Source organism: Oreochromis niloticus, linkage group LG11 (assembly GCF_001858045.2).
Source record: "Oreochromis niloticus isolate F11D_XX linkage group LG11, O_niloticus_UMD_NMBU, whole genome shotgun sequence".
Taxonomy (NCBI): Eukaryota; Metazoa; Chordata; class Actinopteri; order Cichliformes; family Cichlidae; genus Oreochromis; species Oreochromis niloticus.
In genome coordinates, this window is record NC_031976.2 from 14,702,708 (window position 1) to 15,170,602 (window position 467,895).

The window sequence follows — 467,895 nt, forward strand, 5'->3', positions numbered from 1 at the left end:
TTCCTAGCTTTCCTGAGATGTGCCAAATTATAATAATAATGGCACAGTAATGTTACTGCTGCCGTGACAGCACCGGAGCACCGGTTCTGCTCCTGTCTTTGTTGCGCTTTCTGTCTCAGGATTGGTGTGTTGCATGTCTTCACTCTCTGCCCCTGAGCAGGACACTGAGTGTGTTTGGCATCTGCTGGCCACATCCAATCTCTCCCGATCAGCAGCAGTGGGAAAAGGTGTGGAAATGGATGGAATGAGGACAGGAAACGGCTGTGTGCCGTCACTCTGCTGCAGGACCGCATTTGACTGACGGATTCCTCAGCCCTGCAGAAAGTGTCAGGGCAACCATCTCGACCCTCAGGTGACTCTGTCCCTCTCCCCCTCTCTTTCTCTGTTTTGCTGTTCCCTCATGACTTCCTTTTCCCTTTTTCACTCTGCATCATTTCAAGCCAAAGCCAGGATTCTAAGTAGCATTTCCCTGTGCTGAGCAAAACATGAGGTTTAACCAGCATTGAATTATTGCTGAATGACGTTCTCTATCCTCATATAAACTCCTCAAAAGGACACGAAATAAAAGAAGAACAAGGTAATTCAATGCTGATAGCTTTATTAGTGCATGTAGAAAAAAAAAGGGGGGGGGGGGGGGGGGGGGTGACAAAAGTTTAGAGAATATGTTGAGTTGTCTAGTGAGGCATAGTTAAAGCCCCTGATTTGAAGCAAAAGGGTCAGTCATGGTCTTCTTGTCTGGGGCAAAAGGGCAAAGGTCAGTGTCCAGACATGGGGCTTGGTCAGTGCAAAGCTCAGAGGGGCGTGGAGGTTTAAGGGTGAGAGGAGGTCACTTGGGAATTCGTGTTGCTCACTCGTTGTCAGAGTCATCGGCCGCTCCGGTGATGGTGTAGGTCTGTTCTTGGTGGTCCATTTCCAGCACATCATCCTCATTTTTGACTGTTCTGTAGAGGAAAAGAGAGACAAAGTGACTGAAACAAGCATGTTAAACCACACCCGACTCTGTCACAGACCAGGTTAAGTCATTGTTTCTTAATGAAGAATAGTGTTTGGTTGTACTTTCTGGGTGTGAGTGCTTGTCCTGTTTGAAAGAACTGCAAAAACACCTGATGATACCTTTACCTAATGAGCACCGTCCTCCTCTCCGTCAGCTCCACAGCCTGCTCTCCATAGGCCTCGATGTTCTTATCATGTCCATCTGAGCCATACGTAGTCCCGGTGCCACTAATACCACCCTTTCCTCCACCTGTCTTCCCCATGCCACTAGCAGCTGACAGAGCAACATCATCACTACCCACACCCCCACTTCCTCCACTGCCTCCAACTCCACCACCCATTCCACGGGCTATACTACCATCTTCACCTATTCCTCCAGCAAATCCACCACTCTTTCCTACAACTACACCACCATTTCCTCCACCAAACCCAGTGCCGGTTCCACCCATGCCACCTGAACCTCCAGTTTTACCACCTCCACCCATTCCAGTCCCACCTATACTGCTGTCATCCTTGCCTCCAGTACCGAATCCCAGGTTTCCTACACCTCCAGCGCCAGAACCACTTGTTCCTCCAGTGCCCATTGCTCTGCTGCCATTTCCTTTGCCCACAACCCCAGCATTAGCTCCAATACCTACACCTACAACCCCAGCTCCCAATCCATGACTACCAGTAAAGTCTGCCCCAGCTGATGTACCAGAAGGACCCTTTTTACCACTGGTACCCTCAGCACCCATTCTTCCACCTAAACCTCCAGTTCCTGGACCTGCTCCCATGCCTCCTGCATCCATGCCCCCACCCATTCCTACTCTGCCCCCAATGTCTCCACCACCACCACGTCCTATCAGTCCGCCACCCATTCCACCTGCACCTCCCATGCCTCCTCCACTGATGCTCATCCCGGCACCAATGGCGGTCATGCTACAGCTAGTAAGAGATAAGGTTTGCATCATGCCAGAAAGCCGCAGGTCCTCGCCCTCGATCAATTTTCTGCAGAGAAAAAAACCAAAAAATAACCAAATTTATTAATATTCACTCAAAGACGCAACCCTAAAATCATTTTCAGGTAGTTATTTTTCCCTTACCTGTAAGTTGTGATCTCAATCTCCAGAGCCATCTTGACATTCAGAAGCTCCTGGTACTCACGCAGGTGCAGCGCAATTTTCTCCTTGGTGGATTTCAGCTCGAGCTGCAGGGCCTCAATCCGAGCCTATCAGAAAATCAGGGTTATAAAATGAATGTGTCGTTGTAGTGGCTTTGTGTTTGCATGCATGAATGTGAGAGCATGTGTGTATTTATGACTGACTCTGGTGGGATCAGGTGTGCACCCTGGGACAACATGAGCCGACATTTACCTGCAGGTCTTCCAGTTCTTTTCTGTATTTCTCTTGTGTCTCACGGATCTTAGCTTCAAGAGCCTCGTTTCTGGTCCGCAGGGCATCCAAATCGCGTTCTTTACTTTGGATCTAGGGACAGTTTCAGCCCAGTTATAGGCACTCAATATTAAACAGTTCTTACATATTAATTTTCACTTGTAATACTCACATCTTTTTTGGCACCGGCTAGTTCCTCTCTAACACTTCGAACTTTATCAACATGCCTCGACGTCTTCTTGGTTAGATCTTCAAACTTATTTTTATACCACGAATCCATTTCCTAACGGTGGAGAATGATAACGTTACAGAAGACTTGACTGTGCGTTTTTCATCATCTGGAAGCGGTTTTGTATGCTATTTTTGTACCTGGAGATTTTTGGCTGCGATATCGTCATACTGGGTTTGAATTTGTTTCAAAGCAGCAGCCAAGTCGGGCAGAGTGAACGCACTCTGGGCTGAGACGTGAGCGGCGTAGATCTGTTTCATGAGTTCATCAATTTCCTAAACCAAAAAAAAAGAGAGGCCTTTAGGAATCATTAAAAATAAAAGGCAAACTTGGAATAGCTAATTCCTACATAAAGATGTCGCCCACCTGCTGATGGATTCGTTTAAGGAATTCAATTTCAACCTCTAGCTGCTCCAGCTTCTTCTCCAAGGCAATGCGGGAGGAGGTGGCTTTGTCCACATCCTGAAAAATAAACAGAAGTGTTATCATGTATGTCTGCCCCTGAGAAATAATGTGTAGGCGACGTTAACACCCAGGACAGTGGCTAATTTAATGTCACTCACTGGACGGAAGGCCTCGATGTCTAACTCGGCTTTCTTCCTCAGCTCCACTGCCTCCTCATATTTGACTTTGATTGCCTCTAGTTGAGCAGCTGCAGACTCTTTGGCCGCCAAGGAAATGTCCTGAAAACCAAGAAAGCATAAGTAACACGCCTGTCTGCTAGATTTGAAGGTGAACACAAGGGTGTGCGCAAAATCTAGCTGAGCCTTTTGCATTTTATATTTCAGCTTCATTCTTGTGTGTGTGCCTGCCAGCGCATTATCAAGTCATCTCATCTGTGCATAAAACACATCTGACAACAGCTGTAGTCCGTGACACCCAAACACGGTCAGGATCCCCCTCAAATTGCCTGCCAGAAATGAGCTTGTTACCAGGTAAAGAACCTTGAAACACCAAGTTGACGTCTTGTATCGTTGTTTGGGTGGATCTTCTACAGATCGGTGAGGTGTAAACTTAATGCCCTCTTGAAAGGAAGAGCAGAAGCAGGATCCTGGAGATTTCTCGTCTCACCCTCTGAACTCTCATTTGTTCAGCAATCTTCTTCAGCTCTTTCAGCTGTTCCTCGTAGAGCAGACGCAGACCCGTAGGCTTCTCAAACCGGTTCTGGTAGGCCTCAATCTCAGTTTCCAGTAGCTTGTTCTGCTGCTCGAGCGATCGCACCTGTAAGGACACGAAAACTCAGTCTAAACCACACACCACGAGATGAGAATTACTTCTGTGCAACATGTTTGAGTTCAGTGTGATATCTGCTTTTCGCTGCGCCTATTAAAAGAAGTAAAATAGAGTTGAAAAAGGGGGTTTCACCTTGTCGATGTATACGGCCAGTCTGTCGTTGAGGACGATCATCTCCTGTCTTTCGCTTGTGCGGGTGCTGAGGAATTGCTGGTTTTCAGCTGCAGCCACATCCAGGTCTATGGCACGCTCTCCGCTCGGCCCAACGCACACCATGGCCCCTGCGCTCACACTGAAATGACTGATACACGTTAACCTACAGCCCCAGGCACCAAAATATGTTCTTTAATGTGATTAAAATTACTCCTAAAGAGAGCCTGTAGAAGAAGAATTTACTTTCACGGCTTCGCCTGTAAAACAAAAATCCAACGGCTTACCCTGCTCCTACCATGCGAGACCTGCGTGCTGCAGACACGGTCCTTCGTCCCACTGAGTCCACACGCATGCTGCTGGCCCCGGCTCTAGAGGAGAAGCAGCCGGTGGAGGCACGACGGGCCTCTCTCCTGGTGGGGGATGGGCTCGACACCCTGATCTGGTAGGACGAGCTGCTGCTGTCCTCAAAGTGACGGCGGTAGGACGAGATCCTCTCTGGGCTGAAGCTCATGGCAGCGGTTTCTATGTGGCTTTGGTTCTGTGAAGGGAAATAGTCAGTGGTTTGCTGCACTTTACTGCTCCTGAACCTTCCTTTGTTGCACTCTCTGGTTGTCAGCACAGTCTGAGATTTTATACTCCCCACTGACAGTCATGCTCCTGCTCTGTTCAAAACAGCCCAGGTCATGAGCCGACGCATGCGGAATCTTGAACCTCCGTACTAAAGCAGGCTTGACCTGCCTCTCAGATATGTATCAGCAGCTTGTGAGAAGCAGAAATGGGCTGGGATCATGGCTGTGGGCACAAGTCTCTCAGACTCCTTATTTTATCCAAATCATAATGGGTTTTTGCCTGGGTTACAACACATCCACCACCTTAATGTCCGGCATCAGAGGACAAGCAGGGAGACAGGCAGGCAGGCAATGAGGCAGGGTCCAGTAAGTCATTGCAGCCAGTAGGTGCATCTCTGATGTGATGTGCTCTGATGGGACGAGGGACTTTAATTGAATGCTGAGCAGAAGCTAGAGGGTGACCTGATGAGGCTGTGGCTGCAGAGGAACAAAAGAGCGCTGGCAAGATTTTGACGTAAATTAGTACTTATTAGTCTGCTCTGTTTTCAACATATTAAAACTGGAGTATGCAGAAAAAAGAAAATGGAATTAACTGCTTCAGCGGGAAAATGAGGAAGCGGAAGAAAAGGAGGGGGGAGATTACAGTCTGGAGTTTACGGATGACATGGCACAGTGATAAAAGGGCATAAATGCCAGTCAGCCCTGTTCATGGTTTACATTGACACCTACAGAGTCACGTGGGCAGGGGTTAGACGATATTACAATGAGCTCAATTATAAAAAGAAGGTTCCACAGCTACATGGTAAACCACAAAAAAAATGCAAAATATGCATAAAGCCGATGTAGATTTAGTCCGCTTAGAACATTAAAATCCAACTTATGAGATGATTTATTTACAGTTCCATGTGAAAACTTGCCATGATGGATTAGGTGAGCATCTATTCCCTCCTACTGACCTCACATCTTGCAGCCGCATGGGACTTTTGGGAAGAGCCGGAATATTTCAGTCATGTGAATAGTCATCTCTCTAGTAAGCTGCTTGTTTCATGTTCCACCAACCGTTGTTCACTATGATGATGCTTTCTGTTACAGTATTTATAAGACCTCACTTCATTTACTAAGACCACAAACTCTTATACATAATTGTGTGGTATTGTGTGGTATTATAACTTTGCCTGATACTCATTTAAATATTTAATTATTACTTATTAAAATGGATGATAATATTGAACTAAAATGCTTTATTATTATCATTGTTATCATGATTATTATTATTATTATTATTATCATTGGTGTTAAATGACAAATACCTCTACCAGATAATTATATTATATTTAGAGGGTGGTGAAAGACGCCCTTGTGGCAGCAGAGAACGTTCAGCAAACTGATTGAATAAATGTATTATTTAATAATAAATTCAGTTAATAAATAAAGTTAAGACTACCTTAAGATACTCCTTTGCTAGATGGAGTATCTCAAGGTAGTGGTTTTCTGTATGGCATTATCAGTCCCTCTGACTTTTAGTCAAGCTTCAAATGTCAGATGGCCTTACATTTGACTCTACAGTACTTTGGCATACAGAGTTCATGGTCAACTGAGTGACTGTAAGGTGCCCAGGTCCTGTAGCTGCAAAACAAGCCCAAATCATCACCCCTCCACCACCGTGCTGGCAGCTGGTGTGAGGTGTTTGTGTTGATATGCTGTGTTTAGTTTTTACCAAATGTAGCACGGAGCATTACAGCCAAACATCTCCATGTTGGTGTTATCTGTTCAATGGACATTGTTCCAGGAATCTTGTGGTTTCTTCAGATGTAACTTTGTAAACCTAATCTTCCATGTTCTCTTTCTCCTGGCAACCACTGCAAGCAAGCCATACTGTTCCGTGTTTTTCTAACTGCACTGTCATGAACTTTAACATGCTAATTGAGCCTGTAGAGTCTGAGATGTTACCCTCGGGTTTTTTGCAGTTTTTGAGCGCAGTCTGACCTTGGGGGGAATTTGCTAGGATGTCCAGTCCTGGAAAGCTTGTGGTATTGAATGCTCCAAATCAGCAAACTGCCAAAACCTCTCTTTTGATGGAGATGTTCATACATGCTGATGATCATTTGATCAAGTGCATTGAATTCAAGTACCTCCCTGGTGCTTCCCCTTCGAACTCCTCGAAACAATATGGATGTAGATAGTTTTTCACAGAGCTATTAAGTCCTGTAAAAACTTTATTTTTTACAACGTTGTGTAGATATTATTCTGTCTTGAAGCTTTGCTGTAAATTAATGTAATTTTTCACAAATTCTTGACAAATTTACCAATGGAACTGCTCATACAATATATATGCATCAATATATGGTATTAAATGTTTGCATGTTCATAAAACTATTTTTTAATATATATTTCATAAATATTTTCTTATTTAAAAACTATCAGAGAGGTGAAACTCTTAATACAATCAAAGTTAAATATTTATATAGATACAGATATAAATCTCAAGTAAATATATTATTGCATCAGAAAAACTTCTGTTTCTCAAAAACTGTTTATTTTTATTTACAAGTCATTACTGTCATTACTGTCAACACCAAGCTCAAATATAAAAGAAACAAAAATCCCTGTAAAGTGCAGAGGTGATACAACAGTGTCAGGTATGTTTTAAAGCTATCATTTATGTCCCCCCCAAAAAACCCCAATAAACACTTCTAGATAATTTACTCACGCATCTGAAAAGTCACCTAGAGGCCAGTTTCCCTTCACTGACAATGATTACGCTGAATTTTAGGATAAACTAAAGTAATTTAAAACAATAGTCCAAATTAAACAAGACAGTGAGATTAACATTTGCTGATTCTGTAGGGACTTTCAGCTCAAGCTGTAAAAGAAGGAATAGCGAACAAGGTCCATGGCTGTGGTCAGCAAACTGTAGTGGAAACATTCTTCCCTGCTGAAAACAAACCCATTTATTATCACGGATGATGAACCTGTGGAGAGTTGGTGGCAAATTCATACAGGATATTAGACAAGGACCTTCAATGCAGTAAATCGTAGTACTTCCCCAGCAGCTGTCACCCCGGCAAGCCTCTCTATGCCTATTTATATCTGGAATTATTTAAATGAATGTCCTCTTAGGTCATCTACTAAACCTGCCCAACACTGCTCCTGAGTTACAAAAATAAAAATAATAATATACACACAGACTCAAGTTAAATATTAGTTTATTTAGCTTTAAATAGTAAATTTATAAATAAATGCATTAAATATTGGCAAAGTCTGCACTGCCTGTTGAGCAATTTAATATTTACAATATGTCAACAGGAAATAATAAAACAGTTCACATTATGGAGTGGAAGACTCATAACTCACAGTCATGCAGTTCTGTTGTTATTTGCATAGTTAATCTTTAGCACTTCAGAATATTCTTTGAGCTTTTTTTCAAAAAGCTGTAAAGGGTTTAGAAGGAGTGTAAGCCTGAGAGAAATTAAAAAGGGATTTCAAGTAATATTGTATGGCAGATGTGCATTTAAGCAAACTGGTTTCACTCTTTGAGATTTTAACATTGAAATGAGGAGTCATGAAGACTTTTTTGAACCCTTTACGAGGCTGCACCATCACTTCACATTCTAAACTCGAATAATTGCAAAAACACCTTCAAATAAATATATAAATATCTTTCCAGTTTCATGATCACTGATTATCTATGCTGCTCATGCTTCGCCCAGTCCTGCCATCCTCCAGAGTAATGCCGAACACTGAAACAAGACAAAAGAAAAAAAAAAGGTAAATATTTGCTTTGACGAAATCACAGACTTTTCATAATTTAAGACTTTCAAACAAAATCATGCATTTGTACGTGACTGTACTGTCACCAGACAATTACAGCGTTTTACTACTTCTCACATAGATATAGAAAATGTGATGTGTGACATGTGGCATCCATCCAAGGAGGAATAGCATTGTGCAACTACAAGGCAATAACCTCAACTATAGTAAATGCTGTCTCATGATAACTATAAAAGTCTAAGTTTAACCACAATACTGATAACTTTTCTCGTGACTGAAAATGGCCAACTTCAGTAAGAAACATAATGACAAGGTGGAAATCGGTGATGGTGACAGACATAAGCCAAGGACACATCTCACTCTTTGTATCCCAGTGTGATGGCCGTGTTCAGCGCAGTCTTGCTCCTCATTCCCGCCAAGCAAGTAAACACAACGTTATCTGTCTGGTGGGGCAATTCACCACCATACTTTTCTTTGAAGTCTTCTGGACCCAGCTGGAGGGCAGTGTTCACTTGTGCCACTGTAAAGTCAAAAAACACAAAGGTTAAGGAAGTATGATGGGTTTGGTGCTCTGGAGAACAGTTGGTTGAAAGCATTGTAGTAATATTTTAGAATAATGCCCCCCTTCATACCATATAATATGAAGTGGGCCATATTACTTGCGTTTTACTCCATTTAGTATTGTAAGTAAAATTGAGCACATTTCAAACCTAATTAAACTTGCCATTATAAAGCACAGGGGACAAAGCACACCTTCAGATGTTTGTTTGATGAACAATACAAAAACTTTGTGTGAGTTTGGTTCATTTTGGACATTTATGAATTGTTATTTACCTCCAACCCACACAAACTGCAGTATACTACATTAGTATACAAGTCTACAGCCCTGGCAGCCCAGCCGGACAACAGTGTTGCAGGTAGAGAGCGCAGTACTCACGGGGGACGTTAATGGAGCCGGGGATGAAGCCGTATTCTCGGAGCTCCCAGGGCTCTCGCACATCTATAACTACCGCTTTCCGCCCAACCAGGAGCTCCTTCAGCTGCTCATAACTCACGACTGTGCTCGCTGGCGTTGAACTGAATGTGCGGAACAGCAACTCTGCGTTTAAAAACAAGACAGACAATATACTTAATGCAATATATGAGCGCCTTCCAAATATGACAGTGAGTCGCTAATGTTAAACCTCACTTTTGTAACCGGGGCGAGTGCTGACACTGCTGGACGCAGAGCCTTGTCCTCCCGGGACGCAAGCTTCAAACTGGACGGTATTATTCCATAAGAGCCGCGGGACAACACCGGCAAGTCTCCAACAACTTCTCAAGGCCATGTGTGATTATCAAAGCCAGATACCTCACTCTAAATTATCACTGCTCTCCAACACAAACCCTCACTTATGCGGTATCTGCGTGGGACAACTAATAAAAGTCACAATGCCGACAATTATCTGCGCTTGCGCAGACGTACGGCTATCCTAATGGGCCAAAATTCTTTCCCCACAAATGCCTTATTCAAACAAGTAATCTGTCAAACTATTTATCAACACAAATTAGCATCATGTCCTCTAATTAGATCAAACAGGTGCATCAAGTCAAAACAAAAAAACATTATTCATGTTTCATTCGCCGCTGTTGTGCCACCGCCATGGGAAACTGGGAAACCCGTAAAGATGGGAATCAAGCTTTTATTTACTTCTAGTTAAAAAAAAAAAAAAAAAGTAATAATAATCACATGTATTGTCCTCGTGGTACTGGTATGTCGTTTTCTTTCCCCTCTCCAACACAAAAAACTAAACTGCGCTCGTAACAGTTTAGTTTAGTTATCTGATTCTTAACTCTTCACCGGTGAGATTTTCCCACTGAACTTGAATGCAGCATTGGGCCAACCTGAGCTGCCGTAGTGCGTCACATGTAACTAGTGCTGCCTGTAAATGCTAACGAAAGCTTGACACATGTTTTAAAAGTCAAGGGTGGAAACAAAAAGATATTGAGATAACTGTTGACGGTATTGTGCGTTTTTTCTTTGAATAGCCATAATGTCTGCGTGTAATTTTGGATGAAACACACCAGTTCAGTTTTTATTCTGCCAAGCTAATGTAGCTGGCCTTTTTTTGCAAGCCAGGAAGAGCTGACATCTCAGTGTTGGCTTCATATTAGCTGACAAAGTCAACATAGGAGCTAACTTTAAGAGGTGAGTTAATATATATTCCATTTTCGCTAAATCTAGTATGAAAAAGATAAATTAATTTTGAAAATTTCCTTAATAAATGGGTTAGGAGCCTCTTATTCTCACCCAAACCGGGCTGCCGGGGTTGTTAAGGCCTCTTAATCATGGTGTTGTCCATTAATAGAGTTATCGGTCGTAAAAACTCTCATTTTCTCCTACTGCCTTTATTTAGCAGTGACATATCATGTAGCCGTAGGTATTGTCACCGTTCGCTTCCAGATTTCCTGCAGTTTAGAAAAGCTTTAGGTCAGTAGCATGTTAGGCGAAGGGTGTAAAAATTCGTTCAAAAGGAGTCCACCAGGAAAATCAGCTTAAACCTACAAGCTGTGGAAAGTTTTTGATTGGTTAAATCAGTCACCTGACTTTAATCGTCCTGAACACACCAGCTTGAGAGTAGCGTCAAACACACCAACCTATAACAGCCAAACCACCTATTGCATTTACCGTTTAATTATTTAAATAATCTTCAGGAGAGGCTATTCTGGTATGGCAAAAAACTGAATTGTTGTTGTTGTTGTTGTTGTTGTTGTTGTTGTCGTTTCTTTTAGTTTTTTCTAGTGCTGTTGTTTTGAAAGTGGATTTCTTTGAGTCAGAGCCCAGCAAGGAGGAGTGGGCTTGGGCTTTTGAATGAAGGAGGGAGGGAAAAAACAATTGCTTTAATGAAAAGTAGTTTACTGAATATATATAAAATATGAGAAAGCAAGAGTGTAATTGTGCAAACATAATTAGTTATTCTATCCTAATATAATTTTTTTCATGATTGTTGGAAGCAAAGTAGTGCTTGACGCTGCAATGTATGCATAGCTATGTGAATGTAAACACATGCTGTCATAAAGTTTTGAATTGGCACATTTCTGTAGGACTGTGCTGTAGTACAATGACAGCACAATAAATGTGTGTGTGCATTTAACAGTGCCTGATTTAGACTGTAGGGTTTGTTTGTTTGTTTTTTATTTTCAACAGTACCATTCTGTTGTGAAGAAAATGATAATAGCAGTTGGGTAGTACGTGGATAAACAAAATTATGGGTGGGTGTCCTAAATGTGTAAAACTAAACCAGTGTTGTCCCTTCTTGCTTTCAGTGCTCCAGATGCGGCTGAAGGACCCCTTCTCCTTGAAAGCCGCCGACATGACTAAGCGGACTAATAAACCAAGAAAACCTCGAGATGAGGAATCATCAGATGAAGTCAGCGGTAAGTCACTGTAACAGTACATGGCACCTGTTACAGTTAAGGCTATAAATTTTGACTTGGTAGAGTCCTATAGACTATTCCTGGGTATTTTTTGTCAGTGTTGAAAAGTCTGTAACATTTCATTCATTATTCTTATGGGATCAGTGCTATTCATCTTCAATTAAAAGGATCCTTGCTTACAAGACACCTTGTCTGTTAACAGGACTGACTTGCCAGCATGTGAGTAGAGCAGTGGACTTGAACTCAGTAAAGAAATCAGTCCTCTCGAGTGTGTGGTCGGTATGCTCAGAGTGCCTAAAGGAAAGGACAATGATTGATGGCGAGCCAGCAGCCTCTCAGGACATTCTGGTGTGCCTAAAGTGTGGTTTTCAGGTAAGTTTTTTTTAAAAATAGTAAATAAAGCAAAATGTGATGTAGAAGAGTGTAAACTAAATTGAAATAAACAACAGAGTAAGAACGTCATTATCATATTCAAGTTTCTTTAATTCTTAGTTGTGTATGAACTTGACTGTTTCTTTACTTTCATGTATACGCTCACTGGACACTTTATTAAACGTGCCTTAATAGTGCCGGGTTGGACCACATTTTGCCTCTAGAACTGCCAGAATTCTCCACAGTATAGGTTCAACAAGGTGCTGGAAACATTACTTGGAAACTTTAGTCGTTGTTGATTTGATAGTATCATACAGTTGCTGCTTGCATGTCAAAAATGCTAATTTTACATTCTGCCCTGCTCTGTTGCATCGAGATCTGGTAGTTGTGGAGGCCATTTGAAAACAATAAACTCATTTTCATACTCAACAAACCAATTTAAAAAAAAAATTATTTATTTACTTTTTTGTTGTTATTCAGTTTTGGTGAGCCCGTGTAAATTGTGGCATCATTTTTCTGCAGACACAGTCTTCTGCTGCTGTAACTCAGCTGCTTCGAGGTTTGACGTGTTCTATGTTCAGAGATGCTCTTCTGCATTCCTTTGTTGTAACAAGTGGTTATTTGAGTTACTGTTGCCTTGGCTTTGTAGGGAAAATCACAGATCAGCAGTTTCTAAAATACTCAGCCCATCTACCACCAACAGCCAAGCTATGCCCAAAGTCACTTATTCAACGTTCTTCTTCTTTCTGATGCTCAGTTAAAGCTTCACCAGTTTTTATTGACCATGTCTACATGCCTGAATGTACTAAGTTGCCATGTAATTTGCTTAAAAGATATTTGCATTAATGAACAGTTGAACAGGTGTACCTATTGAAGTGTTTGGTGAGTGTATTTTTCAGCAGCATCGGTGACTAAGACATTTTGTATCAATGTGACCAGAATTCATGATTTACGAATAACCAAGTTATGACATAGGTGGTTAAAAAGAAGAAAATACAGTTCTGTTTTTTTAAATTCTTCAATTACAAGGTACTAAACTATCAACAGTCCTTTATAAGAACAAAATGCCCCTCCTCATGAGGTTGAAGGCATTTTTGAGGCTTAAAATGTGGTTTTAGTTTCAGGGTTACAGTTAGCCTAAACCTAACCATAACCTAAGGGTTGGGGTTAGGCATTCAATTTTGATGGTTAGGGTTAGGGTATGCGGCTAGTGAAAGCATTAAGAAAATGTCCATAATGAAGTGGTTAGGCCTGTTGGAACTTTCAAGAAATAAGGAAGTCTAAACCTGACCCTGAATAAAGATTTTCACCCTACTGTGCTCTTGAAGATTTGTTGTACCTTAAATGTTGTGAGCCCAGAGTGTATTTTATGGTTGCCAACAAAGATTTCTGTTTTTACAGGGCTGTAACCAGTCAGGGATCCAGCATGTTGTGAAGCATCAACAGGCTTTCCACCCAGAGTCACACTGCATCACCATCAGTTTGAGCACATGGAAGGCCTGGTGAGAAACCCAGGAAGTTAATTGTGAACTGTCATGAAAAGAAGCCAAGGCTGCACACAATGGTGCCCTGTTTGTCACCTTACGATGGCATGTGTCAGAATGCTGCCAGCATGTGAGCTCAAATAGAAAACAACAGGCACCTGCAGTCTTTTTGATCCTGCCTACCACAATTCTAAGACCAGTTTGTTTATTTGTAAATTATTTTACATCATTTTAGGCTGAGAAATAATAAAATAAAATTTGTTTTCCTCCATTATAATTGGGGATGGGAATCGAAAACCAGTTCCCAGTAGTCAAATTCCTTGGAATCATTAGTCTGCCTGCTTATCAATCCTGCTCATCAGTTCTTGAGCAGGATTTCAGTTTGTGTGTTGGAGGAGAAAAAAAGTGTCACAGTTTACAGCATGGATATGGACATTACTTTTATTTTTATTGCATAAAAGGATGAGAGCACAATAATGACGTGGAGACTGCTCCAAGACAGAAACAACTGCATTATACTGTTAACACAACTTTGGCTCTTTACAAACACTTGCACAGACACTGTGCTAAGCTAGACGGGATGTTAAAGCTGAGTAAATGCTGACCCCAGAACAGCACCGTGATAATGTAAGCCGTTATTTGTGGTGAAGCCGCTGCTTAAATTCAACAGGTAACAGAGCCTGAACGGTCAGGCTGCAGCCTCCATGTCTACCTGTTCATGTTTCTACAGTAAAATCACTGTGACGATCATTTTAAAGTCTCTGTGCTGGTTTTCATCTTTGATTTGTGCTCATACATCAATACTAAGAGAAAGATCACGTGTGTTCTCATTAGGATAGGGATTTGTGCTGGTTTGTGGGGCTGTAGCCTGTAGGTTTATGTAGTTAAATGGTAATTATGAGACGTTGTGTTTCAGATCATTTTACAGAGTAACATGAACGTAACTTAATAAGTAGTTTAATAAACGCCTTTTTCCTGGGTTTAATTAAGTAGAAGAACACTTTAAGAAAGGTGTTCTGTGTAATATGTGCAATAATAATTTTTTTGAGTAATGACCCCAACACTGATTAATTTTGATCAATTCCCATCCCTAATTATGATTTCTAAACTGCTTTCTACTCTAGCCAAGTAATTCTGATGTTAAATACTGTCTTATTAGTTTCTAAAGTAAAATGAACCCGGTCTTATTAACCTCTCTCTTTGTGACAGGTGTTTTGAATGCAGTGAAGAGCTCTCGACTCATTGCAACAAGAAGGCTTTGGCTCAGAGCCTGGACTTTTTACAAAAGCACTCTGTCAAGGCAACATCAGGTAAGGTGTTTTCTGGCCATCCACTGTTGTCAAATTAAGCCTCAGTTAGACAAAACATAAATGCTTACTGCAGTTTCAGCAGGGCCAAATTACAGTTTAGCTCAAGATTTATCATTCCTTTAAACTGGTGATCCTTTCTTTAGTTTAATACATCTCATGTTACATAATTTGCTTAATATTCTGCTCAGTCTATGTTTTGTGTCTGTGAGTAGAAGGCAATAGCACAATAACAGTATACGAGCCATTTAGTGGCTGCGTTCTGGCCAGATCCACAAATAAGCCGGGCTCCTATCAGAAAAGTTATTCTTCTAAGTGAAGGGCTGACATTCCAGCAGTTGACTGCAGTACACCTGCTCCCCCTGGTGGCAATGGTCATGTGAAGTTTGACCTACTGTTCTTCATGTACAGACACCCCACACTATTGAAGTGGGTTAAGTGGCTATTTTTTGATGTTTTGTTTTGTTTCGCTTTTCTATGCTGCTAAGTGCTTGAAGAACATTCTTTCTACCCTTCTGTCGGTCTAAAATTTAATTACAGCAGCAAAATTGTCATTAAAAGCAATAAAACTTAGTAGAAGTACTAAGAACTAGACATAGAAAAGAGTTGGATTTTAGTTGCAGTATTTTCAGCATTACTTACTACCTTCAGACTTTTCCTTTTCCCCTCACTCGGACCACCTGAGCCCCCCACCCCACACCAAGTCAGTCATCCATATAGACATCAACTCGCATTCTCTATACTTACATGTACCTACGCCTTCAGTTCAGTTTGTATCTCTTGCTTTGTGCTGGCGTGCTGAAAGACCTCCTAGCAGACTGTAGTTGATCAGGGTGGTGGGCATCATCACTTTCAGTCTCTCAGGCCGTCTCTGCATCGCCCTCTGCATGCTGCCCAGTGGCCAGTGGCCAGAGGCCAGCCGCTGAGGCCCAGGCAAGCTGGTCCCAATCTAAGCCATGGCTGTGGAAGTTGCAAGATTGATTCTGTAGCTATCTCTCCCCTCACTCCCTCCCTTGCCCCCACCTTGCACATTGCATGACTGCACATATTTGTGGAATTAAGCGCTTGAGTGCTGCTTCCCCGGCTGGGTTCCCTGAAGAACAAGCGCAGCTGCGCAGGGTTCAGCCCTATGATCTGTCGTTCTTTGTCTTTCCATCGCTATCCGTTTCTGTCCCTAGCTTCCTCTGTTAAGTTGCTGTATGTCTCACCACCTCTGGGCCTGTGTGCTGCACTAGTGGGAGCCAGGGTCCTCAACAAGTCTGAGCAACTGGATCCTAACAGCTGGAGCGCGTTAACTCTCAGTGGACATGCACACACATTCACAGATACACATAACGCCGAATGTTAAAAATAACTTTCAAGTCAAGCAGATACCCTATTTTCTTCCAGCTCATACTATACACTTGGCCTCTACAAAGGGCTTTAAGTTTCAGTAATACACTTAGCTGAATTCTCACTGGCACAAGGTGTTCTTTGCAGCACAGAGCACAAGCTCTTCCTGGCACAATAAATCTGAATATCTTTTCTCCTCTAAGTACATTACATACCTGAAAAATTCAGATTCTTTGAAGTGTTTTAAAAGTGTCTACATAGTGCGTGTTACACACATAGACTCTAAAAGAAATGTACAGCGAATTCATAAATTAGACATGTGGTGGGTTGACAAATTTACATAGGTATACACGTTTGATTTTGGGTTGTTCATTTTTAAAGACTGTAGGTGAGCAGTGTTGTGTGTTTTGTTTTATATATTTTTTTGTGCACAGTGCCAGGCCACAGTCCGTTGTTGGTGGGGATTGATCTGCCGAGCTGGACTGTAGCTACCAACAGCTTTCATGCAGCTTTACTTCTTTAAATTATGTGTCACCTTTTTGTCACCTTTCTTGCCACTTGATTGTTCCACACCGGTCGGCCAAATGGGTATAGAAGCGGACAGCCATTGTTGCAGCAAAATAGATGGTCGTTGCTTGTTGAGGAGCTTGTGAAATTGCATTTCAGTGGAGGCCAGGGTTTCTCAAGAAGCTGCTGTTGTACTCTGTTTTTTTTTTTCTTCTTTCCTATAGACCCTAAGCACAAAAGAGCCCCAGCAAGGATTTTTTTCCAAATCTATAATAATTTTGTACAACAACAGCTTCGGGAAGAAAGAAAGTCGATTAACTGTGGTCTCTCACCATCAAGGCCTTCAGCTCAAGTGCCAGAGTCCCGGTAAAAAAGCGAATTGACCTCAGGGAGGCTAGATTGCAGCATGTAACACAGCTGGGGAGTCTTTGTGGAGCAAATTAAAATGTTGGTTGTGAATAGACGTCGGAGCTTGTTTCTCATTGGAATCTGTTAATTGTTTCTTGTTTTATATTGGCGATTGTGATCGAGTCATTCTTTGCATTATAATTCTAAGAAAATCTGAATGTTAATATACAGTAACACTGGACTGCATGTGTGTATTAATGTATTCAAGCAATTTTCTTTAAATATCTTTGAAAATGATTTAGGGTTGCTTTACGAATGTTTTCTTTATTTTAACATACCCAAATCAACATAAACATTCTTGTATTAAACATTAGTGTTAACATTAATTAAAGCCCACCTCGTGCACATGAACTTGCACCAGTAAAGCCTTATCCACATATAATGTGCTTCATTGGTTGTGTTATTGCTGTGTTGTTGACAGCTTGCTATAGTCGACATTCCTAAGTTTTGGATGTGAAGGTAACCTTGTTGTGTGTTTCCAGAAACATTCTAAATGAAGGACTTTGACCTGATGTCTGATTGCGATATCCTTCCCTCTCATAGGTTGTTGCTTCGGTCACTCTCCCAAAAAGCGCCAGACCAGTTCACACAGTTTTAGTTGATATCCGGTCACGTTGCCCTGTGTGTACGCCCAACATTTTCTGCATTCCCAATAGGAGGCATGCAGTAAAAAACTGTACAGACTGCAGCAACACTACTATTAACCTGAATACAGTGCACAGTCGTGTCAGACAATTGCAGCTGCACAACTTATATTTGTGTTCTGCCTTTGTTTCTTTTCCTATCCTTTGTTTCTTTTCCTATTCTAAGAACTTTCATGTTCTCATATCTGCCAACACAGACACGCACCCCTAGGAGAGAGTCAGCACATCAAAGCTGCATTAAGTGGCTGACTCTGAATGTTGCTGGATCAGGAATAACATGGATTTATCTCTCATTTCCCTTTTATAATTTAGGGTTTTTTTTTCTCCAACTCAGAATTCTCAAAGGCCAAAACAGTTTTGTTTGCAAAAAGTTTATTGCTGTGTGGTGTTGGTCACACTCACATTAAATCCTTTTCTAAATAGGTTGCTGTCATGGTGGGAAATTTATCACATGTTTATATGAGGAATATTTACATATTGTTTGCACCAGGGCTGTTTGTCTCTGTTGTGCTCAGAATTGCATTTCTAGCCTCCAGTTTTGAGACCTTGGCTTAAACACTGAAGTCAGAGATATTCTGTAGTTGGATTACGGCACTTTTATTCACCTGATTTCCTCGCCCTGGTTGTTAATTTTGTAAGCCATAATTCTTAGTTTACTGTCAGTTTAGCTTTGCCGAGTCAGTAGCCAGTAAGATGCTTGTCCCCTGGTGGTGCTTTCATGGAGGTAATCAAGAGTGCTTCTGTCTTTATTCCCACCACCGCACATGAAAGTAGGCCAGATAGTGGGTAGTAAAATCTGTGTGCTTAAATGTGTGTGTGTGTCTGTAAGTAACATGGCACTGGGTTCTCTTGGCCTCAGATGGCAAGGAAACAGGCTTTTCATGCCCTGCAGTCACAACAAATTAGCGAATTAATAAGACATTTGGTGTTGCCTGGCCTTCCTCTTGACTGGCTGCTCTGCATGAAGTGAGCCGGCCTTGGCCCTCTGCACTGCTACGCTGTAAGTGAACATGGATGACGCCCACTGGCCTTTGCATTTGACAGTCTCCCAGCCCAACTGTGAACCGCATTAAGAAGGCAGAGTAAAGGCCTTTTGAAAATAGACTTTTGCAGACTCCTGTGTTTTGTCTTGATGATATCAGTATAAATTTACATTAAGTTTCTCTTAGATATAAAAAAAAATGTCTTTGTGATGCGCTGCTGCTAAAAATAAAGTTGAAAATATTAATTTTTTACAAAACTGGATATGTTTTGTTTTGTGAGCTTGAATTTTAGTCTGGTGTTGCTTCAACTTGATAATGTAGAACGTGGGTTAGGGTATGTAAGGCAGTTGGGTTTTTTTTTCTCTTTCTCTTTTGCAAGTACTTTTAGTGATATTCCCTGCCAAAGTAAGCATGTTTCTTTGTATTTCCGTTGTGTGAAAAAGAGCAGGGAGTACAGGAGGTGTTGGTGTACATGCATGCATGTGGGCGAGCTCGAGCACCGCGATGCTTTCCTCTGCCCTGGGGAAAGGCTCCACAGTGTCACTGCTGCCCATACTCGGTGGCTGAGCAAGGAGGGCCAGGTGGTGGTGCCGAGTGCAGCACAGTCAAGCGTGGATGCAGCTCATGCTGACATTTGCCTGCGCTGACTGCTGCGGGGAGAGGAAAAATCTGCTTTTCCATATGCTTGTGCTCGTCGCAACCCTTTCCTCCACCCTCTACTCCCCCCACACTGCCCTCTTCTGCCCATCGCTCCCCCAACCCCTCCTCCGCCTCCAGTCTCAGCCAGATGGCTCCCTGAACATTGTTTACCTTGGGTGACGGTCCCAGATGCAGTGTGTGTCCATCGGCATCCCCATTCCATCCATTTCATTCCCTCATTCCTCTGCTTCTCTCTTAGCTCAAGTGCAGGTCTCGGCTCTCGCACTCAAGTTGCACTTTGTTGATTTTTGTGTCTGTCAAATACCACAACAAGTAGACATGCTCATTTACACACTCTTACTCCCACTCAACTATCTCTTCTGCTCAATTGTCCATACTTGCGTAAATCTCTCTTTTCACACCTTCTCAGTCTCACACCAAAACTCCAAAAATACACAGATTTTTTTTTCTTTTTTTTCCCCTTCGATCAGGCCGTGGCCTTTCCTCATCCCCACTTGTTTTCCATGCATTGTATGTGATGACATATGGGAGCTCCCTTATGGCTTCATATTGAAATTGAAAATAGGCCTCCAGATGTTGCCAGCACAGAGAGCCAGATGCATTTAGCACCACTGGGTGGAGTGTCTCAGCAGCATGTTGTCCCGACAAGCTGAACCTCGCCCCTGCCTTCTTGATCCCAAAACTAGAGGACAAGCTTAAATACGCTTGCTTCATTTCTCATCAGCGCCAAATATTTTCTGTTAAAGCAATATAATTTAAGGCAGCAGCATTGGTGCAGGCAAGAAAATACAATGGAAAAAAGAAACTATGCACTGTGCATTGTGAGAGAGTTGTTGTGGTATTTCTTCTCAAATCTATCTAAAAGAAAAGCTGACCTTTTCTTTAGACACTGTTTAGTGGAATTTGATTTAGTATAAAATGCAAATTTTTAAAGCCACAAATAAAAGTCCAAGGCTCACATTCCACCGACTGTGACCAGGACAGTCGTATTAATGCCCTTGGCCTTGGGGAGGGAAAGCTTGCTTGGTAGCGGCCAAGAGTGGGCTTACCTATCGCTGTAGGTTGAATAGCTTTTTCAGTAAACGTGCACAAAGAGTGATTCTATAAATTCAATATGTGCAAATGCAGGGCCATTTTGTTTTCAGGTAGAGAATGGCAAGAGCAAAGGTGCAGGTTCTTATAAAGGTTTACTGTTGTATTAAATTTCTCGGTTTGGACATAAGCAGGTTCAGGCTAGTGACCTCGCTGCTAGCCTGCTCTCTTGACTCGCTTATATGTATAAAGTGTTCATGGACCAAACTCTCTTTGTGTTTCTTGGCAATTATTTGATTTCTCAACAGCCTTTGGACCTGAAAGTGCTTCCATCAGTCCCTGCAAGAATTTGCCATTTTGTAATGAAATGTCTTATTATCAGCTCAGAAGAGAGGTTATATTTTCTATGCAGTAGGAAACTCATTGAATTTTTTTTTTTTTACGTCAACTGTTATAACTGCTGTTCAGCAATATTTTTTAAATAAGATTAAAATGACATGAAAATCCTTTGACTCTGAATTTTTTTGAATACTACAATAACAAACTATTTAATTTTTTTTTTTTAAATCATGCTGGTGTATTCACAAATTCTTTACACTGAGGACTGACTACTATTAAAAAGAATTCAATTCTCAATGTTAATATGGATGCCATTCAGAGCGCAATGCAAATGGCATATGTCAAATGTCCTGTACTGCATCAAAAAATATATTTTAGCTTTTTACAAACCCAATTTGAAAGATTGCTGCAGTCTTGGTCATAACAGGGATTGTCCCTGTTGACTTCTATCACTTGTGCCTTACTCTGGTGGGGTGGGGGGAGAATCATGTAACATTTTTTAAAATCTCTGTAAGATGATCTGCCTCACTATAGCGTACTGGGCAAAAGACTTGGGCCACTATTTCTATATATACTATACTATTTTTACTATTTTTCTAGAAAAATGGGAAATGGTTGTTGCGATTTATTTAAACATGTGCAAACATAAAGGAAAGTACAGGATACAAGTCAAAAACTGGGTTTGTACAATTCTAACAAGCCCGTGTGCTCATTATTTTTAAGAAGCTCTCCAACACAATCCTCTGAAATGTAGCATTAAACCATGACAGAGCCTCCAGCATGCTTATAAGATGGCTGTAGACATTGTGGTACCTCTTTCCTGACCTCCTCTGTAAATACTGACAAGATTTTGCCTAATAATTTCACATATTGATTCATCACTCCATCAGAACTGTTGCCACTGATTTTCAGTCCAATTCTTGTATAATTTTGCCTACCTAAGCCTTTTCTCCCTGTTTCCGTTCCTTAAGAATGGCTAACTGCCAGCAACGCTTCCAGTGAGACCATTTCTGATGAGGCTTTAGTGAACAGTAGATGGATGAACTGAAGGGTCAGATGCATCATATTTCTTTTTGAGCTATGATGACTTCTTAGGTGCATAGATATGTTTTACCAAGTTTTCAGCTAATAGCTCTTTGGTAATCACCTTGCTGGTGCAAAAAGTTTCTTTATATACCTGTTAAAACTGTGATTCTGACTTTCATAGATTCTACTGAAGAAAAGGAAACAAATTGTTTATTGCGACAGGCTGCTATTACAGTTAACTGTTATGTATGGATACAACACTGGTTCATCCTTAATTTAGGTGCATTTGAATTCTATTCTATTCTATTCTATTCTATTTTGTTTTTAAAGTGGATTAACAAAGAAATAAACAAAAACAAAAAAACATTCCTCTAAAAAATGAGTGAAAAAAGAGCCAATGTCCAAAGAAAAACTTTGCAAGAGTTTCAAAAAGCCTGGAGAACTATTGCTCAAGGCCAATTTAAAAGATTACAAGAAAGTCTGGCTGCTGGGAAGCAAAATATAAAGAAATGAACGGTGGCTCAATGTTTTTGCCCAGTACGGTTTAAGGCAGAAAATCAGATCCTGTTAATGAAAATCCCAAAGTACTAGGACTAAATAGAAAAAAATATGATTAACATCAAGTTTCCAGATCATTGGAGAAATTTAAAGAAAAGCTTTCTCCTGACATATAAACAAATAGATAAATCTTTCAAAATATTCATAAATTAATTTGACAAATTAAATGCACTCTGACTGAAATATCTTCTCATTCTTCACTGCAAACAGGTAATGTTAATTAAAGAGTAGTACATTTTTGAGTTGCTTGTGTGTCTCATTCCTGGCTTGGTTATTGTTTAGCATTTAAAATAGTTTATTTTCTTCTTTAATACCAAACAGAACACATTCATTGTTTCTCATTTCAGTATTCAGCTGTGTACAGTGATCGTTTTAGGGAGTTGATAATGGCTACTTTGGTATCCTCATTACTGCTGGTTCACTGTGTAGACCTCTTTCTGTGCCTGAGGCTGATAAATTAAAAAAGCCAATCTGTAGAGGATTATGGTGTGTTCCCACATAGGCGTTTGTTTCCGAACAACAGCTGTGTTTTACCTGAAGAAGCTGCAACTGTCACTTATTTGTGTTTATTTATTCATGATTTTTACCATGATAAACTCCAAAGGTAAGATGTCATGTTAAAAACAATAAGTTAACTAGTGAAGAAGACTAGCACGTGTCAGTAACGTGTTATTGTTGACCCATCATGGTGTTAGCTATATTGCTAGCTGCTGGCACGCCATCAACCCACACTGCTCCAACACTAACTCTAGTCTGTCCCCAGCAAGCTGTATGCCACTGTTAGATTCTGACCATCTGTGTCTTACTTTCTGTGGAAGGTTAGTTTTCATTGGTGATCAGGAGTAACAGCTGGCTCTGGAGAGCCATCTCTCCAACCCCAGCCCCCACTGCTCCACCACTAACCAGCGGAAACTTCTACAGCTGTCATCTGCTTTCCCAAATGACCCAGCTCTCCTTCCAGCTGCCATCCCAATACCCTACTCCCAGTCCCAGTTTTGTTGCAAGGCAAAGTCTTCTTCTTTTTTTTGGCCAGTATTCCAGAACAATGGAAATTTGTTCAAGACCCCCACCTCACTTGCTGCATCTTGACTTCAGTCTTGTTATGAAAAATAATATTAAGGTTTAATTCAAAACCATGTGCACATTATAATACTGTCATTTAACTCTAACTTATAGCCTTTTACTGTACCTCTTTGTTTTATGTGTTCCAGCAGTATCACCCAAGATCATAAAACTCAGAGAAGAACCACCAGATTATGCTGACCCGCCAAAAGGCAAGAGCTCAGTCAGCAGTGCTTTGGTCCCTGTTAAGGGAATCAATAACCTTGGCAACACCTGCTTCTTCAATGCTGTTATGCAGGTTTGTATTGCTATTCTGTTTCTGTTACTTGTCCTTGATGATTTTTTTTTTTTTAACTTGAATCTTACTCTTTTTATAATATTGGGTCAGAACTCAAGAACTGAGAAACTGTTGCCATTAACAGAACACTAAAATATTCAGAAGCATTGTTTTTGACATACAGCTCCCAATGAAAGTGACAACAGTGGCATCCTTTAAAAAGAAAGAAACCATAGATGGTAAATGTGCATGAACTCCTGGACATCTGTGGAAGACAGGAGTGGTGGATGATCGTAGTATCCTTTCTATGGTAAAGAAGAACTGCTTGTGAACATGCAGCCATATGAAGAACACTGTGCAGGAGGGAAAAAATACAGAGGTTTCACCACAAGATGCAAACAAGTGATATGTGACCTGAAGCATACTATCATCTGAAAGACAATAAAACTCATATTAACTATATTGTCAGCTCGCTTTCAACAGTGTTGACTGGTTGGTGTTTGCAACTCAAAGATAAGTTAAAACATATTCTGAAAGCAATCGAGACGTTTTTGAAGGTAATGAAGTGAACTACTGCAATGGCCAAGTCTATCACTTACTTGCAATACTGGTAAACTGCCGAAAGCCAGAAAGACCCTCAAACAACTAAAGACCACTACAGCATAAAGGCCTGGAAAAGCATCACAAAGTAGGAAGCTCCTCCTTTACGGAGGTCCACGGATTCTAAAGATCAGGGAGTCATTGCTTTCAAAGGATACTCAACGTATTTAAAATGGACATTTTATTTTGGACCTTACATTGGAGACCTTGAAAATGGATGACTCTGGACAAAAAATAGTTGTAATTCCTCTGTGGTTAATGTGATATTGGCATTCAAAGCCAAGATTATGTAATTTGTATCACTGTCCAAATATTTCCAGACTTTACTGTACACAACTGGCACTCGGTTGGTGCAGAGCATGTTCACAGCACAGCACAGCACAGCAATAGAGCCCTCCTCAGTTTTTCCCTGGTCATGTCATGGTGACTGCAAACTGACATGCCTCTTCAACAATGAAGCTGTTTTTTTTTCCGCCATTTTGTTAATCACCCTCAGGGTCTCCCTTGTTGATTGAAATTCGAGTGAGCGCACTTTACATGCTTTTCCCTCCCTCTCCCTGTCTGTTTGTATTGTCTCCTTGAAAATTGCAATCTTTCTGGTGAAAACACATAATTGTCAGAGGATGAGCTGTGTCTGTGTTCACAATGCCAGCTCCATTGTGTGTTTTCCATAGCAACAGTCTTTATTGCCAGGATGTGACAAAACAAATATCTCTTGAAAAGGGAGGAAAAGATGCTTCTCTAACATGAAGGGACAATGACTGCTTCAAGCTATCTCCTCGCCAAGGATCTTCTCTGCATTTAATTCATACAGATCATAGATAATTTTGCCTTTTTCAGTGATAAACTCGGCACAAGTTTCCAAATCATACTAAAATGGAGAAACATTGTTGCGCAGCTATTTTAGTTGACTACATGATATTGCCACAAGCTAAGTGCAGATACATTTTTATATCTCTAAAACATTATAGCTTTTCTTGTTTCTTTGCCTCATGAAAAAAATCTGAGAATCTGTGGTTTTGATCAGTTGGAGCCACTTCTTTAATGTGCAATATTCTCTAGTTAAAACCAGTTGATCTAATGCACCTGATCAGTATTGTTACCCAGTTAAAATCAGAGACAGAGTGTCAGATATGGTGGGGGGGAAAAAATCAACACAGCTTGGTATTGTGTTATTTTGCATGGCGATATTGTATGGATATAGAGACACCAAATATCAATATTTTATTAAATAAATTCTAATACTTAGAAAAAAAGAGGGCTCACCTCATTTACCTCATCTGAGATAATGTTAGCTAATTTAAAATTTTCCCGAAAAACCATCCAACACTGGACATACTTGGTTTGGCAAAGCTACCTTCAGTCACACAACTACAAAATAGGATCTTTATTACATTTTAAAAAATTGCCCTTTTTTCCCATTCTGCATCTTGTGGTGAGTAAATGGTTGCCCAGACCTTGAGTGTTAGATCCTCACAACAACTTTTGATTGCGAGAGGCAATGTTTCTGCAAACAGTTCTAGTCTGACTTGAACCGACTGCAATCCCTCTGAAAGATTGTCTAAAGTGTGAAAATAATTTGTTTAATTCATAAATACAGACAGATTGCCACCATGTTGCCATCAGTCTGAATGAGTCTTTGTCACTTAGGACAACTCCATAGGATTAAACTGGCTGCCAACTGGTAGTATACTGGTTATATTCCTATAAAGCAGGAATGTTGCTAAGTCCAAATGTAATGGTTAAATGTGAATTTCACATGTGAGTTTTAATGAGTTATCACAGTTAATTCCTGTATTGTCATAAATGATTGCAAGTAATTGCCAACTTGACCCAAAGTAAATCACAGACTGATAACAGACTTACTGGCAACATTTATGGCAGGGTTTAGTGACAGTGTTGGTGTGCTTAACAATTATTTGCAACAAAACCATAATATGAATGAAACAGATACTGACAAAGTCTAACTTTGAGGACATAGTTTGCAGTTGGGAAAAGGTGACAAATCACAATAGATGTTATTGCAATACTCAGTATATTGCAAAATGTTAAACTGCATTAATATTGTATAAGCGAGTCCCACCTTTAGTAAACGATGACCAAACTTAACAGTCTTAACATGATTCTGTTTTCCTCACAGAACCTGTCCCAGACACACATGCTCATTGACCTTATCCAGGAAGTGAAGGAGAAAGGGTACAAATTGAGGATCTGCCCCCCTCCAGAGACAAATCTGGTACAGCTTATTATTCTCATTAATAAAGGAGAATTATGCATATTTTAATATGCATGAGTACAGAAATTTTAGAATGCTGTTAGAACTTAGTAGTAGTTAAAATTGAAGTATTTACATGTTTTCTGTATTTCTGGCCTTATTTCATAAACAAGCTACTAATTATTTCAAATAAGAACAACATGTGTTACTTTCATGTGTTCTTCTTATTCCAGAGTCCACTAACAGTAGTGCTGCCCAGTCCAGAACCCTTGACTGCTGCCATGTTTGCCTTCCTCCACAACATGAAGGATCCAGGGAAAGGCTGTGTCAATCCCAAAATCCTCTTCAACCAACTCTGCCAAAAGTAAGGCGCAGCCTTTCATATCACCTGCTACTTCCTGTGAACCCAGAGCCTCTGCTTTATGTGTCCCCTCATCTGTGGGGAACATCTCAGAGCTTGGTAGCATGAGCAACATAAGCAACATGAGAAGTAATGTAAGCTAGTGAAACTGGAGCAGAAGCTATGTTGACGGGACATACCACTTCCATCCTGCTACAACTTTGAGGAGTTGAAATTGTTTGTCATAAATGTTTGTCTCAAATGTTTAGCAAAATTGTGTATGGACAAATACTATACATATAAATGCCAGTTTGTTTGTTTTTCAGGAATGTTGTAACGCTCCTAATGCAAATACTTTGTGCAAAATAATCAATAAAAACTCACAAATATTTAAAAAATGTAGGGAGTAAAAGCAAAAAGTAGTCAGAAAAAAACAACTCAAGTAAAGTGCATGTGTCTGAAAATAGTACTTAAGCACAGTAAAAAAGTATTTGTACTTCGAGTACACAGATTTTTTGACAAATCTTTCAGACATTTTGAACTCTGGTTGTGTAATTGCGGACCTAAAATCGCCAATCATGATGCACCAGCTTCAGTCTCCTGCCAGTGTTTGGTTTCAGGGTCAGTGAAGCCATCAGAATACACCATAATTAGTGTTCTCCATCACCACTGCAGGAGCCACAGCTTCCACCTGCTTTCATCCCTTTACTGCAGCAGTGCACACTTTTAACCAGCCAGACCCCAGTAGCACATGGTCTCTGCTGAATGCCTTTCACACACACTAACCTTGACGTACACGGAACATGCACTCAAATCACTGTACCACTGTAGCTAGCCATTTGTAGTTCTCCTGCTTCTCTCCACATGGCTGTGCCACCTGTGTCGCATTTGATCCAAGGTCTGACAGACTGTGTGACAGGCAGGCAGACCTTGCTCTTACATGAAAAGTGTGGATGTCTGGTTGGCTGACTTATTGTTTGAGCTTGGTACCCTGCTGGTTGGGTCCACCGTGTTTGTATGTATGGAGGGGGGCTGGGGTCCCACACTGTTTAGTAGTGCAGGTGGATGACCAGAGCATTTGACGTTGGATGACTGGATCGTTCTCTGGTGCGGCTTTTACAGTTATTCTGGTACCTAGCTTTTATCAGACAGACCTCTGTGTGTGTTTGTGTAGTGTGTGTATGTGAGATGCCACCTCACCTGGCACCACCTCGCCCTGCAACGCGTGCAGGCAATTGTGCATTCAGACAGCAAGCACTGCACACTCTTATGCACTCATACATGTCTAATTTCAAGAAGAACTAATCTATTCCACTAACATGCATTTGAATAGACAGATTTGACTTTAAGCTTCACCACACTTTATGCTACTCTTTGTTTAAACTGTATCAAATGATTAATTTATTCTTTTTTCCATACAACTTTGTTGTAGTACAGTAAAATGACAGATTTAATACATTGTTTTTATGCTTCAAATGGCAAAGAGGTGGGAAACAGAGGATATTTTATTTTAAAAAACACATTTTTATTGCTCAATTACAGTGTTCATGTCTATTGCCAATGACAATAATATTTGATGCACTTCATCATCAATGTTTTGTTTTTATAACCTTTTTTTTTTAGGTAAATTCAATTCACATAATCTAATAGATAGAGAGATATAGATAGACATGTAAGGCATGTTGTAGCCTTTTACAGGTATGATGTTTATGTAGACTTTTTGCATCCCATGGTGTAGTGGTTAACACATTCACTTAGCAAGTGAAAAGTTGCTGGTTCTACTCCAGCCAGAGACATAAATCCCCTTCAGGGTTACGTCAAATCAAACGTGCAGAGCTATTCGTTTTGGTGAACCCCTTGTTTATGGCAAGGAAGCAGCTGAAAGCAGATTCTCTTTCTTCTTCTGTTTATGTGGACTGATGATGAAAGCTAGACATAACTACTGTGATGTCACCTCCTAGCTGGCTCTAATGGGAAACCTGGGGCTGACAGTTTTTGCATCGCCATCTTGATGTCTTGAAGCCAAATTATCCAATTCAAAAAGTGAGGGACACTGTACACTCATACAGCAGAGACTTATCTGTGATGAGGTAGCCTTGCCCTAAAGCATTCCCTGCTTTAGCTTCCTTTTTCACTCTAATGAAGACAAAATTGTCTTGTTGTAATCAGGAAGACTTAAAACTAACAAACCAGAACATAAACTCATCAAGAAAGATGCCTACTGAAGTAACACATTCGTCACACATCGCTTTGACGCTGACGGCCGTTTGTTTGTGGACAGTCAGGTTCCAGTGGTCTGGGTGAGCCTCTAATGTATGTACTGTCACCTGGAATTGAGAGAAAGTTTTCTTGGGTGTCGCCCACTTCCCATCGCCATTGCAGCAGATTCCTTTCAGGGTGTATGTAGTGTTCAATATATATTTATTTTTAATGATGGGTTTTGTTTTCTTTTGGGGTTTTTTTTGGGGGGGGGGGGGGTCGTTTTGTGTTTTGTTGTGGGATTCTTTTGTTTGTTTTGGGGTTTTTTTGTCTACATCTACATTTACTCAGGCCTAAAGTTTTTGATCTGAAAGGCCAAGGCCAAGAACTGCTCCTGTTTACTGGGACATTTTTTTTCTGTTGTAGCGACCTTTACAATAGCTGTACTCTGAAAATGTCCTGCCATCCTCTGCAAGCTCTTCTCACTCAAAGAGGATTGGGTCTGCCCTTGGCCTGCGGGGGGCTAACAGCGCTTTTATCATTTCTTTATCAGTCTTTCCCAGTATGTTTGTGTTAGCACACTGCATAATGGGGCCTTCAGTCTGTGATCAGGGCAGTTTAAATGTTTTTTCAGCACCGGGACCCTACTTTGCAGGGGTCAATTGATTATAGCCATGGCTGATCCAGTGTTTTACAGTATTCCCACGCAGAGCAGACTCTGATTTAGGCTTTACTCTCTGTAAACGGAAGTAAATCTGCAGGCTGGAGCAGTTGTGCTTTGAAAGTAAGGTAGAAGTTGGAATAAACAGCACTAATCTTCTGATTATAATGACAAACACAGTCTGTTTCCGACACCTTGAAACAGCCATATGAGTCAAGCTACTCTACTCAGCTCATCCTACAGTTGAGCCCATTTTTGTGTTAAATGTGCGTGTGTTCACATGGATTTGACCTTAACCAGCTGAGTACCCCACAGCTTGCTTCCTCGTCCTCCTGCCAACAGCAAGGGGTCTGGTCTGTGCTCAGACCAGTGCCAAGCAGTGTGTGTCGGACGGCCAGCACCACACTCTGTATCTGGTGCCAGGGAGGGTCCCAGCTTGTACCCAGTGTACTACAAAGCCAGTCAGTGGCACAACAGGGAAAAAAAATAATTACAGACACAACTGTTTATCTGTTTTCCTTTTTGGACCTGGACTACAAATGTCTTAAGTATTAAAAATGACAATTTTTTGAGAATTTTCATCATTAATGTCCATCACTGTATCTGGATGCACTCTCTACACATGTGTAATGCTCAATCTGGACAAAAAGGCCACACAGAGGGCATTCATCGACACCTGCTTCTTTCAAGGACTGATTCCATTTTCAGGACAGCCACTGGACACTCTTGTGGTGCAAAAAAATGAAAAGTATGCTGGCTCTCTTCTCTGTCCGTGTACTGTGTCCACATACTCACATCTTTCAAAAATTGTTCATAAATAAGCCTTGTGCGAAGCCTTTCATCCCTGATAGAAATAGCACATGACAACAATGGATTCCATCTAGTGCTGGCATCCAGGTCACATGCACATACAGCACACACCACATTAAAAGTAGAGAGACAGATTCAGAGTTGGTATAAAAATAAGAATAATAATTTTGACATGTGCACATATTCAAAGCTGGCATTGAAACTTTACATCCTTTCCCTCTGCTCTGTATCTGGTTTGTGAACACAGGACACCTTAGAATAATGATGTTGAGAGCTTCATGATCAAAACCAGAAAAATATGAATTAAATGTACAAAGCCAATCTTTGATGGCTGTTCAGTGATATTTTTTTCCCTGTTGCACTAGAATTTTTATGGAATATTTCAATAGGCATAAAATCTTTTTATGTTACAGTTTCAAACATTGTGCCATTTCTCTTGACGAATCGACCTTTAAATACGTTACTGTGTCATGATATATGAGTTTTCTTTCTCTTATACAGCACTAGTATGTCAGCATCAGCGAGGGTGCAGATAAATCCATGTAGTCAGAATGAATTTTTCAGGGGAGTTTTGTCTTAAATTTCCCATTAGTGAAGTCAGTAGTTAAAGTAACAATGTTCTCAGAGTGACAACAAATGTTTATTATTTTTAATTTGAAATCATTCTTAGTGTTTAAAAACTGCAGTGAATGCAAACATTGAACTGCAATGTTTTAAAGCTGTCTAAGAGTAAAGGATTAATAATAATAAACATGTTAACTGTGTGTGTGGGTGTGTGTGTTCGACTTGGGGGGAGCTTGTGTGGCCTTGTGTCTGGTACTAACTCATCCGGCTATTAATTGTGTTAGCGCCGCAGCTGTTTGTATTGGCCAGATTGAGAGCAGGGCTACGGGGCCCTTCTGCTTTGTCTCCACTGGGATGAACTTCCAGACCTCTTCATTCCCACTGATACCAACCATGCGCATTCATTTTTTTTTCTTTTTCACTGCCTCTCTCTTTTCTCCCCCTTTTTTTTTCTGTCTCACACATTCTCCCCTCTGTTTTGTCTTCATATTTCTCTCTTTTAGTTGATCAACAAATTCAGTTAGCAAAGCTAGATGGAGGCATTCCTTTACTTGCTGCTCTCGTTGGAGGCTCGCCAGTAAATAACATATGCTCTATACCATCTTCACCCCTGTACGTTGCCTTCTGTTTGCACAAAAAGAGGCATGAAAGACAGAGATTAGGATAAGATGCAAGTACGTCGGGCAACTTTGATCTCCTCCAGATTTACAGTTTCTGACCTGTGTTGAAGACAGGTGCTTGGCCACTTCTCTCCTAGCTATGGACATGCATTTGTTCAGGGCAACGTGTCAAGGGTGTAAAAAGCTGTTTTGGTCTGAGTGATCTTCCCACATAAGTAGAATTAGGATTTTTCCTTTTTTTCCATTCCTTTTTAATAATTATTATAGGATTAACTGCTTTCATCAAACAGAAACAGGTGTGCAGCATTCCTATTCAGAACATTTTGGCAAGCAAAGAAACTTAACATACAAAGATCATAGCATAGCAAAAGATCTTCCACAATGGCCTGAAAGGAGTTAACCCACTGCTACCCACTCCCCACCTCTGAACACCCTCAATGTTGTCTAATCAGGAATGTGGCCTCTCAGTATGTGTTGTGCCTGTTGAACAAACCTGTCCTTTGGTTATGTGGTTGCCTCGGCCCAACAGGTTGCAGTGGCTCCAACCTTGGCTACCCATCTGCCCCTGGCATCTGTCCTCACATCTGCTTCACCGTGGACAGCCAGGGGTCGGAGCCAAGGAGAGCCTCCCCTCTAACCACTCTAATGGTGTCCGTTCCGCTTTACCAAGAAGGTTTGTGCACAGCAGAAAGTTAATTTTGTGGAAGTATCCAACATAGAGGAGTGATGACTTACCTATGAACCTCTTATTATATTGCTTGGAGAACTTCATTTTATTTATTTTTTACTTTTTATGGATGGAAGAATGGCATTTAATAAGACTTATTTAAACATTTTTTTTTCCATCTAGTATAATTTTTTATAATAAAGTATAATGAATTTATAATTTATTGAAGTTCAGAGTAATAAGCAATTGCTTTCACAAAAAGATGTTTAATTTTATCTGGGGGGGAGGGGGCTGCTTTTACACAGTTCATTTGCTAGTAGCAAATAGGTGTTCATCCTGGTAATGGAGTTTCTGCAGGTGGAGTTATAGCTCATCTGGTGGTCTGTTCACATTCACTAAAATCGCTCCTCCTCCTACAGTTTTGGTCAGAATATAATCAAACATGTGATCGCTGTGTGTGAGTTCACCCAACCTGTGCTCAAGCTCAAGGTCGTTTTTGTGCTTTTATGAGCACCCAATTATCATGTACTGAACAATATTCTATTCAGACCATTTTGTGAAGTTGTTAACATAAGATCCTGCATATGACTGTTTCCAAGCGTCCTCGACTTCTTGGTGGATTTTAATTCTCATTATATTGCGCATTAGAACCAACCAGTGACAAGTGAACTTGTAGCTTTCTTTCTCCCCTCCACAAACATTTAAAATCTGTGAATTGTCTTGGGTCATGAGCCTAATGAGCTACTCTGTCATTGATGTTCTGGTTTTAAATTATTTCTAGGGACAACTCAAAATGTCTTGTTTGGGTTTCTGCTAACATGACTGTATGAAGAAAATATTCTGTCCACCAAAATAACTTTAACAAATTGTTTGTTGATCCTTTAAGTATATAAGCTTTATACTGCGTCCACCTGGATTGTGAAAGGAGGAGTTATAGTGGCAGATAGGATTTCACAGATCCAGCAGTGAAAACTCTTGAGAGACCTTGACGAACGGTTTCTTCTTTTTGCATGTTTTGCCATGGATTCTAATTGCTTTGTGTTCAGTGGTTTTCTTCTAGACTCGATAACGTGTTCAGTTTTTGTGCACAAACAACAGAATCTTTTGAGTCAGATTCACTCCCACGTTTGATGTTGTCACTGTATTTTCACAAACATCCATCTTTCAGTTAGTCTTAACTTTGTTTTCTGGGCGGGTTTTTTTTTGTTGTTTGTTTATTTTGTTTCTGGGTTTTTTGTTGTGTGTTTTTTTTTTTTTTTTTTTTTTTTTTTTTTTTTTTTTTTCTAAAAAACTAATTTTTTTTCTGTTTTTCTCCAGAGCTCCATGCTTCAAGGGCTACCAACAACAAGACAGCCAGGAGCTTCTGCACTACTTACTGGACTCCATACGAGTAGAAGAAACTAAAGTACGCCTTCATACATAATAGGCTTTCATGTATTTCAATAATCCATATGATTTTTCTAAGACCAGAATAAGAATTGGGCGATGTTTTGTTATATTATGTTCTTCAATCAAGCACAAAGTGGTTTATTTTTGTCATCTTCATTCAGGTGCATTTAGAACATTTTGTATGAGACAAATTTGCAGAAAATATGAACAACATGAATACATATTATGGTTATAGCAAACATTAAGGCAATAGATTTATGTTTTAGTTTCAGTGTGCTTAGGTATAGTTTTGTGCTGACTAGGAAATATGTGATACAAAAACACAAGATTTAATTTTCGTCTGCCCCGTCGATTCCTTCAGTCTCTTCTGTTTCCAGATTATCTGCTGTTTTTAGCTCACTTTGTGGAAGTCCCTTTCTGTCCCCTTACATTTATGCTTTGTGATGGGTGTTGAATCACCTGCAGTGTGTCCAAAAATTGACCTTTTAACCTAAATTTAAATTCTGGGGAAGTGAGAAGTGAGAATTTTGTTCTTTTTGCCACACAAAACTTGTGTGTGCTGGATCAAAGTTGCTGGCACTGCAGTTCAAGTCTTCACCATACTCTTGTCTCAAAAACATCAGTCTTACAAAGAGAACTCCATCTTGACAGTCTGAGTCTGCTGGATGAATTTATGGTACACCCTGTTAATGTCAGGAAAAAACAAAACATAAGCGTGCTTCTGGTCATGCTGCTGCTGCCTTCAGTCTTGGATGCTGCAGACTCTTTCAGTGAAGAGTGCTGTTTGGTCTCTGGGTCATAGCCGCAGACTCGGCTCTTATTGCCAGTGAGAAAAAGCATCAGGTCAGTTAGACACAGAAGTTGATGTTTACTTTGAATCTGGCAGATTCAAAGTGGAAATGATCAGAATAGGACTTCCATGACTGAAAACTAACCGCACAGCTAAAGGTGGTGATCAGGGAGTCGACCTTGAAGGGGAAAGTGGACAAATTTAATGGATTTTATTCATTTATTTATTTTTTGTATGAGCAGAGTAACAAACTTTATGATCACACCTCATGTCAACATATAAATATCCAAACCTAAATTGGATGGATAACACAAAGTACAACCTCACAGAGGTGCTTGATTTTTAAAGTTTGCTCAAACACTCAGCTCGATTGCTTAAAAAAAAATGCACATTAGTAACTTGATGATGATGGTTCAATCTCACATGCTAATAATTAAGTTAAAAAATGCATCAGAATAAGTCAGATGGTTGATTTTTAGCTCCAGCGGGATTGCCACTGTGTTTATTTCAAAAGCCATGAGGAGCTAATCATTGTCTTACTTGTTGTTAGTCCTATCAACTGCTGTCGTCTTTAGCCAGCAGTTGTGTTCAAACCTTATGGTGCCATGTTTTTGGCAAGTACAGAGAACCCCTGCCCCCACAACCCTTCATGGGGCAATTAGGAGACCCCACAACAGCCCATTGGAGGGCTGAGCTGGCCCCTGTGATCCCACCAGTGGCTGTGTGAAACCAAGGAGGAGAAGTTAGCGGGTGTGTTTAGTGGTCAGCCCCAGGCCCAGGAAGGGGCCACGGGCTCTGCTCCCCTGTTCCCATTCAAACTTGTGAACAGTAACAGTTGTGCCACTTAGGGGACTTGCAAGTGGCATAACCGGCATCATTGTGTGATCTTGGGAAACCCACAGCTGCTGAATGAGCTCCAGGGCCGTCCCATTGTGCTTGAGGGTCGCCCACGGCCCCCTCCCAAACACGCATGCACACACACTCATCAGCCAGTCTCCCAATCCAATCAAGGAGGTAAAGAGGGAGGGGGGGTATGGCCTCCGCTATTCATTGACTCAGAAACTCATTTATGCAGCACATTCAGAGATACAGTGGCATTTTAGGCCTACATTATCAACTACCTTTTTAAAAAATGAACTCATACGTCATACCAGTTACTAATGTTTCTTGTAAAAATCAAAGCATTATTATTATTACGTGTTCTCAAACAGAAAAACAGGATGCACACATCAATTCATGAAACGTTGATTCATTCATAACTGGAATAATCCCATTTGTTTCTCACTTGTATGACCACACAAATGGAGTATTAGCGATAGTACATCCACATCATTGTGTGTGTGTGTGTGTGTGTATGTATAAGACAGTGGGAGAGCCATGCTAGTGTTCACTGTGTGTAGCCAACCTTTTAGAGGCCCTAAGTGTTTGTGTTTAATGGCCATTAGTATCAGAGATCTGAATATGCTAATTTAGACCCAGTCAATTATCACCAATTAGCTGAGATGGGAGGTATTACCCTCCCAGGGCATGGACTGTCCTTCTTTGCCCTGTCTTCATTTTAGTTTCCACCCCTGCACACTTGTACCAGCAACTCTCTTCACGCCCCCCCGACCAGATTCCCCTCCCTTTGGCCCATCCTGTGTGAGACAGTGCATGCTGTTACTTTCGAGGGAGAGAGATAGAGAGGCATGGGGGTTACTGGTAATTAATTAGTAGGAGAGCCACATCCTGGTTTGACCGCGCTCTCTGAATGAGGTGCAGACTGGCCGGGCTGGGATTAACAGGGTTTTTTGACCTAAATAGCCAGTGCAGTGTGTGGGTCCCGGGACAATGGGGGCCGACTGGTCTCGACTCAGACATAGACCATGGCCAATTATCTATTGATTGGTGCTTTACTGTGGCTGTGCCTCTTCACAGCTCTCTCACAACACACTCACTGACCATGTCACCTCCAATAAGACGACGTCACACACACACACACACACACACACACACACACACACACACACACACACACAAAAACATGCACATTTAATTAAATGATTTACATGATAACATTTTTGGACAAGCACAATAATTATTTTACACTAATGATGCTTATAATGGGTATACCTGTCAGGCTCAGCTGCAGGCGAGATTGTGATATGTCACTAATGGATGTAATAAAGAGAATTCAAGAAATATCCCCCTAAAAATGCATTTTATTTGCATCATTTATATAATTAATTTGATTTATGAATATTACCTCGAATGTGACTTCTAGTATTTTTCTGGTTTTGATATTTGCAGAGGGTGAAAGCGGGCATTTTAAAGGCGTTCAACAACCCCACAGAGAAGACAGCGGACGAGGAGACCAAACGCCAAGTCAAAGGTTCGTATGGAGGCGGCACACAGCAGAGATCAATGGTTCCATCTTGTGGCATTTGGTGGAAATGCAGTTAATTTACTCCTGAAGCAGAGGACAGTTTCATGAAGAGAGGAATAAACATGCTCATGTTTTAGCTCGCACTTCCAGTTGTGTATCCAAAATTGATTGTGTCTAATCAGTTATTTATACACCAGCTAATAAATTTAAATAGTTAATTTTGATCTGTGTCACTTCTTTTTATTGACCCATGTTCTTGCTTTGTCTCAGCAGTGAAAGTAGTCCTTTATTTGCACTTTTTGATCTCATTAATTCTCAATAGTGATTGTAAATTGTGATGCTTAATAGTGTTTAAAGTGGAAATTATAGTGTTGAAAATTTTGAAGGTAATCTTGTAACAGCAATAATGTCAATTTTCATGCATAAATAATAAAAGAAAACCTTTTGTTTCTTTTGTTTTCTCCATCAGCATACGGGAAAGAAGGTGTGAAGATGAACTTTGTCGACCGCATCTTTGTCGGCGAGCTCACAAACACAATCATGTGTGAAGAGTGCGAGCACGTAAGCGAGTGAAATAAAGCAAAGGACCTGAATAGTCGGGAAGAACCAATCAGACACTGCTCTGCAGGGTTTTTTTCCCCTCTGTAGAATTAGAACGTATGAAGCACATGAGGGTTGACAAGCTGGCATTTCTTAAACCAACCAGCTCCGACACGAGTCGCTTTTTAATAGCTGTGTAACCTAGTTAGGACTCATTGTGAGACATTTCATGCCTTAATTATTTGATTTTTTTTTTTTTTGCTTTGAATGATTGTCACAGGAGCAGCACTGGTATTTTTCAGTTAGTCAGAAATTGGCAGACATTTATCTCTAACCAGAAATGAAAAGACAACAAAACTAAGCACCAAGATTTCTTTACCAGCTGTGACGTCCAGGAAACATTCCAGACTTTAAAAATTAATCAGAGGAAACAAATGGAAGTCAGTGGAAAAACAAACATAAATCATTTCAAGGACCAGCTCGAATACCAACTGTTTACAGCAGGCATTTACAGTAAATTGTGGAAGCTTAGGGTGGTTAACAAAGCACATGCCTCTATGCAAACTAAAGAGTATCATTGAAGATGGAGAGCAGCAGGTGTGGAGCTAAGAAAGAGGAGAGGAAATGAAAGCATTTCCAGTCATCTTCTCTTAGACTGCAGCAGAACTATGATTTTAACTGTTGAAGAGAATAAAAGTTTATATCATGACATTGACTTGCTGTTATTTCTCTTTCAGATATCCACAGTAAAGGAAGCCTTCATTGACATCTCTTTGCCCATTATAGAGGAGAGGGTGAGCTGCTGAGAATTACATTCATTGTGGATAATTTAAAGGATAAAAATTAACTTTCTGAGACAGTTTGAACTGGTAGTTATCTCACAGATTGCTGGGTTAGTGGTGCATTTCTCTGTTTTATTTTTTTTAATGGTCACCCTCATCTGTTGAAATCAGTTCAATGTCCTTGTTGAAACTTTTTTTTTCTTTGCACCTAAACATTTTTCTTGTGCTCAGATATCAAAACCTTCCAACCCCGGTAGGCTGGGGAAGGGCACCCGGGAGCAGGAGAGCCACACAGCTCACGGTGAGCAGGGTCCTTCTGCAGCGCACTCTGCCAACAGAAATACCAGGAAGCTGAGCGGACAGGTGAGACTGTTGCACAGCTCTATTCTGCTCCTTTTCCTGAGCATCATTATTACTATCATTATTATTATTATTATTACCGCTGCCAAGGAGGTTATGTTTTTGGTAGTGTTTGTGTGCATGTTGTTCTGTCTGTAAACGCGATACTATGAAAAGTTTTAAATGAATTCTGCTCAAACTTTTTCGGGGTGTAGATACGTATGGCAATTATTGCAACCACCAAGATCTCCGAGACCAACTTATTGATTTATTAGCTGCAAATTGACAAAAAGCCTTAGAACTTAGGAACTATGATTCTTACAACTATGGTGTGTATTGTCAGCATATAGAAAGTACTATACTATAAAAATATTACAATTTATGGACCTCCTTCAAGGTCCATAAATTGATCTCAGGGTCAAAGTCATTAATAATGCTATTTAAAGAGCTAGAGCTATTTAATACATTTTGAGTATAGTTGATTTTCTTCTGACTTTATATGCATTACAGTAACAGTTATAACAATTCAAATACACGGCATTAATTGTTTTGGGTGTTGTTTGTTTGTTTGTTTGTTTGTTTGTTTGTTTTTAGGAAAAGAAAATAATAAAGCTTTTTTTCTAACTAAAGATTGAAACAATGTCCACATAAATAAAGAAAACTAAAGAATAATTGTACCCACGGTGTGGGACGGAGAGATTTCCCAGGTCTTTCCTCCCCACTGCTGTCAGACTCCACAATAAAGACTTTTGCAGCTGATCAAACACACAAACCCACACATGTGCAATAAGACTGCTATATGTGCAATTCTTCTTCTGACGAAGTTGTATTTTTGTATTTTCCTACTCAGTTGTATATAGTATTTTATTTTATTTTATTTTATTGTATTTTATTGCATTCCAGTGTTTTCTAATTTCTGCTACATAACTTTGCACTTTTGCTGTAACAAAACAAATTTCCCACCTGTGGGACTAATAAAGGTCATCTTATCTTATCTTATCTTATCTTATCTTATCTTATCTTATCTTACTCAACATCAAGTATATTAAAATGGGGTTCACCAGGATAAATAACAAAACCAAACTACAAACTTCTCAAAGTACGTTTAAAAAGAACAAAGGAAACAAAGTGAATATATAGAAAATGCAATACTGTTCTCTGAAAAGTAAATACTGCCCAGAGAGTGAGCTGCTTTGGTAGAGGTTTTCTCTCTCAGAGTGCTTCTGGTTGTCCTGGTTATGATCTTTTTTCTTTTCTGTTTTTTCTCTTTCCTTTATATGAAAACTGCTGTAGGTATTTGGTTTCTCTGACACTGGTTTCTGTTTTTCTAATGCATGATTATGCATTAGATGGAGTTGCCTTCAGTATTCATGGGAAGCTGTTGTGGTTTTTGGCTTTGGTGAGAGTTCCCTTAGAAAGACTCTTAGAATGCCTGTGTACAGATATGATAATTATTTTTTTTTTTAAATGAATGAGAATTTAAAATAAAAATGCTGTATCCTGCAGAAAGATCAGTCTTCAGTGTGCATGATAATGATAATGTGCTTGTTCTCCCTTTCCGCAGAAGCAACAGAGCAGGAGGTCTTCCAGCTCTGTGGAGGAGAAAGGAGCAGGCTTTAGTGGGGACCGACCAGAGGATGAAGGCGTTGCAGGTGGATCAGCCCACTGCGTCTCAGTTTGTAAGATGGCGGCTGCCAGCAGCCTGTCGGACGGCAGCGAGAGAGACTCGGGTGCTCAAGACAGCAGCAATGACGCCGACAGCGAGGCCTCTGAGAGCGAGTGGACGCCACGTTCCTCCATCCAGAGCCACAGCCACGGGCACATGTCTACCCCATCATCCACCTCCACCCTCACTCCGTCCCCTACGCCTGTCTCCGCCTCATCTCCTCCTTCATCGTCTTCCACAAGGCAAGGCGGCGCTGTAGAACAGCTAGTTAGCGCCGTCTCTAAAGTCAACCTGAGCTTCAGCTCTGGGGACTGCTCTCCATCCACACACTGTTCTCCAGAGGAGCACGGAGAAACACAGAGCCGAGACAATCTCCACCATCAGCACCACCAGGGGGCCTTCCAGGCTCTGTCCCACAGTTACACACCCAGTTCCAAGGAGTGCTCCATCCAGTCCTGCCTCCACCAGTTCACCTCTGTGGAGCTGTTGATGGGCAACAACAGGCTGCTCTGTGAGAGCTGCACTGAACGTAGGATGAAGCAGCTGCGCAAGAGCAGCTCAGCAGGTAAAAGAAAACAAACATCTGGAAGCAGAGTACAAAATGCTTTCAGGATGAGGAACCAGCATTTTCTTTACAAGCATATTTTAAATTATTTCCAGATTATTGTACATTTGAATCCCAGACCACAGGTTGTCTATACGCTACACGCAAAATCCTGCTTATGAATATTCTTCACATTCTTTAGAGTTGGCTGTGTGGAGTTGGTATTTTTGTCATTGGGGGGGAAAAAGAATAAAAACATACACAGAAAATTGTCAGTTCAATCCTGTAGCGGTCCACTTCTTTGTAGTGTGAGTCATAACATACACAGAGCTAAAATCTCAGGCCTTGGATCTGATGCCTCACTCTCATGAGCTGCCGCACGTCTTCACACATCAGACTGCTGCTCTAAAACGGCCGCTCATGTTTGTACAGACGTCCAGGAGTCCATACTGCCCATACCGAGTGGCTGATATTATTTTTGCTTGCTTCTGTGTTTGTCTAAATTACTCAGGTAGTTAATAGTTGAAGCTGACATTACTGTGTTTTTGTGTTTGCGTAGATAAAAAAGTGGAGAAGGTTTACACCAGCGCTAGGAAGCAGATGCTCATATCCTCACTGCCTCCTGTCATCACATTGCACCTTAAACGCTTCCACCAGGTAGGCAGCCATAACGCTGATGATTTTGCTGAAGAAAACAGTAAGTTTGAGAGCCTAATTGTTGATTTGTGTGTGTGTGTGTGTGTTTTTGTTTGTTTGGTTTTTTTTCTCTCCTTTAAGGCAGGGATGAACCTCCGTAAGGTGAACCGCCATGTTGACTTTCCTCTGATCCTGGATCTGGCTCCTTTCTGCTCTGCGTCCTGCAAGGTTTTACAGTTTAAATTTTCTGAAAACTTTCCTGCACCTTCAGATTTTTACCATGACTACATCACTTTATTGGTTCAGCTTGTAATGAAAGTCCTTGGTTGGTAGTAGTTTTTTTTTTTTATTTTTATTTTTTTTTAAAGTTCAGTTTTACTTTTTGGTAATCTTTCTTTCTTTTTTTTCCACTAGAACCTGGCAGCCGGTGAGCGTGTCCTCTACAGCCTGTACGGGATTGTCGAACACAGTGGCTCAATGCGTGGAGGCCACTACACTGCATATGTAAAAGTGCGCGCTCCACAGAGGAAAACCGAACAACAGCACAAGAACCTGTCAGGTCAGGGGCCAGCTCTCCTGAGCTCTTTCAAGACCTTCTATCTGTTATTTTGTTTCTGTGTTTTTGTAAGCTTAGTCAGTGTTTCGGCAATAAAACCCTGACTCCCCTGTAACCTCAAAGATGTCCTCCACAAAGAGCAGGTTGAATAGAAGTTTTTGTGTTCTTTGGAACCATGTTGTTTTTCTCTTTCCCTCTTTCATTCTCTTTTCATAGCGTGTCCACGTTTGCAGAAAAGCTGAAAAATAGCTGAAAACCTCAAGGAAGAAGTTTTCCTTGCTGCTTCCAAAATAATGTTAAGAAATGATGTCTTACAATTGGAGCTTTTAGTTGGCGATGACTCACGTCTTTTCAATGAATGCTGGCAGACTGGTGAATCGAGCAATTTCTTATCTTAAGCCCTTGTGACATCTCTATTAAATGAAAGTTTGTCTTCCCCAACATTTCTTCTTTCTGCTCTAGCTGCTCAATGTAAAAGCATTAAAGTAACTTACTACAATAATTTCATTTTAACTCAGCTAAGCTTGAAAGTATTATTTTGTATATATAATCGTGCTTTGCTTTTTTTCTTGTGAGAATAGTAGGTAAAAAATTAATCTTATTGCCAACATGTCTACAGGTCCTTTTTAAAAATGTGTTTTTATTAAAGACTTTAAAAAGTATTCAGGTTTTTTTAGTTTCTGCAGTCTTGCTGCTATAACACGCAGGTAATAGCAGCGAGTTAGCCTGTTGTAATCTGTGACCTTGTTATTTGAGGCTTTCTGTCCGTTTACTTGATGGCACTGGTCTTACCACTTAGTTACCATAAATCAAGTGTTGTAAGCTCTCAGAACAGAGTTTAAAATGCCCCTTGTGGCATTTTGAGGGTTATAAAAAGTTTCATCCATTGTAACATATAGAAAATAAGAAGAGCACAATGAGTCCACTTTGAGCTAGTTTCAGCACTCCTTACTGGCTAGCATTATTTTAGCTTTGTTGCTATGGAAGCATGAAGTGACAGCTTGTCCCAATATTTACGCCCAGTAACCCAGTATCTCCTTGTATTTCCACCCCCTGACTCCAGGAGGAGCCTTTATGCCTCACGATGTTGACACTGTGGGTTTTGTTTGTGTTTGTTTTCCCAGGTGCGAGGGACACCTGCAGCAGCTCCCAGGGCCAGTGGGTGTATGTCAGCGATACCACAGTTCAGATGGTACCAGAGTCAAGGGTACTCAACTCTCAGGCATATCTGCTCTTCTATGAGGAAATCCTCTAACATGACAGGAGAAAGTATTTTATCTCTAGAAAACCTCCTTTTGCTTTGTGTTGTTTTTGCAGAAGCCTGTAAACTCCTCTTACTGTATCTTTGGGTGTTTTGGAGGCAAGAAAAGGGAAGGATTTCACTGTATACACCTTTGTATTACTTAAATTGGCACCTTTAAATATTGTAGATGTATAAAGGATAAAAGGATTTTATTTTGTGGCTTAGAGATTTTCATTCATGTTCTGTTTTTTATTACTATTATCATCATTACTATGAAAAGCCTGCTCTTTAAAAAGAGGCTAGGTGAAAACCAGAGTGTTATTGAACCTGAGCTGTTCAAATGTTACAGTCTGTCTCAGCCACAGTCACGTGCCTGAGATGTAAAATGCATGATAGTTTACTACAATAACTAACTGGAAACAAGCAGAATTTTACTGCATGCTAACCTGTACCCGGCGCCTATGAGTTGGTGTCGGCTGCGTGTATTTGTGTGGGTGAGCGAGAGACCGGTGAATGTAGTTTGAAGGTGCTGTGTACCATTTTCACATCAGTAAATGATCGCCAGCTTAAATCAGACTTGGTAGTCTGGTTGTGTTATGAATGTAAAGGCTCCGCACAAAATATTTGAATTGTGAGGCAATGGCTTCAGTGAGAACGTGATCATTTGTGACAGTAAAGACGAATATAGACGAGGAGGAGCCGAGAAGCAGCATTCTGTGGAGTTCACTGGAATCTGTGTTTGTACATTTGAGACATCCAGTCTGAAAAATCAGCCTTGGCTCTGTTGACGCAGGATACACACTGGCTTAACATACTGACTGAAGTTGCCACACAGCACCTTTAAAGGAGTAGCACAACATTATTCTACTTCAGCCTTTTTCAAAAGGATTGCTTTCTTAAAATCAGAATGTATAAATGTCTGACTATCAGTGAATTGAATTTGCCAAAGACAAGTTTATTTGTTTTTTTTTATTTCAGCTGCAATTTTGAGCAGAGTTTCTTTAACATACTCTCCCTCAAGGTCATCGGTGTAGTTCTCCCCCCGCAGGCAGGCGCACTTGATGTTTATCGCATCAACAAAGCACTTTTTCTGCCTTCATTGTATTTCAGCTCCACCCGAACACACGAAAGTGTCAGACAAACAGTCAGCACCACAACAGACTTGCTCTTCATTCTCTAATGCCATGAATAAGCTTGAGCATTAAAAAGAAGAAGAAAAATTAGAGAAACATGTTAGAAAACAGTTTAAAGGCTTTAAAAAAAGGCTAATAAGAAAAACCTCTTTCTGTAATGTGCATGGGTTGATGTTCTAATGAATGTATTGCCTATTCTTCAAATGTCCATGACAAATGACCTGTTTTTTTTTTTTCTATGAAAATATTTTAGATTCAACTACTTTTATTTCTCCTGCTTTGCCCAACGATTAGAAAGAAAAGAGTTCAACGTATGCATCAGAGTTTATGATTTATGTTCACCTGCGACAGAAAAAATACAAAATCTGTGCCTCTCTTCACGGTTAAGAAACCCGTGCATGGTGAGAAGACAACTTGCAATCATATACAAAGAGGGATATGCGTGGGTTATGTACAGTATTGCTTACTGTAAGCAAAAACAGTACTGAGTGTATGTAATTGTACATATAAGACTATACAAAACTCATGGTGCTCCAGGCGTGCAGGGTTTCCTTCCTCAAGACAAATTCTTGCTCCCAGAAGAAGATTTAAATTTGCTTATGGAATGAACATAAAACATAATGTATGAAAATAAACATAATTTATGAACAGTATATTCAACAATATTCTCTTTTTTTTTAAGCTTCTCTTGTGCAACAGCTCTAGTAGTAGAAGAGAAATCACAATAGATTTAATGTTTTCTGCTGCTAAATTGGTATCATGCTGGGTTTTGTTTTTTGTGGGGGGTTTTTTTACTCCAAGCAAGATGTCGTCGACAGTCTCCCTCTTCCTACCTCGGCTGTCACTGCGGATCCCGCGGTGCCACATTCAGCCAGTCTTCGCCCGTTATCGGCCGTGACGGGTGCAAAGCAGCTCTGCTTCAGAACATGTCGGGAGCTGGTGAAAAGGAGGTGGGTGTGGAATCAGGAAAAAGGGCAACGTCCAAAGACATTCGCCCCGCGTGTTCTCTCACTCCCACACGCTGTGACATCCCGGCCGTGCGGCTGGAACATAGAACATGTTGTCAAACCGCCACCAAACAAGACGAGTAAATCTTTTCTGAAGTGCGTTTGTCTATTTTTAAAGGGGGGTGGCTTTTGGCTGGAGGACATGCTGCTGAGGCATTTGATGTGATTTAATCTCGTGTAATGAAAAGCGCCCTCCCTCTGCGTGAGACAGTTTTAAGAAACTAATAAGGTGCTGCTGTGGAGCTCGTCTACCAGCAGTGGAGGTTAAATTTTTACTGCTCTCACTGTCAGCTGCACACCACGCCACACATGCACTCACTAATATATAACACGCTCAACACGTTTTCACATGCAAGCATTCACACGCTTGGACTGCACACGCCTCAGGCTTTGTTCTTCACAGGGCAAATACATCAACACTGTACCAACAGAGTACACGATGGTACTAAATAACACCTGCACATGACCTCTTCGAACACACGACATGTTCTCATAAAATGCTTCAGTTCTGTTTTAGGAAAAATGGTGGGCTCCATCCAATCTGTATAATGCAGAAATCCTGCTGATTGTGGCTCAGTTCATTCATGCCAATAAATAAGTCTTAAATTTTGCAGTTTGAACCTCCAGAAAGGACATGAGCACCTGTTTATGCTCAGCAAATGGCTGGATTCCCAAATAGACACAGCAGGTAAAATAAGTATTGAAAGCATCACCGATTTCAGTTAAGAAATAATAATAATAATAATTCTAAAGGTGCTATTGACATGAAATTCTTACCAGATGTTGGTAACATTTCAAACAGGGAAAAAGTATTGAATGCAAAGAAAGGTACAGAAAAACCGGAATCAGCAAGTGTTTCAAAGAAAATAAGTAATCTACTCAACCGTCATGGCCTGTATTCACGCTCACCACACAAGACTCCATTGCTGAAGAAAAAGCTTGCTGAAGCGCATTTAAAATTTGTTGAACATCTGTTAAATGAGCCTGTGAAATACTGGGAGAATAGTCTGGTCAGATGAGACAAAAATTGAACTCTTCATATGCCATAATACACACCATGTCTGGAGGTCAAAAGACACTGCTTATCACCTCAACAACACCATACAAACAATGAAGTTTGGAGGTGGGAACATCATGGTGTGGGGTGGTTTCTCAGCATATGGTACTGGCACACTTCATATAATTGAAGGAAGAATGAATGGTTAAAATATAGTGAGACATTCTTGATTAAAAATCTGCTTCATCTACAAGGATGATGGAGATGAAACAAGGCGGGGGGGGGGTGTTTTAGCAAGATGATGATCCCAAACACACCATCAGGGAAACTCAAATGGTTTCAGAGAAAGAAAATAAAGCTGCTAAAATGACGCAGCCAATCACCTGACCTGAATCCAAATGAAACTCTATGGAAATAACTAAACCTCTTGTGTGTGCTCCAATTGTGGAAATTTTGGAAAAACTGTGGTGCATTTGATGGCACCATAACATCAAGGTCATGGGTTTGAATCTCATGTGTGGAGTCTGCATGCTCTCCATGTATTGCCTGGGTTCTCACCAGGTGCTCCAACTTCCTCCCACAGTCCAAAGACATGATTGGGGTAAGGTTAACTGGTGATTCTAACTTGGCTGTAGGTGTGAGCTTGAATGGCTGTCTCCGCTCTGCATCAGACCAGTGATGGGCTGGATCTGTCTGGGTGTGCGCCCTGCCTCTTGCCCTGTGACAGCTGGGATGGGTTCCAGCCCAACTGTGACCTTGAAATGGTTAAGCAGGAGAAAATGAATGGAAGAATTTTCAGAATCTAAAATATGTCTGAGTTATTTTTTTTTTTAAATGTGAATACCAACATTGCTTCATTCTTCTGTTACTCAATATTATAAACCTTAAACTGGTGCTGTTTGCTATTAAACCTATGATATTCCCAATGATACTGATGCTAAAAGTTGGTTATTAAAAAATGCTTTGTGAAACAAAAGCTCTGCCACTTGGTTTGGGTGTGAAATTGATTTGCTTGTCGTTTGTAACAGCGCTTTACAGCTGTTTTACAGCTGTGCAAATTTCATGTGGGTATCTCCTGTACTTAAGAAGTAATGAAGGTCAAAAATACTCAAAAAGAGAACACAAATTAGGAAGAACCAAATTTCGACCCAGCATCATGAACAGTAATAAAATATTGAAATGTGAAATGTACAATCTGTGGCTGCATACAAATCAAGTGTTTGACAATGAAGTGTTTCAATTTAAATGTCTTATTGGAAAAAAACTACGCATACCAACCTACCACAAAATTTTCAAGCTAAGAAGTCTTTGATGTTAAATGGCTGTGTCCGCTCTGCAGCTTACCCTGCAGAGCGGACGCTCTTCTAGAGCCAAAATGACGAGGCTCAGAGAACTTTGTTTCTTTCAAAAAATAGATCGCTATATAAATATGCTCCAGTTCAGTTTGATGATATCATTATTTAGTATAAACAGAGACAAAATAATCTTATGTAGTTTTTGCTTTTTGTGCAAAATATTCATTCATTACAAATGAATTATTTTCTGCAGATTTTAACTAGTTAAAATGATAATAATAACTGATGATCTATACTTTGGAAACTATTAAAATAAAAAATGTGCAAGAAACATCTTCAGTTTTAGTCTTTGTCATTTTGGTCAGATTACCTCTAAGCCTCATGAGCTGCTACACAGACATAACCTCCACAGGAATGAAGCATACAGGACTGATATTAGGCTAACCTGCTTACAGCCTTATACTGTTTTCCAGCCGTTTTGGTGCTGAGGCACATCAAAGATCCAACCAGATCACCAAAGTCACCATAATGATTGTAAATAATGGAATTATCTTGATGATTGTGAAGAATTAAGCAAGTGCCTTAAAGTGTTGGTGTTGAAACTGTACACTACATGGCTGCATAGGCCTACTATGTTAAAATGTATTAGATTAAATTAGGCTGGGCAATGATCTGATATGTTTGACTGTTTGACTTCATATTATCAAAATTAATACGGAAGCGTGATGGTCGTTCAGATATGTTGGGTGGTTTAGTAATAAAAACAGGCATGCTGGTGTACATGGTACAAGGAGAAAAAGATACATGAACACATTCATCACTATCTATAACAACTGCTGATATCTAAACCATTCTTACTCTGTTAGTTGTACTCTTCCCACCTTTCTTTTGAAAGAAAATCAACTACTGACGTCCCACAGTTTGCTTTCTTTCAATTTCCTTTCATTATTTTTATTTTAGGCTATTTTATTTTTTTCTATTCTAATTTTGTAAGTTCGCTCACTCAGCTGATTTTGTCAGGGAGCTTGATAATAATAAGTAGAAGAAGAACTGCAGAGAAACGAGCAGTCGGAAACAAAAAATAGACGTTTCATTACAGGCTTAGAAGGGCCCCTGCAAACAGGAAGGCCCTGGGTAGATTTGTTGTTTCAAATCCAAATGGCTGTGGCTCTGAATGCACATTGCGGCACATTCTCTATACCCTCTATGAGGGCGTAAGTTGAAAGGCATCTCGGCATTCCAGTTACATGAAAACTACGCAAGCTATAAATGGGTGCTAAAATCACACTGACATCACCATCTGAAGCCTTTGGCGTGCTGCCTTCACGTGCTGCTCGTACAGAAAATCTTCCACGTGGAAAGACTTATTTTCTTCCGTTTCATTTTCAGTTTAATCCCATTTATTCAAGTTTAGAAAACAAAACTATTATTTAAGGTTAGGAAATTCACTCGTGACAGCTACAAAAATTTAAAGAATTTAAATTCATCAAATGTATTTAAAACCTCAAATTAGAACAACAAATTCAACTTTTTTGACATAGGACGAATGAATGCCCTAACACGCACTAAGTTCCCCAGCACTGTATTGCACATACAGTCAGAGACTAGATTGAGTATCTCTTCGACTTTTCAAAAAATCTTCCAGCAAACTTATACTAACCATGCATACTGAATGATTTGTAACTTTCCTATTTAGTTTGAAGGCAGCAGTTCTTCTTTCGTACTTCCTCCGAGCAGCTCGCCTGTACAGCCATTTTGATTTGCGACCGCATCGCTGGAGCGAACCCGTCAGGCAAAGGTGGGAATTCTGTAAACTCAAAGCACAGCTTCAGTGTAAATTTCATCCACTCTTCTTTCCCATTATGACCTAATTTAAATGAGTGAACCTTTGCTCGGTCGTTGAGAAAAATGCGGTGCTAACTGCTGGTTTTCAGACTCAGCCTAGCTAATAGTAGCTCCCGTTAGCATGGCTAAGCTTTCTTAGCTAAAAAAAAAATTAATTAATTAAAAAAAAAAACCCCAAAAAACAAACCCCAAAGCACCATTCCCGAATTAATTTCAGTATCGTATATACGTAACGACACAATGGCTCACATTAGGTAGCGTTCTAACATTAAGAGGGAAGTGTCTCCCAACGTACAGCTAGCCGGTCAGTTTGAGGTAGCGTTAGCACTCTAGTGCAGCTTGCAATTCCATTGCCATTTGGCTAGTGTAATTCTACACTGACACACCTCTCCATGTTGAGAGTGCACAATAATATTAAATGTAGCTGATCTGGATGTTTCAGGTGTAAATCGTGAAAGGAGCAATGTGGGACCAGGGAGGACAGCCCTGGCCGCAATGGCCTCTTAGCCAGCAGCAGTGGATGCAGTCTTTTCAGCATCAGCATGATCCAGGTTAGTGAGTGATGCTCATGCACCACAAAAAGCATTTTTGCTCCCTCAATAAAAAAAAATCTAAATATTTTACAATGGATTCAAAAACTGTACTGGCAACTAGAGTCTTAATGCACTTTTGTCCAGGTCAAGTGGACTGGGCGGCCCTGGCACAGGCATGGATAGCCCAAAAAGAGTCTACAGGAGGAGAGCAGCAGAACATCCAGCCCAATGGTCAGGAAATCCCAGGCCTTGAATCTGTTGGACAGAATAATCACAGCAACTTTCAGGGTGACCCAGCATTTGGCAGAATGTGGCAACCAGGTACACAATTAAGCCTTTGAGCCATGGCTCCCCCCCCTAGAAAAAACAAAACAAAACAAAAAACTGTGGAGATTTCTCTTGTGGCTTGTTTAAGTATTTTGTGTTTTAACAGAATGGGGAATGCATGGCCAGCCCCCTCCTCCTCCACCCCCTGAACAGGCCTGGATCCCTCCAGGGTCAGGACCAATGGATGTGGTGAACCCCAGCGAGGACAGCAACAGCCAGGACAGCGTGGAATTCAACTCTGAAGCCCACCATGGGGTTTACCCCCAGAACAGCCATGGGTATGGGGCACAGCCCGACAGCTACGCCATGGCCCCCATGGCCATGAACCAGTTTGATTATCAGGTATGCAGATGCTACGGTAGAAACTGTTGAAGCGTTTTGGTTTTAGTGTGACAGCCAAGTAGCACGAGAAGGAGCAATCCATAGACACTCTGCCGGGTCCGAGCATCTAGGCGTATCAGTCGTTTGCTTTCTTGATGCTGTGCTGAGGAAGTGTTGGCTTGTTGAGGATCCAGCATGGTTTGTTATTACTTTATTTGTTGAGTTTTTTTTCTTTTCCCCTTTTAACCCAAGTATACCTTTTAGCTCAGTAAGGAGTGGGGAAAGACAACAGCAACCCCACAACTAGTGACTGCCAAAACAGGACCTTTAGTACTTAGAACTGCCTTTAATTTTGAGTTTGTGCTGTCTCTCAACAGCATGGAGCTGCCTCATCCTTTGCGCCGACACCAGCAGGCTTCCACTCCCCATACTGGCAGGGTCCTCCTCAGAACAGACGAGATGCCAGACCGCCTGGGTTTCGAGACAGGCCAAGATCCCCTATCCAGCTCCCTGTCAAACCTGAGGCCCCAGCAGCACCATTAGGTGAGTCCTTATGTCTGAATTTTTTTAATTTTTTTTTTAAGTTATTTCTTTTTTTTAAATTCCTGAACACTCTAGAAACATTTCAAGAAAATGTATTGAGGTATGAGATAAATATCAGTAGATGACTATATGTTTAAATAATTGAAGTCCTTATTCCACCTGTGTTGGCTTCATTTTATATGCATACAAAAGATATTTCTAAAAATTTGGTTGTTTAAAAAAAAAAAAAAAAAAAAAGAGTCAAATTTAAATAGGTGATAGCCGTAGAAACTAACTGATGCACCATATTAATACAACAACTTCTTCGTGTACATGGATTTGTACTGGAATAGTTTAATCGTTTGTAAAATATATGTGAATAACACGTTTGATCTCCAGATGCTGTAAAGAGACGCACACTACCTGCATGGATCAGAGAAGGTCTTGAAAAGATGGACAGGGAGAAGCAAAAGAAGCTGGAGCGCGAGCGGATGGAGAAGGAGCGTGCAGAAATGGCAAAAGACGACGTTAAAGGCCATGAGCCCGATGAGGGGGGTGATGGCCCACGTCTGCCCCGCAAGAGTAAATTTGTAAGGAACTCATTTAAGACCCATACTGCAAATAGTTTTGTTTTTTTCCTCTTTATCTGTAGCAATGATTGGCTATGTTTTCTTGTTTGAAACTCATTCTTCTCTTCTGTTTGCATCAGGACAGTGATGATGAGGGCAATGATGATAATGACAACGAAGAAAAGATTTCACTAAAGAAAGAATTTTCTGCGCGGAGTCCCTCGCCCCCTGCAGAAGACAGTGAACCTGAAATGACTGAGGAGGAAAAGGAATTCCAGCTGGTCAGTTTGAACTTTCAAATTACATTCAAGTAGTTGGATTTGAGTGTGATTGTGTAGGTTTTCAGTCCAGGTCATGGCAGTCTTGAGTGTTCGAAAAGGAGGCAACTGGACGTCTTTTCTGATTTGTAGAGGTGAAATGTGTTTACAAACCAAAAACGTCCAGTTGACTCCTTTTTAAATGCTTGATTTTAATCTAATTGTAGAAATTGATAAAATATTGAGATGTTTGTTAATTTTTCCTTCTTTTAGATGGTGATGACAAAAACACTCCTGACAGAGATCCTTCTCGAGGTCACAAATGAAGAGATCCTGCATGTGGCTAGAGATACTCACAGGAAAGCCACTCGAGGTCTGGTCTTATATTTTCCTCTTTTTGCATTATCTCTGCTTGTCACAAAAACATTATGTTTAAATCTGGACAGAATTCGTTACGTGCCTCTTAAAATTACTCTGAAAAACCCTGTAAGTGAGGGTGACTGAGCAGCATACATCAGAGTATGTCTGTCTGATATGCATTTCCAACCATTCTCTGCTAATGCATCAGGACAGAGCAGAGCAGTGTTTGTCATAAACAGTATTGAAAACCTGTCATGGTATTGGAGGTGCTGCTGAATGGCTGTAAGACTGAATAAAGTCTCAGCACTGACTCACCTGTAGATACAAGAGACTTCCTCCAGTGAAGTGTCTGTGCATTAGTACAGATTGGTTCTTTCGCTCCTGTCCGACTGTTTGACTTGGATGTGTGACAGAAGTTTGTTTGTTAACCCTCTCTCTTTTCTCCATTTCTTTTGTTTTATTTTATATTTTTTTTCTCTTGTTACCAATGGCAGCTCTTGTGAATAGTGCTTTATCTGTGGCCCCCATCCCTTTCTCTAGCGACTCTTGCCTTTGAGAAAATGGCAGTATGTGTTTTAACATGTTGTTCCTGTTGTTGATGTGAATCAAAGCTCCTGCAAAACAGCTGGCACAGTCAAGTGCACTGGCTTCTCTGACCGGTCTCAGTGAGTATCCCTTTTTCTGTCACTGGTGGGGAGGGAAGGGAAATTTCTTTGATTTATAGTCGGGGTTATTAGTCGGAACGTGGGAAAACCTGTTGGCACAAGGCGTGACACCCAATATTTCACTGCTACTATTTAAGGCAAAAGTGGCATCTGACTTGCTTTTTAGATCTGTGCTTTGAAATTAGAAGCATGCTCTCAAAGACTTTACAGACTGTTGAAAGTGTTTAAGAGCTGTATGTGTACTCTTTGTTAATAAGAGGTTTACTGGTGTGAAGTATAAAGTTAAACAAGATTAAGTGCCTTTCATGGGGACCTTGAGTTTGGATTGAGTGGTTTCATAAGTGGAACCTGATTTGAGAGCGGATCTTAACAGTTTCCAACACTCAACAACCTGGGGGCTCTGTTGTGGCAGGCGGGCTCGGTGACTATGGTTCAGATGAGAGCGAGGATGAGGATGGCCGTAGCGTCCGAGGATCCGAATCCTCAGACACAGATGAGGAAGAATTACGTCACCGCATCCGGGAGAAGCAGGACGCATTCCGCCGCAAAGAGCGGGAGATGCAGCTGCTGCAAGACAAACAAGCTCAGGAGGCGCTGCTAGCACGCGGTAAATATTAAATGACGTTTGTGCAATGTGTGTTACTAGTTAACTGGTGTTTTCTGGGTTCACTTTTAACCTGAGTCTTTGTTTTCTGTTTGTACAGAAGAGATGGCAAAGGAGAGATTAAGTAAAGAAAGGGGGGAATATGATGAGATTCAGTCAGAATATCCACACAAACAGGACATGAAAGAGAGGGAGGCAGAGCCCTTGGCAGACAGGCGCAGGTCCCGTAGTGAGAGGGAGGGTAGTGAGGTAAAGCATTCAGGCAGAGGGAAGGAACGATCAGGGAGAGGCGGCAGCGATTCTCCCGCCAATGGTCACAGCAGCAGCTCCCGCTCCACCTCCAGCCACAGCAGCAGTCGATCTTCCTCCTCCTCATCTTCTTCCTCAGCATCTTCCCGTAGCTCCTCTCGATCTTCCTCCCCGCGAAGGAAAAGGAGACGTAGTCGCTCCTCATCCCACAAAACCCGGCGCCGCAGCCGCAGCCACAGCTCACACAGGCATCGTAGTGATCGCAGTGAGAAGGGCAGGGACAGGAGGAGGAGCAGTGCAGAGCGATCAGGCCGCCACAAGAAAGATCGCAGTGATTCCAGGGAGCGCAGGAGTCGCAGGAGTAGATCTAGGTCCAGAGACAGAGCCAGAGAGAGGGCCAGAGGAAGTCGCAGTTGCAGCAGAGACAGGGAGAGGGATAGAGAGAGGAAAAGGAGCCGGGAACGCAGGGACAGCAGTCATAGTCGCAGCAGCAAACATAAACAAAAGGCCTCTAGCAAAGACAGAGAGAGGAGGAGGGAAAGGAGTCGTAGCCATGAGAAAGACAAGAAAAAGAAGGATAAAGATAGAGACAAAGAGGTGGATAAAAAGAAGGAAAAGCCAAAGACCAAAGAGAGGGAAAAGGAGAAGGAAAAGGGGAGCTCTGTAGTTAGTGAAGAGAATGGCAAATCGAAGAAAAGGAAAGAGAGCGAGGTAGGAACCGATTCTCAAACTGACAAGCACTCGCGACATGATAGTAAAGCCAGCAAGAAGGGCTCGGCCAAAGCTAGCAAGAGGCACTCAGACTCTGACTCAAGTAGATCCCCCTCCCCTGAAGTTAGCAAGGAAAAGAAATATAAGAAATCCAAACGTAGTCGCTCAAGATCGACGGAAAAATCTCACAAGTCTGGTAAGAAGGCAAGCCGCAAACACAAGTCTAAGTCGCGATCAAGGTAGTATTCGTTTTTTTCTCTTTCAAAATACTGTATAATACTGTTTTCATTGTGATTTCTCTCGAGTCTTTGATCTGTTTTAGTAGCTGAGAGGAAAATGTTGGCTGTTATGAAAATTTAATGTCTAATACAGCTACATGTGCCTGACTGTGTAAAGTCAAGTCTCATGAATTAAAGGTTTAAATCTCTCACAACGGTTTTCTATGTCAAATGCAAATATGCCATGACTGAATACTAGCAAGTACCGCTTCCCTAGAACATCTGCCTGATTTGTCTGGTTCCTGGCCAAAGTAGAGGGCGAAAATATCAAATTGAGCCAAACAAACAAATTTGTGTCTTTTCACCATGTTCTGCAGTTTAATTTGCATCTGTAGAATTTGTATAACATCAGTTTTTATGGAAGTTTTCTGCCGTATTTATAGTCTGACAGTATGTTTGGTGAAACGTGTTTTGTTCTGTTGTGCACTGCAATCAGTGTCATTAGTGCAGGAATAATGTCGTGTTCATGCCTTTCTTTCAGGTCGACGTCTCCCTCCCGTCGTAGCAGACGCTGAGGAGCACAGTCACTGTCCTGATCTGTGCACTTTGCCATTTTAAATTCCATGAGTTGAACAGGCTTGTCTCATTATAGAGGCAGTTGTGTAGGTGAAAACCCCCTCATACATTTCTTTTACTGTAAATATGTTCTTTTTAAAGTGTGCCTGAAGAACAAGTTTGAATGGTAGGAGTTTCCATTATCATGCACAGTTTAATTACACACTAAAAAACTCAAGTGAAACTGTGTATATTTTAAAAAAAAGATTAACTTTTTCTCCAGTTATTGTAAGATGTCTAATAAACTGTTCCTTGTCTTGCCTCACTACCTCTCTGACCTTAATTCAGTATTTACTAATACAGTATTTAATGATGCGTGTTACAATTGCATTAAACTTAACCATACAAAGCAGGATCGTGCTACTTCTCTGAGATTACAATAATTCATACTTTAAGGCTGCATGTGTTCAGCGGTCAGTGCTGCTGGATTGAAGTAGTGTTAATCATGTGATGCAAAAACCATGCATTGATAGAATGAATGGTAGAACGCAACTTAAAACATTTTCTCAGTTTTCTGAAGAACGGTTGCTTTGTCCATAAGTATTTACAAGTTATGCTACTTCTGTTCCACTAGGTACTGCAAATGGTGCACTTTGTATTCCTTACCATATATTTAAAGTTTTAGAGTGTCACTTTTTAAACTAAATCTACAAGTTTGTTGCCGTTTTGTTATAGATAAAGCAATGCAGCAATATTTAAGTGATTAAATAAGTTATTTTAATCAAATCAATTTAGATCTACAACATCAAAATGTAACTCTTAGAAATCTAAAAGGTTGTTTTGTATAAGAACTTTGACTTTGGGGAAAAAACTATTTTTTGATGCTGTAGTTAGAATAATGGTTTCTGTTTAAAGCATCGAATTGCTTGTTTGGTCAAACTGAAAAACAGTTATTCAATATAAAATAATGTTAACACTTCAGTAGTTTCACTTCTTACATAACACATTGTTAAAGGTTCTCAGCTGAGCCTGAAAATCATGCCCAGTGTTTGGTACACCATTGTTTCTGGGGGTTTTTTCCTTCTTTTTTTTTTTAAATCCTGGAACATGAAAATATAACATGAGCACATCCAGATAGTTTTCTGAAAGGTGATGCTTGGGTTTGAGTCCAAGTGCTGACAAATGGGGAGCACAGGTTAGTGTACCACATGAGTACTTGAAGCCTGTGCAGGTTAAATGCTTAATCAAATTTAGAATTTGGAGACAATAGTCAACACAAAAATCCTCATCTCACGTCCCTCAAACCACTCAGTTTCCACTGTGCTAGAAACACTCTTGTCATAGTTGATATTATTGTTTTGTTCCACATGTGAACATAATACTAGTTATCACAAATTACACCCTAGTAGTAAAAAATAGTCATCAGTAACATATGATTGGCCAGTGAAGTTATCAGTTTTTGTTTTTCCCCAATGAGTAAACTTTTTTTTCTGCTTGTACAGAGATGATTGGCACTTAAAAAAAAAAGAAACTATAGTTAAATTTTTGATCAGGCATTATAACGGAGAGTGTGACTCCTACAAACCCATTTTAAAACATAAATTAAAAAAAAAAAAAACTGGGAACAAACAGAAAGCTGTCGAACTTTAATTTCATGCTGTGCAAACACTGATTTGTAGTGAGTGATTTGCAATATCCGATTTCTTTACTGATGGATCCTATTAACCAGCAAGTGATTACTGGGTAAAAAAGTGTATTGAACAAATGAAACTAACCAAAGTCATTAGACTCTACATTGTCCAGTTGGTCAGGTCTCAACTGGGACTTTTTAATTTTTAAACAATTAAGGAAGAACTTGGCATACTTTTACTGCTCATATTTATATTTTCGAATACCACAGAGCAGAAACAAGCAGTCGGAAAAGAAAACTGGCATAAAATTAAATATATAAAATATAAATAAATGAAGAGTGGCAGAGACACTGGGTCCTTAGCAGCTCAAGAGGAAGTGAGGAATAATTGAAAAAGATAGTCAACGGTAAATCGCTAATGATGACGAAACTGAAAATAGTAACTGTAATCTGGAAGCAGGCTTTACATTGTAGGGGAGCATCTCGCTGGTTTTACCTGAGAGGCCCGAGAAACTAGAGTGGGGAAGTGGGCTCGTCTCCAAAAGCAGAGGAGGGCGGCAGTGCAACAGCGACGGTGAGAGCTGCGCTTAAATCTCAGCGTAGAAGAAGAAGGAAAACCGGCGACGCTGAACTCCAAAGACGAAGAAGACTGTTTGTTATGAACTTCACAGTAGCTAGTAGCTCGATGGTTTTATGACATGTACTCCAACAAGTTTGGCCGCCTCATGTTAGGGCTGCACTGCCTTAAAACAACCGCTGTTTGCGGCCTGGTCCAGAGGGCCGCAGGTCGAAGCGGGTTCAGCTGGACTGCGGTGTGTAAACAGCGGACACTGTGGCTGCAGAGGAGCGCCTGTCGGGAGATAGAGCGACGCGCTGTGCTCCGTCATAACGGGTATTTAGCAGACACACTCGTGGGGTGACACCTTCCTTTACAGTGCCACATTGCATAAGAATATTTGGGCGGCTGGAAGCAAGGCTAGAAATCAGTATTCAATTTAAAAAAAAAAATGAAACTGTAAAACCCAGTGAAATTTAGCAGCATACAGCTACTGCTTAGACTCAGAGGTCCGAGGCTCACCCTGATAGCACTACGACTCTGGACAGCTGATAGATAGTGCATCATAAATATGTTACGGAAATAATTCTAATTACTACTATGAAATTTAATACAAGCATCTTTTTGCATCCAGAAAGATAGTCAGGTTTGTCATGTTGTTAAATGAACTGGACTGATTCGTGAAATGTGTGATGCTCCTCCAATGCACTGCCTTAGAGTCAAAGTATCTTAAAGTTGAGTATCTTTGTGGATGGTAAAATATTAGAAAGGCTTCCAAGCAGATTATCTCTGCACAAATAAACCGATTCATTGCTTAGTCACAGTCAGTGAGCGTTACTTCATGTGTCCTGTGGCTGAACACTTTTCACTACATTTTTTTAGAACACTAAAAAATGCAGCCTTTTTCTTTTACTCAAGTGATATCATTTTGAGCATGTGACTTATGCATGAACTAAAAAACAAAATTCGGCACAATTCAGCATTTGTAAAAATTTGCACGTCACCAGAGACTGCATCATTACCGAACCAGTTTACACGTTTTTTTTTTTAAATTACACATCTTTACTTGGTTTTAGCCAGATGAACTGAATGAAATGGATACTGAGGGTCAAATACCAGCACAGGTACCTTTTTTAGAATTTGCATTTCTTCAGAAACTATATGTTTGATGTCAGTAACAAAAGGACTTGGTATTTTGCTTGTTAGATTAACTCATTTTCTTCAGTTTTACTGCACTCAGTATGTCCGAAGTATGATGAGCACATCAGAATGCAAAATACTGGATAGGATAAGAAAAACAGTAAGTTCACATATGAGAGCCAATGATACTGATATTGGTACATAGCCCAACACAGTGCATCCAGAAAGTACACGACTGCTGGTGTTTCGTCATGTTACATCCTTATTCCAAAATGATTAAATTCATGATTTACCTATAAAATTCCACATAAATTCTTTTAAATTTACTAAAAATAGCAAAAAAATATGTTTATATATGTATTCAAAGCCCCCGCTATGACACTATGTACATCCTGGTTCCACTGGTCATCTGTCAGATGATTCTATAACTTGATTGGAGTCCACCTGTGGTAAATGTAATGGATTTGACATGATTTGGAAGAGCACACCCCTGTCTAAATAAGGTCCCATAGTTAAAAGTACATGTCAGAGCACAAATTGCCTGTAGACCTCTGACACAGGATTTTATTGAGGTGCAAATCTGGAGAAGGTTACAGAAAAATTACTCTTCATCAAAAATATCACCATCATCTGTAAATAGGAGAAGTTCTGCATGAGTCAGGCAGGTGACCAAGAAAGCGATTGTTAGTCTGACAGAGCTCCAGTCTGGAGAGAGGAGAAACTTCCAGAAGGATAACCATTTCTCCAGCATTACGCCAATCAGGCCTGTACAGGAGAGGGTCAGACAGAAGCCAATTGTCAATAAAAGGCACAAGACAGCCCATGTGGAGTTTACCAAAAGTCACTTAAAGAACTCTCAGACCATGAGAAACAAAATTCTTGAAATTGAAACAAAGATTGAACTCTTTGACCTGAATGCTAAACATCATGTCTGGTGGAAACAAGGTATCGCTCATCACCTGGCCAATACCATCCCTACAGTGAAGCTTGGTGGTGGTAGAATCATGCTGGGGATGTTTTTCGGCAGCAGGAACTGGGAGACTAGTCAGCCTTACCTTGGATCTCAGACTGGGGCAAAGGTTCATCTTCCAACAGGACAACAACCCTAAGCACACAGCCAAAACAACAAAGGAGTGACTTTAGCCAGAGCCAAGACTTGAACATGATTGAAGTTTGAGATCTGAAAATAGCTGTGTACCAACCCCCACTCCATCCAACCTGATAGAGCTTGAGAGTTTCTGCAAAGAAGAATGAGAGAAACTCCCCAAAGATAGGTGTGCAAAGCGTGTAGCATCATACTGAGCAAAGACTTTGAATACTTCCATGGCATTTACATGGCATTTTTTTTTCTTTCTTTAATAAAATTGCAAGAATTTCAAGCAAACCTTTTTACTCATTATGAGGTGTTACGTGAAAACTAATCGAGTCAATATTGTAATAAGGCTTTAACATGACAAAATGTGGAACAAGTGAAGCACTGTGTATACTTTTTGGAATACATTTGCAAACAGCTCGACTCCACACACTCAACACAGCTGTCGGGCTACTCAGCTGCAGGTTCTGGAGAAGAATTTTGAATCCAAAAGTATAGTGAGATTTTTATTATTTATTATCGACACTATAGAACAGTCTTCTGTTGGTTCCTTGTTTATTTGGCTTGGCTGTTTCCACTTTAATGCCAGTTTTTTGTTTGTTTGTTTGTTTGTTTGTTTGTTTGTTTTTTTCCACATGCAGCGTTCGGTCAGCCTCTCACAGCACTGTGGACCCTGATGAACTGAGGAAGTTCCAGTCGTTGGCCAACAAGTGGTGGGATGAACAGGGAGAATTTGCAGCTCTTCACGCCATGAACGACCTGAGGGTGCCTTTTATACGGTACACAATCCGCCCGTCAATCATCATCAGAGGCGCCAACAGATGGTGTCAACGTAACATAACCCAAAGGAAAGCTGGGCGGCCTCGTGGTATCTGAAAGCAACTTGTGAGGATACAAGGAAATAAGAGAAATTGAAAGTGACAGGGTTCTTCCAAATATCAGTACATTTTCAGCCAATAGTGTTTTAGCTGCTTTGGCTCTACACGTGTGCATGTTTTTGGGGGTCGGCTGGGGCTGTTTTGATTGATAGGATCTGTTGTTCGGGACCCTTTGCTGTAATCATGACAGCCATCCAGCCAAGAGCCCAATGCTGTGTTCCCCTCCCCCATCCTGGGATCTTCTTGGTGGTGGTGGTGGTGGTGGTGATGATGATGTGTGTGCTTATGTTGACAGTATGACAGATCTAGTGTCAATGATGTCTGAGTGGGGATGATTTGCCCAATAAGACTTTGCCCACAGGGCAAGTTGAAATGAGAGACAGCAGCAGTGCTGCCACTGTTGCTGCTGGAGCTCTGCGACTCTGATAGTTCATCCTGCCATGGTGCCTTATTTTCTTCACTGTTTCAGTGTGTGCTTTAGTTCTGTAATACATGGTGTTGTACACAGACTCAGGATCTGTGCAGATACCCAGCGTAGTAACCAAATGCAATGTCTTTAACAAAACAGGGTTTAAAGTTTGATTTGTCTTAGTTATTAGCAAAGTGGTCTACTTCTATTTTGTCCTCAAAATGTTACACAGGCAGCAATAGAGTGAATCATAACTATACATGCAATCGTGACAAATTAAAGGAAAAAAATCTGCCCTGTATTGTGAGGAAATCTGAGTTTCCATCATCCTCTTATCAAAGGATGGAGTCACTGGAAATCATTGCAATGAAGAAACAGATTTATGTCCTGATGGGAGTGGTCTTTTCCAAGATGGCAGTTGTAACCTTCCGTGGGACATGAGTGGGTCACTGAAAGGTTTGATTATTATGAAAATGATGCGAACCATATGTTACAGTTTTCACAGTCAACTGATCTCAACGAAGTTGAACACTTTTTGGAGATACTTGGATCCACGTGATAGATGGCTTACTCTACCAGCATCACCAAAGTGAGGGAACACAGTATGATAGGGAAAAAATGTAGAGGTCATTATTTGACTTTTTATTCATTTTGCATGCAAATTTACCTGTTTGACAAAATGTTTATCCACAGTTTCTAAAATATAAAGTTTGAAAACACTCAGAAATACTTCAGGTTTGAGACTGAATTTGTTTTGGGGTTTTTTTGGTTCATTAAGTCAAAGTAAATTTTATGAAAATAATCACTGAGTTCATGCTAACAGTAATGGTTTATCACATGCTGATAGTTCAGCAGTAGCTTTTGTCTGGCTCTGTCTGGGTGGTGTTAGTGCGAGGAGGTAGTTAGATGGATGTAAGTATATTTTGGCACCTTAGCAGAGCTTTAATGACGAGCATGATGTGCAGTCAGGCCTCAGCCTGTTCCCATGTTTCGGGCCTCAGGCAGGAGGCTGTCGGACTGCATGTTTGGGAAGGAGGTGAGGATGTTTGTTTGCTGGCTGACACTGTTGCTCGGGGCGATTTGAGAGAAGATGGTGTAATACAGCATGGAGTTACCCCTACACTTCCTCATGCTAAGCAGCTTCTCATAGACTTTGGAGGTTCACAATTTCATATCTGCCCACTGTTCTTTTACGTTAGGTCTGTTGTAGAGTATTCTGAAATATCTGGAAGACTTGGGAATGGGAGATATATTTTTATATATTTTTTCCTTGCACAGGGATAACCTGCTGAATGTGCACAGAGCACGCCATCCCGGGAAGCCACTCGCAGGACTGAAGATCCTGGATGTCGGCTGTGGAGGAGGCCTGCTCACAGAGGTAAAAAGTGTACGAAAGCTGCGGACTCAGAGCAAACAACAGCGCCAAAGAAAAGCATCTTTCCTGCTACATATTATCTGTCCTGGCGCAATTGTTTCAATTGCTACCTTTCACGTCACATTGAGTCTTTTCTTCCCTCGTGCAGCGTAAATATGTGCCTTCGATGTGCTTCGGTGCCAGGCTTCTCACATGCATACGCAGCTGTGCCCGGATAAACATTTCAACGTCAGCCCAGTGCTCGTTCTGCTTTGATCTGACTGGTCACGGCGTGGTGGATCGGACAGTCGGTCGTTTACAGTTGTTTATCTGTTTGTTAGCGCTGATAGCTGCATGACCGGGACGGAGCTTTGATGTGAGCTGAGGACTCACCAGCTGTGCTGTGTGATCTCTGAAGACAAAATCAGGTCCTGTTCTTACACAGCTCTGTCACACAGGTTGTCTTATCGAGACACAGACACACATGATAAGAGCGCCTGTTAAGGCTGTGACTGTTACTGTGTGTCTGGCCGTCTCTTAGCTAACAGTCCTACCATCACAAGGGATCAGCAGCGGAAGGATGGATGTCAGGCCCCTGGGCGAAAAAGCTCTTCAGTCAGACTTGGATGTTTAGCTTTTGTCCACAAGAGGGCACCGTTCACACTAAACCTTTATTTAGTGCTTGTTACTGCATATTTTTCCCCACTCTCTTTACACAACCAGCACAGGGTGTTGTGGAGATTAAATCATGCATTATTGCCATGATTAATATTGTTTTAAATTTCATTAGTTTTTTTTTTTTTTTTTTTTTTTTTTACTCAACAGCCACAAAATCTTTTGTGTATTAATTGACATGTTTTAGACATATTATAAAAGCCTAACATTGAATTCAAATAACTCTCATTTGACCTACACTGTGCTGTATTTACCTGCATGTAAAACAACAGTCCTCATTTACTAGTTCTTCTTCTTATGAAGATGGACAGGTTATGAGCCAGTGTGGATGCAGTTAATGATGGAAGTCAGGAAATTTTTCTCTCTCTCATTTTTTTTAATTTTTTTATATTCCAGAATTAGTTAATGCGCAAATCTGTGCCTATTACACCCCCCCAGTTTTGTACTGTATGTTTTTGTTTTTCTTCTTTTAAGTGAATCATATTCGGCTCAGCTTTTTTGAAAATGTTTGACATGCAGTTCTCTGCTCCTCATCCTCCTCCAGCCCCTGGGTCGTCTGGGAGCTAAAGTTTTGGGTATAGATCCAGTGGAAAACAGCATTGGCACCGCCCAGCTGCATTCGTCCTTTGACCCGGACCTATGTGAGCGGGTGTCCTACCAGGTGTGCACCCTGGAAGAGCTCTCAGGAGGAGAGGATGAAGGAGCGGGACACTTTGACGCTGTGGTGGCGTCTGAGGTTGTGGAACATCTGGCTGACCTGGAAACGTTCGCCTTCTGCTGCAGCCAAGTGCTAAAGGTGCTGTTTGTTGTTTTATTATTTTGTTTTTTTTGTTAATACCTTGACTTGGATACTTATGTATTAATACTACACCTCTGTTTGCATATCAGGTAGAGGTTCCCTCTCTCTGAATTAGACAGTTATGGGCGGGTGAGTCAGCAGCGGGCTGGATGGGGTCTGTGGACGACCTGCTGTGTTTTTCTGTGTGTGCCTTGTACTTATCATTGAAAAGTTTCAGTGAAAGTCGTGGTCCATACTGCAGCCTGAGGGTCAGAATATCCTGGGTTAGTGGGCCAAAAGTAGCTGAGAGGGAAAAAACAGCTTAATGCACGTGGTTAAGTCATGACTGGACTTCTTTCTCTCTCTCTCTCTCTCTCTCTGGTCTAAATCTTTCTTCTGCACTTTCATTAAAAAACCCAAACATTTAAATGTACTTTTCTTGACCACACATACATATATTTTTTTTGATGCTTGTGCTTTTATTTATTTTTTCTCTCCTCTCCTGTTCAACCTATTAATCTTGGCCTTGTTGAACTTTGAGGTTTGGCATCCTTCCAGGTCTTGCGCGCTGGATTCTGTCCTCTGAAAGCCTTAAATCCATTCTATAAATACCCTGCTGCCTCTCGTAGAAGAGCTCCTCCCTTGTGTATCACCTGCAGAGGTGTCTTGAAATGTCTTTCCAGAAGTAACGCAGTCTGTTTAATTTATATTTCATGAATCAAACCTTTCCATTTTTGCTCCATGTGTGCAGCCAGGTGGCTCACTCTTCATCACGACTATAAATAAAACCAACCTGTCCTACGTGTTGGGCATTGTTGTAGCGGAGCAGCTGCTGCGCATCGTGCCCAACGGGACCCACGACTGGGAGAAGTTTGTCAGCCCGGTAGACCTGGAGTGCCTCCTGGAGTCTCGTAAGTCCCTTTGGAGGGAGGAAAAAAAAGAAGCTCCCCCTGATTATAGAAAACAGACTATAATGCAAAGTTTTGTTGTTGTTGTTTTTTTTGTTTTTTAAATAATTAGGCAGACAAATCTTTGTGGAACTAAGTAAATATACCATATTACAACAGGTCGCTGCAAGATGTACAAGTTTTTTAAACGGCACAAATTTTGAGGATTTCTGTGTCCATAAATTGTCTGCAAAGCTCATTTTTGGAGGCTTCAGTTTGAGGTTAAATTAATATTCTACTTAAATTCTTAATAAAGGAATATAATAATTTATAATGGCTGCTGCTGGCTTCTGATTTGAGAACTGAGGTGTGTGTGTGATTTCTGTTTTTCTTTTCATAATTCATGTGCAGAAGTAGTGCAAAAAAAAAAAAAAAATCAAATTTTGCCTTTTGTGTTGACTTCAGTGTTTTCTCTCTTTGTTAGATGGTTTCTCGGTGCAGTCTGTCAAAGGAATGCTGTACAACCCCCTGTCGGGAGCCTGGAGCTGGACCGACAGCACTGCCATCAACTACGCCCTCCACGCTGTCAAAGTGAGAAAACAGGCTGAGGACAGCAGCCTCCACCCAGAGGACCACACCATAGAAACTCGCAGCTGAGCCACGCCACTTGAGAAGAAATCCAAAAATGAGAAATAATAACTCAGACGCGAGCGGCCCTGACATCCTGTTGGCCAGCTGTGACGCAGCACATGAGACTGAGTTTATTCAAGGAAAGGGACAAACTGCCTGCAGATAGAATTAGAGATGTGCTGCATTTGGCAGATCTATTGATGCTGCGCTGTGCTGCGTGAGTGCTGAATACATGCCTAGTGTTTGATAAGCTGTGTAAAGCAACGGTGCATCCTTTAATTGTGTAATCATTTTCAGCATATGCTGTTCTGCGTCAGTGTGGTGTTTGAGGCTGAATAGTTAAAGGTTTGCAACATCCTCCATTAAAACTGACCTCACATCAGTTTGATTTCTCAAGAATGAAAGCATGAGAGTGAAAAATGTAATTTATTTGGAGTGCTAACAAAAACCAAACAAACATGATTTCAGGTTTTTAGATGTTAATATAAATTTATATTTTGTCTCCACAGAGGGGAGGGGCAGCCATTTCCTGTTGGATTATAAGGGGTCTGGTCTCATGTGGAAGTATTACATAATACAAATCTCCCTGTGGCAGACAATAAGTCATGCTTGCATGATGGTCTTAAAGAGACCAGAAATATGACTGTTTCAGAAATTTCAAAAATGTTGACATTTCACTGTTTAAAAAAATGCTCTTACCTTCCACATCTGCTCCAGATGTTTCTTCAGCTCCTGGTTCTCCATTTTCATGAGCTCCTTCTTCCCGATGTTGCTGTCAGATAGGATTGCCACATCTATCACAACTGCGGTCTTCCGTTCCTTGTCAACAACCACTACATTATGTCTGCTTGGTTTGCCGGCAGCTTCTATGTGGAAGTGGAAGTCCCACATGCCCTTAGTCCTGTTGTTCTCAACCACCTTTTGTGGTTGAGGACTTGGGGACTTCTAGTCCATATGCAGCACAGATGTTCCTGTACACTATCACAGCCACTTGGTTGTGCTTCTACATCTATGCAGTTCCAGAATGCTTCTTACATCCAACATAGTCTCTGGCCCCAGAGACTATGTTGGATGGTCTCTGGGGCCACAGACTATGTTGGATGGTCTCTGGGGCCACAGACTATGTTGGATGGTCTCTGGGGCACCTTTGCACACTGTTCAACTTTGTTCCCTTTGTAGACTCAACCCTCTATCTGATGCCTAGGGCCTGTCCTTGTGCTGCTGTGTTAGAGACTCTGTGCTGTGCTTTAAGTCTGTGTTGTGCCAGAAAAATGATTTCAGGAATTTGCCCCAAAATGATTGTCTATATTTAAACTGTTTTAAATGATATCAAGCCATTTTGAGCCTGAAGCAAAACATTCCTATCACAAGGTAAGAAGCTGCAGTCGGTTTTTGGCAAAGTGTCTTTTATGTATCCTATATTTATCTAGGTAAAGAGTGTCACTGACATCAAAAATGACTTTTTCAAGAGCGAGCTGGCTAAAAGAGCAGCAGAAATCACAGCAAATATAACACCACGCTTCTATTCAGATACTTTAATTGGCCAAAAAGGACTAGATAAATTATAATGTAGGTACAACAAAGCAGAGTCATAAAGATGCTTGATGATGTCACAGTCGTTTCCGCTATCTGCCGACAGTACATCTATGTGCGCGTTTACTAAATGCCTTGCTCCAGCAGTGCCTGCTGTGTCATATTCCCAGGCTGGTTCAGCAGTAAACACCAACACACGCTCCTGCTGTAATGCGCGCTCCCGAGATCCACGAGACCGCGCGTTTAACTTGCCGTAGCCATGGCTGCGGTAAGCACTCACAGCCTCCTTCACTGACCTGACGGGGTCAGACAGCAGCAGGCAGGTAATTGGCACCAGGATGATACCGGCGGACACGTAACTACTGGATGTTCTTTCGTCCAAGTTGTCTACATCCTGTTCTCGGCATGCTCGACAAACAGATCTCCAACTCACCTGCTGGATTAAAGCGTCAGGATGAACGTCTTCTTCCACTTCCGAAGTTGCTCCAGAGTGAGTACTCCTTCCTATTAGTGCATTTACCACTTAGTTATACAGTTAGACTGTAAGTAGAGTCGATACCCACAGCACACCGCGGTCACAGCGCAGGTGGCACAGTGGATTTGCAATCCGTGTCTTACTTTTCTCGTTTGCGTAATGTGCTTCAGTGTGATTGCACAAACACTCTGCACTTCATGGAATCAGCAGTCTGTAGTAGCTGAAGCGGAGCAGTCAGTCGGCTGGAGGCCGCTTAAAATGTAGAAGCGGAGCAGGAGGGCTTATCGTCATGTTTGGCTGCTGTTGGCCAATAGTTTGTGTTTTCGTGGTGGTGAGTGAGTCTCTGCGTTCAGTGCACGCAGGGGGCTCGTCAGGGCGGGGTGGCTAACCGGAGGAAGACAATAGGCCAGCTGCATAAAGTAACCAGCATTTGATTAGACAACAGCGGAAGTTGCCCAACTTTGCCACAAAAATAAAAGGACTGGGTAATTCTTTTTTGCGTTTCTAGCCCTCTGTTTACCTTGATCTGATGGTCAAAATGTACACTCCACTACACGTAATATATGCTGTGGAAGTTATTAAGTTCTACAGATGTGAATCACATAAGTTTCTTACCAGCTCTATACAGAACTTAATTAGATCAATTGCTTCTCTTGTTTTTATGGTGGGGATTGGACAACATCTTTTTGCAAACCAAGTGTATCTGACTAAAGCTGTTTGAGAGAGGCAAACAAAAACTGGAACAGCCCTCCACCTTGATCTAAACTGCATAGAATATAGGCATGTAGACGTAGCTTTGTACTATTCACAGTTCAAATTAACTCGCATTTATCTTAGTCTGGCCCTTGAGAAAAAAGGAAGCACCCAATAGTACCTCGAAACTTTGGTCATATGAGGATCTGCCATATAAACAGAAAATAAGGAAATACATGATGGGCCTGCTTTAAGCTTTTGCCATTATTTGGAAGCAAAACAGCCAAATAATCTTCGGTCCCAGCTACTTTAATTTGTTTTTGCTAATAATAAATTAAACCTATTTATTTGGTCAGACAAATCAGGTAATGATTTGACTACTTTTAAAATATTAAAACATTTCATAAACAAAACTGAATAGTTTATATCATTTTCAGATTTACGATCAAATTTCATTCACATGATATGTGAAGGAAAACTAGCAATGACTAACAGCCACTGTGTAGGGTTATTAAGAGCAGAAAATTATTTTGCAAGTAAAATATTAGGTGCAAAAAATGTAATTGGAACAGAGCGGGCACTGACATTTATTTTGAAATTAGTGACCGGAAGTCGCCGTGTTGCCGTTGTTATTCGCGCGATAATGCTGTGCAGAGCCTGCGAAGGAAAGCGAGCTGGCTGCCGAGGAGTGTCGGGGAGTGATGTTCCAGATATTTACCTTTTCCGCTTTCCTGGATCAATATTAGCCACACCACCGCCATGCCGTAGACACAGCGCCGGGGGTTTCGATGAAGCCTAACGGGGACTGCAGCAGGGAGGACGCGGGGCGGCTGTAACCTAGGGAAGAGGAGGATGTACTGGGCTGCTGGTTTCGCCTCTTCCCGGCCGTGTGTTGTTGAACTGGGGCGGAATCACAGCCTGCCCATCGGGCTGTGCGGCTCCGAGCAGCAGCAGTCGTTGTATGGCTATATCATCGCCTTTCCTCTGCAGGATTACGGAGGCATCATGTCGGTTTTGGGCTCGGACTCCTGGTGGAAGAAGACCCTGTACATCACCGGGGGGGCCCTGCTGGCTGCTGCAGCCTACCTACTGCATGAGCTGCTCGCCATCAGGTAGGGACGCACAACATGCCTGCGCTCTTTGTCATCTTTATCACCACCAGGTTTTTGTTTGTTTGTTTGTTTGTTTAATATTTCGTTTGCCCCGCGGGGCTCACGTTTGGATCGCACCCACCCCCGCTGACAGTGACTGATGAGTGACACCGCATAAAGCATTATGGATATAGGAGAGTGTACATGGGGATGTGGTTCCTCTGCAACTCTCGCGGTGGTTGCTGAGGTTGCCGTCCCTGGTTTTCTCCTTCAAAGGACACGACACTAGGTGGAGATTTAAAAAAATAAATAATAATAATAATAATAATAATTAATTAATAAGCGAGTCACGCGTCCGCTCGTGTGCCAGTTCCCGTGCAGAACACATCGGCACCTGAGCGTGTCTAAACGAAGCGCTCCTCGGACGCTGCGGAATCAGTCTGACCTTTAATGAGCTGAGACACAGCAGCTGTCCGCATCATTTACAGTTGTTTTCTACAATGAAAGCTGGTGATCAGTATGCGATCACTGTAAGAGAGATTAACACGGAACTATTGTCAGAGCACAGAACGCCTGGCTGTGAATGGACGGATTATTTATTTTTTTCGGCCAGGCCACTGCCAGTAAGTAAGCACATCCTGTTACAGTGGCCTGGTAGTTTCTGCTTTCACTCCCCCCTCCTCGATCCATAAGCTGCGTGAACCGTGCATTTCGTGCAGAAACTCTGAATCACGTGCAGGCCGCTGAGGCTGGCCCCGCAGCCTGCCGGCGTCATCTGTCCGTGCCATGTGATGTATTGTTGGCAGAGCTGCTGCTACGACTAGTCAGCTTTTGTTCTCCTTTTCCCAGCTGAGAGATCTTTGAGAGGTCCTTTAAGTGGTTCCTCTGAGAGACGAAGCACCACCATGTGCATGGAAGAAGGACGGAATGCATAGAGCAGATCAGGCGTAATAATATGATGTCAGTTTCTTTGGAGATTTAGAATATTTTCAGCACCATGTAACTGTGGACAGCTACCAATGAGACCTGCGAGGTTTCAGCACCAGAGTCAGCTCAGGTTTATTTATGTAGCATCACAGCACCCGCTTTACATTGTAACAACCATGTAAACAACAACTCCTAGCCACCACTTGGTGACAACAGAGAGGAAGAACTCCCTTTAAACAGGAAGCAATCTCCAGCAGAACAAAGCTTAGGAAAATCAAAAATATTTGCTGTGATCTCAGCCACAAACAGGTCAAACCGCAAGCTATGGGAGAGACTAGACAAAAGTTAATGGCATGCACTAGGTGTATTTAAAAAACAAAACAAAAAACAAAACAAAACAAAACATGGGGAGTGAAAAAAGGTGAGTGTAGTAGAAATGTTTAGTGCATCATGGGAAGTCCCCACTGCAGCCTTAGCCTGCATAACTAAGCCCTAACTACAAACGTTATGAAAAAAATAAGAATTTGTAGTCATGCAAGCATGAATTTATATTTTCTGCAGAATGTGGTTTGCTGAAAATAAGCAAGGCCTTCCCTGGAAAAAAAATAAAAAGCATTGTCTGGATGGCAGCATACGTTGCCTCAAAGCACACAATGCACACAACCACAGATGCTGGCACTGAAATATGGGCTGATAGTAGGTTGAGTGATTGCTCTTTCCTTTATCTTTTAGGATGGAGCATCCATGACAGTTTAACCTCATAAGTTGTGAAACACTCCACCAAGCTGTGTGTTGTTGTTGTTGTTGTTGTTGTTTTTAAACAATCTTTTGCTGACTTGGGGTTTTTGAAACGCGTTGCTGATATTAAATTAGAAATGAACATATTATTTGTACAATATAATAAAATATAAACCATGTCTGTAAAAACAGATTTGTATTTAGTTTTTGTTTAGATAACATCCAGCCTGGAATGGGGTCAAGTTGCCAGTTACATGCAATCAGTTTCTGATAATACGGTAATTAACTGTGATAAATTGTCCACAGTCAAACATCTGTTGTTAGAAATGAATTCGTGTGACTGAGCAATTAGCTTGCTTTGAAGTAGGAGGTAGCATCGTCAAGCTAACTGTGTCCAGTATTGGATGGTTTTTCGTTTTGTTATGTTTTTTTTAACAATGTATTTATTGAGTTGTTTTATATTGCTGAAGTTCAGCTAAATTCATATGAATTTGCTCCGCTAACCTTATCTAATGCTGGTGCTACATGATATGAGCCCTCTTATTGTAGTATTTCCAGAGTATTTTAATTTATTTAATAAAATATCGATATTTGGTGTCCTTGTATCGATACAATAGTGCCATGCAAAATATTGCTTTATCATTTTTTTTTCTGTCACTCTAAAAGTGGCCTGCGTAGATTTTTTTTAACTTATTTTTGTCTTAATGTACAGAATTAATAGTTTTTTTTTCCCCTCAGAATAATTAAAAAAATGACATTATTTTGCACTGGTGATCGTAAAATAGGATAGAACTCAAAAACAAAAGCAACCATAATCTATAATATAATTTCCACAAACTTAAATCTAAAAAAGGATCGTTAAAAGTGGAGTAGGTGTTGTCAGCCCGCTCTACAGTTACATAAATTTATTCAAATATAGGGAGCAGTGGTCAGTGATAAAAGAGATGCTAAACAGAGCAGATGGGGTCTGTGTGTGTGTACCTGAGATGATGCCTAAAAGCTTCTTCAGGAATAGAAATAGATGCCCAGATGAATGTGTAATGTGATTAGGAAAGCGGTGTAGTAAAATTAGATTAGATTTTGGTTTTTTTTCCCTGTGCTGATGTGTTAGGTGTAGTTTTATTTCTCTGGTTGCAAAAAAGATCTTTTATTCTAATTGCCATATTAGATAGCATTGAGACACTCCTCAACTACAATTTTAGCTCGTTAATGGCAGTGCAGGAATACACTGACATCCTCCCTGCACAATTGCATTCTAGCTTATTATTAAGTGTCTTTAGACAGCAGGCCTAGAGTACAGTAGGAGGAGAGATGACTCATTTAGTCAATATTCTGACTTATAACTGAAGCTCTTAATACCCCTCAGCTAATACAGTGGAGCACTAAACATACAACTTTGTGGATTTTAAGCCTTTGGTAGCTCAGCTGCTCCTTGTTTCATAGACGATCTATCAAAGTGGAAATAGAATCTCTAGTCTTGACAATCACTTAAAGCGTTTTAATGGAGTATAATAACAGCTAGTGATGCCAGTATATATCTCAAAACACTTAAAGTCACTTAAAGTACAGACTCATTATGTAAAAGTTACTGACCTCAGTGTGAATAAAGAAAGTGTTGTTTTTTTGGTCCCTTTTAATACTTATTTTCATTTATTGTTAGTTTTATTTCCTGTATATGTTATTGTTTATTTTATTTCTAGTTTTCCATGTTTTACTGTGATTTATATTATTTTTTTCCTTTTTGTTTAATATGTTTGTTTAAATCTTGATGTTGTCTTTTAACAGGAAAGCACTTTGGTCAGCTATGTTGTTTTTCTGAAGTGCTCTATAAATAAAGTTGGATTGGGATTTGTTGTAATTGTTTAACATAATAATAATTTTTTTTTTAAACTAGCAAAGAAAACAGAACTCGGCATGAATAGTGTGTCACCGTGCTAGAAAAAAACTGCAGGTGTGACCTGCTCCTCACAGCGAGGTCGGCCAGAGCCTGAAGCTGAACTCAGTCCTGTTTTCTGTTCAGATGCTGAGTTACATTTGGAATTTATCTCACTGGCCCCACTGCACCAATTGACCCTGAAAACAGGTGGAAAAACCGGTTGCTTTCGGCTTTTCTGGCTTAAAATGAAACATTTTTAGGCAGTTTTTGCTCTTGGTGTCTATGCATAGTTGGCAAAGCTCGAGACACCAAAGCATAATTTCATCCACACAGAATGGATGAAAGTATGTGCTGTTAACGTTAACATGTATGGTGCTGTTAACACTGGAACAAAATGTACAAAATGAGACAATGTATGTTTGCGAGTTTAAGAATGGTCTTTAAAGAGGTATAACATTTACAGGTACAGCATTTATTCATTGAGTTTTCTCCATCTTTGGTTTCTATGTAGGAAGGAGCAGGAGTTGGACTCCAAAGACGCCATCATCCTCCATCAGTTTTCCAGGCCAAAGAATGGTGTGCCCAGCCTCTCGCCCTTCTGCCTCAAAATAGAGACGTACCTGCGGATGGCGGATCTGCCCTACCAGGTGATAACAGAGAGGGGAGGGGGGTGTTTCTGCCTCTGAAGAGTTTGTTTAAGTAGTTTTTCTCTTCAGCCATTAATAGCTACTTCTGTTGCACAGCCTTAATGCCTCTCTTCCATCAGCATCAACACTGGGCAGCACAAGCTAATGGCAGCTCAGAAATGGGGTCCCATTTGTCAACAGCCTCCATATAAGGACAAAACAATGAAAGCTGTTGCAGCTGTTGGATGTGACAGAGTTGAAGATCTTAAGATTTTAGTTGTTAATGACCATAAGGGACAGGATTATAAAGGAGTGTATCGGGGGAAGGGTGGAGGACAACTCTAATTGAGTGGCTTCGAGATAAAGTTAGAAAGGCAAGTTAGAGATAGTTTGGACACGTGCAGAGAAGGGATAGTAGATTTACTGGGAACATAGACAGTATAAAGGAAATGCTAGTGTGATGCCACCTGTTGGTTTCTGAAGTCTTGTTTTGAAGCATCAAGTGTTTATGTGAGTATTAATGCTGCCACCATCTTGGTTGCAAAAAAATGGATGCAATGAGGAAGACTGGGTCTGACTTTGAAACCACATGCTTATTATGGATGATCACTTGTGACTGACAGCTTGTTAGTCAATGATTGTGTGGTTTCATGCCACAGATAAACCTCCATTTTCAATTCAGTTCAGTTTTATTTATCTACTACCAAATCACAACAGCAGTGGCCTCAAGGTGCTTTATAATGTAAAGATTGTACAGTAATACAGACAAAACCCCAACAATCAGATGACATCTTTGTTTAAGCACTTGGAAAAAACTCTTTTAACAGGAAGGCCATTAACAGAAAAGTGTGTACACAGATGAAGTCAAAAAATGCTGTCCCATAGACCTCTGTAAAACAAAGTCCTTGTTACAATCACATCTATTGCCATCTGGCGGCCTTCAGATTGAATGCAGGTTCAAGGGACGTTCGTATTGGCTTAATTTTTGTGATCTAGTCTAGAAGCTATGTTTTTTATTTTCTATTGTCCATGATTGGGCAAAGGCAGGAGGCAAAGAAGAAGACCGCACAGGTGTGGTTAGTGAAGATATGCAGTAGGTTGGTGTGACAAAAGAGGATGCTAGTCACAGGGTAAGATGGAGCCAGATGATATGTTCTGATGAACCTTAAAGGGAGCAGCCAAAAGAGGTCACAAATATTTTTTGCTAGCAAAACTGTTAGCAACTGAGCTAAGTTTAGGCAGCTAGCTGCTAAATATAATCAAGCAATAATGTAAGCTAACATTAGCCAGAACAAAACAAGTTTTTATGCAGTGAAGCCCATCTGACCAAAATGGAATTGTGCTCTTAGGCAAAAGTTTAAGTTTGGGGGGGAAGGGTTGTTAAATCCAACCCTAAGCCTTCTTTTGGCTAAAGTTAGCTAACGCCAGCTTCTCTGAAAACACAGATGAATTGAAGCTATCTTATGCAGCAAAATTTTAATTACCTTAGGTGGTCGTTTTACTTTATCAGCTAACCATTGATACATTTCTGCAGTAAGTTACAGCTAACTGGCAAACTGCAAATTCCTTAATCTTATTACAAATTAATGACTCAGCAGAAATACTGGTTCCACACTTCTTTGAATTATCTTGTGACTGTCGCTTTTTACACAGATTTGCTATTTAGTTAAGAGGTTTTCTTATATTTAGTTAAGAGGTTTTCTTATATTTAGTTAAGAGGTTTCTTAAATTTATTAGATTTTTTTAGGAGTACTGTTCAGTATTTGAATGGATTAGAATTATTGGAACAGGCATAATTAGATTAGCTTTTCCTTGACTTGTAAAAGGATCTCTGATCTCTCAGTGACTGACTGAAAATCACCACGTTTTAAAAAATCAGCAGTACATAACCACTGAATTACAATAAAAACAAAAAATCAATTTTGGCATATAGGTCTACAGTCTTTGTTTTGTTAATAAAATCTACACACAGCCCAGGAAATTTATGTGCAAAGTTGTTTCCCTTTGCAGAACTACTTTGATGGGAGGCTATCGCCGCAAGGTAAGATGCCCTGGATCGAGTACAACCACGAGCAGGTGTCGGGGTCAGAGTTCATAGTGGACTTCCTGGAGGAGAAACTGGGCGTGAACCTCAACAAGAACCTCACCCCGCAGGAGATAGCCGTGTCCCGCGCTGTCACCAAAATGGTTGAGGAACACCTCTACTGGTAAGTAAGTCGTATAGGTATACAGTGCTGTAGCTGTGTCTTTGGAAGGCTTTTAAGAGCTATGACTTCAGGCACTTTAAATGGAAAAGTACAATAATTTTGCCACTTTCAGATCATTTTAAAGACAGAAAGCAGTTCTCTGTTTCTACAGTTTCATTTAATTATTGCACTTGAGAGGTGAAATTATGTGTTGCTGAGTTGATTATGCAATTTTGTGTGTATGCATTCATATTTAAATGCACACTTTAATGTGCTCAGTGCCAAACCATATGAGGAACCACCTACACTGATCCCCCCTGGAAAATAAAAGGTCCAATTTATTTTAGCAGCAAGAGAAAACAGACACACTGAGGATTTAATTCTAAAAACAAAAAAAAGTAAGATTATTCATGCATTGTTTGTGCAGCTTTTCAGCCCAGGCTGTGATATCTGCCATCCTTCGCAGCGGTGAGTCACTCCAGGATCACTGGGGGGAGAGACATGCTGCTAGGAAATCGTTTTCCACACTCCATCTACACCAAGAGGAGTGTTTTCCATTACCTAAAAGCTCTATCTCTCTTTCTCTATCCATCCCCCTCACAAATGCGCACACACATACACACACTATCTAACTCGGTTTGATCCATGTGGTATGGCCTATTGCTCTCTCTATAATAATTTTAGAACACAATTTGAACTACTCATTGGTTTTAGTTTACTTATAAAAAAGGAACAAAGGATGGAACAATCTGCTGGCTTTGTGTTATAAACTGAATCTGCTCCATTTCTCTAAAAGCAGCAGAGGTCATTCATGTAATCCACATTCACGCTTCCTCCCTTCCTGTCTCCTTGTATCACCTCCCTGTTCCTCTCCTCTGCTTCTCCATGCACCCTGCACCAGGTTTGGACCCACATATAGACCTATTGATTGAATTATTTATTTCAGGGAAGGGCAGCATGACAGCGTGCTGCTCTTTGTGTACTGAGACACAGCCTAGAGATAGATTTGGTTAGATCGTGCACACACAGAGTTGCTTTCCTGATTCATGGTGGCATGGTTATAAACCAGAAAATCTCAAAGCTAGTTATACTGTTATATACTCATTTATTTAGCTTTGCTTTTTTAAAATGCAAATCTTTTAATAACTCTGTAATACATTAGATTTTGTTTGCTGTAAAGAATTACCAGAAAAGGATCAGTCAGCCATACTTTAAGTTCAGTAGACATACACAGACAACTAGTGTTTAGCAGCTGTGATCCAGTGAATGTCAAAGAGGAATTTAAAGAGTAAAAACTGGGCATAAATACAACTTTAAATTGAGATTAACCTTATGCTGGATAAACACAGCAGTTATAACCGCGGATTAAAGTGGGATTCGGCAGGAGGAGGAACTCTAAGATCGGCTGTAACACATCTATGGTGAAAAGAATGAGTTAGAAATAAGTCACGCAGTAAAATGATTTGTTTCGTGAGCTCCATTGGATTTTTCTTTGTGTGCAGGCTGTGATTGGTTGACCTGGGCTGTTACGCTGATATTCACTGCTCTTTGTGGATTTAGCCAGCAAAGTTCACTAAAATACTGTATAAGTAGATGTTTCATAAGCTTTATGGCTATATGGCCCCAACTCCCAGACACTATAAAGCTAGTATAAAAGCCATAGTTCACAGAGTGAATCTAATCGGCATCATTACCTTAAATATACCAAAATGATGCCTGCTACTCTTGGTGTAAGCAGTCCGCTGTACTGTTTACCCTGCACTAAACCGCCAGGTATTCCCATGCAACCCTTGAATAACACTGTTTGTTTGACAAGAGGTTTCACAAAAATGTAATTTAGTAAAGCATCACACATGTATCTGATTACAAAACTCCAAAATGAATGAGGACATTACATGTAAGATTTAAATTTCCTGTATGAAACATTTCTCGTATTGAGCAGCCATAACTTTTGAAAACGGTCATCCTTCATCCTTCCGTCTTCCTCTCTTTCTTGCACCTTTCTCCATCTGTCAGGATCACACATTAGCATTTTTTCTCTCTCCCTGGGAAATACTGCAACTGTAGCTTTATCTTGAAAATGCATTTTGTAGCAAACTGCACAGAAACAATTGCAAAGGTTGCATTTGAAATTACCTGGGGATTAAAAAAAACATGACTCTATTTATGCTCGCTCCTCTTCTGATTTGTTTTTGTTTTTTTTAAGAATACAGACACTTTGGACATCAGATAATATAACAGGAAGTAGCATTTGGCCAATGGATAGTCCCCACTCTGAAAATTAATATAACCCAGATTCTTTAATTCAGTTTCTATTGAGCAACCAGTCACATACAGCAGAAAGATGACCATGAGGCCAGGCGCTGGCCTTTAGATGAACTAAGAGGTAAAAGCTCTAACCCATGTAGGTAGAAACATGTAGGTCTCCCTTGCACTTGTACTATTATCAACAAACAGCTTGGCTGTCATTGAGTTCTGTTGAGCCACTTCTTCAGACTTTTTCAGATCATAGACAGATGGGTTAACGGCAAAAAGTCCAAGTGTGTAAGACTGTAACAGCTTTATCGTAGTATCTAGATACACAGACAGCTTATGCAGAATAGAAGCAACAAATGTATGAAATATCAGAGTTGTTGTTTTCATTGTCTTTGTTTTATGGAGTTAATTCATGTGAAACATTTGTCCTTTAGTGGTTTCACAAGGGATTTTGAGGGTTTGAGTTGGGCTTGTTTGCTTGTAAATAAACAGGATTTGTTGGACCACAGTGTGAGACAAATCTCAATATAGAGAGACACTATATGCTGCCATTTCTGCAGCCTTGCTTTCTTTTCATGAGTAACTGTAAGTTGCTGATGCTTTGCAGCAGTAGGTGTCTGTATTTTATCATGAGAGGCAGGGACGGATTCCAGGCATTTCTTTCAACCCTCAGGCCGACAGTTTGAAGGGCTGAATATACGATGTTGTGTTCTGGCAGCAAGTGCAGAGCGGTCCAGCTGATGAATGGGCCAAGGGACAAAAGTGTTGGAGCACTTTTATTGATTAAGTTGAGGCTAATTGTTATTAGACATAAAGCTTTACGGTGCAGTGGCTGAAACTTTCATTAAACACTTTTATTGGAATCCCACTCTAATTCAGTTTGACTCAACATCATAGAGTAAAATATTACTGTTGGTCCTTTGTAAAATTCTGGTTTGCCACCATATTCAGTTAAAAATACAGCGCTAGACTAGAGAGATGAATAAACATGTCTCCTCTTTCTTGTATTTGTGTAGTTTTTGGTTTTACATGAAATGCATCTACTGATTTATAGATCTTTGATACAACACATGACAATGCTTCTGCAAAGCAGGGGGGAAAAATGCCAAAGTGAACACAGACATGCAGTCACTGAACTAACTAAATAAGATTTAAACATTAAGGCATTAAAGCTGTTTTTCCTTGTTTTTGCTTTGTTTATCCCTTTAAAAATCAGCACTATGAACCAAAACATGCTTTTGGAGAACTGTTATATCCCTAACCTTTTGTATGTGATAATTTGATGTTTAAATATGTGTGGAATGTAAACGCTAATGTTGATGGTGTTATACCATCTAGCATGTTCATGGTACATGGATTGTATGCTGAGTGGGATAAGGTTTTTTGGCAGTGTAGAAATCATTTTGTATGTTAAACTATAAATGATACAAATGAACTGATGGCTCAAAGACTCAGTTTCAAATGCAGTTTGTTCTTTTTTGAAAAGGCCACGATGGTTTTAGACCAACATTTGGAATACTTTATGATCTTGACCTAAGTAAGTACAGGAGGAGTGTAAGACTCAGACTGTAGGTGTAGCTGAGGCTCACTTTTGATTTAGAGGAGTAACTTTTTGCCAGCCAGTGTAATCGTAACACAGTGTTGTCTACATTGTGTTTTCCTTCAGGACAATAGCCTACTGCCAGTGGGTGGATAACCTGGAGGAAACGCAGAAGCTGCTGGCGATGAGTGGGCCTCTGAGTGACACGCTGAAGTGGATGCTGAGCCACCTGAATGGCGGCATAGTGCGGAGGGAGATGTACGGCCACGGCATCGGACGCTTCTCCAAGGAGGAGGTCTACACGCTGATGGAGAAGGACATGAGGACACTGGCCACTCTACTGGGTACGGAACTAAGACTAACCTCATCAGGACTGTGGTTATAGAGGGATACGCTAATGCTGTTATGCAAGCTGATAATGGAGCTGGTGTTATTTCTTTTTTCCATTGGCGGTAATGAAAATACATAAATTTGTTACTGTGAGCTGATATTTCTCAAAATATTCACAAGCTCCTCTTAATTGGTTTATATTTATCAGAACAAAATACCATTTATCTGCGTCTTTGCACTTGAATTTTATTGAGGTATAGATGGTAATGAATGAAAACAGGGAAAGCTCTGGATGTCAGCTGAAGGGATACAATATAAGTGTGTTTAGAAAAGTGCTTTGCATCGATCTGTTTGTGTCATTACAGTGAACAACCGCTTGTATAAAATGGAAAAGTCATTCCCGAGTGAAAGCATTAGGACACTCCACAACCATCTGGCTTCCCTCTTTTAATGTTTGTTACACACAAGTACCAGAAGTGTTCACCTAAAATCTGGCATTTTAACCAGAAGAGCTGATTTCCCAACTTCAAAATGAAATTAGTTTACTTTGAAGTTTGCTCTCTGAAGGGCAAGGAAAGCACACAAATACTTAGCAACCTTTCATTAACTGGCCTTCCTGTAGTGTTTTGGTTTCCCTCTGGATTACTGGAAGTGTTTACAGGTTACATTAAAAACATCTCTAATGGAGCTCGGCATTGATGATGATGTGTATAAGAGCAGGGATTCCCAACCAGGAGAGATCTCAGCAGCTGCCTGGGGAACTCAAAGATCGCAGTGTATTTCCACCTATTTGAAAAATGTATGAATAAATTGAACACATTTAAAAACAAAAGTAAAAAGAAATTCAGTTCATTTCAGTTTTATTTATATAGCACTAAATCACAAGTTTCAAGGCGTTTTATAATAAAGTAAAGACCCAACAATAATAAAGGGAAAACCCCAAGAATCAGACCACCCCTTATGAGCAAGCACTTGGCGAGAGTGGGAAAGAAAAAACAGGAAAAAACCAGCAGAACCAGGCTCAGGGAGGGGCGGCCATCTGCTGTGACAACTTGGGGGTGAGGGGAGGGACACAAGACAAAAGACACACTGTGGAAGAGAGGCAGACATTAATAATAACTGATGGCTAAATGCAGAGTGGTGTATAAACATACAGAGTCTAAAGGAAGGAGGTGAGTGAAGAAGAAACACCAAGTGCATCATGGGAAATCTGAAGTTCAGGTCTATAGCAGTGTAACTAGGGGAGGAATGTTGTAAGCCTAATCTTAAAAGAATCGAGGGTGTCAAGACCTTGTACGTGAGGAGGATTTTAAATTTGTTTCTGGATTTAACAAGGAGCCGATGAAGAGAAGGCAGTATGGGAGAAATATGCTCTGTCTTTTTAGTCAACGTTAGTACTCTCTCTGCAGCAGTTCGGATCAAAATGTGCTCGGTGAAGTGTGTTTAGGTGGAAAAAAACTATCCAAAAACAACCATGAACTAAGATTTAGTGCTAGTGTTAGATAATTTTGTATCGTAATCTTAAAGTAAAGCCCTTCACACACCAGATGCATCAAATTTGACTGATATTTCATACGTTAAGATGGATATGGAAATGGTAAAATAATACTATTTTACCTCAGGCACACAGCTAGACACTGCTCTGGCTCTTTGAAATGATTTCTCTGCCTCAGATGTGATACTGACTCTGCCAACAAGAGCTTAAACTGCCCCACCGACATCCTATATGTATAAACATTACATGACCAGCTCATATCCCAAGAATTCGGAATATAACGTTGTTTTTTCCCAGCACGCTCAGTGTGCAAAGGTCTTAATGATAAACATCTCAAAAAGTCAGCTAAAGGTAGTTCATGAAGAGTTAGTGCATCTAAAAAGCTCAAAGTAAAGCAAAACTGTTGGTTTACAAACACCTTCTGCCAGTACAAGTGGAATGAAAATCATCTGTAGCAAAAAACCTTTCAACAACAGACGGAATGAGTTGCAGAGTTGAAAAAGGAGTACTTTAATTTGGTTTTTGATATCTATTTCGTGTCTGTGTGTGTGTGTTTGGTTATTTTGGCTCTTGTATATTCCCTTTATCGTTGCTTGAAATTGCTGTTTGTTTTCTGTCTTGCAGGAGATAAGAAATACTTCATGGGCTCTAAGATGTCAACATTAGATGCTACAGTGTTTGGGCATCTAGCTCAAGCCATGTGGACTTTACCTGGAACACGACCAGAGCAACTTATCAAAGGTCAGATGATCTATTCAGTAATTGCAAATCAACACATGCATGCTGGTTTTTATCACAGGTTTTTGTATATTACCTTGTCCTTGCAGTATTTAAGCATACTTGTGAGATGTTTTCACTGGTGTATTTTTATGTGTAGTCCACTAGATGGCAGTGCTGTTCTGCTGCAGTGCAGTGCTGCTTACACAAGCTCAGAGAGCAGCTTTAAAGTCTCACACAGGGAACACTGAAGTCTTTTTATCTTTTCAGACAACAGCATCAGAGCTTGATTCTGTGTTTTAATCCATAATTTGTGATCAAGGTGATTGTGGGAACAAAACCGGACCCCCCAAAAAAAGACTAACAAAGGCAGTAAGCACCTGTGATACCACCTGCTGGTTTCAGCTCTGTCTTCAAAAAGATTTACATGTCTCCACAGGAGAGCTGATCAACTTGGCCATGTTCTGCGAGCGGATGCGGAGGAGGTTCTGGCCCGAGTGGTTTGTTGAGGTGGAGGATTTTTACTACGACGGAGACAGCGAGAGCAGCAGCGGGGGCACCCCCACGGGCCTGCTGGACTTCGGCCTCTTCTCCAGGACTGACACGCTGGACGACAGCGATGGCAGCAGCCACTCAGCCGGACGCACGCACACACATTCCCCCGACTCTGACCGCTCGCTATTTGATTCGGACGTGGGCACGGGGTCTGACAATGATGCTCAGTTTAAAGAGGAGTCAATGCCAGACCTGGAAGTTTGACCTTGGCAGACTGAGACTGACCGAAGGCTGGAACAGTCGGTGCTACAGGCTGCTGTGTGGTTTTGCTTTAATAAATCTGGCTGGAACGATGTGTCCAAGCAACAGCTCGCACACGGCTGAAAGAACTATTCCAGCTCCTCTACCTGTAATGCCCAGCATGTTACAACTTCCCAGTGGGCAGACTGGACGTTTGTATGCAGACGATGCAAAATAAACCTTACAAAACATGCAACTGTACAGTCAGTTCCCTCCCGTAACGTCAGAACTGTCCCTGTGACAGTTCCTCTTTGCCTTATTTGTCTCATCCTAAGATGCAGAAGCTAGCGCGAAAGGTTAACACACAAAGGAAGCATCTCACGAAGAGCGCGTTGGCAACAGAAGAGTGCTACAGACATGACAGGTGGCACTTCACTTGCTATGAAATGATGCAACTAATCACCACTCTGCCGTGTGTCATAACGCACAAAACCACTGAAACAGGTGGAGATTAAAAAAGGAACAGCTGCCATGTCTCTGCTGTTAGCCATCCGTGTGCCGAGGAGTAAACACAGATGACATTGAGCATCAGTCCGTGCATTAAGTTGACCCTAAAGTCATTTTCCTCATGCTCCCTCATGCTTCTGTATGTGGTGAAAAAAAAAAAGTAATTCAATCATTCTGTCTGAAACCCCAGATACACTTACTGTATAGGCCTGTTGAACGGAAATCAGGAGGTAAGATTTGTGCCTGTTTCTTCTGCAAGTTATCATCCTATTTTCTGCCCAGTAAGTCATTATCTGCCTGCACTTTGTTATTGTTGAACTTGGAGAGTTGGGTTGTTTGTTTTTTTTTTTGTTGTTGTTGTTGTTGTTGGTGTTTTGTTTTCGTTTTTTGTTTCTTCCAAACTTCTTATGGTCTTATTGAGGAGCTGCAGTTCTTGTATTTGACCACTAGATGGAGTCAGCAGTCCGCCTGTTGCCTTCTACATCAAGGTCACTCCAGCCTAAGGACCTGCAGTACATTTAACACAAGAAATTTCCACTTCTTTGCTAAATCTCCCATTCATACCTAACATGTGTGTGTGCATGTGTGAGAGAGAGAGAGAGAGAGAGAAATACTGCATACTGCAACTTAGCGCAGCAACAACTCACCCTCAGCACTCAGAACATTAAAACAAATGGGTGAAACTCCTCTGCGACAGTTTTTTGTTGTGATATAATTTATTATCAGTGCCACTTGATATTATTCTTTCTATAGTAATTTATTTTTTGTTAAATATATACATATATTTAATGTTATTTCTTTTTCTTATTGCTCTCAAAGAGAGATCTTAATTTGCACTAGTGGAAATTTAATTTTCACCTCATTTCAGTCGGAGGAGTCAGCTGTGAAGGCACAGAATGGAGACTGAATGACGCTGAGCGTTACGATAAAGATCAGGCTGCAGTGGACTGTGCTGCTCATGTCGGCTGCGCGTATGCGAATGTTACCGGGTGTGAATGTCATCAGTGAAGCAGCTGATAAAGTGTTTGCAGACCGGACTGAGTCAGAATACCAAATGAAAAGGAAGCGACTATAGCTCGGTGGAAAATCTTGATTAAAATGTGGACCAAAGTGTCTGGGCCGGGGGGAGCGTTCGTTTTTGTCTGTCACGTTAAGCTCGCTGGAAGTGCTCGTAATGGAAATGTGATGGCTTTAAAAACTGACTATGGTACATAAAAAGTAAGTGTGACTTGCATTAAAGGGTCTACAAACCCTGATTATAAACCTTTTTTCTTTCTCCTCACGAGTGGCACTAAACCCTGCAGATAGTTTTGTTTTGAATTCTCCAGGCTTGGAGATGTCTCTCTTCTTATTTCACTCCACAAGATTAATGGAGTTTCATTTTAATTCCTGGAAAAATTAAAAAATCTTCATTCAATTTGCTGGATAGATGGTCAGAGTCAAATTCATTAGTTTCAGTGTCACAAAAAGAAGAATAAATAAAAAGTAAAGGAACCAAAATATGAGATATGAGATGGTTAATTTAAACACTTATTAGCCTAGAGTCTTACAGTGCAAACAGCTTTCATAGGTTATATTCACATGTTGGCAAAAAAGGCCCAAACCAGATTCATTTGTTAAATACCACTCGTGTTTCTTCACAAAAGCACAAATCACAGGAATCTGCTTTCTTTTTTTCAATTCTTTCATATGGAGCCCTGAAATGCAGTTTGTTATTCAGTGAACATCAGAATCCAACCACTCCGGGCTCCAACGCTGCCTCCACGCCTCTATATGAAGCTAGGAGTTACTGTACCACTGTACCGTCCTCTCTGATTAGCCGGCCTCTTCTGCGCATCAACTTAAAGCGAATGGCAAACAGAGTTTTTCGGCATCGTGGCCGTCCCGTGTAAAAGTACGATGCATGGGACGCTGTTCCTTACACATGCATCTCACTGTGTTTCTGTTATTGGCTAAGAGAGGAATGCAAAAAAAAAAAAGTACCAAACAAACTGATCTGAGGATTAAACCAGAATTTTTGCGCAGTGGCTTAGAGTGCGAACCCAGCCTTTAGAAGTCTGTCACAAAAATCATTTGACTTGTAAATCATTCAAATCATCTGTTAATGTTAAATATTAAAGCTAGATGATCTTTGATTTTTGCATGTTTTCGAAACATTTTTGAACATATTTTACCTGTCACCAAAAAATTGAGTCTTTTTTGAGCAACTATCAGATTTCTGCAGAATTATTTAAAGCTGTTAGTAACTTCTTTTTTTTCAGAAAAGGATCACATTATTTTTCTAAAGTGAACAGAGTCGTGTTGCATTTTTCCCTCAGATCTACAAAGAGGCACAGCATCTCTCCGGTGATTGTTTTGGTTGCGCAGGCTGCAACTTAACTGCTTTTTGTAAAGTCTCACTGCTCTCATTAGTGTCATTCTCAGAAGCAGCTGGCAGCTTTTTAGCTCTAGACAAACTGCTTAGCACCATATGACACTAATAATGACGGGAACTTGCTGGTGATCATAATTGAGCTTATTTAGCAAGTAAAGAGCTAAAATTTCCTTCAGAAGTTGGAGACCAAACCACTGATAAATTTGAGTGAGTACTGTAGACAGCCAGGAATGCCAATTGAACAACAATGCTCTAAATCTCTCTGATGAGCAAGTGTATAGAGATATATATATATATAATATACTGTTAGCTTACTGGATTAATATTAAACATGTCCACCTTTCTAATAATGAGTTTATGTTGGTAATCTGTGTGAGCCAAAAGCTCAGGGTTCAGACTGCTCTTAATGCTCCGTTTTAGACATTTTTTCCACTCTTGGCTCTCACTGCGATCAATGAGGGGTTATCCCTAATAGCTTTGGCAGTGGGAACAGAAGCCGACCCACCAGCTGTTCAAACCTGTTGTTTGTGAGAGGCACCCAATCAGAAGAAATTTGTTTTTAATGTATAAGAGGTAAAAGAGCTTGTTTCGGACAGAGGCCGGACTGAGGGAGGCACTGTAGAAGATACATAAGGTTTATTTTTAAAACTATTAAGTGGAAGTGAGAGCGGCAGTTCACTTTAAATAAGAAAAAAAATCCATCCATTTCCATCCTTATGAAGTAAAAGTTGATATCTCAAAACCTGGTCAGGGAAAACCAAAACTGTCTGCATGTCTGTGTATCATCTGAGGAGATGACTTTATGGGTTTTTTTTGTTTGTTTCGGGGGAACAATCCTGGGTAGGTGCCCAAAGGCCAGAGATGAACTGAGACTCAGGTTGTAGAAACAACCTTCTTCCATCATGTCGTCCTGTGGTTTGCATTCCGACCTGATCCGCACCAGCCTTGGTTGTGTGCTTCTCAGTCGCCTCATCCAGTCTGGGCATGATATTACAGTACAGTTGGACTGCATTAATCAAGCCATATTAAAACTAGTTGTCTTGTTATTGGAACCACGTCATAGCGTTTGCTGCTGGTGTAATGTAAATATTGTATGTGTGACAAAGTGCATCATACTGTATGTAGAGCTGACTGACTGATCAAACTACCTGTGGCAGTCATACAAACTGGAGTGACTGGATGATTTCAATAAAGACTAGCTGTGACAATTTTAACCACGCCCTGGTTTCCTGTTCACTCTGCTTCCTTGTGCATCTCAGCTTAACGGAAAGGGGCTGAAGTCATGACGCAGCTTTATTGACACGCACACTGTGCATTAATGTGCGAGGCTGTCGTATCCCTGACTGCATATCATGCATGTGGTGGTGTGTTTTCAATCATGCTAAACCAGCCGCAATCACTCATGTGCAGAGGGGGGCTGATTAAGAGTTTGCCAGGACTCTGTAGGCAAGACGAGAGGAGAGGAGCAGGAGGAGAAAAAAATAAGATCATGAGGTGAAAAGAAAGAGTTGAGCCAGGGCGAAGAGGAAGTAACCAGGAGCAAGAAAAGGGAGAGGAGGAATGAGAAAGAGAACTAGAGGAGCAGGTGGTGGAGAGGAGAGAAGAGGTGAAGAGGCCAGGACTGAGGAGTGAAGGGATAGTGGGAAGTCACTGGGGAGGAGGAGGAAAGAGAAAAGGAGCATCGGGAGTTTTTTTCGGAGGGGAAGAATTGGACAAGACAGGGGTAGATGGAGAGGAGAGAGAAAGAAAGCGAGAAGTCAGAGTGGAGTGGAGAGGAGAGAAAAGGAGGGGATGAGGCGGCTGGGCTAGGGGCCCGGGGAGGAGAAGCTAGGGCCACGGATCAGGAACCAAGTTCCCCGGGGACGGAGCAGGTGCAGGCTGCGAGCTAGGCCTTTGGGCCTGAAGGGGCTGCCAGAGCTTAAAACAATCTGCACTGCTCCTTTTTTAATTTGGCTCTGCGAACAGCCCACCCTCCGCACTGACTGTCTCTCCCTCGCTCTGTGCTTAACAGATCAGCGATCCACAAAGAGGGGTAAACACACACAGAGCAAAATTAAAATCGGAACTCCCTTGGCACGGCAAAACAAATTAGAGCAAACAAATTACAGAGAGTCAACACACAAACAGTGGAGCATCTGTGGCTCTCTGGACTACCAGAGCCGGTGGCTACCTCCCACACCACCACCACCAGAATCAACCTATAGTACAAGTTCACTACAATCTGCGTGTCAGTCCCACACAAACACACTCACACAGGATATCCTTTGAAATCACCCGGCCCTGTGTTTAAAACCGTCCTCTGCATTGTGCTGGTTTAGGCTTGGTTTTTGTCTTCAGCATGTGTCGAAGCAGCTGCGGAAGGTTTAAAAGAGACTTCATAATCGTCTTTATGGACATCGGTGTGTAAGACGTGTACACTTACAGCAGTCTAGCCTCATTTGAGCAACATTAAAAGTATGGAAGAGAGCAACAATTTCTCTGATGGTCAATAATGATAAATGATCAGTTTTTGGTCATTCACCCTTTTAGCTCCAGACAGGTTCTGAAAACAATGACTGGTTGAATTTCTGACACATTTGCTGTATTTTCTTAGGATAGACCTCAATAACTATGGTGATCATCATCTAGTACTTTGCTTATATAGTTATTTAAAAACTAACTAGTACAGTAAAAAATATTTGCTCATGGATGTGGATCCATTAATAAATTAATTTACATGTATTAAATTTGTTATTGTGTTGTTAGCTGTTTTTGTTCTGTTTCTTATTTATTTGGGGGGGTCTTTTTAATGTTTTTTTTTTTTCATGCGTGTGAGCTCTGTTGGGCTTGGCTGGCCCCGTCCCTTGGCCCCGTGGCCCCTCTGGCCCTCTGGCAGTGACTGTGGCCTGTCCATCTGCCTCCTACTGCCTGGGTCTGGTGGGAGAAGGGCCATGGAAGACCTCCCCACGCCCCTCTTAAACCTCCTCTCCTGCTCCTGCACCGAACACCCCCACCAGCCCCCAGGCCAGCTGCTCAGGCCCCGGAATCTGCACAATGCTGCCAGGTGGGCCCCAGGACATGCAGTTGGACCCCTTCACATGCGCAAGCGAGCACAAGCGAACACACAAACACATGCACGCTCTCACAATACCAACACATATGCTCAGTAAGCCTCTTTACAAATGGAAGGCCTGAAACACACATGGTTACACGGGTGGCCCACATGAAAAAAACTTCTTCTGATACGCCCACGCACGTTCTGAGCGCGTGCCAGCTCTTTAACACACAGCCTTTGTAGGCTCAGGTGTTTCCCACAGCTCCCTATAATGGTCTGAGTTCACAGGGGTGGGACACCAACAGGTGGCGCTGTTTTCTTTACTAATTACGGCTTTATTTATTCATTGGCATGTGCAGGCTTCCAGATGACTTTGGCTGGCCTGCTCATTCACAGGATAAAAGCCAAAGTGTGTGTGTGTGTGTGTGTGTATGAATGTGTTTTCCAGTTTTTTTTCTCTCCTCTGGGGCATACGCCATCTCCAGGTACTTTTTTTGGTACTCTAAAGTTTCTATCTTTGCTCGTCAGTGTCAGCAGTTAAGCACCACAAACCACTCACTCCTAAATAAACCTGAATCAAGTCAAATCATGTAATATAAACAACAACATTAAACATATTATGTTGCCATACCATATCCCCTCTGTCTATAATTTCATGTTTGATGTTCCACAAGGATCAGTATTTGGATCACCTCTTATTTAAAGTTATCATTGCTTTTAAATTTTGATTCTTCTCTAAGATTTTGGTTGTGATGTCACAAAATCTGCTAGTTTTTCATTTGCAAACCTCCAACACCCAAACTGTCCCATTTGTAATATGAAAATATAAGCCATGACAGCAAATGCAAGAGTTTGTTTTTCACCAAAAGTCATGGAAAGATGATAAAAGTCTTTGTGCTCGCAACCAACTCATTCCAGAGCTGATTTTCAAAATCTTTTGTCTCTCCTTTGCTTTAGATTGTACTTTCTTAGTCCTCTAAGAGAAATATCTGTCTTTTTATCTGTTAAATGTGCCACTCTGCTGGTCATTGGTTGGGCCCATAACTGAAACAAAGAGTTAAAAGTCAAAAAATCTCCATAAAGCTGATGATAAATGTTGTGTTTGATGATAATTCCACATGGGGTTTTATATTTCTTAAGGCATATTTATTACAGCAGCATTTTTACATGTCTTTTCCTGAATATTTTGGCTATATTAACATTGTTTGTTGTGGTGTGATGTGGTGACTTTGTTCTCATTCCCTTTCTTCTGATCTCAGCCAAATTCATAATCTGTCAAACATTAGAAACTTTTCCTTGCCAAGTTTTCTTCACTTTTCAAGATCCTTGGAGACGGAGCGAGTCAGCGAGTCCCCCGATATTGTGGTGTGTCGCAGTACAGAGAGACACCGCCATGGACCAGACCCTATCATAGCTCCCCTTCTGTCGAGCCATTATCTGTCTCCCCCGTGCACCTCTTCCCTTTTCTCCCCTTTCCCTCCCCTCGCCTTCCTCTGGATGTTATCTCCAGCCGCTTATGCCCTAATACCCCAATTGTTGTGCTCTAAAAACAATAATTAGCAATCCCAAACGAGACTGAGGGGCGAATTTAACAGCTTTCTTCTGATGTGTTTTTTTTTCCTTGCCTTTTTCTTTTTATCTCCCCCCTCCTTTTTTCATAAGAGCAAAGAGAGATGGAGGGGGGGATTCAGGGAGGTGTTGGCAAAGCCTCTTTAAACTCTCTGGTATTATGGAGGATTATTTTTGTGCCGAGATCCTGGCTTGTGTGCCTGTTTTTTCTCTCTCTCTCTCCTCTCCTTTTCTCTTCTTGGTTGTGGCAGACACGCTAGGTAAACAGTTTGTGTCACACTTGATTGCGTTTGAGAAATTAAAAAACAAGAATCACAATAGGCCAGGGCTGGGGGATGAGGGCTGGGGGGACACTGACACCATAAGACCCTGGCTCTTTGGGGACCCCTGGTACGACGTGTGACAGAGCTGCCCTCGCAGCCACAACAATACAAGACCTTGTCCTTCAGAGAACACTCCTCGCTCCCAGTCTCTGAGTCTATCTGCACTGGGCCATCTGCTCTCCTTCTCTCTTCTTCCTCCTCCTCCTCCTCCATGACTCCTTTCAGAGAGATGGTGTGTTTGAATCTGGCTCAATTATTCAAGTACTTACAAGCACAAACACTCTACCAGGTTGGAGGTGTGCAAATGCGTATGCGCTTTCTAGACATATTCCCCTAGTGATTCACATACAAGCTGTGTCTATACACATAGAGAGTGGAACATCTGTGCCTGTCTCTAAAATCAGTGCAAAAAGTTAAAATACAGCAAGCCGTTTACAGTAGACACTGAATAAAGCTCAACTCGAGAAATTGTTATTAAAAAGCTTCTCGGCAAAATGTAATTCTCTCTGTGCTGAAATATAGATCCATAATGTGCTGAAAACAGTTGGGCAGGATATATGCCCGAAACACACAAAACTGTGTGCAGGTTGGATGCAGTCCCATAGAGGGCAGTGCAATACTACAATAGAAAAATGATAGCAAGCATGGCTTCGCAGACCATAGGGAAAGGTGCAAAAGTGTACAGTTCATATAAACTGTGTTGTTTTGCTCTGATGTTTGACTAAATAGGTTAAAGCTTTGAATGCTATCTATTCATCAGTTATGAGTTGTGTTTTTATGGTTCAGTGTGATGCTGTGCAAACAGGGACTGTATCTTAAAGATGGATGCAGCCCCTGGGGGCTGAAAAGTGAAGTGAAAGTGCTTTAAACATGTGCTTATTCTGATAATAGCCAGCAGAGGGAGACTCCTAAGGGTTACTATCATATGAGCATGTAGTGTCGCATGGTTTCTCAGTCAGAAAATTAGATCACATTTAGTTTTAAAACAGCAAGATGCCCACCGGGAAAACACTCAGTTCCAGGTTTCAGAAACTTCCCTAACCAATAGATAATGTCACGGTTGCTAAGCCCTATTACAGTCTATGGTCCATACAGGTCTGCATTGTCTTCTGTACAAGTCGACACTCAACGAATCGTAAGTAAGTAAGTAAAATGTATTTATATAGCGCAAATTCATAGACAAAAATCACAAAGTGCTTCACAATAAAGCCAGAAATATAAATAAAATAATAATATAAAACAACGAAAAAATTAATTAAAGGCTCGTTTGTATAGAAATGTCTTTTTAAAAGAGTGAGTGGAGTCTACACAGCATAAAGACAACGAAAGAGAATTCCACAGCCTTGCTGCCAGTGCCTGAAAGCCCAGTCCCCACGTGTTTTGAACCTAGTACGTGGGACCAACAGTAACTTCTGACCTGAAGACCTCGGGAAGTGCTCAGGAAGAAGCCTGAGGTTTCAACAGGTCAGAGATATACTGGGGAGCTTCAGCACGTAGAGCTCTAAAAGTTAAAACTAAAATTTTAAAATGAAACATAAAACTTACTAGTAACCAATGAAGAGAAGCCAAAACTGGAGTAATATGTGACTTCTTGTTAGTGCCAGTTAAAATGTTTATAATGCTCTAAAAACTGAATCAAACAAAAATAATGCAAATAGTCAAAGCTAAAGTTACAGCTAAAGAAAAATCAGAAACCAGAGCTCCTACCTTAACCTAAAACACAGTTATAGCTATAGCTAACACTTAGTTTGATAAAAACATTTACTATAAACTACTAATTCTTTGTTATTAATTTGCCAGCCAATGGGGCAACAGCACATGCTGCACTGTGACAGCTGGTATAGTACGGCTGGATGGATGGTGCAACAGCTATTAAATGACAGCTGTAACTTCTATTGATCCATCCTTTTTCTGAATAACTATCATACTCTGTCCAGAGTAGCCAGCATCAGTAACTTAATAACTAGCAATTATTCCTCCCACAGAGTGGATCAATCAGGGCCTGGTAGTATACTACATTTAACTTCTCTAAAACTGAGAAAGGTGATTTGTTCCAGTGGCTGTCCTTTGTTTGCAGTCAATTCTATCAACAGTCATACAGTATGTCTGTGTGTGTGTGTGTGTAAGTAATTACATAAAAATTTGCAACATTTAACCTAATAAGAAATAAAAAAAATAAGAAAAATTACTTACGAATGATGAATTTTTCAGTAATCAATAAGTAAATCAACTTTTGTGAACAGCGAAGTCAGGATGATTCATTAATTAAATATATCTCAACACAGCAGAGCTATTAAAAGGCCCCGTTCACGTCAATAATCACTAAAGCAGACTATATGCTCAAAAACAGGTGACGTTCAGTGAGATAAGCTGAGTGTTAAAACAGAGTTATCGACTGTCGCTGCCACCCAAAAGGTTTGTGCGAGGTAAGACACTCAACACAGGCACAGAAATGCTGACGTGGAAGAGAGAAGTGTCATAGCAGCAGTGTCGTAAGAGGTGAGTTCAACTCCAGTAACACCTATTCACGTTACACTCAGCAAAACCTTTTCTCATCTTCTTGTAGCAAATTATCTCAGCCTAAAAACTGCCTGTAAACCCAATTGGAACACTGTTTAAGCTAACATATTAAGGTAGTATCGCATTGGTGCTATGGACTTCGTGTTGCATGTATTTCTGAGTTATTTACCATTTCATTATAAAATAAAAACTTTGTTCAACTGATTGTTACAGCAGGCTGAAAACAGTCTCCAAGTATTTCAAACAAGTTAGCTGCAGCCTCAGAGACCCACGGCCCGTTTCATTTCCTTCAGTCTTTACTTTGTGTCAAAGCATTTACTTTTGACTGGCCAGAGCCACAGAGACTAGCTTTAAGCCAAACACTAACCCATTTATCACCTTTGGTTCTCTTGCTTGTGTTTTTCAGTTTTTGTTCTGTTTTTGTTACAATCAATCATGTTTAATTCAATACACCTCACTTTACTAAATCAAATCTGGAGTTTTTGATAAGAGTTTGTGCTTAATCTTGCAGCACATTTGCTTATGATTATTTGCATTTGACAATTTTGCAGGAGTAAACCTGAGACAGGTTCCACCCAAACTGTCACAAACTCTGCCTCCGTCAGGGGACCAACCTGAAACCGGCCTGCCTGCAGCTTGCAGGCCTCCCCCAATATATAATGTGTTGTTATACTGTCACTGCAAGGAGCGCAACCAACCCCGCGGAGACGGCACCGAAATTCATTAATCTAATTAAATATGTCGTATTGCCCAAATGAGACGCTGGTATGGCTTTGCTGCAGGATAAGTGCAAAGTAAGGCTGGGTCCCACAAGAGTAGCATACGTGCAGACGTGCGCTAACGCTACTGCGCTTCATTACACTCTTAATTACCTATTGTTTCTAACTAGTTGGTGGCGTTTTAATGAGAATCTACAGGCAGTTAAATGTAATCTAAATTTTCTAATCTACTGGTCCATTACCAAGGAGTCAAAATGTTATTGGTTTTGTGAGTAATCAGACTTTTAAATGGTGCTGATATCACTCCCGGAGGGCAAGGAGTGGGTTTCGACTGTGTAATTGAATTCAGTTTTTTTTTTTAACCCTCCTTCTTCTTCTTCTTCTTCCTCCTCTTCTTTTCTGGGAGCTGAGAGGAAGATTTTTGTGCTGCGGCTGGCCGCTCGGGTCGAGGAGCATGTCTTCGGTTCCGGTTGGATCACAGGGTTTTTCCGCACATGGGTCACCATGGCGACCCCTATGAGAAAATGTGTGTGCGTCACAACAGAATGTGTGTTTGCGTGTGTCTGTGGAGTGTGAATATGTGCGCATGCATTTCTGCGAGAGTGTGTTTGTGCCCCCGTCAGCCTCAGTGCTCTGCTGTGCTGTCACCTGCAGCCAGATAAGCCAAAGGATTTATCACCCACTGAATTGCCTTTGAGTGGTGGATAAAATGGCTCCAATACATTCTCGTATGAAAACGCTGCGAGGTTAATGAGAGCCAAATTCACAGAGGGCTAAATCTATTAGGTTTTCATGGACGGAATCAATCAACATGCACCACACCGGCTGATTTGTCATATTGAAGCATTGCCTGTTTGAATTCCAAAACACAATCCTCCTCACAGAGTGATTCACTTTGATTTTGATTGCCTCTTCATCAAGAAGATGACAGCTATGAACTAATTTTCTTTTCTATCATGTTACACACTTATTAGCTCCGGCTGTCCTTGGCAGATGACTGATTCTTTTCCTTTTATAGAGCTACACTTGGATTTTCCACAGGTCTGTTCAAACAATCACAATCTTGCTGTATTCTTTTTTTTTTTTTTTAAGTCAAATTACTTTGGTTTCATCTTTTTTTTATTTGCATAAAGGATAAACCACTGTCTAATTAAATTCTACCAGAGATGTGCTCGTACTTGAAGATGGATTTCCCGATACTCAGTTGATGCTTATGGTGCATGCTGTATATCTTTTCATCTCAGGTAGTGCAATCATTTAAAAAGGTCAAGTTAAAGAAAAACTATAATCATATCTTAATGAGGAAAATGCTGTTATGAAGCCACCACCAGCAGGCAGTTAGCTTAGTCCAGTCTGGCTCTGTCCAAATAAAAATGTCCTAAAAAGAGCAGCTAAACAGTGATATCAGCTGTCCGGTGCTACTTTTTGAAATGACTGATACAAGTGCTCTTGTAAAAACAAAAGGGAGTGTTTCTTTGAAAAAAAGAACCACAAAGTCAGCATTTGGAGCAAGCAACAACCTCCAGGGTTGTAAAATTAATCAAACGGTGAAACTGCAGTTCCTGGAATGGCAATTTCAGGCTGACTCCAAGACATAGATGGTTACATCCTGGTACAAAAATATGTTTTGTTTATCTTTGGATTGTTTCCACCTTTGGGAAGAGAGTGGGTAGGTAGAGCGGGTCATCTACTAAGCGGACATTTGGTGGATCAATTCCCCGGCTACTCCAGTCTGCATGTCCAAGTCTCTTTGGACTAGATACTGAATCTCTAATTGCCCCCAATGCATCCATCAGCTTTAGTCTGTGTGCGAATGTTAGACAAGGCCCTTAGGTAGAGAAAAAAACACTTGTATGACTGTGTGCGTGTGATTGGGTGAATGAAGCTTGCAGCAGAAAATGCATGAATCCTCAGAGTAGAAAAGCGCTAAATGAGTATGAATCCATTTACCTTCATAACAACTGCATGGTAGATTGATGGTTGTTGTTTTTTTTCTATAACTCATTACGCCCACATAGCTGTCTGCTGAACCTCACCTTTACAAACTGGTGTTATTAGATTGGACCCCTCAACCATGTTTGCAGAGTTTCTGGTATGGTTTATAAATGCAGCTAGCATTAGCTAATGACTCTAAGATCTTAGCGAAAATATTCACTCATTATTAACACCATTTTGCAGTTTTTTTCTTTTCTTTTCTTTTTGACTTACTGCTTTTGTGCTTTCTTTTTATTTTGCAAAAGATTTGTTTTATTTAAGCTGGCAGTTTAACGCAGCAATCCCATACCAGAGGGTGTTAACCATAAATGCTAGTGGTGGTTGCGAGCTAGCTTTTTAACAAGGTCCATCAGTAATTCACTACTTCAAAAAACAAAACAAAACAAAACACACACACACACACACACACACACACACACACACACACACACACAAAAAAGACAGCATCCACTTGTCAGTCAAATTAGCCAAGCCCTTCATAATAAATAACAATAAGCTCCTATCATTCGGAAACCAAATGTTTATTTTGGCTCTGGGCATTTTCACTTGACTCTGTGGGGACTGACGTGTCTTTGACGGTAGCTTCATGTTTCCACTTGCTTTGCAAAAGCACATCCAACTTTAGTCCTGGATACTGGACTTTGATTCTTATTCATGGCCATTTTTAATTTTTCAGTTGTTTTTTTTTTGTTAGATTGTAGTGAGGGAGGTAAAATTTTAGGACATGTACAGATTAACGAAACACAATAAAACTACTTAATTTAGTATAATTTAGACAGAAACTCATTAATTTTATGCAGCTGCCAGATTATAATGACGATTAGTATTTTTGTATGTGGTCAGTCAGGAAGTTCATTATTCTTTAGTAGGCTGACACTGGAGCTGATAAAGGATTTCCAACAGCTCGAGTCTCCGCTGGAATCTCAGATCTTTCTTCAATAGCTTCCTTCAGTCTGTGCCATGTACAGTACAAGAGAGCTGGCATCACTTTCTTCACTCTGTGTGGATGCTGTGATGCTCCACAAGAGAAAATGTCTAATCATTGCAGAGGAAAAAAAAAAACGAAAAATGCATTTGTCTTGAGCGTCGCCTACCTTTCTCCCAGCGTGGTGATGGATGACAACCTTGGTGTTGAGTGTGTGTGCGTGTTTGTCTATCGCAGTGGTGCAAAGTGACCAGGGACAGGCGCCAACAGAAAAAGGCCCTGTCCCCCAACTAATGAGCAGCATTATTCAAATGGAGTCTTTGTTGTCAGTGCACCGCGCTGTAGTCCGCACTCTGCTGTCACAGGCAGCACTGCCTGATGCACCGCTTCCTCATGTTGATGCTCTATCAGTTTATCGGCTATTGAAATGCATGTGGGAAAATAAGGCACCTTGAAAGTGCTGGTGTCATTCCCTTACTGTCCAGCTTGCGCAACACCCCGCAGGTGACCACACTGTAGAAAAACTGTGTTATTTATACTTGTCTATAGGCAACACAAGCAAGGATTTTGTTGCACTCTATCGTCAGAGGAGTCAGATGAAAGGCGTTTCATAGAAGGATTACCCTCCATGTTACCAATACATGGTGTCAGCCCAGGATCAAACAGTAGGTGGGCACTGAGCAAAAAGGCACAAAAAGAGACAGCAAACACAAAATGTCAACAAATAGAGGAATATCACCCAGTTTGTCTATCACACTATGAAGTCACATGAAAAAAAACTGGGAGAGAGGCTTTCAAGGCCTGTGCCAGCTGACAGGAGCAGTGGTGAATAAAGAAGGGGAAAAAAAGATGGGGAGTCGAAAGAGAAAAATCTGCCCTTCTACAAAGAAGGACAGAGAAGGGAAAAAAAAGAAGGCAGGGTGTTAGAGGAAGCTCCTCCGACCGAACCCATCTCCAGCTGTCACAAATCATTTCTGCTCGGGAAGTGAGGGGAGGCGAAATGTCAAAATATTTGAATAAATTCCACAGAAGCCTGTTGAGAGTGGGGCGGTGTGGTGAGAGGGGTATTGTTGGCGGCAATGGGGTGGAGAGGGGATGAGAGGGCTGGGGAATAAAAAAGGAGGGTGTGTGGGGTGGGGGGAGCACCAAAGGAGGGGGTCTGCATGAGAAATAGCCTTCAAGGGCCTCAGGAGGAACATGAGCTAAATGGAAATCAAAGGTGTGGCCAATGCAGTGATATTTCAGCTTATTTTAGACGATTTCCTCCCTCATCTTAGATTAGTGATAACGACCGCGTCAATAGGTGACAGTGCCGATATACTTTGCACTCTCACTGCTTCTGTGGGCTGTGTGGGACCGATCGCCTTTCCTCTACATGTACTTTATCTTCACCAGATTGACATGTGCAGGGTGTACAGTACCTAGGTTTTTTTATACCTTCTGCATCCTCTGTACACCTGTTAGAGTGCAATGAGCTGCAATCTGTACAGCTTTGGCTTTGGCTGTGCAGTTATTTTACCACAGCTTCCCATTCGTTTCACCTGCCACGTACAATATTGGTGTGTTTTGTGGTTCACACATCCTCACACTGCATAATCCATACCGTTTTCTCTCAAATGTCCTTCCTCATCTATAATTAAACCTCTGTAACACAGACAGGTTTTAGCTAAATATTTATATCATTCCCACTTGACATTGTTAGTATGTTACGTGTATTACCACATCTCTGATCGTATCTACAAATGCACCCTCAGGTAAAATGAAAGTTTAATCTCATCTGTTTTGATAAGGTGTCTAGGACATCATGTGTGTGCAGAGGTCTGCAAGTTGCATGTTAATGTAAAACAGAAACTATAGGGCCCATCTACACTGAAAAAAACAACCCGTTGGATTAACAAACAAAAAAAATATGTGCATCGGTTGCACACAATTAAGTTATGCTTTGTCAACCATAGTTTTTTATGTTATTGTAACTACACACAATTTTTTTGCAACATGAACATGATTTTTTATGTTGCTGCTATGCTTTTCATTTCTGTCAATATTTATAGAAACCACTTCTTTATTGGTCATTAACTGATTATGTAAAATGTAAAGATTTTTTAATGTTAATTGTATTTATCTACCATGTGTTAGATTAACAAGATTATTCTCTGCTAAGTTTATTTTATATATGAGGGCAATCCCAAAAGTAAGGTCTCTCAAAGCGGTGGTGACATAGAGAAACTGTTCGTACGGCTGTTGGCCACACTGTTGTGATTGGTGCTTCCTCCACTCCCAAACAAGCATGCGTGGCTTCGCTGGGATGCTCAATCTTGGCTTGGCAGCCCTATGAAAATGGATCTCCCATTGAACGATACCGCCAAGTGCGAAGCGCACGCAGTTATTCTGTTTTTGAACGCAAAAGGATCACTTGAAAATTCATCGCCAATTGAGAGAGGCGTGTATGGACAGTTGTGCATAGATGTCAAAAATGTTCGCAAGCGGTGTAGAGAGTTTGCAGCCAGTCGTACTGAAATTCACTTCAAACAAAGGAGCGGGAGACTGTCAATTTCCGACAAGACAGTCCTGAACGTTGATGAAAACATGCCTGAAGATCGGCAGATCACTCTGGATGCTCTCTGCATTTTGGTCCCTGAGGTATCCCGAAGCACCATCCGCAGGATTTTAATGGAAAAGTTGCAATAATGGAAGGTGTGCGCAAGATGGGCACATATGCTGACAGAAGACCACAAACGGCAACGAGTTGATTCTTCCCATGAATTTCTTCACTGCTATGCAAACAAAGGACAACTTCTTGGACTCGATTGTCACAGGTGACCAAACCTGGGCTTTACACTTTACACCTGAGACCAAACAACAATCATACGAGTGGCGCCATCCCTCTTCGCCCAAGCTGCGCAAATTCAAACAATCACAGTCTGCTGGTAAAGTCATGGCAACTGTGTTTTGGGACCGAAAGGGGGTATTGTTGCTTAACTTTCTGCCTGCTGGGACAACAATAAATGCTGACAAGTACTTTGAAACACTGAAAAAACTCAGAAGGGCAATTCAGAACCAGAGAAGAGGAATATTAAGCAAGGGCGTAAGCATTCTCCACCACAACGCTCGTCCACACGTCACCCGTTAAACCATCGTCCTCCTGCAAGACAAGTTGGAACTTCATCACCCACCCACCCACCCTCCCAGTCACTACCACCTGTTCCCTAAGTTGAAAAAACCTTTGTCTGGAAGTCGATTCTGCTCTGACGAAGAGGTGAAAGATGAGGTTAACTAAGTTACGGTTGATCTCACTGTGTGAACTGTACATTTTCTTTTCAATCAAAGCAAGTTTGATTGATCAAAGCAAGACTTTCAATTCGGGCTTCCAAAATAGTCATCTGGTTACACTGCATTCCACAGCCTTCCTCACAAATATCTGCTGGATCCTGAATTCAACGTTCTATGGCCTTATTACATCTCACTTATGTAAAAAATAATTTTTTCAATGTAAGAGCCTTAAGGCACTATGGCAACAGGAATGTAATTATTAAAATGTCACAAACAAGAGCCTTAAAATAACATTTTAACCTGCAAGCAAATAACGAAGAGACCTAAACTGTGGTTAGCATTGGCTTGCTTCTATCACCAAAACATCACAATAACTTATGCTACAATCAATCTAGGGAAAACAGTGGCCAGACATCGCAGCACAACCACAATTACTGTGACCATGTCCAATGAACTTGCAAATTGTCTGCCTTCTAAATAGCTGCTCCATTGACTGAGACCAGGTTTGTGACCACCTGAGATCAGTTGCCAGCTTCAAAATCACTTTGGTGAATCAAGACGGCAGTAACGCAGTGATCATTTTGCAGTCAATTGGTGATTGAGTTGGCATTACATGCAATGTTTGTGGTGATACACCTTGCAATTGAAAATGGTCGGCCAGAAGCAGAGGGTGTGGCACATTCAGTCTCAAGGTGACGAGAAAAAAAAGGAAAAAAAACAACTACAGTACAAGTGTCATGAACAAAATTTAACTGGCTACAAATCACCATTCAAACTGGTACTCTAAATGTAGTGTACATAGTAGTGCTGGGTTTTGATTTCAATTTCTAGAATCGTTCTGATTCCGATTCACAAGGTCCCGGTTCGGTTCAGTTCAATTCTATTCAATTTTGACTTAGACATTCAGAAATATTATAATTCTGATCATTTATCAGTACATACACATATTTTTATATCTATGTATAAAAAGAAAGCTGACACTTGTGAGACTTCATCAGAGGTGTGAGCATCACAGCAGATGCCTTTGTGTCAAAGTAACTGAGGATAAAACACAGAAAAACATGAAGGAGATTTTCCTGGCCTGGCTTTTTATAGCATATAAGAAAACCATGAATCAACATATGCACATTACCCGATGCTGCGAGATGGGAAACTGTTCTTGAAATACACAGAGAGAGAGAAAGAGCTGTGCAGGAAGTGTGATTTTTTCGTGGTGGAAGCAGAACAGCAAAAGTAAGAGGGAATTAATGACGATATTTATCAAACATGAAGCGCAGTTTTGGTCTTCTTTTGCTGCTGGTTCAGTGAATTTAGGTCGGAGAGTGACAAAACCTGCAGCATCAGAATCTGTGAGATGTCGGCTTTCAGGTGTCTGTGTCGGGTGAACGATCCGCGGTTTGTGTTTACATCTTTGTGTGGAATTTGTTTACCTGCTCTCATTTGCTGTTTTAGCTGTTTGGTGGTTGTTGAAATAGTTTTGTGAGCTTTAACCTGAGATTCTGACATTTCTGGGAAAATACATTTATATTTAAAAATCGATTCAGGATTTAATGAATCGATATTGCTTTATTCAAGTTAAAATCGATTTTAATCGGAAAGTCGGATTTAATCAGATTTTTTAAACCCACCCCTAGTACATATATACATTTATGTGTGTTTAAGAGAATGGGGAAAAAAATGCAAAAGCACAAATAAAGGCACCATTTCCAGTGAGAAGAATGGACATTCTGTTTCTCAAAAGAGCCGTGGCTTGAAAAGTGAACACTGAATGCTACAGTTTCACTATGTACTGTAATTTTACCAGTGTTCTACAAAAAAGAAATAAGGGTACACGTTCAATGCGGTAAACATATTGTTCCTGCGTCATAACTGGAAAACTGTTCACTTGTACACCCTGTTCCTGAGAACCGGGGCCTTCTTTGAAAGGCTGTTCCCTTCGAGCTCCACAACCAGTTTCTCTAATATGAAGGTATACTTAAGTTCCGGTGGGTAGGTTAGGTTCAAAGTGAACATGAGTCCGAACAGCATTGCAGCTGCTAGGGCATAGTTATCTAAATTCTGCAAGACTCTCTGGCCTTCAAGGACTATCCCAATGTCCTCAGGGCTGTCACTGGCATCTCTCGACTTTATGATGTAGATTCCCATGGTTGTTTCCTCAACAGATCGTTGGATAATGGCTTCATCTGTGGCCTGGACAATGTAGATTCCTAAAATTAAATTCAACACAACTCTGGTCAAAAACATTATACCAAATTTACTTTTAATTATCTAATTGTGTAGCTATTCCAAAAAATGTTAACATTTACTGAGAAACACATTAGGTGTGTGATTAGGTGTGTAATCAATGCTAATCCTGTGAGTCCTGAGAATGCTCAAAAAGGTCATGCATTTCTGAAGCGAAATATCATTGCAAAGAAGCAGAATACCATCAGAGCATGGAGAGGTGTTCAACTGTGAACTCAACACATATTCCTAATGCATGTAAAAGAAAAAAAGTAAACCCCCCAAACATAAGGACTGTAATACCACAACAGAACAGCACTAGAGAAGCAGGGATAAGCACCATATATCTGTACAGAAAATTTTTTTTTCTTTTACATGTTTATATCCTATGTTTTTTCTCTCTTTACCCCCTCCTCTCACCCTCTCTCTACATCACAGTTAAATAAATTGTTGGGGTTTTGTGTGTGTGTTTAACATAGTGTAAGCTGTTAAACTTTCTCCACAAGAAGTGTCATATGTTATGTTACCAGTACATTACGTTCACTGCCCCAGAAAATGAGATAAAGCCCCACGTCATACACTTTTTCTGCCGTAAATGACTACTGCAGGTCCTTCATAGCTGTCATGCACCAAGTAAAGCGCCTTAAGTGGCACTTCAAGACACCCCCCCCCTCCCAAAAGCAAACTAGTAAAACATTGTTGGTACCAGTTAACTAAACGGTCACAAATTTGTTAAAGCTAGTCTGTATTCACTGAAAAAAAAAAAAAAACAAGCAAAAGTGACTGGGCACATACGGAAAAAAATTTTAATGCACATAATATTGTCCTGCAGCTCCAACTAACATTATCGTCAGTTAACTTGAGGAATGATTCTTATTTTCCGTTATGTTGCTCAACAGCAGTACATAAGAAAAACTACCTTGGTAAAAATGTACACATCTAATGTATGTTCTCTTCGTATCTATTTATCTTTGCTGAGAGACACTGTTTTGTCAGTCATTTTAGCAGAGCGCAGGAAAATTCTGCAGTGCCTACAAGCTTTGACCACCACTGCTCCGATGTTACAAAATGCAGACCCCAAGCTGCTGGATTCTGTTCAAAAACAGGACTTGAATCCTTTGGAGAAAAGCAAAATGGACGTTTTGGAAAAAGTTCAAGTACTCTTTGATGCAAACATTGACAAAAAACATGACGTATTCTGTTAGCCTAGGCTTATCAACAATGATGAACCATACCTCGCAGGGTTAAGACTCAAACGCTTTAAACTGAAAATCTTTAGCCAAGCTAACTCCTGACTCCTGAAAGAACTGTCTGAAGTTTTAGAAAGCAGCTTTAATGATGTAACTGGGGTTGTTTAATCGCATTAAGATCAAACTAAAATCAGGAGGAAAGAATAAAAAAAGAAAAGAAAAGAAAGAGATCTTACCAGTGGCAGCTAAGTCAGTGAAAATGTGGTATTGAGTTGCACTGTGGGAAATGTAGTCTTGATTATATTGGTCTCCACATGTTCCTTCAGTTCTGAGCATTGTTTTTGGAAGTGCATTTCCTAGATCCTCAAATACATACCTCAGAGAATGGAAAAATCCATTAAGCATTATGTATGAACTGAATTCCTACAATGAAAAGAATACCTGGATCCCTATTAGTTTGGATCATTTTCTTGAGAACGTCAAGATATCTCTCTGTGTTTTCCTATTTCAATCTGATATATATTCATGAAAATAAAATGGAAAGGGTCCAATTTCCCCCCATCTTGCAACATTAAAAAAAATCCTACCTTCTGAATCCTGGATTTCTGGTTTCCTGAAATTTTTATATAAATTCATTCATAACTTTTTATGTAATTCGGTTTACAATGACAAACAGACAAACCAAACTACATCCACTCCTTAGCAGAAGCAAAAAAAAGAAAAAAGAAATGCAGTAACATATAATAATCTTATTATCAACTAGTGACAACTGCAATATTATAAATAATCCAATTTGCAGTTTTCAGGCTTACCTGAGATATAACTTTTAAAATAAAATAAACAAAACAAAATAAAATAACAGAAAGAAACGACAGATTTTGATTGTGTAAGTCATCTGATTGTGCTGTTTTATATTTTTTCCAAACAGTACATATATGTAAAATGCATACAGCACAGGGTTGTTCAACCAAAGGGCGAAGAATGTGCAGCGTGCTCACATAATCATATTATTCTGAAATGAACATCTGCTTTATCAGTGCATCAGATGGAAAGAAACTGATAGTGAGATTGGCTGCTGATGGCGTTACAGATATTTCTGCTAAATCCCACACTGTTTTGAAATCAGTGGAGGTGAGTTGTTAGTTGTGGGTATATGTCAAGGTTGTGACTTTGGTCCTCGTGCTTATATATTGAATATTGTGCTTTTTTACCCCCCAGGTCTGAACTGAAGCAAACAACATCACCATGATCTAATGTTTAGTTCTGCTTCGTTTCCTGCTGCCCTCCTATTAATATTTATCGTGCGGGTTGAAGAGTGAATTAAGGACAGGTTCAGGTGATAAAGGTCTGGTGATGCTTGTTTGTTCAAAGTCTCTGAATGCATGTTCTCTGTCCTCCCGTGTGCATCTACTCTCTTTGCTCAGCTGATCCCCAGGGTGCATTAGAAGTCGCAGGGTCAGTGTCTCCTCTGTTTGCCTCTGAGCTCACTAACACTGTATTTAATTAGGCCTCTAATCAGCCACTAAACACACAATAAAATGAGACAATCTGTATCTGTTTACTTCCCTCTCAACTCTCTAACACACATACTCTGCATATTTGCATGTATAGTTCGTAAAAAAAAAGAAAAAAAAGTCATTTATCGGGGAGAAAGATCAAGGTCATGACTCCTCTTCACACTCGATTCCCTGAAACCAATTAAACTGTCGGTCGGTGAAGTTCAGTTGGAGGACAAGGACTAGAAAACAATAGCAGATGACAGCTTCTGTCCGCTATCTCTGGCTGGGTTTTCTTGCAGCAGTAATTATATTTGCAGATTTTGTCATTAAGAGAAGTTTTGCAATCAGTGGAAAATGTTCAAAGCATCTTGGTAGGCAAAGTTATCAGAGTTTAGCTGAATGTCATGTGACAGACTGTGATTGGAGGTCAGAGCTGTGCGAAAAGTTAAATGAAGAGAACAATAAGTGAATGATGGGAATGTTGTAAGATTTAAAATCATAATGACAGATAATAGTTTTGGTATATACTGATGCTCACGCGCGTTTTAGTGTCTAAAAGGAAGAAAGGAAACTTAATAAACTGGTTTGCTCCAGTGGATGGTGGTGACAAGGGCAGCGAGGGTGAATGGATCCCACAATCAGGTTTGACAGGCTGTTAAGTGGGTTTCATCAACTCAGAGCCTAACTCACACACAGTGTTGGTGCTTACTGAATGAAATATTAGTATGATTATTCAGAAACTGTGCTCTCTTGTAGGATGAAAGTCTGGATAAGTAACAAGAAAACCAAGGTGGATAGAATATATTAAAATATTTCATCTAATGACTGTAACAGGGAAATTAGATTTGTCTTGGAGTTTTATACCTGTGTGTGGCCTTAAGGCAACAGCAAAATCTATGGGTGTAGCTGTGTGAAGAGTAAGGGGCGGAGTGACTGATGATTAATATCGTCTAAAATCTCAAATCATACAGTTACATCCTGTTAAATAGATCTAGATTTCTCTGAGTTTTCGTCATAATGGACTCTTAATGGAGTTGACTAAATTGTTCTTAAATATACTTTAGTATGCTTGAAGCTTTATCATGTCATGTATAAATAAAACACAGTTAAAATTCCATGTAATTACTATTACTGTCAATCAGTTATAAATACTTGACAGAAGGTGTTATAATTTCATCAGATTCAAAAATTAAGCACAGGAAAAAACAAAAAACCAAACAAAAACTGCAATGCAAATTTCAATGTATTTTAACGACACTGTAAAATATTTATCATTTGGTAGCACTTTATAATATGGCTCCCAATAGGGGTGTAATTCCGCTAGAATTAAGATGTAATTAATTTATCTTAGAATACCTATACACTAGAATAAGGGGGTATAATTTCACATTTTTACAACAAAGAAGAAATAATTATACTTTATGCTACTTTAAGTAATGTCAGGTATTTTAAAGGACCGAAGAAACAGACTACACTGTAAAAATGCTAAGTAGTGTGTAACGTAAGATACTTTAGAAGGAAGAAGATTTATTTATACTGTGAGTAATTTTAAGTAGTGAGTAACTTCCATGTATTTTAGCACAAAAAATAATCCTTGTCCAACCTACGCTTTAAATGCGCAGCACATACAGGGCCGTAGGCTTTATTATGAAGTAGCTTAACCTCCAACCTTATTAAATAATTATACTTTCTTTTGGTGTGCATGACAGATTCTTCACTATTCACTTGTACGCTGATGATATGTATAATAATCAGATAAAGACTGTTTACCCTGTTTATTTTTCATTAGTAGGAAACATTATTTATGGAATTTAAAATGTATTATCAGAGTACAGCTGAACTGTAAAAAAAAATCCATCATACACCCCAAAATAATGTGTTATTACAGTGTAAGACTGGAAGGTTAAGCCACTCGTTAATATTGCATGCATCCCTAAAAGTACTGCATATTTAAAGTTAGGTCAGAGAATTATTGTTAACTTTTATGCTAGAATATATGGAAATTACACATTACTTAAAATTACTTACAATATCATTTTTTCTTGTTTCTTATAAAATACTTTGAGTTACACACTATTTAAAATCTATTACATTATAATTATCTCTTTTCCCGTTAAAATACCTCATATTATTACATCATTATTATTACTACTATTATCATTGAGTATCTGTAGAAAAGTATTTGTAAAGAAATATAATTTAATTGTAATTTCAGATAAAATGCATTGAAATTCCATTTAATTCAATGGTAATAAGTAAAATAGAGTAAAATACACCATAGGCTCTATGCAAACTCAAGTTCTAATCAATTAAACATTCATGTTCATGTTGTTAATTATGGTCCATATTAGAGTCAAAAGAACAGTAAAGCTGGCCAACGTTGTGACTGAAAAGTCACACCACATGAGATTGTAATGTCCCTGTAAGAACCACCAATCACATTCACCAGTGTGTGATGTCCTGATGGCTACATCCATCTTATTATGGGATGGACTGCCATGACACACACAACCATGTGAGTAGCAGGATAAACTGTGTTTAACTATTCATTTAGAACCATCATCAGATTAGTTGCACACATTAAACCATACCTCCCTAAGAATCAACCTGTTAACATGCTCACATTAGTTTTTCATTCAGAGCAACATTGTGGCCAGTTACTGCGATATAAAGTGGAAGACACTATTTTTTTTTTATTTCTGGTATTTCCACATTTAGTTTTGTCCTATTATATTCGCGCTCAAATCTGCCACCACCTCTATATCAACTAACAGCAATGTAAATCTAACAATGCACTGCACCTTTCACACTAACCTGCTTTCTCTTGTCAATCCTATACAGCCTCTCAGCTTCCACAGTCCTTCAGCCACACCATTTTCCCGGCTGTAATGCCTGAAACATGTTGACCTGTCGATTAAATATGTACAAGTGATACATGTCCAGCCATCTAGAGCTCATGGCACAAAAACAGATCTTTCTGATGCAAATGATGCTGTAACTTGTGATCCGTTTATAAATCAAACTTCTACGACTGCCTTACTCTAGGATTAGTCCCAGAGTGCACAATATTACATTTCATTCCAGGGAAGTGAATTAAAAATAAGAGGCTAGCCACAGTGCAAGGCCGCTTCTCCCTGTATCCAATCTAAACAGGGATGAGCAGGCATGCTCGGTTACTCTTACAACCTCATGAGACAGTTCCCCATGTGGGGTGACCACACTGCAGCTGGGAGAAAAACACACATACTCTGTTCCATACAAGCAATAACCAGCTTCTCTGCTTCTATGCAAAGAGGCAGGAGAGCAGCACACTCGTTATTTAACTGGCTTTTGACAGCTGGGGCACAGCAGAGGGACAGAAAGTGTATCAGTGCATGGATGTGCGTGTGAGTGACACAAGGGAAAATAATAGATGGTGTGTGTGTGTGTGTACGTGTGTGTCCAACCTGATTTGCATTTGTGGGTGCTCGGCCATGTGCATATGTATGTGTGGCACAGTGGACCAGAACAGAGCTCTGACAGTAGCAGGACTGCTGCTCGCTGATGCTTGCCTGGAGGAGCTGACAGCAGCTTGGCCTGTCAATCACAGAGCATGCCCAGTAGCCCCCTATTCACATCATCCTCTCTTGTTAACTCTAAATCTGGCTGGGTACTCTTTATACGTGTGTGTGTTTGTGTGTGTGTGTGTGTGGGTGTGTGTGTGTGGGTGTGTGTGGGGGGGTTTGCATCCTTGTCTCTGATGTGCTTCTGTGTTACAGTCTTCTTTCAGACAGAGATCAATCAAGACAAAGTGATGAAAACCCAGTACAGGATTTGCTAAGAAACATGTCATGCTGTGAAAGTTAATCTGATCTTGTAGTAACATGTCCAAGCATCAGCAGATATAATGCAGTGATGTCAAAGTGAAACTGTTCATCACGGTCAAGAACTATTAGTATCACAATCAAAGGACCTTTCTTGCAAGCCATAGACAAGTCTCCTATTTTTACAAAAAAGTGACAGATTTAGCAGGATGGGGTATATTTTTATCTGTAAAGTCTCCATAACACTCTACGACACAGTCTCTATGACAGAGGAAGAGAGCAAGAGAGCTCTTGTGGTCAAAGGTAATTATCTCCTCTTGTCACCCACAATGGATGCCTGCTAATGAGAGCTGGACTCATGATTGGTCGCCTGCGGGTGTGTCGAGGCACTCTGGTCTTTTGGTTTTGACAATAGAGCCTCGGTGTGCTGCAGAGACTGAGCAACTGGACAAGTCATTCAGCGATGCAAAATGCCAGCCAAAGTGCGACCGCCATCATACACAAGATCTATTAGGCTCTTAATTATCAGGGGATGCAGGGTGGAGAGTGTGTGTGTATTTTGGAACATCACTAAAGTTTTATGAGAGGTGATGCCAAACACTGACACTGAATTGTGTCATGGGCTCAATATGATTAATACATGTTCTCTTATGTGTATAGCATAGTTACCTCAAACCTGCACTATGATAAGCAACTGAACCTTTGTGTGACTGTCATGTCTTTTTTATTTATAGCCTATGGCACATGTAAACAACAGAAGCATCCCCAAAGTGCTTTAGAGATGGACACATTTACACTCCAGCTCTCCAAAAGACCCAGTTTCAAAATACATGAAAAGCTGAAAGATGTATTTTTGTTTTATCAACTAATTATTGTGAAAAGTAAAAATCACAGTGATTTAGTGGTCATTAAAATGTGTTCAGAATTTGCAAATTGATGTTGACTCAGCTCTGCAACACTGCTGTCACCTGTATAAGCTGCCTCTATAGTATAAGTATTGGTACTGGAATCTGCAATACTGACCCTTCGTATCGGATTGATACCAAAATTTGCAGTAAAGCAGGGCACTTGCGGAAAGACCACAGGTGAAACCAATGAGAAAGAACAAAGGAAGCAAATATACAGGAGGTAAGTAACTCTTCAAAACAATGCATAGGATAACATAGAAGGCAGGGAAGAAAAGAACATCAGAATGTAATTTATGTAATGTATTTCTCCATAGTTAATATTAATGCAATAATGAAGCAATAATTTCAACCTCGATGTCTGTTACAGATTTCCACCAAGAGCCTTCAAACTGCAAATATGTTTTGTTTTTGCTTTTTTCCCTCAACATCACTGTTTTTCTAGTTACTTCGCTGGTTTTAAAACCAACAAACGATCTACAGCAGGAGGGCTTCACGAGTTGAAGAAGATGGCTGAGTTTCAGATTTATGAAACGTGTGATCTGTGTGCTTTTGTGCCCAGGAAAAATAAAACACTTCTTAAACCACCAATAGCTCAGCACAAATTGCTTTAACCTTTGTAGAGCACCACTGTGACTTCAGTCTTCTTTGTATTTATAGCCTTTGGAGTGTTTGCCAAGCAATGCGAAAACATTTTCATCTTTTTCTTGGAGACGACGCTTTCATCATCTCATGCACCATCTTTTCTTCTTATTTTTGTTGAAAATCACTCGCCCTTCCTGGACACTTCACTTGAAGCATTCCAAAAACTTACTGCCATGAGGAACTCCACAGCAAGCAGCAAACACTGAGTTTTCTTTCTTTTCGTGTGATCACTTGATGGATTTTTGTTGTATAACAAACTGTGCAGCTGAAGTTTGCTGTCTGTTATGGTTGAAGAGTTTAGGTGGTGAGGAGATGGTGGAGGATAGACTTCTCTTTTGTAGACAAGAGACTTTTAGCATGTGAAAAACATTCAGTTTGATTGGCAGCCCCAAAATATAATATTCAGTATTTGTGCAAATTGTAGCGTACATTCATTAGAGTTACGACACTTGAAAATGCAGTGGGCACGCTAACTTTTTGTTTTTTGTTTCCTTTTGACTACACTATGTCTACATTATCAGCTACTTGTTAAAAAATAAAGTGGCATTACAAAAGCAAGAGAAGATGTGAGAAAATTGGCAAAATGTTTACAGGTTTATCTGGTGTATAAAAATGTTTCCCTGTGCCTTTAATTTATTTATTTTTAAAAGTTTCATGGGCGCTTTCAAGTGCTTTTAAATTACAAGACCACCTGGCAGGATCAAGGGTGCTCCAGGAGATCGAGAGAGCACCAGCAGGAGGTTTTTGGTGGTGATGATAGTGATGATGCAGGTTCCTGGTTGCCACCTTTAAGCACTTCTCCCCAAGCAGTTCAGTAAAATAGGTTTCTAAGTAGTCCTAGCTAAAGCAGACCAGCTCTCCAATGCTATTTTCACATGCTCCATCAGAGCAGAAATGACAAAGCTCATTTCTGATCTAATGGAGCAAATCAGAAATCAATCTGCTCCATTACTCTCTAAGCACTAATACTGCCAAGAGTAATGAACCTCTTGGAAACATCACTGCCCAAAGAGGCTTGAATCACATCCTGACGGGACCAGGAGAAGAGTCAGCGCGCAGACACACCGCATTCTTTGCTGTGGTATCATCTCCACCACTTCCTGCTGTCAACAGGACAATACAGGGTGACCTCAACCCCTGTACTGAACCCCTGGCCACTACTGCCACACGCCAATGGTGGAACAATATTCTGGATGCAGCATACCAACAAGCAGTGTTTTTGAAAACCAGACTCTTCCCTAAACTCCTCTGACCCTTTTTGCTCAAACACCTGCCAAAGGGTCCTTCAATGGAAAGGAGTTATTATTCATGTTTGCTTGTGTCTGAACCATCGAGTCCATTCACACTGTGTGTGCAAATGGTGCTTCTGCTGAAGTAGTTCTGCACTGACTCTCTTGGTTTTTCAAAGTTTTAAAAATGCTCAGATGTTGCTGCCTACACAGTTGGTACCTGAACAAATACCAAGACAAATTCTTTTTAAAGGTCAGCCAAATCATCATCTGGCTTTAATGTAATTTAGGGGCTATAATTCCTATTTGTTTCTATTCCTGCACAGACACAGAATAGAATTAATTTTATGGGTAACCTGGAAGCAGTAGTTATTTCAGGTAAAAGGAAAGGCTGTACTCCCTCTTTGACTGTTTCCTTACATTGCATTACTATTTTAAGATGGTGAAATATTTCTAAAAACTGCATAAATTTTTATCTTGGTCCTTGTATTTTAATTAGCTCTTACCTTATACTTTATATCTTTCTTTGTTCACATGACTGGTTCTCCTTTGGTGTGTGTGTTTATTTTTTAAAAAAACTTTTATTTTTGGGTGCGTATATAGTGTACATCTATGTTGTTTGTAAACAACTAGCTCATTAAGCTGGATCATCTACAAATTTATTAAAAATCATGAAACTGGGGTGAATGTTTTGAGCGTCTCTTTTAAACCAAAGAACTACTTTTCCCACAATCCTTTGCTTTAAAAGAAGCCGACCGGATGTTGATAATTTGTTGTACAGCAATGGTGTGACATTTAAAGTTCATACGTAACTTGTACTTTTCAGGTTTCTGCGTCTTATCTAATCACACGTTTTGACAAAAACCACCAAAATTGGTCATGTTCCGTTTTTGTTGACGATATTTGAACACAGACAGTTATTTAGTGCCGCACTGGTGCAATGATAGGGAGAAAAAAGCAGCGGTCTTCCAAAATGCATTACTTTCCCCCTGGAGCTTCGCATCATGTTTTGTAGGAATAACTCGTGTAGTGTTAGTAATAATACTGATACTTCTCTAATACTTAAAACACACAAAGATGAAGGGTTACCCAGATTATGTTGTTGACTGTGCTGTGCGCTTCCTGAGTAATTGTGTTGACCGATTGTTACATGAAAGCAACAAAAGGTAAACGTCAAGAATGTTTGATTGTTGAAATCTTTCTGAACGGCTATGGAAGGAAGAGAGTTTCTTCTCGTCAGTGGATTTATTGATCTACGTTCACTGTAAATTTTGTCCTCTTTGATCGCTCGGCTTTGCACAGCAACCCTTACGGAAGCTAACAGTTCATGTTTTGACAGCTCAACCTGTGTGTCTGCTAGCTAGCTGCCTACCTAACACTAACTACTTATCGTTAGCTAACACTGACAGCACTAGCTGTGGGAGACTGCTCACTTTATTGATCAAGGACTTGGGAAAAGACAGTTTCTTCGTGGCAGCTGGCTTAAAGTAAGCTTACGTATGTCAGAATTCGTTTACCTAATGTAATGTCGAAATGCCTTCAAAGTTAGCAAGGTTGGAGGGCTAGTTTAGCTAGCTTCAAATGCACAATGAAATATCAAAGGTTACATTTGCAAGACAGGCTTAGCATTCATTCTGAAAACGCTACACTTCCTTTTCTCTTCCCGTACAGTATTAATAAAGCCACATTATTGTCAGAACTGTAGTATTTTTACAATATTGTTAGTATTTTATGTGTACAGTTAAACCTAATGTAGTTTTATCAAAACGTGCTTGTTATGTCTAAACATCACTGGCTTTTATGTAATTGTTTTTTAATGTTAAAGGCGGTTAATGTAGGGTTGGTAGGGATTCGTGTCCTTTTACTGCTTGTAGGGCTATTCGTTTGTTTACACATAAGCACAGGATGTCCCTGGCAAACGTGTACTGCTCACTGCAGCCTACAGCTGGGTCAGTCTGTGATATTGAAAACCTGTGAGGCAGGAGTGTCAGGCACCAGACCCAGAAGTTTCTGGTATCATGTAGCCACTCTTGATTTGTGGCTACCAGGCACCATTAAGTACCAGGATGTCTTGAAGCCTGAATATTGTAGTCAGTGCTAGAGCTTTCTGATGGTTTCAAGCGTTAACATGGATTTAACCGCTACAGTATGCATTTTGGCTTGATACATGTCTTGGCGTGTTTCATTTAACCGCAAACTACTGCATGTAGTTATGAAGAAAAGTAGTTCATAGAAATGCCACACGCAAGCAGCGGTACAAGGCTACCTTTAGAAGATTGGCAGCTGCGGGTCACAGAAGTGCTTGGTTTGTTTGCAGAATAAGTATTCATTAAATAAGCAAAAGTTTTCTTCTCAGAAAGTGTCAAAGTGGTTAAAATAGTGAAGAAACCTTTTTTTGCATGTGCAAATTACCACTAGAAATTAGATACACAGATCCAGCTTTTTCAGTTTCTGTGATAATATAGATTCACTGCCGATACAAGTGTTGATTAACAAGCTGTAATTTGTCATTGTGAAAAACTTGAATCATTTGTCTACAAGAAATCATCAAAATGTAAAAATAAGTATATACATGTACAGTCATGATAAGAAGAAGCTGCAAATATTTTAATTAACATTTTTATATATCAGCACAAATTACAAAACATGGTTCTTAGTAAGTCTTACCTTTCAAAAAAATATAACCTCAGATAACCAACAACATTTTACATATTGCACAGCATCATTATTTGTTTAACAAATGAAAAAGGAGAAGCTCTGGCAGTTTACTGGTGCGGACAAGCCAGGTGTGTGTTAACACAAGGCTAAAGAGGAAATACATCAGCAGTGAGTTTGGAGAAACAACTGTTGCTGTCCATCAATCTGGGAAGGGTTAAAAGACCATTTCCAAACAATTTGAAGTCTGTCATTCTGCAGTGGAAAAAAAAGTGCAAAAACATTGAAGACAGTTGCCAATTTTCCCTGGAGTGTATCTCCCAGCAGATGCATCCCAAGGTCAGGCTGTGCTTGGAGACGGTGCAATTGGAAGAAGTATGGCTTGTTTAGAAGGATTTCAGGAGAAAATCTCTTCTTTCTAAAAAAACAAAACATGGCAGCTCAGCTTAGATTTGCAAAGTTACATCTGAACAAGACACAAGACTTCTAGAACAGTGTCCTTTAAACAGACAAGCTAATATGGAGATATTTGCCCATAATGCATGGCGGTGGATGGGTGATGATTAGGGCTCTAAAAGCTGCTGAAACCGGGCATGTGCTTAGTCTTTCACACACTGCTTCTGCATTTTTGGCTTAATTTTTGTTAAATGAATAGGGATGCGTCATATGATGTTGTTCTTCTGACCTTGTATTTATTTGATTTTAAGACCTGCTACAGGGTGGATGATTTTATCTTTTGTCCTGTTATGTGAAAACCTTGTGTTGAAAGCAGGTCTTTTTTTTATGACAGCCCTAAAGAAATGTATTGAATGTATTGATTATTTATTAGTATAATCATGCACAACATAAAGTAGCGCCTTCTCCACATGGAACTTTTTTTGTTTTTGTTTTTGTTTTTGCAAATCTTCAATTTATATTCAGCCAAAAATGTATTATTGCTTTTTGCTATTTTCATTTAAATTTAGGATTCAGATATCCAAAATGATCAAGTTTATATCGGGACTAAGCAGAAATTGGTCCCTCTGTGGTGTCTTAGACCTGCTGTCTTGCTCTTCTCACTCTTGTTTGTCTCTGCCTAACCCACAGGTCATGCATGCAGCCAGCCTTCTAGCCTGCGCTTTGTTCATCCCCAGCGCTTGAGATAATGTTCTACCCGTAGGTGGAGGGTTTTCCTCCTACTCCGTTTCTCCCCACTGCCCCCATCAGTCCCAGAGTTCCCTATGTTAACCCTGTTGAGCATGTTTTACTATATCTGTCTGCGGCGGCGCTCCAGGAGTGGAACTCGAGGCGAGGCTCTGACCAGTCGACGGGCTGTGGAATCTGGCCAGAGAGCGGTACTGCCAGTCAGTGTGGAGGTGGAGCAGTACGCCAAAGAGGTTTTGGACTTCAGCTCCCACTATGGCAGTGAGAATAGCATGTCTTACACCATGTGGAACCTGGCAGGGGTGCCTAACGTCTACCCCAGCTCAGGGGACTTCACCCAGACAGCTGTATTCAGAACTTATGGGACATGGTGGGAACAGTGTGCCAGTGCTCCGCTGCCTTTTCGTCGCACTCCGAAAGGCTTCTACAGTAAGGATTACATTGAGCTAGGCTTTGAGGAGCCCGTCTACCCGACAGCAGTGGAGGTGTTTGAGACCTATTACCCTGGAGCCATCGTCCAGATCCTGGCCTGCTCTCATAATCCTTTCACCCAGAACCCGCCTACTGATGTCAGGTAACAATAGTTCCTCCACACTATGCCATTTCTAAAACTTAGAATACCAGTAAATTGCACAGTTTTCGATTACATAAACAGGCTTCAGTGTTTGGATAAAATCCAGTTGGCATTTCATAGAGTAAAGTACTGCTTGGCCAGAATTTCTACCAGAAAACTACCAGAAACCTGGCAGAGGATGCAATGGGAGTAGCTTGTTACAATTCGTCATCACAGATAATTTCTTCAACAATCTACCTGCTTTAGCACTAACTGCTAATTGTCAAGGGACTCACACTGGACAGTGGAGCTGCATGTATGCAGAGACTGAGCTTTTTTAATTTCTTAGTTCCGACTTGAAGACAAAGTATTACGTATAGGAGAGCACTAAATCATATTTAGCCATGTTTGCATGCAGATAAATGATTTAGGCTACCTTGATTAAAAAAACTGATGAAATTGTATAAAGTCATAAGATTTGCCTGGATCTTTATTCACTTTTTATAGTAGCTTTAGCTTGGTGTTTATTGCCTCGTGTTAGGTGTTGCCTTATGTTGCAATTGGTCCTGCTCTTGGTGCAGTCTCTCAGTTCATTAACAAGTCATAGAATCTCCTCCCCCACAAGCCTGCTTTCCTCTGATTGGCTGCCCCTTTCATAGAATACTTTAAAAAAAAAAAAACGTGTAGAGCAAAGATTACTAAATGAGGTACATTGTCATTGACACCATGGAGAGTAGAGTATTAGCTTTTAGTCTGAAGCCTCAACTTCTGGCTTGTAAGGATTATTTGTATGTGCACTGAGACACACAGGGAGCCAAAAAAAGAAGTGAGACAGAAGTCAGAGTATACAATTCTGATGGATTATGAATGTGGTCAGCTGCTAAAAGCCATTTAAAGTAGTCCCACTATTTAAGAGTGCATGATCAGCACTGGAGTTTTGGACCTGATACTGATTTTTAGAGAGTGTAAAGTTTTGATATCACTATATCATTAGTCTTTATAATATTACATATGCCTGATTTATATGTTTGATTTATATTGAAAACAGACAATGATGGAGTTGTTATTTAGTAACTTTCCAATGTGTTTCACAACCTGTGAACATGTGTTGCATAAAGTACTGATAGTACTGCAAACAACAGAGGGAAACCTGCTCTGCTTGGTAAGCTATGTAAAAACATAATTTACAAGTTACACCGCACTTCTTTAAAAAAATATTTACTGTAATAAAGACAGTTTTCATATGGGGGCATATCTGACAACATATATGGTCAAATCCATCTGTCTCTGCTTAATAGAAATATGTTAAGATAAAGAGGCAAACACTGTTGTGCACAATGCCACACACAGGCTGCAGTCTTAAGAACATTGTTACGACTGTATTTTCCTGCTGCTTTCAACGAGTACCTAGAGTAGTGCGAAGTAGTCTTAATAGCATTATATAGATCAAAGAATGTTATTTTTATATTTGCACATGCTTTGTGTTGTCCAGGTGGGAGGTGTTGTGGTCTGGCGAGCCCACCAAGGTGCTGACTCCACAGGCTCGCCAGTTTTCCCCTAAAATAAAGCATATCGGCTTCCCAACCAACCTGTTGCGTCTAGAGGTGAACAGCTCTTTGCTGGACTATTACACCGAACTGGATGCTGTTATCCTGCGTGGGGTAAAAGAGAGGCCCATGCTGGCTCTCTATAAAATGCCCATCATTGACATCAGTGACCTGAGCGACAGCGAAGAGGAGCTGTCTGATGTGGGAGGTCCTTTCAGGCAAGGAGATGGCAAGCACCAGAGGACAGGAAATGGCTACTTTGACAAACTGCCATATGAGGTGATTACAGACCTTAATAACAAATCAGAAGGCTTGCGTTATCCAAGCCTGGGTTGAAAGTTTAGATGCGCACAATGAAATAAAACTGCATTTTTTTCTTTTTTGATCCTGTTTGCTTAATGGTACAGACAGGAGTATTTTCGATCTGTACCTCTCTAATAAATATTAGGTTTAACCATTTCCTATCACACTGTTTCTATTTTGACAAGCACAGAGATCCAACCTGACTTCTTAGCTGCCACCCTCAAAACTTCTACAATTACTGCCTGAAAGTTGCAATATGTAAAATCCCTCTTTTGAAGATGTTCCAGTAACACGCAGTAGTCTTACATACAGGTTGAAGGTGCTGCAGTCATTTCTTTGCAAACAAAACATTTGCAAAGCTGATTATTTGAAGTGTTTTAAAGCTTTCTTTATGCACATCAAGTTTTTTCCTTATTATATGTGCTCAGCATGTGTGCACATGTGCACTGTTTTGTTGTTGTTGTGTTTAAAAAAAAAATGTGTCCCACACAAACACACGAACACTGCGGCTTGAACCCATTCTGGCACTTTCTTGATCTTGCACTCACAGACAGAGTCATTTTCATGCCATACAGACGTATCATGTTGTCTGAGGCGAGCTTCAAAACACCGGCAGTACTCTTGATAGTTGTTCTCTTATCTCCTATCCAAACCACTGCCATTAACAGCAGTCTTCACAACCGCTGTGTGTTTGTTTCAGAAACACAATATAGCTATTATCTGTCAGCTGATACCAGCTTGAACACAGTGTATTGTTAATCCACTGTGACACACACACACACGCACAACCATTCTTTCTCTTTGAGAGACACACGAATGCGGTGCAAAACAAGCCGGCTCACCTCACCGCTGATCCTGCTATCGGTGCTGTGTCTCCCAGATAACCACTATTTAGATCTGCCTGACAGAGGGGACGCAATTAACATTCTCCACTCTACACTGAACTATTTTCTCTTCTCTGCTAGGTTCCACTATTCTTTAATGTTCTCTATTATGTGTTATTTTCTGCTTATGTTCTCTTACAAGATCAAACATGTCTTGTCTCTCACCCTCCTCGTATCTTACCATTTCTCCTCTCCTTTCCTCTCCTCTCCTCCCCTCGTCTCCTATCTTAACCCCTCTCCCCCGTCTCCCGTCCACAGCTCATCCAGCTGATACTGAGCCACCTGACCCTGCCAGACCTCTGCCGTCTGGCCCAGAGCTGTAAGCTGCTGCACCAGCACTGCTGTGACCCGCTACAGTACACCCAGCTGAGTCTGCAGCCTTACTGGGCCCGGCTGAGTGACGCCTCCCTGGGACACCTGCAGAGCCGCTGCACCCTCCTCCAGAGGCTCAACCTGTCCTGGACCGGCAACCGTGGAGCCCTTACCCTGACGGGCTTCAGCAGGTCAGACTATCAGCGGGCCACGAATGGCAGCAAACAGGGAAATGACCTTGGAAAGTAGCAATAGAAGTAAAAGCACTTTTTAAAGGAGGAGCATACTGAAATAAAGAAAATCGGTTTACACGTTCTTCTGTAAATGATTGAAAAATAAATTAAGAAAAGGATGAAGGACTACTGGGGAATTGATGGCTCTTTTGATGGTTTTTGTTTTTGGCCTCCTGTCACTCATTTCTCTCAATCTCCCGCCTTAGTTTCATGAAGGCCTGTGGTCTCAGCCTGGTCTGCCTGGAAATGTCATGCTGCCACTTCCTGAACGAAGCCTGTCTCGAGGTCATCTCCCAGACTTGTCCTGGACTCCAGGAGCTCAACCTGTCCTCCTGTGATCGTCTCCACCCACAGGCCTTCACGCACATCTCAAAACTTACACGCCTCCGCAGGCTGGTGCTTTACCGAACAAAGATAGAGGTATGCAGTGCAAACAGTGTCTCTGCGAAACTATGATCAAAGTGATTCCTGTGGACTTCAATCTGTCTTGTTTAAATATTGAGCAGGTCAAATTGTTGTTTGGTTAATGATATATCCAATACTCTGGCTATTTATAATTTGCAGACTGCTCCTTTTTCTAAATGTATAAAATGTTTTTATTCACCACTGATACTGAGCTGTTACAAAAAGATTACAAAAAGATTTTTTTTTAAAGGAATTATTGTCCGTCTTTTGAATATCTAGAATATCAGAGATTTTCAAGAGGTAAATTCCACGCGGGGAAAAGGTCAGAGAATTTAGTCACTTTTCTGATACAGAATTTGCAACAGAATTTGATCAATTGTATCTAATAAAGCAGAAAATCCCTTTTGGGTTTGCATCAGGAAGGGCATCTGGCGTAAAAATCTGCCAAATCAAACCTGAGGAGCTGCCCACTGTGACGACCCCTTGAGATAAAAGAGCAGCCAGAGGCAGCTTTTATCTTCTTAAAGGGGACCTGCTCATCGCCAAATCTGTACTTTTACTCTTGGACTGTATTAGAGTAGCTTTGCATGATCCACAGTTCAAATGAATCCTTTATCTTACACTAAGCCTTGGTGCAAACCGATTTAGCTCATGTCATAACCTCTTTCATTGCTAGGCCACATGAACTGTTACCAAGGGCCTCCACTGGCCTGCGCGCCCCTGTTCAGGAACTCAGGTTTTACAGCGTTAACATACTGATTACTTATGACTTTTCTGTGATAAGGTATCTGTAAACACTTAAAACCACATTTTCCTCATTCATAAAGTCTGAGGTGCACCTTTTCTTATTTAGTTAATCATCTGATGAACTCCTTTGTTTCGCTTGAAACATGCATGTAGTATAAGTTTGATTCCTATTGAACAAAACTTCCCAAAAATGTACCTTAATGGAAAAACTAATGATTTCTCCTTAAGAAAGATTTAAGATGAACTGAGTAAACTCTGATTCTAGAGGGTGCTGAATATACATCGCCTGTATTCAAGCTCAGGCATGTCTGATGCGTAATATCACTGTGCCTTGTTTTGGTGGTGCACCTCAGCGTTTCTCTAGTGTTTGTCATGTTTCAGAGTGACGTTGTGGGCAACAGACGGTGTAGAGTTTCTGCGGTGGAGCCAGGCAGCGTGCTGCAGGTTGTTTACACCCGGACAGACAGAGCGAGCCGTGTGTCTGTTTGAGGCCCTGACATCTCAGCTGTCATTACCTTGTCACTGCTCTAATTAAATGGCTAGCTTACGGGAGAGAGGCACTTATAAAAATGCCTGACACCGAGTCGAGCACACGCGCGCACACGCAGACAAGAGGCTTTCACTTTCATGTCTGACACATTCTCCTACCGCTGAGGTACATGTGTTGGCAGTTGCAGCACTGAATTCTGATATCTCCATATACTAGTTGTAGTGCTGCTCAAGAGGCCTCCGTTTTCACTTTTTTCACTCTACAAGGAGATGGAAAAATTGTCTCCTGTGCTTTATTAAAAATCTTTTAATCCTGAAAGTGCTGGGTGTGCCAGGTTACAGACAGGAAGTCACTTAAACAGGAACTTTAGGTGACATGACTGGATTTGTTACCGCTACTAAAACCTATGTTGCTTTAAATGATCTTATATATAGATTTACACTCAGGTAAGATGCTACCAGTGTTTTAAATCTCTTTTGTTCTTTCTACCTACCTGGTTTTCACTTGTGCACCTCTGTCTCTCATTTCCTCCACAGCAAACAGCCATCTTAAGCATTGTGACTTTCTGCATAGAGCTAAGACACCTCAACCTGGGGAGCTGTGTGAGGGTGAGAATGTGCACACATATGAAGTTTCAAAGAAAACTACAATCTTAACTATTACCTTTCATTTTGGAAGCTTGTCTAGATGCCAGATAGGAAGATGAAAGAGAGCCCTGTGATCCCTGGCAAATGGCTTAGTCACACTGGAGTAAAAATAGGACAGCAATATTATCGTAACTGCGAAAAATCTGTGCTTATATAATTGAATTTTTGAATTTAATGTTTTTTTGCATTAAAAAACTGATTACAAGTAGTTGCAGCACCCACTTGTGCGATTGCACAGGTTGTCTGGTGGAAGGCAACCTGTCTGCAAACAACGGTGGCCTGATTCAAACTGACTGGAATCACTCTGATTAGTGAAGGTTTCAAGTAAATAATGTTTAATTTATAAACACAAACAGTTTGAAAATGCAGTCAACGTGTGAGCCAGTCTGTGCAGATAAGCGCAACTCATCTGTAACATGCCAATTTGCTCTAATGAATCAAGTCAGCTGGTGGCCAATTGTTTGCGTTCTGGTTATATTCCTACATAAAATCAAGGTTACCAAGCACCTACAGTATATCACGTTGCAGTTAAATCGCTGTCCTGAAGTAGCAACGTCTCTATTTTTGGAGGAATTGCTTCTGTTGAATTTCTGAGATTCTCGCTCGACTCTGTAAGTAGTTAATATTGATTTCTGTGTATGTACACTGCAACAGATTTGCAATTGTTGACAGTTTATCACAAGTTAATCACTGTATTAACACAAAATGATTGCATGTAATTGCCAACTTGACCCAGTTCAGTAGCTAGCTGACAGCACAGCTGACAAACTGATAGGCAAATCACTCTTATCACCATCTTGACACGCCAAAGTCTCTTTGAAGATGGCAACTAACTGGGAGTGGTCAAGACCTTGTCCCTGTCTGTGACAGAATTGCAAGGTCATTGCACAAGGTCACAATAATTTTGGTCATACTCCAACCGCTGGTTTTCTTAGTGTGACTGTTGCATAATGCCTCAGTCACACAGGCCTAGACACCATTTGGCCACCCCTTGGCATACTCTACTGGCTAGCGATAAATATGTATACCCTGACTGGTTAGTGAGTGATTACTGGAGGTTTCTGGCTGTTGCCAAGTGAACTCAGATGCCAAGAGGGTGCTGCACCATGCACTCCTTGCGATTGCTCACCTTAGTGTTTGCATGGAAGACACCCATTTGGAAACACTAATCATAGCATGGTAATGAGACCTGGAAAAACGTGCGTTTTAAGACCAAAACCAAGTTTCACTACTGCTCCATGGTTAGACAGCAGTGACATTAAGCTTCTTCCATGCAAACTACAGGCAACCATTGCAACTTGCTGGAGGCCAAACAAGTTGTCAGTGCAGCACCGTGTACCTCTTTACAACCGATTTCACCCAGTGACAGCAAACACCAACAACCACTTGAAAACCAGTCTGGGGATACACATTTTTCACTAACAGCCGGTGGTTGGCATGGGGTAACTGGCTAATCTTTGTGCAGAGGCCTAAATATTGGTATCAATTGCAGCTGTTTACAGTCTGTGCTAAGATAAGATAATTGGTTGGTAGTTATAGACTTCTGTGAGAGAGGTGTCATTCTCCTGTTACTCCTTTAATGATGTTTGGCTCACTGAATATGTGGGGATTGGTATACAGCAACTGTTGTAGACAGATATGTATGATGATATTAAAGTACAGTATGTTTTATTATTAACATAATTTAGAATTATTAATGAGACATTTTAATAAATGTTTAGTGTGTCGTGATGATAATGATGGGGCATCTGTGTGTGTTTAACTCCCTAAAAAAAGTTTACAACTGACTAACTTTGATGCAAATACTGATATAATACATGAGAAAATCCTCTTGCGGTCTTTCTTAAGGCATAACTGTCATCATCAGAAATAAAGTTATGCAACATTTGGCAAGAGAAATGCATAAAGACAGCGACTCTTTCTGCCAGAGTTTAAATATCCATCACTGCTAACTCTGAGAAATGTTCTTGCTGTCATTTTTGTAGCTGAGGTATCTGCTCGGGCTGTTTTTAGTTGTTAAATTGCATTTCTTTGCTTTCATCTTTGGATGAAACAATGAAATATGGCCAGCATTACCTGACACCAAAGAACAATAACAGCCTCGCAAACATAAATCAGTTCCTGAAAGAGTATTTTGTTTTTGTTTTTTACGGTGAAAGTATTCCGCGTTAGTGCTTTGTTCTTTTGCTCTCTCGAGGAAGCGAGGTTACGAGCCACAAGCCGGGTGATGCCGCTAATCAGCTTTTTATTATCGCAGCATTTCAAAAGTTTGTTCAGAATATATTAGATAGTTAGAGAGAAATGACTATTGACTGACTCATCCTGACAGCATCATCTTCCTTTACGATATCCTAAAGGCACATTTTTAAAAGCCTGGGACTGTGGCAGTATGTCACCCCATAGAAGAAGAGTATTGTAGATGAGCACAGATCACAGCACCTCTGCCTTTACATCGCTCACACCGACGTGTACAAATCATAACATCTGAATCAACTGCAGCATACGACGAGGGTGGTGTTGCACATTAAAGCGGGTCTGAATCGTCCAAAGGTCCCTCTGGGAACTGGCTGGTGTGCTGCAAATGCTGCACATTGTGTAGAGAGTAAATGCTTCTGTCTCACTTGCAGATCGAAGACTATGATGTTGTAGCCAGTATGCTGGCCACTCGCTGTCGCTCGCTGTGCTCTCTGGACCTGTGGCGTTGCAGAAACCTGACCGATCGAGGCCTGACTGAGCTCGTCTCAGGGTGCAGGTAGGCACTTGAAGCTACTGTTGTTTGTAACACCTGCAGACTCCAGGCATGTGCAGAATAACCATTCATAACAGCTTTTTAAAAAAGTGCTAATTTTGCCCCAAAATAAGATTTCAGGAAGCTCCTCCCCCTCTCTGCTTCTACAACCATCTTTTTGCTTTGTGGAGAGTTTTTATAGCTTTCAGTTCAGGATTCTTCTCATATAACATCTTTAGTTGTAACGTTGTCCAGGACATGAAATGGTGTTTGTTTCCTCTGTGATTGCTTTGTTTTTGTTAAATCACTAACACATTAGAGACACTGCATGGTTTCTCTGTGAATATCCAAATTTGTCCTTGCGTCACCCCAGTTTATGTGTTGGCTCTGTTGTTGCTCAGGATGCTGGAGGAACTGGACCTGGGCTGGTGTCCCACGCTGCAGAGCAGTACGGGATGTTTCCAGCACCTCGCCCGCAGCCTTCCACGTCTGCGCAAGCTCTTCCTCACTGCCAATCGCACTGTCTGCGACTCAGACATAGAGGAGCTGGCAGCCAGCTGCCCCTGTCTGAGGCATCTCGACATTCTGGGTAAGATCTCCCTCACACATATTTGGAAACAAATGTTTGCCTTATTAATCATTTGTTAATGAGTGTCAAATTTGTGGTTATTCGGTCATCACTTATGTTTCATCACGTTGGTGTATAAAGCTCCCCATCAGAGCAGCATAGCCACAACTTAACTTTTATTTTTTTTTATAAGAGACTTTGTCATAAATGTCAGTTGTGCAACTGCATTTTTGATTTAGCTCATCATTCACTTATCATATTCACAGCAGGCCCATTCCCAGTATAGCATTTGAGGGGTGAAAAAAAACTTCAAATTAACCTCGAACACAAACTCAAATAATCAGCTTAATATTGGTATACAGTAATGCTCAGTAAGCAAAGTTACAGCAGCACACCATAGCAGTAACACTTTAGTTCCAGTTGCATAAGTTGATGTTTTTGACAGCACAGTAGCTTCAGTGTTATTCAGCCTATGCTGATGTGTCAGTTCTTTGGTTATTTCAGATGTGCTTCAGTGGTTGACTCGCTGGAAGGTGTGCAAATGATTTTGGTCTGGACTCTATGATCTGTGTGAACTGGCAGAGAGAAACTTTTACTTCATTTACAAAGAAAATACACACTCTGTTTCCTTCTTAAGAAATAGCAGGACATACAAATATAATTGTTTTTATTTCTCAGCTCTGTGTTTTGTTTTGTTTTGTTTTTTGCCGTTTTTTTGTGAAACGTTTTTCACCTTCTGCGTGTCCCTGTTGTGATTCGTCTGCCGGACAGGTACACGGTCAGTGAGCGCCGCCTCACTGAAGAAACTCCTCCAGTCGTGTCCTCAGCTTGTCCTCCTGGACGTCTCCTTCTGCTCACAGATAGACATGCGCGTCGTCCAGGAGCTCTCTGGCCTCTTCCCCAATGTGGCCATCAAGAAAAGCTTCACTCAGTGACCCCAGCATCGGCTCATTTCCCACTACTGAGATGTAGCAAGTGGAGGGAGGTACTGGTCAGCACATACTGCCCCAGAGTGATTCAGAGGCAGGTCAGATGCAGGAGGAGATTGCAGACCTGCCTCTGCTTGTATCACGGACAAGATCTTCTTTTAGCGGTCAGTATATAAAGCGGTGGGACTGGGCGAAGAGGATTTTACTGGCTTTAGTGAACCTAAATGACTGCAGATTTGTAGGAGCAGGATTATACAACATAAGACACTTGTATTTTTGGGTGGGGGTTTTGTTTGTTTGTTTTTTAAATCAGGGTTGTTGCAGTGAAGCTGCCACATGTTCCCACAATATGAATCAGCACTTACAGTATGTATTGCCAGATAACACACGGCAAGGAAATATGCCTTACCACTAGAAATCACACATGAACAAAGCAACATTTTTGAGAAAACTTCTTTTAAGCATCTTTTTAGGAAAACAAATGGAACACAAAGCGCTCATACCTATTACTGGACTTCACATAATAATATTAGCTACAGATCAGGGCCTTGGTCAGTGCCTTGTTTGATTGTGGAATATGAACGGGCTGGTTTATATATGAAGGTCTTTCTGGTGGTGTTTATCAGCATTCACTCACTTTCATTGAATCATAGTGGATGGTGTTGCGTTCAAAGGGGCTTTAAAGGTGAAAACAGCTGCACTGGATGCAATGCACTGTGGTTAGTGTTATTCTTTTTTTTTTTTTTACTTTAATGAGACTATCACAAGTTAATATGTGTTGCTACAAACTGCAGGATCATATACAAGGATCTCATCATTAAATGTCCATGCACTAGAGATTTAGCGATGGTGTGTTTTCATCAATGGGAAAAAAATAATTGTTTTTATTTCCACATGCTCTAAAATTGCAGGAGTACAGAAAACACCTAAAGGCATCAAATCAAAAGATACGCACACTGACTCATTTGAAATAAAAGCACAGAGAAGTAATGAAGATGCTATTTAAGATGACATGAAACAAATCTAAAATCTTTTCCTCTCCAACTCTCAGTTAGGCACTTTTGGTCCAGCAGTTAACATTTTCAGTAGGATAATATGAAAGAATTTCCAACTGTATTACCTGGGCAGCTGTTAATGTGTCACCACATATCAGACACTTCAGGTGAATGTAATAATATTCTATATTAAATCCAAGTGTTAACAAGTAAGAAATACAGGGGTAGTTATTAACTAAATTTATGCTATATGCATGTGTGGAACTGGAGGGCTTTGTTGGATTGCTGTGTAGATACAGTACATCAGACAATTCAGTGGACTAAATGAAATAGAAAGTTAATGGTAATCGGGGTGCTTGATAATTGGTTTTACTTGGACCTTATAGGTTGTGTACACATTTCAGTGTAAGCAAATTGGGGCCTTTAGGCTAAATGTTTGTTTCCTCAAGTTTAAAAGTCACTGGCTCCTCCACCAAGGTGAGAGCTCAGGCAGAGGAGTGTTTTCAGTGCTGTTTTTCTGTCAGCAAGTTTACACAAGCTGAGCTTCATGAAACTTGGAGAGCTGGGCTCAGGCATTAAAATTAGCTGCAAATGCAGAACACCTTCTTTGAAAGTGCAAGATAGGCCCTCTGCAGTGTCATAATGTTAGTGCTGTTTCTGTTGTCGTTCCTGTTGAGCTCTGTCACTGCTGTCTGACTACAGCCGACTACATAACCCACTCCGATCAAATTCCACCGCTGAGGAGGAGTGCTGTAAATTAAGCCGAGGACGTAATGTTAACGAGTGTAAGTTCTATATGTGACCTCAGTATTTGTCCTCAAACTCAGGGGCTATATATAATCTCATTTTCATTCAATGTCACTTTTTTAAAAACATGTTTTACTCCAGAAACCAGCACAAAGGACATCTTTACAGAAAGTAACACCAGACTTGAGTTAGCTTTAAGGTTACCGGGCTTTGGTGTTGCTCACAACAAACACACGTGACACAAATCGTCAGTTAGCGCTGGTGTAACAGAGATATTAGTCTTATTGAGTGTTGAATGTTGCAGTAATTGTATGAAAAATGTACTGCTGCTGATTATTTATTTTTTGTAATATATGAAGCCAAGGCTGCAGTGTGGGAGACGTGCTTGAAGAGCATTTTTATGTTTGAAACAAACTTGAATTTTTAGTTGAAGCACATGCTACTAGTCAATATTTGTGCCTTATGCTCCTGTTTGAATGTTGTGTCCAAGTGGTTTAGATTGTGGTGAAGTGCTTCGCTTTTTTTTTTTTTTTTTAATGCCCTTCAACCAAAGTAATAACACATTAACCTGGTCGTCATCAGTCTCACACCTATATTTGACCAGTTTATATGCCATATACTTTATATCAGCCATGTTAATTATTGCAAAGTGTAGAGCTATATATGCAAAAAATGGTTTATTTATATTTCCCTGTGCAATTAAAGTGTTATTTATACTCATTATTGATTGATGTTTAAATGGTAATATACAATTTGGGAAACTGTTTCTTGTTTTTTTGGGGGGGTATTTTGCGTAGCTTAGCACTAAGATTGAAAGTATGCCTTTACCTAGCCTAACATGAAGTGGAAATGTTTTAGCCTGGCTCAGCATAAAGACTGAAAACATGCCTTTAGCCTGACTTAGCAGTAAGAATGTCCGCTAAACCTCCAGTCACGCGGGCCTACAGACCAATCAGCAACCTGTCCCCGGTAACCCAAAATATTCCAGGAACTTAAAAAAGACTGAAATTCAGATTTGAATGCACATATTTTCCCATCAGCCAGTTGCTTAAGCTTTAAGAAATAAATATGGCAGCAACATTTCCGTTCTGCAGCTACAGTCATTACCTTTCTAAACACCTTAAAAATGACTTCCTACACTGTTCCTGCTTCCAGTCTCTGTGCTGAGCTAGGCTAAAACCAGAGCAGTCCCGGCTGCGCAGAAGTCAAACACATATCGATCTTCCAGTCTTGTTATTGGTGTGGGTATGGTTAAATTGCTGCATAAGGCTGAGAAATTAATACTTGGGTTATTTCCAGTTTTGTTTTAAACAGGTGTGGTAACAGTAGCACACCAGCCCTTTCACTAATGCATCAGTTTTGCCCAGCCCACCCAAATTTTTAATACATTTTGATGTTTTTTTTTCTTTTTTGAATTAATCCTTTTTTTATCCAGGTAAACATCTCATTTCGAAGAGAGACCTGGTATCATGTAATTATGTAATTATGTCAGTAATGACTACTGCACCACAGTGAAAACACTGTCAGCGTTATACTTTGTACAGCAACTATCTGCAACAGCATTAATTTGCAAAGGCAAAACTATTTAAAAAGTGAGCACCACTCTCAGATCATCACTGTTTGACCAGTGATGCAGTTTGGTGTGTTTTTCTGAGGTGGCCCTATGCTTTTTTTTTTTTTTTTTCTTCCTCTAATGAATATGCAGTCTCTCTTCTCCCACTCTGGATATGTGATCAACCTTTGTGCCATGAACTGGGAGGACCTGCAGTGGCGCTCCCTCCGCTGCAGCGTGAAAGCCACTGTTGTGTAAAGAGATTGTGTGCCTCTGTCGCGATGAAATGCGGTGCTTCACTTTCACCAGGTTTTAAATAAACTGAAAGCTGATGACTGAGTGTGTGTGGCTCGTTTTTGATCCTGTAGGAGCAGAGATGTAAGCAATCTGACTGTAGAACAAAGTGGCTGCGAAGGCATTAACTCGCTCATATTCTATTTTCTCTTATTCTTCAGCTTCATTGAACAGCACGCCACTGCCGCCGAAACAAATGGAAATTGCGCCGCTGTATCATGTTGGGGCTTCTTAAGGAGAGAGTCGTCTAAGTGTGATTTGGGGTTGGAGGCTTGGGGGGGGGGAGTAGGCTCGTCTACTGAATCCACAACAACTAGCAGAGCCATTAGTCAGGATGAGTGACTGGATAGTCGTTGTGGAATGATCCTTTTTGCCTTAACCCTCTGCCATTTTACAGTCTATTAATACCACAGGGAGAAGTGACATTAGCTTGTCTTCTTAACGGCCTTTTAATGAATTGTTTATGCCTGGTTTAATGATGTATATTGTGGCCCTGTAATGTGCCCTAATGACGGAGAACGAGGCGGCCTCGGCTGAAGTATTAATTTGGACTGCCTCCCCAATGATTATTCCTCAGCCACTAACGTCGCCGCCGCAGCCGTGCGTGCTTGCGCGCGAGCGTGGATGCAAACGTGATTCATGGAGGCTTTCCGCTCTGCACTACAGCTTGATTTCTTGCTGTCACGCTCCTCTACGAGGCTGATATATCCAGGGGGGGTTCCACAGCAATTAGTTCAGCTTTTTATTTGTCTTTCAAGTGCCTACAGACATAGCTTGATGAATCTGCAGGGGGAATATATGGATGGAAATATTGTTCCTGAATAATAAATCCAGCGTTTAAAAAGTAAATGGGAGGGGGGTTAGGGAGTGGTGTCACAAGGTCTCTCCGTGCCTTTTTGCCCCTCCCCCTCCTTGTATCTCCAGATGGCGTGAGTGACACAAGAGCATACCTGGACAAAGCTGACAGCAGAAACAGTCTTCTCTGTGGTCTACCTCCTCTGAGCCCTCCTCAGGCTGGGATTCGACAGGCCTCAGACCTGCCTGAGGGAGACCTCACTGTGATACCCATCATTATGTGGCTTGGTGCTGCTTCTCTAGTTTCCCTCCTTGGACTCTAATAATGAAGACATCCCTGACAGTCCTCATCGTTGAGTCTGAAGCTTATTACTTTTGTTATGTTTTTAAGGATATTGAATGTCAGCACTCAGTTTCTTAAATCTATTCCGAGCACTGAACTCAACAGGGTGGTGTTTTGAAGCTACAGGGGTACACTGTTTCTTTAGCCGTCTGTGCATCCACGAGGATAACTGTTTTTATTTGTACATGTTGCCAAACTGTGATACCTCGCCCTAATTATTGTAAACAAAGTGCCACCACACAGTGACTCTTCAGAGATCCGATCTGATGCTGGCTGAAGAGATGCGGTGCTTGTTTCTCAAAATGAACTCACTCTATCCTGTTACATCAAGTCCTTCTTTTTTTTTTTTTTGGTCTCCTTTCAGAAAATTGATTTTCTGGGACTAAAAAAAATTCTGGCCTCTCTTTGCAGGTTATGGCCTCAGTGTTCGACGTGAGTTACAAGGAGAGACTTTCCTTGTTGAGATTGTTTCCTTTGAAGAATTTTTAGGAGCCTGAAGTGTTTTTTTTTTCCTTCTTATCCGTCTAATCATAGTGTGACCCGTCAGCATTATCTCGGGTCTCCTCATTCAAAATGAACAACACAGTTTTTCTTGTTTTGAACCAAACAGCCATCCTGCAGATTTCACACCAACTTTGACCTGGTGGCACAGATAATTAGAAATGTATTAAAGTGACATCTGCATTATTAAAACAGAGAGTTGCCTGCAAATGATGGCCTTAGTCACGTCTTTTTTTTGTTTCCCCCCAATAAACAGAGAAAGAATAGAGTCAAAGTGTGTGTGAATTTAGAGAGTAGACAGCTTAGTCTTACTCTTTCAATATTTTCAGTTTTGAACTACAACTGTAATCTACTTACTTGAATTTTAGACTGTTCCCTTGTGAGTATCTGTCTTTATTAAAATATAATATAATATAATATTGGCTCATTGTCAAGACATCCATCCAGAACCGGTTTTGCTGCTGCCTACATGAGGTTTTTTTTCAAAATCTTCACATATCCTTCTTCATGGTCCCTTCCACCTTGATGAGATTCCCAGTTCCAGGTGTACTGAAGCATCCTTACAGCATAACACTCCCACCACCATGTTTCACTGTGAACAATGTTCTTTGGGTTTTATGTCTTTTCCTTCTGTCTCCAAACATAATCAGCATGTCTGTCCAGAGAGCTCTAGTTTCGTGTCATCTGTCCAGAGGACGCGTTCCAGTAAACATAATCTTTCTCCAAGTTGTCCTTAGCGTACTTCAGTCTGGCTAGAATGTGTCTCTTCTTTCTCTTGTCCACTTCACAGACCACTTATATGCAGAATTCTAGTGATTGTCTTCTTTACATCAACAGTCCTGACTTTGCTAAGTCATTCATTCATGTCTTGGCAGTTGTTCTGGGTTCTTCAGACACATCTCTCACTAGTTTGCTTTGGAGTTTTTCGTTTCCTGCTTCTGCCAGGCTTGTTCTGTACTGTGTGGCTCTCTTTGAATTTCTTGATGATACATCTCACTCCAGTTCTTGACACTTGGAGGCTCAGTGATAACTTTGTGTATCCATCTCCTGCTTTGTGAGCATCCACAATTCTTTTTCTCAAGTCTAAACAGATGTCTTTTGTATTTGGCGTGATGTTTTCTCCACTGACAGCTCAAACCCTTGCTGAAGTTTTTTATATTGTGTGTAAATTGGAAGATAACCCTCAGTTTTAAATTGCTTTTACAGCTTAGAGCGATACAAAGGTGAAGCATATCATTGCACAGCAGTGGTTCGTGCTATGGCTCAGTAAAAAGGGGACTAATAATGCTGGTAAATTTGTTTTTTTCAGAAATAATTCTGTGATTATAGAAATATAATTGCACTGTTAAAAAAAAATTGACAGAAACTTTAAATTTCATATGGAAGCATTTTTTTTGTCCTCATCTTTGTGTGTTTTTAAAATGTTTTTTTTTTTTTAATATTTAGGAGCTCATAAGGCTATCTTTTCACAGGTTTGAATTAAAGCTTGAAGTAGAGACAACTCAGCGTAAATAAGGAAGCTTTGAAGAGGGGTATGATTTGGTTCAAATGCACCAGTTAAATGTTATTGTGGCCAATGATGCATTTACAGTGGACATAAAAGCTTTATTTGTCCACCTAAAGCTTCCTGCTCTTACACCGGGCCTTCACGGCGCGGGTCTGGCACAGGATGTGTGCGACGGCCGTGCTGAAGGATGAGCATGTTTCACAAACAGGCCGAGCAATTATAGCCCGAATAATTATGCGCTGAAGGGGAGACACGACTCGCCCCGCTGATCAGCAAAGTTCATGTGAAGTTATAATTAAACAATAACTCGTTTACAAATGAACGCACACGCGCGTTTGTGTGCTTAAGTGTGCAAAGTGTAATTAGCTGCGATGCATCTGAGTGAAACCGAAACAACAACAATGTCAAATGGTGGAATTATGTTCTGCTCGTGAGCTTGTATCACTGTTATCTGTGTGTGTTTCTGTGTGTGTGGAGGAGGAGGAGGTGTGAGTAAAGAGAGACTGACAGATGAAATGAGCGATTGTTGGGCTGATTGGTCCTCACAGGACTCAGAGATGGACCCTGATGTTTGATGCTTTGTACAAACGCATTAAGTGGAGATCACTGTGGAGGGGATGGATGGCTAAAACGTTCATGTTCAAAATCAATTAGACCCCTGAAATTCACACTGAAACACTGCGTATTTATACACACAGTGTTAAACTAGATTTCTGTGATCTGAGTGAGATTCTGATATGTATCCACATTTGTCCAATCACACTTACACCTAACACCCCCCCCCCCCCCTCCCCACCTTAGCAAGTTAGTAAAACCTCTAATTGCACATGCTCATCTAGTGGCAGGGCTGAACGTGCTGAGTCAGCGATGCTCCTTAAATCTCACACTGTACACCCCTACTTCATTACCCACCGCGGGAGACAGTGGCTGCTTCTGTCACTAGAAGAGAACAAACCCCCCCGCCCCCAATGCTGTCGAGGTAAGTTTACATACAGACGAGGCCTTTCTAATGGAGGTGAGACATGACAACCTGACTCATACTTGTGTAAAAGACTCCTTTCACAATCAGCTTGTAGTTTGTAGGGCCCACAGTGAGCACGAATCTGGGCAGGGATGTGGAGCTTGGTGGAGGCTTGAAGAATCACTTGCACTTTGCTCAACCCCACAAAGAGACTGGCCAGCCATGAATGGTAAAGATATAACCAGTGGAAAACTGCTCCACTGCACTTTTATTTATTTTCAATTGTCCAACTACAATTCATAATTACAAACTCCTTCCTTTCATGGGGGACGCTAACATTAAAGCCTGATTTTATGTAATTAATAAACTGTAACATCTTTTCAACTTTTAACATTTCCGCACATTGAATTTTTCCCCCTTTTTGTTTTGTTTTTATGAATGAAAAGTAACTTCTTCCATCTGGTAGGACAGTTAAACGGTCGAACAATGAACCTGACTTTCATCTGTCAGCTGTCAGAATATGAACTTTAAAAAAAAAAACCCAAAAAAGTATCCAACATAATATCCCCAAAGACCAGAGAAGCCTTCTATTCCACGTTTCTGTCGTGAAAGAAAAACTTGACCCGACCTCCTGACTCCTTGACTTCAGTTTTTTTTTGCTTTGCACTCACCCCCGAGGCTCCTGCTGGTGTCGCAAGATGGCGCTAGAGCATCGACCATGTCCCCCTCCCCCCGAACCCTCCCGCTTCTCTTCCTCTGCTCGGCTCAGTCAGCGCCACAGCATCAGCACAACAGCTTTCCCTCCTTGTCTGTGAGCCTAATGGGAAATTTCAAGTCACCTAAATAAAAAGGAAGGTGTAATTAACGCGACGCGCTATTAATTGCATCTGCTAGAGAGCGGATGAAGGGCACGAGGGCGCACTTTTTCCCCTTTTTGAAATTTTATTTTTGAAAATTTTTTTTACTACAGCGCTTCACAAAAGTCTACTTCAGAGATCAGAGAGTGGCAGAAGGGGGCTTTAAATGCCGGGGTCATTTCATACCAGGCGTCCAAATGCCAGGTCAAACGGTGAGTGGTGGTGGTGGTGATGGTGTTTTTTCCCACATCAAAACAACGCGTGAAGACGCGCTCTCTGGCAAGCTGGTATTACATCATCATCGTCTCGTATAGGTTAAATTAAGCACGTTAGCGTTGATTAAAATGACACCCACCTTGAATTGAGGATATCTGCATATTTTTTCTTTTTCTGTTTAAAGCGCACGAATGGTTTTTAGTTCTTTATGATCAGCTTTATTGATAAACACTATCAATACCTTATTAGCTACTGATTGCCAGTCCACCTCTCTGTCTACTTCTTAATTCTGAGAGGGAAAAGAAGCACTTCATCCATGCTCGTGAGGCTGCAGACATCAGAACAGGAAACAGAGAGGGATCCGATTCTAATTAATATTATTCTGACAGGCACAAGGCCCGCGCACAATCACGCACATTTTTAAGCAGGAACTTTTGCATTTGGCTGTCAGATCCAAGCTTTAAAAAATAGTAATAATAATCAGCTGGGCTAGATTTTACACACGTGCTCACACAAACATCACACCAATGCTTCCTGTGGGGAAATAACTCACTCAAGGGAAAGGGGGAAATGCCATCAGGGTCACCAGTGTCAAACTCACGGTCACCAGAAGAAAAGAAACAGAAAAAGAGTTTTTTTTTTTTTCTTAGTGTTTTTTATGTTAGCACATCGGGACAAATTTGAAGCGTTCAGGTTTTATCTGAAATCAAGGAAGCATCTTCGCGATGCGTTCAATTGCCAGTCTTTTAACCCTCATTTAATCACGACAGCCTAAAGTTGTGCTTAGGGTTAAAGCTGACTTCATAAGGTAAATTTGTGTCTTCTTAGATTAATTAATTATCTTAAGAAATAAACTAGACGGCGTCATTCAAGGGGGGAGAAGAGGAGCAAAAGAAGGGGAAAAAACTAAATACAAATGGTGGACACATCTACAGCTGCTCACAATCTTTGTGTGTAATCCTGTGTGATAAAAGAAAAAGTCCACGTATTAGTAAAAGCAAAAGATTACCGCATTGGACCGTGTTTCAGCCCTCCAAAAGGACCACTTTTTAGTCCTCGGACTCCACTTTGGGAAGCCCTAATTTAACCCTAGATGGAAGCTGTGGTTTTCCCAGCCAAAGCCAGTTCATTTAAAAGCAGCCTCGGGGCAGAAACAACACATCATCGGCTCACAATCTTCCATTCATCAACCCTGATTTTCTCTCGGCCATTAATTCCACTCAAACGAATGGGCTCAAAGCAAGAAGCATATTTTTTAACAGCACAGCTGTCAGGCAACTCAGTGCAGCAGCCCCCTGATTTGCTGGGTTTCACGGAAATATATATATACATATATGTGTGTGTGTGTGTGTATAAAATAAACAAATACATTTAGCCTCGACGTTGGAAAAAAGCTGTTTAATATCAACCCCGTTATTTAAAAATGTGCAAGTCCGTTGTTCATGTGTCAAGTGATGAAACACCTGCAGGCATTCCTCACCTCTGCGTTATATCTACCCCAAGTTCATCCAGTGAATATGACATAGCCTATCCCCCCCCCAAAAAAATAAAAAACAAACAAGCAATTAAACAAAAACAACAAGAAGAACAGCGTTGGATTGCTACAGGTCTACATCCCACAACTTGTATTTCCAGTGAATTGTGACTTGGATCGATTCGTTTTAAAGCTACTGGAAGAAAGATTTCAATGCCATGATGGTTTCTGCTTGTTAATGATATTATTATTTTTTTTCTGCAGAAGAAACACAGAGCAGGAAGAGGAGGAGAAAAGAAAAGCTGTTTCCACATGAGAGGGGATAGGAAAGGGGAAAAAAGTCCCTGGATTTCTCTCTTTGCATAAAACAAAAAGGCGAGCTACTGCACGGAGAAAAACATGTATATACATTTAGCTGTGACGGTCCAGGCTGTGGCAATCCCGCTATTACAAAAAAAAAAAAAAAAAAGAAAGAAAAAGGAAAGAAAAATAGGTCTCTCTTTCTGTCTCCCCGTCCCCTACAAAACAAAAGCCTTCTCGGCTCTTCATTTCTTATATATCTCACCCTTTGTCTCTTCTGTAAAAGCCATCCAGAATAAATTACAATCTCATTAACAAAACTAAAAAAATAACATTAAATAAAATGTCTACGCGCAATTCCCCCCCCCCCCCTTATATAAAAAACAGACGAACAAAAAGGCTGCATGGTAATTGTAAAATAATAATAATTTTGATCATATGCTGCAATTTTTGGAACGCCACTAAAATATGTTTTTATGTTATTATTCGCACAATTATTTTGTTTTGTAATCCTCACCTTAGATCGTTTATTTGTGGACATTTCTCTGCCATATTTATGTGGATTCACTCTTAAAGCACTGTTTTTATTTCAGAGCGGGTGCAAAATGGCGAAAGCAAACTCTTAGGCGATTTAAGCCAAAAAGTAATAATAATAATAATAATACAAAATAAAAGTTCAGGGGAATTAAAAAAATAAAACAAACAAACAAAAATAGCAGACATTTTTTAGACGTCAAAATTAAACGCGTTACCAAAAAAAAAAAAAAAAAAGAGAGAAAGAAAGAAAAAGAAAAAAAGTCCGAACCATTAAAAAAAGGTACACAAGTGCAAGGCGGTGGGTTTAGGCTATGGACTCTGAAGCTCAACCTGCTTGTGTGTGTGTGTGATTTTTTTGTTTGTTTTGTTTTTGTTTTTTTGTTTTTGTTTTTTGGGGAGGGGGACAAAAAAAATGAAAGAAAGAAAATGGGAAAAAGTGCCCCAGTGAGGAAAAAGCGAGAAAAAAGAGGGATGACTTTTAAAGTTATACAATATTTACAAAAGCGGATCCAAACTGTTCTGTGAGAGTTGCTTGTGTAGAGATCTCTCTGTGTGTGTGTGTGTGTGTCTGGAGCCCATCCTGTTGTGGGGAAAAGAAAAAAAGAAAAAAGGTGCCATATAATCCAATCAATCGCCACGGAGCCCCAATCCTGGAGCTGGGAGACGCTCTGAGGGGGGAAATAATAATATTTAACGCTTGTTGTGTGGAAAACACGGACTTTGTTGTTTAGACTGCTGGCTGACTCACGATAGAGGTCGCACACTTTTTATTTACCACATCTCTGCGCTGAGGCCATTTATACTGAAGCGTTTAACCAGTGAGCTGCACGTGCACTAATAATAATAATGATAATAATAATAATAACAATAATAATAATAAGAATGTGTTCTTAACTAAATGGTGACCTCAGTCCACACAGAATAAATAAAAGCGGTCTGGCTGACAGATGGGACTCAGGCGATGCTCACCCTCAGCTGGACTCCACTGCACTGGGGCTGAAGCCTATACCGGCCTCCACTTTACTCCATTAACGCAGCTCCTTTGACCTCCCACTGCACTACCCACACACCCATCACTGCTGGACGCACAATTTAGAGCTACAAAACTAAAAAAAAAAAAAAAGAAAGAAAGAAAAAGAAAAGAAAAGATGGAAAAAACGTATTTGATTTCCCTTTTACGCACAGCCCCAAAAAGGTTGGATTTGATATATTTAAGAAAAAAAAAATAGAAGAAGAAAAAAAAACTGGCAAATGGAAGCTTTTCTTCTAAAACCATTCTTCCCCTCCCCTCCTTTTTTTCGTCAAGTATAATTTCAGTACACAATAGGGGCTACACCTTGAAACTGCGTCGTCTGGAGTCACAGTGCTGGGCATGTATCCTCGGAGAACATAACACGGGCTTATGTTCCTTCAGCTCTGCGAGAGGGGAGGACAAAAAAATGTCCTGTCCTCCCGTCACTCGTTTTCCATTTCTCAGATATTCACTGCAGATATTGTGTCAGTAATCACTGCAATCTATTATACATAAAACACCCACTATATCGTTTCATAGTCCAGTGATTTATATATAACCTTGGGGGGTGGGATAAATTAAAACGGTAAACAAGTCCTGGAGGAGCCGGTCCGGCAGAGTTCATTGGACCGGGGTCTGGACCCCGTGGTGCGGCGGCGTGTCCCCGTACACATCCTCGCTCCCCGGCAGCGCTCCTCCCGGAGGGGTCATGCGTTTTTCCTTCTGTCTCCTGTTACAAAACCAAACCCTCACCACTTCTTTCTCCAGGTGCAGACTGTCCGCCAGGGTGATTATTTCCGACGCTGCCGGTTTAGGGCACTTCAAAAAATGGCTCTCCAAAGCTCCTTTTACGCTTACCTCGATTGAAGTCCGTTTTTTTCTTTTCCTCCCCTGCGCCGCGATTTTGTCCAGGCTGGTCGGGCTGCCCGAGGTGGAGTCCGCCTCCTCCAGCCACTTGTTCAACAGAGGCTTCAGCTTGCACATGTTTTTGAAGCTGAGCTGCAGGGCCTCAAACCTGCATATGGTGGTTTGCGAAAACACATTTCCGTACAGGGTCCCCAGGGCGAGTCCCACGTCCGCCTGTGTGAATCCCAGCTTGATCCTGCGCTGTTTGAACTGCTTGGCGAACTGCTCCAAGTCGTCCGAGGTCGGCGTATCCTCGTCCGAGTGGTCGTGGTGGCTCTGCGGCCGGTGCTGGTGCTGATGCTGGGACGTAGGGTGGCCGTGTTCGCTGAGGTGCGGGCTGTGGTGGTCTTCGTGACTGTCTCTTAGGTTGTGGTGGTGCATCCCCTGCCCGCTGCCTGGGATGAGCCCGTTGACGGTGAAACCCGGCTGGGAGTAAATAAGGCTTTGGCCGTTTGTCGTCGCCATGCTCTGTATGTGCGCCGCCGTGGTGGTTCTCCACGCGCGGGCGTCGTGGTGGTTCCCGTGCGTCTGGTGCACCAGGTGGGGCGGCCGTGACTGGTGCTGCAGGTTGCTGCTGGAATTGTGCATCTCGTCCCGGGTGCCCTGCACCGCGGGTTTAATGTCCTGCTCCGCGCCGAGCGGGCTCGAGGACCACGGGGCTCCCTCTCCGTGGGACAGCGCCGTTATCCACTGGTGTGCGTGGCTGAGCGTGTGGCTGTTGCTCTGCAGCGGGTAGTCGCTCTGCAACAGGCTCTGCGCGTCCCGGTACGCCGTGGCTTGCTGCATGCTGCCGGGCTCCGAGTGCACGATGGATGCGCTGGAGGTGAGAATGTTGTAGTGGTTAGACGCTGCGGTCGCCATGACTCTCGGAGCCGGACTGGTCGCTCTTATTAAAGGAACCTCGCATTTGACAGAACCTCTCCTGCCCACAGGCGGCTCCCAGGCGCTCTGCCAAGTGGACGCCGAAGCGCACCTGGACTCCGCCCCGCCCCCGCCGCTCATTGGGTACGGGAGGATGATGGACGGGGTTACCAGGGGCAACGGCGCGGCGATTGGCCGCGTGGAAGTCTCAACAAACACTACTGTCTTTGTTGGAGAGGTGCGAGCCGAGGCTCCCGTGGAAGCGGAGAGCCGGAGTGCAGCATGGGGAGACGGAGCACCGGGATCAGCAGCGCAGCTGTAAGATCCAGTTCATTTACTTTGATAATCTCGTTCTATCCAGACTGAGACTGCAGGGAGTCTAGTTCCAGGAGACCCGGAGCTCTTCTGTGTAGCTGTGTATTTAACCATTCAATCCCTAATTTAGGTGGACTTCAGATTTTTACGCACATTTATGGCATTAAATACTTGAAAAAGTGCGAACCATTCTGATTTGCGCATAACTTTTTTTCCCCCCCAGTGCAAACAAGGACTAGACAGTGTTTTGTGTAGTCTACATTTGCAGGAAAGCTTAGTTCCGTCTGACAGAAAATCTTTGTTTTAGTGCAACATTTCTGCTTGTCGTTGTAATGCATGCATATTCATATGTCTGCTGCTGTTCGTGCAGAGCTGTCTGTGTACTGTATGCAGGAAAAATGCATCATATTGCGCTGTCTCTTCTCGAGGATGAATATATATCTTAGATGAGCCAATCCTTTTTTTATAATGACTTTTTATAATGACATATATTGGAATGAAACTAAATGTAATAAATCTGTCACACAAGAAGCTTCTAAAGTGAAATATTTGATGGAGAAAGGAGCTCAGGCATGTTTTAAACAATTTGATTTTATTTTAAAAAAATGACAGTAACAAAATGTTAACAAAGTTTTGAACATTTGCTGCCATGCAGACTGAAATGTATTTAAAGTCTTCAGGTAAAAACATTGCGTTCTGCTTAAACTGGGGTGTGTGCCATTAGCTGGCATCAGTCTCAGGTGATTTTTGCAGCTGGTAATGGGGACTGGGATCTTTAAAAGCATCGGCTATTCAAGCTGCACTTCCTCAAACACTGACACATTCTTGTAAAAGTGTAAACTAGTATATTTTTTCCCTTCACCGAAGGCTTGTAAATGTAGATGTCGGTCAGCTGTCTTGACTTTAAAACTTTTAACAGCCCATAAAGTAAACAGATCAACTTTTGTGTCCAGCTAGGCTGTAAAGTGAGTTTTACAAGTCTGTCTTGGTGGGAGTGGCTACACGCTGATAAAAAGAAGGAAGCCCCCTCCCAGTTGAAGTTATGGCTCTCTGTATATATATATATGTAGCATGGAGGACTTGCAAAGTTTAGTGATTAAAAAAAAGAGAGAGATAAAACTCTCTTCAGTGTGCCCTTATTAAATGCAGTTTAAAGGATATTATGAGGGACTAAATGGCTGTTTACAGCACTGTAAAGAACCTGTATATGGGGCCATTAGAGCATGGTGCAACTGTACTGAAGGCTTATTCACTTCACTAAAAGAGATTTAAAAATTATTTTCAGGTCTTATATAGAACGATTACAGAGTTAATATTGTGTGAACACCTTCTCTGGCTGCTCGTCATCCACTAAAGTGAAGCTAGACAGAAGTGAAGAGGAGGATTAAGTCCAAACTCAGGCCTCTAGTCCAGAACAGGGAGGGCAGGTTTCCATCCTGTCTCAGCTGTCCCCCCCCCAACCCTCCAGTGTCAGCTTCGGGGACCAGGACTTTGTCCAGAGAGGGGACATTCCTGGCCAACTGCTGCTGGTTGCCATAGGGAGAGGTAAATGAAACAACAGCAGTTGCATCGCTGCAGCTCTCCCCCACCCCTGTTCCCGGACTATCTAAAGGCCTCTATTTAGAGAGGCTCTCTACTGCGGGGACAAAGCGTTTGCAGGGATAAAGGAGGGAGGAGTAAAGAGCACAGGGCCCTGAGAGGGAGAAAGGGCTAGAAAAAGCAAAAAAAAAAAAAAAAGATGAGAGAGATTATGTCTGTCCTCAAAGCTGCTCCTCACACTCCGCTGAGAGAAAGCAAACTGTGAAAAAAATGACAAACACATCTTGGACATTTTTCACTGGCAGAGGCACATGTTTAACTTTCTAACTTCCGAGGCAGTAATTCTGCATGTTAGAAGACATTAATGATTCCTGCTGCATGTGTGCAATTAACAGTACCTTTGGTTAGTCTATGGCCTACAACAATTCAGTCCACACGAAATAAAGTCATACATACTGGCCACAAATTAAACCTATAAATCAATGCAGGCAGTTCTTCAATATCCACAATTTATAACTTTCAAAGTATGCAAATGACTCAAACTGTAATTAAACATTTTATTTAATAACTTTGGACCTGCAGTAAAATTAAGAGGCAATAAAAAAGCAATTATCAAAGAAATACTTTTCAACCCCCCCGCCCCCCAAAAAAAAAAAAAAAAAAAAAAAATTCAAGCCACGCAACGAAAACACAAATGGTGAATATTCACGCTCACAAATCATTATTAGTGATGTTAATTTATTCAAAAAGTTCACACAGGGACACATGTCGTGTATATAGACAAAGGTCTGGGAACAATGCAGGGCCATCCAACAAAGAGCAAGTGCTAATTGCAAAATGTCTCTTCTCTATGACCTGGATTGCAGTTTCAATTCATATGCTGATTTAAGTTGTACTACAACTTTTTCTTTGCGCTTTGATGTCACTTAAGTGGCCAAAATTCTCATTTCTGATCTTTTATGCCACAAAATATGAACAAAAGACAAGTAACGTAACCAACTTAGAATACATTTAAGGCTGTTAGCTGTATAGTAAATACATGTTTTGTCAGCAAACTTTCAAAAAGAAAGAAAACTGCCATCAGCCCTAATTAACAGACTTGTCTTTAATTGCAGAGATAAACAGTGGACAACCGCTATAATGCTCTCTGATGGTCTGTTTACATCAGTAATACGCAGCAGCATAAAGCGAGTAGTGATGATGATGGGCAAAAACACATGCAAAATCCTCGTATTCCATGTATCACTCGGGCTCTTCAATTAAGTATTACTGATTGGGCCTTTAATGGATCTCATTTCAGAGGCTAATAATCCTTCATAGGAGTGAATCCAGCTGCACTGACAGCACATGAAGAGGCCAGGATTTAAGTCATACCAGGAAAAAGTTTCCAGGCACGGCTCAGTAATTCATTCTGGTAATATTGAACATTATTGTGGTGTAACATTGAAATCGGCCAAATCAAAAGAACATTGTGGTAATTAGGCTGTAATTCAAGGAATTACCACATCGCCACACAGGCTTAAATAGTCGTGTTGGGAGAAACGCAAAGCACATTATTTTAATGGCGTAATATGCAAACTATGGCTCGTTTCAATTACGTGGCTTAACAATGCATAAATGATGCGAGCCTTGTTATTTGGACTGCGGGGTCCGTAGTTATTCAATCACACAGAGGGGCCAGCGTTAGGGGCCACGCTGCCTTTCCTCTCATGCACCGAGACGCAGTGAGGGTCGCTGCCAAACTGCATTTAAGGGAATAAAAATGAACAGTAGAGAATGTAAGCGTTAAATTAACAGTAGGATAATTATATGACCCGTGTGCTGTAAAGATTCAATTTCTAACGCTCTAATTAGGCGACTGTCTCCCCATACATCAGCTCACATCCCTCTGCCAATTTCTCACCAGAAAGCGTCCTGTGAGCGGAAATAATTTGATTTTATTAAGACACGGCTCGTGTAATGAAGAAAATCAAAGGAGGGGCTGGTTGAGTATGATATGTTTTTTAAATCACTGATTGTTCCACGATCTCAGTCCGCTGAGTCCTATTTAAAGACGAGGACATTGGGGTCCAAACTGAGGGAGAGAGGAAGGCGAGGCCCAATCACTCTTTGCTGTCTGTGAACGCCAAAGAACGATTATATTAACCCGTGTAATGAAAAGTGTGTCCACCGCCCACTGCAGAGAGAAGATACAGCACCTTAACGTGTCAGATCTTTCAGAAAGAAATTTGTAATCATGATTATTTTCACAGTCTTAACTAATGAAACCTACTTATCAGTTTCCAGAACCCAAAGAGCCCAGAACACAGTGGTGTGTGTGTGTAGTAGGAAGGTTTTCACACCCATGTGCTGACAGGTATGGTTAGGTTTGCCTGTGCTCACCTTAAATCTGCCTTGCATATGCATGTACCGTATACAAAAACAATTCATGACATCACCAGTTTGAAAGCCAATCACAACTCAGTATGCAGTTTTAGTGTGATGTGGAGACTTGAAAGCCTCCATTGACTGACAGCAGGCTTCTTGGTGATGCAGATGCGTTATCTTGTGTCCAGTAGGTTAACTTGTTTTGTTTAGTTTTTTTTCCAGTGAATTTTCAGTCTAAAATGGAATGACCTTCAGTGAGGCTGCTGAACTTTATGTGTGTAACAACTTGCTAAATTAAATTAATTTAATTCCTGTCATAAACATTTCTTTTTGTCCAGCCGACAGTCCAAAATCCAAAAAGATTCATATGGTTACCCTAGAAGCCCTAAACAGTCACTAGATATTCATAATTGGAAATCTGATTGGTTTTTTTTACCTTGCAAAAATAGCATTGTATTTAAAAGTCTAATCAATATCAGACAATACTAAAATTTAGTTTGATGATTTATAATAAAATATAAAAATGATACTGTAACATCTGTAGAAAATACATTTTTTAAAGTAATGTAAATAATGTTATCATTGAAAATAATCTATGACTTTTCATACTTTAAATGAAACAAACTCAAAATACAAGTGCACAAATGTTAACATAACTATACTAAAGCACACACAATAAAAAACAATTATTTGCAGCATTACCGCCTATGAATTACTAGCACAATATTGATATATCATTTTTTAAAATATCACAGTTATCTCTAATATAATACACCTCTAGATTCCTGTATGATATCCAGGCTTTCTTTGTAAAAGATAAAATCCAATGAAGCACATTTAGATTGTAACAGCTTTGTGTTTAATGCAGCAAAGATACAAACAGTCCCCGCTGGAGCATTATTGCTCTACCGCGGTGTCATCTTTGGGGAACAATCGTGATGAAATGAAAATCTGTTTACTTTGCATTTATCAGCTGCCTTAACTTTAGCTGATAGCAGAACTGATACAAAATCTTCAGATCAGAAGAATACAATCAGTGTGGGCTCATTTAAATACAAATAAAGTACATGCCTTTTTTTTAAATTTCTGCAATAAAATAAGAGCCCCTGATCCTGAGTATATACAGCCAGAAATATATGCAGCGAGCACAGATCACTTCCTTCGAAGTAATAACAGAGTTTTTATTTCAGATTAGCTGTTCGGATGTCAATAATTCTCGCCAAGGCCCGTTTCGAATCTTGCATAACGAGAGCCGACCCACGCCTTTCATCCTTACTGTAATTGTTGTGTGCATCAAAGACGAGGGAGACTGACAGGCTGTATGGGAGGATTAATACAGCGGGTGAGTGACGACATACTGAGGCGGGAGGGAGGCAGGAACGAGAGAGGGAGAGGAGAGCGAGAGAGAGAGACGAAGATATGGGGGTGAGGAGGAGGCGAATGAGAGAAAAGTAGGAGAGGACAAAAAGTGGGGAGAGAGTTAACGAGAGGGACAGCATTAATTGTGTGCTTTGTGCCGGGGCTCTTTTGCTGAGTGTGGCTGTCGAGGTGCGGGCGCTCACCCCTCCAGCAGCCCGCCGTGATCTGAGCCAGCTCTCAGACTGCTGTATTCCAATGCAATTAGGCCACTCAAAGGCCTGCTTAAAGCTGCACCCCCACCACACACACACACTGATAGCAACATCCCCTGTGGGTCCCCTTCATTGTAGCAGGGACGTGTATTCTGTCCCTCTTTGAGGCCTTGGATGAAGAGACCACCCCGGGGAGCAGAAAAAAAAGCAAGGATTACCTCTCTTTCTGTCCCCTTTCCCTCTGTCTTTCTCTCTCTCTCTGCCTCTTTATCTCCCTCTCTTTCTGGTTTCACCTCTAAAGTCTATCAGCTCGGGCAGGCAACTGAGCTCAGCTCCGGTTAGCTTCTCCAAAGAGACACAAGTTGGAGCTCCTTTTTTTTGCAGGAGGAAACAGAAGAAGAGGAGCAATGAGGCATTCCTGTGATGGATGTCATTGTGAGACTGCTCTAGCAATACCACTTCCCTCTTCCTCTTTCATTATTCATGCAGTCATATATTTCAACAAGTGGCGTGGGGCGTGTAGCTCGCTAGCTCGTCCCCGTTGGCACAGGCGCCGCAGCCTCAGTCGGTCTGTCCCCCTCTGTGTGCCGTATTAAGAGAAAGCGCTCCATGATAGCAGAGCTCTCTTGGCTGGCTTTCAGTGCGTCTCATTCCCCAGAAAGCATTTAAAGCAGATTACAAACCTAACGCTACACCTCCCCAATAAGAGAAGAGAGAAGGAAAGAGGAGGAAAAAAAAACTGGCACATTAGCACCTGCAATACTAGTCAATGGCATCAACAGATTAACGAGGTAATCCACACAATGAGGTCTTTGATTCGTGTGGTTTGGCAGGCAATAATGCCAGGCATAATACACACTGTTATTTCAGGCCGTCCCAGCACGAGAAAACCTGGCAGAAGCTGATCTCTCTCTCTCTCTCTTTTATTTATTTATTTTTTGTTCTTTCTATCAGATGAGCTGCTTTTTTTTTTTGAAGATTTTGAACTTGTGCATCTGGCGCTTTTGCCCGTTTTCTTGTCGGGGAAATAACCTGCTGGCTTCTCCTGTGGCACATGTGAAGCGAGGAATCACAGGCTTTCTGAAGGCTGTTTAAACAGCAGGGCTGAGGAGCTCTCCATCGTCCTTCCCCCCTTATTTTTCTGCATAAGGACGTGCGTATAGGACAAGTGTGTGTGTGCAGCGCGCGCGAGTATGTGCGCGCGAGATCTCGCAGCCCCATCGCTCATGTGCGGCTCGATTAGCCCCACGTGCCTCGTTCGTCAGACGTGGAGGCAGAGCAGATGGCAGAAGACGCACCGTGTTACCATGCTGGAGCACTATGTAACGCTGCTCTAATTGAAACATCAATACTGCCCTGTCAATACACTACTGCTACTTTACAAAACACCTCCACCAACAGACCTGCACTAGACTGGCAAAGAAAAAAAAAAGTTTACCGCCCGGGGTGAAAGTAACTTTCTCTGTAACGCTTCCTGGTGTTTTTAATCTCCTAATATTAACACTTCGCTTGCTTTCTGTTTGTATACAGCTTGTGGTGTTAAAGGAAGCATGCATGGGAAAAAAAAGAAAAGAGAAAAAGGGAGAGATCCTCTTCAGCAGCATCTCCACTGTGGCAAAAATTTTAATGAATTGATAGAAAGTTGAGAGAGCTCACATGGCTGTGATCAGTAATTCGACGTTATTGGGAATTCAGTGGAGAACAGAGAGAAATTAGGCGGCTAGGAATTAATTTGTTATTTGTCCAACTCAATGAGGAGTGACGCAGCCCCCTTTAATGAACGGGGTAATCCATTTCTTATTGCACGGAGCTGAATTCACCCTTCATTGAAGTGGAAAAAGACAAACATATCTTTCACTAACCTTTGCTACTTCCGAAGGCAAACCAGGAGTGGGATCGAGGGTTGGGGGGCGGGGACGAGCGCTGCTGAAGCTATTTGTTTTTCAGAAACAGGGTTTTTGGGTTTGTGTAGGTGAGAAAGTGGGTTTCAAAGCCGACCTACAATAAGTCATCTTTGCTCACACCGAGGCCACAAAGTCAAAATACAGTACGCTGACTTGATTCATGATCAACTGGCTTTTCTGCACTGTGGAAAATTACAGTCTTTACGTAACTATGGTTTATGGTTGTGTTTTTAATTCCCTTCCCTCTGCCCCGCCCCCTCTCATGCCTTTCTGCTCACAGATCCGTCATCTGTTGGATCTAAAACGACGGATTGTGCCGACATCCTGGATTTTCTGTGAGTGCAAGGACCTGCGCTCCTCATCCGCGTCGAAGGTCTCGGTTTCAGGAGGCTCCCTCTCAACGGTAGGTTTTGTTTTCTGGGCAACATGTGTGTCAAGTATCTGTGGGACAGTGTAAATAATCATAAGATAGCAGTCTACAGGCAATATAGGGTCTGATTTTGCTCTTCAGTTCACTTATTTTGTAATTTTATAATATGAAAATTCTCCTACAATCGAAAACACTGTACCTGAGTGGGTTACATTTCAACAGAGAAAAATCTCTTTAATTAATTAACTGAATATCACAATAGTTGCCAATTCAATTAAATAAGTGTTTCAGCTGTTAAAAAGCAAACAAAAACAAAAAGACCAACCACATATCTATTAAGAAAAAAAAAAAAAGCATTCTGGTGGCCAAATGGGCAGAGTGCCATGTGTCTAGCATGCAAACTCACATTCCTCGGATTCATTAAATCACATCATTTTCCCTTCATCTATTCCACTCCTCAGTCTTCACCCCCTCAACAGAAAAAGCACAAAAAAACAAACAAACTATAAAAATAACCTGTGTTTTAGGACTGGTGGGGGTTGCAGCTTACCTTGAAAGCCAGACTAGATGTCAGGCTTGACTTAACCGGTCTGTCTCCTCGAGTTTTTCCCATCTGGTTAATGAAACAGATGTTCCATGTTAAAGACAAACAAAATGTGTACAAAATATGGCTCCTGTCGTGTGAGGGAAGCGAAATTACACTGATTCTTGCATTTCCCATAATGCAGATTTCTTCCAACCTGGTAATGAACCATATTTTTCAGCTTCTTAAAGTTATTCCTCACTGTGACACCAATGTCTTTACAGGCTGAGCAGCACTTGGCTACACTAGCAAGCTGCATTCATGTGCAAAACCAGTAGAGAAACTCTAATTTCTAATAAGCAATATTTTATTTTTAGCAGCTATGCTACGTTATTTATTCTTGTTAAGGCTCCTTGTGGGCTTCCATCTGCTGCACTTCTCACCACCACCACTTGCAGCAGGAGTCGCGACTCCTTTGACATCCTTTTCCCCATCCTTATGGAAGTCAAAAAACTGAGAAAACACACAGAGGAAATGGGCCACGAGCTGTTCAGAGGAATCCAATTCAACTCTGTTTTTGCAAGAAAAAAGGCAAGGACAAACAGCTGAATTTGAAATCAATCAAACGCTGGCTCTGTCCACAGGAGCAACGTTCAGGCTCTGGTTACGATTTGATCTTGGCTCAAGTTTTCAGTGAGTGTTGACGTCTCAGAGTTGTGAGGAATCCCGAGCCGGCAGCTTACAGCGGGGGTTTTAGTGATACAGTATTTACAAGGCATGAGGAAGTGGGAGCGCTGCAACAGACGGCACCATACACGGTGCTTTCAATTATTTCTCACAGCATTCATGAAAATAGAAGCACAGCGGGGAGTACAGTATGAACGACAAAACTATAAAAAGACACGGAGTGAAAAGAGAACTCCCAAGCTAAAATAAATGGCGTTGTGTGCCGTTGCTGGTGAAGAGCTCAGAAAAATGCATGCCTCCCGAAAAGAGAGTCAGAAATAGTGCGCTGGAGTACAGACCAGAGTGAGGGGTGATGGAGCAAAATGGATGCATAAATAACTGGAAGGAGGTTGAAGTTTGGATTTGAGAGCATCTTATGAATCGGTTTTTAGAGTTATGTTGGCCTGATGCTCTGAGCAGTGGGCCTCAAAGAACCTCTCATACCTCTCAGATCCATTCATAATATTAAATATGAAGGCTTTATGGAAACTTGTTGCAACTTACGCTGGTTTCAGAAAGGAGAACACCTGCTTTTTAAGTTTGCTCTGTTAGCGTGCTAATTCGTTAACATTTGCTAAGCACAGATGAGGCTAACAGGAATATGGCTAATTTTCTACTGTAGGTTATGTTTGTGAACCTGCCACCTTAAATTCTTGGCTTCATGATAATGCTGTAGAAAATATGAAAAGCAATGCATACTCAATACGTCAGACACAATAGGTTTAGGTAATTTGACAGAATACATGAATTTCGGCACATAATCATCATCAAGCCGTCCTGTAGTTGATCGCATATATTTTTGGGGGTCTGGATCAAAGAGGTGGACCGACTCCCAGCCCTACTGACCTTTCAGCTCATACAGCTATGCTGCTAGCATGGGTGAAAACAAACGAAGCACCCAGTCCAAACTCATGATGCTGTTTCTTACATCAGAGTGTTTCTCTTTGTACTGCACTGCCATGTTATATTACAGTCTTATAGTATTTATGTACCTTCATAACTTATGAAACAAGAGCAGTGTGATGCTGCAAACCTCAGCTAAGGCTAAAACCCGTTCCAGAGTAAGAACTTGGAACAGAGACCAGATTGTGACATTTTCTTGACAACACCAAAAAAAAAAAAATCAATCTGTATCACAACAGTAGAGAATCCTTTAAAGGATCCAGATCAAGGACCAAGATCAGCTCCAGAAGTAAAATATTCAAACAAATCCATAACTTCTGTCATAACTTTGTGTGAAAACAGACCAACTCAACCAATCACATTACCTGTTGGAAGAGGTAATAATACGATTCAACAGCAACAGCAGCTTCGGGTTTATGTTGTTTGCTGTGTATTAACATCATTCATTGTTCAATTAACAAAACATTTTTTGGCATCGACCTTGATGGCTGTTTTTTTTTTAATTATACATATTAAAATGAAAACCCAAAGATGTCTGTCAGACTGTTTGTTTTGTAATTGTGTCACAGAGTTCCCAGTTCAGATCAGAAATGATCGTGGTGAGCACAGCGTCACTGTTATCCGAGAGGAAGGACGACAACTACGATGAACAAATAGAAAAATCCACAACCAGAAAAAAAGAATAAAAACAACCTCCAGATGAAAAGCTTCAGATTGGTAAATTTAGCATATTCAAGCGAATAGACGCACACACCTACACTGCATCCTTTCTGCCCTCCAACTCATCACCGCAGACAGACGACAACCAGCTTTTCCTCGAGCTGATCTTTCTCTCTTCTCTGAGATGAGAAGATGCTGGTGAGTAGAGAGGGAGAGGCTCACAGACAGAGACGTTTGTTTCCCAGCCCTTCCGCCGTCTCCGTGGGACGACCCTCCCCATCCACCCACCAACCAACCAACCGCCCACCCCCTCCCAAGCCCCCCCTCCCCAACCTAATGGATCAAACAAAGGACATCATTTGTAGGCCAAGTCTTTTTCTGAGCGTCTCTCTCCTCAGCTCTGCATACCAATCCAATACAGCCCAAGGAAAAAAAGCCACGCTGTGGTACGAGTGTGCGTGTGTGTGTGTGCGTGCATGTGTGTGCGTGTCTCTGGGCCGGGGGTTGGAAGGTCTGTTTGCCTCTCCGCCGAGCATCGATTTATCCTTTTCTCCAATTTATTTCTCCTCCTTGCCTCTGCAATCCATTCAGATCTGCCTCTAGGGGAGGAACTCGGGGTAAAGACGTTGTCAGGCCTTGCCGTTGCCTCCTAACACCGGCTCAAAACTCATCTACAGGCCCGGGGACCGTGTACCCCTGCAAGGACACGTCGGGCAGCAACGCGTGCACGCAAACAGCTACCTGTCGTCCGGCGGCACACTTCTGTCAGGGCTGTAATTGGCCTGATAATGCAGCATAAAGGACAGTGACAGAGGCTTGTGAATTTGTTTCGGCTCAAACGCTGGGGCTGGAGCAATGATTAAGTAGACCGCAAAATGTCGTCTAATTTTCTAAGGAGCGTTATACCCTGGTGTTTTTTCTGCAGTAACAACTGTTGGAGAAGCCAGAATGATATTTAATTGTTCCTCATAATCAGGCCTAGACTACGAGGAGATATGATGGGAATAACAATATCTGGAGTCCCGATTCAACTGTCTGATCCTTATCTCTGCCTGTATGATTCTGACATTTTCAGATGTTATTACTCACACTCAAGGATTTGTATCCTAAAGCCTCGACAGTGACGACGGCGCTCAACAGAAATGCTGCATGTGCACAAATCCCACGGCTCTACCCCCCATCCGCACGCACACACACACACACACACACACACACACACACACACACACGCGCACACAGAAACACCCTTGACAGAGATCTGTGAGCCATTCTTCAGTGTCACAGTGAGCGACGCCTGGCACATCCTTATACCTGAAGTTGATCAATGCAGATATGTCCAGGGGGAAATTGAAATCCATAGGAAATTAGGCGGCGCAAGTGATTTATTGGAACAGTAAATCATGGTGCGTGTGATGTGTGGAGAGTCTGTGTTCCAGCTCTGTGCGCCATACTGTACCTTTCCTCTTAGTGACATGGCGATATCAGCAGCTCGCACCTTCTTCTCCCTCTCCATTTGGTAGATCCACTGCAGCAGGTCATTAGGAGGGGACTGGTCTCTCTGGTACAACCACCCATGAGGGATTGGGTGATCCAACCCCATGGACACAACGCTCTGCACGGGTCCCTCTGAAGTTAAAAATAGAAGCACAGTTAGATTGCTGTATGCCTCACTACCTACGTTTCTATCTACAGTACATGCCATATATGTTTCTATTGCAGTTTTAAAATAAGGCAGGAACGGTTCTGTGGTCTGTAAATACATAAAGCGTGCTGGAGTGGCTGTAGCTCAGGTAGTAGAGTGGGTCAGCTACTAACTGGAAGGTTGTTGGTTTGATCCCAGTCTGCTGCATGTCAAATATCTTGCCAAATGCATTAATCGGAGTGTGAATGTGTATGAATGTTAGTTAGGTAGCACTGAAAACCTAGAAAAGTGCTGTGATTGGGTGAATGAAGAAGTTGTATAAAGCGCTTTGAGTGTTCAGATAGAGTAGAAAAGCGCTATATAAGAACCAGTCCATTTACCATTTGCTGAGGTTAGTAGCAGAAAAATGTTATTCAGGCAGTTTTGCTAAAATAAATGTTTTAAATCTATTAATATCTGCCTTGCAATTTCATTTTGCACAGACATGAGAAGATTTTATCGAGTCAATCCTGTTTTGTTACGGTTTACAAACTGATATTTTCAGCCATAGTTGTGCAATATTTTTATATGCAGGGTTTTACGTGCAGGAGGAGTTCTTGTTCTTCCAAAGAGCCCTTATTTAGATTTAGATTAAAATCAGCAGCAGCTGATTTAAGACCAGATTTTTGAATTTATACTTCTGTTACTCAACAAGAAAATTAACAGTACTTTGTTTTTTCCGGTGAGATAGTGCAAGGCACACTCATTGCCTTTACTGTACCCAGGCCAATCATGTCACCCCACTGTGAGCCAAGAGAGTCATGCAGGAGTTTTCATTGTTAGCGGCAGACTCTGCCATTTCAGTGTCAGACTCAAACTGTCTACCCTTCAAAAGGGATTCCCTGCATGAAGATGCAACATGTAATCCAGCCTTTCCATTTATCTCACTGACATTATCCTCTTTAGTTAGAATAAGTAAGTGCTGTGGCACAACATATCCATCTGTTCCTTATATTAATAATACCAAAGAATGTGTAAGAATTTTGCAGAATTAAAAAAAAAGAAAAAAAGCAGGAAGCATCTATTCTATCATATTATAGAGTATAATATTGTAGTAATAGAGGCACACACACACACACACACAAAAAGCACTAGTCTGTCCTCAACTTAGAGGATGCTTCTCAGCTTCCTGTGTATTAAAAAAAGAAGATCCCTTTAAGGATGAAACTGCAGGACAGACTCACTTACAGCACCAACAGCAAAATGAAAAATATATATCTGACACAGAGTATTTGTAGTTGAGGGGACTGAGTTCATGCACAAATGTTCAAATAAATCCACAAGCTTTCCTTGAGAATAAAACAGAGATAGTGTGTAGTGTGAATCCCGACTGAAGAATCAGCCCCCCACCTCTCAAACACTCCCAACTCCCCCTGCCTTTGCTGTTTTTTTCTCTTCCAGGTACATCACTTGTGTTCTTCTAGCTTGTTTTTGTCCTGCTTTAATTGCTTTTTCTTTTTTTTTTTCCTTTTGCAGAGAAGGAAGAAAAGACAACAACAAGGCGGTGAGGGCTGCAGCTAATGGAGAGGCTGTAATTGTGAATGGAGGCATTCATCTGGAGACATCGTCCGTGAATTGCGCTGCACAATACCCAGCGCCGGGCTGCTCAGATCACCAAGCAGTCACCAAGCACGCGTGCACACATGCACACGCGCACACATATAAACACGCTGAACCCTCAGATCACTGGTGCTCAGAGGAGCAACGTAATCACACTTCCGCAGAGAGAAAGACATCGAAAAGGGGAGGAGAGAAGGAGAGGCTGAAGAGGGGGGAGGAAGGGAAGAAGAGAGGAGAAATTATACAAGGAGATAGGAGGAGAGGAAGGGGGAGGAGGAAAACGGAATGGTGAAATTGATGTTTCCTACCATTTGATTTGGGCCACAGAGCCCGGAAGGCAGATCAGATAGAGCTACATGCACAGAATAAGCACATGCAAAGAAACAAAGATGCATGCACACCATCCCTCTTCCATAGAGCCCATACATGAAAGAAGACACACATGCACAGACTCATATATACAGAGGCATACATTTAAAGCCATAAATCTGTACAAATATTATGTAAATAACCTGTAGAAGCTCATGCTCACCGCATGATTTCTTCTACCTACTTTAACATTTAAACACAAACACACACACATTTTTTAAAGAAGACACAACAAAGCCTATAGTATGGAAGGAAAAAAAAAGCCCTCATCCCGGCGAGGCGAGACGAGACGAGGCACCTGTCAGCGCGGTGGTTCCTGCTACTACAGAGAAACATCAAGAAACAACAACTCAATTAAACACACCATCCCTGTTCAATTACTGCCACATAATCACAGCAATTTACCTTCACTTGCTGCACAGCCACCAAACAAACACACACAGAGCCACAGGCGCACGTACAGAGGCGGTTCTCCCCTCACAAACGCCGGCAGAGACACAGCCGCATCACAAAGACCCACCAGACTGGCTTCATTCTACACATCATTAATGTGAAGCTCATCTGGAGGCATCCGCAGGCTAACCAGCATCAAACAGACACGGAGGACGATGGCAGAGAACAATTTAAGTGAAATGCTTATTTACTAAATATGTGATGAACAGCAACAGCACTTCCCAACATGTCCATTACAGTATTGCCACCATTATAAATAGCACAGCTTCTGTCTAGCAAATGTAGCTGGGTATATTTAAGGGTACGCGCTGTAAGTAACAGAAATCATTTGTGACCCAAATCTGTTCATCTTAATCACTTCTTGCACATTCTTTATGACACCAGGGATCTCAAAATCATCAGTCAGTTGCTATAATTATCATTATCATTAACTAAGAGTAAAATAACCTTTCCACAATGGTCCTGTTTGCTATTGTGCCTTGCTTCTGATATTCTTTTTCTGTGAGTGGCATAAAGATTTATTATTTTATCTTTCCAAGAAATCAGACAAATTTTGTGTCTTCAGACGGTGTCCGTTGAGTTGCCTTTATATAAATATATAAGTTCTGCTAAAACTGTAACACACAGGCTTAATGCTTAAAATGGCAGCAGTTCCTCATGGGACCACAAAAAAACAAAAACATAAATATAACCCCACACACTTGAATAACATTGTCCTTTTCCTGCTTCAACATGACACTTCCATTGTGCACAGTGTAGTGCAGTGAGATGGCTTTCCCCAGTTTGGCCAGCACAAAGCTCAAACTCCATCCATACATGTTAAGGATGAGTGAGAATGCCAAATGTGAGCCATGGTTTCACCCATCATCAGCATGCAATCGAAATAATTCTTCTGTGGTAGAACAAAACCAAATCCCTTCCTGTAAAAACTAACAAGCCTAGGGAGTAGTGACACTACAACTTAAAGGCATTCAAAACCTGCAGAAGTCTGTTATACACTAACACAAACATAGCAGCTAAAGACCACATGACCCAGGGTGATGCTGATGCCATCTGCCAAAGAGTAAAAGGTAACAAAAAGCAGACATCAACAGGCTTATAGGATCACGCAGAGGAGAGACATTTTTGGGACAAATCTACAGTTTAAGTGCTGTCTCAATGATAATTTTTCTAGTTTTCATCAACTTTGCAGTCAGTATTGTGGTGATGTAATAGTGTAACATATCACTTTCTACAGGAAACTCATTAATTACTTTAAAAAGTACACATATTAAGTACAATCAAGTTTGAAACATACAAATTCATATCTTACTAATGTTAAGTTTACTGTTTCTATGACAAACTTCATATTTAGCAGACAGACTTGGAAAGCTATTTATAAAAAGTATGAAAAAGCACTCTAATCTATTCTGCACACAGCATAATACAAGCTAGTCTGGAAATCAGAATGACTGAGGGTGATGCTCAGGGCACAGTGTGGCTAACCGGCCCACTACAGAATGATGTCACTGGGGATACGACTGAGGAATAGCAACACTGTAAGAACCTGTGAATGAAGTGAGTGTGTGTGTGGACAGCAGATTGACTAACAGCTTGAACTTGGGTTAGATCCAGGAGCATGGGGAGGGATACATGGATGGATGAAGAGAGAGGGAGGAGGGAAGAGGGGGGGAGCCATTGATTTCTCAACAGAGAGATCAGCATCTTGACAGAAAGAGACGAGTGAGCAACAGAGCAAGACACACACACACAGAAAAAGAGGGGAGATACCCACTGCGGCCCTCGGGTGAAATTCCATGACTTTTCCATAACTGAGCTCGAGTACTTTTATGCCCTAAAAACACACCTTCTTCCTAATTTGGGCTGAAACAGGGATGTAATGCGAGGAAAAAAAAGAAATCTAAAATAAATCTAAACTTTGACAGCACTTTGGTTAAGGTTCCTGACTTTACTTGACTATCAGTGAAAAGTGATATTCCAGGACCTCCATGACCAGTGTGAACCCCTGTTGACAGAGATCAACAGGACAGTCTGGGTACGTCTCTCTCTCCCAGCATGCCTCGGTGAGTCTAACAAACCTGAAACCCCCGACAGGGACACAGAGGAAGGTGCTGTGGCTTTATGCCGTGTGTGGCTAACAAGGTGTGTGTGTGTGTGTGTGTGGAAGCTGTGTGCAACAGGGAAGCTGACACACACTGTGGAGGAACGGGTGGGATTGAGAAGGGGCAGCCAGGGGTCACGCTGTAATTACACATCATAGTCCCTGTGGTCAGTCCACTGACTTCCTCTGTCTGCGGTGCCTCAGCCACACGAGCAGGGATGGCAGGTGGAGGTGGGAGTGGAGGGTTGTAGGAAACTTGGAATAATAACGATAGCACATTTTATATCTATTTTCAGATTTCTATTGTTTAATTAGCTCGTGTATTATTTTTTCCTTGTCCTGTTTTTTATATTAACTCCGTGCATCGTTTGCAGTACGTCCAGCACACATGTCACACCTCTACAGTAACTCGGCCTCCGTGCCCACCTCAGAATGTACTGGTTGACGCTTTCACATACCGTGCGTGGTCCTGTGTGGGTGGTAGGTGCCATAGAGGATGAGTGTAACGCTGTGCAGAGCTCCGGCTGCCTCCTCTTCACTTGGCCTCGCGCAGCTCCTCACTGTGCCCGTGCGGTCAGTCACCTGGAAACAATCACCATGACAAAGACACCATTTCACCAAAAAATCAATCAATCGATCAACAAGTCAATCAATATTTATGTGAAAATGTCCTAATGCAGCAATACTAAAAACAAAGACAAAGAATGAGAAGATCTGGCAGTATGTGAATAAAGCATATAATCATTTATTTTACAGTAAACTATTGGATGAACCTTTTCATGATGGAAAAGGGTTTTTTAGGAAAGCACCAGACTTCTCTTATAAAAAGGTGATGAAGTAATGGTATAAATAAACATGAAATGGATTTTGGTCTGTAAATTATCATGCAGGAATTTAGTGGAATACACAGATCCGTTCTGACATAATGTAAATATCTAACTTTAGCTCATATCAGCTGAATTAATCCCAGATGCTTACATCTGATTTTGCACATGCATCCCAACAGAAGCTTTGGTCTCAAGAGGTTAAGAAAGAGAATAAACATAGTAGCAGATTTCCCAGCATGCATTGTTACAGAGATAAAACTCCCCAGAGTCTCTGTCTGTTACTTTTACATTTATTAAAGCATGAAAACAGTGTGAACTAACTCTTCTTACTTTGTTTAATCAACCCACATTTTTAAGGCAGGAAGAGCTTATGTGTTAAAGTTAAAACCAAAGTGTAGGTTACAAATTCATAAAGTCTTCATACAACACTACAAAAGTAAACTTGATGGCAACCTTGAGGGAACCATATGGATGGGTATTCAGTTATATTTTTTTATAATGAAGATATCTTCAGGAAAGAAGCAATAAATTAAACAAAGAAAAAAACAATGGTATCAGCACTAGCTAACATACTGTTACTGTAAGTCTCAGCCCAGAATTTCACATCCCCATATATTAGTTTATTTATTAATTTTTTTTAATTGAGTTTAAGAATTTAAGTGAAGTACATCAGTTATTCATTTACCCTAATCAGCCATAAAGAGTATGCCAACTGTTAGAGGTGGGTGGGGGTGAGATCATGTGACATCTGAATCTGATGACTTAGTACTTAAAAACTTGTACAGAACAACACAAAAGACTTTTGACCTTTAATTTACAATGAAAAGCCTTTGACTGTCACAGTGGCCAATCGTGTTGCAGCAAAAATGTAAGTTGAGGTCTGTAATCTCCAAAGGTACAAGATGAATCATTCTGTAGCTGCATTTTAATGTAATTGTCAAGGCAAAAATTAAGTTCATCCTTACAAGAGCTGGACAAGAGCATTCAACAGTGATCTTAGAGAAGCAATTGTTGCTGCCTGTCAATATGACAAGTGGTATAAGAACATTTTTTAACAATTTGAAGTCATCATTCCAAAGACAGAAAGATTATTCATTAGTGGAAAACATTCTAGACAGCTGTCAGCGAAATTCACCTCAGCATCAGTCCGTGCAATGCGCAGAGAAAGTCCAAAAAATCCAAAAGCTGCATCTCATACTCTACAGACCTCAGTTAGCATGTTAAATGCTAATCATGACTAGCAATTAGAAAAAGACTGAACAAATATGGCCTCTTTGAAAGGGTTGCTAGGAGAGAGCTGCTTCTTTCTATTAAAAAGCAAAACAAAACATGGCAGTGCAGCTTAAGTTTTAAAAATTGAATCTGAACAAACCACAAGACTTTTGGAACAATGTCCTTTGGACAGACGAGACCAAAATGGAGATGTTTGATGTGATGTTTTGTCCAACTGTCAAGCACGGTGGTGGAGGTGTGATGATTTGGGCTCGTTTTCAGTCACAGGACCTGGACACCTTGCAGTCATTTGGTCAACCAACTGTCAACTACTGCCAACTACTTAGGCATACAGACCAACTCCTCTGTATTCTAGATTCAATCACAAGTGCACCGGCAAATCTACAACAGCAACAGGGTTGCAGTGGCGCTGTGGCAGGACCTTAACAGACCTGTGCATAAACGAATGCCTGCAAAATTCAATGAACTGAAGCAATGCTGCAAAGAAGAGTGGGGTAAAAGTCTTCAACAACAATGTGAGAGACTGATAAAGTCATACAGAAAACCATGACTTCAAGTTATTGCTGCAAAGGGTGGTGAAAACTGTCTTTTTCACTCTGTCATGTCAGTTCTCTGACTTCCACTTTCATTTATGTCAAATCAGTATTTTACTCATAAATCAGGACAGTATTTGGATAAAAAAGGAAGAATGAAATCTCTTCTGTAGCTCAGCCCACAGATAATTAAAAGTAACATATCAATCTAAATTACCTGACTATTATGAAAACCCACAAAATCCCCTTTTAGTCAAGCATTGTTCAAAGATGGCTTTATACCATAAATCTGCTACATCAACTGTCCAGTCTGCCTCTCTGCCTGTGTGTGTGTGTATGTGTGTGTGTGTATATTCTATGCAGTGTTTGTGTGTGTGTGAGAGTGCTCAGAGCAGATCAGAGGCCAGGCATGGCAGCCCCCAGCTGAGTGCTGCATTGATTTGTTGTTGGTAAACAAACAGCTGGATGCTACAGGTGGATCGATATGCCTTGCACGCCTCCTCGCCTCCCAGCAGGACTTTCTACTAGGTTGACATGGCTCTCTGAAGAGCTGCAACCCTGCTGTCACCGGGAAACCTCGCGAGTCAAATATTTCGAATTCCAGATTGTTTCTAATTGAGCCGAAGTTCATTTTACACATAAAGTTATGTTCCTGAATCCATAAAATATGCTTGTGAGTTCCATAGCTTTGTAATCATTTTGTAAAGCACACCAAACACCATGTTGTATTATTTGATAGTGATATTTGGTGTCAACTATAAGTGCACCTTATCTTCATTACTAACTGAAGATAAGGTAAAACTTAAGAAGCAGTCATCCAGCTATTACACTGAAGGCATGATGAAAATGATATTTAACTACAATGTTATAAAAAATGTGAGAACTACAAGTGGAGACAAAATCGGGGTATAGAGGATAGAAAGATATTAAACTGACTTTTAGACAAAAGGGAGACAAAGAAAATAAAAGGATTAGCAGAAGTAGAGGAACAGAGGGGAAAGTGGAAGGATTTCAAAAGCCAGAGAGAGAGAGAGAGTGAAACTACAGAGACAAAAAGAGGTTGGAGAGGGGGATTAGTGATGGGCGAGAGATGGCAGGATATGGAAACGGGTGAGTGTCAGGGTGATGGGAGCGAGACCCGGTGATAGGGGGTGATGAGGAAGGAGTTCAGAAAGAGATGCTGATACACAGGTAGTGGAGATGTGAAAAGAAAGATGGGAACAGAGAGATGGTGAGAGTGGGAGGATGATAGACAAAATGAGATGAAAGAACAAAAACAGAGGACAAATTATGCATTTAGCAGAAAGGAGAAGACGGAGAGCATCACTGAGAAAGACAATTAAATGGAGGCATGCAAAGAAAAGACAAGAAAACTGTACTTTATGATGTTTTCAGTGCTTCTTCACAGAGGAAGTATCAGCTCCTTTCCAGGACACCCCACTCCACATTTATACAATCATACACCTGGATGATACTTTCACCACAATTCTATAATTCTTAAAAGAACAGCTCCTCTGAGAAAGGACGTGACTGTGCACCGTGTTAAATTTCTGAATCAAAGCGAAGCTCGCTAGCAGCTACATTAGGCATCACTGCTGTGTCATTTCTCCATTTCTACACCATCCTCTCCTTCTTAAAAATTGACACCTTTTTACAAATACGTTCTGATTGTTTTGCAGGTGGCAGATGTTTGTTTAGTCACTGTTACTATGGGTGTTAATTCTAAATAAATGGCTTTGTTAATTTTGCCAAGAAATGGTCAGTTTGTGATGATATAATATACTTTTCTGAGATGTGCTTCCACATTTTTTAATATAGATTCACTTTAATCTGAACCAATTATGCCTTCACTCTTTTTTCTCTTACACATTGGGGGAAATACTTGTAATAATGATTTGATCGCCTGCTGATTTTGTAAGTTTGCTCACTACCAAAGAAATGAACAGTCTGTAATTTTGTGCTAGTTTTATTTTAGTTGAGAGAGAGACAAGATATCAACCAAACATCTGAAGTTATAAATTGATTTGCATGTCACTGAGGGAAAAAAGTATTTGATCCCCCACAAAAAACTTGACTTGGTATTTGGTGGAGAAACCCTTGTTGGCAAGTACACTAGTAACACGTTTCTTGTAGTTAGTCACCAGGTTTGCACATCTCAGGAGTGATTTTTTCACTCCTCTTTACAGAAACTCTCTAAATATTTTTGGTCTCTTGGCTGCTGCTTCACAAGCTTCAGCTCCCTCCACAGATTTTCTATAGGATTGAGGTCTGGAGACTGGATAGACCACTCCATGACCTTAATGTGGTTCTTCTTTAGCAGAAGGTGGCAACTAAAACAGCTGCTACCTTCTCACCAAACTTCTTGCTGATGGACTTCCCATTCCAGCCTTCTGCAGGTGTACAATCTTGTCTTGACCAGGTCTTGACCGTGGTGGTGGAGAGGTTGAAATGTAAGAAGCTGATTCTGTGGGCAGGTTTGCATTTTAGACACGTAATGAGTTGAGATCAGGAGTATCTGAAATTAAACAACTGATTGATGTAATCTGTGTATCACATGGGCACAGTCAATCTGTGGGAACGAGAAATGGAGATCAAATACTTATTGCACTCAATGACATGCAAATCACTTCATGACTTTCATGTAATGTGATTTTTCTGGATTTCTGGTTGATATTCTGTCTCTCACAATTAAAATGATACTAGCATAAAAACGAGAAATTGTTTATTTCCACCACTGTATATTTACTATTAAAATAGTATGTGCTCATAATCAGTACATTAACATATTAACTCACTCACTCACTTTAAGAGGGGCAGCCAATCAAGAAAAAGTTGGCTTGAAGACTGACAAGCTAAATTGACAGACGTTGGATAAATTGAGGGGCCAGTGCCCAGTACAAGAAAAATGAAGATTATTCTAAGCTTTGACTTATGCAAAGCTACCTTAGTAGACTCTAAGACTAAAAATTATCAAGCGAGAAATGAGGTCCCATTTAAAAGACTTATCAAGTCTAACTTTATATAATTTTACATAACAGAAAAATTAAATCTGTAATTTAAAAAACAAACTGCTGCACTGTCTGTTAAATGTTATTTTCTTTTCACAGATAACAGAATATTAAATAATAAGGTTTCCCACCCAACAGTTCAGTCTGCAGTTGTACTAACAGGTGTAAAATGTGCAACAGGAAGTTGCTAGACAACGGCACACAGGGCTCAGTCTACTCTCATGGAATAAACAGAAGCTTCAAAATAAAACCTCCAAAAAAAGAAACCTGCGATTGTTGGCAGTGTTAGAGAGTGAAGCAGTGTCAGATGGGAGGGGAGGAGGAGTCTTGCTGCGTCTACATATGTAAAGCAGCAGGGAAGCAGCAGTGTGTCAGACTGAGGCTCTGGCCCAACCTGGGCTCCTCACTGCTCCCTCCAACACATCAATCATCCAAAACAGGGCCATCATAGCCACGCTGCATGCTGGGAGACACACATGCACAGACACACACACACTGCAGCAAGCTTACACGCAAATGTCTGCACAAACACACAAATACTGCTTCCATCAACACAGACATTTAAAACTGCACACACACACACACACAGAGTGAACAAATACGTAGTGAATTGCAAACACGCGCATGTACTGCACCCTCGCACACGGCCAGCTTCTCAACTGAAGAGACACACGAATATACAGAATAATATGCTGCAAAAGCACACACATACAAACACCTAGAGTGCAATGTATTCACACAGACACACACACACAAACTAGAGTCACACTCTCTGTGCCTCCCAGTCTCACACAAAGCACGCAGATAAACAGAAATAGGTATCCTGTGCCCACAGGGTGCCCTCGCCCCCGACCATCTGCGACGGGTGCCAACACACAGTGGGTGATATTTACATGGAGACCCCCCTCCACTACTCCCCTTCCTACCACAATCACACACACACAAATTTAAAAAAAAAAAAAAAAAACGAAGGGAAGAAAGAAAGAAAGAAAGAAATACCCACAAAGGGCCGCTTGGATCGCTTGATCTCCCAAAACTCATTAAACATGCAAATATATGTAAATAAATGCACCTCTAGAAATCCACCTTGGGCCAAAGTGAGTGAGTGTGTGTGAATGAAAATGCATGTTTGTTTGCGTGTGATTGTGTTTCTACTTCAGGCTTTGACAGTGTTTCTGCCAAACTTGATACTGTGTGTAAGTATGTTGCTGTTACAGTAACGACAGAAGATGTTCTTACACTGGTTTTACCAGAGGTCAGCAGTACTTCTCCCCTGTACAGGTAGTACATAACATTGTAGGATAACTTTTTAAAGTCCAAAAAAATCTGCCTTTTAAAAATGGGAACTAACATCACCTCTAAGAATATGAGATTGCAGGGAGCATGTTTTTCTAATTTCTGAATTATTTTTCAGTGTAGAGTTCATAAAAGCCCCAGATACACATTTTCTTCTCGGATAACTTAAATCCAGCTTTCCAATTAGCTGATCATATGTTACTATAGTCAAACCACATTCAGTTCGATTTTATTTATACAGCGCCAAATCACAACAACAGTTGCCTCAAGGTACTTTATATTGCAAGGTAAAGACCCTACAATAATACAAGGATAATACAAGGAAACAGATGACCCTCTACTAGCAAGCACTTGGTGACAGTGGGAAAGAAAAACTCCCTTTCAATAGGAAGAAACCTCCAGCAGAACCAGGCACAGAGAGGGGCAGCCACCTGCCAAGCCTGGGTGGATGAGGGGAGGAAGACAGGACAAAACACATGCACACAACATTCATCAGACCTGTACAGTTAGACTAAAAACATAAATCCACTTAGTGTAATACTTTTTCAAAATGTAACGTCCAAAAAGTAAATATCAGTGCACTGCAACTAATAACACACGCTTGTATTTAATACCAAATATGATGATGAAGCGAATAAAACAACCTTATCGTAACACTCTGGTGTTTTTAACGAACACTATTTTCGCCACAGCCTGAGACATCATTTAGTCAAGTTATCATCTTACCCCAGAAGGGTTTATCATTTACCCAGCGAGAATGAACAACACAAACTGTACCATATTCATCAACTCAAGGTGGAAGACAGTGGCAGAAACTGCGTAGTTAATACTTTATCTTTACGTTTTTCTATTATCACTTAGTCACTGTGTGTGTTTGGATTGTGTAATCTGTTGGGGAGACAAGAGGGGAAAGACTCCTGAAGGAGCACAAGGGATGAAGATGGTAAATATATGATCTGTCTATCACAGCCAGCAAGGGTGGCTGTTTGTGTGTCTGAGCGTGTGTGTGTGTGTGTGACCACAGTGCTGCAGGCTAAATAGTGCTATTATATTCCTACAGCCGCTCTAGTCACAGTCAGCTCGAGTCTCAAAGTCCTCTGGGAATCAGAGATGTCGCTGCTCAAAGACTGTTGCCACGCTGCTATAAACACACACACATATACACACACACACACACACACACACACACACACACACACACACACACACAAACCTACCCTGTGGGCACGGCAGGTGGGGTGGGAGAGCAACGTATGTGTGTTTATATTTTTGCCGTGTTTTTTTCTGCTTGTGTGTTTGTGTGTATAAGGTCTCAGTGAAAGTGGAGCACAGTAATGACACCCTTCTATAATATTCTTTGAAAACTCATTGTATTAGGCAGCGGAAGGAATGGAAAAAAACTGCTGTCAGTCATAGTTAGCAATTAGAAGAGTTATTACTGTACCACCACACACACACTAAAAGACTTGGTACAGTGAAATTACAAAGAGGGATATTTTCCTCATACATTTCATGGTAAGTCACATGTGGTTAGGTTTTTTTTATATTCTCAGGTTTTAAGATATTATTCGTCCACCTAGGGCTGGGACTATTGATGATATAAACCTAATCATAATTGAGTTCATTTCAAACTTTGATTTAGTGTAGCAATATTAGAATAAGCGCAAACTAAAAATTGATGACATCAACTACAATTTAAGTTAATGAGCCTCCGATTCATATACATGTTACACATAATCTTTTAACAGCAAGACATGATGCTTCCAGATCCTGTTCCAATATGAGTCATAACTGGCCTGAGATATGAAGCTCCCTGGCTATAAATAAACTAGTTATTTAGAAAACATTTATCCTTGTCTAACTTGTATATTTAAAAAGATATTTAGCAGCTCACATAAATCTCACTCATTTTACAGCTCCTGCTAGGAAGCTTAAAAGAGTCTTTAAACTCAACAAAATTGTAACTTAAAGTGTTCAGATTGTTAAAAAGAAAATGTGCATAGTCCACATTGAGGTCTGTTGATTATCAAGGAAAGTGGGGACATTGATTGAGGTGGAGATGAATCTGGTTAAATAACACCAAAACCACTGGTGACGACATTCACCACAGGGAGGAAAGGGAAAAAATGTCTAAATTTGGGTGAAATTACCATTTTATCTTCTTATGGGCCATCCCTAATGACAGCGTGCATATTGTAAACTGCTATTCGTGGGATTTCCATATTGTGCAATACTGTCTCTGATCAACAGTAAAAGCAGGGAGGTGAGCTGAGGCGCCACAGATGGCGGTAGAGTGAGCACAAGGGAGAGCAGTTATGACAAAAGCGAGAGAGAGTATATATTTCCAGCCCCGCGGTCCCGTCTCCTTCACAACGCCAGAAGGTCAGCCGAGCCTCGAGCCATAACACTCGCTCCCTTTTCACTTCAGTCCCACTTTTATTCCTAGTAGAACCACAGCGCTCTTTGACAATTGTCATCATGACGAATCAATACGGACTTCTCCACAGACCCCCATGTCCCTCAGCCCCCGTTCTCTGCCGCCCTTGAGTTTTTAAACACAGATCCAAAAGATAGTCCAGGTAAAGTCCCTTCCCAGGGCTCCATGTTATAGGCTACCCTTGCCTCTCTCTAAAACTCCTCTTTACTCTTAGTCCTGTATGTCCTCTGGTTCTCTCCATGTATCAGTGTCAGATTTAATTGGCGTAACTGCTTGTCAGAGGCTTTTTTTGTAGCAGCCTGCCAAATGTCAAAAACCATTAAAAATGACAATTTGTGTTATTTAGCAATCAATATCTATACACTCTCAGAAAAGAGAGATTTTGATTCATATAGTTCAAAAGCCAGTAGTGGACATTGTTGTTCAACTTTAGCCATGTAAGTCCTTTGTATCCCCCTCCCCACCATGCTAACGCACCGTCTCCTTTTCAAGCGCCCCATATTTGTGAGAGTGTGTACATGTTGCTCTCCAATCTACGGCAGAGCTGACATCCAGCATGAAACCAATCAGTGTGTGGGTGTGTGTATGGGCTGATTAGTGGCGTGCTAAGGCATGCGGCACGTCAGATGCGAGCGTTAATTCGTGTTGCGAGCATCGCGGCGACTTGTCTCGGCCCTCCGGTAATGAGCAACGGCACCGTTATGTGGCTTGGCTTCACGGTGCTTCCTCCCCATCTCTGCGACACACTGGGCCCTGGTAATTGGTCACAGAGGGGACAGTAAATCTGTACGAGGACGTGGGAGAGACACAGAGACATGGAGCAAGAGAAAAGAAAGAGTGTGTGTGTGTGTTTGCATGTGTGCGAATTTGCAGGAGGAGGTAGGTGACGAGGACGGGGGGGGGGGTGTCTTTCATCTTCACAGCTTTTTCTTTATAAACCTCCAACTGTTTACAAGGACTGACGCCTATTTGCACACACACAAATACAGACACACACACACATTTCTACACAGCGAGTCCCCCCCCCCCCCCCCCCAACTGCTACCACCCACACATATATACAGTAAATGACCTCAGCGCGCTACTGTCTGAGAGTATGGATTCTAATCAGACGTCGGCAGTATTGTGCCTGTCAAACCCGGCCAAGGTTACTTAACCTTCCAGTCTTAATTTCCCTTCCATTTTAGCTCCTTCCTCCATATCAAACATCAGCACATCTATGAGAAAAAAAAGAAAGAAAGAGTGTGGGGAGGAAAATGAAGATTGCCATGCTTGGCTGAATCTTGGAGATGAAAGTAGAGGATGATTCACATTGCTATTGCAAAATGAACTGAACCAAGCTGAGCTGAGCTGTGCCGGGCTGGGCTATTTTTAAACTTCTATACAACGCAGCTACTGGAAGAGGACAATGTGAAGCGGAGCAAATTATTTCTATATCATGAGGGAAGGTATGCGAAACAAGGCCTCCAGGAGAGCAAAGTTAGTATATAAACTATGTCACAAAGATTTTGGCTACATTTTCTTGTCACTTCTTTACTAGTTTCCAAGTCATATCAGTTAATAAGAGACGGGCAAAAGGCTTTTAGTGTAATTACTACTTTTTATAGTTCAAAGCTAGCCAAATGTTTCAACATGTTGTATAAAACACACGAACAGGCTTATTAAGAACCAACAACAATGTTAGCAGCTCTGTAAGTTAGTATTGTGATGGAGTACCATCGCTAAATGCTAACATGTAGTGATGTTTACTGGCTGTTCACAATCTGAGCTTCATACCTCAAACTTGGATTTTGGAATGCCAGAGTTAGCACGTTCCAGCGAGGAAAAACAGGATTTGTTTTGTTCTTAGCAAGGCAGAATCATTCAGGAATCATGAGCAATGCAGCGTAATACTTTTATTTGCACTTAAAAACACCACTGCAGCGCACTTATTCAGGAATGCACCATTACTTGCTATCACATCCTAAATTGCAACCAGGGCTAACAGTTAAACACTGATAGGAGCAGCTTTTCTTTCTCACCTGGAGGCTCCAGCGGCCTTGTGGCTGCTCGCCCCAGCAGTGCACAGTCATCAGGGTCCAGTTCTTCAGTCCAGCGGTGGAGGCATCGTAAGGCCTCGTATCCAACAGCACTGACACTGTGCCACCAGGAGACACAAGGCTTATGGAGAGGTCACCACGGCACACTGCGTTGATACTCACTCTCACCTGTTGAGACAGATGGCAAGCTCCATGAAGGAATAGTTCCACATTATAGGATATTCACTTTCTCACCTTCTTCCTATAATAAGCTCAATACAACTGTTGGGTGAGCTAAAACATGAAAAAGTTGCTAGCAGCCACTTAGCTCCCTTTAACATAAAGCGAAACTGTCAATCTGATTCTCTTAATTAGCCTGACTGTTTTACATGTATCATATTCAGCTTTTATATCGGTTTGTTTGATCTGCTCGGGTAAAAAACTTGTATTTTTTGTGTTAACTGAGAGTTTCTACCAGAAGATTTACAACCTCATGTTGATGACAGGAAATTACTGTGCTGGGGTAAAAAATAGCTCCATTCATAATGTTCTATTAAACCGCAGATTGTTGTTTTATACTGTTTTAAATACTTTTGTGCAGTTTAAACAAAAAAGAGACAACATAGCAATTGGCAAGTTTTTGCTGACAGATTCTGCTAACCTTGCACCAAGCCAACATTAACTAATTTCCCTTGTTTCCATTTTTTTTTCCAGTTTTAGTCATGCAGATTTAACCATATCTACGCTGTAGCTTCATACATAAGAGACAACTAGCATCCATGCTTTCATCTGGCTCCCTCCAAAAATGGAACATGACATTTTTTTTTAGCACTTTCTTTGAATGTGCCTTCTTAATCAATTTGCTGTTTTAATCTTTGACACCCTAGATAAGATATGTGACGAAGGAACAAACAATGTCGTTCCCTCCCTGATAAGGTCCGCTGACTAATTATGAAAATAGGACAGAGAGTGCTAACATGTATTGCTTAAATCTAAATCTAAGTCCAATAAGTATTGCCTGAGATAATGTGGCACATAGATGGACAAGCCAAAAATATGTCCATAGCCAGGCAAAGATAAAGGGAAGCAGGTGAAGAAAGTATAATAAATGGAACACGATTGTGCAGGATATTAGCTAAATGATTTAAATAAGCTCATATCCCCCGCCACCACCAGTAGCACCCAGTAAACACCCTCCCTGTCCCTGTTCATCACAAGCAGCACATCTGGTGTGACAATGGCACATCGCAGAGAGAGCCGCCAAGCTGCAAAAAGACTGACAGCCCGCTCCTGTTTACGGCGTGTTACCACGGCAACACATCCATCAATCACACCTCGCAGCGATGGCCTGACCCACGCTTTCTGCCAGGGAGCAGAGCCGCAAAGATGAAGCCTTTTCAATTTACATGCTGACACACTCTCGCTCGCTCTCCTTCTCTCTCCTCGCCATTTCACAAGTACACACATTCACAAACACAGAATACTCGCACAAACTGAGCGGCGCACAGACACGTACAGTACGTATGCCTGCTGACACAATCAAACATAAACGCATTTGCATGTATGTGCCTGTGCTCAAGAAAACACAGTTTTGCCATTTTCTGCAAATTACACTGCCAACACATTGCACATCACAGTATGATGGTTTTTTTTATCTCCTCTATTCTCAGATAAAGCACATGACACTGAAACCCCAAAACAATTTATATGGCATCTTCAAGCTCCCTCGACTGTAGACAGAAGTTAACTTTTGAATGCACTTGTGCTTGATTTCTGTCCTGTCAAGGGCAACAGGAACACTGAAAGACTATAAGAGCAGATTTACATCACACTTCAATATTTTAAAAAGTACCTTCATCAGTCACTTTATTAGTACACCTGTATGTGTTAACGAAAGTATCTAATCAGCCAGTTATATGGCAGCAGCTCAAAGCATTTAAGCATGTAGACAACTTGCTGAAATGGAGCATCAGAATGGGGAAGAAATGTTACTAAAGTGACTTTGAATGTAGCGTGGTTGTTGGTGCATTTCAGAAGATGCAGTGATTTTCCCATACAATCATCTCTAGGGTTTAAAACGAATGGTCTGAAAATGAAACTATCCAGTGAGCAGCAGTTCCCTGAAAAAACAAATGCCTTGTTGATGCCAGAGGTCAGAGGAGAATGGCACCACTATGTTAGATGGATAGGAAGGCAACAGTAACTCGAAAAACCACTTGTTACAACCAAGGTATGCAGAAGAGCATCTCTGAATGCACGTTTCTCCAGCGGAAGACCACACTGGTCCTGTCAGCTAAGAAGAGTAAACTGAGGCTACAGTTTTCACAGGCTCACCAAAATAAAGATCGCCTCACCTGATTAATGACCTAATTTCTGCTTCAACACTCGGATGATATGGTTGGAATTTTTCATAAACACCATAAAAGCATAGATCCATCCTGCCTTGCATCAGCAGTTCAGGCTTCTGGTGACACTTGGTGACTGGACTGACACACACACACATGCCTTCACGCACTTCACTACCTCAAGCACCTATCTGTACAATGTCACACAGACACACACGCATTCATACATCAGGTTACTTTTTGCACAATGCTCAGTCTTTTGCACAACCCACTGTCACTGTTGCACTTTTCTATTGCACTGTTGTGTCTGCAGTGTTCTGTTCTGTCTGGTGTTGCACTGTTTTTTGCAATTTTTGCACACTTGCACTTTATGTGTTCCTGTGTTGATTGTCTGTTATATGCACATGGTTGAAATGACAATAAAGCCACATGACTTGACTTGACTTGATGGTGGTGTATTGGTGTGAGGGATATCTTCCTGGCAAACTCTGGGCCCTTTAGTACCGTTTAAACACCAAAGCCTACCTGAGTATTGTTGCTGACTATGTCCATGCCTTTAGCAGGGTAACACAGCATGCCACAAAGCTCATATCTTCTCAGACTGGTTTCTTGAATGTGAAAATAAGTTCAGTGTACTCAAATGATTTCTACAGTCACCAGATCTCAATTCCATAGAGCACCTTTGGCACGTAGTGGAACGGAAGATTTGCATCAAGGATGTGCAGCCAAGAAATCTGCAGCAACTGTATGATGCTATCATGTGAATATGGATCAAAATCTCTGCGAAATGTTTCCTGCACCTTGTTGAATCTGTACCATAAAGAATTAATGTAGTGCTGAGAGCAAAAAAAAGAGTCCAACCCAATACTAGCAAGGCGTACCTAACATGGTGTGTGAATGTATATGTCTATGCTATTGAAAAAACTCACATTTGGAATCTTTTAATTTTTCCGTTATGGTTTAATATTTTTGAAAAGAAACCTTCTTGCTGTATTTTTTTTATAGATTGATATGTTATGGCTCAGATCATGCACACTCAGTGTAAAGACAAAGGAGAAGGTAAAGTCTTTATAAAGCCTTTAAAAAATGGAAAGAAGACAAGTAGCTTGCTTATGTTTACTGAAGTAAACCTGTTAACTCCTCTAAAATTCACTAATTCACTGTTTTCAGTTTTTCGTGTATGCTTAATCTGGAGAAAACTTCTCAGTACTTTCTTTGCAAGTAGGTGAATAATTGCATTTACCAAAAACAAATTAATGCCAAAAAGGTTGTAAAATGTCATGTATTTTATCATGACTTTACTTAAAAAAAAAAAATTACCCACCTGGACATGCTCAAGAGTGTTGATCTCATTAGCCCTTCCTTGGCAGGCTTCTGATTGGATGTTCACATTGACTCCTTGCCCTGGATAAAAGATTCTAGCCAACACAAAGTCATTACCTCTGTAAGTCGAAAGTCTCAATAGCCTCTTCTCACATGCTCATTTCACTTTCATATATATGCATAAAGCAGCGACAGGACAGATGAAGTTGAGTTAAAGATCATGGATGCTGATATCAAAACCAGTTTCTTGGGGGTTAATCTGAAAATCCTTAGCAGATAGAGTCAATAAAGGTTTTTTAAAAAATCTTTGTATTTTACCTGGCAGGATCAAGTGTGACTTCCTGTGTGCACTTCTTCTGTGAAGGAACGCTGTGGAAGTGTGCGGCCTGCTGCACCATCAGCCCTGCATCCAACAGTCCAAAGCCATACCTGCAACAAGAAGGGGAGAAGCAGTCCATTATGTGTATTTGTGAATATGATGAGCACAAGCATGGTGTTGCGTTTTTATCCTCACACACATGAATTGGAGGCTTTTTATGTGGGTGGCTGAATGTGGCTGCAGGAGCAGAGTAAGTGCTAATGGCTCCGACACGAGGAGGCAACAAGTCATTGACGAAGATGATGTTGTCCTCTGACACAATCGCTTCCCGCTCTGTCCGAGCTGAGGCTGAGGGCTGCTGTTTGTGTGCCTGTAATTGCCTGGAGGATTGATTCTGAACAATGTGCCATCTCACGGGCTGTAATCAAGCCTCATTATTCATTCTTTACTACCCCAGTCTTGGTGCTGGAGACACAATGGCCGACCCTTAAGCGGCGTTGCTGCCTGGTGACTGTATGACCACTGCCTATCGTGCTCTCTTCTCCACTTTACTGCTCATCTCTTTTGAATCTTCCCCTCTCATCTTTCCTCTTTGGCCTCTCTTTTTCATAGAGCAGCCTGCTATTCAGTCTTGGTTTCCTCTCTAAATTCTCCTTCACTCTCCTTCATCAAACACAAATTTCTTGCATCAGAACTCTTCGCAGCCGCCTCAGTGATGCTGAAATCACAGTCTTCATAAGTCTCTCTTTAATTCTCCCTCAAATCTTTCATTTTCATGCACTTCTCCGCTCACCGTTCCCTTTTGTTCAAATCACGCTCCTCAGACTGAGTAACGGGGCAATAACAACCTTCATCGCCCCTCCTTCTTGGAAATTCAGAGGGGGTGACAAAGAGCTAATTCCTGCCATTATTACCATACAGACCTTATGACGTTAATCTGCAATAAGTGAAATTCATTATCCTGATGACGGGGTCTCTCCGAGCAGCAGAGCGAGAGACGGAGACAGGAGAAAGGAGAGAGCTGATCAATAACTCAATCTGCTGCCCTGCATGGGGCTCCATCTCCTCTGTCTCAGACTGTCAGTGTTTCGGAGGAGGAGACGCAGGATCTGCAGCCCGCATCGTGCTCGTCCTAACAGCACGCAGTGCAATCAATGGACACAATCTAATCAGCCACTATCACCACCAGTGACTTTTAGCGTGTAGGGCCCGGCATAACAGCATTAAGCAGCGGCTGTTTGGGGTTGAGGTGCGCTATAGAAGTTCAAGGTTATTCGGAGGTTTTGTGAAAGCTGCGAAGAGCTTGAGCAAAACACAGCCGACAACAGCTCAGTGCAGAGAAGTAATTGCATCGTCTTACCCCCTTTATCCTAATGAGTTCTAAATGTGCTTATTGTATATAAATGAAGATAACAATGTCTTTATTTATTAATCAATGTGTGTTTAGAAGTCACCAAAACTGAACCGATGACTAGGAGCTGTGGTCCTGAATTCGCCCTAATACATATTTAAAGATGGATTGCTGTTATTGCTTAATGTTTTTTGTGTTGTCAGTGCACCAAAAACTAAAGTCTCTAAACTCTTTTTAGTTTACTCTTGAAGATTTTAGATATACTATTGTCACTGAAGACAAATCTACATGTGAAATCTACACCTTTTTGCTGAAAATGGTGCAAAAGGAGTTTTTCCTTCCCACTGTCGCCAAAGTGCTTGCTCATAAGGAGTCATATGATTGATGTGTTATTCTCGTATGTATTATTGTAGGGTCTACCTTACAATATAAAGGGCCTTGAGGCGACTGTTGTTGTGAATTGGTGCTGTATAAGTAAAACTGAACTGAATTGAAAATGCATGGTATTTAAGTAGCAACAAGATAGCTGTTGCACTGATGCACACTTGAGGTTCACAGCAGCTTCAACTATTTGGTAATGGACAGATAAACCGATCAGGCATAACATTATGATCATCTGCCTAATATTGTGTTGGTTGGTGTTGGTCCCCCTTTTACTGCCAAAACAGCCCTGACCTCTCGAGGCATGGACTCCTAGACCCCTGAAGGTGTGTTTTGGTATCTGCACCAGATCCTTTAATTCCTGTAAGTTGTGAGGTAAGGCGCCATTAGTTTGGAAATGTTTATCCAGCACATTCTACAGATGCTCTAGTAGTAAAGATTGGATTGTTATCTGGGGAATTTGGAGGCCAAGTTAACACCTCAAACTCGCTTCTGTGCTCAAGTTATGTCACACTTGCGAAGTAGTAAGTCTGACCTTTAGCTTTTTTAAACCTTATTTTGGGCAAAATGTTTTTTTAATCATCAGATTTAATAATCAACTTGTTAAGTTTCAGTGTGACCAGTGAAATTAAAGTTACAGTTCTCTTTCTAGTCATGCACACAGGGGCATTGAAATAACTGCTGATTGCTGACAGTTGTTTCGTGAAGAACTTTGGACAGCTTATTAAATGTCATGTTAAACATTAAATGTCAACACTACATAGCAGTTTATAATGCTCTGAGACAGGAGCTTACAAGCCACAAACGCTATCTAAGCAGCAGCCATAGAGCACTTCAAGAAACAGCTGTCAATACTTAAAATTCCGAAAGTTACCAAAATAAATTAGCCAGATAGTGGAATAGTTGGAAATGGGAAAACACAACTGAAACACTAGCACTAAAAATAGATTACCCAAGATATTTCACAGTGTGGAGGAAAATTGATACCTTGACTTCTCATAAAACAAACTGTTGGTGACCAGGCCTCGCCACCCTCTACCTCTTAGTGATTAAATGTACCCTTCCTACCCAGCGCCCCTTAGCAAGAGTTGTGCACCTATTAAATCGTATGGCTCCCACAGATCGATCGGGCTTGCCCCAGCTCCACAGCCATAAACCCACACCGGCATACAGTGTGTCTGATAGAGAAAGCTGCAGGAAACAAGTTCCCCCACGAAAGAACATGATGAAAATGACAGATTTTATGTCCCCTGCCATGTCAGTGAAACAGCACTACTGAGCCGGGGCACTTTTCAAGTAGACTCCCCAGCCTTTTCAGACGTCTCATCATCAAGAGCAAGGACTGGAGAGAGTCGTGCACCTTCTAAATAGCATTGTGATTTCTGGAAGCGTGTGCAGGATTTGTGAGTAGTTTGATATCAGGATTGCATGTGATTGAGATTTTTATTTTATTTTATTTTTTTGGAATCCTGCAAATGTCTTTAGGATAAAACCCACATAGTGTAAAGCATATCAAGTAATTAGTCAGAAAAACACAGTCATCCAATTTTCAACTTGTTCCTTCTCCACCTCCTGCGTGGTCGGAAGGAGGCTGAGCCAAGCCGATTACAGAATGACAGCCGATCTTCTGTCCACGCAGCACGAAGCATGTTAGACCCCCTCCGACCCCCCGCCTCCTCACATATGGAACCCACGGTCCTCACATTTTCTCTATCCACTTTCACTCCTCGATGGCAAATGCCCTTGCAATCTCTTACTCCCTCCTTCTTTTTATCTATTAACATGAAGGCCACTCCCCCCCCCCCCCCCCACCCCCAACCCAACACACATACACACACACACACACACACACCGCTCCATGGGGCCTCTTTGTAACTGTCGAGGAACCCTTTTCACTTTTTGTTCTGTGGGGTTTCCCAGGTCCTTTCTCTGTTGATATTCACACCATCTGCCAAAAGCAGAGGAAGGTGCACACAAACCCAACTCGCACTTAGACATAGAGATCTTTGGGGGTTAAGGTCTTTCCTTCGTCTTTTTGCACATGGCGCTGAAAACACAGCTTTAACAACCTCTATCCTGTAACCAAAACAGATTTCTGCAGCTACCAGGGGACCCAGCTACGGCGGTCTCAACCCTTGTTTGCAGTGGTACGTCCTGCTAAGTCCCCCCCAATAGAAGTGGCTGTAAAGAATCACTCAAGCCGCACTAAGCAGCTGCCTGTGAGTTAGGTCATTTTCCCAGGAGCCACAGAGTGGGCATTGGCAGGACCTCAAAAAAAGGGGGACACCATCTGTTCAGCGCCTGAAAAGGTTGGTGACACCTTCTGTGGTACCAACAACTTCTAATTAAGTGGCCAGGAATGCTGCAGCAGCTCCAACACATGATTGGTGGACTTGCCTTAGTTACCCTCTCCATCACATCTGGGCACCCACTGATGAAAAATGATCGATGAGAGAAAACAAGACCGCTTGGTGAAAGTGATGTGACTGTAGAAACCTAAGAAAAACTAGATTTTCTTTTGTGTGGGTTTTTTTTTGGTTTGATTTTCTTGCCCTCCTTTTGTTGCTCTTAATTGAATGTTTATCAGGAGCATAAAACAACTGCATTAGCCCTTTGGTCAATCCCAGCGTGGTTGGTTTCGGTTATATCATAATGCACTAATTTCATTAACATTAGGATTTAAATGAAATAACAAATAGACTTAACATTCTTCTGATTTCCATCGCTCTTGCAGCCAAATCTGCTGCTCAGAAATGTTACTAATTAGGCTTATTAAGTAATTAAGAAGAGGTCTTAATTATATCTGCGCCACTGGGACCTGCACGGCTGTAATCATGAAATGCTGTGCCGCGCAGCTCAGCTTTGTTGGTGTGGATGTTACACAGTTTCATCCATTAAACTGTTCTGAATGTGTGTTGTTTTTTTGTTTTTTTTTTGTTTTTTTTTACAAAGAAAAAAAAGATTTTGAAATATACTTTTAGTGCTGTATTAGACAAATATCTGCATGATGTTAAATTACAGAGAGAGAAACACTCAGCAGCCTTCAACAGCACAGTCTCAAAATGCCAAGTGAATTACCTTGTGAAGAGTTAAAAGTTTAATGAAATATATTGCGGGGAGGAAAATGAGGGGTTTGGCACAGGCATGGGACTTAGTCTCGGGAGAATGGGCCCCGAGCAGCCCTCTCAGTTTTCTATAGCCATCAGTCAAAGCAGCAGCCACCCGTTCCCGTCTTTTACACAAGGAGACTTCTCTGGAAGCCATGATGATCTATACCCCATGACCTCACTCTCAGTGTCCAACATATTTTGATTTGTAGCTCGAGTGTTATTCAAACACAAATTCAAAAGAGGATGAAATTCGGCAGAGAGCTTTTGTTGGACGCGCACCAAGGTACAGTCCTTTTGGATGTCTCTGCCCTTGTGTGGAAGGAAAGACGGAGTGTGAGAGAGAGAGAGAGATTGAGTAGCCCCTGCACTACAAGCTTGGCAAAAGATTCCCTCCCGGGTCCCAAGCGGTTTTCTTTTAGTCCGGACAAAGCAAACACCGAACCAGGAGCCTTTGTTTGTCTTTTCAAAGGAATGGAGATTTAGATGCCACATCACTAAAACGTGACAGAGCAAACGCAAATGTAATGATTAAAAACAAAGTCTGTTTTTGTACGTTGGTGACATCTGCTACATGATTTCATCACGGGAGCCACGTGGACTTTAAGGATTCTGTACACCACATGCAGGATTAGAGAATATAATTTGGTGACAGGCTTGGGTTATGGGTCAGTTTGGGTGCACATATCATTACTGTTGCACATGGAACAAATCATAAAAATGATCTAGCAAATATGCATAATTTGGAAAGAAACAATAGAGACGTCAATATGGAAACAGTGCTGACTTTAGTGCAAACCTAACAATGAAGGATACAGAATATTTGTGGTCAGCAGTTAATACCTAAGATTATTAATCCATAGTTTTATAAACATTTTAATGCTACTTGTTCTAAGAAGTTCAGCTTGATTGTGGCTATTAGTCTACAGCCATAGCAAAAAAATTTAACTTGGGAAAAAGTGGATTAAAGATGAGTGTGCGGACTATAATGGAACTTTATTTTTTCTGAACCCTCCCCCCACCCCACCCCACCCCACCCCAACCCAACAGCAAAATATGAGAATTGCTACTTGTACATGAATTATGCATCAGTTGAGGTTTAGAAGAGCGCAGGGTCCCTTCACCCACCCCCTCTTGTAGCGCAGTAGGGTGGAGTGGGGTGATATGTCTGTGTTTGCGTGTGTTTGCGTGTGTTTGTGTGTGCGTGTGCAGGGGTTTGGGTGGTGGGGTGTACTGGCACCCCTCTGTTTGCCTGCTGCACCCCCCTGCAGGGAGACACGGCACCCCCTGCAGGAGGTGCAGCGCTCCGCTTCCCCCTGTCCCCCAGGGCACGCAGAAACATACATAAACACACGCTCGGCATATTCAGCCCAGTTTATCTGCTGACCCATCAATCAAATGCACATCCACACACACACACACACAGACACACACACAAACACCCACACACACAATTACCATCAACATTGTGCGTCTCTGCGTAGAAGTAGAGTTATTATTCCAACACTTCAGGCTCACAAATACAGGGACACTTTAGAAATGTGTGGAAATTTGTTTAAAAAAAAAAAAGTTTAAAGAGACGACGTTAAAGCAAAAAGTTGAGAAGCACGATCATTTATGCAATTGAACAAACCTATTACGTCTAAATAACCAATCATAATTTGAGGTCGGGGGTCTGCGGCTTATCCAGACTGCCCATCTTCTTCTTTCTGATTATGCCAAATTCAAATTAACACAAGGGCTTTGTTTCTCCCGCCCACCCACACTCCCACCTACATAAAGAACCTGCACTTCCTCTCAATTATCCAACAATTACCTACACATAGATCTACTCTCCTTCATAGGAAACAATATCATTGCAGAGCTACTCCAAAATGAAGTGATAGTGGGGACTGTTAGTCTGCGGATGAGCTATTTCTTTAATTACCCTGCACATGCATACACGTTCTCTCGCTCTCTCTTCTAAATAGTGGCGTACATATAGACCACAGGCTCAGTCACAGAGTAATTGGCTCAGCAATGAAAAAAAGAGCAGCTCTGGATAATTAATTAATCTATCTGGCTGGGGCAGAGACGCGAGGCCAGTTTTACAACCCCACCAGGGAGACAGAGAGAGCCAGAGAGAGACCCGCTGCCCTCATACGATCTATGACCGTGCCGAAACGGAAATGGCTCGCCACAATGCGTTAGGTGTGTATGCACCTTCTCACACAAACATACAAGTACGTGCTCCGCGGCCCTCATGTCGGCACAGCCTCACAAAAACACTGCGAAACATGCACGCATGTAAACTCTCAACTGTGTGCTGCACTAACACGCTCTGGATGTGGATTTACAGACCTAACAGAGTTGTGAGAGTATTGATCTCTGGTCAATTCTGCAGACAGACCAAATAAGAACAAATCAGACTGGTTTTGTTCAGACTCAAGATTGCATTGCTTTTATTTACAGTGATAAATGTAGGGGGGAAAATGCATGCAGATATTTTGGCACTTCTCCTTCCCACATCCCACTTCTGTTGTATTTTTTACAGGTTCACAGGAATGCTAAAAGGACACGCAGACATTAACCGATGTTCACTCCTTGCTTTTAGCACAGGATCTTTCCTTGGGTCAAAGAAATCATCTTATGTCAGGTAGGAAACCTACCTGTTAACTAAATGTCAAATCTTCTTGCTTCAAGATGCAGTATCTTTATAGCTTTGTGAAGTGTGTATCACTTGGATTTTCCTTCCACCTTCATGTGGTACATTTTGGAAAAATTACCTCCTAACATGGACCTATTGTACTTTTCTATATTTATTGTGATTTATATTTTACATTATCTTCAACTGAGTTTTATTTATATAGTGCAGTCATCTCAAGTTGCTTTATATTGTAAGGCAAAGACCCTACAATCAGATGTTTATATCATATATATTCAACCAATCAGTTCAATATCTGTGAGTGTCAAAGTTCAGACTTCACAGTTGAGCAAAACACTCTGTTTCAAACTGTTTTTTTTTTTAACTCTTTAGTCGATATCCCTAATTATGCTCATGCTCACAACCGGATGTTTAAACTTTGTGTTTGCAAATGGAAGCCAATCAGAAGAAGGGTGGTCTTTTAGGAAGAGGAGTTAGAAAAGCTTGTTTGAGAGAAAGGATGAGCTAAGGGGCTGACCCAGCAGGCCTAGTACAAGATAAGTCAGTAATATTTTCTTTAAATGTGGGGTGCACAACAGGGAGTTTAGTTCCTGCTGTATAGATAACTAGCTCCTGGAACAATCAGATCACAAAAAAAGTGTTTTTCTTTTTTCATGAAATTGTTACAGAAAGAACTGCTATCCATACAAAGCTGTGATACAAGTGCTGAATGTAAGCTGTAGAAACAGTAAAGAGACTTCTGGCACATTTTCACCTGCTTCCACTGTGCAAGGAGGGAGGAGTATGTCTGAAGATGTCAAAACTCAAGCAATGCTCGCAGCACAAAGAACAACGTCACTGTAGAGCAAAAGTTGAAGCATGTTATTCTGATAGTAAAGACCATCTGTAGAAGCACAGGAGCACCATATTGCATTGACTAGATTGGGAAACGACGTCAAATAGAATTTTTGGTTATTTAAATCTTGGCAGAGGAGTTGAGGTGAGGAGTGGAAGGCAAGAGTGGAGCGCAGCTTTTCCACAACCAGAGACAGTTTGTCTCTCAGACTCGGGGTGGGATCTGGAACTTGAGAGTATTTTCCCCTCTTTTTTTTTTCCACCACAAGCCTGTGTTAGTGGTTGTCAGATCTAACAACAGGATGGGAGAATAAAACACACACACACCACACACACACACATACACACACACCTCAGCTGAGGAGGGAAGTGGCAGGTACATCACGTCTATGGTAATAGAACAGCAGATGGAACTGGCAGGCACACACAGCTCCTTGTGCTTTGAGACACGCACACACATGCTCTTGCATGCGAGCGCACTTATTCAAATGTTACAAAAACACACTGACACAAACACGCAAAAACAAGCTGCTTTTACCTCACAGTGCTAAAATATCACAGCTGAAAATAAATACACAGCCTTAATCCACACACGCGCTTAACAAGCTAGGAGTTTGACTTTCTCCTGCCAAAAGTGCTAAAAAGCGCAGGTCAGCTGGAATAAGATTCGTATAAGAAAAGGAGAGGTGTCAGGATGTCGGTCCGAGAAGGTGCTGTCTGTTTCTGCGCTGTCCCTTTGGGGCAGCACATGAGCAATGGCTTTGCCACTGGCCCTGATAATCTAGGAGATAAATCATCTTTAGTCACTCTCTAACAGCCTGACAGACAGACAGCCCTAAGTACCTGGGAGGGTGGCAAAGGGACACTTTAAAATCTCCAGTGATGAGGGGGTATCGCCGTGAAGAAAACAGTTAGCTGCCCCGAGCTCCCTCATATTTCCCAGAGTTTCTGGCTGCCATTTTGGCTCCGTCTCAAGGCGCTATTCCGGCTCTATCTCATGTCACCGTCCTGGCTGCCGTTCAATTCTCACGTTGGCTCCGGTTCAGCCTCCATTCTGGCTCAGTTTCAAGCTCCACAGTGGCTGTTTTTCAGGGGGCTTCATTGTGGCTCTGTTTCAGCAAAGCCACCCCTCCACCACCTCCCTCCCCATTTTCAGTTTCAGCACCCCAGGTAGCTGGCCTCCTGCCCGGCCTGCAGATCAGTGGGAGATCCGGGCTCAGGCCTTTTGTTTGGGGTGGCATTTTGCCTTTGTTTTCCCATCTCGCCTGTAATCTAAACACCCAAAACATCTCATGCTTGACAAATCGGCCCTGAGACGGGGGAGCAGCGGAAGACAAACGGCTGGAAGCGGTTCAACCCCAGGCAGGACTGATGGTGTCCGACTGGGCCTGACCTCCCAAAGGTTAAAGACACGTTCACTTACAAAGCAATCAATTACCCAGGCTGTGTGGGCGCTTTTAACCAACCTCCCCTCCTGCCTTCCACACAGCCGGCATTATTGATGAGGGTCCCAGCATACTGCACACTCCAACCTGGAGTGTGTATTACATTTCACAATTGAAATAAATCTCAGATTCCCGGTGTTACAGTAGTGCCTACCTGAACGTCTCTGCTGCTTTATGTAGTCTTGCTGCCCCCCTTCCCCCACCCCCTCCCGCATCCTCCTCCTTCCTTCCTCCCTGCCTCTCTCCCTCCTCTCTGCAGGTTGTTGTAGCAGGTTTATTCTGGTAGTTGGGCTCCGTGGGCCTCGGCAGGCCCCTCAGCTGTTCCGCTGGGTTTGTAATTACCATTTCATTAAGAATGACAGTTTCGGGGGTTGAAGCACCATTTCATCCGGGTCTCGCGGGGAAGACGCTTGCCAAATTTACAGTGTGAGTGGCAATTATCTCTCTTCGTGTCTGCAATTCACCATTTTGTACTTAGTGGCTTGACAACGGCTAGGAACATTTTGCTGGAGTAATAATAGGTCTGGGATATTTACACTGTAGCCCACTCAAGCTTAGCTCTGTGAACAGACTGCTATGAGCTATCAGAAGAGATAGAAGCAAGCAAGAGGAAATACTACAGAGACAAGCACTACACCAGTGTGTACACAGAGTAGGTGTGGCAATACAACGTGCTTTTTAGAAAGCTGAAGGAAAACTGCTTAGTGTGGAGCGGTGCAGTTTGACTTTGGAGGCTCACTCCGTTTCACATATGTGGTCTTTCACAGTCCAAATAAGAGCTCATTTAGTATATTGTTTTGGGTTCAGTCGTTAAATGTTTTTTACGGCATCTGTGCTGTAATGTTTCTCTTTTGGCCACTTGACAAAAATGACTCTTAACCTCAGTGGAGCTACTTGGTGAAATTATAAAAGTTAAAGTGTGTGTTTTTCTCTTCTAATGCGGGGCACATAGAAAAATGCAACACTTTCATTATATTCCCAAATGCAATATATAACTTACCAGGCGGCTAATCAGAAGTTAGTTTATCACCTGTTATTGCCTTTTATTCACTATGAATGTTAAAACTTGTTATTGACTTGCTTCTTATTGTACAGAGTGTACATTTAACTTTATTCATACCATAGCAGCTGCATGCACATGTGCATTAAAGGATCAGTGAAGATGTTTTAAAATATGTTTTTAAAGTTTGACCTAACCCCCAATCCAACCCCAGTTAATGGGCTAGGATACATGGTAGTACTAAATTACACATAGATGTGAATGAGTGCGAATGGCTGTCTGTCTTTCCGTGTTAGCCCTGCAACGAACTGGTGACCTTTCACCGTATGGCACCTGGGATATGCTCCAGCACCCCTGCGACCCTAAATTGGATGAGAGGAAGAGAATGGGTGGATGGATTTTCAAAGTTTGTTCTAATGAGTGCATTATCTTATACATGAGTATGGCATTCTCATCCCTATTTTCCCTTCTTTTCCCTTAAGTGAACTCTTTAGAATTTGATTGCAGCCTTAGACATGAGGGACAAAATCTGCAGTCGCAATCTTCCAAACTTTTCCCCAAAGTGCTCCAAGAAATGGCTGTAAAGAATAACAGATACAACTGAACATTATTAATGCCAAACAAAGGTCATTCACAGCCTTTATAGTGGATGTAAGGGGATGAAGTGAGTTACTGACTGCAGCTCAGATCACTGACTCCCATGCCTTTGCAATGTGCTTGCTTTGTGAGCATAAGAGAAGAGCGGTAAGAGCAAACAAAATGATTTGTTTGATTGTACAAAATGTGCGTTCATAGTTGTGTTGTATCTAGCAACACTCGGAGGTGAAGTGAAAAAGCAGCAATCACAGAAATTCATATTGTTTAACAAAATGAATAAACTCTAATCTTGAAAGATTCTTATAATGCTGCACTTTGCTCTTCAGATAAATGTGACAGTAACAGTTGTTTAACCCACATAAAACAGGAGCTAAAGGTAGAATTCGTACTGAAACGGTGCTGCTTAAACTATACGACCAAAATGTGACTGAGAATACATCTGATCACAGACTTCTCAAGAAACCGATGAAATAAAGGCCAGTATGGACATGAAAAATGATTATGGTAACCTATAACTCTTTACATTGTTTCATTAGACAGACATAAAAAAAAGAAATATTTGTGCTTCTGAATATCTATGTAAATGTCTGTGTTCAGCAAACAAGAGACAGGAAATGTGTGTCTCTGTGTTTACTCCTCTCTCTCTTAAGAACAAAAAAATGGCAGCCATCAGCCTCGCTGAGTTATAGTGACATGACTCACGCAATGTCTACCGCGAGTGACGGCTGCAGCTCTTTTAATTGCATGTCTGCGCTGAATGATGGGATACTTAATTCCTACACATTACACACAATTGCTTTTTCGCAGTGGCAGAGGCCCGGGGAGGCAGCCGAGGCTTTCCGTGGCCATATGGAGAGGGAGGCAGAGCCCAGGCTGAGTGATCGGGAGCTTTCCGCCTTGTCTCTGTACCAGAATGGCTGCTATACTGTACTCAAGCTGCAGGATGGGCACATGGAGACACACAAACACGCACACACACCTCAAGCTGAGCACGCACAGAAGCGAGATGCGGTATCGGCTAAGGCTTAGTCTTAAAATGCTAACAGATACATAAGCTCTCTCTCTAACTTGCACTAATGTGAGCACAATCTGCACGGTCTCACACATACTGTACGCGCTCTCGGTTACATACACACTGTAATCTCACATGCAGAGGACATGCAAGCACACACAGGGAAACTCACATGTATTTTCTCAGATACAAACACTCACACGTGCACGTAGATGCACACACACACAGTCCTCTGTGTGAAGTGTGTTGACAGTCCTGTCAGCTCACGGTAGCACCATCAGGCTCCCTGCTGTCCTGTGAATGGGTCAATTCTCCTTCTTCTTCATCTCTCTTATCGCTCTGTCACATTACTTGTTTTCTGTTGAATCTGTGGTAAGAATAGAGCTCGAGCGCTACAGTAGCTGGATAATGCAGTATCGCTCTGACCCTAACTTTACAGACACAGGAATCTCAGTGTCTTAGTGTAACCAAACATACTGTACCCACATGTACGTGTGAAAGCATTTTTGGGGGGGTATAATGACTGAAATGTGCATGTCTTTGTGGATCTATTTACTGCTTTTGTATTCACTGGAGGAGCTGCATTAATTTTGTGGACATCTGTTGCCTCTTTTTGTGTAAGATTCAAGTTGTGTTTTGTGTTTTTTAGGATCCTGATCTAGAGGTTCAATAACAAGATAAAGAAAAGCACTGCTATTAGAAAGAGTATAAGAATCAAAAGTAAATGGTAAAACTTGCCAGAAAGGTAACAAGTAACTCATTAATTAAAAATATATGGAATATATTTCTTGAGTACTATGAGGTTCCACGGGCAATCACAATCATTAAAATGATACTTTCCCTGTAAAACGTCTCTGATAATTACATAAAGCAGACCGAATCTCAGCATTATCTATGTGGCAGAAATAATGCAAACCCAACGCTGCTGGCCTCAGGTGCAGTGGTTGACAGCCTTTAGAGAAGCTAGCAGTTCTGTTCAATGATATGTCCCTGGAAATACCTCGGCCTCCACAGATCCTAACACACCTCAGTGAATACACAATTAGGGAAGAGAGAGACATGTAGTATATAGTGAGGAAGACAGAGAGCCTGCTAATGCATTTAGTAGCCAGGCCTCGTTTAAGAAAAGCCCTTAATGACTTTAATTGATCTTTATTAGCTTCAATTAGAAAGGGACACTGGGGAGGAAACAAGGTTGTGATTCCTGCAGACGGCTCAGTGGAGGTGAGCAGGATCACAGCAACAGTGGGAGACAGTTTCTGAGAACTATGCTGGAAATAAATTTACAGCTGATGTAAAAGCAAAAGGCATGATAGTGGGATTATGTTTTGATGACCTATCAAGCCGAAACCTTGTCATACTGTATGGCATAGGGAGTGACATTAGCATGTTACACCGTGCTGCTAGGTGTAAATTATATTCTCTAACACCTTAAGCAGCTGTCTGAGAATTAATTTCAGAACATACTATAACTTGAACTTCATTTATCACAGGGAATATATTACTAGAGTGAGACTATGTATTCAAACCCATGGGGGAGAAAGAATGTTAGGAGGTGAAGGCGAATTATTGTACATGCAAAAATTTTAGGTGCTTCATCCATCACATAGTAAGATTGGGGTCCATTTGAGGAACAAGAAGAAGCTGTCCACGGAGCCCTGACCTCTAAAAGACACAGTCAGTCTAGGCTGCAAGAAGAGACAGGAGACTCCAAAGAAGAACTGTAGCAACTTCTTCGTGATGCATGGCTTCAAGTGATCGCAAACCAACGAAATAACGGAAACATGTTTTTTAAAGAACCTGACTGAAGCTGTCGCACAGTTCTCAAGCAAGGTGTCAACACAGAAAACAATCAGCAAAGTGAAGTTCCAGTTCAAAACAGGCAGGCTATCTTTGGGTTAGCTGGTTTGACAAAACTTAAAATGGGTTTCAAGATGGTGGGTATCAACTTTCTCTGTTAACCAAGCTTTCTGCCTCAGGCTCTGGGCCAATTCACAGAAAGAAAAGGGACGTTTCATGCGTCATTTAACTTCTGCACAAAGTGGATCAATTGAGCACCGCCTACTCCAATCAAAGACATTATCAGAGAAATGAGCGACAGATATACAAAGAGTCTATAAAATATAACACTAAAATGCAACACAAGTAATGCTCCAGAAAATTATTCTGGAGATTTGATTATCAGAACCACACAGAGCAGTAAAATAGGCCTAAATATACCTGTTAATACATTTATATTATATTATTTCAAACATGACAGCTGCACATTAGAGCTCTGAAACTTTAAATTGCATGCACTTAAACATTAAAGGTTACTCATTGTGTTCAGTTCTGTCACTCTCCTATAGCCTAATAAAGTAGATGTGGGATTTAGTTTATTGCCACGCATTGATGTGCCATCCTGGAGGAGTTGGACTACCTGTGTAATCTCTGCAGGGTCCATGTACCAGTAGTGACCCTGGCCCTAGCCAAATGCAAAACTAGTGAAAAAACAGTCAGATAAGGTGATGAGTGGCCTTGACATGTAAAACTATTCCTGTTTTAGGGGTTGTCTCACTGTTGCCCCTCTAGTGCACCTGTTGTTAAATTCATTAACACCAAAACAACTGAAACTGATTATCAACCCACTCTGCTACTTCACTGACCAGATCAATGTCCCACAAGTTTAACTGACGTGATGCTGTACTCTAATTAAAAAGTGTTCCTGCAATCTTTTGGAGGACTGTGTAAAACATATGCCTGGATAAATTTCTGCAATTTAAAATTTGATCATGTAAATACAGAAGAGAACAAAAGTCTTAACACTGGTCTAGTAGTTTTTACTTTCTTCCATAAACACTTTAAAACTAACTTCGAAGAGCAAATTACACATTTCTCATCATTTTTTATATCACATTTGAAAAGTAAATCTACTTTTTGTTAGTTTAGGTAAAATTAACATTTTTGCTTTTAATTTAACAGAGCTGCATTTTGCTTCCCATATGTGACAGCTGACTAGAGTCTGGCAGCCCTATAGGTTCACTGAGCCAGTAACAAAAGGCTTTGGTAATTATGTCAGAGCTCCATCTCGCTTGCGTCAAAGTCATAGACAGTTTATATAAGACAGCTACTATAATGTCACCCACTGGCTTATCAAGTCTGATTCTAAAGTCTCGAGAAGAGGTTTTTCGCTGTTGCCATCTTGGCGTTTTGCAAATGCACGTGACGAATGAGGGGCAGAGGTGACTTGGAAACTGCAAGCTCACTGGCTAACAAATCATGACTGAGCATACCCAGATAATCCTGCTTTCTGAATGACCAGAATTTACTAAACTGAACTAATGTTTTGTCAGGTAAGTGTTTACACAAGACTTTTATGGGAAACCTTTTTGTAACCGCAGGTCCTTGCCCCCCTTTGGGGCCATTACAATGAATGCAGCCAGACACGTCAATAGTGGCTTTGCTTTTCAGACCAAGCTATGTCCATCTTAAGATAAGATAAGATAACCTTTATTAGTCCCACATGTGGGAAATTTGTTTTGTCACAGCAGGAAGTGGACAGTGCAAAAGTTCTGAAGCAAAAATTAGAATACAATAAGATGGTAAATGGTAAATGGCCTGTATTTATATAGCGCCTTTCTGGTCCCTAAGGACCCCAAAGCGCTTTACATATCCAGTCATTCACCCATTCACACACTGGTGATGGCAAGCTACATTGTAGCCACAGCCACCCTGGGGCGCACTGACAGAGGCGAGGCTGCCGGACACTGGCGCCACCGGGCCCTCTGACCACCACCAGTAGGCAACGGGTGAAGTGTCTTGCCCAAGGACACAACGACCGAGACTGTCCGAGCCGGGGCTCGAACCGGTAACCTTCCGATTACAAGGCGAACTCCCAACTCTTGAGCCACAATCGCTCAAGAATAAATACAGTACACAACTGTACAGAATAGAATAAAATAAAATACTATATACAGTAGAATCAAATAGAATAAAATAAATACTGTCTCTGGTTAAAGTGTGTGCTAATGTTTACAACTAAGAGAAAGGAATAACTCCTTCTGGTCATAAAAACAGAGTAAGAGGGGAAAAGGACAGCAACAGTTATGTAAACACACTCATCGTCTCTCGTCTCCAATATTTGTGTCAAGACCAGTAGTCTTAATGTGTTAGCTTGCAATGCTAGTTGAGCTAGTCTGTCTGTCTAGCTGGAAACAACATCTGTTGGTCTGTCTGTGTGGAATGAAATCCCTACTTTGAATACACATAATATTTTCCCATTCTGGAGCTGGATTCTAATGGAGTCGACTGGATCTCATTCAGGTTTGGATTACAAAATTAATGGATTTTGATGCAATGAAGATCGATTAAAATAAGTAGCAGCAAATGCAGCTTTTGAAGTTACAAAACAAAAATGACCTTCTGAAACCCTAACTTCTTTAATAACTTCATACATTTCAATTACATTTCTAATTACTATGGCATTTACATGCTTTAGTACAGCACCTAAACTCTCATTCGTAACTGTGTCATTTCTGTTACACCCTAAAACAATGATATTAACTCTATTATACAAATAAAAAGACAGATAAAGCAAAGACAATATGCTCAGAACTGAAGTGAAAATCTCCATCCCATTCACTGAGTCCTTCCTCCAGCCCACCATCCATGACTTCCTCTTCCCAGTGCTCTGTTTGTGTTTCTAGAGGGAGCTGGCTGACCCCTGACCCCAGGCTAATGAGAGCGATAACGAGGATTAAAAGGGGGTGACTGGAAGGTGTCTGAGAGTGGGGTTTAAACAATTACACTGGGCTGCCAACATGCCTTTCTTCATGACTCAGGAAATTACAGTCTCCCTCTCTTTCTCCCCCACACACTCTTTCAGTCGGCACACAAAAGATAGGGCTTATGGAAAATAATAAATTATCTCGGGGCCACGTTAACTTGGATGTAAATCGCTGGGCAATTATGTTTTAATAGCCCTTTAAGAGAATGAGTAATTGGGTTGACACTACTGGGGTTGATCAGGCTCACCCATCTCTCTTTCCCTTTGTGGCCGGTGGAAGAGAGCTGTGGGTCTGCGAGGCGGTCAGCCGGCAGCACGACATCAGCTAAGGTGGTTAGCCTCTGAAAAACTGTAACAGCGATATCAGAGAATCTGGATAACTATTTTCATTCTATTAAAATTAAACCTTTTCTTGCTCCAAAAAGACATGCATTGTCGATATCTTTTTAAAAAATTCTTCTTTATTCTCAGCATATTTCCTTTTTTGCTAAGATGTTCTCACTCTTCGTTTGCCAGAGATGACTTTATACTTAAGACTTTCTCCTGATTAAGTTTTTGTTTTTGTTAAAGGTGCGTTGTCGCTAAGAAGACCCTGTGCCTATCTGTGTCTACCAATGGAAGTGGTGTTCAATGTGATGTTGAAAAGCAGTTTAAAAGGTATATCTGTATGGTCAGCAAAAATTACATCACTCTACTAAATATAGCTTTTAAAATGAGCGGTTGTATTTATAATAGGAGGATATGAAAATATTACAATCTTAATTAAATGAGCAAGGTATCTGTAACAAAAACAAACAAACCTCTGTGCATGGAGTGGGAGGACAGCCAGATGCTGAAAAAGTCTATTTCACTACCATGCAATCTGGCAACCCACTGACTATGTTTGATGGCAATGGGCAAAACTCTGGCTGTTGTAGCCGGTGTATATGAGGACCAAGACTTGCTGGAATTTTTTTTATACAAATACACATTTTGAAAATGTTAATTAAAAGCAAAACTGTCACCAGAGAAAAGATGGTGGCTTCAAGATTTTATTGTGACAAACAAACTAGCGAGCTAACTGTTAACTACTAACTCTGTTAAACTTTGTAAATACTCTTTTTCATGGATGTCTGGATGTTATACTTTATTGTAACATTTTGAAGAGGAGCCACACTGGACATTTCATTTAAGATGAAAGAATCTGGAGTGTTTTAAACTGTTAGTCATGCCACAGTGTTTGAGAAGAAGAAGAAGAAGAAGAAGAAGAAGAAGAAGAAGAAGGGTTTGGACCCGGAAATGGCTAATGATGACTACTAACAGAAGCCTGAATGCTTCTTGTACCAACAGTCTCATCCCTTACCTACAGATTCTGCATATTTCTATGAGGACATCTATTAATAGTCAAATTATGTCAACAAGGAAAGGAGAAAGGAAAACTCTGGAACCTCAGTCATAATTCCATTTTCTATTAAAAACAATTAAGTTGCTGAGAATGTATGTTCAAACCAACCAAACCACTGTATTTATAGCACAATAGTGGATACTGTCACTGTCTTTAAGGGTGACAAAGTTACGTCTTAGTACACTTACATCGTAAATAAACAGGCACTAAAAAATAAAATGTTAAATTTTATTTGATAACAAATATGTTCCAGGTTTTTTATATCAATCTATATATTCGTGTGTGCAAACAGTATCTGATTAGAACCTTAATCCCCATTCTCATCCCCACTATCAGACACACACACACACACACACGCACACACACACAGAGCTGAGCAGGATCCTGACCAGCACCCTTCAACCTCTTAACTCAGGTCCAGAGTGTGACCTCTGAATTATCACCGTGTGTCTTGATTTGGCCAGCCCCGGGGGACTGGGGGTGTAGGTAGAGGAGGCAAAATCGATGGAGAGAGGGAAGAGATCACAACAGGCCAAACCTGGTGAGCTGAGAACCAACAAATGAGACTGGAACAACACGAACAGCAGGGGTGAGGAGGAGGGAGGGAAAGAGGAGAGAAAAAAACAGAAAAAAAATAGTGATAGGATCTGATGCTAGGCTGAGTCTGACATGGAAGAAGGAAATAATCAAAATCCCCGGCAGGTTGTCGGACCTTACCGCAATGAACAAGCAAATGGTGGGATAAACCTGTATTTATCTTCTCATACTTTCATCTCGGGAAGAAGACAAACGGGGTAGGAAATCGATCAGATGAGCATCTGTTAGGCTTGGCAACAGTCGCAAGTCTGCAGAGATGGATTTTAAAGCCCATTTTTCAATTTCATCTTCATTACTGTGAGCGCCGTGCAGACGCCTAAAGGACACTTCCACAGTAAAAGAAGAAAAAAGATCTGAATGTGCATTGTGCAGGCTACTACACCTCAGTTCTTTGCCCTGTACTGTTTCCTTTCATAGATCCACAAGACGCAGTAAGTGCTCGAAGTGGACAATTTCTGTCGTGCTTTCCCACAGAGGTAATGGAACAAGACTAAAAAGTGTTTTTCTTTGATAAAACTTCCTGTTATTTAAAAATTAAAGTACTATCTATGTAAGTGTTATTTAAACAAACACAGCAGAGGTTAAAAAAAAAAAAATGGAGTTCTTGAAGGCGAATAGTAAGACCAACATTTCAGTGCTGCAAGCAGGCCACTAAAGAGGGGAATGTAAAGACTCCCACTGTTCTCACTGGTACAAAGTTGGCCGAACACAAATTTTTCAAGTGAGATTGGGCTTGGGTCCATCCATGCCTTCATATTTAGATTGCATCTCTCAGATTTCTTTAAAGTTTTCAGCATTAACACACTTTTAGTTTCAACTCATGCTTGAAATTACTTTGTACAGCAGAAGAATACAGCTAGAAATACTTAGCTAGCTGCACTATGTCAAACAGGAAATTTGCAGCTTAATTGTGAGCGTGTGTTTGGTCTATCACGTGTTGGGATGAGGCATGTTACATGTGTATGATGCAGCACAGCTCAAGTTGTCTTTCTGCAAAAGCTTGCAGGCTTCACCCCATTTGTGTTACAATACTGCGATAACCTTCAAAATCTTCACTCAAAATGATTTTACACCACAGCAGTTATAAGTTTTCACCGGCTCTCTTCTTTTCAGTGTGGTTTCAAGAATTTACACAGAACCTATGGTTGTCCATTTGTTTACTGAATTCTACCAGGATATTTTAGACAGTGGGGACTTTATGACTTGATATGTTAATCAAAAATATCTACAGACATCATTTCTAGAAGCCAGGGATGACATTTGGTATCATCATCATTTATAAAGAGAAAATAACTGTTACTGCTTTTTGTCGATGTAGACAGTATAAAAGATTTCACCGTATAAAAATTCATCATAGCGATAGCTTTTAAAGGTCCTTCGTGTGCTCACAAGGCCTTCTACTTAGTATGCTTCCTGCACCTGCGTGTCTTTATATCTGAAAGTGTGTCATTGTGCCTGTGTGTCTCCTTTTCCTCTACCTCCCATCCTCCCGCTGTTGCTCGCCGAGGTTCTTTTATTCCCTCCTGAGCGGCTCTGTCACCCATGTCGCCGGGGGACAAGGAGAATGTGGCGTTTTTTCCCCTGGATCAAAAATTTACGAGCAATTAAAAGGCGGCCGACGCCCAGCATCCATCAACCCCTGCGTGCAGCCAGGTTGGGTGAGGGGGACTTGCAGTAAACCACAGGCTATATACTTTTATATCTGTTTTCCCTCCGAAGAGGGAAGGTTATGACAAAATTATGTTTTACCGTTCCTGGATCCGACCACGATGTAGACATCTTTCATGAAACAGGCTCGTTGGAGGTCAGAGCCTTTGGAAGGGAGGACAGACGGAGAAATATGTACGTGTATGCATGTAAAAGTGTGCGTACTGTTCATGTCGGGTGATTTTCAAAACCACGGCAGAGGCCTTAAAAACAAAAAGAATGGCTCTTTCAGTTGCTGAGGGAAGAGTGACCTAATTACTCTGTTGTTTATTACTGCAGAGCTCTGATTTATGTCCCCGAGCTGATGAAATTTCAACACTGAGTCTTCCTCGTCAATAACGACACATTCTTTCTGTATTTGATTACGCAAACACACACAGCCGTGCACAATGATCCATTGCGACACACCTAATACACAAAAAGGCACGCGAGGCCTCATACATCAACGCAGTCACTCTTTCACTTTTTCTGGCTCCTCGCGACAGGCCCAGACTCATTTGCATCCTTAATTGTGTTGTAATGTACTTTTAATTTGAAAATGGAGGCAATTAATTATTTTGATATGGAACAAAATGCCGCAAATGTAAACATTCTAATAGTTCTCCATGAACAGAGTATCATTTTTCAAAAGAGGGATTGAATCTTATCTCATTTTTTAATGCCATAACAGTTTTTCCCCCCGTTTTTTTTAAAGACACCATTTCACCACTCATGCATTCTCCTTGATATTCACTTTGTTTTTTTTGCAACCGGGGCAGCGTTTCTTTGATCTATTCCACCACTGTTATTTTCTATCTCAATCTCCCACAGGATAATTACTGTAGTTGCACCTATGCTATCAGAAGAGATTAAATGAAATTAAGCCCGTCTGGACGTTCTGCTTGTTCTCGTACGTCATCCCTCTGCTGCAGACTCTCCTCCTTCTATTTCTAGGTTAGAGAGGCTTCGAGTGGAGATGTGAAACGCAGATTTGTTGCTGTTTCTTTCTTTTTTTTCCTTCCCTTCGCAGACCATGTGATCAATAGGTGTCAATGTTCAAAGACTACAGAGCAACGCCAGAGGAGAGGAAAGGAAAGGAGAGAAGAGGGAGATCCATTTGTAGAGTTCCTAGAAAAAAAACTGACACATTCACTCCCTCAGTCTGATAAACTCAGCTCGGAGAGAGACAGGATGGATGCGTGTTATTCCTTTTTCCTCTTTTCACCCATTTCCATCACCTTTCTTTCTCTCTCCCCTCTCACACTCATACACACAGTTTTTTTGTCCTTTTATATCTCTATTCCCCCCCAACACCCCCGCACTCTCTCTTCTGATTCTCCTGAGGGTGCTGGGAGCCGGCTGACATCACAGCCGGCCCGGCAACAGCCTATAAATTATGAGTGACAAGTCTTTGGACCAATAAAAGCACCACCATATTTCATGCACAGTAAATCTGATTGCAGATTGCTGTGGCGTGTGGCGGCTGACATGTTTATTGTCGTCATGGCAGTGGGAGCAGAGGGTGGAGAGGCGGAGGGTGGTGGGTCGCTCCCCAACATCAGAGTTTTTTTTTTGTTGCTTTTTACGAAAGCTCCCAGTCTATATGGAGGTCAAACAGATGGGAACTCTAGGATGCGTGCGACCCATTCCACCCACCCAACGCCTCGCCAAATCCCCCAACACACACACATCAATGCCAACTCACCCAACATCTATAAGGAAGCTATTTTTCCTGCAGCTTTAACAAAGCCATGCAGTCGATGCTTTCTCTGCAGCCATCTGTCCCCAATCCGCACATGCTCCCAACAAAACTTTTAAAGAGGTTACATCCAGCAACTCTGATTTTCCTCAATTAAAGCGAAAGCTAACTTTTTGAAAGAAGAAATAATGTTCTACTCTGTTGTTTGCGTTTTGTGTCCATCCTGCGAACACCGTCTCGCTCTGACGGATCAGTAATCCTCTGCTGTACAGCCTCTAACTATTGATGCTGTTTGATTAATGTTTGCTAAAAACTGCACTTCAAAGCTGTTATTTGAATCTTCACAAGAAACTCGAGTTTGCGACAGATTGGCGCCGACAGCATGGCAAAGTCAGTCTTTATTGAGAGGACTAACATGCTGATTTCGGTAACAAAATGAAACTTCTGGACAATAAGAAAAATATTTCTTGATTTTAGAGGAATAGGCATCAGCTGAAAGACGTGGATCTGTATGAACACTGTGCAGTTTCTCTTTCCCCTCAACCCCCAACTTGCCGTGGCAGATGGCTGCCCCTACCTGAGCTGGCTCTGCTGACTTCCGGTTAAAAGTGAGTTTTTCCTTCCCACTGTCGCTAAGTACTCATTTTTTGCCAGGACAACATTTTGGGACTAAGTTATAAGGAAGCAATGTGTAAAAAAAAATGTAATTTCTATTAGCAGATTACAGTTATTTATCTATTACTTAGTTATTTTGTTGTAGTATGAATGGCCATGGAGGAGGTCTTTATTGGGAGCAAAGGCTGTAAAACATGAGAAAACACAGTTGTCCCAAATCTATGCCCTTTTCACATTTTCCAAAGCCTTCCACTCAGTGACACTCCTGCTAAAGGGAGCTGTGTAACTGTTGGGATTGGGTCTTACCTTATAATACCTTAAGGTAAGGTCTTACCTCACCTTTATCTTAATATCAAGTGCCTTGGGGCCACTGTTTTTTGAGTTGGTGCCAAATAACTAACTCTGAATTGAATTTCTACAACATAGTATTGTTGCTCACTCCTAAAGTGGCCCTATACTTTTTTCTTATGTCTGCCCTATGCATGTCTAGGGGCTGGTCATTGTAGATATGATCAAAGCTTTAAATAATTAGGTCAGCAGATTTGAATGTAGTCCCTGTGAACCATAAGCTCTGGCTTCAGATTGCTCTAAACACTCAGTTTCAGAAAGCTTTTTCTACACTGTATGGTGTCAGTGACAGCAGATATCCTTAATTTGGTCTTCTCATACATACAACTGCTGTTCAGACCTGCTATTTATGAAGGTGAGCCAATGAGACAAAATGTTCAAAGACAAAGCAGACAGTGGATGGACTAAATGAAAAAAGGATCTGTACAATAAATAAGAATAAATAAGGATTATTTAGACTCAGAATCATGCAAGTTCCACTAGTTGAGTCCAAAAAGATTTAAAGTTGAAATTAGTTTAACAGATCTACTTTATGTCTGTCCAAAGCCTACTTTTAGAAACATAATTCTGTACAGTTGGACTATTTTATGGTAATAATAATATTAATAATGAAAACACACTCTGCTCTTTATCATTTTCTTCCTGATTTTATTTAAGCCATCTTCTTCTCAGGACCTCAAGTAGTAATGAAAGCATCTCTTGTCCAACCTCATACAGCGACGCGCTTCAGGACCGTCTTTCATTTTCTTAAACCTGGATCCTCTCATTACAGATATCACATCTAATCTTTAATGTACTGCAACAACCTTATTGATGGTAAGTGACCCTGTGCTCGTGGCACTACCTAGTCCACCCGTCCTGACGCATGTAATAAACCATTCTTTATAATTAGTGTGGCCGCTGCAGTATGATCAGGGCATTACAAGTCCTCTGCCATAGCCCCTAAATGGGCAGATTTCAACAGACGCCCGCTGGTGTGATCGGCATCATTATATTTTAATTAATCCATTCTTCTCACAGCAACACAGTAATTACAATCTATTTTATGACATGGCATGCTGCGAAAGAGGGGATGGATGAGAGAAATAAGAAAGGAGTGAGCGAGAATAACAGCGAGCAAAAGGGGAAAAGGAGAGGACAGAAGAGGAATGTTGAGGAAAAAAAACTACAAAGAGAGGCGAGGAGTGTTAGTTACAGCAAAGATGAGGAGAAGCAAGTTTAAGGTGAGTGAGACGGTGAGCAGAGAAAAGCATCACTAACACTATGACTGATTACCGGTATGTCATCGCCTGGCAGACACTGTGAAAGCATTGTAAAACCGTTTATGGGATGTCTAGAAGAGCATGGGTTTCTCTCTCGCTCGCTCACTCTGGTTCTACAGTGAGAGAGAGAGAGAAGCTCCAGTCCCTCCAGCCTGTGTCTGTAAATCATTGCAGGTACGGACACTCAGACACGCTGTGGGTGTGATAATAACATTAGAGGATTACAATGACACTCCTCCCCGGACAAGATCACCTGTCTCAACTGTCATAAAACAGACTGCTGCTTTTTGTGGTTGAAGCACTTTATATATGAGGAGAGTGTGGAGGTGTGAGCACAGACAAAAGAGGTGTGTGTGTGTGTGTGTGCGTGCATGTGGAAACAGCATCAGTGGATAGGTAGTAGAAGTCTGGTTGTTATGTTAACACCTGAGTACTAAGGTTAAACAGATAAAATGTTAATATGTGTTAATGTGTTTTGAGATTTTCTCTTACTTATATTTTGTTATCAAGCCAGAGGTTACATGTGGTTAGAGTTCCCAGTCCACAGCGAAAGCTTCAGCCTGCCTTGTTTGCAGTGTCACACATCAGGTCACTGCTAGAGGTTGACTCCCAGATATAAACTGTACATAAAAGATGGACACCGCTCCCGGGTATTGCAAGTGAAGCCAACAGGGCACTGAATAAGGATGACAACTTTGGTTCAGAATAGGTTGAGATGTTTTTACACCAGTGGTGTTTAGTCAGTTTAAATCACGTTTGTTTTCCCCCTTTGGCATGGATCTTTTGCCCAGCTTGATTGTGGTGTGGAAGTGATCCGACCCAACTACTAGGTGTAAGTGCAAGTTTGAGCGAAACACCTTCCCATAGCCAGGTAAGCTTGGATGTGGCAACATACTGTAGATGTGCAAAGGTCAGTACAGGCTAAGAACTAGCTGCAAAAGGAACATAAAATCTTTATGTTTTCTAAAAAACAGTCCAAAAAACAGCACTTTGTTATTATATTTACCTTTCTTGCTCCACCCCAGACACATCTGGCCAATAGGCAGAATGAAAAGTGTCATCTGGCTTGTAATCCATCTATAATAATAAAGGTTATCCTCTCTGATGCAGTTCATGTGGACAGCATCAGATTTTAATTTATATCTGCTCTGATTAGTTTCATTGCTAAACTGCTAAATCATTTCATTATTTAGCAATCCGTTTGCTAAATAAAGACAGAGTAGTGCAACAAAAATGAGTGAGACTTTCACTTCCAGACTCAAGGGTAATATATCTCATCCTTCTTTTCTACTCTTCGGTTTGCTAGCTTGGTTTGAAACATGGAGAGCTGGACATGATGCTGCTACTCAACCTTCTTCTCAGTGTTTCCAAGAGGCCACTTGTGCTGTTGCCATACAAAAAAAATCCCCAGTGGTCGGTTAAGTATATTCCCCAAAGAGCACAAAAATAAAAGACATGCTAGTAAAACTGTTGACAAGACTATCAATACTCAGTGAATCAAAAGGAGCTTTATATTCACGAACCTACAGATGAAAACAATACTGCACGTGTGCAGTTGGCGAGACAATGTGGAAGCAAATCTGAAAACTGAAATGCCATTGAGCACATCTGCCAGTTGAGCAGTTTATATTTAACTGACTGGCTGCCATCTTTGAAAATGAAGCTTGTGTGGAAGTTCAGTAAAGAAGATCTGTAATCACTCATCTGACTGTTTTCCCGGATGTTCAGCTGCTAGACTGTTCTTTGCATCACCTCCACATTCCCACGCTATCAAACTCAATACTGACATCATTACACTAGTCCAATCATCTTCTTGCCCACCTTCATTGAGCCAATGAGCCTCCAATGTGCTTTAAATCTCAGCGCTCTTCCATCATTCTCACATCATTCTCAGAATATCATCTGTGCAACCCACCTCCTCCTCATTTCTGCCTTACTTGAGTCTCTCAAAGCTCCATCCAAGCCTCCGTCTTCACCACTGCCACCATGCTCTTCCATGATGGGTCATCGGAGCCTAACCACTAAATATATTAATTCATTTCTCTAATTTAGCTCAATAGATTCAGTGGCCAACTTAAGTAGCTATAATGCCCCAGACTAAATAGAGACCGACAAATTTGCAGGGTATGCCCTTCTAAAGATAGCAGTTTCAAAGTTTTAGTGATGTTTTCAATGGTTAAGAAAAAATTAGAGTTCACAGGTATAATTAATGGAATCATACTTTTTATAAATCTGCCCATAAAACTTCCTTTATGCTCTAAATCTTTTATCTGGCTGTATTATATTTTACGCCTACAAGATGCCATGAAGCATACAGCACAGGTGTAACGTAATTGAAAGATTATCTTTATTATCGACACAAGCAACATATATCCTACAAAGCAGCAGCTGATGGTTCATCTGCATTTTTTATCTGTTATTTACAATCGAGGCAAAAAGTCACTAGTAATAACTGTAATTAATTAAAATTATTCATTCCCAGGCAGGAAGATAATGATTTTGAACTACTTTGCTTTTCAGCAGTAAAAACATTTAGAAATGAAGAAATACTGCTGAATTTCTGAATTCACAAATATGCAGAAAAAGGTCAGAAAGTTTCAAATATGATTGTTACACAACAGCAGCACAAATTTTTAAGTCAACATTGTGACATTTTTAGTGCCTTTGACAGCAGCTACAACTTCTCATTATACAACATGGCCCGCAGTAATTTGATATCAATTTTTAGTAACTCAAACTAGGTCACTAATCATTTGCACTACAAATTCAAAAATACTGATACTGCCAGTGCTACCCCTCAGTCTCCTAGTAGATGTACCAATGGTATAAATTTGGAAAGCCCAGATGAGATCTCTTTGGAGTTATGTTCAGAAGATTTTCAGAAAACTTGACCTCTAACCTTGAGGTCAAGGTCACCAATTTTTACGAGATGCACTTATGGTATCAAATTGAAAACCTCCTTGAGCCCGGTCCTGGCTCAGAGAGGTTTCTTCCTGTTAAAAGGCAGGTTTTCCTTCCTGCTTTCACCAAGTGCTTATACAAAGGGGGCCTTCTGATTGTTGGGGGTTTCTATATATTACTGTAGGGTTTTCATCTTACAGTGTAAAGTGCCTTGAGGCAACTGTTGCTGGGATTTGTTGCCATATAAATAGAGTAAAATCAAACAGAACTGAATTGATTTGAAATGAATTTTAATTAAATCGTTTGCCCAGATGACTTTTCACATTTTAGTTAAACAAAATATTTGTTATATAGGCAAATATTGGAGAGTGAGAATATTTACAGGTAAAGCGACTGTACAATTCATCTGCCACAGGAGATGCACAAAACAATTGCTTTTTTAAACTATTTGAATCATTCAGTGGATATATGATGTCATCTGTTCTTCCTATTGAATATTTATTTGAAGTTTGGTAATTAGGGGTTATTGCCAGAAATATTTATAGTGATGCTGGCGACCAGAATGTAGTTAGTTAATCATTGATTACAAGTTATTGTTGATGCTAAATTCGAGATATTGCGTTCACGAGAATGGGACAGACAACCTGAAAACAGTGAGAGAGCTGAGTGAGTCATTGTTGGCATCTGATGTCGATAGTTATAATAACCTTTTTTAAAAATAAAAAACATAAAAAAGGAGGTATAAGGCAATGAGGTGCAAGTGAGGTCAGAGGAGGTGAAGGAGGCGTTGTCTCCTGTTGCTGTTGCAGCAGATGAGTCATCTACAAGCTGAGGTTCATGAACAAGAGAGCACTTATGCTAGCCAATCGAGCTCAGAGGTTCTGAAGTGGTTTTGTATTATATAAACATCATGAAGGGAAACCTTTCCCATATGATTATAAAGAAGAAAAAGACAACATTTGCCTTTTGTCTATCTACATATAAAATAAACTGACTAAGAAACATTTTATAATCTAATCAGGAGGCGAAGAGAAGAGGAGGAGACAGCAGAGCAGATAAGGAGTGTCACAGAGAGATGAGACACCAAAAAGAGCTCCTGGAGAGGTGAAGAAGAGGAGGGTATCAGATAGATAACACACAGAGTTAACGCAGTTTGTCACAGTTCATGTTCGTCACAGCACAAACAGGGCAGTTGTCGCATAATAGAAGATTATAAGAACAGAAGCTCGGGAGATCCGGATTGGTCGATTTTATTTTGAAGTATTGGCAACATACAGTCAAGCCTATGACTTCTTCATTTACATCATGGCTATAATTCTTCTGTTCTCCTCTTACCGTTGGAAATAAACATGACAATGAAGATGAAAGGGAAGTCAGATTGCACTTGTTTTGTTTTTTACACTTTATGTTAGGGAACCATCTTAGGAACCTTTACCACATTCATTTTACTCATATATACACTCAAAAATTTATTGGGTGAAAATCTAAAAAATTTTAGGGCTGGGCAGAGCCATCCCCACCCACCACCAAATATTTCACGGTCCTTACGACGCCCCTGGGGGTTATATTTTTGCAATTTTTCTTGGACTGGAGAAATGATTTTATAAAGTCTGTGCTGTCTGCACAACCTCGGGGTAAAAAAAACAAACAAGTGTTTCAGCTATGTAATTTAGCTCATAAAAACCTATACACCTAATGATTAATGCGACTGATTAATACATTAATTAGTTTACTAGTAAGTTAAGTAGGCGAGATGCTGGCAGACTGCTGGGACTAACCCCAGAGGTAACGCCACATGTTTGTGTTGCATGCATGTTTTACGGTACCTATGGTGAACATGGTATCCTGCTGCATTGATGTTCCAGCCAGGCTCTTTAGGGTCGGGGATCTTTGCTGTCTTGGCGATCAGATGCTGAACATCCCTCCACGTCAGCTCAGGACTAGGGCAAGAGACATAAAACAGAATATCATCAAACGCATCCTTCCTTTCGGCCTGTGTTCTACACCGACTGAAACCACAGAGGAAACACTTCAACTCTGCGTGATACTCTGAAAAGAAACCTGCAGGGAGCTCAGCGCTCCAGTCTTGTGCAGAAAAAAGCTGGAGGACGGTTTTATGGGGCGTACAACACATTTTATCAGGCCCACATGTAAAGCTTGCACTGTATTAATGCAAAGGTTTATTGATACATAAACTGCCGCGATGAGACGCTGCCATACCTTTAATAGCAGGTCCTCTAGACATAAAAGCACCTACTTAAAGTCAAGCTTACATTTTTAATAATGGTGTCACTAAAAACTGTGAATCCAACAAAGAATATATGAGACTTTAACAAAAGAGCCAAGAGAGTCGAATGTAGAAAAAGTCTTCTTTTTAATCCCGGGCAGGGGAATTCTAATGGAGCGGACTCAAGTGTCATGTCAAGCAATATACTAATGGAATCCAATTAAGACCTTTAAACTGTGCAGAGAGCTGGAGGATATTAGCTCAGTTTTCTATAACAAAAGACCAAAGGGTCGTCAATGAGGGCTTTTTCAGGATATAAAAAGCATAAAGGAAATTGGGTTTTTCTGCTTTATCCACTCATTATTGTTCCCTAAGAAAATGACTTGAATGGAGCATAAGAAAACCGCTTGGCTACCCATTCTGAACACCTTTTCTTTTTTTTTTCCTGTTCCTGAGGAGAAACGCTTCTGCTGTGTGCCTCAACATCTGTACACAGGCACTCATTTCTCCAGTACAGAAGGATAGAATGAAGGTAATTAAAGGTATACTACACAGCTAATTTCTCCCATCATTAATGATAAAACTGCAACACATCATGCATGCATCCGGCTTCGCGCTAAGGTGTAACGTCACAGTCAACGGCGAAATCTGCACTAAGACGTGGAGATTTAAAAAAAAAAAAAAAAGCCCTTTGGAAAGTAAAAGGGGGAAAAAACCCACAAGTAGCCTCTTCATTATTGTGCTGCTGGGTGTTAGACATCTTGGGAAATATCAGGCGCAGACATAAACAGATGTATTCCATTCACGTATTTGAAAAAAATAAAGCAGAACAAAAGCGGGGAGAGAAGCTTTCATTAGCAGCATAAAACAAAACCCTGGCAAGCAGCGCGAACAAGCAGCTAAAACAACATGATAGGAATAATACCAGTAACACTAATAATAGACGGATAGAATGAAACAAAACACAACGCACAAACAATTATTTTAAGCTTTGATTTCAAAGGGATTGGACTGTGTGCGTGCGCGTGCGTGCGTGGGGTGGTGTGTAAGCTTTGTACTTTTGAACTGTTGCTGCTCACTGCGTGCGTGCGTGTGCGTGTGTGTACGAGTGTGCGGTCTGTATTATATATTAGCGGCAGCAGCGTGATTCTGCTGTGTGCACTCCCCCACCTCTATCATCAGCACCACCACCACCACCATCACCCCTCTGGTGGAATCAGAGAAAGCCCCGCGGCCCCGGCTGGTTTGCATAAAGCAAACAAAATTAAATTTGCTTTGCTAAATCAAAGCATGTATGGTATTCCAAGCTGCTCTCTCTGGGACAAATTACTTCAAACGGCCTCCTTTGTATCATAACAGAATAAAAAAAAATAAAAAATCAGCCCAATCAGCGGCTCTCCAAAACCCTCGACTCGGGAATTAATTATTGAACCGAGGGCTTTTCTCTCTCCTAGCAGTCCGCGACACAGATCTATTTATTTTGGAAAAGTCGTTTTGCTCTTAAAAACACACTGTTGGCTGAGAGAGCAGTGCTGCTATCTCCCTCTCTCTCGCTCTCTCTCTCTTTCGCAGTGTTTTCACTCCTCTTTGCAGCACAGCCCCTGAAGGGACGTGTGAATAGGTTTAGGCCACGAAATTAATATGAAAACCCCACGACCAGCATCCGCCATAGTGCTGGTTAAACAGAACTATTGCTTATGCTGTAATGGACTTAAGATGAACTGAGCTGTTAACTTGTGAGGTTTATTTCAGACAGAGGTGGCTGGGTTTTTTTCCCTGCAGGAGCTCTTTGTAGGAATGCTAGACTGCGTGTTTCTTTCTTTCCACTGCTTTTAGTTTAGTTGCCACAAGTTCAAAGCACTATTAAAGTAGAACAATACAAGTTAATGATGGTTTCTATACTAAGTTGCGCCAATATCTCTAGTAATCCACTAATTATTTATGACATCCTAGATGTATTTATATTTTCGACCACCTATTATATGGTGGAACAGTGGAGCAGTGGGTAGCACTGTTGCCTCGCAGAAGGTCCTGGGTTCAAATCCACCATCCACAGCCTTTATGTGTGGAGTTGTGTGTTTTTTCCCCGAGTCTGTGTAGATTCTTTCTGGGTACTCCGGCTTACTCCCACAGTCCACAGCCAGTGCAGTTAGTGGGGTTAGGTTTAATTGGTGATGTGAATGTGAATAGTTGTCTCTCTGTGTTGGCGACCTGTCTAAGTTGTCCCCTATCACCCTGTAGCAGCTCCAGCCTCCTCGTGACACTGAACTGAATAAGAGGGAGAAAAAGGATGGATGGATGCAGCCAGCCTCACATGTAGAGTTTAACCAAAAACATTTGTGGAAAACATTGCCTAAAGTTGAATGCATCAAGTAGCAGCAAGATTGTAAAGTCTAACGGGGATTCTTTTTGAAGCTGTTACTATGTTGTATTTTTAGTGCGCTTAGAAAAGCATTTAACCGCAGACTGACTGCTACTGCAGCGAGTAAATGTCATATCTGGTTTGATGCCATTTAACAGCGCTATTACCAGCAGATTTTTTGGTGCATCCCCACCAGAAACCCGATCAGCTATTATCTACAAATGTCATATACAAAATTAAAAAAGCATAGATAAAATCGTTACTCGTGCTAGTTTGCAAAACAGGCTGCAGTAGAAGTTTATAGTGAAGGACTAGGTGGTGAAATACAATAGCTGTCAAGGTAGCAGCAATATGCTGTTTCATCTCTGGACACATCACATACTGTACCTGCCTAGAAGCCCTTCTGGTACCATGATAGCATCCCATTCTTTTTGATGTACCTTTATCATTATTTTCAGCATGCACGGCACTGCTTACCATTTTACCTTACAGAAAGCAGGTGATTACATGAAAATCAGTCAGAAGACAGGCGTCCTGTCTGGGACCATTATTATAAACTGAAATTTTACTTTTGTTTATAACTTGAATTTTCAGTCACTTTTTGGGGAGTGAAGATACCACATTTCATCATTAAGTTTAAAAAACAAAGCTCTCTTTCACGGCATTAACTGCTTATTATAAGAAAAACATCTCCAATCTGCAAGTTTTGTTGTCACAGTTAAATGTGCCACATCAGTAAAAACACCAGCAGAGCCTCATGGTGTCCATTTCAGATATAGAGGGACTCCTATTGAAGTCTGTCTGACTATAGAGTTTATATTACACTTCGGAAACACCTGCTGTGTTACAACACGATGCTGACAGGCCCTGACCAAGCTACAGAGTGTCCTGATTTGGGACTGAGAATTGATTGACTGTTGTTTGCTAGCCAGATACCAAAGCTCTCCAGTTAACATACTTTCCTAAAGATTGTATTTGTAGCTTTAACTCTGTCACAATGACTGCACACAACACCAGCACTTACCTGATTCTACTGAAATGAACTAATCCCAACTTTTTTTTTTCTTTTTAAATGCCGCTCTGACTTTAAGCCTTTAAGCTGAAATGTTTCGAAAAGAATGCTGGGATTACTTCTGCTGCACATAGGACAAACATACGACAACTCGTACACAACAAACTAAGAAAATCCGTGGAAGGACTCGTGTTTCCTGTCATGGATTATCTTACTCTGTCGAAGCTGTTTTCACTAGTGTGAAATTATAATTGCTGACAGCGTCGTCTTCTGTGAGCTAAACTGCGATGTTCGGAATAGAGGAGCCGAGTGATCGCTGGTCTGCGGGGGCAGAGTGCGGCTGTATATGAGCAGCCCCTCAAACCCTAACAGCCGTCATCTCCTCGCCAAGGCTCACAAAGCAGCACAGCAGCCATCACAGTGAGCACACAACTGTTTACAAATCCCCAGTTAATAGGATCAGGCCTCATTGACTGGGCCGCTTCGATGTGTCTGATGTAATCTATTAGCTGTATGATAGTCAGTGTCTCAGTCCAATCGATAAACCTGGGCCTCCATATTGCTCCACTGTGGACTGTTACTCCTCTTTAGTGCTGCTTAGAATGCAGGCTTAGTGGCTATAAAAAGTGTGTGCTTGTGCGTGTGTCTGTGTGTATACTTATCTACTTATTCTTGTATTTTAGATACAATACGCACTTGTATGAAATTTTGAGTTTTTTTAGTATTTTTGCTTTAAAACACAGCTGATGTGAAACACTTGCAAATGTTAATTCTGCAGCATTTCAAAGCATTAAGGAAAGAAACGAAACATATTTGTGTGTGTTGTGTAATAACGCTGACACTAAACATGTATAATAAACATGCATCTACACACGGGTGTAATACTCTACCATACAACAGTCCATATGTGTGTCTGAATGTGGCTTTTCTGTACGTGGAGTGTCTGGAAGTGCATGTTCATGCGTGTGCGCTCTGTGTTTTTGTGCGCGAGTGTGTCTGTAGCTGGTATAACTGGGTTTCCAATTAAGTTGAACCACAGGCTGGATCAATGCTAGTCCTCTGTGTGCAGGAATGAGAAGCCCTGGGCCCTCCGAGCATGCCCACGAATAATTTATCACTCACACTGGGCCCAGGCAGAGAGGAGGAGGGGGGGGGAGGAGGAGAAGGACTGGCATGAGGAGAAGGAGACAGGGAGCGTGAGGACAAAGTGTCCAGCCCGGAGAGAGAACGGCAAAGATGGGCAATCGAGGAGACAGAAAGATGGAGGGGTGAAGAAAGCAAGAGAGAGCAAGACCCAGAGGAAAACAATGTCAGCTCTCGATCATTTAGAAGCATCACTCTCCACTATTTTTTTTTCTTCCAGTAAACAAGCATTGAAAATGAAATACTGTAGGGAGCACAAGCTATGTAATTCTTTTAACCATACTTTCAAATGCTGTAAGCTGGAAAGAGAGGAGAAAAGATAAATAGAGCCATTATTTTACTGTCAGTTTTCCAAAAATCTGTCACTTTCATGTTCCCACAATATAAAGGAAAGTCTTGTTGATTTGACTATATATTTTTGCATGATCAATCAATAATATTTTTATCTGGGTTATGACTTACATAATTTTACAAATTTAGCTTAACACATTGTAACTTGTAATGTTTTTTTATACTCCTCACACTCATCATAAACATGAATGTCATGGTAAATTTGGGCCTTTATTACTTTTTTAACTGTTCTTTTTTCAAAGGTAGAATTACTGTACAGTACAAATCTTAATGGATTTAAAAATGAATAACTGGGTTGGAAAATTATTTGGGATCTTCTTGAATCCACGCAGGGTCAAATTTATGCATGCATAGTCAAATACATCCAAACACACAAGGAGAATTATAGATGGAGTGGTCTTACGGAGCCATTTCTAAACAACAGCTAATTCCAAGATCAAACAAGTAGAAATTATTCTGATTTGTTACCACTTTTCCCCAAAGTGGATCTGGAAGAAGACCTAAACTGTCACCCTCTGATGAGAGGAAATGAATTAGGATGTTAAGGAATGACTTAGGAACCACCGAGGCTCAAGCCTGCCATGAACTGAAAGCTGTTGGAGCAGCTTTGCACCCTGTGTGTGAGTTTTGCATCGCCATAGACTGAGAAGATACCAACCACCAAAGAAGCCCCTGGTCCAACACCGACATCTTCAAGCTGAAGTGAAATTCGCAGCTCCCTACACGGACAAGCCAAATGCCTTCTGGACAAAAATTTTGTGGTGAGATGAGACAAAGATTGAGCTATTTGACCACAGTGACAAGACAAGTTTGGAGGAGTAAACGTGAGGCTTTCAAACCTGAGACCACTGTACCAACTATCAACCATGGTGGTGGTAGCATCATGCTCAGGCGCTAGCTTGCTTTCAGTACACTGCACAAAGTGTATGGAATAATAAAGGAGGAGGACTACGTCTAAAGTCCTCAACTTCACCTCAAATCAACAGCTAGACCAGGGCTGTCGAACTCCAGGCATCGAGGGCCGGTGTCCTGCAGCTTTTAGATGACACCCTGGGTCAACACACCTGAATCAAATGATTAGTTCATTACCAGGTCTCTGGAGAACTTCAAGACATGTTGAGGAGGTAATTTAGCCATTTAAATCAGCTATGTTGTATCAAGGACATGTCTAAAACCTGCAGGACATTAAAACTTAAACACAATAAAGTGTTCCAACAGGGCAATGATCTCTGGCAGACATCAAACCTGGTTTTAGGATGGATAAAGCAGGCTAACCTTGAGCTTCTGGCCTTCTCAAAACCCAACTTTAACCCTATTGAAAGTTTGTGGAGCATGCTTAATAGCCTGGACCACGACAGGAAATCAACCAATTTAAATGAACTACACCAATCACTACTGAATTTCTTATATTAAAATGGCTTCTTTCTCTCCAATTAAATTGGCTTGTAAGTTTTTGTGTGATCCTGCTGACAAACAGTCAGTCAAAGAAATGGCAATTATCAAGACCTCCACCTCTGTTTATGCCTTGGTGGAAGAATTATAGTTGAGACACATTCAAATTTTGGCCTCATTTTGACCTCTGATGAAAACTAATGGGTTCACAAATGTGTGCATCAAATCTGTCAGTATATTTAGGTAGTAATTCATCTATCCTAAACCACAAAAGTCAATCTGAAAAATGGTGCTCAGTGTAAGACATTAAATGGCTATCCACTCATTGGTGGTTGGGCTATTTCTCAATATAAACCTCAAATTGAAAACATGGCGAGTAGCCAAACTTTAACCATTATCACCTCCATCTCTAAAGTAATAGGTTTCACTCCATCATGCATCATAGACGTATTTGCAGCTGGAAGAGACTGAAGCATTTGCATGCACCCTGATGCTCGCTTTACAGAAGCTCTGCATGTGCAATTTTCCTGTTCTTCTCTTTTTATGTTAACAGTAACTGAAGGAGAAATCACTAACAGTGGAGCTTGTTAGCCAGCAGGGTGTTATGTGCTGGTACAAGACGAGCAGCAGTTTAAACCTCACTGTCTCATCCCAGGCGGCACATCTTCTGCTTGGACACTTCGCATTAAGATCTGCAGAGCTACATCACAGCTCTAGTTGAAAAGCAGAGAAACTAACACACATGCAGATATAGATTTGCAGAGAAGCACAGAGCCGCCCACATAAACAGGCAAATGCACATAACAGAAGCAAAGTGCACACACACACACACACACACACACACATTAATACACATTTCACACAATATAAGAAACACAGTCTATCTTAACAACCCAAAAACATACGCAGATGTATAAACATACAGAGAAACGTATAAACGTAGATACAACACATCAACTGCTGAACACTTACACACATATATACACTGTCTCCACCCTGTGGAGTGTCAGAGTCCAATATTACCCCTGCCACTGTCTTTAGCTCGTCTCTATTAATCTCACAGTAGCGAGGCGTGGACTGGCAAGAAGCTCCACGTCGCTCTGTAATCTTCTCTTAATGTGCTGCACTCTAAGCCTAAGTGAACCCATTTGGAGTGACTGTGAGCAGACTGAGATTCCTCCCATGTTATCTGAACAAGTGTTACTAATGGGTTTATCAATTAGGCAAAGTCCAATAACTGCATGCCCGCAATCTCCTTTAAACACACTCCACTAATGTCGCCCTGAGTTCTGTGGTTAATGAGTACATGTGTACACGTGTGTGCTTGTATGATTGCAAGAACCATGACCAGTGCGTATGTTTGTCTGTGTTTGTGTGATTTATACTTCTCTGTGTGCGCACGTGAGTGTTTACACCACATAAACAGATGAGCGGCTAATATGCTTAATATGCATATTTGGATCTTTGCATAACAAGTTGGGGAATTATACTGTTCAATGTGTGTTTGCACATAAATAAAATCCTTTTACGTATAAAATTGTATCAAAGATATCTCTGTCTCTGTATTCATTCCTTCCTTTTCTAGTGTATATTCAATATATATATATATATGCTCCCAGCTTTGAATATTGTATGTGCGATGTATGCATGCATATTTTCTAATGAATAAAATTGTGGGAAAAATATATGTATGTTGTTGTTTTAAAGGTGTTAATAGTTAATTTTGTTTTCTCGTTTCACAGAAATGTGATTAAAGTTAGTACACTGGTCATTATTTTTAGTCATGTAGAGGTGGCAATGTTGGTCTCTCAGTTAGTTACTCAGTTGGCTGGTTCAGACTGAAATATGAAAGGAACTATTTGGAAAAATAGTCAGGATTTTTTTATATAGTCATCAGCCAGTTTTTCCTTTAGTCACACCATGAGGACATTTTTGTTTCTAAGCAAACAGTATTCAAAGCGATGCATAAAGCGCGGTACGCACATTCATGTTCCACTCAGACTGAACAGACTAAAGCACTGTATGATCGCAAAAAGCATGGCAGCCCAGAAAACAGATTAAATCCTCTCTGTTGCAAAAACCTGTCAGTGATGTATGAATGAAATAAACCTAAGAATGAATGTGACTCGCATGTTAAACAGGCAGGCTATCTAAGGTATGGTCTATAAGGCCAATGAGTTTTATAAGCATGTTAATCCCACACATATCTTACAATATGTATAATAGCAGTATCGTCACATATAGGTCATAAAAAAACCACCTCCTGCTGTGTATATATTTGTAAGAGGGCATAGATGACACTAACCTTCGCTGGTAGGCATTAACATCAGCGATATCATTGCTGAGGATTTGTGTGTGTGTGTGTGCGTCTGTGCATGTGGCACACTGGTTAAGTAAAGACCAATTAGAGTGAGTGGATTCACTTTTTTTATGTGCACCAATAAGAATACAGGCTGATTACCCCTTAACCCCCCACACAGAAGGTTATATGTACTATTTGTCTTTTCAATTCAAAGGATACAGACAGAAAGAGAGAATACTGGAAAAGGGAAGAGAATAAAGTATTCTAAAAAATGATGAACATGATTTTCATGTCCAAAGTGAAACTGTTATATTGCAGCTGATTTGATACATAATAATCATTTATTTGTGGTCTTTACCATAAGAACAATGATTTTCTTCTGTCTAAGCAACATTTATAAAAAGCCAGCTTTTCAGAAATGTTATTATCCAAAGAGAATACACTAATAAAACAGCTGATTGAATGCAGTTATATTCCAGATGGATGCTATTATCAAAATTCCACATATGGCTATCATACATTAGGCAATATTAGCTGTAACTAATGTTTAGTCATTTTAAATGAAGTCAATGAAATCACCCTCAGTTTTTTCTGTACTAAATGTAAATAATGCACATTGTGCTCTGATGAAGATTCATTTTCACTTTGGATAATACAAATGGCACATATATTTGCATGAATTTGCCATAAAGCACCTAGAGCAATGCATTGATGGCTAAACTGCCCAAAGAAATAGAAGTGCTTAAGAGATTTTATAAGTTCTTACTTGAGCAAAGGGAGCTAAATGATAAAATTGATCTGATCTGATCTCAGAACAGGTATGACTCGGGTTAAAGAGGAGGCAATCCATCTTTCTAGACAGCCAAAATAGTCAACTTGAAATGGATGGACAGAAAGGTGGACAACTGCATGTCCAAACTAGGAGGTGGAATCACAGCAAAGCCCAATGTCCATCCCCTCGTGAGCAAATGGATAGACAGATTGATAAATGGACTGAGAGAAAACAGAGATAAAGTGACAAACATGGTGATAAAGTGAACAAACACAGACAGAAAGACTGACAAACAGGATGAGTGAAGAATTGATTTGGTCTCATGGTTCATTGGACAGCCGTCAAAATGGATGGAGGGAGACGGATGGCAAAGCAGGCAGACAGGCCAACATAGACACTGACACCTTGACACAGGAACAAGTTGAAGGATATTCTGAAAGCACAGAAAGCAATCCATAGAAGCTTCTTTATATCAGCACTGAAGAGCGCATCACCACAATGCCAGCAGAAAATCTTCTGTATTGCCAGTCTTGCTTTTTTGACAGTCATGATCTATTTTTTGAAAACAAAATCACGACTACAGGAAAACAGAAACATTAATCAATCATTAGGAGTGCAGTTTCAAGACAATTATAGGTGGAGATAACAGAGTGATTGACAGGGGCATAGAATCATTATTAGGCAGCAGTAATGGGTAGATTTTGTATCAATAACCCTGTGTATATGTTCACAATGAGCCAATCTGCAAAAAAAGGTTTGAACTGATGGTATGTGTGTTAATAGTGGAGGTGACAGTTGAATCAAGGACATTCATCTGTGGCTAGACTTGCCTCATATTATAAAGACTGACTGCAATTGTAATAATTACTTCGCTAACTTAAACACATAGCAGTGTTAGCCATCTTATGTTAGAGCCTCCTTCATACTCTAAGAACTATGCATGTCTGTACCAGATTTCATGGAAATCTTATTCAGCACTAGTTGCGATATTTCAGTGTGGAGCACAGTGGTGTACCAACAGGCTAAACGCTTTTAATCAACAGTCACGTGGCCAGCATCGCTCGGATGCCGAGGCGCATAGTGTGTAGAGCTTGCCGTCTTTCTGCATAGTCGATCGTTGCAGACCTCCAAACTTCATGTGTCCTTTAGATTAGCTCAAGAACAATGCGTAGACAGCTTCATGGAATGTGTTTCCATAGCTGAGCAGCTGCATCCAAGCCTGACATCACCAAACGCAATGCAAAGCATCAGATGCAGTGGTGTAAAGGATGCCGCCACTGGACTCTAGGGCAGCGGAGATGTGGGCTCTGAAGTGACGATTCACACTTTTCTGGGTTTGGTGTTTGCCAGAAAAACCTTACTTGTGTGACTGCATTGTATCAAGTGCAGAGTTTGGTGGAGGGGGGATTATTGTGTGGGGTTGTTTTTCAGGAGCTTGGCTCAGCCCCTTAGTTCCAGTGAAAGGAACTCCTAATGCTTTGGCATATCAAGACAATTTTGATATTTCTTGCTCGCAACTTATTGGCAACAGTTTGGAAATGGTCCCTTCCTGTTCCAACATGACTGCGCACCAGTGTACAAAGCAAGGTCCAAAGACAATGAGGAGCAAATGTGGTGTTGATGAACTGACTGGATTGCACAGAGTCCTGACATCAAAACACCTTTGGGCATTCTCATGAAACATCCTTGTCTGACCTCACAAATGTGCCTCTGGGAAAATGGTCAAAATTCCCATAAACACACTCCTAAACCTTGTGGAAAGCCTTTCCAGAGAGTTGAAGTTGTTATAAAGGGTTGGTAAACATCCTATGGATGAAGAATGGGATGTGATGATGAGCAAATACTGTTGGCAATATAGTGTAAATACACATTACATACAAATTGTCTGCATATACTAAGGCACAGGGAGTTGTGGATGCTATACATTAGACAGGTTTTATCTGATTAATGAAGATAAGATAAAAATACTCTTGAACGTGCAAAAGTGAGTATAGCAGAATATATGAATGTGTGCGTCTGAGGGGAGAAAGAGTGAGACACAGAAAGAGCAAGTGTGAGAAAGAGAGCAAGAAAGATATACAGAGAGAGTGAGAGAGAGGACCCAGCTCCATAAAGACGTGAGCAGAATGCAGTTGGTCTGAGCAAGAGAGGTGATATATAGTTTAGTCAGTAGCAGCGGGTCACGACAAAGCCTTTAACAGTAATGTCCTGGGAGTCGTCTTGCCCAGGGGACCCGCGCTCCATTTTACAGCCAAGCGACTGAGACTGAGAACGCTGCAGCATGACAGCTGGAGCAGTAAAGCCGGCCTCTAGTACCATCTATAACATGAAGGAGGCGTAGACGCCGCCGATACCACTACAAAACACCAGGCTCGAGGCCACACCGACAGCTGGCGAGTTAGGAGGGATGAAGAAAAAGGGGGCTTGGGAAATTGTAGGAAGTGGCAGGCAAGACAAAGGAGTGAGAAGAAGAAAAAAGAGTGAGGAGATAAATTTGCAGATTCAGACAAAGGCAAAAAACAAATGCGTAGGAGAAAATAATGATCTACATCAAAGGAGGGACCAAAAAAACAAATAGAGGAAAAGGAAAAGAGCAAGGGGGGAAAAAGGGTAGGAAAGGATCAGAGGTGTAGAATTTTAATGTAGAAAAACAAAACAGAACTCTGTTTATATCTGTTTATATGTTTCTTTTAGTTGTAAAATCCTCCACTAAATGACTTGATGAATTGTTAAAATCATTAATACGAAAGAAAGAAATAACCCTGGCCTTTTTTCAAGTTTTGAACTGTTAGATGATACAAACAGGCATTCTGAAAACATAAAGTTGGATTTCCGAAAATGTAAAACTTTCTGATATTTTATAGAAAAGTGATTCCATTATAACAGAAATAATGATTGCTGCACCAAACTTTAGCAATAATGATCCTGTGTTTTTATTTTAGGATATTATGCACAAGGTCTTGAGTCAACTAGAGACCATCTGGTGGTCACACCAACAACAATTTTTACTCCAGTACTCAGCAGTTGTGACTATTGGACCAACCTATTTTCAAACTCGGACTTTGGTTTTTACCTTAAATGCAAATACTGTAAAGTTTCACAACAGCATCTTCCAAGTCAGTGATGCTATTACGCTGACAAAAGCTGACAGAGCTAAACAGCTGCCACAGCACTTACTACCTGTTCTCGAGATATTTCCCACTACGGTAGGTGCCATGGTGACACACAAATACAGATAGAGACTGTCTACACTATAGCGAGTGTCAAGACAACAATACTGGCTTTGTGAGATTTCCAAATGGTAAAGCAGTGCAGTGCCTCATACTAACATCAGCCGGCTAGCATATCTGCAAGGGCAATGTTTACATAAGCAAAAAATCCTAGTGTTAGCATTTGCTAATTAGCAGTGGACTTCAAGTAAAGGTGAGGTTGTTAACAATGCCTTTATTCATATTGAACAAATTCAGATGTTGGGTAAATGCATAACTATGTCATGAGGACATACAGACTGGCCTTGCCCGGGTAAATCAGCATTCAGTTAAAATTTAAGGAGGTCCAGTCAGAGAAAATATATTTGAAAGCAGTCTAACAGTTGAATGTCTTGGTCTAATAAACAACTGGTTTTAAAATAAAACAAATAAAGTTGGGTTCAACAGTACTTCAAGGTGCGCTGCTATTAGTAAAATATTAAAGTAATAATAAAATGTTCTTTCCCTATTTTGAGTAAAATAATGTTTACAAGCAAAAAAAAAATAACAGAGTTTTTGAACAATTAGTTTTCAGAGAAACTTCTTGTTGCTCCCTGTTTCCCTGACTTACTTCTTCTGACTTCTGTATCTCCTCTCTGGAGTTTTCTGTTTTCACACATGCTCTGAATAAATGATTTGATTGGCTGAGTAGTATCATGTGGGATAAGTTAGAATGTACGCGATTGGTCTGTGTATTTTCTATGTACATACCTTGACCCTTGTTAAAGCTGCACAGTTTAAAGTAACCATACCGTAAATAAATATAAACAATTTGTCAAAATGTTCTAGATTCGCAAAGAAGAGCATCTGGGTCTTGACCGTGGTCTGCCTGTAGCTAACCTGAGCTATCGATGAATGAATCAGCAGTGAACATGTGACCTGCAGGGGGTGCTAAATGAAAGATCTGATGATCGCGGGTGTTATTAGGATTCACTACATAGGCAGCACAAAATTAATCCTACATAAATGAACATGATACGAAATTCAATTTTATATCATTATTTGAGTGTAGAGTAAGTACGAAGAAAAAAAACTCACTTTACTTCTAAGGCAAGAGCCAGAATCGCTGCAGCAATCGGAGCAGCACTGGATGTTCCTGGAAAGTGTGTGACACATCCATCACCAATGTTGGTCACAGTCACCTGGAGGAATCACAAAGGAACTAATTTTACATGATATATTATATTACATATACCAGTATATATGCTGTAAAGGGGAGGTGCATGTGAGCTGTTTGCAGCTAATTAAGCCATTATTGGTTCCACACTATAGCAGCTACTGTGTCAACAGCGGTTCTTCTGTCATTAGAACACGTCAACACAATTTAACAGTAACAAAACAACTGCATTCTGGTCTAACCACCTTCTAATGTGAGGTGGTAAAGGGCAGACCTCCCCGCAGACAAGGGTGATATCACACTGATAAAATTGGCCTTTCTGTTTCTGTAGCCCTAGAGCTGGCGCTGGATTTGTTCCTGGCTTTTCAGTGTTACCTCCGCCATCAACACCTCTGCTTCTTGCTCTCTCTTTCTCAGCCACTACAGCCACGCTTTACCTCCAATTAACACTCGTTGGCTCCTGTGTGTCTGCGTGTGTGTGCCCAGCAGTCACCTAGGTCATTTGGCAAGTCTCTATAAATACCACACCAGTGGCTGCTCTTTAACAGGCTTCTTACAGCTCACAGGAGCCAAAGATCAGGGCTGCTGGCACTGATGTGCACACATACACATACTGTATATACACTCATTAATGATAAATACTGTTGTTAGATGTGTTGGGAGGTACACACACACTAACCAAAGGTAATGAGCTTCCCACGCTGGTCCCTGTCAGAGTGACGGCCATCACTCCAGGGCAGGGCTCTCCATAGAAGGCGGGCTTCCCAGTTTGAGTGATGGCGCCGATGGCAATGTTGTAGATGGAGTTAACATATCCATCTGCACCGCAGTGGTCATGCTGCATTCCACCATTACCTGCCGCCCACACGTAGATGCTGCCCTTCCCACCTCGGCCCTGAGAAAACAAACAGTGGGATGTCAAAGAGAACGAAAAAAAGAAAGATCTCACATACTAACAAAAAACTGTATTTATATCTAAAACAAACGTTGTCAACAAAAGTTTTATGGGAAAAGCTGTTATTGTTTTATGTGTACAACATATTTAAGTCTTTTATAAAATATCTTTTAAGCTGTTTGCTTTGTAGCTATTTTGATTATTTTTTTTAAAAAAACTGTCATTTGCATGAATTACTGCAACAAACTTTCCCTTAAATTCTAGCACTGAAAGCTAAAGTACAATGCAAGCTTTACAATAACATACTGTTACTCCAGCTATTTGGTATTAGTACTGTTTTTATTGTTCCTATCATAATGTAACATAGACAGTTTGTTCCTGTAAAATGTATTATCATTTTATATGTATAAAAACCCATGTACCCTGCATTCAGACTGCAGTCTTTCTTGCACATTTTTATATACATGGTAAAGGGAATACTGTATTCACACCACACTCAGATGATGAAACTAGCCAGATGTGATAAATTGCTACAACAGTCTACAAGAGTCATAGGAGCCCATCGCTGGCTTATGCTAGCTTAGCTTTTTGTGAAAAGTTGTTCTCAAAAAATGCACTGCAAAAATTTTTTTCCCAAAGTTTCCCAACAACTAAAGGAAGAAACCGAGATTCTTTCAGTTCTCAAGAGAAGGCAGCAGCAGGGAGAATTTCATAGTTTGATCCAGGATTTGAAGCTGTATCCTGATTGCATTCGTACATATTTCAGGATGTCAGCTGGGACAGTTTGAGGTCTTGTTGCCGGAGTTGGGACCACATCTGAGGAGTCAGAGAAATCATTCCAGAGAGCCAATTGACCCAGAGCAGTGTCTAGCTGTGTGCCTAAGTTAAAACAATATTATTTTACTATTTTTATATTCAGTACTGGTGCAAAATTTGAGCTATGAGCACTTCTGTTTTTCCAGCTGTGAAAAATCTGAGAAATCAAGCTTGGTTTGAAAAAATAAATGCCGCAGATTCATTCAGCAAACTCACGTAGTCGAAATGTTCTCACAAAACTTTACGTGTCTGGTGTTTAAAGGGCTTAGCAGAACCCAGTGTAATGAAAATACCATCACATTATAATGAGATTATGTGCTCCTTACTGCCCAACTGTCCATGGTCCAACCCACATGGTCCTTTGAGTTGCTACATTTTATGTCTTCTTTTTGGTGTTGTCGCATCCTGTGCTAAATTTAGGTTTTTTTAATGCAACATGTGCCTCATGAGGTGACTAAATTTTTTCCTCAAATACTATTTTTTCCTCAAAGGCATCAGCACTTGAACTTTCACAAAGGACGGTGTAAGGAGCAGTTCTCACAGGGCATCACCAAGACCAAAACAACTCAAAGCTGAAGCAGTGAAGAATAAATTAAGAAATATCTTTTCTGTGGTGTCCACTTGATTTTGAAAGCCAATACACCACTGAAAATCAGGCTCATTAACTTGTGAAAAAAAATGCTGAAACTGAGGGGCAGCTAGTAATTTAGGGGGCATATTAAGTCGTTCTTTTTTTAGAAAGAGCTTGTGGAAAAGGGGAAACATTTGAAACAAAAGGCCTCATTCAGATTCAAACCAGGAGGTTACCATTATCATCCTTAACCCCTAGTTTGCTAAAAGAGCACACTTTTACTCCAATGTTGTCTTCAGAGGATGATAATCCTTTTTAAGAACTCAAAAAAATTACACCTAAACCTGAGGAACCAGGATTAAAGTTACTCACGTATGCTTGAAAACCAGTAAGCAAACTGTGTCAAGAATGAAGTTGTGCTTAAATTCTGTTCTTCGATCTTGGTTTATGGCACCAAAAGAACTGTAGTGCAGCAGCTGTATACACATTTCTTGTGCTGTTTATTGAAGCTTAAAATTAAGACTTGTGTAAATAAATCCCTTACTGTCTTAGAAATGAGACTTACTGCTGAAGAGAATAACATTTCAGCTAAATTATGAATTGGTGATACTGAACATTGATGTTGTTGCCTTGGTGACAGGTACTTTGGATTTTCAATTTCATTCAAAGGAAATATAATTAAAAGCAGTTTTCTACTTTTGCCATGTGTTTTAGTTTTTCCAGAGCGGTAAACATGGAAGGTGTGAACAGAAACACAGAATCTTATAACAGTAGTTTGACTGAGAGAATAGAAGATTTAGCTTCTAGTGCTATAAAAAGGCATAAAGCCAGTGGGCAAATATCTTAAACCTGCATTATTATTCATTGCCACCAGGGGGGCAAAACCTGTGGTTTGGTCCCATGGAAATCTATGGAAAACCAACTCTCTGTCCTGATCTCTATAAGCACTTTCCCGATTAGTTTATGGGTTATGGGCTCCTAAATTTGGGTTATCTACATATTAGAAAGGAGAATTGTCCAGGGTATGACATGTCAGTCACAAGTCATTAGCCAATGAGAGTGCAGCTTCACAGTCACCGTGCTTGTCACGTCTGGTTTCAAAATACCAAGATGGTGACTGTAAAAATGCTCATCTGAAGGCTTCAAAACTGGATGTTACAAACCAGTGGGCAACGCCACAATCGCTACATCCGTCTTTCTTTAAGTTTAAATTATGTCCATATGAATGCCAGGACTCAAAATATCCCAGTAGAACACGGATTGGTGTTATTCTAGTCATCTGTCATTAGTTTCAATGTTGTGGCTGATCAGTGTATTTTTTGTGTGGGAGGTCATGCTCTTACTGTCTATATGAACAAACCATAATAGTCACATGCAGCGGAAGTGAATACCACATAAATGAGAAGCCTGGATTACAACACACACACACACACACACACACACACACACACACACAGGAAGACTAATTCAATTTGCTGCTGATGCCATTAGCCATCAATTGAGTTTCCTTCTAAAAAAAACAAATAAAAACTTTCAGTCAGTTTTTGGAGCAGTCTGACTATGTGGCAAAAGGAGCAGCTTGACTTTGTTACAGTACGTGTCATGAACGTACTCTCCGTAAGATATAAATAAATAAGGAAATGAGGATTTAAATCTGGCTAGGAAATCTGAACACGCGACATTTTGTCCTTCCAATCCCAGCTCCACTGACAGTGTGACTGTCGGCTTTACATCTGACAGACAGCAGTGTGAACTTAGAGATGAAAGCTGTGCCTTGTGAGCTCCTAGCCGGAGGGCTTGCTCTGTCAGGCTCTGCGGCCCGTCCATCTCGGCCCCGTCGTCCCTCGGGCCCCAACTGCAGACGTAGATGTCGATGAAGTGGATGTTGAAGGTCAGAGCTGTGGCCTCCATGGCATCCGTCACAGAGCCATCCAACAAGCGGATACCTGGTCACATCGAAAAGGTCACAGAGATCAGAGTTTGGAGGAAGGCTTGTGCAAAATGAAAAAAAGGAAATAGAAAATAAAACAAACTATAGCTATATCTCATCCCCTCACTGTCGCTATATTTACATTCCTCTGCATTTGCTGATTGATACTTTCTGACCACCATTATAAACTGAATAAAATGATTAACATGTGTCTTAAAAGAAGTTACTTCATCAGTTTAACCGTGAAATAAGAGTTTGTGCAGCTTTCAGTACTTGCAGCGCAACTGAGTCTGCAGCAGCCATGCAGTGTTATAATGTAATGTCAGTGGACAGAGAAGCTACAGTGAGAGTGAGATGAGCTAAGTATTTTTCTTCCATTTGCCCCAAGGGACCCTGGGGGGTGTCACTCCAAGTTAGCATGCTATCAAAGCTGAGAAAAGCAGCCAAAAATATCCCAGTATATACAACCTACAGGGTGAAATTATGGATTGCTTCACTTTACCCAACATTCGGTCAACCTGCTACTGGAAAGTGGACTGAAGTTCAGGCTGCAGCAGCTTTCACCAAGAAGCAAAACCACATGGCAAGGCAATGGAGTGGACAGGAGCCAAAAGCAGGAAGAGATGCCTCTAACACCAACAGAGCGTCAGCACTGCACAGGTTATCAACTGTTTTAAGATCGCAAAACTGGAGCACATTTGTGTGGGGGTAGGTCTCATTTAGGACTGCAATCACTGATATATTTTTTTACCTAACATTTAAATAGTGTATCATAACAATTTAAGCTGATGTGGTCCCTCCCACATCCAACAGATAAAGACTCAAATTAATATTTATGCACATCTTGAATCTAAATCCAGTATTGACCATCTTTTTAGTTCCTGCATGTCTCACTTTTAGCAAGTAAATACTCACCAGCTAATCTCTATTTGTGTGAAAAAACATAATTAATCTTTTCTTTTTTTTAATGAGAATGGCAGCTTTCAAAAATAAGTATAAATTGTATTCAACTATTTGATAATGGGTTAAGAAGATTAATGGATGGATAGATGGATAGATGGATGGATGGATGGATGGATGGATGGATAGATGGATAGATGGATAGATGGATAGATGGATGGATGGATGGGGATTTGAAAATAAATGTCATGTTTGAAATAATACTTCAAATAATCTCTCTCCTATCATGTTGGTCATCACAGCTACTGTCTACCTGTGATGTAATTAAATTTGGAGAACTCAAATCCCTAACATGGCCAGCTGAAGTGACAGGGTCAGACATCCTGAAAGAAAGCGATAGAGACAAATTTTAATTGCATTAAATGTGTGATTTTTTTCAGTGTCAAAAACCTCTTTTTGATTTGCAGTAGAAACTATACAGTAATTAATCCAAACCACAAGTCAGATGTGCATTTAGGTTTCTGCTGCTTGTTGCATAAATTCTAAACAGTGGATGTGTCCTTTGTAATTGTAGCTTGACAACATCACTCCAATTAGAGACTGTGGATGGAACAAAAGACTGCTGTCATTAGATGGCAGCGAGTAGAGACAGTGGAGTAAAGGAAGGTTTACAGAAAAAAAAAGTCTCTTTCTTATTTATTAGACCTGGCTAGCATTAAAGGCACAAATGCAGCACTTTTATTTGCAACTTAATAATAAATCATGCGAGTTGTTTTTTTACATTAAATGGAGTCTGCTTCTGTGCTGAGATGTTAATATGCTCAAGAGCTGGGATATCTGACGAAGCAACTTTTCAGAATTAGATCGTTGGAGAGGCATAGCCAAGAACCACATGTATTTAACTTAGCATCTATTATTGCATGTACAGTTAGTTTACATGAAAAATACATGTTTTCAGATGGAATAATGCACATTTTTTAAGGTTTTGAAAAGTTTGTGTGGTGACTGTGATGAAAGACAAGACCACAAATCGTCAATACAAAAACTACAAACAGAGGCAAAGAACTTCACTTAGTCAACTGTGTGACAGCTCAAGTCTCAACATGCATCTTTCATGCGGGTCTTGCCCCTTCGTCTCCTGTGTGCCATACAGACTGTTTATGAGTCAGAATAAAATGGAACCAACAAGGCAAAATTGAATCTAACTGTGGGAAGAAATTCGTGCTCTCGCTCTGTCAAACTGTTTTTCTTTCCCTCTCTTTTTTGCATGAGACGCTCATCTGCCTGTGACAAACGAGGACGGGTCAGAGATTAAAGATCACAGAGCACAGTTCAAATGCCAGAGTTCAACTGAGGGATTCCTCTTCTCATTTTCTCTATTTCGTGCTGATGCCATCGCTGCATTAAACTCAGTTTGAGTCACTTAGGATCTGAGAGCTGCAGGAAGTGTTCTTATTCAAACACATTATGTACTCCTCATTAACTTGTGGGTTACAGCACTCTTGGTAAACCCTGTAAAAATCTTTGATTTCACAATGGGAAAATGGGCGATCTTATGTATTCAGTTCATTCATCCTTTTCCGATGTTACTACCAACACTAAAAAAGCCATTACACTAAAAAATGAGCTGTTAAATAGGGTCAGCATGCCTGAATAGCAGCCAGTCAATATGTAGTGACCTGTATTCACACAAACCTAAAGCCATGTTCACTGTAAATATATACACAGGCGTTGAAAATTCATACCGACAAGGAAAACTTCACTGTGAAAATTTGGCACGATTTCCTGTGATTTTCTGCCACATTTTACAGTGTTTCTGCTTATAGCTCGACAGTTTAATTTCCACCTAAACCAAACATAAAATCAAGCGTTTTACAGAGACATCTGGAAATGATGCTGAGTAAAATGGCAGAAAAATGCATTTTTCTTTTCTCTCAAAAATAATTCAGCATGTGGATGTGGGAGTGGTATTTTGGTTTTTGGAATATTTGTTACTTTCGAATTTCTGCCGGTAAAGGTGAGTTTGAATTATTTATCATTTTATAATAAAGTAAGTGAGACCTTGTAAAGTTAGAGCAGGTGTATTATGCATGCAGGGTTTTTCCTCCAAAGAGGTTTTAACCACAGGCAAAGAAAAATCACAGCATTGTGCTAAAATTATTTCGGTTCCCTTTCCTCTTTTTTTTGTAAAAACTAGGGTTTCATAATTGGTCAGAAATGAATAGATTTCTGCTAGATAAGGTGCTGGCCCTACCGTCAATCCCCAAAGGTATACTGAGCACCACTAAAAACCCTTTTTTCTGTCTTTACCAATAGAGCTGCACAGCTGTCCTAAAGTCACAAAGCATGCATTTTTCATCAAGTAAATTAATATTATTATTATTAATAATAATAATATAGCACCAATGTAGTATAACAAGTGTTTTAAAAACTGCTTCTTATGCCATGTCCTCGTTTTGGCCAGTGCAGCACACCCACAATGCACTGCCTCCTACGGTCTTTTTAAGGCTGTATTGTTTTCCTCACCTCCAATCCTGGCATTGAAGGCGATGCCCACACCACAGTAGGAGTTGTTGGCCTCCATGGCAACTTCCCCTGCACAATGGGTACCGTGACTGAGACAGAGGGGGAATAAGATGTTAGCCACATACAGAGACTAAATAAGCTGAGATGAGCGTTTTCTTTTTGGGGGGTGTTTTAACCTGAGCACACGCAGTAAATATGGCATCTCCTCAATATGATTGGTGCAAATTGTCAGAAAAGAACACTAAGATACTAGAAGTCTCACCTCCAATAATCAAAGCATGAAAAACACAGGTAATACGTTGTAGGTTGACACCAGACACGTGCAACAATTTAGTTTTGAAATCTTAAATTAGCAAAAAAAGAAATTGACCTTGATATCATGTCTTGAGCTACAGCTAATCAGTTAAGCTTTTTCATGAAATGACAGCAGCAGGCTTCCAGTGTAACATGATAGATCTCTGATTTCAGACAGGCGAACTCAAGATTCTCACATTTTAACCAACGACCACTGATTCTTTCTCTCTGAGAGGACAGCTGTCGCTTGTTGCAGCCAGTTAAGCTAGTTTTAGGTCCAAGAATTGGCTCGGTTGCTTAGCTTGCATGTTTGCGTCTCACGTTAGGGCCACTACACACGATGTTTGATCAGTTTCCTGGTTTTGGAAGGGAGAAATATAGGGATCGCATATCTGGAGGAAAGAGTAAAAGGACAGCAGTCATTACCTATTCTCCTCATTTCTGACAGGCATGGGATCGTGAGACAGACCGTGTGATGCACGCAGGTCAAAACTGGCACGGGCCTCCTGGAAAAGCGAGACAGAAAACAAATGCAGAGTAGTGTACGACAGCATAACCCTCAACACAAAACATCAGGATGACATGACAGGAAATGAAGCAATCCCATAAAAAACTCTCGATAGTGGCACTTGAATTAGACTGTCAACATTTTTCTTCTGACTGACGGCAATCACTGTCACTGAGGAGATGCTGCTGCGTGTCTGTGTGGTTTATGTGTGTGTGTCATAAAAGTGAACATGTTTGAATGACTTGTTTGCCAGTGTATATAGGCATAACGGGAGGAGGATGTCTTGGCAGCAGACTGTACAAGAGCAATTATGTATCTCCCTCTCTCTCTCTGCAGCCAGGCTTATCCATGCCAGACAATCTGCTGTGACAAAGTACAAGTTGGCCTGCACGCTTCAAACTGCCTATAGGATTATAAATGACAAGGCAGGAGCAAACAACGCTGCCACTTCACATATGCTTTATGGCCAGCCAGTGTAACACCAGCCTCACAGCTTTATAACTATATGAAACTTTTATAGTCTCATCTTTTAACAAATAGAGAAGCAACGCTAGCTAAGAGCAAAGCCTCTACGATAATGCTCAAATTCATTTAAGGCACATTGATTTTGAGTTTACTCACAAAGTTTTTCTTTAGGTCCTTGTTTGTGTGATCTAAACCTGGAAAAGAAAACAGAAAAAATATGATGGATTTAGTTTTGCATGTAATTTTTCTGGTTAAAAGTGTATTTCTTATATTGGATCAGCACAGACCTCAATTTCTCATTTATTTTCATTTATCTCATTTATTTATTTAACAAAAGGCTTTGCAGGCATTTGTTTTTCTACAAAGCTCTCTTAAGGTCCTGCCACAACATTTCAATCAGGTTGAGCTCTGGACTTTGACTGGGCCATTGCGACACCTTGTTTCTTTTTCCCCCAATCATTCTGTTGTAGATGTGCTGCTCTGAGTGGGATCATTGTTTTCAGTTCTGCTCCTTGGCATCGTGTGAACACCCCCCCGAATGTTTCAGACCAGCAAACTGCCAAAACATCTGCTTTTACAGAGATGATCACATAGTTAATCAGTGCATTTGATTAGGCAGCACCTGGATGTAACTAAATAATTGTTAACTCACACACTGGTTGTGCATTATTGTTAAATTATCACATGGTGTAACATGTCAACATTGTTCATCTGAGGTTCTATTGAAAAAAATTATAGAACCTACCAAGAACCAGATTATTTTTTGCCGTGTCCTAAATAAAAGAGGTTGCACTTTCTTATTACAATGACTGTATCCTGTGATTCCTAACACTTCTTATTTTCTGTACTCCAGTGAAGGTCTGAGAAGGCAAAGGTGATTGGTCTCCTTGTCTATACAAGCTGTATGTTCAGAACACAAACTCATGTGATGACTCATTTCTCAGAAGCAGACTGACATCAACTGAGTCATCTCCAAAGTTAACATAGTTCCTGTCTCTGAGCTCGCTTATACAGAGTGGTGGGCACAGACTATATGGGAGCTGCATAGACAGAACACATTTTACTCTGACCCTCTGAGGTTAACAAGTGAAAGTCCATTTAATGGTGTTTATATGAAAATATCAAATTCCAAAATGTAGAGGAAAATTCAATGAATACAAGGCAGAGAGCAGATGTGCGTCAGGAGCTGAGACAATTAATGATCAAGCCCAATATGCTTAAAGAGATCGCTTCCTCATTTTTAATGCCTGGTGCATTGGATAAGTGCACTTTTCATTTTATTACATTCTGTAAAGCAGTGCTGTTTCAAGTCATTGCAACTTGCTGTGTGGTAGACAGGTTATTAAAATTTTGAATTTTGAGTGCTCCACTAATTGGTGCAATTAATTTGCCAGAGTGCAGTGGTGAAGTCCATTTTTTAAAATCAACTTTTGTCAAGACCCGTGTTTTGTACGACGAAGCTTCGCACATGATTGATGAATGAGTGAACGAGCGACCGCGCGCGGAACAATCCAATCCACCAAATCCGTTTGTACTGCCGTTCTTTTGATTTCTTATTCTTTCCTCTTACACTACACCTTTCTTTGCATCTTTTCATCATCGTCTCTCAACATCAGTTGCTTTTCGCTGGCTTGCCCCCTCCCCTCGCCCCTCCTCTTCTCCCACCCCATCCACCGCCACCACCTCCATCTCTGCAGCATCAGGGCTCCTGTGGTCTCAGCGAGAGACAAACGAATGAGGGCCCCAGGAGGGCCGCGCCTGCTCTGCCACACATCACTCACTCTGTCTCTCAATCACACACACACACACACACACACACACACACACACACACACACAGGACCTGCCAGCCTTTGTCCCATGCAGGCAGTGCCTCCGGGTTGTCATGGTAACCTGCAGTCGGTCTCGCTGTGGAGGCCTGATTGTGTTGAGCTCAGGCAGGATGGAGCCTTGGGAGGGTGAAGCCTCATTGGAGCCTGCCATACTGTGCCATGCTGAGCCATGCCGTGCCAGGTCAACCTGCTACATCCCATACATAAGCACTGATTCTTTATTCTCTCCTGTGAGCTACTTTTCAATTGCCACAAATGAGTTTCACCTCAAACCAAGACCTTGCTAAAAGCCAGGAGACAGAGACAATAGGAATCAAATACTGGGCTAGAGCCATTTATTTGACTAGAACTGCCAATCCAGAAATACTGCATACTGCATTTCACTTTCAGACTGATGACATGCAAAGCAAAACTTGGAGCCAGTTTCACTTCAGGTTTTATCCAGAAAAACCTTCATTATGGGTTTGTTTGTTTTTTGGCTAAAAAATACACTCCAGGTACAGTGCACTAAGTCTTCTATAAGAACCAAAGCGAGGAAAAAAAAGGGAAACTAAGAAATGTCATTTATTAAAATTCTTTCCAGAGTTAGGATTGTTTTGTTAAACTATTTCTAACCACAGTTTGTGAATTGTTGAACAAGGTGACACGGAACAACCACAAAACAGAAAAATATATCTAAATAAAACATATGTGATTTTTTTTCATCCTCATGAGAACAAGAGAAAGATCTCCCTGGCAGACTTTCCTCTTGCCTGAGCCAATTTGGCTTTCCACACTGAAAACAAGGCCAAGTAATGATGCTGAGGAGGTTATTGCTGATTTAAAGTTTAAGGTGTGTTCAGTAATACTATGGTCCAATAAAATATCATCAGAATTAAAGAGCTATGAGTTTGTTTTTCTCAGTAACCCCACATCATGCTATTTTTTGTCTCAATTCCCTGAATTTCATCACCAGTAAAATCAGGAAAATCTAACTTAACTTCTGCTCAAACTGATCAACTTTAAAGCTCCGAATCTCCGAGCTTTAAAGCTTTAAGATGCTACTGTTAATTTAAAAAGCGCCAAAATATGCTGAAAGAACTCAGAAACCGCAGATCTATATAACCATGACTATGGTCAGAGAAGAGAGCAGCAGTTCTCCAGGTGAAAATGGAAAATAGCCAGACTGCTTTGAACTGATAGGAAACGAGAACCCAAATAACCACTCGTTATATTTATGCAGCAGAACATCTCTGAACACCACATGTCGGTCTGCTCAACTCAGAATAGGAAATTGAAGCTGTAGTGCACACGGACTCAACAAAATAGAAGACTGGAAAAACGTTGCCTGGTCTCAGTCGTCACTTCTGCTTTGACATTCAGATGGTAGAGTCAGAATTTGGCATAAAGAAAGCAAAAAGCATAAATCCATCCTGCCATGCATTAATAGTTCAGACTGCTGGTGGGGTAATGGCACACTTTGGGCCCCTATAGTACCAGCTGAGCATCATTTAAACACCACAGCATAACTGAGAATTGTGGCTGACCATGTCCATCTCTTATGACCACAGCGTACACTCCTTCTGATCGCTGCTTCCAGCAGGATAATGTCACGAAGTCAGATCATCTCCAACTGCTTTCTCGAACATGACAATGAGTTCTCTGTACTCAAATGGCTTCTATGTTAAACGTTTCCAGAGGGAGTTCAGCCTAGTACCAGCAAGATGTGACTTAGAAAGTGGCCACTGAGTGTATACCATGATGTTAACATGAAGGGGAAGGAGGAAAATTTGTCTGTCAAGATGAGATGGTTTTATTTTTTTGGAATCAAGAGTGTGAAAATATTAGAATGGACAGTTTGGAAATGCAGCTCAAAAAGCAGTGCAAAGCTGCTGTTACCACAAGTGAAGAGAATGACTTTTCTGCAGGAGGCAATGGAGCTTGTTTTATTAAGAGTTCATATTTGTTTCATCTCAATTATAAGAGAGACTCCTTGGTGTGCATTCATGCATGTTCCTGAGCTTCTGCCTGTGTGTCAGGAACTTGTAAAAAGACAATCACATCGAGTCACGTCAGCATTTAAAGGCTGACACCATCACTTCAGCAAGTTTGTGATGGAGACATCTTTGGGAATTAACGTCAAGCTGTTCAGGGGGGAACAAAGTAACAAGTGAGCAAAGGACGAAGGGAGGAGGGGGTGAGGGGGGAAATGACTGGAACTATAAAATCTCCACCTAAACACTCCTTAGAGTATGTGTCACTACCATAATTACAGGTGCATGACTCCCTCATTAATAGGATGTGGTATGATATTTTGGCATGTAACAGGCATATAGAATATAAGATCATAGTTTGAAGAGCCTTACAAATAAAATAGTATTAAAAATATAGACCGGATTGACGGGGGATGGCTGACAGCGGAAGAGAGTAGACGTGTACTCCTGAGCTCTCGGCGGTAGGCCCAGGAATCTATCTTTATCCTGATTTGCCCTCATATAATTCTGGACCATAGTAAGAGGCAAAGTTACTAAGTAAAATTCTGTATGGCAAGTTATAATTTGCGACACTCAAAACGAAAGAAAACGGCTAAAACTCCAGGGCACCTGCACATATCAGCAACAAGAAATATGGCGGATGGGGAGGAGGAATTGCCAATTAACAAACTACTCAATGCTATCAAGGAAACTAAAGAGGACCTCACGAACCACATTGACAAAAAAACGGCCGACATACAAACAACCCTGACGAAAATTGAATCCTCTCTTAATGCGCTTTCTGAGCAGGTTGAGGAGATGGAGGCGCGAGTGAGCGCAAACGAAGACGACATTAAAGATGCACACAACCGTGTCGATAAAATGGAGAAATTGACAACGCAACTCAAAGACAAAATCGACGACTTGGAGAACCGCAGTAGAAGGTCCAACCTTAGGATACTGAACATCCCGGAGCAAGCAGAAGGCCGCGACGCTGTTGGATTTTTGGAGAAATTTATACCGCAAATCCTGGGGAATGATAACTTCACCTCACACATTACCCTTGAAAGAGCACACCGCGTCGGGAAGAAGTCTGACAGACCACGGCCTCTCATCGCTAAGTTCCTGAAATCAGAAACAAAGAAAAAGTCCTCCGACTGGCTAGAAGTAGGGGAGAGATGACATATGAGAATAAGAAAATATCTTTTTTCCCGGATTACAGCGCAGACCTGCAACGCAGAAGAGACGAGTTCCGTGACGTGAAACAGAGGCTGCGAGAGAAGGAGATTGAATATGCTCTGATGTACCCAGCGCAACTTCGCATCAGGCACCAGGGATCTATCAAAATTTTCTCCACCCCTGCCGAAGCACAACGTTATCTGAAAGATCTTCCGAGTGAGTAGACTAAAGTGATCTAATGTGATTTCAACAAAGCAATTCGCTCCTATACTCTCAGATGAGAAGGCCTTCATTGTTAATTTTGGGGGTGGGGGCGAAATGAAGGAAAAAAAGACTATAACATCAAGCATTGACATAGAAACTCTCCATCCTCTATTCTTCAGACGAATTGGAGATATGATTTATGGTAATCCGGCATTTGATAGCTAATAGAAATAATTGCTCGTTAGTCAGTTAAAATAATGTGTACGAATTCATAAAAGTACAGATTGTGTGTGCATTTATGATCATGATATCAACCCCCCACTGGATGAGTGTGATCACACCTTGATCAACCAGCTTATTTGGCCTTATATAGCTATGTTCTATGTATATCTGACTGTTAAATTTAGTACCTTGCTGTAAATATTTTACCGAGAGTGGCTAAAGTTTCAACCTTAGCAGCTGCCTGGGCCACCACTGTTGTTTAGCTGAATTACCTACCTAATGTGGTTTTGTTACAGGGGTTTTATGAGGCAGGTTTTTACTTTAACGTTTTGGGGTTATGTATGGTCTCTTACCCAAAATTTTACTCACGCAACTGTTCAGACAGCTCCCTGGTCTAGGCTGTATCTTACTATTATATCCATGTACAGAGCTTCACCGCATCGAAATTCAGAAAACAAGGAAGGTGTTCAGAAATCCCCAGTGTTGAATACCATGACACTTATCTGTCCAAGATATTCATATAAAAAATTTAAGTTATGGTTCATCTAACTTGTATATCTTGGAATATTAGAGGGATTAATTCACCTATTAAGAGGAAAAAAATGCTGACAAACTTAAAGAGGCAGAGAGTAGATGGTAAATGGACTGGTTCTTATATAGCACTTTTCTACTCTGTCCGAGCACTCAAAGCGCTTTACACAACTAATTCATTCACCCAATCACACCCATTCACACAAGCACTTCTAAGGTTTAAGTGCTAAGTAACTATCTAACATTCATACACATTCACACTCCGATGGACGCATCGGAGAGCAATGTGGGGTTAGTATCTTGCCCAAGGATATTTGGCATGCAGACTGGAGCAGCCTGGGATCGAACCACCGACCTTCTGGTTAGTGGCTGAACCAGGGTATGAAGGATATAGGTATAATTGATGTGTGGCGAAACCTTCATCCAGGCCAGAGGGACTTCTCTTTCTTTTCACCAGTACATAACACACACTCTAGAATTGATGTTTCTTGTACCACAAAATATGACGGCAACAGTGGTAGATTGCTCCTACTTAGCAACTACTTTTTCAGACCATAATCCCATCAAACTCTCCTGGGCCATCAATATGTCGCAACCTGCAACCCACAGGTGGAGGTTTAAAAACTATATGCTAGGAGACTCTGACTTTATTTCATATATGAACATTAATATTGAAATATTCCTAGATGCCAACTCAAATTCCTCTTCACATGCCAATATCTGGGAAGCTCTCAAAGCCTATATGAGAGGTATGGTTATGTCATACGGTGCCAACAAGGCTAAACAAATTAGAGAGAAGATAACTAAATTGGAGATTGACATTAAAAACCTGGAGCAGGAGGATATTGCTACCAAAAAGGAAGAATACCTCAATATATTAACAAAAACAAGGTTGCAATATGATAATCTATGCACCAGCAGAGCGGAAGCAGCCATGGCCAGAACTAGATATCACTACTACGAATTTGGAAACAAAACAAGTAAACTACTGGCCTGGCAAATTAAGAAAGAAACATCTGATAAATTTATACGGACAATATTAACGGAAGATGATAAACTTCTTGATGAATCAGCACTCATAAATGCCGAGTTTAAACGGTTCTATGAAGATTTGTATAAATCTGAGCAAGGGGTCGACAGTACTGCTGCAAAAAGATTTATAGATGGAATAACCCTTCCTAAATTATATAATGAGGACAAAGAACTGCTTGATGCAGATATATCTGAGATGGAGGTACTTCGTGCCCTCAAGTGTTTACAAAATAATAAGACCCCTGGACCTGATGGATTCCCGGTCGATTATTATAAGGCTTTCTCTAATAAATTATTGACACCACTTACAAATATGATTAAAGAAGCTTTAGAAAATAATAAATTACCAGAATCATTGGAAATTGCAACAATCACATTACTTCCAAAACCGGGCAAGGATAGTCAGAGATGTGAATCTTACAGACCCCTTAGCCTCTTAAACGCAGATTATAAAATATTATCTAAAATAACTGCACTCAGATTGGAAGACATTAAGCCTAAGATAATAAATGCCGACCAAACAGGCTTCATTACAAATAGGCACGGAGCAGATAATGTGCGACGTTTGCTCCATATACTGAACACTGCTCAAAAAAACCCAGACCCACTGCTAATAATCTCAATGGATGCTAATAAAGCATTTGACAGGATTGAGCCAAACTTTCTATTTCAGGCAATGGAAGCTATGGGCTTTGGAGAGAAGTTCACCCGCTATGTTAGGACACTTTTTAATGCCCCCAGAGCCAATATCATAACAACTGATGTGCTCTCAGGCACTTTCTCTTTAACTAGAGGCTGTAGACAAGGTTGTCCAAGCTCCCCCTTGCTCTTCGCGATTGCGATCGAACCACTAGCAGTTGCTATTCGTACTAGTGCCTCCATATCTGGAATCAAATTTGGCACAAGTGAACACAAACTTTCTCTATACGCAGATGACCTCCTACTATATATAACGGACCCCTTTAAATCAATTCCCTCTTTAATGAAGTGTCTTAAAGAATACAGTGCAGCCTCAGGATATAAGATAAACTATACCAAAAGTGAGATTATGCCATTAAATATACAAGATAGCCGTATTAGAGCTCTTACTGACCCATTACATTGGCATAATAATGGATTTACGTATTTGGGTATACAAATTGGCAAATCCGAGGATCAAATATTTAAACTAAATTATATCAAACTGTTGGAGCAAACCAAACTTAATATTCAGAGATGGATGGATTTTCCATTGTCTCTTATAGGGAGAATTAATGTTATTAAAATGAACACTTTGCCTAAGTTCATTTACTTATTTCAGTGTCTCCCTACAAATGTTCCTAAAAGTTTTTTCAAAGAGCTTAATAAACTTATAACTTCTTTCATATGGCAAAAGAAAAACCCAAGACTCAAACTCTCCTCTCTACAGGCCCCATATTCAAGGGGAGGACTTAATTTACCAAACTTTAGGAACTATTATCTTGCCTCTCAGTATTGATCAATTTGGATCTGGCTACATGCAGAGAGGAGTGAGGTTAGATGGGTTCCAATAGAACAACATGAGGTGAACCCCATATTATTAAAAGAAGTTCTATTTTTAGGTACAAAAAAATGTCTATCCAAGCTCACAAACAATTTGATAATATTAAACACCTTCTGCGCCTGGCAGGAATCCCACTCACTTCTGAAAATAAATATCTCTTTTCTTAGAAGGACACCCCTATGGGGCAATCCTGATCTCTCTTATCATATTGCTGACCCAATATTGCGGGGATGGAAGGACAGAAATATTCGAACTGTTGCTGACTTATATAATAATGATACATTTATTGACTTTCAACAACTAAAGGAAAAATTCAAACTCCCAGGACAAAGTTTCTTCAAATTCCTACAAATAAGAGATTGGGTCAAAGAGAAATCCAAAGGGTTATTCCCCGAGATACCAAAAGAAACTCCTCTTGAAACCCATCTTTGCACCAAATCATGGAAATCAATAAAAGGAATAGCATCTTCTATATATGCTATTATCAATGAAAAGTTACCTGACTATAACAAAATGTCTATAAAAAGAAAATGGGAAACAGACCTGGGCCATGTCTATGAAGGACTGTAGTAACACCTATGCTGTTTGTGGACTTCAGCTCTGCCTTCAATACAGTTCAACCCCACAAACTGGTTAATAAACTAAGCAACTTAGGACTCAGCAGCTCACTGTGCAGCTGGATATTGGACTTCCTGAGCAACAGACCCCAGAACGTAAGAATGGGAGAGCACACCTCCTCCACCCTCATTCTGAATGTGGGTGTCCCACAGGGGTGTGTCCTCAGTCCCCTCTTATACTCACTTTTCACCCATGACTGTTCACCAATCCACACCAGTAACACCATTATAAAATTTGCTGATGACACCACTGTCATAGGACTGATCGACAACAACGATGATTCAGCCTACAGAGAGGAGGTTCAGCATCTGAAGCAATGGTGTGACCAATGTTCCCTCTAAGCTGCGCACGTGCGCAATTGCGCACTGCTGGCACGGTCTCTGCGCACAGAAAATCTGTGTTGCGCACAAAAAAAATTATCCTGAATTGAAATTAAAATTAATACTTTAACAATTCTGTTTTGCAGTGTTAGTCAGTGAGTGACTGGCTGCTCCCGTAAGTCCAGCCAATAATGCGATTTACATTCGTATATACACAGCTAATCAACGTCGCTGACAGGCTATGACAGCGTCCTTATGTGCCGACACCGGTTTTTTAGCTGGCAAAGCCGCGTGGCTGATGTGGAGTGAAGCCACGTTTATGACAACTTGTACAACCATTGGAGATGTGAGCAGGACAGACGGAACAATTGACGGAAAATGTGTGGACTTTATACCAGTTTTTAAATTGTGTTGATAGGCCACGTAAAACCAGAGTTGTGATAAAAAAAAATATGCAATGATTGGTTTTCTTCCTGAATACTGTCGTTGTTTATATTTACTGCCGGAAGAAACGGTAAAAACGGCGTTTTATAAGAAAAAAGGCTCGAAAGCACTCTCCGCCTGTGAGCAAAAACAAACTCCACCCCCCTCTCCCTTTCCTATTCGTCCAAAAAAGTACCATGTCGACCAATCAAAAAATGATATGGCAACGTGGCATCTAGTTGTTAAGAAACGGGGGGAAGTTTTAGGAGTGACGGCGGTGCTTTGATATGTGAGAGATTTGCGACGTTAAGCGCAAATCTTGTGAAGTTAGTGTGTAGTGTAGTTTTGTTGTGTGTCAGAACAATGAGGCGAGTACTGAATGTTACAGGTGTTACAGGAGTGATACATCTCCTGTTGTCAGGCCTGCAGGTATCAGGCTGTTGTTCTCCTTTATCTCATAGGGGACAGAAATTATTTTTTGGAGTGGCACAAATAATTTGTGTGGCATCAGATTTGATGCAGAAACCTGATTGTTCTGTAAATAGTTTGAAATCCATCCATTCGCTTCCGCTTATCCTTTTCAGGGTCGCGGGGGGCGCTGGAGCCTATCCCAGGTCGCCAGTCTGTCGCAGGGCCAACACACAGGGGACAGACAACCATTCACACTCACATTCACTTGCACATGCCTTGGCTGCATTTAAAAAAAAATAGCTGCAAAAATCTTTGTTGTTTGCCAAACTGAGTTACTTTTTTGAAGAAGTAACTATATAATTAATTGCCCAGCATTGGTCATTATATACTCTCTCCCAGACCACAGACTCATAATACAAGTCAGAGCTTTTTTTAAAAAAGAAAGAAAGTTGTGTTTTCAAAATTGGAGTTTAAGTTATTTTTACTTCCAATAGTGTTAACATACTACACAGGTCAATGACTAGATTTTTTTTACATTTTCATTGTAAGTGGGCTAAAGCAGTTAATTAAAAGTAGTCTAACATAAATGTAAATGCTGTAATTTGATTATTTTAATAAACCATGTAACTTGGATGGATTAGATGCTGGCGCGACCACAGTGCACACGTCTGATGTCGCTCACAGTGGTCCAAGGGATCGCTCAGGGAGTTTGTGTGTTCGCTCAGACACGTGAAAAATTAGAGGGAACATTGGGTGTGACGACAACAACCTGCATCTGAACACAGCCAAGACCAAGGAGATGGTAATCGACTTCAGAAGAACAAAGCGATCTGAGCACTCTACCCTCTACATTGATGGGAAGGAGGTAGAAAGGGTAGAAAGCTTTAAGTTCCTCGGAGTCCACATCTTGGCCGACCTTACCTGGTCCACAAACATCTCCCACCAGGTAGGGAAAGCACAACAAAGGCTGTACTTCCTCAGGAAACTACATCAGGCCCAATTACCCCAAAGACTGCTAGTAAACTTCTACCGCTCCACCATTGAGAGCCTTCTGACTTACTGCTGCACACTCTGGTTCAACTCCTGCACTGCGGAGGACAAGAGGAAACTGCAGCGGGTGGTGAGGGCAGCAGAGCGGGCAATCGGCACTTCACTAAGCCCCCTCAGAGACATCTATACTGGCAGACTTCAGCAGGAAGCCAGCATCATCATCAAAGACCCCTCGCACCCTGGACACTCACTTTTTTCCCCCCTTCCCTCTGGTAAACGCTACAGGTCCATCAGGTCGAAGACAAACAGACTCAACAGAAGTTTTTACCCACAGGCTGTCAAACATGCCCTACCTCCACCCTGATTGGAGGATAACTGCACTGCCAACACTCATGGACATTACACCTTATTTATAAATCATATTTCTGTTTATACTTCAATGCAACCAACACCCCTACCTCTTTAAACTGTATTTATTATAACATTATTTAGTATAGTTCCAACAGCACCCCCCCCACCCCCCCCACTCAATGTGCAATATCATCCCCCCCACACACTCAATGTGCAATATCACTGACCACACTGCACCTCTCAATGCACCTGCTAGTTAGATGGCATGTATGTGTATGTATATAGATGTAAGCGTGTATGCGGAAATATGTGTGTGTATGCATGTACGGATGCAATTATGTATATATACATATATGTATGTATGTGCGTGTATGTTTGCAGGTGTATGTATAACTTGTACATATCTTTCTTGTGTAAATGTAAATTTGTCTGTTATTGTGTAAATACTCACGCTATTGTGTACTCCACACACATGGAGAGATGCCAAACTGCCTTTCACTGTTCTTGTAACAGTGACAATAAAAAGCTATTCTATTCTATTCTATTCTATTCTAAATGTGACCCTCAATTAAACACATTTGTCTTATTACACCCAGGTATAATTTTTTAAAAAGAGCTACAGTAGCATGAAATAACTGGCTAACTACCGTTATCTTGGAAACCTGTATCTGGGCTAAATTGACTTTACTATTTCACTAGCTGGGCCCACATCCTCATTTTAGGTTTGACAGCATTTTAGTAGGTAAAAGTGAATGCTTTGACATGAATTGAGCTGCGGTTTGGGGAAGGCTCAAACCTGGCAGATCCCCATGTACTAAATAGAAATGAAGAAGTTAAAGAGTTGAGAACAAGGAGGGAGGGAGGGTGGGGCATGTAAACAAGAATGAACAGCTTGCAGAACTGGGGGAACCTATATAGATGACAACCGGAAGGAGCATGTTTGGAGGCGTGGTCCTGCTCCTGAAATTCGGATGGATAATCTCCAATTATGATTGCCTCACATACCACTGTACCAAATCATCAAACATAATTTAAATAGAGACATTCTGTGTGAAAAGCAAACTCGAGTTTGTAAAGTAAAAAACACCAAATACCAAATGGATCTCAAAGAGGCTCAGGTCCACTTTTTACTAATAATTTCAGAACTTTAACTGTATTTATTTTGAGTGATTCAGAGGTCAACTTACTCTTATTATTTTCCTTTGTAACCCAGTTGCAGTTCAACAGTTCAACACAACAGAGGGCTTCTGTGTTATTTTGGATAGTGTTGATCATTGGATATTTTCCTTGGAGTTATTTTGGATGGTTGAACACATCACGGTTCAAGATTTTTTCTAGTTTTCTCCATTTGTACATAAGCTCCATCACGGGTGCTCTGAGGACTCCAGGAGAATTAGAAATTTCTTTGTAAGCCTTCACAGGATGATGTTTTTCAAGCACATTCATCCTGATGTCTTCTGAAATTTCTTTTGGCACACTGTGCTACTGCTGAGACATTTTAGCCAACTTCATGCCTTTGTCCTATTTTAGTAATGATTTTACAGAGCAGGACTGGTAATCAGATCTTGCTGTTTCCAGCCCACTTGCTAGGAACAAGGGAATTTATAAAGTTTCACAGAGGCCCAGGTGAAATTAGATACCAATTTTACCTTAGTACATACAATTATAGTGTTAAGGACTTCTAATTTGTGTTCAGTCAGTTTGTCTTTATGCTGGATTTTATACAGTTTAGTACAAGATAATAGAGCTAAGCATGTGTGAATGTACATGGAGGTATCTGATTGTGCAGGGGACAGAGGTGTATTAGGAGAGAGATTGAGACACGTACAGCATAAGTTGGTGTGTCAGGGGGGTCAATTTGAGCATCAAAACACACGCCCTCAAGTATTTTCAAGGATGATCCAAGTGGAAAAATGCATTCAGCCAGGTGTATTCAGTCAGGTAGCACCATACTGCCATAAATACAGCCATAAACACACTCTAACACAGTCCAAGGTCTTCTGAGTGCGAAAGTAAAAAGCCACGTCCCACAGTTAGATGGAACACTGTAGGTGGTGGAGCCAATGCAAAACCTTCCATGAATACAAATGCTTTGAACCTGACTGACCCAGTCGAGATTGTGACTGTGCGTGCGTGCGTGTATGTGTGTGTGCTTTTTTTTTCAGCTCTGCACGTGTGTCAGCATTCAGCAGCAGCAGCAGCTGCACTCAATCTCCTTGCTCCTGCAGAATTCACATCGGTCCTCAGGGTCAAACACACACACAAATCAGACATCGAGATGTGTCGGAGGCCATTTTGAGCCGACAGTGAGTCGTGCCTGAGCCGCCGCAGAGAAAATGAGCCGACATGACTTCAGAGGAGGCCCCAGCTACACCTGACCCCCTCCCTCCATCCCCTTCACACTTTGTCTGTTTCTCACTTCTTAGCTATTCTCTGTCGGAGTTGTTACACCCCCCCCCAAAACAAAAAAAACCCAACAGAAGTCAGTGGGCTGCCACAAAGACATGAAGATGGAGAAGGGGAGAGGTTAAAACACACGGGAGAGGAGATAAGCCATAAAATTCTGATATCAATATTTCTGTAAGGAAGCTTCACATGGCTGATGATTTGCATATGTGACTGTGAAAGAAAAAAGGAAAGGTGTGTACAGTTCGTGCATGTGTGCATTTGTGTGCATGTGTCTGTGTGTGTGAGAGAGAACTGCTTAGAGACAGGGGTGTGTATCCACCACCCACTAAGGGTGAGACTTCCTGGCCCTCCACCTCCGTCTCATTAATCAGCTCGGTATTTAAGAAGGGCTGGAGTGGACACTTGCCTGTAATTAGCTGGCTTTGTCAAGAATGCGCACACGTGTGTGTGTGTGTGTGTATGACAGAGAGAGAGAGAGAAAGAGGTTTAAAAAAGTTTTAAAAATGTGGCAACGAGAGAGATCTTGGGGAGAAGGCAGAGTTTGATGAGTGAGAAAGATGGAGAGTCAGATAGAAGGAAGAGGAGAGAGGGAGCGTGGGTGATGGAAAGCCTGGAGCAGGCTAGTGCAGGGAGAGAAGAAGGAGAGTGGGGAAGTAGGAGAGAAGATTGTCGGGAGGAGTGGGAGAGGTGACAAAAAAAGGATGGAAAAAAAAGAAGGTAGATGAGTGAAGACTGACAGCAACCAGAGTTGAGGGAAAGATGCAGAGAGAGAGGGACAGAGCAAAGGAGATGTGGGGATGGAGAGGTGGGTTGACTTCTAAAGTGGGATATTAGCATTCAAGCAGTACCGATTTACCCCCTCCACACATGCCCACCTCCACCTCAACCCAACGCCATGTCTGCTCAGCGGCCGGCTCTCCCCTCATGGTGGAATCAGACACAGAGGTTTAAGTTCAATTCTGAAACGCTTCCTTCAATGGAGATCTCCACTTTAGAAAAATATCCTTGTTTTTCTGTGGTGTGTGGGCTCCAGCTTTTCTCTCAGCTCTTACATTACTTCTGAAATTCATAAGCAATTTTTTTTTACCAGCAAGTTAAACATTTTCTGTCAATCAGACGGTACTGCAGGACTTGAAATTTCTTGTTATTCAAAACGAGTGCAAATCCAAACGGTGCCACACGCCTACATGCAGAGATAGCAATCCAGGAGAGGGTAGACATACAGTGGAGCCGCAACATAAAAATGCGAAGCTAGAAAAGGAAGACGTTTAATTCTGTAGGCAACGACTCGACGTAAGTTATGTTGAAACAAACAGATATTTCAAGCGCCATCACCACTTGCTGTATCGTGACTGCCGGAGACTTCTGTGCCAAAGTCTGCGTGGCCCGTGAACAAGTATCTTAGTGGTTTCTGTTTTCTCTATCCCAGCGTGCATCTAATCTAATTTTACAAGAAGCTTACATTTTGAGGCATGAAATCCCCCTTGTGACTCTGCATTAAAGCACATCTTCATTTGAAATTGCCCTCACAGATAAAATACATTTTTTTGTTGCTGCAGTTTGTTATCAGTGCTGTTTCAATCCCCTGCATGGCAAAATTTCATGTTTTGAACACAGCAGGAAAATCAACTACAAAGCCTCGAAAAGAGAAGCAAATTATTTTATTTTCATATGCTAGCAATGATGTCCTGCCTCTGAAACCCTTCCCGAACTCCATCTATTCTTTGTCAGCACAGCTCACTGCAAGACCCAACACAAACATGCAGGCATCAGTGAGGGCAGATATTGCAGATACAGCACTGGGGCAGATATGGGTTGCAAAGTGGCTTGCATATGTACAGCTACTCTGGGCAAGCTAAAACAGCTCGTGTGGAAGAGAATCAGCTCAGTTATCGGTTTATGTTAAAACACACACAAAAACATAATTTCTAGTATTTTTATTAAATGCCAGAGTACTGTAGTTACTCAAACGGGAGCATAAAATGCAAACGTAATTTAACCTTCAGATTAATACGCATTTGGTTTTATGTGTGTAGGACAGATCAACTATAGTTTGGAGTAGGCAGGAAATGTGCCACTCAGTGCAAAAGTGTGACACGCTGATGATGGAGCACATAGATGAGGTACATCGGGCTTTCAATATGTAGTCAAAAAAATAAATAAAATAAAATAAAATGAAAGAATATCAGCATCCTTACAGTTTAAGATGCCTTGTGATTATAACCTTATGTTAATACACAGACTCTTTCCTGTTTGCTGTCTTCTTCTGACAACTATAAACATCTCGCCTGCTTCTGATTCGTTCATTCATTTTCATGTGATGCTGAAAATAAGAAATAAAGACACTGGCAGCAATACAGACTGTCAATACCAGAATGTAGCAGTTAAATCTATATGTGATTTGATATCTGGAATGTCTAATAAGTTGCCTATTCTTCATAAAGTGGATCCCTCGGGGTAAAAATGGGCTTTTTTTCCCTCATACTTAACATATCTACAGGTAATCGCATTACTCCATGAGCATAACCCAACACACATCAGAGTCACAGAGAGAGAATTCCCCATAGCTTCCTGCTGCAGCGTCTGCATATATGACTTCCTTTAAACTGCTTCCCAGCTCCTCCTCTGGTCTCCTCCACTGCTTTGATCTCATTTGACTAATTATATTCACAGAGAACGGTGTTGACAAATTCATTTTGAAATCCATTAGTCCCGTGGCGTTGTTTAAACAATGTGCACGTTAATGTCCATTGCTTTAATACCCCCCGATTCACATTCTAATAGCTGTCTGATAAATCAGGTTATCTGCGACACCTTCTACACACCGTGAAGAGCGGAAATTAGAGAATTATTAACTATCCACGGTGTTCTTTCCTGTCCGGGTGTGTTAGGAAGAAGAGGAGAGGAGATGACAGAGCAGAGGAGGGAGAGAAAGAAGAGGGGGGGAGAAAAAAAAAGAAGCAACACTGGAGAGAGAGATGAGTTAAAGGAGACCAGAGGGAAAATCACAGCGATAATAAGGAACATGAGGAGCAGCATTACAGCAGCGGTAAATCTAGATGAAACTAAGACAAACACTAAAGAGAAAGGACGGAGGGCACAGTGTCAAACATACATCAGTTGAACAAGTAGCAGATCAATTAAATAACGAAGATTTTTTTGGTCACTTTATTATAATTACATCATTACTTGACTGCAAAAACTGGAGTCAAAAAATACACAAGTGAGGTTCCATCAGTCTGACTCAAGCAAATTAATTGATTTATGGAGTCGAAGGCATTGGTATGAAAAGACAGAAAGACGTTCAGCATCTGTTTTACTACCAGCTGATGTTGCCAACTTTCCATCTTTCATTCTAAGACATAAACAGAGAAGTTTAATGAAAAAAACCCACACATGTGGCAGCTGTAAATGACACGACGTCATGTTGCTCACCTCTTTGACTGTGATCAAACATCAAATATTATTGCTAAACTGTTTGGCTCTGACAGAGGCACTACCCTGGCAAAACCAAATCATTTACTCTTTATTGTAACGTGAGCCTCTGAGCAGTAGAGGCAGAAATAGAAGGCTTTTAAACGGGTCTGGTCTTTTTTATGCTTGTTTTCTTCACAGCAGTGGATTAGTGCTGTGCAGATTATCGGGACAAACTGAAGAAGACTCAAATTAAGAACAATAATTAAAGTAGAGAACAAAATCAGTTCTGCAAGGCTATACCCCCTGAAGTATGGTTCAAATACCAACGGCGCTTTACCCGCTTCAACAGTTGTCTTACCTGCTGCTTCTAGGGCTGTTTGATAGTGTGCAGAGCAAACCTGCTGACTCTGTAAATTCACACAAACTAAAAATTACTGGCAACTGCAGTATTACCCCTCAGTCTCCTAGTAGATACATCTATGGTATTAATTTCAAAATCCTACGTCACCTTGTTCTCGGGTTAATGCATTCACAATATTTTCAGAAATCTTCTGACCTTGAGGTCAAGGTCACTGAAATTCAAACTTGTCCAAGATTTTAAGTAGATACACCTATGGTATAAATCTGAAGCCTCTAAATCGACTAGTTCCCCAGTAATCGCATTCACAAACTGTCCACGCTGCCCACCCGCCTGCCTGTGATGAGAATTTCCCATCGCCAGTTACAGCTGAGAGGTAAAAATCCGCCAAATACATCCAAACTTTGAGGATTTTTACAAGACAGGGCAGGTAAATTGCAAAAAACAAAAAAACAAACCCCAAGCAAACACAAAGAAGGACCAAAGAAAACTGCATATTTAACCACGTTCATTTGCACTTAATTCCACCACAAACGAGACATCTTTCACAAAAACTAATGGGACCTGCACTTAGCCTGACTACAACGCAGGCAACATTCACAAATCCAGAAAAACTACAATATATAGTTGTCACAATAATCACAGCAGCCTTTTTCCGGCACATTTTATTTCATAAATTGGTTTATTGTGCATTGCACTAAATTACTAAGCAACTAAAACAGCCTCAGGTATGTTAACACAACAGGGGTCAACTAGTATTTGCTGAAACACACCTCATTACAGTCACAGCTTGCTTTGCTGTATGGGGATTTCTCCAAAATATATGTTGATCGTAATTATTGATAGCCTGGAATAATAACAAGCCTCGTTTGCACGTATTGGTCTGTATCACTGTTACACAGAATAACATCATAGAAAGTGAAAGTTACCAACGTAGCCATGGAGATGGATGTCTGATTGCTCCAAAACCTCGATACAATTTCAACAATTACAACTGCTTGTTGAATGTTTCAGTGTTCCACAAAGCCTCACTTGCCCATACCTAACTGCAACTGCTATCTATATAATCAGTAGCTCCTCCCACTACAAGAAATTGCAGTTAAATACCAATTAAGTGTTACACTATCTTATAGCAGTGCTTAAAAGGACTGATTTGGCAGTTCCTGGCATCCAAACAGGCCATTTGCAGTCTGGACAATATGAGAAACAACCAAATTAATCAAGTGCAAATATTTAAAGTGACATTTTTAATCAGGCTTACTTAAGAATTTCATATGTGACTTGGATGCAATAAAAACACAGCAAGATCGCAAGCAGTGTTTTCTGTTTACAGGTCATGTACTTCTCTGTGACTGGAGCTTTTCTGCAATATTTTAAAACTCAACTCTTTTCAGCCACCAGAAAAATGAAATTCCTTAAGCAAAAATCATTTGAGCAGCTGATCTGTGATGTTTAATACTTCTTAGAGTCCCAAAAACTCCACAGCAGTTTATATTATCACAAGGCATGATTTCACAACTCTGAAGGACGATGTTTGATTTTGTTCTGAGAAAGCCTGACTCAGACTAAACCTTAAATGTTTATTTACTTACTTATATTTTTTGTGCTCTATTTTTGCTGGAACCTTGTGCACCAGCACAGGTTTCATGAAATAAATAAATACATTTTATAATTGTAAAAAAGTGTTTTAAACTAGTGCAATGCACACACAACTCTACTTCCAGGTTCCATTTTGGTCTCTGGGTCAGCAAAATACCTGGATTTTATTTTAGCTGTGATGCTAACAAAGCTTACATAGAGGCCTTTATGTCCCTGGTGGGTTTTTTAGTAGCAAAAGATCAATATAAAAAAAAAAGCAGCGACTGCTAGCAGGTTTCTCATCCGAAGCTGCCTCACATCATTTTCTTTCACCCAGCTAATTATCGTAAACCTCAAAAACTTTAGTTTTCTGGTTAATGTGATCTCTCCAAGCCAGTGGCTGTTCTTATTGAAGCTCAGTGAGCTTGTAGTATACAGCTTGAATTAAATTGTTTTCTGATAATTAAATATAAAAGTCAGTTTATTCCTGCTGCTCATGTTAGATTAGCTTGATTAATGTTTAACAAAAATCTTGACAAACAATGATTATTTCTGGCTTCTCATCCAACAGCAGCAGTTGTTTATAATATTCTAAACTGGATTTATATTGGTTCAATTTCATAAAATACTATCTCAGCCGAACTCTAAGCCACAAGTACCACAACTGACACGCTGCTGCCTCTCCGCTCTCCCTCCTCCTCTCCTGATCAACCTCCTGATCTAAACTATCTGAAAATTTCTACTCCACCTCCGCTCTCGCCCCAATCTCCAGCCAAATCCTGACTGCGACCCCTGCTTCTCCTCCTCTTCCTGCTGTCCCAGTTTCCTCCTCCTCTGCCTCTAAACTGCATGTGGAACATGAAGAGAAAGTCTGTCGGTGTCACTATCCCTGCCTGTGGTGCCTGGTGGAGTGTGTGGATTAGACACATAGGCCTGATTAGCTGCTTGTTTACCTACCACCACCACCATCGCTATCACGACCACAGGGCTTCAAGGGCAACGCCGGTGGATCATCTACCCACACACACACACACACACACACACATACACCGACCCACACAAAAAACAGCTCATAGACACACTACGTTGAGCCCTTCTGGTGAGTGTCTGTGATGTGTGCGCCATCATGCCCCCGTTGAGTCGCCCACCATGGCACAGGGCTCTTAATTAAGAGGAGTGTGTGTGTATGTGTGTGTTCTTGGGGGGCGGAGCAGCTGGCAGGAGGCACTGGGGCCAGAGAACATCTGCAGGAGGCCGCAAAGCAACGCGCCTGCACGCGCACACATCTAAAAAAATAAAAAAAATAAAATAAATTACACACAAACATGAGGCTATACACACGCTCAGTGGTTGATGACAACACGCATAACTACACACACTGTTGCCACTTGGCAACTCACACCTCTGAGAACAGAAACGCAGAGCTACACACTTGCAGGCATGCACGCAGACCCATTCCACACTGCCAGCGCCACTGCCACCGTACCAGTGGGACTGTCACCATAGCAACCCAGGACTGGTCATGTCACCCTGGTTTAGTGAGATGGGTGACAGCGAGAGAGAGTGAGAGATAGGCAGGCGATAAAAAGAGCAAAAGACAAAGACGGAGAGCGAGGGGGCATTAAATACCCTCCACAATACTCGGTCTGAGTCTTGTTTTCGAAACAAAAGGCGAAAGAGAAAGAAAAGAAGAAAGACGGCGTGAAAGAATCCAAAGGCGTCTCATCTGAAAGTGAGGAGGTCAGCAGTTTAAAGGACTTCACACACACACAGGAGGCTGACCCTCAGAAGTCAGCCTCCTTTTTTCTGTAAGTCGAGAGAAGCAGTGCGGTTGTGCAACAAATACATACAGTACACGCATATACACACAGGTGATGTCATCATGATGATAGAAACCGGGAAGGCAGAGAAGGGGAATGGGATTTTGTCCTTGCTATGGGGCAAAGGCCACAGCTGAGGGTAGAGGATTAAAGGATCATATCAGCCTTAGTGAGTTTCCTTTATCTCCCGCTGTTATCTGTGTCAGGCCTTATAAGGAATTTTGTTTTACTGTTGACCTCCATGACTAGGTGTCATATTTATAGCCCATGTGTTTTAGGACCATTTACATCGTAACCTACTAAAAATTACAGAGATGGAAAAGGTAGCGTATCAATAACACAAACGCAACAAAGTGGAAGAGGTGTGTGATGCAAGTGTCCACCAAAGAGATGCAAAGCACCAGAAGAGGAAAACACTGGAAGAATGAAAGTATAAAGTTTCCTCAAATACAAGAATAAAAGACTAACTGAAATCATTTTCCATTATCTGAGGCACTCTTTTACATTAAACGTCTACGCTATTCTTCTATGATAAGTAAATGACACCAGAGAGAAGTATTACTGCTATGAAATACATATCTTACCGTGTTTAAATCCTAATCTTTGCACAGCAGAACAAAATGTGTGTTGATTACCATTTTACTTTCTTTTTTGAAAAATTCTGGCTGGTAGCATCAATTCAGTTAAGCTCAGTTCAATTAAACACAGTTCAATTCAATTTAATTCAATTCAGTTTTATTTCTGTAGCGCCCACCCTGGAGCTGCTTTATATTGCAAGACCCTACAATAATAGAGAGAAAACCCCAGGAATAAGATGACTTTGGTGGGGAAATTATCTGGGGGAAGGGAGACTGGACAAAAACACACTGTGGAAGAGAGCCAGAGATTAATAATAAGCAATGATTAAATGCAGAGTGGTGTGTAAACACATAGTGACTGAACAAAAAGTACACTGTGCATCTTGCAAAGCATGCAGCAGCTAACGGAGGCCTATTGCTGTGTAACTAACAGAGGATTCAGGGTCACCTGATCCACGCCAAACTATAAACTTTATCTAAAAGAAAGATTTTAAGCTCAATCTTAAAGTAGACAGGGTGTCTGTCTCCCAAATTCAAGCTGGGAACTGGCTCCACAGAGGAGGGGCCTGAAAGCTGAAGACTGTATCCCATTCTACATTTATATATCCTAGGAACCACAAGTCAACCAACAGACTGAGACAAAAGTGCTCTGTAGTGGTGATATGGTACTATGAGATCTTTAAGATCAGATAAGGGGCTGACTATTATGGAAATGTGAGGAGAATGATTTTAAATCTGAATCTGGATTTAACAGGAAGCCAAAGAAGGGAAGCCAATATGGGAGAAATACGGTCTATCTTTCTTGGTATGTTTGCTGCAGCATTTTGGATCAAGTGAAAGCTTTTCAGGGAGTTTTTAGGACAACCTGATAATAATGAATTACTGTAGTCCGGCCTTGAAGTAACAAATGCATGAACTAGTTTTTCAGTGTCACTCTATGGGATCGATTAAAAAAAAAACTTTGTGCAGAGCACATGGAAGACGGAGGCGCAAACAGGTGGGAAAAATTCAAAGCGAGTCGTGCAAAGTGAGTTGTTGCTACTTTGGTGAGAAAAAAAACGTGTCTTTGCAGTGAGAAGAGACATCAGAATCACACCAGTTTCTTTTGCTACTTTTGTGATTTTTTACCAGCAGAGCAATCTATTTACATGAAGAAATGAGGGAATAATGCAAATAATAAGACTAAAACAACCTAATTTGTCAGCCCCCAGCCATTTAAATCTGTGTAAGGAATGTAAAGACCACGTTTGAAGCAAGAACGGCATTAAAGTACTGCGCATCTATTAATTAGAGTGATTCCTACACTACCTGTTGTTCACAGCTGCTTTATACCGCGTGAAAAGCTTTGCCTTCACTTCATTAAATCCTTGCAGCCGTCTGAAGGCAGCAGCAGCACACAAATGTTGATAAATCTGCACCCTCTGATTTAAGAAGTGCCGCTCCAGAGTGCAGTGCTATTACACACGGCTGTCCACTGTGTTACCTTTAATTATATCATATTCAAATGACACCAGGCTGCTACAAAGGAACCCCCACTGAACACTGCACACATCAGACTTCTCCCTAATGACTCAGTATTGTTTAGTTTATGTGGGAGAAGTCAGATTACAGTGGCTCATCAGTCCTGTGTGTCATTGCCTCCTTTCCAGTGTTCTTTTCAGCAAAAGCAGCATCTCTTGTTTTATTCTAAAAATGCATTATGATGCAAAAACTGCTGCCACACTGTAGTGTATGAGGTGACCATCAATTTATGTGAGATAAAGCGTAAATGAAACTCAATAGCTCAGATTGATGCAGTCATATAAATGGCTTTATCAACACTTTATATCATTTATTTCAGTGGTGATTAGTTAAATAAAGCTGACACCATCTGGCTCTGGTTGCAGCTTGGAGGTGTTGTGTATTCAGGTTGTGCCACTCTGCACCATTTAGACAACAATACAGAGAAAGAGGAGAAGCCTCTTTCCATTTGTTGGGCTGCTCTCTTCAGCTGTCACTGTGATTGGCACAGCTGTTTCAGAGTGATGTGACAAGTGATGCTACCGGCTAAGTAAATTTATTAATCACCATAACCCTGATTTATTTTCCACACTGTCATTTTGCACTCTGTGTGCTGCTGGACCTGTGTAAACCCAGATAGCAGCTGCACTTGACACTTGCTGCTTTCAGCCTGTTGCCGCACTTGTGGGGGGTTGGGTCCAATTGCAAATCTGCTGGATTTCTGCAGGTTCAAGTCCCACGCTTCTCTTTTTGCCCACTTTTCCTGTTTCCATGCGAACAAATGAAACAAACAAATCAAAAAGAGATTGATTTGTGGCATGCAATGAAAGAAGCGAGCACTATCATAGTCAGTCTGGGGGGCTCGGGGGGCTTCCAATAGTCATCAATGAAGATGAAGAGGAGCAAAAAGCTTTTGTTTTTCTTGCTGCAAAGCCAATATTTACCATAAAATGCTAGCATTCTGCTAATGCATGCTGATTGTTTGTTCTTTTTCCCCCCCTTTTCCTTCTTATTAGAACAGAATCTCCATGTGGTGGAACAGAAGTACCTGGGCATCCGCATCAGCAACAAACTAGAAGATGTGCTGTGTAAAAAAAAAAGGGGGGGGAGCTGCTTTGGAAGCAGCATCTGAATAAACAAGGCTGGCCCAGTGATTGTGATTGCAGGCTGGACACAGTTGAAGAAGTGGTGTAGAGGAAGTGACTGACCAAACCTTGAACACAGATACTGACTGACTACTGACTACACACTGGAACACTTTCTCTAACAGGGAATCAGTGAAGGTTTCTTTAACAAACACACGGTAGCTGTATTAGCAAAAATACCAAAACTTTCAGGATAAGAGGTGACTCCTAAGCCAAGGTGGTGATGAATGAGTGTGTCAGAATTGTATGGCGTATAGGAGAAGGTACAAGTTGATCTCTGGACAAAACTAACGCAACGCTCCATGTGTTTAGAGAGGAGTAAAGCTTACGACTTCAATAAGCTACAGTGCCCACTCACCCAGAACAGTCTCTAATATGGTGGTAGTTTTATTTTAATGAAGAGAGACAGATTATTAACCAAAAATACAGAAAAAACACATTAAATAATAGTTATACATTGATTTACAGATAATTGAGTGAAATAAGGATTTGATGACATAAGTATGACGTAGTACTTGGTGGAGCAACTCTTGTTGTTAAGCAGAGCAGTAAGATGTTACTTGTAGTTGGTCACCAGGTTTGCAAACATCCCAGGAGGGATTTGCTGCTTGGTAACTGAAAGCCTAGCAAGCTCCACAGTCTGAGGTTGGCTAGTGCACTCCACAAGCTTAATGTTCTTCTTTAGCTATTCCTTTGTTGCTTTGGTGGTATGTTTTGGGTCAACCACGATCCATCTTCAGTGTTCTAGCTGTTCTACAAGATTTTGCAGTATATGGCTTCATCCATTGGCCCCTTACTGCAGTGAATTTGTACCCTTAGCAGAAAAACAACCTGACCACCATGTTCTTCGGATCATACTCATCATTTCTCATCTTGAAACACGGTGGGTTAAGTTGATGCCAAAAAGCTAATTTTGGTTTCATCTGACCACAGCACTTTCCTCCAAGCCTTCTCTGAATCTTTTACACGTTCACTGGCAAACTTAAGACGAGCCTGTACTTGTTGCTTTTTTGAGCATTCGATTACATCATAGTGTGTTACTAATGGTGTTCTTGGTGACAGTGGTCGCAACTGCTCTCACATCATTAACTTTCCACTGATCCACCATCTTTCTCATGATCATCCTCACCCCATGAGGCAGGATCTTACATGGAACTTCAGACCGAAAGCAATTGATGTTCATTTTATATTTCATTTTTCATTTCTGAATAATCACTAAAACAGTTGCCACCATGTCACCGAGCTTCGTACTGAAGATTCACACGCACATTCCAGCCTTGTGCAGGTCTGCAAGCTTGTCCCTGATGCTCTTTGACAGCTCTTTGATCTTGTCAATGGTAGCGGAGAGGTTAGAATGAAATAAACTGATTCTGTCAACAGGTGTGCTTTATACATATGAGTTAAAACTGGTTGGTTGGTTGGTTGATTAGTTGGTTGGTTAGTTGGTTGGTTGCAATCTGTGCACCACATAGACACACAGATAATCTGTGGAAATCAGAATTTCTAGGTTGTAGGAGATCAAATACTTTCACTCAGTGACATGCAAATCAATTTATATCTTTTATATTTTTAGTAATATTCTGGTTCTCTCCATTAAAATCAAACCACCATAAAAATTGGAGACTGTTCATTTCTTGGGAAGTGAGCAAACTTACAAATTCAGCAGGGGATCAAATAATTATTTCCCCCCACTGTACATGTGTTTACTTTCCACTACAGCTCATCTCAATTCATAATTGAGGAACACCAATACTGGTAATAACACTGGAGCATCGCACAGTAAAAAAGACCTCACTGGTGTCTCAACTTTCTTTCCAGTGGCAAAATAAATGTTCACGTGACCAACAGCTATATGTTTCCCTGAAAGATGAAACGAGACACAGACTACCAATCATCTAGCCCGTGGCCTCGTTTGTTTACAGTAAATGTACTAGGGTATCACTATTAATGGTATAATGATCTTTAAAGACGCGAATCTAAGCCCCCTTTAAATCATCATGTGTTTGTGCTTTCTGTATGGGCATTTCATCACTGCGTTATATAATGGGGTGGGAGGGGGGTTCGCTTATTAGCTGCTGAAGCTGATTTGCCTAAGGAAAAAAAACATTCATGTACTAACTATTAAAGATCACGTCATAATAACAGCATGCATGTGGAACTGCCTCAGGGTGTTTTTGGAGGTTTAAGGTGGCGATCTTTACATTTCATAAGAGGACAACGGTCGGTATTGAAGAAGCAGGGTTGATGTAAAGCGTTCTTTGGCTTCCATGGGAAAAAGGTCAATACCAGTACAATCCCCTGGGTTTCAAACTGTCTGCACATGAAACGGGAAATGGTGCGTAACAAAGACAAGGACGCACACAAACACACAGAGACACACATGCATCAGTGATTCTGACTGTTCTAGTTTGTGTGTGGTACAATAGATACGTTTGATTTTTTTATATACATTCATGGATGTGTGTAAGAGGGATTTAATGATGCAACATTTAGACATATTCATTCATCAATATTTGTGCTCCATGGACTTTTTTTTATACAGTATTGATCTGCAGTGAGAGCATAGAGTATGCATGCTTGACCCTTTACCCCAGACCCCAATAAAATCATAATAGGACTTCATAATAAACAATGTGCTCCTCAGTTTGAACTGGCTGGCTGAGCAGTTATTGAACTGGAAGGGAAAGCTACACCAGTCCAGACCAATATGACACAGAGTGACAGTTTACTGCTACTGAGCTCATTTCACCTCCAATAAGAAGCTTCAAAATGTTTGAAGTAATTGAAAGTGATCACTTCAACATGATAAAGATGATTTTTAAGATTTATACTTATAGTTATTTATGAAAGGAAATAATACTCCAAAAGTCTTTTTGCAGAGCATTTTTTCTAATTGATGTTCATCTCTCACATTTTGGATATAAAATGTTATTGCTTCATCATTTTAGTCTATTATACATTGTTGGAAACCACTAAATTCTAATCAATTCATCCTTGAGTCCATGTGGACGTTTGAGTCAGATGTAATTAAACTCCATCAAGGTGTTCTGTTCACAAGAACGAGACCAGCATGATGTAACTGTAAACTTTGACCAACAAAATCAAATCAGTTCATTTTCATCCCCAAGTGAAGGTTACTGACAAATTTGAAGAAATTCTTTTAAATCATTGTTGAGAAAAAACACATAATGCGTTCAGAGCAATGGGATACAAAATGAAATGATTATCCCAGAACCCAGATTTTTGGAGTGGGACTGACTCTTGTGAAGAACAACTGAACTACATGGTTTTTGGAGTACATTCACTCCAAAAGTGAAAGTGGATACAGTCAAATTCGACATATTAGGTTGCAATAAATACAAAATAAAATGGGATTTCTCAAACACAAAGATAAAACATTTAAAGGTGATCACATTGACACAAGTTTAAAATGTTTTTTAAACTAGCCATGAACGTGTTATAGGACTGATAACTTTGTTTATTAATGGATGCTTTGGTCACTAGCCAGAAAGTAAAAAGGCTGTAAGCAATGCACTAACAATATATCATTACAAGATATTTGTGGTGGCATACAGCTCTTAATTTAATTAATTGTCTATGCATTCAACAAATTTAGGTCTAATATTTGCTCTCCTTTTAGTCCTGCTCTTTACAGTTGATAGTAAGTGTAGAAAAGGCTTCTTAAATCTCTGGATCTGTTATTTTGAATGACAAAGAGTGTTGTTTGTTCGTTCGTTACCAGCCGCTCTTCCCCATGTGAAATAAAACCTGATTACATGGATATAAAACAGATCCTGCTTAGAAAATCTGACTCAGGCTTACAAAAAGGAGTAACTTTTTCAATATATGCCAACCAGAGTGCTGTTCTGGGTGACAATGGGTGTCAAAATATCTCGTTGTTTACATGCTGTTATTTTTTAATTTCTGCCAAGCCTGTAAAATTTTAAGAAACAGTTCAAGCTCACTGTGTGCATGATCTCCTGCACAGGTGTGTGTGCATTTTCCACAGTGGCGTGCAGCACTGACACATATGCAGCAAGCACACAAGAAAGGCTGCTGTTAAAGTAGAGCAGGAAAAGCCAAACTTTTACAGTAGCGGGATGTCACCACAGGATTGCACCTGCGCTGTGTTTCTATTTGATTACATTCTTTGTGTGTACGCGAACACATCAGATGGTTGCTGGAGTGTTTTGGGAGCTGGCAGGGAAAAGAAAGAGTGATTGTTCAGGTTTCCCCCAAACAAGTGATTCCATCTTCCAAAAGGAGTCAGCATGCACTTCATGTTTTGGATTTCAACACAGAGATGCTGGGTTTGATGTCCAGCTGCATTCGTGTATTTGCGGAGGTCAGTTGCAGGAAGCTTGTAGCTGCCCTTACCTGGTCCCCGTACAAGGAAAAAAGTCAAAAATGACACTTCACGTGCAGCACAAATAAAGCAATGGTCTGAATTTGTGAAGATTTCGCGGAGAAGAAAATCTGTTTTGTTGCCTCTGATTAACCAACACAGCTAGGACGAAGATATAAACATGTTATGATTAATGCAGGAACTCTGACATAGAAGATTGTAATAAGGACATAATCTGTGTGCACATGCTTGCTTGTGTGCGTGTGAGTAATAGATTAAAAAAAAAAACAGTGATTACAGCCAAATTCAGCATTAATGATGGTCTGAGATCAGCTGTAGCTGTGGGATCAAATATTCCGCCTGCTAAATAATGTAGCGTAAGGGGCCAATGACAGTCCCATATGGACCAGAGAAGGCGCTGTTGGATGCCTAATGTATAGCAGGTACTGTAAGTATGTCAGCAACTGCTGTTAAATACTGCTGGAGGAAGGATCACTGCCAGTTCTATACAGTATTTATATGTGTGTGTGTGTGTTTGCAGATTTGAGGGTCTCTGAGTGTGAGCGTGCACATGAACAGGCTTGTGTTGTGTTTGTGATTATGTCGCCAATGTGTGTCACTCATCAATAATGTACAGCTCTTGGTTCTCTCCTCTTCAAAGCTAGTGATGCTCTACTGTTCCACATAATTAATTCTCCCTGAAACACACAAACACATGCGGGTACACACACACACACGGAGCTAAACACAGCTGAGGAAACAGCAGACAAATGTACACATATAAACGAGCTTGACTTCTAAGAGGTCACTGAAAATTCGAATCAAATAATTGGCTCCAACATATAACATATAACATATTTTAATATATATTACACTAAGGATATTTTTTTACTCTAATCTCAGTTCAACAACAATATCTTTAAGATATTAAATGTGATACTAGAAACAGAACTGAATCTCTACCCACCTCTTCTGTACTTAAAAAACAAACAAACAGATTTTAAAGTAAAGGTTTATTGCTAATAGATCTGAAGAATAATTTGGATTTATTCATTTGATCTAAATGTTTTACCCACAAACTTTTAGCTATCTAGCTCCTAGTTTGAAAGTAGCACAGCAATACCTTGAGTTGCTTGCATAACGGCACATTTGAATTCACTGATTTTCTTTTATTTATTTTATTATTAACAATAAACTTCATGAAAGTCCAATGCCAGCAATGAAATCCTAAAAAGTATTGTGTAGCCTGATATATTCTGTTTCCACAGTTATACAAACAGTCATGCAAAACATATCAGTGGGACACACTGTTGCACTCGATGGAACATTCCTTTATTGCAATGAGCGTGGATACTGTAGCTGATTTTGCCGCAGTCGCACGTACCCCTTCCTGCTGCAGTGAATACTACTGGGACACAAAATTCATAGCTGAAAATAGTCCTTTGATGGATGCACTATTGATTCCTGTTTGAGTCCTGTTTGCTCAGAAATGAAAATAATTTACTCAAACTAAAGTTTGTCATGTAATTTTGAAGCTTTTATGTTCTACAGGATTAGTGGACCACAGACAGGGTAATTAAGTCAGAAAGTATTGAGAGCAGGATCAGTGCATTGTTGCATTGGATCTTTTCCATGGAGTTGCTTGACAATACCTGATTGTCATCTGACTGATACAGTTTTGAAGACTGATAGTGATCACCAAATACACTAATATTTGGTGATTTAAAACTTCGATTCTCCAATACATCTGTCGGGTAACATTTTATATTTCCAAACATGAACAGATTTTCATAATATTTGTAGTTTATTTACTTGTTTATACTCTGCTCTAATTGCAAAATGCCCTGTAGTGGCCAAATTAAACAACGTCACCACCAGTAACATTGTTGAAGGGTGTTTCTCCCACCTCCCAATGATATACCAGTGAGGCTCTAAAAAGTTAATCACTAATCTTATTCTTTAAAGTGGACCTATTTAACCTTTGCTCAGTTTCTGTCCTATGCACACTGCTTAAAAATGTTAAAGGAACACTGTACAAAAACACACACACACATATACATATATATGTATAGAATCAAGTCAGTTCAAATTGTGACATATTGATCTGGTCAGTTAAGTAGAGGAGGGGGTTGTTAATCAGTTTCAGTTGTTTGGTGTTAATCAAATTAACATGAGGTGCACTAGAGGGGCAACGATGAGAGTGATGCTCTGGTCCAGGTCTGGGAGGAGATCCCCCAGGACACTAGGGCTGCCACAAACGATTATTTTGATAGTCGACTAGTCACCGATTATTTTTGCGATTAGTCGACTAATCGGATCATGCATCCATTGGACGTAAAACGTACAGCTTATTGCACCAGCAGCATCTGCTCTTATATAACATTAGCTTACAGTTTTAAGTGTTTAGGGTATGTGCTAACTAAAAATAAAGACAAGATGATAGTTTATTAAATTTAATGAGATTTACAGATTGTTTCGGTAAAGTTTAATAAACTCCTTGCTATCTAAAATATAACGGGACACCGGAGTATATTCTCGAGCATCTCACACTTCTGATAATCAGTTGTCTGCTTGACGTTTATTCAGCTGTGTAAAAACTATAACTTTAATCTCAGCCAAACCGATTTACTCAGGAACAAATAAAATACTAAAAAAAGGCCAAACAATAACATTTTTAAGTTATCTAAGTGACTTATATATGTTTAACCTGAGTAGCGAAAGACGATGGTGGGTTTGAAAACGATTTGCCGGGAGTCCGGTGTTCTCACGGGCTCTAGTGAGCCTTGCCCCCGGCTAGCTATCGAGCTAGTGGGTAACAGACGTCTCCGAAAACGTCGGAGCGCTTTTGAAAATATGCGGTGTCTTGATAAACTGAGCAGATATTTGAGGTTTACACAGCTACATTCTCTCCTGAAAATATGTTAAACGTTTATTTTGTGACCCAGAAAGATTAATAAGAGTAATATTAAAACTAACTAGCTGCCGCCATTGTTGAAAACTGAGCAGGGCCGCGCTATGAATTCTGGGACACTGCTTCTTCTTCTTCTTCGGAGTGTAACGGCAGCTGGCATCCTTGTACATGCAGTGCTGCCATCTTCTGTTTCAGTCCGTTATTACACTCTTAAATCCTACTACTTATTCCTGCGTCTTTTGTGATCTTACAAAGCTTCAAACGACGCGTCGACTATTAAATCAGTTGTCGACGATTTTGATAGTCGACGTAATCGTGACTAGTCGACTAATCGTGGCAGCCCTACAGGACACCCTCCATTGTCTCATTAGGAGCATGTCCCAGTGTTGTCAGGCATGCATACAAGCACGTGGGGTCCATACAAACAACTGAGTACCATTTTGAGTTGCAGCAGTGAAATTTCTGCAAAATGGGTTTCTGCATCATTTTTTTTCCACTGATTTTTGGGGCGTCTTTAAATTTAACCCTTTGTAGTTTGATCATTTTCATTCTATTAAATTCTGTGGGGTGGTGAAATTATACTAAATACTCAGTTTTATTCAGATGCATTATGTATGCTATTATATAAATCTTTTATTATAATATTATTATATATATTTATTACACAAATTCATAGTAACTGATTACAGTTGTTACACTATGTTTAACATCAACAACTGAGTAAGTTCCATAATTTAAGCTGGGTGTTAAAAAACAAGCCTCATCTCCTAATGCATGTAGCTGTCCAAGCCTACACAGGTGTGTAGAACATTTTCTGTCCTGTCTCCAAACTCTCTCTACCACAGGAGGATTCAGCATGAAGACTCCCTGCATTTAGACAGCACTCTGACCCAGAGATTCATCTCCCTGAGTTTATCAAGCTTTACACGCTTCTCATTTTTAATAAACCAAACATTATGCTTCCCAATGGTCTGGTCTTTGTTGTAAAGAAAAAAAAAAGGTTCGAATGCAGGGCTTGAACATGATTCATTTATGCATTTGTTGTTGTTTTAATCCATAAGTAACAAGTATTCTCTTTTCTTCTAAGTGAGTGGCGCATCCTCCTTACTCTCAGTCTCATGCTGTCCAATCTGAAATTTGTCATTAAGATTACTTTAAGTTATCACTGAATTACTGAAACACAATGAAGAAAAAACTATATTTATTCTATTCCATCAAAACATAACAATATTAAGTTATGACTGCTGTTGGTTAGCATACAGTGTTTTAAAATAACAAATTAACAGCAGCAGCTCGCTCTGACTGTGGCAATATGTCAAGGAGGCAGGTAAGGCTTGTTAACACTTGCTGTTAACACTAATCCTTGAATATTTTGCTTACTTCTCTACCCTCATAAACATGAAGCAATAATTTGGACTAAAATTGAAAATTCAAATAATTAATCATGAAGGAAAATATGCTTGATATAATGATGTAAACAGAATGTATACCAACCAGAGATGGGCAGTAACGCATTAGTAATCTGATTACTTTTTTCAAGTAACGAGTAATGTAAGGGATTACTATTGCAAAAACGGTAATTAGATTACCGTTACTTTCCCGTAGGAACGCTGCGTTACTGCGTTACTAAAACCGTGATTTTTTGCGAGAATGTCTCATGACAGTGACGTAAGCGAGTGAGACGTTCGTGGCAACAGCTGTGTGCAGATCAACAATGGATAATATATCGAGTGCGGGAGAGAGTATGAGCGTGCAGCGTTTAAAGCGTGGAAGTACTGACCTTACTTTGAGTTTGATTCCATAAAAAGTGACAAAAACATTAGTGTCCGCTGTTCACTGCGTGGGAAGAAAACTTCTTTTTACAGCAGAAAAAACCCCTAAACTTCCAAGCAAGCAGCGAGTGCCCTACAACATAATGTGAAATTCACAGAGAAACTCGCGGATTCTTCCACTGGCTGCTGCGGCACACCTGCACCAGGGTAAACCTCCGCCTACCCCAGTCCTGCTTTACAGGTGAAAATAGAGCAACTAGCCTTTGACTTTATTTATTTTCTGCTGTGTTTTACTTGCATCTATTTGAAAGAGTGAGTGTAAACACAAAAAAATTTTTTATTTTATGTGCTGGAATGTGCAGAAAATAGGTTTAAATGTTAAACAAATTTCTTCCAGTCAGAGAATGTTGCATATAATTTAATTTTTGCTTGATGCATAAAGTTAAAAGATTAAAACTAATAAAACAAGTTTTAAAAAGAGACTTTTCCATTTGATTACATTTTGTATGATGGATTATGCAGAAAAAGTAGAATTTGGCTGAAAGATCTATTGCTTTATCTATTCAGGTTGTAAATCGTACTTTTAAAAAGTAACTAAGTAACTAAGTAACTAAGTAATTAATTACTTTTGAAAATAAGTAATCAGTAAAGTAACGGGGATTACTTCTTTGGGGGAAGTAATCAGTAATTAGTTACTGATTACTTTTTTCAAGTAACTTGACCTACACTGATACCAACCAAGTAAATTTCATTTGACCAGATTCTAACTAATTTAACATTTTACACTGTAACAAAATTAATTGGAAATTTGACATGTTATCCAATTATTTTTTAAGAGTAAAGATTTAACTACACTTCACTTCATAGTATGAAAACTATTGTACATTAGTGTGTTTATTAATCACTGATTACCAAACAGCAGAGTTCTGTCTACGTACAATCACATATTGGAGTTGTTTGCTAAACACTTACCGCAATTTGAACCCCTGCTGAAGCAACTTTTACAATTTGAGGGCTCTAGCTCTAATATGCTCACATCATGGATGGGTAGTTGTGAACAAAAAAGCCCCGCCCACCATCTATCGTCTTCTGTTTTACCAGGTGGAAGCCAATCAGAAGACATTATCTTAAAGCGAGCTGAAAGGATGTTTCAGATGGTGGATAACCTGAATGGGTCGGTATAAGACAAATAAAGATTACTCTGAATGGTGAATTGAGGAAAGTTACTCCAGCAGAGACCAAGAAGAAAAAAAAAACAGAACTGGAAAAGCAGAAAAGGTCAACCTTAACTTTTTTTTTTCCTGGCACACTGACTGAAAATACCCGGGTGACTCATTGTGTATAAAAATGTGAAGTTTTTATTCCATATTCCCTCCTACAGGCAGCATGTAAAGGCAGAAGATGTGATGTAATGCAGCACAAATGTAAAAACAAACACAGAAACACTAAAATAAGTTATACACAAATCTCACTCTTCTACACTCATTTACAGTTTACAGAACACACAGTAAGGTGAGGTGATATCACAAAGATGACTCTGATGCTCTGGTGTTTCAGTTCAAATGTTTTTTAAGATTTTTTTTCATATTATTTCTTTTGGGGGGGCGGGGGCTGATGGATTTTGGTTTTAAGACCATTTTTCTTTTTTTTTTTCTTTCATAATCAGCAAACCCAGATGAATACAGAAGCTGACAGATAGGGAAGATAATCATCATGATCATTTTTCAAGAAAAAAATAAATGGATAATAAATAATCGAGCAATGACGGCCTTAACGATAGTAATTTTTTTGTGTGTCTCATTGGATTTTTCTCTTCTGTGCTTTTTATTGAAATGGATTAAAATAGTCAGACTTTCAGGGCCGAAGGATCTATTTTCTGACAACTGCGTGCTTTGAAATCGTGCTTCTGTGAGAGATGAGTACAATACACACAGACAGACATGAAGAAACACATCTGCGCGCACACACATACACACACACATACATACATAAGAAGTGAGTGGTGTTGATGCCAGCTTGGAGTGATGGTAATATCACAGACTGGAGGAGCTGCTAATGAACAGCGCGAATGGGAAGAAAGGCTCCAGCTCAATCCACTAATTGCCTTAAAAGCTTTTCGTACAATTTACCCTGTCAACAGAGATGGTGGTAGTGGTGTGTGTGTGTGTGTGTGTGTAGGTGAGTCTGTGTGGGTGGGATGTGGGATACGAAAAAGAGATAATTCTGAGAAAACATATTGTAAGAAAGCGAGGAAGAAATGCACAATGGTTTTACACCTACGCAGACCCAATCAGACACGCGGTCTCACACATACACCGAGACGTCATATTTAGTCCAAGCCAGTAGCTTCAGCTACAGCCAGACATTTCACTTCCTTCAAAAGGAGCCGTACACACAGACACACACACTCTGATCACTCATTCCAGCATACACAAATCCAGCTACTGTATATATATACAGCCACATGTTTTACACACACGAGAGACACACTCGCTTCTGACTGCGGGCAGCACACAGCACAGAGCACTGCAGCAGGCCCTGGCCCTCATTAAAGTAAAAAGCCTGCTGAGTGTTTTAAGCAGCATTAAGGCAACAGCAGAGTCGTAAATACAGACAGCTCTCCTCCATGCTCTCCAGCACGGCTCCCTGGTCTATTGTTCATAGCTGCTCAAGGACCATGATGACACAGAGTACAGCACTGAAAAGGCGCGCAGACTTCTCAGTATCACAAGACTTAAATTAAAGTCAACTCAAACCATTTTTACTTTTCTACATTCACGAAAGGAAAAAGGACGGAAATTTGAAAACAACTAGGAGTGGGATTTGCTCTGTTGTACTACGTGTGCATTCTGTATTCATTTGGAAGATGAGCAGATTACTCAACACTCACATGTTACTAATTACTTCCAGTATGCCGCATTTCATTAAGCAGACCTTTTAGTGCATTCTGTCCATGTAAAGGCACCTAAAACTATGTGGTTCAAGGGGAAAACACAGTCACAACATCATGGTTAAATATCGCCTAAGTTGGAGTCTCTATAAGTTTGGCCTGGTGCCAGTTTAGGTAACCAACAGATGACAGGCAACACAGAAAAAAATGTACATACATCATTTTTTTTATTTCTGTTCATAATGTGTCTGTTTTACAATGCTAGCTGTCATTTTTAGGCTGGTTTATATTTTTAGTGACCATTAGTGAGGTGCCGGTTTCATTTCTTGCCAACACCTGTATTTGTCAGGAAGGTTTAGTCTACTGGGATCGCTGCAACAGCAGAGAAATCTAAAGAGAAATGCTCTTTTATTCTTAGTCTGAGCAGCTGTGAGACATAAAACTGTCGGATGAATGGCATGTACACTTGTTCAGTCGTTTTTTTGTTGTCGCACTCCAGTGCTGCATAAAACGTTAGAAAGTGCTGCCACTGCCGAGCGGACGGCACTTTGAAAAGCCTGGGCTTAAACAATTTACTACAGCAGAAAGTGGAACCAGAATATCAGCTGAATTACAAGGAACACTGCAAAGTACCTTCATGCAGCTCTTCTTTAAGCATTTAACCCACTGGAAAAAAAAAAACATAAGAAAGAGAGAAGTGCTAATTATTGCCTTGTTTTTGCTAAGTATACAAAAGCTTCACTGCGGGTATTTTAGAGTTATTCACTGTACAAAACAAGATGCCAGAAGAGATCAAATTAGTCTCCAGCTACTTCTGATGAACACTTTGCACTTTTTTGTTAAAGGCTGGAGACTGACCGCTGACCTTTAAATGTTACCAAACAACAAGAAAGCTGGAGCATGTGTTGAAAATGTTTCCAATTCCTTGAGAAAATACTCAAGAGATTATTAGCTGTAGTTTTTGCCATAGTTGTGACTGTGCTGACTGGTGAGAGGGTGGGGGGACTCACAATAACTGAGTATCTCAAAACAGAATTTGATCACATTGGATCACGATGCATAAAGCAATACCTGTTTTGTGATCAAGTGATGGACATTTCATTTTGTTGTAACCACAAACCAGAATCTTTAAATTACAAATGTTTATATGGACATTTTTTGGCACTGAATACTCACATATCCAAAGTACATGCGGGGCTGTAAGCAGAGTAAATCCTTTGTGTGGTTTCATCAAGTCATTTAAAACTAAATATAGGTTAAATATTCAATTATAATCGTGCTGTAAAATAGAAATAAATACAACAAAAACAATTCAGATGCATAGCAGACATCCAACATATGTCACCTAACAGCGGCCGTGTCGATCATACCTAAATTGGAGTTAAGGGTAAGGAGATATTTGTTGGTGTTGAATAGGTCGTGACCACTGAAGAGGACGTTTAGGAAAGGAGGTCTGTCACAGGCAGTCTCACAAGGTTGGATATGCACAAGTCAATTTTATTAATAGATACATGGATGGAAAGACAAATGAATTGGTGTGTAAATCCCCCCTAAAACGGCTGATGTTGATGAATAGAGTTGGAGGAGATGAGGGATGGAATGGGGGTCAAGTGTGTTTATGTGGATTGCTGTATGTGTAGGCTTTAGTGCGCTCCATTTTTCATGCACATCCCACAACCGTGTGCTGTTTAGTGTTTGTGGAGGTGTAGGTGTCCTGTTCAGTGGAGGTGTATCCCCAGAGTATCTAGGCCACCAGACCTCAAACTCCTCCCTAGAGCCTGCTGTCTGTCATTAGAGACAGCATGGAGAGGCAGAGCTGGCCCTGGGTCAACACCAAAGCCAATACCTGAAGACAGAAAGCACACACACACACACACACACACCCACACACACACACGCATACAAAAGCACCAAAATCACACGCACATACACACAGCCATGAAGCCAATAACTGCAGCCCATTATTGAGCTGGCCAGGTCCAAGTTCTGACACGAGCCACAATTAACCCTTGAATCCTCAGCGGGCTGCTGGATGTTCATTCAGAGCAGCTAACGAGGCTAAATGCGAGAGCAGTGGCTTCGGTAATGAGACAGGATAACTGTGCTGTGTTCCAGCCCGAGCAGGTCAGCTCTCACTGGCCCTGAGGATAATATCCTACTTCCAGATTCACGTCAGACGGGCTCTGCCTTGAATTACCTAGTTTTGTTTCTGGAACGGCTACAGTTGACTGTCACCGGACCAATAAACCAAACTCCTCTTATCTCCGTCTCACACGCACAAACATGGGTGGCAGCCTAGAGTTTTTAGAAAGCAGGCTAAACACTGCTTTATTCTTCAAAAAAGAAAAAAAAGGACGGTGCTGTTCACTATATCTGCACTACAAAAGTCCCCTCCAAAGGTAGAACTTGGAGCATGTTTTTTCCCTTGGTAAACTGGCATCCTTCCAGCCGTGAGATGTGCAAAATTGGCACAAGATTCAAATTCACTGTGAATGGTATTCTGGCCATTCTTCTTCTGTAAAACAATTGTGCGTTATTCACTCCAACAGAAATTACCATGCAAAGGTGTAAATACAAAACTGAGAGGTTAATTCAGAGTGATGTTATTGTCCTGTCATGCTGTCCGGTTAATCCACAGTTACCTCCACTATCTGCTGGATGTGGTTGTGCAGAGTGCGAGGTCCAATATAGCTCCTCACCTGCACATAATGCCGCTGAGCTGGTGTGTACTGATTTTCTGCAATGCTGAACATTGTGTGAAAAGTTTTTCCTTAAATTTGTCTGTATCTGTTCGTTGCTAACTTAACACATTATATCTATTTTTAATGTATTAGCTCGTGTCTCTCAAGTGGGGATGCACATTTGTATGTATTTGTATGCCAGCTGTTTACCAGTAATTGAGTTCAATTAAATAAATAAATATGCCTTCACTTTCTAGCCATTTGGGAAAGAAATAGACATTTCTTTTAGTCATACTCATGATTTACTTATAAAAGTGGCACCAGCCTTTCATATTTTTCCTCATATAACACAGTTGTAACAATAATGTACGAATCGAGTCAACTCAACACCGTGTGAGTAAAAGTGAAATAAGTCTCTTTCACGGGTAAATCATAAATATGAGTAGGCTTTACCTTTAAATATATCCGAATAGGCATCCAATTTTCTTTTAAAGGAACTCAAATTGTGCAAAAAGCATCACTTAAAAACGGGGAGAAGAAGAGAAGAAGAGCACGCTGCTTGTGGAGTTATTTCAGGGGACAATGAAGCACGATTTTTACTTCGAGATATTTGTATCAAGTCTCAGTAGCAACTATTAGTTCTGCTTGATATATTATGTAGATTTCAGTTTGAATTACCACGAGGAATGGACTTTATTAGAGCTCCAACAAACCCAGTGTAAGTGAGGCTGCTCTAACACAGCTGAAAAGCTCTTTTTTTTATCATACAGTCAGGATTACAGATAAAAAATGGAAGCTTTTTAAGAGTTCTAAAACAAAAAAACTGTTGATACTGAGGACTACAGGAAAATAAAGCATGAAATCATGTTTTGATTACATTGACGATGCCAAAGGAGTGGCTACAAAGCCAAACTACTGTAAGTTCTGGGCAAGGTATTTATTGCATCATTCAGCCAAAAACAACCCACCTTGTGTTGAGCTGCAATGTTACACACAAAAAGAAAAAGGAAAAAAAAGAAAAAGAGCAGCAGAAAAGGTGAATTGTAAACACCTTAATAACACACAGGGAGAACTACAGAGCCGTCCTTTTTCCTTTTTGGTTCCATTCCTCTCTTCTCCCCACCGTTTATTTTCCACCAAGGCCGTTATCAGACGCAAGTGTGCGGTGAGCGGAAAGGAGAAACGCAGAGAAAATAATTACCCTCTGCCTCAACCAGCTGGTTTGTTCATAAACACGCAATTATGATTTCATGGCAGTCCATTATATACAAGCCACTCCAGGGCAGAAAGCTCTGCCAAGGCGCGATCAGTGAAAACATCTTAAACAGTCTGCAAAGGCTAATACCGCCGCTATAGAATGCAATTTTCTGATTTCCTTGGCAACTCCTCAATAAGAAATCAATTAGTCTTTGAGAAATATGACCAAAAAGTCCTGCAAAGCTGATGTGCCTGGCCTGTAAGGGCGCCATCTACGTGGCTACCGAGAGCAGCAGGCAGTTGTTGTGAGAGGGTGATGGGGTAGGTCTGCCACAGTATTTGTTTGCTCAGCCATCGTCATGATATTTTAGCACCGCTGATCGGATCTTTATTGAACGTGGGCGAAACTGTGCTCTCCAGCAATTTATCAAATTAAAGCGATTGGCTGCAACCTGGTGTTAAAATTACAAGATAGACAGATGAGCTCAAATAGAGACAAAGAGCAAACAAAATGTACTGACATGAACCAAAATGTTTTCAAAAATGCTGGCAAGATAGCGTTTTTACTCATAACATTAGACTTGAAACTCTGACCTTTTTTTTATATTTACTCAACTGATGCTAAGGCATTTGTGGAGAGATTTTTATGAATATAGAAATAAGTATATTCATATAAAATGACAAAGATGTGGTGTTCTGCAATGTAAAGGTTATGTATGTCACAGTGTTTTACCAAAATCTCTGCATTCTTTCTGATTTACATACATTCCTGCTGCTTCTATCTGCTACCTGATGTGTCTTCTGTTTGTTTTCTGTCTTTTGGCTTTTCATATACTGCATTATCACTGACCTTTTTTCTATTTTGATTGCAACACATGTATAAAATGGTAGTTTCCCCTGTAAATACACCACCCCTTTGACTTTTGATCACTCATGCCTGATGAAAATCTCTCATATATTCAAATGCAACATTTTTGATTGAATGGAGTTTCTATATCACACAAGTGATCAACGGAGGAGGTTGGTGGTGATGCAAATGCAGGTCCAGGTTCAGGCAAAAATGCCTAAATGGGTATTAAATTGGACAATGATTTTCTAACTTAAAATGCACCAACTGCGTTTTTCTTGGCTCATTCCTGCTGATACAATTTTTTGCTGATTTCAGTTTTCTTCCTGAGACCTATTCACATCATATATAAAGAAAACTCAAAATTTCTTCAATGCAAAATGTTACTTTCATAAAAATAAAAAGAAATTATTAAAGTTTACAGTTTCACTGAAGATAGTTACAGGATCTCTCTCTTAAATAACTGTAAATAAAGTAACTACTAGAAAGACGCATGATTAATTAACTAAAATTTAGCTCCTACACACCCAACTTTACCTGATGTATCTTACAGACCAAACCAGGTGGAGTAGAAAACATGTCAGGTACATTATTTTCCAAAATGTTTATAAATTCACCAAATAATAAGACAACTTCTTTTTCAGTCACCTCCTTAAGTGTCCATATAACTGCTTTTGCACAGAAAGTATCACTAACTAATGTCTGTGTTAGAGCCCAGTAGGATTTCTTTTCTAAAATAAATAGTAGATAGATATTTCCAGTAGGAAATATTTCCAATTTGTAAAAGAACAGCAAATATTAGCAAACTTCAGCAACACTGAATCTACATCTTGTTTAAAAGTACACAAAAATAATAAATAGACTTGCATTTGTATTGCACTTTTTGAGTTGTATTGACCACTCACTTTACGCTACAAGACTGATACTCCCATTCACATACATTAATAATACAGCACTTATCTATCAAACACACACACACACACACACGCACACACACACACACACACTGTTTAGCTGCAATTTGAGATTCAGTTTTGCCCAAGGCCACATCAGCATACAGACTAGAGGCAGCTGAGCTCTGCAGCTCTATGGTTTAGTACATGGTTGAAAATAAAGGAGAAAAGAGCCACACAGACTAACTTCCCAGTTCACATTTTACAAATAAAATTGTGTTTTCATTTTATTATTTTATTCTAAAATGTTGCTGGACACTAACTACCAATTTTCCCAATTTAAATAACACATCTCAGCAGGAGAAGAAATAACTAGTCATGCAAGCATCTCTGACTGATACAATACAATTTCATTATCTCATGACCTTCAATGTAAAGGACTACCATGGATACCTTTATATATTATATTTTCTGACAAAACTACTGAATTAACTACAGAGAAACCTACTGTTTCCTACCAATAAATAAATATCTCAGCTTGTGTAGGTTCTAATACCGAACACACAGATCTGTAAAACAGTGATGCTAGAAAAGTGCAGCTGAATAAAATAAGCCAGAGTCATCTAAATATAGGTCAAGATGAGTTTCCACCTACTTGCACTCTCTATCAATGACACATTCCTGTGAATTCTGCTTTCTTTAGAGTGGTACACAGGGGACCCAAAGCAAGCTGTCTACTAAGTTTAAGCCCATCCGACATCTACGGCAAACTGGCCAAGGGATCAGAGATCTCTGAGTGAAGAAATTGAATGGTGTGTCAACCTCGCCTTGGGTTATTTCTGTCGCTGTAAAACATTTTCTGGTGTACACAGGGCCACTGGATGTATTCTTGTTCTGGCTGTCAGCTCTCCAATACAATCTGTCGACCCTAAACTGAGGGATCAAGGATGAAACCACACTGTTAAAGCAGAAGAGAGAAAAAATGGAGAGAATGAGGCAGGCGTGAAAACACAGCGATGAACACTAATAGCAGCGGGCTGACAGATGTGCGGCGGCAGCCTCCGACAGGAGCAAACACATTGTGTGCATTCCTCTATGGGAGCCACCTCGGTGCATTGTGGGAGTTGTGTCCCAGCAGGAGGGCGTGTCACTTCCTGGTAGAAGAGACCTCACTGTTACAGCAAAGTCTCCTGGGATGTGAAGCTTTGAAATACTGATGCATTGTGGGAGCCTGGGCGTATTGTGGGGAGTGGTAGGCCCAGGGGGTGCTTTGCCTGTGTGTTGCACTGGTGATTGTGCAAGAAGGAAGGAGGAACGACGTGCATGCACAAACACACACACACACACACACACACACACACACACACACACACACACACACACACACACACACAAATACACACACCTCTGATCTATGGATACACAGCACCCCAGCAGGACTCTGCCTTTGTTGGTACGGAGTATACACAGAGAGTTCACTCTGAACAATGCATGTATGTATGTGCTCACAAACACACATCCTGATACACACTCACACACACTGCAGAGATTTACACCCTCACATTCACAGAGGGAGTAAAACTCCCCGATGCTCCTGTTGCAAACACATGGGAGAGAGATGAAAGACTTTCACTTTCTCAGCAAGCAGCAGCAAGACATGGATCTCTTAAACTTCATCCACTGACTCGCAGCTTCGCCTTCGATATATGCGCAGTTAACACATTTCCCCAAGCTTATCCACATCTCGGCTACAACATCCTCAGCCGACGCTCGCAGACTTTTCCACAGAAAAAGGTGGAAGTGTTGCTGCAGTTGAGCTCTGGCCATCCTCAGCTCGTCCACACTCCTCTGCACCCACACCACCCTGCTTCCCTCTGCGATCAATGCGCTCCTCCAACCTGGACTCACATCAAAGTCGCCCACTTCCCCCTCACCCTCCACCACCACCACCACCACCACCGCCACCCCCGGCCCTTCTGCGCTGAAGGTTGGCTGATCCACAGGTAACCTTTTTCTCTTTCATTCCTCATCTCTGTCTTTCTTGCCTCTCTCTCAGAACCGGAGAGCATCAAAGACTGCTGGGCCTCACGCCAGGGGCTCCCTGCTAAGCAACCTACCCCCGGACCCCCCGCCAACATCAACCTCCTAACGCCACTACACCTACGCCATCGCTGCCCTGCTCCCTGCAATCCCCCCTCCTTTCCCCACGCCCCAAAACCCGCATGCAACATACACCGGTGTATCCACCTCCCACCGGGACCCTGATCGGCAGAGGCTGCCCCACGCTGACTCCACATACTGTAAACAACAAGCTGTCAACAGGGCTCAAGTGTGCCAGCCATCTGATGTGACCTATGGAACAGAAATCTGGCTGTTTCGTGAAGCTCGGTGCTCAGCAGGGAGGTGGTCAGGGGGTGCTGCGCCAGTGCACAAGAGATGGGAGGGGGGAGTAAGACTTTGCAGGTGTAGTAGGAACAGACTGGGCTGCTCTCTAAAAATCATATCTACGTCGTATATCTACGACAAGCCTGCATGTTTTTCTCAATAAGCTGGTAATGGTGCTCCAAGCAGAATTTAAATAATCATTAAATGAATAACGGACCACCACGGTCAGCCCCACTGTAGCTGACGTGTGCATTTTGTTTTTTTAAAAAAACTCTGTGCCAGGGCTATGGGGCCAATTCTATGTGGACACGGTAAAAGCTTGTTAGACTGTCGAGTATGATTGTGTTTTCACCTTCAAGTTTCGGTTGCCACAGAGACGGCTGATAGCAAGAACGAAAGGAAATGAAAAGTTGTTTAAAGCTACTTGTGTCTCCAGAAGGGGCTGCGAGAATTACACGACAGAACTTCACATGCAACAGCTTCAACAACAACACATGCCAGCATAATTCTGAAAGGCATAATGTTAGATCGTATTATTTAGCAGAGTAAAAAGAGTAAAAAAAAAAACTATCAAAAAATGATTTATAATGGGGGTATTCACCCTCTATGCAGCCATTAGAAGTGAGAAGAATTTCCAAGGCATCCTCTCAGTTTCACCTTACAACTGATGATAACCATCATCATTAACTAACTCAAATATTTCCCCATGCTCACTAGTTAGCTGACTAGCAAACAACAGGCCTAATGTGGCAGATCAAATGCATGTGTCACATTAATGTGACTCATACCCTGCTTGACAACCACAGGTTTATAACACATAATCCTGTGGCTGAACCTTCCTACGAGGTATAAGGCAGATGATCATATCTTTGAATAAACAGTATTTGTCAGTAATAATAATCTCTCATATGAAGGTATATTCTCCAGGCTTAACTGTCCTTGTGTCACTATACTGTTAATAATTATTTGTTTAAACAGCACGACCCCCCCAAGACAGAATTACTTAATTATATTACAATGAATTGCCAAGCATTTACTATACTTCACACATCGCTTATAATAGTTAAAGCATATAGGCATACTTGATGAAAAATCTCACTCCCTAATCCCAGTTCCACAAAACATACTGTGCAAGCGACTGGTGGGGTTAAGTGCTAATTGTTTACCAAGCAAAGTTTCTCTTAAAAAACACATCTGCTTGATTTATTTGTGTTTTCAATGCTGTCATTTATGTAGTGAAAGACATGAGCTAAATGCATTTCCCTTTTTTCTTTTGGAGATTGTGCTGATTATGCTACATTAATCAGATTACGTGATTTTATTATAATTCCACCTTTTATGGATTTGACTGGTTTTACAAAGTTGTAAGGATGTGATCAGAAATGTGAAAGATGTCTCCTGTCACTGCTGAATTTTCCAACATTCAAGTACATTTTCAAGCAAATAAAATCATCAGTACTCACAGTTAAGATTTAACATTGCAAAGCAGCAGGAAGAATGATTCACGTTTGTCATATATTTAAGATAATAATATTTCCCTAGTTAGCTTAACATGGCTTAACATAAGTTGCTGTGAAGGGCAGTAGGGAAAACTATTTAAATTGTCAACAAACATATCTGGGCAGTAGGGATGTAACCAGTAACTGTAACTGATACTTACAATACCTTTTACTAAAACTCTGAAGGTGCAACTGTCCTTAATTTTTTATTTTTTTGTGCTACTGAGATTAGATCAGATTAGATATTAATTTGCAACAGTATTGATACAAACAGTGCCATTTTTGCCTTCTTCAGTAGATGCACAACTTCACACAGTACAGACAGGAAGACAGTCAGCCACTAGCAGCTGAACACACAAACAGCAGCACAACAATCTTAGTGAAGCACCTTAAAGCATCTTTTTTTCTATCCAAAAAGTATTATTTTTACTTAAAGAGCTGGAATAAAGCTCAGGCAAGTCTTCCAGCAACTAGACAGAAATAGACACAGTCCACCTACACAAATCTATTTGATCAGCAATTAAAACATGGTGCCAAGTCACCAGAAGCGCAGCAAATACACAGATCTATAGCTATACATTTGCACAGACCATTCTTATCTTTATCTTTATTAATATCTATTATATCTATATCGATATCTATTACTTTGTTTTTTTTTCAAAATGGGATCAAGTACATATATATATATATATATATATATACACATATATATATATATATACACATATATATATATATATATATATATATATATATATATATATATATTATATATATATATATATATATATATAGATATATATATATATATATATATATATATATAGATATATATATATATACATATATATCCAAAATGGACCATCTAGTGTAATTTCAGAGTGACAAATCTCCATTAGGACACTAAAGAGAGCTGGAGCCACTTACAATATCCTGTATCTACACTTTCACTTATAGTACATTATCCAATAAACTCTAAATTCAGTATGAAGCGTCTGACAATAATAAGCTAAAAAGATGGCTGCTCCTGCTGACTTGATAATGACATAATGGACCATTGAGGCTTAGGAAATAATATAACTGCACGCAAGTATTGCATTGCATACAGATTTGTAGTGTTCCATACTGTAGCAAACATTAAAGGCTATGCAGAAATATAATGGGAATCCATGGGAAATCATGAAGGAATAAAACTACATACCGTAACAGGCTGTTGGTGAGAAAGATAATTGAGCATGCAGTAAAAACCACAGATAGGATAATTCATGCTGTGACTGAGATAAGACGTTATGACAATACTGTATTCAGCTCCTCTCTTCTCAAACCTAGATTTACGTCTGATATCCTTTTTGTCTGCACATCCTGTCTTTTGACATGACTTGTACCACTGCACTCAATCGCTGGCTTCTTCTCTGACTATTGTCTATATGCTGTTATTACTGTCATCTCCCCTTTTCCTGCCTTCTCACCCCACCACCACCACCACCACCACCACTACCCCTACCTCCACGTCTTCTTTCAACTCACACTCAGATTTGTGGCTCTTAATACTGTCTCTGTCTACCAGAAGGACAGGAGCACGGGAAATGACATGTTTCCGCCTGGGGTGAAAAGAAACACACACACACACACACACATGCACGTACACACACACACACACACTCTCAGGCACTGGAGACTGCGTCAAGCTCACAATGTAATTATGGGGAAACAGAGCAGTCAGTTACACACCTGAGTGCAGCTCGGATCAGAGTTGGGGTGTTACTCTGTCACTGATGGAGAAAGCCAGGAGTTAGTCTGTTAAAGCACGATGACAGACAGCTACATCTGCTGACATGGCCGCGCTGACTGAACAAATATTTGGAATGAAAAGAAAAGGAAAAGGTCTACGTGGAACATGAAGGTGACACTGTAGTGTCTTTCATGGATGTTGAAGTACGAAAAGTGTATACAGGAATAGAGGAGACCACACATGCTTGAAAGAAGTCTGGTGCCTATTTCAATGTTTCATAGGAAGTACAGAAGCCCTAATATGGATTAGCTCTTTACATGGAAAATTATAGATGCAAGAAATCCTTATCCAGAATATCGCAGATCCAAACAGTCACATGCAATCAGTGCTGGGGGTTTTTCAACAGATTGCTCCCACTGAAAATCAAAAATTACAACAAAAAAAATACAAATATTACACAGCTACTCACAGTGATATGCTTTATCTATGTTAATACAAGGTAGGTTTCTTATTTTCTATTTATTTCCAAGACTGAGAGACGAGAAAATCGATACAAGCTTCAGGTCTGTGCATTCACAAGGAACTGGAGCCAGAAGGCAATTAGCTTAGCTTAGCTTAGGCTAATGACTTGAAACAGGGAAACGAGCTTGGCACTTTCCAAGGTTCACATCTCAGTAATTAACACATATATAGTTTGTGCTTGTGGTGGTGCATAACAGGTTTCTAGTCTTTATAACAACACTGTGACTAACCGCCTCCTTGTTTGATGTCTTTATTCACAGACTGAGCCAGTGCAGCTACAAAGGGAATGGACAGGAAACTTAAGGGTGATTCCAGCTTGGGTGACTTCAGTCAGTACTCAGAATATGCAACCCATTTTAGCTAAATAGACTGAAGAAGTTTCTTTATTCATAAAGGGTTTCCACAGCAGTTTGATGCATTTATTTGATTTGGCACAAATATTTTACACAAGGTACCGTTCCTGACACAAGCCTCACAGGGATTTAGGTGTCCTCTCAGTCTTGAACCAAGACAGTGGCTCTGCAGTCATTATGGCAAAGATGTAACATGTGAAAATTATGAGCCTGATACGAGCGGTATTTTCAAATTGTAGTTATGAACTACAAAATATAATATACAGGCTGCTTTACACGCAGACGTTGCTCCAAGTAGATGCAGCATGTGCAAAAACTATTTGTTGTCACAGCAAGTGAGTCAGTAGTATATTTTCCTATACTTCATTCAAGACCTAAATGTATTTGTGGCATTTTTATACCCTAATATAAGTATGCATATTTTATCATTGGTCAATTAATTAGGACAATTCAGAAAAACAAAAATAAAGAGCTGACTGACATCCTCTGTAGTTACTGCTGGTATGACACTATGTGAGAAATAGTGCAGCACTGATAAAGTAGAAATCCAATGTTTTTGACTCCAGCTGATGCCTTTTCATTTCCTGACAGCACCACTGTTGGTTCTCCTCAGTTACTTTAGAAGATTACCTCATGACCTGACAAAATCCCTAACAGAGAACCACACTGTAAATGGACAGATTGTAGCTACAGCTGCTAGTTCACTCAGCTCCTCTTTGTACCAGTTCAGGTGCCTAATCTCGCTGAACTATAGTAATATATATATATATATATATATATATATATATATATATATATATATATCTATATATATATATATATATATATATACACACACACACACACACACACACACACACACACATACATATGTATATATATGTAAAAGAAAGCTGCAGTTACAGAAGTAACTGCAAGAAACCCAAGCTAAACTAATTATTATATTGCTATACTGAAAACATCAAACTGCTTTTCTCAGTAGCTCAGAATTGTGACAAATGACAGACTGCATGTTACCTGCATATTATAGCACCACCTAGCATCTAAACAAATTACTATGTATACAATTTAAAGAGAGCATCATGTACTGTATATATCAGCAGTTTCTCTCACTTGAAGGAATAGGGTTGTAGCTTATTAAATCCACACTCTGCCATGTTCACACGGAACCTTATCAACCTCTACATGGCACAACATGACTGGAGAGTCAGTGCAGCTGTACAGAACTCAGACTCATTCTGTCTTCTTTCTCTGTTTATTCGAGGTTCAGTCAAGAAGTCTGAATTATCCTTTTCTTATTTACTGCTTCATCATTACATGGTATTAGTGTGCATATATTTGTGTGTGTGTGTGTGTGTGTGTGTGTGTGTGTGTGTGTGTGTTCTACCACAAGGGACAAAAGAGCGAGTTTGATAAATGGCTCAAATAATGAGGACTCCCAGGAGCTCTCAACTTAACTACAATGTAGGACTGCGGTGATGGAGATGTAGATAGATACACATGTGCGTGCACATACTGCAATCAGTATTAGAAGCTTGCAATCTAATCTCAAAAGCACACATTGGATGAGCTCTGTGTGCAGATAGCCACAGTATATCTGAAATCAAAGAAACCCACAAAACACTGCAGTATAATAAACAGTGTCAGATGATTGTTCGATATGTTTCTTTGCTTGGCAGCAGAAAACCTCATGCAGGATGCAAGAGGATACAGCTCACAATAAAGATACCATACTGTTATGCATAAATAATAACATTCCTGATGTGGTCTGCTTCAAAAGCAGACCACGCATCCTATTTTTCATCCCATTTTTCTTCTTCTTAAGATTAATTGCGATACCTTAGGTCAGATGCTTCTGTTTTGCTTTGTTTTTTGCTTTTTTGTTGTTGTTGTTTTTTATAACCTTGTACTATGAATTCACAAAAGGACCGTTGATACAATAAAAACCCACAGAGAAAGATGGGCTTATTAGAAGTAATTATCTGTTAGGGTTGTCACTTTGCCAGCCATATAATAATCTGCTAATATCACAAATCTAATCACACTTATCTACAAAAATACTCAGTTCACCAGAGACCGATCAACCTCCAGACAAAATATATTTCTCATAGCTGCTGACAGAATTCTGAGAAAGCAATCACCTTAGTATCCTCATTGATTAAGGTCCATTTTAGTATTAAATTAAAATATGTAATATATATATATGTATATATATGTGTGTGTGTGTGTGTGTATTTTTATTTTACATCTGTAAAATAAGAGGGTAATATTCCTACCTACAGTATTCTCACATGTACCTTCATTTCTTTTTCTTTAAGTATTTTATTTTGGAACTTGCAACCTTTTTATTACATTCCATTTCTGCTACTACTGTACACAGTAAGATGTAGTGCCTATCAACATATTACTACTGGGATTGAAAGTAATGCCTCTTAAATGTTCATAAATAACAGAGTGCAGTTGTCAGTCAGCTGTCTGTCACAGTGCTGTTGTTGTTGATGGAATCCTCAGGACAAACACACGTACACGACACAGAACTGCTACACAATATGTGACAATATGTGCTATATTTCACAGTTTCCAATGACTCAGTCTTACTTCATATTTTTTGTCACTTCAGAGGGATGAATATTGTGTAATTTACTGGTCTTTACATTCAGTTAAAACGGTCAGGAAATTGTTTTATTTTTGTCATGAAGCAAAGAACAGTCACGATAACTCTGTCCAAACAGCAAAGGTTGAACTTGTATCAAAGAACTGCTTATCTTAAACATGCTAATGATGTTTCACTGTACATGGAGCACCTTTAAATTAAAGCATATGATATGCATTTGTGCGCATACACAGCGTTGGAGAAAGAAAGGGAGAAATAGTGGCAGCCATAATGACCCAGTGAGCCAGTAGGAGAGGCAGCAGCGTGGGTAGGGCTTCAGCACCAGGCACAAGGTGCAGCACCCTGCATGAATATCAAAAAGCTCCCTCCCTTTGACCTTGAGATTAATATTTAAAAGCTGGCTACAGTCTATACACACACACAGAGGCATGTGCACATCCACACACTGCTCACACGTGCCCCGCAGCCTGTGGTGAACTGAAGTCATCCTCATTAACTGACTGTTGGGTTGTGATTCTTTTATCTGTAAATACTGCACAAGGGGAAGCTGCTTATATACTGTACATGTCATAAGAGATGTGAATGAATAAAGGGAGAATATCCATGTGTTGAAAACCTTACAGATTCTGCATAACATCGATCTGAATGTATACTTTTATACCGCTGTAGGAAACATGTTTGCCTGTTCTTTTTAACACCATGCATGAAGAAAGAAAAAGAAATATTAGAAGCCATATGGAAAATGGCTGGCAATAATATAAATAGACAAAAACATGCAGACACACCTTTGTTGCGTTTTAACCTTGTCGACTTTTAGCTTCAGCTTTATGATTTTGTTTGTTGTTTTTTTTGATTAGCATGCGTTTTGACTGTTCTCACAGATCCCTAAATCACATGACCCAACTGTACATAAAAAGAAAAATAAATAAATTATGTAAGCAAAAAAAGAATTGCGGCATTAAATGCTTTTTTTTTTTTCCCCAGCCGAGTGGGTTTAGTCATTTTTGTCTGTCCTTTATTTGATTTTGCCCTTATTCTGCCCTTTTGTTTGTTTTTCCTTCTTCCTAATCTCGTTGGTGGAGAAATAAACGCTTTGTATCTTCTGCTGCTGGGATGTGAGGAATGTGTTTTGTGCCATTTTTTCTCTCATAGCTGGCTTAAATTGAGTTTGACAAACTTTTAAAAGCTGTCACATATCCGCAGCCTTCAATCTCCGTTGTGATAAAAATATGTTTATCAGGAAGTTGGATTTAATTATTTTACAAAATGTGTACTCACTTTAATTTAAAAACATTTCAATATGCAGTACTCTGGCTACTCTGGCTTGCCCCAAATAACAGTTACTGTATAGAGATATACACCCTACTTCTGCCACAGATCCTATATGAGTGAAATGCTAAAGTCGGACTGCTCCTTTTGGTGTAGATACCATATTTAGTATTTTTACACCTCTCATTGTCATTCCTGTCCTTTCCATGGAATTACTTTTCTCCACCAGCCAGATTAAACATATCTTACTGTGTAATAAAAGCAGTGGAAAGTTATGTACAGAAATGTAAACCAGAGTGTCGGAAATTAAAAGACAACTTGCACCAAGCTGGCTGTATTTGTTGTGTTTGCACTGTGAGTAAGATTGTCTGTGAGAGACTACGGCTTAGAGCGGATTCATTTCAGTCAAATCAGTCGAGATGTTTGTGTTTCCAAAATGAAGTGGGGGCCTGTATGTGTGTGTTCTTTTGGGTTTTTTTACACTAAGACAAATGCGATTTATATTGTTTTCTGTGTTGGGGATCTGTTTCTTTTACTCTTGCCTTCTCAAAATGTAACACGCATTTAATTGAGTAGTTTGTTACCTGCCACTGTAGCTTCATTATTTACAGGCAACAAATCTGGCTTCACTTTTCATTCCCAAAAACGACACAGTACATACTAAATGACCATCGCTGACAGCTAGGGGATGCGTAGAGTAGCTTATAATATGATGCTATACCATAAGTTATAAAGACTATAAAGATGATAAAGACTAATGAAGAGGTCACTCTGGTAAGAAGGAATCGACCTAAATCATCTGCATGTTTAAAAAAATCTATCCTCTGTGTATCAACAGAGTATTGCAAGAGGAAGCAATAGGGAGATACTGCTACATACAATACTTTGTCCCACCAATACTAATGTATTCACTTATGGGAGGTGGTGGGACATTGTTGGTATTTAATAAAAAACTTCATTTGAACCAAAACATAACCCATCTAAATGTTTCGAAAAGTAAATGTAAAAGATGCCATGAAATCAGAAGGAGACATAAAAGGCTCTACCTGCACTGAAGTCATGAGTGTGGCAGCAGTAAAATATGAAAAAATAATCAATGACTTCCTGACACATGGATGTCATCATCTTTACAACCAACATAAAAATAAAAAAAAATCAGCCAATCAGCACCACTGATATAATTTTCTACCTCTCATTAAACCAGTGCAACCAGTGGCCCACTATGTGTTTACACAATGGGGCTCCAACTTTTTCTTTGCTCTCAATGTACTTAACAGAATAGACAAACAGACAATACAGATAATAACAACAAGTGCAGCAAGTTTTATATTTAATGTGCAATGGTGGAGAGTGCAAAGAAGTTAGAATAAATTATGAAAGAAATAAGGGGTTACTAAATATACAGTATAGGCATGGCAACCTGTATATTTATGGTATATAGGTATGTACAATTGTGTATGTACAACTAAACTAAACAGCATCTACAGAACACTTAAGTGGACTACTGAGTTTGGTTCCTGTGGGGACTGTTTGCCTGTGCCTTAGGCAGGCTTGCTTTACAGTTTTTTTTAAGTGAGCTGATTGTTCCAAAGGTTTGCACAGTTTTTTTGTTGCTCCTTTTTTATACGGTTTCTACTTGTTGCATATAGTAAATGTTTGTTTTTTAATTTATCTTATCAAACTTTTTTCTCCCTTTATTAAAAAAGCACAAATGTCATATAAATTGTTAATCAGACTGAGAATCGCATTAGGAAAAGGCCTCATCCCACCCCTTTTACTAATGTCCTACACAACCGATCACTAGTAGAAAACAGCCATCAGCTGGGTCCGCTTTCTAAAATGTTACTAGTCAAAGACAAAACAGTGTTTTTCCAGGTTATCCACAATAGCACACGCGTGGATGTCAGAAATTCTCGGATGTACACAAAAACACATGCACGATCCCTGCGTGCAGCTCTTTTTCTTCTACCCACTATGCTTCAATTTGCCTCTGTCCACCGCTGTGAGGGATGCAAACAAACACGGCAACAAACAAACAAAGTGATGAGAGGACATGACGTCTGAGGCTTAGCTTTTGTTTTATCTTCCCTCTCTTGTTTCTCCCTCTATGTTTAGCACAGTGTGTGAGGCCCCAGTGCAACACACTCCTTTATGGAGAGACGATGGGGAGGCAACCTTGCTGCCAACTGTGTGATCAAAGCCTCTGTGTGTTTACATACCTGCGCAAATACTATATGAGCATGAGAGCCAGAGATCTTTGAAGCTATATGGATGGTTAGTAGTCTGGACGGCAGCAACTGCTCAGTTAAGTTGCAATATTTAAAAAAAAAATGGGGGTGATTTTATGATTATTTTACAAATGCTGCACAGACAGTCTGCTGCATAATTAACACATTTTTAGCATCGAGCCAACAGATCTGACAATGTGCTGTTTAAAGGGTAAGAGAGAAATTTCTGGCCTACCAAGAAAAGTGAACATTGTTGAAATACAATTTAAAAAGCACCAAAAATGATTAAGATGATCAACAATCAGAGTAAAAAGAAGGTGCACCCTCTTTCACAGATCAGATTTTACATATCAGGTCATAATAATAATTTTTTTAACCCCCCCCCAAAAAAAAAAAACATCTGTGCAGTGCTCAGAAAAACTGTAAAAAGATCAAGAGCTACATCTCAAACTCTACAGGCCTCAGTTAGCATGCTAGATGTTAAAGTTCATGGCAGGATATGTAACAGGACAATGATCCCAAGCACAGTAACAAAGATACAACAGAATGGCTGACAAAGAAAAGAATGAAGGTGCTGTAGTGACTGTGCATAAACAAATGTCTGCAAAACCTCAATGAACAGGAGTGATGCTGTAAAGGAGAGTGTGACAAACTTCCACCGCAGCGATGTGAGAGACCGATGAAGTCATACAGAAAAACGTAACTTCAAGTTGTTGCTGTTAATGTCGGGTCTGCACACTACTGAATCACAGGGTGTACTCAGTTCTTCATACACTGCTTCTGCAAATACACTTTTTCTTAAATAAACAATGACATGATGTAATGTTATGTGTTTTTCTTCATTTCACTTTATATTTACCTCATTTTCATTCCTAGTAAGGATGATTTTGTATTATATCCTGATATGTAAATCCTTAGAACTGATTGAGGGTGTACTTTTTTCCTCTTTTTTTTTGACTGTAATTATTGACACTTTCTAAAAGGTGATGTGCCAGAACGGAACAAACTGGCAATGACTTTTGGAGCCGACCACGAGCCAAAGGTTAAAAACGAGGGAAGCCAGTCACTTTGACTTGGAAAAGCACAGATGGAATTAATAAGATTAAATATGGCTGCATTCCATTTGAGGCAAGCTGGCTCCAGGGCTCTGGCACTGTGCATGCTGATTCTCTAGGGGTACTTAATGGAACAGAGCCATCATTAATGACCAATGAATCAATTTTGTATACAAATTCTTCTTGTACACTTTCTGATAAAACACATAGCTATTCATTACGATGTGAAATAAGCCTTAATGGACTAAGAGGTTTTTTAGTGCATTGCAGATTTTTTATGAAAATTTTTTATTTTTGAAGACAAAAAAATCCTGATATGCTGACCATTTGTATTTAGCCTGAAATTTCTAACTAAAAAAACATCCACACTTTTAGCTTGTAACAGCTGCACAACTCTACGGCCAACAGAGTAATCTTTGTCTCTATGGAAGAGAGACTGTCGTGAGAATTTTACAGTTTCTCTGAATTGCTAAAACACTAACTCCCACCAAATTCTCACCATCCTGATCGAATTTATTAAATAACTCATTCGTTTGGTAACACCTAAAACAGTTTCCACCTAGTTATACACAATTTTCAGAGCTAATTTAGCCTATTGGAAAACTCTACACACATTTTCACTCATGAAAACACATTTCTTTCCACCATGATGCACAAAGCACAACACAGGAGGCAGATGTTAAACACAACTACAGCCCTGATGTCACTTCTTAAACGCAACACTTCAAAACTGTTCACACTTGTTTTTCATGACGTAACGAAATGGATGGGAGCCACTTCAGAGTGCAAAGTGAGCAAGAGTAAGTTCAAGTTTTGCAGTAACAGTGCAGGGTTATTATAGTTTTCTATTTTCTAATTAGGTTTTGTTTTTATTTTGAGTTTTGTTTTTAATTTGGTTTAGTTTTTATTAGTTTCACTGTTGGTGTTGGTTTTCTTAATTATTATAATTTGGAGGGTGTTTATCGGGGGTAACATTTTAAATGTTGAGAATAAAAATTACTATAAAAATACAGCACTCTGTGAAGACAGAGGAGTGTGCGGGGATTAATACATGTATCTGTGTTTCTTATTAGACATAACTGACAAAGACTGACACTAAGGACAGTTCCAGAATATTTTTTTAAAAATAAGTAATTTCAGATCAAATCTGAGCTGCTGGGATATTTTTGTACATGGAATAAGAGGAAATCACACATTCGTTTTTATCCGCTGATGAGGCTGGGATAAAAAAATAATACAACAATAACACTAGGGGAAACAGTGGTTGTAGATCAAGGCATGTACAAATTTACTGCAAACATGAACTTGAAGTTTTGTTGCCGTCAAAATGGTTGCTTTAAAGATGGTCTGTAACCACTGGTGGGCAGTTGTCAACTGACACAACAGTGAAATGGCAATAAGTTTAGTAATAGTCTCAATACTATTACTCCGCTGCATTATTACCAGAGCCCCCTCCTACCAGCACATCACCCCTATCCTTCAGGAACTGCACTGCCTTCCTATGAAATTCCGAATAGTATACAAGCTTCTTCTGCTCACCTTCAAGGCCCTTCATAACCTTCCTCCTCCTTACCTTTCTGACCTGTTAAGCACTACCTCTTCTGCCCGTTCATTTCGATCTTCTTCTTCTTCTATCCAACTTGCTGCACCTTCTTTCTGCCTCAGCATTATGGGAAGCAGAGCTTTTCGCTACTCTGCTCCCAGGCTGTGGAACTCTCTACCCCCAGATATAAGAAACATTGGTTTTCTCCCCCAGTTTAAATCTCAACTCAACAACTGTCTGTTCAAGTCTGCATATTCACTGTGAGCTTATTGTCATTGTTCTACTATGTGTTTTATTCTATTGTTAAGTGTCCTTGGGTGTCTTGAAAGGTGCTTTTAAATAAAATGTATTATTATTATTATAAGTCAAATTGAGTCTGCTATCAAGCTGACTTGATCTAAAAATGTGACAATAGCGTCAGTATTGTAAGGATCCAAGCTGGCATGTTTGATGGCAGCAAAATGGGGATTGTTACCTCTATGCTGCCCTGGTGCGATGGTTGGCAGTAGCCCTATGGCTAATAATGTTTCTTCTTTTTCTTCTTCGCCTTCTTCAGCATGTCTTTTGTCTTGTCTTCCTTCTCTCACCCCAACCGGTCGTGGCAGATGTTTTTCTCTGTATGTATTGTTGTAGGGTCTACCTTACAATATAAAGTGCCTTGAGATGACTGTTGTTATGATTTGGCGCCGTATAAATAAAATTGAATTGAATCGAATTCTGGCTCAGTTACACTAAAGTAAAATAAGATGGCAACCTTGCCAGTAGGAAAAGTTACCAGGGGACTGCAACCCAGCTGGTTGCAAACATGTTGTTTCCTGGTTATATTCCTATATAAAAGCATGGGATTGGTGTGGTTTTTTATATGGGATTGGTGTGGTTTGCTGACATCGTCACATCAGCAAACCAAACAGACCAGATCCAACACTGTCATGCTTTTGGTCTCTTCACATACGTTTGCTGACCTTACAGTGTATGTTCAGTAGTATGTGGAGGTACATATTTAGTTCTGAATACTTTGTTCTGATGCTTAGTATTGACAGACTTCAATATATGAAGAAAAATATATATATATATTTTTTATTTAAAAAAAACTAACGTAATGTTCACTTGATTCATACTTACCAGTTTGCTAAGTAAATTATATCGTGAGGTATACGCCTTTTGAGGTCTACAGTGCATAAAAACATTTAGTATGTTTGATTAATGTTTTGTACGGTACTTCTCTTGGGTTTGGAGGCTGTCTATTTCTGTTTTACTCCATTTCTGTAACTTTTGTAGAACAGCAAAACCTCCACATGAGCTTGGAATGACTCGAGTTACGTATCATGAACACTGTGTTTTCCATTTTTTGATAGTAGGGTGTAATGAACGCTCAGTAGTAATATTGTTTTGACTGGTTTCATGCTTTATCGTGCAGTCTTGTGCACAGACAAGAGTGTTTTGATGCGTTTGTGGGGATTTACCAGAAGAGCCAGAGGTTTTGTGAATACAGTTTGAAAATTGGATTTTGTGTTTAGAGTTCTGAGAAAAGGGCGGAAGGTTCCAAGAAACGTGCCTCAGCAATTGTGGCACAACTGTAATACATCAGCGTCAGCAGGCCAGAGCGAGATTTGAAAGACTCCAGTAAAAGCTGACATTTGTACTGCCGCCTAATTAAGATGTAAATCAGAGAGTAAATTACAGGCTTCTAATGAGGAGCCAATAACGGCGACGTTACTGAACCTGTTCTTAAAGTTCTCAGTTGCTCCACAAAATCTTAGTAATAGTTGTCAAGATTTGAAATAATCTAAAGATACATCCTTGTCCTGAAAAAAGGGAATGCTTCTGGCTCAGATATCATGTATTACTCACGTTCCTAAAGAAATATCCACATCGGTGTTTGCATTTGTGTCAGTATTAAAGGCTTTCTGTTGATATAAACTGGATTCTTGTAACTATCAAAGGAGGAGGCACAACCAGGCAGGGGGTACAGTATTGACATGTCACACACCCAATGTGATACTACAAAGCTTCTCTCTATGATTTCATCCTTCCCCCTATCTCCTTGCTCTCTTTTTTTTTGCCTTATCTTTCCTTCCGCTGCTGTTCTCATTCTCTCTCCCACCGTCCCACTATCTGTCCTTCACCATCCCTTTCCTTATCCACCTCTTTCTCATCTTCTACGTCTCCCTCTCTCTCAGACATGTGATATCTCCTTGCATCTCCTGCTCACTTCCTGCACCTTTCCGTTCCTTCCGCTTTCACAACATCTCCACTCCCTCTTTCCATTTTTATATCCTCCACTCCCTGCATCTGCTCGCAGCATCTCTGAACACATCCCTCGTCTCCCCTCACTATATTTATCTCTTCCTTATCTGGATCTCCCGCCCCTCTCCTTCCATGCATTCCTATCTGTCTATATCTGCTGCTCTCTCCCAGTCTCAGTGGGCTCAGCTCTCATAAGCAGAGGGTGCAGAAGAAGGAATGAACCTGAAATGGTAAATTGCTTATTTCTGACAGCTCAGCGACTGCATTAAGCGCCCCCCGATTCACAAAAAAAAAAAAAAAACTTAGATGAAGGCAGCAATGTAAAAAAATGTAAGAAAAAAACAGAAAAGCAAACAACAAAAACAAGTCATATTCATCACGGTAATTGTGTGGGTGCTTTGGGTACGCGAGTGGCTGATGAGGGATGGCGCTGCTCACAGGCCTCCCCGACGTCCATGAATCACAGCCAGAGTTGCTCGCCGGCCCTCAGCCGCCATAAAACAAAAGATGGAGATGAAAAATGCAGCAATTAAGTGATTTGATTTCTGCTCTACCCTCCTGTCCTCCTTTCTTCTCCCGCCCCCCTTTTTCTGGCCACACAAACAAACACACACAAATATAAAATCCAACCGCACGAAACGAGACACAACGACAAACCTCAACTGTGACTCTCACACAAAAAAAATCCCACTACAGAACACCTAAGAAACAAGAATATAAATATCACATATGTACACTTTATGAAGGAGAATTTCCTTAGTATTCACAGTAGAGCCCTGTGTATCACTTACATGATCACGGGGCTGACCTTAAAATCAAGCTGGTGTGACGACATAATACATAATGTTGCATCATCTAAGATTAACAACCTGTGATTAACTAAAAGCTCAGAAACGAAATTATAAGTGAGTGAACGTAGCTGAAGGTGATACAGTAAACTGTCTTTGTCGCAAGGTCCCACAAAAACCTGCAGCTTCAGAAAAAAAGGCTAATTTCAGCAGAGCAAACAGCTTTGCTGTTGTTATCTTCATAATTAGCAAGCAGGTTAGTTTAAAATGCAAGCAGTGCTGTACAAATATTAGCCACACCTGGCTTTGAGACGGCAGGTAATTTACACAGCAGCCGGCGACAATGGTAACGCTTCAGTCGTTCACACTTTCATACAGTCAGGAGGCAGTGAGATCTAAAATGGGATTAGGTAAAGCCTGTGCAGCATTGGCTAAGGTAATCTGATTTTTAGGGGCAAAACAAACAGGCATGTGATGGCTATGAAAAAAAAAGACTTTGGCTATAGCTAAGGCGGCATAGCGTGTCTATTAATTGGAAGGTTGGTGGTTCGATCCCTGGCTTCTCCAGTCTGCATGTGTCCTTGGACAAGATACCACCCCTGTGTGAATATTAGACAGATGCACTTACACATAGAAAAAAGTGCTGTGTGAATGAGACATGCTGTATAAAGTGCTTTGAGTGTATTTCTACTGGTTTTCTTGCTTTATTATTCATCTTATAAAATCTTTTGGCTTTTATGATTTTACTCACCTACATGCACATATGTACTAGACTCTACTGGAGGCTGCTCTCAGTAGTGCGTTTAAATCCACATTACTGTTCATTACTGTATGTTAGAGTCCCTCAGGCCAATGACTGCAAAGAACAGCCACCAGGGGGCTTGTCACAGTATATGCTACACAAACTCTCAGAGTATATACTAATGAAATCCAAGCATGCAAACAAATCTGACAATAATGAAAACATGAAAATAACATCTTTGGCACTGAGTTGAAACTCTCTCTTCCTCTGTGCATCTCGGGAGCAAACATATTAGAACAATTTACCTCCTACATGCAGCAGAGTGCAGACTATATTTAAACAAGGCACTCTATGAGAAATGTGGATGCTTTAACGTTGTTTAGCTTTTGGGAGGAGGAGGGGGAGAAGGGGTGCTGTTTAATGGGACTTGGCTAAGCATGTGTAATTAAGAACAGGGGTAAGTGGTGAGTTGCAGAGTGCATTATCATGTATGTGTGTATGTGTTTGTGTGTGTGTGTGTGTGTGTGTGTGAGCCTGTGTGTGCGTATATTTGTGAGGGATATGGTAGCAGCATCAGGCCATGATGGAGTGCTTTGCGGAGCCAAACACCCATTCAGCAAGCCGTGGGCTCATTAATCCTGCCAAACTCCACTTGTTACATACACGCACAGGAAATCATGAGGCTAGGTAAACAGGGAACTGCTGTGATCCATCACTGCACACCAGGAACACACAGATATAGGTCCACACGCACACGCGCACACACGCACACATGTAAAATGATAAGCTTATACCCATACAAACACATGGAGGTCCGCACGCGCGTGACAAATACACAGATCCAAACAAATTTACACACTGAAATCTTCTAGTATGTGCAGTATATGATGCCGTTTCTCCCATCCTCGCTTTATGCTGGGATGTGAGAGGTGAAACCAGAAATAACCCCCTGCACCCCCCGTAATGTAACAGAGAAATGGCATCCAGTGCTGGTAAAGGCCTGCACTTGCTATTAGTAGTAAGAAATACTGCCACAAAGCCTGGAAAGAAATCAATAGAGCTTGACCCCAGTTTGACCTCTGGTTGAATGGAGAACTTATGGTACCACAGTGGCCTTGATATTAGCTTATTTGATGTGTTATTTCCCAACAACAACTCTCTTTTCTCTCAATTTCCACTTTCTTTCTTTCTACTCTTTATTTTCTCTATTTGCTTGCCGTTTTGTTTCCATCTCCTAAGTGCTTATGAATAAGCACACACACACACATATCCACATGCATACACATGCCAACCTACACACATCGTATGACAAATGTAGTATAGGGCCAGTTACACAGCCCAGTGGTTAGATGTAATGTTGGAGCAGATCTGTTATATCTATACGCCTCCCTGGCTCCAGCATTTACTGAAGCCATCAGCGAAACAACATTCCATATATCTTTGACAGAGAGGGGAACAATAGTATTTACACCAATTTAGCCCTGGGAGGGGGAGATTTCCAGTTAATGGGCAACTTTTTTTTCCCTCCGCTTTCTCTTCTTTTAACATTTTCAAAATGGCCACCCTTCAGGAGGACAGATGAGACATGCACTAAGGCTGCGACTCACATGCTAATAAACTCCATTAGAAAACATGTAAATAAAAAAAAAAAACACACACACACAGCAGCAACAAAATAAAATGCTTCACTAAATTATCTGGTGCCTGTAACAGTGCACTCCATGGCAGGTAATCTCGCTATAAGCTGGTAAATAAGATACAAAATCCACCTCTTAATAAAGATGAGTAGCAAACGCACAGGCAGGAGAAGTGAAAAGCATAATTTCATGCTTTTGATGACTAAATATTTTACAAGTGTTGTTTTCTCTCTTCTTTTGCTATGAATTGTGTCCTTGTCAGCATGCAAGCTTCACTCAACTCATAGTGTTTACCCAGCGTGGTCTTGTGGCAGCCTGGGAATGGTTAGCATGATAAGGTTAAATGTCACCAATCACCAAGGGGCCAGTGAAGGGTTAGCTGTGGTGCAGGTTCAGGTTTGGGCTAGCTGCAAAAGGTCAGAGAGGTCAAATCAGGTCAAAGAAAGGACAAGTTGTCCACTGGGGTTAGTAAAAGGTGACAAGAAAATTAGGCTGTGCAGTTTTACTTAATGCAGTTTTCAGAAAACACTACAAAAAAAAGCCAACAAGAATTTAAAGTAAGAGATTTTTAATATAAGCATTTGTCAGTATTGGGTTTTCTTATTATTCTTTCTTAGAGATGTTTGAATTGTGTCACAGAACTAATCATAAAATAAAGACTGTATTTTATAACATAGTGTACTCAAATGTTGTGATTTTATTCTGTATTAGCAGAATTAACCTGAAATTTTTTAACACCTTCACAGATTTTTTCTCACATCCTTATTTCTTAATATTACTTAAACCTCTCACCTGTCATTTCAGACCACAGTGATGTAAAATGGAAGACAACAAATATTATAATCCTCTCATTTATTTAAGTTATTTGGTGGTTTGATGAATAAGATATTGTGGAGCATTTAGTTGCAATATCAAGTAAATTATTGCACACGATGCCCGGTCTGTTAGCTTCCCGATTCCTTTTAATAGAGGGTTTTCACCTACGTCACGTTCTGGGCGGTAACCTGCATGTGCGGCCATATTGGAGGCACTCGGAGGTAAACACTGCAATGGATCAATGTCTGAAACCACAGAAAAGCTCCTCAAAATGCATTATAGATGCAAAGGCATACAGGGAAGGACTTGGTCCGCAGGAAAGGGCACGACATTTGGAAGAGTTAAGGTTTATTGGTGGTGCAGATCCAAACGAGTTGGCTCCTTCATCTTGAATCAATGACGACCTGGAGAGTCTTCCGTCTATTGCGTATCCTGATATCGTCAACTACCTGGTTTTCTCGCCAAGCCCACACACAGCAGAAGACCTTAAATCTTATAAAAGTTTGGAGGCCTATAACCAGATGGTGTGTGGATGGGTGAGGGAGATGCAGTATCAAGTCATCAGCGACAGATGTGTTGTGAATGCCAAAGTAAGTAATGCAATAACATCTTTAATCAACCAAACCTTAACTTTATGATATCATCCCTTACCAAAAAGTAGCATACTTTGAGTATATTTTATTAAGTATGCTTAACTATAGAAAAGAAATGAGCAGAACAAATTCGGATGTTGTCCAGATTTTTGCCTTGTAGATCCTGGTTTAGCTCCGCTAACCACAACCGCCTCCTTTCCTCTGATAACTTTCGGCATTGTTCTCCCTGATTTGTAATAACTTTTGGCAGTCTATAAAACTGCAAATGTTTTTCACGGTCTGACCGATTGGTACAGCCAAAAACACGGCAATATTTCACCATTTCCTTTCGTTCGACGTTTGGAATCTGTTTGAGTGCGCGCGCTTTGTTTACCTCCAGTATCTCCAATATGGCGACTTCCGGTTTGATGACGCACCGTGAAAACCCACTATGGTTATATGAGCTCTCCTTACATGCCCACAGTGACTGCTGGCTCAAATGCTTTCAACATATGAACCAGCAAATTCTTTCAGGTCAAGTACATTACCTGTGTTAGGCTACGTCCCCACATACACGGGTATTTTTAAAAACGCAGCTTTTTCTATGCGTTTGGGCCATTCATCCACACATAAAGGGCGTTTTGGGTCACTAAAAACTAAGATTTTAAAAAACTCCTGCCAGGGTGGAGATTTTCAAAAACTCAGTTTTTACGTTTAGGTGTGGACGAGGAAAACGGAGATTTAGCGACGCAACCCGGGCACAAAACCCCGTTTACTCTCTCCATCACAGGCTTCTAGACTTCTGATTGGCCAACATTTCTACACAGTCAAGATTTGGCATGTTCTTGACAGCCTTTGACTTCGATTTTGACGTTTACATGTGAACTGAGATATTTTTTCAAAACGGCACGTGTGGACAGGATTTTTAAAAAAAGACGAAAACGGAGAATCTCCGTTTTCAAAAATACCCATGTACATGTGGACGTAGCCTTAATATTCAGGACAACAAAGTCTATTTACATTCTTAAACAAACACCTAAAAGTGGTTATTTAAAATTGTTTTCTTTTTTCTTTCATGGCATGTTTATCATATGCATTTTATAATTTAGGCATGCAGACATGGTCAAGACAAACTGCAGATGTTCAAACTGAGCATCTGAATAGGGAAGAAAGGTGATTTAAGTGACTTTGAATATGGTGTGGTTATTGTTGTCAGGTGGGCTGGCCTGAACATTTCAGAAACTGCTGATTTACTGGGATTTTCCACACAGTCAGTTCCAGGATTTACAGACAATGGCCCCAAATAAAGAAGAAGTCAGCTGATTCCAGAGGTCAGAGGAGAATGGGCAGACTGCATCAACCTGACAGGAGGACAACAGTAACTCTAATCATTCATAACCTAAAAGAAGACCAGACTGGGCGCCACTTCCGTAGCTCACCTGTAAAGTACCTGCACTGCACACCTATACAAAGTGTATACAGTATATTTCAGTAGCAAGTACCCAAAAAAATAAAAATATCCCTTAGTTTGATCAAACCGAAGCACAGCTGAAAATGACTGAAATATCATTGGTTATGCATGGTGGCCACATCATGTATAAAGCATATGAAATAGTTATCTAATTAACATACTGGATGTAACATTAAGAGATCACTAATGTCATTACTGTACCAGTCATTCTTATAACTGTGAGGCATTGCATTGTTAAATGTGTTTTTTAAGTGACTTGAGAGAGTATAAACTGCAGCTGAAAACAGGGATGTTTTCTTTTTCTTCATAAACCTTCACAACACTTCACAAACTGCCTATATTTCACTGAAGAAATAAAAGAAACAAAATAATGGCCAACAGCCCCCTGTAGACCTTTATCCTCCTCCCATTTTAGCCCCTTTTAAAAACAGAAATGACCCACAGAACACTTCGAAGTGCTGTATCAATGCCTGACTGACAGCTCTACCTCCCTCTGGCCAGCCTACACAACACAGACTTACAATGAAGCCAGAGAAACAGAGAACTGTCAATCACAGGAAAGCCATCCATTGGGCAATATATATGATCATCTGCTAGAATCAAGTTCACCAGGTGTGGGCAAGTATACATCAACTCACGCACACACACACATGAGTACATACTGTAAATACCTGCACACATAACCCCTAAAATATCATAGACAGGTTCATGCACATTAACTAGCATGCGCACATTCACATGCAAAATGCACATAAGCACACACACATATCCCTTACAGAGTGCAGAAGTCATCAGGGACCTGTAAAGCATTACCCTCTGTGTGACTCGAGCCACTCCAGAAATAGCCTCTGTAATGTATTCTTACCGCCGCCGTCTCTTTTGCACAATAGTGCCCTTAATAACACACTCCATTTCTGTTGGCATAAATAAGGGCTCCATTTCCATCTTATTTCATGCAAATGAGAGCGACGGCGCCCAAACAGGTAGTGGGAGTACTGTGTGAGTGGAGTGTGGAAGTGTGTAGTCGCTGAGTGTAGTGGCATGATTGGGAACGAGCGAATTCAAATGAGCGTTGGAGAGACCCCACGATGTGCCAACGACTCCCACGCCAGCCTGCCAACGGCGTGACAGACAACGTCACTTAGTCACTTATGGGCCCCGCCGCCTGCACATGGTGCCATTACAGGGGCCAACGCAAAAACCAATATTTATCCAGGCAAATGGTTCTCTCTCTAGAGAGAGATTATTGATGCAGACATGAAAGCTGCGCTCCAGTAGTAGGCGCTGGTGCAGCTCGATAACATGTTATGTCATTTGCTGAGTCCGTGGGGTTTTCAGCGTTTGAAGAGCAGCGATTGGAAGATACAGCAAGAAGCCACGCTGCTTCATACCGTTGATTCTGTGTGTGATTCTATATATTCTATGTCTATATTCCATGTGCAAAGGTAAAAAGCCATTACAGTTACATTAACGGCTCATAACGACTCAAAGGACTAAAAAGTTGAGAAAAATACAACGTTTTAAAAAGGTAAACCTGCCTGCATAATCGCTAACATCTGCATATCCCTACCACTACACACTTAAAACTGTGGTGAGCCTCTAGTGAAGTTAATTTCCAACATCTGCAAACCAATTTTGTTTGGTGTTAAATGATCACACTTCAGATTGAATACTGTTATTGACTATATCCTTAAAATCTGTCAGTCAATAGCATAATTCCATAGCTAATAGTTAACTTATACAACACAGTTGTGCAGTGTTTACAGTAAGAAGAACATTTTTTTTCTGTCTGCATGTTGTCTATGTGGTTTAGTTTATTCCCACAATCCAGAGACATGTAGGTTAGATTGCCAGCCAGATCAAAATTTCAGGTGGCTGTGTGTGAATGGTCCTCTGTCTCTATGCATTAGCTCCCTGATTGGTGCAAACTACATCTTGCCTAGGGTCATATGGCACAGACTAAGGTCAATTGGCAACATGACAGTGATATAGTATAGATAAAGAAGTGATATATACAACACACTCCTATGCTGCTTAGTCTTTGTCACTATAGTTAATTAATTATATATAATTATCTATCAGGGTTATCGGGTTAGCTACAGGCATTCCACATTTCTGATGTTAGAGATTGCTTTTCAATAACTCACCCAGCCTACTGCAAACCCTCTGCTGCTGGTGATTCTCTTTCCTCCATCAAAATGCATGATGGAGTAAGCACAGCAATATTAGGGAGACATTTTGCTGTTTGATAATAAGAAGGCATGACATAAGTTACTTCTTAGATAATGGTAGAACATTTCATATGTAACTCTCGTCCCTCATTTATAAAAATATTCTTAGATTTATACTTTGATTTACGATAAGTTTTGTTGATTTCTTAAAAAAAAAATGCTTGGCATAAAAAACCTCACTTAGATAGGTTCGTAACACACTTACACCCCTGTGATCCATATTTCCAAATCAAACTAAACTGATGGAAATTGGCTTTTCATTTCCCTTTCATATAAAGTTAGAAGGCGTAGCCACGGAGCAAAACTGACCCCAGCAATACAAATGAATTGGTGGGATAATTAGTGGATAGACTAAACTGAATCCTGTGGGATGGAAAAATAAAGCTAAGTCAGAAATGCCAAAATCTGCAATTCCTCAAACTGCCTCTGGAGGCTGGCTCATGTTTACAGCTTTATACAAAAATAAATAAACAAATAAATAAAATAAACTGTTGTGTTCCAAATTATATGGTCTGCCGTGTGGTGCAGAACCTCTTATTTAAACAAGGCCACTTGTGGCTCCAGAAAACTAATATGGTGTTGACCAAAAATGTAAATGTTGAGGCTTCAAAATGCAGTACACAACCAGTGGGTAACATCACAGTGGCTGCACCCATCTTTTATATACAGTCTATGGTTAAGACAAATAAAACCCAGCTGCTGCAGGTGCATAGTGCAGTGGGAACAGTTTAGAATTTCAAATTGCACAAATGTGCAATTTGTGCAATTTAAATTTCACCTTAAGTCAAACTTATGACCAATATTTGTTCTAAAAACAGGGAGCTTTGTTCATGAATAAGGTGGGTAAAATCTTAGGGTGATCAACACTGATCACTGCCTTACTTGCTTGGACACTGCACCACATATACAGTACAGTGCATGATCTAAGATACTGCAACCAAACTCTTTTTTTTTTTCTCTAGTGCCAGCAGCAATGCCAGCGGCAGCAGCTGGTTATTGATGATGCTGATTATTTGTGATAATTCACTCAAACTCCCTTGTGAGTCCAGTTAAAGTCATCCACCATTATTTGCTGCCAATCAGATCAACTCAAGGTTATTTCACAACCCAAAAACTTATGTGACTGTGTGACGCATTTGTGATCTCAGAAAATCAAACCGAAACCTTATTCCATTTTTTTAAGAAGTACAAAAAACAGCCCAAAATGCCAGCGGCATTGCCAATAGCAACAACTGATTCCTAAAGAAGGCTGTGTTGCATCGACTTTTGTTACGTCATACTAAGCTACAGAAGGACTTTGTGGAGGACATACTGATGTGAAGTGCTGTAAACCTTAAATTTCCCATTTTCTAATAGAGTTTGTCTGCATCTTTCGGGCCTTTACTTTCCTGCTTCCCAGTAATAACTCATCAGTCGAGCAGTGTAGGCGGCTTTCTGACAGCTTTTTCCTTGGGCTTTATTTTTGCTGATAAAGTTTGAGTTTCTCTACTTTTTCTATCACAGTCTCTGGAGTTTTAAACACAACCACATTAGAAGACAAGCAGGCATCACTTCCTGTGCAAAAGAAACACCCATCATCAGATGATTGGTCTCAGTCATTAGAATGTCATATCACCTCAGTGAAATAAAGTAACAGAATCAAGTTTAAGTTTATATTCTGATTCATACTTTGTGGAACCAAAGGTGATCGTAATTACATAACATTTTACATTTTGGAAACTCAGTCCAAAGAAGCAGTTGGTAAAATCAGAGGGTGCAGAAGGTGGAGCTGGAGTGGAGAAAAGGTTTACAAGAGTCGCTGGTGGCCGGATAAAACAGTTCCACACTCGCTTCAAGGAAAGGTTAATGTCTCTTTCTCAATTTCTTCATCGCTCCCTCCCTTGCTTTCCCAGCTGAGGTCTGTGTGACTTACAGCAGGTCCAGACTGCATTAGATTAAATCATAAATTACTCACCCACCCCCCATATCTACATCCCCCCACCCCACTCCCTATCTCACTCTTTCCCCTTTCCATCCTCTCCCTATCTCAATCTCACTCTCCCTTTATTCTCCTATATTCCATTCCCCATGTATTTCGCCTGCTCCCCCACTATTATTTCTCCCCAGCTCTAATCATTATTTTCTTTTCTTCACCCCCTTCATTTCTCTCACACTCCCTGTACTCTACAATACAAATGCTGTTCTGTTAGAGGGCTGCTACGCTGACTTTTGGACAGTGAGGCATGTGAGTGAATGTTTGCTAGAACCCCTTCTGCAGATTGGTATTTGCTGCCTTTGATCATCTATATTTTAGCAAATATGAGTTTAATTTAATATAATTGGTAGCATCTCCAGTTAAATCTGCTTTCAAACTATATAGAAGTAATATCAACTGGTAGTCTTATACTGTGGATATGGCAGCTGGCCATGGTGTGCTTTATACGTGTTCACAAAGACGGCTAACAAAACAGACTAGGCTATTCTATTCATTTCCTCCTTCTCATCTGTGGTGTTCATGCACGCATACAATAACACTGCGTTCTGGTGCCCTTACTTCACCATCTAGGCAGTGCTAGAGAATGGCACGAGCATTAACTATGCTACTTTTTTAAATTGGCAGCTAATTCCTAATGCAATGTTTTAAGCAGTTCAACAATTAAAATTGCAAATTTGCATACAGTTTTAACTGTTAGCTAAAGGTACTCTGATTGTATTTTGGACAGTAAAACAAATGTGTCATAATCACTCACTCAATATGTAAGAAGGAGAGGACAGGTGAGGAAAATGAGTAGTTATTTTGAAAGGTAAGGACTGCTCAGGAAGGGGCATTTGATCACCTGGAAAGTTGTCACTGTATGAGGTACAGTACTGATCATACTGGGTTTGACCTCTTTTTTCCTTCAGAACTTCCTTAAATCTTACAGATCTAAGCACCTATCAGAGAATGGTCTGCATTCACATAATAGTGCCACGCACTTGCTACAGATTTGCCAGCTGCACATTCAAGATTTGAATCTCCCGTTTCCACCACTTCCTATAGACGCTGTACTGGACTGAGATCTGGTGACTGAGGAGGCCGTTTGAGTACAGTGAACTCACTGCCATGTTCAAAGATCAACTTTAACGTGATTTGAGCTCTTTGACAAGCCCCTTCATCCTGCTGAAAGCAGCCATCAGAAGGTGTACACTGTGGTCACAAAGGAATAGAAACAGTCAGCAACAAAAAATCAGGTAGGCTCTAGTTTTTAAACAATGCTCAGGTGGTGCTAACAGACAGAAGTGTGTCAAGAAAATATCCCCCCAACTCCAGGCTCTCAAGTTCACCATATTCTTACAATACCATTCAAGCAGAAATAGAGATACATCATGCCAGGCGACGTTTTTCCAATCTTTTATTGTCCAGTTTTAGTGAGCCATGTGAACTGTAGCCTCAGTTTCCTGTTCTGAGGGGACAGGAGTGTTACCTGGTGTGACCTTCAGCTTCTGTAACCCATCTGCTTCAAGGTTCAAGATCTTATGTGTTCAGAGATGTTATTCTTTGCAATATGGATGTAACAAGTGGTTATTTGAGTTACTGTTGCCTTCCTATCAGCTCAAAGCAGTCTGGCTATTCTCCTCTTAAGTACTCAACAAGGCATTTTCACCCAGAGAACTGCTGCTCACTGGATAGTTTCTCTTTTTGGACCATTTTCTGTGAACCCTTGACATGGTTTTGTGGGAAAATCTCAGCAGTTTCACGAGTTTCTGAAATAAAACCCTGGCATCAACAACCGTGTCGATTAAAAGTCACTTAAATCACCTTCATTCTTCATTCTGACTCTCAGTTTGAACTTCAGCAATTTGTCTCTACCTTGTCTGCAGGCCTAAATGCACTGCTTGCTGCCATGTCATTGGCTGATTAGATATTTTGGTCAACTAACAGGGTTTACCTAATAAAGTGTCTTGTCAGTGTATTTGAATTGGTGCACGGCAGACTGTGGCATCCATCGTTTTAGATTATTACAAAGAAAGGCGTCATGAATTTGACCTTAAGCTGGTGATGTTCTTTAGCACTTGTCAATTTCTGACTAGTAAACCTCAGAGCCAGTAGCCAGGTCGTCAAAGAAAACAAATCTACTGAGCTCATAGCATGGGTTAATTTAGCTGATATTTTAAAACTTTGTCCCAGCTGCATGGCCACCTACATCTAAGGTTTCCCCCACCTGCTAAATCCCACTTTAACCCCTCATAATTACTATATCATCACATGCATACTCATCAGTGGAATCACAACTATCTTATATCTATCTTTTATGATATCCCACCTGATACATCAACTATAATAGCTGAATTGTACTAAAACTGTAGTTTATTTAATTTTTTACTTTTACTTAGTATTCTTATTTTCTTAAAAATAAAATGTTTTAGTTTCAGGTTTCTTCCTTATTTCCTTTGTAGTGCACACAATAACATTACATCGAGTTATGATGACTGAGACCTCTGTAAAGGTCTACACATTGTCGGATATTGTTTATGGACTTAGAGAAATAGAGGCATGTTAGGGGCTTAACAGAGCTTTTGTGGGATAAGAACATGGTTAAAGGGGAAAAAAAAGAAAACAGAATTGCCCCTCCATTCAACCCCCACACATCTTGCGCTGCTGCTCCGCTGGAGAAAAAGAGGAATAAAATAGAGTGACCCTGCCACTAGCAGCTCTCTTTTCCCCCCACTGCTCTCTTCTTCCTCCCCCTTGCCGTGTGAAATCAAATTTCCATGTGGCTCCCGTATCTGTTGCACAGCGAGGTGATTTATCAGGGATGCAAAGAGCATGCAGAAACAATCTTTATTACATCCATTTCCTGCTTGTCAGCCGGGATCATGTTGGCTGTTCATTAAAGGCGCGGTGCAGGTGAGGAGAATGCATCCCGATGCCTTGATAGATTGTCTGCTCCCCTGTGGTGACAGCAGCTGGATGGATTGAACAGCGGGGGGCGAGCGGGGAGGGAAAAAAGCGCTGACTCTGTCGCTCCCCCTGTCAGACACACTTTTACATGGCCGGCCAGTGTCATTTCTACCAAACTGCCCTACAGACACACATGCACAAACGGGCTTATGACACTCTCTGGAGTTAAGCCAGGAGTGTGCCTTAATGCATGAGTGCATGTGCACCACAAGCATACAAGTATTTATGGACAGTGATGCAAAGACACTGAGACACAAATTGTAAAATTGAAGTTTTCCTTATTATACAGTACAATCCTCTCTGTGCTGAAAACATGGGCTGAAGAACAGCTCATGAGGGAGACTTTCACCCTAAAGAAAAAAAAAACACAACCTGAAAAAAGACAGTTAATTATACCTTTCAGCAGCGTAGTCACAGCTGTTCAAAGCTTAATATATATTAATATATATTAATTTTAAAATAAATATGTTCGCACAGGTAGTTCTGTGTTGCTTGGCAACTGCTTTGTTTAAATACTTTGAGGACTTTGTTGCTTAGTGTAAAGATAATTAGCGTTATTATCTTGTACACGGCACTGGGTGCATCTGTAATAGCTGGCACACAGTGAATAGGGCAAATATGTTAGGTTAATTTACACTGTAACAAATACATGCAAATACTAAGAAATATGTTGGAATTATGGCATAAGTACAAACTTACAGTGCATTGATATGTCATGAATTTACCACATACAGACCTGTTGATCACCAAGTAATATCAATCTTATGTAAAAGAATACTCGTATAATATTTGTTTTCACCTATTTTATTTGGAACTGTATGCAAATGCTTTTCGACTGTTCAGAAGTGACCATGAAATATAAGTGATTAACAGAACCTGTTAAGTCTGGGAGCCAGGAACGGCCCAGTGGTGGACTTGGTGGGGTGATGGTGGTTAGGAGGAGAGCTTAACATAGCACTTTGGTAAGACACTATCCTATTGCTATAACACATACTGTACAGCACAGGCTTATACTGACAGCAGCGCTCTGAGATACAGTTAACTTTGATCATATTTATTGTAACATTTGTAGCTTTATATTAGCTAAGTAACTAAAGATAACAATATTAGCTCATAGAATTTAACTGGATGTTTTTGACTTTTACTATTAAGTCTTTATAGTTCTGAATATTCCAACTCTTTTTACATAAAGGTGTCTAAGGAAAGGTTTTTAGGCCCACCAAAACTGTGGCAAAAGCCCTATTTATATTTTAGATTATGAAAAATGGTCTACAGCACACAAAATTTAAAGCTAATTCAATTGCACAGTTCAGTGACCTACTGTATGTCAGTAGATTGCAGATTGCACTCAACTGAATTCTGCTTTGTTACCCCTCCCGATCCAAGCGCATGATCTTCGCTACATTGGCCACTGTAGGCCAAACTACTGTGGCCGCCGTTCATCTGTAGTGAGTGTAGGCTGTTTGTGAGGTTAATTGTTGAGGATATCCCAAACTTTTCTATCAGTTAGCTGCTGTTTTTGCCGCTGTTAGCTGCTGTTAGCCAGCGTTAGTGAAACTTTTATGTATGTGTCTCCAGCCACATAAATAAAAACTGATTATGTGGAACAGCAACGTCCATTTCCACTATTATAGTCAAAAACTAACATCCAGTCCTTTAAGTAACCTCAAAAAGTATTTATTGTACCTTTGAGTAATATATAACACGAACAGACAGCAATTCAATAGTACTCATACTGTGTGACTTTACAATGTCAATCAGACACAAAACACAGCCCTGCCTCTTAGAATGGCTACGTAAGCCTTCATAATCAGCCATAAAATCTTTTATCACACCTCCTACATCACCTGATAAATACATACAGAATGACAACATAATTAAAGCTCTGCATCTATATGAAGCTTACATTAACTCCTCGGGGTACAATTTTTTGGGTGGAACTATAAATTTCTACCTTTATCTTACAGCGGTTTCTTCCGAAAACATGAAGAAAAGAAGAAGAAATCGCACAATGTCTCCATCCGCTCCAGAGTGCAGTTATGCTCAAATTAATGTTTACAGAAGAAAAAAGTATACTCAAAAGGTTTTCTTTTCTTTCTATGCTCTTCACACATCAGTGTGGCAGTCTTCTTTTTCTAAATTCTTGTTATTTTCTTTCTTCCCCCATTCATTCATTGCTCTATCTCCATCTCCTAGTCTAATTTGTGTCCTGTGTCTCCTTGTATACCAATGACATGTAATGACAATGGCGTAAGCACCGATCGATAGGAGTCTGCTTTTGGACTCCTTGGCCACGGGGGACAGAGGCCAGCGTTGATAGCTGGGTGACAGGGACATTGTAGTAGAGTGGCAGGACAAGGTGGGTGGGGGGTGGATGTGATTTCTCTGATGAATCTTTATCCTTATCCCACTCACCGGTCATAATGCGTTGATGACAGGCTAATGAGCGCTGCTTATGTTGAAGTGCACACTGTGTGACAGTTGTCTTTTATTCCTCCTATAAAAGTGTCCAAGAGCCTCATTTATCAAACTATAGAGCCCTCTGTATGTGAACTTTGAGGACATGTCCATACAAACCAGATAGCTACTGTTTACCAGAGATGTATAGTTACAGCTTTAGTCTATAAAAAAGGAAAAATATCCCACCTATTTTACACTGTTGTGTATGTACAACCTGTATGTTTATGTACATATGGTCAACTCATCCATCTGACATTTCCAGTAGCTTTAATGTAGAGTACTGTTGTAGACACACGTAGTAAGGAAGTGATAAACATGAACAACATGGCAAACAACGAATCTAAAATGTTGATCTCTGTAGAATGAAAAGTTGTCTCATACTGATGTTAAACTGCTCACAGTATGGTGGTTGTTTTTTTTAGATCCATTGTATAATATCAAAACTTTCAAAACAGTTTTTTTTGTATTAAAACCAGAGAAAACAAACTGTCTTATCTAATATCTTCAGAACTTGATTGGGGACAAAAATAACTACATTAAAAGCGAACACTGTATAAAATAAAATGTCATCTCTGGGTCTAAAACTGCTTCCTTTCTAAAGGCCAGCAGGGGGCGGTTATGGTTACAAAATAAAGACTAATAAAGGTTGATGAGAAAATGACTCTTCTTCTCATATGATTTATTAGGTTGGTAAATATTTTTCTAATGAGTTTATGATATTGATTGCTATTTTCAAGTCTTCTTCAATAAAGCATGATATTCATGCTGTGAATGGTGGTCTCATTTAGAGTCAAATAAGCATTAAGTCATAGTAGGATTTAGAATTTGACTACCTTTTGATTGGCATATCACTACTGCATGGCATCCAGCACCACTGTACCTAAAGTAACTGGGACTGGTGTTAAACATGTGGCACAGTTTTCCAACAAAATTTTCCCAGTGCTTTTCTAATAGAGCAAGGGATTTTCAACATAGCATTTCTAAAAATAATAGTTTTCTTTAGAAAGCATGAATTCTTTCTATTTGCACGAAACAACAGAATTATTTCAGTAAAAAAAAACTACCACAGTCAGTATTATTAGCCCCTTGAGAAACTGACCTTTTTATTGAGCCCTGACACAAACCACTGCTGTGCAATGATGTGCTTTTACTCTGTTATACTTAAAGCTTGTGAAATCAAGTTAAAACTGAAGGATATCTTCCGATTTATACCCAATATAAAAACGTCATGCCAAAAACAGAAGACATCCGTATAGACGTGAGAAAAAGAATTGTTGATGCTCACAAAGCAGGAGGTGGATATACAAAGTTATCACAGCATTTCCAAGTTTCAAGAACTGGACTGAGATGTATCATCAAGAAATTCAGAAAAAAAAACACACGGTACAGAAGCAAAAGACCTCAAAGACTCTGTAAAGCAAACTAGTGAGAGATGTGTCTAAATACCCCCGAACAGCTGCCATGACTGAGGTATGCTAAGGGCAACCTGGAGAAAGATTATGCTTACTGGAAGTGCGTCCTTTGGTCAGATTAGACAAAACTAAGCTCATCTGGACTCACGTGCTTATATTTGGAGAAAGAAGGAAGAGACATAAAACCCAAAGAACATCGTTCACAGTGAAACACGGTGGTGGGAGTATTATGCTGTAGGGATGCTTCAGTACACCTGGAACTGGGAATCTCATCAGGGTGGAAGGGACGACCAACAAGGATACGTGAAGATCTGAAAATTAAATCTCATGCAGCAAAACTGAGTCTGGATGGTCGCTTTGTCTTCCAACATGACAAATGTTTGACAACAAACATATGTCACTCCTGGTAAAGAACTACCTCCAGAGGACCAAAGTGAATGTTATTGACTGACCTCCCCAAGCCCTTAACTTGAATCCCAATGAAAATCTGTTCGTTGAACTGAATATCAAAGTTTATGACAGAAGACCATCAAATCTGGAGGGATTCACCAAAGAAGGGTTTTCAAAGAAAAATAAACCTAGAATGTTTGGAAAACTGTGTAAAGAATTCCTTGCTCTGCTTAACAGCATTTGGGAAATATATTAAAAAAAAGTTTCATAGGGGGAGCTAATGGTTCTCTCCTCATCTGTAAGTAGAATTTGATTCAAGGCTGTTTAACTAATACCACCATGAATAACGGATGCTCCTTGCTAACCATGTGAGACAGTGTAAGCATTAGCTGACGAGCACAACCTCTCTTCTCAGCATCGATTAAGCAAATTAATAATAGATAAATGTTTCACTTTTTCAATAATTACACAGTTTCACAAACCTACACTGTATAATATAGTCACAACCTTGTAGGTCAGTTTGCATCTTCACAGATTCCATGCGTTGCACTCAAAAGTGTGCATACACAAAGTTGAGAAATAAGGGTCTTTATTATTTTATAGCTTTTCAATGATCACCCACTGTCCATGAAGCTATAAAAGCAAGTTGATGAAACTATAACTAAAGCTGCCATGTAGAGAGGACAGTAAAGGGTATAGTCCATGCAAACACAGGAAAGCAAATGAGTGAAGGTGGCACTGTGAATGTGATTCAACAGTTTTAAAAAAACAAGTCTCAGATTGCCAATTACATCTAAAACAGAGGGACTGAACTGAAGGATGGCTATGGAGGAGGAGCACAGTGGAGGAGGAGGCGGTAGGGTGCTTTCACTCAAAGAAAATAATTTATTTCATTGTGATATTAAAATCAATGACATCGATTGAAAGGTGGCTAAAGGTGAGCGTGTACATGATCCTTTAGCTGTGAGAGGCAAAATGTCCAAAAGGGAGGGAAAGAAAGAGAGATGAGGAAAAAGGAGGAGTAGAAGAAGAAGACGAAAAGGTGGCCAGAGGAAAAAGTCACCTCCTAGTTAACAAAGAGGGGAAAGGGAAGAGGAAAAGAGGAAAAAAGAAAGAAGGAAGAGAAAGAGAGAGGGGGAGGGAGAAAGGAAAAAGAGCGGGGCTCTTGCCCAGTGGAATCAATACAGAGAGGTGGAGCAGAGTACAATAGCCTCAGAGGAGAGGAGATTCAGTGGTGCAGGTCTAATACTCTCTGTCTCATACACACACACACATACACATACATTAACACATACACACTCGCCCCACTCTGAATCCTTTTTGCTCTTGCTTTCTCCTGACATTTCCCTCTATATCCTTCCTCTATTTAATTTCTTTCTCCTTCTCTCTTGCTTGCTCATTCTGTAGCCACCCTCCACCTCGTGCCACCCATACCCAAACATACACACACAGACACAGTCTGTATGCAGAAGGATGCAGAAGAGAGAGAAGGCCTTCTGTCCAAAGAGGCTAACCACAACACAAGTTTTTTTTTCCTGAAACCAGACACTGAAGTCAAAAACTGACACTCCTGCATGCATGCATGCATACCAGCGAATCAACACACACAGATATATTGTTTCTTAGAACCCAGTCACTTTCACACACAGAGGGCAGAGTCAGAGGCACTTGAATGCAAAAAAGAAGAAGAAAAAAAAGGTGAAGACTTCAACACACACATACAAAACAGCACACACAACTACTCCAGCTCTATCAGCACTTGAGACTAGTGAGGCTTCAATTAGTTCTTGATGAATGAGCCCATAAGATGCCGCTCTCTCATTTCCCTTGTTGCCAGATATCCAAGCAATCAGAGAGAAATGAATTCTCATTGTGGCATGACTGAGACGAAGATGACGGTGGTAGGGCGGTGGTAGCGGTGGTAGCGGCTGGGGGGAGGAGGGCACTAACATAAATCATTCACCCTCTCCGCTCAGGGCCAGAGTTGAGCTTTGTCACACCAAACCTGACAAGCCTTTGCCGATTTAACACCTTTTGGTTTTGGGGTTTTTTCATGCACACTGCACACATCTTGTCTAAGTATTGCATAGAATTGCTGCATTATGCAGATTTCTAATTGAAATATATTTTTTCAAAAATGTAAGTTTGTTTCTGGTCTAATTGCGTAAAGCAAAGGCAATGCATACTCAACTGAGTTAAAAGCGTTAAGAGGGTAAATACTGCAGAAAAATGTGCCTTAGTTTTTAGATGTTGACTGCCAGCAAATGCAGATTTTATCTATTTTGTTTATAACGTGTGTGAACATGTTTGTTGCAGTAAAGTTAGACTCACCATCATCAATGATGCTGACCACGACTCCATGTCCGGTAACATTGTTCCTCCAAACTGGCATCACATTCAGGTCAGTCGCATCAGTGTACTCACCCTGTGCAAACTATACACACACAGACACATATATACACAATATTATTAAAATGTTAGCGTCACAAAAAAGTATAATTTCCTTTTTTCTACTTTTTTCCAAGTCTGCTTGGTGGCACGCTGATATCCTCACAGAGTCTTGCTCAGTATATTTACTAGCGGACATAGTAAATATAATGTAACAATGGCATAAATCAGATATCAACTGCTTTCTGTTTTTGTTCACTGCATTGTCAGTGTGCAAAAGGCTCTTAACACTGCAGGTAAAAAAAAATAACAGAGACAGTGTTAGATTCTTGTCCACTGCAGTCCACTGTGCCGTAGCACATAGGTGTGCCTTGAGAAATGATCAGGTGTGCCGTGGAAGATGATCTGGTTCCACTTCGTTAGTACTCTAAGCGATCGGCGTGAGTAACGTGCAGAACAATTACATTCTCTTCCACTAGAGGGCAGTACAACTACCTGCTCTAATTAAATGGGTTGCCAACTGCCATTAAAACAGAAGAAGACGAAGAAGAAATTACATAAAAGTCATGCTGTGAGACGATGAAGCACGTAATAGCAATAGATAAGTATTTGAAAAGAAAAAGTAGTCAATCTGACCTGGGTCCTGGAGAAAATTCCAACCCAGATGAGGGCCCTAGCATGAGAAGTGGTCAGAAGAAAGCACAAAAGGTATAATGGGGACAAACTGAGCCAATTCTACTATGCCTGATGTGCGGGGAAAAAATTATCAATATGCTTTTTGTGATTTTTTTGTTTGGTGGTGTGCCCTGTGATTTTTCTAATGTGAAATATGTACTGTGGCTCCAAAAGGTTGGGAAACACTGGTCCAACTGGATGGATGAATGGTCAAAACTTCACTGTGCATTATTGTTATTACTGTACTGTATGTGAATATATTACCCTCTGAATCTGTGCTACATGTGCATTAATGGAAATGTTTACAGTCGCTGGGTTATGAGGAAACATGTGCACATCCAGTGATACTTTCAGAAACCATATGTACGTTCAAAGTGCCCATAAGAAGCCCGGGGAGTTCATGGACGAGTCACATAGACAGGTCTTTCATCCTTTCACTTCAAACCACACAATCCACCCACACGCACACACACACAATTCCACACACTGCTGTGCAGAAATTCTACCAACGTGAGGCACGAGAACCATCTTGGCAGCTCCCATGAGTCCTAATGGCCCCACACACTACACAGACACATTCCCTTGATAGCTTTAAGTGAAGCTTCAGACTTGCATCTCCATGCAAACACATTCTCACAGGCGCACAAACCATAAAGGTAGTGCCAAAAGGTAGCGCGCAAGCTGTCTCACCAAAAATGTCAGCAGCTTCCCAAACATCCCCTGCCCACACACACAAAGCCAATCTGATATTCAAAGTGAGTTTTTCAAGAGGCTTCAACTCTGTTGTTGTTATCATGAAGAGAGAGAGAGAGAGAGAACGAGGGGGAGAAGAACACACAATGGAAAAAATGGTTACGAGGTGGTGGCGGTGGGTGGTGGTAGTTGTGGTAGGCAGGACTTGTTTGTGTGTTTCTGTGTGTGTGTGTGTGTGTGTGTGTGTGTGTGTGTGTGTGTGTGCGCGTGTGTGTGTGTGTGTGTGTGTGTGCTTTCGTATGTGTGTGTTTTGGGGGCTGCATCTGGGGAGCAGCAATGCTTTGTTGTTGCTGTGCGAATAAAGCTGATGAATGGAGGCAGCTAGCAGGCTAACGTCCACCAGAGCACGAGGACCGGCCCAGGGGAAAACGCACACACAACCAAAGGTACACCAAAATAAACACACACACAAACACACACACTCACACACCTTTGTGAACTTGGATATAAGCCCACAGAGAGGCATTTTGAACACTGATTCACCTCACGCAGTCGTAGAGTGATCACCAACAACATACACACACACGTGCAGAATCACGATCATTCTCTGAAGCACTGAAATATACCAATCGTGTGTTTCTCTAGTAAATGAACGTCTGGCACACACAAGCACAAATGCACACATGATCAAAGACATATACCTTTGGAGTTTTGGAAAGTTCATGCAACAAGAAAAAACAACAGTGGCACTTTTTCTATGCAGAAGACACACGTGTAAACAGAGTGATAACATAGCAATCTCTGGCTTCCCTGCCTTTATCTCAGCTGCCCCTCAGCGAAAACATACACACACTCTCTCTCATATAAACACACAGTAGGCACGCTCAAGATGCTGCGTGGATTTCAGAGGCTTTGAATGAGCTCCTCAGGAGGGGCTTGACTCCGTCTAACAAAAAGGGTACAATAGGCTCCACTTGCCTTGTGTGTGTACAGGAGGGTATAGCCCATCAGGTACAGCTTTTAGCGAACATACATGCCAGACTAGCACACACAAACATATATTTGTCTGGTCCTGGCAGGCTACCAACCCTGAGCAGATTACTGACCCTCAATCAATATCTACATCCACTAGAGGCTGATTAAACACAACAGAACGAAAGCAGGAGAGCAGGGCTAGTGAGCAGGAGAGAGAGGGAGGGCCAGACAGAGAGAGCAATGTCCTCAACGTTAAAGACGCCTTTCATTTTTCTTGATTAATGAGTGATTGATAATTATGTTCTATTTCTCAGTTCATGCAATCATTCCATAAAGTTAATGTTAATCCGCTTAGTGTCATACTGCATGCTCCAGCACATGAATCATACTGTGTTTCATAAACAGTCTTGTCAATAAGCTTTCTAAATCAAGAGAGGTGACTATTTGCAACAAAATCGTGCTCATAAGAAAAGAAACTGTCAGATTTTTTTTTTCTCTCACTAGTGCTTCATATGCCCCCATCATCTCTCCTGACTTCCTCTGTTTCTGTCTCCACCTCCCTCCACCCCCATCCTGACTTTCACCCCTTCATCTTGCCCTGAGAGCTGAGGTGTCAATCATTCTGTTGCCGGTTGCTCTGGTGAATCTCTGACCCCGCCCCTCCTCCTCCTCGCGCTGCCAGATTACGCCCTCGTATGTCAGTCAAGAACGTCTGCCCTGACGATTGGACGAGCCCTGGCTGCCCTGTATTAGTAATAAACCTTTGGTTTATCTAATACAGGCTGTTGAATTGTTGACTACACTTTGGTAAGAGTAAAGGAATTATTCAAACCTATCAAGGAATTGGATAAAGCATAAGTTACATAATGTAACCAGTTGTGTAAATGCAAACATAATCTAAAGAAAAAAAAAAACAGGGACAGGGTTTCTCAATAAGCAGCCTTCCTATTCAGCTGGTTACTGAGCTTTAATATACTTTTTGGTACCAACCGAATGTGTCAGGAGAGGTACTCAAGGCTGTTAAGCACATACGTTTCTGTAATAAACTGAAACGTGTGTGCTTAAACAAATTTTAAAAAGTTAACAACAGCTTACGAAGCATCATAGACATACCTGTGACAATATAATGACCAGTGTTGGGTTTTTTTCCCTCAGAAAAGATTCATTCAACAAACATTTCTAAAGACAGATCCAGAACTTCGTGTCTTAAAGTTACAGTGTCTAAAATTTTCAATGCTAGATTTCGGTAGATTGCAAATATCAGTTAACTGAGGTCTGCTTTCTCACAGCTACTGTGGCTGCTGTAGGAAAAACATGTTTTAGTCAGGCCAGAAAGATCAAAAATATGAACTTTAGACTGTACCTCATAACGGCCATGGCCAGCCGGCGTGTTTCTGCTATGTTTGAACCAGATTCGTTCTGGACTTTTTCCCCATGTGTTAAAGGCTGCCAGTCCACTGTTTACCTCAGCTGTCAATGCCGGGCGAGAAGCCTCCACCTTTATTTACTCCAGGGGTTGGGGAACTCCAGGCCTCAAGGGCTGGTGTAATGCAGGTTTTAGATGTGTCCTTGATCCAACACAGTTTATTTAAATGGCTAAATTACCTCCTCAACATGTCTTGAAGTTCTCCAGAGGCCTGGTAATGAAGTAGTCATTCGATTCAGGTGTGTTGAGCCAGGGTGATAGCTAAAACCTGCAGGACACCGGCCCTTGAGGCCTGGAGTTCCCCACCCGTGATTTACTTTGTAAGGGGCTGTAAAACTTTATGAACGAACTCTAATATACGGTTCACTGAGTCAGAGAAGCTCACTTCTAAATGATGACAGCCATACTGAGGTGCGTTATTGAACATATGCTGAGCGTCGGTAAGCGCTACTGTTTTTGGAGCTGTTAGCTACTCTTAGCCTCTTAGCCTGCTGTTAACACAAGAAATATTGTTGGACTCTGACACTTAGCAAATTAACTCTCATACTATGTAAGAATGTAATCAAATCAGCAGGAATGTGGGATTCTCTTGAACCTAACATTAGCTGGTGTAATGTGAGCTTATAAACAGCTGTTGTTGTTGTTTAGCCAGCTCTTGTCAGGTGTACAGAGACAGGAAGGTCATCTAATGTAGCTGACAATAACTAACTGCAACAATATTGGGAATAATAAGTATATTTATGCACATTTCTATATGTTAGAGCCTAAAATACAGTTCCGGAGATGAGGCTTGAGATAAGGAGGAAGAGGATGACATCATGCAAACTCTAAAATTAACTTGAATTTCTGATTTAGATGCTAATCTGTGAATTTTGACTACTTGAAATATTTTATAATAAAAGGCTGTAGATGCAGCTATTAAATAATTTTTACGTTATTAAAAAATGTGCCTTTTTATACCCAAGCATCCTGTCCCTTTGCTCCTTTTGGTCTTCTCAAACATAGTGTACAAGTATCGTCCAAACAGGATGAACAAGACTCTGCAGAATGGATGAGCATGTCTTGTTGTTGCGGCCCAGTTGTGTGTCAGTGTTGCTCCGAGCCTCATCAATCCCTGACATCTGTCTCAGTTCAACATGGACAACCCCCTTCACCTCCTCTCTCGCTCACTCTTTCCTCCTCCACAATCCCCCCCATCTCTCTATCGTCCGTCTCACTCTCCAGTCACACATGAAAGCCTGCCTGACTTATGCCTGTCAGAGGAACATCCTTCAACATGAAGATGAGAAAAGTCGGGGGTGGGGCTTCCAGATAAGACCAATGAACACATACAAACACACACTACTACACATACACATACACATAAATACACCCACCAGTTCCCACTGCATGGGCCAGAGAGGGTCATTGAAGGTGAGGGACTGGTCGCTCTTATTCTCCTCGGGCTGCTTGTCAGTTACAGTCTCTTTCCTGTGGGGACCTGCAAGCACACACAACTATCATGTATAAACGTGTGCATGTAGTCTTTCTTTCCTTGTCCTGAACTCTGACTTCAGGACGTCCCTGGTTCCCAACCAATGGCGCAAGGCCTCCCAGATCTCCTTTTTCTCCGCTGAGGTGGAATTCTACTGGCAGATTACCATATCATTAGCATATTATTAGCATCTCATTGCTGCAGAACAGCTTGGCTCGCTGTCTGCGGAAGAGCCATCAGCCCATCAAGGCCTGCACCTTTCCTTCCCTACATTTAATGTTACACCGACTGCCACTCGTTTTCACCCATGCACAGCACTCTCTCTCAGTGCTCTTTACTATCTTCTCGCTATCAGTTTGTTTGATAATTTCTTGAACTGCCAAATTAATTGATATCACACTAGCCTTTTCTGGAAGTGACTGTAATGAAACATCCCACACAAGTATGTATAAATATATCTCAAGTATTAGGATTAATAGGAGATCATTTGGTTCCAAACCAATTTTAATTTGGTGCACGACTCTCTCCAGTGTAGCACTGCTATGAAACAAATAATAATTACAGTTGCTTTACCTTAATAGACTCTGATTAGGATTTGTGTTTTACCGCATGTAAAACACAAATTTAAAATCTGCCTCTGGACACATGACCCAGTATGCAGAGTGTTGTCAGTAAAGCTAACAATAACAGTAGAGAACCACAAGTATTGTTAGAGAGATTCTTCCAAGTCTTTCTGTTAAAAAAATGACTTTTTTTCATATAAAGTAATGTGAATGTAGTTGAATACCACAATTAAAAACAATTAACAATACGCTAATGTATATTTTTACAGAATAATACAGTCTTGTTTTTGCTGGACTTTGGGAGAGGAATGTGTCCCATTCTCGTTGTTCAACAGTCCTGGGTCTCCTTTGTCATATTTATCATTTCATTGTGCATCAAATGTTTTCAACTTATGAAAGATCTGGACTGCAGACAGGCCAATTCAGTACCCGGACTCTTCTAATATGAAGTCATACAATAGATGCATGATTTAGTTGAGCATTTCTGCTTGAAATATATGCGGCATTCCATAAAAAGATGTTTGGATGGGACTCCATGTCACTTAAAATCTGTATATATATTTCAGTGCTGATGCTTCCTTTCCAGATGTGCAAGCTGCCTTTCCCATAGGCAATAATGTACCCCCATGCCACCAGAGATGCTGGCTTTTCAGCTGAGCACTGACAACAAGCCAGATGGTCCAATTCCTCTTTAGTCCTGAGGATGTGGCATCTATGGTTTCCAAAAAGAATTCCATATTTCGATTTGTCTGACAGAACAGTTTTTATTTTATTTTAAACGAGCTTTGGTCCAGAGACGACAGCAGTGTTTCTGGATTATGTTCAACTATGGCTTCTTCTCTGCGTGATAAAGCTTTAACCTGCACTTGTGGATGCCACAACAAACTCTGTTCATAGACAGTGATTTCTGGAAGTGTTCATGAGCCCATGCAGGGTTTTTTCATGTCAGTCATGCCTGTTTTTAATGTAGTGTTGCCTGAGGACCAGAACAACACAGACATTCAGTACTGATTTTCCAGAAATGGGGTTGTATTTTTATTAAACATTAATAAAATACAACATTTTAATTCATCATGACAAATTGTCATCTTGATCACTTTGCTTTACTGTTTAACCTCAAGTATAGACATGTTTTTAAGTAAATATGCAAGGACAGTATAGGACAAATACATGAATGTAAATCAAATTCAACACAATTAAAAAAGAAAGAAATGTTAAAAAATAATTTTTACATACATTCTCTGGGATTTTAGGTCACTTTAGGAAGTAAAATGATTAAACTGTGTAAAATAAAACTGCTCAAGGTTGCCTTGTCCCTTGCAGATGGTGTGGTATGATTCTGTGATTTTATTGTTAAAATTATATATATTGTAAATAATGGGATATTCAAAGTCTTAGCAATTTTACATTGAGTAACATTATTTTGAAGTTGTTTCACAATTTCTAGACGCATTTGTTTTGCAGATTGATGAACCTCTTCCCATCTTTACCTCTGAGAAATGCTGCCTCTCTAAGATGGTCTTTTTATATAGCTATATTTATATAGCTAGCAATCACCCACTGATGCTCTTATGGCAGTTTTTCAGATCAGGTCAGTATCTATTCATCTTCAGGGAAGATATGGTTGAGTACAAATTCACTGAATTCAGATATGAGGACATGCGTTCATATAGTCTGAATTCAGAGCGTTATAACACTAAAATACCGGTATACTGGACAAACAGCTGACAGCATTATATTGCCAGGCTTTTAAATGACACAGTACTGGATTTAACATAGACTACATATTTTATATATATATACTACTGCCATCAAATCCAGCCGCTAACATAATGGTGTAAGTTTACAGTATGAATATCTGCAAATTAAATAGAATATTATCCCTCAAAATATTTTCTCCACCATCTATGCTCAGATCTATGTAGACCGAAGAGGTTGTACACTGGTTGTGCGAACTTATAGAAGAACAATATGAACCTCTTCTTCAGCACACGATGCAGCTGGAACATGACCAGAGGACCCTGACATGCTTTAATGTTTAAATTTTCATTATACAGTCATTTGAAAAAATAATTACTGAAACGGCAGGCTTTTTGGACGTATTTGGACAAGCAAACATTTGATCCACTTTGAAACGGTGCCCACAGATAAGGAGATAATCAAAAGAAAAATATCAAAAGATGCAATTTTCTTCTGTGAAAAGAGTATGCCCACCCTTCGCTTCAGAAGCTAGTATGTCGACCTTTTAGCAGAAAAAAAAAATAAAATCTTGTAGGCGTTTTGCTCAATTACCCACCAGTCTTTAACAACGGCTTGCTAAAAATTTTGACCCTTCTTCCATGCAAAATTCCTTCAGTTGCGAGATGTTTGAGTGCTTTCTTACATGTACTGCCAGTTTCAAATCCCACAACATTTCGATGGGATTTTTCCTGTTTTTTGTTTCCAATAAAAATTGTTTTTTCTTTTCTAACAATGTCTTGGTGGATTTGCTTGTTTAGGATAATCCTGCTGAGAGGTCCACTTCCAGTTCACCTTTCAGACAAAGAACCATATATTATCTTTCAGCTCTTTGATATGATGCTGAATTCACGGCCGAATCACTGACCCCAAGTTGTGCGAGAAAACCACACCAAAGCATGACATTTCCACACAGTTCATATGAGTTTCTTCTCCTCAAAAGCCACCTTTGGTCTGATCCAAACATGTCAACTTTTGTTGTGGCCAAACAACTACTTTTGATTTGTCTGTCCAGTGGACATTATTCCAAAAGGCCTGGTCTTTACTTTTACAGTCACTGGCAAACTGTGCTGTGCACTATTAAACATTGTGAGGCCAAATTAGTATAATCTCTTTCTGACAATACAAATATACATTTTCCCAACAACATTTGCCAGTTATGGGCAGATTCTGTAATGAGACTTCTTTTAGCAGCATAGCTCCTGTGATGAATCTGCTGGGGCAGCCGGTCCCAAAAAATTCAAATTAGCAGTCATTTGAATCTTTCTCAGTTATAGATGAAGTTCTACTTTTTCTGCTTCTTCTGGCTGCTCCCTTGAGTAGTTGTCACAGCAGATAATCTTTCTCCACCTCACCCTATCGCTAGCGTCCTCCTATGTCACACCAACCCCCACATGTCCTGCTTCACTACATCCTTCCTGCACATGTACAGACCATCTCAACTTTGCCGCTCTAACTTTATCTCCAAAATGCTCGACCTGAGGTGTCTTTCTGATGTACTCATCTTAATCTTGTTACTCCTAACAAAAACCATAGTATCTTCAGATCTGCCACCTCCAGCTCAGCCTCCTGCCTTTTCGTCAATGCACGTCTCTGCAATTTCTCTTCAGATCTTGATGGTTCACCACACTTCAATAACAATTGCAACACCAGACGCTGGATGTGAGAGGTTGAAATAACACATGTTCCACCTGTTTCTCCCCAAGGAGGCTCTAATCATTGGCACCTAATCGGGAACACCTGATTCTAACGTTATCAGTCTGACAGTGTTGGTAATATCGGGATACACTTCCTCTTTTTCATTCTTCTGATTTGTTTTTACTGATTTATTTCTTAACATTTATTTGACTACATTTGACAGTGGCTCCATAGTGTAGTGGTTTACACATTTGCCTAATTAGCGAAAGATCCCAAGTTTGTTTCTGTGAAGGGACACAAATCCCTTTGGGGTTTTGTCAGGACGGGAATGTTGTGTAGAAATCTGTTAAACCAAATATGTGGTGTTACTAGCAGTGGTGACCCTTTGTCAGTAAAGGAGCGGTTGAATATAGCTATATTTTATAATGACATCTAATATGTAACAACACAACTTCTTATCTTTTAGTCTTTCAAAAGGATTTGATGTTTGCTCGTCCAAATATGTCAAACAGGTTATCTGCAGGTTATCTGAAGCTTTAATTGAACAGGTTTATAAGGAAATGTATTAAATGTTTAGGAATTACACACATTTTTGCATGTAGAGCCAGTAGAGACTCAAATGTTATTGGACAATTAACTGATACATGTTTCATGACTAAGCCTGTTCCCTTCTTATTCCATGGCAACTTAAGCTGACAAAAGATCTGAAGTTGATTCCAATAGTTCAATGTCCATTTTGTAACCGTTCACTAGAACTCTCAATATGAAGTTATGAAGGAATGTCAGTGCAAGTTAAGGAGGCCATCCTGAGACTGGAATATCAAAATAAACCTCTCAGAGAGATAGCAAAACTTATGGATTAGCCAAAACAACAATTTGGTAAACAACCTTCATAAAAAGAAGAAAAAAAACTGACCGACTCAGCAATGCCAAAAGGCCTGAAAGACAACTAGTGTAAAGTGTAAAATAAGTGAGATATTCCCATGATTAAGATAAACACCTTCACAACACCCAACCAAGTCAAGAACTCTGTCAAGGAGGCAGCAGTATCATTGTTCAAGTCTACAATCAAGATATAACTTAATGAATGGTAATACAGAGAATTTACAACAAAGTGCAAACCACTGGTTACACTCAAGAACATAAAGGCCAGATTAGACTTTGTCAGAAAACATCTAATAAACCTTGCACTGTTCTAAAAATAGGATTGAGGCAGAGAAACCAAGATTAACTTGTGTCAGAATGATGGGAAGAGGAAAGCATAGAGGAGAGAAACAGTTTTTGTGATCCAAAGCATACCACACCATCTGTCAAACATGCCCATACCATATATATATGGTTACTGAAGGCAAAACTCAAGGCTTTCTTTCTGTCTTTCTTTCTTTTCTGACCATCTTTTACATTTTTCCACTATGAATTGTTAACAAAGGAAACCCTGATTACTTTCCTAGTTTTAAATGCTATAGAAAATTTATTGTACCAAATCATAAATTCAGTTTACTATTACTATTTGTATTCTGTGCTTGAATAGAGTTTAGGATGCCTTAATGAGGCTTTTCCACCCTGCCAAGTAACAAGCATGTTACTTGGCAGGGTGGAATGCTCGTATTTGAGATATTTAATACTGGCACACTTTAATGAACATTGGCAGCTCGAATTCAAAGATACTTGCAAAAACATTATACTTGAAAAGTTCACATCGGCCAAAGAGTGCATTCTCTTTCTTTATTTCTTCATCCTTTATGTACATAAACACACAGCTGCGATGTTGATCCATCGTATCACGGCTGTTTTATCTTTGTTCTACATTTTCTATCATTTGTCAGAGCGGAAGCTAAGCGGGCTGTGAGGACGGTAATACACAAGAACAGACAAGAAAGACTGAGAGCACTGCAGCAGGACGTGAGCCAGCACATTCTTCTGCAAACACAGCCACCAATTCCCATCACTCACACACACACACACACACACACAAGCTCGTTTTAATATCTTAGTGAGGACATCTCATTGACATAATGCTTTCACTAGCCGCTTACCCAAACCTTAGCCATCAAAAATGAATGCCTATTCCTAACCCCTAAACCTAACCTAATTGTAACCCTAACACTAAAACCACATTTTGAGCCTCAAAAATGCCTTCAAACTTGTGAGAATGGGCATTTTGTCCCCATAAGTGACCATTGGTCCCCACAAGTATAGTAGCATGCCAGTTTTCTGTCCTCACAAAGATGTGTAAACATGCACACACATACACACACACAGTCATCAGTGGTTTACTGTTGTAAAGCTTACAGTGATCTATTCAAACACAGTAAAACACCTGCTACAGACACATAGATATTTAATATACCTATGAACAAAAGTACTACTAAACTGTACAAATGTTTGTAATTCTGTCTCCCTCTCTCTCTCCTATTCACATACATATATACTGGAATTACTCAAATGTGTAATATGTATGTATGTATGTATGTATATCTATCTATATGCAGGACATACATGGAACGCCACAGAAACATCTCTGCCGAATACGGCCTGGAAGTCCCAAGGTCAAAATGGGAGACGCCCCCTGGGGTGGTGGAGAATGACCGAGCTAAGATCCTGTGGGACTTCCAGATACAGACGGACAAAATGGTGATGGCTAAGCAACCAGACATAGTGGTGGTAAACAAACAGAAGAAGACGGCTGTAGTGATCGATGTAGTGGTTCCCAATGACAGCAACATCAGAAAGAAGGAACACGAGAAGCTGGAGAAATACCAAAGGCTCAGAGAAGAGCTCGAGAAAATGTGGAGGGTGAAGGTAACAGTGGTCCCAGTGGTAATCGGAGCACTAGGTGCGGTGACTCCCAAACTAGGCGAGTGGCTCCAGCAGATCCCAGGAACAACATCCGAGATCTCTGTCCAGAAGAGCGCAGTCCTGGGAACAGCTAAGATACTGCGCAGGACCCTCAAGCTCCCAGGCCTCTGGTAGAGGACCCGAGCTTGAAGAATAGACTGCCCACAGGGGCGAGTGGGGGATTTTTTATTTATTTATTTATATATATGTATATGTCACACATTTTAGTAATTCCAGTATGTGGCCATTTTACACCATTAAATATTTATTATCCTTATTTTTGTTTCTGTTGTTTTTATGCCTGAGCTTTGAAACTAGTTGTGGGATTCTTGTTTTTGTGGTATTTTTGAGTTTTCTTTTTCTTATAACAGATGTTTCCTGCTTGGTTTCTTTATGCTGCTATTATCAGGTTTAGTTTCGGAATCTAGTTCCCGTTTGTGGTTTTGTTTATATGTAATTCCTTGAGTTTCAAGCTTGTGTTATGTGTTCACATGTTCCTGGTTAATTTTGGTCATCTTTTGTGTTTTGTGTTTAATTTAACTTCTGTTGTCTCATCAGCTGTGATTGTAGCTGTGTTGCCTTTGGTTTCCACTCTACCCTGAATGGTTGTATTTAACCCCTCTGTTTGCATCTATTCTTTGTTGTGCTGTATTGTTGTTGTCCCGGTGTGCTGTCTGCCAGTTGACGGATTTTGTTGACTCTTTGGACTTTGCTATCAGCATAAATAAAGGTTTGCTTTTTGTTTACATCCATCTACCTGTACAGCCTGCCTTTGGGTCATCACTTCTGCAAAACGTGACAATAGATAATTAAACTTAAAAACTGTGGCTCAGTAAACTCTCAGCGCAATAATGTTTTCTTTTGGCATGTCTCTTTCTATCTTCTTTCTCATTTTGCTAAACATTAGACTCAAACACTTGCTGCATTTCACTTCAGTGCAGCATGCTCATTTTTTATGTACTCTCTGAGGACCTGTAACTGAGAAAACCTTCTTAGTATGAAGGTCAAATTTGGCAGACTTTTATGAATTCATTGCACCAAACTTAGGAGATTCAGAGAGACTCGGGCACTCACTGATATTTCGTGGAATAATGAGCATGTATTTAAAAAAAACTTGAATACATACTACTTTACTCACTAGGACTTTATTTTTGTGACATCTGCACAAATCCAGCATTGTATTTTCAAGCCAAAATCCTGCAAACACACACAAAATTGTTTTTTTTTCTAAATACGAATGCTACAGCTGTTAAATTACCTAACATATTACATTAGCTGCTGTTCCCATTACCCATTTTTACAGGTAAAAATGTCTCAAAAGACAATGAAGAAGTTCAAAAAAGGAATAAATAAACATGTAAAGGCTTGATGCCACTTTTACCACATTTTCAGCTGATATCCATCCACTGATGTCCGCAAACTGAACATTACCTTAGGCCAGATAACCCACCATGATTGGTCTCACCAGCTTAGGCTACATTAGTTTTGCCTCATAACAAGGAAACAAAGCCAGGTGTCTCATTCCTTCTTGTCTTCTTTCTCTTCTCACCCTCTGGGTTTGTGTGCATATGAGCATTAAAACAGAAGCTGCACCTATTCAGCTTCTGTTTTAGCCCATGAAAATCCACGTTAAAGCTCAATCATGCAAAAAAGAAATCATATGTGAACATGGTCCAGAAACCATCATCTCTGGGCCAGAAAACTGTTCTGTGGTCAGACAAATCAAGATCTGACATTCTTTTTGGAAAACACGAACACTGCATCCTCTGGACTAAAGAGGAAAGGGAGCATCTGGCTTGTTATCAGCGCTCCGTTTAAAAGCCTGCATCTCTGATGGTATGGGGGTACATTAGTGCCTATGGAATTGGCAGGTTGCACATCTGGAAAGACTGGATCAGTGCAGGTTATGCATGCCCAACCAGATGACATCTTTTTTCGTCGAAGGCCTTGCATATTTAAGCAAAAACAAAATAAACAAAAAAAAACACATAGTGCTTCTATTACAACAGCATGGCTTCATAGTAGAAAAGCTGAGTGTTGAACTGACCCGCCTGCATTTGAGATCTTTAAGCAACTGAGAACATTTGGAGCATCATGAAATGAAAAATATGCCAAAGGAGAGTCAGGACTGCTGAGCAGCGAGAATCTGATACCAGACAAAAATGGAACAACATTCTTCTCCCAAAACTCCAGCAGCTGGTCTCCTCAGTTCCCAGATGTTTACAGACTGCTGGTAAAAGAAGAGGGGATGCTACACAGTCTTAAACATGGCCCTGTCCACATTTTATTGAGATGTGTCACTGCCCAACAAATTCAAAATGACATTTGAATGATTTATATTTTTCCTAAAATGCTACATTCTCTAAATTAAAACAATATGTTGTATTTTGAATGGGGTTTATGAGAGCTGCAAGTCATTGCATTCTACTGTATTTATTTATACTTCACACCATGTGCCAACTTTTCTGAAATTGGGCCTGATGAAGCAAACTGGCTATTGAAAGCCAAACTAAGAAACACTTTAACTGCAGTTGTTTATTTTCTTTGGCCTTTTTATAGTTTTATTTGAAAGGGTACAGTGAAGAATGACAGGAAAGCAGAGGGAGAGACATGTGGCTAAGGGCCACGGGTCAGATTCAAACCCGGGCCGGCCACTCTCAGCCATGGTCACCTGCTCATCCCAGTGAGCTAAACCAGTGCCCGCCTTCAGTTGTTTATTTAGTAATGGATATTTCATGGCAGAGGGAAATAGTATTGATTTGAACCAAAGTTTTCTGTGAAAATCATGGAAATTCAGAAAATATAATAACTCAGCACAGTGAAAAACAAAGGATTAGTCAAGGAACAGTATTAGTCAAACTTGCCATTAGTAGTGCCACGGTCCAGTCTTGTCACAGGAACTCGTTTGTGTCTGTAATGGCAGTGCTGCCTCTGCACCCAGTGAACCTGGAAATCACACAACAAAAAGAATCAGAGCTCACCTGTAAACTGGAACTATTAGTTTGTAATCTTCTCACTGATAAATGAAGGTAACTCTGAGTATTTTCATGTCTGTGTTCTCCACTTTTCTTATACAGGCATTTCAATGTATTTCACTATTAGTGGATGTATTGCGGGGAATCTGAAGCAGTAAAGGTCAAGTTTGAAGTGGTTTGAATATTTCAGCTGGTTCAAGTTCAAGTTCTTTTTTGGTAAATTTTCTGCCTCTGGGAAACACTGCAGTGAAACACACAAATAATGTACCTGCAAACACCTCACGTGTATCTACATGTCGCCAATTGCTTGTTCACAGGAAATCACTGGACTTGTCCTGACATTTGGAATAAAATGATACAGAAGAAGATGCTGTGGCCTGATTTAAACTCCATGAATGGAAGCAACCCATCACATATTGGGCTGTAATGCATATAAAATGATTTGGAAATATGAAGAAAAAAAATCACTTCACCTTAACGAATCACCTTTGGCTCATCCCAAAGACGCTCATGCACTACAGCTCTAATAACCGTCTGTCTCAAGTTCGCTTTCGCAATTTAACTTTTTTTCTTGTTCTAGTTTTACGAGGATAAAAGCAAGACAGTGAGAGGCACCGAACAAATAAAATATTTTGTCCTATTCTGCTTCACATTACTTTGAAATAGAGGGGAAAAATCCATAGCACGGGGAGAGCTGGGCATCTTTATGGAGGAGAGTAAAAGGTTTCCTCTTCATTAGTTCAAAGAGTACTCGCTTACTCTCTCCTTTGCCGTTCCATTGTCCTGGGTTAAAAGCAACAAAAACACCCCCGCCTCACCTACACCTCTGTCCTCCACAACACGCATGTGCACGCACACACGCGCACGCACGATTTCTTTCATAGGCCGCTGCTCGCAGCTTTGATCTGATAAGAGGCTGGTCCTTGTGAAGGTGGGTGAAGTAAATCAAACAGCAGATCACAGACACGCATACGCGCACGCACATATCACTGTCAGGCCACTATTGTCCTCTTACACTTAAATCAGAGTGGAAGAGGTTGAAAATAAATACTACTGAGAGGCGGCTGCAGTCTTTTATGTTCCTAAAAGCCTGCTTGGTTTATTCCCTCTTCACCATCTTCAATTATACTCAATTAACAAAAGCTAGGAGCTGGTCTAACCTTCCCAAAGAAGACAGCTGTTAAAGCTAAGAACTTGTCATACGTGATGTGAAACAGAGGAGAACTCAGGCAGAGAGAAGATGTGATGTGCACAAATCTGCAAATGTAATCAAATGGGTGTTTATTTTAGGTGCAGCGTATTGATTTATGCTAATTTAAGATGATTTAAAGCATAATAAGCTAAGTGTAACAAACACTTGGATTTGTTAGCACATTTAGGCAATTCCTATTTAGCAAGAGAAACATTGTTTCTAATTTATGTGTGAGCTATACGATTGCTTTTTTTGTTTTGTTTGTTATGAATACAAAGTAATGTACCAAATTCAGAGTACAGCTCCAAACTAGCATTTGCTCAGTATATACTGTGTAGCACCACAGTACACATGGTACATATGTATTCCTCTGAATAATCAGAATAAGAGAACTGATAGTTCACCTTTCATGAGCATTCATTCAGGACATTCACATAAATGTCATCATGCTAATGCAAAACAGACACGAGCAGTTTCCCAATACAGCATGAGCCAGCCACTGGGGTCCACTGAGACTTTATCGTTGGCATGCAATGGACAGCATCACTGAGCAATGGACAGCATCGGTCAGCAATGGACAGCATCGGTGAGCACAAGCTTGCAGCTGCCTTTCACTGAGTTTTTATTTGCACGTTGCAAAGCGCTTCTAAAAAACATAGTTATCTCTGCAAAGGAGGTTATGTTTCTGATAGCATTTGCATGCGTGTCATCATTTTGTCTCTGTAGTTTTTAACAGGTTTTGAGTGAATTCTGGTAAAACTTTGTAGCGGTTTAGAGTGGGGTCGTGTTAACAGTCCATTCAAATTTTGCTTACATCAACCAAGGTCCTCAAGGTCAACTTAACGATTTATTGGGGGAAAACTGACACAAAGCCTTAGAAACTATGATTCTTAGTGTGGTACGTATCGTCAATATATCGAAAGTATAAATATTTTATCACATTTGACCTCTGATCTCTCCCTCAAGGTCAATAGACTGATCTGAAGGTCAAAGCGATAGCGCTATTTAAAACTATGTTGCTTATTGCCATTATTTGTATTGACAGTTTGTTCTGTCATATAGGGAATGACATACGGTGAATCTGAATATCACCTCTGAGCTCTACTTCAAGGTCAAACTTTCAGAAAATTTATTTTATATTTAAAACTCTGTTTACAATTCTACTGTCTTTGTTTGCACTAGAAATGTATGAAATGACACTGGCATATGTGGATTCAAAATATCACATTATAGTTTGCATCCAAATATGTCACATTTGACCTCCTTCAAACTAACCCCAAAATGTGTTGTTTTTTATTGCACTACAAAATTCTTAAAGCGCGTTCAAAAAGAACAACTAAATTAATATGTACAGAATACAATACTATTATTATTAAAATTAAATGCTGTAGAGTGAGCTGCCATGGTGGAGGTTTGCACTCTCCGAATTCTTCTTGTTTAATTATATTTCTGTTTTAACTTCTTCCACTATATACAATATGATTGTTGCATGTTGACCTGCCAGCCACTGAAGGCTTTCTAAATACACTGGTTAAAGAAAGTGGAAACAAGAATATTTTCAGATGCAGCTTAATCGTCAGGTCAAATTAAACTGGGAGTAGTATTGGTAGGCTATTGAAGATTAACTGCTTAGCTAGTTGAAAATGGTTATAACACCAGAGCGGTGTGTGGCAATAGTTCCCAGAAACTTTTAGAGAAAAGTATTTCCAAAGTCAGTCTATTTACATTGGTTTCCAAAAGTGAAACCAATGACAACGGGATGGATGAAAAATTTCCGTGGAGGCGCATAAAGTCGCTGGCAAACAGTGAGTGTGTGCACGCATGTGTGAGGGTGTGTGCGTGTATGTCCCAATAGCCTTGTTAAACCCCTTCAGCCTCTCCTCTCGGGGAGCAGCCAGGACATGGTGATCAATACACATGATAGGGAGCTAATCGCTCTCTGTCAAACCAAGCCCTGCCATCTACTAATGGCACACGCTCACTTGGGAATGCGTGTGTGTGTGTGTGTGTGTGTGTGTGTGTGTGTGTGTGTGTGTGTGTGTGTGTGTGTGTGTGTGTGTGTGTGTGTTTGTGTGTACAGGCCTTAATGGCAGATTGAGACTCTTCAGGGAGTGTTGCTCAAGGTTAGGCTCAGGGGACGAGGGGCAATTGACCATACTGTCTGTGACACTGACCCCTCTACTGTCAGCACATTCATCATCCAACTGTGACACATGGGCAGCACACACACACACACACACACACACACACACACAGGAAACAAAATGCACACAATTTCCAAAAACACATGCCACATATACCTGCACTGAAAAATGACATCGCCCCAAAAAGATGCATTTCATGAATAGATTTCTCTTGTTTAGCCAGCATGTTACAGCACCAAGTAAGTTTGTGCAACATCAATTATCAAAGCTGCTGACACTTTGCCCTTCACAATAAAAGCATCACTAAATAGAAAAAAGATATACAAAGGGAACAAGGTATGTGATCAATGGGATAAAAAATAAAGGCAAAACTGAAAACCAAGTTTGGAAAAATTACTTTCAAACAGTGAGTGGGGTAAAAGAGAGACAGAGAGAGAGCAATGGAGTACTTGCTTGATGCTTGTGCTTGAGGCACAATGTGAATGTGTGGAAGAGGAGGGGAAGAAAGACAGCGCGATGGAAGGAGTAAAACTGTGCATGAATGTGTGTTTAAAGACATCCCATGAAGAATGTGTGTGGGTGTGTGTGTGTGTGTGTGTGCGCGCGCATGTGTATGTTTGTTTGTGTGCAAAAATGGCTCTATAGAACTGAAATGAATGAATAAGGAAGGTGGTGACGAAACACAGAAAGAAAACTGTGGGTGTGAAAGAGAGAGAGAGAGAGAGAATGAGTGTGTGTGTGTGTGTGTGTGTGTGTGTGCAATACTCCCATGTCTCTATATGAATGAGTGGATGCGGTGGATGGCAGGCAGCTGCAGCAGTGTGATAGCCGAGCCGAGCTGCACAGATATCAGCACTGACATTTTGGGCTTCACTACCCACCCACGGCCCCACGGGAAACTGATGGCAATAGCAGCAGCAGTGGCCGCATCACCCCACCGCCGCTGCCTCCGCTGCAGCCCCAACCCCTCCCTGAGCTTGTCAATCTCAAAGCTTTGCTTCCTGACACACTGTCGGCCTTAGCCTGGCTCTGGTTGGACCCATTATGCCACACAGCAGTGAGCACACCGCATGAACCACCGTCACCAGACCCCGCAATGCACGGCTGATTCCTATCTAGTCCTCAACCCTCCCACCACACTCACCAAGTCTGCCTCTTCATTCAATCTCATCTCTAGCTGCCAGACTGATAGTCCTGACCGCAGAGAGAAAAACGACAGAGAAGAGGGGTTTTTGTCTGTGTGTGTGTGTGTGCGTGTGTGTGTGTGTGTGTGTTACTGTTGCCGAGAAGGCGAACAGGGAAAGATGGGGAGCTCTACAGTAGCACATATTAAAAGGAGGGAGGGCGAAACTGCTGAAAGAGAGGAAATAGATAACAGCGCGATACACTCTGGCCCCTCCTCTAGGCTTCTTTTAGGGCACCTCTTGGCCTCCTCTCCCCTACCTCATCCTCCCTCCTTCCTCCTCCCCCACCAACCCCTGGGCCCTCTGGTGTGTTGCTCACTCCATTGTGTCAACCTTCAGAAGTGCTCAGTTTGAGTGGCAGGCCGTCACAGATCAGTTCCCTGCTAAAGCGGCCCGGCAGGCCAGGGTGACGGGCCAGGAAGGGATCTAAGTGGGGTTTATCAGCGCTTCTTAACGCCTCTCCGGCTGCCTGACACAAAAGAGAGGGGGTATTAAACATCTAAAGCAAACCAAAAAGCGTGAAAGCTCCTTATAGGGCCGCGGGATTGCGGATGTGACTGGAGTCTTAAAAAAAATAGCAGAAAAAAAAGAGAGGAAAAAAAAAGAAAAATAAGGAGAGGGGGCAAAAACACACACACAAACGTCTCAACAGTGAGAAAGTATTGAGGGAAAATTCAAATGTTTTTCCTGTCCTTTGTGGATAGAAGAGTGGGTTGGAAAGAGAAAGAAGGAGAGAGAAAGCCTCACATTTGAAACAGACATTATACTACTTGCAAAGCTGAACACAAATATGCAAGTTAGCTAATTTAAATCAGGTAATGGTAACCCAAACAACAGAAATGATAAGATAAGCCTAAATGGCATTAGAGTGGTGGTTGGGGTGAGGCTCTTAACTTCATATTCTGTCTTTTAGACAAATTATCGTTGCAGCCTTTTTGATGCCGCTTGGAAAATAACATCCATCACAAATGAGGCAAAAAAAAACTTAGATTTAACTTAGCATTAAACAAAGCTTCCATAATTGTGCTAAAGCTCCTAAATGAATGTGAATACATGACAGATTAAGCTGTTATTTTGCGAGCTAACAATTATTCTGGCCTTGTAGATTACAACTGTTATATAGTCTATCGCCACAAAATAAAATCACAGTAGTGAACAGATAGGTAAATGACTGGTAAAAATAATTAATAACATTCATGATGAAATTAATGACAGATGGATTTCACTTAGTAGCTTTAGTTGCAGAGACCACTGACCTCATCTATAAAACTGTTTCCTAGATTTATAGTTATTTTCAGAACTAAGAATTGAAGCCCCAACCACATGTTAGCCGCTAACATGTGGTTGGGGTTTAGCAGCTAGCACTCTGTCATATGTCAGTGAATGGTGTCTTTCACTCCCACTGGTGTTGAATCAATAAGTTCATCAGAGTTAAGAGTTGTTTACTGCCCACACAAAGTGATTTGCTCGACTTTGGTGTTGACGTTTGGTTGCTAGTGGACATTCCCGGTTGCCCAATGTCCACTAGCATAATGCCTACTGTTTCTAACACCCACGATATGTCAAAGAGCAGAATCATTCACTCCCATTGGTCGTGGCTTCAACTGCTTGCTTCAAAAATGAGTTCAATTAAGGAACCCATTCACACAATTATCTATCCATCTAATTCATAAATAATTCTGAGTATAAACAAAACCTTTCCAGCAATTTCCCATAACATTTTACGATTATGTATCTGCATGTGAATTTCTGCTTAAGTCATACTTAAGAACAGAAAAGTTGATAATTTTAATAGTAATGTCTGTGCTTTTTTCCTTATCATAAAAAGACAAAATGCATTGATGTGAAAAAAAAACTTGTTTGATTTGTTTTTTGTCACCCATCCTTTTTCATGTATTGCTTAATGGATATATCTAATATGGTTTTTATTTTCAATGCATCAAAACAGTTTGCACATAGAAGAGGTGAGAAGCAGGATGGGCCTGAAAACACTCTTATTCCATCTCTATTCTACAGACACAGCAGTGTAGTAAAGTTATGCTTTATGCTTATCCAAAAGGCAATTAAAATTCCAGGACTTTAGTTTAGGCACAATATCAAGAATTAACAAAGCTTATATAGATTTCTATAATATAATTAACAGGTTCATCAGACAGAGTGTAACTTTTTAAAAGCAACATAAAAGGCTAAACTTGTACTGACAAAAATATTTTTCGATTTGCTGTCATATTATAAACATTATGTGCCGTGATAAACAATTATCACGGCACACTTTCGCTTTTATGTGTTTTTAAGGATTTAACAGACTGCAAATTTTAGGGGTCACTCATCAACTCGATATTCAATCACAAGGAGATCGAGCATCATTTGATAACAACTGGACAATGCATGCTCTATTTTAATTTAGCCCTGGCCATTTAGAATATATTTAAATTTTTATGCAAAAATAAGATTACCTATTGATGAGCTTACACTGGTTAGGTAAGCATTACTAAAAGTTTAGATGTTTTGCTAGCTGCAAGGTAAAGCCTATATTTGACTTTATTTTTTCTAAAAGCTGACCTCCTTGGCCTTTCATCATTATAGCATCCTCGCTATAATAAATATCTTTTAGCGGCCTGCTTATTTTTTTCAGTTTATATAAGAAAAACTTCACACTTGTTCTGCCAGTAATGTCTTTTCTCCTTGACTTCTGTCTGCAGCTTGCAGCTGTCGGCTCGAGTGTTGCATCAATAAGGTGCCTGTACAGCTGAGATTAATGAGACAGATATTAAAACAGATTTCTTTTTAAAAAGAAGATTCAAACCAGGTCATCACAAGACCGGAACATGCTGTGAACAGTGGCTTTCTGTATCTGTGTATTAAGTGTGTAGTACACCAGCAGGGACCAATGTGTGTGTCAGAAGATGGCAGGGGGTTAGTATCTGAGACATTTGGTAAGAGGTCAGTATAGAGTTCGGTCAGAAACATGTCTGCGCGTTTCAGAATGAAACAACAAGAGGTACAATAGTTAGGACAGTTCGGAAGAGAGTCATTGAGGGGAAGCGGGGTTTCAAATAAACTACGTACACACACACACGCAGAGAGACAGAAGAGAAACCATGTGTGTATGTGTCTGTGTTTTTGCTTCGTTAACAGCATTTTAACATGTGCTTTATTTGCCAGATGTGCATATATGGTCTTTATCCATGTGTCTCTAAACCCTCACACTGGTATGTTTTTCCACAGCTTTGCTAATGATGCCATTAGCATTGAGATTAATACCACAGCTGATTGCTGCCTTGCTGACAGAGGGCTGTATCAGCTGGGATTACACAGTGGCAAAACCTCCTCCTCCTCTGAGACGCCACTGTGGACCTCCATTCAATGTGACTGTGTGTGTGTGTGTGTCAATGCAGCAAACAATAGATTGAGGCTTCTATGAGCTGCAGCAGCTGCGGCAGATCGCGCTAATTTATTAAAGATGTTTCTTATTCTTCTGTCAAGAAGATTTAAATAGTTCCCTTTCATTTATTTTCTTTATGAAGAACTGCTCGATAGTTTGCAACAGTTATGATATACAGACAGGTGTATATGATATTTTATGTTGCGTCTTATTTTGTTTGCCGTGGTTTTACAGCATTATTAATCAATACGCCAAGTTACACTGCACAGCTGTTATTACAATATAGTTACAACTATTGCTAAAGGGTAAAACAGCCCTCGGTTTAATTCCACCTCGTGACAGGAGTAGATCTATCTCGTGAAAACACAGCCTCGTTATGCTTTTGCTACACAACGATGCACCAGTGATTTCACCTTTCGTTTCAAAATGCAGGTGCTCTGCAGAGTAACACAAACACCTCAGTGAGTAGCACTCTACCACATCACTGCAAATGGGATCTCAGCGACGGCAGGGCTTTTTTACCTAACTGTAAATACTATTCTAACCGTGAAGGGCAGATTAAGCCGCACGAAGCTAATTTTAACTCCGTCGCAACCTTGCAGTCTACTAAACTTTATATGATGCAGAAACTGGTGGGTTCTGGTAGCAAACCCACCTGCTATGCAATGCAAAGGAAAAAAAACAGCAGACGTGTTTGTAAAGATGGAAGCCTGGTCAGAGGTGGGCGGACGGACTATCGCTAAGGCTCTGGCAGAAGGCCAGTTGCTTCAGCTAACACACTCTAATTGTGTTTGACAACACATAACCCAACATAAACATGTCTTCCATAAACCCACAACAATATTAACTGTATCCAGCTAAAAAAAAGAAAGCAAATAAAGTGCATTATATTAGTTGGGAAGCAAAGAAGTTTCAAGGGTTTTCAGAGGGTTCAAGTAAGCTGTAACAGCAGCATTTTTTTTTAACTTGCTACAAAACTAAACAATAAGATTTCTTTAAATGAAACAAAATTCCAAAATAAAATGACTTTAATGGAAAAAAAATGAAGGCAGCTGGCAGGGAGAAGCAGCGTCTAAATACGCAATTGTTCATCATCCCAAAACATTATTTGTGCAATCCATTAAATGTAAGACTCATTACGAAACGTGGGACATTTAAGGGTGGGAATTTATTTTCACCTAAAGTTACGATAGTAGAAAAGTAATTAAAGTTACAGTTTAATGAAATCATGAACCATACATGGAGTCACTGGAGATTGTGCATAAATTACTTCAATTAATCACACGCACACTGATTCAGATGATAACTCTGAATCGGAAAGTTTGGAATTCCTTTCTCTCCTTTGCTTTCAGTCTGTTTGTGTGTCTGTGTGTGTTTGGGTGGGAGGGTGGTTTGTAGTTGTGGGGTAGATGCACACACACACACACACACACACACAGACACACACACACACAGACACACACATTCTATGTGAGCATTTTTATTGTTTTGTGTATTTTGTGTGTATGTGTGGGAGAGAGAGAGATTGAAGGGGCAATGTGTTGGGGAAAGGCCAGAGGTCCGGTGCACCCTGGAGAATGGACAGGGGCGAAGCCACATCTCCGACCCTTCCTCTCCCTGCTGTCATGGGATGTCTCCCTGAATGACGGTTTCCATGACGACGGAAGCCTAGTGAGGAGGTTGAATTGTGAGCTCCGAGGGTAAAGCGGAGCAGCTTGCCGAAGGTGGCAAAGGAGGAAGGAGGAGGGGTGGAACAGGCACACGAGCAACAAGAGCAAGGTAAACAACTTTTATCCATTACTCAACACGGGCCTGCTTCAGTCTTTTTTTTCCTTTCTTTTTTGCCAATCCTTCTTGCTAATCAACACTGGAGCATGATTAAAACAGCAACGGCAGCTTAAATGAACTTCCATTTGCATACACTCGCTGGGTACAATCAGAACTGATGCCAGAGTGTAAATTCACCTCGACGTGGCCGTGCTAAATGCATCAAAGAGTCTCGTCCAAGTGGCTGGATGCTCTCAACAGCTGTAGTTGTAAATGCATTTCTCAGAGTGTTACAGGAACAGTGCAGTCAGGCAAAGAAATGAAAGATAAAGTAAACAGAGTGGCTTCTTTTTCTTTTGGGAACACACAGCTCCTTCCTCTGTCAGTGTCCTCACTTTTCAGTCCATCAAGTGTTTTTTTCTTTTAGTTCATTTATTTATTTATTTATTTGGGGGTGGGGGGGATACTTACCCTTGCTGTTGCTGCAAGTCTGTCTTCAAAGGTGGCTCTGTCAGGGCGCCCCCTGGTGTCCCTCAGTGTGTACAGACCTTTCAGGATGCCAACCTGTGAGCATGGAAAGACGATTTCACATTAAGCTTATACAAAACTTTTAAGGCACAAAGTGTTGCAGGATGCAAGTTATGGTATAACATTTGATCATGTGGCAGCATTTTATTTAAAATGCTATTGAAATGAAGCGCCCCTCTAGACTACTGTGAATGCAAAAACAAAGATGCATTTGGAAAAATCAGTCAAGCGCTTTCTTCAGCACAGAGAAACCAATGCAGGTACACAGCAAGGGTCAAAGCACATAACGCATTCAGCCTTAATCACCCATCTGACCCTTTTGCACAACATGATTTCAGCGTATCCCCTCCGGCCATCTGTCTTGTGTGGGTTTTTCTGCAAAGGGTGGCCCAAAATCAAATAGCACACAGTTTATCTAACCTTATCCTGGGCTTTTCATTTCCAAGCCTTATAAACTCAATCGTATTGACCGCCTGGGAGAGTTAGAACTAACTAAGTGAAATCTACTCGGCGGCAATTGTGTGCAAGGCGCACGTTGTGTGAGTGTGTATGTATGTGTGTGCGGGGCTTGCTGATTCTATCTTCCTTCACTTTCATTCTCTCTATTCTCTGTCCCTGAGGTGCATCAGGGCTGAGACTGCCGAGTAAATTGTCCCAAATTGAGTTCCTTCTTGCCGGCAGATACAGGCCACATCCCGACCGTTTAGAGCGAGACAGGGAGGGAGAGAGAGAGAGAGAGAGAAAACAATCACAGCGCACATCACTCGCTTGAAAAATTTCTCTCTAATTTCTCTTCTTGCCTTTCTCTCCTATGCGCCCTCCCCGTCTCTTCTTCTTTTCCCCTCCTCTGCTGATTTCCCTGCTGCCTCTCTTTCTTCTCTGACTGCATTATTCTTACGCTTCTCCCTCTTTATATCACTCCCCGTGTGTCTTCTCTTGTCTTTGTCTGCTGCGATAGGTGTACATCAGTCTTTCCTTGCTCAGCGTGGCTTTTTCCTTCCCTTTGATGATTCAGTCCTCTCCTGCTTGTTCTCCTTCCTCTATCTTTCATTACCCTTTCTCCCTCGATCCCCGTTACCCTCCTTCATCTCCCGCTCTAACAATTTTTTCCCTCCCTCTCTGTGCTCTTTTCTCGCCTCAGTTTCCGTCTCTCCTTTTGCTCTCTCATCCCTCTCGCCACGGCTGGCCCCGTACCCGGTGACATAGTACCCATCAGCGTGCACTTCCTGCGTGGAGGAGTCTGGCTCTGACAATAATCACACACTAAGTTTATAACGCAGGCAGCCCAGCTGAGCTGAGCTGAATTGAGCACACGCGACTCCCCTGACGCCAGTACAGTCCATTTAACTTGGCAGGGGGCTGAAGGCTGGCTGCGGTGGGAATGAAGCATGAGGCAGAGATGGGGATGCCAGTGTGTTTTTGGGATGAGGGAACTTTGGGGGCTGGTGGGCTGGTGATGGAACAGTAACTGGTGATAGATATGGAAATGTAATGAGGGAGGACAGCTGAAGCTGAAACAGTTGCTGGAGGGGAAGAAGAGGGTGTGAGGTTTTGGACATTTGGGTTTGGGAAGAAAGTTGGGTGTTTTTTTGTTGTTTTTTTAAAATATGTGCAAGTAACTCTCTCTGCATAGACTGATACTTCTTCCTTACTTTCCCTGCTCACTTTCAGCAAAATCCCGTCTGTCCCTTTGTGCAGCTTTACAGAGAAAAAGGAGGAACATTTTCAAGCATCACACAACACAGTCTCACAGAAGTTTGTGGAATACTCATGAAACTAAAAACTTCTTTTTTGGTTAGGCTTGAGACAGGATCATGGATTGGGTAAAATACAACTCCTACCACTTTTTTTCCTTTTTAACCTAGTTTTTTCCGGTTGCCTGGGTCACTCATTCCCACTGAGGAATCTCTGAGATGCATGTGGCGCCGACATGAAATACACTTCCTGATGAACCCTAGTTTCATTGTTGTGCTGACTGCAACTAAAATAGAATAAAATAAAAATCAAGTCCATTTACATAAACCAATAAACTGCTTTTCCATGACTACTTCATTTTTTTATCTAAATCTATAACCACGATCTCCAGCAAATAACTAACCCTGATGTTGGACCTCATTTAGTGGGGCAACAGCAGTTTGTAGTCCACAAAGTCCACAAACAGCATAAAATTCACTTTACATTTTGTGATCTTCACAAAAGAAATTAAAAAAAACAAAACATAGAGCATATATCACCTGTATATCTGGGCTTCCTTGTCATATTTCAGCATATTACACTAGACGTAAAATGCAAGGCATTAGAGCTAAATATTTCCTTGTGACACAGGTGCACCAACCCTTTAAAACAGCAGACAAAGCCTCATAAACACACAAAGACACTTGCTGCTTCAGTGAGTTACTGATGTATCACAAAATGTCAACTCTGGATATGAATCGTGTGCACACATCGCGCACGCAGACAAACTACAGCTGTACAAGAAAATTAGTGAGCAATTTCAAACCAACCAAAACAAACGCACACTTTTTGTGCCCTGCCAGAGCAAGTTCACAGCAAAACAATATGAGGCCAATCAGGGGACCGTTGGTATGGCTCTCCCTCTGCTAATGAAGGCACTTTGAAAAGGTAATCTAATTCACCAGCAGCAATTAAGGCTGGGAGCGCCTTGTCACTATCAATTATTCGCTCCTTCACTCATGTTCTCCAGTGCGGACGCTGAGCCTGCCTGACACACTGCACTGTCGGACAAATCAACCCCATCAGCCAGCAGTCACTGAGAACACTAATCATGAGAGCGTTCAAAGGCACACAAACACACACCCAGACACACAAAGAGATATGTGATACTGTAGGCGGTGCACAGTGAACTAAGTGAGCTTGGCATGATTTTGGATGTCCTTGCTGACTGGACACTGGACCCAACAGACTGATCCCTGAACATTAACTTTTATCAAACAGCAATAAATTGTTTGGCTGTATGTGTGTGTCGTCATCTAGTGATCTTTGGATCCTCTATGATCCTTTCGTTCTTTTGGGGACTTCTTTGTGAGTTAGCTGTTTCCTTTGCTGCACTGCCGCACCAGATCTTAGGGTTCCCCCCACCTATCGAATCCACTTTAACCCCTCACTGTTTGCAAACTTGCTGGTTCCCATATACATAAAGGTTGAAACCCCCTCCACTACCACACACCCTATAGTGAGTTTAAAGTACTACATCACCAGCATATATGAAATCATCTTCATTGCTATGCTTTTATTATTCTGGTGTGCACAGCTGGCTGGCTGCTCCTCTATAAGCAGCTGTTCTTCGCAGCTAGGAGTGAAAGCAGAAGTAAGACTTTACATTGGTAACTTCTTTTAGTCCCTGAGATACGCCTGCTTATTTTAAGTCTTTCAAATGGGACTTTCACAGAGTCCAGCTGTACAGCAATCACTTCCTTTTTCACCGCACATAGAGAATGAAAACCCTTCCAGTGTGCTTTCTTTTTTTTCAGTCTCTCAAAATAAGACAGAGAGAAGACAACCGCAGGATCGAACAGTTCTTTCAGCTGCAGCACAAAACACCAACTTTAGCTTCGGTTGCAAGCACGCTTTGAGACTATAGGGAAACGGGTACCAACTAAAAGGTAAGTTGTGAGAAAATGTTGCTTTAGTGCAGTTTTAAGATTCCTGTTTTCACACTGGGATGTCTTTTTTCATAGATGGCACACGACAAAGCCTTGTTTTGTTTGACTTTGGTGTTGTCCGTGGTCTTGACCTCACCTCCGGAAACCCTCGACTCGATACAACAACTCCAGGACAGCGGGTTTGGTCAACCGCCTCCTCGCCATGGCCTTAAGCTGCTGGTGTGGTACGTTCAGAACTGCTTGGACAACAACATGAGGGCTCTGTGTGATCCCTACCGGGGAGAATATGGGTTTCACTTCTTTCAGAACAAAGGGCCAGTTCTTCCTGTGATAAAAGACAGACAGCAGTGGAGCTATTATACCATTGGAAACCTCCACTATCCTGGCGCAGAGAAGCTGCCGTATGAAGTCAGACGATACTACAACCGCAGCAATCCTAAAAGTAACATGGACAGAGTTTTGGTGAAATATAACAAGAACAACAAACTAATCGACAAGCTTTATGCATCTGCGCATTATGAGCCAAAAGAGACGTACAGGATTGGGCCCAATCTTCTTGCATCTCTTCGAAAGAAAATCGCCTTCGTTAGCACAGAAGTGTAGGAGACCGCTGATCCTAAATCAGTACAGTATGTCACAGCTTTTTGTGAATCTAAAAAATACAGGTGAAGTCACAATCTTTGCTTTTATGCTAATTTCTTTGAAATAAAGTAGCCACAAGTTTTCATTTTGAGGCTTCAGTGTAAACTATGAGCTTTTGTGTAACCTGCATCATATGCCATCACATAAAAGAAAATGTAATCAATAAAATGTGTTAAAATGTGGCTCCCAAAGTGGTTTTCCAACTTTTTTACATGGCATGCCCTACATCAGACAACTAAAAACATTCATTCAACTTAGTGTCCATCCACATTTTTTCTTTTTGTAGTGTTATTAGCAGTTCTAAGGGTGTGGAATCACTGTCAAAGCCTCAACTGGGCAAATGCCACTGGTATGGGTAAAAAACAACTGATTCAACGAGTTTATCCTCACTAATTCGATGGTATTTTGTTTCTCTTTTTTTGTACTGTCAGTTTAGATAATAAAATACTAAAGTCTCAGTCAGATTCTAACATTTTTTGAAAGAAACTAAAATCTAGCTGTGTAGAAAAAAGATTCAAACGTTTCACATTTTGACAATCATGCTGTAGGAGGCCTATCAACTGGAGCTTGTTTCAGAAAAAATAAGACATGCCTTCAAGAACGTGTTAACTAGTTACAAATATAAATGTATTTGGTATCTTTTTAGTGGGAGGTAGTTAAGAGTGCCTGCTGACATAAATGTGTTAAACTGCTGATGAAAATTGGGGGTTGAAAATTCCTTTATTATATGATTAGAAAGACAGCGATCCATGACCAGACAAACCAGGTTTTTCTAAAGCATTATGCTAAGATTGAATCTCTGACACTTGGATGCACAGCACCCTGACCTATCACCCTCTTCCCAGACTGAGAGCAGCTTTAACTAGTCCTTCAGACTGTAGACAGAGGTATAAGTTGACAGACAGCACTATTCAACAGGCTCTTCTCAGGGTCTCTATTGCTTAACTGAATCTCCCCAATGCATGACCTTATTCCAAAGGACTGATAGAGAGGGTATATGCATGACAGTGTTGCTGCTGTATAAAGCCTGTAAAGAAAAACTTAACTATGTTGCCACTGCAAATAAAAATCCTGGTAGAGACAGATGTTCATGATAAATGACTATTAATTTAATGCTATCTCAAAAGTCCATTTTATCCAAGACTGTCCTGTGAAAATGTCTTTTTAAATTCATATTTACATATCGACCATTGCAAACTGATTAAACTTTGAATCTCATTTGTAATTTGTACATATGTAGGGTCTTTACTTTACAATATAAAGCACCTTCAGGCGTCTGTTGTGATTTGGCGCTATACAAATAAAACTGAATTGAACTGCGTTAAAGAAAAGCATGCTGTTGCACCTCTTGCAAAAAAGAATAAGAAACCACAGCCCTGATGAATGGGGAGAAGTAAATGAATATTTTCCCACATGAGGTAAAACGTGCTGAAAACCACAGATGACATAATATATAAAAACCAAGCAGACCACACCTATGATTTTTAAAGAACCGCAAACCAATTCATATCAAGCGCTTTTGAATTTTTATTTAAAGTCATGTGTCAGATGAACCGTAGCATTATCTGACACACCTCCTCCTGTTGACCTAAAGGCTCTGGATCTTTGGCTCTCTATTCGCTGTGTACCTTTTGTACCAGAAAATCATAGAAGGTGTACATGCAATGCACTCATTGTATATATTTAATACAAGTTGTATAATTATGACAATACTGAAAACTGTAGATATCACGTTGGCCTACTTTATGACCCTGCAAAAAGTTCTCCACCACTAAAGTGTCAGAGTACATAATCCTGTCAGTCAGTCTTCAACATTTGGAGCCTGATCATCATCATAATCCGATTTGCCATCACTGGAATTGATCGTCACATTTTTGTGATGTCACAGCATAGCAACTCAGGGAAAAAATGCACATGGGAAAAGTTTTCAGTCAGGGATTTGTGACAAAGCCAAACCCTGCTGTTCAGTTTGTGGTTAACACTCTGTTTGCCATTAAAAACCATGATTTTGTCCTAAACTCAATCATAACTGCAACTGAAAGCTGACAATGACAAGAGCACGCACAAGTCCAATAATAATAATAACTGTTTTCACATGGGACACAAAGCCTTGTTTGTGAAAGTCCTGTGCTTGATCCTTTCATCCAGCACAGCCTCATCATTATGCAGACTTTGTCTCACTACATTGCTTCAGCACAGAGCAAGCTGAGCTTTAGTATTCTTTCCCAAGGTGCAAAGCTGTGACATCACGAGATTAATCAGTTACAGTGGTGGTCCTGGAGCAATATTAATACGATCTTGTGTGAACAGCATTAACTTGGCGATATCAGTGATTACTGGAAAAAACAAAAAGATCTGTCATACTGCCAAAAACATTAACATAAAGTATTGGCATTGTTTAGAGTTCCCAAGGGAATCTGACCTGCATGGTCAAAATGTAAACACCATAAAGAACGCATAGCTGCACGGCAAATTGCTAACAAGTACTAAAAAAATACTCAATAAACTCAAAATTGTATGTCTTGTATATCAAACAATTGTGATAAAGAGCAAAAATCTACAACTTTTCCTTGGATCAGGCTGCTGCGCCTGAGAAGAACAAGTGATGGGAAGCTCTAAGGATTACATTTTGGACACAATATATTTTGAACCAACAACAAAACTCTTTTGCAGTTATGCAAGTTGGGAGTCAAACAAGAAGAAGAATAGATTATTCAATTAACTAAATGAATCATAATTGTCCCGGCTTTTTGTTTTGCTTTATTTTTGCTCATGAAAAACTGCAGTTCAGTTGGATATATAAACCTCCTGCACTTATTACTTCTGTCACTTGACCATATTCTTTTATATATATATATATATTTTAAATATATATTCTGATCCAAAAGGCCCCCAAATGATAATCTTTAGATTATAAAGTATTATTAATCAAGACAGAGAAAAATGTAAAGTCTGTATAAAACACTGACACTTGAAGTGCTCTCTAATCACACCCACTGAATAACTCTGTCACGCAGCTGCTGGATTCTCTTTCAGCTTTAATTAAACTCTCACTTTTGCACTGAAAACCAGTGAAAAGATTTCAACAGTTCAAAGTACTGATTTAAACAAAAGCAACTTTATAACATCACGAAAATGGACTCAGTATCAAACGAGCCTGTTGCTTTAAAAAAAGCACTACTTTTGTGGTACAAGCACAGTTGCTTATTATGTGAGGCGGAGGGGTTTTTTGTTATAGCCTTTCATTGTATTACTGAGTTACCGTAGTGCTACTGTCTCATATATCTCTTCATATCCGAGTTTATTTGATTTTTTGATTGATTCTTCTGTGTTAGAAATGCCTGTACTCGCTCCTCAAGTGTCAACTCAGATCAGCATACTGTGCTGCATATGATTGAAAGGCTCCAGCCTTAAAATCAAAACAACATTTGAAAGCAACAAGCAGATTTAAAGCGCTGTGAAACAAAATACCAAAGCTCAAAAGCTGCAGGTACTGTAATACTTGCTCTGTCTTTTGTTCTTTGGAAGCTGTTTTTAATATTATTTTTTTAATAAAAGCCAAACTCTTTTTTTATTGTTTACTTGAGGAGTTGAAATGATCTATTAATTTATTTTCTTTAATAACCTTTATTGAAGTCAAATCGGTCCATGAAAAGCTGCGTTTTTATGACTGATGCAATTAAAGTAGACATAAGTGACAATGATGCCCATCACAAGTTAGTCACTCCCTAATGTGCTCTGGACTTCCTGCTGAATTGACCTGATGGCTAGCTAACACAAGCTAAAAGCTAAAGGTTTGCCAAGCTTAAAGCTGACCAGATTTCATAAGTAGGCTAAGCATAAAAATAACAGATATATCATATAACTGCTACATATGTTGAGCAAATAACTGTTATATTTCTAATGGACTAAAATGTAACAAGCAATTGCAATATTTTTAAGATGTAAATATTTCAGAATCAGAGCAAAAAAGCACTAACTGACTCTAAGGGTTATAGTTGTTTGTTTTTGTTTTTGTTTTTTAGCTGCTTTATGCCATAATTAGCAGAAGTGGACAAGCAGTTGGAGAACTCTTGTTTGTACCAGTCAAAAGTCCAAGATAAACTACAAGCAAACAGAGAAGAATTGCTTCAATAAAATAAATTTGGAAAAGGCAACAACAACAAAGTTATTTTAGCTGCTCACTTTAGGTGTTGCAGCAGATCATCTGCCACCATCTCACCCTATCCTTAGCACTCTCTTCTGTCACACCAGCCCTCTGCATGTCCTCCTTCACTACATCCACTACATCAGGGGTGGGCAATTCCAGGCCCCGAGGGCCGGTGTCCCTGCAGGTTTTAGATCTCACCTTGGGTCAACACACCTGAATCACATGATTAGTTCGTTACCAGCCCTCTGGAGAACATCAGGACATGTTGAGGAGATAATTTAGCCATTTAAATCAGCTGTGTTGGTTCAAGGACACATGTAAAACCTGCAGGGACACCGGCCCTCGGTGCCCACCCCTGCACTACATCTTCCCTGAGGTCTTCCTCTTTTCCTCGTGTGGCAGCTCCATCTTAAAGATTCTGTCTCCAGTATATCCACTGTCCCTCCTTTCCACATATCCAAAATCTCCACCACGCCTCTGTAACTTTGCTCGACCTGAGCAGTCTGATGTACTAACTTATAATCGAATCCATTCTGGTCTCTCCCAATGAAAATCTTAGCCTCTTCAGCTCAGCATGCTGTTTTTTGTCTTTTGTTTTCTATTTTAAAGGCTTACAGTGTGAGTTACAACTACAGACAGAGGACGAGCATGTCAGTCAGTCATCCAGGTCATGGTACTCTTAAGAGATCCAAGAAACTTCTTCAGTTCTACAACCAAAAGGTGGAGACTCCTTGGTATCATAAGATGCATGAGATGACCTCAATAGGTCACATGATTAGGTGGCACACACTCACAGAGTGGTTTCACACAAAATCTCTGGTGGTAATCTCCCACGCCATGTGGTGACACACATGATTAATAGTGGATCAACAACCACCTCCTCCCTGGGAGAACCCCAACCAGGGCTTAAATACCTGGGACTCTCCACCTTTTGGTTTTGAAACTGAAGAAGCTTCTTGGATGAGAGGTGAAATGTCTTCAAACAACTTGAAGCAATCCAGTTTCCTTCGATCAAGCTTTTAAGAAAACTCACGTATGCTCCCCTGCCCAAACAAGACAAAGAAGAGGTTAGCTACTAAACGTGGTGGTCTACACGAAAACTTCCAAATGAAACTGGTGAGACTAAACACACTCACAGAAAAACACAAAACTAGGCACACGAATGCCTGATTTATATCATGGGGTGGTCAGAAAGCAGACTCCAAATCAATGCTAATATAGAATATTGGAAAAAAAAAAAATTTTAAAAACCACTTACATTTATTTTTAAGCTGCTTTTGCAGCATTTGGGACATATGTTTAACAGCCTTTGGGCTTTGAGGCTTTGTAGCACCAGGAAGCAGCAGGGTAATAACAGCTTGTATTTTACACTTGTTAAAGCCTGAGCGTATTTTTACGCCTCAAGTTCAATTTGGGCATATTGCACAAGTAACTACAGGAACTAGGCGCTCGGCTCCGACCGCTCTGCTAATGTGGCTCAGACTCTACATTGTGTGTATGCACAGCGTGAGAAACACAGAGATTCACACTGCAGCGGCCCCTACCACATACAGAGTCAGCTATTATAATTACTGTAATTACCTCAATATTACAAGTTCACACTCATTTACAGGTCACTGTAACTAAAAATACATCATGGCTACTACGAGTCCAAGAAAGAGACAGAATACACGTCCACCCAAAAACATATCCTGTCATAACTCTGGTGTATAACAGAGTTTCTGGTTGCAGATCAGTGCAGTCAGACTCTGAGTCTTCTCGGTGCTGAAGCATCCACAGGATCTGCGTGGCTCACTGCTGCTGGCAGCCTCCAGCAGACAAACAGAGAAACAGAAATGGAGGGAGGGATGGGGGGGGGCATGAAGGATAAACAAAAACAAACACAGACATCAAGAGCCACTGAAGCAGTGTGTGAGAGCCACGTGAGGCAGTCCACCCTATGGAGAAAACAGCAGCTGGTGTGTACACTAACAGCCCTACAGGGGCTGTGGCCTCCACAGCCTCAACTATGGAAAAGCAGAAAAAGGAGAGATGGGAGGGCGATGGAAGGGGGATGCTAGGGGCTAAATGGGGTGAGCAGTTAAGCCTTGTTGGTTACAGTATTGGCAGCAAACGAAATGATAGAAACGAGTGGAGGGGGGTGGAGGGATTTTTACTGTCCATCTTAAAAAGGAAATATATTGGGACTGATGAGTTTTTAAACGATAACGCATCTAGGAGTTACCACAGGGTTTTATATAGTATAAGGTTGAAAGAAAATCCCTTTATCTCCACCTCCTAGGTGGTTACAATTATGACTGTATTTTGCTGGTTATAGGCTCCAATTTAACAGCAATTTAATAAAAAGTGACACCAAGTTCACTGCTAATGTTTCGATATGTAATGAGTGTTAAAAAGAAGGTTAAACAGTCCCAAAAAAGAGGCTTTTTTGATCATTGCAAAGATTGTAAATGTGAGGCATATATTCTGATGACCTAAAAAAAAAAAAAAGCAGAAAGTGCTTCAACAATAATGTACTTTGTGAAAATTTGAACTCATGTGCACTTGAGTCCTCTGTCCTATTGCGCAGGTCTAAACGGGGTTCTTCTGCTGTCTCAGGTTCTCATTTTTACTAAAAGGCAAAAATCGCAAAAACAGCACCGGACGATGTTCTCCACAGCAGCGGTAAGTGAAAAGCATGTCCTGAAAGTTCATCTGCAAAGCATATAAAAAAACAAGTGCTTCACAAAATCTGCTCTGCTTTCATTTATTTATTTTTTCAGCTCTTTTTATGGATAAAGACAAAACAAGTACCTCAAAGTAAAATCGAACGGTAAAGCTTCAAAACATGCAATTTTATCAACATTTTTGAATTCATATCACCTACAAGAGCATTGTGTGTGTGAGGGTGTTTGTGGGCTTCTGGCACGCCCCACTCCCCGCTCTCGTCCACCACCGTCCTTTATCTTCTTTATCTCTCTGTATTTCCCTCTCTCTCTCTCCATTTCAATATTGAAGAGAGTTTTATTAAGGGCTAGACTCGGATGTGCCGAGGCGCTCTTAGTAATTTTCCTACAAAGTGCTTTAATCCATCACACGGCCAACATGTGGCCTTTGCAGCCATACATCATCTAAGCCCACAGAGAGAGAGCGACAGAGAGAGAGAGAGAGAGAGAGAGAGAGAGAGAGAGCAAGCGAGGAGCTGGTAACATAATTTCAGCCCCCTCCTTCTTCAACTTCTTCTTCTTCTGCTTCTTCTTCTTCTTCTCTGCGCTCGTCTCCCTCCAGAGTTTCCCAGCTGGGATGGAAAGCACATCTTCTCCACATATTCCTCAAACAAGTCCTCTCTCCATTTACAAATCAGAGTGAGGTATGTGTAAAGATGGAGCAAGGGGAGGGGCTGGGTGGTAAGCAAGGGGAGAGAGAGAGAGATAGAGAGAGAGGATGAGAGAGAGAGAGAGAAAATGAAAGAGATGGAGATAGGCAAGAGTGAATGAGTGAGTGAACGAGTGTGTGAGGCTGAGAGAGAGAAAGAGAGAGATAAGGAAAATGGAGAAAAGCTTACTGGAATGAATGAAATTGGGGGACAAAAGCGGGTGATAGGCAGTCAGTGTGTGTGTGTGTGTGTGCTCTGTATGAACAAGGTGTGCGCTCTGTACTTGGATGAGGAAATAGAAATAGGCGGAGAAGGAGTGGAGATGAGTGGTGGGGTGGGGGGCTGCGTTTCCCAGCATGCAGCTGGTGCTGAGTTGCCCTCTGTGTTGCCCCCGGCCAACACCTGCTTCCATTTCGCTTCCTCCGCCCTCCTCGCGCTGAGGAGCAGCGATGAACTCCGGGCCCCCTGACTAATGGAATGGGCCCTTGCTCACAACCATTAGAGGATTGGTGTCCCTTTCGGTGCCCCTGAGTGCCCTACGGTACAGAAAAGGGAGTGGAAGGGGCGAGGGAGAAGATGGTGGCAGGTCGGCCTTTTTTTTTTGCCTTTTGGCCCAACGCACACACACACACACACACCTGGTCATAATATAACAGCCTAGAGTAATCCAGCCAGAGTAAGGCTTGACATAGCTTAGCATCTGACTGAGGCTATTTCTGAGAGGATATTAGAAAATTCTGAATTGGGTGCAGCACTGTGAGGAGAGGGAGCTCTCTGAATGTGTACGACAGCGGCCCCGGCTGATCGCGAAGCGTTTGTGTGATTTCATTTAGCCGGTAAATCCAGTGCTCTACCTCAATTACATCTGCTTTACTCAGATGGAAAACACACCTCGTGTGTACAGAGGCAGGGGAGGGAGGGGGGGAGAGAGAGGAAAGAGGAGGGGAGGGTGGAAGCAGGGAGCGGATTGGGGGATTGAATCTCTCGATGAGCTGATAGCACGTCCGAAGACAGCGAGCCAAGCTGTGCAGCGGTAATGTTATGCTAATGATATGGTAATGATATGGTAATCTGCCGGCAGTATTCCACCTCACTGGAGAGAAGGGGGATCTGGGAGGTCTTTTACCATTGGTTGGAGACCGGGGACTTCCTGAAGTCAGAGTTCAAGACAAAACCCCTTCTCACACACACACACAGACACACCACACTAACATGGATATACAGGCACTTAATTGTCGAAGCAGTGATCTCAGCTAAAATAAAAGCAATGCAAAACATAGAGCTAATCTGGCTTTAATCGGATTTGCAAACTCTTAAGTAAGCAAGAAATAATACCTGTAAACAATGCAGTATCATGAAAACTGGGTTGGCTGCATTGTGAGTAAGCCTGCGAGCTTTATCAGCGTGTAATATCGAGTCGCTGCGACGCTGTTTTGTGTCGACATAAAGCGAAACAGAAAATCATCTATTTTAGATCGTGATCAGGGTCTCTTTTTTTCTGTGCCTGTGTGTGTGTGTGTGTGTGTGTGTGTGTGTGTGTGTGTGTGTGTGTGTGTGTGTGTGTGTGTGTGTGTGTGTGTAACTCTGCACCTGTGATGGCTGCCATTACCTGTCTACACAGAGCAGCTCTTTCTCTCTGCTTTGTAATGAGTGTGTTACACCACCACCGCCTTGGTTGGAGCGAAGAGACTCACCATTGTGTGACAGGAGTCTCTGAATGCGCGTCGTTTATTATATTTTGCTACATTTCACTGCATCTCATCTAATTGGGAATGAGCTGATTTGCCATTTAATTTCAAGCATTGTTGACAAACTATAGCCCATCTTTAAAGCCTCCCAAATGAGCAAATGCGTAAGGCATTATATAAATGTGAACGGATCGACTCTATCACTTAGACACGCTTAAGAATCGCAAAAAGTGACAGGAAATGCTTAGGTATGTCTGCTAAAAAGAAGAAAAAGAGAGGGACACCTGCAAAAAGCAACTGCAAAGGATGATGGTAAATCTGTCCGTGTGGCATAAAGACATCATCTCGGGTATTTTGCTTTTGTTTTTCTTTGTATTTTACAGTTGCAAAATGGATATGTCAAGTCTGCACAATGGAGACATGCGATGACATTTTCCTGGATGCTGTACACTAAATCAAAGGGACCAACAATATGTTGAGTGCCAGCATGGAGACATTTGATTCCCATTCCACTCATGCAGCATTACTGCTGGAATGCCAGCAGACATCACAATCCTCCCAAGCTGGCACTGGGCTTGTCAGACTTTTTATTCCACTTCACTGTTTCAAAAAAAATAAAATAATATGTGTATATATATATATATATATATCTCACAGGAAAATGTGAAGCTCGTGCTTCTTCTTGATACACTTTATTTGCAGCACAGAACCTGCAAATCACTGGTGACACAATTAAAATAGGTTTGACTTAACAAAGGCGATTTAGTGTCAGTGACATTTAGCATCAGCCTCTGGCGACAGACAGGTAAAAGAAGCCAGTCAGCAGATTGGACCTGAGGGGATGGTGAAAGTGGGGGTTGTAGAAGGCTCTTGTCTGGGTTTTGGTGTTGCTGGGATGGACGACTTATTAACACAGAAACACACAATTAGTGTAAATCCTTGACAACAGACTGCTACTGTAGGCTTACACCAGAGCATCAAAGCTCCAGCACCCCTTAATTTGAATGACCAGACTATGGATGCTGAACTCAACAACACATACAGCAAATATGTTTTGTTTTTTTTCCTCACTGCACTGTGTATATGCACAAATACAATAAGTTTATGTAAATAGATTAAAAAAAACATATTTTCTCTTGTTTTTGTGATTATAAGAGATCGCTGCATCATTAGTGTCTAAAAGAGGAGAAAACAATGTAGGAAAAAACAAGAGGGTGTTTGTGGGTATACATGAGGGACAATGAGAGAGGGAGAGAGAGAGACAGGCAGAGAGAAAGACAGAGACGGGGGTGGACTGTCCAATACACTCCTGATAAAGGTCAAAGAGATGTTTTATTCATGATCCAGGCGGCAGCAGCAGAGGCAGCAGGGCCAAGGTTGAAATGAGCTCGCGTCCATGTTCCCTGGAGCCAGTGCTGCAAACAGCCTCACACCAGGCCAGCGGACACTCCAACTGACTGCTATTAATAATGCCAAAATGCACACACACACACAACCTACCCTTATCACTTATCAATAACTTCAAATCACAAAAAATAAGAAAAATGGATCACTCTATTTACCAGCTGCAACTAAAACCTTTTATGGGGAGTCTTAAGTAAGACTAATATTTTGGTCTGATTTCTATGATTATATAAAGAACAATGACAGTTGTAAATATTCTAGATCTAAAAATTCATGATTTCAGTATTTTCTTTCATTATTTACAATGAAACTGTCAATATGCTGTTAAATGCATGTAAGATATAATATACGGACGCTCAATTATCTAAGATTTTTACAGTGAACCACTTCAGCTATGTGTTTATAACATTTTTTTTGGATTAATCAGACTTTACATTTGAAAAGCACAAGTTAAACAAAATCCCTTTTAAAATCCTGAATATAACAGTGCACAGCAGGAATGGGTGTCGATTCATAAAAGTTCTTACCTTTTAAATCTCTCTCCGCCGAGAATCTTTCATGAAACATTCACAGTGGAGAGAATCAGACGAGGTTCATTTCGAAATCTCTTATACCCTTGAACCCCCTCTTTGAACTCGCTCCAAACAAAAAAGGCAAAACCTCTGTACTGCACCTAACCGAGACCTGCTCCGAGCCCTTGTTTTTTTTATATATTTATTTAGTTCATTTTTTTTTCAGTGTAGCCAGGAACTTTTTGAGGGAGCTGACACAGTCTGAGACTCAACAACTAAAGTAACCTTTAAAGCACAGATGTGGCTTAATCAGAAAGATTGTAGCGTCACAGATTAAAACTTGTGAAAATGGTTAAAGACCCAATAATTTCTAAAGACTTACACACTGAGCCTATTCCACATACTGAGTAGGGAAGTGGGGGTTTCAGGGGAAAGAGAGGAGTGTGTGCCTGTTTGGGAGCATAGATGTGTCTTTTTATACGTGTGTGTGTGTTACACTGCGCGGCCAGCCCACTCCAAGCATCTTTGATCAGATATGAAATATTCACAAATGCTGCTATAATTTGATGAAAGTCAGATATCCCTCAAATAGGAAATAGAAGTCAGCTCTTTGGCAGCTCTTAAATAAAACAAAATAAAAGAAATCTTAGAATCCAGATTTAGAAAATGTAAATTGCAGGCCCTGAGGTTGGGGTAACAAAGAGATTTTAAACATGCACTGACCCGTTGTACGAACTCCAGTCCATGCTGCTCAGCCAGAGCTTTGGCAGCTCCGGTGCCTCCGTCCATTTGCACTGCATAGAAGATGAGGCAGTTGGTCCCACGGTGCCCCTCTGTGGTCACTAGGTTCCTCTGCAGCAGGCAGCTCAGCACCAGCACAAATGCAGTGAACATGGAGCCTTTAACGAGAACATTTGTGAGAATTAGATGGATATCTCCAAAAGTTGAATCTGTTCATCTGGACGTAGCGTTTTGTGGGAGAAACGTTTCGTCACTCATCCAAGTGACTTCTTCAGTCTCAGCTGACTGCAGGTTTCCCCAATCTTAGATGGATATTTTCTTTTTTTTCCAAAATATATATATATATATACTAAAATCTCTTGGAAATTATGCATGTTTTAGTGCACTGTGTAGGGATCAGCCCAGAGTGCTACATTACATAATGTTGCAAGCAGACACCTCGCCTGAAGTCTTCAATGACATGTTAAAGCCTAACATACTGGGGAACAGTCAAACCTCCAAAATAATCAGATTGTATTTGTGTCTCGGTTTTTGGTGTCATTTTTACAGCACAAATAACAGAGTACATTTTTGGCAAGCCCACTAATTATTCGATCAAAAAATTGTTTCCGCCCTTTAATGTCGGGCATAATTTTTCTCTTTCAAAATGCCACCTAAGGTTATTTCGCATACCCGTGCTCTTCACTGGATCTTTGTAATATCTAAAATCCGCAATTATATACATGCAACAAAACAAACCCAAACACCTACTTTTTTCTTTTCTCTTTCTCTTTTTTTTTTACATATTACCATAACACTTCAAATACCATCTAACTACACAAATGAGTTTACACAGTGTAGGATTCTGCATCTCAGTACAGAGTATTGAACATTGGCAATTGTGAAACAATTTGCCCACAGCCACCTCCTCTGTACTTCTGCGTGAATTCCACCGAGGCTGCCACCTACAGCATGTGAACCACCCACCTGTAGCCACACAGAGTGAAACGTCCAGGAGTTATCTTTCACCCTGTGCGATGAAAGCTAGAACTCTGGCATCGGGGGCCCCAAGCGAGACAACACACTCTCTCCAGTTCCCAACCCACACGTTTAATCTCCTGGCCTTGATGCAAATGCTTCTGAGAGCAGAAAACACTGCAGTGCCCTCATTGCGTGAACTAACTTCCCTCTTTAAGCAAAACAGGAACTTTATCAGTCTGTCTTAATGCTCGTACTTTTCCTGTGAACAATGATGGAACAAAAAAAAAGTTGCCACGTTGCTCTTGAACAGCATCTATTGAAAAAGTAAAACAGCCAATGTACTGCTGGACCAATGCTGCGTTGAAGAATATTAATTGCTTAAACCCCCTGTCCTTTCACCACATTACACAATCAACATTTACTCTTGATCTGCCAAGTTGGCCATTTTTCAGTTTTATACATTAGCTTACATTAAATGCAATTAGAAACGCAATCGGGCAAAGTGCTGTTTCCAGCGCGTATGTCTGCTGCCCGTGCAAACAGCTCCTAAACTCTAAAAGGATGCTTCTAAATACAGCTGCTCCTATTATACAAGCGACGAGTTGAGTAAGGAGGAATCATTTTAAGCCATGCGTTATGCAAACAATGCTTAAAAATAGTGCACGCAAGACATAGAACAAAATATATCTGACTTTTGGGAACCCTGATGAACAAAACAAGCAGTTCTTTTAAATCCCTTCTTGAGAATCGTGATGGGAATTCTTAACAATGATTTGTTTTATGCACAAAAACAATAATGAGCGAATCCAAAGTTATCACTGGCAGTCTCGGTATCTAATTGTGTTAATGTGCAGCATCTGTGGTTGAAAAAAATCTTTGTACTTCTTCGTCAATTCTTTCAGCCTCTTTACTTTGAGAAATGCACCCGCTAAGATGCAGAAAAACTCTGAACCAGACGATTAAGACATCTCCTTCTATGAGCGATTCTGTTTGTGTGTTTATCTGACTCCTCGTCAAAGTGCCTCCTCCTGCAGCGTTTTTCGCCCCCACCCTAAACAACAAACAATGCAGCTGACCACTGTTTAAAGTCTGCAGCATCATTCAGCTCCTATCTCCCGAGCCACTGATTGAAATCGATAACCTCACTTGGGGCTCGAGCCCCAGTCAATCCCACTGAGGTGCGGGGCCGGGAGCGAACACCCCACCCAACGAGTAACCAGCCCTGGGCAGAGACAAAGTAGACAGGGAGAGAGGGAGGAGGGAAAAAAGAGGGAGCATGTGAGACTGGAGTACAGGGGGAGCCACATTGAACAGTGTCAGGGCCTCGGGGCCTACTGGGACGCTGATAAAGTACCTGGACATTTTTATAGACAAACTACTTATTTCCGTCCTCATATCGCTTGGGAAGACTGATAACTTTATATTCCTCTCAGGCAGAGGAAAGAAAGGGAGGAGGGGGGTCCTTTCAGGAGTTTAATTGATCAAACTGTAGCCACAAGGTTTTTTTTTTTTCTAGAGATAAAAGAGACTAGCACTCACTCCTGTACAATACAGAGATCTTTTAGAAAGCAGACCCAATGAGGGGAAAAAAAAGTGTAACTCATTATGCAAAGTCATTACAGTCCTCTGACTACCCTCCTTAAAGAGAAGGCGTTAATGGTAAAACTGTTCATGATTTTCCGAGGTCAAACTACTGGTCACAGGATAATATTATTTCACAATGTCCACATTATCGCTCCAACCAAACTTTTTAGATGGCCGTTTTAAGGTCAGACTTAAACACCATGTCTACTTTGAGTGTTTAACATTAGTAAATTACCATAGTAATATTGCCCAGGGGACATGTTGGTAGAGAGCGAGGGGGGGGCCAATGTCTCAATTTTACAATGGGTTTACAGTAGAATAATGTTCTTCCTGTCATGAGTCAAGAGAACAAACGCAATAAAAACTGAGCCACAATAATCAACCCCATCTCGAGCCATCAGCAAAATGGCAACACATATGCAAACGTTATTAAATATTTTTCCTCTTTTTGTACATTGCCCGGAAAATACTCCAGATTGTTACGTTCATATGGATAAAACAGACTTGTAAAGCTTTACAAGTCATATTGGGCAGATTTTGTTGCCTGTGGAGAGAGGCAGGCTAGCAATTTTCCAGTGTTTAGCAAATGCCAGGCTGTAATATAAGGAGTCCTTGAGCAAGACTTAAACCCCTGCAGCAGCTGAACTGCAGCTAACCGTAACTTCTGACCTTGTAGTGCGTTTGTGGACGGTTGCTGCATTTTTATCACTGACAAACAAATACTGTGGAGGCAGATACTTCAACAATTTAATGATGTTTCTCAACATAGTTTGGAAAATAAGAGCACTATCAAAGGATTCAGAAGAATCTCTATATGCAAAGTAAAACTAAAAGCCCTACCGATACAGGATTTTGAAGACCGATGCCGATTTTGCAGACTGATGCCGATACCAATACTTGGTGGTTTACAAAAAAAGCAAAACAGTTTTCCAATATATCCAATATTATTGCAGGCATTCGAAATATAAACATATTTCTCAAACATCTGTCTAGTTCTTCATGTACTCATTTAGACTCTTCCAGACTCTGCTCTGATCAGCTGGCTGTTGGTTTCCCCATTTCAAACACTTATCTTGCCAAACGGAAGTTGCAAGTGTCAAAAAAATATGCAGCGTCAACACTCATAACATGGTTGAAGTGTTTTTCTCCTACCTTTTTTTTGTTTTTCAGCCAGTATAAGCTAATAATCAGCTAGTGGCCAATATGAACCTTGTGATAAATCAACCAGACATGACTGAGAAGTGGAAATGTGCTCAGAAACACACATCACTAAATGGGACAGGGTTATCAATATGCAGTGACAGTACAGAGGAGCATTAGTTCATATGTCATGGGTAACGTGCACAATCTGTAGAAGACATGCAGCACCGTACGCTGGCATCCAGACAATGTCTACTTACAGAAGGTCTTATTTATTTCAGCAAGACATAACCAGACAGCCTTCTACAGGCATTCCAATGTACGGAGATCGGTAGTAAAGGAGTCCAGGTGAAAATAACTGGTTTCCTATGAAATTAAAAATCCAGCAAAGGAAGTCCAAAACATTTGAGTGCTTAAAATCATGTATCAAGCAAGAACTTAAAAATATTTTACTTCAGGGTATACTCCAGGTTCGTTGTGACCCTGAACTGGAAAAAGTGGTTAAATGGGTGGATGGATGGTTAAATGAAAACTACAGCAGCTGGTCTCCTTAGTTCCCAAACAAGGAGCAGTTAATGGAGCACATGGCCTTGTCCAAACTTTTTTGCAACTTTTTTTGAAATCATGAAAATGACCATAGATTTCAACATTTTAATGTTTAATATACTTTTTGTGCATTTAAAAAATAAAATATAGTTTTGGGTAAATTGGAAGTTATTGCATTCTGTTCACCTTTTTATGAAAGGAGTCGCAAACGGAACTAAACAATCAATAATATTAATGACAGGTTTTTACTTTTCCTCTTTATAATAAAAACGTTGACTAATGAAAAAAACACCTATATTATCAGCATAGCTCCACCCAGCTACATCATGCATGGGGGCTAGTCAGACATAAATGGGGGACACCTGTAGTGCTGCATGGCTATGGCCATTATTTCGTTTTACAGTGTGGAACATTTTCAGCAGATGTTGCTTCCAGTTGCCTCTGTAGCAGTCTGCCTGTAGTTATCCATATGTTGGCAACAGTGTTCTCTCCTTTACACACAGTTCATTAAGTCTATCTGGAAGCCTCAAAAGGCTGCAGGTAATTACAACACCAGGTTATCACCTTAACATAATAATGTCCCACTGCATCCATTACAAGCATCAAATCCTTTTCATAGTTCGCTGCTATTAACTGAGGATGATGTGGATTAATAAATGCATCCAGAGAATTGATGTGAGTATAGTTTAAGGTTATCACATTGTCAGCCTCGGGTCTTGAATTTTAGTGACACACACACACACACACACACACAAAGCAAAAAAACAAAAAACAGAAAGAAAAAAAACACCCAACCTGGTCCAGTGCATCAAAGCCTGGAACCGAGGCTACATCTGAGAAAGACGGGAGGAGGGGGTGGGGGTTCAACTCTCACTCCCTCCATGCAACACGGTGCTGTGAAAGGATAGAATGGGTTTGTAGAGTAGGAACTGGGGGGAAGAAACAAAAGCTTTTACCTTTCCCATCCAGGCGACAGAGCCCTTAGACAGACGGACTGCCTCCTGTTGAAAGCAGAACGGCAGGTCGATGCATCGTGGAGAAAAAAGAAAAATTCCGACGCGTCCATTTTTTTACTCCTCGTAATAAAAGATGCAAATTAGAGCATGCAAAACAGCGCATCTACAGAGCACCTTCACACAGAACCAGTCAAACGTGCAGAAATAACGATTTTGTAAGTCGGCAAAACGAGCACATCCACGGCGTGTGGCGGAAGGGGGGATTTTGTAAAGATGTGAGAATGCATTAGAATGCAAGAAATGGTGTGATGGCGAGAGGGACTGTTGGGAGAGACAGATCTGCATATGGAAATTAGGGTTAGCCTGCTTTAAATTCTTTTTCATACGGTCCATTATTTTGTATTCATTTGGGCGGAACCCCGACAGTGGGACCGAGGGGGACAAGTGACTTGACAAATCCCAGGGAAAAGTCACGGCACGGAACAGGTGCTTTGGTTCAGTGCTTTTTTGTGAGCAACTGCGTACACACATACATGCTATGACGATAATGCTCTAAATATTTTTTCATATATCCACATAGTATTGTTTTCCCGAGTCTGTATTTAACATCTTTTATGTAAACTTAATTTCAAGTTAGCGTGTATGTCTTAACAAAGACCGAGAAGAAACTGAATTTAATTATTTTATTTGTTTAATGAGAGAGCTCAGCGCTGTTAGTGGTATACAGAGGAAGTTCGGGTTGCTCTTTAATACAACTCACGATAAATACAGCTGCTGAACCGACTATAAAACGACTAAAATTCTAAACATCTTAAAAGCTGCCCGGACAGACATTGCGACGGAGGAAGCGCTTAGCAGTGAGACCTCTTGTTGTGTGTCTGTCAAAGGATTAGGCTCCTCCCAGTGGGAAACTTCGGACCAATCATCGGGCGTGGAGCGAGTGTGCGCCTGCGTAGTGTGAGCGCGCGGGACCGGCTGAAAACACAAACAGTGATGAATACTGGGAAGTAAAATTCTCAAACTACTATACTGTACAAGAAGCCGAACTAACAGGTTAGTTCATGTTTCATTAACAGGTGTTTTTGGAGGCTTTTCTGTTTTTAGTTTGCCTGTTAAAAATAGTTTTGCTTGACTTAACTGTGCTGTCGTGTCGGCACAACGTATGCTAGAAAGATAGCGCAGTTAACGCTAGCATTATCATGCATAAAGCGTATAATGTAGATACATTAAAGTGTTAAATTTGCACTTCGTAACTGCTATGAAATGTTTTATACTCTCATGTCGGATCCATTGTGAAGTACTTGTTCGTTGGCTAGCTATATGCAATAACATACATGCCCGTCACTTATACATTCAGTAAAATCATTTATGTTGCTCCAAAGATATTTTTTCCCTGCTTTCTGCTCGTTTCCTTTAAAACTACATCTAATTTTGCACAACTCTGACTTTTAGTATATTGTATGCTCCGCGTTGAGTACTAATACTTGTATGTAAGTACAAATATACTGTAAGGTACATTTGTACTTACAAAGTAAAATGCTAAAATATTGCTTTGAAACCCTTTTGTTTAAATTATATGTGCTATTAAATTATACATCATCCCAGTACATTGTGAATAACTTGTTGAATATTTACATATGAACACAGTTTTGCAAACCTAAAGAGCACTGACAAAAAAGCATTCTCTCAGTATTTTGCGCTGTGATTTCTTTATTTTTTTGGTCATTTCAGGTGAAATTGATTCTGCACTGACACCATGTCAGATGACTTCAGCCAGTCCCTCACCCCGCCAGTTTCCCCATTTGCAGGAGACAGTCTATGTGACCTGGCTCCAGTTCGACCACCGTGCTTCTGCTGCTCTGACGTAAAAGATGATCCTGCTGGAGTACTTTCCACAGAGGGATACGTTGTTAGAGGCTCCTTGAAACGGTATAATCACCTTCTGCCAGCTGACTGTAATCGTACCAAATTGTCTGGCACTATTTTGTGCCTGAGAAATGGTGTCAGTAAGAACAGTCTTGGAAAATCGGGTCATTTTTCTGTGTAATTTATTCAGAGGTCAGTTTTTTTGTACTTATAACACTTCAAATGTAATTCCAGTTACCTCCCTGCTGTAGAAGCAAAAGTTCCACTAGGGGAAAAGCTTTAAAGTCTCACTGCTGTCATTGCATCCACTCCAGGCTACTCTTGCGTCTTGACCCAGCCCCTGCAGAGTATGAGACGGACACAGTGGACATATTTGGCTTCTCCTGGGTGACAGAGACAGCACTGGTGGAATCTACAAAACTACTGTTTGGCCTCTTCAGGTAAGGCATGATGTAAAGCATACGTTATTTCAGTCTGCTTTAACTCTTACTCCTTTGAAAGTCTATTAGAATTAACCTAGAAGCTCTCTTCTGAACTGAGCGGTTATTTCACGCCTCCTTATAGACATGACTGGGTGTGTATCCAGAGTTAGTGAGGGTGGTCTTTGCCTATGCAGCTACCTTTGGAAAAACCCTAATCATATTCTAATCATTGTGAAAACAAGTCTTTACTGATATGTAATGAAGCAACAAAACATGTTTTTATGGGAAGCCATCAAATATCATCTTTATAAAGGAGAGAGTTAAAAATTGTTTTCTTCATTTGTTGTTTCTACCACTTAATTCTTTTCCATGGCAGCAAAAGTGTTCTCATTAAATTATTCTTTAAAATATTCCATATGTATTCCTGGTACATTATAGAAAAAGTTATCCTTCATATCCATTTACGGGGTCTCTTCTGTTCTGTGTTATGTTTCAGACAACGGATTTACAAGTTGGAGACTTTAGTTAAGTCCAACTCAAATGACTTTGGTAAGTGTGCGTAATCATTAGTCCAACTAACAGTCTTTTAGTTTCATGTCAGCATTTTGTTTGCACAGTAAATCACCGTTTGCTTACATATGCATAGTTTGTGTATTAGTTAGATATACAGGCTGTTTATGTGCATTGCTTGTTTATATAATTAGCAGAAAAAGGATTTGAAACATATTTTTGTGCAGGTTCTGTCAACCCCTTTGGAACTTGGATCAGTTTTTTAATCCTAGTTAAGGCATATTATGTGGGGACAGGAAATGGTCTGATCAGCTTGTAGGAAAGTGATAAAAAATAGTTAAAATCAAGTGAAGTAAGTGTAGGAAGTACTGAGGGCTTCAAATATGTTTAAGAATGAAATGTCCATAATAAATAAAAATAATTATTCTGCAAATTAAATCCATAATTTCTAGATAGTTGTTTTCTATATATATTTTTTAATGAACAATTTCAATGTATTTGATATGTATATATGAGCTGTACAATAGTCATTTTCACAGTGATCTGATCACTGATACAGTAGACATATTATGAATACTACCTACAGCATCCTTTTCATGTTTTAGGTCAAGCTGGAAATCTCCACTATGAAGCAGAAGAACTTCGGCAAGAATGTGTTACATTTCTTCAGTATGTCAAAGTCTTTCTACACAGGTAATTTTAACACATTTTAATGTCACACTGGAACTAATAAAAACATGTTAATATATTATGGTGTCATGGAGTTTTTGTTTATTTGAATGTTTGATTGAATACCCCTTTTGCATATGTTCAGATATCTCCAGCCTTCCAGGTCCCTGGATGCAGGTCACTCACACCCTTATGAGGAGCTGGAGGCTCAGTTTCCCTCTGCTCTTCTGGAGGAACTTGTTGGGATCACTCTCCTCGTAGGACGACTCAAAGACCTGCCTGCTAATGTTCAAAGTGCCTTTACTATACAGAATCACGGAAAGGTTTGTTTAGATCTAATTTGAGTAGAGATTTAATGTAAAGCATTCATTACAAAGGTGTTAGGGAGCTAAAAAAAAAAAAAAAAGCATTTAAAACAGATGCAGACAATGTGGGGCTGGCATACCAGAGTACAAAGGCTATATATTATCAACTGAACATTAGGTTTTATGACTACAGTTTTATCACCCAGCTGATTTTTCTTCTTTTCACATTGAAATTAGAAATCTGTGTTCCTTTTACAGATTTTACCTCCCTCCTGGCATTTGCTACACCTTCATCTAGACATCCATTGGTCAGTTTTGGAGATCCTTCACCTACTTGGTCACAAGATGCAGGGTTTGTGTTTGCAGCAGAATTCTCACCTAGGAAATAACTAAAGAGCTATTGAATTATGATGGAAACGGGCTCTTTGTAATTTTACTCATTCTGTCTTCAGGCCAGGTGGTGTACGCCCACAAGTTTGTGGACCTGACGGGAGAGAACCTGACTGATAGCAGTCTGTTTGACGAACACCTGTGCAGTCTGCTGTGTGACCTTACTGGACTGGCCATGGGCAAATACAGCAAGGTGGGTGGCTCATTTCTTCTCACTAGATGCAGCAGTGGTATTTCAGAGTTATGTTTTTAAGCTGAAATTCTAAGTGTTTTTCATATAATTGCCACATTTTGTAGTTGGTTAGCAAAAACTGGATCGAAGCAGGCATCGCAATGTGCAACAAAAAACATTTTAGTGTAGAATAAAGCTTTAGTTGGCAACTCACTGTGTTTAATTGATCCTGTTTATTTGTAGGTGAGACCTACAGAGGCGCTGAGCAGCCATCATTACCTTTGCACCTGCACCAAAGAGTTGTGGGTCCTGCTCATGTACCTTCTGGGACACAGGAATAAAGCGTTGCACACACAGGTAACACACATCCACGCATGTTCAGTCACACAGTAAACTTTTATTCTCACAGTATTTAACTAATGTGTGCTCCCTTTAGTCTTTCTGGAGCTACATCAACTCGTTGCTGAGGCCTCTGGTTTTAGGAAAACCTGCTGCCGAGCAGTTCAGTGGCCTCCCCACACACTGTAAAGACCCTCTAGGATTCACATGGTGGCTGGTCACTCATTTATCAATGCTAGGCCAGTATAGTAGGAGCGGCACGGTGGTCCAGAATGAGGTAAGAAACCAATAATTGCAATAATGATACCTGAAGATGTTCCAAATGAACAGAAAAGTGTTTCTATGTAACTAATATATAACAAGATTTTTCTGACATATAAAACTGCAATTTGTTTCATCTTAAACATTAACCCTTTTAACAACAAGGTTTGTACTTAAGCTAATTCCCTCATTTCATGGGCATTGTCTCAACAAAATGACCAAATGAACCTTGCACTGAATTGGTGTTGTTTCCAACAGTTTACGGCACAACCATGAGGCTTTTCCAGTTCTCAAATGATTCGATGATTGTATCTGAGACTGCATTAAAGAGCAGAGAGGCAGACTACACTTTCAATACACTGATTCTTGAAGACTATTATGATGAATATAGAATACTGAGAGTTGTTGTTTTAAGTGTCTCTCATTAATTTGTCTTCACCTGCAGAAAAACCTGGGGGATAACTGGACCTTTGTGGATGAGTTGCTCAAATTAACTTGTAACCCCAAGGTGAGCGCAGTTTCTAGTTACATGTTATTCATTTTTTGAACCTTTTAAAATCATAGTGTTTTTAAATGGCGTGCGTGTGTGATAACAGGGAGGTCTAGCAGAGGAGCAGGTCAGGATGCATGTCCACTGCTGCCTCAGCCTTTGTCTGATGTGGGAACCGAGCACCAGTGCTGTGTCCACCCTCTGGGATTACTACAGCAAGAATTTGGTAAAATAACATCTGCGGCTTATCATGAAGTGTATACATTTGATTTGCTGCACAATTTACTACAAGTAGCTTACTTTTGTCTTTAACCATCAATTTTTGAAATGTCATATTTGTTGCTTCTTTATTCACACCATACTTCTAATTCTTAGCATGTCATGCTGCACCCTGGCTAACAAGGGCTCTACAGTTATATATTATGCTCTGTCACTCCTCTTCAGAGTGCCTCATTTACCGTGCCCTGGCTGGGGATTTCTGCCCTGGGCACTTTATGCAAGACACCTTTAGCTCTGCTGGAGCAGGCCCGGAGCTGCTGTTCCCTGCCTCCCCTTCGCTCTCCAGGATACACCCAGCTCTATCGCTCTGCCAACTCCTTCCACATCTTTCTTCGAGTGCTGGCCCTGTGCCTTGCACAGGATCGGGCTGGAGGAGTCCCGCAGAGACAGATCAAAGGGAGGTAAGGATGGAGAGAAGGCTGAGAAGCTTTGTAGCTCTCGATCCTTCACGTTTTCTTCCACCTTGAAAAGTAGGTTTGACAACCTTAACACTATATACTTTATATTGTGGGATTTTAATTTGGAGGCTTTCAGCAGTGATTACTAATCAGGGATAGGCTATATAGATTTCCCCTTTCCACTTGATCTTTAAATGTGTGATGTGTTTAAATGGTGTTTGGATTTGGATATGTGTAAGCACTCGCTTGCATAAATACACACACAACATGTGTGTTTGCAAACTGTCATGCATTTGAGTCTTGTTTGTGTACGTGCCAGGTGTATCGCAGTCTCCCGGTGCGTCTTTGATATTTACTCAGGCCCACCGGTGGAGCAGGTGTCTCAGGAGTCAACCACCTGCTCTCCAGCACAGGCCAGACCCAAGAAGCCTCCTACTGATGCACACGCAAACACACAGGCTGTGCACCTGCTCCCTAGAGCAGTGACATGGTTTCAGTGTGTGAGGCCGTTGAACAGAAGGAGATGGTGTGTGTTTGAGTAGGAAATCAAGAAAAAAAATAGACAAAGGACAAGAAGCTGATGGGTGCATCAGAACCATGTACTGGTCCATCCTATATCCCAGGCCGGCTGGGTGCCAGAGGGAGGCAGCCGTAGATAAATCCGCCTAATGACTTCCCTCTGTCTGGAATGTGCTCAGTAGCACTGCAGACATGGGGGCTAATTAGCTAACGAGCGTGGCGGTTAATTCGCCTTAACGAAGCTGTGTTGGTTTCCAACACGGATAGAGGGGAGAGAGGGGAGCTTGGGTGGTGGGGGAGCAGGGGGATGTGGGTGGTAGGCAGTCTGGCAACAGCCAGGCTGGGCTGGGACAGGTCCAGATCCCCACCCCCCATCCCCTTCACCTCCCCCCATCTCCCTCCACCAAAACTATCACCACTACCTCCTCCTAAGGAGGCGCGAGGCGTGCCGACTGTATCTCCACAACGCTTCGGCAGCGTTCCCACTCCTGGCTAGGCTCTGCGGGACACCCGCGACGACCACATTAATGGGATCGACTGCAAGCATGTTGCTCTCCAATGCTGGGAGTTAGGAGCATCTGCTTGCCTCCAGAAAAAAAAGCTGTCCAGAATAAACAAACAGAGAGACAGGTTGGGAGAACACAGAAAATCCCCTCTGCTATCTCCCAGTGTGCAGCTTATATCCCTGTTACATACTAGCCATTCATCTATTTAAATCTCCCTCCCTGCTCACTCTGACTGTATGCTTCGCCACCTTTTCCTTTTATAGTTCTCTGTGGGTGTAACTAAGCTGGTTGTGGTGTTAACCTGGTCTTTCCCAGTTTCCGTCTCATTTTTCTCCACTCCTTTTATACCAGTCATACTTCTTACACTGAGTTTGTCTTGGGATGTGCGCTGTTTGTGTTTTGACCGAAACAGCAGCTCTACTCACCTGTGTGGGCTGCATCTGTATTTTAGGATGGGGAGGGGTAGGGGGGCTCCAGCCTTCTGTGTTTTCCTGCCAGGCGAGCAAGCTCTGTGTGTGTGTGTGCGTGTGTGTGTGGTTTTATTGATCTCTCTCTGTTGTTGCAGTAAATTGGTTTGGCTGTAGAGAGAGGGACCGAGCGCCTACTGCTGTGTGTCTGAGTGTCTCTGACATTTAACATGATCTTTAAAGGCATTTCTCCACAGTGCCCGCAGGATCTAACAGCGTGCTGGGTGGTTCTCTATTCTTACTTACTCTCTTGCTTTTTCCTTTCTCTCTCACCCACATAGGCTGGGCAGCCCAGCCTCTCCCCCTGGAGCTGAGAAGGTGATGGAGGCAGGTGGTGGGGTGCACTACAGGGGTGGAAAGTTCAGTTAGTCAGCGGTTAAAGTCAGGGGGTTTCAGAAGAACAAATCATTTCTAATGAGTTGGATAGTGGAAGTAAAGAAAAAAGTGAAATAGGATAATAATCTGAAAATAAACAATGCAACCATTTGTTTCTTTGTCTTGTGTGACATGATGTTGTCCATCTCTTGTGGCATACCTAAAAACCTTTGTCCTTCCTCTTTCTTTCTTACTTTGGTCCCTGTGTGTCCAGGATTTACTCGAAGTTCTCCCCAAAGAAGATGCAGGAGCTGTCAGAGGCAGGTCTCATGAACTTTCTGCTGCTGTTTCTGGTAGTGGCCCGGCAGGCAGATCTGGAGGATGTGGCCAGCAGAGCTTGTGAGCTGCTTGGCTTTCTGCCCTCTAAGTGTCCTCTTGGACACCGCACACTAATCTGGAGAGGGCAGCTGTCAATGGTGTTGCTATTCCAGGTATATTTGTTTATCATAACATACAAAAAGATTTGAATTAAAAATAACATTAAAAAAAAACAACTCAGATGGACCATTGTATGTTTGCTCCAGGAGCGAGGTCTGGATGTTGGAGCTCAGGCTAGCCTGCTGGCTTCCTCCTTTAACGAGACAGCCAAGGAGTTCTACAACAAAACCACAGAGGTTTCACGCAGGCTTGCCCTCTGGGGGCCACTTGGGTCCTACTTGGAGGGTGTGGCCGAGGTGTTTGAGACGAGCACCACTCTCAGCCTATCAGAGGAGAAGCTACTCGGTGACGGGTTCAACTGGTTGCTGCCTGCCTGTCGCCAGTCTGAGCTGAGTTCTGCCCTGGGTTTTCTGCAGATCGTCCTTGCGCAGCTCAGGTGAGAGAGCAGGTGTAAATATTCACCAGCTCCCAGGTATCTCTTACTTCTCCTCAGTTTCCCTCATTCTTTCATCATTCACTGATAGCTACTCCCTCACAGATAGTAGACACATCCAGACAAATGTTTTCTGGCAAAGGCCAAGCTAAGCTTTTATTAAAATCTGATAAGTCTCTACAGCAGAGGAGAGTGATCTCTTCTGCTCTCCCCATCCCATCCCAGAGTCCACTCACTTCTCATACTGACAATAGGAGGATTGTGCTGTCAGCAGGAATGGGTGTCTGTAAAAAGCCTGTGTAGCACTGAGGCCCCAGTTAGTCTCAGGAGGACTAGTGGCCCCGGGTCACCCTAACCAGGTGCTGCAGTAGCCCTGATTAGAGTTACGGGCCCAGGGGACCCTCTGTGGACCCTCCTGTCTTTATGAGGACGGCAGCAGTGCTGTGGGTGTGTTGAGAGACAGTGGTCAGTAGGGCACCAGAATGAGTTCAGCTGTAGGACAGGGGTGTTCGTTACATGAACGACCCCAGCTGAAGGTCAGAGAGCCACATCTGAAACGCACTCTGTTTATGGGAGGTGGAGATGGAACAGAGGCCACAGTGGACGGATATCAGACAGTGAGGAAAGACGTGTATATTTTAAACACTAATCTGGTGTTATTAAGCTGAGTCACCTTGTTTGCAACCTATTATGTTTGTAATAGCTCTGAACCACAATTAAAGCGGCTTCGTATAATTGCATGAATTTTAAATGTTTCTTGTTCCTAAGTTACACCAGTATGCTGTGCAAAGGCATTAAAGTCTTTGACAACAACTATCATTTTATATTAGAAAAAAATGCCTATTTTGAATCATCTGGATTAATTTATGACCATGTGGCTATTATAAACTCAAAATTAACTTATCTTTGAGCTTTGTTGTGGCCTTCACCAACTACTAGGTGAAATGGTTTCTCTTTGGTTGCTTTACCTCTGTATGTGCTCCATTTAGTTGAGTTCTCAATAGTAGCATCCAGACTATTTTATCAAAACACTCTTGCTAAAATGTGTTGCTTGCAGCTCCTGGAAACCAGGCTAGTGAGGTTTGTTTTTGAAAAAAATCCTACAGAGAAGTGAGGGTGACTCTTGGTTTTGGTGATGGTTTCCTGTGGCTCCATCACTTAAGGTGAAAACTAAGTGAACATTTATTAGCAAATGTATTCAGTGCACATAATGTGCAGTCCATTTTAAGTCAAAGTAATGAGGCTTGATACGCAGCTTCGTTGAGTATATATCTGATTTTTCAATATACTTCTAGATATATATTGTTTGTGGAGTTTTGTAGCACTCAGAGTGTTACGACCTCTTTATGCTTACGCTACTTTGAAAAGGTTAATAAATGATCTGAAACCCCAGAAAAAGGGCATTGTAAAATTAAGTGTTACCGAGCCCTCTTGCTGTTTCATGTAGGTGTATGATTGCTTTAATTCTCCAGTGTGCACTACCATCCTCTCAGCACACACAGGCCTACACAACTGTCCACACCCCCAAAGTGAAACACTAACCGAGGTGTACTCGTTTCTTATTTCAGTGCCAGCCCCTTGTAACACAGTATCTCGTTAGCTTTGCTAATTCCCAGACTTCCCATCTCAGATCTTGGGGTTGAAGGGCACACATTTGCACATTAATGGCCAAGGAGTGAGAGGAAAAGAAGAGAACTCTCAGAGGCCCTCTGTGTTATGGCCTGGACCACCATGACCCATTTAACCAAATAAAAAAAAAAAAATTAAAATACCGTGCTCTCTCTTTCCAATTCGTGCCGCCAAATTAAATATAATTCTTCAGCCTGGCAATTTTCGGTATCTCTTTGTGATTAATGCCTTTTCTGTGACACAATTAATGGGCAATTATGTAGCCTGGCAAATTTAGTGTGTGCATCATTATGTCTATTAAGAGCCATGTGGAATCTGCACACATTACGAGAATTATTCTGCCAATGGTTGAGGCGGCGTAGGGTCCGAACATTTACTCTTGATAGCCATCGTCATGGTGCTGAGGCAAGAAGCCAGTAACAGGCATAATTCCTCAATTTTATTTCTTCCCATGACCCTCCGCTGTAGGAGGATGGGGGTGATGCTGGTTGATGAGGTGAGCTGGCATTGGCACAGTCTGTTGGATCTGTTTTTGGCACAAACAATTAATCCCCATCTCCTTGGCTTGATAAAATACAAGCCTTCCTGTGAAGCGTTTTCCTTTGTGAGCATTAAGACCTTTTAGCGGATTTTGATTTTATTTTTTTTGCCTTTTCCCCACAGTCAAGGACAACTACTGTCAGGTGTCTTCTTATAAAGGAAAAAACACCTTTACATTAGATACAAATGTGAGGACAAAGTAAGGAAACAAGGGACGTGGAGTTAATTCCATGTATGCCCATGTGTGCGTCTGATGTGTTTGTCTGCCTGGCATTGTTAGGATGCTTTTTTTTTTTAATGTCTTTACAGTGAAGGCAGCTGGGGGAAGGGTTACTTTGGTCCCTAGTGGTATGTAACGGTGTGTGTATGTGTTTGTGTGTACATGTAAGAAGCCACAGTGAGGAGGATTAAGTGGGGTCTCTGACGATGTCTTGTACAATGAGGGTTGATGGGTGTGAAAGGCCTATTCCGCAGTAGTAACGAGGCTAATGAATTCAGACTCTAATCGATTGTCTCAGCTCTCTCTGGATTAGATGCAACCTTGCTGGAAGGGAAGGCACCGTTGAGGTGTGTGTGTGCGTGTGTGTATGTAATATAGTAACAGAGTAGAGTGTGTGGTTAAGGATAGGATAGAAGGGGGCTGCTAGTTCCTCTATCTTTTGCTTCTTCCCCACCTCACCTTAGCCCCCGCTTCCCTACACCCTCATCCGGGTGAATGAGGGGGACAGAAGGATCATCTCCCGTCTAAATGAGATTACAGCTCCTTCAGCTGCTTATCTGGGCTAATGCCAGCCACTGTGGGGCTGCCGTAGCGGCTGGGGCCAGGGCCAGGGATGAGCCAGAAGAGCCAAAGTATAGTCTGTGTACAGGGGATCAGTATTAGGCTCCACTCTATGCCTATAATATCCTCCTCTCCTTCCTCACACCTACCTCCACCCCGCTTTGCTCCACACTGCAGCGCACCACTGCACCCAGTAATCCCCCAGGAGAGAAGAGAGGGAAAACATATGAAGGAGGAGTGAAAGAGAAGAACTGTGGAGCAAAAGGATTTGAGAAAGTAGAGGGAGGAGTGGGGTGTGGGGGGGGGTGTGGGGGGTGTGGGGGGGGGGTGTACACAAGAGGGAGCACTGAGTTTGGATTTTGCATTGGATAGATTTGTTTATCTGTTCTCGCTTTCTGTGTGTCTGTGTCCTTCCAGACGAGTCCATCAGCGCAGTGACCAGTCAGCTCCCACCCTGTCCTGGGCTCCTGCTACCACCAGTGTGGTGAAAGAGCGCCACCTAGCGGTAGCAGCTGCTCTCTGGGCTCACTTCTTCCCCTTCCTGCACAGCCTACGTCTTTCTCAGACACCTCCAGCACAGCTTGCAGATGCAGCTGCAGGTCAGTAAGACCCAGTGGAAGGAAAGGTGGGAGAGCAAGATTTCTGGGCATCCTCATACAAAAGAAAACTGATGTAGCTATTTTAAATGAAGGAAATTTGAGGGGAAAATATGGCTTTACGAGTGAAAAGGTAGAACTGGAAAGCACACAAAAATTCAAAGATCATAGTAAATAGAAGACATTAATGACTTTGTACGCTATACTTGTATCATCATCCAACTAACTGAGACAACACTGACCTATTTTCATTTTCCTCAGGTTTCACCCTTCTCGCCTTTGATCTACCCACTTCGGCACCCCAGGACCTTCAGCCAAATTCAGTTCAGTCCATCATGCAATACTTTGGGTGGGATGACATGGTTCACCCACTCTTGGTGACTCGCTATCTTTCCCATCTCCTTCAAAGCAGGTAGGCTTTGACTTTTGAATCCAATCCCACCCCCCAATCTTCTCTGTCCCAAAACATTTTCATCTGACTCACCTGATGCTTTTACATCAGGTGAGTCAGATGGGAATGATGTTCTCCTCTGTTCCTGTTAGCTATCAGGCTTCATCATTGTGTGACGCACTTAAAAAAACTGTTTTCCATAACTTCTGCAGGTACATTACACAGTCTCTAATTAATGAATGAAGAACAGGGTGTCCTTGTATAGTGAAGATGGTTATTAATAAATAAAAATGCATTGATGTCTTTGTACACAAGGTAAAAGTATTACAGCTTCAAAATTACACTCAAGAGTAGAAGAAACGTGATTATTTCAACCACAGACATCTTTTCAAATGGTGCCAAGTGATACTAAAGCTGCAGTAGGGGAAAAAAAACATCCAAGAGTTTAAAAAAATCCAACCCTCCATCTGCAGCTCCAAGTCCCTCCCATCACATAAGCACTGACATGTGCATGTGCTTCATATGCTTACAACACAAGCTGTTAGAGGCTCTAACAAGCTACGTAAACATGAAATGGAATTGGCTGCAGCCACGAGCCTTTGGCTAAGGTTAACAGAGGGCTAAACCATTAGGAAAATTCAACATGGCCACTTGTGGCGTGCTTAATGGAAAATCTACCTGCACAGCCTGAAACCACTACAACAAAGACAGATTAAATATTACAGGAATGCGTCTAGCAAAGACACAGATCCTGAAACACCAATCAGAATAGCCTGCTGTGGTTTGAAAATAGTTCCCTAGTTAAAGTTGCAGACATCTGGAATATTATCTGGCCATCAGCTGCACATCCTTCTCCACCAATCCAGCAAGCTGGAGAAAGAAAAGGAGCCACAAGCTAAAATAATATCCATGAACCAAAATGTTAATAGACCACAGCCTTACCTACTGAGGTGTCTGGGCACTGTTTATTAATGAAAGGGAGGCAGGATGATTGTTATGCAATGAAGAGGTGGTGTGTCTTGTATGGGCAACTGCCAGTACCTGACCCTTCAACTGCAAGATACCAAAGCTTCTTTCTTAGCTTAAATTGAACTAAACAGCGAATGAGTTTAGGGGCAGAGGTTCACTGCTATAAAGTAAACACAAGACAAAATGAGAGATGAATGCAAAAGAATCTCCTGATTATCTTATTTTTGTAATTAAAGCCTTGTTTTTATTTTGGTGATCCTTTTTAGAGGTTTTTTCTGACAAGCTTATCTTTCTTATTTTGCGCGGGTTGCTTTAAAGTGATTGCACAAGCTGCAAAGTGTCTTGTAGAATTTGCCTCCATGAATTAGGCTTTTCACCATTTGAAAAGATGTGCATTTGTTGGACAGTCAGTAGAAACCCCCTCACGCCCCACCCACCCTGCCCCACACATCTCCAAAAAGACTTGTGATTGGCTAAAGTCTTATGTCACAGCTTAGATTTTCTAAAGCCTATGTAAATTAAAACTTCTTGGGAATCTTCAGTTCTTGCTGTCTCTTCTCTTTCGCAGTGAGCTGGTGTCCTCTCTAAGTGGAGATCCTGGCGTTGCTGTTTCTGGTTCTGCACAAAGCCCGTCAGTGAGGGCCTGGGTCAGATGTGTTCTACAGCAGCACCTTCACAAGAACCCGGATGGCACTGACAGCAGAACAGGTAACAACACTCAACAGCAGTTTTCAACCTACAATGCAATTTTTTTTTTTTATTTTTTTTTAATGTGATGAGAAAGCTTTGAACATGTTAATCTAGGACTCTTTTCCCCCTCAGACATTTATAGAGGTGTTGCATGGCTACATCTCTGCTCTGAATTGAATCTATTCTTTAAATAAAAAAGGAAGTGTTCACATTAATGTGAACTTCATTATCATTTGAATAACCAGTGTTTGTGTTTTTGCATTCGTCAGCCCGGGCTGTGGAACAACAGTTGTGTGAATTGACCCGGCTTGTGCTGAGGCTTCCCGAGGTGGAGAGGCTTCTCCAGAGAGCCAGCCTTAATCCAACAGCAACCAGGCCAGAGCCGACGGCAGCCCTGGAGATGTTTGTCAAGGTAACATACGCACACAGGTGACAGACACACTGGGGAATATTTCTCTGTCTTTGTGTATTTTGAAATTTTACAGCAAGTTAGATTTGCTAACTTGCTAACTCAAGTCAGCTTTGTATCCAAGTAAAAGTAAAAATCGTCTGTAAACCTTCATCAGCGTGTGTTTCTATGTGTTTTCACATGGTATTAGGCTGTAGGCAGTGTGTACAGTGGACTGAAGGTTTTGTCTGAGCGTTCAGCCATGGTGACCACAGCCCTAGACTACATTGGTGACATCCTGAAGCACATTAAACCGTCTCTCGTCAGCAAGAACCAAGAGGGAATACAGCTAGCATACTGGGCTGTTGGTAGGTGCAAAGTTCATCAATTTCAAACGCTTCACAGAATACACACAGAATATACTGTGTATATAGTCCACGGCTGGGTGAGAAATTATTGGAATTGTGTATGAGAGTACAACACTGTCTTTTCTCTGTGACCAGGCTGCATTGTGAAGCACTGGAGCCCCCTGCTGGCCACATCAAAAGCACAACAGCTGTTGTTCCGCATTGTGGATGGGCTGCTGCTTCCCCGCAACCTCACACAGCAGGACAAAGCTCTCAGAGACAGTCTGCCTTTGTATATACAGGTGGGGACAAATGTATAATATAGACACGCATTTTCTGGACATTTCAAACACACAACCATTACATTAAAGAAAGAAACCTGGCTATATTGATAAAGACCCTTCCATTTATTGTCTTCCAGGGTCTGTCTGTGGCCTCCAGTGTGTCTCAGTCCCAGGGGGCTTACCTGAAGCAGCAACTACGTTCTGTAACTCGCAGATATTTGGACCATTTCCTTCCTGCCTCGCCTTCTATGGGCATTATTGCCAACCACCCGGTGCTTCTGGGTGCCTGCGAGGCCAACCCAACCAGCCGTGGAGCTGCCCTGAGGAGACTCATCCTAGAGGTTCTTTGGTAGGTCTGCAGAACCATGAAAAGAATTTGCCTGTCATGATCCAGCACTGACCTGAATTTCATGTTCACATAATTCTGAATGTGATTCCTGTTGAATCAAAAACTCTCAGCAATGACTGAAAACTCCAAACGCCCCAAAGGCTGTCTTACCTTTATTATCAAGGACTCAAGTACATTATTTCCTTCTTTCACCATGTTTTTACATAAACAGCCCCTTAAAGTTACTAGAAATACCTCTGCCTGTGTTTGCAGTGAGAACTTCCTGCAGTTCAAAGGTTACGCCCCCCCTCCTCGCCTGGCATCCGTCCTGATGTTCCTGTTGGAGCTTCTGAGACGAAATGGTGACTCAGACCCCTCCCTACTCGCCGTGCCCCTCCCCTCTCTGCTGCGCTGCATTATGCTGGTCAACGAGCCACAGGGTAAGACTGACAATCTGAATCTTAAATAGTTTTACAAACCAAGTTTTAATATAGCAGTCTTCCACTACCTCACTGTTTCTCTGGCTACAGCTTAAGTATAAAACTATATAATCACGAGATCTAACAATCCAGAAGTTGGTATAAAAAGAGAGCGTCTGGCTTTCCATATGATCACAGTTCACTGAGTACAAGCTATGTAATGATGGTCCAGAGCAGAGGAATATGGACATTGCAACATTAGTGGCATAAACGAATAAAGTTGTAATCCAGCAGCTGTTCCCCGTGTGAGAAAGTGACTAATTCTACTCAGAAACTCTTGTTATGTAAATTAGGATTTGTTGTAATGACTTGCAGTACTCAGATCTTCTGTTAATTCTACGTTTTACTGCAGTTTTGATTGATTGAAGTAGAAGTTAAAGTCATTTTTATATAACAGTGTCATTTAAGTGGATTCACTTCATTTCAGTCTAATGCATTATATAATCAACACTTTCCAGCCCGTCTCTATTGATGTGATTGTGAAGTGATTTTTTTTAAATTTTGGATGTGCAGTAAGGAAGACGAGCACGGATGCCTTACAGCTTGTAGTTGAGCGGTGTGGTGCCGCATCTACAGAGAGACCATGCGACCAGATTGTCACAGTCTTACGGTAACTGACTTTGTAGCATTAAATACTGTATGCACTGACAAACTTTGCAATATTCGACTGTGTAAGATCATTTGAAATGTACACATTATTCATAGACAGTAATTATAGATCATCATCAAATTACAGCCTCTTTTATCCATTATTTTTATTAATTTATTTTTTAAACCATGCCTACCATCTCGATGCTCTTAGGTCGTTTGTGGAGGAGAACGAGGGAGTCTACGACAGGCAGGTATACGGCGTCTTGGAGACTGTGGCTGTTTTAGATCCCACTGTGGTTCAAGCTCTTATCCCCAACCTGTCTCTCAGTCTGAGAAACACTGAGCACAAAAGAGGACTGGGCAAGAACATCACCTTGAGGTGAGCAAGCACATGAATCACACCCTGGAAGCCATGTAGACGGCATTCATCACTTTAAACTATTTTTAAGTTGTCTAGACAATAAGCGCTGCAGTTGCATACAGAACTAGAAATATTCAGCAGCTCTGTGACTTTAGAATGTGCCACATTTGTTTGTGTAACAGGAGTGCATATGTGAAGTTGCTGGGTCTCCTTGGGGAAAGTGGGCAAGCTGAAATAACCAGTCTGGAAAGCGAGTGACAAAAAAAAATTCCAGTAAAGAGAGACCTCCTCCAGGACCTGCCACAACCTCCAAGAATCTCTTCTTATCATGTACTATTTTCATTTTTGTCAATTTCCCTTTTTTAAAAGAAAAATGAGGATACCTTAGAAATTCTGTTTAATTTATGTTTAGCATAATCTGTAATATTCTTAAAACCTCAAATGCAGTTGTAAAAAAGCACAGAAAAAATTTGTAGAAGAACAAATATACAAATGGACATGTCCCTATCCTATCATGGATTAAAAGCTTAATATTACCTGCCTGTAGATATGTACATATTGTCCAAAAAAGAAAAAAGTGCAGCTTTGCATCTTGAGAGATTCACTGTTACTGAATGAAAAATGTGACAATAAATGTGAATGTGGCCACACGCCAGCCTCCCCACCTTTTCGTTTCTGTTCGATACTAAGAGAAGGGAAGAATGTGAAGTGTGCACACATTATTTGTGATTATGGTATGAGGTGCTGCATCTATCTATCCAGCAGTCTGAATTACAGATTTGATCAGGGCCCAATGACTTCAGCACCACACCTTAAAAAAAAGTTGAGCAAAGGGAAGAAGTAGTACTGTTTGTTCCTACTCTCCCGTTCTCTCTCCTCGTTCCAAGTTGCAGCAATCTCTTCCAATCCCGTTCTAGTTTGCAGATAATCACATGAAGTCTCACTCCTGTCTCCCACAATCACCAAGTCTCATTTTCTGTCATTGCTAGTCATTTTCCAGCCTCATCAAACTGCAATGCATCTCCTTCATCCGAGGAGCTTTCTGCTGCATCACATTCCTTTTTCCTCCAGCAGTATCAGAGCTGGTTGGAGAATCCATGCATAAAGAAAGAAACTGAGGTGGTTCTTTAAATTAGTGTGCAATTATCTATAGCTGCTAAATAATTCCCACTGAAGAGCAGTCATCCTCACCCCCCCCAAACTCTTAGAACTACTACTGCTCTTGACAGAACACACTCCTGCGCCTTTTTTCACTTCTCTGTTTGCATCTTTATTCTGCAAAGTTTCCAGGTTTTCAACACCTTTCTTTTCGACAGACAAAGGGGGGTTTGTTTTGGTCAGAAGTGTGTTTTGGACAATCAGCATAATTCAGTATATGGTATGTATGCACGCAGACGGGACTAGACATTCATTAGACCACAAACAGTCTTAGGTCCTGAGTGTATTAACAGTCGCACTCACACAGGTCGTTTTTTTTTTTGTTATCTTATTTGAACTAAAAAAGATGGCATGGTTATTTATGTACTGATGAGCTCAAGCCTGACACCTACGAACCCAAGTACCAGCACGGGCGATTAGAAAGCAGGCTGTTCTTCAGGCCACCGAAGTGAGTATAGGGATCACGTGGAAGTGTTATACAGCAATTCTAGCTAGAAATGCTCCTACAGTACTTTAATGGGTTACAAAAACTGCAGTTTCATTATTATCTCGAGGACAGTTAAGCAGGTCAGCAATATCTGCTTTCCACGTGTCTTTATTAACAGTTAGGATGACGTTCTTTTTCTTTTTTTCCTGTCCTTTTCCCGCAAGATTTATGTTCCCACTTGCTCCTCGTGTCTTCAGTGGTCATGATGTTTCAGTCTTTGGAAACATACAACCAAAAAAATGCTTTATTGTTGTGAACGTAGATTGTTCCTAGAAGTTTAAATAGCTTAAATAACATGGCTCTTGTCAGGAAAATATTATTATTACATTTTGGTGTCAGAGATGGCGTGTTTCAGATTGAGTCCAATAATCGAGTACTTTAAAAAAAATAAAAATAAAAAATGAGTTTATCTGAAAATGCTCCATCCTCTGGTCACATGTTCTGGTTTCCTCACGTTTTGTAAAGGAGTGGTTTAAACAGCACCTATCCTGTGATGGGGTACTTGTAGAGTTTGTAGGTTTGGGCAGGTGAAGTAAGGAGCAGGAAGGAAACAGGCCGCTATCCCATTGGAGGCAAACGGCAACGTTGGCCCGTAGAACACCTCCTCCTTTCCCTCCGTGCTAAGATCCAGCACCTGGAAAGAGGAAACTCATGCAGTATATGGCACAGCTGTAGTAATGGCACTGGGCCAGTACATAGTAATAACAATGTCTTTTCCTTTGGCACCACCACAACGCATGAAATTTGATACAAACATACGTATCAGCCTCAGGAAAGGTAAGAGATATTGTCCTATTTTAGTCTTTAAAAACTGCTATAGATGTCCCTATGCCCATTAATAAATCCCAATTAAGCCTGTTTTAGGTCTTTATATTAATACCAGAGAAAAAGTATTTAATTAAAGTCATTTGCTCCTTACTAGATTCCAGCTAGAATGGTCTTCATCTTTAGATTGACGAGCCATGAAAAGCTGGGAAGGTTCTTGCCATTAACTAGGAGATAGTAGGTTAGACTTGAATTAATCGCCTAGAATAAAGCACTTAGTTGTTCCCCACAATACTAGTGAAGCTGCTTGAACAACCTACTAAAGCATGTGCTAACATTTACAACCAAACATTACAGTTTAGCTCCACCTTTAGTTTTGTTTCTTGGAGCAGTTTCTCGACTTCATTATCATTTGATGTCATTTGATGTGCTTCTTTGCTTGAGTGCTGGTTCTTTACTTCTCTAGTTTGCTTGCAAGTTTATTCATATCTGTGAGCATACCCTGCTCAAAAAAAAACAAACACTTTTTAATCAGAATGTAGCATCAAGTCAGTTCAACTTGTGGAATACTAATCTGGTCAGTGAAGTAACAGAGGAGGGTGTAAATCATCTTCAGCTGCTTTGGTCTTATCAACAGGTGCACAAAAGTGGCAACAATGACAACCTCAAAAGCAGGAATGGTTTTCCAGGTGGAGGCCACTGACATTTTTCCCTCCCCATCTTTTCTGACTGTTTTTCGCTAGTTTTGCATTTTGGCTATGGTAAGTGTCACTACTGGTAGCATGATGTGATACCTAGACTCTGCAGAGGTTGCTCAGGTAGCCCAGCTCCTCCTGGATGGCACATCAATATCTGCCATTGTCAGAAGGTTTACTGTGTCTCCCAGCACAGTCTCAAGAGCATGGAAGAGATTCCAGGAGAGGAAGTTACTAGGAGAGCTGAACCCCTCAGCAGGACTAGGAGGAACTGGACGACCTCCAGGAGGCCACTGGTGTGAATGTCTCTGACCAAACAATTAGAAACAGACTTCGTGAGAATGACCCGACGTCCTACAGTGGGCCCTGTGCTCACTGCCCTGCACTGTGGAGCCTCACTGGCATTTTGCCATAAAATATCAAAATCAGCAGACCCACCATTGGCATCCTTTGCTTTTCACAGATAAGAGCAGGTTCACACTGAGCACATGTAACGGACTAACATCATTCAGTATGACCAGTTTAGTGGTGGGTCAGTAATCCATGAAGGGACACAGACCATTAGGTATCAGGATGATATCCTTGGATCCATTGTCTGACCCTGTACTGGTGCAGTTGTTCCAGGGTTCCTCCTGGTGCACAACAATGCATAGCCTCATGTGGTGAGAGCATACAGGCAGTTCCTGGAGGATTAAGGATTTGATACCCTAACCCTAACTGGGCCCAAACACTCACCTGACCTAAATCCAACAGAACACACCTGGGACATCATGTTTCTGTATTTCCAACACTGCCAGTTTGCAATTCCAGACTGCTGAGGAGCTCAGTGATGCCCTGGTCCAGATCTGGGAGGAGATCCCCCAGGACACCATCCACCGTCTCATTAGTAGCCCCCTTCCTTCCTAACACATTACCCAGTCTATATCAGTATAGATATCCAGCATTATTTTTTTAATTATGTCAGTGAGATCTGACCTGCAGTCAGATTTTGGCACTTGTATGTTGAAAGTACTTTAAAGCACCATCAAAACAAATGTTTTCCACATTGTTAGAGAAATCCTTACTGCTCCTGTTTTTTAGCATTCAGTCTTCTCCATCGGGCTTGTCTGGGGCCTTTTAAATTCACCTGTCTTTACTCTGAAGACTCACCTGAATGCATGCCAGAGGCTCATTGGTCCAAATAGAGTATCCTCCAACCACATAGATCCTGTCATCGTGGACCGCTACTCCAGACTCGTTCTGACCTGAAGAGGACAGAGACGGCACAATGCTTCACTGTGCCAAGCAGAGGGCATCCCGACAATATGACTTCCACGTCCCCCAGGAGGCAGAGAGAAAGATAAATGGAGAAAGATGGGGCAAGGGTGGGAGTGTACGCAGAGCTATGGCGTGTTCTCTCTCTGTGACTTTGTCTTTAAACTTTTGCAGATATAATGGGAGGAAAAGATCCGAGAACAATTGTGTAAAGTCAAACAGGAGTACAGGAGGAGGAGGAAATAACAATAAAGTCATCCAGAATTTAAAGCCTGTAATGGGAAATGAGAAAACATGACCACATCCTACAGTATATGCATGTGAGATTGTCTTGGCAGTGCTTGTGTTCCATCCCACCACTACCCTGTAGGCTAAAAGGTGCAACATACCCTCAGGTCCAAAGTAGACATATACTCTCTATATGTTTTAATTGTATATCATCCTACCACCTACTCACAGCCAACAGGGAGGCATTATGTGTTGTTTCTAATCTAATGAGAGGAGGGCAAAGCCGAGAGTTATACCCAGCCTACGTTTCCAAGCACCACATATGTACAGTGCATAATTGTATTAAAAATATATTGTGTTCTAAATAGATTAGCATTGAAGCTGCTGAAAACTTGTTTTCAGAAGTGTTTTTCATTAAAGATTTACGACTACATAAAGAGCAATTAAAAGTTAAACTTGGAAAAAAGTTTGATCGACAGTGGCCTTGAGTATCAGCCTGCTGTTAGTCATCACACTGGTATTCAAATGTCACTAAATCCTCTGTGAATTTGGAAATATCGCCTTTTGATTTGCTCGATTTGACAAAAAACTATCAAGGTTTGCGTGAAAGTGTAATATATGGTACTGTGCAAAAGTCTTGAGCCACCCCTCTTAGCTTTATATTCTGCAATAAAAATGGCAAATAGGTGCACTGTTTAATTGAAATGTGCAAACACACATGGAAATGCAGTCACCCTTCCACTGGGACCATTTCTGATGAGGCTTCAGTGAACAGTACATGGATCAACTAAATGCCCTGATGAATGTCTCAGGTCTTTGCTGGATTTTTCTCCTGTTTCTTAAGGACATGACTTTCAGAAATTGTTCATCTGCTATAAATACTCTACAGATACTCTTGTCCAGTTTCCTCAGGCGTTCTTAGGACACACTGTACAACATGCTAAGATGTGCAAGGATTTCTGCTAACAGCACTCCTTGTTGGTGCAAAAAATATTATTTTATGTCTGTCAAACTGTGATCTTTGGCATTTTTCATAGATTCAACTAAAGAAATGGGAAAATATATATTTTTTTTGTAACAGGCTGCTAGTGGCAAAGTGCCTACAGATAGCAAAGAACCAGATTAAATTCTAAGATGTCTGCATAGACTAACTAAAAACTTCTGAAAATGGCCAGCTTCAAGTACTGGACAATGTGTGAAAAACCAGTCAATGTCTGAAGATAAACTTTGAAAGACCTTCAGAAAGCCTGGAGAACTGTGGCTCAAAACCACTTTAAACATTTTTTAAAGGTCTCCAAAATATAAAGGAATGGGTGCTGTCTCAAATATTGTTTCTCGATAGAGTCAGTTAACTGCCCCAATTCTAGTCTTTATCTAAGTTAATCTAACCATCACCTGACAGTAGCTTTATGTTAGCGCAGACATGACCATGGCATCACCCATCTCCTCTAACTCTCAGCGAGAAAGCTGCAATTTCTCTGTCACAGCCAACGCTTCTTCTGCTTCTGTCTAATGGATCATTTGCGAAAAAGTTGTGCAGGTCACGCAGTTATTTCCGCACATGTATGCATGTTCACACGGTGGCTTCATCGCTTTGCCCACCTGTGAGGAGGCTGAAGGAGCAACGCGTCCACTGGTCCAAGTCCATGTTATAGGAGTCGATGTGGCGGACCAAGATCCGGTCGTTGTTGTAATCCAGGTCGTTCCCTCCTAACACGTACAGTTCCCTCCTCACTGCCGCCATGACGTGGTATACTCGCCTCTGCAACATGGGACTGCGGGCCAACCACTGGTCCTGAGGTGGAGGCGAAGGTGGTGGGGAGTAGATATGGGGAGGGAACGGCAGATGGATTTGAAGGGGGAAAAAATGGAGAAAATAAGAGATGCAGTCCAAAAAGGGAGGCAGAGAGAAACAGCGAGGGTGGAAAGGGAAGAAGGATGAATAAGAAGATTAATATTTAAGCATATCCATGCATGGGTAATTGATGTATGCTCAGCGCTAGATAAATAACGTGACACTGGAGCTCAGGTTTGTACTAATGACTTCCCTCCCTATTTCTAATCATATGTTTCAGCCACTCCATTTTACACCGAGGATCCCTGCTCATTTCACTAAGTGTGTCGAAGTGTATTTTCTGTGTGTGTGTGTGTGTGTGTGTGTGTGAGTGCTTGATTGAGGCAGAGAATGAGAGAGAGAAAGTGTGTGTGTGCGTGTGTGTCTGCTGGGAGCTGACGGGTGGCCATCTGTTGAGGGTAGAGTGGGTGGGGGGTTGCTGTTGCTCTGGCAGGTGAATGTAGATTCATGGTGAATACAAATGAGACTCTCTTCCTCTCTCTTTCACTCGTTTCTTCATTCCCTCGCTTCCACGCAGACATGTACAAACACAGACCCATATGGATATGCGCATTACACATATAGACACCGCGTACTATATACAGGCTTTAGCAGCTGCCTATAAACACAACCGATCGAGGGTTAGCCCTCTACATTCCAGTGCAGAAAGGTGTGTTTGACTATGGCACACAGAATCAAAATCATTTAAAGCTTATATTTAATTTAAAAAATATAACCGAAAAAACACGTCAAAAGTTGGAACTAGGAAATTTTACTGTTTGCAACGTTTTGTCTTACTGAAATAAGCAAAGGGGTTGTTTTACCTTTACATACCTTTACAGCTTTGTTTGAAGGAAAGTTTTCACAGGCCTCTACATTGAAAAACTAAGGAAGACCAGAGCAAGTATGGCCACCTTTATAAAGGTTTTGCAGTTTGCTAGTTGGGGTAAATTCAGCCCATTTGAGTGCTCAGAGAAAATGCAAAAAAATCCAAGAGCTACATCTCAAACTCTAAAGGTTTCAGTTAGCATGTTAAATGTTAAAATTCATGACAGTGCGATTAGAAAAGGACTGAACAAGTGTAGCTTTTTCAGTTTAAAATGTTTTTCAGAGCTCTGTAGAGTCCTGGAAGTGTCGTTTCGCATTAAGCGCACCTTCGCAGATGCACAAATTAATCATACCATGTATACAAATACACTTCCCATCCCAAATCTAGTTTTACTATTTATCAGAGTAGCAGGGATTTTTTTATTGATTCCATACAGTGTGAAAATCAATTAGCAGACACTTGACACCTGCCTGTTGTGCTATCCATCATTGAGAACGTAAGGTGTGCTATTTTTTTCTGGGAGAGAAAAAAATACTCCATTATTATTACACCGATGATGTTTAGGTGTGTACTTTTCCAAAAGTCTCATCATCAGTCAACAATAATTCACACAGAGTGAATTGTATTATAAGCTAACCTCAGAACAAACTTTCACAGAGAAAAATCTCAGGATCAGTCTCATAATAAGTGGGTTGCTGGGCTGTCCAAACCTGGAGCAAATTTTAATGCTTTACAGCAATATATCCAAATCTTTACTAATCAATTTGAGACAGAGGCAACACAACAAGCTCTGAGCACTGACATAATATCAACCAAAACGCTTTATCAAGCAGTTCACATCCACCACAGACCATCAATTCAGAGTTCTGTAACTCAAATAATCTCATCTACCTCACATTTGCTCTCCAAAAGCTCCTGAGAAAACAAAAATATGAAGCTTGAGGGAAAAGGGGGTATTTTTTTTTGTTTGTTTTTTGTACTGAACACTGATGTTTGCTGTTGATGAGTGCAGGGAGATGAATGGAAACAGTAAGGTCACTGTCAGTAAAACAAAATCACTGTTCAAAAAAAGAAAACCCCACTGAAAGTAGAATGAACTGTAGAGTATAATCATACTTCTTTGTGACTTTGTCTCTATCAGCAGCCTCGTTCACAATAAATTCATTCTTAGCTTATATGTAAATATTGGCTCGAGTTGGCTTTAGTATGTTTTGGGAATATGGTGATAAAGTGTGCCGTAGTATCGAGTATACAGCTGTAATCAGGGAAAATGAACATACATTTCCTCGACACAGAGAAACAAATCCAATCAGTCCATAGTTACCTGTTCTGGGTCGTAAACCATCAGCCGGTTTTGGTACTGAGCCGTGTTTGTCACCCCACCTGGAACACAAACAAACATCTCAGGATTTTGGCAGCGACACGTTCTCCTGCAAATGTGTGTGAAAGTGTGAACTTAGTAGCAGAAGTGAGATAAAAGTAACACATATGAAACCGAACGTGCAGGCTGAGTCTGTGTTCTCTCCTTGTGTACCTGACACCCAGAGCAGGTTGTCAGCAACGCAGCCGGCGTGGCAGGACAGCGAGCGGTCAAAGGGCTGGACGAACATCCATTTGTTCCTCTTGGGACAGTAGCGCTCCACAGAGGGCAGCACCTGCCTCAGCTCATTCCTGCCCCCCACTGCGTACAGGTACTGCCCCAGAGCTCCCAGGACAAAGTGTTCCCTACATGCCTTCATGGGGGCAATCTCAGTCCAACGGTTGCCCCTGGGGTCATATCTACAGGCGGTCCTTACTGCACATGTCCTTCCAGTGGCGTGCTCCATCTCTCCACCTACGACAAACAGGAAGTTCCCCATTACAGCCACGCAGTGGTGGCTGCGTCCAGTAGGCATGGGGACTAGTTCGCTCCAGTTCGACCCGCCCGCCACTCGCACGTGCTCCTGCACAGCTGGGTTGAAATACCGCAGCTCCCGGACTCTGCTCACCTCCCGCTTCCGACCTCCAACTATGTAGAGGGTGAGGGACTGGAAGCGCGGTCTGGTGCGGGCTGACTGGTGGAGGGGCTGAGCGAAGATGGCGCGGTGGTAGTCCAAGGCCTCATCTACCAGAGCCGCAGCGGTAGGGCTAGACTGGACCAGAGGATGGCTACGCGAAAGGTGGTGCAGTGTGGGGACGTCCATCAGGCCGTAGCGGACGTGCTGCAGAAGGTCCTCGGTGTACTGGTAGCGACAGTCGTGCTCGAGCCACAGAACAACCAGCTAAACCCAGAAAGAAGAGAAGATCAGTTAGAGACCAAGAGCAAGCAGGAAGAACAGTGACTACAATATTCATCATGCTGTCATGCTTCCATAAATTCAAAAACTGCTCATTCAATTTTAATGTATTATTGATGAAATTATTATTTGAATTCAGTATGGCTCAGATTTTTTTTCTTTTCAAGTTTTAAATTAGAAACAAAAGGCTCCCTGCTCCAGTCGTTTTTCATCCAGTCCCTTGAAAAGGCAAATAGGAAAGACGTTGGGATAAGAGGGAAGTGTAGAAGGAAAGAATCAGTAGGAAAGAATTGGGAAAAAATAGAGATAGGGAAAGAAAACCAATGTGAGAAAAAAAAGAAACACTGAAGGACTGCTAATCAGAATTTTTTCTAGACACCTATAGGCTATTATGGCAAGATTGAGCCAGCACTAAAGCCATAGTTGCCAACACACACACACAAGCATTTATTAATCAGCAGCATTCAATATTCAGACTGTAAATATCCACAGGCAGCCTCCTTTGTTTAACGCGGGCGAACCGGGTAGCAGGGAAGGGATTTAATTGAACTTGAGAGCGATGGAAGGTTATTTAGCTGCGACGAGGTGTGAATGTGGGCGAGATGACTGGAGATCACTGATACCATTATCAGGAAAACAAAGTGGTTGTTAGCGCAATCTGCGCAGAGACTGAGAGCTTATTACAGCGAATAAAGGAATAAAGATTTTTAGGGGGAAAAAGGACACGAGGATGGCCAAGAACAAATCAGGGGGAAAAAACTGACAATGTCACGACTGCACTGATAATACAGGAGTCGGGATGTGATGTATGCACACACGCTGGATGCGTGCCTTGTCTTTGCTATCCAGACGAAACCTTCCTTTCCTCATTTCTCCTTTCAGTCCCCTCTGAAGGTGTGAATATGCAACAAACATGCAAGTCAGGCTTCTGTCTTTTTTGTGGTAACTGTGCCACTCTGCTGTCTCGTCTTCCCTTTCCTCCACTGCCAACCCCGCCTCTCTCCTCCTCAACGCTCTAAAGTGACAGTGTGCGTGCGTGCACGTGCATGTGTGTGCGCGCGCGCGTGTGTGTGTGCATGCGTGTGCGCACTACGGCAGCTGACTGTGAAGGTCACGCTGCATCACACAACTTCCTCGGGGCACAGAATAAATCAACTCCTTCTCCCTCCTTCCCCTCCATGCTGAAAGAGAAAGTGCGAGAGAGAGAGAGTGTGTATGTGTGTGTGTGAGAGAAAAGAAGAGGGTGAGGGAAAGAGATAGTGAGGGGAGGAGGGGAGGCAGAGCAAAGGATGGCAAGATAGAGAGAGAGAGAGGGAGAGAGGGAGAGGGGAAAAACAAAGGCAGAGAAAATGTGATTTCCAGAGCACGAGAGGCTCTAAGAAAACTCTGAGTGACGATGATTGACGCCCGAGCTAGGTCAGTCCGGTATTGGCGTGCACCCCACCACCCTCCAGCCCACCACCCCTTTCGGACGACAGCCCCCGCTCGCCGCTCGCTTCCGTCTGATGCCCAAATTAACCTTCTGGGTGAAGTGAAGGAGCCCCAAAGCAGCCTAATCAGAGGCTGATTATGGCGGCGGTGGCTGGCTAAAGGGTCAGGGTAATTGTGCCATCAGAGGCCTGATTGTTTTCAATCAGACGGGCGGCCGAGTGACAGCTGGGGGATTGGGGCTCTGATGGAGCCGCGGTGGGCCTAATCAGAGAAGAGAAGAAGGAGAGAAAGAAAGAGAGGGGAGAAAAGAAGTGAGAGAGAGCGGGGGTGGCGGTGGCGGTGGTGCGGGGGCTGATTGGAGCAAATGAACAGTCAAAGCGGCGAGTCCCACCCTGCACTGCCGCTTTACTCCTCAATCCCGGCAGTTCATCACGCTTACTATACGCTGACAGTCGAACACCCGGTCAGATGCAGCCCTTCCTACTGCACATTGTCATCAACATAAACAAACAGTATATGAGATGCAGATGGCAGTATTTAATTTCTTGTTTATTAGTCTGAGCGTCTGCTGTGTGTCATGCGTTTCTGTGCGCGTTTGTGTTTCATATATATATATATATATATATATATATATATATATATATATATATACATATATATATATATATATATGTATATATATATATATATATATATGTATGATGAGTTTGGTGCCAAAATGCAATTTCTTCAGATTTGCAACCAGAGATGATTGTTTTTCCAGACTGTCATCAGCGTATTAACACTGTGCTTTAACACCTCAGGGCTGCATCTCGTGTGTCTTGTACCTTCCATATCTCCTCCTCGCTCAGAGAGGTGAGACGGTCGCTCTTCAGCACCTCCCTGAGGAGGCGGTAGGGCAGCTGCAGGGCCTCGTCCTGTCGGCTCTGGCTCAGCTCAGACAGATGCTCCACCAGGAAGCCCACCACGGCCTCCTCTAAGGTGGGGAGGTGGAACAGGTCGGCCACGCGGTACAGCTCCAGGTAGTTGACGCTGCTCAGCTCCTGGGGGATGAATGGATGTCTTTGCCATTAGGGTCTGTTAAAAAAAACTTTAGAGACAACTATCAGACTACATGATCCTGAAAACCCACCAAAGTAGTCCATAAAAGTCCATAAAAATAAATTTGAGCAGTGACTGAACTATAATTTTAATGAGAAGCTTTCATTTACATAGATCAGGTCACATCTGTTGTACCTCTGTGTTATTTCTCATTTTGTTAGCAGGTGTAAATTGTAAGATTTTACCGCATATCCTTTTTGTGTTAGCCATTGTTTTGTTACCGAGAATATGTGACATTTACAAATAATAGAAGCCGATCATCCCCACTTCATATTGCATATATAAGCCACATGCACACTAAGTCTGAATTCAGCGCCATGACAACATTGCGTGTCAAATACTAGAAGACAGAGAAAGGCGCAAGACTAAACCCAGTGAGATCTGACCAGTGGAATAAGACTGCCATCTTCTGGCTCTCTTGCAGCACCTACAGCACTAACAGCTCCATGCGGTCCCCTCTCCTACGGATCAGCATTTAATAATGTAGCACCTTGATGAATCAGCCACACTCGGAGGTTTTAAAGAACAACACTGCATTTCAGCTCACTACATTTCAATTTTGCTGCTGTGAAAATTTAAAAAAAATGGAGAAAAATCTGAATGAGGGTCAACAACAGTGGTAAGGGTCACACATGCATGCCAGTCAATGTTAAAATGTAATACACTGCAATGGAAATTTATTGATCAAATGCTCAGTGGAACAAATTAGAATCTAACAAATCACACAGATGATCCTGACTGGCTAATGTATCTGATTTTCAATCCCTGTGGCACGGTGTTTACAGGAAAGTCATTTTTATTAGTCCGGCCTTAATCTAAGCAAATTGCATTTAGAACATTGAGCTGATGTGACAGCTGTGATGAGCACACAAGCGCTTTGGTAGGTAATGACTTATCAATTGTTCTGATTGATAAGTCATGATGAATATGGTTATTATTAATACAAAACCAGCAATGAGCCTTTTACAACCAGCAGATGGCACATCGGAGCTAAATTTACAGTCCTAATGTAAGACTCAAGTCTTGACTGAGTTGAAATACAGTGTTAAAGGATTATACCCTCATGGAGGGGAATTGAGGACAACATCTCCAAACATAATATAAAACATGATATAAATGAATATCAAGTTTATACGTATATATATAAAAAATCCCCTCTCGACCCTGCGGGCAGTCTTTATCCTTCAAGCTCGGGTCCTCTACCAGAGGCCTGGGAGCTTTAGGGTCCTGTGCAGTATCTTTGCTGTTCCTAGGACTGCACTCTTCTACATAGATAGACAGACAGACAGATAGATTCAAAGCTCCTCTTTGGATTTTCAGTACAGTTCTTGTGTAATTTGGCATGCCTCAGCCTTTTCTCCCTGTCCCCCCCCCCTTCAGAATAGCTTCTTGACAGCCACCCTTCCACTGAGACTGTCAGTCTTTTTTTTTTAGGACACACTGCACACCATGCAAGTCAAGCTGTCAGCTAATAGCTTTTTAGGAATCATGTTGGCGAAAAATACGTTTTTCTGCCTGTCAAACTGTGATCTTCAGCATTTTTCATAGATTCAGCAGTAACATGTAACAAAGTGCCTAAACGTGTCATTTAAAATTGGTTCTTTTGCTCTGTTCCCTGCTGTGTGTAGACACAACATTGGTTCATCCTTTGAGTTAGGAGCTTTTTTATGCTTGAATGATTCATAGATCAGTGTTAAGTGGTTTAATAAACAAAACACATCCTCAGAAAACAGTTAGGTAAAAGGACTGGACTGAAAATGAGTGAAAAAGTAGCCAATTCCAAAGAAAAGCTCTGAAGGAACATCAGAAAGCTGCTGCTCAAGACCATATCTATCTATCTATCTATCTATCTATCTATCTATCTATCTATCTATCTATCTATCTATCTATCTATCTATCTATCTATCTATCTATCTATCTATCTATCTATCTATGTTATGAAATGTTTCTAAAGCCACTGATTCCATTCTGGAGAAGCATGGCGCTTACTGTAAAACCATATATCAGATATCTTAGACTATTTCTGTTCCACAGCAACCTCCACCTGAGTTGCTTTTTATCTACAGCAGCACTTGGCTACATACCCAGAGGACAGTAGGCCGACTTTGTTTCTGTTCTAACACATGCATCTTGTGATAAAATGCATGAAACACACGTCAGCATGGCCCAATTCTTGAAATGATCTGGACTGAGGTACCTTACTGTAGACGACAGGCATGAACCCAGCAGAAGTGTCCTTGAGCAACAGCACTAAATGCTTCCCAGCTCTGGGGCTTACATCCTCTAACTGACCTTTAAACATTCACACTAGACCATTAGTAGATGGAAGAACTGCAGCACTCTTCCTGTGCATGAATTAGTTTTGACTTTGCGGTCAAGGTATTTAGAAGAAATAGCTCGACATTTTTCAAGAGGCACCAATTTTTTTTAAAAAAGATGAAAAGATTGATCCCAGTGTAATTTCTTTAGACATAAAGACCAAAACAGAGGGAGCCTGTCTCTGTGAAAAGAAAAAAAAGGAAAAACAGTTAAACTAGAGGCACCTCTGCATCTCACTAATTAACACATTATAGCCTAAGTGAGTTTGACTAACAACAGCAACGCAAAAAAAGAAGTTAACACATACACTGTTGTTGTAGAGGTTGTGAACCCTTTGGAATTTATACATTTCTCAAATAAGTCCTAAAGCATCACCTGATTTTCACACAAGTACTAAAAGTAGAAAAAGTTAACCTTATTAAAGGAAATGACAAAGAAATTGAAGAAAAGAAAACTAAAGAAACTTAAAGAAAACTGGAAAGAAACACGCGAGATACTTGACAGTTTGGATAATGATTTAGGAAATGTGTCAAATGACCTATGTAAGCTATTCAACCCCAGGTAAGGTGACTCATTTGTAAAAATTCCCCCGATATAACTGGCAGATAGGATCAAATGGAGCAACTGTTCCTGAGTGGACCATACCTCTCACACATCAGTGATATTACCGGATTTTCATTAACCTGATGAGGACTTTGTAGCATGAAAATGTTACTGCGCTGATTTCTTTTCCTAATGTCCGCAGTTCCCAGCTCACACACAAGGACACCAGAACATGTGCACGTTTGTGTGCATGCGTGCATTCATGTGCGCGTGTGTGTATGTGCTGTGTGCACGCACCTGGATGAGGTAGTGTGAGCAGAGGCTGAGGAGCTCCAGCAGCTGAAGGTGGCTGCCTGCAGACAGGACGTCCTGGATCACCGCTGGCTCCAGCAGAATCTGGTTCAGAGCATTCAAACAGGGTCATTAGGTTTCTTTTTTTAACATTTGTGTCTGAGTTTCACTGCAGCTGAGCTCTAGGTTGTTTTCAAGTGATGACTTTTTCTGAACTTTTGTACTGTACTGTATATTATTTATTGATAATCACTGTTTCTTTTAACTGTTCAGGTTCAGGCACACATTTATCTATGGTACGCAGAATGTCTGAAGAAGTCACTTGGATGAATGATGAAATGTCGAGATGAACACAACCAATTTTCTTGGAACATTTTAGCAAATTCCATCCGAAAAACCACAAGACTTCTGGAATAATGTCTTTAATATTTATACATACTGCACAGTGCTACATTTGATAAAAACTAAACACAGCATTTTAGCCCAGAGACATTAATCCAGCTATCAAGCATGTGAGAAACAGATGATTTATTTTTTCATGTCCTAACACATACAACCTTAGAACTAAAAGAAGTATATATATTTGTAATTTCTTTCTTATTTTCGCTCTTTAGTTGAGCTAAGTTTGACTTCCATTGTAAAAATGTTTCAGACAGTGCAACAGATGATGTGGAAGCGAACAAAAAACCCCTGCTTGACCATTGTGCTTGATTTGCCATTATTCTCCTTGCAGCGCAGCAACATATTCAGGCAATTATTTCTGCACAGATTCTGCCAAAATGCTTCCTGTTTAGCTAAATGAACAGCGGATGAAAATTATCCACTGAAAGCTTCCTTCTGTTTCCTCCATATTACCCACCCATATACAACATAACGCTCTGTAACGCAGCCAGTTCGTTCTCGTAAGCTCTTAGGAGCGGAGCCAGGTATGGGTGGAGAACTGCGCAGAGGGTGGCATCACTTAAATCGTAACCCAGTCAGACTAGACAGCATGCTATCTCCCTCACCCTGTGGAATCACCTGTCCCACAGTTTAGATTGGTTTTAAAAACGAAAAAAAACAACAACCCACAAAACCTTTGATAATCCCTTCAGCAGCTCTGCCCTACATATCCACAGAGCTGTGACTGCATCAGCAGTGAAAGTGTGAAAAATGACTTCATCATTCGTCTCTCTCACCCATCGGTACTGTTGCCACAGTAATGGACTGAACATTGTTTAGCAGGCCTCAGGAGTATCAATTTTGCTGGAGCCTACTGATTATTTATGAATCTGAAAAACAAAATGAGCAGATCTGAATACAAATGTGCTACTTTCTTCTACTGCTTGTTTGTCCATTCAGTCTACATGATTGCTCTCATTGCATTATAGCGCATTATTTGGCCACTTTAGGATTCATGTAAACACTTAATTTGAAATCATCAGGCTACTTGTTTATAATAGTATAATATACAACCACTTAGAAAATATTCCCAGCAAGCCGCTCTGGTAAGATTGTTTTTTCTATCCTCCTTCTCCACAATTAGCTGCATCTGCACATTCCCATTTATCACAGTATGGTTTCCTTCCAGGCCTGGGCAGCAATCCAGTTAACAAGCCGCACCATCTATGGGCCTCATAAGCTTAACATATTAAGACAGAGAGCAATAGCAAGTGGTTTTCGCTTCTTTAACAAGAATCTAGATACAGTGAGCTAGAGAAAAAAAAACAGCAGAACAGAGCAGATAAAATTGTTGATTTGAAAAAACTAATTTCCAAGCACCTCTTCATCTATTCGGTGACTATGAACTGAGGAAAGCACGCTATCAAAAACATCAAACCCCGCATTTTTTCCCTTTCACTCAATCAGCATCCTGTCAGGCAGCAGCGGCAGCAATAATGACTGTAATAACAGTAAGTGAACTCTCTTCATATCGTGCTCTCCTACCCACTCCAGAAGCCCACTACAGTTAGAGCACCTCTACCTCACACAGCAGAAGTCAGTTTTATAACTCCGTGCCCGCTTCAGTGTGGGAGTACAGTGAGCTCTTGTGTAAACCAGCAGTTTTTGCCGCTTACTAGCTTTCACCTGGAGGAGATATAAAATGGAAGAAGATGCGTGTATGGCAGAACGTATGTCCTCTGCCATGTGATCTGGTGCACGTGTGGCTAATAAAACTATGGCAGCGCTGCAGGATGTTTAATTGATTGATTGGTTGGCAGGCAGTAAAAAAATAAAAGAAATCCTATGAAGCTACTGATGGCATGTCTCCTTCTTCACCCTGCTGGCCTATGACATGTGGCTAAAGGATTTTTAGTAGGTCATTATTAACGGTCTGGGGGTAAGCTTATTGCCCTCATCTCATCTGCTATCATCTCCTCTGGGCAGACAGGAGCTGAGCCAACCAAAGCAGGGCGGCTTGCAAGCCTGCTGTTGACCTACTTACACTGGCTAACCGACTCACTCTTTGCTCATTTGCACTGTGGAAATAAAATTAGGAGTAATTACAAAGTTCCTGGCCTCTTGGTACACAAAATAAGCCGCTGGGCTGCTTAGTGAAGCAAGAATCATTGGCACAAAAAATGTCAAGAAAGGTTTACAGGAATTCTCACGCACTCATTCTTTGTCGACTGGGCGACAAGACAAGGATATGAACTCACAAGAACCTTTAGCACGGAAATGTAATTTTGTGCTCTTCTGTTTTTATTTTGACCAGAGTGGCCAGGGCAGGGGCCAGTTCATAGTAAAAATCTGATAAAGCACCTGCACACTCAGTCATCCAGCGGTAGGAGCTTATGCTGCTGAGATTAAAGAGGTAATCTGCAGAATCCATGTTTTTATTTAGTTTTGTGACATATTTGGCACTGATAGAATATTAAGTTATTTTAAGCTTTAAAGTAAATGTACAGCATTTGAGTATTTCAAATTGTATGCTGTTTTGTACTCCCCTTTAATTATAAAATATAGCTAGCACATAGGATTTTTAATCTACTAACATCAGCTTGGTCAGCTTATGAACTACATAATGCTCTTTGACAGATAACCCTCTGGCATTCAAAGTAGTCAAATTTATCTTTACTTTGACCAGCCACAGCGTCTCTACTACTAGCAAAAACCAGGCCCGTGGCGCTTGTTGGCTTTGCTAATGAATGAAAACACAGACATATGTTCATTTATTTATTATTTATTATTTTATTTATTATTTTTATCTTATTTTTATTTATTATTGCACTATATATAGTGAGACAGTAAAAACAGATTTTCATAAATAATAAATACACACATTCACTGTTCTTAAATCAATTATTAGCATCACTGTTTGATGAACACTTATTTATAGGTATGCATGACAACACAGTCCCAAACTGCAAAACATTGTTTAGCAAGATATTTAGTAACAAACAACAATATACATGTACATGTAATGTGTATACATCAAAGAAGAACAGCACGGGAACCAATTCTGCAAATATTCTTCATAGCTTGTTAGCCAGTTATGTTGTGTGCTGCTATGCTAGCTGAGGGAGTTAGTTTAGTGTTTGGCTACAGCCTGCCAGTGCTAGGAACATGCTGGTTAGCTTAGCATGCTGAGTAGCTGCACTGTGCTTGCTTAGATAGCTTGGTTAGCTTGGCTAAATAAATTTGCTAAACCATGTGAGCGTTTATGTTGTCTTTATAAGGTGTATTTCAGTGAACAGCAGGGAAAACAAACTTGCATCTTGGAGATTGCTGCTAGCCAGCACATTTACTTGTTTTTAAGGACTGTATATTTAAAAAAAATTGATGTATTTTGGATGGATTTTGCCTCAGTCAAACAGTCAAGAAACTCCGCCATTGCCTGGTCCCAAGTCCAGGATGAGAAAGGAGGAGGGTTGGGCATGGGGCTAGCAACCCCACCTTTTAAAAATAAGCCATGCTACAGAAACTGCAACAGCAAGTACATCCCAACAACCATTGGAGTGGAGTTGTTGCAGACCTATGCTCCTGGTGGAGCATAGGTCTGCAGAAAATTGATTTGAAACAGTCAAGATGTGACTGAAGTCCAGACTTTCAGCTTTAACTCAAAGCGTTTAACTGAAGGTAGGTTGTAGTAATAACAGAAATTCAGTGTGTGAAATTATTTACAGTTACATTTTTATATACGTAAATGAATTTGTTTAGATAAAAAGTGAATTAAAACTGGTAATAGGAGGTGGTTAGTTTGTGATATTACTCATTACTCTGACTTAATTTACTTACTCTTGTATTGAAATTTGTGTCCCAGTGGCAGGTGGGTGACACATGGGCTTTAACACTTTACATATGGATGGGTGGTGATTTATAGCCAAAGGCCTGTGTTGTTTATGTTTCCTGAATAAAACGGTCAAGGAAATACATCACTTTCTCTTGTATTTTCATTAGAGTGAAGATTTAAGTTTGGGTGGGCCCCAGGGGATTTTCTGGTTTTTAAGTGGGACACGGCACTCTTCACTTGGCTGCATTAAATTGCAGTCCTGTATAGTCCTGAACTTAAAAGTGCAATTGTGACTGCAAAAAAATCTTAACTCCAGGCTTCTCAAGGGGACTGCACGTAGCACCATTTTTTTATATACAGTGAAACACCAGTTATTATGAGGGTTCACCACATGTGCAAAAGAGATGCTTGCATTATTACTGTATATTTTTATATTAAAAACATGTATATTATTTCTTGTACTACAGGTTAAAGCATTTTATTCCAGAGAGGTTGCAAATTTGAAGCAAGGAAGGCTGATCAATTGAGCAGGCCTAGACGTCCAAATCAGACGAAACTGCCAATCAGGCAAATGGGATCAGGCAATGTAGCTTAGCCTTGAAACAGTGTAGAAAGTAAGGCTGATTAGGCAGCCAAATAAGGATTCAATAAATCAGAGTCAACGAACTATGTCACCTGGCAGAGAGCTTGGTTGCTAAACCTAATGATACATCAGAACAATTTAACAGTAGTAGTGGACGTTCACCCACAGTTTAGCAAATGTAATGATATGTACTGATAAATAACTTTCTGGATATTAATCTAAAAATTTCTGTGTGGTGTACAGTGATTGCTTTTCATGAGATTTTCTGTCGACAGCATTTCCATCTCTGCAAATGTTGTTGTTGTTGTGCTCACGATGGCTCGAACTCACCTGTCCAGTGTAAGCGAAATCTAAAGCGTGCTTCAGTCCAACGCTGGTCACTCCTTGCAGAGTCACTTCGTCTGCCTCGCTCTCCACCATGCACAGGCTGAACATGGCCTGATGACACAGAGCAAAAACATGGAGGTCAGCTGAGGGAACATTACATCGCACATATTTCATGTGGCATTTTCTTTCTTTGTTGAAATAAAAGAAGCAAACACATATAATACTGTATTAGAAAAAGTCCAGTGATCTCAACCATTCACATTTGTTTCTCCAGTCTTTCAGAGGTGGCTCTGGAGGTTCATCATATAAATATCTGGAGGTTATGACACACTGAGAAAAAAACAAAACAAAAAAACAGCCTGATAGTTAATCAAAACCTGCCAGACGCAGCATCCTAGAACCCTTTTGGTATTGATTTACCTGCCTTGGCCCTGAAGGTCAACAGAAAGAAATAGCACAATCAGTACTTTCTATTATACCCCTCTGTCTTTCCCTCATCCTGTCTCACACACACACACACACACACACACACACACACACACACACACACGTGCGCGAGCACAGTACATGTCAAACTCCATGTGAAATCAAAGCCGTGGACACAGCATCTGCAGTCTGGCCCTGCTGTGTGTGAGTCCACCTTGCTGCTCGCTAATCAAAGCTATTGATTGGTGTCACACCATGAAGGGATGACAGCCCTATTGATCACAGCCAACCAGCAGTGCGCAGCAGTGTTGAGGGGAAGAGAGAGAGAAGGAGTTTTACAGGTCAAGCATGGCCATGATGACGATCATCTGCTACCTGTCACCTGAGTTCTGAGCTAGAGTACCATCTTTAAGTGTGGCGTCTCTATGTTTCTCCTGTAATGGGACAAACAGCACCACTAAACCGCTTTTGAAAAGTAATTCCAGCTGTTTCTGTATCCACAGTTTCCTTGCTTCAGGATAGTGATCTTAGCTAACTTGCAATTTTTAAGTATCTTTTTAATCACAGTGCAATGTGCAACACGGTCGCTCCACTCTATCTCTGCTGAGACTCTGGTGTGTGACAGCATTTTAAGCTTCAAAAGCCCTCGGGCTGCCTGGTTATCGCAGGATCTCCTTCTGTTGTGAAAGCCACATTCATTTCGCCTATAATGAATGTGGCTTTCCCTGATTCATAGCACACATGAACTTTCACCAGGCACCAACGCCCACCCCCTTCTCTGGCAAATTGCCCTTCTGTATTGTGAGCATGACGTGAGAAATGGGCTACGCTGAGTTTTAAACCAGTGTCTGCGTATCTGTCTTCAAAGCTCAGTCTTGGTGATTCACCACAGTGCTAATTAAAAATCTACTGGTCCACAGAGCCCAGGAGTTAGCCTGTGGCTAAACCGGGATGTGATAGTGGCTGAGCTTTGATCAGTGTCTGCAAGAACATAAAACACACACACACACAAAAAAAAAAGCATTGAGACACAAGCAGGAAGTAAAGAGTGGAGGACACACAATACAGACCTACGATAGACGATAGACAGAGACAGGGCACCCTGAGAAGTGCTCATAGAGTTGTGTGCCTTCAGCATGAACGCTCCTGACCTTGGTGAAGGAGCTCAGGGAGCGCTGGTGGTGACGGATGGCTACCCTGATTTGGGATATAGATCCATCGCAGAGACACATTGCGCCACAGAGCCACGCTCACTGCAGTCCTTTCACACACTGCTGCAGTGGGGGGAGTGTAGCGTTGCAGTTAGCCTGCAAAATTTGTGTGTGCCTGCTTGGCCTGATCATACCATAGAGGACTCGTGACTTCCTCACGCACCCAGTGAAAAATTACAGTATTCAGTCTGAGAGAAGTAGTGGTTTATCTCCAGAGAAGGAGACTACACTTGCAAGTATGTTTATTAGAAAAGACAAAAAATGGATGATTTTGCTTTTTGGGGCACTTCACTTTAATATTTCTATTTTACACTGATTCTTTTCTTATAATAGAGAAACAAAAATGTCTTTTCTTTTTTTTCCTTTCTTTTTTTTACTGAATTTTAAATTTAAAGTGTATGATTGTTCCTCCAATACTATAAGAAGAAATTAGTTCTGCCCTCTTCCTGGCTACCTTTATGATTAGCATGCACAGTAATTAAAAAAAAGTGGAGTAGTTTCATATACAACAACAATATCGCATTTAGGAAGACATTCTCCTACTTAATCTGTGTTTTTGTTTTGTGAGTGTCCAGTGGAATTTTCTTATAAACCTTTCAGACTGCATTTCTTTGTTCTTCTTTGGATTTTTCTGGCATTTTCCTATGTTTTTTATATGTTGCTGACCTTTAGATCAGAGAAAACAGTATTAAACGTGACATGTTTACACTTTGCTACTGCTTGGTAAAGTTTAATTGGAATGTTTGTTCCATAACTGCTGCACGCTGTTAAATTGCCAGAGGCTCAGCTATGCTTTTTAAAGACCAACGCGTGTATCAGTGCATTTGAACTGAATCTGCCAACTGCTCTCATTCTTGGTGCCAAGAAATGAGGAAAGTTTACAAGGATTCAGGGTATTTGGCAGAATTTTACTTAAGACTGTGCACAAAAAGTTGTGAAAACCATTCATTTGTTTATTCAACCTTCCTGTCCTTAACTGCCTCAGTAGAAAGAAAGAAACATGGTCAGCATTTCTATGGTAAACTGCGTGGTGATTATGTGATCGGATTTAGATGCTTAATATGTTTCAAAGTCCAGCATAGTGCTCACAGAGCACAACATAAAGGAAAGCTCACCACAAACCCAGGATATCAGCTGATATATAATTGGCAAATCTCATATGGGGCACATTTTTTCATCTGCTTTAGCCTACCCACATCTGCAAGCCACTCTGCAACCCACAGCTCCTGTTTTGGATGGACTGGTATCGATACTTACAAAGTGCTTGAGGTTCAGTATCTTGTTTGAGGATACTTCAACATGCAGACCCGAGGAGCCAGGGATCAAATCACTGGCTTTCTGATATGCAGACAACCCACTCTATATCCTGAGTCATGAACACAGTTTAATGCTGCATTTGACTTAATCTGTCTGTGTCCTTGAATCCTGCCCAATTCTGTGCCAGTGCACATGGAAGGGCTGGGAAGTCACCCATGCCATCAAATTGTAACTTTTGCTGCCCTATTGGCCAGGTCTCTCTTGAAAATGACATTTTAACCTGAGACTTTTTCACCTGGATAAATAAAGGATAATAACATATAAATTCCTGAAGATGAAAATAAAAGTCTTTTTTTGACTATAGTGCTCCTATCTGAACTTTGATTGCTGTAAATAAACAAGTGATCAAGAGCAATCAAAGAGCAAGCAACAGTTTCTTTATTCTTGACAGCCACACTGTTCTCCTTTCTACTTTATAAAGAAAGACCTTGTAGTTATGATTCAACTGCATCTTTACATTTTTAATGTTCAAGATTCAAAATTCTTTATTTGAATCTTGAATTTTCAAATAATACATAACTTCTATACCACTGTAATTGATATGTGTACGTTATGTTTTTAAATGCAGTCACATTCAAATTTAAGTGCACTGCATGACTCTGTAGTTTATAAAAGCACCTTTAGAAAAACTTGATAAGTGATACAGTTTTGCCCCATACTTCTTTACATTAATGCATCAGTGCATTGAGGTTATATATATGCACAGCACAGTATTCCAGTCAGGTTGAGGTCTGCAGCACCTTGATTCTTTTCTTTTTCAGCTGTTCTGTTATAGACTTGTTACTGTGCTTGGGACCATTGTCTTGTTGCATGACCCAGTCTAGGCCAGGCTTAGGCTGTGGGACAGACTGCCTCACATATGACTTCAGTATACTCTGTTATATGGCAAATGGTAACTGTACTGGTTCTTATATAGCATTTTTTCTACTCTATCTCAGCACTCAAATTACTTTATATAACTAACTTGCCTCATTCACACATTCATACAAGGTTTCTATCTAACATTCACACATACTCAATCTCCGATAGATGCATCGGAGAGCAAATTGGGTTTAGTATCTTGCCCAAAGATATTTGGCGTGTAGACTAGAACAGCAAGTAATCAAATGACCAACCTCCTGAGTAGTAGATGACCTGCTCTACCTCCTGAGCTCTATAGAGAGGAGTTTGGTCGAGTCACTGACTGCAAGATGCCCAGATCCTGTGGCTACATCATTACCCCTCCATCACCATGCTTGAAGTTGGTGTGATGTGTTTGTGCTGATAAGCTGCGTTTTATTTTTACCAAAGTGGTGATATACATTATGGCCAAAAAGCTCCACTTTGGTCTTGTCTGTCCAAAAAACACTGTTCCAGAAGTCTTGTGATTTCTTCAGGTGCAACTCAAGATACAAACCTAAGCTATGCTGCCATGTTTTTTATAAGTAAAGACTTTCTCCTGGCAACACCTTAAGCCATTCTTGTTGAGTCTTTATCAAATTGTATTTTCAAGAACTTTAATATTAATATGCTCACTGAGGCCTGTAGAGTCTAACATGTAGCTCTTGGGACTTTTGCAGTGTTTCGAGCATTGTTTAGTCTGAGCTTAAGATCAGTTTTCTGGGACATCCACTCCTGGGCAGAGTTTAGGATTGTGTTAAGATCCTCCAAACCAGGAAACGGTCAAAACATTTGCATTTGTAGAGGTGCTAACAGTTCCTGATGATCAGTTAATGGCTGCTAATAAAGAAAAGCAGGGGTGCAAAGAGTTTTGTAAATACTTTTCACACGACTGTAAATTGTTCCATTGGTCTAATATTTTTTATTGGAAACGTTCTCATCTAAAAATAATATAGAATTATACTATTATATTATATATTTTCATAATTCTTCAGGATTGAGATACAGGCGGATATGCTTTCACCTTTCTGACATGGTGTTCTACCCACAGCTTTAAAGAAAAGAACATCTCAGGCTTGTGTCAAATTCTCATAAATGAAATCAATACAGCTCAGTTAAACAGAGCTCAACCCTTTCCACAGGCAGTCCGTGTAGTGTGTTGTACCTCTGTGCATGCAGTCCGGAGACATATAATATGCAATGCAACTGCCTAATGCGACATCAGTGCCACAGTAGTACCTGCAAACTCCTTTTCTAAAGTATTCAGAAGAAAAAAATAGATAGGCTGTTGTCACTATAAAGACCTGAAAGGGGAATTCACAAACTTTCAATTTTGTATGCAGCACTGAATCTATTTCCACTTATTTACAGCTTGCTACAAGTAGCACAGTATACACTGAATCCCCACGCACCAACTTCCTCACAGGGATCAACTTACAACAGATGCCATTATCAAATCGAGCTATATTGGATTAGACAGAGGAGAGATCGTCTATAAATGATCTACAGGAAATACCGATCAGTCTTTTAAATAGTGTTGTCACAAAATAAATGACTTTTATTTAGTGTAGTTTGTGACATTTCTATTGAAAATAGTGACTGTTTTTTGGTAAAGGCTCCTTCCTAACTGATGGGCGAACAGACAAGATTTTGTGTGTGGGTACTTTCTCGCTGACAGCGGAGTGCGTGTGAGGCTGGTGTGACTGATTGTGGCTGTATCTCGCCAAGCTGTCCGGACGTCTTAGTAATGTGATGGGACTGGAAGAGGCAGGTGACACATTCAGGACAAGTTCCAGGTACACAACTCGTGCTTGGTCAGGTATTTCATTACAATCCCTCATGCCCGCTGGACAAGATAATGTGTTCTAATCACTGCAAAGCGTGCAGGTGTTTGCCTGAGTGTGAGAAGACTGAGACGTGGAAAGAGGGGGAAAACACAGTTGCTATTCCCTACACAAGGCCCCTTCATCTCCTCAGTAAATGAAGTAAATGAAACCCAGCGGTGGAGTCAGATGACAAAATGAACATAATGTCGTTAGGCTGCTCCAGAAGAACAGAGGAGCGGAGTGAGTTTTTCTTGCTTACTGTAGCAGGCTGATCTAATAATCCGAGCGCTGGAACAACAGTGTTGCTCGGCTCAGCTGGGACTTGAAAGAGCAGCATTTAAAAAAGGAGCCGAAGAACAAAAGGAGAACAAATGTGAAGAGGATGAACAAAAGGAGGAGAGGAGTGTGACTCGCCCACCCTCGACTCTCTTCAGACAGAAGTTAAAAAAAAAACCCTACAAACACACACGCACACGGGAGGAATAATCCCCGGGCAACTTGGACATATTTAATCTGCCTCTCATTTTCAACAGGGATTAATTTCTACCTTCTAATCTGCTCAGTGTCCCTGAATTAAATCTCATGTGTGCACTTTTCCCTGTGCGGCCCATCTGAGGAAATCTCCTGCCTGGCTGTCTGACAGCACAAGCCTAGCTAAAGCAAGGTATGTGGCTTAAAAGGTATCAAGCACTCGGGCTCGTCCCAGGTGGGTTAGTGAAAGACGTGTAGCAGTTGGTGTGACATATAATATACCATGTAGGCTTGCAAACATAACCAATTTTCCAACCAAACACTTCTACTACTACTCTGCTGAAGAACTTTATCTATTGGCAGGATCAATTATTTTTGAGATCTCTAACATGAACTAGACTCACCCTGAAGTAATCGCTGCACGCTGCTAGGACGGCTTTGTGGGCGTGGAACTTCTGCTCACCAGCAACCAGAGTGACATCACACAGCAGGCCATCCTTCCTCTGCTGGTTGAGGGCAGAGAGGACCGAATCCTGGTGCGACTTTGACTGGCAGAGCCTCTGTCCTGTCAGCATCTCCCTACTGCTGTACAACACACAGACATACAGAACATATGTTGGATCTTAGTGGATTTACTAGGTAAGACAAAGATTTTGCACTAATGATAATAAGCTATAATAATTTATCTTTTACCACAGATGAATTAAAACAAATTAAGACATTTCTGTGAGCAAACATTTGCAATAAATCTGAACAATTCCATTCATTTTAACCACCTTGACAGGACAATAGTAACATACATCCATGTAAAACACCTACCTTAACAACAGTCTCTATATTTTTAAATATATGTAATGTACACAGCAAATACATGAAAAATCATAACTTTTTACCCCATGTCCAGTGATGAAAATCACACCAAACAACTGAAATGAAATGCTCTCACACACACTCCAAGAATTAAGCTATGGAACTACAGGAAGCTAACGTTGCTTGCTGTGTCATTATTATCCATACATAAAGTATCTCTTAACCCAGTTTCCTCTACCTTTTACCACACCACTGCAAGTACATCAGTATCCATTGATTACTTTACCATTGTGGATCAGACATGTATCGACATTGACAGCTACTATAAATGTCAGACGTGCTAAAACTATTATTAGTCCACACAGGATTACTCTTATCGACGATGCCCTATTTTTTCTCGTCCACCACCGTTTTTCTTGTTTTTTACTGAACTATATGGAACTGTTGGTTTTCTGCCATAAAACTCTCTAGAAGTGACCACAATGCCCAGATGATTAAGACATTTTTGAATAATTTGGCAGCATGATGGTGCAGTTGGTTTAAATCTCCTGATTATCTGGGGCCTGTTTAGCTTGTTTGCCTGCTCATGTTTCCTTGGGTACTCCAGCTTACCTACACACTCCAAAGACATGCATGCTAGGTTAATTAGTGATTCTAAAAATGGCTGTAGGTGTGTCTTTAAGTGCTGCATGAATTAGTGTGTGAAAAAGCTAAATCTGGCTTATAGAGTAGAATGGTTTGAGCAGTCAGACCAGAAAAGTGCTATCTACATGCTAGTCCAGTCCATATTAATATGAATTAAATGTCCCTGTACCTAGAATTTAGCATGGCTTTTTGAACATTAATGATTCCCAGGCGATAAATTGTAATTATTCATCCTTGGTTTTTTCTCTAGTGAGGCATTTGTTGCCTCCATGAGGTTATTATTTCTGCTTTATAATTAAATTATTTGTTATCTACAACATTCATTAGCCCTCTCAGAATTAAATGTAAAGACTGTGGTCATGCTTTAACTTTTCTGGTTAGTATCATTATTGGCACATAAGCTTGTCCCATATTTTCATTTATGATAAAACAGTGGCAAAGCATCCCTTTCTGTGAATAGGCTATGCACAAATATAAGTGAATTTCCAAAACAGTTGGGATGCTGTGTAAAATGTGAACAAAAATGTGCAAATCTCATAATCATGTTTCATTCACAATAAAACATACAAAACATATCAAATGTTTAAGCTTTTAAGAAATTGTTTAATGCATTGGTACGTGAGGGCGTCCTGTATAAATTTTCAACCTTGTCCCTTGAACACAGAGATTTCATCATGTTCACTGAATCTTTTGATGATGATCAGATATTTGAAGTCTTTGCAATTTTTAATCGAGGCACATTATTCTGAATTTGTTCCACAATTTGTAGACACAGGTTTTTGCAGAATGGCGAACCTCATGTCACTGACCTGTTGCCAAATGACCCAATAAGCTGCTAAATGTTCCTCCAGTTGGTTTGTTTTTCTGTAACACTTAGTTTTCCAGCCTTTCCTGGTGCCCGTCCCAACTTTTTGGAGACCTGTTGCTAAATTCAAAACAGGCTAACATTTTCATGAAATAGTAAAATGTCCCAATTCAAACATTTGATGTGTTTTCTATGTTCTATTGTGAATAAAATATAAGTTTATGAGATGATTTATCAAAGACTATGCACAAAAACGCTGATCTCATAAGAGAAAGGGTGCTGTTTATCAGATCGCGCTACTAGTTCATTTCCATCTACAGTCCCTGAGCAGGTACACCCACAAGATTAACCAGGCTGCAAAATATCAAATATAAATATCCACAAGACTAGCAGTAATTTGAATATTATAATCAAACAGCCTAAAACCCTCCAATCAGTCCCACCCACAAGATACAAACACATTCATAAGTGCATACACCCCATTATTCAATTATCTTTATTTTCCATTGTCAAAATTGCATCAGAAATTTAAACAAGTGACTCACTCAGTGCCTTGCCATGAATTACGTTTTTGCCATTCCCCACCCTTACAAAAACAGCACTTCCTACCCATCAGCGTCTATCTCATAGTTTAGCTGATAGGATAAACGCGCTGACCACAGAACATGTCAAAATGAGTTTTCCCGACTGACAGAAAGCTGAGGATCCATGTAGCAGCAAATATACCCCATTTTCCAACTCATCCTCAGTCCCTCTCCGCTTATACCCATTCATAAGCCAGTCTGTCCACCCAAATCCATCTATGTCCACTTCCAGTCCTGGCCATCACTTTAAATGATGCTGCCTGCCAAGAGGCTTACTCTGTCACCTTCATGGTGATGGGGTGTAAGACAGAGGAAATAATGGGCGCGTGTGTGGGCGGATGCGTTAATGCGCTCTGGGATTGAGGTAGGATGAATGATGACTCAGGTTGTTTGTTTGGTGGTTTGGGGTGGGGATGCCATAATTTAAAGTAAGAGGTTTTTACATTCCAAGAAGAGAGTATAAGGATGAAATGAAAATATTAGGACAAAAACGTCATATACTGTTATCCGAATGGTGAAAACTAAAGCAACACAAGAAGAATAATGTGGCTAAACTGACCTAAAGAATCTGTCCTACATTTTTTACAGTGTGTCATATTTTGTTTGCATTACAAAAGTTGCAATTTACCAGCTCACAAAAAAATAAAGAACTAATGTCATCAGAGGTTATTTTTTCTCTAATTAACCAAGTATGATGTGTAAAACAGCTTTAACATTTAAAGTACACCAATGTTTACTCTTAAAGTACCACTGCAAGGACTGCCACAGTCAGAAATTTTACAATGCCCAAAAATGCTGGCTTTAAAAGGCTAAAAGTAGATTTCAGTTTGAAAATAGTTTGTTGCAACATATTCTTATTTCTTGAAAAGGCCCAAATCAACACTTGATTATTTCTCCCTGCCTCCGAGCTTCATTAGTGTCCAAAAACTATTAAACATATAAATAAACCACACAGTCGGAAGGCTAGGTAATGAAGCAATCAGTGTAGATGCTGGAGTTCTTTTTCCAAGTAAATCCCACGTGCACCGTGCTGCTGCTAAAAAAAGAGTCCCCGACAACACAATAAAGAGCAGTTTCCTTCTATTTGATTAAACTAAAAGAAGTACATCTGTGACCTGTTTTTGAAGGTTTAGTAAGTAGGTTTGGTACAACGGATTGGGCTCTTAGGTAGATAGGTGGATTTTCTCTCATGTAACCTTGTCTACATCCATATATTAAGTTAGATAAAAAAGAACACTGAATGGACAGTCCAGGAGAGAGGGAAAGACAGAGAAAGCTAGTAGAGCCTGTGCTCTCCAAACACCGTTATTGAACAACAAATCGATCCTAAATAGATCTTTCTCAGCTTAAAATAAAGAAGTGAGTTATCTCAGTATTGCTTGAAACTGTCAGTTGATTCTGTATTTGGATTCTCATTAATATAGCATTTTTCTAGTCTAGCTGACCACTCAAAGCACTGTTACACCAGTAGCCACATTCACCCATACATGCATACACCAAACCACCATCCTTCCAATCAATGAACAGCCCGCTCTACCTCCTGATAAGCCACAGGAGGTGCATACACAGTAATGGTTCCTTAAGGGTTATTGTCTATTTTTGCCATGAGCTTTAGATGTGCAGACCTACCTGAGGCTCGGTTCAGAAGGCATACCCTCTTACAAAGGAAGTTAAGATGGAGGTGGAGGGGAGGTGCTATGTGGCTCCTGAGGACTGTAGTCTCCTCACTGGGCACATACATCAGCCTGATAGGACAGAACAGCATGTCAGCTTCACTCAGTCCATCTACTCAACAAAGCCACAATTTGACAGCCTCCTGTGCGACGTGTGAAGGGATGCTACCACACGTTACGCCTAATGCTGACTTCTCCCTTCTCTCAGCCAGGCCCGCTGTTGACTTTGACAATTGTTAGAGCTGTTGTTTGAAGGCCTTTTCTTGTAAAGCCCGGGGACTGCGACAGCCACAGGCAGCTAGGTTTCAGTGAAGTGAATCAACAAGGTCAGCACTTCTCTGAACAAGTTGGGAGTCCAAATTACACCGAGTCCTTCTGGTGTAGCTACAACCTTGACATAATGTGCTACACACCTGAATCCTGATATCCCACAGATAATGTCCAGCAGCACAGAGAGGTCACTCGGAAATCCAAGCTGCTCTGGATACTCTGATTGAAACCCCACTCGCTTAGTGTACAAATAATAAGCTGACCTGGGTCTTCTCATACACCTGTTTTACAGAAGCAAGCTTCTGTATGTTTGCAGTTTATTTGATAGAGCCGAGTGTACTGCTGGTTTAGGTGTCATCCTCAGTGAGGTTTACTTATCGATCCATTCACCACTGACCTTCAGATGTATAGCCACAGGTAACTGTTACTTAGTGATGAAGGAAAAACTTAACATTACCCTTGAGTCCAGCTGAACACATGCTAAAACCGTGTGATCCTGACATGGTGTTTTCAGGAATAATAATTATAATTAAAAAAGCAAATAAAATTGGAAATCATAATTTCCTTGTCTCCATAAATGTCTTCAGTGTTGTTAGATTACGAGGTTTTCATAACATATATCTAAAAATTATCTTACCAAGTGAAAAAATGAGCAATGGGAAAGGTTAAACACGTCCGGAAGGCGGATAAATTTAGGATCTGATAATCACAACAACTAGGCCATTGTTCCCTGCAAAACACTGTAATCTCCTGACCGAAAACGACCACAGTGCAAATGTTGTCTTTTACGCACAGAAGACAATTAGGATTTACGCACGAAAAGCGCGCGAGGGAGCTGAATTGAGGAGGAGGAGGGAAGGTTTGGGTTGCCAGATAAGCAGACACCCTTAGTGCATTAAGTGTCACTTTGAAGAAAAGAAGAAGAAAAAAAGCTCCCAGCTGTCAAAAGGTCTCCTAGCAACAGGCCAGCGCCTCGGTCCACAAACTACGGGGACGGAGAAGACAGCAACCTCTCCTGTGCGAGCAGAATATCCTGTTGCATCCTTCGCAGAGCACAAGCACACGATCTGTACCAAATCCTACCCAGAGCACCTCACGGCTTTGGAGGAATTTACAGTATTCACCCCCTCCTTCTCCTCCTCCTCCTCTCTTAATGTGCCACAAGCTTACGCACCTCATATGAATGTGTTATGAGTCAGTCCCGTCCCCCTCTGGCGGAGCCTCCGTTACAGATCATTTGATCATTTGATGTCCGAGGTTGGGCTCCTTTTTTTAACATCAGCGGCGACACGAAGGGAGGGTGCAGCGGCGACCAGATGCGCTGGGTTATCACCAACACTTTATTGGTTACACTGTAGGACCTAAATTGTTACATTATAACCCCGCCTCTCCACGGCAGGTCACATGAATATGGACACAGTCGGGAGAGAGCGCCTCCAGGTGGATAATTGAGGCATGGCAAATTGTTGGGGATGCCTCTGCGTGTGCTACATGCAGTATTGTAGACACTCCTCATAGGTTTTCCACGGGGTGCCCGGCAAATTTGGTGACGCTGCTCCACTGAGAAGTAGCAAAAGAAGAAATATAACACTGTGTAGTTGCACGCATCTGTGAGTTCAGTGTTACCTTTATTTGTTTGATATCAGTATTACAGGAAACGTCAGTGCTGTTTTATCTGTATACGACTGCATTTTGTCACTTGCAAAACATCATGACACATTTTTAAATGGTAAAATCACCCACTTCCATCTAGTGGTATTTGGGAAAAATGCAGAAATTATAGAATTATATTTGATAAGTTATGATTGTTGTAAAAAATAGAAAAGTTGGTGTTTGTTAATAAACCCTCTCAGCTGTATTTTGCATTGTTTCATCCTTTATCTGCCGTCTGCACGTACGCCGCGTTTAAGTGCTTCCTGTCTATTCTTACATTGTTACTCTCGTTGGGGCAATCAACTGCTAGTTTAGTGACCTGTAAAGTTAGTATGTACAGTACGCCACTCCTTTAAAGATGAACTTACCCTTTAATTTTTTTAAATACAAAAGGCTATTATAAATATGAAGTCCCCCACCCACAAACTACCGTGAAACTTAGATTTTAACTTAAAAAAAATGCTTCATATTTCCAATTGCACCTGAAAGCATCTTTTAGTTCAGAGCAGCCGGACGGGAATAGTCGGTGGGAAGGTGCGGGAGCTTATCTCAGGAAACACGCTACCAAATTCCTCACCGGGCAGATCCAGTAACTATTCATAAAGTCAGCAGTGTCACTAACTCTTGGGTATTTGGGGGTAAGTTTTTGTGTTTCGCATTTTTACCCTCTCATAGGTTCTTTCTGGTTTGTTGTGGCGAAGTTGTTTCGGCCCCCTGTCCCATGGCAGCGACCGAGGCAGGGATGTTGACTGCACTGTCTCCCCACAGCTGGTGTGTCATTTACGGGGAAACAAACGGCTTTCCTGGCCGCCGTGGACTCGCGTACTGATTTAAAACGTAATTAGCTTTGACATATGCAAAGTAATTGAACAGTAATAGCAACTTATTATGTCTGTTTGTAGCCATGTCTCCATGGTATGTCGAAGTGTTGGTGGAACGTGTCAAATATTTACCCTGCTAACTATTCCTGGTATATCGCTAATATGCTAACCAAAGGGCTTATTAAGCGTAAATTACTTTTTAGCTACTTTAGCACTATGAACCTCCTTGACTGCATGCTGTACTTTGAGGACTGCTGAATTTTGTTGTAAGTAGAAAAAGGGATGCGGTAATATTAAGCGCTTATCATCAGTGATAAGATAATCATCAGAGAGACGAGTACCTATATAAACAATGTGTCTCTTTAGTCTCAAGGGACAAGAATTCTGTGTAAACTGCTCCAAAGCTACCCTTGCTCAAATTGTTAATATTCATAATATAACCAGAAGTTATATCAAATAAATGCATAATTTGTGGGTCCCTTGTTAGGTCACCGGGAACAAGCCTAAACCTACACATACTCTGTTTTTATGAAAGGCAAAACATCAGTGGGAAAGTACAGCAGGCTGTCTGCCGTTCAGGTTTCTCAGTGGCTCGTAAACCAAGTGTGTATGTGGAACTCTGACACTTTAATGTGAAGTTTAATGTGCATCAACAAGCCGAGACTCATTCTTCTGAATCAGCATGGATCTTGCGCATTCCCCACCCTGTTTAAAAAGCATGCACTCGAAGCCTGCGTGGGGATTGACTGGATTTTGGTAGCTTGATTCCATCTGACTGAGGAGTCTCTAAGGAGTGCTTCCCAAACTTAAGATTTTAAGACCTCAAGGGACTTGTAAGGATGCACTGAAATCATGAAAATGTGTTTATTTTTTAAGTGACGGAACAATGCATGCCAGGTTGTTTTCCTAAAACTGAAATTGTGCAGTAAATATGGTACTATTGAAAAAGAAAAACCTCCTAACTGGGATTTTTGAAGGGATATCTTGCTGAAAATTTGGTTTGTGTGTCCACTTCTCTGTGTGTCTGAAAATATAAACCTGTGTCACAATAAGTACCTTCTTTTCAGGGATGTGGAATTCCTATCTGTGGCCTATAGGCACTTGCTGACTCGCCATGAGAAAATTCTACCTGCTGCAGCGCCCACCAGCTCTGCTGAGATGTCCCTGGGAGGAATGATACACGGATGACAGTCTGAACCAGGCCAAGACATCCTCACACGCAGTTGAAAAGAAACTCAAATTAGTTTATACAAACACAAAAAAGAACCGTGCACACGCCCACTCCTACTCACTCATCACAATGCTGATGCCAGGACCACTGTGGGTGTGCCTGGCACTGATGTGGGTGGGAAGCTGTTATGCCCACAGCCTGTTTACGTGTGAGCCTATCAAAGTGCATCGGTGCTTGGAGACGTCCTACAACATGACCTTCTTCCCCAACATGATGGGCCACTATGATCAGGATATCGCATACAACCGCATGCAGGTGAGCCCTTGTAATATTACACAACATTTATCTGTAGAAATCTGTATGCCTATGCATCGTGCAACTGTGAAGCATACAGTGACATTAATTTTTATTAAAAGGTCCAGTGTTTTATAGATTGGGCGGGCCAAGCAAGCTAAGTATGTGAACAATTGTCAAAAATGATTCAACCCCACAGAACTTATTTTAAATTCTAATAGAATTAATGTAAAATTAGGCTGAATTTGTTCAAAGTGTATATTGGGCTAATGCAGAGTTTATTGACTTATGCAGGCAGCCTCTGATCCACCTCAAAGGTTCTCATCAGTCTTGGTTTCCATGGAACGTTGAAAAAAAACGCTTCCTCTCCTTATAATTGGAAATTATACTTCAGGCCACATTCAGCGATGATGAATATCATGTCCATATAATTGCCATTATTAGTGCCATCAGCGCTGTTTGTGGCTCCGGTTACTAATTGACGGTGTCTCTCAGCCCATACTGAAGCACATATTGATTGAACTATAATTACCATTTTGTAATGGACTTCAACTGACACACAGTATTTACCAGCCACAATTTGTCCACAAATCGCATCTGATTGTTAAAAAGAAATAGCTAGTGATTAAACTGTGAATCTGTCCACTTAAATTTTAAAGGGAAGCTTTTAAAAACCTTTGCGGTAGAAGAAGGCTCTGCTTAGGGTTCCTCTTACAAGAAAAAGAAGGGGTTTTTTTAAGTTAAGAAAGAAGAACATTCTTAGTTATAACAAAAATGTGTCACAAGCTTTAATCACTGACTAAGTCCAAAACCAAAGTCCAAAAATCAAAAAAACAAGAGGCCAGATGGGGAGCAAAACAGGAGCATCCACAGTCATTTCCCAGAAATGTGCACAGAACTAAGCAGATAAAACAACAAAGAGAAGGGCAGGACGATTTTTATTCTGGAGGCTGATTAGGGAATATCAGACAGGAGGGAGACGAGACACAGGTGTAAGTAATTACACACAGCTGAGCACAACCTGGAGGAGACCGTCAGGAAGCAACACACAGGACGTGAAGAAAATAAACCGTCAAAGCTAAATAGGAAATAACCAAAGCAGACTTAAAGTTCTACAAGACAAGAAAACACAAACCACAAATACAGAAATGAGACAAAGAAAAACACAGGGAAGAATATTATTACAACTACAAATACACAAGGCATGAACCAGAATGTAAGCTATACAAAACGGAGCTTATCACTATAATAAGGTATCTATAATAGAACAGCAACATAATAGAACAACAATGAAGCTAAATAGGGATTAAACATTCAATATCACCAGAGCTAAGATTCACAGTTTACTTTACAGGAAATCAGCTCAGACTCACCCTAACAATAATCGAAAGCCTGCAGCAGCGACACCAAACAGAAAGTACTTAATAACAAGTAGAAATCCAAAAACTCCGTTCTCCCTGGCAGCTATAAGATTTCCACTGGGCTTTGCTAAAGAGGCAAAAATGCAATAGAAATGGAAGGATGTGAAATAGCCATCAACACACAGTAAACTTGGAACGGTATTTATCAGAAAATCCAGGCTCTGAGCCGATCAGTGGAGCCAACAGCTAATTCTGCACGCTAAGCTGAGAGGCAGCTTTCTTTTTTAGGATAATCAACATTTTTCAGCTCATTACTTTTGCAATTTGTGGGTTTCTTGTTGATCTTCTGGTAAGCTAAGTCAGTTTAGGGTTTTTTTCTTCATTTGCACTCACTCATGTAATTGCATGTAAGTATGGGTGGCTATGGGGTGCATTTGGTCTTGGGATTGACTGTTATTGTGTGACCACTTTTCCATCCAATCAGCGGGTGATGTTCTGACTAACACCTGGATGGCTGATGAATGGTTGAAATGAGGCATGTAATCCGAATCCAAGCTAAGTTAATTTATCCTTATGTAAGAAACGCCTTTATCAGTTTTAGAACATTATTATCGGCATTTTTCAGGTATGTTTAAAATACCATACACAAACATGTTATCAAGGTTTTTGAACTTTTTAAAAGTCAATAACAAGATTGGCTCAAAATATCCAGATTAATTCAGTATATAATCTTGATTCAGGAAGAAAAATGACTTAATTGTGTTTGTGTTCAACAGAATAAGTGTACAATTATAACAGAAAGCACAATCATATATATGTTTGATGTTAGGTTGGGGTTTTTTTTTTCATTTCTCCAAAATTCTGTCTTCATCATTTGAAACTGCAGAAAGGAAAGGGAAGATAAAGATAAAATCCTTTTTTTTTTTTTTACTGTGACTTTATTATTTTCCTTCATCAAATAGACTAATAGAATACCTGAACTCTGATTTTTCTCAGCTCACGGGAAAATCTCCTGTCTCTTTATTGTGTAAATTCAGGTCATGATTCGGATCATTGGGTAACATTTGGGTTGAGTTCAAGGACCTGTTATTGTGATGTGACTGTCTGGTCATTTGTTGGCGTCAACAAGTTAGGAAAAATCTAACACAAGCTAACAAGTCTAGCTGTATATGTAGAAGCACCTATAAGCTGTGCTCTTGTATAGAGGTTTATAGACTGTACTGGGCTATTATGTGCTCCAGTCAGTATTACACAACAGAAGTCAGTAGACCATCTCTTAGCAACAGTAACTCTCAAATGACACTGAACTGGTGTAATTAGAGATATACACCCTGGAGTTTAAAATTTTCTTCCACGCATAGAATACAGAAATCAGTCTTTTTTTTCATAGTGGAAAAATATGCTTAATATCTGCTCAGATTTAGAGAATTCTAATCTTAAATTTAACTTCTCTTCAGACTAGTAGTGTTTTCTCTTTAATCACCACCCTTTGCAGTGACTAAAGTCTAAGTTTGTGTAACTGGTGTTTCAGCTTTGCTCCGTCAACCCTGTGACACTTTGGCTAATGTGCTTTAAGACCATTTGTTGTCTTGCACATATCCTCAGCAGAAATGTTGTTTCTCTAGCTGTTGCATCCTGTCTCCTGGCATTCCTGAGGGTTTGGGTTACGCACATTTGGTGTGGAGTGTTGAGCATGATCTGTAGGAGTCTTTTGTGTGGCATCTGGCAAAGGTATCAGCTTCTTATTTCATGGCAACCTTGGCCACGGGCAACTTCAGTGACTTTGTTGTGAGGGCCCTTTGATTTCTGGAGGAAGGGGAGGGACACACCCAGTCGCACACAAAGCCTGCTGTGCATACCACAAGGAGTATCCTCTGTCTGTTAATAACCCCCCCAACACACACACACACGGTCCTACCTCCGCAGTCCTGTCTCCCAGGTGACAGGCTTACACTCTCTGGCCTTCATTCAACGTTTAATACTAAACATAGCCCGCTTTGAACATGTGCAATGATTTATCACAAAGCTCTGACGTTGGAATCAGGCAGGTTTCTGCTTTATTCTGGGCACAGGCCAGCCTATCAGTAGGATTTTCCGGAGGAGGGCTAACCTTTTCCCGCCCTTCCACCAGTGTTTGCCAGCTTTGGAAAGAGCAAAAACTTTGAAGTGTTAGAATATAGAAAGAATGGAAAGACAAACTGACACACTATAATGGACACTCGGGGGCCTTGAAAGTTTGAGTAAAACTTTGAAAAGTAAGAGTCATCTTTTTAAAAAACAAAAAACAAAAACTTCACTTAATACTTAAAGTACATTGTGCAGAAATTTTCTGCAAAGGAGCTCAGATTTTGCAGCTGATCCTGTTTGAAGGTTTTTGAAATGAGGGCAGTTTTTACAGTAAGTGCTCTAAAGAAAATAAAGGTCAGATTGTTTAGCCACGAGGAGCCTCAAGTCCAGGACCTCCAGAGGAGAGAAACAAGGACGCTTACTGTCTGAGGGGGCAAGCCCAGGGCCCAGAAATGTGGGCCTGGAGCCAGAAAAAGTAGAGAAGAGAAAACATCAACTAGTGCAATATGCTCAAGTGTGGTCGTGTGGATTTTCTTTGCACATATCGGCAGTTTAGATTTACAGCAAGCTATCCAGTGATGAGGTCAAGAGTGTGGAGTACTCTGGAACACACACAATACAACACAGCACAACACACTTAGTCTGTGCTAATGCATGCCTGTCACTATTGACTCGTTATGTGTTAAACATGCATATTACTCCAAGTGATGTAGCTGGTGTCGATCCAAAAATAATAAGGCTGTCCTCCACACATATCCTCAGCAACCTCCCCATGAACAGCTCTGTGCATTCCAGCCTTCTTGGCCTGTCCCTGTTTGTTTCCAAATGTCCGCACACTCATTTCCTGCCACCTATACTCCCCCTTCCAATGCTCTGGTTGGTCATGGTTTCCGGCCAATGAATGGACAGTTTTGTGTGTTACTATAGTGTACTGTTGCTTATGTAGCATAAATATTTTCACCCGCTTTTGCTACCCTGATCATTTGTAATCTCAGCGCTTATTATATTACAATGCCCAGTCACGCAGACTGCACTTATAACTCACACGAGTAAAACCATTACATTTATGCCTCTTTTCCAGTTGCATTTACAAAATTAATTTCAGAATCTTACAGGTTACTGTCTGTCTATTTTTCAGAGGAAAATGTTTAAAAACCTCAAACTGTGCAGACTGCTACCTGCACCTACTCCCCCAGCACAGCACAGTCTGTGGAAACACTGGATTCATCACTGTAGGCAGACTGTACATAGCTTTAACATCATGAAAATGCTTTGGAAGCTCTTCAAAGAAAAGTTATTGCTGGAAAATTGCATTTAGATTTAAGCTACTTCAAAGGTTTCTTTAGGGAATGCTATATAACTCATGCGCGCACATGTGAGTGTTCATGTCACGAGTAGGGCTGTCAAGCCTTCAGATTTATCAGTATATTCAAAGTTCTCAGGTGATGTAACTTGCATCTAAACTTAATGGAAGAACAGAGTGCAATAATAGTTGTTATAATGGAAAACCGATTTTTAATATAGTATGTTTATTCTCTTCAATTTCAGCCATTTATGCCCCTGATAAACCTGAAGTGCTCTCCAGATGTCCACCACTTCCTGTGCCAAGTCTTTATCCCAGCATGTACCGAAGAGAACAAGGTGATCCACCCCTGCAGGGAGCAGTGCAAGGCTGTTCGGTCCGACTGTGAGAAGAACATCCACACCTTTGATGTCCCCTGGCCTCCTGAAATGTGTGAAAAGTAAGAAAATATCCCTTCCCGGTTTCATTACCCACAATTCATGTTGAGGCACTTATCCTGTTATATTGTTATTTATGCTCTAGATTGGACCCTTGCAGTGTGCATGGTTCTCCAGTCCCTTTAACCACCCCAGCAATCTCCTCATCAGCTAAGAGAGAGCTGGGCTTCTGGTGCCCATTGCAGCTAAAGACCAAGCCAGGTCATGGCTCATCATTCCTAGGCGCCCAGGACTGTGCTCCACCTTGCTCCAACATGTACTTCAAACCCCACGACATAGAATTTGCAAAGAGCTTCATCGGTGTGTGCTCCATCATCTGCCTGGGCGCCACACTCTTCACCTTCCTCACGTTCCTTATTGACGTCAAACGCTTCCGTTACCCAGAGCGGCCCATAATCTTCTATGCTGTGTGCTATAGCTTTGTCTCGCTCATATACTTCATCGGCTTCCTGCTGGGAAACAATGCAGCCTGCATCAAAGCGGCCCATCCTGCTGGGGTTGACACAGTGGTGCTGGGCTCTCAGAGCAAAGGCTGCACTCTGCTTTTTATGCTCCTCTACTTCTTCTCCATCGCCGGTATCGTCTGGTGGGTTATACTCACCATCACCTGGTTCCTGGCAGCCGGCCCCAAGTGGAGCTGTGAGGCCATTGAGAAGAAAGCGGTAAGGTTCTTAAGTATTTAGGTTTGTTTCCTAGTAGCAAATAGGAAGCAGACACAACAAGGAAATATGTGCAGTTACAGCTCAGTCAATATTTTTATTTTGTCTAAGGTGTGGTTCCACTCTGCTGCCTGGGGGATCCCTGGGGCACTCACTGTCATGCTGCTGGCTCTGAACAAAGTTGAAGGAGACAACATCAGCGGTGTCTGTTTTGTGGGGCTCTACGACCTGGATGCACTGCGCTACTTTGTACTGGCGCCACTGTGCGTGGGCGTCATAGTCGGCCTCTTCCTCATCCTGGCAGGTATCGTTTCTCTGAATCACGTCCGTCAGGTCATCCAGCATGACGAGCGCAACCAGGAGAAGCTTAAGAAATTCATGATTCGCATCGGCGTGTTCAGCTGCCTCTACCTGGTCCCGCTGGTCACCCTGCTAGCATGCTACACCTACGAACAGAGCCACCGCAGCAACTGGGAGAACACCTGGATAAACGACCGCTGCCAGGAGTATAGCATCCCCTGCTTAAACCAGGTTGTTGTGACTTATTCATTCAGTAAAGATTGCGTGAAAATTTAGGACAAGCTTTTTTAGACTGCTGAAAAAGGGCAAAACCAAAGCACAGTAAAAATTTCATAAAACTGATCAGGGCTCAAAAGGATCCAAATGGCTCATCTATTTAAAAATGGCAATTATTAAATATCTATAATGTCCTGCAGAGTACAGGGATTCCAAAGTCAAGACTGTTACGACAGATCAGTGTGGAAATAACAGACAGCAGTACATGCCATTCTATAAACGTCTTAGAAGCTGCAGTACCTCAAAAATGTAGTGCAGAATACTTGAGCTTTCTTTAATTTATTAAATATAATTTTTCCACATTAAAATAAATAAAAATAAAAAACAAAGAACAAGAGGTGTTTATATGAATCACAATTTAATGCAGGGTTATACATTTTAAAAGAGATGGTGGGGAGAAAAAATTGGCATCATCAGTTTGTCTCCAGCCAAATAAGCACACCATGTCTCCCTCCTTTATTCTCACAATTCTCTTTGGAGCCGTATACAATATGTCATCTGTCTCTGGATGTGTTTGACAATATTAACACTAACACAGCACCTTGTAATGGGGGTGTATCCAACATAAAGTAATGTCAAACTTCTGCAAACATTAAAGCAAAAGACTTTAGAAATAATTCCCACAAATCCCAAAAACATAAAGGTGCAAGTCCAAAACACATGGACATCATTAACCATTTTTTCCTCCATCAAGCCAGTTGAGCACCAGTTTGTTCTGACTTCTGTTTAGGAGCGACCAAAATTCAACGTTTTCCAACAGGAGTCTCTCCAAGCTCAGGAACTGGTGGAGGACGACTGTATTTCCCAAGCAGTCTGCCGCACACCTTCAGATATTTCAGTGGCCAGATCTTTGTCCTGTCGTTGTTTCATACAGCATGTAGTGCCTGTGTTCAGTGATTTAATGGTGTGGTCCAAATTGATTGGAAGTGCTTTAGTACTGCAAGAATTATACATCAGTGGATATCTGTATGGTATGTGGAAGATATAATACATGAGCTCTTAAGCGCTGCAGTGGGAAATAGCTTAGTCTTGTTTTGACAGTCAGTACCTGATGCCTACACTGGAAATGCTTGACTTTGTCTTAAGTAAGAAATTAGATTTTTTTTTTTTTATTTAACCGGTTGCTCTAAATCACAAGGATCTCATTACCATTGAGTTTGTCTCTGTTTTAGACCACAGATCATGAACGCCCTGACCTCTCCCTGTTTCTGGTAAAATACTTGATGACATTGGTGGTTGGCATATCTGCAGTATTCTGGGTCAGCAGTAAGAAGACCTGCTCTGAGTGGGCCTACTTTTTCAATAGGACCCGCAATAAAGAGTAAGACACAACTCTGACCACAGCAAAACACGTGGAAGATCTTTCACACAGTCACTGATGGAGTGAGAATACAGTATTCTAGATCAACTGTTATGTGTTTAATCCCATGTCATGTGACCCACAGCCCCATCAGCGAGAGCCGTCGGGTGCTCCAGGAGTCCTGCGAGTTCTTCCTAAAGCACAACAGCCGGGTTCAGCACAAGAAGAAGCACTACAAACCCAGCTCCCACAAACTCAAGGTCATCTCCAAGTCCATGGGCACGAGTACCGGAGTCACACCCACCAGTGTCTCCACCACCAGCAATCAAGGCACCTCTGCCTTAGGCAACCATGAGCCCCACATGCAAGGTTCGCTGTCTGAGACCTCAGCCAGGGAACACCTGGACCGAGGCACCTCCAGTCGAAGCTCGAGGAGAGGGGAGAGAGATAGGGAAAGGGAGAGGGATGGGGGGGAGAGACGCAGCAAAACGGGGAGCTCCAGTAAAGTCAGCAGTCGCTCAGAGAGCTTGCACAGAGTGCCAGATGGGAGGTAAGTAGGAGAGGTGTGAGATGCCATTTTTGAAATGTTAAAAAAATTGATTGTATATGTACAGTTCCTTACATTTTTTACTGCATTATGTATTTTACATAATGCAGTAAAAAAAATGGTTTTTTTTGTTTTTTTTACTGCATTATGTATTTTACAGGCAGCACGGTGGCACGGTGGTTAGCACTGTTGCCGCACAGCAAGAAGGTCCTGAGTTCAATTCCACCATCAGGCTTTTTTTCCACCAACAGGTCTTTCTGTGTGGAGTTTGCATGTTCTCCCCGTGTTTGCATGGGTTCCCTCCGGGTACTCCGGCTTCCTCCCACCGTCCAAAGACATGCAGTTTGAGGGGATAGGTTAATTGGATAATCCAAATTGTCACTAGGTGTGAATGTGTGAGTGAATGTGAGCGTGAATGGTTGTCTGTCCCTGTGTGTTGGCCCTGCAACAGACTGGCGACCTGTCCAGGGTGTACCCCGCCTCTCGCCCTATGACAGCTGGGATAGGCTCCAGCGCCCCCGCGACCCTGGAAAGGATAAGTGGATGGATGGATGTATTTTACATGGCTGCTTTATGCCTCTCTGTTGTTAGAGTCGAATTTATAATGCTTGAATAACTTACTGTGGCCCCAGTCTATCCTGCAGTGTAACACCAGACAAGCATTAACCAGCAGTAATCTGTGATGTGTCCTGGCTGGTTTAGGGCAACTCCAAGGAACGAGCTATCAGAGGTCAGGCACATTCCCTGTGAGAAGCAACAGCTTTCAGCTTTAAACCCAGCACACACCAGCAGCCTCCAAGACTCCAGCCACCAGATGGTGCTCCAGGTGCCTGAGGAGAGCAAGGACCCAAAGGACAGCAGCTGCTGAGATATCTGACCTTTAAATTTGTCTGCTCATCCATCCATCCATCCATGACACCAGTCACATGGGAGTCATGCATGATGCTAGTTGTTGTTCCCATTGTGGGATTCTATTGAATACACTGGAGTGACTGAATGGAAACAGAACATAACTTGTATTTCAGATGTTCTGAGGGTTAGCCCACATCTAACGGTGTTTGACGATTTAGTCTGTTTAAGTCATGACTTTGTCTTCCAGCTTTACTCAGTGTTTGACCTGAATGTTGCAGCAGCACAGCTACATGCATTGGGTCTGCTGTTTTATAACTTGCGATTTCAGTGGCATATATGCATGCTAGTAAACGATTGCAATATTTATGTAAATATTCTCTTTTTTTATATCTCATATATTTAGTCGTTCACTGGACTAGTCGCCACACTGAGAGTTTAATTGTTACGGTGAAAATATTGCCAAACATCGAATCCAAGGAAAGTCTTCCTGTGATAAAGTGTCTTTAAATGTCCTATTGTTCTTAAAACGTCATCCTGTAAAACACACTGTGTGTCACTCCTTTGAGGCGTACTCTTAAACTTGATATAGCTGATTTTCAGAGAACTTGTGATTTTATTTTGAATACTTTTCTTAAAAGAGACATATATTTTTCCATTTTCTGGTCATTTTTCCATGTTTTTGTTACAGAAATGCATGCTGTGCTGAACTGTCTTCAAAGCTGTGAATTTTGGTGAAATACAGCTTTGAAGCTTTCTAAAAGAATGTATTTTTGCTTAATCTTGTCATGATATCTGAGTTTTACTTCATAGTTACTCTGGCTAGAGAAATCTATTACATCATTGAAATATCAGCAGAAAATGAACAAAATGAACTTGACTTATTTCAGTAATACCATCAATCAAGTTCATCTTTACTTTTGATTACTGTGTTACTTTTCTCATTTGGAATATTAATGAAAGAGCACCTTTAAGTTCAGTTTTTTGCTAAATTGATTAGTTGGAAATTATTGAAAATCTAATGCATGAGTTCATGTTTTTTTTTTTTAACTTAAAGACAGAAATTAAGATTGGAACGTGCATTTAAACTGAAAGTACAAGTGCATGGACATGGTGGGGGAATGTTTTATTTCTGTAAAACCATAATCATGATATTTCATTTTCTGATACCAGGGTTATATATAGTTATCACGATATCCCTATAGTATCAACAGTGTGTGAAATCGAGGAAACAAAACAAGTTTTGCACTATTTGTCATTAGTAGCATGATCCACTGATTACTAAGTTGTCATAAATGAATAGAAAGATTAGTTTTGGGATCATTTATGTTAAATTTTAAAAAAGACCACATGCAGCATCTCTACTTCAGCTCCCTCCAGAACAACATCTGTGATTCATTAGGAGTGCCTTACTGTGCTGTCTGTGTGCTGTGTAAGGGACTGAGCTACCCCTCAGTTCACTTAGATTTATTTGGGAGTCAAAGGACAGTTCCAGTAAAACTAAAAGGGAATCTTGTATGTTTTCTATGTTATGTTCCTATTCTGACATGTGGATGAGGGTCTTTCTTATGACGTATGTAGCTCTACTATAGTCTTATCAGTACTCCAAGCTTTTTTGTGAACTGTTTTTTTTCTTTCTTTTTTTTTACTTTTCAATACAATTTTCTACCATTGTTGTTTCATTTTGATAAAATGTTCAATTAAACATGGAAATGAATGTGACTGTGTGTGCGTCAGTTATTAACCCTAACGTTACTCTCACATGGATGTTTTCCTTAGAGTGCGTTTCAGTGAGGTGACTGGCTCTTTCCCCCTCTCCTGGTCCAGCCCTCTGGGCTATAACCGGCTGGAGTCGCGCAGAGCGCACGGTAGTCGGCCGTCTCTGTCGCACGCGTGATGTCTCCTCTCACTGTCCGCCTGCTGCTGCTCGCCTGCCTGGCTTTGCCTCTTTATGCGGTGGAAAAGGTGAGAAGCAGAGGCTACCGAAAGGATCCTGACGCCGACAAGGTAAAAGGGGTTAGATAAGATTACCGTGTGGCCGTTAACGACAGCTTCTAAAGTAGACATGTGGCAGGAGAGGAGTGGACAGATTTTGTGGCATTATAACTCTGGGAGAGAGAAAAAAGGCTCACGTCAACATGTAATTATTACACTCAGCTTTACCGTCATTTTGTTGTTTTTCAGTGCATCCCATTTAACATCCACTGACTATTTTGCCTATTTTTCCAACTCATTCTGGGCTTCTTTTTTCTAGCGCTATGCATTGCTATTTTTAAAGAATAAAGATTTATCCACATGTAGAATAGTGTGGACAGCAGCAAATCCCACTTTTGTAGCTGTTATACAATCAGCTGCTTTTCTATTATACTCCAGACCAGATCTGGCTGTCCTCCACGACTGAGTGGACATAAGGGGGGGACTAAACAGGAAGTTGTGGTCTGCCTCATACTGTTTGCTTGCCTTTGTTATCCATCCGACTGTTTGAATAGTTTATAAGTGGGTACAATTTGGGCAAAAAACTTGAATGTACGTTTAAAGCTGGGTAATATGATATTTTTAACAGTACCCAAGGCAGAGTTCAGCTGTTTAATTTCACAGTCCCACGATACCTATCAATCTTACATTGTTTATGCATTTCATAACCCTCAATGATGCATCTGTTTAGTGATTGAAGGAACCAACTGGACACACAGATGTCGAATCTTTTAGGAATCAAACAGAAGTGAAACTAGTGTTTATTTTTCTGGACCCTGTTCAGCCCGCCCAAGCAGTTGCTCTTTAATATTCCACAACCGTGACCACAGTGATTTAATTTAAAAAAAGAAGAAAGGAAAAAAAAACTTATGTCACCATCTGTGTCTAGTGCACTGGAAACGATGCCGAAAAACCCAACTGCACTAGACACTCTGGAGAAGAAAGATCTGCTTACTTGGCCAACATGGTAATCACGAAAATACTGCTTTGCATCTCATCGGCTTCCTTTCAATCTACAAATCGCTCAAAGCTGAGCATTATACCCACGCTCCGCTCTGCATGCTCCAGGAGAGCTTCAGGCCCTGCTTCTGTGTTGACTAACACATAAAATGCTCCTGATTCCTCAGCTCTTTGGGGCAATTGCAGCCTTTTAGTTTTCCAGTTACAGTAGCAGACTGTAGGCGACTAATATTCAGCAGGGCTGGAGTGTAATTCATGCAGGCAGCCAGCACCACTATAGAAAGAACAGACTGGGAGCTAATATAAAAGTCAGCTGTGTGGCTAAGTGGACAGAAGATCCATTCATTACTCTGCTTTGAAAGCTCTCCAAAAATCTTAGTAAAACACCAAGACTTTTTCCTTACTGGAATATCTACCCAACTCTAAGACTAATGGGGAGTCCTTGGATCGTTTCCACATTTTGCCACCTAATTTTGCCAAGTTGCATGAAAGCCATGCTTCCAGCTTTATTTAGTTTCATGCATACAAACCCACAATCTACTGGTGTCATCAGACACTTCCCAGACTTCTATACAGATGATGTCAGGTCTCACATCTCCAGGTTGCTCCAGCATTAGCCGCGTAATGGCTAAAACAGACACTGGACCATCTGTTTCGCAGCAGCTGACATTAAATGCTCTGACTCTCTAACTTTCAGGCATTTTTCAGATGTACATCATCTGAAATACTTTTTTTTTTTTAACTTCACCCCAGAGATTCAAGTCTGGTTAAGATGTTGAAGCTGGCTGGTGTAAAAGCTCTTTGTTCTCCTCCTCTGCTTTTTTTTTCTTGCCCTAATGCCTTTTGGACACATGCCCCCCTCCTACTCTCCATAACTACTTCACAGATGCATGAGCAAAAGGGCAACAATGACCTTCCAAAAATATGCAAAATGCTTTCGGCTTTCATGCTTTTAAGGGCGAAGAGACATTTCTGTATGTCAACTTGTGTCCCTAATTGCTTACAAATGAAAAGCCACCTCCACCTAAAAAAAGCTTGAACCTACACGACACACTGCAATCTACTGGTCAGAGCGTCCCTTTGAGGATCACGTTAGGCAGATCTATTTAGATCCTCATTGTGTCTATATTTGCATGTGGTAAGGCTTGGCAAGCGCCCCCCCGTCTCTGTGTGTGTGTCTGCGTGGGTTTGAGTCAGCCTGAGTAGGATGCTGCGTCTGTTTAAACATAGCAGAAGGTTCAACGGGACAATGAATCACATTAAGGGATGAGTGGCCAGACAGCCACTAATTTAGGCCACTGCCGAGCCTTCAGTTCCTCATTAACAGCAGAGCTGTGTTTTGCTTGCTCGGCGGCTTCATGGTTGCTGGTCGTGTTGCTTTGGCTTGATTTGGATAACACGGCTTTTTGCACTTCCTTCAGCACAATTGTTTGTGTGATGTGTAATCTGGCTCCTTGTGTGTGATGGTTGGATGGATGGCAGCATTTAGGTGTCTGTGGTGCATGCAGTTTATACTTTCTTCCAGTGAGGATTTAACCTCACTGGAAGAAAGACAGTCTTAAAACAGGAAGTCTGATAACAATAGATTCTGTTGTTGTCATGTTGTTGTTGTATGGCTTTGTTTTACTATGAGCTTCCACCACTATGTCCTCTTCTCCTTGTTTTTTTTTTCAGTATGGTAGCTGCCTGCAGGGTCCAGCAGGCACCGCTGGAAGAGACGGTAACCCTGGGGCCAACGGCATTCCTGGGACGCCTGGTATCCCAGGCCGCGATGGACTGAAAGGCGAGAAAGGAGAATGCGTTACTGAAGTTTTTGAGGAACCCTGGAAACCCAACTACAAGCAGTGTGCCTGGAACTCGCTGAACTACGGGATCGATCTGGGTAAAGTGGCTGTAAGTATCTCACTGTATCTGTGGGGAATGTGGACAATTACATCACAATTACACGTTAAACACACACTTATGCTCCATTCTGCGTTGCAGGACTGCACGTTCACCAAGCTGCGCTCTGACAGCGCCCTCAGAGTCCTCTTCAGTGGCTCCCTCAGACTCAAGTGTAAGAGCGCATGCTGCCAGAGGTGGTACTTCACCTTCAACGGAGCGGAGTGCACAGGACCACTGCCCATAGAGTCAATTATTTACTTAGACCAAGGCAGTCCCGAGCTCAACTCAACCATCAACATCCACAGAACTTCCTCAGGTACGACACAGACTCTGCACAATACTTGTTCCCACCTCACAGTGCTAGTAATGCTATGGAAAGAAACATTAAGTGAAGTGGAATTTCCTGTATTAATGTCAGGTCTTCATCCAAGTCCTAATTATGAAGAAGCGCAAAATATTTTAGCTCATAACGCATGAATAGTTGCACTCTTTTCGTTCACGTTGAAATGTTAGGAAAAGCAATAAACCCCTAAGCCAAGAGTGTCAAACATAAGGCCCAGGAGCCAAAATCAGCCCAGCGAAGACTCAAATCTGGTCCTATTGGACAGCTTTGGAAAATGTGAAGTAAGGCAAAAGTTATGGACTTTTAACTGTATTTTCACAAGTTTTACAAGTTTATCAGTACTGATAAAGACCTCCCCCATGGCCATTCATGCTACACCAAAGTCATTAGGTAATAGATTTTTTTAAAAATTTCACAGTCAACTGTAGAAATTTCTTTACAAAAAAACAAAACAACGATACATAATATAAAAAAGAACATTTTCTATTTAACATGTCCATCTCTTACACTCTTAGCCTAAAGAATTGTGCTGACAGGTTTCTCTCTTCTATTACAGAAGCATTTCTTTATCATGTAGAAGAAAAAAAACTAGGATTAGCTGTTAAAACTGTACTTTCTTTTCTTATTTTAACATATCTTAGGGATCAAATGTGCAATTAAACTTCTTTACACTGACAGAAATGGGAATTCCCCTGGTCAGGCTCACTTAAGATCAAAAGGTTTGACATCCATGCCCTCAGCTGATAGCATCATCAGAGTTGGAGTCAGGAGTTACCAATTATTCCAATTAGTGACACTAGATTGGAGGCTCCAAAGGTGAAAGCAGGGTGGTGGCACCATGATGTCTTGGAGCTCTTCTGCTGCCTCTGGGCCTGTACAGCTCACTATGCTGGCTGGAACAATAACTTTAAACATCAAAGTCAAGCTAGTGAAGAATGTCTTCAAAGAAAATCCACCTTTTAGAGAAACCAAGTCAGAGGACAGAACCGAAAGATAGGAATAACCTCAAGAGAGCCGTTCACAACAGACATCCTGAGAAGCAGCTGTGTGAAGAGTGGCACAAATTTCCTGTTGAACATTGTTTAGTCTGCTGCTGCTGCTGCTGCTGCTAGAAACAGTTGGTTCCCACCAAAAAAAGAGAAAAAAGTCCAAGCAGTAATTAAATCCAGTGGTTCACATGAAGGACATAAGGACGCTTAGATTTTGTAGTTTACATTTTTAGCTGTACTTCAGACCAATTCATGTTTTGTTTTTGTTTTTTTACACTAAAATGAAAACTGTGCACACTCCAGCAGCTAGTTAGGCTACAACAAAGTCAAGAAATGGGGGAAACAGCTAGTTTCCCCCATTTCTTGTAAAAATACATTTAATGTATTTTTAATACATTAAATGTTGTCTATTAGCCTTCTGCGACCTGATGTGCCAAGGCTGACATGGCAAACCAAGCCCCCTTCTTTACTGCGATTTAGGCGAGTAACAGCAGCTCCAGTTTTTTCAGAAACTGACAGATGAAGGGGGAACACCTGGACTCTTTCTGGAAAGTGCCCAAAAGGACTTGTATAGATGTGTAGAACAGTTCAGTTCTCAGATTCACAGTATTAGAGCGTTTGATTCATGTGCCTTTTTAAAAAAAGACAGCTTTTTAAATGCATTTATGTACCCTACGCTTGAAGACAGCACAGAATGTGTGTGAGATTTACAGCCACAAACATGTTAGGACAACCTGTCTCAGCTGCAGGTTTTGGAGGGTTAAAGTATTTTTTTTTAAAAGAAAAGACTGGTTATTATATGGGGTTATATACTGAAACATCAGTTGAGAGCATCAAGTTTCTGCTCCTCAAATTGTTGATTGAGGAAGTGAAGAAGCCACAGCTTACAATTTATCACCCTTTTTTGCTTTGGGACTTTCAGTGAGGCTGGCTCTGCCCCAGCTTCAGTCTTTTTGTTAAGCTAAGCTAATGAACAGCCTTAAATTAACTGCACAGACATGACAATAGTGTTGACTGCAGACATGAAAGATTTTACATGGTTTTAATTATTTTTTATTTCTGTTTTTAAATCTGAAAGGCCCGTTTTTTCACCACTGTGTCAGAAAACCGCTTGTCTCGGCATTCGGTTTGGGTGTTCCCTGAAATTCATTTGCACCGTCTTCTCTTTTTTTCCCTCTCCGTCTCTCTGTCTCTGCAGTTGAGGGGCTGTGTGAGGGTGTCAAAGCAGGGCTGGTTGATGTGGCGGTGTGGGTGGGGACCTGCGCTGATTATCCAAGAGGAGACGCATCCACAGGCTGGAATTCTGTATCCAGGATTATCATAGAGGAATTGCCTAAGTAAGGAAAATAAAGCAATACGATTGGGAGGGACCTAGTTTTGGTAGCGTGACAGCATGTTATCCGACGCGCCACAATGATCAGGTGTGGTTTGCTGAGGCGTCACTGATGGGAACGTGAATGTTTTTGAGTTTTGTTTAAATGCTACACCCGTCGACAGGCCTACGAGTACTGTACTTTTCTGTCTACCGGAAATAAACTTTGTACTGTAGCTTTTTCAGCTTGTGGCTGCTGTTAAGAGTACAGCAACAGACATGGACAGTATCTTTAAACTCTGTACTCCTGTAACCTGTTTATATGCATTATTACTGTTAATAAAGCACTTCTTTTTTAAGGAAATGTTACTTCTCACTTCTGAAACTATTTATAGTCGGTGTAGCAACAAAGTAACGTTTAATGTATTCACATGAATCAGGCCTGAGACTGCATTTAAAGCACATTTTAGATTTTATAATAAAATCTTATAAAGCACAGCTGATACAATGACAAAAACGTCAGGAAAAAAAATGTGTGAGGGCTCAAAGCTCTCATCAGGCAAATCATTTCACACACCTGCAACATCTGAACCTGAGCCGATCATGAATTTGATGTTTATAATGAAGTTTTTCATAGTTTTATAGTTGAGACTGTATCTCTCTGTTGCCAGAAAGCATAAAGTGTAAACAAAACTGCTGCATGATGACATATTTCAGTCATCCACCTCTTTAGAAAAGACCCTCACGCTACCAGTATTTAAAAAAAACAAACAACAACTATTAAAGCAGCATTGTCCCCATAAAGGTGAACAGCAACAGACATGCTCCCTATAACTTAATTGTGTGTCTGAATCACAGAAAGATCTCTGCCATTTTTCACAGACTGTCAGAAAGTTGTATTGAAAAAAAAAAAGAAGAAAAACTGTTGCTGCTCCATTTGGCAACACTTATTTTCAGTGCACATGAGTGATTTTCACTTCAGCACATTTACACGTACTGGACGACGACAGCTTGGTGTTGATCAACACGGTCCTCCCCTGCATCTCCTCCGCACGGCACCAACGTGTCAGCACGAGTTTGCAGCATTCGGGGCAGTCCGTGCCCTGCTTTTAAAACCTCATTTATTTTGCCCGAGAAAAAAGTGAGACACGTTCTCGTAAACCACGAAGGTGATGCAACAGGCTGGGGTGACGCGGATCAAGTTGGGGATGATGCCTTTGTAGAAACCAAGGGTGCCTTCATTCCTGAGGAGACAAGTGGGAAAATGGTAAGCATCAATCATAACAGTCACTCGAACTGTGCTCAGAGCCTGAGACGGGGGCGGCACGCTCGGTCCCACTGTGAGCGGATTGGTGTCTTACCTCCATGTCCGTCTGACGACATCAATAACTCCGTTGTATCTATTGTGCTGGTCTTGCAGGCGAGCTCGCACCACTTGATATGGGTATGTTGTGGCCACGGCAAATATTTTGGATAATGCTGCCATTGTGATGTATTCCAATGGGTTCTGTTCCCACAGACAGATAAATGGAGGGAGGAAGAAGGGAGCAGAGCAGTGTAGGAAAACTGATGAGTCACTTGTTATCAACTGTGGACTCTGTCTCATTAGACTCAAAAGTTACAAGCCTTATGGCTGAGTTTTATTAAACAATGTTTCCAGCCTGTCTGTGGCTCACGGTCTGTGACTCACCAGCTTTGCGTTTGAATGTGCTTTTCTGTATTTGTTGTAGTCTCTCTTGAGCTCTTCGTAGGCCATGAACTGCAGTGCTCCGTGAGACGTGCCGAGCAGACCGGGAACATAACCCTTTTAAAGACATACTCTGTAAGTCGATCTGACTTGAGACTCAAATTCCCACAGTGCAACTTATCCACTGAAAAGCCCACAAATCTGTGGCTCCCCATCTCTTTGCTCTCTGTGTGTTTATACACCCCTCTGCATTTAATCATTAGTTAGTATTAATCTCTGGCTCTCTTCCACAGTGTGTCTTTTGTCTTGTCTCCCTCCCCTTAGTGAACCTGGTTCTGCTGGAGGTTTCTGTTAAGGGGAGTTTTTCCTTCCCACTGTCGCCAACTGGTTGCTATAGGGGATCGTCTGATTGTTGTGGTTATTACTGTGGGGTTTATACCTTACAATATTAAGAGCCTTGAAGTGACTGTTGTTGTGATTTGGCGTTATATGAACTTAATTAAATTAAGGGCCCTTGGCCCTATTTTCTCTGGAACTTTAGATATCCTGTTTCCGACAGCAAATTACAATTCAATATTGTTAATGAAGAGGCTGACATACTGCTTAAAACCTCTACTACTGCATAAATGGGTTGTGTTTTTTTCAGCTAGAAAGGCAGCTGATGCCCTCTAGTGGTGATTAAAGTCAACAGCGCCTACGAGGTCTTCAGTATTCCTATCAAAATAAGCAAAGGTGAGATCTGAGGGGATATTCAGAGCACATTAATTTGTCTCCCCACTTAGAAACACGAAAAAAAGCAAAATAATTCAAAAAGAAAACACGCCAGAACATCACTGAGCAAACCAACAAAAGCTGCACCAGGGCTGAGGCTTCTTTCTTTAACAATGAGTGTACTTACTCCCAAAATATGGATATGAAATATGAGTCCTAATCACCACTGAATGTTTGGTGGTAAACCTAATGATCCCCAAAGCACACAAACACACCATGTTGTTATCTAAGCGAGCAACAGCACAGTCTCTCCTCTGACACCAGCAGGTAGTCTGAAAACCACAGTGGACTATTTTTTTGTCAGGTCTTTAAGGAATTGTTGCTAGTTTGCCATCTCAGTAACAAAGCTGAGATGCCATGCATGAAATCACAGTATGCATGTTTAAGCAGAACCAAACAAGTGACAGAAAAGCTGTCACAAACGAGGGTTATCAACTTGTTACATTGAATCTCACCATCTGGGACCAGGGAGACAAAAAGGAGCACGGAAGAGGAAATCATGTCTACAAGTGTTACTCAACAGGGATAATATGTTAAAGAAGAAGAGTTGAGAATAATTATTTGTAAATAATAAAGACTACTAGAACATTCTGGCATTAACAGGTGTAGAAAAATCTCCCAGTTTAAGCCACCCCTCCCAAATGTTTAAACTTGCTAACCAAGAAATCTTACATCATAAGGAACACCAACACACTCATGTCTCACCTTGTAGAGTCCAGACACTCCTTCATGGCGGTAGATCTTAACCAAAGCATCAAACATCCCCTTGTACTGCTTGCTATTTCGGTCAGCACTGTACTGCAGCACCAACCGGGTCTTGGTCACCCAGATTGGGTTGGTAAGGGTGAGTGTGAGGATGCCTAGGCAAGGACAAGCAAGGAAATGTCACTAGGAAGCACACGTGACTTCTACTACTTTATTAGACCCGTGATTATTAGCACACAGGCCCCTCAGTGAAGAGTCATTTACTATAACTGAATATCTATGACATGAAGAACAGGACCAAGGAGTTCACAAACTTTGAAGTGGTACAGGAAAAAAAAAGACTTATGTGAAGTTGTGCTAGAGATCTCACACAAATGCCCAGCTGTTTGTGCACAGCACAGTTTGGAATTAGCTGATCATGTCACCAAAGTGAACAAGAAGCGCAACAGAGTGCACTGGTGCACTTTAATGCCACCCAAGCATCATTCTAACCTTCTCATTCTCATTAGAATGATGTGAGTGCCTGATGGGGAAAATAAATAAATAAATCACAAGATCAAATCAATAAAACATATCTGTTTTGGTTTCATTTTTTTATGCTGTTGATGGTAGCTATAAAACTTCCCCTGTCACTGGATTCTTCAATTTATTTCCCATGAAAACCTTGCAAAGGCTGTAAATGCCTTTTTTTCCCCATTCACACGAGCACTTGAGGCTGCCCTGAACCAGAAGTAACTAACTCCTTGTCAGTTACTACCAGTTTGTAGCAGTCGTATCTAGCTGGTGTTATTGACCATGTGCTGGTTATATGGTGGGGGAGTGGTGTTCTGTAGTGCGGCAGTGTTCAAACACGGGTAGTACTAACCAGCTTCAGCCGCTGACACCAGGTATTCTGTGGCACTCAGTTCAGCCTGACGACCTTCCTTTGTGTACCCTTTGATTGCATTGTAGCTGTGAGGGAACAGGGCAAGGGCAATAAGACATCTTGCAGTTGTAAAGTCATACATGCTGCTTTTTTCATTCATAGAGTGCTGTACAATCCCAAACATTATGGCTAACAGCTAGATTTTCCAGTTTCAGTGCAGCTAGCAAAACAACAAGCAGCCACTTACTGCTAAAGAGACAGACAGTGAAAGTGGACAGTATATCCTCGGTTTCTTAACATAAAACTCATTGTTACAGCCAGGGGCGGCATAAAAGTGATTGCCTTATACTCATTTTTAGTTTCAGTGTCCTTGTTTTCTTCTGACTTATCGATTCTGTCACTAGTAAGCTAACATAAACTAATGTAAGCCTATTAGCCGCAACCAACCAACGACATGAAGTCAGAAGATGGAGCTAATCCTGTTTTTAAAACTTTAACTTTAAGCACTTATCCAGCTTCACAGACAGTGTTACACCTATGTCAGTTTTTGCGAGCAGGGCTCCATGATGTAAATTAGCTTTTATGTGTAGTGTTTCATGTCCTCTTTAAGGCTTATAGCTTACGTACAAGAAGAAGTAGAGGCCCCAAGATGCACCAGCACCCCAAACGTTGGGTGTCACGCCTTGATAGAGTCCTCTCAGTCCCTCCTGCTGCCAGACACTCTTCATGCAGTGCAGCATGCCACTATACTTCGGTCTTAATTCAAGTCCATCACTTACTGCATTTAAAAGACATTACAGACCTTGAAGTCATATGATACGAATTAAACACATCATGGCAGTAGTTTCTCAGCAGCATCAAGTAAAGTCATAGCAGCATGGCACATCAGACAGTAAGGAAATTACTTTTAAAATTTCATATTTTCATTTTGTACCTGCAAACCTGATTTTGACCAGGTCCAGGGGATGAAGCACGAGCGTTGACACCACTCCCCCGCTGAGTCCCGCGATCAGGTTTTCTACCCTCACATGGCTAAAGACCTTCTGTAGTCGTCCGCCGAACGAGACAGCAGACACGGGTTTGCCGGGCAGTCCTGTCTCTGAAACGGGACCGTGATTTGGAGCGGAGCTCATGGGCAACTTGGGTAGCTAGCTAGATCCTACCGGCTAGTACTGTTTACAACACCGCAAGCACGCACCGTGTCAAAATGTAACTCTCTCTATAAAACTGAGGCGAGTTTACAAACAGTACGAGGACGGAAAAGCTTCCTCATATCTCTGTGCTAATGACGCACCACGTTTCTAACATGCGGAGGTACCTCACAGGTGTAACGCACTCTCCAAGTGTCAAGTCGCAGAGCCAGTGCTCGACCTTGCTGTTATTATTAAGGAATGACAAGTTCCCGTTGTTGAAATAGTACTTCCGGTTAAAAAATTCAGAATAATTCACACGTTAAATAAGATAGTATTTATGCTTTATTTATTTATGTATTCATTTTGCTAATACAAAAGTTAGGATTTTTTACGTGAACATATTTTGTATGATGGCTCGGGGGACATGTTTGATAAAACTTAACTATATTAAAAATATACGTTTTCCACATAAATTACATAAAATCAGTGTGGCTATTCAAATAATGATTTAAATAGTGCTTTTACAGGCTTTCATATATCTTTTATTTCTTCATAATTTTGTAATTTTGAACTTAATTATTATGTCTATCTTATTCTGTGTCTTCGGTAAAGGTCCCTTGAAGTCGCCGTGAACCTTTCTCCGAAGGTTGGCCTTGGGTTTCCTTGACTTAACTGAAAACAAATAAACGAAAAAAGTATTTCCGGTCCTTCTCTTTCTAAATGTTGTAACTTTAAAACTCGTTTCTTTACTTGTGACTGACGCAACCATTGACTACAGTCAATGGATGCAACGAGGAGGACAGGACATCCCACAATGCAACGCGAGATCGCTGACTCTCATCGCTAGCAACCAATGCTATCAACACATGGCTGGTGTGTTCACTACTTGCTAATATTTTTGTTGCTGTAATTTTCCTTTTTCTGTAAGAGTGTGCCCCTTCGCTACCAAATGAAAGTTAAAGTCATCGCAAGGAACCCGGATGATTATGTCCGGGAGACCAAACTGGATATCCAGCGCGGTAAGTGAAACACTTCGGCTAAATAGCTAACAGCATACATACGAAAGAGCTACAGGGTTAGCATCTGATTAAAGCTACTGAAACAACAGTCATGCTGTTAATCTCATTTTGCATATCTGTCTTTGCATTTAGCTTATTTGGAATTGCAAATTTTGCTTCACATATTTCTAAACCCCTATAATCTTATTATGGAACCTAAAAACAGTCTGTGATACATGAATTGGCTAGCATCAACATACCTGCATACTTAGATTTTTTTAATTAATGGAAATGCTCTTTTCTGTCAGCACGTAAAGAAGTGACTGCTGTGTGTTTTTAGTCCCCAGAAACTATGACCCCTCTCTTCATCCGTTTGAGGTGAGCAGGGAGTACACTCGGGCTCTGAACGCCACCAAGCTGGAGCGTGTGTTTGCCAAGCCTTTCGTGGCCTCGCTGGATGGTCACAGAGATGGGGTGAACTGTATGGCCAAGCACGCGAAGAGCCTCTCCACCCTGCTGTCAGGCTCCTGTGATGGGGAGGTATGTGGAGATGCATTTCCTTTTAATCTCAGCCTTTCTTGCAAACTGACAGGACTCTCCTTTTGGATTTGATCTTCAGGTGAAGGTGTGGAATCTGTCCAAACACGAGTGCGTTCGGACGTTTCAGGCACATGAAGGTTTTGTGCGGGGAATGGTTGTGCGTTACTGTGGGACCTCTTTCTTTACGGTAACTGATCATCGTTTTGAAGACCTTTCTGAATTGTTTGACTTCATATTAGCTGACATCTAACGTGCCTTCTTTTTCTGCAACAGGTCGGTGATGACAAAACAATCAAACAATGGAAGATGGAATCACCAGGCTACGGAGAAGAAGAGGAGCCAATTAACACCATCCTGGGAAAAGTATGCTGTAATAATTTTGCTGTTTCATCGCATAGAATTGCATATTCATGTATCGGTGAAGTATGAATGAAAAAAAAATGTCCCTTGTAGACTGTGTACACAGGTCTGGACCATCATCAGAACGATCCTGTATTTGCAACGTGCGGCCAGCAGGTGGACATCTGGGATGAGCAGAGGAGCAGCCCGATCCGCTCTTTCACCTGGGGTGTAGACAGCTTCAGCTCTGTGCACTTTAACCCTGTGGAGGTAAGACACCACGTGCTTTATCTCACACACATGGGCCCCGCCCTCCAGTCATGTGACGAAAAAGATTGCTTGGACGTATAAGCTCACAAGTGTTTATGGCGACTTAAAGCCAACACATGTGCTGATAAATAAAGACAAGGGTTATCCTCTCCACAGACTGAACTTCTTGCAAGCTGTGCCTCTGACAGAAGTATAGTGCTCTATGACATGAGGGAATCTACACCACTTAAAAAGGTAAATCTCCCCTTACAGTTTGTGCAGGAATGTACCCGTTTATCTCCCTGTTAATTTACATGGATGTGGCATGATAATCAGCTACTTTTTGCTCTCACTTTCTTCTTAAGGTCATCATGACAATGAGGAGCAACACATTAAGCTGGAACCCCATGGAAGCCTATTACTTCACATGTGCAAATGAGGACTACAAGTGAGTCTGGGAAAGAAACTCTGATTTAATCATATGATCACATTTTAGCTGGTCCTCCTTTTTTTTTTTTTTTTTTGTCAGCTCATAGAAACTGTTTTTTGTTTTTTTTTCCTTTTCACCAGCCTCTACACATATGACATGAGGTACCTGGCCAAGCCCATCATGGTACACATGGACCATGTGTCTGCTGTGCTAGATGTTGACTATGCTCCCACGGGGAAGGAGTTTGTGTCTGCCAGCTTTGACAAGACCATCCGAATCTTTGCCAAGGACGGTGGACACAGCAGGTCAGTAATGCTGATCAAACTTTATGGTGCCAGCAAAGTGTTAAGAAAAATTGTACTGTTGTTGACTATGCTGTATAATTTGTGGTGTAATTAAATTATAGCATAAATCCTTTGGTTTGGTTCATAGCTTTGTTTTTTGACCCCCTTTGAGTGGGAATAACTAAAAAAAAAAAAGATGTAATTCTACTGATGTTATTTCCATTCATTCTTTACTTTCATGACTTTTGAACACTGCAGCTCTCACCAGACTGCCATGCCTGATTATAGACCAACTAAAAAATGGATGTAGCAACCATGATGTCACCTTCTGGTTTGTGAAGCTCTGTATTGATGTCTCAGGATGAATGTTTTCACCTTCGCTCTCTTCGGTGTTTTGGGGCATTTTGTCAATCAAAATGTGTCAGCCAATGAGCACATCCTGGATAATCATGATTTTTGAAAGTTGGTGACCAAAATTTATAAAAGTCACTTAATGTTTTATGCAGTATTATCCAAAATGAGTGACTGAGCGCGTAAACTCAGGTGTTTTCCAAGGTAAAGTCGGAGCGATGATTTTGCATGGACTTCTATGAACCTCAACACTGAGGTTTGGGAAGTAAAAATCCCATTCATATTCTCAATAGGGCTTTTGATTATGAGCCACAACATTGTAATCATCCAAAGCAGACGTAAAATGAGCTATAGTATTGAAATGACAGTATGTGCTCCTGTTGCAACCACAAGTCTGTATGATTAAATCTGAATGTCAGGTCAGGAACAAAGCACTGCACTAGATCTATAACTAGGCTTTGCATTACTTTATATACACAACACAAACTGCAAAATATATTCAAAAATATTATTATTCATCAATGTTTTTAACCATATAAACACTACAAAAAGGAAAAGGATTAAATTTGATAAGAAAGGTGAAGGACATTTTTATGTTTGTTATTCACCTTGTAGATAGTTTGGATTTGGGGTCAAAACTCTTTATATAAGGATTTTCTGATAAGACTGTGGAGAAAATGGATGAGGAATTTGGAGGATTTTAAATATTGGGTGGTCCCTTTTCCCTTCCATATGACTGCCAGTGTTTATGCAGCCACTGCTAATGGACCCTGATTGGCTTCACTTTTCAGACCCAGAAGCTGTATCCATCTTTTATATTGTCTATGGCTTTAATCAGGTACATGCACCTGTAGGAGGACTCGCCACATGGAAGCCATGTTGAAACATTTATGAACACTCTTTCTGGATTTTTTTTTTTTTTTTTTGAAGCCTCATTTAAATGAACTTTAATTTAAACGATTATTAGCATTTCAGAATTCAGCATTGGTTTGACTTCCCAGTTCTCTCTCACGTAATGTCTGTAGTGCTAACTACTGACAGTTTGCTATTTAGCAAAATAACAATAGCTTCTGGCTAATTAGCATACAGTTATACATTTTATTAAAAAATGTTTTCAGTGTCACTTCTTCCTTTACATTTAAACACATTGTTTGAACAGCAACAAAAAAAATATTCGCTTTATTTAGAAAAAATCAGGAGAGGACGAGGATAACAGCTCAGATAAGCTGTGTATTTTTACACAAAGCTAGCTAACATACCAGAAGCTACTAGCTGGTAGTGCTACAGTAATGAAGCAGTGAAGTGGCTCTTCCTCTCTGCCATGATATAATTTATGAACATCATAATACAATACTCATATTGCACATTATACAATGTTCATATCTCAATTTGAGTCTCAGTTTTAGAACTGTTACACAGCTAATGTTAATTGGCTCATATTTTATTTATTCAGGCTTTAGCTGAAGAATGTCTTTGAAAAAGAATAGCAATAAATCAATCAATGTGTTTTTGCTGATGGCTTGAATTGATTAAATATTGAGTACATTATTTATTATATCTGTTAAACGTTAACTTAAATCAATTGCAAGTGTAATAATAACAGCTGTGAATTTTCTACTAGGATAATGTCAAAATGTTCCAAACACACCCTGTGAAAAAGGCCATGTGCTACACAGTAGCAGATTATGGCTGCTGGTTGATAATGAACCACAAAAAAACAAAGCTGTTGTTTGGTTTCTATGGGCCTTAATAGTACAAACTGTATTGTTTGTACTGTTGTCAAGCTCCAGAACAAATAGCCGTAGTAGTGTTACATTAGCTGCCAGCCGGACAACATCACAGCATGGGCTGGTCAGGGCTTACGTGGCAATTAGTAAGTAGTCAGCAAGTAGAAATATAGTATTTTTGCATCATTTTCCCCCTTTTTTGTGAGATCAAAGCAGGTAGAGCACAAGTGTTACTAATTACTCTACTTATAGGCCCAATTCTGTTATGTAATCAGAAAGCAGATATTAAACATTATCGTGATACCTGTTTATTATGAGCTGTGTAACCACATTTCTGTAAGCCCTCTTCTGTCATAATACAAGAGTTGTTTTGGTGATGGCTGGCTTATTAAAATGCACTTTATCTGTGGTTTGAAGAGTCTCTCTAGGTATTTCCTACCTACAGTAATTCCTGGTTTCTCTTTGTTTCCTTTGCAATTTTTATAAAACTAAAATTTAGGGAGGTGTATCACACCAAACGCATGCAACACGTCATCTGTATAAAGTGGTCTGCAGACAACAAGTACATCCTGAGCGGCTCAGACGAGATGAATATCCGACTGTGGAAAGCCAACGCAGCCGAGAAACTAGGAGTGGTGAGTCTGCCCTCGTCTTCTCTCCATTATTCCTACTGATTTCATATCAAAGGCAACTTGCTGCTTCTTGGCAGCTTTTCGGGTAATTCCTCATCGCGATGTCTACCTGCCAGTCGGCAGCTGTATTTTCCTCAGCTGTCAAACACACTGTATCTTCCTCCTTCTCTTTATTACCTGATCGTGTTTTATGAGTTAGCTGGATTCTTCGACACCGCTGTGGCTCTGCGCCTACCTTCAGCAGTGTAAGAGTGGGTGACTGTGCCAGGAGCTACAGCACTACTGTTGCCAAGTGCCCTGATGGATGCTGACTTAGGGTAGAATCACTCTCAATAAGTACAATGTACCGGTTGGCACAGGGGCTCCTGTGGGGGGGTGGGCAAAAAAAACTCAGTGCTTGTGCAGTTATTTAACAAATCATCAACAAAGCATTCTCCCAGATTTCCACTCCAGCTGTCTTTGTTGGAGAGCGCTGCATTCATTTTTTATGTAGGTTTTGATGGCAAAAATCAGCATTTATATTGTGTTATTCTCAATCCTGGTTGTGGCTGACTCACGACGATCAGCTGCCTCTCACGTGCCATCTCCAGCAGCCATCTTTCATTACTAATCGGATTCACTCTCGCCTATTCTCTTAATGCAGGCTCCGAGTGGAAAACTGGCCTGCTTTTGGCACTTGTTCTACTGTAACTGTGTAAGGGGAGATTTATTTGCAAGCTTTGCACTTAAAGAGATCAGACAAGGGCTGCTCCTATCAGCAGTTTAAAATCGGCCAATCACTTAAAGCGGGGGGCCACTCTGAAAATAATGAAGCATTAACATTCAAGTTGTACTCAGATGGTCTTTAATTATCAGGAAATGCTGAAACGCCGACTCGAGGCTTTGTCTGTGTCACCGTCAGTACAGCACGCTGCACTGACGGGGAGTTCTCTATCTGATGCTGCACATCACTCCCTTTTTCCCCTGTAACTGTGTACACTTTGACTCCAGTTCTAGCTTAACCCTTTGTATTTTAGACCAAGACCTAAAACATGTTAAAAGAGTTAACCCAACTTAGGGCTGGGCGATATATCAAAAATTTATCGTTACCGAAATTTATGACTCTCATCGACGTCATTTTGCCCATGTCGGTAAATTCGGTATTTAAAAAAAAAAGAGAAAAGGCATGTGCAGGTTGGCGATGTTCATGTCCCTTTAAGACGCTGTGCTACGTTACAGACTTGACGGGGTGGAGTCACATGACTCTACTACCTGTAACAAGACGAGACACGGGTGAACAAATGGAGGACGATTTAAATGTTGAAGCAGCAGCGACGGAGGTAGAGCTGGTGGAGGAGGAAGAGGAGACGCTTGTTAACAAAAAAAATGCATCATCAATCGTTTGGCAACATTTTGGATTCAACAAGGATGATATTGATCAAAAAATTGTTAAATGTGAACTCTGCAAAAAGACTGTTGCGTCAAGTCAAGGTAACACAACCAACCTCTTCCACCACCTGCAGCACAACCATGTGATTCAATTCGAAGACATAAAAAAAGCTCAAAGCGAGAAGAGATTAGGAGGACCAGCAAAAACGTCTTCCTCCACCAGGCAGCGGTCAATAACCGAAGCATTTGCTAGTACTCAACTATATGAGCGAACTTCAAAAAGATGGCAAGAAATCACAAATGCTATAAGCTACCACATAGCAAAAGACATGGCTCCTATTGCTACAGTGGAACGCAACGGGTTCAGACACTTCATGAAAATTGACAAGAGATACGAACTCCCATCACGAAAATATTTTTCAAAAACTATCATTCCCAGCATGTACAGCACAGAGAGGGAAAAGGTTGCTGCTGAATTGAGATACGTTAAGCACGTTGCAGCCACATCCGATCTCTGATCCAGCTGCACAATGGAGCCGTATATTAGTCTCACAGTTCATTACATCGACAACAAATGGGAACTGCGTACCAGAGTGCTCGAGACGGCCTATTTTCCATCTGATCACACGGGGGAGATGGTTGGACAGGGGTTGAGAGCGATGCTGTCTGCATGGGACATCAGTGAAGAGGACCTTGTTGCTATAACAACTGACAACGGCCCAAATATTGTGAAAGCTGTCAAGCTCAATAAATGGACACGGGTGCAATGTTTTGGGCACAGGCTGCACCTGGCAATCGGTAAATGTGTACATCTTAATATATTTGGGTGGTGACATCTGGTGTGTTTTAAAGTGACTTTAATTCTGTGCGTCATATTCAAAATTGAAAGTATTAATGTTTGAGTAATGTTTATATAGGCATAAAAATACTTAAGACTGCTGAGCAGCAGTGTATCCAGAAAGTTTTTACAGAAGACTTATTTTGAGCCAGTGTTGATCATGTTGTGCTGTGAAATGTAGCAAAATACATGATTTTTAAAATGTTTTATTACTGTGCCAACCCTTTTTAATTTTGTAAATATGGTCTGAGAGGTCTTATTTAATTCTTACTTTATTTTGCTTGCTTTATTTGAGAATTAGACCATGAATTGGGGTGATGTTGGGTGTGAAGATTTGGATAGATATTTAAAATTTATGCCTTTTTTCAGTTTTTATGTTTTTTTTTTTATAACTTGGCAGTCCCTTTGTAATTTTTCAAATTTTGGTAGAAGTGAGAAGTGTTATTGTTGCATTCAAGTACATCCAATAAAGGTAAATGTAATATTTTTAGTAGCTAAAATCTGATGAGGAATACTTCATGGAGATGAAGTCAGCAGCTGCAGTCCACCCAGAAAGTACAGCAGAGAGCACAGAGCCTCAGCCTTCTACATCATCCGAAGAAAAAAAGCGAAAGAGATCACTGGGAAGGTTTTTCAAAGAAAGTGAGACTCTCTCTTCAACTGCACCCACTGTGTCACCTGAGCAAGCAATAGAAGCTGAGCTGAGCAGCTATTCAGTGTGTCCTGTCCAGGACAGTGAGGAAAATCCACTAGATTGGTGGAGAAAGCATCAAGTAAACTTTCCCACTCTAAGTAAAGTTGCAAAAAAGTATCTTTGCATCCCAGCCACCAGCTCCCCATCCGAGTGGGTTTTCAGTTCTGGAGGAAACATTGTGACATGCCTCAGATCCTGCCTGAAACCTGACATGGTCAATATGCTTGTGTTTCTTAGCAAGAACCTGGAGTAAACACTACTCAGGTAAACATCTACAACAGTAGTTTGATTGAACCGCTCAGGATACCAAGTCTGCTGCTGCCCCTTTTTGAAGTGCCCTGTTCAAGCCCTGCCTAATTTTAACTATCAGTGTTCTATTGAAGTTTTTTGCACACAGCACTATTTAATGTTTTTGTTTAAGAGTTTATAGTTTTCACTAGTCACATGGCAGTGCTTAGTATTTATTATAGTTTTTTCTGTGTTCAATTGACATTTGTGTTTGTGACATTATTTGTTTACAAGTTATAGTACCTCAAGGCCTTAGCAGAGATAGGCCTTTGTCCATGATGGCATTACATTTGCACAATCATTGTTTACTTTGTGAATAGCCAATGTGAAACATATTTATTATTAAACTATTTTGTTTACAAGGGATACACATTTTTTAGAGAGCATGGTTACATATTGTATCCTACACTTTTTAGTTTGTTCAGTTAATAAATCTTAACCACTAAAAGTACTTACTACTATTGTCTTCATTTATTTTCAGTGACATTTTACAGTCCTTTAAAGTGGTAATAATATAATTGCAATGAATAGGTCTAGGGGGAATAATATTATCAAAATAACTGGAGGAACTATGCTGCCTGCCACAGCCCCATCAAATGAAAAAAAAAAAAACGTTTGTTTTTTTGGCACTTGGGGTGGTTATCGTCCATTTATCGTTATCGAGGTTAACTGCTCAATTTATCATGATATTGATTTTAGGCCATATCGCCCAGCCCTAACCCAACTGAATTATTGATGCTCACATGCTTTACTTTTTGAGTCAATAACATGAAAAGACAGTGCTTGTGATTTATTTTTTATTTTTTTAAGGCGTTTACAGTCCGAAACAAGCTCTTGTAGCTTTGTTAAGAGTTGGGTTTTGCTTTCAGTCTATTGCATCTTGTTATAACATTCTACTTAATCAGTTGATAGCAGATATTAGGAAACGTGGAGAATTTGATCAAACATAAGTCAGACAAGAGGGAAAGCAGCACAGCAGCAACAGGTGTTGGTGTGTACACTGGAGACTTTAAGCCACAGCGCGACCACCAAAAGAGAACAGAGCACAATACACGGTGACTGAAGTTACACATGGATAAGTCGGAAACATTAAAAATTGTTTTGGGGTTACACAGACGAAACAAAAGCAAATACACACAGGTATCCACAGCCTGTCTGGAGTTTGGATTAAAGTTAACGCAGACAGCTAAAAATATATAAACTTTGCACAAAAAGTAAGAAAATTTGCGTTTGGTCGATGACTTCTTTGTTGTAACAGTGTGTCTTGGTAATAAATCTTATACTGTTGGAAAGTTTCCCTTCTTAATGGTGCCACATTTGTAAGGAAAAAGGCATCAGTTGGTTGAGCTGGTTGGTGATGACAGTCAAGTCCCTGATTAGCAAAACCAGTGAGCATGGACCCTGCTACAACGGTCACTTGGTGTCTGTTCCAAGCATGCTACATGTGACTGACCTCGATAGGGTCTGTGCCATAGAGCAACTTCAAGCTGATGTTCTACAAAGCCAAGTTTCAGAATTATTCGAGTGAGCCCTAGTACCATTTCCAAATTGAAGGCCAAGTTCCATATAACCAGGCATGTCAAGGAGAGGCTGTGAAGTAGGTGTCCCAAGAAGACAACAAAGCGTTATGTTCAGTGACTAGTCTGGATCTGTGTATGATAGTTGGCTCATAGGGTCAAAGTGTAGAGCTGTTTCGTAGTGGAATATTTCTCACATTGCTATTTTTTTTTTTCTTTTTTTTCTTTTACCTCACAATGAAAGCACGGACGTAATGAAACTCTATTTGGTTATAAGCCTCTTTGGCAGTCTGGATGTGCATTCTCTCTAAACACCAGTAGGAGGCCAGCTTAGGTGGTTGCAAAAGGAAATCCAGTTATATTAGAAGTCTGTGGGGAAAGTGATCCCGACTCTCATTTAAGTTATGAGAAGCAGCGGCCTCGCTAAACACTTTCCAAATGAGTCAGTTGACAGTTTTAGGACTTTGTTACAAAACGTGGTTCATTTTGTAAATTATAGTCTAGTGTAAGGTTAAAAAAAGATAAAGTGGGGTGTGAATTTTAGGATCGTGTGTGTGTGTGTGTGTGTGTGTGTGTGTGTGTGTGTGTATAAGGTTTTTAGTTTAGTTTTAATAGCAGTGGAAGGTTTATTGTGGTGGCGGTTTCTGCAGAGGGCTGGGTGGGTATAGCTTAAGTTTTCAGAGCCTCAGCAGGATTACAGTTAATACTGACACCATGTAGTGCAGGCCCCTCAACTTTGGGTTGACAGGATGACTAAATGACTAAATAGATTCATCTGTTTTGCCAACAGTCACTGTCACACTGTCCCTGTGCAGGTTTTCTCTGGGAGCAGCTGTCCCTATGTTACTCGCTCATCTCAAGCGTCATAACCCCCCCTCACTCCCCCAACTGTAGTGTGTCATGCTTTGTTTTCACACCACACTGTAACTGGTTAGAAAGTTTGGTTTAGCTCATAAGAGCCTTGCTATGTATGATCCCTCCAAACCAAAACCTATGAAATGCATAATTTTCTACTGTCTCATATTTTGAATGTCCTGTTGATTATGCAATCAGTGTTTAGTATTTGTATCCAGGGGAATTAGTCTAGTACAACAGGATCAGCATCTGACAGCTCTTCTCTAGCAAATTGAATCTGAGACAAATCATTGCTTTTAATTAGAATAAAAGCCTTCTAGGGGAGCAGCTCCAGCCAGTAAATGCTCAGCTAGCCAGTGGTTTTTATGAGCAAGATTACGAGGGAGGGATATTGTTGAGCTGGTGTCTTTTACTTTTTAACAGACATTGATTCAGTTTTGAGTGAACATGTTGTCAAAAAGAAGTTACTGCTTAGTGTATTGTCCAACATTTTATAACATTAGACAACATAGTGTAACTGCAGCTCTAAACAAGCACTGTTAGAATAGCAATTTAACAAGTCCACTGAGCATGTTCTTGTTTGTGGCTGAAAGAAGTCACCACCAGTATTCACTGAAAAAACCTGTATTTAATTGCACATCATGACTGTCTCAGAGGAGATATTTATGTAAATATATTTACTTTCTTTCTCAGAGTTAGACGAGAACTATGGTACCACCCGTGTCTGTACACTAGAGTGTAAAGCTACTGCAAGCAGTCACTTATGTTTCACTAACACAGTAAGTGGATGGTTTACAGTTCCATGGCGATGATATATAAGAGAAGAGCTGGTTGAAAAATATTACTTTATTACCAGTGTGAATTCTATGAAATGCTTGGCATGTTGAGATGACTTACTAATCTTGTCCATTCATTTTTAATTTCTTTTTTAAAATGAAATTCTTTGCACAGCAAAGACAACAACTTCCTACTAAGCAGGCTGTATAATAGCCACATAATCTTCACCTCTGGGTTTATTCTTTAGGTTCAGAGTATGTTAGCAGCATATGTTGTGAAGAAAAAACACTGTCAAGTAGCATTTACTGATCTTTTTTTGTGAATGGTCTGATAGTGTGTCACCTTGTGTCTCCTTTCTAAATGTGTCCTCTGTTAACGAAGGTAGAAAAGGAAACGCCTTAACTTAGCCACCGATCTATAACAAAATCCACCTCACAGCATTAGTTTGTTTCTGTCCATTGGACATTTTCAGATCTCACTGTGAGTGCTGCAGATGTGATCTGTTCTGCTTCCTGCCTTCCCTGCTTGCTCTGTGGTGCTTGATGGGGCTTGTATATTTCTCCTTGATTCTGATTTGTTCAGCTTCACGTCTACTTGTAAATATTAGATCAAATTTACACATAGACTAAGCCTTTCCTTGAATTCTATTTTTATATTTAATCGTTATTCTTAAAAATGTTAAACATCACTGAGGTTGGAGCAGATAGAATTTAAAACTGACTCTCACCTTTACACATGTATTTAATGAAATACTTGATTATAATCCATCAGAATTGCCAATTTCATAATGATAGCACTGTGATTTGGTAAATTTCTTTATTCAGTTGTCATTTTTCCAGGTTTCCAATAGGCTAAACTATTTTAATATAGTTCTTTTCTAGTCCTCTTGACCAAAGCGCTTCAAGTGCACACATTCACTACCATGTATTACATAGCACTCGCATTACAGCTTAATCTGCTGTTGCTATAGCGACTTAGGAGCTTCAAATTGATACCATAGGTGTATCTACTAAAAATCCCAGATGAGTTCAAATCTCACTGACCTTGACCTTGAGGTCAGAGGTCAAGTTTTCTTGACCTTGTAACTTGAGAGCAAGGTGACGTGTGTGTGTGTGTGTGTGTGTGTGTGTGTGTGTGTGTGTGTGTGTGTGTGTACTAGGAGGCAGAAGGGGTAGCAATGACCACCGCCAGTATTTTTCACAAGTGATTGGTGGTGTGAGCGCCTAGGGTAACCATGGGTTAACTCAGTTAATAACTTTCTACAACCACTTATCCTGATTGCCGATGTTGGGGTAAGTGGATCCAGATAATAGAAATATACCCTGGATATGCTGGGCTTGCTTCATAGTACAGGGCCCAGTTCTGCAATAACTTGAATGCCATGTTTTAAATTAAACGGAAATTCCTATTTCTGGTCTGAGGATGGATTGTTTTATAGCTCCATGCCAACGAAGCAAACCTGAGCTGCTGGTGGTCACGCAGTGTGAAAGCTGCAGAAGGGCAACCAAATTTAACTTGTGGAATTTGTCTTCCAGGGTCAACAGTGACCCCAGTATACATTTTCTCCTAACTGTCGTCTTCTCTCTTTGTCTTCTTTGATGTCTTCTTTGATCCCTCAGTCATCTCCTCTCCTAATTTTTTCATCGTTTTTAAAATTTGTTTTATGTAATAACTTCTTCCTCTCTGGTGTGATATAGCTGGCCCCCAGGGAGAGAGAGGCTGCCAACTACAGTCAGAAACTAAAAGAGAAGTTCCAGCACCACCCACAAATCAGGCGCATCGCTCGCCACCGACATCTACCAAAGACCATCTACCACCAGACCAAGGAGCTGAGGATTATGAAGGAGGCTCGTCGTAGAAAGTACGCATTCATTTTCTACATAACACAGAAATTGATTTTGTTGTAGGAGCCACATTAAAGTCACTCTTTATCCATGATGTCAGGAAAGGTCTGACCTAAAGCAGTCACATCAGCCTGATGGAAAATACCACAGATGGGACTGGCCTCTATGACATGGTCTCAGTTGGCATTAAATACTCATTTATATGCTGGATTGATTGTCCTAGTTTGCACTGCCGTCCAGTGATTCATAGCTTTTTTTTTTTTCCTTAATTACCGGGAGTATTATGATACGTCAGACATGTGTTTGAACTGTGAATGATTAACTATCTGTGCTTTATGCATTATTTTCAGAGTGCATCAGTGTAGTCTGTGACGTAGGTGTTAGGTCAACAGTCTCATATTCAGTCACTCTCCTCACTGTTTGCTGTTCTCTCCCTTCCCCGTCCCTCCATCCTTACTTGAATACTCTCACCAGAAAGCTTCATTTCACATTCATGGTTCCTTGTGTCATTTTTCAGGGAGAGGAATGTTCGCAAACACAGCAAACCAGGAAGCGTTCCCGTGGTGTCTGAGAAGGAGAAGCATGTCGTCACTGTGATGAAGTAGGCCAAAGCTGAAGAAGAGAAGAACTAGAGACTGAGATTTCATCTATATGGATATTTTTCAGATTTCTGAAGAAGATTGAACTTGACTGTTGTTGAAAGGAAAAGGACATAGACTGTAAAATGCATTCAGACCAAGTATACTTGGTTAGGTTTGGTTCTGTTTCACACTTTGCTTTGTGCAAGTTTGCATTTCTCAACCCAGGAACCACCTTGGAAACCCTAACCCTTGGAATCACTGATGTTCAGCATGATAAATGGATGCGTCATTTTCTGTGAATAAAATGTAACAAAATGTGTTAATTTCCTTTTCAAACTGCCAGAGATGGCTTTCATCACAAAGTCACAAAGCAAAGATATTTACTCTGAATTCTGTCCATTTCCGCCCCAAAGTAGCCCACATACATAGGTAACTACCTACCTTTGGATGTTGTCTTCAAAATGAAATTGATGGATTTCCATAAGTCTCAGAAATTGCAACTGTTAATTGATCCCGTGAATATTTCTTTTAAAGCCTAAAAAGAAAACCTAATCATAATTAAGTGGTAGATTTGTTTCCATTTTAGCCTTTTAACTGGACAGATTAAATCCTAGAGTTTAATACAAAATTCTTACAACTAAAAAAGTGCAAGTAAGTTGTTTTTTTTTTTTCATGTTTGGAATGCCACATATCAGCTTATGAGCTGTTCAATGTAATATGCAGATGGCTCCACACAGTTTTTCTGATGTATATTTATAATAAACTTCATTATTTGTATTTGGGAAGAAACTATGAGCTCAGTCATTCACAAATCAAACTCAAGATGTTCACTCTTGTTTTGACTTATTACGGCAGATCAAGCCGCTTGTGGTAATTGACTTTAGAGCCCTATTAGGTAGAGCCTCTGTCCTCTTAATGTTGTCCTTCAAATCCTACAAACAAGTGGCAGAGGGAAACTGTCTTTGGAACAGTGATAGAGGTCAGGAAGAGGAATGTGTAGTTGTGGAGTCAGACCTGAGAAATGTCCAATAGGATAAAAGTCACCCAGATAAGAAAGGCCTTGCAGGGAGTGGTGGTACAGACACTCCTAGATCAAGGTGTGTGGAACTGCTTTGATCGTATAATCAGATTAATATAATTTAATGTCATTTAAAAATATGCCTGCAACCAACTTTTATTCGAAATGGCTCACGTCACAAAACACTTGAAACGAACTGCAGATGTTGCCTTTAAATCCCTAAAGGTGTCTATTTAACATACATTGAGCCAGTAGATATAATATTGATATTAATATTCCTGTTTGCACTGTGCAGTGCACCAGCCTTGTGTAGCCGCTTTGCCTCTGTTTTCTTGCGCCTGTCCCTCAGAATCTCTCACGTGATGTGGCATCAAAGCCGGCGTGTGCCGCAAATGGTGCATGAAAGCAGAACCGCCGCTGCCACACCTGCAGCGGTTACGATCATCGTCGCCGGTCATTTTCCCCATTCACCTCCCCACTTTACACCCCCCACCCACACTTTCACGGCGCTCATGATCTGGTTATGAAATATGCATGACGATGCTCATCCTGCTTCCAGCGGTGCTCCAGCTGCGCGCCGCTCTTCCACTCCGCGTTTTAGCGGCCGCTGTCAGCCTGCTGTCAATGAACATCCAGCGCGTCCTCTCGGCTTTATTCTTCTACGTGTTTCCATTGCTCCGCCTCTTCTTCCACCTCTCTCTCTTTCTCTCTCTCTCTCTCTCCCTCTCACACACACACACACACACACATACACAGTACTCCCCTCTCTCTCTCTCTCTCTCTCTCTCTCATTGCATCCATTTTTGTGCATTAAAGAAATCTCCAAGAATTACTAACCTGGAGGAAGGCGAGCTAAACAGAGTGACGGAGGAGGGTTAAGGACCCCAGAGGCAGACAAATAAGGACGGACCGGGCATCTTTTATTCCAACATGCGAGTGAAGCCCCTCTAAGGGATGGCAGCGATGGGTTAGACAGGATTTAACATGACTGCAAAATAAAAGGCAAGAGCTGTCTTTCTTTTTCTTTTTTTCCCCTAAGCCTGTGTATTTTTCTACTTTTTTAAAATCCCTGGATGGATGGAAGCTTGTGGTTGGAATACCTGAAGGTTGTAGCCTACAGCCTATGCACTCTTGTTTCTTTTAAGGGCATCTGCTTCTTTCTAATCTTTGACTCGCTCTCAAATGCTGGCGTGTAAAATTGGCTTGAATATTCCCAGCTCGGTCAGCTGCAGCGTATTTGATAAGTTCACCGCGAGCATTGCACTAGCTGGGGATGAAGCCTGTAGTTCCTATTTTGACGCTTATTCGCACAGCACGCTGTAATAATAATAATAATAACAACGGTAATAATAATGATGATGATAATAATAATAATGTTCATGATACCGCTAACCAAGATGTCATGCTGTCGGTAAGCCGCGGTGCCTTCTGCAAACCACACCAAACCAAACCGAACATTTAGCGGCTTTAACACTAAGAAAAGAACGGTAAATAAATAAATAATAGCGGCCACGATGCTGCTGGTTGACGGTGACTTTCTCGTTTTTTAGCCACTGTGTGTAAAAGATGTCTGCTCCACACGGGCCCCGGGGCGGCCCTGGCCCTGCTGCTGCTGCTCCCTCAGCGGCCGGCGCCATGCCGGAGATGCCGGACCTCAGCCACCTCACCGAGGAGGAGAGGAAGATCATCCTCGGCGTCATGGACCGACAGAAGAAGGAGGAAGCGAAGGAGCAGTCTATGCTAAAGTAAGCGGAGAGAAAGAGAGGGTGTTAACAGGCGGTGTCGGTGCTGTTTGGTGAATAAACCTTGTGTGTTTGTGGGTTGTCATTAGACACAGCGTGTGTACATATCTCTGTGAGATACTGGTGGCCGTGTTGACTCTTGACTTCCAAGCTAGAGCTTTTCGCTGTCGACCACTAGCGGATAGTAGGCTACCGGAGTGATTATTACAAGGTCCCCTCTCGCCTGGCTGACGGTTCTTGACCCCCCACCTCTTTTAGAGCCTTTCCTATATTATTCTACCAGCTTGGCATCAATGCTGTAGTGCAACATGAATTTCAGGCGCTTTCCTCCCACTTTGTTGTGGCTGTGGCTATAGCTGTAATGGGTTGGGTTTTAGCAGCGGCGCCCGCCATTTTCACGTAAAAAGCACGCCAAATAGCTTAACCTTTCCCCACGAACGTCACCGAGATTACACAATATGACACTGGAAAGATCATTTAAGGTGTCCTTTGTGGCGATGGCGCACGCTGGTTTGTGTGTGTGTGTGATTTCAACGTTAAAGTACCCCCCCCTCCCGCTCCTCTTGTGTACAGATGTCGCTCGGAGCTGTTTCAGCACCACGGCGCTGTCCACTGTAGGGTTTTAGCGTCTTCTTTTTTTTTTTTAAGGTGGACCGGAGTATTTCCGCCATCATGGCTCTAAAACTATCACCGCCTGAGCCATAAATCTCGTTTATGGTGGGATATTACCCCCGCTCGTCTTGACCTGTTATAAAGAAACACACTCTGCTGATGGACTGTTAATTAAAAAATGGCTTTGAACCCGTTGGGTTTTTTAAGAGAGAGGGTTATAAATGTGGGCCTTAAATGTTTCCATCCTGTTGATTTTCTTGGGGTTTATCTTTTTCTTCAATGAAAAGCTGCACACACTTTTGGTGCTGCATTGTTTTTACTATTGTATTAGAATGCAGCTTAAATATCCGATTGCAATTTAGGTGTAAAATGGTTTTTTGTTTTGTTTTATTTTGTTTTGGGGGTGTTTGTGCCTGAGAGCTGCAGCAGACTGACTGGTGTTCAGTCCATCCTCTCAGCAGGTGCCAGTGACTTCAGTGTGAGGGATCTGTGGCACTATCACTGGGAGCTCTTTAGAAGGATTAGAGCTATTGTTTTTTCCCATCAAAGGGTAAATATTTGCAACATTCCTAATGGAAAGAAAGTTGTGCAATCCCTGCCCAGTGCTGCTGCATGATGATGATGAACATGACTCATGTACTCCAAGACACGGCTACCTCAGCCGCTGCGGTGCGTGCTGGGTGATTCATCTAGGCTTTTTCCGCCTTTCCTCCCCTTTCACTGTCTCCCCTCATCCTCCCTTACTCCCCAACAGCGGCATGTTTTTCCTATTTCTCTTTCTCTGGAGGTAAAGGGAGATTGTCAGTTTTAGTCACTCTTAGTCTGACAGTGATGTCAAAGCCTTGTCATGACTGAGCATGGGCAGAAGAGGCTGTTCTTTGCGACAGGCGTGACTGGCTGTCTCACCATAATGTTGGGTAACTTGATGCACACCACACAGGCTGAATGGACACCAGATGTTGGGAGGTCAAAGAGGCCTTTGTTTGAGTTGCTTTGCATAAGAATCACTCTGTGTTTTCTTTTCGGTTTTCCCCTTTCATGCCTTGGTTACTGTGTGTGTTTGTATGGGTGTGTGGGTGTGGGTGCAGGTGGGGGGGGTCACATCATGTACTGAATTACATGTGGCAGAAGAGGTGGATTTTACACTGAAGGGTGGCTGGCACTGTTTTGCTATCTATTGAGACTCTGATTTGACCGTCCGACTATTCTGTGGCCTGATAGTAAAGTTTTCTTTCATGCAACAGGATATTGGCTCAGTTTTAGAATGCCTCTCTATACATATGTGGTGACTCATCATGATTCATCAAAACAGTAGATCCCCACTTTCTTTACCTATGAATCACACAAGCAGAACATATCCTGGAGTAGCATTAATATGCTCAGCCCTGGCGTAGGTACAACCGCAGCGGATTAACTTGTCATTGGATGGTTCATAGCATTTCCAGCAGTGTTGGAAACAAACACCTCCACACCGCAACAACATCTAGCCCTGCCTGTGTGGCTCATGCATCTCTGCTGTCGCAGTCCCGGTCCGATCCCACAGCAGCTCTGATAGCTTTTCTGGAAAGTGGCAGCTTGAACATTGAAGTGTGTAATATAACAGAGGGAATCCTGTGAGGATGGAGGGATGGATAGAAGAGAGAAAGAGAGAGAAGCCTCCAGCTGCAGGGCCTGCCAACTTGCTGTCATCTCACTGGAGGTGCCACGGTGTGTGCGTGTGCTGAAAATGTGCTGCCCCAGTGAAAAGTGTATAAGGCAGCGGCATACATATCTGTAGCTTATTTTCTTTCCCCAGAGGCTCATCAAAGTTGTAGCCTTTAAATCATATTTCAGTGCATAATTCTAACATGTCTACCTATAAAAGACAATTAAGCATATCTCCAGGTCCATTTGTTCCATTATGGAGAATCCTCTGGAGCTATCAACTATCCTAGCTTTCCATGGTTCAGTGAGCCCCTGAGCACTACAGTAATGATGGCTATGGGACCCCCACTCATGTAGACACTCTGTGTCTTACAGCAAGGTATCAGCTGCCTATGATGGGTTACTCACAGAATGCCTGTAGCTCCACTTCTCCTTTCCCCCTCTTTTCTAGTCCTTTAGGCCTGCATGCTAGAGTGTGGGAAGAATAACTGTTTGAATAACTTCAATGGCACAAGTCTCAGCCCACCTACCTATCAGTGACATCAGTAAGCACTGTCCTATTTAATTGTCTTTTCACTTTAAACACCACATAAGTAGCATCCCAGTAAATATGCCACTTTGTCCTCTTCTTTGCGACAGTGTTCACCCTGTGGATCAGGGGGTACTGTGCCATTTGTTCAGGGATCGCCTTTGAGAGTGCTAATTATACTGTCTGCCTTGAAGGAGGGACTCCCACTGAGATGCAGCTATTCCAGGGCTGTGAGGTGTCTGCTGCTCTGCCATCTATTAGGGCTCCCCCTGAATTTAATCGCACACAACAAAGTATGACCTATTTTCTGTATATAGGAATACCCTTTTTTCTATATTAAGGTTATTTTGTGATTTTCATTTTATCTAAAAAGACCCCCACACTAGCATAAATATCATCACTAAAGCTTTTAGTGTTTTTATGTAAACATAGAATGCAACAATTCCAAGCAGAAAGAAAATCAGATGTGAAAACAATGTCAGTGAATTTGCTTTGAAATTTTTTTAAAAAGCCACCATTGTAATATTGCACTTTCAGTAACTTGCAAGACTAGTATCGTGGGTAAAGGACATCCAAAACAGGCAGGGGTATCCTAACTGTTAGCCTCTAATGTGGGTTAAGATCTGAAACAATTGTATCCTACAGTTCCCCGAATGCAGCTTGATTGCATCCTTCTGCCATAAACCCACCATATACAATAAAAGGTCACTGATTTCAAGCCCCCAGTTTGTAACGTTGATTTTCTATTTCTAGTCTCAAAACCCGAGCAGGGTAATCCTAATGACATCATCACAGACGCTGGAAAACTCTCTCCAGAGACAAAGAGCACATTACACACATGACTTTCACAGGCTGACTACAGCCCTCCATGATGGGTAAGCTGTTCATCAGTTCCTTTTCACTTCTCTGTACGACGAGTGGCCTAAAAACACAGATTACACTTCTGGTTAGCATGCCTGTCAACAGCTATGATGGCTGGTGTTCGACATGAAGCGCATTGGCCTAAAATTAGCTTTGATTGATCACATCCCATTTTCCGTTAACTCTTCCCTTGCTCTTACCTCCCCTACCCCCGACATACATGCACACTCAAAAACCTCCGCCCCCTACCCCAGCCCTGCATCCTGGTCATTTATCTGATTGTGCCAGAGAGCTCAACATACCAGCTGGGGTCAGAGTTACTGAGAGGCCCTGTGTCCCTGGAGGCCTACTGAGGCTGTAGCAGTTGTGGACTACTGTACTCACACACATCATACAGAGGTCTAAGCCTCTAAAATTCTTGTTCTACTCTACACCTTAATACTTTTTCATTGAACAAATAATACCACGTGTTAGATTATGTTGGCAGCAGTAGTGATCTGAATTCAAGAAAAATATTAAAGCTTGTAATGTCTGCGAAACAAAATTTAAATGTAGAACAGCGTCTTACAAAAATATACGAGGGGAGAAAATGACAGCTAACATATAGGATGAGAAAAAGCCAGTGATGTAACCTGTAAATCTGACTTTATATATGTAATGTTGTTTGTAATTAATGAATTCCAATAAAGCAAATTTCAATTTGACAAATTAAAAAAAAACATAGAGTCATATTGTTGTGAAATAAGATGAGGCAATGCTGATAAGCTTCCCACTGGACAGTTTACAGTACACTCCCTCTCTGTTTCTCTCTCTCTCTCTCTGTCTCTCTAGTCCCCCTTAGCTCACTCACCCATGCTTACTCGCCTTCCCATGCAGAGAGCAGATTCTGTCATGAGTCTCCCATCCCCCATCGCTTTTCCCCAAGGGAAAAAATAGAGAGAGAAAGTGAAAGAGAAGATGTTGTCTTGACTCTGCAAAGCAGAGCGCACGCCAAATGAATACATCATCATGTTAATTAAAGTATCTGTGCGTTTTGGTTATGGACAGTTGGTATATTTTAAGTAGTTTGGCTCAGTTTGATCTAATGTGACATGATTTACTGTATATAATACACTTGAAAACAATTTACAAGTGGCTTGTAAGCCACTACAAGTGGGTGTAAAGCCACATATCTTCATTATATTAAAAAAAATGAACTTTTTAGAAACCTTTTACTTCTTTATCACACTGTTAATGAACATTTTACTGATGCATATTAGCTCTGACACAATATTAACCACTGATGTCTGTAAATGCTTTGGTTTTTTTGTGGGGGGGTTTTTTCCTCTTCAAACGGCCCAGTACCAGCTGATGCTGATATTCTGCCAATAACACTGATTCCCTTTCATTTTGAATATGCTGCCAGCATCTAAGAAATATACCTTTAAACATGACATGTGGAGTAATTTTAGTTGGTTAGACCGATCTCATTCCCAGCTTGTAACATATAAATGGTTTACCATTTGAATGCACTTAGTAGTAGCATTAGTTTACAAGATAAGTGTTAATTTTCTGAACAAATGTAAAATATCAAAACCCAAAACTATCAAAACCCAAGCAAGTAGTTTTTCTCACTGACATCTATCAGTTTGGAAAGGGTTACAAAGCCATTTCCAAGGCTTTGGGACTCCAGCCATCTGTTTGTGACCTCAAGCTGAAGTGCACCCGGGTTCTGCAGCAGGACAATGATCCAAAACACACCAGCAAGTCCACCTCCGAATAGCTTAAGAACAACAAAACGAAGACTTTGGAATGGTCTAGTCAAAGTCGTTACCTGAAACTGAAAGAGATGCTGTCGCATGGCATGTGGAATGAAAGCCTGTGTATGCTCAAAAACCCTCCAATTTGGCTGAGTTACACCAATTCTACAAAGAGGAGTGAGACAAATATCCTCCACAGTGGTGTAAAAGACTCATTGCCAGCGATCACAATTGCTTGATTGTAGTTGTTGCTGCCAAAGGTGGCCCAACTACTTATTAGGTTTAGAGGACAATCACTTTTTCACACAGGTCCATGTAGGTTTGGATTTCCCCCCCCCTTAATAATAAGCACCTTCATCTAGAAAGTGCATTTTGTATCTACTTGTGTTATCTTTGTCTATTATTTAAATCTATTTGATGATCCAAAACATTTAAGTGTGACAAAGATAAATGTGACAAACATAGGAAATAAACACTTTTTCACACCACTGTATATTTTGATATATTATGACTCTTGCTCTATCTGAATTTTTTTGCCCGGCCAAATGCCAAATATTTAATATCCAAAAAGAGTTTTTCAGTAAGAGTTCTTCCTGGATCTGAATGGTTTTGACTGAGGCACTCTTTGGATTGAATATATGTATATAAGAATTAAACTCAAAGACCTCCAAGGTGCTCTATTTTATATGATTTAAAATACCTTAAGTCACATGGGATGGTGATATTACACCTAAAAAAAATTTCCAATGTGTGGAATGTTCCATTCTTCTGCCTTGGGTAAGACTGGAATATTCCACTGCTGTTGAACAGCACAAATGGAAGATTCCTGTTGGTGGAACACATTGACAAAAGAGCCATTGTTTCCATGAAGTCTCTCTAACCCTGACAAAGGCTTGTATGCCACAATGTGGCATCCAATACAGGCACTGTATTATTGTAAAAATTAATTTATTATTATAAAGATATGCCTCAGACTACTTCTAAGCTTAGTTTATTGATGTTAGCTCAGTTTTGGTTTACATCAAGTATAGATAAACATATCATGTTTTTAGCTGCTAAATTCTTCATTAAATTTGCCAACATGTGGCTAAATATCTCTGCGACCAGCATGATTCATGGAAGTCCTTAGACTGAATGCCACAAAGCCAAGACAGTGAGCTGATTTACAGTTCTCTGTGGATTTCCCACTATAAGCCACATCCTTTACATTCAGTACATATTATACTATATGGACAAACGTACGGGGCCACACCTCTTCATCTTGGAATTCAGTTCCATTGCCACACTGTATCAAATATAGCATTTAGCAATGTAGTCTGAAGCCATGAAGGCAGTTTGTGAACGTTCTTTATCCATCCTACCATTTTCTACCACTTACCTGGGTATGGGTTGCAAGGGCCCCCAGTCTTAAGCAGAGAAGCCCAGACTTCCCTCACCCTGACCACACCGATTTGTTCCCGAGGCAGTCAAGATATAATCTAACTGGTGAATCCTGGGTCTGTCCCAGGGCCTCTTTCCGACTCATCTCAATTGGCTCTTTTTTTGTGGAATGAGCAGCGGCTCTAGAATGACTGAGCTTCTCACCCTGTCTCTAAAGCAGAGCCCATCCACCCTTAGCCAAGCAGCTGCTGTAGTTGTAATGCATGCTTTTAGCCATAAAGTATGTTTTAACCTTTTTTTTCACAATACAAATAAGAGCAGAACATCTGGGCAATCAAATGTTACTAAAACACAAATAAAACATTCACGTGTAGCTATTTTCAGTTCAGGATTAATATACATTTGCCAGTTATTTATAGCACTGGGAGCATGTCTGCAGGATTAACTACAGATAAACAAACATGTCACCCGATGTAATAGTGTGTAATGGCTCATAATATTTTTTGGTCGGTAATGTAGATCTGCTGGTGGGATTACCGGTGTTCATTTTAGTCGTGTTCACAGGGATGTAATGTTTAAGAACTTTTTTGACATTGCTCTGTTGAGTCAATAACAGGGTTTGTAAAAGAAGACAGAGCACATATGTGGATAGGCTAGAATGTGTTAGGAAAGCAGAAGAAAGGGCAGGGGAGGAAAGGAAATGAGCAGGGACTAGGGGGGCGAGAGGGGAAAGGGAGAAGAGAACATCACAGAGAAAATGAGAGGAGAGACATTGACGTCTGTGATGCTATCAGGTCCCACTGCTGATATGACAGCCTCAGTCTTCATTGACAGAGCAATCAGCCTGCCATCTCCCATAGCCTGCTATTCTCCTGTGTGGCACAGCACAGCACTGGGCTCCATTGTCTCTTAAGGCTTTGTTCTAAATAACATCTGCATTTGTCAGCATTGGTTTTATACTTTCTGGGATCTTATCCCTCAAGCAAAGTTTGAAGGGATTTTCCTGCCCCTGGCTGTGCAATCTAAAATGCCCTTGGTGAAACACGACTATAGGAAAATGTTTTAATAGGTTGTTGGAACTAGTACAAGCAATGCATATTAAATTGTTGCTACCCCAGCAAATGATGATTCCTCTGTACTTATTATAATATTATATGTTAAATAATAGTTAAGCACAGCCTCAAGCAACTTTCATGTCTTATTTAATTTACTGTGTTTAAAAATTTCATTTCTATGGGTCGGATCACAAGAAGGTAGGTTGTGAAAGTTAGGTGAGCAGATAGACATAGCACTGTTTGTACTGCAGTTTTTATGTGACTGTGAGTCAGTGTGTCATTTTGTCTGTTAGAAAGTACTTGAAAGCGATCCTAGTGATCCTGGACTGAGCTAGAACAGAACCCAGCTACAGCTTCACTACTAGAACATCTGGCCTTTTGTTATGTAAGCTTCCCAGCATGCTGTGCAAGACTAGCCTGAATGAGAGCAACACAATGAAACAGAAATGCAGCTATAAATGAATAGTAGTGCAGTAAAACAAAGAAAACGGAGAAAAAGAGATAAATAATGAATGCAAAAAAGGAACATCGGCCAAATAAGAACAAAGAGAGCAGAATCATGAAAGGGAAAGGCACTGAGAAACGGACACTTTATCACTTTTATTGCCCATCTCCCGTCCCCATCCACCATTATAAAGTCCGTGTTGGAAGAAGATATACAGCATTTGATCCTCTGAGGGAAGCCTAGCGTATCTGAAGAACATATGTGCCTGCTATAGAATAGCTGGTAGCGTCAATGTTAAATGTATCTCTAAGGGTAAAGTGATGACACGCTTGAGATGAATTTATCACAACAACAATCTTTGCTACTGATTTCTCAAAATATGAATCTAAGGCTGTGGCACAGGAATTGAGCACTTACAGCTGTTAAGTATAGTTCAATGTTTGTAATGCTAACATCTATGTCGATGCTTTGTGAACAAGCAAGCAGGAGACAGAAACTGAAAGCAGGAGAGACAGGGACACCTGCATGGGAAAGTGAAGCCGCTGAATGGCCAGTTACTAAAGGTGGAACGTGGCACCAGGTCATCTCCAGCTGACTGCGTTCAAAGAGTGAGAACCTTCATGCTGTTAGTTGGACTATTAATAGTGGGGACACTCGGCTTTCCGCAGTGACCGGCATGCAGCCAGGCATCCAAGAAACCCAGACAGCAAAGAAACAGAATCATCTCCAACAACCAAAAAGACAAAGGAGCTTCTAACGAAGACTCATGTTAATTAACTGAGGAATTGATAAATTCATCTTCGTTCTTGACAAATAAGTGTCATTAACAGTCGATCTGACACCCATCTAATAAAACCAAATAAATCTTGATAAATCTTGATAAAATCTATCCTCACAAATAGTTCTGTTATAGTCCTCTCAGATTCAAAAACATTCTTATTTGCTTTGATAGCTGAAAAATCTCAAATACACCAACAAAAATGCTAACATTTCTGCCTTACAGCCTTAATCAGTTTCATGCTCTGATGAAAGCCAAATGAAGGCTACCCATCATCTCTGGGTATACAATGCTGAAGTAACATAATTTTGATTAGGGTGCTCTTCAGAGACTAAATACTCATTCAATTGTTCTAATTCATCAGAAATAACAACAACTTCAGGAAGAAGTAAAATTATACTAGAAAAACTTTGCAGAAATTTTACATATACCTAAGTGGACTTACTGGTCGTTTAATAAAGTTTTTAAAACTAAGCAGTTAAAAGTAGGCTAGCTTTATTCATGTCTGCTTCCACTTACTATGCAAAGTCAAGCTAACTGTTAGCCTGACTTAGCGTCATACTAAGCAATATGATATCAATGTTCCTCAAGCAACTCTTGACAAGTAAGGAAATAAGAATATTAAATCTTAAATCTTGAACAATGTTTTAATGATTATTTTGCTCTAAAAATATATCAATCCTTTTCTCCTGTAGTCGGTCGTGTTGGTTGAAGCAGAGCAGATACCACAAAGCCCTTTTCCTTCCCTCCTGTCATTCAGTTACCTTCTCAGTGGCAGACTATCATCTCACCATGATGAGTTGTGGCATACAGAAAGGTCCACACGAAAACCTCTGTGCTAAATGGATAACTCAGTCACAAAGCTTAGCTAACATCCATTTATACGATAGCATTAGCTTCAGTGAATGTTGCTAAGGAAGCTAAAACTTAATCCAAAACACTTGTTGAAGTGTTTTAGATCAAGTTGAACATGTAAGCTCACAGTTCATACAGGCTAAATAAGGCCCTTTTTTGTTAAATTCACAGGCAAAATATGCTTGATTTTTATGTTGCAGATTCTTATGAAGAAATACAAAAAAGACAGACTGTTTTTGTCCTGGATGTTAAAATAAACCTGAACAGAAAAAACTTAAATTTCTAGATTTGGCTACTTTTTTCTTGTTTTTTTCTTGTTTGTTGATAATCACTATTAATTGAAGCTAATGTTAATGAAAAAAAGCACACAGTTAAATTGCTAATATCCCACCCCGGAGATGCTTGGTGTGTGAGCTAATGTATTTAGTAGCCGTAGTTTACACAGGCCGGTCTAATCTCTCTTTCTCCAACGTGATTGTGTGTCTCTCCACGTTATGCTCATTCAAGACTCAGCTAGTCAAAGCAGGTGCAAGCTGGTGACTCAACCACGTGCGTGCAGCGGAGCCGGTCCTTCAAATACGCCTTTGTGTGGCACAAAAAACAAAAAAAAAACCCAATCAAAAAAACTTATGGATCTAAGGTCCTTTAATACTGTGCCCAGAATACAGTCTAAAAAATGGAAATACACATTTTGCTTCTTTGTTATTTTTTCTGCTTCCTGCCTGCTCTCCATTTTAAATATATAGTATATATTGTTATGGTTACGGTTCTTCCATCATGAGTCAGGTTAGATATTATGTAATTCTACACAGCTTTACATGTACAGTGGATGCAGATGCTGCTGTAGGTAGCCGACTGACATAAATAAAGGAGGATAAAGAGCTGTGCTTATGGTGATGTCACAAATACAGCCGCAGCTCTTATATAAGCCCACCGTTTGAACACTGCACACAGGCACTACCATGTAACCTACAGTGGGATATTGTACAGCATATAGGCCACCGCTCACTCTGCCTAGAGCTAATGGTGGCTTTAAAGGCATTATCCCAGAGATTCAGTATCTGTCGTATTCAGCTTTGCTTGGTTTGTTGGGTGTGTACTATCAAAACTGAACATAAACAGTGACGAGGCCTGTCTCTCATCCCCATCGTCTGACACTGATCAGGACGGTGGTGGGCAGAGGGAGCTGATGTTGTGATCCCGGGATCGTGCTCCGTCACTGAAGTCTGATGGAGGATCTCCCACTAATCCCTTAATATCTCCCATCCCACTGAGATACTGCCACCATCGCCGTGATGATGCTGACATGCCCTGGATGTGTAGCAGTGGGTGATGGCGAGGGGAGAAGGGTCATTGCACAAACACAAAGAAATCCTTTTGCAAAATGTAAGTGCAGCTCTTTGAAGCGACACCTCAAGGAACGGAGTGCAGGCATTTAAAGGCACCAGGCATCAGGTGATGAGGAGGGGGGCTGAGAGCTGTTTTTCTGTAGTTGGTGTACAGAGGCCGGTCCTTATCCTCGAGGGGGCGGATGCTTGAATAGTTGTTGCTTTAAATCTGTGCAGAGGCTGCTAATGCAAGGGAATCCTTTTGATTTGAGCTTTTACAGCAGCTAGACTCAAACACATCATTCTGCACCACCAGACAGATGTTGACAGTCACCAAGTCCAAGTTAATTCAAGTCATACAGTGTCGTGGCGACATCTGTTCATTTGAATGAACATGCTAGTCTTTTAGACTGTGTGTAGTGTATGCAATATATAAAAACTCCACAGTGTAACATGATCCAAGGTGCGGGACTTCATATGGCGTCTATGGGTGTAACCTGTGTGCAGAAATGTGATCTCAGCAGGCTCAGTGCTTGTCTGTCTGGGTACACTGCTTGCAGTTTAGTTAAACAAGCTAATAGTGATGTGCTATAGTGATGAATTGTGACAGGAAGGAGTAGAGCAGGCTTGGCCAACAATAGGCGGGGTATCTATTACCTCTCTATTGTTAGCCATGGCTGGGCTATTATTATAGCCCTCAGTGAGACATTAGACAGCTGACTGCAGTTTCAGTACAGACCACAACAACACTGTCGAGAGGCTGTTGTATCTGTTTAAAGATGGGGGCTGATGGGAGTTTTGTTGAGGGGATGGTTTGGATAGTGGCATGTGTCAGAGAATGTGATCATAATCATCACTACTCTACCCTCACCATGGACATGAGGAGAAAAGGCTGAAACTAGGTTTTTGCTGGTTATGAGACTGGAAATAATACGGGGGGATGGAGAAACGGCATTGGTGCTTGAGAAGTGTTCTTGATGCTTCACTGTTTATGGTACATGGCTAGGAGGAGGGCACGAAGCTGCCTTCAGCTGTGTTTGTCTAGAGACTGAGTTAAAACGCAGGGGGGTGGTGACCCAGCCACGGTGGGGCTGAGGCTAAAGTTCTAGAGCATTCCCAGTGGAGCTGTTGAGCCTCGCATATAACAGGAGTTGTGACGTTAGCTAGGGACAATGTCAGCTGCCAAGAAAGTGCTGATCACAGCCATTATGAAATGTATCTGTGTCAGGATGAATAAAGTGGGCTGACAGGAGACGCAGCTAAGCGTACACATACAGTGAAAGACGCGGTTGTACACACAGCCATTATTAAAGCAAATACGCTCATATACTGTGTGCAAAAACACAAACATGGTGCCTCACTGCCTCTGACTAAATGCTTCTCGTACTGTTTATACATGATTCGCTGTATGGTAAAGTTGGTGTATTAAAATGACATATGGATATTGTACATATGCTTCCTGTAAGCTTTTGCATAGAAATATACTTGTGAATGTGTGGGCTGCTGGGTGATTAGCTGACTCTTTGCCACTTGGAAATCTCTCAGGAAGAGAGATATGGAGCAGCTCAATTGAATCCTGGCAGGTAATCTAAGGAAACAGATGGATTTTAGTTATATTTGGCAGCAGATTAGCCACTTCCCCGTTGCTCAGAAAAAAAACCTGCTGTTGCCAACTCCTGTTTGACAATCTGAATATTAGTTCTTGGTCAGGAGGTCTGGCTTGCGCACTGTTAAATTGCCTATTCTGATGAGTGCGCCCCGTGGATTCAGCCCTATCTTTGCTTTCTAAGGCCCAGCTGTGATAGCTGGCCAACCCCTTCCACACCGAGGCGCTTGCCCTCTCGCCGTTCCTCCTGCCCTGCCTATCGCGCCTTGCCAGTGCCCCGTGCCAGAGGAAGTTATCAGCACTTCATCCCCTGCCCCTAATCCTCTACGAGATGGAGAGAAAGTGTTAAGTAGCCCTTCTCCTGGCATTTACTGGAGAGGTAAAATGAAAAAAAAAAGGTGTCTCAAGACCTAATCACCTATCTTTAAATGAGCAGCTATTTTTAGCCCCCTCTCTCTCTTTGTTTGAGATTTGGTAATGTACAGCAGAGGGGTTAGAAAGGATTTCATTGCATGCACAGTGCAGTACATTGGAAAGTACAGTAACACAGTCTTAAAGTTACAGTAATATTTTTAAGGTTATTTAACAGAGGAAAGAATGTTATACTCATAACTATACATCGTTTAGTGTCTAATTATATCTTCCAGCAAATGGATGAATTCTCATAAACTTAGTGCATTAAGAGTTTGAAGGAGCGGCGCCAGCTATGTTGCCCCACCATGTTGAATACAGTAGTGGAGATGGACATCGCCATTTCGCCAAATCACATTTTATGTATGTGGCTAGAGACTGCCCATATAAGTAGTCCACCTTATAATTAGTCTTTCTTAATATGTCTTTCTCCTCCACCTCTTCATCTGCCTCCTCCACCAATGTGCTCTCTTCCCTTACATCCACCTCATCCTCTTCATTCTCACCTCAAGCCTCATCTCCTGAACTGAAGTCAGGGCTCTATAACGTGGATAAACATGCTTATTTCTTCTCAGTATTGTCACAATTACTTGTTGTCAGCAGATTAGATATGTTTCCCTCCCATCTTCGGACAGCTGACCGACTAAACGCAACAACAGCTGGTTATAAGCTAATATTATGCCAGCTAATGTTAGGTTGCAAGTGTCCTAAAAGCCACGCTTTCCCTCTGATGAAGATTTTGATTATATTCTCACATTGTATAAGAGTTTACTGTCTAAGTGTCTGTGTCCAACAATGTTAGATTTACTTTAAAGATGTTTCGCTAACACCAGATAACAGCAGCTTACAGCAGCTAAAAACAGCTAAGAGAGGCTAAGACAGGCAAAACCAGCAGGGCTTACTGATAAAAAATTCAGGATATCCTCAACAACTCACCTCAGTATCGCTGACATCAGACAGAAGTGAGAGTCACTGACTCATCAACTGAGTAGACATAGACAATCCGAATATTGACAGCTGAGGTAAACAGTGGACTGTCAGCCTACACTCACTACAGATAAACAGTTGGCCAGAGTAATTTCTCCTACAGTGGCCACTGAAGCTAGGAAGAAAACAGAATTCAGTTGGACTAATGACTTTATAGTTGTAATGATTTTCTTTTAAAAGTGGGCACATGTACATTTATTGCGCATTGCTTATATGTCACAAGTTACAAATAACCCCAAAATCTAAATATTAATACAGAAGGAATAAGCGCCAGTTTTTCAGGGTTTCTAGTGTAGTGGGGATGGCCATATTGTTTATGAACTCCTATCGTTTTGTTTAAGAGTTAATAAAAAGTCTAAAAAAGCTAAATGATCATTAGACTGATTAGAGATAAGAGCACTCAGAGCACTTCGACAAATGTAATCCATCTATTGCTCCCCACATGAACTCTTTACTGTGTCTCAATTGCAGGCGAGTTTAAGGGATTATTATTAAATAGAAACTGTTGGCACATACCACGTGGCAACTTGCATCATAGAGTAAATGAGCCCAGAGTAAAATTCTGCCGAGCCACAGTCTCCGATGAAAGTTTCCCCTAACGGTCACTTGCCTCTGAGTGATTTCAGACAGACATTAACCTCATCTCCTGGCAGTACTGACTAACTGGGATGTGTTAATGATGTATGTAGTTGGTATTTACTCACAGAGCCAGATTACTCCCTTATGATCCAATTATCGCTCAGTCTGTAGTGGGCTCAAAAGGCCTGTGGGGTCATTGCTTAGCCATGAGATCCTCTATCACAGATTTTCTGCTCCAGTGTTGTAGCCAAGGCCTTATATCACCCTCAGCTTAAAAACTGTCACCCACAGCGGGATGCCAATATTCTGTTCTCAAACCATTTAAGGGGACATCTGTAATATTTCATTGCAGAGTATCTGCTCAGACACAAAGTCAGTCAGTTCTGAGCGCAAAGGATCCCAATCAAGTGAACACACTGATGCATGTGGGTCTAAACGCACAGTAGAGATGCTTTTGTCATGATCCGCAAGAGATATTTAGCGATGAGCAGGCTTGTTTTGTTCTGCTCGCGGTAATCCCGGCCCTGTCAGTCTGTCCCTGAGGAGGACACTGCCCAGTACACCTCATCATAACCCTGCTGCTCTGCTGCTGTTCTGTCAATAATCTAACTGGGTTTCTACTCAAAGAAAGTCAACTGAGAGTTATGTTCTAAAACTGCACAACATGTGCTGTGAACTGCAGCTTATTTAGAATCAGTTAAATGTACACTATGCTTCTACTGGTGTTGTTTCCTTGTTTTAAAAAAATACTTTCTCATGGCAACTTAGACTGGGCTGTGTGGAAATATCAATTAAGGTTAGTTAAATAGTGTTCCTTCATTTGGGTCCTGCTTGTTTCCTGGTTTCTGTTTCTTTGTTGCATGCACATTAGCTGTTGGTGAACCTGCTGTGGTGCAAGTTGCTACTGCATTGTCCAGCGCTGATTCAGGGCTTGTTGCGCAGCCGTCGTATCAGTAAGTTTGTCTTAACACAGCTGCGACACAGGAGCAGCAGTTTGAAGATTGCACTGTTTAAGTCGAGGTCTATTTATGCATGTTAGACTATCCTCTCTCTGGTCCATCAGAGATGCATCAACCCAGATCTCCCAAGGATCTCACCTCCGTATGAGTCAGATTTAGAATGAAGCTGATGCAGCCTACTTTTTCTACAACAGTATCCTTCTTAGAAAGTGCCAATTTGCCTCATTTTTGCTGTGGCTGGTGTTAAAAGTGTGTTCATCATTTCCTGCATAGATATTATTTTTAAAAACATAAAAGTAATTCACAGCAACAAGTCCAAACTCATCAGCTACTTATACACTAAGCTGACAGTAAAGAATTAGCAAAATCTCACACAATGAAATGAAAACTTCTTTCAAGTGAACTTATAAAATTCATAGAGAATCTATTTAATTGGCCTTAGTAGGTCTGTAGTAGTTATCATCTTTGGTAACATTTTTGAATGGCCTCAAAGAGCCAATACATTACTATTTTTGTAATGTTGCACTTTGTCCACAAGAGGGAATTTTTGGGATGCCACACGCATAACAACTGATCGAGTGAAATCGGGCGTAAACAAGTAAATAAAGAGCTACACATAGAAAATCGCAAATACACAAAGCGAAATCCCATGTTTCCTGTATCTGAAGGGAAACAAATATTATCTGATATGTCATAATTTCACCAAATGTCAGTAAAGCTACTTTCAGCTGCTCCCTTGACACATGGATGCCCTTCCTGACATAAAGGAGATTTGTGTTCCAGCTGGAATTAAATAAGCAACCTTTTGCTTGCCAAGTAAATCTGTTAACCACTACACTATTAGAAGCACGAAATAAACACAAAAATATCAGTACTCCACTGGTCAGGCTGTAATTGTTTCAGAGCTAACTCTTTCAGCTGATTGTCTGGCCTTTATTGAAGGGTGTTTACAAGATCTTTGAAAGTGTCGTGGCACGGAGGAGACCAAGTGTAGAGTGCAGAAAACAGTTTCTTCGCTGTGCAGCCCTTTGCCTTAATATAGATGAAAAGTGACACTGCAGAGCCTGAAAAGTTTTAGGTGTTTTCTGAAACAAGCATTTCAATGCTTTGTCTAAGTAAAAGTTTTAGCATCAAAACATATTTAAAATGAAAGACACAATGGCCCCTTTCTGAGTCATATATGTTATATTTTGAATCAGAATTACTGAGAGATTAATGTGTGTATTATATATTGCCAGGCAGCTTTTTATTTAATAATAAAGAATGGTAAAATATGCTGAAAAAAACAAGTAAATAAATGTTTAAAATAAACAGCATGAATTACCAAGTACAATATTTGTATCTGAACTATAATGGAGTAGAAGCAGAAAGCAGTAAAACAAGAAATCTTGTTCAAATACATTCAGACTGCAATTCAGTAAAGCACTAGAGTAAATGTACTCTGTTAGAGTCCATCATTGGTCACATCCACACTCGCTGTCAGTGGTTTTGGCATTTTAAGATTAACGATCTGGGAGCAACAGGCAAGATGGGCACTGCCCCATGCCCCAATCTGGATACACATTCAGTCATTTGTGACTAGACAGGGATCCAGCACCTCTCTGGATGGCTGCTAGTTCTATGTGTTGCTGTTTTCTGGCACAGCAGTTAAGTCCACATGGTATGAAAATAAGATGATTGTGCTCTAATAAAATCCCAGGAAGTTATCTCTTAGAAGCTTATGCAGCACATCTGTCCACTAGAGAGCAGTGCAACATCAGTCATTGTGACTCAAAGCCACTGAGAAAAAGCGGAGACTGAAATCCAGGAACAAATAAGACTAAAGATAACAGCACAATGTGACTTTTTAAAACTCCCGCACAAACCTGTTCTAAACTCTGTACCATTTGTGTCTTTCATCTGTCTTTTATATTTTGCGATGGTCTCATGTGATTGCAGAGAGCAGGTTAAACAGACAGAAAACAGGAGACTGCATCTGGCCTGGAGGCCTCCGCGGCAGCCAGGATCCCGAATACGTCACTTGTGACATTTTACACTCACTCATTTCACTGCCCCATGTCAAATAATACACAGAGCACTCACTCACACACACACGCACACATGTTGATACGGTGTGCATAAATGCATAGTCAGATGCGCGCTCTCTCTCTCTCCTTGCTATCTCTCTCTCTCTCTCACACACACACACACACACACACACACAGCGCCCGGCAGCTGTCCAGGCAGGCAGGCAGCAGGCTCGATCAGATAAATATGAGGCTTGTAATGCGACCACAGAGACGGGGCTGATGGGATCAATAAGGAACGGCGCTGCAGGTCATCGGGAGAACACAGCGAGAGGATAAATATGGACTGGCTCATCGGAAAACAGAGCAGCGAGACTGATGGGTACACAGGACTATATCTTTTCTCGTGTGTTCTCTCACCCGTCCGACACAGATCAGATGGACAGATCTCTCACTTTTGCTGTGCTCTACCTCTCGCTAAACCAGACAGTTGTGAGGCTTCAGTGCTCCGTTCTGATGCTCTGTGTGACTCTGCTTTAGTCTCAGCATCTTTTTGGCAGTTTGAGTTTGTATGTGATCTGAAGTATGGGATGTTAAAATGATGGGGTATTGTCAAATATGGCTTAACAGGTTTAAAGTGTCATTACTAGGCTTCTATGGGCTGCCACTAATAAGGGGTAAAGTAAGGGGTACCGCTACAATTTTTAGTTGGGACTGTTTCAGAGGTTATTTAACAGATTAAACTTGAAGGTGGGCAGCCTTGCCTTAAAGCAAGAAGATCCTGGGTTTGAATCCACTAGCCAGCATCTGTGTAGGGCTTGCATGCTCTCCCCAGTTATTCTGGCTTTCTGTCACTGTCCAAAGACATGCATGTTAGGTTAAGTGGTGATTCTAAATTGGCCGTAGGTGAGAGCATGAATGCTCATTTCTATGTGCTAACCCTGCGATGGACTGGCGACTAATACCTGTGCAACTTGCCTCTTGCCCTATGACAGCTGGGATGATGGGTTCCAGCCCTACCTCAACCCTAAAGTGGATAAGCAGACAAAAACTGGATCTAACAAATCGGACAAAAATAGTTATATGGGCATGTTACCTTAGGTGCTGGTCATTTAATTAGCAATTAAAAAAAATAAATAGGTGAACCAGTAATGAAACTAATTATTATTTGCAGCACTACATGTAGGAATCAGACCAGTCACACACAACAAATTAGCTACTGTTGCTGTGATGGTCAGAATCAGACAAAATCCAATTAACACATTCCATTTCACACGGCTATATAAAGCCGGCAGCTGACTAGAATAAGCGGCGATCAGGTGTGCGGAGGTCTGGTGTGTGATTCTCAGCTGCAGTATGTCTGTGTTTTGCTTTAAGTGACATTTGCTCCTAAACCAGGCGACAGCAGCTGAGCTTGCAGCGCCACTGATAGATGGTGTACAGACACAAGACAGTCACACGGTGCTTGCTGTTTGTGTCTGTGTAAATTTGGTGTTTTGTCCTGGGTGCACGTATTTTGAGCTTCTAGAGATATCACTATATGAGATGTCCCTATATGACTATATGAGATTTCAAGAGAATGCGTGTTAAGGGATGCTGCGTATGCAAGCTGTTACTCCTATATTTGTCCTGTTTCTGAGCTCCTGTGGTCATTAGAGGGATAGGGTATGTATGTTATATGCTCCAGGACAAAAAAAGTACTGGTTTCTTGTTTTGATTTCAGTAATGGAAATAAGTTGATATTGAATCTGCATTGTTTAAACATACAGATTGAAATGCTCATTATGTTAATTGGCAATTCTAAATTGGCTGTGGGTTTGGATGTGAGAGTGAACGGTTCTTTGTCTCTCTGTGACCGGTCTTATAGTAAACTAGCAACATGTTCAGGGCATACCCCGCCTCTCTCCCCGTGACAGCTGGGATGGGCTCCAGCCTCCCCCCCATGACCCTGTTGGATAAGAAAATGAATGCCCTGATGGATGCTAGTATTGAGTTGCACCCCTGCAGAATAGATTGGCATGATATTGATACTGGCAGATTTTTGGGCAGCACCTTCATTACATGATCTCCACTTGCACCACTTCCAAAAGTTGCTCTGTTGGATTCAGATCGTTATTGTGGAGGCCATGCTTATTGTCATGTTCAAGAAACTACGCATACCCACCCTTATTTACAACACGCTCTGGTTAAACTGTAACCACCTGCAAAAGCATGATGTATTTTATATTATTACTGAATATATTATTGAATATATAGCAGACCAAGCAAATAAAGTTTCAAAACAATTCAGCGTTTTAACAATAATTTTGATGTGCCCAAAGTTTTCCAGATGCTGTTGTTCATGCCTTGGTTGTAATACTCGTTGAAGTTAGAGCTGCCTTTCTGTCTGTGTTTGAACCACGCTGACTATTGTTCTCCTACATCAGTGAGGCATTTTCATGTCGAATGCTGTATTTGATTCCTTGTAAACCCTAGAAAAGCTTCTGCTTCCCAGCAAATCATCAAATTCTGGAATTCTGCCCATCTGCCACCAACAGCAATGCCAGTTCCAAGTCACTTAATTCGACTTTCTTTAGTTCGAACTTCAGCAGTTCTTCCTGTCTACATATTTAAATGCAGTGAGTTTCTACAACGTGATGGACTCGTTAGACAGTTGCTTCAGCTAAACAGGCCTAATCAACAAAGCAAGTGTATATACTGTACTTTATGTACACTTGTTCTGATAGTAAGTTATTTAAATTATCATTTCTATGTATCAGTTCTACCGACGCAAGCTGTAGGTCTGATAAATACCTCATTAGAATTATCAGCTGACATGGCAGCAGTTTGTCCCCTAGCTGACTTCTTCAAAGCTCCACACAAACATGTATTATAAGCTGCTTCATTTTATAATTTATTTTCAAGGCTGAGTACACCAAAAACAATCAAATCCCTCCCGTAGCATTCTGCAACGGTTTGGTTTTATTTTCTTAGTTATAAGAGGATTTCTTCCACTACATCAGTGCAAGGTAAATTGAATTTTGTTGGTGGGTGCTCATAGCAGTTAAATCTGCAATTACTCCAGAAAATCCAGAGAACACGCTGTAAACTTTTTGCACTGAGACTATGTCTTTTATATATTGTAGTTCCAGTGAAGAACTTTCTGGAAGTAACTCACTCTTGCGAAGCTATATGTTATTTATCCCGAAGTTGGGAAATAAGAAAATAACATAATAACTGTGTTACATGGTTAATGTACTACTACGTATAAAGTTCTATCAGACACACACTTCAGTGGCTGCATCAGGGGCAATTTAGGGTTCAATAGTTCAGGATATTTCAATATGTGGACAGCAGAATTTTTAAGAACGATACCGATAGCAATATTGCGCAATTTAAAAATCTGACATACTGGCCGAATTTTCTCTTTTAATGTCACTACAATTATGGATGATTAAATCTTCTGCCTAGCTCTGCTCGAATCAGCTGGTTGTTATTTTTTTGTTGCGTTCCAAACACATGTTGGCATCAGGAGAGCTGCAACATCAACACTCATAATGTGGTTTCTCTTGTCTTTTTTTTTTAAACTTTTTTTCACTTATTGGCCATTGCACATACAGATATATCTGCAAATAGGTCATATCAGCCAATGCATTGGCCCCACCTGTATATTGATCAGGTTCTAATAATATCAATGCTCATACAGTGACATCATGTGAGTTATTTTTCCCAATTGAATCTTATAGATTACATTTTCAGACCAGTGTAGTTAGGTTAAACCGCGCTGATGACTTGGTGTAGCTAATGTTTACACACAGTTAGTTACTACTTCCAACCTTGCCTCACAGAGCTGGTCAGCGTGTAATTGAAGGTAGTGCTCAAGTGTCACACAGCTGGACTGCTCTCCCTGGTGGTTACTCTTGGCTTGTGTTTGTTGATGGTTTCCAGTGTTTCTGGAAACTGGCGAGCTGATGCTGTTGATGGTGGGGGTGTTGTCACTTATAGATTCGCCTTAGTGAAACTCTTTGTCATATCTTTGTGCAATATGGAGGCAGATTTATATATGAGATAGTCACAGCATCAAACTGAAGGTTTGTCCACGCCAGAAGATTCAGTATGGAAGAGGGTGTTACTCACATGAAGCGGTCATTTTTAATTTAAGTGTTATCTGAGTCACTTATTTACATTACATCATCTTTTAAATTTTCTCTTCCTGTAATTTTTCTTGTTTACCTTACTACCATTTTCACAGCTAAATTGTTGTTTTCCTCAAATCCTCATCCGTAATATATTTTTAGATATTGTTCTTGTTAGAGTTGGATAATTATTTATGTCACACCCATCTTTAATGACATCCTCATTGTTTAATTTTTTCCATCTTTTATTGTTTTTCTCATCTCTTTCTGTTTGATATGCACTGAGCTGCGCACACTTTTTATTTTTTTATGTTTTAGGATCAAAGAAGAACCAAAGCCTCAGCCGGCACAGTAAGTAAACTGCATTACCCAGAGTGCTCTAGGCTTTGACACTTCTTCCTGTCAGTCGATGCTGCGTGCTTCATGTGGCTTTCTCCTCTTCGTCTGGGAGTTTAATAAAAAAATTAATGTCATTAATGTCTTGGAAAAGAGTTTAATGAATAATTTCTCAATGAGTGAATCAGGTCGTTGAATTTTGTGCTGTGCACTAAACAGCTGACTTCCATGACATCAATGACATCGGCTTCTCCTTTCTTCCAGCTTTTTTGCAGCTAGGTCCCCAGAATCTTTCCCTTGTTCCTGATATCTAACTGGCTGTTCATCTTCATTCAGTGTATCATCTGCACTCTGGTTGGCTGGGTAGTCTAGTAGTTCAACTGCTAGTGTGGAGTAGATCCGCCTGTCCTGCTATACTGTACTATAGCTGCATTGTGATTAGATCTACTTGCAGGGCTAACCAGTCTGACAACCTGACCCCCACTGCACCAAAAAGCTGCTATAAGTGACATTTACTGCAGCTCTCATTTCCATTGGCTGTAGAGCTTTCCTGCTTTTCTGTCCTTCCCTCAAATGTAGGTCTGTCTGAATCATCTTTCCTTCTCTATCTTTCTCTCTGTATTTCTGACACTGTGTCTGGTTGTCAGTGTTCCACTAATCGCTGCTCTGCCCGTGTCCCGGCCTCCTCCTCCTCTCTCTGCTCTGGTTATAGTGAATGTCCCTGCTATTTTCCCACAACTTAAGAACCAACCTGCTTCCTAAAAGCCCCTTTTTCTGAACAGATTGTTTTCTCACATGATGACTCATTGCGATGTTCCAGTCACACTTTGCTTATTTGAACAGGTGGTTTCCCTTTAGTGGGATCACTGAGCTGGTAAATAACGTTCTTCAGCCCCAGCAAAAGTCCCCAAATGACAAGGAGCCAGAGCAAAATGCGTAAGTAACAGTACAGACCCCTTTTTGATCTTCTCCCAGCAGGAACCGACATATAGTGATGGGTGAACCGAGCAGCTGGATTCACAGTTTGTTTGGCCCTTGTTGATGTGAGAGCATGATTCGAAATTTCTCAGTTTGCAAGTTTAAGCACATAGTAGAGGGGTGGTGTGGAAGTGTTGTGCCACAATGAATTTAACTTTAATAAATGACATATTTATAGGCTGTAACAGGTCACTGATCAAGAAGACAGAGAGTAGATTTAGTCATATAATGTATGTCTTTGATCAGGACTTTAATACCAAATCCTGTATCAATCATTGTCTACTTTAAGGTTATTTGTATAATAATTATCACGTCTTTCCCTACCAAAACCCATCACTTATTAAATTCCTGTTAAAATTGAATCTTTCATTAACAACCACACAGATAAACATTTTTAGCTAGCTTCTTTGTTTTTATGAGGAACAGAATATAGAGCAGTAAACCAGTTTCACAGCTGCTAGCTCCACCAAACTACGATACGGTCAAAGTTGGGAGGTTAAGATAGTTTCTCCGTGTCTAAATTCAGATTGTTTAACATTTTAGAATTCAGACTTATTACTCATGTTTCTAAATTTCAATATGGTACAGGGACATGTGGTGTACTCAGTTGAAATCTTTTGAATTGTTTATCACTATTGTCATGCTAGCTAGTGCATTTTGTGAACATTTGCAAACTATTGAGATTCTCAGCACTCATGTTAATTTCTTCTATGAAGGTGATAATAAATGAAGATAACATTTGTAGAAAACGTAACCACCAAACATCCCGACAAATGTGACTTCACTGCCTGTAAAAATATGATGGTGTTAGCTGCTGCTAGCTAGCGTTACCTTGCTAATGGATCCTCCTCCTGATGGCTGAAAAGTCTTTGATGACTTTACCTTTTCTCTGCGACCAAGACAGCAACCACGGAGTGTAGATCTCTACAGCCTTCCACACTGTTTCACCTTATTAAGTATGACACCAAGGCCACTATAATCACAGTTTTGCACTTAAGTCAATGAGTGTAAGTGTGCAAGAAATAATATTCGTAATATAATATACTGATATACAGCAAAAAATATAATCTGTGTGCCTTCTGGAGCATTTTGCTTGTTTTAGCTTGAACAAAGCTTTGCTACTTTATATGATGTGGTGGTAGTGCTCCCAACAAACATTTTAATGTTGAATAACCATCAGCTGGTTATTCAACCAGCTGACGTTTTTTTGTTGACGGTCAAATAAGTTCCCTGACGTGGCAGATGTTACCGCGATGACGGCTCAAAGTACTTCTTCAACGTTGGCTGGACGTCATTTTTAAACTTTCTAGCAAGAGAATGTTTGTGTTCAAGAATTGTTTTCTACCATTTCTGGTATGTCTTTATTGATTAGAAAAAAATGAGGCAATGAGAAGGAAAAAATACCCTTGTGAAGACTCAAACTCAGGGTTTTGGGCTCATCACACAAGCAAAATGTTTGGGTTGATAATTGTGACAGCCTTAAGTTTACCATTCAACAGATTAGACAGTTGTTAGACATATATGTTCTATTCTATTTGGATACAGCATCAACATGGTCTGTCTATGGTTTTATTTTTGCAGTCGTACAGCGAGATGTTTGACCAGGGAGATGTCATCAAAGTTTCAACCATGGGTTCTTACAAGACTTACTGTCAGAAGCAGCAACCACACAACAATGTGATAAACCCAATAAATGGCTCATACTAAATTATCAAAAGAAAGTCAAAGTTAGCAATTAGCTTGCATACCAGAGTATCAAGCATGCTACTGAAATGAATAAAAACCAAACCAAAGCAGAGGGAGAAATGAATGTTGCATGTAGTGGGCCTGCTGTCTAGATTATTTGGCTGTAAAAAGTTTGTGAAAATCTGACACTGCAGACTTGTCAGCTCAATTCTTCTTCTGCCAATAAATCAATTAGACTAGAGTTTAAAGTCAAACTCAAGACAGAATTGTGATATTTGGACAATCTGATTTGCACCCAGTAAGTTGCTTCAACTTGTAGAAATCAATCAATTAATCAGTAATCAATAAATCAATTAATAGACTCACTGCTGATGTTTTAGGGTCAGCATGGCATAATAAAGATACCAGGAAGTTAGAATTCAGCTCCAGTGGTGTGTGACAAAGGAGGAATCCCAAGGCTTGTAGAGAGCTTGTAGCTCAGGCTTGGTGTTGATATGTAGACTCTGTCATACGTCCAAGCGAGAGACTCGTGTTACGGGCCGCTTATAGCTGCTCTGGTGTGGCACAGAGGTAAGAGAGCTCCGATACGCTAGCTTGGGATGGGACAATGACTAGCGTATGATTACTCGTCAGCAGCATCACCTATATTTGACCGAGTCTGACTGAATAAGCAAGCCCTCTGGAATGGGTACTGTGTACCAGCTGTTTGCTGCCACGAGATTCTACTCTGACTGTATATTTATTCTGTTTTACTCTGTAACTTATTTCCTGCATTTTATTAGTCTGGGATAGTTGTGTCTTTACTTTTGGGCTATTTCATTTATACAGCAAGATGCATTTAGACACTGACAGTAAACTCCTAATTTTGCCCCTCTACACCACTGTATCTGATTTTGACTAAAGTTATCAACTTCTAATTGAAGTGTTGACTTTCAGCTTTGATTTAAGGAATCATAATATTGCATTTACAAGTTGTTAGTTACCGCCAAATCTAGACATAGTGATTCCAGTTTTTCAAGGTTCAAAGTTATTTGACAAATATAATTATTACCATGTAGGTAATCTAACATATCTTTAATACTTGGATGCAAGTCATTTGCAGTGATGGACTCTGAAGTCTGTTTTACAGCCACCATCAGTTACTGCTAGTTTGACTTTAGTTTTGTGTTAAGTAAATGCAACACATGCTCAGTTGGGCTCACAGCAGGTTACAGACTCTTTGTTTTGGCTATCACATAAATTTTAATTGCTCTTAACCTAACTAGATGTTGTGAAGAGCTTTTTCTTCATTGGAAAAAGAATTCTGGGATTTTACATTTTAGTTGTATCCTATTGTCTCTTGGGTTTTTTGATGTTGCTGAGTCTCATCAGTCCATTCCTTGTTTTTAAGGAACGTACCAGAATGTTGACCTGGCCACTCCTAGGACTGTTTGTTTTTTACACCTTACAGTGACCTTGTTCAATTGAATTGCCGCATCTTTGGACCACATACTGAGAGCTCCCCTGAACAACAACACTTAGAACTCGCTCCAGAACTTCACTCTCCTTAATCTGCCCTGAACACGATTGCACACCTGGCAATGAAACAGGTCATTAGTCAACTGTAAGTCATAACAGATAATGCTATATTTTTGATAAAAGTCTTGGATTAAAGCTAAATGTCTTCACTGTACTGGTGTAGAGAGGCAAACTTATGAAAGTTGCATTACTCTTTATGACCTTGACTTTGTATGCAGTATATGCTTTACCCTGCTTAAACAGGTTATTCTTGCTATGTGTTATCTGTTTTAGTGCACAGATTTGCGTCAGCAACTCTTTTTTGTCCCCCCAAAAAAGGTTTGAGTGACTGTTAAAAGTGGTCTGTATAAGTGACCTTGTCTAGGCCACGTAGTGGTTCAGGATTGAGCGCATATTTCTTTAAATGCTTGA

The 467,895-nt window shown here is 40.9% G+C and overlaps 15 protein-coding genes and 2 long non-coding RNA genes across 41 annotated transcripts; 10 read left to right on the forward strand and 7 right to left on the reverse strand.

Moving 5' to 3' along the window:
* Nucleotides 1–639: 639 nt before the first annotated feature.
* Nucleotides 640–4,603, reverse strand: zgc:172323 (glial fibrillary acidic protein). Of its 2 annotated transcripts, none has more exons than XM_005472563.4 (11): nucleotides 4,266–4,602; nucleotides 3,961–4,120; nucleotides 3,667–3,816; nucleotides 3,159–3,278; nucleotides 2,962–3,057; nucleotides 2,736–2,870; nucleotides 2,539–2,649; nucleotides 2,349–2,459; nucleotides 2,079–2,203; nucleotides 1,120–1,983; nucleotides 640–941 (listed from the first exon to the last, which is right to left on the reverse strand). In XM_005472563.4, the coding sequence occupies exons 1-11, from the start codon at nucleotides 4,490–4,492 to the stop codon at nucleotides 848–850; spliced, it is 2,193 nt and encodes a 730-aa protein (XP_005472620.1). In that variant the 5' UTR covers nucleotides 4,493–4,602; the 3' UTR covers nucleotides 640–847. The 2 variants fall into 2 exon arrangements, with proteins under 2 accessions (XP_005472620.1, XP_013131937.1); XM_013276483.3 differs by having other exon boundaries at nucleotides 868–941; nucleotides 1,114–1,983; nucleotides 4,266–4,603.
* Nucleotides 4,604–7,739: 3,136 nt separating this feature from the next.
* Nucleotides 7,740–9,897, reverse strand: tstd3 (thiosulfate sulfurtransferase like domain containing 3). Its single transcript, XM_003453477.4, has 4 exons — nucleotides 9,511–9,897; nucleotides 9,259–9,420; nucleotides 8,682–8,841; nucleotides 7,740–8,290 (listed from the first exon to the last, which is right to left on the reverse strand). The coding sequence occupies exons 1-4, from the start codon at nucleotides 9,647–9,649 to the stop codon at nucleotides 8,233–8,235; spliced, it is 519 nt and encodes a 172-aa protein (XP_003453525.1). The 5' UTR covers nucleotides 9,650–9,897; the 3' UTR covers nucleotides 7,740–8,232.
* Nucleotides 9,898–9,932: 35 nt separating this feature from the next.
* usp45 (ubiquitin specific peptidase 45) lies at nucleotides 9,933–45,041 on the forward strand. 4 transcript variants are annotated; one of them, XM_019364526.2, is made up of 18 exons: nucleotides 9,933–10,072; nucleotides 11,628–11,738; nucleotides 11,941–12,110; nucleotides 13,512–13,612; nucleotides 14,804–14,904; nucleotides 23,602–23,750; nucleotides 26,470–26,565; nucleotides 26,778–26,908; nucleotides 33,723–33,810; nucleotides 36,874–36,955; nucleotides 37,419–37,510; nucleotides 38,227–38,283; nucleotides 38,503–38,634; nucleotides 40,175–40,841; nucleotides 41,380–41,477; nucleotides 41,598–41,684; nucleotides 41,871–42,015; nucleotides 43,137–45,041. In XM_019364526.2, exons 1-18 carry the CDS (start codon nucleotides 10,051–10,053, stop codon nucleotides 43,265–43,267), a joined length of 2,460 nt encoding a protein of 819 aa, XP_019220071.1. In that variant the 5' UTR covers nucleotides 9,933–10,050; the 3' UTR covers nucleotides 43,268–45,041. The 4 variants fall into 4 exon arrangements, with proteins under 4 accessions (XP_019220071.1, XP_019220072.1, XP_005472618.1 ...); XM_019364527.2 differs by having other exon boundaries at nucleotides 23,605–23,750; XM_005472561.4 differs by having other exon boundaries at nucleotides 10,045–10,509.
* LOC112848233 (uncharacterized) lies at nucleotides 44,826–49,429 on the reverse strand. The gene is made up of 2 exons (XR_003222244.1): nucleotides 49,348–49,429; nucleotides 44,826–47,147 (listed from the first exon to the last, which is right to left on the reverse strand). It is a non-coding gene; the product is annotated as an uncharacterized LOC112848233 (long non-coding RNA).
* Nucleotides 49,376–55,751, forward strand: pnisr (PNN-interacting serine/arginine-rich protein). 3 transcript variants are annotated; one of them, XM_003453478.4, is made up of 12 exons: nucleotides 49,376–49,485; nucleotides 49,975–50,083; nucleotides 50,210–50,386; nucleotides 50,499–50,734; nucleotides 51,091–51,256; nucleotides 51,635–51,825; nucleotides 51,945–52,085; nucleotides 52,335–52,434; nucleotides 53,033–53,086; nucleotides 53,499–53,693; nucleotides 53,791–54,889; nucleotides 55,410–55,751. In XM_003453478.4, exons 2-12 carry the CDS (start codon nucleotides 49,996–49,998, stop codon nucleotides 55,441–55,443), a joined length of 2,481 nt encoding a protein of 826 aa, XP_003453526.1. In that variant the 5' UTR covers nucleotides 49,376–49,485; nucleotides 49,975–49,995; the 3' UTR covers nucleotides 55,444–55,751. The 3 variants fall into 3 exon arrangements, with proteins under 3 accessions (XP_003453526.1, XP_005472615.1, XP_019220070.1); XM_005472558.3 differs by having other exon boundaries at nucleotides 53,794–54,889; XM_019364525.2 differs by lacking the exons at nucleotides 51,945–52,085; nucleotides 52,335–52,434; nucleotides 53,033–53,086; ... (1 more) ...; nucleotides 53,791–54,889; nucleotides 55,410–55,751 and having other exon boundaries at nucleotides 50,499–50,670; nucleotides 51,635–51,748.
* Nucleotides 55,752–57,531: 1,780 nt separating this feature from the next.
* On the forward strand, nucleotides 57,532–65,835 carry coq3 (coenzyme Q3 methyltransferase). Of its 2 annotated transcripts, XM_003453479.4 has the most exons (6): nucleotides 57,554–57,945; nucleotides 60,484–60,621; nucleotides 62,408–62,507; nucleotides 63,703–63,954; nucleotides 64,688–64,847; nucleotides 65,308–65,835. In XM_003453479.4, the coding sequence occupies exons 1-6, from the start codon at nucleotides 57,752–57,754 to the stop codon at nucleotides 65,478–65,480; spliced, it is 1,017 nt and encodes a 338-aa protein (XP_003453527.1). In that variant the 5' UTR covers nucleotides 57,554–57,751; the 3' UTR covers nucleotides 65,481–65,835. The 2 variants fall into 2 exon arrangements, with proteins under 2 accessions (XP_005472613.1, XP_003453527.1); XM_005472556.4 differs by lacking the exons at nucleotides 64,688–64,847; nucleotides 65,308–65,835 and adding an exon at nucleotides 64,495–64,681 and having other exon boundaries at nucleotides 57,532–57,945.
* Nucleotides 65,836–66,004: 169 nt separating this feature from the next.
* faxcb (failed axon connections homolog, metaxin like GST domain containing b) lies at nucleotides 66,005–86,766 on the forward strand. 2 transcript variants are annotated; one of them, XM_005472557.4, is made up of 7 exons: nucleotides 66,005–67,476; nucleotides 69,145–69,266; nucleotides 73,298–73,433; nucleotides 75,423–75,619; nucleotides 79,521–79,738; nucleotides 81,844–81,960; nucleotides 82,376–86,766. In XM_005472557.4, the coding sequence occupies exons 1-7, from the start codon at nucleotides 67,441–67,443 to the stop codon at nucleotides 82,693–82,695; spliced, it is 1,146 nt and encodes a 381-aa protein (XP_005472614.1). In that variant the 5' UTR covers nucleotides 66,005–67,440; the 3' UTR covers nucleotides 82,696–86,766. The 2 variants fall into 2 exon arrangements, with proteins under 2 accessions (XP_005472614.1, XP_013131947.1); XM_013276493.2 differs by lacking the exon at nucleotides 66,005–67,476 and having other exon boundaries at nucleotides 67,504–69,266.
* Nucleotides 86,767–112,315: 25,549 nt separating this feature from the next.
* fbxl4 (F-box and leucine-rich repeat protein 4) lies at nucleotides 112,316–129,178 on the forward strand. 5 transcript variants are annotated; one of them, XM_013276507.3, is made up of 9 exons: nucleotides 112,316–112,898; nucleotides 115,143–115,773; nucleotides 117,245–117,578; nucleotides 118,745–118,989; nucleotides 119,238–119,451; nucleotides 121,210–121,281; nucleotides 123,948–124,072; nucleotides 124,450–124,637; nucleotides 125,388–129,178. In XM_013276507.3, exons 2-9 carry the CDS (start codon nucleotides 115,277–115,279, stop codon nucleotides 125,549–125,551), a joined length of 1,839 nt encoding a protein of 612 aa, XP_013131961.1. In that variant the 5' UTR covers nucleotides 112,316–112,898; nucleotides 115,143–115,276; the 3' UTR covers nucleotides 125,552–129,178. The 5 variants fall into 5 exon arrangements, with proteins under 5 accessions (XP_013131961.1, XP_005472609.1, XP_003453528.1 ...); XM_005472552.4 differs by having other exon boundaries at nucleotides 112,316–112,888; XM_003453480.5 differs by having other exon boundaries at nucleotides 112,316–112,665.
* Nucleotides 129,179–135,692: 6,514 nt separating this feature from the next.
* Nucleotides 135,693–139,721, reverse strand: pou3f2b (POU class 3 homeobox 2b). The gene has a single exon (XM_005472549.3). The coding sequence runs from the start codon at nucleotides 139,542–139,544 to the stop codon at nucleotides 138,258–138,260; it is 1,287 nt and encodes a 428-aa protein (XP_005472606.2). The 5' UTR covers nucleotides 139,545–139,721; the 3' UTR covers nucleotides 135,693–138,257.
* Nucleotides 139,722–140,703: 982 nt separating this feature from the next.
* On the reverse strand, nucleotides 140,704–350,077 carry LOC102079407 (furin-like protease kpc-1). 4 transcript variants are annotated; one of them, XM_005472550.4, is made up of 20 exons: nucleotides 348,139–348,341; nucleotides 344,737–344,912; nucleotides 328,583–328,675; nucleotides 318,329–318,410; nucleotides 308,591–308,694; nucleotides 303,389–303,491; nucleotides 224,400–224,437; nucleotides 223,697–223,776; nucleotides 222,977–223,065; nucleotides 219,394–219,566; nucleotides 216,018–216,233; nucleotides 215,260–215,363; nucleotides 201,239–201,352; nucleotides 171,784–171,894; nucleotides 171,467–171,560; nucleotides 167,801–167,986; nucleotides 156,904–157,027; nucleotides 151,738–151,907; nucleotides 148,020–148,082; nucleotides 140,704–147,540 (listed from the first exon to the last, which is right to left on the reverse strand). In XM_005472550.4, exons 1-20 carry the CDS (start codon nucleotides 348,281–348,283, stop codon nucleotides 147,385–147,387), a joined length of 2,421 nt encoding a protein of 806 aa, XP_005472607.1. In that variant the 5' UTR covers nucleotides 348,284–348,341; the 3' UTR covers nucleotides 140,704–147,384. The 4 variants fall into 4 exon arrangements, with proteins under 4 accessions (XP_005472607.1, XP_019220128.1, XP_025767182.1 ...); XM_019364583.2 differs by lacking the exon at nucleotides 348,139–348,341 and adding an exon at nucleotides 345,721–345,878; XM_005472551.4 differs by lacking the exon at nucleotides 348,139–348,341 and adding an exon at nucleotides 349,941–350,077 and having other exon boundaries at nucleotides 142,096–147,540.
* On the forward strand, nucleotides 306,341–315,247 carry LOC112848187 (uncharacterized). The gene is made up of 3 exons (XR_003222151.1): nucleotides 306,341–306,595; nucleotides 314,453–314,528; nucleotides 315,119–315,247. It is a non-coding gene; the product is annotated as an uncharacterized LOC112848187 (long non-coding RNA).
* mms22l (MMS22-like, DNA repair protein) lies at nucleotides 350,038–367,743 on the forward strand. Its single transcript, XM_013276490.3, has 27 exons — nucleotides 350,038–350,155; nucleotides 350,828–350,993; nucleotides 351,672–351,869; nucleotides 352,121–352,246; nucleotides 352,725–352,777; nucleotides 353,344–353,431; nucleotides 353,553–353,730; nucleotides 353,971–354,064; nucleotides 354,165–354,295; nucleotides 354,518–354,631; nucleotides 354,711–354,890; nucleotides 355,320–355,382; nucleotides 355,471–355,590; nucleotides 355,809–356,044; nucleotides 358,123–358,339; nucleotides 358,433–358,722; nucleotides 362,087–362,268; nucleotides 362,527–362,677; nucleotides 364,194–364,333; nucleotides 364,585–364,727; nucleotides 364,915–365,071; nucleotides 365,207–365,352; nucleotides 365,472–365,683; nucleotides 365,936–366,102; nucleotides 366,655–366,751; nucleotides 366,944–367,111; nucleotides 367,276–367,743. Exons 3-27 carry the CDS (start codon nucleotides 351,697–351,699, stop codon nucleotides 367,349–367,351), a joined length of 3,702 nt encoding a protein of 1,233 aa, XP_013131944.1. The 5' UTR covers nucleotides 350,038–350,155; nucleotides 350,828–350,993; nucleotides 351,672–351,696; the 3' UTR covers nucleotides 367,352–367,743.
* On the reverse strand, nucleotides 367,459–399,727 carry klhl32 (kelch-like family member 32). Of its 5 annotated transcripts, none has more exons than XM_005472545.4 (11): nucleotides 399,519–399,727; nucleotides 398,031–398,146; nucleotides 393,962–394,139; nucleotides 387,431–387,538; nucleotides 382,311–382,409; nucleotides 378,878–379,093; nucleotides 375,878–376,604; nucleotides 375,668–375,726; nucleotides 373,283–373,475; nucleotides 371,348–371,442; nucleotides 367,459–369,372 (listed from the first exon to the last, which is right to left on the reverse strand). In XM_005472545.4, exons 2-11 carry the CDS (start codon nucleotides 398,051–398,053, stop codon nucleotides 369,211–369,213), a joined length of 1,860 nt encoding a protein of 619 aa, XP_005472602.1. In that variant the 5' UTR covers nucleotides 398,054–398,146; nucleotides 399,519–399,727; the 3' UTR covers nucleotides 367,459–369,210. The 5 variants fall into 5 exon arrangements, with proteins under 5 accessions (XP_005472602.1, XP_005472600.1, XP_005472601.1 ...); XM_005472543.4 differs by having other exon boundaries at nucleotides 393,962–394,142; XM_005472544.4 differs by lacking the exon at nucleotides 399,519–399,727 and adding an exon at nucleotides 398,982–399,482 and having other exon boundaries at nucleotides 393,962–394,142.
* Nucleotides 399,728–400,475: 748 nt separating this feature from the next.
* On the forward strand, nucleotides 400,476–413,099 carry fzd6 (frizzled class receptor 6). 3 transcript variants are annotated; one of them, XM_003453504.5, is made up of 8 exons: nucleotides 400,476–400,635; nucleotides 401,886–402,304; nucleotides 407,260–407,453; nucleotides 407,537–408,113; nucleotides 408,222–408,644; nucleotides 409,859–410,007; nucleotides 410,132–410,536; nucleotides 411,236–413,099. In XM_003453504.5, exons 2-8 carry the CDS (start codon nucleotides 402,119–402,121, stop codon nucleotides 411,399–411,401), a joined length of 2,100 nt encoding a protein of 699 aa, XP_003453552.1. In that variant the 5' UTR covers nucleotides 400,476–400,635; nucleotides 401,886–402,118; the 3' UTR covers nucleotides 411,402–413,099. The 3 variants fall into 3 exon arrangements, with proteins under 3 accessions (XP_003453552.1, XP_005472605.1, XP_005472604.1); XM_005472548.4 differs by having other exon boundaries at nucleotides 408,222–408,641; XM_005472547.4 differs by lacking the exon at nucleotides 400,476–400,635 and adding an exon at nucleotides 400,697–400,834.
* Nucleotides 413,100–413,141: 42 nt separating this feature from the next.
* LOC100696122 (collagen triple helix repeat-containing protein 1) lies at nucleotides 413,142–419,208 on the forward strand. Of its 4 annotated transcripts, none has more exons than XM_013276492.3 (5): nucleotides 413,142–413,389; nucleotides 414,246–414,323; nucleotides 415,991–416,209; nucleotides 416,300–416,516; nucleotides 418,731–419,208. In XM_013276492.3, exons 1-5 carry the CDS (start codon nucleotides 413,279–413,281, stop codon nucleotides 418,871–418,873), a joined length of 768 nt encoding a protein of 255 aa, XP_013131946.1. In that variant the 5' UTR covers nucleotides 413,142–413,278; the 3' UTR covers nucleotides 418,874–419,208. The 4 variants fall into 4 exon arrangements, with proteins under 4 accessions (XP_013131946.1, XP_005472598.1, XP_003453532.1 ...); XM_005472541.4 differs by having other exon boundaries at nucleotides 413,142–413,347; XM_003453484.5 differs by lacking the exon at nucleotides 414,246–414,323.
* Nucleotides 419,209–419,297: 89 nt separating this feature from the next.
* Nucleotides 419,298–424,264, reverse strand: LOC100702034 (mitochondrial folate transporter/carrier). Its single transcript, XM_003453505.4, has 7 exons — nucleotides 423,807–424,264; nucleotides 423,500–423,650; nucleotides 422,873–422,958; nucleotides 422,008–422,162; nucleotides 420,535–420,648; nucleotides 420,206–420,351; nucleotides 419,298–420,088 (listed from the first exon to the last, which is right to left on the reverse strand). The coding sequence occupies exons 1-7, from the start codon at nucleotides 424,003–424,005 to the stop codon at nucleotides 419,962–419,964; spliced, it is 978 nt and encodes a 325-aa protein (XP_003453553.1). The 5' UTR covers nucleotides 424,006–424,264; the 3' UTR covers nucleotides 419,298–419,961.
* Nucleotides 424,265–424,769: 505 nt separating this feature from the next.
* On the forward strand, nucleotides 424,770–439,094 carry dcaf13 (ddb1 and cul4 associated factor 13). The gene is made up of 11 exons (XM_003453485.5): nucleotides 424,770–425,024; nucleotides 425,344–425,543; nucleotides 425,623–425,730; nucleotides 425,817–425,906; nucleotides 425,997–426,152; nucleotides 426,309–426,386; nucleotides 426,497–426,579; nucleotides 426,702–426,866; nucleotides 429,423–429,558; nucleotides 437,590–437,753; nucleotides 438,254–439,094. The coding sequence occupies exons 1-11, from the start codon at nucleotides 424,955–424,957 to the stop codon at nucleotides 438,339–438,341; spliced, it is 1,338 nt and encodes a 445-aa protein (XP_003453533.1). The 5' UTR covers nucleotides 424,770–424,954; the 3' UTR covers nucleotides 438,342–439,094.
* Nucleotides 439,095–467,895: the final 28,801 nt, after the last annotated feature.

Excerpts from the sequence above, each read along its gene's own strand:
- zgc:172323 (XM_005472563.4), bottom strand. The coding sequence starts at position 4,492 with ATGAGCTTCAGCCCAGAGAGGATCTCGTCCTACCGCCGTCACTTTGAG. Across the intron at positions 2,650-2,735 it reads TCGCAGCCAAAAATCTCCAG|GAAATGGATTCGTGGTATAA; the intron begins GTACAAAAATAG and ends CTCCACCGTTAG. Across the intron at positions 2,204-2,348 it reads AAGAACTGGAAGACCTGCAG|GCTCGGATTGAGGCCCTGCA; the intron begins GTAAATGTCGGC and ends ATTTTCTGATAG.
- tstd3 (XM_003453477.4), bottom strand. The coding sequence starts at position 9,649 with ATGGCCTTGAGAAGTTGTTGGAGACTTGCCGGTGTTGTCCCGCGGCTC. Across the intron at positions 9,421-9,510 it reads CACTCGCCCCGGTTACAAAA|AGTTGCTGTTCCGCACATTC; the intron begins GTGAGGTTTAAC and ends TTTTAAACGCAG. Across the intron at positions 8,842-9,258 it reads CGGCTCCATTAACGTCCCCC|TGGCACAAGTGAACACTGCC; the intron begins GTGAGTACTGCG and ends TTGACTTTACAG.
- usp45 (XM_019364526.2), top strand. The coding sequence starts at position 10,051 with ATGTATTGTCCTCGTGGTACTG. Across the intron at positions 11,739-11,940 it reads ATCATCAGATGAAGTCAGCG|GACTGACTTGCCAGCATGTG; the intron begins GTAAGTCACTGT and ends GTCTGTTAACAG. Across the intron at positions 26,566-26,777 it reads CCCCTCCAGAGACAAATCTG|AGTCCACTAACAGTAGTGCT; the intron begins GTACAGCTTATT and ends TTCTTATTCCAG.
- pnisr (XM_003453478.4), top strand. The coding sequence starts at position 49,996 with ATGTGGGACCAGGGAGGACAGCCCTGGCCGCAATGGCCTCTTAGCCAG. Across the intron at positions 52,086-52,334 it reads AGGAAAAGGAATTCCAGCTG|ATGGTGATGACAAAAACACT; the intron begins GTCAGTTTGAAC and ends TCCTTCTTTTAG. Across the intron at positions 54,890-55,409 it reads AAGTCTAAGTCGCGATCAAG|GTCGACGTCTCCCTCCCGTC; the intron begins GTAGTATTCGTT and ends CCTTTCTTTCAG.
- coq3 (XM_003453479.4), top strand. The coding sequence starts at position 57,752 with ATGTACTCCAACAAGTTTGGCCGCCTCATGTTAGGGCTGCACTGCCTT. Across the intron at positions 63,955-64,687 it reads GCTGCAGCCAAGTGCTAAAG|CCAGGTGGCTCACTCTTCAT; the intron begins GTGCTGTTTGTT and ends CCATGTGTGCAG. Across the intron at positions 64,848-65,307 it reads GGAGTGCCTCCTGGAGTCTC|ATGGTTTCTCGGTGCAGTCT; the intron begins GTAAGTCCCTTT and ends TCTCTTTGTTAG.
- faxcb (XM_013276493.2), top strand. The coding sequence starts at position 69,007 with ATGTACTGGGCTGCTGGTTTCGCCTCTTCCCGGCCGTGTGTTGTTGAA. Across the intron at positions 75,620-79,520 it reads GTTGAGGAACACCTCTACTG|GACAATAGCCTACTGCCAGT; the intron begins GTAAGTAAGTCG and ends GTTTTCCTTCAG. Across the intron at positions 81,961-82,375 it reads ACCAGAGCAACTTATCAAAG|GAGAGCTGATCAACTTGGCC; the intron begins GTCAGATGATCT and ends ATGTCTCCACAG.
- fbxl4 (XM_013276507.3), top strand. The coding sequence starts at position 115,277 with ATGTTAACCCTGTTGAGCATGTTTTACTATATCTGTCTGCGGCGGCGC. Across the intron at positions 119,452-121,209 it reads TTTACCGAACAAAGATAGAG|CAAACAGCCATCTTAAGCAT; the intron begins GTATGCAGTGCA and ends TTTCCTCCACAG. Across the intron at positions 124,638-125,387 it reads GAGGCATCTCGACATTCTGG|GTACACGGTCAGTGAGCGCC; the intron begins GTAAGATCTCCC and ends TCTGCCGGACAG.
- pou3f2b (XM_005472549.3), bottom strand. The coding sequence starts at position 139,544 with ATGAGCGGCGGGGGCGGGGCGGAGTCCAGGTGCGCTTCGGCGTCCACT.
- LOC102079407 (XM_005472550.4), bottom strand. The coding sequence starts at position 348,283 with ATGTTTGAGAAATATGTTTATATTTCGAATGCCTGCAATAATATTGGA. Across the intron at positions 308,695-318,328 it reads GGACCGTGGCACTACTAATG|GTCCCCACAGGAAAGAGACT; the intron begins GCAAGTTTGACT and ends GTGTGCTTGCAG. Across the intron at positions 147,541-148,019 it reads CATCTAGTCTGGCTTTCAAG|ATACTTGACACACATGTTGC; the intron begins GTAAGCTGCAAC and ends ACTGTCCCACAG.
- mms22l (XM_013276490.3), top strand. The coding sequence starts at position 351,697 with ATGTCAGATGACTTCAGCCAGTCCCTCACCCCGCCAGTTTCCCCATTT. Across the intron at positions 356,045-358,122 it reads CAGAGACAGATCAAAGGGAG|GATTTACTCGAAGTTCTCCC; the intron begins GTAAGGATGGAG and ends CTGTGTGTCCAG. Across the intron at positions 366,103-366,654 it reads GCTGGTCAACGAGCCACAGG|TAAGGAAGACGAGCACGGAT; the intron begins GTAAGACTGACA and ends TTGGATGTGCAG.
- klhl32 (XM_005472543.4), bottom strand. The coding sequence starts at position 398,053 with ATGCCTTCTGAACCGAGCCTCAG. Across the intron at positions 376,605-378,877 it reads GCGAGGAGGAGATATGGAAG|CTGGTTGTTCTGTGGCTCGA; the intron begins GTACAAGACACA and ends TTCTGGGTTTAG. Across the intron at positions 369,373-371,347 it reads AGCCTCTGGCATGCATTCAG|GTGCTGGATCTTAGCACGGA; the intron begins GTGAGTCTTCAG and ends TCCTCTTTCCAG.
- fzd6 (XM_003453504.5), top strand. The coding sequence starts at position 402,119 with ATGCTGATGCCAGGACCACTGTGGGTGTGCCTGGCACTGATGTGGGTG. Across the intron at positions 410,008-410,131 it reads AATAGGACCCGCAATAAAGA|CCCCATCAGCGAGAGCCGTC; the intron begins GTAAGACACAAC and ends TGTGACCCACAG. Across the intron at positions 410,537-411,235 it reads CACAGAGTGCCAGATGGGAG|GGCAACTCCAAGGAACGAGC; the intron begins GTAAGTAGGAGA and ends TGGCTGGTTTAG.
- LOC100696122 (XM_013276492.3), top strand. The coding sequence starts at position 413,279 with ATGTCTCCTCTCACTGTCCGCCTGCTGCTGCTCGCCTGCCTGGCTTTG. Across the intron at positions 416,210-416,299 it reads TCGATCTGGGTAAAGTGGCT|GACTGCACGTTCACCAAGCT; the intron begins GTAAGTATCTCA and ends TCTGCGTTGCAG. Across the intron at positions 416,517-418,730 it reads CATCCACAGAACTTCCTCAG|TTGAGGGGCTGTGTGAGGGT; the intron begins GTACGACACAGA and ends CTGTCTCTGCAG.
- LOC100702034 (XM_003453505.4), bottom strand. The coding sequence starts at position 424,005 with ATGAGCTCCGCTCCAAATCACGGTCCCGTTTCAGAGACAGGACTGCCC. Across the intron at positions 423,651-423,806 it reads GGTCAAAATCAGGTTTGCAG|TAAGTGATGGACTTGAATTA; the intron begins GTACAAAATGAA and ends TTTTAAATGCAG. Across the intron at positions 420,089-420,205 it reads GTCGTCAGACGGACATGGAG|GAATGAAGGCACCCTTGGTT; the intron begins GTAAGACACCAA and ends TTGTCTCCTCAG.
- dcaf13 (XM_003453485.5), top strand. The coding sequence starts at position 424,955 with ATGAAAGTTAAAGTCATCGCAAGGAACCCGGATGATTATGTCCGGGAG. Across the intron at positions 425,544-425,622 it reads CAGGCTCCTGTGATGGGGAG|GTGAAGGTGTGGAATCTGTC; the intron begins GTATGTGGAGAT and ends TTTGATCTTCAG. Across the intron at positions 426,867-429,422 it reads AAGGACGGTGGACACAGCAG|GGAGGTGTATCACACCAAAC; the intron begins GTCAGTAATGCT and ends ACTAAAATTTAG.